A 519211-nucleotide genomic window follows, 5' to 3' on the forward strand; every position below is an offset into this window, starting at 1 on the left:
CTTCTGGCCTCAAAAGATGCCCTCGCCTCTGCTGGGATTACAGGCATGAGCCACTACTGCTGGCCTGGGCCGAGTTTTGACAGTTTACCATTCTCTTCATGTCCCTTACAGATGCCCTGTGTGCACACTTTTTAATGCACTGTCATCTCACTAGATGGCTGTAACGAGTCCCATCCTATGACGGAGGCCCAGAGACCGAGGGACTTGCCAAGGGCTACACGGGAATTAAGAACAGAGCAGGTTCTGAACTCAACTTCGTCTGACTGGAAGTCTAGTCTGTCCACTGTACCCAACTGTCTGAACTACAGGGAGCCCCAGCAGAGCATGACATCCCTCAGATCTCCCGAAAGCACTCACTTTTCATCATGCCCACTGCCAACGAACACCCCACATTGGGGTCCCTGAGTGTGCATCTCTTATCCTACAATAGCCTCTCGAGGCATCTCCAGCCCAGTTCCTCCTGCCTTCCCTCTTTTCTTCGAAAGGTCACCACCAGGGCCAGCTTTCAGAAGCACAGATTTCACTGTGTCACTCCTTCCAAGCCTTTATGGTCCGACCTCTGTTTATTAGTCCCCTCCCACCCCGACTTGAACTCTCTGCCCTGGCTGAGCTGAAGTTTCTCTATTGCTTTCTCTGACACGTGCTCTTTCATCTTCCCCACTCTCCTTCACCCCTGCTAAACTATCCTTCAAATCTCAGTGACATGTCACTTCCTCCAGGAAGTCCTCTTTGCTTGGTTCAGGTGCTCTTTCTGTATAGCCTTCTACTCAGGTCCTTCTCCCTCTCTGTTGAGGTTGCTGTTTTGCTGTTTTACTGTTTTACTTGAGGGTCTCTCCCACTGAGTCAGCTTCATAAAGGCAGAGTCCATGTCTGTCTTGTTCACACTTCATCCCCAGAGCCTGGCACCATGTCTACTACGTGGTTGGTACTCAGTGAAAAGCTGTTGAATAAATGGACAAGTACACAAATGAGGATTCCATTATTATTATTATTATTTACATTCAGCATCAAGCTCAGTTTGCTGGTACATAGTAGGCTCCCAGAGACATACGCTGAATGGATGACAGAGGAATGAACAAATGAATTAAAAACATGGCTCAACCTCCACACCCCAGCACCATTTGCTCACTTCTTAGCTTGCAGGCCTCTCTCAACTGCAGCATCTCTTGCAGAATAAAAGGGATTGCAACTACTTGTTTGAATGCTGTGGGGTTTTGAGTAGAAAGAAATAGTCCTCCTTTGACAAGAAGAATTTCAGGCGAAAGAGGCTTTTCTTGCTGGTGAAGGAAGGAGAGAGAGTTGGGGCCTCAGCCCCGTTTCTGGATGGCCTCAATTGGCCCTGAACTGACTAATAAAGTGTGAAATTGACTTTATCCTCCACCACATCTCCCCAGCCAAAGTATCCCTGTAGCATCTCCCTCTGCTACAACTGTTGCAGCACTGTCGCCATCCCCTCCGTCACTGACAGGCAGGCAGGTCATTACCACCCACGCAGCCCCAGGGCCCAGCAGCTCTGCAGAGCCCAGGAAGTCATTTGGCCTCAGGCCAAGACAGGCTTTCAAAGCCAGAAGCATCTGACGGACGTGGCATGTCTGATGCACCTTCTAAGCCAGCCACCGGCTCTTTTTGTCCCTATTTACTCCTCTGGCACTGGCTCACTGACTTCTAAGATGCGGGTGGGGGCTGCAGTGGGTGACAGCATTGAGTGAGCTCTTTGAGCCTCATCCTGGCCAGTTGCACCAAATGCAGGGTTGAAGAATCAGAGCCAAAGGGGTTTGAGAAAGCAATCAGAGAATTGGAGCTTTGCAAAGGTAGCAGCTCAGGGAGCCCCTGAGGTGTCTTAAGGGCTACTTGGGAGATGATAGGAGGCCCCCAAGGCCCTCTTTCTACCAGGACAGGGTCATTTTTTTTAGCCTATTTTGTTTATTCCCTAGTTTAAGATTTCCTGGGAGGAAGGAGAGTCTACAGCCCCAATGAGGCCTAAAACCAGTGATCTATCCAGCAGTCATTCCCAACCTTGCCTGGGAATCAAAATTAACTGCATGACTTGGTGAGAAACGCAGATGCTGAGCCCTGTAGCATTTTTATCTGCTCAGAACCTATTTCCTCTTCCCCCAAGGATAGCTTCCATGTTCTCTTGAGAGCCATACCTACCCCACACATCAACCATGTGGTGTGAGTGAACACCCTGCTTGGTCCCTTGAAACTCCAGCCACAAGCATTTTCCTAGGCCTGGCCAGTCACAGACAGAGTGATCCGTCCAGAGGCTGGAGTGGCAGCCCCCAGAATTGTGTCAAGGCTGTAAAGGAAGAGAGGTTCTCTTTTCTCGGAGACTTTAGGCTTTTGGCTGGTGGCTGTCTGGTGGCTAAGAATGAAGCCAACAAAGAGGCAAACCATGACAAAGGATGAAAGAGAGGGAGAGAGAGTAAGAGAGAAACAGAGAGAGACTGAAAGAAACAGAGGCAGACAGACACATCTGGTGTCATGTTATGGGCACCTGGATTCAGCCATGCCTGAAGTTTATACACCTGGTTTATTCAGGTACATGAGCCAATAAATTTATTTTTGCTTTGTTTTATTTTTTGCCTCACCCAGTTTTACTTGACATGTGTTTCTGCTACTTGCCACTGTAAGAGTCCTGACTAATACACAGAACCTTTCTCAGATCTATTTAATTGTGATCTCCATGGATGGAGTCTGAGAATCTGTATTTCTCAAAAAGCTTCTTAGGAAATGCTGATAAAGGTTCACCCCTTCATCAGTCATTGGGCATCATTGAGATCCTGGTCTAATGAAGCACAGACAAAAGTGATCCTTCTGTAAATGGCCATTATGATAAAAGTGATCTTTCTGTAAATGGCCATTATGATACTGTAATTGCAGGTTAGATACCCTACACACGATGATATGGCTTGAATCTGTGTCTCTGCCCAAATCTCATGTTGAATTGTAATCCCTAGTGCTGGAGGTGGGACCTGGTGGGAGGTGACTGGATCATGGGAGTGGTTTCTCATGAAATGTTTAGCACCATCCCCTGATGCTGTCCTTATGATACTGAGTTCTTGTGAGATCTGTTTGTTTAAAAGTGCATAGTACCTCCCTCCTTGCTCTCCTCCTCCTGCTCCAACCCTGTAAAATGCGCCTACTTCTCCTTTGCCTTCTGCCATAATTGTAAGTTTCCTGAGGCCTCCCCAGAAGCAGAAGTCGCTATGCTTCTTGTACAGTCTGCAGAACCATGAGCCAATAAAACCTAATTTCTTTATAAATTACCCAGTCTCAGGTATTCCTTTATAGCAATACCAGAACAGACTAATACACATGGACTCAATCCTCACAGCAGCCTGATGAAGTACAGGTTATTCTTCCCATTTTACAGATGGAGAAACTGAGGCTTAGCAAGAAGAATGAATGTGTTCAAGGGCACTGTATTAGTCCATTTTCATGCTGCTGATAAAGACATACCTGAGACTGGGCAATTTACAAAAGAAAGAGGTTTAATTGGACTTACAGTTCCACATGGCTGAGGAAGTCTCACAATCATGGTGGAAGGCAAGGAGGAGCAAGTCACATCTTAGGTGGATGGCAGCAGGCAAAAAGAGAGCTTGTACAGAAAAACTCCTGTTTTTGAAACTGTCAGATCTCATGAGACTTATTCACTATCACAAGAACAGCATGGGAAAGACCTGCCCCCGTGATTCAATTACCTCCCACTGGGTCCCTCCCATAACACATGGGAATTTAAGATGAGATTTTGGAGGGGACACAGCCAAATCATATCAGGCACATAGCTAGTAAGTGATGGATCTATGTTATAAGACTCTGAAGCTCATCCTCTTGCCACCATTCTATACCTCCTTCTTAATTAAAGCCCAGAGTGGAGAGGTGGTTTGCCTAGAGCTTCAATAGCTGTCATTGGCTGGGCGTGGTGACTCATGCCTATAATCCCAGCACTTTGGAAGGCCAAGGTGGGTGGATCACTTGAGGCCAGGAGTTCCAGACCAGTCTGCCCAACACAGTGAAACCCTGTCTCTAGTAAAAATAGAAAAATTAGCTGGGTGTGGTGGCATGTGCCTGTAATCCCAGCTACTCGGGAGGCTGAGGCATGAGAACTGCTTGAGCCTGGGAGGTAGAAGTTGCAGTAAGCCAAGATCACGCCACTACACTCCAGCCTGGGTGACAGAGCAAGACTCTGTCTTAAATATATATATAATATTATATATTATATATTATATCATATATAATATAATATATTATATTATAATTATTATAATTATGTTATATAATTAATATTATATATTATATAATATTTATAATAATATAATATATAATATTTATGATATTAATATAATATATGATATTATATAACATATAATATTTATATTAATATAATATATATTGTATTATATATTATATAATATAATATTTATAATATTAATATAATATATAACAGATAATATTTGATATTTATAAATTATATAATATATAATATTTATAACATTAATATAATATAATAATTATATAATATAAATATATAATATTAATATAATATAATAATTATATAATATAAATATTATATATTAATATAATAATTATATAATATAAATATATAATATTTATATTATATAATTATTATATTATATTAATATTATATAAGATTTATATTATATAATAATTATATTACATATTAATATATAATTACATTAATATAATTAAAATATAATATAATACATAATACATAATATATAATATATCATGTATTATATATTATATATTTTATATAATACATAATACATAATATATAATATATCATGTATTATATATTATATATTTTATATAATATTATATATTTATTATATAGTATAATATATATTACATATTAATATAATAAATATATTAATTATATAATAAATAATATCAATTATATAATAAATATATTAATTAATATAATATATTATATAATATTAATATATTATATAATAAATATATTATGTAATATATTATATGTCTTAAATATATAATACATATAATACATTACATATTATATATAATGTATTTATATATAATTATAGATAATACATATATTATCTATAATATATATCTTATAGATAATACATGTATTATCTATAATATATATTATAGATGTATATATATTATACATCTATATAGATGTGTATATATATTATATATACATATATAGATGTATATATATTATACATCTATAGATATAATATATATTATAGATAATACATGTATTATCTATAAGATATAATATATTATATATTTATATATAAATACATTTATATATGTATATATTATCTATTATATAAATATATTTATATATGATCTATAATATATAAATATATTTATATTATAGATAATATATATATATTTATATATTATATTTATATTTATAAATATATATTATATATTATATTTATAAATATATTTATATATGATCGATAATATATATATTTATATATTTATATATGATAGATAATATATATATTTATATATGATAGATAATATATATTTATATATTTATATATGATAGATACATAAATATATTTATATATTTATATATGATAGATATACATAAATATATTTATATATTTATATATGATAGATATACATAAATATATTTATATATTTATATATGATAGATATACATAAATATATTTATATATTTATATATGATAGATATATATAAATATATTTATATATTTATATATGATAGATAATATATAAAAATATATTTATATATTTATATATATATAGCTGGTATTGAAAATGTCATCGCTCTTCCGGGACTCTCAATCAATGAGTCTGTCTGAGTCACTTAGTGCTATGGCTACTAGAGAGGACCCCAATGCTACTGGCCAAAACAATGAGAGAAAATTTCTTATACTACACTCATAAATCCCAAAGTTGGATGGCCCAGGGTTAGTTAATTCACTGGCCCAATACCATAGTCAAGGGCTCAGGTTCTTTCCATTTCTCTGCTCTGCCCTTCTCAGGTGTCAACTGGCTCTCAGGCTGACTCTCTTTTTGGTTACACATTGCTGCTGCAGTTCCAGACATGACGATTTCCAACCAAGGAGGATGGGCTGCCTGTCTCTCTTTTTTCTTTTTTTCTTTGAGACGGAGTCTCGCTCTGTTTTGCCCAGGCTGGAGCACAGTGCAACCTCAGCTCACTGCAACCTCCTCCTCCCGGATTCAAGCGATTCTCCTGCCTCAGCCTCCCAAGCTCCTGAGACTACAGGCATGCACCACCACGCCCGGCAAATTTTTTTATATTTTTAGTAGAAACGGGGTTTTGCCATGTTGGCCAGGCTGGTCTCAAACTCCTGGCCTCAAGTGATCCGCCCACCTCGGCCTCCTAAAGTGTTAGGATTACAGGCGTGAGCCACCGTGCCCGGCCGTGTCTCTCTCTCTCTCTCTCTGTCTTTTTTTTTTTCTTTTTCTGTCTCTTTATCTTTTTATCTTCCCCCAAAGCCCCCAGCATGTCATTGCTCAGAACCATGTCACATGTTCATACATAGTCCAGTCATTGGTAAGGGGGGGTGGAAACATCATGACGGGATTGGACCAATCATAATTTGCCTCTGAGGCTGCGGGTGAGCGAACACCTGCGCGGCAGGCTCTTCAATAAGGAGGTCAGGGCCGGGCACAGTGGCTCATGCCAGTAATCCCAGCCCTTTGGAAGGCCAAGGTGGGAGCTGGGGAGAATCACTTGAGGCCAAGAATTTGAGACCAGCCTGGGCAACAGAGTGAGACCCTGTTTCTAGGGGAAAAAAAAGAAAAAGAAAAAGAAAGAAAGAAAGAGAACAGAAGGAGGAAAAGGAGGATGGAACTATTACTTCCATTCTCCTTTTCCTCCTTCTTTTCTCTCTCTTTTTTTTTTTTTTTTTTTTTTTTTTTTTTTTTTTTTTTTTTAGAGACAGGGTTCCATCTGTAGTAGTTCCATCTAGTACATGGTTTCTTTCCAGCTCCTTGGGTCTCCCTCACTGATCCTGGGCCCAGATTCCACCTCTTTTGGTCCTTTAAAAAAGGCCAACTTTCCTTCCTTCTTTCCTTCCTTCCTTTCTTCTTTCTTTTTTTTCTCTTTCTTTCTTTTTTTCTTTCCTTCTTTCTTTTCCCCTTTCTTTCTCTCTTTCTTCCTCTCTTTCTTTCTTTCTTTCCTTCTTTCTTTCTTTCTCTCTTTCTTCCTCTCTTTCTTTCTTTCTTTCCTTCTTTCTTTCTTTCTTCTCTCTTTCTCTCTTTTCTCCTCTTTCCTCTTGAGATGGGATCTCACCCAGGCTGGTCTCAAACTCCCAGGCTCAAGAGATCCTCCCACCTCGACTTCCCAAATTGTTGGGATTACAGATATGAGCCACTATACCAAGTCAGTCAATTTTCAAAATACAAAGTCCTCCCCATGGCTCCCTCACACCTGCTTCCAGTCCTCTCCAAAAGCCAGCAAGGCACCCTGAAGAAATACAGAGTGTGCCCTCTAACAGTGCCAGGTGCTCTTCCTGGCTGTAGCTCCTCCCTGTCAATTGGATTAGTACCAGTTCACAGAGTTGCTGGGAGGACTGAAATCACATCTGTGGTGGTGTATTGCCTGCTCATTACCTGTTTCTCTAGCTTCTAATTACAGAATCCATATTGTCCTTTACGGATGCATCCTTTATCTACTCCCAAGCCATGTAGTATAAGCAACACCGACCCTCAGGGCACCCCCAAATCTTATGGGGTCTCCTCCCCTGCCTCCTGAGGCATGTGACTTAGGCCTGTTCAATTATTGTGTTCAATGTCTCTTGCCATGGGACTTGATCTGAGATGGACAATTGCCCCAATCTGTTCCATGAGAGTCAGTTCCTAGGCCTTGGGCTCATAGTCTTGTGGGAGAGAAATTTTATTTCCACTAGCTGCCAGATTTGAATCTGGAGTTTTCAGCAATTATTTTGTAGCTTCCTGGGGGGATATTGGTCTGAGAATGAAATTAACACAAGTGATAGAGATAGAGAAATCCTAAGCTGCTGGATCCAACTGGGTCTGATGCTAGAAAATCCTGTATATTTCAGTCACATGAGCCAATCCCATTCTTGGTCAACCCAGTGGACATTGGCATTCTGCCCCTTTGCAACCCAAAGGTAACTAATATAGCATGTGTTTTTGAAAAAGCTAAACAGGTCTCCTTTGGCTGAGACATGTATATGTAAAGGGGAGTAATGGGAGGTGAGGTTGGGAAATTAGGCTGGAGCCACATGGTGAGGAGCCTGGACAAGTCTAAGATGGGCCCCCCCCCCAGTCTCTGAGACCACTGAAGGATCCTGGATCTCCTGAGACCGGGTGATTACAGGAGTTTCCAAATGGGCTAAACTCTGCCTCTAGGGATCAGGTTAATGTTTTTGTAGCTGCTGATAAAGTAGAATTTTTGACTTGAAGTAAGACCCATTCTCTAGGCATACATTGTCCAGGGGAGAGTTGGGTGAGTTCTACATAGATATTTGGAAGACAGGAGCTGCTGGCATTTATTAACTGCTCCTAAGGGTCACAGATGGTGAGGGTGGGGAAAAACCCAATGCAACCAATGAGAAGGTCTGGAGATGCCATCAAGCGTGTCCACATCCCTCAAGTTGCTCAGGGTAGGCCATGGGCTAGCTAGAGAAAAGGGAAAGACATCACCTCCCTCTTTCCACAAGACCTACTTCTGTTAACGCAGCCTGAGATTGCATTCACTTTGGTGGCAGCACATCATGCACTTTTTTTTGGCCACCATTGACTGGACATGAGTTGCATTTAAATGAATGTCACAAATGCTGCCACTAAGTCATGTCTCCCCAGTCCCCTCAAGTCTCACCTTGAGAGAACTGCCTCTACCTTCAACTCCTTTTCAAGACTCTGTAAGTCAAAAATTAGCTCTCATTCTTTTCTCTTTAATAGCAGCAAAACAAAAACAACAAACAAACCCAAAACAAAACCGAAAAGCAAACTACATATTAACATACTTGGGTTAACCCCTCCAAATCATGCTGTAGTGTAGCCGGTGCATTTGTTCAAATCATGCTCTAGTGTAGTCAGTGGATTTGTTCAAATCATCCTCTAGTATAGTCAGTGCATTTGTTCTTGACAGAGCCTCTAGGAATCCAGTTCTGTCCTCCCTCATTTACTCTCCTCCACCTGCATCCTCAGGGCCTTCCTCTATCTCACAACTGAGGTCTTCCTGCAAGTGTCTGACAAAAGAAAATGTTGCCCGCAACAGTACCAGAGACAAAGCCACTATTCCTTCTGGTTTTCTTCCAACCAAATCCAAATCAACAGATACATGCTTAATTCTTCATATACTCCATATACATGATCTCATCTATGTATTTACTTTCTGTGTGCAGACATTGGTCCGGTGCTTTACGAATGTTAACTCATTTAGTCCTCAAAACAACTCAGTAAGAGTTGTTATCCTCATTTGACAGAAGAAGACATTGAGGCACATATAGATTACATGGCCTTCCCAATGTCACAAAATTAGTAAGTGACAGAATGGTAACTTGAACCCAAGTAGTCTGCATTCTTAAACCTGTGCCAAGGGTTGGTAAACTTTTTCTGTAAAGGGCCAGTTACTATTTTAGACATTAAGTGTCATGAACAATTGATCACAACTCAGTCGCTGTAGTGCAAAGCAGCCATAGATAATACATAAGTGAATAGGTGTGACTGTATGCAATAATGCTGTATTTATGGCCACTGAAATCTGAAATTCGTATCATCTTCAGTGTCATAAAACTGTACCCTTCTTTTGATTTTCCCCCCAACTATTAAAAAATATAGAGTCCATTTTTAGTTCACAGGTCATATGAAAACAGGTGGCAGCCGGATTTGGCCTGCAGGCTCTACTTTGGTCACTCTGCTTTGTGCTGTGCGACTGCCCTCACCTGCTCCTTATAGCTCACCTCCTTATTATCTCCATCTCCAGATAAAGACGTGAAATTTCAAGAGGCTATGACTTACCCAAGGTTACCTAATGAGCAGGTTGGGGAGTTGGGATTTGCAACCAGGTTTGTCTTGTCTCCTGCAGGGGCAGGAGTGCTGGTGCAGGGGGGCAGGAAGCAGGGCTGAGCTGGGGGTTTCAGCACAGCCTAACTCGGCCTGAAGCCAACAGTCCACCAAGAGCTGGCGGAACCTCTCCTCCCTTCCCCTATCCTCCCCCTGCCCCCTGCAACCCCAAGAACTGAGTGCAGTAACCAGGGGCCTCTCTGCTCTGTTCTGCCACCATGGTCCCATTTTCACACCCTCCTGGGATTTGTAAGCAGCTGAAACGCTCTGCTTTCCAAGTCTGGAATCAGAGCCCCAGAAAAACCCAGGGGCCATCTTGACTTGGTCCATTCTTGCCAACCACAGCCATTAAGAAAGGGAAGACCTGGTTTAAAAGGGCCCTGAGCTGCCACCCGTGAAACACTTCAGCTCTGGTCCAGCCAAGTCTGGGAAAAAGTTGGGGAAAAGTGAGGGAGGGGAAGAGACAGAGAAACAGAAGGGGAGAGAGGAGAGAGAGAATAAGCAGAAGAGATGGTGACAAAGAGGCAGAAGGAAGCATGGAGAGAGAGAGATGTAGACACACATGAGCACACCCACACACACACCACACACACACACACCACACACACCACACACCATACCCCACACACACCACACACCACACACACACCACACACCACACGCACACCACACACCACACACACCACACACCTCACACACACACACCACACCACACACACACACATCGCACACGCACACCTGCACACACACCACACACTACACACACACCACACACTACACACACACCACACACATACCACACACACACCACACACATACCACACACACACCACACACACCACACACAACACACACACCACACACCACACACACACACCACACACCACACACACACCACACACACACCACACACCACACACACACCACACACCACACACCACACACACACCACACACACACCACACACACACCTCACACACACCACACACACCACACACGCACACCTCACACACACACCACACACACAAACCACACACCACACAGACACAGGCACACCACACACACCACACACACACAACCACACACACACCACACCACACACACACCACACACCGCACACCGCACACGCACACCTGCACACACACCACACACTACACACACACCACACACATACCACACACACACCACACACCGCACACACACACCGCACACGCACACCTGCACACACACACACCACACTACACACACACCACACACATACCACACACACATACCACACACACCACACACACACCACACACACACCACACACCACACACACACCGCACACCACACACCACACACACACACCACACACACACACCACACACCACACACACACCACACACACACCACACACACACCTCACACACACCACACACACCACACACGCATACCTCACACACACACCACACACACACAAACCACACACCACACACACACAGGCACACCACACACACCACACACCACACACACACAACCACACACACCCCACACACCACACACCCCACACACCAACCACACACACCCCACACACACACACCACACACACCACACATGCACACCACACACCGCACCACACACCACACACACACCACACACACACCACACACCACACACACCCCACACACACCACACACCACACACACACCACACACCACACACCACACACACACCACACACCACACACACCCCACACACCACACACCACACACACACCACACACCACACACACCACACACCACACACACACCACACACACACACCACACACCACACACACACCACACACACACCACACACACACCTCACACACACCACACACGCATACCTCACACACACACCACACACACACACAAACCACACACCACACACACACAGGCACACCACACACACCACACACCACACACACACAACCACACACACCCCACACACCCCACACACCAACCACACACACCCCACACACACACACCACACACACCACACATGCACACCACACACCGCACCACACACCGCACCACACACCACACACACACCACACACACACCACACACCACACACACCCCACACACACCACACACCACACACACACCACACACCACACACACCCCACACACACCACACACCACACACACACCACACCCCACACACACACCACACACACATACCACACTACACACACACACCACACCACACACACACCACACACACACCGCACACCACACACACACCACACCACACACACACACCACACACACACCGCACACCACACACACACCACACCACACACACACACCACACACACACCGCACACCACACACACACCACACCACACACACACACACCACACCACACACACACACCACACACACACCGCACACACCACACCACACACACACATCCCACACACTCCACACACACGCCATACTCCCACACACACACACCACACCCCACACACACCACACACACACCACACTACACACACACACCACACCACACACACACACACCACACCACACACACACACCACACCACACACACACACACCACACCACACACACACACACCACACCACACACACACACCACACCACACACACACACCACACCACACACACACACACCACACCACACACACACCACACACCCAGAAAGAGATCCTTTAAGAGCTGTTTTTTTCTGGCCCGGAACCGTATTTCATTCTCCAACTCTGCAGACACAGAAAAGGCATTATTGCAGTAAAAAGTCTCCCCACATTATTTATTGTTAATACTTACCTACTTTGTCCTCTCTAGGTTTTTACAGCCTTAACTTCATTCAAAGCAGGCCCCTGGTGTGGGCAATGCAGAGGTTCTTTGCCTGAGGAGGGATGAGGAGCTCAGAGAGCTCCAGCAACTTGCTCAAGATTGCGCAGCAGGTTAATGGCCAAGCTGGGACCAAGGATCAAGACTACTGACTTCCAGTGCAGTGGGAGTCTCCTACAAACCATGTCCAGGATCAAAGCAGACGCTGAAGGGCAGAGGTTTTGTTTACCCTCTTCCCTTCAATTACTGAGTCCCTAAACTCCCTCTTTAATAAGGAAGTAACAGTGACCTAGTATATTTGAACTTGAGCAAGGCAGTGGACAAGCAGGTGCATGATATTCCCATGGTCAATCATGATGGAAAACTGTGAGATGGATTCAAGGGCCGTCAGTAGAAGACTGGCACCCAAACAATTCTGGTGAATCGGTTTCCACATAGAAGGATGCTTTGCCCCATGATTTTTTATTACTAAAATTTAATGACTTGAGCGTCTCTCCCACCTCTTCTTTATTTTAATTATTATTATTTATTTATTAGAGATGTGAGGCTTACTATGTTGCCCAGGTTCGTCTTGAACTCCTGGCCTCAAGTGGTCCTCCCGCCTCAGCCTCCCACCACAGCCTCCTGAGTTGGTGGGATTACAGGCTTGACCTGCCACATCCGGCCCACCTTTTCTGAAAACGACTCTCTTCCCTAGTTGAGACCCTCCCTCTTAGGTTGTCTAGGATAGTTACTTACTTAGTCCAAAGGGGCACTGCTAGTTCCCATATCCTGAAGGACAAAAACCTAGGAAGCCTCATTAGGTGCCCTGCAGTTTCTGGCACTGCCACATGAGGGCACTGTTGAAAAGAAGCTACTCTGTTGCCTAGAGGCAGTCCCCTGAGACCACGTCTGTAGGCGCCTGGAAGATAACACCTGCAGGCCCAGGCCCAGGTGCAGTCTATACCCCCCCACTATAGAAACCCGCTTTATTGATCCAGGCATGCTCCATTTGGCTGGTTCTCCATTTGTTACTCCGGGAGCTTTGGGAAAGGGAAAAGACATCTCCCACATAGCTATGGTCACTCCATTACACACTGAACATCTAGTGTTACAGGTCTTTTATTTATATACACGCTCAAACACAATTGTTTACACATTTACCAACAGTGTGCTAGGGTAGCTAGGTTGGGACCAGTTTCCAGGCTCAGTTACAAACTCTTCCTAGAAGCAGCAGCCTCCCAAGCTCTTGCTCTTTCTAGGCTGCACTAGTGGGCAGTTCTTGGTTTGGGGCTGTACAGGACCGTTCCTCTTCCAGTAAACACCCCAGTTCCATTAAGGGAAAGTGTCTCCTCTCCCCACTGCCTTGGGAAAGGGGTCATCCTTGGCTCCTGCCTCCCGCCGCTAGCCTCCTCCAATTGAAGGCAAAGGAGTCAGATCCTTCCTCTCCTCACCTCCTGGGCAAATCAGTGGGAAATGCATTATTTAAAATGCTATTTCCCAGGACTTTGACTATGCAAGGAGAGGGGAATGGTTTCTGGCCATTGTCTTTGTAGCAATAGCAGTTGTGGAGGGGCCATTTACAGCATCCTGACCTATGTCCCTGTTCAAGGCAGTGACTGCTTTTCCTGCTTCCTGCTTCTTGGCCCTTCAGAGTTTCCTTAATTTCTGCTAACCTGCGTCTGCTCTTCTAGTCTTTCAACAATTTTGTAAATCTCCATTGCTCTTCAAACAAAAACAACACCCCTTCTCTTTAGTTTCTGGTGCTTGCAGAACCCTGTCTGACAAACCCCAGAGAATCAAAGAGGTCTCTTCCTTTCTCACCTTTAAGATGTACATTTTGGGCTGGCCGTGGTGGCTCATGCTTGTAATCCCAGCACTTTGGGAGGCCAAGGCAGGCAGATTACTTGAGGTCAGGAGTTCAAGACCAGCCTGGCCAACATGGTGAAACCCATCTCTACTAAAAATACAAAACTTAGCTGGGCGTGGTGGTGCGCCTGTAATCCCAGCTACTCAGGAGGCTGAGGCAGGAGAATCGCTTGAACCTGGGAGGTGGAGGTTGCAGTGAGTGGAGATTGTGCCACTGCACTGGAGCCTGGGTGACAGAGTGAGAGACTGTGTCTCAAAAAACAAAAAACAATGTGACCCAATTCATTCTACAGGAGGATAGTTTGGGTCCCTCGCCCAAGGCAAATCTACACACAGAGAGAGAGAGAGAGGGAATATGCAAAACTCCAAAATGTTAGCAGTGTTAGCCAGGGTGCTGAGATTATTGGAGTGTTTCATTTTCCCTTTTTGTTCATCTGTGTCCCTTGAAAATTTTTTTTGCCATGTCTATACACTCCATTGATGATTAAGAGTAACAACATATATGAGTGTGTTTCTTTAATTGTAATTAGAGAAACTGAGGCATTGAGAAAAGGTCAATAAGACCCTTTTTCATGCTAAAGAAGTGAGCCCCTGTCCCTGCAGGGACTGTCCTTGAGAAGGAGACTTGACTGGTATTCTGGCACTGCCTCTGCTGTTATCACCCCTCTGGTATGGGTGTATTTATTGACAGAGCCAGGGCTGATATCACAGTTGGCTTTGTTGTATGCATGACTCCAGGCAAGTCCTTGCCTCTCTTGGGCCCTGGGTCTTCCCATATAAACAAGGAGGGGATGGGACTAAGTGACCTTTCAGAGTTCTGCTGCTCAGTTCTGGGGCCTTGTTGAAGGTCATTGCCTGATGGAAGCAGCATCCAGGGGAGAAGCTGGAATCGCAGTCTCTGGGTGAAAAGGCGCTGGAGATGTCCCACATTGTCAGCGATCTCTGAGCTGCATATGAGAAAAATCCACCTCAAACTGGCTTAAGTAAAGAAGGAATGTGTTGGCTCATGCACCTGAAAAAATTAGATCTAGACTCAGGCTTGGCTGGATCCTGGGAATAAAAGGCTGTCATCGAAACTCAGTCTCTCTTAGTCTCTTCTGTTTTCCTTTGCCTGTTTTGCCTTCAGGCAGGCTCTTCCTAGACAAAGGCAGCATGGCCACCAGCAGTGTCAGGTTCACACCTTGCCACCTTAACACCTTTTCCCAAGGGCTCCAGCAGAAGTCCCAGTGTTGACTCTCACTGGACTATATGAAGTGACATGCCCATCGCTGACCTGGTCACTCAGTGGAGCCAGGGTATAGATTGTATTGATTGGCCAGACCTAGCCCATGTGTCTGTCTCTGAAGTTAGGAGGTGGGTGAGTGTCATTTATATATTTCGGTCTAAAGGTTAAGGAGGGGCAGTTCTCCAAAGGCACATCAGGAGCTGCTACCAGCTGGGGACAGGATGTTGGGAAGGAAAGAGCCCATAGAGGTCCACTCAAGTTCATGTCCATCTGTGTCAGTGAAGTGTGCTCCCCAGATTGGCAGCAGCCTCATCACTATCATCATATGGGAGCTTGTTAGAAATGCAAATTCACAGGTCAAGCCCTACAGGCAATTCTGATGCATGCTAAAGTTTGAAACCAGTGGATCTTACCCCTGCTTCCATCAGAATCACCTGGGTTGAGAGTGGGCCCTACTCTCTCAACGAATTTTATCAGGAAAAGGGAGGGGACCAGTTCCAGTTATTAGTGTTTTTTGTTTGTTTGGTTTTTTGTTTTTGTTTTTGTTTTTTGAGACAAAGTCTCCCTCTATCGCCCAGGCTGGAGTACAGTGGTGCAATCATAGCTCAAACTCCTGGGCTCAAGCGATCCTCCCCTCTCAGCGTCCTGAGTAGCTGGGACCACAGGTGCATGCCACCATGCCAGGCTAATTTTTTTATTTTTTAATTTTGTAGACTACCTGGGCTAGTCTCAAATTCCTGCTTCAAGCAATCCTCCTGCCTGGCCTCCTAAGGCATTGGGATTACAGGCGTGAGCCAACACGCTGACCTGATGCTTTTAAAAATGTTGCCCCAAGTGATTCTAATGGAAGCCCAGCTTGAAAGAACAACTGAGCTCAACCAAACTCTTGTTCTCAACTATTTCTAACTTATGAAGTGGCGATAAACAAGGAAGTGGATGGTCCCTCTACTGAGAACGACGGTTTATTAAAGGAACGACTTGGAAGATAGCAACTCAAGCCAAGGCAAATGAAGAGACAAAGCCAGGGACACATAATCCACTGAACTTTGTGGAATTTGAACCTGGAATTTCCTACCTTATGGCAAATCAATCTTTATACCCACACAGCTGATTCAGCCAAGAGGAGCAGAACTAGAGGAAAAAAATAATAGCCACGACTGAGTGCTTACTGCAAGTATATATCAGACAAAGTATTTATCTTATTTAAGCCCACATGACCCTGTGAGGTAGGTAATCTTAAACAGGGATATAATCCTGTGAAGTAGGTAATATTAAATATCAAAGAGGAAGACACCGAGGATCAGAGGGTACATTAAATAGACCCTGGTGGCTGAGCTAGGATTTGAATCCTGGGCTGTTTTGAAAACCTTTATTCCTGCTCCATGTTGCCTTCTGGGAAAAGTCATGCTCTCTAGTTAGGAGCAGAGGGGCTTGCGGAGGAGTTTAGAGGTGACTCCTCTGATTCCACACATTTTTTGTTTGTTTGTTTTTTGAGACGGAGTCTCGCTCTGTCGCCCAAGCTGGAGTGCAGTGGCTCAATCTCGGCTCACTGCAAGCTCCACCTCCTGGGTTCACACCATTCTCCTGCCTCAGCCTCCTAAGTAGCTGGGACTACAGGCGCCCGCCACCACGCCTGGCTAATTTTTTGTATTTTTAGTAGAGATGGGGTTTCACCGTACCAGCCAGGATGGTCTCAATCTCCTGACCTCGTGATCCGCCCACCTCGGCCTCCCAAAGTGCTGGGGTTACAGGTGTGAGCCACCACGTCCAGCCTCCACACATTTTGAAGAAAGAGCACTAGCCTGAGATCAGAACCTGGGCTGCACTCACAGCCCCACTCCTACTTAGCTACATGACCTGGAACAGGTCATTTCTCTAGCTGGGGCCTCCCTAGCTGGGATCTCAGTCTTCCTTTCCATACAACGGAAGGGCTTTAATTGACCCCTAAGGTCTTTCTCATTTCTGGATCATCCATTTGGATAATGCTATCAGGAAGTTTCCAGCAGTTCTGCTTTCTGGGATCCTAGGACCTATTTTGAAATACTATTATGGTCCATCCTGACCAGGTATCATAGTCAGTCTGCTGATTACTAAAGAATTACTCCCTAGACCAGTCGAGGGTTCCTAATTTTTTTTTTCAAGGCTTAGAAGACCATACAGCTCAGACAGAAGGTCTAACAGTTGCAATTAAATCTTGGAGGACTAACAAGACACTGCAGAATTTTGTAGAGTCTCAGACCATATTTTCATCAGATAGGATGCAAAAATCACAGTGCCCTGACTCCATCAATATTGATCAGTGCCTACTACATTCAGCTTTGTGCTGGGGACCATGGAAGACACGGAAGTGAAGGGGCAACACCCTAGTGCCAAGGAGGAGTGCCATGGGTGGGGGCATGGCCCCATACTCAGCCTCACATTGATCAGGGAAATGCAAATTAAGACAAAATACTTTTTGCCACCAATGAAAGGGTTAATATCCGGGGCTGGCATAGATGTAGTGAAATGAGCACTTTCATACACTACTGGTAGAGTGTAAACTGGCACAGCTTTTTCAGAGGAGAGATTATATACCCCCCTAAATTTTTAAGTACATAACTCTTTAATCTAGCAATTCCACTTCTAAGACTATCTTCAAGAAATGCTTGCTCTATGCACAAGGAAGCAAAATAAGGATGTTCATTGGTGTGTTGTGTGTTGTATGTATTTTTTGGAGATAGCCAAGATAGCATTCATTAGGGAGTGGCTAAACTGGGCTATATTCATGCTCTGGCACTTTGCAGCATTTAACAAGCACAAAGAAGATCCCCATATAATGACACAAACAAATTTCCAAGATATATACATTTTAAAAAGCAACTCTCAGAACTCTCAGAAGAACTCTTAGGTCAGGCACGGTGACTCACACCTGTAATCCTAGCACTTTGGGAGGCCGAGGCGGGCGGATTGCTCCTGAGCTCAGGAGTTTGAGACCAGCCTGGGCAACATGGTGAAACCCCATCTCTACTAAAAGAAATACAAAAAATTAGCGGAGCGTGGTGGTGTGCGCCTGTAATCGCAGCTACTCAGGAGGCTGAGGCACGGGAATCACTTGAACCTGGGGGGCAGAGGTTGCAGTGAGCCAAAGATCACACCACTGTACTCCAACCTGGGCGACAGAGTGAGACTCTGTCTAAAAAACAAAAACAAACAAAAAAACCTGGCGCAGTGGCTCATGCCTATAACCCCAGAATTTTGGGAGGCCAAGGCGGGCAGATCACCTGAGGTTGGGAGTTCAAGACCAGCCTGACCAACATGAAGAAACCCCGTGTCTACTAAAAATACAAAATTACCCGGGCGTGTGGTACATGCCTGTAATCCCAGCTACTCGGGAGGCTGAGGCAGGAGAATTGCTTGAACCCGGGAGGTGGAGGTTGCGGTGAGCCGAGATCGTGCCATTGCACTCCAGCCTGGGCAACAAGAGCAAGACTCCACCTCAAAAAAACAAAAAAAAAGAATATATTTGGTTAAACACACACACACACCCCTATCCACCCACCCCTGCCACATCCTCCCCCATACCACTATGAGATACTGCTTCATACCTATTGGAATAGGTATAATAATAATTTTTTTAAAAAAGAGGCCAGGCTCAGTGGCTCACACCTGTAATCCCAACACTTTGGGAGGCCAAGGTGGGAGGATCACTTGAGCTCAGGCGGTTGAGACCAACCTGGGCAACACAAGAAAACCCTGTCTCTACAAATAATTTTTAAAAATTAGCCAGGTGTGGTGGCACACACCTGTAGTCCCAATTACTAGGGAGGCTGAAGCGGGAGGATCTCTTGAGCCTGGGCAATCAAGGCTGCAGTGAGCTATGATCAACCTCTGCATTCCAGCCTGGGTGACAGAGCAAGACTCTGTCTAAAAAAACCGAAACAAAATATAAAGACAAATGTTGGTGAGGATGTGGAGAAATTGGAACCCTCATATACTGCAAATGGGAATGTAAAATGGTGCAGCCACTTGGAAAATAGTCTGACAGTTCCTCAAATGGTTAAACATAGAATGGCCATGTGATCCAGCAATTCCACTCCTAGGTATGTAACCAACAGAAATAAAAACATGTTTTCACACAAAAATTCATACGTGAATGTTCATAGCAGCATTATTATAATAACCCAAGAACTGGTGAATGGATAAATAAAATACTGTATAGCCATCCAATGGAACATTATTCTGCAATCAAAAGGATTGAAGTACTGGCGCATGCTACAACATGGATAAGTCTTAACAAGTTTATGCAAAATCAACAAAGCCATTCACAAAATACCACGTACTGTATGATTCCATTTATATGAATGTCCAAAATAAGCAAATCCATAGAGACAGAAAATAGTCGTTGTCTTGAGCTGGAAGGGGTGGATGGGACTGAAAGATGAGAGCTAAGGGGTGTGGAATTTCTTTCTGGAGTAATTAAAATGTTTTAAAATTTACTGTGAAATTGGTTGTACATCTCTCTAAATATACTAAAAACCATTGAAATGTACACTTAAAAGGGGTGAATTAGGAGGTACATTAACTATATCTCAATAAAGTCTTATAAAAACATATACAAATACGTACAATGTTTTCAATGCAACATTGTTTTTAAGTAGCAGAAGGAAATAGCCTGATACCGGTAAGTAAGTGATTGGCTAAGGAAATTATGGTAAAATATACTAATGGAATACAATGTAATGTTATGCCAAAGGCAAAAACGAGGACCTTTTGTACAAACTCATGTGGCATGATCTCTAAGATATATTGCAAAGTGAGAAAAGTACTTTAGCATAGCAGGTTCCCCTCATGTAAAAAAGAGGGGAAAGAACGTCCATCCCTACTTGGTTTTCATATGCACAGACCAGGAGTCGGCAAGCTCCAGTTCACATGTCAAATCCAGTCTGCCACCTGTCTTGGTACAGCAGGGAGCTAAGAATGGTGCTTAGATTTTTAAGTAGTTGAAAAACTAAAGAAGAATAATATTTCATGACACTTGAAAATGATATGACATTCAAATTTCTGTGTCTATAAATAAAGTTTTATTGGCATACAGCCACGTTCATTCATTTATATATTGTCTATGGCTGCCTTTGCAATACAATGGCAGAGTTAAGCAGTTGGGGCAGAGACCATAAGCCTGCAAAGCCTGAAGTATTTACGATCTGGCCCTTTACAGACAAAGCTTGCTGACTCCTGGCCTAGCCTAGCTGGAAGGAAATGCTGGAAACTGGTGACCTGGCTGGCTGCTCTGGGAGAGGAAGGGACAGCTGAGGGATGAAGTAAGAGGGAGACTTCTCACTGGATACCCTTTCAGACCTATTCAAAAGATGTCAACAAAACTAAAGCTATATATTCCTGCATGTGAACATATTAGGATGTATACATGTAGAAAAATATTTCAACAGCTATCCATCAAATGGATAACAGACTACTTACTTTGAGGGAGGGGCCTGGCTGGGGAGAGGGGAGTTAAGTGGCTTCAGTAGTAAATGTATGATTGGAATAGTTTACAAGGAGAATCACTTAATGTATGACTTAATGCAATAAAAGTGCAATAAAAATAAAGAGTGCATTCATAAAACATGGCCCTCATTGCACTTTCTTGAATTGTGTGTTCCATGAGGTTCCAACGGTAGCTCCTGGCATGGAGCATGGCCCTCCGTACGCCCTAAGCTGGTTGAATGAGTGCGAGGGCCGGGAGATGTGTGTGTGTGCCAAGAGTGAGGGAGTGAGGGAGCGCGCTCACAGGAATGCACAGTTCAGAGTGGGCTAGGGTGCAGCGGGATGATCTGGGGTGAAGGGAGGGCCAGAGTGGCAGAGCAGGGACATAGTCCCTAGCGCCTCCTAGCCCAGGGCCATCAGCTCCCCAGGGTCGGCAGCCTCCGTGGTTGAGGAGTCGTAGTCTTTTAGCCTGTCCTCATTCCCCTACCCTCATAAAGTCTCTGATTTTCTTTTTCTACTTTTACAGCCTCTCTTGAAGGACATTAGGCGAATCTAGCTAGGGGCTTGTACAGCACCACCTGTGCCTGCTACTCCCCAGAACTGCCTTTTCAGCAAGCACCATCTGTGGTGTCACTGCTCTCTGTGGGGGAGGCGACTCCTGCCTGCTACCCAGTGCTGGAAGACTCCCCTTCCCAAGGACCAAGCCTGTGGGGGCTGCAGCAGAACTGAAAACGGATGTTCAGGCGCCCAAGAACAGCCTGGCTCCAGGGCCCAATGGGAAGAGGGTGTCTCACACATGGGCAAATTGAGGATGCCTCGGTTTTGTTTGGCTTGTCCTCCATCTCTTCTCCCAGAAACAGGGCCCTTATTTTTATTTAGGGAACTCTTTATGCTCACTCCGTGTAATTTGGGTGGGGCTGAACCAACCCTGGATACAAAATTGAACACAAGAAACAGAGCTGGCCAATCAGAAAATTCCATTTTTCTGGTCACAGTGATTGGTTCAGAGATGGGCAAGTGGCCCAAAGTTAAGCCAATGAACGTCAGCCTCAAGATTTTTGCTGATGCTATCGGGAGAGAGGTGCTGTCTCTGGGCTGGGCTTGTTACCTGCAGAACTACACTTAGAGCTGCTGGTTGACTTTTGTCAATACATAGAGCAAGCCAGCCTGAGAACAAAGCTAAGATGGGCAGAAGTAGAGCTGAGAATTGGAGACTGGTTCCTGATGGCAGTGTTTACACCAGATTCATATCTACCCTTGGCCTTTTCAATTAAATAAACTCAAAATTCCCTCTTTTGCTTTGGCTGGTTTGTGTCGGTAAGAGTCATTGAAAAGCAGTGTTAGCAGAGGGAAGCTTCCTGTCAGATTCTCTGAGCATTTCATGAAGATTTCATTTCCACCCACTCTGCTGTGCACTTACAACCCTCTGCTCCCAGTTGTCCAGGGGCAGTCTGCCTCTCTGGCTTGCTGGCTCTCAACACCTCTCTGAGTGAGATATCCGACCCCCTAGGTCTTCTCTCCTCCCCTTGGCAACCCACCCCTCTAAATTCCAGCCCCTGAGGATCCAAGCCCATGGCCTGGTGTTAACTCCCATTCTCTTTATGACTGTAATGTGTCCCAGACACAATAGTTGATGTTCTTTAAGCTTTGATGAGTACTTCCTATTTGCCAGACTCTGTGCCAGCCTCATTACACACATAATCTCATCGAATCTTCTCAATAATGCTGTTGGGTAGGTTTTATGATTATTATTCCCATTTTCAAGAATAGAAACCAGTGGCTTAGGGAGATGAAGTAACGGCCTGAGACCAAACAGCTGAGTCACACACAGTGGGAGGCAGGGCTAGACAGAGTTGTAGGAGGGAACTAACCCCAGGGCCTGTGCCCCAACCACCGCACCAGTGCTTCTAACCCGAGTGAGCCCCAGGATCACCAGGGCACAGGAGCCCATTCCAGGGACCCACATCCCCTGAGTGAGGATGGGAAGGTCTGGGAATCTGCTTTGTTAAATACCCCAGGGGATACTGAAGCATGAGGTCCCCAGGACCTTACACTGACAGTAGCCACTGTCTCCCCCATTAAGGACTTTGGTGCTAGAAAGGAATTTGGCATTGCCAGATCTATTATTGCAGGAGCTGAAGCTCTGCCCTAGCTTAGAAATGATGACAACGCTAGACAAACTTCTTTGCTGACACAGGGAAAGGAGAGATCAAGGGCATGTGGATAAGCAACTCATGCCTGGGAATAAAACAAAAATTTAAAGAATAACATCATTCCACTCTTCAGGGGGTGGGCTGTGAGTGTCTGGACTCTAAGAGGTAAGAGGTATAAGCCAGGGCCCAGGAGAAATTCAAATTCTATAGGCTTTCTTCATTTGTCCCTGAAAAGAAATGGCTCTCACAGCCCCATGAATGAAGTTCAAAGTTATTATTATTATTTTTTTAGACAGAGTCTCACTCTGTCACCCAGGCTGGAGTACAATGGTGCAATCTCAGCTCACTGCAACCTCCATCTCCCAGGTTCAAGCAATTCTCCTGCCTCATCCTCCCAAGTAGCTGGGACTGCAGGCACCTGTCACCACACCTAACTTTTTTTTTTTTTTTTGTATTTTTAGTAGAAACAGGGTTTCACCAAGTTGGCCAGGCTGGTCTAAAGCTCCTGACCTCAGGTGATCCACCTGCCTCAGCCTCCCAACGTGCTGGGATTACAGGCATGAGCCACCGCACCCTGCCAAGTTCAAAGTTCTTAACAAAGCTTTGCACCCAACATGAGCTGGTTGTGCTCTCTTGACACCTGGCTTTTAGGCATACCTCACCTTTCTGCCTGAAATGCTGTCTGTTTCCTTCCCCTCCTTTGCTTAACAAACTTCCGTTTATCCTTAAGATCCCAGCATTAATGGCCCTCCCTCTGGGAAGCCTCCTCCAATCACAAATCTAGATTAGGTGTCCTTCCTCAGGGCTCCCTTACCTCCCTTAATATGTCTTGATTGTACCTCTCATATTGTATTTTATGTGTTTAATTCACCCTGCTATACTGTGAGGTTCCTGAAGGAAGGGCCATGTCTATCGTGTTCTCTATTATATTCTCAGCACCAGACATATTATAACAACGAGTTAGTGAAAGCTTAATAAAACCAAAACAGAAAGCCCCAGGCAGTTACATGCAGTAATCATATTGACCACTAGATGGCACACGACTATGACGTCCCAATTGGGATGGGCTGGGAGAGGGGCGTGAAATTGATGAGCAGGTTGGTGGAGGGAGGCCGGGGGACCTCTGATCTTCTCCAGACTGACAGCTGGAGACCTTCGTGATCCTTAAATTTGTATGTGTGGAAATCTTTGTTCAGGTAATTGCCTTACTCCAGAACCCCATTTCCATTAAGGGTTACGTCTTCATGCTACACATTAAACGCTTTTTGATGTCTCTGAAGTTTCTTCTCTCGCTTACCAAAGAGGTGTTTTCTGTTATTAGTGTTGCTGTTGATTGCTTGAAATGGTTTTATAGATTGCTTTTTCTTATTACTCTTTAGGAATTAGGTGGAGTCTGTCACTTTTAGGATCTGAGCCACCACTGAGTCCAATCTTCCACTCTTCAGTTGATCTGAAACTTCTGTTTTTTGGCTTAAGAACTAACACACACTTAGACTTGTCTTCCTCTTCCCTTTTATCACCAACACAAGTCGGCTTATTTTTCAACGAGTATATCTTATAGAAAGCCATTTTTTAAAAAAAATTATCCCTGGAGAGTGTCAGGATAGGTGACAAGTGTTGACCTGTACCTGCTGGGCAGCAGGCTAGGCTTACAGACTGTTGTTATTCTTCCCAGCATACCAGCTTCCCAGGGCCATGATTTACATCTGGACCCAGCACAATGACTAATATATACCATGAACATTCTGGTTTGCTCACAAATAATTGAAACCAAACATTTAAATTGAACAATGCCAAGAATCTAAGGTAGCAAGCTGATGGCTAGCTAGTTTCCTAGAAGCCCCAACAGTCCCACCTGTTATTATAATAATGATGTCATTTGGAGAATCATTTTCTGTGGAAAGTAATGAAAACCTCAATTTGGCAGAAATTCAGTAACTTAGAGCCTGTAAGAAGTTAGGAATTGGGTGTTGCCCTAATGGGGTTAATTCTTGATTACCCTATAGATGCTCACGTGGCTACATTAACCTCTCTGTGCCTTTGCTTTCTATCTTTCCAGTGGAGGCAGCAAGCCTGCCAGGGCTGGCCTGAGAAGGGGAATTTGAGCCTCCTCTTTGTACATATATTTGACTTGGCACTGGTTCCAGGCCAGTGTAGCCACCATAAGCAGTTACCAAGGCCTCTGGCAATCTTGCTTTGTCTGGCTCCCCAGCCGATGCCAGTCTCTGCCCATTACACCCTTCATATCTGAACAGTTTGGGAATTATTTAGAAACGGCCTTATTTGTAGTCCTATAATCCAGCCAATATGACAGCCATAAAGATTGCTTTGTCGTTCCTTGAGCTGTTGATTGAAGGGTGTGGAGGGAAACAGAAACTGGATTAGTCAAGGGCTTTGCCCCAAGGTTGCCCAAAGTGGTACACTGGTCGTGGGGGACAGGCTAGAACCCAGGGCTCTTGGCAACCCAGATAGTACATTCTCCCTCCTGTGGGCTATTTCCAAGAGCTGTGTGTGTGTGTGTGTGTGTGTGTGTTGGATAGAGGGGGTAGTTATTAGTCATTCAGCCATAGTCCTTCTCTCAACGAGGATGTTGTGGACGGCCACCCAAATGGGTTCAGTATTAAGCTTCGTGACATTAGATTTGGCAGTTATTTCTTGGCTATGACACTAAAGGCTCTGGTAGCAAAAGAAAAAATATACATATAGGACTACATGAAAATCTTTAAATTTTATGCACCAAAAGACACTATCAGCAGATAAGAAAGCAACCCACAGATTAGGAGAAAATATTTGTAAGTCATACATTTGATAAGGGATTAATATCTAGGGTATATAGAGAACTCCTAAAACTCAACAAGGAAAAAACAAACAGCCCAATTTAAAAATAAGCAAAGAAGCCAGGCGCAGTGGCTCACACCTGTAATCCCAGAACATTGGGAGATGGAGGCGGGTGGATCACTTGAGGCCAGGAATTTGAGACCAGCCTGGCCAACATGATGAAACCCCGTCTCTACTAAAAATACAAAAAAGTAGCTGGGCACGGTGGTGTGTGCCTGTATTCCCAGCTGCTTGGGAGGCTGAGGCAGGAGAATCACTTGAACCTGGGAGGCAGAGGCTGCAGTGACCTGAGATCATTCAAGTGCACTCCAGCCTGGGTAACAGAGTGAGACTCTGTCTCAAAAAAAAATGTGCAAAGGGTCCAAATAGACACTTCTCCAAAAAAAGATACACACATAGCCAATAAACACATGAAAAGAAGCTCAGCATCACAAATCATTAGGGAAATGCAAATCAAAACCGCAATGAGATACACCTCACACCCATTAGTACGGCTACTATAAAACAGAGAAACAAAACCCCCATAAAATAGTGTTATCAAGGATGTGGAGAAATTGGAACCCCTTGTACACTGTTGATAGGAAAATACAATGGTGCAGCTCCTGTGGAATAATATGGAAGTTCCTCAAAAAGTTAAAAATAAAATTGCCATAGGATCCAGCAGTTCCACTTCTGGGTGTATACTCAAAAGAGTAGAAAGCAGTCTCTAAGAGACACTTGTATACCCAGGTTTCTAGTAGCAGTATTCACAATAGCGAAAACATGGAAACAATCCAAGTGCCCGTTGATGGATGAATGGATAAGCAACATGTGGCATGCACATACAATGGAATATTTTTCAGCCTTAAAAAGGAAGGATGTTCTGACACACGCTGTAATGTAGATGAACCTTGAGGACATTATGCTGAGCCAGTCACAAAAAGACAAACACTGGGCCGGGCACGGTGGCTCATGCCTGTGATCCCAGCACTTTGGGAGGCTGAGGAGGGCAGATCACAAGGTCAGGAGTTCAAGACCAGCCTGGCCAACATGGTGAAACCCCATCTCTACTAAAAATACAAAAATTAGCTGGGCATGGTGGTGCGTGCCTGTAGTCCCAGCTACTCGGGAGGCTGAGGCAGGAGAATCGCTTGAACCCAGAAGGCAGAATTTGCAGTAAGCCAAGATCACGCCACTGCACTCCAGCCTGGGTGACAAAGCAAGATTCCATCTTGGGGAAAAAAAAAATTTAAAAAAAAAGAAAGACAAACACTGTATGATTCCACTTATGTGAGGTACTCAGAGTGGCCAAAGTCCTTGAGCCAGAAAGTAGAATGGGCTAGGCGTGGTGGCTCACGTCTGTAACCCCAGCACTTTGGGAGGCCGAGGGGGATGGGTCACTTGAGTCCAGGAGTTGGAGACCAGCCAGGGCAACATAGTGAGACCCCGTCTCTACAAAAAATTGAAAAAATTACCCGGGCATGGTGACACATGCTTGTAGTCCTAGTTTCTCAGGGTTGAGATGGGAGGCTTGCTTGAGCCCAGGAGGTTGAGGCTGCAGTGAGCAGTGATTATGCCACTGCACTCCAGCCTGGGAGACAGAGCAAGACCCTGTCACAAAAGAAAAAAAAAAAAAGTAGAATGGCTGTTGCCAGGGGCTAGGAGTAGGGGAGAATTAGGGGGGATATTGTTCATTGGGCACCGAGCTTCAGTTTTATAGGATGGAAAGAGTCAATGGAGATGGTGGTGATGGTTGCACAATATTATGAACGTGTTTATCACCATTGGACTGTACAGTTAAAAATGGTTATGACTATAGTTTTTATGTTATGTGTATGTTACAAAATAAAAAAAGTTCTAACAAATGGATTCAGTGCTGAGCCCACTATTATTGGGTGGGTGGGTGGGCAGGTGGTGTCGATGGGATGGAACAAGAAGAAATGATATCCAGTCCCTGGCCTTAGCCTCTTGTCTCATTAGGAATGCAGAGTGATAATCAACCAAGAAAACACTGGTAGGCAGCAAGGCTCCTTGTAACGCCAGTGTTAGCTCAGGTCACACGTCCTCAGAGATTAAATAAAATTGGCTAGTGCCATATCCCTCCTCATGTGGGCGGTCTAATGCCCTCCAAAGGTTTCCTCATGTTCCCAGGGGCCTCTGCCTTTCCCATGTCCCCAGACCTTGGGTTTCTGCCTTCCATGAGGCTGTTTCAATTCCAGGGTAATGGGAACTGTCTTTCCTTGTTTTCCTCTAAAACTCTCCCTCCAGAGGTTTTGTGTGTAGCCAACTCTGCCAGTGGTTTGGTGTGGTCAATAAGGCAAGCATTGATAACCTAAATCCTGGCCAGCCCCGGGCCTGGAGTTCCTTATGCCACCAAGTCCTTTGGCCACCTCTCTTCACAGACCTCAGCTCTCCATTTGTTCTTGTTTGGTTTTGGTTTTGTTTATAGAGACAGGATTTCACTCAGTCACCCGTGAAGGAGTGCAGTGGAGCAATCACATGATCATAGCTCACTAAAGCCTCAACCTCCTGGGCTCAAAAGATCCTCCCACCTCAACCTCCCAAAGTGCTGGGATTACAGGTGTGGGCCACCATCCCTGGCCCCTACCTCTCCATTTGGATGCCTGGTCTCCTGGCCCTTAGGTTCCATATTTGAGGTCCACCCCCAGGAATGCAGTTTCCCTCAAGGTATCATTCAGAGCAATGGATTTTCCATTCCCATTTCCAAAGAACTCCTTGCACATTCTAAGACTCATTAATGTGATGTGCTAAGGAAGGGCCATCTGCCTTTTGAATTTTGTACCATGTGCAACTATTATTTATTCTCAAACAGCCAAATACTTTTTTGAAAGACACTTTCTTCTTAGGATCTCACCTTTTACTGGAAAGAAAAAACAAAAACAGCTTCGTAATTTTAATCCATTTTATCTCCTTCTCCTATCAGCCTCTCCAAGGAAGGAGATAGTATGGAGATTTGTTTTTCCTTCTATTGGAATTATGCCTTCCCTCTTAGAAAGCAGAAGCCATTGCAGTGAGTTTGAGTGTGAAATGACATTATTTTCTGACTTTGCCCCATTTGTTATGTGCACTGTCCCATTCATTCATTCAATAAACAACCAGATGCTATGTGGCTCAGTGGGAGGTAGAGTCTGTGGGCTGGAGTGATCCGGGGTGGCTTCATGGGAGGGGTGGGAATTGACTTGGAAAATCATGAGAGGGGAAGGGTAGAAATTAGTTCAGCCAAGAAAAACAGCAGGGCAGTTAGAAAGTAGGCGTATAGACTGGTAGATGCAGTGAATGAATAACCTTCCATTCAATCAACAAGCATTGCTGCGGCTCCACACAGTCCTGGCCACGTGCTAGGCACTGTGCCGGAGACTGACAAATGGACGCAAGCAGTTCCAATAGAGGGGAGGCATGGGAGAAACACAGGTCATGGGGAGAGAGGCTGCCAGGAGAGAGTGACATTTCAGCTGAGACAGGAAGAATGTGTGGGTGATGGTGAGAAGCTATGCTTCAAGCGGAGGGAGCATTGTTTATGAAATTCCCAAGTCGGGGGAGCCTGATGAGGAAATGGAGGAAGTCCGACCTTGCGAGATGCAAGAGCTGGAGGAGTGAAGTGAGGAATGAGTCTGGGAGGGGCAGGGGCAGGGCAGGTGTGTGCAGGGCGGGTATGGCAGGGCAGGCGTGTGCAGGGCAGGTGCGTGCAGGGCGGGTGTGTGCAGAGCAGGTGGGGCCTCGGAGGTCCCAGAAGGAGGAAGCATGTAATCCTGAGGGTAGGAGAGGCTGAGGGGTTTTTTAGCAGCAAAGCTACATAATCAGAACTGGGCTTTCGAAGGGCACCTGGGCTGGGCCTGGACAATATGCTGAATGGGGAGAAATGGGAAGCAGAGGGCCCATTTGGGAGGGGATTGCAGCAGTGCAGCAGAACCTTGACACCTTACAGGCTGTGGGTTAGAGAAGAGACCTGTGCTAGAACAAGAGTAGGCGGGGATGGAACTTGGGACCTCAGAGTGGGGAAGACAGAGACAAGAGGACTTGCAAAGGGCAGCCTCTGAGACAGGTCAGGGTGGTGACAGGGCTCCTGCTTGGGGGAACCAACTGGATGGGACCTGAGTCACCAAAGATGAATCCTCTCTTCTCCAAGAAGGAGTGTGGCACCATAGGTTGTCCCAAGGGCGAGACAGGTGCTACTGGTGGGCAGTGTCCAAGATGGGCATGACAGCGCTGACTCACCTGGCAGAAAAGTTCATCCCTTTCTCAATTCCCCTTCAGTTCTTCAAGGAGAAAGCCTTGAATGGGTGCTAGACTCTTCAACACCTCTCTGACATTTACTAACCTCCCTTTTCTATAAAGAGAGAGCAAGCCTCAGTCTCAGAGCCTTCAGCAGGCAACAGTGTCTAGCTGGGATTTGATAACATTTCATTGCATGTATTTTTATGGCTGCCTTCCATTTATGGTCAGTGATATCAAGTTTCCAATTATGGCAGTGATATCGAGTTTCATTTTTCATAAAGGCATTTAAGCTAAGGGGGAAAATAGACCACTTTTAAGTATATATTAAGTAAATAATGGTACAAGTGGTCTAGAGCTATGGCAAAAAACAGGAGGGGAGGACTCAGATGACAGAAGGTTGGGAAAAACTTGGATAGTAAAAAGAGCACTGGGTTTGGAGTCCTGAAACTGTGTGTAAGCACTTATGTCCTCCTCCTCCCAGTTGTGAGGACTCGTTGACATCCTGGATGGGAAAGGGCTCCAGGAACCCTGGGGCCTCTTGGGACATTCCTTATTGTCAGAATAACAACAGGAGGCAGTCTCCACCCTGATCCTCCCACTGGGTCCTGGGCATGAAGGTGGGAGTTAGCAGTGTGGGGTAAGGTTAGTGTCCACTTCATTCTAGTAACTTTTTTGGTTCATCAAAGAAATTAAGCCTGAAAAGCAAATCTCCCCAAAGATAAAATATTCAAGGCTGGGCACGGTGGCTCATGGCTATAATCCTAGCACTTTGGGAGGCCAAAGTGGGTGGATTGTCTGAGGTCAATAGTTCGAGACCAGCCTGACGAATGTGGTGAAACTCCATCTCTATTTAAAAAAATTAGCTGGGTGTGGTGGTGCGCACCTGTAGTCCCAGCTACTCAGGAGGCTAAGGCAGGAGAATCGCTTGAACCCGGGAGGTGGAGGTTGCAGTGAGCTGAGATTGTGCCATTACACTCCAGCCTGGGTGACATAGCAAGACTCCGTCTCCAAAAAAAAAAAAAAAAAAAAAAATAAGAAAACATAAGTTGTCCAAACACTGTTAGGTATACTTTGATCTCCTGAAGTGGTGTCTAAAACTGAAGCCACAGGAAGGTTTAGAATGTGAGGCTGTCGCCGGTGTCAGCTTGGTACTCAGTACAGTTCCTGAGCACCAGGAGCAGGGCAGTCTGGCATTGGTCGCCAAGGGGAAGCGACCTCTCTGTGGCCTGGGGAGTTGCTGCTGTTGCAAGACTGAGAACTCAGTGCTCCCGTTCCTGGGGGCTTCCTCTTACAAACTTTCGATCTTGATGTTGGTGGGTGTGTTCCTGCCTACTCCACTCCCCAGGCCCCAGTGGCCGGGAGCTTGACCAGCATGGGCACTGCCAGACTGTGAAACAGGGGATTTCCTTCAGGGCATTTCTGCAGTCACCACAGTTGAATCCCTCTCTTTGTTTACTTCTTATTGCCAGTTGTCACCTACTCCTGGAAGGTAAGCTGAATGAGGACAGAGCCTTGTTCTCACTGGTGTGCCCAACACCTTTTGCAGTGTCTTGTGCTTAATAAGGATGGTTGAAGAAACAAATGAATGGGAAGGACCAGAATGTAATCTTAACGTTCAGCTTCCTCACAAGGCTCCAGACAGACTCCTTAGAGCATGATTGCAAAATATAGAATTGGGAGTGAGTTGGAAATTGGGTTTTTCTTGCCCCTGTGACCTCTTAATCTAAAAAAAGTCTTAAGGAATGAATCCTTTTAAAATGAAAGTTTAAGGCATTTAAAATTGCTCTGAGTTCAAAAATCTAAAGCAATATTTAAGGAGCATTGGTATGCTTTCATTAGTTACCTAAGTCACAAAAATGTTCCCTTTGGGGCTGGATCCAGGGAACGAGAGGGTTCCACGTGGTTCCATGGGACAGCGCGGCTGGAGGAGAGTGGTTTGCCCCAGTTCACTCTGGAGAGGTAACATTAGGGCTGACCAGTGCCTAATGTCCACCCTAGCTCAACACCACTTTGCTTTCAACGGGGACACAAATCCTGATTCTTCCCTTAGTAGCCATAGGACATTAGGCAAGTCACATCACTTCCTCCAATGGGGATAATAATGGTAACTATGTTATGAGGAGCTGGGGAACTGTTTTAAGAATTAAATAAATGCATGCATGGAAAGTCCTTCAAACAGTATCCTGTCCATAGTAGGTGCTCAAAAAATATCAGCTTTAATCATTATTTCTTCCATTTTTCCTTTCTGTAATATAATGAGACGAATTCCAAGAATATAAAAGCATTACAAATTATTTTAAGGGAAAATAGGATTTATGGTCTCTAACAAATAAAGTGTACATTTAGAAGGGTGACGTAAATTCCAAGAGACAAATGTTGTTATCAGTGAGTTGGGGATTTTCCCTCCTATAGTTTCAGCAACTTTCCTAAAGATGTATGATCTCTGTTTATAAACCCCAAGCGCTCAGAATGTTAGAGGCTTTACTGAAGTCAAGCATGGGTGACCTCTGTTTTTAATCAACAGGCAAACTGAAGAGACTCCCTAAAATTTAATAGCTATAGCTCCATTTGTTTTTTTTTAAATCACCAAATTAAAAGTAAACCACAGATTTATAATTATTGCCTGAAGTATTATACTTTGAAATGTAATATACTGATTATGATAACTTGCAGAGAAAATCAACTTATACATAATGGATTTTTATGTCCCCAAATTACTGAAATTATTTTTGACCTAAAAAGAGATTGCACATAGTTTAATTTTCCCTTAAATTTTCACTCACCCCACCCCATCTCTTCCAAATGCAACAGAATCTTTTTCCCCAAGGTGTCAATATTAGAGGGAATCATAATTTCTACTCTGGAACCCTTCCCTCTTCCTTGGAATTTGCTTCCCATGACTGCACACACTCAGGCCCCTCTCCTCTCTCATAAATTCAGCTCCCAGCTGAAGAAACCAAAATACCAGGACGCAAGGACAGGGATGGTCTGTTCTGGGGATCTTCAGGGAATGAGCTATACCCATCTTCCTGTCAAAGGCATTTCCCAATTATTCTCCTGAAAGACCAAGGCAGTCTCCCTTCTGGGAAGAAGGGGAGAGGGTGTGGATACACATGCCTCACTCCCTGCCGCCTGTTAACATGTAGCTGAATTCTAGAGTCGTAACTTGATGTCCTGCAGTGTTAATTCCCATTTTACTGATGAGGAAAGGGTAGGTGGCTGTAGGGTGACATTGTATAGGCCATTTCTTCAACAGGATTTTGGTTGGTTCTGTTTTGAGCACCTGCGGTGGACCAGGCCCTGCTTTAGGTGCTGTCCACACAATGATGAGCAAGACAGTTCTACACCTCCCTGGAGCCTGAATATCTTTATCGGTATAGTGGGGACAAAAATCCCACAATAATGACTTGGCCCTTCTCAAGGTGTTGTGTGGAGATCAGCTGAGCTAATGGAGGAGAAAGTGCTTTGTAACATATTAAGGCATGATACCAATATGAAGAATGATCAGGTATAGAGTGAAAGTAGATGTTAAAAAAGAAGGCTTGTTTTTCTGCACTCTTTATTAAATGATAACAACAACAACCACTCATTGTGCACCTACTGTTTGCCAGCCATTTTATGCACATTCTTCCAAGACCTCACAGCAACCCCCAAGAGAGCTGTATGATCTCTTGCAAGGGCCAGGGCAGCTTGCCCTAGGTCACGTGGCTCGTGTGTCTTGGAGCCAGGATTTCAGCCAGCACGACCTGCCCATTTCCCTTTTGGCAGACTCTCATGTAGGCTGTGGGGCAGGGCCTAGGTATCCTGAGAGAAGGGCCAAGGAAAGGCTGAAGGTAGAATGGAAGAGGAAGGAAGAATAAATGCATCTCCTTCAGGATCACAGAGGCAAAGATGAGCCCTGGGGGTGCCAGGGAACTTCTCAGGAAACAGGCAGTCAGGGACAATGACTTAAGGGTTTGGTAAGAGTTTCTAAACCTTTGTAACTTCCTCTTATTGGTTCTTCCATTATTCAGGCCTTCTGCCTATAGGAAGAAGCAATGAAACACAGCCTCTGTCTACCCATATGTATTAAGTGCCTACTATAGTGCCAGGCAGGCAAAAGGAGATGGGCTGGGGGGATGTCTTTTCAGAGGCAGGAGGAAGAGAGGTGTTGAGGAGTCCTGTGATGCACCCACTGTGGCTGAGAATGAGAACTCCAGAGGACTGAGAGCATGGGGGTGGCTCAAAAGAGGAACGGAAAGCCCATGAGTCTCTAGGGCCTTCAGAGAAGAAGAAAAGGGGAACAGGGGGGCATAAGCCCAACCTGGTCCTGAGCTGGGTGGGCCAAGAAGGGCGAGGACTTGGCCCTGACCCTGCCACAGGCTGTCACAGGGTTGAAATTGGGCTTGGGCTGGGCTATGTCCTCCTTGGCCCTCCAAGCCCTGAAGTTCCTCTTCCTCCTCCCTCCTCCCTCCCCTGCTCCACAAGCACCCACTCTTGCATTCTCGGGGAATCAAAGGCTAAAAATAAACAGTTGCCACCAGACTCTGGGCCCAGGGGGGAATGGGTTCCACAGGAGTCTTGTGGACAGTGGGTTGAGGCTGGGGCGAGGGGATGGAAGGTGGGGGGACAGCTAAAGGTCTTAGGACTCCCCCAAGTGGTGATGCAAATAGTCCCCCCACCCCCCACCCTGGCTCTGGAAGAGCCAAGCCTTCTAGCCTTCAACTCCATGACCTTCTACAGCTAGGGCTATTTGGATCCTGGGCAATGTCACTGTGCCTGCTGGAGAGATAGAGCATGTGGCAAAAAATAGCTTCACCTCCTTGCAGTATTCCTACCCATAACTGGACTCAGAGAGTCTTTATCAGTCCAAAGGCATTCTCCCAGTGGAGCAAAGGTGCTTTTCTGGGAAGGCAGAACCCGTGACTCCTCAGCCCAGAGAATACTTGGTGGGGTTCTCCTTACCGAGAGCATCGCTGGAATCCTTTGGAAGAGAGTCCAGTTTTTGGGGTGGAAGGCGGGGTGGGGAGTGGGAGCCGATGTCAACTAGCAGCACACATCTGTCATCTAAGAAACCTTCTTGGGTATTAGCTGTCCTCCACTCTTCTGTCTGTGTCACTAACAAACACAAGTCCACTTCCAAAACTTACTTGATGGATTCATGGAATGTTCCAATCGAGTAATTGCCCAGACTTTTGTCTCTAGGAATCCAGGGGCTGGGAGACCCTCCCTGGCTCTGTGTTAACTCCATATTTAGCCATAAAGAGACTGCACCTCCAGGGTCAAGGACCCTGGTGCCTCTGAAAATATTAATAAGAACAATAATAACAACACTAGCTACCATGCACGGAGCACTGCTGATGTACCAGGCATTGTGGTCATGACTTTATGTGGATTATCTCCCTTAATCCTCACAACAACCCATGTTATAGTTTCATACCCATTTTATAGGTGGGAAAAATGAGACCCGGGGAGATTAAGTTGCTGCCATTTGCACACACATAGTCAGTGATGGAGCCCAGATGAGATGGTTTATAACAGTCTGACTCCAGATCCCATACTCTGAGCCTCTATAGAAAATATTGTTTCAGATGAAGGACCCACCAGGGAATGGGAAAGAAAGGCTCAAGGCCAGTGGCAAGAGTCCCCAGAACATTTCCCTGGAGAACTTTCACTGTGCCCTGTCCACTGCTGTGACCCCACAATTGCATTCTGCAATCACACTACCAATGGTTTGGTCAGAGGTCGAGCCACCCTGACCTCTCAGGCCCTTGCATACGCAGTTCCATCTGCCTCAAATGCCCTTCCCTCTGCTCTGAACTTGGCCACCTCCTGCCCAGATTAATAGCTCTTTCCTCAGAGAAGCCTGACCTGGCCAGATTCAGTCTCACCATGCCATGTAACTCTGTCTTACAGGCTCTAGCACAGTTGTTATGGAAATGTGTGTTAGAATTGGTGGTATCTGTCTCTGAAAGGAATGTAAGCAGGAACCGTGTCTATCTTGTTCACCGAGATATTCCTGCAACTTAGCCCAGTGCCTGGCACATAGTAAGTGTTCAGTAAGTACTTTTGAAGGAAGGAAGGAAGGAAGGAAGGAAGGAAGGAAGGAAGGAAGGAAGGAAGGAAAGAAGGAAGGAAGGAAGGAAGGAAGGAAAGAAGGAAGGAAGGAAGGAACAAATGAATGAATGATTTGTCAAACGTTGACTGGATGATTGAACCAGTGATCTCAAATGCATTTGGCTGATGGGATGTAGCAGCCGTTGTGCAGAGCAGGAGGGAGGCTGAGGGGAAGATGCTACCGTGAGAGACAGTGCCTCCCTGGGGGCGGTGACGGAGAGAGAGAGGAAGGAACTGCATGGCCTGTGATGAACTAGATTACCCCAAGACTCCATCCAACCTTGAAATGCTGTTACTTGATGTGAAGATGGGCTGGTGTCCCAGGTGTCAACCCTTTAAGGTCATGGTCCCCCAGGCCTTCCTCGTTTACCTGAAGAATCCATCGGAGTAAATCCGACCCTATGAGTTCTAAACCTTGTGAGGAAAGAGCTGCATAAAATTGCTTTGAAATGGTCATGGTGGAAGCTCCTCCAAAGCAGCTCATTCTGGAGGGCGGGATTCCTGAGGGCGTTTGTTTCTACATCACATATTTCTGTAATGATTTCTCCCTCCCTTAACTTCTTCCCCCCCAAAAAATTACCTTTGTATTAAGAGTAACAAAGCCGGCCAGGCGTGGTGGCTCACGCCTGTAATCCCAGCACTTTAGGGAGGCCAAGGCGGGCAGATCACAAGGTCATGAGTTCGAGACCAGCCTGACCATGGTGAAACCCCGTTTCTACTAAAAATACAAAAATTAGCCAGGTGTGGTGGCTCACGCCTGTAATTGCAGCTACGTAGGAGGCTGAGTCAGGAGAATCACTTGAGCCTGGGAGGCAGAGGTTGCAGTGAGCCGAGATCGTGCATTGCGCCACTGCACTCCAGCCTGCGTGACAGAGCGAGACTCCATCTCAAAAAAAAAAAAAAAAGTAACAAAGCCAAGTTATTAAGGACGTCTTCAAATATTTAGGGGGTAGAAGTGCCTATTCTTTAAGGAGTTTCTGGTTGCAGAGAATGAAGAAAAGGGAGGAAAGAGAGGCTGGGAGTGAGTGGCTGAGTCAGAATGACAATACCACTGATGACTTGTTTTTCTTATTTTGACAATTAACATGCAGTAAAATTGACTTGTGTGTGTGTTACATTTTTTTTTTTTTTTTTTTTTTTTGAAGAGCCTTGCTGCAGTGGTGCAATCTTAGCTCAGTGCAAACTTCGCCTCCTGGGCTCAAGCAATCCTCCACCTCAGCCTCCCGAGTAGCTGAGATTACAGGTGATTGCCACCATGCCCAGGTAATTTTTGTACTTTTTGTAGAGATAGGGTCTCACTATGTTGCCCAGGCTGGTCTCAAACTCCTGGGCTCAAGTGATCCACCCACCTTGGCCTCACAAAGCCTGGGATTAGAGGTGTGAGCTGCTGTGCCCGGCCAGTTCTACAAATGTTAACGTATATGTAGATTTGTGTAACCACCATTGCAATTAGGATATAAATCAGTTCCATCTGTCCAAAAAACTACCTCGAATTGCCCTTGATAGTCACGCCCTTCTCCCAGCCCTGACTCCTGGCAACCACTAGTCTGCTCTTCATCGCCCTAGCTTTGTCTTTCAAGAATGCTGTGTAAATGGAATCATACAACACATAACCTTTTGAGACTGGCTTCTTTCACTCAGTTGTTCCATGTATCAGTGGTGAGTACCATTTTACTGCTGAGTAGGTTTCTGGTGGTGGTCTAGTAGACAAACCACAGTTTATTTACCCATTGAGCAACATTTGAGTTGCTTCTAATCTTTGGTGATTGTGAATAGAGCTGCTATAAACATTTGTGTACACGTTTTTGTGTGCATGTAAGTTTTCATTCCTCTAGGGAAATTACCTAAGAATGTGATGGCTGAATTATATGTTAAATAAAGGTTTCACTTTATAAGAAACTCCCAAACTGTTTTCAGGGAGGCTGCAGCATTCTGCAATCCCACTAGCAATGTATGAGGGTTGCGGTCAATCTTCATCCTGCCAGCATTTGTTGTCAGGGTTTTTGGGGTTTTTTGTTTGTTTGTTTCTTTTTAAAGCCATTCTGATAGGTATACAGTGGTATGTCATCAGGGTTTTGTTTTACATTTCCCTAATGGCTAATGCTGTGGAATATCTTATCATGCACTTATTTGTATCCTCTCTGGTGAGCTCTCTGATCAAGGCTTTGGGCCATTTCTTAGTTGGGTTGTTTCATTTCTTACATTGAGTTTTGAGGGTTCTTTTTATGTTCCGGATGCTAGTCTTTTGTGAGATATGTGATTTGCAAATATTTTTCCCCAGACTATAACTTGTCTGTTCCTACTCTCAGTGGTCTTTGTCATAGAGCAAACATTTCTAGTTTTGATGAAGAAAATTTTAATCAGTTTTTAAATTTCATAGATGATACTTTTAGTGTTACATATAAGAACTCTTTGCCTCATATTATCATTTTTGATCACTTTCTTTGTGCCAGCCCACATTGCATAATCATTTAATCTTCACTACAATCCTATATTGTTAATGCTATTCTTATATAACCTCATAGATGAGGAAACTGAGGCACAGAGAGCTTAATAATTTTCCTGGGACTCACACAGCATTCACTGGCAGAGCTGGGATTCAACTGCACGTCAGAGCCCACCCTTGTCACCACTAGAATCAGGTTGACACCCTGCCCACAGAAACCCTTACTGGAAAGCCAGCAGGGAAAGGAACATTTGCTGCTTCTTGTCATTTGGGTCTCAGCTTAAATGTCACCTCCACAGGGAGATCGTCCCTGGCTACCCCATCTAAAATAGGCCCTCTCTTCCCCTCCCCTCCGTTTTCACCTCTCCCCTCTTCCCCTCTTTCTTTCCCTTCTTAACTGAGAATGAGTCTCTCCATGGCTCTTTTCATTACCTGCAATTTGTTAGTTTTCTTCTACAACTTGTCTTCTTCTACATAATTTCTTCCTTCCCCACTTAAGGTCAGCTGAGTGAGAGCAAGGACCTTATCTTTCACCTCTTTATCTCCAGCTTCTGTGCCTGGCACAGACTGAGTGGTCAGCAAATATTTGCTAGTGCTGTTAGTGGATGGATAAATGAATAGATGAATGGATGGATAAGTTGCCTCAGTTGGGGAAATTTGGCTTCTTGAGCAGGAAGAAGCTGCCACCTAGGAAATAATCAGGTCCTAGCTGGAAAGAATGGAAAGGCATCTTCCATATGAACATATTTGTTTGTGTATATAAACATTATGTACGACATTTGTGTTTAAAAAATAGAATATTGTAATACATGTCTATTCTAATATATGCATAGTCTATCTCTGGAAGGATACAAAAGAAGTTGGTGTACTGATTGCCTTCTCGGGGTAGAGCTGGACTAGGATATTGGCTACAATATTAGGATGAGAGTGAGACTCACTTTTCACTATATAACCTTTTATTCATCTTGCTACCCTGGGCATGTATTGCATATTCAGAGCTTATATTTCTTTTAACAGTAATAATGATACAAGATTTCTTTCCCTGGGAGGCTGGCACCGGAGCAAGCCAAGAGGTTAATCAGATGAAGTTGTTTAGAAGACAATTAACACCTCTCCAACCAGCAGCTTCTTTGTAGGAACTGAGGCAAGGTCAATCTTAATGCAGAAAAGGTTTTGCAAGGCTAAACGGAGAGGCAACATTTATTAAGTCATTACTAATGAGCAATGCTTATTAATATTGGAATATAATACATGCTTATTGCAACAATTCAAACTTAAAGATGTATATGAAGCAAAACTAACACCTTCCAATCCAACTCCTTTGACACACTGTAATTAGAAATTTGATTTTCCTACTTTTATCTGATAAAGTATTCAGTGTCATTTGGGTATATTTATTGTTTGTTTTCTATAAAAATGGTATCAAACCATAGACATTATTCTTTTCTGTTTGTTTTTTGTTTTTTGAGACAAGACCTCTCTCTGTTGTCTGGGCTGGAGTGCAATGGCACAATCAGAACTCACTGCAGCCTCTATCTCCCGAGCTCAAGTGATCCTCACCTCAGCCTCCCAAGTAGCTGAGACTACAAAGGCACGCCGCCACCATGACCAGCTAATTTTTTCTAATTTAAACGATTTCTTTTCAGAGGCAAGGTCTCACTTTGTTGCCCAGGCTTGTCTCGAACTGCTGGGCTCAAGGGATCCTCCCTGCTTGGCTTCCCAAAATGTTGGGATTACAGGAGTGAGCCACTGCACCTGGCCGACACTATTCTTTAACATCTTTTTTTCACTCCATACATTTTGGAGATAATTTTAAGTTGATACACATGGAGCTACTTCATTTGTTTTAAAAGTTACATAATGGCGGGGCACGGTGGCTCACGCTTGTAATCCCAGCACTTTGGGAGGCCGAGGCGGGTGGATCACAAGGTCAGGAGATCAAGACCATCCTGGCTAACACGGTGAAATCCCATCTCTATTAAAAATACAAAAAATTAGCCGGGTGTTGTGGTGGGCGCCTGTTGTCCCAACTACTTGGGAGGCTGAGGCAGGAGAATGGCGTGAACCTGGGAGGTGGAGCTTGCAGTGAGTGGAGATCCCGCCACTGCACTCCAGCCTGGGTGACAGAGCGAGACTCTGTCTCAAAAAAAAAGAGTTGCATAATATGCAATTGTATTGATGGGAGCAGGATGTTTCTAGTTTCTTGTTGTTACAAAGATGTTGCAATGAATATTCTTGTATCTAGCTAGCTAGGGAGCTTATGTGTTATTACTTTCATTTCTGAAAGTTGTCACGTATTTTTTGTCATAATATTTTGGAAAAATTTTTCTACAAGGCTGTAATTTTTTACAACCAACGATGGGTATGATAGAGTTGGTTTTCTTACTCTGCCATCAGCTATAAACCTTACCAATCTTTTTGTTTCTGCCAATATTAGAAGACATATGGGAACTCATTATTTAATTTTTATTTCCCTACTTATACATATGCTTATTGGCCATTTTCATTTCCTCTTCTGTATACTGTTCACATTCTTTGCCAAGTTTTCCGTCGGGTTATTCATTTTTCCCCCCAGTTAATTTGTAGGAGTGTGTTCATGCCGGGGCAGTAAGCCTTTGTCATATGAAGTCTAAATGTTTTATCCTGGACTCTCATTTATTTTTTGACCTTGTTTGTGGTGTCTTCTGTTAAACAGAAGTTTAAAATTTTTATGCAATCAGATCTCTCTATTTTTTTCCTTTATGGCTATTAATAACCACGGATGTTTGTGTAACCCAGTGGTTTTCATACTGTGTTTCCTAAACTTAGGGTTTCATGGGGATGAATGGATGTCAAGAGGGTGGGGGTGAATGGAGCTGCTGGCTGTCAGGAACTCACCATTTCCCCTTCCTCTGTTTCTTATTGATCCTTTACATGCTACCGCTAATACTTTAGTGGAGGAGAACCTGGGCTCTGGAGCCAGAATTCTTGGGCAAAGTACCTAACCTTTCTGGGCTTAGTTTCTTAGTTTCTCAGTCTATAAAATGGGGATTGAGAATAGTGCCTGCCCCTAGAATTGTGGTGAGCCTCCGGTGAGTTGATCCATGGAAAGCCACCTCTTAATTAGCACTTACCATGTGCTCGACACTGTGCTAGGCAATATACATATATATGTTCTCAGTCAGTCCTCACAGCCACCTCTCTGCCTGAGAGGCCAGCAGGATTATTCTTATTTTACAGAGGAGGAAACTTAGGCCCAGAAAGCCTAGGTAACTTGCCTAAGGGGACAAAGGTAGTGAGTGATGAAGCCAAGATTTACACCCTGGTTTCTGCATGCCTTTAAGACCTTGGTTGTTATCTTGTCCTCTCTCCTTACCACATTGATATTTATTGAGCACCTACTATATTCCAGCCCAGTGCTAAATGCTGAGGAGACAGCAGAGAATCTGATAGTCTCCATTTCTTGATGCTTACAGTCTAGTCGGTGAGGCAGTGATTGACAATCAGACAATTGAAAATTGTGGGTGTCATTGTGCACTGTGTAATGAGAGATAATCACACCAATTGTGATTTCAAGCTGGGGAATCAGGAGAGGCCTTTCTAACAACATTCTGTTTGAGCTGAGACATAAAGGATGAGTAGGGAAGGCCAGTTTGAAACTGCAGCATATCAAATGGGTGGGCTCTCTGGCGGAGAATGAGCTTGGCAGTCTCCAAGAATGGAAAGAAGGTCAATATGGCAGGCAGGCAGTAAGTGCGAGGGCAGTAGATGCCAGGGCATACAAGCCCCTTGTGGGCGTAGGTGAAACTTTGAACTTTATTATAAATGCAGCAGGAAGCCATGGAGGGTTTCAGAAAGAGAATGCTGGAATCTGGCTGTGCTTTAAAAATATCACTTTGTGAATATGTGCGTACGTTATGGCAATTCTACTCCCAGGCAGATAGGTACCCAACAAAAATGCACACTTATGTGCGCCAAAGACCAGAATCTTGACAACTGCCCCCTTTGTAATAGCACCAAACCACAAACCCCTCAAATGCTTCTCAGTGCTTGACTGAATAAATGATGATATAGTCACACAGTGAAACACTATGCAGCAATGAAAATGAATAAATTATAACTATACAGAATTATATAGATGGATCTCACAGTGGTAAATGAGTTAAGGCAGACATAAAACAGTATACATGATATGAATCCATGTATATAAAGTTCAAAAATAGAGGTGAAACTAATCTACAGTGTTAGAAGTCAGGATAATGGTAGCCCTGGGGGAGATATGGAAGTGACAAGGAAGGGGCATGGGGCGGGCTTCTGGTAATATTCTGTTCTTCATTTGGGTGCTGATTACGTGGGTGTGTTCCATTTAGACAAACCCATCAAGCTGAACATCTATGATTTGTGCACGAGTCTCTCTGTATGTTCCTTTCTGGCCAGTATGTGAGTGTTGAACTAGAAAGGGGGAAGATGCAGTCTTGGAGAGACGAGGTATGGGCTGTTGAAAAATTCAGGTGAATGATGGCTGGCTAGAGGGATGGTGGGGGCCAGGGAGACCTGAGGACAGAGCAGGGACACATTCTGGAGAAAAGCTGGTGAGGGCATCAGCAGTGCCTCTCCAATTCTGGCATGAGCACCTGGGAGGTGTCAGAACTAAGATGGAGAAGGTGGGCGAGGAGCAGCTTTGAAGAGGATGGCAGAACCCAAGACCTTCATTTTGGACATGTAAACTTTGAAATGTCTCCAAAAGGCAACATCACGGGAGCAGATAGGTGTCTGGTGAGACTTCATTTAAAAAAACAAAAAAAGATTCTGCTGCTTAAGAGAAAAATAAAGTTTGAAAAAAAGTTGCCACCATTCTGGCAATTTTTTCTTTTACAAAGCACTTTCAGCTCCATTATCTCATTCTATTTAATTTCATGACAAAGATTCTTGTCTTTGAAGTGTGGGTGGGATGAGGGGAATGTGATGTCTTTATGTAGAAATTAGAGAGATATTCATGTGTGTGCTGTTACTGGAACATGCTATATTTATCCATTAAAAGAGAGCAGGCCTGGGATGGGAGCCTGAGCTAACCCGTGGAGGGCATCAGCCGTGATGAGAAGGCTGATTGGGGTTCTGGGAGTTTGGCTCTCACTGCAGTGGGGCTGAGCCAAGCAGTCTAAGACCCAAATGTAGTGGGCAGAGATGCTTTCCGACAGCCTTGGGACCCTGGGGACAAGGCACAATTGCTGGAGATGTGGGCTCCATTACCTTCTAATTCAGTCCCTGTCCCTGCCTCCCCCTGAAGAATATGGATCACACTTCTCCCCTGCTTACCTCTTCCAAGGCTCCCCATTGTCCCCAGGAAAGAATCCTTAGTCCTGGCCATGAGGAGGCTTTGCATCTCTGCAGCCTCATCTTTTACTCTTTTTATGGGTTCTTTCTGTTCAAGCCATGCAGGGCTTTCTTTCTGTCTATTGAGTGCGCTGCATTCTTCCTAATCTCCAGGCCTTTTGCAGGCTTTTTTCTGTGCCTGGGATACCTGGTCAGTCTTCTTTGTACTTACCTGTACGCATCCTTCAAGCCTCAGGTCAAAAGCATTTTCTTCAGGAAGGCTTCTGCATTCCCTGAACAGCCTGAGCCCTGCCCTACTCACTCAGGTCACCCAGCACTGCCCTTGATCTGAGCCCTACTCCTCTTTCAGCATCTGTCTTCCCCATCAGACTGTGAGCTCCAGGGCAGTGGGGACTGTGTCTGCCTTGTCCCCCACAGTCAGCCTGTGTCCTTCTCCCTAGCATTGGGTACCAAACATGTCCTCACAGCCATGTGCTTTTCTTGCCCTCTGGGCTAAACTGATAACCTTGAAGCTGGGCATCCCTTTGTCCACATCCCCAGGCCCCAGTGAGACTGAGCGTTCACTCTGCACTCAGGGGCTTGTCTGTAGATTTGCAAAATACCCTGAAAATGCTCATGACCATAACTGACTCCACAATTACTTTTTCAACAGAATACTTGGGCACAATTTTTAGGCAGATTAGAACCAAAACCTGGGGGCTGGGCACTGTGGCCCACCCCTGTAATCCCAGCACTTTGGGAGGCCAAGGCGGGCAAATCACCTGAGGTCAGGAGGTCAAGACCAGCTTGGCCAACATAGTGAAACCCCTGTCTCTACTAAAAAATACAAAAATTAGCTGGCCGGGATGGTGGCAGGCACCTGTAATCTCAGTTACTCAGGAGGCTAAGGAACGAGAATTGCTTGAATCTTGGAGGTGGAGGTTGCAGTGAGCCAAGATCGCACCACTGCACTCCAGCCTGGGTGAGAGTGAGACTCTGTCTCAAAAAAAAAAAAAAAAAAAAAAAAAAAAAAAGACAGGAGACAAAACCTGGACACCCCTCCTCCCACCAAAGGACCAATGAGGGTCAGACTCACTAAGGCCAATTCAGTCTGAAATAACCTAATCCCAAGAAGGTGTCCAGTGATTGTGTGGGCAGCGACGCTGAAAAAAGAATAGCCACAGGGCATCGTTAAAAACCGTGTCACAAACCTTAAAAATATGAACATCCTTTGCTGCAGGAATTTCACCTCTAAGAATTCACTCTGATAAAATAATGCATGGGAGCAGAGACGAATTTATGAGACTGTTTCCCACAGCATTGCTCATCACAGCGAAACATTGGAAAAAACCGAGATATGCAACAACGAGAGACTGGTTGAAAGTGGAGACACAGACAATACCCTGCCACCATTAAACGTGATGTTGTGCGTGTACTTTACCGACCTGGAGTCACCACCATGACACACGGTGTGTGTGGGTCAGAAGCTGTTCAGTGGCAAGTGACAGAAATCCACCTCAAAATGGGAAAAGCACAAGGGAGGATTTGTTGTTAGCTCATGTAATCTAGAGGAGAGTTGGACAACACAGTTCGGAAGGACCACAGTGTGGCCAGGGCCAAAGAACACCTGGGGTCTGGGGCTCAGGCAGTTCCAGGACCTTCTCTCCATCTGCTGTGTTTGCCTCTGCCTGTGTGTCAGCCTCATTTTCTCATTGCAGACCAGATAGTGGGGAATACATTTTGAGACATAGGAAAGTATATACCTGAAGCTGTCTCTAGCCCTCAATCCAGAACTCCCAAGCAAGGAATAGATTGGCCACCTTAGTTCAATTACCCAACTCTGAACCAGTCAACTGTGGACAGGGTAGCCAGGCACTGTGATTGGCCCAGCTTGAGTCAAGACCTCCCTCTGGACCAAACAGCTAAGACCAGGGCGCAGGGTCTCTTTGACCTAACATAGGAGTTCTTGAACTAAACAGAGAAGGCAGGAAGAGTAGTTCTGGGAAAGGGCACAGGGCTGATAATCTGGGTTATCCTCCACCTATTTTTGAGTGAGATGGTTAACAAAACGACATACCAGTTTTGTTACTGAGATACTGTTCACTCTTCATCGTACTTACCGGTATGCATCCTTCAAGCCTCGGCTCAGGCGGGCTTCTGCATTCCCTGAACAGGCTGAGCCCCACCCTGCTTATCCAAAGCGACGTCTCATTTCTGTAAAGAAATGGCGGAAGGGCAGTGCATAGAGGAAATAAAGTCTGAAAAGAGATTCTAAAATGTTCAGAGTTGTTTTCTTGCAGCTGTGCTGTGTTTTCTACGATGAACACCAACTATGTGTGAGATCAAAACAATTTTTTTTTTTTTGACATGGAGTTTCGCTCTTGTTGCCCAGGCTGGAGTGCAATGGTGTGATCTCAGCTCACTGCAACCTCTGCCTCCGGTTCAAGTGATTCTCCTGCCTCAGCCTCCTGAGTAGCTGGGATTACAGGTGCCCGCTACCACACCTGGCTAATTTTTGTATTTTTAGTAGAGACGGGGTTTTGCCATGTTGGTCAGGCTGGTCCTGACCTCAGGTGATCCAGCTGCCTTGGCCTCCCAAAGTGCTAGGATTACAGGCATGAGCCACCATGCCTAGCTCAAAAATTTTTTAAGAGAGAAAAGCTATATTGACTCCATGAGTATGTGGAACAACCACTCAAGCAGTTCTCCTCACGTCTCTCTCCTTCAGCCAGCCCATGCTGGATTTGAAATGCAAGTGATTTTGTGAACTGCAGACCTCATTAGTGTCTCCAGACATCCATCCATCCAACAAATGGATGTTGACAGGGGCCCCAGTAAGTGCCAGGCAGCAAAATGTGCTGGAGATACAATGACCACTAAAGGCTAGACCCTGCCTCCAAGGAGCTCACAGTCTGGTGGAACATAGATTTTGATGAGTACATAACCAGTTATGTTACAAGAAGCTCAAAACAGAAGTGTGAGCAATGTGCTAGAGAAATATAGACCAGAGGACAACTGGTTCTGTTTAGAGGGCTCTGTAAAGGTGGTCTTGAGGCGTTGGGCTTTGAGCTGGCCTGCAAATGTACAGCATGCTGTGAAGGCTTATCAGATGGGGAAGACAGCACATGCAAAGGTGCAGAGAGCTTACCAGCAGGACCTGGAGTTGGTGGTCAGGTGTGGCAGGAGTTACGAGGGAGCAGACAACGAATTTCATTAACTGAGCAGGTAGTGAACATCTAGCATATGTCAGGCTTTTGGCTAAGGGCTTGCTGATGAAATAGCAAGGGCATTTGAGATTAGAGTCCAAAGGGCCTTGAATGCTATTCTATCTCCTTTCCAATAAAACAAAATTGAGATGAAAATGTGGGCTCATCACTTCTTTCATAGGAGAGACACACGTCTTCTTCATGCATGGGCCCTCTCAGGTATCTTCAGCTCCTGCATCTCCACATTAAAGGAGGAAGCAGGACTGGGTGTGTGTGTAGCAGAGGTAGGTGTCCACACTCCCTGCTTCCTGGGTTCATATTCTACCCGTGTTTCAGGGATATTGGGGAATGAGACACTCGGGGAATTCTTTTAGAAGTTGCAGAGGCAGGGCTGTGCTCAGAAAGTCCTAGCTGGGCTTTGCTGTGGAGGCCCAGAGCCATGATCATGGAAATGACTTTCCCAGCTCTGCTTCTCTGGAGGGACTCTGGGGAAGGGGAATCACTGGTCTCTGAAGTGTCTTTCATGCGCTAAGCCGAATGACCTTGGCCTGAATCACTCAGGGTTATGTAAGATTAGGTAGCCACTTAGTCAAAAATAGCTTTCATGCTGACTCCAGCCCACAGAATAGCATCCAAGTCAAGGGGGCACAGATGCGTCAGAGCTGGGCATGCATGGGGAAATTCCCCTCCTGGTCCTCGCCATTGGAAAATCGCTTGAGGGTGTTAGCCGGGACTTGGAGCTGCTGCCAGGTAATCTCCTGTGTGTCTCTGTTTGGCAGCATATATGTGACTGTTTTGCTGAAGGAGAGAAACCAAGGGACCATAAACACAGAAATGCAGTGCAAACATTAGAATAAAAGTGAGAAAGAAGGTGCAGTAGGCAGAAAGAGCACTGAACTAGGAGCCTTCAGATCTGCTACTACCATTGACTTTCTGGAGCCAGTCACTTTTTTCTATTCATTCAACAAATACTTACTGAGCCTACTGTGTGCCAGAGACTGTCCTAGCACTGGAGACACAAAAGGGAAGAATAGATGCTATTTCTTCCCTCATGGAATTTTAGCTTGTAAGCTGTCTTGTCCCTCAGCTTAAAGATAACATACATCTTCTGAGAAATTTCTTATGCCAGGCACTTTACAAGACATTCGACATACACAGTGAACAAGCCAGATACAGTCTTTGGCCACATGCAGCTTGCAGACTAGAGGGAGAAAAAGACAAATAAAGACAAAAAAAAAATCCAGACAATTTGTCTTTGCAATAAAAATTCCAATAAAGGGTGCTTTTAGGCCTAAGAGGAAGATGTCTGTATTGATTGGGATGGTCACTGTCTTGTTCAAAGTTTCTGCCCAGTGAAGGAGCATGTCGGGGCTCCTGTTTTCTCCTTCTGGAAGAGACATTGGGTAAAAGCAACCTGGATCCCGCATGAGGAAGAGAACCCCATCCACTGCTATTCAGAGTGGGTGTTGGTCTGATATTTTTGGAGGAAAATTTGGCAACATTCATCAAAGCTTTACAAGTATTCCTCTCCTTTGACCTAATACATTCATTTCTGGGAGGTTATCCAAAGGAAATAATTGGATAAGTGTACAAAGATGTACATTGTAAAGAAACTCAATGAATCCTTATTTACGACAATTAAAAATTTGAAATAACCAAGACAGTCAATAATAAGGGATTGTTGAAGCAAATTGTAGTCTAGCTGGACTGGTAGCACATGTCTATAGTCCCGGATATGGCAGGAAGATCCCTCGAGCCCAGGAATTGGGGTTCAGCCTGGGCAACATAGTAAGACCCTGTCTCAAATAAAAAATAAAAAATTGCAGTATATCTATAAAGTGCCATAAAATAATTTTTGCCCTTTATACCATTAACATGGAAAGATGTTCATGATATCATAAGTTAAAAAAATTGGTTCAAAAAATTGTGTGGGATAGTACCAAAAAGAGCAGAATACGTAAGAATAAATTTACCCAAGAAGGTGTAAGACTTCTTTACGGAAACTTTAAAACACTGCTAAAAGAGATGAAAGAAGACCTAAATGTACAGACATTCTTTGCTTATGGGTTAGAAGACTCACTTTTTAAATTAAATTTTAATTTCTATCATTAATTTATTTGTTTATTTTTATGGGAACCACTAAGACCGTGTCGTCTCCTTACTCCCCTGAAGGAAGAGAAGAAGGATCATCAATGGCAAGCGGCAGCTGCAAGAAAACAACACTATGAGCTGGCTGCATGCTCAGGAAAGAATGCCCGCCTCCTCCGTTTGGTTTCCAGTGCTCTAAACATTCAGAGAAACTTCTCTAGTATTGAATGACAGAAATGAGCCCTGAGAGCAGAGTCTTAGAAGACTTGATTTTGTTAAGACAACAATATTCCCCAAAGCAATATGCAGATTCAATGCAATCCCTATCAAAGTCCCCAAATCCCACAAATTCCGTTTTGCTGAAGTAGAAAAGCTGACTCTGAAATGTACACAGAATTGCAAGGGATCCCAAATAGTCAAAACAATCTTGCAAAAAGAAGAACAAGGTGTTAAGACTCACATTTGCCAATTTCAAAACTTACTACAAAGCTACAGTAATCAAAATCATGTACTACCAGCATAAGGATAGTCATGCATATAGATCAATGGAATAGAATTGACAATCCAGAAATAAACGTATGCAACTATGGTCAACTGATTTTCAACAAGGGTGCCAAGACCATTCAATGGGGGAAAAGAAGGGTTTCTTCAACAAATGGTGCCAGGCCAACTGAATATCCACATGCAAAAGAACAAAGTTGGACCTTACCACACATCATGTACAAAAATTAACTCAAAATGAATAAAATTCTAAATATAAGAGCTAAAGCCATAAAAGTCTAAGAAAAGAACAGCTTTATAACCTTGGGTTTGGCAACAGTTTCTTAGACCAAAAACAAAAGGAACAAATGAAAAATAAGTTGGGGGCTTCATCAGAATAAAAAACTTTTGTGCATGAAAGAACGCTATCAAGAACGCAAAAGGAAACCCACAGAATGGAAGAATATATTTGCAAATCATATATTTGACAAGAATCTTGTATCCAGAATATAGAAAGAACTTGTATAACTCAATAAGAAAAACACAAACAACTCAATTTTTAAAATGGACAAAGGCATAAAAAAGAACAAAATCATGTCCTTTGCAGCAACATGGATGCAGCTGAAGGCTATTATCCTAAGTAAATTAACACAGAAACAGAAAACCAAATGCCACATGTTCTCACTTGTACGTGGCAGCTAAACATGGGGTACACACGGACACAAAGATGGGAACAATAGACACTGGGGGCTCCAAAAGCGGGGAGGAGGGGTGGGAGGGCAAGGGCTGAAAAACTACCTATTGGGTACTGTGTTCACTATTTGGTTGATGGGATCAATAGAAGCCCAAACTTCAGCATCACACAATATACCTATGTAGAAAACCTGTACATGTACCCCCGAGTGTAAAAAAGATGGGCAAAGGCCTTGAATAGATATCTCTCCAAGGAAGATATACAAATGGTCAACAAGCACGTGAAAAGATGTTTAACATCATTAGTCATTAGGGAAATGCAATTCAAAACCACAAAAATGTAGGTATGAGATAGCATTTCATACCCACTAGGTTGGTTATAATAAAACAAAACAAAACAAACAGAAGGAATATGACAAGTTTTGGTATGGATGTAGAGAAATTGGAACCCTCATACATTGCTGGTGGAAATGTAGCCACTGTGGGAATCGGTTTGGTATTTCTTCAGTAAGTTAAAGATAGAATGACCCTTTGATGTAGCAGTCCCACTCCTAAGTATATAGTCAAAAGAACTGAAAACAGGTATTCAAATAAAAACTTACATGTTCATAGCAGCACTATTCACAACAGACAAAAGGTGGAAATAACCCAAATGTCCCTCAACTAATGAATAGATAAACAAAATATGGCATATCCGTGCGATGGAATGTTATTTGGCTATAAAAAGGAACGAAGTAGTGATGCATGCTACAGCATGGATGAACCTTGAAAACAGACTGGACCTGGTGGCTCACACCTATAATCCCAACACTTTGGGAGGCTGAGGGGGGGTGAATCACTTAGGCCAAGAGTTCAAGACCAACCTGGGCAACATAGTGAGATTCTGTCTTTACAATTTCTTTTTAATTAGTTGGGCTTGCACCTGTAGTCCCAGCTATTTTGGAGGCTGAGGTGGGAGGATCACTTAAGCCAAAGAGGTTGAGGCTGCAGTGAGCTATGATCATTTCACTGCACTCCAGCCTGAGTGATGGAGACAGAGAGAGACCCTGTCTCTAAAAAAAAAAAAAAAGAAAAAGAAAAAGAAAAAATATTTTTTAAAAAACCTTGAAAACATTATGCTTGGCTGAGTGTGTTGGCTCACATCTGCAATCCCAGCACTTTTGGAGGCCAAGGTGGGAGGATCACTTGAGGTCAGGATTTGGAGACCAGCCTTGCTGACGTGGTGAAACCCCATCTCTACTAAAAATATGAAAATTATCCAGGCTTGGTGGTGCATGCCTGTAGTCCCAGCTACTTAGAAGGCTGAGGCAGGAGAAATCATTTGAATCCGGGAGGCGGAGGTTGCAGTGAGCCTAGATCACGCCACTGCACTCCAGCCTGGGCGACAGAGCGAGACTCTGTCCCCATTAAAAAAAAAAATTATGCCAAGTGAAAGAAGTGAGACACAAAAGATCACATATTGTATGGTTCCACTGATGTGAAATACCCAGCATACGCAGATCCATGGAGCTAGAAAGCAGATTCATGGTTGCCGGGGGCTGTCGGGAGAGGGGAATGGAGAGTGACTCTTCAGTGGATGTGGGATTTCCTTCTGGGGTGATGAAATTATTCTGAAATTATATAGTGGTGATGATTGTTCAGCACTGAGAATGCACTAAATGCCACTGAACTGTACATTTCGAAATGGTTAAAATGGTGAAAAATTGTTGTGGGTATTCCAGAAAAATAATTGGAAGGATGAACAATAAAATGTTAACAGTGATTATTTCTGGATAACAGTAGGAGTGACTTTCACTCTCCTATTTTTCTTTTTATACTATATGAATACTTTATGAGAAGCATGTTTTGCATTAGTAATCAGAGTGAATAAAAACCATAGTGAACTGTTTTCACTTTAGAAGGCAAGAAGCAAGAGGGAAGGGAGGAAGAAAAGACGGAAGGAAGGAAGGAAAGGAGGGAGGAAGGAAGGGAGGGAGGGAAGGAAGGAGAGGGAAGGAGAGAGCGGAAGGAAGAAAAAAAGGGAGTCCTTGAACCCACCCCCCACAACTCCCTCATCTCTCTCATTACTTTGGAGGTGCAGGCCTTGCTAGTGTCAGGCTGGGGGTTGTATGGGTTTCTGGTTAGACACCAAGAAGGACCTTTCAGGTTAATAGGATTGAGGTCAGCAACCAACAGAACTCTTTACATATCCTATGGGAAGATCCCTAAGATATATTGTATAAAGAGCAAGATTTAGGACAGAGTGTGACAATTAGTGTAATTATACACTCAAACACATACACACACACATGCTCCTGCACATACAGTTGTAATTACTAAAGAGTGCATGCCGGCTAGGCTTGGTCGCTCACGCCTGAAATCTTAACACTTTGGGAGGCCAAGGAAAGAGGATTGCTTGAGGATAGGAGTTCTAAACCAGCCTGGGCTACATAGCAAGATCCTGCCTCTACAAAAAATAAAAATACAGAATTAGCAGTGTGTGGTGGTGCATTCCTATAGTCCTAGCTGCTTGCGGGGAAGAGGCAGGAGGATCATTTGAACTCAGGAGGTCTAGGCTGCAGTAAGTCAGGATCATGCCACTGCACTCCAGCCTGGGTGATAGAACAGGATCCTGTCTCTCCATCCCAAAAAATGTGTATGCGTATGCACTTGCAAATGTAAAGATACCCTCTACCAAAATGGCTGAAAAACAGCAAGAATGGTTTTCCCCAGGGAGGGCAACTGGTGATTAGACAGGAGAGAAAGAGAAGGAAACAGACATTTCACTGTATATACCCATCTACCCATCTCTCCATCTCTGTATCTTTTGTATTTGGTAGTATGTATATACTTTTTTTTTTTTTTTTTTTTCTGATGGAGTCGCCTCTGTTGCCCAGGCTGGAGTGCAGTGGCACAATCTTGGCTCACTGCAACCTCCGCCTCCCAGGTTCAAGCAAATCTCCTGCCTCAGCCTCCAGAGTAGATGGGATTACAGGCGCATGCCACCGCACCAGGCTAATTTTTGTATTTTTAGTAAAGATGGGGTTTCACCATGTTGCCCAGGCTGGTCTCAAACTCCTGAGCTCAAGCAATCTGCCCGCCTCAGCCTCCCAAAGTGCTGGTATTACAGGCGTGAGCCACTGCGCCCAGCTGTATGCATGTACTTTCAAAGACAGATATTTTTTTCCTCTGAGCACTTTCTTTATGTCACAAAAACAAAATTTCCAAAACAAAAAATTTGTTTGGTTTCTGCCCTATTTTTGTATTTACCAAATTTTTATAACAACAGATATTATTTAACAGTGCATAAAAGGCAGATATTACTTAACACACTCAAGTAAGACAGAAATGTTTAAAGTAAAAACAGAACACTCCTCCTTCCAGTTTTCTTTCAAAAGGAAAATATATTTATAATAAAATGTATTTTAAAATGAAATAAAGGTATCAGAAAAATGGTCTTTTTTTAAAAAAAAACTTCTCTGTTGGTTTCCTTTCCCCTAAATTTTCTACAGTGCTATCTATTATTTCATGTTGGAAAATGTCTGTAATTAGCTGAGTCTTTAAACATAAAGCCATGGGTTTTAGGCAGCTGGTGAAGCCGCATTGGCCTGACCTTGACCTCCATGGAGCCCTGGACCCTTTGCCTCTGGCCCTGATCTCTGCAGCCTCCTTGGCCCAGACCCTGGGCCCTGCCAGTCCAGCTGTCTTCACGTGGCCTGCACAGACTGCCAAGCCACCAACCCTCAGGACTCCCTGTGGAGAACTAGGACGGGATGGGGGGCAGGGTGCTTCTGGATATTTTTCAGGGAGGGGCATGGGGGCTGTTTTGAAGCTATGTTTGCCCTATAAGCCAACTTTGATAGCATATGGTAGACAAAGTTTTAAAAGAATTTTTTCTTCATGCTTTTATGTTAGATTGAACAAACATTACTTTGAAGAAGGGGGCAGCAGGTGCTGGAGGAACCTGATGGAGATTGAGAAGTGGGCCAGCCCCTGGACTACCCTCCCTGTCCCCACTGGTGTGGCCGTCACTGGAGGGACATTGATGTTCATCTGCCCATCTCCGCTCTGCAGAGGACAGAGGCAGACACAGGCTCTCCCATCTGCCTTGGGCCCAGACATGCCATTGGAAAACCCCCCTGGGGCCACTCACATGATGTGGGACTAAGAGTTTGGAGCTTTTCCCCTGGGACTCGTTTTCTGAGCCTTTCCCCATCCTGGCTTCTCTTCTCTGCTGTCCCCGCACGTCTGAGGTGATGCTAAGTCAGATTAAAGTGGGCCAGTCAGAAACATTTCCAAGGTCTGCTGGGGGCAGCTCCAGCAAGGTTCTTACTGTCTCCAGTAGCTACCCTATTACCTGAAATATATCCATTTAAGAACCATCTTATTTTTAATTTGTGTTTTTAAAAACCCCATAAGTTCATTTTCTCCCCTGAATTATGAAAATATATCACTGTGAAAAGTAGCAAAAAGTAGAAACAACCCCTCCCTCTCTGCTACCAAAAATGTCACAAAACACATACACCCAGTACCTTGAGAGGATCTCTAGTATTTTGGAGTATTTCTTTGAAGTCTTTAAAAATAAATATCAGAGTCATTTTTGTTATCATTGCTTAATATTGTGATTAGTCCATACATCAGTGATCTTTTTTTTTAAAATAAAAACCATATCAACAGAAGCTTTTTTTTTTTTTTTTTTTTGAGACAGGGTTTCACTTCCATTGCCCAGGCTGAATTGCAAGATTTCGGCTCACTGCAACCTCCGCCTCCCAGGCTCAGGTGATCCTCCCACCTCAGCCTCCTGAGTAGCTGGGACCACAGGTGCATGCCACCACACCCAGCGAATTTTTGTACTTTTCTGTAGAGACAGGATTTTGCCATGTTGCTCAGGCTGGTCTTGAACTCCTGAGCTCAAGTGCTCTGCCCACTTCAGCCTCCCAAAGTGCTGGGATTACAGGCATGAGCCACCATGCCCAACTAGAAGCTTTTTTTTTTTATGTTGCTATTAAGTGCTGGCTCTGATGTGCTACTAGCTCTGTAATTTGGGGTGTGTTAACCTCTCTGTGCCCCAGTTTTCTTATCTGCAAAATGAGGACAATACCAGTATCTATCCTACTGAGTTCCTGTAAGGATTTAATGAAATAGTGCAGGTAAAATGCTTTGCCAACAGCCACATTCAACAAATATTAGCAATTCATCTATTGCTAGCATGGACGAAGTTGAATTTTGATTTTCAGCTAGGGTGAATAATCCTATGTTGAACACCTCTGTGTCTAGAGCCTCATCCATAGAGAGGATTAATTTCTTTCAAGAGATTCCTGGACATGGAGTTGCTGAACCAAAGGGTATAGGCCTTTTTTCTTTCTTTCTTTTTCTTTCTTTTTTTTTAAGACAGTCTTCCTCTGTCACCCAGGCTGGAGTGCAATGGCGCGATCTCGGCTCATTACAACCTCTGCCTCCCGGGTTCAGGTGATTCTCCTGCCTCAGCCTCCTGAGTAGCTGGGACTACAGGCGCCTGCCACCGCACCCGGCTGATTTTGCATTTTTAGTAGAGACGGGGTTTCACCATGTTGGTGAGGCTGGTCTCGAACTCCTGACCTCAAGCGATCTGCCTACCTCAGCCCCTGGAAGTGCTGGGATTATAGGCATGAGCCAGCATGCCTGGCCTTTTTTATTTTTATGGTTTTTTTTGTAGAGAGACGGTCTCACTAAGCTCTCCGGGGTGTTCTCTAGCGGTCCCCTCACCTTGCCCTCCCAAAGTGCTGGGATTATGCGTGAGAGCCACGGCTACTGGTCCCAGGCCTTTCTAAAGTTCTTGATATAGATTGCCATCAACACTCCTGCAGGAGAGGAAGACTCCTGGTGTTAAGTGTAACTCTGTCTTTTGAGTACAGGGCATTGAGTCTCTCTCCCTGACTCCAGCACACACAACGTTAGTGGATGTGAATTCAGACGGCTTCTCTCTCGGAACACGCCTGCCTAAGAGTTTGATAAGACATCTTGGCATCATACAGCCGCCTGTTGGAGTAACCCTGAGACCTCAGTTTCACTCTCTGTGAAACCTGGTCAAAGATCTTGCTCAAGGTGTGGCAAAGAGTAATCAATAACTAATGGCTGGGGCTGACTTTTGTTCTCCTGGTCATAAAAGACCTTTGAATTGCTTGGCCACTTTGGGTTTCTCGGGAAAAGTGATAACACTAAGCCAAAGTTCATCCCAGTTGGCCAGGCTGCCTCTCTCCAGCACCCACAAGACTGGAGGGAGAGAGGGAATGACCACAGTCCCATGAGTGTTGGGCTGGGTTCACTGGGGTTAGGGTCACCAAGGGTAGGAGCCATTTCCCCATTGACCCACCTATGCATCACACCACAGAAATATCCCGGTGCTCTGTTTATCTCCCACCCCTACCCCGACACAGCGGAAAGACGTAAGTTTTCACGCATAGTAGACAGAGGACTTAGACCGAATGAGGTGAGGCTTGGTCAGCCCTGATATGAGAAACACAGATCAAAACCAGACTTGTCCCTCTGCTATCATCACCCAGCCACCCAACACCACTTCCCAGAATGACTCAATCGACATTTCCTGTACCCGAGCCTGGGATCTCCATTTTACTAAGCTTTCTGGAAGATGTTATCATCTAGCAAGTTTTTGAAGGAAGCATAGGACTATGCCTATCCCAGTGGTGTCTGCCCAGGTCTCCTCTGTGCTCAAACACCATGCAAGGCTTCCTCACTCCAGCCGGAAGCCTCAGCGCTTAGTGTGGTATTCTAGGCTTCAGTTCACCTGTACAGACCATCTCCCAGCTCTCCCTCACTCACTACCCACTGCAGCTACTCTGGGGTTCCTGGTGCTTGAATATGCTGTGGGCCTTTAGGAAGAGCAACCTTGCTCTTGTTATGCTGTTAACTTAATGAAATCCTCTCCAACATTTAAGGCCCAGCTCTGATGCTCCAACTCTAGAAGCCTCCCTTGATCCAGCCCCATCTAGAAGTGACCCCCTCAACTTTCCTCTGAGCTCCAATAGACTCTCCTCGTCTGGGCCCGCACGTAACTCTGGTCACTTTCCACCTTATTTTACAGATGTTGGTTGGCCTCGTCTCCCCAAGCTGTCTAGAAGCTGCTTAAGGGCAGGCCCCACAACTGGTTGGTTCATCTCTATGTCCGCAGTGCAAAACGTCGCATCTCTTAAGGCAATTAGTAAGTGTGCTGTAATGAATTAATTCATGTCCACCATGACAAAGAGATACTGGTCCGAAACGTGAATTAAGTAGAGATAGCTTTATCTCTTCCTTTCCATTCTGGGTGCCTTTTATTTTATTTTCTTGCCTAATTGCCCCGGCAGGAACCTCACGTACAATGTTGAATAGAAAAGGGGGGAATAGGTATCCTCATCTTGTTCCTGGTCTTGGGGGAAGCACTTGGTCTTTCACCATTGAGTATGATTTAGCTGTGGGCTTTTTATAGATGCCCTCTACTAGGTTAAGGATATTCCCTTCTATTCCTATTTTGTTGAGTTTTATTATTATTATTATGAAGAAGTGTTGAATTTTGTCAAATACTTTTTCCGCGTCTATTGAAATGATCATGTGGTTTTTGTCCTTTATTGTATTGACAAAGTGTATTACATTAATTGACATTTCAGATGTTGATCTTGCATTTCTGGGACATTTACCAGTTGGTCATGGTGTCTAATTCTTCTGATAAATTGCTGTGTTCTGCTTACTAGTATTTTGTTGAGATTTTTCTGTCTACATTCATAAACGAAATTGGTCTGTGCTTTTTGTGTGATGTTTTGGTCTGATTTTTGTATCATAGTAATACTGGCTTCATAGGATAAGGTGGGAAGTGTTTCCTCCTCTTCTATTTTTTGGAAGTTTGTGAGGAATTCTTCAAAAATTTGGTAGAATGTACTAGTGAATTCTGGTCCTGGGCTTTTCTCTGTGGGTAGTTTTTTGATTACTAATTCCATCTTTTTACTTGTTTCAAGTCATTCAGATGTTCTATTTCTTCCTGAAACAGTTTTACTACTTTATGGCTTTCCAGGAATTTGTCCATTTCATGTAAATTATCTAACTTGTTGGCATACAGTTGTTTATAGTAATCCTTTATAATCCATTTTATTTATATAAGGTCTGTAATAATCCCCCCTTTTTCATTCCTGATTTTAACAATTTGAATCTTCTCTCTTTTTTTCTTGATCCATCTAGATTAAGGTTTGTCAATTTTGTTAATCTTGTTGAATAACCAACTTTTAATTTCCTTGATTTTCTTGATATTTTTCTATCATCTATTTCATTAATTTTGGCTCTAAACTTTATTATTTCATTTCTTCTGCTTGTTCTAGGTTTAGTTTACTCTGCTTTTTTTCCAGTCTTAAGATTATTGATTAGAGATCTTTCTTCTTTTTTGTAATGTAGGTGTAAATTTCCCTCTAAGCACTGATTTGGCTGTATCCCAAGTGTTTTGATATATTTTGTCTTCATTTTTATTCATTGAAAAGATTTTCCTAATTTGCCTTGGAATTTTTTTTAATTCAATGATTCTTTAGGAGTGTGTTGTTTAATTTCCACATATTTGTGAATTTCCCAAATTTATTTCTGTCATTGATTTCTAATTTCACTCCATTGTTATTAGAGAACATACTATATATGATTTCAATTCTTTCAAATTTATTCAAATTTGTTTTATGACCTAGTATATGGTCTATCCTAGAGAAAGTTTCATGTACATTAGATGAGAATGTATACTATACTTTTGTTGATTGGAGTGGTCTGTACATGTTTTTGAGGTCTAGCAGGTTTATAGTGGTGTTCAGAACTTCTGTTTCCTTGTTAATCTTCTGTGCCTCATAATTTTGTCTCTTCAATGCATTAGAAAATAAATGCTCCTTTCTTGTTTATTTATTTATTTTTATAGAGATTAGGGGGTATCACTATGTTGCCCAGGCTGGTCTCAAATTCCTGGGCTCAAAGTGATCCACTTGTCTGGGCCTCCCCAAATGCTGGGATTACAAGCGTGAGCCACTGTGCCCAGCCAATACATCTTTACAGATTAATTTGCTTGTTCCTTAGAGGTTTAGTTTTGGAGTCCTAACTATCGAGTTTGACTATCTAGACAAATGTAATCCTTCTTATAAGAACAAACTCTGTACTCCTCTGAGCTCTGGATGAATCTAACATATGAAATATTGGTTAAGGCTTGGAATGTAAAATCTTGGTGAAGAAGGGCTTTCTTACCTGATCCTCTTAGGGACATGTGATTCTTGAAGTGTGGTTCTAGATAAACCAGCCCTGAATCTGCTATTCAACCAAGCTGATGTTTTCTTCCTTCTCTCCTTTTCTCCTTGTTTCCTCCTTCTTTCTTCTCTCTTCTTCCCTCCTTCCCATACTTTTACTATCCTTTTTCCATCCAATCATTTATTTATACTTTTCTTCCTTCATATCCATTCATTTGTCCTTTCCTTCTTCCTTCCTTCTTTCCTTTCTTCCCTTCCTCCTTGCTTCTTTTCTTCCTTCCTTTTTTTAATTCAATTATTCATCCTATTCTCCATCCTTTCATCCATCTAATCTGTCCTTCTTTACTTCCGTCTATCTGTTCACCTTCCCTTACCTCCTCTCTTCTCTCACTGCCTTCTTTCATTTCTTTCCACTCTCCCTCCCTTCCTCCCATCTATCCACTCATCCATCCATTTTTAGCAATAAAGCACCAGGCAGGACTCAAACTACCTGAAATAGCTGAGCTCGAAGTAGGTGTGGTGGTGGTGCTGGGGTGAAGGCCCCCGATTTCTAATTCTCATTTTCCTTCCAAGAATCTACAAAGTGCCTAATGGTGCTGCTTCACTCACAGACTTTTATAAAATACCTGTTGTGAGCCAGGCATAGTGCCTCGCATTGGGAATGAGTAAGGTCTAGTTGCTACTCCCAGGGACAGAGAATAACAGTACAGCCTGGAAAAACTGCAGTATGGCGGCCTCAAAGGCTGAGGAATAGGAACTTTCAGGGGGGCATTTGGAGAGGTTTTCTTGGAGAAATAGGTGTTTGGTCGAGCCTTGAATTATGAGCATTTATGTGAGAATCAAACGTAATAGCACATGAGATTATAAAATGTAAAAATGTCACAGAGAGGGAGTGACATTTATTGTTGAGACTTATGGTAAAAACCGCTTAAAGTAATAACAACTGGCCTGCATAGAAAAGGTATTTGTAGAAGCATTAACAAATTCCTATGCAGTTTTTAAGACTGTAAGACAAATGTGCCGCTGGTGGAATAAGACATTCACAGAGTAGTGAGGCAGGGTAGAGAGTACTTCAGAGCATGGGCTTTGGTATCAGACCCACCTGGCTCCAAGCCCTGCTGTCACTTGCTGTCCATGTGCTCATCTGTGGAATGGGGATGACAGTATAAGAGGATTAAATGGGATGGTACAGGTGGGGGTTGGTGGCACACAGTGAATGCTCTGTCAATGCCAGCTGCTACTGTTCATGAGAAAGGGGCTCAAAGGTCATCTGACTCCAGGTGGTATGGATTCATGTTTTCCTCCTGAAAAGGTGCTTTTTATCTGCTACCAAATAACCAAATATGTAATCTTGGGGAAATTACTTGTTTTTTCTTAGCCCTTCCTTGCCTTTTTTTTTTTTCAGTAAAATCTCTCAAGATCATAATGAGAAAAGCAAGATCTGGCTGGGCGCGGTGGCTCATGCCTGTAATCCCAGCACTTTGGGAGGCCGAGGCGGGTGGATCACCAGAGGTCAGGAGGTCTAGACTAGCCTGGCCAACATGGTGAAACCCCATCTCTACTAAAAATACAAAAATTAGCTGGACCTGGTGTCCCACACCTGTAGTCCCAGCTACTTGGGAGTCTGAGGCAGGAGAATCGCTTGAACCCGGGAGGCAGAGGTTGCAGTGAGTTGAGATTGCACCACTGCACTCCAGCCTGGGCAACAGAGCGAGACTCAGTCTCAAAAACAATAAAAAGCAAGATCTGTTAAGGGAAAAGATATTTGAAAATTGAGAATTGCAAGCCTAAGCCACAAAGATGTTCACCTCAGTATTGTTTATCATGGAGATGTAGGGAAATGGAAAAAGCATAGATAGACATCCCAAAATAGGGGACTATTAAATAAATTATGAAACTTCCTTCAGTGGAATCACAAGCAATGAAGAATTAGGTCCATGAAAGCCAAGGTTTTCTCCTTTTGTTGAATGGGGAACCCCTCAGCACCCAAAACAATGCTCGTCATATGGTAGGTGCTCAGTATTTATCAAAGAAACGAATGAACAAAGAAAAATTAACTGCCAAGAGGCATCCACCTGGCTGTTGTTTTGGTGCATGGGGTAGAAAAGTGGACTAGAAGAGCTAGGGTTGAGAGACTAAGGAGAGAGCAAGAAAGTTAAACTATCAAGAACTGTCAAGTGGGATGTTTGAGGGTGTTTGTTGGATGCTGGGCTGTATGACTGTCTCCTCCATGTCCCACAAAGTCTTCAGTAAAATATACAGTGTCTGGCAGTGTTTTTGGAATTGCATGTGTGTTTTTAGGAGGTGAAATGAAATATAGAAGACTGGCTTCAATTGGAGAATACCATGGGCATCCAGTCACATCTGAGTATGATAATGTAGAAGAGTTTAATGACGTGGAAAGATGCTCACAATATATTGTTAAGGAAAATAATTGGGTACAGAAGGGGATGGGTAATTGCATCCCATTTTGGTTAAAATAGAAAAACATCTGCTCATGTCTGGATGGTGAGTTGAAGAAATATTTTTTCCTTTTTGTGAATTCATGCTTTAAACTTTTCTTTAATCAATATGTACTGCTTGTGAACTTGAAAATAACATGAACTGTTGGATGAGCTTGAGCTGTCCTTATTGCATTTGACTGGTTGGTAAAGAAATTGAGCTAGGGTCAAGTGTCATTGTCAAGGTCAAGCCAAGACTGAGTGGCCCATCAATTTATGGCCAGTTCAGTGACGTTTCTACTGGATTAGAAGGAAACAAGTAGTGTTTTCAGTGCCTTGGACCCCCAGCATCTGAAAGATCTGAAAGACTGGGCCATTCCTTCTTCCACTACCTCCCTTTTGCTAGAGTCCAGAGAACGATCATTGTCCAGGAGACTATCAATGGTTATAAGTATATTCCCTCTTCTCCATTTCAAAGGACACTCACTAGGTTTTCTTTTGTACTTCAGGTCAGTAACATGACCCTTGGGATCCTCTGGGAAGAGAATCATGTTAGCAGGATGGGCTGTGAAGCCTCCTGCAGATTAAGCCAGTTATAATCTGTGACTCATATCTGTAGAGAGCAATTTTCTTACAGGTGTTTGTTGAGTGATAGGGACATACAGAGAGACAAGAGATAGAGGGGCAGCCCAGGTAACATACCAAAAAGCATAACTGTATAACCTGGAACTGAAAGAGACCTTTGACATCACCTAACTTGTGGCTGGGTGATCTGGGAAACAGGCTTGGGTTGTACAGCCAGGGCCAGAATGAGGTGGTTTTGCTTCCTAAACATCTCTCCATTTCATCCTTTCCTGCTCCTTCTCCCTACTCTGGCCTGCAGGGACGCCACAGCACTTCCCTAGCTGATCTTCTTTCAATCCAGAGCTATGTCACTAAAGGTTCTTTGAGCTTATGTTGAGGAATCTGGACTTAAATCTGGGGCAAGGAGACACCATGGAAGAATTTTTAGGCAGGAGCACAATGGGGTCATATCTGGATTTCAGGTGGCCACAGAAACCCTTTGTTTGTTGTGTACAGAATGGACCCAAGGCAGTTAGAGTAGACTCAGGGAGAGCAGTGAGGAGGCTGCTGTAATTGTCCAGGTGAGAGGAGGTGACAGCCTGGACCAGGGCTGTGGCAGTGGAGGTAAGTGGGTGGTCTCCCTGACTCCTCAAGCCTCTCATTGACCTCTTCCTTTGGTGCTTATAGTCAGTATCCCCCAGTTTAATACCTAGTTCTGGGCTTCTATTGGTTAGGATATCTCAGATGTGATTGCATAGAAACCCACCTCAAACCAGCTTAACTCAGCATCATTGAGCCATGTCAGGCACATGATAGGTGTTTAGTAAACAATGAACCAGTAAATGAATGAATGACTTAATGAATGACTCTTGACTCCTGGACCATTGTTCTTTCTACTGTGCATAATACTGACTTTAAGCCTAAATTCCATAACCCTAAATTCCATAACCTCTAAAGACCATCTATTCTGGGCTTGCGCCCAACTCAGGAATGCCCCCTACAACATGCTTGACAGATACCCGTTTGGCTTGTCTTTGGAATTTTCCAAGGACAGAATATTCACTACCTCAAAAAGCCATTCAGATGAAAGAGTAAATAGATATATATATATTTTGAAATATATAAATAAAGCTTTCGAAATAAAGCTTTTGAAAGCTTTATTGAAGTATAATTTACATATACCCATTTAAATATAAAGTTCAATGAGTTTGACAAACATATACAGTCCTGTAACTACCACTGCAAAGCCATTTTAGAATATTTCCATCATAGAGCTGAGCATGATAGTTTGCACCTGTAATCTCAGCTACTCAGGAGGCTGAGGATTGCTTGGACCCAGGAGGCTGAAGATTGCTTGGACCCAGGAGTTGGAGGCTGTAGTGAGCTATGATTGTGTCACTGCACTCCAGCCTGGACAACAGAGCAAGACCCTGTATAACATTTCCATTGTGCCACAAAGTTTGTTTATATTCCCTTGCAGTTCGTCTGTTCTGTCCACTCCTGGTCTCTACTTTCTGTCCTTTTAATTTTGTGTTTTGTAAAACTTCATTTGAATGGAATCATTACTATGTGGTCTTGAATGGGGAATAGTTTACTTAGTATAATGTATTTGAGATTCATCTACGCTGTTGTGTCGGTAGTTTGTTCCTTTTTATTGCTGAGTAGTATTCCAATAAATGGGCATATCACAATTTGCTGATTCATTCACCAGTTGAAGGACATTTGTGTTGTTTCCAGTTTTGGCTATTGTTAACTGAGCTACTGTGAAAATTCACATATACATCCTTGAGTGGACATATTTTTTTCGTTTATCTTATATAAATACCTAGGGTGGGATTTCTGGGTACTATAAAAGATATATGTTTAATTTTATTAGGAAAAAACTGCCGAACTATTTTCCAAAGTGGTTATACCATTTTGCATTCCTGGCAATATGGTATGAGAGTTCCAGTTGTTCCACAACATCATAAGCACTTGGTATTGTCAGTTTTAACATTTTAGTCACCATAGGGAATGCGTAGTGCTTTCATATTGTGATTTTCTCATATATTCCCTTAATGACTAATGATATAGAGCATTTTCCATGTGCTTATTTGCTATTCCAACAAAATAGGTGTAACTTTAAGGCAATACTTTCTGCTCTTAGAAATCTCCAAACTCTGTCTATTGATTCAATTCAGTTTAACAAATATTTACAGATGACTTACTCTATGTCATTTACTGCGAGGTCTGATGAGCCCAAGACGATTAAGATCCATCCCTGATCTTGATTTGTTTAGAGTCTCATGGGGGGAAACATACTTAAAAGAGAAACATTTCCCTTTAAAGCTGTTAGTGGATTCATAGAGGTAAGCTCAGGACACAGGGAAAAACTGAGGAAGAGTACTCTACCCAGTCAACGGTGCTGGCAGGCAGTAGGGTGTGAGGAATGTTCACAGGAACGTCCACCCTGGCTCTGAACTGTGGCGTCACAGAGGTACGGACATGTTATCATTCATTCGTCACATACTCAATGAGCACCTAACGTGGACCAGATGCTGTGCTGGCCTGGGGAGGATGGGTATAAACCAGACAGACATTGTCCCTGTCTCAAGGATCTTACAAAGTGAGAACAAAAGTTCATTTCCTTTCCTTGTGGAAACATATTTTTAAAAAACTACCTAACTACTTATTATATATATAAAAAAAAACCTACCTATCAAAGAATTGCTAAGTGATTAGAAAACATAAAAACAGATTTATGCTAATTGTATGTTATATAATTTTACAGGGATGATTCATTATAATGTCTTTTATTTAAGACATAGGTATTTATTCAGTGCTCAGCTCCTTCACATGGATTATCTCACTGGGTCTACATGATCAATGAGAGAGATTAGATTGCTACCGTCTGAAACTGAGAGTCAGAGAGCTAAAAAAACTGGCCCAAAGGCACTCAAAAGTAGAACCAGTCTTTGAAGCAAAATCTTGGGAGTTTAAGTTCAAATGCTACTTTGAATAATATCTGTACCATTGGCATATTTTTAGTACAATTTGAGGACTGAAGTACTATAAAATTACTAATTAAAATTAAGGTCCAAGGGATTATGGTTTGTGTTATTTTCCAAATATCTATCCAAATCCCCCATTGAGCCTATGAGGATATGGGGGTCCAGTGGGAATAGCCACATAGAGAGTCACAATCCAAGTCCAGGCCTCCTGACTCCATGCTGTTGCTTTGTGAGAGTGCTACCTCTCAGTGCTAACTTACATGATCACTCCTGTTTATTTAGTCCATAGGCATTTGGAGCAGATGTGCTGCTGGAGGCAAAAAAGTGAGGAATGGTGGGAAGAGAGACTAGAGAGACCCGGGTTCAAATCTCAGCTCTGCTAGTCTCAAGCTGAATGATTTGGCAAGTAGCTTAACTTTTTCTTTTCTTTTCTTTCTTTCCTTTTCTTTTTCTTTCTTTTCTTTCTCTCTTTCTTTCTTTCTTCTTTCTTTCTTTCCTCCTTCTCTCTTTCTTTCTTTTTTTTTCACGGGGTCTCACTATGTTGCCCAGGCTGGAGTGCAGCGGTGCAATCTCAGCTCACTGCAACCTCCACCTTCCAGGCTCAAGCAATCCTCCCACCTCAGCCCTCAAATAGCTGGTACCACAGGCACATGCCACCATACCCGGCTAATTTTTGTATTTTTTTTTTTGTAGAGATGGGGTTTTGCTATGTTGCCCAGGATGGTGGTCTCGAACTCCTGGGTTCAAGTGATCTGTCCGCTTCAGCCTCCCAAAGTGTTAGGATTACAGGCATGAGCCACCACATCCAGCCTCAGCTTAATTTTTCTGAGTCTCAGCTTCCTGGTCTGTGAAATGGGGCTAATAACAGCACTGACACCTTAAAGCTGCTGGAAGGCATCAAAGAAGAAATGTGTAGGAAGCCCTCCCCTTGAGCTCTGGATTTTGAATAGATAAAGGAATGCAAACACTTAGCTCCCTGCTGGGCCTATAATAGCACTCGATAAATTACACAATGACCAGCTTTTCTATTTAATAATTGCACTAAAATTATTTTTTATGAAGATCAAATTAAAGGAAATTTGAATAGAGAACATTTTTACTCAAACCTAAATTCAAAGACACTGTTTTTATCTCTCCATGTTTTTTCAAAATTTTAACCCCATTTGGGAATTGCACTAAAATGATTTATTATTAAAAATCTGACACCAACGTTAAGGAAAGCCCAAGAGTACATTTTTATTTTAAGTCCACCACTCAAATGCGCTAACAGTTTTAATTTCTCCACATTTTGTTCCAACATTTATCCAGAGATTTTTTTTATATTGTTGGAATCAGAATGATTCTCTTTGTGTCATTCTTTTTAAAAAAATTTTTTCCATTATTTAATTTTATTTCAGATTATGTAATGAATTACGTTCATATGTAAACCTTATGCTTATGATTTCTTATGGTTCCATAGAATTCTACTCAGTAGAATCTAGCCAGTAACATGGAAACTCAACTCCTGCAGGAAATATTATATTATCATGTCATCTTATATATTCCACAAAATCACTAAATGTTTACTATTTAGCCTTTGAGCATCATGACAATCCTGTAAGTACTAAACAATTCCATTTTACAGATAAGGAAACTGAGGCTCAGGTTATTTTAATAAGTTGCCAAAATTCATACAGCTAATGTCTAGTGTTCATGTTATCTACTACTACAACGAATTACCTCAAGATGTAGTGGCTTAAAGCAACAACATCCATTTATTTGTTCTTAATTCTGCAATTTGGGCAGGGCTTGGTGGGGCTGGTTCATCTCTGTTCCACGTGGTACTGACGAGAGTGGCTTCAGTGGAACTGGAAGATCCAAGATGAGTTCATTCAGGTGCCTGGTGTCTCAGCTGAGGAGGCCAAAATGGCAGGGGGCTGGTTGGGTTTCTCTCCCTTTGTGGTCTCTAATCTTCTAGGGGCTCTTTCTTTCTTTCTCTCCACGTGGTCTGTCCAGCAGATTAGCTGGGCTTCTTTCCATGATGGCTGGCTTCCTAGAGGGCAAAAACAGAAGCTCCCAGGTGTCTTAAGAACTAGCCCCAGAAATGGCACAGTGTCATTTCTGTTACATTCTCTTGGTCAAAACAAGTCACAAGGCCAGCCCAAAGTCAAGGAGAGGGAAACAGACCCTACCCTTGATGCTTGGAGGCATAGTGTGCATGAGGATGGGCTGGACTGTTGGCCATCATCTTTACAGTGACAGAGCAGGGCTTCAAACACAGGCCTGTCTTCCTCCAGGCTCCAAACTCAGCTCCCGCCCCCATACCCCCTCAATGAATGTTTTTGTCTGGCTGGCTTTTTCTCTTCCTTTCACTCATTTTTAGGGTAAATTCCCAAGGACAGGGAGACTTGGTCAAAGGGCAGACAATGTTGAGCTCTATGCTGAGATAAATCAACTTTTGCATAACAAAGTAATCTCATGAGCTTTAAGTATGTGACTAAAAACTTTTTTTTCCCCACCTCCTTTTTCTTCACAAAGGAGATCCAGGTTTATTTTTGTTCATTCTATTGTTTCACCTATTTTGACAGAGGAAATCTTGGTTCCTGCTGTGGAGAACATCCTCAGGACTTCCAGGCAACAACAAAGTCAGCAAAGAGCTGTGACATTCACCTGCTCCTGAGCTATGCAGGATGGTGTTCCCTGTGGATCGGGGCATGCGGGAAAACTCACTGGCTGACCTTGACTTTTCACAGAACTTGGGATGTCATGAAACGAACATGACTTAGACTTGCCCGAGTTTAGACCTCCTTCTGAAGTGTAACCGTGTGCGTCTTTGTTTACTGTCTCAGTTTATGCCTGTTGTCACGTGTCCTGTCCAGTTTAGTATTTGTCCAGGGCAAAAGTTTTCCAATTTGGGCAATAAATTATATGATCACCCTTCCTGCCGCAGGAGCTTGGGCAAGACATTTCTCCTCCCTGAGCCTCAGTTTCCTCATCTGTACAGCGGGCCTGGCTACCTATTTCACAGAAATATGGATCCCTTTTCACTTAATAGCATCCTTCCATGTGGCAGAAACTGTCTTGGACTCTGGAGGATCCAGGGGGTAACAAAACGTGGTTCCTGCTCTGCTAGTAAACAAGCAAGATAATTTCAGAAATTTGATTTATATCAGGAAGTCAGGAAGGGCCTCTCTGAGGAGGTGGAATTTGAGATAAGGGATGAGGAATGAGAGCAGGCCACAAAGGGAGCTGAGGGAAGAACATGCCAGGTTAAGGGAACAGCAGTGCAAGGGCCATGGGGCAAGAGATAACTGGCCAGAGGGAACGGAATGGAGCTCAGGAGCAGGTCGTGTTCTATAAACTGCGAAGAGCCCCAGCAGTTATTTTCCTCCTAGAGGGTTTTAAAATACTCTCCCATCCTTTAACTGAAATGATTCTCAAAATAACTCCAAAAAGGCAGGGCAGGGCAGAGGTTTTTTTTTTCTTTTAATTTTAATTTTTTTTTTTTTTAGACAGAGTCTTGCTCTGTCGCCCAGGCTGGAGTGCAGTGGCACGATCTCTGCTCACTGCAACCTCCACCTCCCAGCTTCAAGCAATTCTTGTGCCTCAGCCTCCTGAGTAGCTGGCACCACAGGTGTGCACCACCACACCCGGCTAATTTTTTTTTTTTTTTTTAGATGGAGCCTCACTCTGTCACCAGGCTGGAGTGCAGTGGCGCAATCTCGGCTCACTGCAACCTCCGCCTACTGAGTTCAAGCAATTCTCCTGCCTTAGCCTCCCTAGTAGCTGGGATTACAGGCGCCCGCCACCACACTCAGCTAATTTTTTGTATTTTTAGTGGAGATGGGGTTTCACTATATTGGCCGGGCTGGTCTCAAACTCCTGACCTCAGGCGATCCACCCGTCTCAGCCTTCCAAAGTGCTAGGATTAGAGGCGTGAGCCACCACACCCGGCCACGCCTGGCTAATTTTTGTATTCTTAGTAGAGACGGGGTTTCACCATGTTGGCCAGACTGGTCTTGAACTCCTGACCTCAGGTGATCCACCTGCCTCGACCTCCCAGAGTGTTGGGATTACAGGTGTGAGCCACTGCACCCAGCCTAATTTTAATTTTAAAATTCTAATTAGAGACGGTCTTGCTATGTTGCCCAGGCTAGTCTTGAACTCCTAGGCTCAAGCTATCCTCTTTCCTCAGCCTCCCGAAGTGCTGGAATTACATGCATGAGCCACAGTGCCTGACCCAAAGATGTATTATTATTATTATTGTTATTATTATTTTTTGAGAATGAGTCTCACTCTGTCACCCAGGCTGGAGTGCAGTGGCAAGATCTCGCGCTGCAACCTCCATCTCCCAGGTTCAAGCGATTCTCCTGCCTCAGCCTCCTGAGTAGCTGGGATTACAGGCACATGCCACCACGCCCAGCTAATTTTTGTATTTTTAGTAGAGACAAGGTTTCACCATATTGGTCAGGCTGGTCTCGAACTCCTGACCTCGTGATCCACCCGCCTCGGCCTCCCAAAGTGCTGGGATTATAGGCATGAGCCACCGCGCCTGGCCAAAGATGTATTATTAATCCTGCTTTACAGAACAAAAAATCCTTATGAGATATCTTTGCAAATTTTTCCAAAATGGACCCACTATATTTCTATGCTTAAATTTAATCTGACGTATCTCCATGATCTTTTATTGTTTTTGATGATAGGAATCTTTCAGAAACCAGAGACATCTTTAGGCACATCTTCCCATTGTGATATTTAATTCGGTAGTTAAGTCCTCATGTGCACTGCTTTTGCATCTATATTCATAAGAGATATTGATCTGTAGTTTTCTTGTGATGACTTTGTCTGGTTTTAGTATCGAAGTAGTGCTGGCCTCACAGACTGAGGTGGGAAGTGTTCCCTCCTCTTCTATTTTTTTGGAAGATGCTGTGAGAATCGTATTAGTCCTTCTTCAAATGTTTGATAGAATTCACCAGTGGAGATATCTGGGTCTGGTCTTTTCTTTGTGGATAATTTTTTATTTCTAATTCGATCTCTTTACTTCTATTTCTTCTTGAATCAGTTTTAATAGTTTGCACCTTTCTAGGAGTTTGTTCATTTTATCTGCGTTTTCTAATTTATTGCCATTCAGTTGTTCATAGTTTCTCTCACAATCCTTTCTATTTCTGTAAGTGACTCCTCTTTTATTTTTTAATTTTATTTATTTTTTGGAGATGGAGTCTTGCTCTGTCAACCAGGCTGGAGTGCAGTGGCGCGATCTTTGCTCATTGCAAACTCCGCCTCCCAAGTTCACGCCATTCTCCTGCCTCAACCTCCTGAGTAGCTGGGACTACAGGCACCTGCCACCACACCCGGCTAATTTTTGTATTTTTAGTAGGACCTCAGGTGATTGGCCTGCATCGGCCTCCCAAAGTGTTGGGATTACAGGTATGAGCCACCATGCCCGGCATTATTTCTTATTTTAGTAATATGAGTCATCTCTCTTTTTTTCTTGGTCAATCTAACTGAAGTTCTCTTAATTTATTTTGTTGATCTTTTCAAAGGACCAATTATTGGTTTTGTTGATTTTTCTCTATTGTTTTTCTAGTCTCTATTTTGTTGGTTTCTGTTCAAATTTGTATTATTTCTTCTTTTCTGCTTGCTTTTTCCAGTGTCTGCGTAGAGGGTTAGATTATTGATTCTAGATCTTTCTTCATATTTCTTCATTTTTAATATAGGCATTTAACATTCTAAATTTCCCTCTGTCATGATACCAATGTTTAACTTTTGGACTATAGGGTCTCATTGTACCCTCCCCACTCACCCTGAAGAGGCTGGAGTAAAATAATCAGGCCTAGAGTCAGGGAGCCTTGGCCTGGTCCTGACACTGCTGCTCACTAAGTGACCTCTGATGAGTCCCTGCCCCTCTTGAGTCTTAGTTGTTGTCTGTCTGTAAAATGAAGAGGCTGACCACGGCATCTCCAGGAGTCTCCTAGTCAAACTAGCTTGGGGGACAGGCTCATGTCAGACTCATCTCTGTGTCCCTTTTGATTGGACATCTGTTGTTTCTGCCGCTCAGCACTCTCCTTTCCCTTTGGTAAGGCACCTGCTTTCCCTTTGGGGAGACACTCATTCCTCACCTTCTATTCAAAGGTTTTTTTTGTGCCATGGACCCCTCTGGCAGCCCATAGAAGCCCATGGACCCCTCCTCAGATTGATTTCTTATTTTTATTTTATTTTATTTTAATTTTTTTTGAGACGGTCTCGCTCTGTTGTCCAGGCTGGAGTGCAGTGGCGCGATCTTGGCTCACTGCAGTCTCCATCTCCCGGGTTCAAGTGATTCTCCTGCCTCAGCCTCCCAAGTAGCTGGGACTACAGGCATGTGCCACCATGCCCAGCTAAGTTTTGTATTTTTAGTAGAGACAGGGTTTCACCATGTTGCCCAGGCTGGTCTCAAATTCCTGACCTCAGGTGATCTGCCTGCCTCAGCCTCCCAAAGTGCTGGGATTACAGGCATAAGCCACCATGCCCGGCCTCAGATTGATTTTTTAAATGGTATGACATATACTACATATGGTCTAAAGGAAGCCAATTGTATTGAAACAGTTATGAAATTATTAGGAAAACAAACTTTTGATATAGAAATATTTGTACTTCTTGATTAGCACAATAAAAACCAAGCCCTACTTGGCCTAATAACCAGTATAATTTCAAACTAGTGTTGAACATAAGTGATATTTTAAGATACCTGTGACAATTGTGATGTGATATGAAATATCTGTGATCTCTATTGGTGACAAAGTTATAGGTAATTTTTTTTAGACAAATTATTGTTCTATTGCCCAGGCTAGAGTGCAGGCGTGATTGTGGCTCACTGAAGCCTCGACCTCCTGGGCTCAAGCCATCCTCCCACCACAGCCTCCTGAGTAGCTGGGACTACTGTGCCTGGCTAATTTATTTTTTCTGTAGAGACGAAGTCTTACTATGTTGCCCAGGCCGGTAATTTTAATACTACCATGATTTGTTGGCTGTATTTATAACAGAAAAGAAAATGCTAAATTTCAGTTGCAGATTAGTGAAAAGAGAGATGTATTTTTTTTTCTCACCCAAATTAATGGTTCCTTACTAAGAAGCCCTGGTTTGGGGGGTTTATATCAAACTGCTTGACTCCTGGATTCAGAGGTGGCCATGTAACTCAATACTGGTCAATCAGCGCAGGGATTGGATAAGAGTTTTGAATCAAATGGATGAAATCAGAATTGGGCTAGGCACGGTGGCTCATGCTTGTAATCCCAGCAATTTGGAAGGCTGAGGCGGGCGAATCATGAGGTCAAGAGATCGAGACCATCCTGGCCAACGTGGTGAAACCCTGTCTCTACTAAAAATACATAAATTAGCTGGGTGTGGTGGTGCACGCCTGTAGTCCCAGCTACTTTGGAGGCTGAGGTAGGAGAATCGCTTGAACCCAGGAGGCAGAGGTTGCAGTGAGCCGAGATCGTGCCACGGCACTCCAGCCTGGTGACAGAGCAAGACTCCATCTCAAAAAAAAAAAAAAAAAAAGGAAGAAAAAGAATTAATCCAGGGCTTTTGCTGGACAACTGGGAGAGTTTCTTCTGCGGGGCTTGCTAAGAGGTTTGGGTTTAGCCTGGAACATGTCACCTCGCGGTCACCAGGAAAGAACCTGACTCAGAATCAAGCCAACAGAGAGGAAAGCAGAGCTGAGAAATGAACATCCACATCTTCCTGATAACATCCCTCCCTTCAGTGTGTTAATTATGTAAGCCCATATATTATCTGTTAAAGCCGGTTTGGGTAGGGTTTTCTGTTCATTGCAAACAAAGGAGTCACAACTAGTACAGTCCCAGGAAGCTTGGCAGAGTGCCTGCCACAAAGTAGGTTGCCCATGAAGGAATGATGAATGAATTTCAAACAATGTAGCGACATGATTAATGTTATTCACTGAACTCATGTAGGTAGATCTGGCTCAATTGTGTATTAAAAGATGAAGACTCAAAGTAAGCATTCCATAGGCTTTTATTGTTTAAATGAATGAAAGAACTCATCCATTGTCATCATTTTATTAACAAACTGTCCCCAGCTTTGCATATTCTTTAGTGATCCAATCAGGACCACACAACCAAATGGGGAATGCAAGTCTAGAATCACAATGGACTAATAGTTACAAATCAAGTTTGTGGCACACTCACATGGGGAAAACCATGCAGCAATGTAAAGGAAGAAGGTAGATCTATATGTACTGATATGGGAAGACCTCCAAGACACTCTAAGAAGGAAATTACAAAATAGTAATCACATTAAGATGCCATTCTCGGCCGGGTGCGGTGGCTCATGCCTGTAATCTCAGCACTTTGGGAGGCCAAGGGGGGTGGATTGTCTGAGGTCAGGAGTTCGAGACCAACCTGGCCAACATAGTGAAACCCCGTCTCTACTGAAAATATAAAAAGTTAGCTGGGCATGGTGGCGGGCGCCTGTAATCCCAGCTACTAGGGAGGCTGAGGCAGGAGAATTGCTTGAACCCAGGAGGCGGAGGTTGCAGTGAGCCCAGATTGTGCCACTGCACTCCAGCCTGGGCAACAAGAGTGAAACTCCGTCTCAAAAAAAAAAAAAAAAGCCGTTCTCATAAAAACAAAATCTCCCAAACAAAAACTTGAGTTCCTCTATGAACATAAATGAGTGTAAATCCAAGAAAAAGGTCTAGAAGTCCACTCATGAAACACTCATAGTGGGTACCTCTAGCAACGGAATGGTCACAGAGCCTTGTCCTTTCTCTGTTGTTTCCAATTTTTATACGAGGATAAAATAGTTGTGTTACTTGTGTACTTTAAAATAATTTCTAATTTTAAAATGAAATAATAAAACAACTCTGACAGAAGGGAGAATATTCCTTTTATGTTTTTCTCCCCCTCGGGTGTCTGTCCGAATTCTTGGGGAAGCTGAGGAAACCAGGGCTGTGACTGTGATATTCTGCTGTACCTATGATCTGTGCCCATGATGCTCTGCTGTATCCATGATGCTGTGCCCATGACGCCATGTCATGCTCTCTGTACCTTGCCATGCCTGTGACACTATGCCCTCTCCCTGGGATTCTGCAGTCTTCCTGGCTGCTCTAGAAGCCAAGGAGATTCCACCTCATGTAAAATGCTCCTGGGGTGGCCTGCTGACCTGGATTCTCCTCTCAACATCTTGAGCCCAACCACCTCTGCTGTCAAACTACACATGGCCCAGGTGACTTCTCCCACAAATGGGAGAGGGAATCAGAGCATTTCATAGTCAGAGCAAAGGCCCTGGGGAGATGCCCATCTGCAGCAGACTTGGGACAACTGATCCAGTTCAAGTCCATCATTGTGCAGAGTGGGATTGTGAGCCTCAGAGTGGAGAGAAGATTCATCCAACTGTGGGTTCGGTGCCAGCCAGAGTGGGACTCCACCCTGACTCCCAGTTCAGAGCTCATTTTGGTGCGGGGTCCTGAAGTTCCACCATCATAGTTACCCCTTGCTTGGGTCTCCAAAATGTCCCTGTTCCAATGTATATCTGTTACTTAAATAACACATTTGCAACATAGCTATCAGAGGGGTTGGTTTTTATTTAGAAAGAAGCTAGTAAGTTATATTTTATTTATTATAAAGACAAAATTGTAACAGCACAAATGAAAATATTATTAATAAAAGAAATTCTTTCTGCCACCCTAATCGTTTCATTTGTTCACATTACTTAATGTCATTCTAACATATACACTTTATGTGTACATTTATGCGTACAGCTGTAACCTTTTTATATACATTTTATCATCTTTTTTCACTCAATGTTTTTCTATTTTTAAGAGCTGAATTCAGAAGACAATGTTATACATTTATATAGCTTTCTACCTTCTGCATAGTATTTCATCAAGTAAGTAAACCATGACACCTTCATAGTTTTTGTATCATGAAATATTTTAATCATACAGAAAATCGCAAGGAACAATATACCACACATATTTAACAAATATTGATATTTAAAAAATATTTCTAAGCTTGGCATAGTGGTGTGTGCCTATAGTTCCAGCTACTCACTTGGGAGGCTGAGGCAGGAGGATCGCTTGAGCCCAGGAATTTTAGGCTGTGGTGTGCTATGCTGATTAGGTATCTGCACTAAGTTTGGGATAAATATGATGACCTCCTGGGAGCAGGGGACCACTAGGTTGCCTAACGTGCGGTGAACCAGCCCAGTCTGGAAATGGAGCAAGTCAAAATCCCCGTGCTGATTAGTTGAGGGATGGCATCTGTGAATAGCTATGGCTTTCCATCCTGGGCAACATAGCGAGACCCTGTCTCTTAAAAAAAATAAAGATACATTTACAGGTACAGTTGGAGCTTTCCTCTGCATGATGTACTCAAGTCCCTCCCAGGATGGACTATATAATTTTCAGGGCCCAGTGCAAAATGAAAATGCAGGGACCCTTATTCAAAAATCATGATGAATTTCAAGACAGCAACAGCAGAGCATTAAACCAAGCACAGAGCCCTTCCAAGTACAGGTCTTAATGCTACTGCACAGGTGACACATCCAGGCAGCCAGCCCTAGTTCCGCATCTCCTCTCACTTTGTTAACATTGATCTGTGTCTTTGTTGTCCCATGTTTATGCTTTTACTTCATATACATGCATAGACCAATATTATGGAGTATTGTGTTGCATGTTTTAAAATATTGCATAAATGGCATCATCTTGTCTGTATCCTTAGGTTGCTTGTCTTACTCTTTTTGAGAGGTATCTGTGTGGAATCATGGAGATGTTATTCATTTTCACTATCGCCTAATATTCCATTGTGAGATCTCACCACAGTTCATTTATCCAGTACCCTACATTTTTATCATAATTAACAGTACTAAGGTGAACATCCTTGGGCACAGTTCTCTGTGCATGTATGTGAGTTTCTGTCTATCTGTCACTAGGTGTGGAATTGAACTGCTCTGCCTTGCTGGATGTTGAAGTTATTTCCAAGTTTTTGCTTGGCATCAATGTGCTCCCCTGGGGTGCCTCCCTTTGGATGTTCCTAAGTCATCTGAAAAGCTTCCCTTGGGAGACTTTCCTCTGAGCTACCTTTCTTTTAAGATCATCATCCACACAGTCAGAAACTGTGTGTCCTGACCCTTTCCTTTTATTCCCTCACCACTTCTAACCTATTGCCAAAGCCTATGGATTCCCACTCTAAAATATGGCTTTAACCCATCCTTCCTCCATTTCCTTCCTGCTACTTCTGTTATCTTGGCTCGGGAACCCCCCTCCCCTAGACTCCTTTTCCAACTCCTAACTTGTCCCTCAACCCCCCCAGTCCCCAGCCCCCCAACTTTCTCCACTGAAGGACTTATTACACCCTACCAAGTTGCATGGTGACATGGTGACATGCAGTGCTCCCATGAACATTGTAGAGATCAGAGCTGTGAGTTACATGACAGCAAAGATTGCATCATAGTCACCATTTGTGGACCTGTAGCATGGTACCTGGTACCCAACAGAATCTAAAAATATCTGTTGAATCAAAGTACGAATAAACGTCATGCTGTCATTTTCCTATCTTTTGGATGACTCAGGATAAATTCGCCAAAGGAGCATTATTGATGACTTAGGATAATGAATATAAAGTTCATAGTCCTGTGTAAACTGAATTTGATCCACACAAAACTTTAGGTCAGTTGAGACCAGCATGGGCAACAGAGTGAGACCCTGTCTCTACAAAAATATAAATAAGTTAGCTGGACATGGTGGCGTGCCTATCGTTCTTACTACTTGGGAGGCTAAGCAGGGAGGATCACTTAAGCCCAGGAGCTTGAAGCTGCAGTGAACTATGATCACACTACTGCACTCCAGTCTGTGACAGAACGAGACCTTGTCTCTAAATAAAAATATATAATTTTAAAAACTCTAGGTCAGGTGTGAGAGATAGGATGACCCTTAGCAAGAAGTGGTTTTCCCAAGATCCCAAAGCCAGTAAGAGACAAAGTATAAAGAGCAACAGGTACTCAGGTATTCTTTCCACCTGCTTGTCCTATTTCATAGGTGTCCTAAATTTAGTTTAGAAATAACTAAATATAAACTATGTTGCCTTTTAATGTCGGGTGACTGTCTCTTTAAATCTTGCTGTTTTAACACAAATATACTTCATTCTAATGTGTATATATATAATATGTATATATATTTAAATAATAACCTGATAGAATTTGTATCTCTCTAGAAAAGAAAGAACTCTCATCTCGGGGCCTTTGTTTATCCATCTATTAAATGGGCATAAGGAGGGTCCTTCTAGGATCTTTGCTCTGTGAGTAGATAAGGAAAAAGCACACTTTTCTATCCCTATCTAATTTTGTTGCTCCCATGCTCTGTGCAGTCATTTATGGGGCTGAGGAGGATGAAGGAGGAGGATTTATGGGGCTCTTGCAAAACTGGGAAACAGTAATAGCTGACATTATAGCTGCCAATGCCCCTTACCTGCTGATTTGAAAGCCCTTTAATCACTTGTAGCTTATGAAACAGAAAGTGATCTGCTAGCTATTTCCCCCAGATGCGTTGGTGAGTTCGTTGCTAAACACAAGAAGAGCCTTACTTACTTCATGGGCTTTCAAGTGTCAAAGGCCCCAATCCTTGACTCTGAGACCCTCAAATGATACCATCTAGCTGATGTTGTTCTAAAGGGTCAGCCCTGAGGAGAAGTTCATCCTATGGAAGTCACCTGAGCACTCCACACACCATCTGAAGCCCTGGCTTCCAGTTCTGGCTCTGCCACTAAAGGGCTGTGTGACCTCAGCCACATTCCTCCACATTTACAGTGAAGCTGGTGGAAAACACGTTTCCACTGCCCCTCCACAGTTCTAAAGTTCTATCATTCAATGGGAGGTGGAGATGGTTCTCAGCATCAACAATACAAAGCAGGGAGATTTTTAGTTCCTCTTGGCCTGAGTCCCTGCCTCCTGGACAGAAGCTGGGAAATAGATGAGCATCTGGCTCCCTGGCCTGGGTCACAGAATCACAGAATCGTGGGTGGCTGGCAGGAAGCCTCTGCGTTTGCCAAGACCCACGTCCTACCTCCCTCCCTCATTCAACACAAATTTACTAAGCAGTTGCGTTGAGTAGAATGTGGGCAGAGATGGCGGCTGTTGTGTTCACCAATTTATCCATGGCATCCAGCGCAGTGGCTGGCACATAGTAGCTGCTCACTACATATCTGCCGAATGATGTCTCATCTCCTACAGTAGGGGAGCCTATTAAGCACAGATTCCTGGGCCCACCCCAGACCTACTGAATTGGAATCTCTGGCGATAGTGTCCAAGTGACTGTCATGCCCTCCAGAGTCTGAGAACCACAGCTGTATGTAGTGTCTGAATAAAGCATCATCTTATTATTGGAAAGGAGAAAATGCTGATGTTTCAACTTTTGAGCATTTGTCGGTACTGACTAAAATATTCAAGTCAAATAGGTTCATTTTGCTGTAGCCATTTCCATGGAGCCTGGGGAACTCTGGGCTTTGCACTAGGTATGCACAGGGCTCACTTTCACTAATCTTGAGGGAGGCGAGGCTGATAAAAAAGGCAGAGAAGATAGGAGTCAAGCCACACAATGTCCAAGCTTGGCATTATTATTGCCCTTCACTTGGAAGTTATCAAACAGGACACGCGCTGCCCTTCTAGCTTTCCTGGGGAGGTTAGATGCTATGAGACTTTTCACACTCCCTTTCCAGTGTCTGTGGCTCAGACCATGTACACACCCAGGTTCAAATCTGAGCTGTTGTCTCTATGTAGTCTGGGGCCAATCACTTTAACCCCCTTTAAACTTTTGTTTCTTTAGTCATAAAATGGACATCATGATTTACCCTACGGAGGGTTGCTGGAAGGATTAGAGATGCTATAAACTCAGGCGTTGGGCACATGCTCAGTACAGAAAAGCCCTAAGTTTTGGTTGATGTCTATAAACTGCCATAACATCCGGGCTGCAGGACTCTGTAGAGGTTCATCTAGGCTAGCTCCTTCTTCTTCTTTTTTTTTTTTTTTGAGACGGAGTCTTGCTCTGTCGCCCAGGTTGGAGTGCGATGGCACAATCTCAGCTCACTGCAGCCTCCGCCTCCTGGGTTCAAGCAATTCTCCTGACTCAGCCTCCCTAGTAGCTGGGACTACAGGCGGGGGCCACCACGCCCTGCTAATTTTTTGTATTTTTAGTGAGGTGAGGTTTCACCCTGTTAGCCAGGATGGTCTAGATCTCCTGACCTCATAATCAGCCTGCCTCAGCCTCCCAAAGTGCTGGGATTATAGGCGTGAGCCACTGCGCCCGGACTGCTCCTTCTTTTTTTTTTTTTTGAGATGAAGTCTCGCTCTTGTCCCCAGGCTGGAGTGCGCCCAACTGACCACTCCTTCGTTTTGTTGTTTTTTGTTTTTGAGACGAAGTCTTGCTCTTGCCCCCAGGCTCACTGCAACCTCCGCCTCCCAGGTTCAAGCAATTCTCCTGCCTCAGCCTCCCGAGGAGCTGAGATTACAGGCACCCGCCACCACACCCAGCTAATTTTTGTATTTTTAGTAGAGATGGGGTTTCACCATGTTGGCCAGGCTGGTCTCGAACTCCTGACCTCAGGTGATCCGCCTGCCTCGACCTCCCAAAGTGCTGGGATTACAGGCGTGAGCCACCAGGCCAGGCCGCTCCTTCATTTTATAGATAAGAAAACAGCCTCAGAGAGGAGAAGCAAATGGCACAAGATCATCTGGCACCGCAGGTTTTTTGAGGGCTTTTTTTTTTTGAGATGGGGTCTCAGGCTCTTTTGAGGGCAGTGATGATCACAGATCACTACAGCCTCAACCTCCTGGGCTCAAGTGATGCTCCCATCTTAGCCTCCAGTGTAGGTGGGACCGCAAGTGTACACCATAACCCCTGGCTAATTTTTTTTTTGGTATTTTTTGTAAGGATGGGATCTCCCTATGTTGCCCAGGCTGTTCTCAAACTCCTAGACTCAAGTGATCCTCTGGCCTCAGCCTTCCATTGTTGGGATTACAGGCATGGGCCACCACACCCAGGCCAGGACTTTTAATCTCAATTAAGAACTTCACATTTTTCCATGGGCCAGAGGAACTTCAAATTCCTCCATGAGGCTGAGACTCTGTGAGCAACCTGTGATGAAGGAATTTCTGGGACAATATGCTTTTCAAAAGGACGCTAGATATCTCAGGTGAGGCCCTTTCTCACCTAAATTTCTTGCCAGCCAGAAGACTGTTGTGAGGATGTAGTGACTGGTGAGAAAGTCCCTGACGTTGGGCAATGTGTGGCTTTTCTATCAACACGGGAGTTTTAAAAACAAAAAAGCCTCTGGGAAAGTGCTGTCAGGCCTTCCCTGGCAAGGCAGTGAATGGCACTGCAGCTCTGTAAGGACCAAGGCTAGAGATGGCTGGCTTTGGGGACACTCCAAAGTTTGGCCTCTGGGCTATGAAGGACACACCACCAGTCAGGGGCCAGGCTGGACCTGGAAGGGACATCTCCAGAAACCATCCCACAGGACTCTGACTCTGGTGCCCAGGGGAGTAGCAAAAAAAATGGGGTCTTGGGAGAATTCAAGTCCTTAGTGCTAATGGTGATGACATTGGTGATGTTGGTGATGATTATAGTGATGATGGGCATCTCCTACCTGCAAGATTCAGGGCCAGGCAACTGACTTTACATGAATTGCATTATTTCATTTAATCCATCCTCACAAGATCCCTATGTGGAGCAGTACCATTGCTATCCCCACTTTACAGATGAGGAAACTGAGGCTCAGAGAGGTTAAGTAAATGACCAAGGGCACATAGCTAGTTTGCACCAGGATTCAAATCTGAATATACTGGAGTCCAAAGTACGCCAGCAGCCTGTAAGTGCTGGAAAAAAGGCAAGTAACATTGGCTAGTGCCTTTAAGGGATATATATTTCTTATTCCCATTTTAACAGAAGGGAAACAGAACAGAGCGCTTAGCGTATTCTCCATGAGGTCAGGCACTGTGCCAAGCACTTTACATATATTATCTCCTCAATCATCAAAACATCCCTATGAAGTAGGTGGTTTTTTGGTCCCCATTTGTGTAGATGAGGAAACCGAGGCCCGAGACTAAATGACTTGCTGTGGTTCCAAATCAGGCAGTGTGACTCCAGGGCCCACGCTCTTCACCCCCTGAATTGCTGGATACTGGAACAAGATGTTCCAGTATCCAGATGCAGGGTCTGAAACAGAACCCAGGACTCCTAACTCCTAGTCTAGGGCTCTGAGGCTAGATGCAGGCTCTCTGTTGGAATGCATTGTTCCTTAAAAGCACACTGGCCTTAAGCCCAAAGAGTGAAATCACGGCCTGCGGTTCTGGGAACCTCAGACTGGAGAAGGAAGCTTTTGCCCTGGTGTTCAAGTCTCAGCAGGTGTGTTGGGGACTCTCCCTCTATTTCCTTCTCCCGCTGGAAGGGAGCCCTTGTTAGGTGGGCAGGGTGGGGCAGCCCTTATGAGTACGGTGGGAGGAGGGCAGGAGGCAGGCGTGCCCAATAAAACAGACCTAAAGCTTCCCGCCTTCTTGCCTTCATCCAGGCAGTGCCCTCATCTCCTGTTTGGCAAACAACAGGGCATGATGATGAGAGTTCAAGGTTGGAGTCAGGAGGTCTGAGTTCTGGTTCTGGCTCAGGCAGTCACTCCATGTACACATTGACAGTCAGTTTCCTTATCTGTATAATGTGTGGTGGTGGTGGTGGCAGAGAATCAAAATTCTCCAGCTTTTTCAGTTAACACATCATCTATTAAGTGCCTACTATGTGCCAGAAACTGCAGATACAGCAAGTGCAAAAGCAGATTTAGGCCCTGCTTTCATGGTGTTAGAGTCGTGTAAGGAGAGATACAAAGATTAAGTCTTCATTGCAACAAATGTAAAACGGCAACTGTGACCAGCTTTTAGAGAAAAAAGGCCTGCTGATGGAGCTAAGGGAGCCCATGATGGTGGAGGTGGAAGGAGAGGAAATGGCTTGACAGTCCGAGGGGTAAAAGGGAAAGATGCCCTGAAGAGATTACTAGGTGAGTGGCAAGCCCGTTGTGAGTGGGCCTGCAGAGGCTGGCAGGAGCCCAGCCCCTTCATGCATTGTGGGCATTGGTAAGAGAACTCATTGGAGTTTTTTGGGAGAAGGGTGCTGGGGACGATGGCAGAGAGAGATATATGATCAGGTTTAGCACAGAATATAGGCAAACGCACCCTTCAAGTAAAAGATAAAAATGCTTCCTCCTCCAAGGAGACTTCCTTGATTTCTTTGCTTTTGATCTATGGTATTTCTCCCTCCTTCTCTGGCCTTGTAGCCTGGGTAGAGAAACAGTCCTCCAGGGGAGTAAGACCTAAGCTTTCCCTTCCTGCAACTGATGTGCGCTGTAGCTTTGAACGAGGTCCTAGGTATATACAGACATACATACATATATATACACATACATATATATACACATACATACATATATACATACATACACACACATACATACATATATACACACATACATACATATATATATACACATACATACATATATATATATATATTTTTTTTTTTCAGGAGGGATATGAAGAATGACTTACAGGCGCCCGCCACCATGCCTGGCTAATTTTTTTTGTATTTTTAGTAGAGACGGGGTTTCACCATGTTGGCCAGGCTGGTCTCAAACTCCTGACCTCAGGTGATCCACCCTCCTCGGCCTCCCAAAGTGCTGGGATTACAGGCGTGAGCCACTGCGCCCGGCCTTCGAACGAGGTCCTATGCCTTCTTGAGCCTCAGTTTCCCCAGCTGTGCAGAAGAAGCAGGTTGTCTCGCAGGGCCCGCCCAGCGCTAACGCAACGTGATTCGCTCTGGCAGGAGCCGGGGGCTGCCCGCATTGCTGCGCAGGCATCGGGCTGCTGGCTGGGGCACCGCCACCTGGCTGCCTGCGCTTTACCCCCTGCTGAGGGCTGCGGGAGCTGGTCGCGGCGCCAGACACGGCGCAGGAAAGTGGGTGAGCGACCCCCGGCTCCCGCGGGCGCCGCGCGGCCCCGCCCCCGCAGCTAGCGGCCCTGCGGCAGCCGGGGGCTCGAGCTCCGCCCTCCGCCTCCCGCCGGCCTCACTCCCTCCTCCCTCCTCCCTCCTCCCTTGCTCGCTCGCTGGCTCCCTCCCCCCGGGCCGGCTCGGCGTTGACTCCGCCGCACGCTGCAGCCGCGGCTGGAAGATGGCGGGGAACGACTGCGGCGCGCTGCTGGACGAAGAGCTCTCCTCCTTCTTCCTCAACTATCTCGCTGACACGCAGGTACGGCCGGCTGGGGCTGCGGGCCCGGGGCCAGGGGTGCTGAGCTGCGGGGGCCGCAGCTGCAGCCGCGGAGGCCGGGAGGCAGCGGTGGGAGCCCTGGGGTAACTGGGGGTTCCAGGCTGCAGAGCCCCCCTTCCAGGCGCCCTGCGATGCGCTCCGTTACCGGGGCAGGGAGCCGGAGGTCTCCCGGCGCGTGCCGGAGCGCTGGGGGCGCTACGGCCGCTGGGGAGGGTCTAGCCTTGGCCGCTTGGAGTCCGCCCCCCGGCGGGCAAAACTGGGGGGTACCGCGCTTCCTTTGGGAGGTGGAGGCGCGCCACGGTGTGGGGTACCCTCAGGCTGGCGCTGGGTGCTGGAGGCGCGCCGTCAGCGCCCGGCACTTGCTGCCGTACTTTCACGTGGACTTGTGGCCCCGGCACGGGTGCATGCCCGGGTCTCCGGAGTCCCCTAGTCCTCCAGGCTGTAGTCCCCAGAGTGCTGTTGCTGGCCCCCCGCGGCTTTCTACCCGCGCCCGCAGCGCGGAGTTTCCTGCCAGTTGCCGGCTAAAGGCATAAGGGTCTGCGGGGCACGTGGACATGCGGGCGGAGACAGCGTCTTCCTGGTTTCGCTATCGGGCGGAGCCCCCTGGGGGCAAAAGCCAGGCTGGATGGGGGCGGAAGGACTGTCTGGGGGCGCCTGGGTCCCCCTGCGGTGCGCGGCCCCGGTGCGCGCTCCACGATGCAGGGGGAAGGGAAGGCGAGGCGGAGTCCCAGGCACTGGCTGAGCCCGGGAGCCCCACTGGCGACACGCGCGTGACAGGAGAGGGTGCTCTGGTGTGCCGGGGCGCGGGGGAGCGAGGAAGCTGGTGGCTTGGAGACTGGGAGAGGGGTGCTGCTGGGACAAGCAGCCACCAAAAATGTCAGCACGAGGCGTGCGCGGCCCCCACCCCTTCCCCCATTTTCCCCACCCAATGCCTGTTGCAAGCATAAAGTTTGGCTCCAGAGTTAGGGCTTTTTCTCTGGGCGCCCGGCTGCGGGTCATCGGGAAGCTGAGGATGCGGCGGAACCTCGGAGGAGCCCCGGGTGCTGGCACACGCCTGGGCACGGAGAGGGGCGGCCGGGCGGAACCGGGCGCGGCTCGCGGGGGCTGGTTTGGTACCTGGAGTGGGAGCGCCGGTGCCGGCCCGTTTTGCATAACAGTGGAAGGGAGGGGGAAGGCGGAGATGGGGGGAGGGAGGTGGGAGGAGAGAGAGGGAAACTTTGCTTCTTGTTATAATCTGCCTGTCTTTGGGCGGCAGCAGCTGTCATGGGACCGGGTGGGCGGGGAGAGGCTTGCAAGCTGACTCCTTGCGGTGAAACGCGACTTGGAAGGGACGCCGCAGCCGAGACGTTCAGCTCCGGGCGGCGACTTCGGGCTGGCGGCTGGGACGGCGTGGCGTGGCAGGGTGTCGCCGAGAGGAAGCCCGCCACGCGGGAGGCAGGCCGCCCCTGGCCCGCTGCAGACGCCGCTGCGTAGGGGAGCCGCGGGGCCGCGTGGTCGGTGGCGGGCGCGCTCGGGTGGGTTCGCGGCAGAGGCCGGAGGGGCTAGTGGCGTGTGATTGCGCTTCTCGAGATCGAGGGGAATGTGTGATGAGCGGGTTGCGCGCGCGGGTGTGTGTGTGTGTGTGTGCACACGCCGCGCGCGCCGGGCGCGTACCTTTACCTCTGACGAAACTGCGGTGGAGCTCCCGCCGTCGTCGCCGGGCTCCGTCACACGCCCCGCGCCGGTGTCTGCGCCGAAGGCAGGTCCCAGCCTCAGTACCCCCAGAGCCGACAGCTTGGGGCTAGCGGGCACTGAGTGCGGGAGGAGGGGCAGAGTCACTCCTGGGAAGATTCTGTCCCCAGATCTCGAAATTGCCCGGGGGCGTCTCCGAATCTCTTGGCTGAAAAGCGGATGAGAGAGGCCTGAAATAGCCGGAGACTCGTTCAGGGACCCATGTCAAGAACTGTCCGCTTTGGACTGTACCCCGGATTTTAACTCGATCTTCAGTGTTTGGCTCAGCAATAATTAATTATTTTGCCCTTTAGCCGCCCAGCGAGCCTAGCTAGCAGAAATATTTCAACTAAGGAAACTAGAAAATTGAATAATCAGTTGTTTGCAGGAGCAGTGCAGTGAAAGTTAATCTGGGACATTTGCTTTTTTTATTTAACCACGTGACAGGCCGAGGATCTTCTGGTGATCTTTGCCGGCCCAACTTGGGAAATGTAATTGATAGGATGAGCTTTGAGCCGCCCCTAGAAGGCTGGGAGAGCCCAGCCGGAAGAGGACCTGGGCGGGCCCAGTGTGCGCCTCCTCATTTTACAGTTGGAGAAAGAGGCTGCGAGGGGTGAGCGGCTTGTATGGGACCATGCAGCCAGAGGGTGACAGAGCCACCCAGGGCTCCTGACTCCAGGTCCTGTGTGTTACCTAGAAATAGCACTGGACTTGGAGTCAGAAGGCCTGAGTGGAGTCACCTTCCCCACTCTCTGGCTGGGTGACCCCAGGGCAAGCCATTTGAACTCTCCGAGCCTCATTTCCTCCATCTGTCAAATGGGGCTGGTGGTGCCGCAAGAGAATCCAATGGCCTGGTGGTGGGGGTGAGCAGTGTTTGCATGTGAGATGTTCTGGTTGTTCCTGCAACCCCCTCTCCTCCCCCAAACTTTCCCTGACCCTCCCCTCCTCCATCTCCCTTTGGGAGCTTTGGGGAAAGTGGATTAAATGGTAATTCATTGTCTTTGTCCCAAAAGATTGTTGTTGTCTTTGGTGGCTAATCCAGGGTTAGATTAGAGGGAGGACTTCTGTTTAGGAGACTTAATTTTTACTCATTGGGGCCAAAGTACGGAAATTTAGCAGAACAAGGATTGCGAAAGTTTCTTGGAAAGCTTTGAGGCATGGATCCCAAAGGACTGTGGGTGGCTTCACCTTTGTTCAGGCCATGCCCCTGGCCCAGAGTACCCTCACCCACCCGTCCTGCATGGCCTTCTCCTCTACTAGGCTCTCCCAGCCCAGCTTGCCCTGCTTTCTCTCCTTTGGTTTTCTGCATCTGTGTTATACAACCAAGCACTTTGTGTGAGTCTGGTGTCCAGTAAGATTCTAGCACTAGGGTTGTGCCTTTTATCATTGTGCCTGCAAGGCACCTGTCAGTATGCTGAGCTGTGTTCCTTTGCTTAGCTCTTGGCTAGGCACATGGATTACAGACAGGGGTGCAGCTGGGTCCTGCCAAACAGAAGCTCCCAGGCTAGCAGGGGAGACAGCTGGGCAGCGAGTGTGGGAGAGAGGAATGCAGAGGGCTGCAGCTGTGGGCAAAAGCTTAGACCCCAAAGGCCACACAGCAAGTCCACACTAAATATGGGCTATTTGAAGTTGCTTAGGGCATCAGTCATAGATGCACAAAATGTCAGAGTTGGCAGCGGGAATGTTAGAAATCATCAGTTCTAACAACTTATTTAAAAATATTTAATTATAGAATTGTTAGAAAATACTGCCAAGCATAAAGAAAAAAATGAGAAATATGTAACATGACCCAAAGATAACCACTTAATTGTCATGTATATTCCAGACTGTTTATTTTCTGTTCATATAGATCACATCTTATTTTTAAAAAATGGAGTTGCCGGGTACGGTGGCTCACCCCTGTAATCCTAGCACTTTGGGAGGCCGAGGCGGGTGAATCACCTGAGGTCAGGAGTTCTGGACCAGCCTGGCCAACATGGTGAAATCCTGTCTCTACTAAAAATACAAAAATTAGCTGGGCGTGGTGGCACACACCTGTAATCCCAGCTACTTGGGAGGCTGAGGCAGGAGAATCGCTTGAACCCGGGAGGCGGAGGTTGCAGTGAGCCGAGATCGCGCCACTTCACTCTAGCCTGGACAAAAGAGCGAAACTCATTCTCAAAAAAAAAAAAAAAAAAAAAGGAGTTATCCTGAATATACTGATTTGTAACTTGGAATTGCACTGTTCTGTAACTTGTTTTTTTTTTTCCTCTTCCAAACAATATGCTGTGAACATCTTTCCACATCAGTAAATATTCTACTTAGTATCTTAATGATTATATAATGTTTTGTTGAAGATTGAACCGAGATGTATTTAATTAATCCTTTATCGTTACTCATTTACGTTGTTTAATTTTTTTATTTTGCTATTGTAAGCAATGCTAAAACGAATATCTTTTTATGTATGTCTTTGTTTCTTCCTTTAAGTTCCTAGAAGTGAAATTACTCCATCAAACCCATTCCTGGATTCTCTTCTAGAAAGATTGTACTTATTTGTGCACTGGCATGGTCTGGGAACACCTGGTTTCCTATACCCAGATAACTGTTGATATTTTCATTGTTTTTCATTTTTACCAGTCTGTTCATCAATAAATTCTGTTACCCTTATTGTTTTAATGTGCATTTATTTGATTACTTGTGATGCTAAACTTCTTCCCCATATGATCATGGGCGACTTGTGGTTCTGTGTTTCTGAACTTGGCCCATTTTGCAATTGGTATCTTGTCTCCTCGTTGTTCTAAAGCTGGGACTGAGCACCCAGAAGGGCCCCCTGCCACATGGAGAACTGGGAAAATGGCTCCACACACCCCTTGAAGCCAAGGCCAACTTCTTTTTCAAATCAGTTTGTAGATTTGGACAAATGTATAGTGTGTGGGAGAAGATTGAAGCATAGCCTTCACTGGGTGCATTTGCCCATTCTTTATCTGTGTGAGACTTAGGGAGAGTAACTTCTTCACCTGAGCCAGAAGGGGTCATGTTCACCAGAGACCTGGGCTCCACTTTCATTGGGATTCCCTGGCTGGTGCTAATGATCAGGATGCCTGTGAAACCCAGGAAGGGCAATGGCCCAGCAGCTGTGCCCCACGGGCTCATATTTCCTCTTTACCTTAGGGCCCTCCTCTTAGCAGCTCGTGCAGGCCAGGCAGAAGTTCCACTATGCCACGTGAGTCACCCTCTTCCTTCTTCCTCTGGAATAATAGAAGAAAGACTGGCTCGAGTGAGAAGCAGTCTTGCAAAGGGGGCTCAGGCTTGGAAATGCCTAACAAGAATATTGCAGTGTTGATCCTTGCCTTCTCCTTCATCATCATCATCAGTGATGTTTACTGAGTATCCCCTAGACCCCATGCAGTTTTCTGAGCCTTCTGTTTGCACTACTACATTTCATTCTCATAGATATTGTGCAAAATGTAGGTGCTGTTGCACAGTTGTACAGATCTTACAGTTTCAGAGAACTCACTGACTTGTGGAAGACTAATTACCTTTGAGTAAGTAGAAGAGCCAGCATTAGTGGGCAGTGTTCCCAGACTATTTGACTCCAAGCTCCTTGAAGACAGGGGCTACTCTCAGTTTTTGTTCATCAGTGTTTTTCTAGCACCTTGAGCAAATGAAGGCACATAGATTGTATAGAGAGAATGCAGAGGCTGGGTGCGGCGGCTCACGCCTGTAATACCAGCACTTTGGGAGGCCAAGGCGGGCAGATCACGAGGCCAGGAGTTCGAGATCAGCCTGACCAACATGGTGAAACCCCGTCTCTACTAAAAATACAAAAATTAGCCGGGCGTGGTGGTGTGTGCCTGTAATCCCAGCTACTCAGGAGGCTGAGGCCGGAGAATTGCTTGAACCCGGAGAATTGCTTGAACCCGGGAGGCGGAGGTTGCAGTGAGCTAAGATTGCACCACTGCACTCCAGCCTAGGCAACAGAGTGAGACTCCATCTCCAAAAAAACAAAAAAGAAAGAATGCAGAACAAGTCCCTCTGCTTCTCTACGCCTGTTTTTCAGTCCTTGAAATGGGGATAATAGGCCCTCTCGATTGGGAGTGAAATAATACAGTATATCTAAAATGAGCATTAACCTGCTACTCATGAAAGTTGGAATAATTCTCTCTTTGAAGTACTTTAGAAGGACAGGATTAAGTATGGAGCTAATTTTCATGCATGCAATCTTTTTTTTTTTGCGTAAAAAAGAGAAGCATAATTCTTATTAGAGAGTGAAGGGTACCCAAATAAAGTCATTTGGAAGAAAATGATCAGGGTCAGTTTCTATCTGTCCTCCTACAAGGTAGTCGGAGTGCCTCATATCCATCCCATTGACACTCAGCTGATGCAGAATCGATTGGATTGATCTTTCTGTTCTTCTCCCCTTCTGATCTAGGTTTTTGTCTGTTTGTAACTAGATTCCTGCAGTTACTACCGAAGAGATCTTTGCTGCACCTGACTTTGTCTTCTTCCATTTGCCCTTAGCCCAGATGGCAGATCAGTCCTCTTAGAGGGCATATCTGACATCACTCTCTTGCTCACACATCTCCCATGGCTCCTCAGTACATTTTTTTTTCTTTTAAGACTTTATTTTTTTAGAACAATTTCAGGTTCACAGCAAAATTGAAAGGAAGGTACAGAGATTTGCCATATACCCTTGCCCCCAACATGCATAGCCTCCCCCATTATTAATATTCCCCACCAGAGTTGTAGATTTGTTATAATTGATGAACCTACATTGACACATCATTGTCACCCCAGAGTCTGTAGTTTACATTAGGGTTCACTCCGTGGGTTTGGACAAATCTGTAATGACAGGTATCTACCATGGTAACATCACACAGAATAGTTTCACTGCCCTGGAAATCTGCTCTACCTTTTCATTTCTTCTGTCCCCCAACTCCTGACAACCACTGATCTTTTTACCGTTTGTACAGTTTTGCCTTTTCCAGAATGTCATATAGTTGGAATCACGCAGTGTGTAGTGTTTTCAGATTGGCTTTTTTTTCACTTGCTGATAGGAATTTAAGGTTCCTCCATGACTTTCATGGCTTGATAGCTTAGCTCTCCGGTATTTTAAAATTAAAGCCTAAACTTAAACCTGATTTCCGAAGGCCTTCGGGTACTTTTAAGTTGGAGAGTTAGGCCCTTGACTTTGTCTTGAGCTGTCTGCTTTTACTTTGGGATCCTGTACCTCCCCAGGAAAACCCTGCATTTTCCTCCTGGAGGCTTAGACTCGGGCTGCCCTTTTCTGTGTCCTCCTTCTCCATTTCCATGATTCATCCTGCGAGCCCCTGCTCACCAGCCACTGTTTTGGCGATGCCCTCTCCCTCACCTCCAAGCCAGCTGTTCCATCTTCTGTGTGGCAGTACGCAGGGCCAGCAGAGCACTGACCTTGGAATCCCCTTATTGGGTTTGAGTCTTGGTTCTGCGATTTGCCAGCTTCGAGGCCTTTGGCAGGTCACATAACCTTTCTGAGCTTCTGTTTCCTGAAGTGAGAAGATATGATGATTAAGATTGTTGTGAAGAGGCCGGGCACAGTGGCTTACGCCTGTAATGCCAGCGCTTTGGGAGGCTGAGGTGGGTGGATCACCTGAGGTCAGGAGTTCGAGACCAGCCTGGCCAACATGATGAAACCGCGTCTCTACTAAAAATACAAAAATTAGCCGGGCATGGTGGCACATGCCTGTATTCCCAGCTACTTGGGAGGCTGAGGCAGGAGAATCACTTGAACTGGGGAGGTGAAGGTTGCAGTGAACCAGGATCACACTACTACACTCCAGCTTGGGTGACAGAGCGAGACTCTGTCTCAAAAAAAAAGATTGTTGTGAAGAGTCAGTGAAAATCGAATGACAACATGGATTTAAAGCATGTAACACATGCCTGGCACAGAATAAGCACCAAATAATAGATATATCTCTTCATCTATAGATCATATTAAGTGTTAGGACATCACTCCTGGACGTTAAGCTCCACAAAGGCAAGAATTTTCGTTTATTTCATCCACCTTGTTTTTCACCATAATGAATAGATCAGTGCCTGGAATATAACAGACATTTAATCAGTCCTCATTGAATGATTAGGAAATCACTCCTGGACGTTAAGCTCCACAAAGGCAAGGATTTTCATTCATTTCACCCACCTTTTGTTTTCACCACAGTGAATAGATCCGTGCCTGGAACATAACAGACATTTAATCAATCCTCATTGAGTGAATGAATATGCTAGACTATGAGCCTCTTCAGGGCAGACACTGCTTCTTGTTTTATATCTTCAGTCTGAGTGTTCCTGAGAAGGGATGGAATACAAGTCTGGTGGAATGAACTGGAATGTCCTCTCCCCGCCACCATCCCTGCCATTTTAATGTATTCATAGCCTACCTGAACTTTAAGCCCCCTCTTGAAAGCCTGCCCTCTTTGGAAAGCATTTTTTTTTTTTTGAGATGGCGTCTCACTCTGTCGCCCAGGTTGGAGTGCAGTGGCGCAATCTCGGCTCACTGCAACCTCCCGGGTTCAAGCGATTCTTCTGCCTCAGCCTCCCAAGTAGCTGAGACTACGGGCATGTGCCACCACACCTGGCTAATTTTTATATTTTTAGTAGAGACGGGGTTTCACCATATTGGCCGGGCTGGTCTTGAACTCCTGACCTCGTGATCCGCTCGCCTCGGCCTCCCAAAATGCTGGGATTGCAGGCATGAACCACCGCATCCAGCCTCTAGAAAGCCTTTGAAGCTAACTTCTTCTGCTTCCACCACCCACGTGGCTTGTGCCACTTACTATCCCATGGTATCTGAGTGTGCTTTTATTCCTACAACTGGATTGAAAGCTCTGGGAGGACAAGAAATTATTTTTATCCTGGACTAGCAGTGTGGTTGCCTAGAAGAGCGTTTTATAGGTTTCAATGTCAGGTTCTCTGAAAGAACTTTGTATTTTAAACATTTGACTATGGAAAATGTCAACTCATACAGAAGTAGACAGTAGAGAGAACAGTATGGTGAATCCCCATCCCTCCATCACCCAGCGTCCACTGTTAAAGACTTGCAGTCACTCTTATTCCATCTCCATGTACAAGACGTCATTTCATCTGTGACTATTTCGTTGTGTATCTGTGAAGAGACTTCTGAGTGCTATTGCATGGATTTCTCCCAATAACTGTGAGACTGGCTTTCCCCATTTTGTAGGTGATGAAACTGAGGTGCAGGGAGGTTAGGTCAGTTGCTCAGGGTCTTGAAGCTAGTGAGCGGCTTACCTGGGATTTGAATCTTGACTGTGAGCAGCTCCCTCTCCTTCCAGGCTTGGGGCAGGGGGCCCTTGGAGATACAGGTACACCTTGCCATTTCCAGAAGAGAGGAAGCTGAGGTCCAGCTCCTTGGCTGGAGGAAGCCCAGGCCCCTGACTCCCTGGCAAGTTCATTTCCAGTGTCAGGTCTTGCGAGGTGCGGTGGGCCTTAGCTCTTGGGGAGGGCCAGGGTGGGTAGTCCTCTGAGAGACACCATTGCCCTGAGTGGCTGGGCTTTGGATGGCCGTGGGACCCTGGGGCAAGGTCTACCACCACCCCTGGACAGACTGCATTTTCTTCCTACTCTTGTCATTCCTAAATCCCAAAGGTCCTCCTTGCAGCTGACCACGAGTTCTCTCATGAGATGCTCAGGACTACCCAGTGAGGGAGAGGGAGCCAAGGGGTCAGCAGCTGGGTTCACAGAGCTCAGAGAGGAGGGACCTGGCCTGAGGTCACCCAGCTGGCCTGGGCACAGGGTTGACAGGCTCTTGGTGGCGTCTGGACCCTTGGGCTCCCACCCTGCTCTTTCCTCAGGATAGAGACCGAATTGCTACCCAGATCTGGAGTAGGAGACCAGAGACGAGACCTGAGAGACTTTCACAAATGGTGGGATAAAGCCATTGATTAACTGTCCCCAAAGGCCTGTGATGACTGTTTGGTGTTTTAGATAAGAAAACAAACATTTGCCCTAATTGTTTGCTTCAGTGACTGAGAGGGCTGTGAATTCTAGGATGGGGTTCTGCTTGGGCAAAGCCCTGGGAGCTTGGCAGAGAATTTCTTTGGGCCTTCTTTTTCTATCTAGGAAATGGGGATGATAGTAGCATATGCTTTGAAGGCTTTTAGTGAAGAATAGTTGAGGCAATGTCTGTAAAGTGTTCAGAAATGCTCAATGAGTAGTAACCCTTGTTATTATGAAAAGGGGACACATGTAATGCAGACCCTGCCATTTGTCTTCCCGCTGAGCTCCAGGTCCTTGATCTAGGTGAGGCCCTGAGGTTCTTCTTGCAGAGTGTTTTTTCCTCTCTACTTGTGGGGCAGGTGACGAGGGATCCCATCCAGCCTTAGCAAGTGTTGCAATACTGACTTAGGAAACCACTTCTAGTGAGATGCCACTTGAAGAGAGAAGAAATACCCAATAGTGGTTAAGAGCTGTAGGCTTTGGAGTTTTAACTGCCTATGGTTTAAATCAGTGCTCTACCACTTACTAGCTATGTGACCTTGAGCAAGTATCTTAACTTCTCTGACCTCAGTTTCTTCATATATTATCCCCCAAATTGGGGATAATAATAGTATGCTCTTTGTAGGATAACTTAAGATAGCTGCAGATAATTAAGGCTTGCAGCTTCACGTGACATATAGTAAGCGCTCAATAAATGGTGGTCACTAGGATGATGACAACGACAATGATGTAAAAATATAAAACACACAAATGTCAATTTGAGCTTTCTGGGAGTTGGGAGTGCCTTAGAGACGATCTTGCTTAATGCCCTTACCTTGAAGGAAGGAAACAGACTAGAAACAGATCAGAGGATGCCTTCAGGTCACTCAGCAGAGGCAAGACAGGGCCCTCGGCTGCTGTCTGCTTGGCCGGGCTGGCTCTGAGTAGCTGGGACTCAACTGTCTGGGACCCACTGTCTGGGAACTCAGCCGGGCGAGCCCTGCTTGGCTGAGAGATGGATGCTCCCCGACAGCTCTGCAGCCGTATTTTTTCCCTGTGATCGCCTGGCAGAACATAGTCATTTAGCAGAAGGAATGCGAGGAGATGTTAGAAACCAACCAGGCCCTGAGCAGTTGCAGCAGCCGGCCCACGAGTTGCTCCCTGATGTTGCCATGGCAAACAGCCTTGGCAACGTGGCTGCTCGCGCCTTTATTTCTGGTCTCAGGCTCTTTGCAAGGAAGTGTGGTACCCAGAACACTGGGGAGGGCCCTGCCCTGGATCCTTGGCACTGAGGGCAACCCGGCCTTTATGCTGCTAGCAGTCCCAGGCCACAGCAGCCCCTGCTCAAAACACCTGCAGACCCACCCTGCCTTTGCAGAAGCAGACTACTGGGTATGGGATTTGAAGCCTCAAATGTCCATGTAGCTGACTATCCATCTATTTGTCAAATACTGTGTTTGGCAATGCCATACTGTTCCCACCACTGCAAGAGCACAGCCCCAAAATATTCTTTTTTTTTTTTTTTTCGTGAGACAGAGTCTTACCCTGTTGCCCAGGCTGGAGTGCAGTGGCGCGATCTCAGCTCACTGCAACCCCCGCCTCCCGGTCAAGTGATTCTCCTGCCTCAGCCTCCCGAGTAGCTGGGATTACAGGCGTCTGCCACCATGCCTGGCTAATTTTTTTGTATTTTTAGTAGAGATCGGGTTTCACCATGTTGGCTAGGCTGGTCTTGAACTCCTGACCTCAGGTAATTCAAACCTCTCGGCCTCCCAAAGTGCTGGGATTACAAGCGTGAGCCACCACGCCTGGCATAGCCACATAATATTCTTAACATGAACCCTGGTATTAAAGGTTCCCAGGCAGGTGTCATCTTCAACCATGTCCTTCAAGGATGGTGATGATGATGATGATGGTGGTGGTGGTGATAACAGTCAACAACTGCTATATCCCCTTCAAGAGATCAGGCCCTGTGCCACATCCTTCACATGTGTAATCACATTTAATCTCAGAGGAACCCCATGAGGCAGTCCCACTGCTATCCCCATTTTACAGTTGGGTAGACCTAGGCCAACTCAGAGTTTGTGGCGCTGGTGCTGTTCTGCAGCTCCTCCCCTACACCAGGCAACCATGGGGGCCCCGCCATGAAGTGTCTGTCCCCTCCCTGTGCCCCTCTCCCATCTGCACCTGCACACTGCAAGGCTCAGCTCAAGTGATGCCTCCGGTAGTTCCCCCTCTCAGAACTGGCCCTTTTTGCTCTGCGATCCCCACAGTCTGCTACAGACACTTTCTGTTCCCTGCCTTCCCTCAATACTCTGCCACTCTGGTGAGTTTATTTCTGCCCTCCAGCCATCCCAAAACAAAACAGAAGGGCAGACTGGCTAAGGAGGAGAGCTCTGACTGTGCTGAGGAGTTTGGACTTGGCAGGCAGTGGGGAGTTGGCAAAGAGTTTTATTATTATTATTCATAACAGTAATAATATAAAAGAGCCAACACTTAGAGACTTATTGGTATGTGCCAGGTACTAAGCTAGGGCCATTAGGTGCTTTACCTTGTTTAATCAACTACCGGTGAGGTTGGCAGTATGGCAAATGAGAAAACAGACTTGGAGAATTTCAGTGACTTCCCCAAATCACCTAGCTAGGAAGTAGGCTGGGATTTGAACCTAGGTTTGTCTGACTTCAGAGCACATGGTCCTAACCATTGCAGTGGTGGCTAATTTGGCTAAGCACATAGAAGGACTGGAATGGTGTAACAGGAGGCATCTGTGGTGTGGCTGGGGTGGGTGGTGGGGCCCATACCCTGCCTCAGCTGTGGGGCTCAGTGGAAATCACTAGATATAGGTAAGAGGGCAGGCGGCTCAGAGTGGTGCCCTCATAGCCAAGATGGGGGTGCAGAAGAGGATTTATATGGGGAGAACATCCATTTATTCAGGGCCCACTGTGTGCCAGGTCTGTTCCTTACTCTGGCCTTCCCTGGAGCCTGGTTAAATGTAAACTGTAGCCTCAGCCCTTTATAACCTTTGTTTATGTGTTTATTCTTTTTTTTTTTTGAGACAGATTCTCGCTCTGTCTCCCAGGCTGGAGTGCAGTGGTGTGATCTCGGCTCACTGCAACCTCTGCCTCCTGGGTTCAACTGATTCTCCTGCCTCAGCCTCCCGAGTAGCTGGGATTACAGACGCCCACCACCACACCTGGCTAATTTTTGTATTTTTAGTGGAGATGGGATTTCTCCATATTGGCCAGGCTGGTCTCGAACTCGTGACCTCAGGTGATTGCCTGCTTTGGCCTCCCAAAGTGCTGAGATTCCAGGTGTGAGCCACCGTGCCCGGCCCTATTTATTCTTTACTATTCCCTCTTCTCTACCCAGTTGGGACTGGAGCTCATCTAGCTGGATTTCCATCAAATCCCAGTGACTTAACAGTCCCTGGCACACTGTAGGCCCCCAATAAATAGTTGTTGGATGACTGAATGATGAACAAATGCTGTTCGATCTTTCACAACATTTGCCTGATGTTTGCCTGGCCCAGAGGTCCTTCTTTGTGCCTGGAGACGTGCTAGGATGTGTGGGTGAGGTGAGTGTGGCAGCATTGTACCAGTCCCCACAAGGAGTCGCCTGCCCTTGTCACCAAGATAAGTCTTGCACACGAAGGATCAAAGGCAAACACTTTGTGGAGCCTCCAGAACCCACTATCAGAATACACCTCCAGTGCACAGATCTTTGTGGAATGATAAACCACTGCTAGGAATCCAGTCTGTTCCAGGGCATGGCTCTGCCTCAACTGGGGAGGGGCTCAGAGTTTCGAGAGTCTTGGTATCTGCAGGGAGGTGTCTGGTCAGATGTCCCCACATATTCCCGGGGGATTGAAACCAGCACTTTACACTAGGCCTCATGCCTATGACCCACCCACTTACTCCAGAGAGACTAGGCAGGCTGCCTGCACTCATGAGGAAGGAAGAGAAATCCAGGGAGGTGAAGGGGCAAGAGAGGACTTGGGGACCAGTGACCACAGTGCCCAGCCCAAGAAAATGAACTTCAGGCTGCGTGGATCTTCCCTTGCTTAGAATCTCCTCATATGTTGCACCTGGCACCTTTCCTGCCTAGGGCCAATTCACTCTTAGTTTGCACATGGTTCTTACAAGCTTGGCAGTCATGTCAAGCAAGGCCTCATGACATGAGAAGCAGCACATTGGTTCTGTTAGTGTGTGCCTATGTAGGCATGGGGTGAGAGGTGAGGATCTACCAGAGGCAGACACGTGGACTGCAGCACCGAAGCCAGCTTGGGGCCAATTAGTGAGGGGGCTGAGGGGTCCTGCACACCTGTCTTGTTCCTGAATACATTACTATGTGAAAGCGCAAAGCTCATTGGTGAAGACAGTGTATCGTGTCTGAGGAAAGGTACATTCTGTTCAGTGTTCTCCGAGAAAGCAAGAAAGTGTGAAGTACATTTTGGTATTACCATCAAAAATAGGAAGTCTATCAAAAGCAGGCAAAAGTTTTGGCATTCCAAGTTATTTATAAAGTTTGCATATTGTTAGCATACATAATTCCTTGATGATGCCAGATGAATGAGTTAGTCTAGCCATAAAGCTTTCTTTGAAAGTTAATGCAATCTCTGAAAATAAGGTATTGTCTTTTATGTTTCCAAGGCTGCTTAAGGTAGCACAAAGAGTTTGTAGCTCGGCATTAGATAAGTGCTGATTGGCCTCAAGAAACAGTGGCACTTGCGCTTAGTGATTCATAAGAGCTTGAGCTTTAGAGTCTGGTTCAAATTTTAGCTTTGTGACTTTTTTTTTTTTTTTTTTTTTGAGACAGGGTCTTGCTCTGTTGCCCAAGCTGGTGCGATCAAGGAGGCTCACTGCAGTCTCGACCTCTTGGGCTCAAGGGATCCTCCTACCTCAGCTTCCCCAGTAGCTAGGACTAAAGGCATGTGCCACTACACCTGGATAATTTTTTACTTTTTTTAGAGATAGGGTCTTGCTATATTGCCCGGGCTGGTCTCGAACTCCTAGGCTCAAGCGATCCTATTGCCTCGGCCTCCCAAAGTGCTAGGATTACAGGCAGGAGCCACTGCGCCTGGCCAGCTTTGTGACTTTTTAGTTGTGTGATCTAAGGAGTTAGATAGCTGCTCTGTGCTCTAGTTAGCCAGCTCCCAAATGGGAATGATAATAGGACTTACCTGCCAGGCTTGGTAGAACTAATCAGTGGTTCTCAGCCATGAGTGCACATCAGAATCAACTCTGTAGTTTAAAAAAGTCATAATTACACATCTGGGGCTGTCCCAGACCTATAGAGTGAGAATCTTTGAGAGTAGGCCCTTAAGCTTCTCTGTCTTTAAAAAGCTCCCTCTGATGACACCCCTGCTTTGGTATAAAAATCAGGTACTATTCATAGAGTGTCTGTCATGAACTCTGCCAGTTCCCTCCCCTCTCTCTTTCCTGCCTCAGTGTGGGGCACAGGCTAGCATTTAGGATGAATGACCAGGGAACAGATCGAAAGCCTCTTTATAATAATGCCCATGGAGAGCAGGGCAACTTCTTTATCAGGCATTTCCATTTGATCTTCACATCAATCTCATGTCATAGGGAAAAGAAGTATTCCCATTTTACAGATGGGAAAATAGAGGTCCAGAGAGTGACTTGGTAGGATCCTGCCGGTAATCAGTTTTCAAATATTCGTCTTGGTCCGTGTGTTTGTCCTCCTTGATCCTCAATCCCACACCCACTTATGGGTCAGCTCACAGGAGGTGGGGGGATTAGGATTACTTTATGAGTGAATGGGTTGGAAGAGAGGAGGAAGAAGGCAGCCTGAGAGAACACAAGTCACCTGCAGACTCCCAGAGGCCAGTGACAGTTTGATGTATCAGGCCCCTTAAAGATCAGAGGGGTGCTGGTCATGGTCCCAGACCATGCAGTAGCTTAGGGGTAGCAACAGGACTAGAATCCATTTCTGATGCCTGATTCACTGCCATCCCAGCTCTGTGTGCCGCTTCCACAGTGTGGTCAGGGTGTGGCTCCACTGATAATAGAATTAGTCTTCTAGCTAGTGTAGTGAGGCCTTTGCGCTTGCTGTTCCCTCTGCCGAGAATGCTCTTCCCAGGCATTGCCATGGCTTGCTGCTTCCTCACCTCCTTCCTGTCCTGTCAGGTGTCATCTCCTCAAATGACCACCATTCTACTTTCTGTCTCTATGATTTTGGTTGTGACATGGTTTCTCATACAAGTGGGATCACAGTATTTGTCTTTTTGTGGCTGGCCTATTTTACTTAGCATAGTGTCATCAAGGCTCATCTCTATCGGGGCAAATGTCAGAATTTCCTTCCTTTTTCAGGTAGAATAATATTTCACTGAATATGCCACATTTTGCTTATCCATTCATTTGTTAGTGAATACCTGGGTTGCTTTCACATTTTAGCTATTGTGAATGATGGTGCTATGAACATGGGTGCACAAATATCTCTTGGAGACTCTGGCTTCAACCCATTTGGGTATATGCCCAGAGGTGGAATTGCTGGATTATATGGTAGTTCTATTGTTAATGTTTTGAGGAACCACCATACTGTTTTCCATGGTGGCTGTACCATTTAACATTCCTACCAACAGTGCACAAGGGTCCCAATTTCTCCATATCCTCTCTAACACTTCCTGTTTTCCGTTTGTTTCTTTAAATAGTAGCCATCCTAATGGGTGTGAGGTGGTTATCTTATTGTAGTTTTGATTTGCATTTCCCTAATGATTGAGCATTTTTTAATGTGTTTACTGGCCATTTGCATATCTTCTTTAGATAAATGTCTTTTCAAGTCATTTGCCTGTATTTTAAAATTGGGTTGTTTGTTTTTTGTTGTTGTTGACATTTAGTTCTCTTTACATTTGAGATACTAATCTCATCAGATATGATTTGCAAATATTTTCTCCCATTCTATGTGTTGCCTTTTTATTCTGTTGATAGTGTCTTCTAATTCACAAAATTAAATAATTTTCACGTAGTCTAATTTGTCTGTTTTTTCTTTTGTTGCCTCTGCTTTTGGTGTCATATCTAAGAAATCATTTTCAAACCCAATGTCAGGAAGCCTTTGCCTGCTTTGTTTTTTTCTAAGAGTTTTAGAGTTTGAGCTCTTTCATTTATATCTTTGATCCATTTGGAGTTAATGTTTATATATGGTGTAAGGTAAGAGTCCAACTTCATTCCTTCGCATAACTGAATGTGTCTTGAATGAGTGAGTAGTTGGCTAAGTCCTTAAGCTGTACAGGCTGCCGAGCTCACCTAACCCTCCTAACAGTGTCAGGAGAAAAATACTTTTAGCGCCATTCTTCACGTGAGCCTGATGCTCAGAGGGTGAGTGTGGGGCTTGGGGACATAGCTCCTTTGCTGACCAAGCCACACAGAGGTCCCCAGGGCCCAGCAGGCAGGCATGACCAGGGCCCCGCCCCAAAATATCATGCCCCAGTGCCCTAGTGGCCTGATGCCACTTTCTCCTTGGGGTTGGGCAACAGCTCCTCCCTGCCCTGTGGGTGTGGACACCAGGTACCTGCCCAGCAGCGCCTGGGGCCTCCAGCCTACTCCAGCACTGCTCTTTGTCCCAGTGGCTGAAGGAGTGGTAGCCTGGCTTGTACTTTCTGGTCCAGCCCCAACAGGAATGTGGCAATCTCCTCCCCCTGTGCCTGCATCCACACCTCCCTGGTGGGGTGGGGGTGGACCATGGGCAGGCACCATAGCAGGCAAAACTAGAGGACAGTGATGGTGTCTTGGGTGGAAGCTGCTTTGCCAGAGGCCCATCTCCTGAGAGGCTAGAGCAGGCCCAGGTTGGTGAATCAGGTTCCAGGGAGAGCAGGGTGGGGTTGAGGAGTGGGTGAGGAGCCAAGCGGGAGAGGGAGGTGGAGGTTTAGAATCCACCCTAAGAGGAGAAGAAAGCCCTCCTTTGCTCAGCTGGCCTGCCAGAAGATTTTCAATGATATGGTTGTGAAACAACCAGAGGAGGGGCAGTACCAGCCGGTTCCAGGTGATGAGCACAGCCCAGGGTCTGAGGGCAAGTGGGAGGCACGCGAGAACAGTGAAGAACAGAGCTCTGAGTCAGCCTGAGTCCAGGGTCTGTCAGTTAGCTGCTGACTTAGGGCATGGTACTTATTCTGCCTGGGCCTTAGTTTCCTCACCTGTGAAATGGGGTGAAGAGATATAGATATAGATATAGATATATATCTCAGTGGGTAGTTGAGTTGAGAAGATGAGAAGGTACAATGTCTGAAGAGCTTAGTGCAGTGTGTCTGGGTGTTATGATCAATAATAATGACAATTACCAGTGACCAGATGGTTTGGTGACAGTTTAGTGGAGGAAGCCATGCAGCAGTCACTCCTTGTGCACGGGAAACCAGTTGCAGATTTGAGCAAGCCTTGCTCCCTGCCCTGGATGAACAGATCTGCCGATGGCCATGGAGGGTGCCCAGGGCAGAGTGTCAAGACAACTTTTGCAGCAGAAAGGGTATTGAAGGATGAGCAGGAGCTGGCCAACATGATGGGAGGGGCCTCCTAGCCAGGGACCAGGCTGTCGTGATGGCTAGCATATCATGTGGCTGATGACTGAGCAATGAGTGGCTAGGTGAGAGGCTTGAGGGGAGGCTCTGAGCTGACTGGAGGACTCCCCGTGGGGGCGAGGAACAGACAGCATGAACGAAATGTCTGGAAGAATCAAAAGATGGAACACCAAGATTCTCGTCCGAGAAACTAGCTGGAGGCTGCTCTGCAGAAGGGGAAAGGCCTTGGGGAGGTTTCAGAAGGAGAGTGACTTTGAGGGTGACTAGTTCTTCCCTGGGCCTCACAGGCAGCATGGGATGAATGGTATCACCCTGTGGCCTGCACCGCTCATTCCCAGGCCCTAGGAGTGAGTGGGGGACATGCAGGGATTTGTGTAAGGATTGACACAAAGGCTGGGGTACAGCTTCTCATATGTTGTCTTGACTCAAGTCCCTGGCTCAATACAGCAGGAATCGGTGGGGCCAGGCACCACAGAACCACTAGGTACAGCCCTCAATAAATTTAATGATGCAGATGATACTTACTACCATCATAATGATTATTACTCCTATTTACCGTTATACCTGTTAGTGTGTCACTGCGAAATTCACACAGCATTTTCACATCCACAGTTCACATCCTTGTGAGGATTTTCATTTCTGTTTTGCTGATGAAGAACCCAAGGCCCAGGGATGTGAAGTGACTTACCCCCTGAGGTCACTGTTGTAGGAACTGGACGGGAATGTGAGACTTGTGGCCCTTCAGATCTGCCTGGTTGAGAAGAGAGATGTTTTTTGAATGGAGCCCCTCCGCTACTGCTGTCTGAGTTCCCTGCCTTATCTTGAATTCTTTTTGGAGCAATGATCTCCAGTCTTTTCGGAATTGCCACATCTCGCCATTGTATGATTTTGCAACAGTTGCAACTGTGAAACGCCCCCAGAAAACTATAATCTCCATTGATCTCTATGTAATTTAGAGTTAGGGAAGAGGAAAATCTTGTTTTTTGCATCTGTGCTGGAAAGAAGAGTGTCATGGTGAGAATATTGTACCTGGAGTCTGGAGGGAGCCCTGGGCTGTTCCTCTTTGCTGTGTGACCTTGGACAGGTCTCACCCCCTCTCTGGCCCTGAGTTTCCTAATCTCTGCCATCCTGCGACTCATTATCTTTCTAAACGTGAGCTGTTTTAAAGTGTCACAAGTCTGGGATTGTGAATCATGGGGGCTGTTTTGCTTTGGTAAATTCTGCTTGGAGCTGAACCACCAGGTACTGGATAGAGAGGGAGACTAGTTCCTGGAGACAGATGGACAGATGGAGCTAGGAAACAGTCTCATCGCAGATGGATAATGTACTTTCCCTGCACCCAGTGGGTAACGTCAGTGTAAGTTCTTAACTCCCCAGGTTATGGCCCCTTTCCTGGTGACAGGTGCAATGCTGACTTCTCTTTGAACTGTAAGTTGGAAGAAATTTGTCATGGGATCATGTGCCTTAAACGAGTGGGTTTGGAAGGAGGAGAAGGTGGAGGAGGAACTCCAGGCAAGAGAATCCCTGATTTCCAGCCTCCCCAGTGAATCACGGAACATTGGATAAGTCATTCATGGGGGTGGAAAGATTGGGTGAGAATTGGGAACTTCAGGCCAGATTTTTTTTTTTTAAAGGAGCAAGTCATTCAAAATCCTCTACTGACAGATGATATCTACAATAATTTCTTCCCCTTTTCCACAGCATTATTTTATCCACCTTGAATCATTTTTTAAAATCTATAAAACAAACTTTCTTTTAGCTGTCTTCTCTGTTTTAGTTAAAATATATATATATATATATATATATGTTAATAGGGGAAGGAAGGTGTCAGTGAATACTCAGATACCCCAGGGGTCTGCAGACTTGGCTGTGGGTGCTCTTTGAGGTTCAGAATGGCCATTCTTGGGCCCCAGCCCCTGGTGTCTTTCACACAGAGCTGCTTACAGAGCCGCTGCTGGCTCAACCATGAGGTCTGTAATTATTTAAAGAAAGCTCACATCAAGTGGAAAAAGAGTGAACCACATTTAACGTACCATGTGGCCAATGGGCAATTCAATACCAAAGCCATCCGATTATCTCTGGCCCACACCAGCTGCTGGATTTTGCAGCCGGGTGCATTAGGTGACTATGGGACTGACCGGCAGGTCCAAGTACGGACGATGGGTGCCCGTGCAGGCAGCCTGGCCAGGCTTCAGCCTGGAAGACAGGATCTGTGTACATCCAGAGCTGTGCTCTGAGCTTTACAGAACAAGTTAATGTAAAAGCAATTTTGAAGAGTAAAAAAGAAGCTAATAATTATGAAATTCAAAACTTAAATGTTTTACATTACTATAACACAGACAGTTGTTTAATTGCACTGTAATTTATCGTTAATACCAAAGTATTTTGGAGAAATAATCTTAGATTCCTTTTGCTTTTATATTTTGGTTGTTTTGTTTAGCAAATGTAATATGGATTTTTTGAAAATTAATATTTAAAAATTTTCAGTATTAGGGACTAATTTGTCAGAGAAAGTAAGGTTATCCCCACCCTGCCACTTAGCAGTTTAGCGGTTTTAAATGCCTTTCAACTGAATATGGGATTATCTCTTTTTATTTATTTATTTACTTTTTTACCTTTTCTATGGTGCTGATCTTCTATGATTATATAAATTGTATTTTTTCTTGTTGCAAAAATGATATGCGTTAATTTATTGAAATGTGAGAGCATACAAATAGATAAGAGAAAGTAAAGAAAACTAATCCCGGCCGGGCGCGCTGGCTTATGCTTGTAATCCCAGCACTTTGGGAGGCCAAGGCGGGCGGATCACCTGAGGTCAGGAGTTCAAGACCAGCCTGGCCAACATGGTGAAACCCCGTCTCTACTAAAAATACAAAAATTAGCCAGGTGTGGTGGCACACGCCTGTAATCCCAGCTACTTGGGAGGCTGAGGCAGGAGAATTGCCTGAACCTGGGAGGTGGAGGTTGCAGTGAGCCAGGATTGCACCACTGCACTCCAGCCTGGGTGACAGAGCAAGACTCTGTCCAAAAAAAAAAAAAAAGAAAAAAAGAAAAGAAAACTAATCCCAGCACCCAGAAATAACCAGTCATAGGCAGTGCTTAAGAAAATAAAGGTAACATTGTAGATTTCACTTCTCCCCAAGCTTCTCTCCTTGGGCACACTTTTCTCACCTCTCAGCCTCCTTTTATGGGCGGATTCCTACCCATGACCTTGAGACGGGGAGAACATAGACGGTAGTCATAGTTTAACTATCTCCTCCTTTATAAAATGGGAACAGCAATCCCTGCATTGCTGTGAGAATGCATGTATAATGGATCTGAAAGCAAATTGCCAATTGTAGAGTCATAAACAGATGTAAGGCTATGTTGCTACTTCCCTGTGCCTGTGCCTACCACAGCTGCTGATATTGCTGCCTGTTTTAACTCAGATAATACCAGGTTTAGACAATATCTGATCACCTCCAAGTACTTCCCAGGCTTTAATCACTCCTGAGGTTTGGCTTTTAGTCTACATACTATGTACCGCATCTCTCTACACGTCCGTTAATATGTACAGAACAAGATAAATGCCCTTGCTGGTGGGGAAGGCATTTAAACTCAGGCTTCCTGATTTAGAATCTATTACTCAGTCGGGCTGTTTGAAGTGTTAACTGATCCACCTTGTGATTCAGACTGCAATCGGAGCAGAACCAAGGGGAAGAGATTGGTGGGGCTCACGCAGAGCAAGCCCCAGGAAGACCCAGCTGCCTGGCAAGCTCATTTTCCTACTAGTTTCAGCATACACCGTGGTTCAATGTGAAAGAGACAATGAACTTGCTTTTGTATTTATTTTGCAAATGTAGCACAGACCCTGGTTTAAAAGATTATGTTACAGGCCAGGCGTGGCGGCTCAATGCCTGGAATCCCAGCACTTTGGGAGGCCGAGGTGGGTGGATCACCTGAAGTCAGGAGTTCAAGACCAGCCTGGCTAACAGGGTGAAACCCTGTCTCCACTAAAAATACAAAAATTAGCCGGGCGTGGTGGCAGGTGCCTGTAATCCCAGCTACTTGGGTGGCTGAGGCAGGAGAATCGCTTGAACCCGGGAGACGGAGGTTGCAGTGAGCCAAGATCGTACCATTGCACTCCAGCCTGGGTGACAGAGTGAGACTCCATCTTGATCACTTGAAGTCAGGAGTCAAGATGAAAACATAAACAAACAAACAAAAACATTATGCATGTTACAAATGGCAGTCATCCCTTGCACTCACATTCTTGTGTTTCCATCCCCAGAGCAACCCTCTGCTAATTTCTAATGTGTTCTTCCAGAGGTAAACCATACAAACATCGCATATATGTGGTCTAACTTGCTGCCTCCTGGATTTTTATTTTATTTTTTGTTTTTTGCACAAATGGTAGCAAACTAAGGACATTGTTGTGCAACTTTTTTTCTACTTAGTATTTCTTAAAGATCATTTCATATCAATATGTAGAGATCTTCTTCACTGTTTGGATTGATCATAGTTTGTTTAACTAGTTGGGCATTTAAGTGATTGCTATTTATTTTATTTTATTTCGTTGAGACAGAGTCTCGCTCTGTTGCCCAGGCTGGAGTGCAGTGGCGTGATCTCGGCTCACAGCAACCTCTGCCTCCCGGGTTCAAGCAATTCTCCTGCCTCAGCCTCCTGAGTAGCTGTGATTACAGGCATGTGCCACCACACCCAGCTAATTTTTTGTATTTTTGGTAGAGGCAGGGTTTCACCATGTTGGCTAGGCTGGTCTCAAACTCCTGACCTCAAGTGATCCTCCCACCTCGGCCTCCCAAAATGCTGGGATTACAGGCATGAGCCACTGTGCCTGGCCTATTTATTTATTTATTTTTAATTAAAAAAATTTTTTTTAACTTACCTCTTACATAGAAATAGGTTATTTCTTTTTGTTTGTTTGTTTGTTTGTTTGTTTGAGACGGAGTCTTGCTTTTGTTGCCCAGGTTGGAGTACAGTGGCATGATCTTGGCTCACTACAACTTCCGCTTCCTGGGTTCAAGCGATTCTCCTGCCTCAGCCTCCTGAGTAGCTGGGATTACAGGCGCCCACCACCACGCCCGGCTAATTTTTGTATTTTCAGTAGAGACGGGGTTTCGCCATGTTGGCCAAGCTGGTCTCGAACTCCTGAACTCATGATCCGCCCGCCTCGGCCTCCCAAAGTGCTGGGATTACAGGCGTGAGCCACCGTGCCCGGCCGAAATAGGTTATTTCTAATTGACTGCTGCTGCTAGTTTGCAGTAAGTTTTGCACACATGTGACCGTATGCATAGGATAAATGCCTCAGAGGGGAATTGCTCAGTTAAAAGGTGTGTGTATTTATTTATTTAGTTAGATTTTTTCTGAGACGGAGTCTTGCTTTGTCGCCCAGGTTGGAGTGCAGTGGTGGGATCTCGGCTCACTCCAACCTTTGCCTCCCCACAACAAGCAATTCTCCTGCCTCAGCCTCCTGAGTAGCTGGGATTACAGGTGCCTGCCACCACGCCCAGAGAATTTTTGTATTTTTAGTAGAGACGGGATTTTGCCATGTTGGCCAGGCTGGTCTCGAACCCCTGACCTCAGGTGATCCGCCTACCTCGGCCTCCCAAAGTGCTGGGATTACAGGCGTGAGCCACCGCACCTGGCCGGTGTGCATATTTAACATTTTGATGTATATTGTCACATTCCTCTCCGTGAAATTATATCAGTTTATGTTTCTGTAGAAATGCGTAAGAAGTGTTTGTTTCTTCACAACTTCACCCACACAGCATGTTATTAGACTTCGTTGATCTTTGCCAATCTGGAGTGTCTGAAGTTTTAATTCGTAGTCCTTTTCGGATGGTTAAGACTCACCTGTGTTTCCTTTCCTGTGAACTCGTATCAGTTGTCGATTTTCTTCTTTCTGATTCGTGTGTTGAGCTTGTTTTATTCCTATTCCCTCACGTGGCCCTGGGTCCTTCTTGCGTGCCCCCCTCCCCTGGCAGCTCCGTTTGGAGGAGGATGCCTCCTGGGCTAGGGTCAGGGTCCAGACCTGACTGCCTACCCTCTGGGTGAGCTTGACTAAGTCAGTTAAACTCTCTGAGTCACTGTTTTCTGCTCTGTGAAGAGAGGATATTAGTTCGACAGCAGGGATGTTGGATAGATAGATAATCAGTATAAAAGTGTTTTTAAAACTGTAGAAAGCTGTCAAAATATAGTATCACATTAATATTTACTTGGTTTCAAATGAATCGTAAGATTTCACCTACCTTAAACTTTACAGCCAAGTCATCTGGTTAAACAGGTAGGCAGAGTGAGGCCCAGAGGAGAATGGGCCTGTCGGAGTCAGGTGTCAGAGGCTGGGTCTGACAGGTAACCAGGTCCTGATTTGTTTTGCTATACATAGTAGGAGCCATGTGGCAACATGCAGTTTCTTCCAGAGCATCCTGATTTTTTTTTTTTTTTTTTTTAGACAGAGTCTTGCTCTGTCACCCAGGCTGGAGTGCAGTGGTGTGATCTCAGCTCACTGCAACCTCTGCCTCCTGGGTTCAAGCAACTCTCCTGCCTCAGCCTCCAGAGTAACTGGGACTACAGGCACGCACCACCATGCCTGACCAATTTTTGTATATATATATAAACACACACTATATATATATACACACATATACACTACATATATATATACACACACGTATACACTACATATACATACATATATATATATATATAATTTTTTTTTCTTTTAGTAAAGAAAGGGTTTCATTATGTTGGGCAGGCTGGTCTCAAGCTCCTAACCTCAAGTGATCTGTCCACCTTGGCCTCCCAAAGTGCTGGGATTACAGGCGTGACCCACTGTGCCTGGCCTAGAGCATCCTGATTTTTTTTAAAAAGTTTTTTTTTAAGAGACAGAGCTTTACTTTGTTGCCCAGGATGGAGTGCAGTGGTGCAAACAGCTCACTGCAGCCTTGAACCCGTGGGCTCAATCATTCCTCCCACCTTTGCCTCTGGTGTAGCTGGGATTACAGGCATGCACCATCACACCTGTCTTTGGTTTTTTAAGTGCCAACTCTTTCATGGGTGAACCCCTAAGAGCCAATACTTCAGAGCTGAAAGATGTCTATGTTGGAATCTCAGTTCTGCTAGCTGTTAGATGTAAACCCTGGACTGTGGACTTAGCCTTTTTGGGCCACGGTTGCAGAAGATGGCTGAAACAGTGCGGGAGTCCTGCTTGTCTGCTGTAGATGTTGTTATTATTATTATTATTATTATTGCTTTTTTTTTTTTGAGATGGAATTTCGTTCTTGTTGCCCAGGTTGGAGTACAATGGCACGATCTTGGCTCACTGCAACCTCTGCCTCCAGGGTTCAAGCGATTCTCCTGCCTCAGCCTCCCAAGTAGCTGGGATTATAGGTGTCCGCCACCATGCCCAGCTAATTTTTGTATTTTTAGTAGAGATGGGGTTTCACCATGTTGGGCAGGCTGGTTTTGAACTCCTGACTTCAGGTAATCCACCCGCCTTGGCCCCCCAAAGTGCTGGGATTACAGGGGTGAGCCGCCGTGCCTGGCCTATGGTGTCATTGTTGCTGCTTGGCTTTGCAGGAGGCACAGCGGCAGCAGTCAGGGTTCAAGACCTTGCTCTGCCCTCGTTTGCTGGTTGTTTGACCTTGGGCATATGACTTCACCCCTCTGAGGTAATGTAGGAGTCCCATCTATACAGGGTGGATTTGAAGTATCAGTGGGCTTTTTATATGGAGTACTTACCACATAGGAGGCACTTAATAAATATGCTATTTAAAAATTCTTGACAGAGTGTGGAGGCTCACACCTGTAATGCCAGCACTTTGAGAGGCCGGGACGGGTGGATCACTTGAGGCCAGGAGTTTGAGACCAGCCTGGCCAACATGATGAAACTCCATCTTACAAAAATTAGCCAGGTGTGGTGACAGGCACCTGTAATCCCAGCTACTTGGAAGGCTGAGGCAGGAGAACCACTTGAACCCAGGAGGCAGAGGTTGTGGTGAGCCAAGATTGCGGCACTGCACTCTAGCCTGGGCAACAGGGCAAGACTCCATCCCAAAAAGAAAAACAAAAAACAAAAAACCAAAACAACAAGCAAACAAACAAAATTCATACTAAAGTGCCTGTTATGTCCTGGCCCTGGTCCAGATGTTGGGGCTTTAGCAGAATGGAAGCAGCATCCCTGGCCTCGGGGACCAGCGTCAGGTCTAAATGTCAATTCTGTTGTCCCCTCCTAGAAGCTGTGGGACACAGAGCTTCCCTAAGGAGATTTGAGGGTTTTTCCTGCCTCTGTAGACTCTGCAGATCACTTTCAGTGAGATTCTTTTTTTGAGTAACTCTAGGAAAATTGACTCTGCTTGTCCCTCCTCCCCCAACAAGGGGTAGGGCCTTACCTGACTGGCCCTCGAGCAGAGGTGATCTGAGGTTCCTTGACTAGGGGTGTGGTATGTGTCTTGTTCACTGTTCACCTGAGATGGGATCTGGTTCTGGACCCCTAGGACTGGATCTCCTTGGCTCATTAATTGTTCCGCCAAGGGAAGTTTCCTTCTCATCCAACCCCTGTTCAGTAGCCACTGTGCTTGGACCTGGGGATACAGCAGTGAGCCCCACCCCAGCATCGTCCTTCAGGAGCTCACACAGAGAGGCGGAAAATACACAAGAGGATTTCAGCTAGTGATAAGCCTTTCGAAGACAATAAAACAAGGGCACATGATGGGGGTTGGTGGGTTATGCTAGAAAGTGTGGTCCAGATGCCTCTCTGCGATGGTATTCATGCTGAAGCTGGAGAATCAAAAAGGAAGCAACCTTCTGGGGAAAAAGTATTCCAGGCAGTGAGAAAAGCCAAGAGCAGAGGCCTCGAGTGGCTAAGCTTGTCATTCGTCATAAAGTACACAAACGATTTGTGAAAATGGGATCCAACGGGAACTACATAAAGAAACCTGGTGTGTTTGAGCATTTTTTTTTTTTTTCAGAGCAGGTGATATACTAGTTATAAATCAGTGCGCGCCTTGCCTGAGGGGATGGCCAAGTCAGCCTGGGTGAGGTGAGTGGATAAGTGCATTTGAGGCCATCGCTTGAGCTACAGTATTTATTTGAAATGAGTAAAATCTACAAGGCCTCGATAAGTGGCAGAACCGAGGCCTTCCTGAATTCAGAGTAGCCCTGCCAGGCTGTCCTGATGGATGAGGGCTTCCTTGTTGGCTCTCCAGCTAATAGTGTCAGCGTCTGCAGCCACCATCGACACAAAGTCAATTTCCACTCTTGGATCTGCGATTTAACACCCAGCTGCTCAGAGAGCTGCAGAGAGTGGAGGTCAGTGGGGCTAACTGGGTTGCTTAATGAAAGAGGGAGGTTTCCAGAATTGGAAAGGCGGGGCCCCTGCTGGCAGGGTCATGGTGCAGAGAAACTAGCATGGCTAGCTCATAGGGCTAAGCTGGGAGGAGGAAGGGGGCCACTGTCACAGGGCTGGAGCCCACAGACCCACATGGAGGCCTTGGACTCCCATGGACCCCATTCCCCTGGGAGGCATTTCTTGTAGCTCTAGGAGTTTGAGTTCTAGAAAAAGGCCAGGTGGGCAGCTTGGGGCATTCTTTGGCTTGGATTAATCTCTCCTAGTAACAGCATGAGTAATGGCTACCTTTTCTCCTTCTTGCCCTTATTCCATAACCCCTGCCCACCTCCAAACCCACACAGAGCGCTGTCTGTGGTTAGCACCAGCTGGAACTGGGGATGGGTCTGACCATGTGAGGGCACAGCTCATGGTGGTAAGGCTAAATTAAAGGTCACTTGGCCAACTCGTTGGTGTACTCTGTCTGCTGGGTAACCCTGCCCTTTGGGCAAGTCTCACCACTCCCCTTGTTCTAGACTAGAAGTCATTGATTTATTCATTCACTCACTTGTTTTTTATTCACCTGATCAATCACACATCCTCTTGTCTGTTCATTTATTTAACAAATGCTTACTGAGTCATCATCCATGCCAGGCTCTGTTGGATGCTAGGAGCAGATCATCTCTATTCTCTTAGAGCTTAGAGTCGACTGGGAAGAGAAGAGGCAGACCTGTGCATTGCACACTTGTTATTATGATTGTGTGTTTCACTGGCGCTGCACATAGCAGTTCCTGTTTGAGACATACCTCAGTGAACAAGTACAGGACCTGGCTGGGTGATCAGAATCCACATGGAATCTCCTGTGTCGTCATGTGCCCCAGCAGGTGCCATCTTTTGGGAACAGGGTGTGGACAGTTACAACACACGCCCCCATGAACTCATCACCACGGGGATTCCAAGAGGGCTGAGGCCAGCCCTGCCTGTGGTCTTCAGCCTTCTTTCCAGGCTCCATGGTGTCTTGTATCTCTACTGGGGGTTGTATTCTTTTTGTTTGTTTCTTGTTTTTAATTCAACAAACATTTAATAATTGTAAAATTTTAATATTTTGCTTCTAGTTGTAAAGAAGATATAATTAAAGACTTGGCCATTAGTTTCATACATTCCCAATAACGGTGGTTCATATAATCATATCTTTTCCTGCTTTGTTTTTTAACTATAAAATGAAAGGCTTTAGAATTTTTTAGTTTTAGAATTTTATTGCAAAAGAATTAAATCTTTGTTGAAGAAAATTAAAGAACTGCAGATATACCCTTTCAAAGGAAATAAAAACCACCCATAATTATTTAAAAGTGACTATTATTTCTTTTTTCACATATTTATTTTTCCTTTAAAAAAGTCAGATCATATTGTCTTTATGACTCTTTCATTTAGCATTATATTGAAGAATCTATCTTTATTAAGGCCTTATAGATCTTCATTAAGGTTTAAAGAAGGTTTTTTCCATGGCCTTAAATTGGTTCACCTCCTCATTTGATGACAGTAGGATTCCTCATGGATGTAGCTTGAGATTCTGTTTTGTGGTTTGCACTTCTCTCTTCTTGAGAGCCAGTTATGTTTTACTCATGACCTCAGGCAAGTAATTGACTTGTTTACCTCTTTATTTATTTGTACAGGAGGAAAATAACTGCACTTCTCTTGGAGTGGATGGGAGGGGTGAACAAGCAGAGGGGCCTAGCACTGGTGAAAGCTGTAGCAACAGTGGCCACCATGGAGCAGGAGGGGCAGGAGGGGTACTACCATTTCCCATTTGGTACCTAGAAGCCAGACACTGAGGGTTAAGTTACCTGTCTTCGGCAGCTGTTGACCCAAGTTGGACTTGGGCAGCATACAAATGAGAGTTAGCCTGAGCCCTGGGCTGGGGTGGGTTGGTTCATTGCAAAGATGGAGCTCCTCCGGCTCCTTCCCTCATCCTCACAAACCAGAGGAAGTGTATTTGGTTGAAAATGACCCACATCCTTCACCAGGCATGCTGCCAGCAGCAGCATGGGGCAGCTGCAAGGCTGCTGCTTGGGAGTTGGTGAAGAGCCTGGCTGCCTAGAGCCCCCTGGGCCAGGGGCCACCCACACCCACCCTGGATATTGAGGCTCAGAGAGGCAGTGCTATTTGCCTGAGTCAGGCAGCTTGTTAGTGGCAGAGCTGGGATTTGAACCCAAGGCTTTTCCACTGCATCTTCCATGTTAGACTCATTCACCCTGTGAGTTGGAACACCCATTATGTGCAAGGAGCTCCAGCGCTCCCACAGGGTGCTCCAGACATGAAGAAGCTATGGTCCTTGCTGAAATGGCACACACATAATACAGGAGATGCTGCAAGAGCCAAGGATGCCCTAGGGACACTTATCTGGTTCATTCCTTATGCATACACTGTGCCAGGCTGTGTACTCAGCACCGTGGACACGGATGTGAACAAGCAGACCACAGAGGGCCAGCAGACAGCAAACTGCCAGCAGATTGAGGGGCAGAGAGCACTGTGGGCAGCAGAGGGCTCTGGGCAGCAGTTCCTGGGAAGAATTGTTGGCAGTGGGACTTAAGGTTGGGCTATGCCAGCTGCAGTGCTCCTGAAACCAGGGGCACAGTCTTGGCATTGAATGGTAGCTATGGGAAGGGCTTTTGACCAACTCACCTGGATCTGAGGATTCTGCTACTTAACATGCTGTGTGACCTTGGGCACATGGCTTGGCTTTTCTGAGCTTTTTCCTTGTTTAAAGAGGATACTATTATCTGCCTCACAGAGTGGGTGTGAGAATTAAATGAGAATAAAGGGACTTGAATGTATCTCCAGCAGCCATGTGATAATTGTCATCAGGGGGTGGCAGCAAGTGTGGAGAAGGCAGGGACACGTTTGGGGTTGACATTGTACATTATAGAGTGAAACATAAGTGGAGCCCAAATGCTATGCTTATGTGACACACATTGTCCTAGTAATGATCTCATGCGCCTGCTGCACAAATAAGAAAGGAATTGTAGCCTGCTGTGCATGGCTGCCCCTTGAGAGAGGAGGAGAGGAGTTATTTCTGGAATTTGCCCCAAGGTGTAGCAGGTCCCTTTTGACTTGGTCCCACAGTGTACACCCAGTCCTGTTGGGCATTTAAGGAGAGCTTGCTCATCTTGAAGAAAAGGCTCCTAATGCCCTGAACTGGGGGATGGGGATTAACGGGGAGATTTCTGGAACCTAGGCATATTTCCTGCTGCTCTAGTTATTAAAGCAGCGCAGGGCATCTGGGCGGATTTGTTCAGTGATGCTGGCAGGCATCCGGCCCCTTCCCACACTCCATAGTGCAGACTGCTTGGGGTCTAATCCTGCTGCGGTGGCTTTTTTTCTTTTCTTTTTCCAGCTTTATTGAGGTAAACTTGACAAATAAAAACTGTGTTATTTAACGTACATAATGTGATGATTTGATGTACGTATATACTGTGAAAAGATGACCACAATCAAGCTAATTAACATATCCGACACTTCACACAGTTATCTTTGTGTGTGTGTGCCTGTGTGTGTGGTGAGAACGTTTAAGATCTACTCTCTTAGTCAATTTCAAGTATACAATATAGTGTTTAGTCACATCGCTGTAGTGTAGATCTCCAGAATTTATTCATCCTGCATGACTGAAACTTTGTACTATCTGACAAACACCTCCCCATTTCCTCTGTCCCTCAGCCCCTGGTCACCAGCATTCTACCTTCTGCTTTTCCCACTTCTGGGTATGTATCCAAAGGAAATGAAATCAAGATCTCAGAGAGATCTGCACTCTCACGTTCATTGCAGCATTATTTACAACAGCCAAGATATGGAAACAACCTAAGTGTTTGTTGACAGATGAATGGATAAAGAAAATGTGGTATGTACATATAACAGAATATTATGCAACCTTAAGAAAGGAAGGGAATTCTGTCATTTGTGTAGCATGGATGAACCTGGAGGACATTATGCCAAGTGAAATGAGCCAGATGCAGAAAGACAAATGCTGCATGATGTTACTCTTGTAGAATGTAGAAAAGACTGTGACTTATTAACTTGACAGGCAATAGGTCCTGCTCTTGTCAGCCTCCTCATCCATAGCAGGGGAGCACTGTGTTATCCTGTGGACATGTGGATAACAGTAGTGCCAACCTGATTGTGGTACTGTGAGGGTAAAATAATATATGTTTAAAGAGCCTGACAGAGTGCCTGTCACCATGAGCGCTCAAGTTTTTGCTCTTGGGATTTGGATATCTGCCTATCCTTTGCTGTTCCCTCCTCAGGGAAACTGTCAACCTCTTCTCTGGCCAGACCCTGGTTCTTCTTGGGTTCTCCTGGGGACCTGTGTGAGATGATGGGATAAGTGCAAGGGCAGTGACAAGCAGGGAGGCAGGTGGGTGACTTGGGTCAGGAATCCCATGGGTTTTTTTGTTGTTGTTTTTTTGTTTTGAGATGGAGTCTCTGTCTTCTGGGCTGGAGTGCAGGGGTGCAATCTCGGCTTACCGCAACCTCTGCCTCCTGGGCTCAAGCGATCCTCCTACCTCAGCCTCCCAAGTAGCTGGGATTACAGGCGCCACCATGCCCGGCTAAGTTTTTTGTATTTTTAGTAGAAATGAGGTTTTACCATGTAGGCCAGGCTGGTCTCAAACTCCTGACCTCAAGTGATCCTCCCCACGTTGGCCTCCCAAAGTGCTGGGATTACAGGCATGAACCACTGTGCCAGGCCCTGCAGATCTTTTCTGTCTGCCTGCAGAGCCCTCAGGTACCTCTCTGCTGATTCCGGCAGCCTGACCCACCCATGGGGCCTCTCAGTGAATCTATCTTGTCCTGAGGGAGAATTCCAAGGCTCTCAGTCCCTCATGGAAGGGATTTTAGAGGGTGTGTTATCCAAATAGCCTCCTGGGCAGGGCTTGGGCTGTTTCTGCCTAATGCTTGTATGTGTGGAAGGCAAGGTGCTCACTGTTCTGGAGGCAGCCTATTTCATTTGGGGACAGCCTTGGCAACTTGGGTTTTGAGCTGAATCTCACTTTCATCCTCTAGTTCTCCCTCATGACACCAAGGTTCTCCCCCACCCCTTTTTTTAGAGATGGGGTCTCGCTCTGTTGCCCAGTCTGGAGTGCAATGGTGTGATCAGGGCTCACTGCAGCCTCAACTTCCTGGGCTCAAGTGATTCTCCCACCTCAGCCTCCCAAGCAGCTGAAACTATAGGTGTGCACCATTACACCCGGCACATTTTTAATTTTTTTGTAGAGATGGGGGTCTCACCATGTTGCCCAGACTGTTCTCTAACTCCTGGGCTCCAGCAATCCTGCCTCAGCATCCCAAAGTATTAGCATTACGGGCATGAGCCACTGTGCCTGGCTCACCAAGGCCCTTGAGCACCTTCAGGTCCCTTAAGAGAGGTGACCTGCCATCCCCTGCAACTTCCCTCCCCACTCTGGCCCTGCAGCCTCGCTTGCTCCCTCTGGCCTTTGGCTCTGGTCCTGCAGGTCCCATTCTGGATTCCTCAGGGGAGCTTCATCGTGGCCCCAGGTTCTTGGGTGACTCTTGAGTCTTTCTTTATTCTTCCTATTAAAGTTACAGCCAACCTTGGATCTTAAGTGGAATGAAAGATGTTAAACCCTTGGTGTGTTTTTCTTTTCTTGTCATCAGGGGCTGTTGATCATGAAGAGTGGAGTTCAGGGGCAGGGGGAGGTGTTTGGAGTCTCTCATTGAGGCCTCTGTGAGCTCTGTCCTGGCTGTGGCTGAGTGGAATGTGTAGGTCCTGAGGGTTCAGAGCATGACAGCCAGAAGGGCCTTCAGAGGCCATTCACTCCTGGGTTTTTTTTGTGGTTTTTTTTTTTTTTTTTGCAGAGAAGGTCTCACTCTGTCACCCAGGCTGCAGTGCAGTGGTGTGATCACAACTCACTGCAACCTCTGCCTCCCGGGCTCAAGTAATTCTCCCATCTTAGCCTCCTGAGTAGCTGGGACTATAGGTGCGTGCCACTGCACTTGACTAATTTTTAAATTTTTCATTGAGATAAGGTCTCACTATGTTGCTTAGGCTGGTCTCAAACTCCTGGGCTCAAGTCATTTCTCTGCCTTTTTTTTTTTTTTTTTTTTTTTTTTTTCATTTTTGAGACGGAGTCTCTGTCGCTCGGGCTGGAGTGCAGGGGTGCAATCTCGGCTGACCGCCACCTCTGCCTCCTGGGCTAAAGGGATCCTCCCACCTCAGCCTCCCAAGTAGCTGGGATTACAGGCGCAGCACTTCCAAAGTGCTGGGATTACAGGTGTGAGCCACTGGGCCCAGCCACTCCTGGGGCTTTTCCCCTTTTTTGGTCATAGCCCCATCAGAGACTCTAAAGAGTATGGACTCTCTTAATGTAAGAATGTCAAAACATAAAGAAGTTCACATGTGATTTCATAGACTCTCTAAAAGCCGTGCACAAGCCCAGAGTAAGAACTTCTATTTGAGTCCTTCTGCATTCTTTATATAGATAGAGAAACTGAGGTCCAGAGAGGCACCCACACACCTCACAGTCATTGATAGGAGGGCAGAGGGGGCCTGGAGTGGCTCAGCCAGAGGCAGGGCTGGGCCATGTGTGGATGGGAGCAGGATTAGCAGTGGGGAGATGAGCAGGGAAGAGGACCAGAGGGATCTCAGCCTGGCGAGCAGTGGCCTCCAGCCCTGCACTGGAGGCTGGGCCCAAACATGAGGCTGAAGTAGGATGCGGAGAGTTGGTTAAAGATGTGGAAACTGTGCTTAGTGGTTCAAGAGAAAGTCTGGGATAGGGAGGACGTGATCATTGGCCAGTGAAGGTGCCAGACCCAAGTAGAACAAGTGTTGGATTGGAAAGACTGCATAGACACAGACATACTGTTTTACAATTTTACAGAGGAGGAAACTGAGTCCCAGCAAGTGGCAGGCAGCTGGGATAAGGTCAGTGCATGTGGGTGAGTTAACTCGGAGTCTTTTGGGGTGGCAAGTGATTCACATTATTTCATTTTAATAACTTATTTAAATGCACATTTGAGAAAATATAGCTGGTACACATAATTTATTGCTAAGGATAAGTCTAAGAGGAAAAAATAAGTAGATTTAAAGACAGATATTAAGTAAACAGTAGTAGGGGGTATAAAGATATGGTAACTATAGGAAGTTGGCATGAAAACCATACTGTTTAAGACCTGGCTGGATGAATGACTGACAAATTTGATCTAGACTGATCTCTGAGCCTCCAAGCATGGACTCCTCTTAGGAGAGAGTAGTACCCAAACACACATGTCCTCTACCAACTCCCTGGGGTGGGCTTCTTCTCAAGAATAGTGCAGAGAAAGAGGGAGGGACCCTGTGAAACAGTTAAGTTAGGAGAGGGTAGTACCCAAACACACATGTCCTCTACCAACTCCCTGGGGTGGGCTTCTTCTCAAGAATAGTGCAGAGAAAGAGGGAGGGACCCTGTGAAACAGTTAAGTTAGGAGAGGCGTCCTCCTGCTGTGTGACTTGGGTCAGCTTGTTAAAGGAGGCGAGAAGGCAGGGGAGGGAATATGCCTGGGCATGTAAGGCTCATCGGGACCTCGGTTACCATTTCACCTGTGCAAATTTTCAGGACTGAGTCTTTTCTCTATACTGCCCCACCAGGGGACTGACATTACTTAAGGCCTCACTCCAGGACCCCGAGCTCAGGCCTAGCCCGATGGAGCAGAACCATCTCTGGAGCAGAACCATCCCTGACCAGAAGTCCAAAGATGTGAGACTGGGGTCAAATCTAGGTTTACTCCTAGTTGAGAAAATGGGAAGGACAATGTCATATCTCCTCTGGTCTGTGAGGTCGATGGCTGTAAAAGTTGCCCAGTGGTGAACTCAGTTAGGTCTCATCTGTTGCAGATTATGTCACTCCACCCCTCTGAGACTTCAGTTCCTTATTTCTAAAAATCGACCAGCACTTTGGGAGGCCGAGGCGGGCGGATCACAAGGTCAGGAGATCAAGACCATCCTGGCCAACACGGGGAAACTCCGTGTGTACTAAAAAAAATACAAAAAATTAGCCGGGCGTGGTGGTGGGCGCCTGTAGTCCCAGCTACTCGGGAGGCTGAGGCAGGAGAATGGCGTGAACCCGGGAGGTGGAGCTTGCAGTGAGCTGAGATCGCGCCATTGCACTTCAGCCTGAGTGACAGAGTGAGACTCCGTCTCAAAAAAAAAAAAAAAAAAAAAAAAATGGAGATAATAAAGCCCCAATCTGTGAGATTGTTTTTAGGATTAAATTAGATAGTGTATTTAAAGTACATGACAATACCTGGCACATAGTAATTGCCCAGTTTATTTAAGGCTGTTATTTTAATAAGGAGTTTTAAAAAAAATGAATGCATATAGAAATGTTGTGATTACTAATCTGTGAAACAGTAGCAAAGCTATCACCTCTGAACCCTCAGGCAAAGCTTGGACCTTACAAATGATGTTGCCATCAAAAATCTGCCACCTTGTGGCAGCCTACTCAAATTGCAGGTTTAGTGTTTTTATTTTAAGTCTTGTTTTTAAATTTATGATTATGATAAGAAATCAGAAAATCTAAAGTTATGTGGTTTAGGCAACAAGGTAACCAGGAAGAACAGGCTAAAATAAAATATCTTTACTGGATTAAAAACAGAGTACCAGACCTAGCAGAGCCTTAATAATCAATTTAATCTATATATTTAAAGGTATTGCTTATTAAGGTCTTTTTCTAGGGCAGACAGTTTGACTAGCACTTTGCATCCATCCTTTGTAGTCCATCCTACTTAGCAAGATCAATATTATTAGTGTCATATATTTCAAAAAGGGAAACTGAGGCTCAGAAGTAACTGAGTAACTTGCCTGATAACACAGAGCTTTCATGTGGCAGAGCTGGAAATGTGAACCAGGCAGGATGATGATTAAACCTCCTAGTAAGTAACCTCTCAACCAAAAAATCTGTCCTGTTCCTGGATTCTAGAGGGTGTCACGGGCTGCGTTCTTGATTTCTGCCATAGGGCCTGGGATTATACTCTGCAGTCCTGCCCGTGTCCTTGACAGAGCACAATAGCACCCATCATGATTTCATTGGATTCTACTAAAGGCAAATATGGGGTGATTATTAAATTATCTGTCCCCTCCTCCTCACTGCTCCCTGTCCCCCCACAAAGGCAGTTAGGTGGCCTCTTTGGGGAAAGTAGGTTTTCTCTGAATGGCTCTCAGAGAAGCAGGTTTCCTGCTTGCACTTTGAGAACCTGCATCTGGAACCAGCCCAGAGGGGTGGTAGCAGGGCTATGAGGAGGAAACAGAACCAGCATGTTCCTTTCCAAGTTGGTTCAGCTGACGAGGCTGTCGGAGATGAGGACCAGGTCCCTGCATTGAGTGGCTAGAGAGCTGTCCTGGAAACTCTTTGGTCCATGGTAAGGATATCCCTCATGCTAGGGGAGGAAGTCTTCCTTGCACTAGAAAACAACAGTCCTCTTTCTGTAAAGTTGGGCATCTCGGCCCATTTCCCTTGCTGGCTTTGCTGGGAGAGGAAGGTGTGGGTTGGAGTGTTAGGTTCACAGTGGTAAGCTTTGGGACCTATGTGGGTGTTCATGCAGGGAAGTCCCAGAGCCCACACATGCATGCTTGTGCCTCCAGCCTTTTTCCCCGCTCTATGAGATATGGTCTGGGAGAGGCAGACTAGAAAGATTCCTTGATAATGAATGATTGTTTAGAAATGATGGCTTATTCAGGGCTCCCAGGGGAAGAGCCTTCTTCCTGATTTTTTTCTTTGCATTCATGGAGACATCAGGAAGCTTTGAAAGGCTGTGTGGAGAGATGGCATTAGGATGTGCTCACAGACATGGGGTCTCAGAGTAAGCAGAGTCAGATCTTAGAAGATGAGGCTGGAGCATCATTCCCATTGTAGGTAACAACCCTAGAAATCTAGAACCCTCTCAGTTCCTTCCCAAGTAAGAAAGCCTGTCTTAACATCCCTGGAAAATACAGTGTCTATTCAGCTGTGTAGCTCCAGGGACTGAACATTCTCACTGGGGTATCCTATTCCCTTTGGACATCTGGCAGGATCACTGAGCTGGACTCCACCCCTCTGGAACTCTCTTTTGTCTACACCAGCGGTCTCCAACTTTTTTGGCACCAGGGACTGGTTTCATGGAAGACAGTTTTTCCACAGATGGGGTTGGGGGTGGGGAGTGGCGGATGCAGGGAAGATGGTTTCTGCATGATTCAAGTGCATTACATGTATTGTGTACTTTATTTCTATTATTATGACATTGTAATATGTAATGAAATAATTATCAACTCACCATAATGTAGAATCAGTGGGAGCCCTGAGCTTGTTTTCCTGCAACTAGATGGTCCCATCTGGGGGTGATGGGAGATAGTGACACCCAAAGTGGGTTGCTTATGTCCAGTCTCCTCCGTAATCTTGTTTTGGTTGCTGTCGCTGCAGAAAACCCTGCTTCACAGGGATAGGATGTTGGAAATAGAAGCAGGCTTTTCAGTGCTTTGTGGCAGTCTCCGGATATTCCACCTTGATTTTAATCCAGAACGTATGGAGATTTGAAGTTGTCACAAATATATTTTTAAGGCCACCAGATGCAGCTTAATTGGCACTTGCCACTCAGCGATAGGGTTTTTCTTTAGACAAGGTCTGGCTCTGTCAGCCAGGCTGGAGTATAGTGGTGTGATCTTGGCTCACTACAACCTCCACCTCCCAGGCTCAAGCAATCATCCCATTTCAGCCTCCTGAGTAGCTGGGACTATAGGCACGTGCCACCATGCCTGGCTAATTTTTTTTTTTTTTTTTTTTTTTTGAGACAGAGTCTTGCTCTGTCGCCCAGACTGGAGTGCAGTGGTGCCATCTCGGCTCACTGCAACCTCTGCCTCTCAGGTTCAAGCGATTCTGCCACCTCAGCCTCCTGAGTAGCTGAGACTATAAGCGCCCACCACCATGTCTGGCTAATTTTTGTATTTTCTGCCACCTCAGCCTCCTGAGTAGCTGAGACTACAGGCGCCCACCACCATGCCTGGCTAATTTTTGTATTTTCAGTAGAGATGGGGTTTCACCATGTTGGCCAGGCTGGTATCAAACTCCTGACCTCAGGTGATCCACCCACCTCGGCTTCCCAAAGTGCTAGGATTACAGGCGTGAGCCACCATGCCTGGCATAATTTTTGTATTTTTTTTGTAGAGATGAGATTTCACTTTGTTGCCCAGACTGCTCTTGAACTCCTGAGCTCAAGCAGTCTGCCCACTTCAGCCTCCCAAAGTGCTGGGATGACAGGCGTGAGCCACCACTCCTGGCCACTGATAGAGTTGTGATATGAGTCTGCAAGCAATTGATTTATTATGATCTCTGTGCAGTCAGACCTCTCTGCTAATGTTAATCTCTATTTGCAGCTGCTCCCCAGCACTAGCATCACTGCCTCAGCTCTACCTCAGATCAGCAGGCATTAGATTCTCATAAGAAGTGAACAATCTAGATCTCTTGCATGTGCAGTTCACAATAGGGGTTGTGCTCCTATGAGAATCTAATGCCGCTGCTGATCTTACAGGAGGTGGAGCTCAGGCAGTAATGCGTGCCATGGGGAGCAGCTGTAAATACAGATGAAGCTTTGCTCGCCTGCCCACCACTCACCTCCTGTTGTGTGGCCCGGTTCCTAACAGGCCACGGACTTGTACCGGTTCGTGGCCTGAAGGTTGGGGATCCTGGTCTGCACTGCATAACGTCTTATACTTTTCTCGCTTACAAATGACAATGGCAATGTGATATGCTGCCGGAGCCAGGCGTCAGGAGGCACGTTCCCACTGATTCGGGGAGCTCATCCAGGAGGGGAAGTGCTTCTCCTTTGGTCTTTCCCCATGGCTGAGAGACACCCCCTACTCCCCGGCCATGCCCTCCTCCTCTCTGGGCTTCAGGTTTCTCACTTATACGTTGAATGGGGGCTGTAGTGACTTCCTGTTGCTGCTGTAACAAACTACCACACATGTAGTGCCTTAACACAGATCTTGCCGTTTCAGAGGTCAGCAGCCAAACATGGGTCTCACTGGGCTGAAGTGAGGGTGTGGCAGGGCTGCATTCCTTCCCAGGGGCTCCAGGAGAGAAGCCATTTTCTGGCCTTTTCCAGCTTCCAGAGACTGCCCACATTCCTTGGCTTGTGGCCCCTTCACTTATCTCCTTCTCTGGCCCTGACCCTGACCCTGACCCTTCTGCCTCCCTCTTAAAAAGACCCTCTGATCACACTAGGCCCACCCAGGTCATCCGGGGTTATCTCCCATCTCCGTATTCTGAACCACATCGGCAGAGTCCCCCTTGCCCTGTAAGGTAGTATCTTCTCAGGTTTGGGGGATCAGGACGTGGACATCTGTGGGGGACCTTATGCTGCCTGCTGTGGTGGTGCACTCATCATCTCCAGAGCCCCCTCACCTCTGCAGCAGCCAGTCAGCCTCTGTCCTCCCTCAGGGTTGTGGGAGCCCCTGCCTTCCTTTTATATATCCTTTTTTTATATTTATTTTTATTTTTAAGACATCATGCCTAAGCCCCTGCCTTCCTGCCAGATCTGGCCTCTTCAGGGGGAGAAGTGCAGGAGATGACCTCTTCAGTCTGGAAGCCTTCCTCTCTGGCTGTCAAATTCTATTCAACTTCTTAGGATTCAAGTTTAAAAAAAGGCGAGAACACTCTAATTTTCCTTCCTAGAATCATGTGTCTTTTGCCCCATAGCCCCTCAAAGTATAAAGACGTACAGGACATCATCGCTTCCTCCAAAAAGTTGAAGATCCAGATAGGGGAAGATGTGGGTGCCCACACAAAGTCAAGACTGTTTACTTCCAGGTAGTTATCAGCTGTGTCATCCTGGGCAAGTAACTTAACCTCTTAGGCTCAATTTCTTTACCTGTTAAGTGCAAATAGTAGGACCTTTCTTTTCTCCCAAGAGTTGTGATAAGAATAAAAATCAGGAAGCCGAGGCAGGAGGATTGCTTGAGGCTAGCCTGGGCAGCATAGTGAGACCCTGTCTCTACCAAAAAAAAAAAATTTGCTGAGTGTGGTGGCACATGCCTGTAGTCCTAGCTACTTGGGAGGCTGAGGTGGGAGAATTCTTGAGCCCAGGAGTTCAAGGCTTCAGTGAGCTATGATCACTGCACTCCAGCCTGGACAACAGAGCAAGATCCTGTCTCTTAAAAAAAAAAAAGGAATAAAAATTGGAGAATATATTTGAAACACAAGGGTTGATTGGAATAGTATGAGACACCTTGAGTGATACCAAAGCCATCATAGGACTTGATTAAATGTGACACAAAATTATTACAGGGTCAGGGCTTGCTGTCGTTTATGTGGGTGGGGCTACTCTGCAGACGAGGACCTCAGGCTTTGAAGGCCCCTCATCATTATCATCTCCAAACTTCATGTTCTAGAACCTTGAAGGAATTGGGTGGCTGGTTTGTTGAGAGCAGGGTGAGCGTACAAATGGAGGCTCCCCGCCTGCGTGTGGGGGGCCGTGTGCACATGCAGGCGGATGCTGCACCTGCATTTCTAAGTGCCGGCCACCATTTTCCCTGCAGGCAGCCACTGCCTGGTCACACCTTGGGTCTAGGAATGTGTAACCCCCACTGCACAGTCATCCTGAGGATGATGGGCCCAGGAAGAGACCTGCATAGGCCCCTGGAAGCAGGCTCAGGGCCATTTAGGTGGGGAAATTGGGGTCCCAAAGGCATCTGCAGCCCAGGTAGGCAGGTTTCCTTACACAAGTGGACTCCCAGATCTGTGGGGAGGGAACTGCTGGAGGAGGGCCAGAGTGATGCCCCTGAAGTGCAAAGCTGAGGGCAGGGCCCTGATTGCCCAGGTCTGAAGGGCTATGGAGATATTCTAGTCAGGTGTGACAGCAGAGGTGGGCAGGGGATGGGGAACTAACTGGGTATCGTCTTGGACCTGTGAGGCCAGATTTAAGGCATAGAGTAACAGGAGCCACCTGTTACCGTGTCCTACATAAATTATAGCAAGAGGAGTATTTTCTTTTCCTCTGCCAGTTTTCATGAAAGACAGAGCAAGCCGTATTCCTTTTTCCTTGTTCTTTCTGTTTGCCTAGCAGGCAGCACTCCACTTGCTCTGCCTTACATTCAGTGGTGTGCTGGTAAATGCATAACAACTGGTTCTGGAGGTGGGGTGAGGTGGGAGGCTCTGAGTTGTAGCATTTTCAGGTGTCCAGGAAGTAAATATCCCCACCATGGCCAATTTCATCCTGTTTAAGTGATGTCACTGAACGTTGTCCCCAAGCTTTAGCATTCTGCTTTACATTCTCATTTTAATCCTCAAGCAACTCTGAATTAGTTGCTGTTATCCCAGACTTACAGGCAGGAAGCAGGCTCAGAGAAGTGCAGGTTTCCAACTCAGACATGCCAGGCTGTGCACAGGTGGGGACCTCTGAGGGGCCTACTCTGATCTGGGTTGGGGCTGCCCCAGGACCCTTGGAGGAGCCGCCACCAGAGCAATGGTAGGTGTTGGGCCAGAGGTTGTTTAGGTGGCGTTGGTGGTGAAGGCTTTTTCTGTGAGCTTGTTGGGTTGACGATTGTGACATGCTGCCGGGAGGGTGTTGGGCAGACACATGGTTGTGATGTGGCGATGGTGGGTTAGGGTACGGTAGTGTGTGTGATGTGCTGGCTGTCTCGGGATGCGGTGTTTGTGCTGGTGATGCAGCCAGTCTCCTGTCGTGGTGTGTGGCACAATGGATTTATTTGGCTGAGGAGGCTGCATGGTGTTGCTGTGGTGTTTGCTGTTGGATTGCTTTGCTAGGGCTACTGTAATAAAGTACCATAGACTGGGTGACTTACACCAGAGAAATGGATTTTCTCACAATTCTGAAGGCCAGAAGTCTAAAAGCAAGGGGTGGGCAGTCAGCTTACTTTGAGGCCTGTCTCCTTGGCTTGTAGATGGGCATCTTTCCCCTGTGAGTTCACGTGGTCTTTGGTCTGTGTGTGCCTGTGTCCTGATCTCCTCTTATAAGGGCACCAGTCATATTAAATTAGGGCCTATTGTCATGACCTAATTTTAACTTAGTTACCTCTTTAAAGAGCCTGGCTCCAAATACAGTCACATTTTGAGGTAGTGGGGTTTAGGGCTTCATCATATGAATTTTAGGGCAATGCAACTCAGCCTCTAACAATTGTGTTTTCTGTAACTGCTGACTGGGTGGCGGTGGTGGTGATTCCGCGGTGGGGTTTGGTGTGACAGTGTTTGTGACCTTGTGAAGATATTTGTGTGTGTGTTTAGTATGATGGTATCCTATGCCAGTGGTTGTACTGTGAACATACCTGGTGCTTAAGGTAAAGGCGCTGGCTGTGGTGGCGTTGCAGGAGGTGTTTGGGGAGATGGTCTTTGTTGCAGATGTTTTCTATTGGGGTATGATGCTTGGTGTTTGTGAGATATTGTTCTGCCCATGTACCAGTTGTGCCCATGCTTAGAGTTTTTGGTTAACAGTGTTGGCTGGGCTGATGCTTTCAGTCTGTACCTTCTTGGTGTTTGGGGCAACCCCACAGGCTGCAGTTCAGGTTGTGAGGCAAGGACTGCTGTGGTCGTGTCTTGTGCAGCCAGATGAGAGCTACATGTCTCTTATTAATCCAAACAGCCTCCAGAGGAAACATAGCTGTGCCTCCTGAAGCTTGATGGAAGCTGCCGCATGACCCCGGCCTCCTGCCGGCCTGTCTGCCATGTTTTGTGCAGCTGGTGCATGGGTGAGCCTGGCAGCTGACCCTCCTCAGCCAGTGCTGCCTACACAGGGGAAGACACCTGCGGCTCCTGCTCTGCCCCGTGGGCAGGAGTGGGGCAAGGCAGCGTCTACTCTTAGGTATGTCTCAGCCTGGCCCCTGCCTGGCTGGCTGCTCTGTTCTAGCCTGGTCCCTCCCAGGTCCCTCCTCACAAAAGGCAGCTCCACCTTCAATAGACAGGGGTCAGGAGGAGGACAGACAGATGGAAATCACATATCCAAATCAGTGTGTAGTTACGCACTGAGAATGTGAGGAGGCTAACAGACACAGTGATGGGAGGCAGAGCGGCCGCGGGAGGGACTGAGATGGAGCTGGCAGGGTGGCCACGTGCTGGAAATGGATGTGTGAGGTGAAGCACTTGGAGGCGTGGGGGAAGCTCAGCTCCCATCCCTCTCAGATGGGAGCTGAGTGCGAACTTCAGGAGGGAACTGGCTGCCCAGCGTGATGGTGACTCTCATGAGGACTGGGGACTGTGGGCGAGGCTCAGCCTGCCCCACCTCTGCTGCCAGGCACCCCCCACTGGCATTTCTCTGGAATGTTGGTGCTCTGTCCCCAGATGCATGGCAGCCTGTACCTGCCAGTCAGAAAGCAGGTGTCCAGTAGTGAGCCTCAGGGCTCAGCCTGAGCCCTCCTGCTTTGGCCACTGTAGCACCAGTTAAGAGAGCAAAGAAGGTACTTGTTCTGGGTCCCCCTTTCAGCTCTGACCTGAATTCCCTTTGGGGAGAGGCCATGGTGACATGGGCATCAGAGCCCCAGCGGAAAGTCCAGGGGTGGCACCTTGCAGCAGCCATGAGGCAGAGAGCTTGTGGAGTCCCCTGTTCCCCCCTAGTGAGGGGGACACTGTCGTAGAGAAGTTTACAGAATGGGTGTCGGGGCCTGAGTTAAAGTTAGTGTTGCTGCTACTGACTGTGTGCACTGGGCTCCGGTTTCCTCACCTGCACAGCAGGGCTAAAAATCTGGCATAGCCCTGGGTGCTGTGAGGTTGCCATGAGATGCTACAGGTAAGGCATATAGCATTTAGCAGTGAGCCGGGCATATAGCAGCGGATCAGTAGAGGTCTGCGGCGCCGGTAATCCTTCTGGCTTCTGGTCCCACGATGACCGGCCTGACCACAGTAATCACATCCGAGCATTAGCGGGGATTGGGATGATCTCTAGGACTCCCAGCTTTGACATTCATTCATTTGTTCATTCATTCATCTAGCATGCAGGCCACACCTCTTAGGAGTTTGTCTCTATTTAGGGTGCCAGGGCTTTAGGGACCTGTAATGACTAGGTCCCTGCCCCATGTGTGACCTGGCAGCTGGGCAGGCCTGAACCTCACCCCCTCTCCCTCCCGCCTCTGGCCCTATACTGACTTGCAGAACTCCATTTGTAGCTGGATCCTCAGGCCTTCTCAGAAGATGACAGATTCTCCAGGATCCACTCATGGGAGTCATGGAGACCAGGCTGCTGCTTTGGGAGTTGAGAGCATTTTGTCTAGTGGTTGGGTTCTATCCCTGTTGACGCTTCCCAGGGTCTAGATGGGCTCATCTGGGACTCAGTGGAGCAGCATGTCCCCACAGCCAGAGAGCAGGGCAAGCTGCAGCCACAGCAGGCAGGGGAAACTGGTTCCACAATTCCACCTAGAATTGCTTCCCCCTTCTCCCTTTGGTGGGCTGTGTTCACTGGCAGCTGAGGGTTGTGTAGGGGTGGAGTAGGGCAGCTCCCTACTGTGGAGGCCTCCTGCCAGCCCCACATGGCTGAACTATCACCCCCTACTCTGGGCGTTACTGTAGAAGCCATAACTACAGCCCAGTGGGGGCAGAGGCAGCTGAGAATGCACTTTTTTCTGTGGCTCTGGAGAGGGCAGGGCATAGTGGTAATAAGAGGTGAGATGGAGCCTAGGTTCTTGTCCCCACTATCATCATGGCCTTGTGTAACCTTGGACAGTTTCCGTGGCCCTGCAGGTCTTCAACTTCTTTCCCTTCACAGAGGCTCAGTAATTCTTGCCCTGCCTGCCGCCCAGGTTGCTTGGAGGATGCAGTAGGGTGACGCATGTGGCCACAGGGATAAAGGTCATGACTGAGATGGTGCAGGAGCTGAGATGCGCCTTTCAGCACCCATGGCAGACAGAACAAATTCAGTCTCCACACTCTTACCCCTGAGCTCCAACAGGCCTCAGAATCCACTGCAAAACAAGGCTTCAGGTAGTCCTCCCAATTAATTGAAGCTGACACTTGAGATAAACATTTTCTGAGAGACCTAGAAAGGCATGCTGAGTCTGCAGCTAGGCATGCCTTGTGGTAGGGGCTTTGGCTAGTGATGCCCACACCTCTTCCCTGTCCTAGGATGGGAGCCAGGAAGCACTCAGGGATCTGAGCTCTGGATTTTCTGATCAGATTCTGCCTTTGGATCTCCTTCTCCAATTCACCCCCTACCCCCTTCTCTTTCTCCACATGCAACAATAAAGGGAGTTGTGGCATTAGGTGCACTGGACTGTCTATAAAGAAAGTAAATCAGATTGGATAGAAATAAGTCCTTCCATTTTCCTCTCCCTGACCTCTTAACAAATTCTTATGACATAACCAAGCTGTCCAAAGCCAGTATTGCCCCCTAGTGGTTAGCATCAAGAATACATAGACTGCCCAACCCTCTTCCCCTCCACCTCCTTCTCTGCCATACCAAGATACCACCTCTTTTCCTCTGTCATTGTTACTAACTTTCTCTTCATACAAGTATGTTTCTTTTTGAACCCCTCTACATTCTATTCTAACTCTAATAGGTGTCATAGAAAAGGCAGCAGAGTGTAGGTGATGAAAGAACATTGGACTGGGAGTAGTAGAGGCTGAACCATAGCCTCACTTCTGTTGCTAGCTTGCAATGAGACCATGGGCAAATTCCTTTCTCTCTCTGGGCCTTGGTTTTCCTATCTGCACTGCAAAAATTCTGCCTTATGCAGCGTTTCCCAAAAGAGGTTCCAAAGGTTTTTTTTTTTAATTTATTTTTATTTTTTCAACTTCCAGCAGCACCCCAAAGCTTTTTAGGCTGGACAGTTTTGCACTGTGTAGGACTGCCCCAGGCACTCAGGACAGTTTGCATCCCAGATCTCCAAGTCAAATCATTGTGCTAAGGTGGAACACCCACATGCTCCCTGGCAGTAATACTGCTGTGGTTGGCATTCGTTGAACCAGGGGATCTTGAGAGCATGTGTAGGTGGTTGCTGGTTTGATGAGAGTTGGGTGGGTCATTGGTGTCAGCTGCAGCTAGGATGCAATGAAGACATCTGGGGCCCTGGGAATGACCCACCCAGAGGCCACCATTGTAGTGTAACGGAGGCACTGTGGCCTCAGCAGTTAGCCCCACATTCACATCCCCTCTCTGCCACTTGCTAGCTCTGGGGCTTCAGACAAGTTTGAGCAGGATTGTGTATGTGGTTCTCAGTTGACAATGGAAATGGCCCCGTAACCTTTTCCTGTTGGCAGCGGACAGGGAGAGGCTCTCCTGGCTTCCTGCACTCTGCACGCACATGTGTGTACACACCCTTGCTCTTGCCCAGTTCCTGGTCCCGAGTCCTTCCCCACCCTCAGCCCAGCTCTTCCATTATTGTTAACGATCATGTCCTTGTGGGGAGCCCTTTCAGTTTGCAAGAAGGAAGTTATTCCCATTGTGCAGGTGCTGGGCCTGAGCCTCAGAAGGTAGTGTGGTTTCCCTTAAGCAGCAAGGCCAGGCTAGAATTCAGTCTGAATCTGTTCTTCTTGCTTTTGCTGAGGCAGTTTTGTGGCTTTTTTCATCTACTATTTATCAAAAGCACTTAGTATCTGCCCTGGCTTTAGAGTCATTTTCGCAATTTTCCCAAACACATAGACCGACAAAGACCCCTGCTCCCCACACATGCTCTGCCCACTTTACAGATGTGGAAACTTTAGAGGGAAGTCCAGAAACACATGCTACGGTTGCTGAGCTCTCTGTCTGCAGAACCTGTTCCCTTCCTCCCCCCACCACCCAAACTCTCCTACCTCCTTCCAAAAGCCACCACCCCCTGGGCCATTGGCAGCCCCTGCCCGGTTGTGAGGCCTGGCCTGAGTGGTGCTGACAATCAGGAGTGGGAGGGGGCCTGCCTGGCTCTGAGCTCAGGAATGTGTTGGGAAATTCCGCCACCCTCCCACGCAGGCAGGGAAGAGTTAAGTGGCTGCCTTGTCCCTCATGGGTCCCAGAGGCCTCTTCACTCCTTTTACAGACTGGGTCTCCTAAGGAAACTGCCGGGCAGCCGGCCCCCTCCCCCAGCATCCTCACTTCTTGCCTTCTTTGGTCCTCTCTCCCCATGAGAACCACACCACCCAGGGCCTCTAGCTTCCCAAGATGGGGACGCTTGAAAGTAGAGATTTAAAAACTGTCTTTGTAACACAGACACACACACACACACACACACACACACACACACACACACAGAGTACCCGGCTGCTCATATCCGTGTAGCAGCATCACACACACACACACACACACACACACACACACACACACACAGTATCCGGCTGCTTGTATCCATGTAGCAGTGCCACACACACACACACACACACACACACACACACACAGAGTACCCGGCTGCTTATATCCATGTAGCAGCATCACACACACACACACACACACACACACACACACACACAGTACCCAGCTGCTCACATTCCATGGAGCAGCAACACACACACACACACACACACACACACACAGAGTACCTGGCTGCTCGTATCCATGGAGCATCATCAGCTGGGTCTCAGCAGGTGCTTTGTCTTGGAGGGGATGGCAGAAGGGAGGCAGCCCCTGACCCGAGAGTGGTGAGGAGGCCTGGGTTCCTGGCAAGGCTTTAGTCTGTCTGTCTCTTACCCGCCAGTCTGCACCTCCGTGATGGGAGAAGAGGTCTGTGAGCTTCCCTGACTTAGCCTAGCCCTCCAGTGGCCAGAGAGACTCCAGAGGCAGGGAGAGGAGGCTCCAAGCAGAAGCAGGGCTCTTGGGCTCCCTGGGTTGGGGACCTTCAGGACTGTCTCATGGAGAGTACCTGCATCCCTGCCATCCCACCAGGTAGTGTCCACACAGTCCTCATGACCTCCCACAGCTGCTTGCGGCCGCCATTGGGCAGCTCTGATGGTCACAAGGGCTTCCTTAGAATAAATGAGCTGCAGTCTCAGCTCCCACCATAGCCTGGGCTTGGCGTCGTGGGCCCTCATAGAGCAAGGCTCACCCCTCCTGCAAGTCACAGCCCTTCACGCCCCCTCCTGCCCAAGCTCCCCTACCAGCACCCCAGGCCACAGGATCTGTCACTGCTTGGCTGTGGCTGGGTGACCACAGATAAAACCTGGCACTCATGGCCTCAGTTTCATTGTTTGAAAAAAGGAAAGTTTTATGGAGTGTGTAGTCGTAAAACCATCCTCTTTTTTCCAGGATTCCAGAAAAAGAGATTATCCAGAAAGTTTTAGAAATATCTCACAGGGGAGATGACCCATGCCTAGCTGTGTTTGAGAGGGAGTTTCATCACAGACCAGTGTCTAGGGAGCCCTAGAAAGCTGTTACTCCCAATAAGGCCTAGTTTTTGAATGTCACAAAAACTAGATTCCTCAGAAGGAGGAGACTCCTTGAGACAAAGTCCAGACTCCTTGGGACACCAAAGGCCCATCGTGATCTGACCCCAGCCAGACTCTGAATCTGAGTGCAGCCCATGGAAAGGAGTCCTGAATTTTGAGTCTGGTCTCTGCTACAGCCTGGCTGCACTGTCTCAGATGGCCAGGCCTCTCTGGCTTTGTCTTCCCACTGATAAGATGGGGATGAGGCTTGTTAGAGTTCAGTGGGGTGAGTGCATACACCATGCCTGGCACGATCTCAGTGCTGCTCAGTAACAAAAACAATGGGCACTTTGCGTCTGGGGGAGGGGCTGCCTCTTCTGCCCTCAAGGCCAAGTTTTGAAACCCCCATCTTCACAAAGTGTTGCTGGACCACTTCAGGCACCACTGCAACATCCATGCCTTCAGGAGGTTTTTATTGAGCATCTACTGTGTAGCACACACTGAGGATACAACAGTGAAAAGACCAGCAGGCCACTGCATCCCTGGAGCTCTCTGGAGAGACAGAAACAAGGAGACAAATCAGATAAAAAGCAACATGCTCTGGGAAGTCCAGGGAGGGAGGAAATAATGGGAGTCAGCTGGAGGGGGCAACACGGAAGCCTGTTCCAGGAGTGACTTTTGAGACTACCTGGCAAAAAAGAGAATTTGAAAAGGTCTGGAGGGGTTCCAAGAGGAGGCCACAGGTGTGCTGGGGAGGAAGATGTGAGAGGCCTCCGGAGGTGGCAAGGTTAGGGCATGCCTGTGCCTTCCCACGGCACTGTGTGCTGGGGTTGCCCAGGATGTATCCAGGATGCAGGGAGAGGCTCAGTGCTCCGTGATTGATAAAGGAGTGGATGGAGCCCCTTCCCAGCCCCTTCCCCTGGCCTTGATCTGCACAAGATCTCTCCTGTTTGCTGGTGTCATTTTCATTTCCTAATACCCTCTGGCTGGCAGCAAGTGATTGACTGTGTCTTCAGCCCAAGATGCTGAAAGGAGGTCTGAGTGAAAGGGCTTTCCACCTAGGGGAGTGGAAGGAGAGAAAGCTGGGATGAATTCCTAGGCCCACAGGTGCAAAGCCTGTTTCTGCTGCAGGGTCTGGGAGCTGGGTGACAGACGGGAGCAGAGCCGTGTGTGATTGGAGCATCGAAAACCCACACACCCAGAGCACAGGTTCCAGCGCAGGATGGGCAGCCAGAGCCCAGTGTGACCACCTGGCCCCAGGCCTGGCCGGTTCAGATTCTCATCCTTACTGGTCACCAGCTCTCAGTGTGTGACCCACGTTGGCTCTCCTGACCTTGAATTGGGTGCAGGATTTCAAATCAAGCCTTAACTAATGTTTAGTGGGCACAGTCCCAGTCTGGGAGGAAGATGTCCAGCTCTCCACTGTCTCAGCATTGAACCTGAGGCAGGGTCCCTCTCCCTCTCCAGGCCTCGGATTCCCCATGTGTACAGTGAGAGGTTTGAACTAAAGGTCTCTAAGGCCCTTGTTGATTTGATGATCTGTTATTCCTGTTGTTCTAGTTTTGCAGGTCCTTGGCAGTGGAGGGGTAGTTGTGTGTCAGCGGTTAGATAATGTGAAGCATAGTTAATCTCAAAAAGTTATTGATAATTTTAAACATTAGGCACATTAATAGAAAGCTGGGGCCTAGAACTAGGGAGGAGATGGTTCTGTCACCAAAGTAGCCAAACAGATATGCTCTCAGAGAAAACAGAATCAAAAGCAGGATGACTGTAAAGCAGGTGTTCTTCCACATGGGTGGAGGCAGTAGAGGTGTGCAGCTCAGAGGAAACAGGCCACCTGCAAACATTGGCACGGGAGAGGCGTGGCACTGGTAAGTGGAGGTCAGAAGGGGAAGTTCTGGCTCGAGCTAAGAAGGGGCTTTCCGGCAGGGCGCGGTGGCTCATGCCTGTAATCCCAGCACTTTGGGAGGCCAAGGCGGGGGGATCGCCTGAGGTCAGGAGTTTGAGACCAGCCTGGCCAACGTGGTGAAACCCCTATCTCTACTAAAAATACAAAAATTAGCCAGGCATGGTAGCGGGCACCTGTCATCCCAGCTACTTGGGAGGCTGAGGCAGAAGAATCACTTGAACCCGGGAGGCAGAGGTTGCAGTGAGCCGATTGTGCCACTGCACTCCAGCCTGAGTGACAGAGCGAGACTTCATCTCAAAAAAAAAAAAAAAAAAAGAAGAAGCAGCTTTCTGAATGAAAGATGGCATGAGCTGGCCTGCCTTGGGCAGTAGGGAGCTTCCTGTCATGGGAGATATGAGAGGGCAGGTGCATGGTCACCTGACAGGTTGGCTGTCCTTTGTCCTGCCGTTCTGCATAGCTGCCATTCTGTGACCTGGGATCAGGTCCAGGCTTGCCAAATGACTTTGGGTCAGTCACTTAGCTTCCCCATGCCTCAGTTTCCTCCTGTGAAAAGGAGAGAGAATTCCTGTCTGCCTCTCAGTCTTCTTGTCCAGATCAGTTGAGGTGCTGACTATGGAGTCGTTTGTGTGAACACCACTGAGGCACGCAAGGGATGTTTCTTGTTTTTCCCTCTAAGTTGTCTGCTTGCCATCATGCTGCCGTTTGAGTGGCCAGCAAGGTGGGGGAAACCCTTACAGCTCAAGCTGACCTAATCTGCTGAGCTAAATTTCTGCTTTACGGAATTTAGTCTTGGGAGCAACAGAATGGTGGGGGTAAATTCTAAAGCAGGAAAACAAAACTTGGCACTAGTGCTGAGGGATGTCCTGGCCAAGGCAGACATCGCTAATCAATCACCACACTCTTTCCTGCTGATCTTGGATATATGGTCTCATAACCTTTACCCATATTAATGACAGCTACTAATAACCCGGATAGGACTTGGCCTGTGAGGTAAACTCTATTTGCCATTCCTTAGTAAAGAAAAACAATCATTAATGCCATTCCTGGTCAGTACCAAGCAAGTGACTCAGTAAATGCATTAAGGGGAATATGTGCATTGGTGGGAAGTGGGGGTTGGGACAGCTGTGAGCTAAATTAATTTACATGGGGATGGCTTCTTGGTGGAGGTGGTAGTGGGCTAAGCCCAAGAAGAAGAGAGGGGAGATTAAGAGAAGAAAAGGGAAGTAAGAAGGGCACACTGAGCCGTTAGCCTGGCATAAGCAAAGGCTCGAGTTGTGGGCTGGGAGAAGGCTCCTGATCAGCTTGGGGTTGGGTGGCCCTGGCTTGGGAGTCTGATCCCTGTCACTCATTTACTGTGTGACCTTGGGTGTGGCCATTCCTCTTGTATAAGATATAAAGAAACTCTTAAAAATTTTTTTTCTTCAAAGATGAATATCTGCAACATACACATATACAACCTTCCTTCTCCCCAAGCAGTGGGTTCCTAATGAATGCCTTGTTGGTGGCAGCATATTAAAGTGAGATCCAAATGACTCAGAAATCTGGGGGCTGGAAGCAGTAGCTACACCAGGATTGTTATTGGGGAAGAAGCAAGGATGTGGGCCGAGTGGGCCTGGACGGCTGACAGATCCCCAGATTTCTAGAGAATGGAGTATTTTCCCTGAGGTCAGCAGAAGGTTTGGGCCCAGAGCAGCTGAGCTGGATATCTGGGCCTCTGTACCATTTCAAGGCGCCCTTTTATTTTCAGCCAAGAGGGAGGGGAGGCTGGGTAGGGGCAGGGGGAGCTGAAGGGTTCTCATCTATTAATAGCTGGGATTTGGGGTCATGAGGCCCCGGGTGCTGGGATGGCCAGATGCCTGGCCTTGCCAGCCAATCACAGGGCTGCTGCTCTAGGGTCCTGCACATTAGCAGGTTCCTTATTGTGAACCCACAGGGCTGTCCTGGGCTCTGGCCAGATGTTCAACATTCCCTCCTGACCCCCAGTGGGCCTCTGAGGGGCTGCCAAGTGTCCACTGGGACAGAGGTAGGGAGCAGGAAGGAAGAAGGGAAAAAAGGGCTTGTGTGAATGCAGCCAGTGGGTCCAAGCTTGCAAAGTAGATAGGAATGCAGGGTGCTTAAGGTAGAGGTTCCTGAAGTGGGCAGTGGAACTCCTGGGTCCTGGTATTGATGTCACACTGGAATGAGAGATAAAGAGAGACAGAGAGAGAGATATTGTTGGCCCACTCAGGCCTTCTTCACCCCTGGGGCACATTTGTTCCCCTCCTGCCATACTCAACACCCCAGAGGCCAATTAGTTAATTTCCTCTAAGATGTGCAGCCATCAGTGGAATGATAGAACTCCATTTGCCATTTTGCCCTGTTGGGAGCTCAGAATGGGCTGCACAGTTTTTCATAAAGAGAGTAGCATGTCAGAGTAAAGGGGATCAAGTGACCTTAATGATGACTGCATAGGACCTGAGAGACAAATTATGGACTGAAGTCATGACCTTGGGGGATTCTTTTGACCTTTTTGGGTCCTTAGTTCCTCATCTGTGAAATGGGGGAAACACCAGCCTCACAGGGATGTTTTGAGTACCAGATAAGCGAGTGTGTGAAAGACAGAGTCCACACCGTCCAGTCAGATGGGGGAGACCCCAGGCCAGTGCCCAGGAGATTATAATCCAAGGAGAAGGAATGGAGAGAAACTCAGTGTGGTAGGAGAGCCCCAGGCTGGGAGGAAGATACCTGGATTCTGGTTCAGCTCTCCGCTGTCTCACCACCGCACTTGAGATAGGGTCCCTCTCCCTCTCCGGGTTTCAAATTCCCGCTCTTTACATTGAGAGGTTCAAGATGAGTGTCGCTAAGGCCCTTATTGATTTGATGGTCTGTTATTCCTGTTCTCGTTTTGCAGATCCTGGGCAGAGGAGAGGTAGTTGTGTGTGAGGCATTATATAAACAGGAGCATGGCAGTAACCATGTTTATACTCCTTTATACCCCTTTATAACCATGTTTATACCCATGGCAGTAACCATGTTTATACCCTTCACCCGTCTCCGCACACACATGTGTGCAGGCATGCGTGTACATACATGCCTGCCCCAGCCTGGGCAAGATGGGCATGGGAGACCCCCTGACTTGCCTGCCTGTGGCTGACCGCACTGTTCCCCTGCTTGTAGGCACCTCACACTCAGTGTGTTCAAAGTGGAGGTCTTTATTGCATCACCCCAACCCCAGCCCTATTTCCCTTCTTTCTTCTACTTGGGTTGCTATAGTCCTCAGTCAGGGAGCCCACCCTAATTTATCCTTCTTCCTTGCTGCACATAGCTGGGAGTCACTGAGTCTTGCCAGTCCTACCCTTGAATATAGATCACAGATAGGTCCAATCCCTCCTTCCCTTCATTTTACTTCCTCCCACTCAGAGGCCACGCTCTCACACCGGCCTGTGAAGCAGCCACCTCATGGGGCTTCCTGCTGCCATGTTTGGCTGCATCTCTGTATGTCAGCCAGTGTGCAAATCTATCATGTCACTGTTGTGTAGGAAGCCCCCCAGTGGCCCCCTGGTCTTGGGGCAGAGGCCACCCTTACCATGGCCTAGAAGTCTTTTCGGGATCTGGCCCTGCATACCTCACCCTCGTCCCTCCCAGGCGTCCTGAGCCTCACTCCAGCCAACTGAGTTTCTTTTCTTTTTTTTTTTTTTCTGAGGTGGAGTCTCGCTCTATCACCCAGGCTGGAGTGCAGTGGCGCGATCTCGGCTCACTGCAAGATCCACCTCCTGGGTTCACACCATTCTCCCACCTCAGCCTCCCGAGTAGCTGGGACTACAGGCGCCCACCACCACACCCAGCTAATTTTTTGTATTTTTAGTAGAGACGGGGTTTCACCGTGTTAGCCAGGATGGTCTCGATCTCCTGACCTCGTCATCTGCCCGCCTCAGCTTCCCAAAGTGCTGGGATTACAGGCGTGAGCCACCGCGCCCGGTCCAGTCAACTGAGTTTCTCTCAGTTCCTTCTTGGGTCCTAATCTCCTGGGCACTGGCCTGAGGTCTCCCCCATCTGACTGGATGGTAGGGACTCTCTTTATCACTGCTGTCTCTCCAGCACAAGATAGGTGCCTGGTGCAGGTTAGCAGTTCAGGAAAGAGGAATCTGTTTATATACTCTCTCAGGGTGACCTTGACCCTTAATTACAAGGGGTTCTCTGTACTAATAGAGTTCAGGAGATCTGGAGAGAACCCTCACCCAGGGTGACAGAAACCGTGGATCCCAGGCAGGCCTCTTCCCATGTGGCCAGCCCCTCCTGGGCCTCAGTCTCCAGTCCGCACAACAAGAGATTGGACCAGAGGCCCTCTTTTAAGGGCCCTTCTGGTTGTAAAGGTGGGATAGGAAAGAGGCTAGCAGCATGGCCTTTGCAGCCAGGCAGACCCAGGTTAGAATCTTGCTTTTGTCTCCCATTGGCCAGGTGATCTTGGGCCTCTGTGAACCTTGGATTTTGTCATCTGTAAAGAGGGATGCTTCTTGCAGAACTGGGAGAATCAGAGAGAGCCTAGTGCCTGACACTTAGCAAGCACACAATAAAAGGCACCACCCTCCTTTCCAGTTTACAATCTGTTGGTGGAACTTGGCAGTTTGAAAGTCTCATAAATCTTTATCATTAAGATTCTTTTTTCCCCTTTACCTTTTGGTGCCAGGTAATTATAGAGAGCCTGCTGTGCGCTTGGCCTTGGCCTCTACTCTGCCTCTCCTGAGAGCCCAGTCCCCGTTCTTCATGCACAAAGACAAAGACCCTCTGTTTTGGTTCCTGATGGTGCCACACAAGTGGTTCAGGTGTGTCTGGAGCCTGCTGTGGGTTAGCGTTGTGACTGTCAGAGGCTGGTGGCACTCCAACCTAGGTTGGCACTAAATGAGGCCAGAGAATAGAATGGTTTGCTGAGCCTCCCCAACAACTATGAGGTAAGCTGCCCAAGGGTCCAGGACAAGGCTTGGCTCAGAGTGAAGGCAAGCTGAGGGCTGAACCCCTGACACTCATTCTTTTTTTTTTTTTTTTTTTTTTCTTTTTTTGAGACAGGGTCTCACTCTGTTGCCCAGGCTAGAGTACAGTGGTGTGATTGCTCACTGTAGCCTCGACCTCCCGGGCTCAAGGGATATTCCTGCCTCTGCCCCCATCCCCAGTAGTTGGGATTACAGGCATGTGCTACAATGCCAGGCAGATTTTTGTTTTGTTTTGTTTTTGTGATGGAGTCTTGCTCTGTTGCCCAGGCTGGAGTCCAGTGGCTCGATCTCCACTCACTGCAACCTTCTCCTCCTGGGTTCAAGCAATTCTCCTGCCTCAGCCTCCTGAGTAGCTGGGATTACAGGTGTGCATCATCACCCCCAGCTAATTTTTGTATATTTTTTAGTAGAGACAGTGTTTCATCACGTTGGCCAGGCTGGTCTTGAACTCCTGACCTCAGGTGATCTGCCTCCTTTGGCCTCCCAAAGTGCTGGGATTACAGGCGTGAGCCACCGCACCCAGCCAGATTTTTGTATTTTTTATAGAGACAGAGTTTTGTTCTGCCATGTTGCCCAGGCTGGTCTCAAACTTCTAAGCTCAAGTGAGCCTCCTGTCTCGGCCTCCCAAAGTGCTGGGATTACAGGCATGAGCCACTGTGCCCAGCCCCGTGACACTTATTTTTGATGGGAAGATGCCCCAGGGGCAGGAGCCAAGATCCAGAGGCAGGCGTGTGTGCAGATACCTTCCCAGAAACTCTTGTCACAGGGTGGGCTGTCTAACCCCCACTGCACATGTGCTGCTGATGGAGAAACTGAAAGTTGAGAAGATCAAGGGGAGGAATATCTTTGGTAGTAGAAAAGACAGACTTCAGAGGGTTCGAGTGGAGATCAGCAAACAGCAGGAAATGTGGGTAAAATGAGTAAGTGAATGAATAATAGTCTTCTCCTTCCAATAGAAGTAGAATCTTCTCCCAGGCCTCACAAGTAGAATATTAATGCACTTGGTGCCTGCTGCATTTCTTTCCTCTAGCATCAGAATGTGAGCGTTTGACTCTTAGGGCTGTTTTGGCTGTGTTACAAAAAGCCGATTCAAAGTCACCCCCGCAAAAAGAAGTTGATTGGTTCCCTTAACTGAAAATATGGGGTTCAGGTTTAGTTAGATCCAGGAGCTCCATCTCTCAACTCTGCTTTCCTCTGTGAGAGCTCCATTTCCACACAGGCTCTTTCCAGCCAATGGGAGAAACGGCCTCGGGGTTTCCCATGGATCAGCTTAGCAACCACAGCAAGAGAGCATTTCTTTTCCAGTAGCACCAGCCAGTATCCTAAGGCAAACTCTTACTGTCTGGATTGGGGGCACATGTTCAGTCCTGAGCCAATCATGATGGCTGGAAAAGATGGCCCTCTGGTTGCCCAGGACTAGGTCATGGGCCCACCCCTGGGCAAGAGTGTGTATGTGAGCTTAGCTTCACTGACCCACGAGAGCTGGGCCAGGAGGCATCGCTGTCCGGAAAGATGATGGAAAGGATAAAAACCCCTTGTGCCCACTGAACCTCTCCACTTTTATATTAAACACCAAATTGGCTCCATGTTGGGATTTTAAAATGTGATTAGTAACAAATTACCTACCATACCTTTTGCCGGTGTCTATTGTCACACAGAGGTGACCTGCTGATGTAAAATTAGCTGAGAACATCTGCTGATACAATTTGGTAGTCACAAAAGTGAGGTTGTGGGGCCGGCTCTTAAGCAGTGTGTCTGTTGAGCAGTTTCTTGGATGTAGGGAAAGATGGGTGCTGCTGTGATCACATTCTATCTGCAGGGACACTATAATCTACCAGTGAGATCTGCAGGGAGGTTGACACATGTAGGGACATGGACTGGGCCATGAGCACCCTGTTGGCCAATCATAACTAAATGTAGAAATAACTCAAGTTTGGATAGAAGATTTTGTCTGTACAATGGAAGGGTTAGGTTTGGTCACCTACCATCTGCAATCAATTGTTAATGACTGTCAAAACTGGATCCCTTCCTTACACCTTATACAAAAATTAATTCAAGATGGATTAAAGACTTAAATGTTAGACCTAAAACCATAAAAATCCTAGAAGAAAACCTAGGCAATACCATTCAGGACATAGGCATGGGCAAGGACTTCATGACTAAAACACCAAAAGCAATGGCAACAAAAGCCAAAATTGACAAATGGAATCTAATTAAATTAAAGAGCTTCTGCACAGCAAAAGAAACTACCATCAGAGTGAACAGGCAACCTACAGAATGGGAGAAAATTTTTACAATCTACCCATCTGACAAAGGGCTAATATCCAGCATCTACAAAGAACTTAAACAAATTTACAATAAAAAATCAAACAGCCCTATCAACAAGTGGGTGAAGGATATGAACAGACACTTCTCAAAAGAAGACATTTATGCAGCCAAAAGACACATGAAAAAATGCTCATCATAACTGGCCATCAGAGAAATGCAAATCAAAACCAGAATGAGATACCGTCTCACACCAGTTAGAATGGCGATCATTAAAAAGTCAGGAAACAACAGGTACTGGAGAGGATGTGGAGAAATAGGAACACTTTTACACTGTTGGTGGGACTGTAAACTAGTTCAACCATTGTGGAAGACAGTGTGGCGATTCCTTAAGGATCTAGAACTAGAAATACCATTTGACCCAGCCATCCCATTACTGGATATATGCCCAAAGGATTATAAATCATGCTGCTATAAAGACACATGCACATGTATGTTTATTGCGGCACTATTCACAATAGCAAAGACTTGGAACCAACCCACATGTCCATCAATAATAGACTGGATTAAGCAAATGTGGCACATATACACCATGGAATACTATGCAGCCATAAAAAATGATGAGTTCATGTCCTTTGTAGGGACATGGATGAAGCTGGAAACCATCATTCTGAGCAAACTATCGCAAGGACAGAAAACCAAACACTGCATGTTCTCACTCATAGGTGGGAATTGAACAATGAGAACACTTGGACACAGGGTGGGGAACATCACACCCTGGGGCCTGTTGTGGGGTGGGAGGAGTGGGGAGGGATAACATTAGGAGATACACCTAATGTAGATGACGAGTTAATGGGTGCAGCACACCAACATGGCACATGTATACATATGTAACAAACCTGCATGTTGTGCACATGTACCCTAGAAAGAACTTAAGTATAATAATTTAAAATTTCTGGGTTGGATAGTCCAAAGTTGTGCTCTGGCTTAGCAGGAAAGAGGCCTGTGATCGCCTAGTAATGTCTGCCATGGGCAGATATTAGGACATTGAAAGCAGTAGTGTGTTTGTCAGTGTAGTAGCCATTCCTGTACTTTTTTCAGCTCTCTTACTTTAGACATGAATCAACTGAACAAATGAGGGCAACCTCAGGGCTCAAAAGAAAGACAAATGCAAGGTGGGGGCTTGCCTGGGAAGTGATCTGAAAATGCAGACTTATGTACACAGGTTGTGTCCTTGCGGAAGTCATTTTCCTTGCTGAAGCTCACTTTCCTCATCTGCAAAGTAGGACAAATGATCCAGTACTGTGAACCAAGCAGAGTTCCTAGGAGGATCAAATGAAATAATAAATGTGAAATCATTTTGTCATACTTACAATAGCAGAAGCCATTAAATGACACTTTTTGTGTGTTAGGCACTGTTCTGAGTGCTTTGTTTATATCCTCATTTAATCCTCAAAACAATTCTATGAAGTAGTTCCTATTGTTATCCTCATCTTACAGAAAACGACACTTGAACACAAATGTCAAGTCACACGCCCAAGATCACACAGCTGCAGTAGTGCAGGCAGCCTGGCTCTGGTCTCACTGTTATGAATCCCTTCTTGATGGTACTTCTCACTGTAGACTGTAAAGTGCCATGCACCTGAAAGGGATTCCCTGAAGCTGCACTTCTAGATCCTTTCTTGTTCAGGAACTGCCTTATTAACCCAGTCCCTCATGAAAATGGAGGTGAAATTGGCCTGCTGTGGTCTGTATGTCAGTCTTTCAGGGCTTGATGACACATTTCCAAGACCTTGTGGGAGGTAAGGAAGGAGAAGCAATGTAGACCTAAGGATCTGTCCTTGATTTCCAGTCAAACTGCCTGGGTTTGTTTCCCGCCTCTACCACTTCTAGCTGGGTGACCTTGGGCAAGTTGCCTAACCTCTCTGAACCTTAGTTTCCTTGTCTATAAATAGAGATGATAATCATGCCTACTGTGTAGGATTATTGTGGGGAATAAGTGGGATAACCTAAGGGATATGCTTGGTAATGTACTAAATACTCAGTATGAGGGAGTGGTGGTGGTGATGATAGTGCAGAGGTCAAAAGGACCAGAATGATAGGCACAGGCTGCCCTTCCCAGGACCAGAACCTTTTGGCAGCATCATTTATGATGATGCCCTGGTCAGTTCTGAGCACATTCTCCCCTCCTAGCTGTGTGGAAGCCTGGTGGCTTCCCCTACAGAACATCGGGCTCACTTAATCTCCCTGGGGTGTGCCTCCGCTCTCACCCCTGCACACCCTCCCTGTGCAGACAGCTCTGCAGTCATCGGCTAGAGCTGCTCTCCCTGTCCAGACTGCTGTAGCCCCAAACCAGCCCAATCCAGAGTGAGCTGGTCAGTAGCCTGCACTTCCTGGAGGCCTTTGAGGCTTAAAATATTATAATACTAGGAGCACAATTGAGAGAGATTCTGATTCTAGGCTGAGGCATCTGGGATTGTACAAGTGCCCTTGTTTGGGGACCTGATGAAATTAGCAAATAAATGAATGACAACACTCATTGATTATTTGCTTTCCTGTCACTCAGTGCATTTCCTTCTGTTGGGTGGGTCCCAGTGACTCCAGCTGTGAGATGGGACCGGGCAATCCACTCTGGAGTGTGTGAAACATGCAGATTCCTGGGCCTCAGGAATCTGGACAGTGGACAGTAATGGTTACTTTGTTACTTGGGAGCTTGGTTAAAATGTGGGTTCCTGGGTCCCTGCCAGAGATGGATTCAGGATCTCTGGGGTAGGGCCCAGGATCCTGCATTTTTACAAGCTTCCCTGGGAGATTCTGCAGCAGGTGGTAAGATAACCAAACTGGGTCTCTTCTTAAGAGTATTCTTTGGACCAGGTGTGGTGGTTCACTCCTGTAATCCCAGCACTTTGGGAGGCCAAGGCGGGCGGATCACTTGAGGTCAGGAGTTCAAGACCAGCCTGGCCAACATCATGAAACCCTGTCTCTACTAAAAATATAAAAATTTTTACAGGTGCATGCCTGTAGTCCCAGCTACTCGGGAGGCTGAGACACGAGAATTGTCTGGGGCCGGGGGCGGGGTGGGGGCAGAGGTTACAGTGAGCTGAGATCCCGCTACTACATTCCAGCCTGGGTGACAGAGAGACTCCATCTCAAAAAAAAAAAAAAAAAATTCTGTTAAAAAAACTGATTCTATTAGGTTTCTCCTTGTCTTCCCTCTGTAAGAAACCTCACTCCCAACTCTTGGGGCAGCCAAGAGACCATGCAAGACTGAGTGCTCATTGGATGAATGAGCACCCAGAGCTCCTGCTTGAGTTTCTAGAGATGAGTCTCTGCTTTTTCATGAGCTCCCCATCCCTGCAGGTGTGCAAGGAGCTCCAGAGCATACCCACTCCAGATTGGGGCTGGGGGATCCAACGTATGGGAAGAGTGTGTGTGATGATGTGATCTTATGGTCTGGAGAGGCTGGTCTTTCATAGCAAATGTCAATTTCTGCAGAATGGGTAGTACAGAATATTGGTGCTGAGAGGGAATTTTTTTGCTGTAGGACTCCTTGTCTTCCCTCTGCAAATAGTCTTTCACAAAAGCTCCTTGAGTAAAGGAGACAGTCAGTCGAGCTGCTCTGATTGGCCTGGTGTCCAGCAGTACCCTTCCCTACCTTTAACAACTTCTGACAGATTAAGATAATGAGGGCAGTATCTCAGTGCCTTGCAGTTTTCCATTTAAATATAAAAGGATTTGTCTATAAAAGTTTCATTTATTCAACAAACACTGGATGAATGAGCACTTGCTGGGCCTAGGGAACCCCAGGATACACGTTCTAAGTCCTTGGCCTTGGGTTCCCTATGGGGAAATGATGCTGAGCCATGGGAGGGGTGTCAGTGGGACAGAGGGTGTCCCCCAGGCAAGGCTTGAAAGGGCAGGGTGTTGAAGAGAACAGAGTGGCCTGGGAGGGAAGGTGGGGAGCGGGTGGAGTGGTGGAAAGGGGAACACGGTGTTCAGAGGTGCTGAGATGGGACTGGTCAGGATGTTTGGAATCAAGGGTGGGAAGAGCAGGACATGAGGCTGTAAAATGGGAATTGGCAAACAGAGCTTGCATTGATAGTCCCTCGGGAGCCAGCAGGGCTCCTCCAGTGTCCCAGGGGAGACTTCGGAATTTTCTAGTCAGCATGGAGCATGGCAGAAATTTTCCTCCTTGGGGCCTCTGACATGTGGGGTGCTACTCCCTCATTCTTCACAGCAGCTCCCCAGAGGCAAGAAGGGTCATAGAAAGGCCAAGAGCTTTTCCAAGAGTGAATCATCTCCACTTTTGGGAGTGGTGGGACAGGGTTGGGGATGAGAGGATTGGAATGGAATTGGAGCTCAGATTCTTGATTTCATTTAAGGAATGTGATTTTAGAGATGTCGGCACTAGGACGCTGGGATTCTAATTCTGGCCGGCGGCACTACTTTTGCTTCTCTTTTAAATCTTTTTGTGCCTGAGTTTTCCCATCTGCAAAGTGGGATCATATTCATTTCTACCTTGAGGATTATTGTGACGCTTAAAGAATGTGCTGATGAAGGATAAGAGCCTGAATAGGATGCAGCCTTGTTCCGTAGTTGTATTCATTCATTCATTCATTCAGTCAGTCAGTCAGTCTGCATGCTTGGGTGCTTAAGATCCCTTTGCAGTTTGCACTGCTGGCCTCGGTATAAATCCCCACAAAGAGGAAATGACTGACTTCATTTTGACATTCTTCCTTGTATGGAAAAAATGCAACTTCTACCCACTGGAGTCTCGTGTCTGCCCTGGGGATCCCACAAAAGAAGTTTGTGCCACTTCTGCTTGAAGACCTTCAGAGATGTGTGGATTAAATGATAGTAGCCACAGCCTTGTGGCCACATACCCTCAGCTGCTTCATCCAGGCGGAGGAGAGGTGGGCCTGGTTTCTGGGTGAGGTAGAGAGTGTGTTCTCCATCATCTGGGCCTCCCTGTGGTTCCCTGCCTTCCCCACCCTGGGGTGGCTGGTCTGGTGGACTTTCCCTCACACAGTCTGTGGGGGCAGCTGCTGTTGCTTGCTCCTTCCTTTTTGCCTTCCTGAGAAGTGGGTGGAGGCCATGGGGCAGCTCTTCTTGGTCAAAGGAGTGATTTCTGCTTACTGGGAGGAGCACCTGACTCATAGGAGATGTTCTCCTGCAGGAAGGGAGAGGTGATTCTATCATCAAGTCCCAGGAGAAAAACAGAAGGAAGTTGGTTCCCCAGAGCATCCTCTGTCTTCTGGAAAATCCCAGTGTGCTGTTTAAAAGAAGGCCCTTACACTGCCTCCCTTGGCACTCATGCAGCAAATGTTTGTGGGGAGGTGCATCACACCCCAGTTTCCCCATGCCTTCAGACACATCTCCTCCAGCAGCCTCTGCCTTCTGGAATCCAGTGCAGAACCCTGAGGCAGCCAAAACCATCATCATAAAGATCAGGCACTGTTGTACCCCAAACCATTCTCCTTCAGACCCCAGTGCCACTTGTCTCAGGTACAGCCTTACGCTTGGAAAGCTGTCTGACCAGTCCACTGCCGATCAGAAACAGGACCCAAGCAGAGGGGAATGGAACTTCTTGAAGACAGCAGACTTGTAGGAGGAAGATGTGTAAGCTGAGACCCTAAAAACCAACGAGGAGAAAACAGAGGGAGAGATGCTCAGACGGACCAGCCTGGCAGAGACAAGCAGCTCTGAAGATCCCAGTTCTCTGGGTGCAGCACTGTGTCGGGGCAAAGGACCCCAGGGATGTGTGTGTTACTATTATTCCAGGGTCAGCAAGCTACGTATGGTCCTGTGCGCCAAATCCAATCAGCTGCCTGTTTTTGTAAAGTTTTATTGGAACCTAGCCATGCCCGTTTATTTATGTGTTGTCTGTGGCTGCTTTTGTACCACAGAGTTGAGAAGTCATAGCAGAAATCTATCTTATGGCTCGAAAGTCTAAAATATTTACTAGTTGGCTCTTTACAGAAGAAGTTGCCAACTCCCAATGATTTGAGCTATCAAGGAAGGGTTAAAATTCAGCTTCTGTTAGAGAAAGACTGGGAGGTGTGAATCTCTTGGGGAAGGCCTTCCAAGCAGACCAGCTGATGATGTTGTCACCCCATGTGTTGGTGCTTTTAATGAATGGTAAGATTTCAGATTGTCTGGATTTCATAAAATTAGCAAGTGTTAAGGCCAAGACAAATGTTAGACAGTGTCTAATTTAACTCTTGAATATCCACATGAGAGGAAACTGAGGCCCATGTAGGCAAGGGGGCTGGCTTGGGAGCCTATGGCAGCAGAGCTCACTCTCAGAGAACCCAGGCCAAAGCACTTTGTTCTGATTTGCTGTTTATTGCACACACACATGCATACGCTCATGTATGTGAGCGTGCACACACACACACACACACACACACACACACACATTCAAGCAAAATTCCCTAAGCAGTAAAATGGCAAAGATGTGTTTGCCTCTAAAGGGCAGTTGCTTATTTTGTCTTTTCTGTGCCTGTTGCCTTTGAGGCAGGAGAAGGGTGGGCAAGGATTCCTGCTTTGCCCTATATAAGGAGGCTGTTGTCCCAGCCAGGCCCATCCCCTGGCAACAGGACTAAAATGGTAACAGGGAGTTCTGTTTAAGGCCAGCTCTGCACAGCAGCTGCCTCTCAGCCCGCTGCTGATGAAGCGTTGTCTGCCCAACACCTGCCCTTCCTGCTGTAACCAGATTGGAATGCAGGCACCAGGGTCTTCCTAGCTCTCCACTGGGGCCTGCAGTCGTGGGGTGGGTCCTATGAGGGGGCCATTGCCCCACTGATGTGTGCCCTTAGTGCCACCCTGCCTTGGGTCCAAGGCCATGGGGACACACGAGACATCTTGACGTCAACGGGTCAGCTAGATTCTCCATAAGAGACTTCCCACTCTGGGCCTCAGTTTCCTTCCCTGTATAGTAGAATTAGAGCCAGCTGTGGCTAAGGCTCCCTTTCACTCTGCTGTTCTATAATTCTGGCACCTATGCCTCCCTTGCAGCAGCTCTGAAATGAAAAGGTTTTTGTTCTTATTCTAGCATAGAAATTACATGTCATAGCTTAGGGCGTCAGATTTCCTGAGTTCCAGTCTCTGGACAACTACCTACTTAGTTGGGTGTCTCTAAGGGAAGTTAGCAAACCTCCCTGCGCCTCAAGTTTCCTCACCTGTAAAATGGAGATTAAAAGGGGACCTATCTCATGAGGTAGGTACCTGCAGCTATTGTAGTTAAAGCATAAGGTGGGGCATTGGACTAAGTGGCTGTCAAGGTCTTTTTCCACCTGGGGCTCTGTTGTTCTGAATCCCAGACGTCTAGTCTCAAGCTGGAGAATTACCTAAGAGAGGACATTTCACAGCTCTGGAAACCTGATCTAGAGATTAGAGGCCTGGAAAAGGCAACTGAGGAGAAAGGAGCAGTGGGGAGTTTCCAGGGCACCAAATGCAAATCTGAGTACAGGTGTGGATGCCATGTCTCTGCCAGCCAGCTCCTCAGGGCAGAGGACGCAGGAGGGCGGCAGCTTCTGAGCAGGATGAGGTCACAGCATCTTGAGGCCTGGGATACTGTCACCTCAGCCCCATTAATCTGCAGTTTTTTGCAGAACCATCCTTCCCATGTCTCCTGTTTGGGGATGATGGTGGGGTCGGGGGGGATGATTATCTTTTTTTTTCACAGTATAACAGTGATTAAGAACCCTGTTTTGGAGTCAGACTTCCCTTAACCCAGCTGGGGAACCTCATTAGGCCTGCTCAGTTTCCTCCTCTGTAAATTGGGAATAATACCAATCATGAGGATTGAGTGACATGATGCATGTCAAGAGCTCAGCCCATTTTCCCACATAAGAGAAGGCTCACTAAAATCTGAAGAGTGCCTACTGTGTGCCGAGGTGCAGCAGGAAGCATGGAGAGGCTTCCGTTCTGGTGGGGGTCGACCAGTAACACACATCTGGACAGAACCAACAAGGCCATTTCAGACAGTGATGTAGATCATGAAGAAAATAAGACACAGCCATGCGATGGAGAGTGTGATGCAGTAGGGAGGGTGGTGGCCACTTCAGAGTGAGCAGTCGGTGGAGTGGGGGGGGGGGGCCTGTTGGAGGAGGTGACATTTGATCTAAACATCAGAAAGTAACCAGCCATGCAAAAATGGCTTGTGGATAGACACTGGGGCAGTGACCAGCTATTGAGCTCCAATGTAAAGGATGTCAGGATGGCTGTGGCATGGTCAGTGAGGCAGAAAGTGGCAGAAGAGGATGCTGGCAGGGTAGGCAAGGGCCTTATAAGCCACAGGTGTTTGGATTTCATTCTGAGTGCAATAGGAGCGTCTTTGGAGAATTTTGAGCAGTGGGTGGGTAACATAGTCCTGATTTACATCTTTTAAAGATAATTTTGGCTACTGTGGGAGAGACCAACTTGGGGTGGGGTGAGCAAGTGTGGGAGTGGGAGGCCAGCTGGGCATCTGCTGGAAGTCTAGTAAGAGATGATTGTATGCACCAGTATGGTGGCAGCAGAGAGGGAGAGATGAGAATGGTATTTTGGAGAGAGTGCAGACAGGACTGGCTGATGGATGGCATGTGAGGGCGAGGGAAGAGAGGAATACTTAAATTTTGCTCCTCAGCAGCTGGGTGAAGGGTTTGCCATTTACTGACCTAGGAGAGACTGAAGGAGAAACTGGTTTGGGTGGAAATAGAATTCCATTTGGATCTAAGGAGGAGATGCTGATAAACCACTCAGGTGGAGATATCAAGGAGGAAGGATTTGAAAGGGCTCCTTTGCAGGCATAGCCGAGGACAGAGTTAATGCATGGAAGGACATGGTTTGTTTTGCTCCGAGACAGCCTGTGTGCATTTCTAACTGCAGCTTATCCCTTTTCCAGCCCTAAGCTTCTGGATTAGCTTGAAGGGCCTCCCTCCCTCGCCCAACAGCTTGGAGTGACCCACATCCCTCCTTGAACCCTGGACGGGCTCAAGGCTGCCCAAAATGCTCCTCTACAGGACTCCTATTGGCGCATAGGTGGAGCTTCCAGCCCTGGTGTGTCTGGGATCAGAGCCTGGCATAACCTAGACCAGCCAGCCTTAAAGAACATTCACAGTGTGCCAGGCACTGTGTTGCAGTGCTTTAAACCTCATGTTTAAGGGGTCTGTGAACTTGGATGGAAAAAAATTACATCTTTGTTTTCATGAATCTCTAGCTGAAATTTAGCATTTCCTTTATGAATGTAGGGGACAAAAAAAGTATTAGTGGTAACGGAGACTTTGTTGTCAATGGAAATCACAGATATTTGTATATCACAGTTGTTCGAGATATCTACAAATATTTAGGCTTATTGCTATTTCCAAATTATAAGTAATTATTAGGCATGCCACTAGCTCTTGTTATTTGTTAATAAGGAAACACTACCATAACAGATTCTTTTTTTATTATTTTATAAATATATTTTGATAGTATTGGTTTTCTTTATAATTCTACATTTCATTTGGTGCATTTAAAAATGTTTCGGCTGGGCGCGGTGGCTCACACCTGTAATCCCAACACTTTGGGAGGCCGAGGCGGGTGAATCACTTGAGGTGAGGAGTTCGAGACCAGCCTGGCCAACATGGTGAAACCTTGTCTCTACTAAAAATATAAAAATTAGCTGGGCGTGGTGGCGTGTGCCTGTAATCCCAGCTATTAGGGAGGCTGAGGCAGGAGAATTGCTTGAATCCGGGAGGCAGAGGTTGCAGTGAGCCGAGATTGCACCATTGCACCCAGCCTGGGCGACAGAGCAAAACTCCATCCCCACCCCCTGCCAAAAAACAATTCATTTATTTTTTATTTTATGCATTCATAAACGTTGTGAGAAGTTTATAGGCTTCATCAGATCTCAGAGGGACCCATGGCTCAAAAAAGGTTAAGGATCCTTACTTTACAAGTATGATCTTATCATTCCCATTTTACAGATAAAAGAGCTAAGGCCCAGAGAGGTTGAGTGTCTTGGCCAGGGCCACACAGCTGGTTAAGGGACCAAGCCCAAATTAATGCACATCTTTCTCATTCCAAAGTCAGTGTTCAGAACAGTCCACCATTGCCTCCAAAGTAGCCCCATCAGCTAAACCTACAACTGATTTGAATAGAGTCCACACCACAAAAAAATCATATTTTATCTGAAAAAATTAATCCAGCATTTGCATTTCTAGTCTCTAACATGCCCTTGTTTTTTTGTTTTGTTTAGTTCTGTTTTTATAATACAAGAATGTTCCCCTTTCCAGTTAAATGACTTGACTTTATTATGGCAAATCTTGGGGGTAAAATGGAGTTCTGAAAAGAGGCACCATGCCTCCTGTGTGTGCCTCTGAGTATGTCTTGCCACTCCAGGTATGTGATCAGAGATAGAGAAGCATGGCCTCAGCTTAGTTGATTCCCATGCTGCCTGTGAGCAGCCAGTCCCCTGAGCAAACGAGAAGGCTGAGGCCTAGGGCCATGGGGTGGCCTGACTATAATCACATAGCTCCAGCCAATGGAGTTCTAGTTCACGTTCTTCCCCTGTTGCAACCTTGGTATGGCTCAGATGACCAGCAGACTTTGGTCCAATTCCGACTACCCCTAACTTAGCTGAGTGATTTTGAGCACATTGCTTACCATCCCTGGGACTCAGTTTCCTCATCTGTAGAGTGGACTGGACAGTCTCTCTACCTGCCTTTATGTGGTTGTGGGACAGTATAAACGAGATGTCCATAATGTGCTTGGCACAAAAGAGAGGCTCAGCAAAGGGCAGTGATTCTTATGGGCCAAATATTACCAAGCTCTCAGAGGTCCCTAGCCCCCAAGCAGGGGCTGGGTGCTGAGGAAGGCAGAGACCTCCTTGCTGCCTGAGAGGTGAGATAGGACATTTGCTAGGCTCCCACCAAGAGCCAAGTGTGACCTGGTGGTCCAAACTCAGCCACAGTGGAGACCTCACTAGATGGACTGTGAAGGGTGGAGAATGGGGGACAGATTCCTCACCTCTCATCCCTGTCTGTCTGTCCCTTCCTCAGAATCCCAGAACAAGAAGTGGTGGCTTTATTTCACACACCTCTATATTTAATAAGCAGGACCATGACGAGGTTTGGTGACCTCAGGGCCCAAATGGACTGTCTGCTGGCATAAGTGGTGCTTGAGTCATTTCCCAGGGATGAGCACTGGGCAGGCTTCCAGGAGCTGAATTTACCCTCTGATTCTCTGCTCTCCTCTTCTCCTCCCCACCCCTAAGCTCCATTTTAGAGTTTCCAGCTTCTTTGGCTTCAGGAGGCATGGACCAAGATAGAAAGTAAAATAGTTATTCATTCACCAGGGCTCTTACGCCCTTCCCTGAGCAAAGGCTTAGGCTCGATTGAAGGGAGACCCTGGAAGCCCGAGACACTGACCCAGGCCCTGAGGCTCCTGCTGATATGTATGTGCACTGGGGACACAGGCTCAGTGACCTAAATGCCCAGAGAGAGACTGGAGGAAGGAGAAGCTGGGGCATTCAGGGCAGGCTCCATCAGGGAGGTGGCATATGAATGGGCTTTTTTGTTTGTTTGTTTGCTTGTTTTTTTTTTTTTTTGAGACGAAGTCTTGCTCTTGTCGCCCAGGCTGGAGTGCAGTGGCACAATCTCAGCTCACTGCAACCTCCGCCTCCCGGGTTCAAGTGATTATCCTGCCTCAGCCTCCTGAATAGCTGGGACTACAGGTGTACGCCACCACACCTGGCTAATTTTTGCATTTTTTAAAATAGAGATGGTTTCGCCATGTTGGCCAGGTTGGTCTCGAACTCCTGACCTCAGGTAATTCACCCATCTTGGCCTCCCAAAGTGCTGGGATTACAGGTGTGAGCCATTGCGCTTGGCTGGAATTGGGTTTTGAGGAATGAGTTGCAGCATGTATATGATAAAAATAAAAACCTTCAAAGAGTAAAGAAGGACATAAAATAGAAAGTAAATATTCTCTGACCTCTCCCATGCCTAACCAACTCCTTATTCCTATTTCCTCCAACTCCTACTATTCTTGTGTGTCCTTCTTGCAATAATCTATGGATATGTGAAGTGTACCTATCTATGCATCATAAAAAAAGTGTAAACAGGATCATGTAACGTTAACATCCCCTTCCACCTAACAGCCCATCTTGGCAGTCTTCCCATAGCAGTGCACGTGGGGAGGGGTGGCTTTTGACCAGTGGTGCGAAAACATTGGTGGTCATTGCAGGTCGCTAGAAAGATATCACCAAGAACTCAGAGATGAGAAAACCTACAGTGCGTATGGGGAGCTTTGATAGGAGTGAGGCAGGCAGTATTGCCAAGCAATTATGAGCCTGGTCTTTGGATTTGGAAGATCTGGGGTTGAATCCCAGTTTCAGCACTCCCTAGCTGTGTGACCCTGGGCAAATTTCTTCACTTCAATTTCCCCATGTCTTAAATGGAGCTAACAATACCTCCCTTTGGGACTGTTAGGCACTTTTGGTGAGAGCACTTACAACTCACAGAGGCACCTGGTAAACAGCCTCCGCTGTTTTTGCTGCTGTTGTCATGTGACAGATGGGGCAGGGGGAGCTGAGTTCCAACAGGTGGGGCCAGGTGCATGTTGGGTGTTTCAGGAGTGATATTTGGAGAGAAGAGGGCCAACCGATTGATCTGAAGCTCAAAACAGCCTGGAAGTGCAAGAACAACAATAAATAAATGGGTTCCGGATGCTTTTAAATCTTGGCATTTCCTGATCTCAGCTCAGCTGGTCCAGACAGCTTCATCAGCGTTTACTGCTGTGGCGGCGGCACACGCCTCCCTTGGCCATGACCCAAAGCTGCTTTCAAGAAAATCAGATCTAGAAACGTTTGGATCTCTGGCGCCAGGCCTATGGGTCATGGACATATGGCGTGGATCAGGTAGTGTCAGGGTTTGTCCCATGTGTATGGGGAATGAAGACCTAGGGGATGAGGAGAGAGAGAGCAGGACCTTGTAGGACGAGTGGGTGATATGGGCGCAAGGGAATGGCCAGGCTCCTAATCCCCTCTCCAAGTGTTTATTGAGCACTTACTATGTGCCAGGTGCCAGGGATACAGTAGTGAGCATTAATAAAATACTGATGCATATAAATGTTTAATAATAAATGCTTAATTTCCCAGTGTGCTCAGCTCCAGAAGCCTCTGTACCTTCAGAAGGCCATGAGAGCGTGCAGAAAGGCTCCTTATATGATCTGCAAGCTCAAAAAAAAGTTTCCTCCAGGAAGTAGAGTGAAGGATGAATAGGAGATAAGTAGGCAAAGCCTTTATGTGTGGGAAGCGTGTTCCGGGAGAGGGAACAGCATGTGCAGAGGCTATGTCAGGGGACAGATCCTGTCAAGTGCCAGGGGTGGAAAGAAGCCAGCAGGACTCAGAGTGGCAGTAGGGAGTGGGTGCTGGTGTGAAATGATGTGGGACAGGGAGGCAGAAGACACACCGTGCAGGACCTTACAGGCCACAGAAAGAGTTTCAGTCTTTACCTGGGAGGAATCAGAGGGAGCCAGTGGGGTCAGGTCTGTGTCTTGAGAAGATAGCTGTGGCTGCTCTGTGTCTAGCCACCTGGTGGGGGCTGGAGTCGAGGCAGGAGGCTATGGCTGCCATTGACGTGTGAGTTGGTGGTGTGAACTGGGTCTGTCTCAGAGCATGAAGGGTTAACTCAGTGATTGGGTGTGAGGAAGCTACAGGAAGGCCCAGCACCCAGAGAGGCTGCAGCTGTAGTTGCTTAAGGACTCTTGTGTAGTAATCTCACTGATGGCCATTGTCTTTTGAGTATCTACTTTGCACTAGACACTATGTGAAGCCCTTCTCGTTAATCCTCATAAGAACCCTAAGCAGGTGGGTGTACCCTATTTTACTGAGGCCCGGAGAAGTTAAATCATTTGGCCAAGATTACACAGCTCAGCACCGCCCCATCCCTGACCCCCGAGCTCCTCTGGTTGACGGTCCTCTGGATAAGTGTTCTGCAGTTCACTTTGACCCTTTCAGGACTTGGCCCAAGGCCCCAGCTTCTGTCTGGTTGCTCCAGTGACCCTCAGTGTAGTGTCTGCCCTGACCTCAGGAACCAGTTCAGAGCTGGTCTGGAAAACCATCGTCCTACACAGTCTGAAAGGACACAGCCATGTGGCCCTCGCTCCTCCATCCTTCCTGGCTTGCTGGCTTCTGGCAGCACTCAATTTGCGATGTGAGCTGAACCGGTTGTGTCTCTGGGCTTTGCATGTTGCCTGCCTTCCGGGATTCAGATGGTCTCTGCTGCTTGTTTTTATTTTTCTTCTTGACTTCCTCTCCTCTCCTCCTTTCCCTCTTCTCCCACCCTGTCCCCATCTGTTGTGGCCCCATGGGGGTCTTTTCCTCGCCTCCCAGATGTGCAGGCAGGATTTGGGATGGAGGCAGAAGCCTCCTTCCTTCTGGCTTCTCGAGAAGGAAGGAAGCTAACAGTTTGGACAGCTGTTACCTGCCAGGCTCTGGGCTAGGCTTTTGGCATACGTGATCACACAGAGCCCTCATGACACTTCTGTGAGGCATACACAGCTTTATCGCTACAGATGGGGCAGCTGGGGCTGGGAGGACTCAGGTGTTGCATCCATGGTCACATGATAAGGACCTGACTCGATTTAAAATTTTTTGCTTCCCAAACTTAAATGTGCCTATGAATCACCTGAGTATTTTGTTAAAATGCAGATTCTGATTCAGGAGGTCTGGGATGAGTGTGAAGGGCTGCGGTATTTAATAAGCTCCAGGAGAGGCTGATGCTGCTAGTTCATGGACCACAACATGAGTAGCATAGGGAGGAGCCAGCAGAGCTCCCACTTGCCACTTAAGGGATTCTCCCACTTGAGGGTTCACCAGCCCTCAATCCACACCCCCTCCACCCCCTCCACTGTCTTTCCTCCTTTTTAGGAATTGCTGATGGGGCATCTGACACTTTTCCACCCTGCCCACGTGCTGACCCTGCATGTCTCAGGGCCCTGGTTGTCTGTTCTCTGAGGTTGACCAGTGCTGGAATATGGGGGACTGAGGCTCAGAGAAGTAGAGGGACTTGTCCCAAATCTCATACTATTAGCACAGAGGATTCAGGTTGTGACTCCCCATCCAGTGTTCTCTACTATTGCTTCCACTAGGACTCAGAGGTCTTGAGATTCTAGTCCTGGTCCTGTCTTTGACTTGCTCTGTGACTTTAGGCAGCTCACTTTCCGTCTCTGAACCTCAGCTTTCCTGTTTGAAAAATGGCTTAACCTCTGCCCTGTTGTGAGTGTCAAATGGGAGAATATCTAATTTATAGCATAAAGGATTTTTATGAGCCCTGAGACCCCCCAGTCCTAGTAGAGTGGGAGAAACCTAGTAGGGCAGGAAAGTGGGTTCTCGTGGTACTTACATGTGTATATGGCAGGGGCTTCATTTGACAAAACACCTCCTTGTTCTGTCATTGAGAGAGTTCCTCGCCTCCTGCCTGTTTCTGTTAGTCCTGGGTGGCAATCAAGCATCTGATTTTCCCCCTTTCCCAGTTCAGGTGCCTGTTATTCTGTCATTAGCACACAGTAAGGAGGCCCAGGGGTGGGGAGCCTGCTGCAGTGCCACCCCCACCCCAGGACACATCCCTATTACTTGAGAAGAAGGGAGTGTGGAAACGTGTGATTCAGTTGACACAGATTCATTGTACTCGCCCAGTTCTTCGCTCTGGAACGCACTTCTACATAAGGCAGGCTCAGCTGTGGCTTAGGAGGCCAGCCAGAGCCTCGAGTCTGCAGGACCTGAGCGAGTGGTGGTCTGCTCAGCAGGCCTCCTTGGCTTCCCTTGGCCTCCGGCCCTCACTGACCACATGACCAAGGAGAGCCTGCTGGGGCCAAAGAGAACCTCTTTCCCACCAGCTTTATCTGGGAGCCTGTGGGTCTGCGTTTCTCATCATCTGACCCACTGGAAAAGGAAAGGCAGGAGTTTCCATAAGGGAATAAGTGGATGCGGAAGGAAACCACCCCTCAACCCCCAGTAAAGGGGGGTTAGTGTGAGAGAGACTGCAGCCTTCATGATAGTGTGAGGCAGAGATGCCAAAACTGTCCTGGGAAATAGTGCCCCTGCGCCTCCACCCCACACCCTCCCGTCCTGCAAAGGTTTAGTAAGCACCTACTCAGTGCTTGGCACCTTTCCAGGTGCTGGGACTCAGCAAAGGACAAGGCCAGGTGCTTGGACAGTTTATATTCTGGAGAGGAGACGGATGGTCCCTGGTTCCATGCTATGCTTAAAACACAGTGATGCAGCCGGGTGCGGTGGCTCACACCTATAATCCCAGCACTTTGCGAGGCTGAGGTGGGTAGATCACTTGAGGTCAGGAGCTTGAAACCAGCCTGGCCAACATGGCGAAATCCCATCTCTACCAAAAATACAAAAATTAGCCAGGTGGTGGAGCATGCCTGTAGTCCCAGCTACTCGGGACGCTGAAGCAGGAGAATCGCTTGAACCCAGGAGACAGAGATTGCAGTGAGGTGAGCTCACACCGCTGCACTCCAGCTGGGGCGACAGAGTGAGACGCTGTCTCAAAAAAACAAAAACAAAAACCCACAGTGATGTAATCCCCGTGAGTGGAAGGATTGGAGTGTTGGGGAAGGCCTCTCTCACTGCGACTGAACAGTGGGAAGGTGGCTCCAGGACCTGGGGGAGGTGTCCCAGGTGGACAGCCCCAGACAGAGGGTTGTGTTCCATGGGAAGGAAGAAGGCCACCATGCCTACTGTATAGGGAGGGTGGGAGAGTCCAGGAGGTGGTGAGAATGCAGGCAGGCTCCAGCTGCACTCGGCCCCTGAGGACTCCGGGTTTTAGTCAAGGGCAATGAGAAGTCAGGGGAGGGTTTTCAGCAGGAGAGTGAGCGACGAGCCCTGGTATCCGCTCTGCCTCCAGCTCGCTGGGCATGGTGGGCAAGCCCTGCCCCTCTTGATGGGAGCTTCCTCCTTCGTGATGTTGCCTGGGCTTCTGGAACCCAGGAAGACTCTCAAAGGTACTAACAGGTGTGGAGAACTTTCCCCTCCCCATTCTTTCAAAGTCACATAGATAAAATGGGGAATGCCCACTTTGCTGGATTGTCACAGGCTGCTCAGACACCCTGAGTGGTAAATACCATGGACTTGGGGAGTGGTTTCTTAGTCTGGGGTTTGGGTCAAATTAACTATCATAGGGTCCTTAAATAGCCTACAAAGTAGTGTATATGGAAAATAGGTACGTGTATATGAGGTTATGCAAATAGAGAATTCATATGCAAGATACATCACCCTACTTCTAATGTGTAAGAAAGAAATGGAAATGTGGCTATTTATTTATTTATTTGTTTTTTGAGACGGAGTCTCACTGTGTCCCCCAGGCTGGAGTGCAGTGGCATGATCTCGGCTCACTGCAACCTCTGCCTCCCGGGTTCAAGCGATTCACCTGCCTCTGCCTCCCGAATAGCTGGGATTACAGGCGTGCACCACCACGCCTGGCTAATTTTTGTATTTTTAGTAGAGATGGGGTTTTGCCATGTTGGCCAGGCTGGTCTCGAACTCCTGACCTCAAGTGATCTGACCCCCACCCCCCCTTGGTGCTGGGATTACAGGTGTAAGCCACTGCGCCTGGCCTATTTATCTTTTTTGCCAATCACATAATGTTAAATTCACTCTGGTTAAATAGGAATATGATGGGTTGCCACTATATGACTTTTGGTTAATAAACATGGAAAACCTAATTAACTCTTTCATAATTCCTCCCATTTCAAAGCCCAGGGCCATGGTGGAGCTGTGGGGGTTCCCCAGGGAGCCCAGTGTGGGAACCACAGGACCAGATGGGCTGTGAGGCCCCTCCAGCTCCCACGCTGTGCAGCAGCAGGGGCAGCTGTGGGCCGAGCACTGCTGAGTCATCTCTCCCTCGGCCTGGTCATGTGTTGGCTGACAAGCCCAGGCTGGTGTGGAGTCCTGGCCTGGGTTATTGGGGAACTGACTTCAGCTCTGGCCTGCCGAGGCCCCCAGCCTACTGGGAAGGGGGAATCGCCAGCTACCTACTGCCTGTCCACCCACCTGAGGGTCCCCTGTCTGTTCATAAACCCCAGGAGCCGGCCACCTGAGAGGGCTGCATATCCCGGGTGTGTGAGTGCTGCCTGGGGGCTCTGGCATGACAGCAAGGCGGCAGTCAGCTCCAGGCAGCACTGGGCTGAAGGTGTGCACTGGCATCTTGCTGCCCTGTTGAGCATGACATTTCCTTAAATGCCATGAAGGGGCTGCCTGACCTTCACTCTCTTGCCAGGACCCCCTTTCTACCTCTTTCTGGGTTATTTATAACAGTGTTTACAAGAAAAAGGGCTTCTCAGCCGAGCCCTGGCCCTGCTCCCTCGGTCTCTCCTGCCAGCCAGGGCAGGAGATGCAGAAATAGAACCAGAGAACGTAGACACTATAGGACCCCAGAGAACACCTCCAGATGGATTGTATGGGACACTTTGCTTTTTTTAGGTCTCTGGGAGTTTTTTTTTTTTTTTTTGAGACAGAGTTTCGCTCTTGTCGCCCAGGCTGGAGTGCAATGGTGTGATCTCAGCTCACTGCAACCTCCGCCTCCTGGGTTCCAGCAATTCTCCTGCCTCAGCCTCTCGAGTAGCTGGGATTATAGGCACCCGCCACCATGCCCAGTTAATTTTTGTATTTTTAGTAGAGACAGGGTTTCACCATATTGGTCAGGCTGCTCTCGAACTCCTGTCCTCAGGCCGTCCACCCACCTTGGCCTCCTAAAGTGCTGGAATTATAGGCATGAGCCACTGTGCCTGGCCAACTTTTTTTAAAAAATTGTGGTAAAAAAAATTGTGGTAAAATGTACCTAACATAAAATTTACCCTTTTTTTTTTTTCCTTTTTGAGACAGGGTCTTGCTCTGTCATCTAGGCTACAGTAGTGCAGTGGCACCATCACAGCTCACTGCAGCCTCAACTTCCTGGGATCAGGTGATCCTTCCACCTCAGACTCCAGAGTAGTTGGGACAACAGGCATACGCTACTGTGCCTGGCCAATTTTTGTATTTTTTTTTTTTTTTTAGAGACAGGGTTTTGCCACGTTGCTCAGACTAAAATTTACCATTTATAAATGTACAAAACAGTGGCATTAAGTCCATTCACCATGTCATAAAACTATCAGCAGTCCAGCACTTTTCTGTCCTCCCAAAGTCAGGTACTTTGTCATCCTCCTGACACAGGAGGATGGCTGGCATGTCCCTAGGCACATCTGAATTTTGAGGAAATCCCACACAACATGGCAAGGAAAGGAAGCACCTGCCAGCTAGCTCATGAGCAGGGTGTCAGTGGTCGCCCCTTCAGCCGTGTGACATGAGCTAGCAGTCACCCTTTGCTTTCCTTCCGACTCAGGACCAGGGTCAGAATTCCAGCGAGTAGACCGCCAGAGGACATCCTGATTGCAGGAAGAACCAGGAATCTGCTCCAGTCTCTTTCTTTTCTTAAGCAAAATCGATGCATTTCACTAACTTCACTCCTTTCATTAGAAATAGGGCACGTGTTCTCTAACTCACCTCAAAGCTGAATGCCACCCCCCATCCTGGCAGGCCATTCACCATCTTTGAGAAGAATTTAATAACAGTTCCTGGAGAGTTTCTTATAAGCATTTTACAGTTTTCCTAAATACCTCATGAGGGCTGGAACAATTCCACAGCAACTAGGAGGTTATGGGCCCCATTGCAGAGATGTTGAAACTGAGGCCCCACTAAATGGCGTGACCTGAGACATGGTCCCATTTTAGTCACCTGCATGAACAGTAACTTTCTCCATCTAATCCCGCCCAGGTGAGGGCTAAGGTAAGGCAAAGGAGGCACTTGGCTGTGGCACAAAATTTAAGGAGATGCTAAAAAACTCAGTCATCAAGATAAATCCTATTTATATCAGTGTTTAAAAAATAATTGTTATAAATATCCATGCTGAACAAAATATCCAATTTTAAAACAAAGGCAGAAACAGCAGTGGGGCCATGCGTAGCCCTACAGGAACCGAGGCAAGAGGGAAAAAATCGGCACCACTGACCTCACCTTTACTTAGAATTTTGGTATTTTGTTAATCTTGGGTGGATATTTTGCATTAATTTTAAAATTGCATTAAAATATGATCTACCTTGATGACTGAGTATTTTGATGTGTAAGGCACCCTAATTCCAGCCCTGGCTCCACCTCCCAATTTCTGTGAACTACTGGAACAGCTGACCCCTGCCTTCAGGTCCCCAGGCCCTGGGGTCCTTGGATGCCAGGGCCTTTCACTCCTGAGAGTCAAGAGAGCAGCTGAGGATGGCATTTGATCCCCGCAGTCTATTTTTGTGCCTGCCCTTCAGCAACTGATAAAATGTTGCTCTCGGTAGAGCTGATGTGTTGAAATGGTGAGTGTTGATGTCAGGTGGTTTGTGTGATCATGTATCTTCATTCTTGACCTCGTAGAGGGGCCTGGAACCAGGAAAGAACAGAACTCTCAGCATTTTTGCCCCCCACAGACTTTGACAAAACCTGAAATTGTTATCTGGTGACTGAGGCTGCCAGGAAGCTTGGTCTTGTCTTGGGGCTGTGTGGAAAAAATGCACATGTTGCGCTCTCTTGTTTTTGTACCCGGTCCTATACCCTTTACAAGACACTCATTTTGTTTCTTGAACGCATGTTTATTGAGCACCTACTATGTGCCAGGCATTATGCTGGGCATTTGGGATACAGTGGGCAACAAGGCAAACCCAGACACAGCCCCTGCTCACATGGAGCTGCCAGTTGTGGGAGGCAGCAGTAAACAAGTAGATAAATTAGTAATGGGGGTAGTTCTGGAGATGGATGGTGGTGATGGCTGCATAGCAATGTGGGTATACTTAATGCCACTGAACTGCACACTTAAAAATGTTTAAAATGGGCCAGGCATGGTGGCTCATGCCTATAATCCTAGCACTTTGGGAGACCAAGGCAGGAGGACTGCTTGAGCCCAGGAGTTTGAGACCGGCCTGGACAACACAGAAAGACCCCTATCTCCACCTTAGATAGATAGATAGATAGATAGATAGATAGATAGATAGATAGATAGATCCATCTCTACCATAGATAGATAGATAGATAGATAGATAGATAGATAGATAGATCCATCTCTACGATAGATAGATAGATAGATAGATAGATAGATAGATAGATAGATAGATAGATAGATGATAGATAAGCAAGCAAGCAAGCTGGGAGTGGTGGTGTGCACCTGTAGTCCTAGCTACTAAGGAGGCTGAGGCGGGAGGATTGCTTGAGCCCGGGAAGTCAAGGCTGCAATCAGCCATGATCATGTTACTGCACTCCAGCTCAGGCGACAGAGTGAGATCCTTTCTTAAAAAAAAAAAAAAATTTAATCAATTTCATGTTATTTATATTTTACCACAATTTAAAAACATACTGATAAAAGGAGGCAGGGGATAGCAGAGGATGATAAGTGCTAATCGAGGGAATTCCAGCAGGGTGCTAGGTAGGCCAGAGACGGGATGGCCATTTGGGGTGCAGTGGTCAGGGAGGCCCATCTCGGGAGGGACGTTCAACCTGGGATGAGGATAGAAAGAAGGAAGCCGCTATGGGAGATGAAGGAGGGAGAAGGCGTTGCAGGCTGAGGAAGGCTCCAGCACAGAGGCCCCGGGGTGGACACTCAAGCCACACAACTGTTCCAGGAGGGAGGCTGGTCTTGAGAGATGCGGAGAGGGCAAGCAACTCCCCGTAACTAGCAAGTTATGAGCCAGGGCCGCCCTGCCTCAACAAAGCCTAACAACATGTACCTGTACATCATTTTACAGTTTAGCAAGTGCTTTCCTGCCACTCTCCTTTGAATTCAAGAGGCCCTTGAGTTCAAGTGCATAAAATTGACTGTGAGTGCAGGCAGACACAATGTGTATATTACCCTGCCTTAAAACACCTTGCGCAGAATATACTTCAACCTTATTGTTTACAAACAAACTGAAACACTGCCTTCCTGGGCCTGGGGCAGGCTTGTACCTGCTGATAGGCCACCCTCCTGACAGGTGCCAGGATCCATGCTGCCAAGGGTGGGGTGGGGGGCCTAGCTGACCTCGGTGCTGGAGGAGGGGAGTCTAGGCTCTGCACAGCCACCTGCCAGGCCATCCAGGAGCTGCCTCACCCCAGGTCATCTCACCCTGACACAGCAACGAGAGACTTTGGAGATCTTCAGTGGATAAGGGGCTGCTTGCAGGCAATAGGAGTGGGTAAGGAGATGACTGTAAGATAACACCTACCCAGGAGACTGCCTGTTCTCTCTTTCCCTTATCATTTAAAGAGAGATGGATCTAATGTAGAACTTTTGGTGGATGGGCCACAGATGTTGAGAAAGTGGCCTGTCTGGAAACTGGTCTGGACAGGTCACACGGGAGATCCCAGTTTGTGTTCCGGCCCTGGGAGGAGCTGGCTGTGTGGATCTCGGGTGACTCCCTGTTCCCGCTTTCTCAGCCTCAATGTCTTAATTTGCAAATTGAGAGATTCATTCACAAAAAATGTTACTCCAGACCCTTCTGGTGCACAAAACCTTGGTTCTGTGTTATGGTAGTCCATCATAAGACTTTATTTCCTGTGTCGTGGGGGCCAGAGCCTGTGTGCAGTAGTCACCTTCTTATCTAATGAGAGTGGAAACTACAGCTAGGAGGTGCAGGGAGGCTGCAGAGGGGAATTGCTAGGAATAAGTCAGATAAAGCGCAAAATTGTGAAACACATGCCTACATTGTCTTTTAGTGAAGCCATATGACATGTATATTCATTTTTGCCAGTCTTTTGCTATAGGACTGTTTGTGGTGCCAGCATTGAAACCGTAAGTCATCTTCCCTCCATAGTCCACACCCACAGTGCCAGGGTTCTGGTTTCCAGTTTCAGGATGCATTCAGTTGGATCAAGAACTTTGACTCTTGTCAAGCAGTCTGAGTGCTGAATCTTTCTTGATTCTTGCAAATTTCTCATAATCTTTTACCATGAACTCATTCACAAGAAATTTGATGGCAGTGTTGTTTGCTTTTTAGCAACTCAACTTTATTGAATCCTTCCACAGCCTTCAACTTAGTTTTCATTGAAATCTCGTCTTTTGTACTCATATTTTCTGTTTACGGACCAGTTAGTGAAATTTTGTAATTACACTATCGAATGGGTTTGGGAAGAAACAGCTGAATCTTAGTAAATAAATAACTAAGTTGGTGGGAGCAGACCAGCTGAGGCTCTCAGGCACCTTAGGCATTAGTAAAGGGTGTTATTACAGGAGAGGGTGGGGAGTGTTGGTTAACCAGGTTGGTTGGTCAAGTAGAGGCTGGTTAGGAAAGCCCCTGTTATGCCAAAGGCCTGAGATGGCCTGGTTGGGATTAGCTTTGGCTGCAAGTAGCAGAAAACTCCCTCCAAATGATAAGAAGTTTGATGAGCTCTGAGTTGAGTCCTCTCTCAGATCCTGAGATAGGTGTCCCAGGGCAGTGTCAGGGATCCTGGCTTTCTCCATCCTGTTGCCCTGCCTACCAGGCAGAGCTGCCTTGGTCCCTGGAAACTGGGCTTCTTACTGGTTGGCTGGGTCTGGCCCAGCCTTGGAGCTCAGTTCTGAGCACTGGACCCCATCTTCTTCTCTGGACTGGAAGATCCACTCTCGCCAGACCTGGTGACCTCCTGTCGGGTCGCCTTACTCCAAGCCCTGACCAGGTACCTACTTGGCTAAGGCTTGGAGCCCGGCTGTGAAGGGCTGAGAATCACCGAGGTTGAGCTCTGCAAGCCTGAACCCGGATGCTTCCGCACAGAAAGGGCATTGGATGCCGGGTTGAGATCTTTTGCCTTAAATGTTTTGGTGGGAGGCCCTTCCAATGGTCTGGTTTATCTCTGAGTTTAAGATGTTCTGTTCTTCTAGGCTGGGCTCAGAGCCCCTCTCTTCTGTCTACTTATTTTGTCTGGAGTTTAACTTTGTGTTTGTGGCTTTGAATCTGATTTCAGATGATGCTGTAGGTATTTCTGTGGGGACTAAGATAAACTACTCTCCCCACTGTTCTCCTGGAAGCTTCTTTAGGTGATTTGTATTAATTTGGAAGACATGGAAAGATTGGGTTTTTTTCATAAGGTAAGAGAGATGAATAAGTTATCACTTTTTCATTGATGGGTGATAGAAACTCCAACTGGCATGTAATCTAGAGAGGGAACGTATTCACTCCCATAACTGGAGCACAGGGAATGCCTGCCTTCAGGCACAGCTGAATCCAAGTGCTTTAGTTATTTTATTGGGAATCTATCTCTGTCTGTTTCTTGGATCTGCTGTCCCTGCTCTGGCTTCTTTCTCAGGCAGGCCCTTTGCAGGTAGTGGCAAAGTGGGCTGCCAGCCTATTCAGAACAGAATCCAGCCAGCGCGGCCCCCTTGTCCAAATGCTCCTGCAGTTTCCTGGTATTTGCCATGACCCACCCAATCCAACCAGTTGTTATAGCCATAGGATACTTTAATTGGCCCGGATGTGCTTCCCTGGATTGCTTGGGGGTAAGGGAAGGTCAGCTTCCCAGAGGAAACTCAGTGGGCTTCCACCCATTGGGAGGGGAATGGGTAAGAGGCACGCCAAATAACAGAGGTGAGAGAAGGAAAAAAACATTTATAAAGTGAAATGGCTATGTGGGACTTCATAGGTATTTCCCACACTTCCTTCCTAGAAGGTAAGTAGAGGCACAGGGTCATAATGTAGAGTAGGCCCCTTCTAATCAATTAGTAACAGCTGCTGAGGCTCTGTGTTGAGAAGGTTTGGGGCTTAGCAGGATGTCGGGCTGGGATCAGTTAGTGGTATTGCCATGGAAAGAGGGAACAGTGAGCCCAGTGCTGTGCGCTTGTCACCCTAGCAGATCTCATTGCAGGTCTGCATTCCTGACAGCAGTTTAAGAAGAATAACTTGCCTCAGATCATCAAATACAACTTCTTGTCAGTGAAGGAGGCACCAAGCTGGCAGTCGGGCAGGACTTAGGATATCCAAGATGGCAGTCACAAGAAGTCAGTGCAGCCGGGTGGAGCCCAGACTCCCCACCATCCCAGGCCGACCTGAAGAGAGCCAGCATGGTCTGGCTGGCAGGGCAAGATCATTCCCCCAACAGAAACCACAAGCCATGATGACACTGGGATTAGGTGGCTGGTCAAAGTTGACAGAAAAGAATTGGGTGAGCTGGCAGGTTTAGAACTGAGGATATGGGTCAGGGGATGAGTTCATGAAGCATTGACCCTCCTAGAGCCCCAGTGTTCCCATCAGTCAAATGGGAACGCTGACCACTGGCCATCCGCTGCATCTTGGGAAGGTACTGATGAGAGCACAGCTGTGAATGTCACTTGGGAACTAGAAAGTGCTATATCTGTGTCTCAGTCTGTTTCTGCTTCTGTAACAACATACCATAAACTGGGTGGCTTATACACAACAGAACTCTATTTCTCACAGTTCTGGAGGCTGGGAAGCCTAAGATCGAGGCGCCGGCAGATTTTGTATCTGGTGAGGACGCATTTCCTGGTTCGTAGATTGCAGCTTCTTGTATTCTCACAGGGTAGGAGGGGCAACCGAGCTTACTTGGGTCTGTTTTATAAGGGTATGCATCCCATTCATGACCTCATCACCTCCCAGAGGCCTCGCCTCCTCATGGCCTCACCATGGGGGTAAGGATTTCAAATAAATTTGCGGGATCACAAACATTCAGACCATAGTAATCTGTGACCACCACTCATGGGTGTCTGATCCATGCCATGTTCCCAACCTGTGGTACTTTATCTTTGTAAGAACCCTAGGAGGCAGGATTGTTTTTATTATCCCCGTTTTGTCAATAGAAACCTAGGTGGCAAGAAACAATGTCCTGATCTGAAAGGATCAGTGTTAACCGCAAAGCCAGGGCCCTTTTGCCCCCCTTGTCTAGGCTTCCTTCCATTTCAAGACAGTCCTCCTTTCTGCACTTTTCTCCCCTCTGGAAAGTCATTCACACATATATTCCTTTATTTGTTCATTAAATGCTGAGTTCTGCGTGTTTCCCCCCTATGTGGATCTCAGAAATTTGATAAGTACAGAATTGTATCAAATGCTTGAGCAGGGTGTTCTCCAGAGGGCCTATCTGGTTTTATGTTCTCTTTTCCAGAGGGGTCAGTGAGGACCAGAGGGGGGAGGTGACCCAATGAAGGACACATAGTGAGTACTGACAGACCCAGAACCCAAGCTGTCACTGCAGCCACCCCTCCGCCCCACCTCCTCCAGCTTCCTTCCACTCAGTAGTTCTGAGAATCTGCTCTGGACCAGGCACTAAGCTAGGCGATTTGCTGATTATAGCCAGGAAAGTAGAGCCACCAATTTTTCCTGAAGATGCATTCTTTCTTAAGCAGGGAATCAATTTCCAGCAAGATCACAAGCTTCCAATGAAGCCACTTATGTAAGTCTGGAGGAAACCCCATTAATCCACGGCCAGGGTCATTTATCTCCCTGGCTTGGGGCAGCCACAGTCCTTTCAGATGAGCGATGTGGTGTTGCTGGAGAAGGGGGGCCCACGGCAGGGGGTGAGCAGGCACGTTGAGGGGCCAGAGAGGCCCTACACATGGGCCGTACAGTGTGTTTGGTCCCAGGTCTGTCCTTGCCCAGCCACAAACTTGCTGTATGACTTGGGCCATTCCCAACCCTTGCCTGAAGCTCCATTTCCCCACCTGCAGATGGGAATGAATGGTCTTGAATGTTCCTTCTCACTTTCAGAAGCAGGATGGTGGATGAGGGTCCTGGCTTCACAGGGAGAGAAGAGACTTGGGTTTGAATCCAAGCTTCACCCTTTTGGGACCCTGGGTGTTATGGGTTGAATTGTATCCTCTCAAAAAAGGTGTGCTGAAGCCCTAAACCCCCAGTGCCTCAGAATGTGACCTCCTTGGAGCTAGGGTCTTCACAGAGATAATCAAGTTAAAATGAGGTCATTAGGGTGGGCCCTCATCCAGTATGGCTAGTGTCCTTATCAAAAGGGGCAATTGGGGCACAGAGACAGATACGCATAGAGGGAAGAAAACATGAAAAAACAAGGAGAAAATGGTCATGTACAAGCCAAGGAGAAAGGCCTGGAACAGACTCTCAGAAGGAACCATTCCTGCAGACACCCTAATCTCAGACTTCTGTTGTTTAAGCTACCACCCAGTTGTGGTCCTTTGTTATGGAAGCCCTAGCAACCTAATTTATTTATTTATTTACTTACTTACAATTTATTTATTTATTCGAGACTGAGTCTTGCTCTGTCGCCCAGGCTGGAGTGCAGTGGCGTGATCTCTGCTCACTGCAATCTTTGCCATCCATGCCTCAGCCTCCTGAGTAGCTGAGATTACAGGCACCCGCCGCCATACCTAGCTCATTTTTGTATTTTTAGTAGAAATGCAGTTTTACCATGTTGGCCAGGCTGGTCTCAAACTCCTGACTTCAAGTGATCTGCCCGCTTCGGCCTCCCAAAGTGCTGGGATTACAGGCGTGAGCCACCGCGCCTGCCCCTAGCAACCTAATTTAAATGACTTGCCGACATGGGGACCGTAGCACCCACCCTGCTGGGTTGATTTAAGACTGATGAGAGCATGTATAGAAGGCACTTAGCATGGGCCTTGGCATCCAGTAAGGGCTCCATAATAGCAGCGGCTGTTAGTTTGTGCTTCAACCTCCCAGCTCCACTGGCAGGGCCTGTGGAAGGCTCCCGGGACAGGACAAGAAGGCCTTAATTCAGACCTTTCAAAAAGAACTGGGCCACTTGAAGCACTCCTTCAAAAGCCTCTCTAAATATGGAGATGGCCAGAGAAATCACTATTAATGTGGTGCTTAATGGTTTTTAGCTAGAGAGTGGTCTTAGCCTAATTGACAAGGCCGCGAAGCTGAGGTTTCTTTGTTTTTATGTGCTGGGTACACTTTGAGTATGTTGAGCTGCTATGGGCAATCAATAAGTGCAGTCATCACAGCCATTTTATGGACATTTTGTAAAGGAGGTGGTATGGTTTCGAGGGAAGGACACTCACCGGATGACCCCGAACAAATCCATTATCCTCTTTGGGTCTCAGTTTCCATATTTGCAAAGTGAAGGAGATAGACCAGCTAGGTTGGGAGTTCTTAAGCTAGTTCTATGAAGTTCTAAAAGTTAAGTGTACATTTTGTGCACATACCTGCATCTTGTGGGGAAAAATGTCCATAGCTTTTGTCCGGTGTTTGAAGGGACCTCTGCCTCCCAGATTGTTCACCATGACTTACCTGGACAACTCTCAGAGCTGCGGGTTCCTGGCTAGTCTGGGATTCTGGGACTCTGGTTCTAAAGCTGTTTCTAAGAAGCAAGCCCTACAAAGGTGGCTGCTCTGAGTTACTGGAGAGAGGGAGATCTGGAACATAGAGCTCACCCAAGATCTTATTGCTGGGGGCCTTGCTGGCCTCGGAGGCCCCAGCTGCCTAGCAACCCGTGTCTCTGCTTTTGGCCCTCCCTTCTGTCCCACAGTCCCTAGATGGTGTCTGAGAGGTACCTCCCCAACCCACCACCTGTCCCCTCCTGGATGGCTACAACAGCTGTTAAACCATCTCCCTGCTTCTATGCTGGTCCTACCCCCATCACACTTGGGGTAAAACCCAAATCCTTTCCAATCCCTTCCTGATCCAGCCTCCACCAGCCTTTCTAGTGTCATCTTTTCCCATTTCCTCCATCCCCCACCCCTGGTCACCAAGCTGCAGCCTCACTGACCTCAACGCCTTGTGCCTTGGGCTCAGTCCCCATGGGGGTCTTTGCCTCTGACGGTCTCTCTGCCTGCAATGCTCTTCCCACCTCTTCCACTACCTGGCTTCTCCTTCAAGAAGTTTTTCCTGACATTCCATCTGATTTAGATTCTGGGCTGGGCACAGTGGCTGACACCTGTAATCCCAGCACTTTGTGGGGCTGAGGTGGGATGAGACAAGCCTGGGCAACATAGAGAGACCCCTGTCTGTACAAAAAATTAAAAAAGAAAAATTAGCCAGGTGTGGTGGTGCACGCCTGTACTCTCAGCTACTTAGGAGGCTGAGGTTGAAGGATTGCTTGAACTTAAGGGGTTGAGGCTACAGTGAGTCGTGATCAAGCCATGTTGTATTCTAGCCTGGGCAACAGAGCAGGATCCTGTCTCTAAACACAAAGAGCGTGAAAAGATAGATTTTGTTTCCTGTTATCTTCCATCAGTGCACCTTGTTTGTTTCTCTTTCATAGCACTAACTCAGTCTAGAATGAAATATTTACATGTTTTCTTCCCTCACTAAGATGTTAACTCACGGAGGAAGGAGCTGAGTCTTATATAACACAGTGCCTGGCTCATAGTAGCATTGAACGTGCCCACTAGAATGGCTAAAATAAAGTGACTGACAATACCAAGTGTTGGAGAGGGTGCAGAAGAATTGAACTCATACAGCTGATAGGAGTGTACAAAGTGAGTGTTCTCTCATTGTGGAAAACAGTTTTCTGTTTTATAAACTTACACACATGCTTACCATATGGCCCAACAGTTTCACTCGTAGGTATTTACCCAAGAGAAGTAAAGACATATGTCCAAACAAGACTTGTACGCAAGTATTGCAGACTTACTAGAAATGGCCCAAAACAGGAAACAAACCAATTATCCATGTAGAACAGGACCATGGCTGCATCCCCACAGTCTGCTTGGGTACGAAGGAGAAAGAAGCTCCCAAGAGGCAGCTGAGAGAATCCACCTGAGTTCCCGCAGCAGGGGCAGCCACTGAGTGCTGGTGATTTGTAGTTGGGGGGCATGACATTTGGGCTTGTGGGGAGAGCGGTACCTGGGGGACACAGAGATTGAGGAAGCACCTGTGTCCCTCTCATCTTCAGATTCCCAATCAGGTTCAGAAGCGTTCTGCTCTTCTCTGGAGAGTCATGATTTAGAATCACATGTTTTGTTTGTGTGATTATTTGTTTAATGTCATCCTTCCCCACCCACCATCACAGTGCCTGGCTCAGAGTGAGTGGGCTCTCAATAATGAGGATTGTGGAATACAAGTGGATTGGAGAAAGAATGGGCAGGTGGTGGGCAGGGTGGTGGGGCCATGCTCCCAGAGACAGACTTGCTGGGCACCTTGCTGCCTGCTTGAGGACAGGGGACCGGCCGCTTGAGAGGACCTGGGCCTGTTGCCGCCTGTATAGGCAGGATTCTTGCAAAATGCCAATTAAGACATTTGACCCAAATTTGGATAAAAGCCTTTTTCCTGTGTCAAGTTGAGCTAATAATATACATTTATTCATAATTTATGAGGCCTAGTAAGTGGGAACAATTAAGGGAAAGGTCTGGGGAAAACCTGTTTCTAAGTGTCACATATGCCTCTTTTTGTTCTCTGAGACAGTTCCCGCTCCTCTCTGCCTACCATGAAATACCATTGTTTTATCATTATTATTATCATTATTTGTTATATTACTCTTAGATGACATTTATTGAGCAGTTACTAGGCCGGGCTATAACGACATTGCCTCTTTTAATCTTAACATATAAGGCAGATATTGTTGTTGTCCACGTTTTACAGATGAAGGGACTTGCCCAAAGTCCACAGCTGGTGAATGGGGATCTCAACTCACTTCTGCCAGGCCCCAGGGCCAACAGAACATCACCATGCCATTCTGTTTCTGTGTCAGCCCCCCAACTCAGGCTATTTCTGAATCTGTAGGGCAGTTCTTCTATTGGTAACCATTAAACTTGGGAGACCAGGGTGAGAAATTGATTGCCTTCTGATTCAGTAGCTCTGGGTTTAGGCCTGAGAATTTATATTATTTCCAACATACCAGGTTTCCAGGTGATTCTGGTGCTGCCCGTCTGGGACTACACTTTGAGAACCACTGATTCAGGCAATGCTGTTATCAGAGTCACCTGTGGCTCCCTTCTCCCCCACTCACTGCTGTTAGGTGGGTTTATGACCGTCTAGATCTTTTCCTGTGTGTTTGCATACATGCTATCCTACATAGAGAAATATATGGCTTGATTTTTACTTTCTTTACACATGTGGGGTTATATTTTACATGCTGGTATTCTACAACTTTTTTATTTAATGTGTCTTGGAGAACACACAGATCTTCCTCATTCTTTTCAACAGCACTGTAGTATTTCATGATATGGGTGTTTGTTTGTTTGTTTGTTTGTTTGTGGTTTTTTTGTTTGTTTTTCATTTTTTTGAGACAGTTTCCATCTGTCACCCAGTCTGGAGTGCAGTGGCGCGATCTCAGCTCACCGCAACGTCCGCCTCCCGGGCTCAAGTGATTCTCATGCCTCAGTCTCCCAAGTTACTGAGATTACAGGCATGCGCCACCACCCCTGGCTAATTTGTGTATTTTTAGTAAAGACAGGCTTTCGCCATGTTGGCCAGGCTGGTCTTGAACCCCTGACCTCGAATGATCCGCCCACCTTGGCCTCTCAAATTGTTGGGATTACAGGCATGAGCCACCATGCCCGGCCCGTGATACGGGTGTTTTATGGCTTTATTTACATATTGTCTATTGATTGGTGTTCCATCATATATCATATATGTAATTTTATGTTCATCATATATGTTCCATCGTATATTACATCATATATGTAATTTTAGACATTACATATATTCCTATAAAATTCCTGGGAACATGAATGGGTGTTTCTCCAGAACCTAGCAGTCACACAATACTGTCAGTCATTATTATTGCTGTTTTTTGTTTCATTATTAATATAGAGGCATTGTTAGCTTTAAGAAGTCCACTTATAAGTGGGGACATATATGTAAAGGATTAGCTCCTCTATTTACAGTATTTAATAAAGTTTTCAACAAAACCGTTCTGGTAACAGGAGGACAGAGATGTATGTGGGCAGGGCCTTGAGGGATATGTAGGAGTGCAGAGGGGAGAGCAGCAGGGGGTTTTGTACTGCTGGGGCCTAGCTTAGCTACCAGAAGATTCAACCAAGGGGTGGAGCTGATCTTTCCATTTCTTGGTCATTTGGCAAAATCGGGCCTTGGCCACGGGTCCAGATTGGCTGCATCATTATTGAGAGGGCCCCTGCTTGGGTCTAGCCAGCCTCAGCTCTGATCCACCTCTTTCCTTCCTGTCTCCTCAGGGTGGAGGGTCCGGGGAGGAGCAACTCTATGCTGACTTTCCAGAACTCGACCTCTCCCAGCTGGATGCCAGCGACTTTGACTCGGCCACCTGCTTTGGGGAGCTGCAGTGGTGCCCAGAGAACTCAGAGACTGAACCCAACCAGTACAGCCCCGATGACTCCGAGCTCTTCCAGGTATGCCCTTTCCAGTCTCCCCTCCTCCCACCCTGCCAGGCCTCTCTCTCCTCAAAATCCCGGCTCTGCCCTCCTCTGCCTTCTCCTGCACTTGCTCATGCAGAGAAATTCCCTCACCCACCAAAGCTGTTGGGCCCCGGTTTCTCGTGCTGGATCGGCCCCTGATCTGGCGCAGCTCACATGCCTCACCTGGCCCTTGCTGTATCACCTCCGGAAAGTAAGGGTGAGATGAACTGCTCTCTAGGCCTCCCGAGCAGAACCAAGCCCCTTCGTGTGCCACAGAGGTCCAAGTCCTCTGTTCCCTACATTATCTCATCCAGTCTTCGTCCCCACCCTGCAAGACAGGGTCCAGTATTTTCCCATTTTACAGATAAGGAAAATGAGGCTTGGAAAAGTTAAGTCACGTGCCTAGGGCAATTAACCTAGTCAGAAGCTGAACTGGATTCAAACCCAGTCTTCTTGCCTCCAGAGCCGGGACTTTACGACCATGATGATACCATAATGAGATGACTGGCATTTATTGAGCAGCTGTTCTGTGGGAGAGCTGTCCCTGTTTGTGTATATTAATTCATTTAAATTTCTTAACAACTCTCAGTTGTAAATACAATTATCTCCCTTTTTCAGCTGGAGCCTAGAGGTTCTTTAATAAGAGGCAGTGTCAAGAACCACTATTATGCGTGTGCCTCTCCCAGCCCTGTGTGCTCCAGCGCCCAGCCTCAGGGGCATGTAATGGCTAGCATTTCCTGTAAGAAGGCCTCTTACGGAATAATATGATGTCTGGGGTTTGCTTCAGAAGAAAGCAAGCTCTGCATGGATTTGCATGTGTGGGTGGGAGTGTGCGGCCTAGAGGGTAATCGATGAAATTGGATTGGCCGTATTTAGCTGGGTGATGGACACATTCAGATTCATGATTCTTTTCTTGGAATTTTCTCCCTCATAAAGATTGGGGGCAGAAGCCGTAGCTCCCTGTGCCTGTCTGGCAGTATAATAATAATAACAACCACAATAACATCGCGTGTGCTGAACACCAAGGTGGTGTGCCGCAAGCGTCCTCTCCAAGCGTCCTCCTGATGGATTTTATCATCCTTCTAGAAACGTTTACCAAGCCCCCTATGTGTCAGGCACTGTGTTCATCCGAGGACTTTACTGTCTGTAAACATGTGAACAAACAGCAGTCACTTGTGATAAGGGCAGAAAGGAAATAGAGAAGGGACTGTGGACTGAGTGGTTGGGAAAGGACTCTCTGAGGAAGAGAAGCTATCAGTTGTGTACTCCTAATAATCGGTTTTACAGACAAGGAAAGGGAAGCTCAGAAAGGTTGAGTAACTCGCCCAAGGTCAAACAGCTAGTAAGGATCCAGGCAAAGACTGTAATCTAGGAACCCACACCCCTCACCGCTACACTGAACCCCTTTGCCAACCCTGTGAGGAATTACCAGAACCAAACTGTAGTTCTGGCTCTAACCGGAGACCTCCATTTTCTTGCTTGAACAATGGGGACAATTCCTTTGCTATATTGTTCCTTTCCTCTTAGGGGGCCAACTCCAGAAAATGCTTTTAGGTTGCAGAGAACTCATGAGTGAAAAGGGGTTTGGATGCTCCCTGAAAATCATCCCCACCGAGACTGTATAGGCCCCCCACCTACTCAGAGAATGGCCAGACCCACCAGTAAGCTTCTGATGAGGTCCTACTAATGCTTTCAGGCACAAGTAAGCTTGGTGTGGCCCCAGTCCTGCAAGGAAGACAGTCCTCACAGCTGGCTGAGCTCTGCCCTCCCAGCCCCTCTCCCTTTCATGGGCTGCACACTCCACCAGCTCTCCTGAGACTAGACTAGCTCTATCCATTGCTCACCGATGTACCCTCTGTGCATGTGACTGGGGCCTGTCCCCAGCCCCTGCTCCCTGCCCATCAGAAACTCTGAGTGTGGGCTGTGTCTGCATTGTGCCTGGTTGTATTCCCAGGGCTCTGCACAGTGCCTGGCACTTTGTCAGGGCTTAACAGTCATCCACTGAATGAATCCTTCGACACGCAGCTCTCGTGATGCCTCCTTCTAAGGCAATTGGTCACTTAGTCCCTCTCATGGGCTCCCATCTCTTGCATGCATGCGTGTCCTTCAGACTGCAAGGTACTTGGGGACAAACAACACTTTATTCATCTCTGGGGGCCCTTGCACATTGTAAGGACTCAATTCATAGGTGTTGAATGAAGGAACTGATTAAACTGACCCATTCCAAAAACCTTGAGCTGGGATCTAGGAGCCATAGGTTCTAGTCCCCCTTCTGGCACTAACTTGGACAGTTTCTTCATGGGACCAATGGGAATCACGGAGTCTTGCTGCCAGTGCCAAGCTGTGTTAACAATTAAATGGCACCATTGTTATGGAAACAAACTGGGAGAGTAGAGAACAAGCTACAGTTGCAAGGGTTGACACTTCCTTAGGGACAGGGACGTTGCCTTCCATTTCTCTTCCATTTCTGGGACTCTTGTCCCAGAGTCCTTAGGGTTGGGGCATGACAGGCCCTTAGTAAATATTTCTAGAGTAAGGCAGGTATTTTGTTGTTTTGTGACAATTTGCCATGTGTCCTTGGATGAGTAGCTCCCTTTGGTTGGGCCTCAGTTTTCCCATGTGAGGAATGAGGAAGGGACGTGGACAAATCAATCTGTTGAGGCCGCAGGAGGAGAGTCACTGGGTCTGGACCTACTTCCAGAAAAATAGGAGGGGGAGTGGCCAATTTCCTGGGTTTCTTGAACCTCAATTTAAGCCCCATGGATAGTAGCGATCTCTGATATTCTTTCTGCCCTGGTAGCCTACATTCTGTTCCGTGATGTTTCTTCAAGCCACTCTAGGTCCTCAAAATGAAGCCTTTTCCCTCAGATTTCTTGAAGGCTCGTTTTCCTCCTGCTTGAGATCAGCTCAGGAAGACTGGGGGTGGGGCTGAGTCTATTAATATCCCTTCCTCAGCTGATTAACTCTCCATTAATTTGTACTCTGTTTCTATGCTGAGCAGGGAGAGCCGAGCTAATGGGCCTGGGGAAGAGGAGAGGGGTGGCACAGCTCCCTGGGATGGATGGCTGGAGGAAGCAGTGGCCAGCGTGGACAGGGATGGCTGCTCCTCCCAGTCAGGCTCAGAGCTTCCTGCCCCACCTGGCTGTTTCAGTGGAGTAGGGTGGGGAGAGGTGGGGAGAAGGAGAAGACTTTTGGTTTTACCCAAATTGATGGGTGCTTCTTGAGGTCTTCGCCATTTTGGACTCATTTCAGCACCGTGACCGGCACTCAGTAAGTCAGTGTTGGCTCTCTAAGTCCTGGGTTCTAGTCCTTAGTCCTACCCCTGACTCACTGTGTGACCTTGAAAGGTCTCTTTCCTGGGGCTTTATTCCTCCCCTGCCACCACGCCCCCCCAAAAATAATGGCAGATAGATTTCCTTGTGAGTGCCAACTGTGATTGATTGGCAGTTGTCACCTGAAGCCCTGCATCAGGGAAAATGCTGGCATGGAAGGAAGCAGCTGTTAGCAATACAGGGGAGCAGTAGCGTGTGCGCCACGCATTTGAAATCTCTCTTCACTACATGGTTCCTGAGAGCCCTTCCGGCTCTGATATTTGTGATAATTCACAATATCTCTGGGCCCTTGGTACTCTCCCTGGGAAAGAGTGAGAATTCTCAGTTTGTGCAGTGCTGATGATGTCATCTCTGAATGACTTCCCTCTAGAATCTGCTCTTTGAGACACTGAACTTAGCCTCCCGCCATTGTTCATTGTTTGGTTCATTCACTCTTTCATTAAGTAAATCTGCCGTGGTGCCTCCCACGTCCCAGGCATTGAGCTTAGGGACCTAAGCACTCTCATTACTGCTTCCAGACTTGGCCTTCTGGGAGCCCAGGGAGGAAGGCTGGCCAGGGATCATGTCTTCCCATTTCACAGGGAAAGGAGCAAGGCATAGAGGAGGGAAACAACTTGCCTAAGATCACCCTTTTGATGGCAGAACCCCAAGAGTGGTCGCTGAGCCCCAAGTTCCAGGATCTTAACTCTCCATCAAGCTGGACAGATGGTTCTGGGCTGGACAGGGTTGGGAGTCTGGCCTGAGGGTTGAAGGAGACTTGTGGGTAGGGGGTGGGGGCAGCCAATGAGCCCGCTTGCATTCTAAAGCCAGAGTCCTCGGACCCTGATCTACCCTTGGGCCTCCATCCCCAGGGCCTGGGTCAGGCCCAACCAAAATCTTCTTTTGACCTTTCTTTTATTCTTAGCTCTGTTCTAAAAATTACAAACGTGTTTGTTCTCTCCCCGTGTTCCCCCTTCGAACTACTCAGCTGCTGCTCCGGCTGTAAGGCCTGGAACAGATTTAGTGCAGCCAAAAGGCCGTCACGAGACGTGTATTTCAGATGAACTTCCTGCAGAAAGGATAAACAGCCTGACCTGGGATGGGAAAGAGTGCTGGAGGAGGCATCATGTGACAGAATGTGCCTTCTGCCAGAACAGCCCGGGGACCAGGCCTTACTAAATGAGGCGCTCGGTGCCTCACCTAGAAGCCACGTGCTCTCCACACCAGGCCTCTGGGCGTGGGGGCCTGTGGGCTGGGGGAACACACGCCGACCCTCCTTATGGTTCATCTGTGCATGGGGCACTCTTGCTGTCCAAGTCCTGGCTCTGGACGTTATTTGCTATGTGACCCCTGACAAGTTGCTGAGCCTCCAGGAGCCTCTGTGTCCTCAACTGCAAAATGGAGATCAGAATCGTGCGCCCCTGGGCGAGGTTGCTGTGAGGCCTCCCTGAGCCTGACAGAGCCTTTCTACTCCTCTCTTCAGCCAAGCGCTGTGCCTCTGGGCTTTGATTGGGGTTTCCCTCTTCCTGGGTCTCCCCTCCTTAACGCTTTACCTGGCTGGTGTCTTTCAAGCCTACCTATAAGTATCAGCTGCTCAGAGAAGGCATCTGGGACCACCCTCAAGAGCCTGTAAGTCCTCACCACATTCTTTTTCTCCATCATGGCTTCCTTTTATTTTCTTCCTAGCCTTTCTCACGCTCTGAAATGATCTTGTTTGTTTGTTAGTTTCGTCCCATCCTCCACAGGAGGGTAAGCTCCATGGGAGCGGGGCATGTCATTCTCCACGTGCTGTTTATCACCAGCGTCCAGCATGAAGCCAGGCACAGCGTAGCCACCGGGAAGGGGAAGGAAGGGAGCAAAGAGTGCAGGGGGCAGTTACTACCACCGCCACCACCGTCATCATCATCATCGTCATGGCAGAAATTGTGTAACAGTAGCAGCACTAGCAGTGGTAGTGGTAGTAGTTACAGTCATCACAGTAGCAAGTGCTTTTATTTTGTGCCAGGCACCATTTTCTAAGCATCTTACCTAAGTTTACTCATCTAGTCCTCAGCAGTAACCTTAGGAAATGTGTGCTGTGTGTTATCCCACTTGATAGATGAGAAAGCTAACTTGCCTGAGAGCCCAGAGTTGCTAAGTATGGGACCTGGGGTCCAGCCCCAGCTCCAGAGCCCGAGTGTCTAATCACCATAGTTGCTACCTCCTCAGGAGTGAATGAGGAGAGTAAGCTCTGGGAACCCGCAGAGAAATGATAGCTGCCTCGTCACTGCTGTGGTTATTATTGTCATGGTTGAACCCTGGAGCTTCTGGCCTTCACTCTGCCTGGACCCCAGGGTCTGAGGGGCTGTAACGGGTTGCTGCTACCAGTGTGGTAGGCCAGCCTCTGTCCTTGGTAGGGGAGGTAGGCGTCACTCAGGCGGACAGCCCTGTGCCCAGGTGTGTGATAAGTAGCAGAGCCCAGAGTGGGACTCCCAGGCAGGGCCCTTTCCATTATCATCTACTGCCTGTTCATAAAATTCTGGGATTCTTGGAGTCAATAACACATTTATTGGGCATCTGCTATGCCAGGAATACTGAGCAGCTCTGCTGGGGGGGCAGAGGGGAGGGTATGGCAGGAGGGTGATCGTGGGCCAGCTGGCTGGGCAGAGCTGGTGTCCACCGTGGAGACTGAGTCTAAGGTGGTGACTAACCATCTCCCCATCTGCCTTTCTGACCCTCCCGCCCTCCTCACTCCAGATTGACAGTGAGAATGAGGCCCTCCTGGCAGAGCTCACCAAGACCCTGGATGACATCCCTGAAGATGACGTGGGTCTGGCTGCCTTCCCAGCCCTGGATGGTGGAGACGCTCTATCATGCACCTCAGCTTCGCCTGCCCCCTCATCTGCACCCCCCAGCCCTGCCCCGGAGAAGCCCTCGGCCCCAGCCCCTGAGGTAGACGAGCTCTCACTGGTAAGAACCTACTTACAGCAGAAGTGATGGTTGCAGCCTGGGATTAGGTTTCTGGTTCAGGGCATGGGGTGCAGAGCAATCCGCTCCAGCCCCGCAGGGGACTCCGTGCATCACTGGCAATATTGATCACAGCAGAGAGCGTGGGCCGAAGGTGGGAGGCCCCCCTGGACTTAACCTTTCCCACCTAGACAGAGGTACTAACGACAGAGGCTTCACCTGCATTCTCTATGCTCTTTGGTACTTTAGGGATTGACCAAGTTACGTGTTAAATCCTTGAAATTACATGCAAAACATTTTCCTGAAGATTGCACACACATGGTAAAAATCCAGGTAGTAAAAGTGGACAGTTAAAAGCAAAACCTCCTTAGCCCTCTCTCTGTTGCTTTTTCCTGTCCCAGAGGTAACCATGGTTACTGATCTGTTATGTGACTTTCCTCTTCTACCTTTTAAAAGATTTTACTACAAAAGGGAGTCTACATTAGGGCTCTGCAGTTGCTTTCACGGTTAACTGTGTGTCTTGGAAGCTCTTCCACATGAGCATGTAGAGCTCTGTTTCATTCTTTGTGTTGGCTGTGTAATGTTCCTTGGTAGGGTTTCACTGGTTCCCCTGTTGGGTATTTGTGTTGTTTCAACTCCTTCCTCATTACAAGCAGTGGCACAGTAACTGTTCTTATACCGGCCTTTGTGACATGTAAATGGACAAATTCTTAAAAATGAAATTCCTGGGTCTGTGGATCTGTGATTTTCCAGTTTAAGCAGATACTTGCAGATTGCCCTCCAAAGAGGTTGGACTGGTTTACACTTCCACCAGCAGAAGTTAAATGCGGTGTGAGTGTGTGCGGAATGTGGAAATGTGCACATGGAATAGCAGCTTTCTAGGGAGAAGATCAGATTTTATCAGATTTTCAAAGGAGTCTGGAACTCAGAAGTTACTGGAAGCAGTCGCTCTCAATCCAGGCCGAGAGCACCCATAGCTGAGCTGTCCTGGAGTGTGAAGTCTAGCTTTGCTCAGCCTGTCTTGGGCTCCTCCCTTGGTGCTGTGGCTCCTGGAGGCTGGCAGGACTCAGCTAGAAAATCAGAGCCTGTTGGAGCCGGGAGGGTTCTTAGGTTATGGAGAGTTTGAGCCGGAAAGGCCCTTGGTGACCCTCAAGCCCAGCTCTGGAAAAACTGTGGCCCAGAGTGGGGAGGGTATCTCGACTAGTCACACAGCAAGTCAGTGTGCCAGCAAAGACTAGAACTCAGGTATTCACTCCTAGTCTAGGACCCTTTCCCTTCCTTCCCTCTGCCTTCAAGTTCCCCAAAGCAGCGTGAAGCACCCACCATGCCAGGCACAGAATATGTTCAGTCCCACATTATGGCTCCTGCCGAGAGGGCGTCCTGCTTCATTTCAGACTGGAATCGAAGCACCTAGGTTTGAATCCCAGCCCTGCCATTTAGTACTTGTATGTCCCTTAGGCATACATCCTGAACCTCTCTAAGCCTCGGCTTCCTGATCTATAAAGAGGGGTTAATAATAGTGCCTATGTCAAAGGCTATTAGGAGGATTACAGCAGATAATACACATAAAGCACTTAGAACAGTGCCTGGCACATAGAGTTGCTCAGTAAATGTGAACTAATACTTCTGGTACAACCATTAGTGGTAACAAGCATTCTAGTGCCATTTCTGCACGGGGCCTTTGGAGAGGAACCAAACCTTAACGAGGCAAAGCGCGACCCCTGCTGGTCAAAGGTTGTTTCCCTCCCATGCCTTAGATTACCTTCATTTCCTACATGCTTATTGAGTGCCTCTGTTTCAGCCATTGTGCAAGGCACACAGGAAACAGACTTGCTGTCTAGACTCCCTGCATACCGACAGAGACCTGGAAGGGCCCTGAGGGACCGGGCACAGTGGCTCATACCTGTAATCCCAACACTTTGGGAGGCTGAGTGGGAGGATCCCTTGAAGCCAGGAGTTTGAGACCAGCCTGGGCAACATAGGAAGATCCATCTCTATGATTTTTTTTTTTTTTTTTAATTAGCCCGGTATGGTGGCACGTGCCTGTAGTCCCAGCTACTCTGGAGGCTGCGGTAGGAGGATTTTCTAAAGCCAGGAGTGTGAGGCCTCAGTGAGCTAGGATCATGATACTGCATTCAAGCCTGGGTGACAGAGCAAGACCCCATCTCTTTAAAAGACAAAAAGCAAACAAACAAAAAGGCCCTGAGAAGTCATCTGGACCTCAGGTTGGGCCATGGATCCCAGAGAGTCCAGCGATGGACTTGTAAGGACCTGTGGACCTCTGTGTGTCTGTGTGATTTTCTGAGGTCAGCAACTTCTGTCATATTCTTAGAGTCAAAAAAAGAGGTTTTAATCCAGCCATGTAGTCTCCCTGCCCCTGCTCATTATACCAATGGAGGAATCAAGGCTCTCACAGTGCACCGGGCCTGAGCCAGGCTAGAATGAGGTCTCTTTCCCCCAGTCCTAGGATCATTTCCCATCGAAAAAGTCACAAACGTGGGTGCTGGTTTGGGGTTTAGGTGGGGTAGCCAGGATCCTGTGGCTCCTCAAGAGTGTGGAGTGGCCTTTTCTCTGGCTCCTGGCCTTTGGCATTCCTTGTTGGAGTGACTTGGGGTGGCATGTTCCCCAGGGAAACTCTCCGTGCTGTACTAAAATCTCATGATCTTTCTCAGTTTGTTATCAAGCTTGGCTAGGATCTCCGGCTTCCTGCTCTCTCAGCTCAGGTACACTCTGTACCTGCCCTCAGGGTGCAGAAGCAGAAGAGCTTTTACAGTTTTTATAGAAAAAAAAAAAAAGCCAAACAAGCTTAAGTGTAGTCTTCCACTTGTGTAAAAACAACAGAGTAGGGCCAGTCACAGTGGCTCACGCCTGTAATCTCAGCACTTTGGGAGGCCGAGGCGGGCAGATCGCTTAAGGTCAGGAGTTTGAGACCAGTCTGGCCAACATGGTAAAACCCCATCTCTACGAAAATACAAAAATTAGCTGGGTGTGGTGGCAGACGCCTGTAATCCCAGCTACTTGGGAGGCTGAGGCAGGAGAATCGCTTGAACCCGCGAGGTGGAGGTTGCAGTGAACCGAGATCCTGCCACTGCACTCCAGCCTGGGTGACAGAGACTGCGTCTCAAAAAAAACAAAACAAAACAACAGGGTGGGTTGGAGGTAATGACTACATACATATACTTGTATAATGAAAGCCCACCTCATGATAGGTTCACCGAAAAGTAGTTAGTGGAGTTGCCTCTAGGAGGCAAAAAGGGACTTTGGGCAAGAGAGAGACTTGCTTTTAATTGTCTGCCCTTTAGTATTTGTGATGTGTCTTCTTTTTTTTTTTTTTTTTTTTTTTTTTAACCATTTACAAGTATTACCTTGCTTAATTTAAGAAATTAATTTTTAGAGGTAATATGAATAAACAAAAAGAACAAAGGGGAAATCAGCTAGAATCCCATACCAGAGAATCATTTTGGTACCTAACCTTCCAGATTGTGTGTATGTGTGTGTGCGTGTGTGTGTGTGTGTGCACTCAGAATGTCCCAATAAAACTATATCATAATATTTTAACAGTAGAATAGACAGACGTTACCCAAGACCTACTTGAGTTTTTCAAAGTCATAGCTATTCCCTGGGGTTATTAACTCTGAAAAGAATTTGTATGTTATTAGCATACTTATGTGTGTTCGGGATTGTTAGACAATCTGCCATCTGCACCTAGTATCTTGGGATCATCATCCCAGGTCATGGAATGCCCACCCTGTGTTCTCCCTGTGGTCCTGTGATGCCCAAGGTCAGTCCTGAGGGGCTGGCCATGCAGTCCTTGTCCTCTGGCTGTGGCTCAGCCCCGGCTCCTGTCCTCTCTGCTTTTCCCTCAGCTGCAGAAGCTCCTCCTGGCCACATCCTACCCAACATCAAGCTCTGACACCCAGAAGGAAGGGACCGCCTGGCGCCAGGCAGGCCTCAGATCTAAAAGTCAACGGCCTTGTGTTAAGGTATTTCTTCACATGCCCCCAAATCTGCCCCAGGTGTCTGTTGGGGCTGCAGCCTTCAGCTCTGGTGGAGGATAGCGAGTTCAGTCAACCTCCAATATCTCTTCCCGCTCCTCCCACAGCCCTTGTAGCTGGTGTCCTGGGCACTGCTTCTGGAGATCCAGCCTAGTTTAGGGTTTTCTGGAAGGAGCCCTGGCCTTTCTCACACTTTAGTGTTCCAGACACTGGTAGATGTTAATGCAGTTTAGAGCAAGGATGAGGAAAGTGTGGCCAGGCTTCAGAGGACTATATTCCAACAGTGTGACAGACCAAAATGCAAGATTGCGCTGGTTGTGGAGGCCACAGTAAATAGTTTGGATTTTTTTCCCCCCTCAGGGAGCCCATTGGAGGGTTTAAAGCTCTGTCATAGACATCCAGGGTCAAAGAACATCCCTTTTCCTCCTTGAGCCCCATCTCCCAAGCCTAACAAGAAGAGGTGTAACAGATGTTTTTCAAAGGGTCCTGTCCTCAAAGGCTACACACAACCCCTCCTCTTCCTGGTCCTGGACGCTTCTCCTGGGAACTGTTGCATCCAATCCTACATCCTCAGAGGCAGAATCAGGTCCTCTCAGACAGCAGCTCAGTGTAGGAGCCTCTCCCTTGCTGGGGCTTCTCTGGGGAATGAGTCCCTATGCTCCCTCCCTATTTGTCCTGGCTGACCCTCCTGAAACAAAGGTCCACCCTCTCGTGCCTCATTCTGTTGAAGGGGCAGCAGCCACGCCCCATTGTGAGCCAGCTGTTTGCCCTCTGGGAGCCTAAGAAGCTCCCCAGAGAGGTGAGATGCATCTGACAGCCATTGCTAGAAAGTCCCAGCACAATGATGAGTCACACTTGGGGGGAAAGCCCCAGTGTGGACAAGCGGGGCAAATAAGACTGGAGAGGTTGGCTGGTGCGAGTGCAGAGGACCTCAGACACCCAGCCATGAAGCCTCCCCTTTATCCTGTGGGCACTAGGAGCTACTGAATTTTTTGTTTTTTTAAACTTTATTGGAGTGCAATTTACATACATAAAAGCCACCTATTGTAAACAATTCTATGACTTTTAGTAAACTTATACCCATGCAATTGTGACCGTTATCCAGTTTTAGAACATATCCATCATTCAGGCCGGTCGCGGTGGCTCACGCCTGTAATCCCAGCACTTTGGGAGGCTGAGGCGGGAGGATCACTTGAGCTCAGGAGTTCAAGACCAGCCTGGCCAACATGGTGAAACCTTGTCTCTACTAAAAAATACAAAAAATTAGCCAGGTGTGGTGATGCATGCCTGTAATCCCAACTACTCGGGAGGCTGAGGCAGGAGAATCGCTTGAACCTGGGAAGCAGAGGTTGCAGTGGGCCGAGATCGATGAATCCCCCAGTGCTCATTTGTAGCAAGTCCTTCCTACACCCAGCTCCAGGCTACCATGAACCTACTGCCCGGCTCTTGGCTGAGGGGTACGGAGCAGGGGGGTGGAATGGTCAGAGTGGGGCTTTGTCAGTGAATCTGGAAGGGTCTGCAGGGGAGAAATTCCATGGCTGAGAGAGCTGTTAGGAGGCTGGTCTTTCCTTCATTCCTCATCCACTGAGCACAGCCAGGTGCCCGGCTCTGTGTGGGAAGCTGGGGACGGAATGAAGGAAACCTGGCTGTTCCTATGATCCAGGTGAGACACAATGGGCCAGCCAGTGGCCATGCGGATGAGACACATGGGAGGAGTGTTTGGGCCTCCTTCCTCACTCTGGCCTCTCTCCCTCTCTAGGCGGACAGCACCCAAGACAAGAAGGCTCCCGTGACGCAGTCTCAGAGCCGAAGTTGTACAGAACTACATAAGCACCTCACCTCGGCACAGTGCTGCTTGCAGGATCGGGGTCTGCAGCCACCATGCCTCCAGAGTCCCCGGCTCCCTGCCAAGGAGGACAAGGAGCCGGGTGAGGACTGCCCGAGCCCCCAGCCAGCTCCAGCCTCTCCCCGGGACTCCCTAGCTCTGGGCAGGGCAGACCCCGGTGCCCCGGTTTCCCAGGAAGACATGCAGGCGATGGTGCAACTCATACGCTACATGCACACCTACTGCCTCCCCCAGAGGAAGCTGCCCCCACAGACCCCTGAGCCACTCCCCAAGGCCTGCAGCAACCCCTCCCAGCAGGTCAGATCCCGGCCCTGGTCCCGGCACCACTCCAAAGCCTCCTGGGCTGAGTTCTCCATTCTGAGGGAACTTCTGGCTCAAGACGTGCTCTGTGATGTCAGCAAACCCTACCGTCTGGCCACGCCTGTTTATGCCTCCCTCACACCTCGGTCAAGGCCCAGGCCCCCCAAAGACAGTCAGGCCTCCCCTGGTCGCCCATCCTCGGTGGAGGAGGTAAGGATCGCAGCTTCACCCAAGAGCACCGGGCCCAGACCAAGCCTGCGCCCACTGCGGCTGGAGGTGAAAAGGGAGGTCCGCCGGCCTGCCAGACTGCAGCAGCAGGAGGAGGAAGACGAGGAAGAAGAGGAGGAGGAAGAGGAAGAAGAAAAAGAGGAGGAGGAGGAGTGGGGCAGGAAAAGGCCAGGCCGAGGCCTGCCATGGACGAAGCTGGGGAGGAAGCTGGAGAGCTCTGTGTGCCCCGTGCGGCGTTCTCGGAGACTGAACCCTGAGCTGGGCCCCTGGCTGACATTTGCAGATGAGCCGCTGGTCCCCTCGGAGCCCCAAGGTGCTCTGCCCTCACTGTGCCTGGCTCCCAAGGCCTACGATGTAGAGCGGGAGCTAGGCAGCCCCACGGACGAGGACAGTGGCCAAGACCAGCAGCTCCTACGGGGACCCCAGATCCCTGCCCTGGAGAGCCCCTGTGAGAGTGGGTGTGGGGACATGGATGAGGACCCCAGCTGCCCGCAGCTCCCTCCCAGAGGTAGTCAGAGTTGGTGGTCTGCGAAGTGGGGTCAGGGATGGGGTGCAGCATGCCCCTCTGCACTGGGAGCCAGGAGCCCTGTGTTCAAGTCCCCGTCCCCCAACAAAGTGTTATGTGGGTTTGGACAAGTCCCTTCCCCTCCCTGGCTTTCAGCTTTTCTTTGGGCTAGTTGGAGCAGATCTTCAGAAGAACACCTATGCATCTCTGAGTTTTTCATCTTGCATGGGCAAGGTGCCACTTAATGAATTAAGCAGGCAGTCAAAAAGTAAACAGAAAAGGAGGATAATTACAAAATTGCAATAGGTACTGTAAAGAAGACTCACTGGGGATGATGTGACAGAAGCGTAAGGCTATAAGTTCAGCTCCACAATGCAGCTAGAGTTTTAAATGCTGCTAATAGCAGTAATGATAACAACAGTTAGCCACTGTATACTTACCGTGCTGGCACTGGTCTCAGATGAACAGATTGTCCCTATTGAGTCCTCACAAGAAGGCTCTCTGGTAGGGACTGTCATCATCTCCATTTTATGATACAGAAACTCAGGCACAGAGCTACTTAATGATGAGCCCTATGCAGGGCTGTCTGTCCAGAGCTCACAGCAGTGGGACTTAGAGTCAAGTTCTTCCTCACTGTGCTACACGTTTAGCCAGAAGGGGTCACCCTTGCACCTGTTTGTACTTTCTGCAAAATCAAGTAGCTCTCCCACCTGAGACTGGGATGGAAGGTGGATTTGAGTTGTTCTGCCCTTCTCTAAAAGTGGCAGAGGTGTTTGGTCACCTGCCCAAAGGGCAGCTGTGCTTGGCACCAGTGGAGGCCTAGGGTCTCCTCCAGAGGGGAAACATCTGCTAGTGATACCATGTTGGGGAATCTTATTTTTCTTTGTCTTCTTTTCAGACTCTCCCAGGTGCCTCATGCTGGCCTTGTCACAAAGGTAGATTTTTAGAAATTATTGGTGTATTGTTCCATGAGATTTTGTCTTGTTGGATGTGTGTGTTGGTGGTGATGGGGGATTCATCAGCGCCCATCCCTGGCCCTGGCCCCACACCCTGTGCCCTGATTGTCATCTGGGACCCTCAGGAGCTGGGCTCCTTTAGAAGGGAGTTGGTGTTTAGAAACTAACTTTTGCAGGCCAGAGGAAAGGCCTCAGGCCATTTCATAACCTGTCCTCTTGGGGGCCCTGAAAAGAGTTCTTTTCTGACAGTGCCCTGTGGCTTTCAGCAAGTCCGTTCCTCCTTCTGGGCCTCAGTTGCTCCCTCTATAAAATAAGGAGGCTGACAACACTTGTCCTCTATTTACCCTCCAGTGAACCTTGCCTGTGTCTCCTAAAAGAGCTGTGCAGCTTGAATTCCTCTAACAGCCGGGATGGGGTTTCCCCCAGAGCGAGTGCATCTCAGGCTCCATTTCCATGGGCGGTGGAACCAGGGCCTGTCACAGCACTCCCTGCGACCCTTTCATGGGCGGGGAGGTGGATGCCTGCTGCTGACTTGCTTCTTTCCTTTCTGTCCTCCCTGCCTCCACCAGCGACCCAACTTTTGGCAAGAAGAGCTTTGAGCAGACCTTGACAGTGGAGCTCTGTGGCACAGCAGGTGAGCCAGGGGGCTTCCACTGGCAGGTGCCTTCAGGAAAACACCCGTGCATCTCTGAGTTTTTCATCATGCATGGGCAAGGTGCCACGTAATGAACGATGCGCAAGATGCCTGCCTTCATGGGGCTTATGTTATAGGCAGTCAAAAAGCAAACAGAAAAGGAAGATCATTACAAATTGCAATAGGTACCATAAAGAAGACTCACTGGGAATGAACCAGCATTACAGGCGTGAGCCACCGCACCCAGCCCAGGTGGGCAGTTTTATCTGCGGTGCCTGCCCCCTGTCCGTCATGGGAAACACCAGAGGCATATGAGAGGTATAGTTGGGAGGGTTTGTTGAACGATTGGACGTAGATCAGGAAGAGGTATTTGGATGACTGGGAGGTTCCAGCTGCCATTAGTAGGTCACAGAAGGGATGGCAAATGGATTTCATCACATGCCAACTCCAAAGAATTGGAGGATTCCCAGCCTACCTCCAGGCTCAGCCAGCAGTGCAGTGATCAGTTAGTGATGTCTGCCATCCACTGGGTTGGGGGAGTAAAGGCACTTGGCCATTTTATTGCCATCCCAAACTAGGGTCTTTTTTTTTTCTTTTTTTTTTTTTTTGAGACATAGTCTTACTATGTTGTCCAGGCTGGAGTGCAGTGGCACGATCTTGGCTCACTGCACCAACAAGCCTGCTTAATTTTTTTGTATTTTAGTAGAGACATGATTTCACCATGTTGGCCAGGCTGGTCTCGAGCTCCTGGCCTCAAGTGATCCACCCACCTCACCCTCCCAAAATGTTGGGATTATAGGTGTGAGCTACCAGGCTTGGCCCCAAACTTAGGGTCTTAGTGTCCCTTGGAGAAATGATCTGTCTTTATCTTAACTTTCTCCTCTTCCTCGGGCAGGACTCACCCCACCCACCACACCACCGTACAAGCCCACAGAGGAGGATCCCTTCAAACCGGACATCAAGCATAGTCTAGGCAAAGAAATAGCTCTCAGCCTCCCCTCCCCTGAGGGCCTCTCACTCAAGGCCACCCCAGGGGCTGCCCACAAGCTGCCAAAGAAGCACCCGGAGCGGAGTGAGCTCCTGTCCCACCTGCGACATGCCACAGCCCAGCCAGCCTCCCAGGCTGGCCGGAAGCGTCCCTTCTCCTGTTCCTTTGGAGACCATGACTACTGCCAGGTGCTCCGACCAGAAGGCGTCCTGCAAAGGAAGGTGCTGAGGTCCTGGGAGCCGTCTGGGGTTCACCTTGAGGACTGGCCCCAGCAGGATGCCCCTCGGGCTGAGGCACAGGCCCCTGGCAGGGAGGAAGACAGAAGCTGTGATGCTGGCGCCCCACCCAAGGACAGCACGCTGCTGAGAGACCATGAGATCCGTGCCAGCCTCACCAAACACTTTGGGCTGCTGGAGACCGCCCTGGAGGAGGAAGACCTGGCCTCCTGCAAGAGCCCTGAGTATGACACTGTCTTTGAAGACAGCAGCAGCAGCAGCGGCGAGAGCAGCTTCCTCCCAGAGGAGGAAGAGGAAGAAGGGGAGGAGGAGGAGGAGGACAATGAAGAAGAGGACTCAGGGGTCAGCCCCACTTGCTCCGACCACTGTCCCTACCAGAGCCCACCAAGCAAGGCCAACCGGCAGCTCTGTTCCCGCAGCCGCTCAAGCTCTGGCTCTTCACCCTGCCACTCCTGGTCACCAGCCACTCGAAGGAACTTCAGGTATGAACAGGGGGCTGCAGGAGAGGCAGCGGGCAGTGGAGGATCCCAGTTCCCGGGGAGCCAGGAGCCCCAGGAGGGACGATCCCTGGGAAACTTGCTCTGAAACTGAGGCTGCATCTCCCAGTGTGGCCCATGTCTTGGTCAGGGGCCTTGAAGGTGGTCTTCTGGGGCAGTTGTGGGTGAGTCCTGGAGGCAGGCACAGCCTGGTCTGTGAAATCGAGAGTGTCCCAAACATCCTGGCCTCCAGAAAGAAAGAAAACCCACTCCTGGCTATTTGTGGGCTTACGTCTATAAAGGAACTTGTCCCTTATCCATTTGTATTTTTTGCTTTTGTGTTTGTAAAATGGATAGGTTTTTGTGCAAACATACCTGCCCCAACAGTTTGAATTCTAGGGATGTTTATAAGTAAAAGAAAGATTAGTGTAATTCTAATCTTTGCTCTGGAAAATACCTGGACATAAAGCATTGATAAGGTTTCTGGGTCATGCTGAGTTGTGCTGTGGCTTTCACCAGTTGGCTGCCCCTCAAAGGGCTTTGACCTCAGTGGAGGGATGATGCCTCATGAGCCCGCTTGCTCGTATCATCCTCGCTCGCTGAACCAGACTGGAGAAGAAGCCAGTCCAAAAGTCAGCTGGGGAGCTGGGCAGAAAAAATGGAGGTTTGGCAGATTCAGAGGGTACTGGTTGCTCCTCTCTGATCACAGTGGGTCCTGATTCTCCCTGGGGAAGGCTTGAGGAGAGTCAGTGTCATCATCCCCAGCCCTGTGTTGAGGTGAAGCTGAGTGGCCACTAGATGCTGCTCTTGGGCTAGAGCCCAGCTGCCGAATCCGCTGCAGGATTTGTTGGGCCTCCACTGGCTGGCCCACACCCGGGTGTCTGATCTGTAGGTCTGGGGTGGGGCAGGGGCAGGGGCAGGGATTGACGTTTCCAACAAGTCCCCAGGTGATGATGATGACATTGCTAGAGTATCATACTCTGAGACCAGAATTTAGGTCTTGCGAAGATACCTCTTCTTCCCTTCTAAAGGGACTAGCAAAAAAAAATTTTTTTTGTTAAATAAAATGTAAAAAGACTTCAGCTTTATGTTTATACATCTACAACAGGTGTTCTTAACTGTTTGAAAACCTGATTAAAGCAAAGGCCCATCTCCATATTAAAATGTGCATACACATCTAACTGGGCATTCAATTTTAGGGGGTTTGTGGGCTCCCCGCAAACTTGTTAAGAAGCCCTAAATTTTTTGTTCCTCAAAGTGAGGTCCGCAGCAATTTCCCCAGCAAGCCCTTACTGTAGAAGCCAGGATTCGTCAGTCACAGCTGCCTTCTGCCGACCTCGCTGAGCCTCTCTTTCTGGCTCCATTCTTTCCCAGGGGGTAGCTTCTGCCCTACAGTGGTCCAATGTCAAAGGTTTGGCTTCAGCCTTGCTTTGCTGTGAGCTCTAAAGCACTCCATCTCCACATTAGGCAGTTGCCCAGGTTCTCTTCATGTTGAAATACATCCCCCAAGCTGGAGCTTCCCTGGCCTCCTTTCTCTCCTGCCCAGCTCAGAGGTGTTTGGGCTGGGCCTGCATTCATAGAATTGCCTGGGAAGAGTCGAGAACTTCTCTAGAAACCCCCATGGATTTTCCTTTTTCTCTTCTCGCTTTTGGGCCAGGTTCAGGGCTGGCTTTTTCTGCTCACTACAGAAACTTAACTGGGTAACCTGGCTCCTGCTCAGCTACCTGGCTGAGCTCAGTACCTGGTAAACCTGGTAAGATACTAATCAGCCTTCTCCAGACCTGTACCAAACACTCAGCAACAGAAAGCACGTTAAGCTGGGTTAACAACACAAATCTTGAACTCCACGATACCTTCCAGGCACTCTCAGCTCTTCAGGTGGGGAAAGTCTACCAATTCTGTTGCAAAAGGGATGATAATACTATAATTAGGTAACCCTTTAAAGTTGCAAGTAATTTCCCCTCCCATTATCCTACTAGAGCTTCACAGGTGCACCTGGAGGTATCTGCTGCTTATCCCCATTTTATAGATGAGGAAGCTGAGGCTCAAAGAAATTACATAGAAAAATAAAGCAAATATTTATGGAGCAGTTCCTGGGCTAAGCATTGACATGCACTTTTAAATTTAATCCTCACAAATGGCCAAGGGATGGACACAATTGGTTATCCCTATTTTATAGATGAAGAACTGAAGTTGAGAGGGCTTCTGTAACTGGCCCAAGGTCACCGAACAGGGAGGCGGCGGGGCCAAGATTCAAACTCAAGCTGTCTGACTCACAAGCCTGTGTTCTTGTCCTCTGTGCTGTATTTGTCAGTGACTCAGACTGGATGAGTGAGGGCAGCGTGCAGGCAGGCAAGGAAGGCTGCAGGTGGGTGGCACCTGGGAGCCTGCTCGGGCTATGGGACTAATGAGCCTGATAGCTAGCCTGGAAGCATGGAGCTGCAATGGCCAGGGGCTGCTGCTTGGCTGAGGCATGAACCCAAAGGGAACAGTGGTTCTGGAATCAGAAGGACCTGCTTCTAACTTCTCTGCTTTCTGGCTTTAAGCAAATCCCATCTCAAACCTGAGCCTCAGATTTTTCATCTGGAAAATGGAGAAACATAAAACCTCATGGGGTTTAAAAAAAAATCAGGTCAAATAAGATAATAAAGCAAAAGGGCTTTTCTACCCCTAATGGCATAGAGAGGCAAGGCTCAGAATGCGGTGGGATTATAATGAGCAACACATTGGTTCCCGGTGATCCAGTCCGGAAGCAGGCAGTAGGCATGTGTCCAGATGTTCAGGCCCACACACAGCCCTGGGCCGTCGTTGCAGAAGGGGAAGCTAGGTTTCTGCGGGAGGCAGTTCCGGCTCGTGTGCCCTCGTGAACAAATCCTAAGGAAGCATCCCTTGCGTCCTGGAGCAGATCCGCCCCCACCCCCATGGTCTCTCCCGAGAGTGAGTGCCTCTGCTTTGCTTGTTCACTGACAGATGTGAGAGCAGAGGGCCGTGTTCAGACAGAACGCCAAGCATCCGGCACGCCAGGAAGCGGCGGGAAAAGGCCATTGTAAGTGATCTGGGGGCCCAGAGCCTGGAGTGAATGGGAACGGACAGGAAGTGTGTGGAGGCTTCATGGACCAAAGCCTTTTGAGGCTGGCTGGTGAGCCCCTCAGTCTTCGGCCTCTGCCTGGGGAAGAAGGGACTATGGCAGCAGCAGACAATGATATTTCTCTCATTTGAAGAGCACCAGGGTCACTAAAGGGCATCAAAGGTGGCACCATGCAAAGTTCAGCCAAGAGACTGGCCATGAGTGTGCTGTTGGTGGTGATTTAGGGCTCAGCGTCAGGGGCCTTGAGAGAGCCAAGTGGGCAGGCTGTGGTAGTGGGGAGCAGAGCCAGGCTGGCCAGGTCACAAGTCAGCCCTGCCACCACCTTCTATGTGACCGTGGGCAGGTCCCCCAGCTACCCCGAGCCTCACTTTCCTCATTTGTACGTAAGGGAGTTGGGCCTGTGCTTCCCAAGGCTTTCCCCAACTTGATCAGTGCCAAGAGACCAAGAGAGCTTGTCCCTTCCTCCCCACCCACCTCCCTAATGCCTTCCCAGAGTTAGTCCACAGGCCCTGGCCTTCTGGCTTTGCCTGGTGACCCTACTGCAAAGCTCCCCACAGAGAAAACACATCAGGGGCCTGGAGTGGGGAGCTGGAGCTGGCCAGCTAGGCTGTGTCACTAGAAGGGAAGGAGGAAAGTAGGATGGAAACACAAAAAGACAAACAGACTCCTGCTGGGTCTCTCCCATGTGATGTGGCACTTCAGGGAGGAGGGGCACACAGGAGGTATGCATACCCTAGAGGTGCACAGCTGTCTGCACACAGGTCCTTAAAACCGTGGACTGTGCATGGAGCATCTTCTTGGAGTCTGGGTCTGGTCATTCAGCAGTTACAGGCCTAGCACAGTTCTGGGCGTTGGAGGACAGCAATGAACAAGAGGGATGAGGCCCCCCTTCTGGCTGAACGGAAGGGAGAGAGAGATAATAGACTCGTAAACAAAGGAATAAACAATGTAATTACAGATTGGGATAAGCACTGTGAAATTAGTAATGTGCAATTTGTAACAATCTGAAGTAAACAGGACTGTTGAGGAGGATGTGTTTATGGGGTGGCCAGGGAAGGGCACCTTCAGGGAGCTGGGCCCTGATTGATGAAAAGGAGCAACCAAGCGAAGACTCAGGGGGACAGGTGTTTGGAGCAGTGGCAGAAAGGAGCTTTATGAATTCAAGAAGCTGCAAGGAGAGTGGGAGGAGGGGATTTCTCTGTTGAGCTGAGCTTGGACATCGTGTGTCGTGGGATGTACAGTTCCCCTGACTGTTGACGACGGAGTCCTGTTTGTGGACCTGCCACCTGGGTTTTCTTCCTTGGCATGTGTAGTACGTGGGTGGGATGGCTGGAGCATCACTGGCTATAACCTGTTTCCAGAGCAAGCCTGTCCAGGACAAGAAACTGTGTGTTTTTCCTATGGGAAGACAGATTTCCAGGAACAAGCCTGCAGTTTCTCTCGCAGGTCAGAGTGACTTGTCCAATAGCAGTGGCTTCAACCAGATCAAATCACAGATCTGAGAGGAGGGGAAGGGGAGTTCCAGTCTGGACTTTCTCCCACCCCTTCCCTCTGCTAGGCTGTTCTGGGCACCCACTGGCATAGCATGGAACTCTCCTGAAGGTGACGCCTTGGTGACAGTGTCTATACTGTGGCTTCAGCCACTTTGCCCAGGCAAAACCAATATCCCTGATGCCCCCACCTCATTACCCTTCCTTCCAGCCCACTCTCACACTCACAATCAACCTGCCTCCTGTGCTTGCCCTACCCCAGCACCTCCCCTGCTCAGACTTGAAAGGTTAACTCCAAAAGCTACTGAATATGCAGGCATATCAATGGTGATAAATCCCTCCCCCTTCCTAGCCCCAGTCTCTGCTCATTTCCTTCATGTAAGCAGTGGCTTCCTTGGAGGCCTCTTCCCTTCCAACACCCTCCCCCAACAAGGGCAGGTCCTCTGGGGTAGAGACTGGCATTGTCCTCTCTCTGACTCCAGCCGGTATTGCTCACTCAGCCAGGCATCATGGACTAGGACAAGGACTCCATGGGAGCCCACCCCCAGAGGGGCCCCAGGAAGCCAGGCAATGACCAAGTCTCTCTCTGTCCTCCTTCTTGGGCAGGGTGAAGGCCGCGTGGTGTACATTCAAAATCTCTCCAGCGACATGAGCTCCCGAGAGCTGAAGAGGCGCTTTGAAGTGTTTGGTGAGATTGAGGAGTGCGAGGTGCTGACGAGAAATAGGAGGTGAGTTGAACCAAGCCATGGCAAATGAAGGGAGCAGAGAGGGGCACTGGTCCTGATCCAGAATTGGGTACCAGAAGATGCCCAAGATTTGTGAAATGAATCTGACAAAATCCATAGCCTAGATGTGGAAAGCCAGGCCCATGAGAAGGACCAGAAATGGTAATGCAGTCAGTAATAGCAGCAAACACGTGCTGATGGTTTACGAAGTGCCAGGCAGTTTCCGTTCATTCTTTTATCTAAACTTCCCAGCACGCCAGGGACATAAGCACTCCTGGTCTTTCAATTGCTCTCCTTTCTGCAGGAGTTCAGACAAGTTAGCTGGCAGCTAGTTGGTGGCAGAGCCAGAACCGGAGCCCATGTGTCTGCTCCAGGGCCTTTGGCCTGGAGATAGTACGGGGCAGCAGCCCTTGGCAGCTTGAAGACTTGCACTGGGACTCCACTCTACCTCAGCCCTGTGCTTCCTCTGCAGCACCCTCCCTTCCTCTGCAGCAGCAAGTCCCAGGCCTTGGTTGGGTATGGCGGCTCACACTTGTAATCCCAGCATTTGGGGAGGCCAAGGCAGGCAGATCACTTGAGGTCAAGAGTTCAAGACCAGCCTGGCCAACATGGTGAAACCCCGTCTCTACTGAAAATTTAAAAATTTGCTGGGTGTGGTGGTGCACTCCTGTATTCCCAGCTACTCAGGAGGCTGAGGCAGGAGAATCCCTTGAACCCAGGAGGCAGAGGTTGCAGTGAGCCGAGATCGCGCCACTACACTCCAGCCTGGGTGATAGAGCAAAAAATAAGAAAAGGCCCCAGGCCTTTTGTTCTACTAGGCAGCCCTGGTTTTTCGTCACTTACCTGGAGAAGCAGTGTTTTACCTATCAGGGGATCTGCAAAAAGAACAGGTTTCATATGAATGCACAATTTAGATGTCAAAACTTTGTCAGTTTTGAAATATTTCTAAATTATCTCATATTATATCGGCAAACTAAGGCAAACTAAGTTATTCGGGTTTTTACATTCTAATACAATAATAATAATAGAAAGCTTCAGCAAGAAAATAGTTTCTGTTGTAAGAGTTATTACATACTTCTTGCCCATTAGGATGGCCACTATCAAAAAACCAGAAAATAAATACTGGCAAGGATGTGGAGAAACTGGAACTCTTGTATAGTGTTGGTGGGAATTTTAAATGATGCAGCTGATGTGGAAAACAGTATGGCAGTTCATCAGAAAATTAAACCTAGAACCCCCATCTGATCCAGCCATTCCACTTATGGGTATATATTCAAAAGAAATGAAAACAGGATCTCCAAGAGGTATTTGTTCACCCAAGCTCATAACGACATTATTTACAATAGCCAAGAGGTGGAAACAATACAAATGTCCCCCAACAGATGAACAGATAAACAAAATATGGTTTCTATACATAGAGTGGAATATTATGAAGCCTTAAAAAGGAAGGAAATTCTGACTCACGCCACCACATGGATGAACCTGACAACATTGTGCTGAGTAAAATAAGCCAGGCACAGAAAGACAAATAGTGTATGATTTCACTTATATGCTATGTCTAAAGTAGTCTATTTCGTCAAAACAGAAAGAGTGGTGGTTGCCAGGGGCTGCAGAGAGGAGGAATAAGGGAAGTGTTGTTTAATGGGCATAGAGTTTCAGTTTGGCAAGGTGAAAGATTTCTGGAGCTTCGTTGCACAGCAATATGAGTATACTTAATACTGCCAAACTGTATGCTTAAAAATGGCAAAGATGGTAAATGTCCTGTTAAGTGTTTTTACCAAATTTTTTAAAGAAGAACCATTATACAAATAGAACCATTTTAAGTTCTGTGCAGTTTTCAAGCTATCAAATGAAGATAGCATGCAAAAATAAAGCAGGCAAATTAATCTCTAAAGAGAAAGATCAATCTGTTAAGATTTTAAAAAAACACACAGGATCTTTAAAAAAGAGTCTTGGACGTACTACCAATATTAGACATTTAAAGAGGAAGAAGGGTCCGGGCATGGTGGCTCTCGCCTGTAATCCCAACACTTTGGGAGGCCGAGGCAGACAGATTACTTGAGGCTAGGAGTTTGAGACCAACCTGGCCAACATGGTGAAACCCCGTCTCTACTAAAAATACAAAAAATTACCTGGGCGTGGTGGCACATGCCTGTAATCTCAGCTACTCAGGAGGCTGAGGCATAAGAATCGCTTGAACCCGGAAGGCAGAGGCTACAGTGAGCTGGGATTGCGACCACTGCATTCCAGCCTGGGTGACAGAGTGAGACTCTGTCTCAAAAAACAAATAAATAAAGAGGCAGAAGGGTTCAAACTTGGCCCTGGTTCAGAGAGGTGTCAGGAAACATGATTCACGTAAATGTTTATTAGGCACCCACTATTTGTAATCCTGTCCTAATAGTTGGTGAATGCCACTTTGTCTCTGCCTTGAGGAGTTTACATAGCAGATGATATGTCAGTCGGGACTCTTTCTGTTGTTCATGGAAGTGAAAAGTTGGAATAGAATTGACTTTTGGTCCTTCTCGGGCAGACATTTCTCCTGGTTGCAGAGTGGCTGCCTGTAGCTTTAAGCTACCCCCCAGCAGCTTAGAGACCCCTGGGAAGGTAGGAGTCACTACATGACTCCAGCAAAGACCTGAGATGGATTCTTTGGGGTTCAGCCTTAAGTAAACAGGCTTATCCTTGAACAAACCATGGTGTCCAGGAAGGGCCATTGTCACGTGGCTTGCCCTGGCACCCTGAGCCTGGTTGACCACACATGCTGTTGTCAGAGGAAGGGGAGTGGAAGCTGAACAGGCAGGCACCATAGATGTCTACCATGAAGGGCAAGATGTGTGCAGAAGACCAGCCCTACTAGGGGAGGTGAAGGCCAAGATGGCAGCCAAGGAATTGGTGACTGAGGCTGGCTTTGAAGGAGGCAGAAAGTGGTACAGTAGTATAGGCAGGGGAATGGCATGGCAATGGCAAATCCAGGGAAATGGGAATGATAGGAGAAACATACAGCGGTGTTAAGAGCATCAGCTTTAATGTCAGAGGCCTGGGTTTGAATCCCTGCTCTGCCACTTGCTTTTGGGTAAATTACTGAACTCCGCAGAACCTCTTTCCTCATCTGCAAGGTGGAGATAACAACAGTACCCACCTCACAGGCTCATCTGAGGAGTGTCTGAGGCAAGATGTGATGGCCAACACCTGGCAAACATTCAACATATTAGCTGCTTTCATTATTACCACATTGCAGAAGTCAGCCCAGTGGTCATGATCATCTCTATCTAGGGGGCCACGTGATGTGGGTATCGAATCACTGTGGCAATCGGTTCCTCATCCAGTAATGGGTGGTCTCACAGTGTCCACCCAGCCAGCCCAATAACATACTCTCCTTGCTCTCTCCCCGCAGAGGCGAGAAGTACGGCTTCATCACCTACCGGTGTTCTGAGCACGCGGCCCTCTCTTTGACAAAGGGCGCTGCCCTGAGGAAGCGCAACGAGCCCTCCTTCCAGCTGAGCTACGGAGGGCTCCGGCACTTCTGCTGGCCCAGATACACTGACTACGGTAAGCCCCTGAAACCCAGACACAGTCTAGTAAGACTCAAAGCTTGGGAAGCAGTGCCTTCCTTGAACAAAACCCAGAGCTAAAGCGCCTTGTGGACATAGCTTCCATCCCCACACCCCAGTGTGCTGCTTGGTATAACTTTGCAGCCCCTTTGCCTGAAGACTACCATCCTGTTTCTCTTCTGGCCTCTGGTCCACCTTATCCTGTCCTGTGACTGCTACCAAAGAGAATCCAGCCTCCCACGGCCTCTAGGAAGATTCAGTCATGTGCATAGCCAGCTGGCAGAACCGTGGCTACAGTCTCCTTGACTTCACAGGGCCAGCTTCTACCCTGTCCCCTTCAGGGGCATTCCGTGGTGACCCCAGACAAGGCAGCAGCCACCTGGGGACAAGATGATGAAGAAGGACAAAGAAGTACAATGTACGAAAGAATTACTTGGCCAGGCTCAGTGGCTCATGCCTGTAATCCCATCACCTTGGGAGGCTCAGGCAAGAGGATCACTTGAGCCCAGGAGTTCGAGACCAGCTTGGGCAACGTAGTGAAATCCTGTCTCTACAAAAAATATAAAAATTAGCCAGGCATGGTGGCTTGCGCCTATAGTCCCAGCTACTCAGGAGGCAGAGGTGGGAGGATCACCTGAACCCAAGAGGTTGGAGCTGCAGTGAGCCATGATGGCACTACTGCATTCCAGCCTGGGCAACAGAGCAAGACCCTGTCTCAAAAGGAAAGAAAAAAAAAGAAAACACTTACTGGAGAGAATCCAATGCAGCCTTGATGGTACAGGACTGAGTGTCAGTGACCCGGCTGGGTGCCAGGCCAGGCGGCCCTGCCCTTGGCTGCATGTCCATTTATGGGAATCAGTTTCCCAATCTATTAAAAAATTCTAGTGTTGGCTGGGTGCAGTTGCTCACGCCTGTAATCCCAGCACTTTGGGAGGCCAAGGCAGGAAGATCATGAGGTCAAGAGATCGAGACCATCGTGGCCAACATGGTGAAACCCCGTCTCTATTAAAAATACAAAAATTAGCTGGGCGTGGTGGCACGCACCTGTAGTCCCAGCAACTTGGGAGGCTGAGGCAGGAGAATCACTTGAACCCGAGAGGCAGAGGTTGCAGTGAGCTGAGATCACATCCCTGCACTCCAGCCTCGGTGACAGAGCGAGACTGCATCTCAAAAAAAAAAAAAAAAAAAAAAATTCTAGTGTTGTTAGCCCTCCCTTATGTGGCACTGCAGCAGGTTACTAATGGACGAGAAGCTGTTGGGGGAAGTAGAGTTGTAGGGTGTTGGAGCTAGAAAGGCTCTGGAGTGCTCTAGTTTGGGCCTCCAGGTCTCTAGATAGGACAGCCAAGGCCCTGAGACACTGATACCATGGCCAAGATGTCCCAGCAGGATGGCAGGCAGTGCCCACAGTCCAGCGCTCATCCCAGCTCCCCAAGGCCTTGGGCTGCAGCCACTCCACGGTGCCCACTCATAGTGGCAGATTTTTCAACCATCGGTCTTTGTAAGTTGCTCACTGCCTTCCCCTCTTCCCTGCCTCTTCACCCCCATGCCCAGATTCCAATTCAGAAGAGGCCCTTCCTGCGTCAGGGAAAAGCAAGTATGAAGCCATGGATTTTGACAGCTTACTGAAAGAGGCCCAGCAGAGCCTGCATTGATAACAGCCTTAACCCTCGAGGAATACCTCAATACCTCAGACAAGGCCCTTCCAATATGTTTACGTTTTCAAAGAAATCAAGTATATGAGGAGAGCGAGCGAGCGTGAGAGAACACCCGTGAGAGAGACTTGAAACTGCTGTCCTTTTAAAAAAAAAAAATCAATGTTTACATTGAACAAAGCTGCTTCTGTCTGTGAGTTTCCATGGTGTTGACGTTCCACTGCCACATTAGTGTCCTCGCTTCCAACGGGTTGTCCTGGGTGCACCTCGAAGTGCCGGGTCCGTCACCCATCGCCCCTTCCTTCCCAACTGACTTCCTCTCGTAGACTTGCAGCTGTGTTCACCATAACATTTCTTGTCTGTAGTGTGTGATGATGAAATTGTTACTTGTGAATAGAATCAGGACTATAAACTTCATTTTTAATTGAAAAAAAAAGTATATCCTTAAAATAATGTATTTATGGCTCAGATGTACTGTGCCTGGGATTATTGTATTGCTTCCTTGATTTTTTAACTATGCACTGTCATGAGGTGTTTGCCACTGAGCTGCCCTGCTCCCCTTGCCAGATTGCCCTGGAGGTGCTGGGTGGCCGCTAGGCTGGTCTGCAGGAAAGCGCGGCCTGCCGTTTCCAGGCCGTATCTGCCAAGCCCTGCCTTGTCTCTTACTGAGCAAGTTTGGCTCAAATTATAGGAGCCCCCATCTTGTGCCCAGCTCACGCTCCAAGTGTGTGTCTATCCATTTGTACTCAGACCCTTGAGTACCTTGTAAGGAAGGCGGGGCAAGCTGCATCATTCCTGTTTTCCAGGGGAGGCTGGCAGCTCCTCAAGAGGCGAAATGACTGTGGGAGGTCCGGTTACCAGTGAGGAGGCAGAGCGGTGACCCAGACCAGGCCTTCTGGTTCTTGGTCCCGTGCTTCCGTAGTAGCTGGGGTAAAGACACCGTTTCAGGGACTGGTAGAGGTGAGTTCGGCTAAATTGGGCACCGGGCTAGAAGCCTAAGGGCTCATTTTAGGGGTTACATTAGGTGTTGATTCACCAGCATCAGGTGAATTCAAGCCCTGGCATGTGTCTTGGGTGCACCATCAGCTTTGATCCTGAGTGGTCCTGCGGTTTGTCTGTGCCTGTGGACACACTGTCAGAACTTCAGTGACGCCCCTGGTAGCGGTACAGACAGGTGGTCTGGGAGCAGTCATCTTTTTTGGGCCAGCCACCAGCCCATCCTACTCCCTCAGGTAGTCCTTCGTCTTTACCTTGTCCTTGTCTGTAAAGTTGTTTTGGTGGCTGGGGCAGGGGAGCCAGGAGGAGGGAGTGAAGGTTGGGAATAGATAGGACAATCTCCTGGCTCTCCTCCAATTGAGAAAACACTCCAATTGGGCTTTGCTTTAAACTTTGTGTTCTTAAGTGATGTCAAAGCCATTTCCAGCTTAATGTTCTGTGGGTACCTTGGGGGCCATTCATGCAGAGAGCATGGCCAGGCAGGGTATGAGTACATTGTTTCCGATTTCTTTCATACATCAGGGTTCCTTGGGAAATTTTTGTATTTTTTTTTAAGTCCTGCTGCTTTAAAAATTTGAAAGTGGCTCATTAAACTAAACAGGCTAATGTAATTTGTTGCTTATGCCAAGCCTAGACTGTTGAGAATTGACTTTTTTAAAGATTATCAAATACCTCAGTAGGTAAAATGAGCCCATGATCTTCCACTGAGTGGTGAGCATACTCCCAGCCCATGGACAAGGCCGGAAGAGACAGGCTTTAGTAGGGGTAGGGAATTTGAACTGTTGTGTGTCACAGCAGTTGACCTCTCTGGACTCCAATTTCCTTTCCTGTGAAATGAACTGATTAGACATGTTTCAACATTGTTAGCTTCTGCTGAGGCAGTGTCTAGCCCAAGATGGCAAATACATAGCTCATGTGCCACTACTCCCACCTCCTTGACCAATACAGACATAACTAATCAATCACACCACTCAGGTTCCTTGAGCCTGGATGTGCTATAAGAATCCTGAAATCAGTGCTCTGGTAAGTCATTACTAATTGATTAGAGTTCAATCTATTTGACATCTTGGGCTAATCTTTGGAAGGTTTCCAACAATCACACAAAACCATATGCTGGCTGGGTTTCATGCTGGCCTATCCCTGTCTGTGATGTTCCGTTCCATGAGAGAAAACTCCCCTAATGCTATTCCATGGCGTAATACTCCCAATACTATTTTGACGCACACGTCCCCTTGCAGAGGGTGCAGGGGGCAGTAGACGAATGACAGACAGGAACATATTTGGGGAAGGCAGGGCTTAAGAAGATGGACCAAAAAGGGACTTCCCACAGCACAGACCTGATCATTCGGATTTCCTCTTTAGCTATTCACTGCCTAGCACATAGTAGGCACACAATAAATGATTATGGAATGGGATAAAATTTAGATCTTTCTGCTGCCTCCACTAAGTTAAGTCCTGATTTACATCAAGGAGAGAACTGAGATAGGAAAGAACACTAGATTCCAAGTCTGGAGAGTTGGGGGAGTCCAGATTCTACCAAGAATTTCCTTTGTAACTTTGGTAAGTCCCTTTTACTCCCTGGCACCCTGGTGTGCTGAAAGGAGTTGGTCCATATATGATCTCTTAGCCCCTCTTATTTGCTTCTTCCTTGATTGCTCTTGGTCAAAGGGTCAGCCTTGGGCTGGTGATACTTTAGAGTAAAGAAATGGAGAGTTTTAGCAAAGGACCAGTCTGTCCCTCCCTGCTTTGGGGTCAGCTAAAGCTGTCCTTTCATGTCAGATTAACCTAGGACACTTGTAGTTAGCTTAGACGTTGGCCCTTGAGCAGAGACCTGAGCGTGGCATTGGGACATGACATACCTAAAGTCAGGGCTAGGGGATGCTGCCTGCCAAGGGCATCGAGTAGTCTCTACTTGCTATCCCGTACATAAAATGCTACAAGTTCTAAAATTTACCGACCCTGCAGACAACCTCTATCCGAAGGACTCATTCGGTGCTGTGTATTATTTAGGGCAACTCCAAGGTCTATTCAGAAAAACGAGTGAACCTTGGTCTCTTTCCCACCAAACTGAGGAGTAACCCAGAGGGAGCAGCTGCCATTGGCAACCATCTCGTTGTAGCTCTGTCCTAGTGTTTGCTCTTGATGATGTTTACATGTGATCGCCATAAAGCTTGCTGTAGACTGTGTCGATAGCCGCCCGCACAGGGCAGGTCGTACTGTCCGTTTCTGTGCCGTGCTGGTGTTTTCCAAAAATGTCTGATCCAACCACTAAGTGGAATTCTTCCATCTCCTTCCTCAGTCTGTACAAGGCTGAATCAGAATCCCCATTCTCGGGGCCTCTGGTTACCGAAGGAAAATGCATCAAAGAGTTAAAGAATATGAGTGGATGGAGTGCAGCTAAGGCCCCCACCCCTTCTCCGTTACAACTTGCCCCCTCAACCAAAAAGCTGCTTTGAGTCAAAAAGCACCCATAAGATACCTGCATCTGCCTTGAAATCTTGCAGCATGGAGTGTCATAGGTACTCAGGAGAGAGGCAGGGCTTTGCAGGCAGGAGAAGGAAGGGAGGAATGCTCTGAGCTGCAAAGACCCAGTACTCAAGTTCTGACGCGGGAGGAGATGCAGTGAGACATCTTTTGTGGCCTAAAGCCTGTTCCTGTTGGTTTTTTTAGAGTGATTTCTCCTAGACATGTGCAGTAGGCCCACTGGGGCTGCTGTGCAGTGGTGAGTAGAAGGGCAGGGAAGGCATGGACAGCCTGGTCCTTCTGCATGGACAGCTCAGTCCATGGCCCATCCCAGGTGTAGAGTTCAGTTAATCCCATTTGAGCCTGCAGCTTGAGAGATGGCTCATCCTAACTGTGAAGCAAAATCAGCCCCAGAGGATGTATTGATCTGACTCACTGATGTCAAAATTGCAGTATTTTTTTAGCATTTGAGATTTAGCAGCTGCCTTCAGTTTGGGGTTACCCACATCCCAGCATCAGATATGATTAAGGAAAGAAATTGGATGTACAACAGCAAAGAAAGTGAATGTAATGGTTTCACTGGCCAAAGAAGAGGGACCCTGTCATCCCTTACCAATGGGGAAGAAGAAAACTAGTGCATGTGCAATATGTCAAAGTTAGTCCCCTAGTCCCCGAGGTGTTTTTACACACAGATGGGCTCCAGGTCTGCTCGTCAAGTTTGGAGGTACCGGGTAAATGGAGGGGAGCTTCAGAGTTGGAAACCCACATGCATGGATGTGTCCTTGGCCCAGAACCGCCATGGGATGGGGGAGGCCCTGAGCCGGCTACAAGACACCCAGGAAGTAGGCAAAGGCTGACTTGGCATTAAACAATAAAAGCACTTTGAGAAAACCCCAACACTTCAGCCTGGGTCCGTGTTTCTACACTGGAAAATATGAGTCTCCTTTGGCTGTGTGAAGTGCTCTTCTAGAGACTGGGACAGGGAGTTCGGGAATGGGGCTGCTGTCAGGTAGGAGAGAGCAGAGATGCCTTTGGAGATGTCAGCAGCAGGAGAGCCAGTGCTGGGTGCCAACCCTTTGCTGGCCTTTTGTTGGAAGCCCTTGAAACAGGGAGCCATGGGTTTAGATCTTGGTACCTACCTTTACAGAAAGATGAAAACAGCCCAGCTGAGTGAAATGAGTTTGTAGAGTAAGTCACTTAACTATAAGCCATCTCAGAATCAGAAACCCCAATGTTTCTTACTTGCTGTGTGACCTTGGGCCCCTGTTTCCTCATCTACCAAATGAGAATGTTGAATATGAGCATTAAAGTCCCTTTCACCTCTGAGAGGCTCAGATCCCCAACCAGGAGCATTGGGAATCCATCACTCCTCCTTGAAACTGATTCCATTCTCTGACTTGACCCAGCTCCTGTTCAGGGTGAGGGTTCTCTGCAAGAACCAACCAGCAGTAGGTTCAATCCCACTGTGTCCTGGCTGAGTTGCCTTATCCAAGAAGACCAGCTCCCCGGGACAGATCTAAGCCATAGTTTCTAGTGGGGACAGTAAGGAATTAAACCCCCAACTTGGCTAGGTAACGATGTCAAATCTCACATTAACCTTATCTTTGTCCCCACTGGATAGCTGTTAATCCGAATGTTGTGACCATTTGGCTGTTTCTCTCTTGTTCTCAGACAATACTAGCAATACACTTTTTTTTTTTTTTAAAGAAAAATAGCTTAGGCACTTTTCACACATTTCTTTCAAATGATTGTAAAACATATGGGGCAACAGGAGGCATTGATCACGCTGCATATGTTTAGGGCAGCTTTTGTTTTTTGTTTCTTTAATGGTATAGCAGCAGTGACTGAGCCTTCGTGATTCCTGGGGACAGCTTTTCAGATACTCTGTTTCATCAGTATGCTTTGCACATCCGGAAGGAGTACAAAAATCCAACTGCCCGAATTTGGGGCTTGGAAAATAGGTTTTATAGGTGATCGGTCCCTGGGCTGTGCAACAACTCCTCAAAGAGGGGTTTATATAACTAGAACCCCCCTGGGCTGTATTTTTGGTCAAAGGAGTCTCCAAGGCGGCTTACAAAAGCTTCCTTTTTCACTTGACCACCCTTGCTCATTGGTTACTTGTGAAGGGAATTGGTCAGTTTCCACCTCAGCACTTTGCCTTATCAACATGTGGTCGCCATCTAGTGGCCAAAGGTTGTCTCCACCAGCTACCCAGATGGAAGGCAAATAAATCCTTTCGGCCACCCTGCTGTCCATCGTGAACTTTAGGAATGAAATATAATGGCATGAACGAACTGCCTTTGTGTTCAGAGATCAATGCAACACTAGGGTCAGAAGACTCCAGAAGCAGCCACTTAGTAGACTCTCACGCAGAACTGAGAAATGCACTAGCTGTCCTGTGGGCAGAAGAGACAGGAGTGGACCAGGAGAGGTCCAGGTGCCCGGGAAGGGTTTACTGTAACTGCAATACTGGCAGCCCAGCTGCCGACCTTGTTAAGTAAACCTTTGCTGGGTGGTCCGAATTATGCCCTCAAGGCAAGATAAGAAGGTGGGTGTAAGGATTTTGTGGGGGGCCTGGCCATGATCTTTGATATGATCCCCGAATAGCCAAATAGTTTTTTTTGTTCAATTTTTTGTTTCTGTATTTTGTATTTTTAAAATCTTGTCAAATGTTTTTGTGTTAGGAATAAAAAGTCATAAACTATTCCCAACTTTGTTTCTTGAGGGATGTTCTCATTCCAATGGAAACAGGTGGGAAATCTCAAGGGGAGCGTGGACAAGGTGGTATGTGCAGCAGGGGAATAGACTGCTTGGATTTCCAAATGGTTTCTGGGGAAGATGACCATCCAGAAGTCCAGCTTAGTGCAGTCTGCTCTGGAATTCACACCCACCCCCTCGCCTCCTTGTGCCATGTTGTTAGCATTGGCTTGGAGCATCTGCTTCTTCCAGAGGCAGCTGCTAATGTTGAAACCAACACGAGCCCTCTCCCCAACCCCAGGTTTCTAAAGAAGGTGTCTGTAGCCAGCCTTAATCAACTGGGCAAGGTGGTCCCTATGGTCCTTTCCAGCATTTCCAAATCTTGGACTCAAATTATTTTCTCTTGGTGTGACCACACAGCCTAGAGAATTCTGAGCAATAGGAGCCAGGGCTTTCCCTGACTCTGCGACAGGGTCAAACCAAGGAATGGCTAAACCTGTGAGGTTTTGTCATCCCCGGGGGTACTACTGTAGGGGGCATTATTTATTAGGAAGCTTAACAAGGTAACTACAGCCTGAGTGCGTGAGTGTAAGGCTGTGTTTGTGGTGGGTGTGTGTGTGTGTATCTGTGCACACATACACACGTCTGTGCCTGTGTGTGTGTGTTTGTGTGTGTGTGTGTGTGGAATTACATTGATGCATTTATTGAGAAAGGTGCAAGAATTTCACCTACACAGAGGGACACATCTGCTTTGTTATTTATAATAGAAAGCTAAATTTTAATTTTTTAAAGGACACTGCTAATGATTGAGAATCAAGTTTTTAGTTTTGCTATTTTTTTAATTGGTAGAGGATTTTTATATATTTTTTCCATTTTGTTGGGTTGTGTCCTTATTTATATAAATACTTTATCCGTAAGAGGCAAGGAGGAAACCTTCTTTGCTTTTAATTATTGTGGTTGTCATCGTCCCTATTTTATTTCTGGTGTGATTTCTCTGTCTTACCTTCTAAATGAGAAAATGTTTTCTTGTATTTGTACATTGTCAGATTCTATAGTTTCCTAGATAATTTAACCAAATTGCTCTATGTATTATTATTCTGTGAGTATAAAGTTCTATTTTAATGTCTGTAAATACTTCAGAACTGGCTTCTTTTCTCAAACTCCCACTGTGGGGTTATTGTTTACATCACAGAAACTGTAGAATCTCTATGCTCATGTACTGTAAATAGTGAAGTGATCTGCTTATAAATAAACTTAACAAATACACTATGGAGATTAAAAACAAAATATCACCCACAGCTTTGCCCATGTGTGTCTTTCCTTGTTGGTCCTGGGAGCTCATTGAGGGACACTCTGACCACTAAATGGGGAAGAGATTTCAGTTTTCAGTGTCACCTTCTCAGATAAGACCCCGGATGATGTCTGCCCCTCACCTCACCACACTTCTCCCTCCTTCAGAGCACTTTTCACAGTTCATAATATCCATTTGTGCCGGGCACAGGGGCTGAGGTGGGGGATCACTTGAGCCCAGGAGTTCAAGGCCAGCCTGGGCAACATAGTGAGACCCCCATCTCTGAAAAAGTAAAGTAAATAAAATATAATAAATAAATAAAATAACCATTCAGACTCATCTCACATAACAGCTGTTCCATGAACGACTTTTTGCCCTGACTTTTATAAAGCTATACCACTTTCTGAACAAAGACTTCCTTGTTTTGGTATATCAACTTTCACATAAGCACATTGAATAAATGCACTGTAGGAGGTATTTTGGCATTGTGGTTCCAGGCAAAACACTCATCAATTTGTAATTACAAAATGGTTTCTGGTCAGAGGATCTCATAGAGAGCAGGCCTGCATTGTGTGCAGTAATTGAATGAGCTCAGAACATTTTCCTTTATGTACTTCCAGCAAGTAGGGTGAGGAAGTGGCATCTTCCAAGACTCTCAGTTGCGTGCCTGTGTGTTATTTCCTCACGTCTCAAAGGGGTTAGCCTGTGTTTTGCCCTAAAGCTGTTTTTTGTGCTTTAACTTTATTTTTAAATGCTAGACACCCATAAGCCCCAAAGGGTTGAAACATTGGCAAAGAGAATTATATATAAACAAGAACAGGCTGGGCGCGGTGGCTCACATCTGTAATCCCAGCACTTTGGGAGGCTGAGGCGGGCGGATCACCTGAGGTTAGGAGTTCGAGACCAGCCTGGCCAACGTGGTGAAACCCCATCTCTACTAACAATACAAAAATTAGCCCGGCGTGGTGAGGGGCGCCTGTAATCCCAGCTACTCGGGAGGCTGAGGCAGGAGAATCGCTTGAACCCGGGAGGCGGAGGTTGCAGTGACCCAAGGTCGTGGCAACAGAGCCTGGGCAACAGAGCAAGACTCCATCTCAAAATAAATAAATAAAATAAACAAGAACAGGTGCAATGAATGATTACATTTTATGTTATGTGCAAACTATTTTCAGGTTGCTATTTATTACATAAACTCATACAAACTCATACATATATTCTTCTTGTTCAGGTGATTTATTTTCCCCATCTGTAAAAATTGTTTGGATTTCTTTGATTGCAAGGGAACACATCATGATTTTTTCCCATTAAAATTAATAGGAACGTTTCCACTTAGGGGCAGAGTTCTCTGGTGTGATGAGAGTATGTGTGTGATTGAGGGCTCAGTACCTGTTGCCCATCTGTTGTAAGCTTCAGGAGAACAGGCCTGCCTTTCCATTCACTGCAGGGCACCAGCCCCATCAGTCAGGAATTCCTGAGTAGATCCTACCCGTAGTGCAAGGAATAGGATGGCAGATGCAGAGCCTCAAGACCTGCCTTTGGGACCCATCTCTGCCACTTCTGTATTGTGTGAATTGGGCAGACCACCTCCTTGGTCCCTGGTTTTCCCAAATATGAAACAATTTGCTTAGCTGAACTCAAACGTCCTTTATGTTCTTATGTTCTTTAAAAACAACAATAAAACCTGATTTGCAGAAGCAGTATGGTACAAGGAAAATGCTTACAAGCTGGGGTTCTGGGGTTCTGGTGTCAAGCTGCTTGGCTTTTTTTTTTTTTTTTTTTTTTTTTTTTGTGATGGAGTCTCGCTCTTGTTGCCCAGCTGGAGTGCAATGGTGCAATCTCGGCTCACTGGAACCTCTGCCTCCTGGATTCAAGTGATTCTTCTGCCTCAGCCTCCCAAGTAGCTGGGATTACAGGCACCCGCCACCACACCCAGCTAATTTTTGTATTTTTAGTAGAGACAGGGTTTCACCATGTTGGCCAGACTGGTCTCAAACTCCTGACCTTAGTTGATCCATCCACCTCGGCCTCCCAAAGTGCTGGGATTACAGGCATTGAGCCACCACGCCTGGCCTAAGCTGCTTGGCTTTGAATCTTGGCTCTACCGCTTATCAGCTAGGTGTCCTTGGGCAGGTTTTCTAACCTCTCTAAGTCTGCTCCTCACCATGTGATAAATGGAGCTAGTAACAGTTTCTCCCTTGGAGTATTGTTGTTAGGATGAAATTAGATCGTGCACAGTACCTAGGACATGGTAAGTACTTAATCAGCATCAGCTGTGATCCTCATTCAGCTCAGTCTCATTTGGTGCTAACCATAGTCCTCTGAGAGAGGCACTGCAAGGATCTTGACCTTTTTTTGACAGATTGGGAAGGCTGGGAAGTGGAGCAGAAGGAACCTGCCGAAGGGACTCAGAAACATGGCAGCAGAGTCAGGACCAGCAACATCAATGCCTGTGTGTTCCTGAGTGACACTTATTTCTCCTTGCTGCTCTGCCATGTAACCACCAAACGTGATGTTCTTAGGACAGGCCTCTGCTTAAAGACCACTGCTATCAGGGTATGCATTGCAGCAGGGCAGAACATCTAGTTTGGGAGTTTAAAGATGCAAGTTCCAGACCCAGTTCTCTATTGACATCACGACCTGCAAATATGAGCAGGGCCCATGCGTCAGGAGCCCAGATTGATCTACTGTGGAGGCCACCAGGATGTGGCTGCCCTGTACACTATGTTCTCTGTGATCCTGGGCATCTCCTGGAGGGAAGCCAGGGAACTATGCCAGGAACTTGGCCCAGCCCCATCTTCTCACTGGCCTTCAATTTCCTCATGTGTCTAAAAAGAGAGATTACAGTAGATGAGTGGTTTACCGTTTGGGGAAACCATGTGGCTCCCTCTCCTCAAAGCAACTGTTTTAATATATTAGTTTCTGCATAACATTCAGTGTGGAAGGAAGAAAAGTTCTAGAGCTAATGTCCATTTATTAGAATGAGACAGAAGAATGTCTTACATGCGGCCACAAAGAAACAAACAGATAAATACAGAATGTGGGAAAACTGACTCTGTTTCTGCAAGTTGGTGACAATGGAAAAAAGGAAGGAGTACTTTGTAGATTAAAAGAGACTTCAGAAACTTAACCATAGCTATGTGAGGTGATGGATATATTAATTAGCTTAATTATGGTAACCATTTCACAATGTATATCAAAACATCACAGTGTATACCTTAAATATGTATACTTTTTATTTGCTAATTATACCTCCATAAAGCTGGTGGGGGGGGGGACGATAGAGAAGAAAAAAAATCAAGATTTGGACAAGTGTAACAAATTGACTTGCAAATTTTTAGCATGTTATTGTCATTTTCAACTTCTGGTTTATTTGTGCTGTTTTCAACATCAGTTACTATGGTATGAATGCTGATCAGGCCAGTGCATTCTGCTAGGTATTGCAGACTTGCCAGAACATACTTAGATTCGGTTTAAAAGAAATAAGTCCTGGCCAGGTGCAGTGGCTCACGCCTGTAATCCCAACACTTTGGGAGGCTGAGGCAGGAGGATTGCTTGAAGTCAGGAGTTTGAGGCCAGCCTGGGCAACAGAATGAGACCCCATGTCTACAAAGATAGGTTTTAAAAAATTAGCTGGGCATGGTGGTGCATGCCTGTGGTCACCGCTGCTTGGTAAGCTGAGATGGAGGATTGCTTGAGCCTGGGCAGCTGGGGCTCCAGTGAGCTATGGTCATACCACTGCACTCCAGCCTGGGCGACAGAGTGAGACCTCGTCATGAAAGATAGAAAGAGAGAAAGAGAGAAATTCTATCTGCCACATCTTTTTTTTTTTTTTTTTTTGAGACGGAGTCTTGCTCTTGTTGCCCAGGCTGGAGCGCAGTGGCGTGATCTCAGCTCACTGCAACCTTCGCCTCCCAGGTTCAAGCGATTCTCCTGCCTCAGCCTCCTGAGTAGCTGGGATTACAGGTGCACACCACCACACCCAGCTAATTTTTGTATTTTTAGTAGAGATGGGGTTTCACCATGTTGGCCAGGCTGGTCTTGAACTCCTGACCTCAGGTGATCCACCCACCTTGGCCTCCCAAAGTGCTGGAATTACAGGCGTGAGCCACCGCGCCCGGCCAACATCTATCTTTTTAAACCAACAGAATGCCTGCTAATTTAAGAAACAGAAGTTCTGGAATTGAGAATAATCTGACTTAATTTATACTCTGTGAAATCAATGAAAAATCCAAGGATAAAAAGTACATCTTCTTTTTTCTAAAAACCAACAAAAAGAAACAACTAAATTCAATATGTGAATTTGTTTGGATCAGATTCAGGCAAGCCAACCATTGAAAACGTTCATGAGAATGAAGGAAGGTTGATTAAGGGCTGGCATCACAAGTTGGGTGTCCCAGAAAGCAGACTCTAAAATGGACTTAGTCTGCAGTATGCTTATTAAGCAGTGCCCTGGGGACCGATGCTTGGGGAAGGGAAGGAAATAGGAGTGGGCAGAGGGAGAAGTCGAGTTGTGATGTGAGCCCAGTGACAGCCTTAGTGGACCCCACGAGGAGTCCTGAGCTGGAACAGCCCTGCAGTTATCCCATGCTCAGCCAAGATGGCCAGGCCTCTCCACCTGGCATGGATCAGTCATTGGGTGTAGGCCACCCTGGGGAAGGCTGCAGTAACACCTGATGGGGCTGATACTAAGGATCTGTCAACAGCACTCAAAGCTGGTGGGGTCCCAAGTCCTTTGCTGAAGCTTGGGGTCTGTGCAGCCCATCAAAACATAGATCACAGCTGGGTATTAGGCAGGCATTGGTTGCATGGGCCAGTGATGTGGTTATGTTAGAAAACATACTTATTTCTTTAAAGATGAGATAGTAGAGGTGTGAAATGATATGTTTGGGACTTGCCTTTTCTTTTGCTTTTGTTTGAGTCAGAGTCTCGCTCGGTCGCCCAAGCTGGAGTGCAGTAGCATGATCTCAGCTCACTGCAACTTCCGCCTCCTAGGTTCAAGAGATCCTCTCACCTCTGCCTCCCAAGTAGCTGAGACTACAGGTGAGTGCTAATTTTTGTATTTTTTGTAGAGACAGGGTTTTGCCATTTTGCCCAGGTTGGTCTCAGACTCCTGGGCTCATGCAATCTGCCCGCCTCAGCCTCTTGAAGTGCTGGGATTACAGGTGTGAGCCACCACGCCTGGCCAGGATTTGCCTTTAAACACTTCAGGTAAGAAAAAAAATTGAAAAGAAAATGTAAAAAGGACAGACGAAATGCATGTAGCAAAATCTTGATATTGGAATCTGGGTGATGGGTATGTGGGGATTCAACGTACAATTCTCTACTTTTGAAAATGATTGAAAATTTTTACAATACATTAACTGAAAGTATAAGAACAAAAATGATTCTAAGCAAGCCAGTGAATCTGGCATTAATTAAATGTAATTAAATGTTTAATTGATGTCTATGAAAGCTAGAATATTGGTTTTAGCTCAATAGGCAGTTCTCAAGACTAAAAGAATGTTTAAAAGCCACTGGATAAGGTATAAGCCAAGCTTGTACAACCCACGGCCCATGGGCCACATGCAGCCCAGGACGGCTTTGAATGCGGCCCAACACAAATTCATAAACTTTCTTAAAACATTATGAAATTTTTTTTTTGGCGATTTTTTTTTTTTAAGTTCAACAGCTATCATTAGTGTTACTGTATTTTATGTGTGACCCAAGACAATTCTTCCAATGTGGCCCAGGGAAGCCAAAAGATTGAACAGTCCTGGAAGCTAAATTCTCTAACAGCTTTCAAATCCTATGACTCTTCTACTTCTCAAGGTGTGTGGTCTTCCACTGGCTTGAGTCATCTCTTCCCAGGAAAGGGTGGTGCCGTCCAGCCAGCACATCCCCAGTGGTGTTACTGGATGCAGCAGGACTTGGATGTAGTTGCACCCCCTGGGCTGGGGTTTCCCCCCGGCTGATTTCCTGCGGCTGCTGCAATGAAACAGGAAAAAGAACACACCAGGTGACAAGAGGCTGCAGTGGGCTTCCCCTTTGACCTAATTTGGACCAAGAGTTGCAAACTCAAAGGCTTTCAGTGGCCAACAGATAACAACACATGCAGAAGGCAAACCAGGTGTGAGGAGAATCACGGAAACTGAGAACATTTCTCTAAGAAAAATAGCAGCACGAGGATGATGATAAGTGAGAACCAGTACTCGGCACCAATATCTGGGAGACTAGGGGAGCAGTGAACATGACAAACTAGAGACAGCCTCTGTCTCATCTAAAGGGGGCAGTTGCCACTTGGCTTCAGCCAATTGTTGTCATGCAAAAATGATAGACTGGTGCGGCCAGATCTTACCGTTTTACTCTTTTAAAAAGAAAAGCTGGGCCAGGCACAGGGCTCACGCCTGTAATCCCAACACTTCAGGAGGCTGAGGCAGGAAAATCGCTTGAGCCCAAGAGTTGGAGGCCAACCTGGGCAACATAGCAAGACCTGGTTTCTACAAAAAAATACAAAAATTGGCCAGGCATGGTTGCATACACCTGAAGTCCCAGCTGCTAGGGAAGCTGAGGTGGGAGGATCGCTTGAGGCCAGGAATTTGAGGCTGCAGTGAGCTATGATCGCGCCACTGCACTCCAGCCTGGGCGACAAAGCAAGACTCTATCTCCAAAAAAGAAAGAAAAAGAGGCTGTAAATCTGGATTTTTAAAATCTTAAATATTCCAATTTTAAAATGTGGCCCAAAAATTCACATTTAAAAAAATGTTGGTACTGATTCTCTAGCTATAAGAAAAAAAAGGAGGAGAAAAAAATGTAAGCCAAATCTGTATTTTTTTATCTGAAGGCCACAAATTTGCACTGATTTACTACTTGCCCAAAAGACAATTTGTACAAATTAGAAAAATGCACTTATTTCCCAGGATACCTCACTGCCATTTTTCTGGAAAATCAAAATAGCTATACACATCTGTGATGTACAGGACACTCCCCAGAGTTGTGCAAAGCATAAACTACAAAACTCTAAGTGGCCCCTACATTTGCAGCTGCCCATTTAGAATCAACCCACGCTGCCCAGAGCAGAGCTGAGGCCCTGACATTTTCCATGTGTAAGAGCCATGGGTGAAGAGGGATGGGTGTGCAAAGGAGGGCAGTCAGGGTGAGGCAGGGACAAGATGCCATGTCCTGTGAGGAAACAGATCACACAATCAGTAAAGGAAATGACTTGGGGGAGGGGCAGTGCTGTCAGTAGTAAAGAGTTAGGACAAACAAATCCCATTTGATTCTGAAGGCAGAACCATGACCACTAAGTGGAAGCTTCAACAAGAACAATTTGAGTTCTAGGAAGACCTTTCTAATAGTGGTACTGAATGAGGATGTCGTATAAGATAGTGAGACCTCTGTCACTGGTGGTATACAAGCATAAGCTCATGATGGTATAGATAGGATTCAAACATCAGACAGAAGGCTGGAAATAGGGCCTCAAATTCCTTCCAAGTCCGGGCACGGTGGCTCATGCCTGTAATCCCAACACTTTGAGAGGCCGAGGCGGGTGGATCACCTGAGGTCAGGAGTTCGAGACCAGCCTGGCCAACGTGGTGAAACGCCATCTCTACTAAAATACAAAAATTAGCCAGGCGTGGCACTGGGTGCCTGTAATCCCAGCTACTCAGGAAGCTGAGGCGGAAGAATTGCTTGAACCTGGGAGGTAGAGGTTGCAGTGAGTGGAGATCGTGCCACTGCTCTCCAGCCTGGGAGACAGAGTGAGACTCTGGCTCAAAAAATAAATAAATTAATTAATTAATTAAAATTCCTTCCAACCAATAATTATAGATCTTCTCCTTTGCCCCAGGGTAGGGACATATGTCCACAGCCCTAAAATCAGAGTCTGTGCTATGTTGGTTGCGGAGGCACTTGCTGGGAGGCCTGGATCGTTCCTCAGCCTCAATCTTGGGAACCGGGCTCTGTCTCTTACTGTGTGACTTGGTCTCTTCCAGCCTTGGTGCTCTCACACACAGAATGGGGACAGTATTGGCCATCAGGAGGCCTGAATGAGACTCCACGTATGAGTCTCTGAGGCAGGACGCAGACACTGAGTGCTCAGGGAGTGGGGTGGTGGGAGTCCCTGCTTCCCCCTTCCACAAACCTGACTTGGCCGACTGCTGTTTCTGCTTCTTCTCCTCCTGCACCTTCATCTTGGCATCGTACTCATCAGCAAGCGCCTTCCACTCCTTGCGATTGTTGGTGATCCCGTCCAACATTGGGGTGATCTCCTCGTGGAAACGGGAGAATTCCTAGAAGAGAGAGTATGTGCCTCTGGTGCAAGGGCCAGGCCCCAGGGTCTGGGCTCAAGCGGGTGGCACAGCTGGAAACGTCCAACACTGGAATGAGCTGCTTCAGAGTAGCAGGCCTCCCGCCACCGTGCTGATACTGCAGGGCCTCCGGTCTACACCAGCCCATGCCTCACCTGCTTAGAAGCCTCCTGTGGCGCCCCTGTCCTTCAGCATGAAGTGAAAACCCCTTACTATGGCTTTCAAACTCCATGACCCAGTGTCCTCCTGCCCTTGACCATCTTGCATTCTCCAAGCAATCCAAATCTCTTAGTTCCTGGAGTGTGTCCTCCATTCTGTGAGCCTCACACAAGCTGCTCTTTTCTTTTTTTTTTCTTTCCAAGACAGGGCCTCACTGTCATCCAGGCTGGAGTGCAGTGGCACAAACATAGCTCACTGCAGCCTCAAACTCCTGGGCTCAACCCATCCTCCCACCTCAGCCTCCCAAGTAGCTGGAACTACAGGCTCATGCCACCACACCCAGGTAATTTTTTTTATTTTTGTAGATACAGGGTCTCCCTATGTTGCCTAGGCTGGTCTCAAGCTCCTGGCCTCAAGTGATCCTTCTGCCTTGGCTTCTCAAAGTGCTGGGATTACAGGCATGAGCCACCATGCTCAACCCAAGCTGTTCACTTTGCTGGAACACTCTAACCTCCCCTTTTCTTCCTTGAGGCCTCCACTTATATGTCACTTCCTCCACTTATATGTCACTTCCTCTTCTGGCCCCCTAGTGGAGTCCCCCATTGGAAGCTCCCAAAGCCCTCTCTTACCACATCTTGCTTCCTTGTCATGACTCCCTTTGCTTGCCTCCCCGAGAGGCTGAGAACCTGGAGAGGGCAGGGACATTGGCAGCCTCATTCCCTGGGGTGGCCCTGGCCTAGCACAAGGTCTGGGACACAAGGATACTCAGTAAATATTTTCTGAGTGAAATCGGGATGTTGAGAAGATGATTTTTTTTTTTGAAACTGAGTTTTGCTCTGTTGACCAGGCTAGAGTGCAGTGGTGCAATCTCGGCTCACTGCAACCTCCGCCTCCCAGGTTCAAGTGATTCTCCTGCCTCAGCCTCCCAAGTAGCTGGGATTACAGGCATGCACCACCAACCCAGCTAATTTTTTTTTTGGATTTAGTAGAGATGGGGTTTCACCATTTTGGTCAGGCTGGTCTCAAACTCCTGACTTCAAATGATCCACCTGCCTTGGCCTCCCAAAGTGCTGGGATTACAGGCATGAGCCACCTAGAAGATGATTCTTAAAGGCTCTTACAGCTCTTTGAGCATAGCACATTATACTTTATGAGCAATTTATCTCCTCTGGTCCTCAAATTCCTGTGAGGTAGGAAAATAAGATTCATCACTTCTACATCTTTAGGTAAGGAAATTGAGATGCAGATTGATGGAGTGGATTTGCCCAATGTAAGAACAGCAAATCCAGGGCCCGCTGCGAAGTGCCAGAGCCGACTGTGTTCAGAGATGCCTGGGTTCCGGTCCAGGCTCTGCCACAAACTGCGATCTTGGGCGGGTCACTACCAGAGCTTACCTTCAGCCATTAAATCAGGACAGTAATAATACCTACCCCACAGTGTGGTTTTGATAACATATATAAAGCACTTAGCCCAGTCTCCCTTATTTAATAATATTCCTGATGATTAAAACTCATTCCCTCAGCTGGGCACCATGGCTCACGCCTGTAATCCCAGCACTTTGGGAGGCCGAGGCGGGTGGATCGTTTGAGGCCAGGAGTTTGAGACCATCCTGGCCAACAAGGCAAAACCCCGTCTCTACTAAAAATACAAAAATTAGCCGGGTGTGGTGGCACATGCCTGAAGTCCCAGCTGCTTGGGAGACTGAGGCAGGAGAATTTCTTGAACCTGGGAGGTAGAGGTTGCAGTGAGCTGAGATCGCACCACTGCACTCCAACCTGGGTGACAGAGTGAGATTCTGTCTCAAAAAAAAAAAAAAAAAAAAATTTAGCTGGATGTGGTGGTGTGCACCTGTGGTCCCAGCTACTCAGAAGGCTGAGGTGGGAGGATCATTTGGGCCTGGGAGGTCAAGGCTGCTGTAAGCTATGATGGTGCCTCTGTACTCCAGCCTGGGTGACAGAATGAGACCTGTCTCAAAGAAAAAAAAAAAAAACCAGCAAAAAACTCATGTCCTCAATGAAAAAAAAGAAATATTACTGATGATAGTGGCAAGCATCAGCCACTGTGTCCCGTGGGTCAGAGCACCCCAGTTAGTCTGAGTTATATCTCAGATGCTCTTGTTGCCTTCTAGAAAATTTGCACTTCTTCCTAGCAAAGGGCTGCAGCTCACACAGCATAAAGAGAACTGGGCTAAATCCTGCCTTATGGCTAAGTCCAGTGACACTGGCCCTGTCACTTTGCATCTCTGACTTTTGTCTTCTCATGTGTAACATGGCCAAAATAAAAATTAAAAGTCAGAGGTGGATGGTGGCACAGATTAACAGAAAGTTGGGAGCAATGGGTTTCTCAAGAGGGAGACTAACTTTGAATAAGAGCTCAAAGGGAAAGTCCAGATTATCTTTTCACAATTAATTTTGGCCTATGATGTTTCCACCAGCTAGGGAACTTAGAAGGACATATGTCTACTATGTTTCCCCTTCCTCTGTGAATCCATGCTTAGTCATTTGCCCCACAATTATGTATTAAGCAACTAGGATGTACCCTACGCTGGAGCCTGGAGCTGCAATCACATGAGACCCATAGAGCTGTCCTGAGAATCGAATGCCATTAGAGATGAGAAGCGCTTTGTAAAGTATCACCCACTGGTCACCTGCTAGGGTTTATTATTCCTGCTGTTGTCTGGAAATCCCAGGTTTATCAAAGACATCTTGTTGTGGCTGAGGAAGCCAAGGGCCTACCTTGTAGACGAAGGTGCAAACAAAGTCAATGAAGCCGACTTGAAGCTTAGGGAGTTCATCTGCTTTGTTTCTGTCCATCATGGGCTGTCATGGGGGAGAAAGAGTTAATTGCACTGGACAGTAAGAGAAACCTACCCTATCTATGAAGCATTCTTACTAAAATCAAACTGTAAACTCATCATGTTTCCAGACCTGATGAGCATTTTGCAGGAAATAGGAGAATAGAGAAACATGTTAAAGAACACCATGAGGGTGTAACCAACCAAATCCAGAATGTGGGAAACTGCACAAAAAAAAAGACACACTGTCTTCAGCAAATAAATGGCATACCAGAAAAAGGCCAGAGGGTGGGAGGGATGGCAGGGCCTGCTACAGATTAAAAGAGACTTAAGAGACATCAAAACCAGAGGCAGTATGCTCCTTGATTAGATCCTGATTTGAACAAATCAACTGAATTCTCTTTCTTAATCAAGAAAAATGAACAGAAATTGGGGATTAGATGATACTGAAGTATATGAATTTTGTGAGTGTGTTAATGGTATTATGGTTGTGTTTATGATTTTGTCCATATCAAGCTCTTGTCTCATAGAGATACGTACTAAAGTATTTATGGAAGAGATTATAGTGTCTGAGATTTACTTTAAAATACTGCAACCAAAAGCAAAAAAATGCACTGGAAGGAATTGACAAAACAAGAATGGCAGACTGCTGCTAATTGTTGGCTCTAGCTGATGGGCACTAGAGTTCACTGACTATTCTCAATATATTTGAAAATATTACAAAGAGAGAGTGAGAACGACAAAGCCCATGGGGCCCTTCACGTGTTTCTTCGTGACAGGACCTGCTCCTCCCAGCCTTCTACTCTCCCTCGGCTCCTGCCTAAGCCTGCCGTGGTGGCCCCTGCATCCTTAGCACACTCTCACAGGTTTAGCCTATCCAGGTGTCAACGGTTTGTCCCCACAATGTCTCTCTCTTTTACCCATCCTTTCCAAACCCTGCTTTACTTCCCAGCTTTGCCTTCAGGGACTTCAGGGAAACTTCGGGCTGCTCTTCCGATCTCCCCAACTGCGCATCTCCATGGGAAGCTGGCTGACTGTCTCAGCCAAGTTAACTTTCAGTGTTGATAGGTGCGCAACTTGCTCGCTCTGTGCTGTTAGATTAGGATCAGGGGAGGTGGATGGACTTCTAGACCTTTGAAATTGAAAGAGCAATCTAAGTGTTGGAGTCCACTTGCCAACCTCTAGGGTTGAGTGAGCTAAGGACACATTTCCCAAAATTTAGGAGGGCTTACTAGTTAGAGCATTCATTGCAGGGGCCCACCCCCAGAGCTTCTGGTTGGGTAGACCTAGGGTGAGGCTTGTGAATATACATACCTAACATGTTCTCAAGTAATGAGGTTGACAGTGGCCTGGAGACCACATTTTTAGAACCACTGCATTAGGAAAAGGTCATCTTTATGGTAAAGTCACACATCTCTCCATCATGGCGAGGTCATATCTAGGTCAGGATGGAGCACACACACCTAACATCAGGCTGACATCCCCTGTCTACTCACAATGGGATTCTGTTGCAGCACCGTGCGCTCCAGGTCACCTTGTTCCCAGAATTCAGCAGCCACCAGCAGAGCTACCTGCAACAGACAGACCCTCACACAGGCAGAGTCAGAGCCCCAGCCCAATCCCCTACCCCTGCTCCCACCCCACTTGCAATTCCAAATCAACAAAAAGGATAAACCCATCCCTGCCCTGCCACCCTCACTTTTGCTGTCATCACTGGAGAGACGTAAAATGATTCCCATGTCTTGGTAGAGGAGGATGGGACACAGGTGAGCTGGTTCTGGAGCTGGGCTGAGAGAGTCCAAGCCTCATGACCTGATGCCCCCAGTACTGGGATGCCCCTCCTCTTGGGTCAGCAGGAGTTCATACCTGGCTCTGCACCTCCCAGGGTTTGGTGATGGCTGAGAGATCACAGGCGGTCATCATCATGGCCCTGGGCACACAGGACACCCTCTATCAGTCCAGGGCCATTTAAGACTTCCTGTACTGGTTAATTCCATCTCTCTCACCTTTCTCCACCCCCACTAGTAGGTGACTTTGTCTCATTGTGAGGAAAGGGCTCACCCCCATTGCATCCAGGGGTTGGGCTTTGAAATCAAACAGGGTTAGATCCTGCCTCTGTCAGTGATCAGAGGTTGGACACTGGGCAACTACACCAACCTCTCTGAGCCTCCATTTCCCTGTCTGTAATGATAATCGTACCTTACTCACAAAACAGGTATAAGATTAAATGAGATTGTGGTTGGAGAAATCTAAGTATAGTGTCTGAACATGGTATATGCATAAGGAACATGTACTGGGTTTTCTTCTGTATCAAGCACTGTTCCAGGGACTGTACAAACATCAATTTCATTTAAATCTCATCACATCTTCAGAGTCCCTTCGCTCTTGTCTACTGTAGAGAAGTGTTTCTCAACTTTTTTTTCTCATCATTGTTCCCTGCCCCAACTGCCAACGAGACTTTTTAGATACTTTTTCAGTAATTGCCCCACGATGAGCTTTTAATACCACAGATACGCTGTCCATCTGTTTGGAGAACCACAGGCCATTGTAATAGCTAAGATTTGCTCTCCTACCTCAAGAATCACTTTTTGCTCCATTGGAGGCAATATACTCCATTTTTCTATCAGTCAGTTAGCTTTGCTGATTTAGGAGTTTTGTTTAATACTAATAGATTTCTTTCTCTTCTAGGCCATTTCCTCACCTGGCAGAAACTCTCACCCAAAAAATTTAAAAGGTAAAAAAAAGAAAAAAGAAAACATATGGTGTAAAGAGAACTGTGAACAGCTGTAGCAAAGAGGCCTTGCATTAAGGCTCGGAAAGGGCCAGGTGCCGTGGCTCACGCCAGTAATCCCAGCCCTTTGGGAGGCTGAGGTGGGCGGATCACTTGCAGTCTGGAGTTCAAGACCAGCCTGGCCAACATGGTGAAACCCTGTCTCTACTAAAAATACAAAAATTAGCTGGGCATGATGGCATGCACCTGTGATCCCAGCTACGCGGGAGGCTGAGGCAGGAGAATCGCTTGAACTCGGGAGGCGGAGGTTGCAGGGAGCTGAGATCACGCCACTGCACTCCAGCCTGGGTGACAGATCGAGACTCCATATCAGAAAAAAAAAAAAAAAAAAAAAGGAGTGGAAGGGTGCGGATAAAGAAAGTAGGTAGAAAGAGTTCAAAGGTAAACTCTTAAGGGAGTGTCCCACTCATAGAAAGGCAAGGCAGGTATTATTACATAGGTGGGTACAACAGAAAATAGAAAGGGAGGGGACACAGACAAAGAACTGGAGCAAGAGGAGGGAGCAAGGGGGGTGGATTTGAGAAAACATTTTAGAGCAGGTAATCCTGGTAATCCAGGGCCATGTGGCATGGGCCCTAAATTCCACGCCAGGGAGTGCAGACTGTATCTAGCAAGCAGTGGGGAACGGTTGAAGGTTAAAGGCCCAATTGTGACCTCTTCAGAGCTGTGCTGCAGGAAGGCAGCTGGCAGGACTTGTAGGATGGAGAAGGAAGAAAAGAGCAGGATGGAGGGGGATGGGGTGCTGCAGTAATTCAGCAGGAGGGCAGGAGAGCTGGTCTGCAGCAACGGCTGACTGCGGCAGGGTGAGACCAATGGGCAGGAGCTGGGGAGAGGGAGTAGTGAGAGAAGGCTGGGGCTCTGAACCTAACTTGCTGCTTGGATAATTTTACAATTAATCAGCTGTATGGGGCATATTTTCTATAAGCCAGTCTGTGAGGCTGTAAGAGTTACTCATGGAATATTAACAAGTTTAAATAAAATCTTTAATTATGGGCCTGGCACAGTGGCTCACACCTGTAATCTTGGCACTTTGGGAGGCTGAGGAAGGAGGATCACTTGAGGCCAGGAGTTCAAGATTAACCTGCGCAAAATAGTGAGACCCTGTCCCTATGAAAAATACACAAATTAGCCAGGCGTGGTGGCATGTGCCCATAGTCCCAGCATTTTGGGAGGCTGAGGTGAGGGGATCGCTTGAGCCCAGGAGTTTGAGGCCACAGTGAGCTATGATCATGCCACTGCATATTTTAAAGTATGTAAACCCTCAGAAATTCAAATAGCTCTTTAAGTAAGCTTTCAGAAGTGCATACATTTCTTAGAAACACCTTTATGCTTTATAATAGCCTCAGAATACATGCCCTGTGCTTTAATAAGTGCTGTGGACATGTTTACTTACTGTCAGATAGGTTGAGCAAATAAATGCTCAGCTATGCATATAAGAGTCACTGGCTCCCTGGTGGCTTCAGGAGGACACTGGATGCTTACTTTCCTTAGCTGGAGGGATCATGTGGAAAACACTCCCAGTGGTTGCAGAAACACACCTAAGAATTTTATAGACAGAGATTTGCTGTGTGCATGGGATGAAGGAAGGACACCAAGGTGCCAGAAAAGCCAATTCGCGCCTTGTGCCCTAAAGATGAGGCTTCACATTCACTTCAGCCCCTCCCCCTTATATGCACTGGGGTCCCAGGTGCTGTGCTGGGCATGGGGGATCCAGAGGGGCCTGCAGGGAGGTCATAGTCACTCAAGGAACACAGGGCAAAAAAAAAAAAAAAACTGTCATCACAATATGCTAAGTAGAATGGCAGAAAAAGGTACAAGGTGAAAAAAAAAGAAGAAAGAAAGGAAGAGAGAAAGAAAGAAAGAGAAAGAAAAAGAAAGGAAAAGAAAGAAAAGAAAGAGAAAGAAAGAAGAAAGAAAGGAAGAGAAGAGAAAAGAAAAGAAAAAAAGAACCCAAAAGTGAAGGTGACTAGCTCAGTCCAGGTGCCATCTAAGAGGTGGCAATGGAGCAAAGGCCTTGAGGGGTACATAGGAGCCCTCTGTAATGGACAGAATGTTTGTCTCTTCCCAGTCTTATATGTGGAAGCCCTAACCTCTAATATGATGCTATTAGAAGACAGGGTCTTTGTGGGGTGATGAGGTTTAGATGAGGTCGTAAGGGTGCAGCCCCCATCGTGGGGTCATGGCCTTCATCACCATAGAAGAACACACAGGGAAAGTGGTCTCTGCCGGCTACGAAGAGGCTGGGCTCACATGGTCCATGCTCTCAGAGATCTTGCAGATGTGCTGGGGAATTGCACATTTATCCCACACATGCAGGTTAACATGTAAACAAACAACTGCTCTGAAGGAAAGGACTTCCATTCTTGGAGAAGACATGAGAAAGAGAAACTGACTGAGGTCTGGGAGGTCAGGGAGGGCTTCCCTGAGAGAGTGCCTCTGGAGCTGATAACTGTAGGATGTGTAACCATTTACTTGCTAAAGAAGGGAGTGGGAGAAACACATTCCAGGCAGAAGGATCATCTAGTGTGCAGGGCCTGGTAGAAGGAAGCCCGGCACAAAGAGCTTAAAGGTTGGTGGAGCTCAGGGAGCAGGTGGGAGACCTGGTAAAAGAAGCTCCACAGAGGAGCAGGGGCGGCCCGTGCAGAGCCCAGATGCCGCTGCGAGGGGATGGTTTTCATGCTATGAGCAACAGGAAAAGCCATGGGAGTTAGAACAGAAGGGTGATGTGGCCACATTTGTATTTCACAGAAATCACTGTGGCTTCAGTGTGGAAGGGACAGGAGCGTACACAGGGAACTCAGTTAGGAAGCCACTGCAGGATCTGGACAAGAGATGGAGCTGGCAATAAAGAGAAGTGTCCAGACAGATACGGCACTTAGGAAGTCAACTCAGCAGCATTTGGGGACAGATTAGACATGCAAAGTGAGGAAGAGAGAGGTGTCAGGATGGAATAGAGTAAAGGACAACATGGTTATAATGCAGAAAGAAGCCAGAGTACGCCACAAAAATATTGTATGCTCAGAAATGTGAACCTTATGCTCTCAGTAGACGAACTGTCAAGAGGAGGGGATGGAGTTCAATAGGACAACAGTGCAAAATTCCATGCAGGGCTTTGGAATCAGACAGAGCTGAATTAGACCTTCCATCTTCTCCCCACTTGCTGTGTCCAGGGCAAGCGACTTCATGTCTTTGATTCCCAGTCTGTTCGTTTGTAAAATGAGACATTCATGTTAGGTTGGATCCTATGAAATTCTGATTTTGTTAGTCCAAATCAGTTAAAATTCAGCAGTTTCCTATGGGTCAATGTAATATATCCTTTTTAAGACTTACTGTGATGATCACATAAGATGCTTTTGTAAATGCACCCAGTGTCCTCATCTTCATTATCAGCACCTGCATTCATCTCACTCACGTTCTGGGTCACCCTCGTGTGTAGAGCTCTCAAAAGCAAGCTGAGCTCTTATCCGCCTGGACCATCCCCAAGGCAAATGTTTCTTCCTGAAACATTTGGCTCCTTGGCTGTGAGTTTCAGTGGCACTTCCTCCTGACTCCTGGCCAACTTTCAGGAAAAGCATTCCAGCCTTCCTCTTAGCCAGCCCTTTCAGGACACTTACTCAGACCCTCCCTGGAATTACATGTGTCTGGAGGGTACAGCAGGAGACCCTGCCGGGGAAGGCCTTGGAGGAGCCTAAGAAAGCAGTGGGTGTGCAGGCAAGGGCTGGTGTGGCTGAGTCCAAGTCCTTGATGCTCCACAAATGCCTGCGTGACGCCAGCTAAGTCACATTGTCTCTCTGGGCCTCACTTTCCTCACTTGTAAAACACTAGACCAGGAATTGGCAAACTCTTTCTGTAAAGAGCCAGACAGTAAATATTTGAGGTTTTACAGCCTACATAGTCCCTACTGCAAAGACTGAGCTCTGCCACTGCGATGTGAGAGCAGCCGTAGATAAGCACAGCATGGATAAGCAGGGCCAGCTCGTCCATTCAACAGAGCACCGAGGGCCCACGATATTCTCCAGGGCCCATGAAAATATTTCAATTTCTTTCAAGATGAGCAGGAAAAAAGGACATAACAGGAATGAATATGTAAGAATGAATTCAGTCTGGATTATATTTGTCTTCATACCAACACAATCATAAAATATAATTTGTATTTACTTATTTACTTTTATGGAGGAAGGAGGCACAAAGACAAAAGTGCCTAGGACCCATGAAAGTCAGAATGTGGCCCTCTGTAAAAGAATACAGCTTTATTTATGGAGACTGAAGTTTGAATTTCTTATGATTTTCATTTGTCATGAGATACTCTTTTTTTTTTTTTTTTTTTTGAGACTGAGTCTCACTCTGTTTCCCAGGCTGGAGTGCAGTGGCATGATTTAGGCTCACTACCTCCTCTACCTCTGGAGTTCAAACGATTCTCCTGCCTCAGCCTCCTGAGTAGCTGAGATTACAGGTGTGCGTCACCACGCCCAGCTAATTTTTGTATTTTCAATAGAGACAGGGTTTCATCACGTTGACCAGCTTGGTCTCAAACTCCTGGCCTCAAGTGATCTGCCCGCCTTGGCCTCCCAAAGTGCTGAGATTACAGGTGTGAGCCACCACGCCTGGCCATGAAATATTATTCTATTGATTTTTTCCCCCAACCATTTAGAAATGTAATAGCCATTCTTAGCTCATGAGCCATACACAAACACCGCAGTGCTAGAGGATCTGTGAGCCTTTCCAACTCATGGTTTGGTCAGACTGTCAGAAGCAAAATCTGGAATTAAGCGGAAATGTCAAGAGTTTGATGAAGAATAGGAAGTCACACCCTCACTCTAGAGTTTCTATAATATCTTGACCCTAGAGTAAAATTACTGGAGTAGTCCTAGCTACTTAGGAGGCTGAGGCAGGAGGATCACTTGAGCCTGGGAGGTTGAGGCTACAGTGAGCTATGATCATGCCACCACACTTCAGTCTGAGCAACAGAGCAAGACCCTGTCTCTAAAAAAATAAAAATAAAGAAAAAAAGAAAAAAAAAGTCAAAGTCAATTGGTGTGGACCTCCAACCACAGGAAGCCCGTGGACATAAGCACTCCAAGATAATCAAAACACAGGAAGGGAGTGTTGGGTTTTTCCTCACAACAACAAATCCTGACACCAACTGGGTGTCTTACAATTCATTTCAACTCTGATACTAAATTCCTATAGTTAGCATCACACCCTACAGGTTAAAGGGTTCAGTCCCGCAAGACTGCCTCACTTCAGAGGCCAGCCACACGTATGGGGTCCCCAAGTTACCTACCCTTCTGTCTGACTTGGCAACAAAGTTGAAATGTGTCCCTGCGTTCGGGTTCAGTAATTTGCTAGATGAGCTCACAAATCTCAGGGAAACACTGTACTTACATGTTCTGGTTTATTATAAAGGATACAGCTCAGGAACAGCCAAATGAATGTGATGCATAGACAAAGTTATGGGAGGGGGAATGCATGCCAGCCTCCCACCACCTCGAAGTATTCACCAAACCAGAAGCTCTCTAAACCCTGCTGTTTAGAGGTTTGTATGGAGCTTTTTTTGTTTTTAATCACAGAAGCATGATTGATTAAATCATTATCCACTGGCAATTAACTCAATCTCCAGCCTCTTCCCTCCCCAGAGGTTGGGGATGGGGCTGAAAGTTCCAAGGGGCTGAAAGTTCCAAGCTTCAAATGAAGGCTTGGTCTTTCTGGTGACCAGCCCCTAGCCTGAAGCTAGGGTCCTGCCAAGAGTCATCCCATCAGAACAAAAGATGCTCCTATCACTCAGGAAATTCCAAGGGTTTTAGGATCTCTGTCGGGAACCAGGAACGAAGACCAAACATATATGTCTTCTTATACCACAGGAAGCACCGAACACCACTACCTACTGCACTGCGTTCCACATACTCCAGCTCAGCCCCCATGACGGTCCACAAAGCAGGCACTACCATGATCCTCACTGAGCAGATGAGGAAACTGAGGTGAGGGAGTAAGTCACCTGCTTGAGGTCACACCACCAATAAATGAAAGAGCCGAGATTTGAACCCAGGCTGTCTGATACCAAAGCCCCAAGTGTGTAACAGCTACATGCTACCCAGGTGTGAAGAAGTTCCAATTATACACCTAAGCAACGGGCCCCGAGATGGCTTTATAGCAAACAGCTGGGCCAATTTTTGCCCCAGGGGATATTTGGCAATGTCTGGAGACATTTTTGATTGTCACAGCTGGGGAGGGGTGGGGGTGCTCCTGGTGTCTAATCCTGTGCATCCCTCAAGGCACAGAACAGCTCCACAGCAGGGTTGCCAGCCCCAGACGTCAACAGGGCTAAGACTGAGAAACGCTGCGTTACAGGTCTCCCAATATTTTTCGTTAAATCGCTACCTAAAGAATTTTGAAAAGTGCTACCTTCTTGCACATTTTTAAGTTGACATCTTAAACTATTACAAGTTTAATATTTTCAAAGGATCTAATTTATAGCACATTATACATACTGACTTTTTTTTTTTTTTTTTTTTTGAGTCGGAGGAGCCTTGCTCTGTCACCCAGGCTGGAATGCAGTGGCACCGTCAGGGCTCGCTGCAGCCTCAACCTCTCGGGCTCAAGCAATCCTTCCACCTCAGCCTCCTGAGTAGTTGGGACCACAGGTGCGTGCCACCACACCCAGGGAAATTTTTATTTTTTATAGAGACAAGGTCTCGCTATGTTGCCCAGGCTGGCCTCAAACCCCTGAGCTCAAGCCATCCTCTCGCCTCAGCTTTGCAAAGTGCTAGGATTACACATGTGGCCACTGTGCCTGGCCATACTGACTTTTTAAAATAAATTTGTTACATCATTCTTTACCCATAATAAAAGCACATGAGCAAGCTTTTCTTTAAGAGTCTAGAGTTTTACATCTTTCCTTGTCTCTGTAAACCTCTATTTCCACTTGACTTCCCCACAGAATTTTATCCTAATATTGTGTGTATATACGTGTACATGTATGTGCATATGTGTTTCTGTATATATATGTGTGTGTGTACACTACATATATGCTTGAAAGTCTTTCATTGATCGATTTTCATAATTACCTGCAATCAATTATATCCATTTATTGAAATTATGTAATTAAAATTTTTTCTTTGACCATAAGCCTCCAAGTGTTGAAAAATTTTCTTTTGGATTAAGTTATTATTACACAATTAAATAACAAAATATACTACCTATTTTTACAAATAATTATTAAACACTCAAAGCACCCTTTTTTGAATTCATCTATTAACAATATAGGGTGGATTTTTAAAAAAGTATTGGTTTATGAATGAATATTTCTTGTTACTAGACTGGAGTCGGATTCAGCATCTATTTTTTGCCCATTTTTCCTGGTTTTTTTTTTTTTTTTTTTTTTTTAACCAGAGTCTCTCTGTTGCCCAGGCTGGAGGGCAGTGCAGTGGCATGATCATAGCTAGCTGTAGCCTGAAACTCCGGGCTCAAGTAATCCTCCCACTTCAGCCTCCCAAGTAGCATGCACCACCATACCTGGATAATTTAAATTTTCCAGGACAGAGTCTTACTCTGTCGCCCAGGCTGGAGTGTGGTGGTTCCATACCGGCTCACTGCAAACTCCGCCTCCCCGGTTCAAGCGGTTCTTGTGCCTCAGCCTCCACAGTAGCTGGGATTACAGGTGCAAGCCACCATGCCCGGCTAATTGTTTTTTGTATTTTAATAGAGATGGGGTTTCACCATGTTCCCCAGGCTGGTCTTGAACCTCTGAGCTCAGGCAATCTGCCCGTCTCAGCCTCCCCACCATGCCCAGTTCCTATTTTTAAATTTAAATAAGCATGTTACAATACATCCAACTTATCTTTTTTTTTAATTCTAAGAAAGGTAAAGGTACATGGAGGGTATGTAGGTAGACTAGACAGACAGATAGATGATGATAGATGATGATGAGAGATGATAGATGATAGATAGATAGATAGATAGATGATAGATAGATAGATAGATAGATAGATAGATAGATAGATAGATGATAGATAGATAGATAATATGATTCTGTTGAGAGACTATTGACCAAATAAAAAAGAAAGAAAAAAATTGTAAAGACAGATGATAGAAAGAAGACAGTGAAGTGGATTAAATCAGTTGCTACCATCTTCAGTACGTATTACTGATGTGCCTTTGCCCTAGTGTCATGGTCCCTGGACAGTGATACATTTTCTGAAAGAAGTAAGATATTTAAATGAAAAATCTTTCACCTGCTGCCCCCCTATAAAACCCCACCCACTGGCTGGGAATGGGGGTGGGGTTCAGGGGGAGTGCCTGGCAATTAAAGTTGTAAAAACTCTTGAACAAATAGTCTGGGTCCAAATAGTCTGGGTCCAGTGGTTCATGCCTGTAATCCCAGCACTTTGGGAGGCCGAGGTGCAAGAATGGCTTGAACCCAGGAGTTTAAGATCAGCCTGGGCAACATAGTAAGACCTTTATTTGTCTCTACAAAAAATTTTAAAAGAGTCTCGCTCTGTCACCCAGGTTGGAGTGCAGTGGTGCAATCTTAGCTCACTGCAACCTCTGCCTCCCAGGTTCAAGCAATTCTCCTGCCTCAGCCTCCCGAGTAGCTGGGATTACAGGCATGCACCACAATGCCTGGCTAATTTTTGTATTTTCAGTAGAGATGGAGACTCGCCATGTCGGCCAGACTGGTCTCGAACTCCTGACCTCAAGTGATCCACCTGCCTCGGCCTCCCAAAGGGCTGGGATTACAGGTATGGCCACCGGGCCCAGCCCCTTAGATTTATAATGCCTTAATTATAAGAGGCTGTGACACCACCAGTATGGTGGACTCTCAAATAACACAGGTTCGAACTATGCAGGTCCACTTACACATGAATTTTTTTCAACTGAACATGGATTGCAGGATGCAAAACCCATGTGTGGAGGGGCCGACTCTTCACATCCAAGGGGTTTTCAGGGCTACTGTAGGACTTGAGTTTGTACCAATTTTGGTATACTAGGGGGTCCTGGAGCCGATCCCCTGAGTATACCCAGGGATGACTGTATTTCAAATAGTCCCTCCGTTTGGCTGCCCGGAGGTTTTTGTCTCTACGACAATGCAATGCGGGAAGATTCAAGAAAGAATGGAGTTTGCCTTTATTTTGTAAGGTGGGGAAGAATGAGAGAATGCTGTGCCTACTGGGCTGCTTCTTTCTCGGGAAGATTAATATTACAAAAGAAAATGCTGATTCCCTTAAGGCTATCTATGCTGATATACATCTTGGAAGGACATGAGTTCCCAGAGGGGTATGTGTGCCGTCAGCTGAAGATGCCTACGTAAGGTCACCTTGACTTTGACAATGATTGAGATCCTGCTCCTGGCTTTTTTTTTTCTTTTAAAATTCAACATAATTCCTTTCATTTGATGTCATTTCTTTGCAAATCTGTAAGATATTCCATTGTATGAAAGTGTTATCGTTTATTTAACCTGGTTCCCCATTGCTAGCTATTTCGATTGTTTTCAATCCTGTTTGTGTTACAGACAATGCTGCAACAAACAGTTCTGTACATACACTTTGTGCACATGTGGGAGAATATCTGGAGGGGAAATCCTGGAAGTGGGATTGCTGAGTCAAAGGGCATGAGCACTTACAGCTTTGATAGGTGTTGCCAAATCGCCCTCTGCAAAGACTGAGCCTGTTTACGCTCCCACATGGGGAACGAGGTGGCCCTTTCCCTCACTCTGCCCGACACAGTATGTAAGCAAATGTTTTCATCTTTGACAATAGGAGTTAACAATTATGCCTCATTGTAGTTTTATAATCACCGTCTTTTCATAGGTTTATATCCCACTGTAACTTTTCTGGGAACTGTCGGTTTGTGCCTTTTGCCCATTTTCTATTGGATTAGTCTTTTCCTGGAATCATATTAACACTTTATTCACTGAGGAAATTAGCTCTTTTTCTCTTAGAAGTGGTGCAAATATTTACCTCCAGCTTATCACTTACTTTCCTATTTAGACTATGTGTTTTTGTGTGTTGTACAGAAATCCTTAATTTTTCATAGTCAGATTTCTCCATCTAATTTTATGACTTACGATTTTCATGTCATATTTTATTTATGTTTATTTTATTTTGTTTTATTTATTTATTTATCTATCTATCTTGAGATGGAGTCTCGCTCTGTCACCCAGGCTGGAGTGCAGTGGTGCAGTCTCGGCTCACAGCAACCTCCACCTCCCACATTCAAGCCACTCTCCTGCTTCAGCTTCCCAAGTAGCTGGGATTACAGGCACCTGCTACCTTGCCTAGATAATTTTTGTATTTTTAGTAGAGATGGCGTTTCACAATGTTGGCCAGACTGGTCTCCAACTTCAGACCTCAGGTGATCCGCCTGCCTCAGCCTCCCAAAGTGTTGGGATTACAGGCATGAGCCACTGTGCCCAGCCTCATGTCACATTTTGAAAAGCTCGCTCTGAAATTTTTTTTTTTTTAGGTTTTTTTTTTTTATTATTATACTTTAAGTTTTAGGGTACATGTGCACCTTGTGCAGGTTAGTTACATATGTATACATGTGCCATGCTGGTGCACTGCACCCACTAACTCGTCATCTAGCATTAGGTATATCTCCCAATGCTAACCCTCCCCCCTCCCCCCACCCCACAACAGTCCCCAGAGTGTGATATTCCCCCTTCCTGTGTCCATGTGATCTCATTGTTCAATTCCCACCTATGAGTGAGAATATGTGGTGTTTGGTTTTTTGTTCTTGCGATAGTTTACTGAGAATGATGATTTCCAATTTCATCCATGTCCCTACAAAGGACATGAACTCATCATTTTTTATGGCTGCATAGTATTCCATGGTGTATATGTGCCACATTTTCTTAATTCTTCCATGCTTTTTTCGTGCTCTCTTTTCTTTCCCTGGTTATTTTAAAATTTTTATTACATCTGGAGTTTATTTTGGTATAAGGAATGAGATAGAGATCTAACTTCATGGCCATCCCATTGTCCCAACACCACAGACGAACTTACACCTTTCTCCACTAGTATAAAACCCACTTTGAGCACAGACATAGTCCTTAAGTTCATCCCATTGATCTGAACGACTTCTCCTGTCTAGGACAGAACTGCCTTTAGTTCTGCTGGTCACCATTATTACTCTTCCATTTCAGAATTTTCTGGCTATTCTTTTTTACCTTTTTTCTTTTTCTGGTTATTCTTGCATACTCATTTCTCATAATAATTTTTCAATCAGCTTCCTAATTCCCCCAGAATAAAGCAGGGTTTTTTTGTGTGTTTGTTGGTTGGTTGCTTGGTTTGTTTTGGAATCACCCTTAAATGAATAAATTAAAATTAGGGAGAATAGACAACTTTCTAAATCAAGTCCCCTATCCAATAGCAGGGTGTTCCTTTCAATGATTTAGTCCTTCTGCTGAGCCATTTTGAAATGTCCAGCTATGGAAGTCAAAAAAAGAAAAACATTAGGAAAAAACAGAAGTCAGCTGGGGGTGGTGGCTCACACCTGTAATCCCAGCACTTTTAGGAGGCCAAGGTGGGCGGATCACGAGGTCAGGAGTTCGAGACCAGCCTGACCAACATGATGAAACCCCGTCTCTACTAAAAATACAAAAAAAATTAGCCGGGCATGGTGTCGCATGCCTGTAATCCCAGCTACTCAGGAGGCTGAGGCAGGAGAAGCCCTTGAACTCGGGAAATGGAAGTTGCAGTGAGCCGAGATTGCATTCCATCCTGGGCAACAGAGCGAGACTCCATCTCAAAAAAAGAAAAGCCCAAGCAAAAGTCAATAAATAAATAACCAAAATGAGATACTGTCTGGCACCAGTCACAATGGAAATTATTAAAAAGTCAAAAGAAGTCTGGGTACTTTGGAAGGCCGAGACAGGCAGATCACTTGAGGTCAGGAGTTTGAGACCAATCTAGCCAACATGGTGAAACCCCGTCTCTACCAAAAAATACAAAAAAATTTAGCTGGGAATGGTGGCGGGTGCCTGTAATCCCAGCTACTGTGGAGGCTGAGGCACGAGAATTGCTTGAACCCAGGAGGTGGAGGTTGCAGTGAGCCGAGCTCGTGCTGCTGTACTCCAGCCTGGGTGACAGAGTGAGACACCGTCTCAGAAAAAAGAAAAGAAAAGAAAAATCAAAACATAACAGATGCTGGTAAGGCTGTGGAGAAAAAGGAATCCTTATGCACTGCTGGTGAGAATGTAAACTAGTTCAGCCACTGTGGAAAGCAGTTTGGAGTTTCCTCAAAGAACTTAAAGTAGAATTACCATTCGACCCAACATCTCATTACTGGGTGTGTATCCAAAAGAAAACAAAGAGTTCTACCAAAAAGACACATGCCCTAACATGTTCATCACAGCACTGTTCACAATAGCAAAACATGGAATCAACCTAGGTGCTCATCAACAGTGGATTAGATAAAGAAAATGTGTTCCATACATGCCATGGAATACTACACAGCCATAAAAAAGAACAAAATCATAGCCTTTGCAGCAACAGGGATGGTGTTGGAGGCCATTATCTTAAGCGAATTAACACAAGAATGGAAAACCAAATACTGCATATTCTCACTTATAGGTGTGAGATAAACATTACATATACATGGACACAAAGATGGCAACAATAGCTACTGGGGACTACACAAGGGGAGACGGAGGAGAGTGTGGGCTAAAAAACCACATACTGAGTGCTATGCTCACTACCTGCGTGAGGATCGTTTGTACCCCAAACCTCAGTGTCATGCAATATACCCACGTAACAAACCTGCCCATGCATTCTTTAATGTATAATAAAAGTTGAAATTATAAATAAATAAATGTGGCTGGACGTGGTGGCTCACACTTGTAATCTCAACACTTTGGGAGGCCAAGGGGGGTGGATGGCTTAAGCTCAGGAGTTCAAAACCAGCCTAGGCAACATGGCAAAACCTGTTTCTACCAAAATTACAAAAATTAGCCAGGTGTACTGTGTGTGCCTGTAGTCCCAACTACTAAGGAGGCTGAGGTGGGGGGATTGCTTGAGCCTGGAAGGTTGAGGCTGCAGTGAGCCCTGATCGCCACTGCACTCCAGCCTGGGCAATAGAGCAAGACCCTGTCTCAAAAATAAATAATAAATAAATAAATAAATAAATAAATAAAATGTCCAGGGGGGCAGCTCCTGGTCAGTCTATGAGTAACCGTGGGCTGAGCATGCCCCCTTGTTCAGTGAAAGCAGATTGCACTGCTCCCAGAATCAGGGGACCGTTGTGGGAGGCCTGGTTGGACAACTGCAGGGCTGAAGGAGTGGCAACTTGCTGCCGCCCCCCTGTTTCCGGAGCCTGTCCCAGTGGTCTCCTCTTCTCTGTTGCAGACATTTGCAATGCTTGTGACTTAATCAAGCCTCATTTCCACAGAAGCATCTGGGGATAAACAAATAACCCAATGCTTCCTAGGCAACTAGTCAGCCTTGTCTCCCCTGCAACTTTTCCTGACCATTGCCTTCAATGCCCAGGACCCATCACAGAGGAGCCAGGGGACCATTTGGCTTGGGCCACATATTCATAAAAGGCCTCAAATTTACACTTCTCACCCCATTGTCAATTGAGGTGAATCATGGAAGCACACTGAGAAAACTGAAAAAAGACATTCACCAGACAACTTAAATTTGAGTCCCATTACCAACCATGCCAGACCATGCACTGTAAATTTCATACCAACCATAACCAATTTGTGACTAGCACAGCTATATTGTGGGATATTGTCCTATGTAAAGGGATACGTTAAAAATTAAGCCTATATGTTTTGAATAACACATTAACTATCACTCAAACTTTAATTCGGGCCGGGCATGATGGCTCACGCCTATAATCCCAGCACTTTGAGAGACAGAGGTGGGTGTATCACTTGAGGTCAGGAGTTTAAAACCAGCCTAGGCAACATGGCAAAACCCGGTCTCAACTAAAAATACAAAAATTAGCTGGGCGTGGTGGTGGGTGCCTGTAATCCCAGCTACTAGGGAGGCTGAGGTAGGAGAATTGCTTGAACCTGGGAGGCGGAAGTTGCAGTAAGCCGAGATCGCACCACTACACTCCAGCCTGGGCGACAGAGTGAGACTCTGTCTCAAAACAAAAAACAAAACAAAACAAAAACCCCTTAATTGCTATAGTGCTTTCCGTTGTATCAAAAACTTAAAAGTTATATCAGTTTACCACCCAAATCTTAGATATTGTGATTGAACTACTTCAAATAACATATATTTTTATTCAGATAAATAAAACAATAATAGACTGTCTTGCATTTTTAGTGCTAAAATAAAGATTAAACATGTGGCTTGTGCAATTGGAATTTGGCATAACTTCATTTTTTTCATACGTTGAAGGCCTCCAAAATGAAATAGTCCCAAGGCTTGTTGAGGGCAACAAGAGCTGTCAGTGCATCTCGCCTCATGATCCTAAGCCTAAGAGGATCAGGTTTTAACCCCATCCCAACTCACATAACGATTTCCTTCCGTGTCTGCTCCAGCATCATGTACTGTGTCCACTCCTGTTCACTCTCGTATGTCTTAGACTGATCCACGATCTTTTGGAACATCGTCCTCTTCCTACAAAACATATCACTCTAGTAAAGGGAGCAAGTCTTAGAATAAGGCAACACCTGAGCTGCTAACATTGGCTGATTCAGATGGAGGCTTATTAAATCAACAAAATTCACAAAACAAGGTTGAAAGAACCAAGGCCCAGGAGTGAAGACCTAGGTTTAAACTAAGTCTCTGCCACTGATTTGTTATCTACTCTTAGCAAATCTCTTGTCCTGAATCTCAGTGTTCCCATCTGTACAGCGGGGGTAATAATACCTAACTCACAGGCTTGTAGCAAGAATCAATGTGTCCATAACACACGTGTTGTGCCTGACACATAGTATATGCTAAATTAATTGGAACTATGATGTTTGTTATTATTATTGTTATTATATTGTTGCTGGGTGCAGTGGCTCATGCCTGTAATCCCAATACTTTGGGAGGCTGAGGCAGAAGGATGGCTTGAGACCAGGAGTTTGAGATCAGCCTGGGTAACATAGTGAGAACCCATCTTTACAGCAAATTAAAAAATTATCCAGGAGTGGTGGTGTTCCTGTAGTCCCAGCCACTCAGGAGGCTGAGGTGGGAGGATCCCTTGAGCCCAGGAAGCAGTGAGCTGTGATGGTACCACTGCACTCTAGCCTGGGCAACAGAGTGAGATCCTGTCTCAAAAAAAAAAATATATATATATATACACACACACATATATATATGTGTATATATATGTATATATGTATATATATGTATATGTGTATATATGTATATATATGTATATATGTATATGTGTATATATATGTATATATGTATATGTGTATATATGTATATATGTGTATATATGTGTGTATATATGTGTATATATGTATATATATATGTGTGTGTATATATATATGCATACATATAATCATTGTTGCTTTTACTATTAAAATGAGAAGATATACCAACTTGAAATACAGGGCGAGGTCTGTGGCAATGATTGCAATGTCCATCATGTGGATGGCATGCTCATGCTGTCGACGATTGAGGTTTTGAAAGATATTCAGGCTCTAAAGAAAAAAAGAGAAGCGAGATGGGAGAGAATTGATGCTGGCAGTAAAGTCACCCATCTACCAATGGCCACCCCGGATGATGGCAGAGGCAGCCCAGGCCAATAGGAAGAATGCTCCCTGGGCACACTCAGGCTCCTTGTGAAATAGAGCCTCTGATCCAGGCCCCGCGGCCTGTAGACCCTTGGCCCTCATCCTACCTCGTCTCTGAGCAGTGTTTTGCCAAACTCCAAGTGGTGTCTTTCCAAGATGGAGGACCCATGGAGCTTGGCCAGTGGGTTCTGGGATCTGAATGAGAAAGAGAGAGAATCAATATGGAGTGGACAATAGAAAATTAGGACTAAACATCAAGTCTCCTGACTCAGTCTTCAGCCTTCTCCACAAGTGATTCCGAGTTACTTTTGGATCATGAACTCATTAGAGAATCTACTAAATAGCATGGACCCCTTCCCCAGAGAAAGCCACAAACACACACAATGCCATAAGGGATTTTAGGGACATTAGCATTGGGCCATACTTCAAGATCATCTAGCCCTGATTCTTCACATCCAAGTCTTGAAGGAAACAACTGAATTTCCACAAGCCGTGTGTTTATTCATTTCTGCATTCAATAATTATTTGTTGAGCACTTGCTATGTGCCACACACTGTGCTAAGTATTTAGATTCTCAAAATGTAAAACGTAAACCCAATCTCTAGCCCCAGAGCAGCATGAAAGTATTGAGAAGACTCAGCAGCATGAATTCAGAGCTTGTTAATGACTTACAGGCCATCGGCCCTGAGCAGAGACTCAGTTTTCTCATCTGTAAGTAGGGATAACATTAGCCCTGCTCTGCCCAGCCCACTGGTGGTTGTGAGGGTCCATTGAGATCATGGTTCAAGGACTATGCTTTATGGGCTGTCTGAAATATAAGCTCTGTAAGGACAGGAGCTGTTTTGCTCATCAGAGCACCTTTTTTGCCTGCCATAGAGCCTACCACACTATATTAGAAGCACTGTAAATACGAGATGAGTGAATGAACCATTACTGGTTATTAACATCTTGGCTCAAATTAGTGCAGCCAGCAGGTAGGACAGGGAAGGAGACAAGTACAGGAGTTTAATGCATTCATTTTCTATGGCTGCTATAACAAACTGCCACAAACTTAATGGCTTAAAGCAATAAAATTTATTATTTTACAGCTCTGTATGGAGTCTGAAATGGGTCCTTAGGGCTGCTTTCCTTCTGGAGGCTCCAGAGGAGAATCCGTTTCCTTGCTCTTTTGAGCTTCTAGAGGCCACCTGCATTCCTTGCTTGTAGGCCATGCCTCCATCTTCAAAGCCAGCAGGGTAGCATCCTCTCTTATCTCTGACCTCTTGCTTCCCTCTTATAAGGACCATTGGGACTACATGGGGCCCACTTGAATGAATAATCCCTGTATCTCAAGATCCTCGACTTAATCACATCTGCACAGTCCCTTTTGAATGTAAGGCAACATATTCCCCAACTCAGGGATTTGAGATCTGGACATCTTTGTGGCGGTCATTATTCTGCCTGCTACAGGAGGAGACCCGGATCCCAAGGGCAGAAGGCGGTGGGAAGCTGTGGACCACAAGACTTCCCTGTTGGCCAGTGAGTCTGCCTGGGAGCCACACAGAGCTGGATAATGAATCCGGAGGGCTGGGGGTGGGGAGGGAGGCTGACTCACTTCATCTGGTAGAGGTTATTGGTGCCTCTGTGGTCAATGTCATGGCAGAAAGCAGCAGTGACCATGGCCAAGGCCTCTAGGTCTGTGAAGTAGCGCTTCAGCTTTCCCGTCTGGAAGGGCAATCAGAGTGCAAATCATTCCTTTTGTGTAGAGGCTGGAAGCAGGGCTGAAAAGGCAGGTGTAAGGAGGAGGGCCCAGAACTAAAAAACTCGTGGGTCTGATCTTGGCTGTATCCTGGCTCCAGAGGCTGACCAGAGGACTGCCCAGGGCTGAGGGGTTTTTTGGATATGGGACTTTCAGTGCTAGAATGGGGAAAGTCCCAGGTAAATGGGAACAACTGGTCACCCTATTTCTGAGTTGACCTTAGCTGGTCTCATCTCCCTCTGAACCTCCGTAGCCCAATCTCCATAATGAGGGTCAAGCATATTGGATCAGATGAATTTTGAGAAACTTGTAGATGTCAGGTTTTAGGATTTGGAGAGTTTCTGAACATGGTCAGGCTGGTAAAGCAAATCTTCCAAACGTGGTCTACTGGTTTAAGCACAGCCTGGAGGAATCCTTCCCTGGGATTTTGCCAGACACTTAACTCCTTGTTGATGCTGGGTGTTGAAACAAAATGTGGGAAAGTGCTCTGGAGAGCTGATGCTGACTTTATGAAAGCAAGCACTCTAAGTGGTGTTCTTGTCACCCTTTAAGGTAGCCTGGTCAGAATTCCTGCTTCCGGGCCCTAGCACCTACTCTGGCCTGACCATTTCAGCCAAGGGGGAAGGGATGATGTTGAGGAAGGGCAGGGATTTGCATCATGATCTGGATGGGGAAATAACTTGAAATAAAACATAAAAGTCTCCGAACCCTCTGAGTGAAAAATACGAACACAAATACACAAAGATAAGTCCATCCAAGGATATTGTGGCACTGTTTGTAACAGTGAAAGATTGAAAAGACTTCCAAGTCCAACAATAGAACACTATGCAGCCACAAAATTGTATCATGGATAAGCCTCAAAAACATTATGTTAAGTGAAATATGCCAGACACGAAAGGACGAATACTGTATGATTTCACCTCACTGTATATGAGGTGCATAGAATAGTCAAGATGAAAGAAACAAAAAATAAGATAGGGCCAGGCATGGCAGGTCACACATGGCAGCACTTTGGGAGGCCGAGGTAGGAAGACCACTTGAGCCTAAGAATTCAAGATCAGCTTAGGCAACACAGCCAGACCCTGTCTCTACAAAACTAAAAATTTATGTGGGCATGGTGGCACATATCTGTGGTCTCGGCTACCTGGTGTTAGTCCCAACTGTACCATTTTGTAAGCTCCCCATTATTTTGCAGACCTTGGTCAAAGTGAAACATTTCATGGGGGTTTGGGTCGGGAGAAACATCCTTCCTAACCACCTGACCACAAGGCAGACAAAGGCCCAACTAAAGAAACATTCCTATCATATCTTGCTGGGCAAAAGTCCAAGAAACACCACAATGGCATCCCACCGAGACAAGAGCAAAACCGCCTCATCATGAGAACATCTTATCAATAGCCTGCCAGGCAACAAGCCATACTGCCCAGACCCCTCCCGCCCATACCTATAAGTACCACCAGCCTGTAAGCAGCAGTGGGCTCTGGCATTAGGCTGTTTCCTACTTCTGTAGATTTTACGCTGGGCATAAAGCCTGCATTTGCTGTTGAGCCGCCCTCTTTCTCTGTGTGTGTGTGTGTGTGTGTGTGTGTGTCTTTCTTTAACCCTCGCCTTCCCTTCAAAACCTAACATTTGGGAGGCTGAGACGGGAGGATCGCTTGAGCCCAGGAGGTCAAGGCTGCAGTGAGCCGTGTCTTCTCAGCACTGCACTCCAGCCTATGTGACAGAGCAAGATCATATCTCAAAAGTAAAAAAAGATCTAAGAGGATAGAGATTAAATGTTGCCTCCTCTACAATTTCTTATTACCAAGAGACTAAAAATATTTGGGACTGTTACTAAAAATTTTCTGTGCCACAGTGACAGATTGTACTGTGGGGAACTACATGCTTCTAGAAATTATTATTCACAGACGATTGATCTACAGATTGCTGGTGTGACAAACAGTTCACAATTTTTGCTTGCTTCCTAGTGTTCACTGGAAATTAAGATCACTAAGGGTTAAGAATTCTAATTAATGTAAGGATATATTAACATATATTAATATATATTTATTATTTAGAATTCTTAACACATAATTAATATGTTATTTATAATATATTAATAACTAATAATTAATATATTATTAATAAAATAATAAGGGAAACAATTCTATAAGCAATTATATAAGAGGGCAAAAACTGCTTTTGGTAAGAAAAAGCTATAAGATATGAGGATGTTTTATTTTGTTAAAGGTGAAAAGAGAAACTTTTGTCCTAATGTAGGATAACTGGTTACTCCAAAATGAGAAGAGGAAAAAGTATAGGACAAAAGTTGAATGGATAGGAAAGTTATAGAAGGCGTGTGGAAGATAAATCTTGTGAAAGTAATTGTATGTGTGATTAAGCTGGCTAAGATTGGAAGAAAATGGCTGGGTGCGGTGGCTCACCCCTGTAATCCCAGCACTTTGGGAGGCCGAGGTGGGCGGATCACGAGGTCAGGAGATCGAGACCATCCTGGCTAACACAGTGAAACCCCGTCTCTACTAAAAATACAAAAAATTAGCCGGGCATGGTGGCGGGCGCCTGTAGTCCCAGCTACTCGGGAGGCTGAGGCAGGAGAATGGCGTGAACCTGGGAGGCAGAGCTTGCAATGAGCTGAGATGTGCCACTGCACTCCAGCCTGGGCGACAGAGCGAGACTCCGTCTCAAAAAAAAAAAAAAAAAAAAAAAGATCAGAAGAAAATTGTTTGTAAGTTTTTCTAAAATTTTGAAATTAATGCTATCTTGAACATTGATGTCAAAAGTACACTGATGCAAAACTAGAACTTGGACCTCTCTTTTAAAACAACAAGTTTTCTTTGAGTATTGGTCTGCTGTTAACAGGAAATTTATCTTTTAGGTAATTGACCTAGGAAACAAAGATTCTGTGCTTTACCAAATTAATTTCCTATACTCCAGGTTGCCTTTATTAGGTTTTTGATCACTTAAGAAAACTGAGTTTTCTTTATTAAAAGAGCTAAGGTCTTTCTATAAGTATTTAAATTTCTGTATTTTTATTTATTTATTTATTATTTATCTTATTTTATTTTTGTTTTGAGACAGAGTCTCGCTCTGTCACCCAGGCTAGAGTGCACTGGTGCAATCAAAACTCACTGCGGTTTGTACCTCCTGGGCTCAAGCAATCCTCCCATCTCAGCCTCCTGAGTAGCTGGGACTACTGGCGCATGCCACCACACTAGGCTAAATTATCTTATTTTGGGCTGGGTGCAGTGGCTCATGCCTGTAATCCCAGCACTCTGGGAGGCTGAAGCAAGCGGATAACTTGAGGTCAGGAGTTCGAGTTCAGCCTCGGCAACATGGTGAAATATCGTCTCTACTAAAAGTACAAAAAGTTAGCTTGGCCCGGTGGCACGCACCTGTAATCCCAGTTACTGGGGAGGCTGAGACAGGAGAATCGCTTGAACCCAGGAAGCAGAGGTTGCAGTGAGCTGAGATCATGCCACTGCACTCCAGCCTGGGTGACAGAACAAGACTCTGTCTCAAAAAACAAACAAAAAAAAATTCAAGCATTTAGAAACTTCCCAAAGTCATATTAATTTTTTTTTTTTTGAGACAGAGTCTTGCTTTGTTGTCCAGGCTGGAGTGCAGTGGCATGATCTCAACTCACTGCAACCTCTGCCTCCCAGATTCAAGTGATTCTCCTGCCTCACCCTCCTGAGTAGCCGGGATTACAGGCACACACCACCACACTAGGCTAATTTTTAAAATATTTTTGGTAGAGATGGGGTTTCACCATGTTGGGCAGGCTAGTCTTGAACTCCTGCCCTCAAATGATCCACCTACCTCAGTCTCCCAAAGTGCTGAGATTACAGGCATGAGCCACCGCGTCTGGCCCCAAAATCATATTCTAAATTAAGTATTTTTCTTGACTGCAAATTAACTTTGGAATTTTTCAGATGAACCCTTAGAACATCTCAAAAAGATATCTCTTCTTGTAAAAAGAGAGACATTAAACTAATTAGGCTTATTTTATATATTAAATTATATGGGAAGCATTGTCAAATACAATTAATGCTAAATCTTCAAGTTATATTCTAAGGATGTGTTATTAATATGTGTTTCAGAAACTGTATAAAATTCATAGAAATCTAGTATTCCTGGTATAACACTATCAGTCACAATTTTAGTTATTGTCTTAAAATGTTTGCAACGGAAATAACCAAATTTCCTTGTCAATTGTGTCATTATTGTAATGAACTCTCATGAGATCTTTAACCATGACCATGTAAAGTCTTGTCATCCACAGGTGGTTTTTCACTCTGCTACTTTCCTGAGCAACTAGAAGCCTAAAGTGTTTCTTCTTCATAAGATCATACCATTGGACTGGGGAAGAATTTCCAGAATTCCAGTGAAGAAACTGGTTCATAAAACTGCTAATTCAGTATTAAGCAGAATAAAAAATAATTGAAAATTAAAACAAATGATTTGGCAGATTTTTATGCTAAGTCAGCCAGTACTGAAATTGGTGAGATATACAATTTAAATGAATTCCAAACATTGATCCAAGTCAAGTTACCTATGATAACCTATTTAATAAACAGTGCTATGCACCTGAATTGGAGAAATGAAATTGGTATTTAAAAGGATGTAAATCCAATGTTAAGTGTGGACTCATAAGGAGTCCCGATGGCCTCCTCATCCTTCTTGAGTCCTTAAAGCTTCCATTATTAGATTACTGCACTCCATGACTCATCATGGAAGAGATAAAATGACAGAAATGATGACAAAATAGTGACAAGGTGACTGCTCTAAAATTGCTAAAATGGGCTGGGTGCGGAGGCTGATGCCTGTAATCCCAGCCCTTTGGGAGGCCGAGGTGGGCAGATCACCTGAGGTCAGGAGTTCGAGACCAGCCTGGCCAACATGATGAAACCCCGTCTTTACAAAAAATACAAAAATTAGCCAGGGGTGGTGACGCGTGCCTGTAATCCCAGCTACTGGGGCGGCTGAGGCAGAAGAATCACTTGAACCTGGGAGATGGAGGTTGCAGTGAGCCGAGATCACATCGCTGTACTCCAGCCTGGGCGACAGAGTGAAATTCCATTTCAAAATAAATAAATAAACAGAATTGCTGAAATGGTTTCAAGAAATGTTTGGGGCCAGGCGTGGTAACTCACACCTAAAATTCCAGATCTTTAGGAGGCCAAGGCAGGAGGATCACTTGAGTCCAAGAGTTCAAGACCAGCCTGGGCAACATAGTGAGACCCTGTCTTTTCAAAACAATTTAAAAATTAGCCCAGCATGGCAGTGAGTGTCTGTTGACCCAGCTACTTGGGAGGCTGAGATGGAAAGATTGCTTGAGCCTGAGAGGTCAAGGCTACAGTGAGCCATAATGACATTACTGCACTTTAGCCTAGGCAACAGAGCAAGACCCTATCTCAAAAAAAAAAAAAAAGAAAAAAAAAGTTTGGTTTGTCAAACTCATAATTCTAGCAAGACAATAAAAATCTCAGGCAACACATTTCCAGCACCCACTGGATCATCTGAACACTTACAAATGGATTTCACTTAACTGCTCCTTTAGTGCTTCTTTTCTGGTTTTATAGAACCGTTCCCATACAGGAAGGCTGATGCTATAACACTACTTAAAAAGCTATTAGAAAATATTTTTTCACCGAGTTTAATAGCTTGTGCCTATAATTCCAGCAACTTGGGAGACTGCAGCAGGAGGATCACTTGAGGCCAGGAGTTCAAGACCATGGCAACATAGTGAGACCCCCATCTCTCTAAAAAACAAAATAAATAAATCAGCCAGGCATGGTGGTACATGTCTGTAGTTTTAGCTACTTGGGAGGCTGAGATGGGAGGATCACTTGAACCCAGGAGTTTGAGGCTGCATTCAGCTATGATCACATCACTGCTTTCCAGACTGGGCAACAGAGTAGGAGCTCAAATTTTAAAAAAAACTTAAAAAAATGTTTTTCCCTTGTGAGGAATTCTTGAGAAAATCTCCAGAGACTTTTCTGGAAGCACTGTCAAATAATAATGCTAAGCTTTGTTTGAGTTATAGTCTATGGATATGTTATTAATATGTGTTTCAGAAATTGTATAAAATTTTCTTTTCTTTTTTTTTTTTTGAGACAATGATTCACTCTGTCACCTAGGCTGTAGTGCAGTTGTGCCATCACAGCTCACTGCAGCCTCAGCCTCCTGTGTTCAAAGGATCCTCCTGCCTTACCCCGAGTAACTGGGACCACAGGCGTGCGCCACCATACCTGGCTAATTTTTGTACTTTTTATAGTGACGGAGTTTCACCATGTTGCCCAGGCTGACCTCGAACTCCTGGGCTCAAACATTCCACCCACCTAAGCCTCCAAAAGTGTTGAGATTACAGGTGTGAGCCACAGCACCCAGCCTGTATAAAATTTATAGATAGAGATAAAGAGATACTCATTTCACTAGACACATCGTAAAACCATTTACAAAGATATTTTAAACACAATTGCATTAGGCAAAGCTAACTGAATCAATTGGATTGCCTTGGTCAAAGGTATTCTCAATTGATGGCAATCAGATCCACTCCTGCTGGAAAACAGATTGGCCCCATATGAAATAGTTACAGGAAGGTGTATGCCCCTGGTAAGAGAACCTCATTTATCTTCCACTTTTATAAACTCTGACATGACTCAGTAGTGTAGAACTTTAGTGCATTATGCCAAAGCATATTTTCATCAGGTTAAAGAAGCCCTTTGTGACCCACCAGTTGATGACAACCAGATCTTTCATGATCTAGAACCCAAAGATTAGGTCTTTTGGAAATTACACCAAAGGAAGACTGCTCTTGAACTCCATTGGACGCGACCATACCAAGTTCTCTACCGCAAAACTTTAGGGCCTTGAGTCTTGGATCTACATCTCTCAATTCAAAAGGTCTCTCCAGATTCCCGGAAGTATACACCTGTTGGACTCCTTCAGGTAAAGCTAACCAGGGAAGGTTTTCCACAGAAACAGATGGCATTCTAGACAGGGATCATAGATCAAGACTTCTCTGCCATCATGAAGGAAACCGTACTCTGACCTTTCTAATTAATAACCTAATCACTGCCAAATATAGAAAACCCATCTAAGTGATGCCTACAAAAGGTATATCCTGCTTTCAGGTATTGTGTAGTCAAGACCTGGAGACTACCTATGTGGATATGAGTAATTGCTTGTAGGATGTCACTGGATTAAATCCAGTAAGGTTTCTTTCCACTAAATATGGTTATGCAACCTTACAGTATGCTATGAAGGGACCACAAAAAAGTAAGTGTCCCACTGGACCCTGTTCAGGAGCTATGCAGACTTATGAGTGGACAAACTTAACTGAACTCTGTTCATGCATCACTAGGTGGCCTCTTTTCTAGTCCCCAAGGGCTTATATTGGGTTTGCTTACTCTGTTCTGTCTCCCTGATGGTTCAGAACTTGTTATTTGGCCAGGCTCACTCCTGCTCCCAGATAGCTTGCCCCTGAAAGTTCCCATAATAACTCCCACGATCAGAGGCCAAAGCAATCAATAACCAGAATTACTACTGACCTCAAAATAGATTAATATAAGTTAGTGTCTACTGAGGAAAGTTTCCAGTGGGGCTCCTGGGAGCTCACTCTTGCTGGTAGAGGGGTACCAGTTATAGGGAATTTAAAGCTGATTATACATTAGAGGGAAATCTTGGATTTTATAGTCAGTCAGGCCTCCCAGTGTTCAGACAGGTAGAAGCAACTCTCTAAAAAGTGGATGAGGAGATTCATGGAAACACCTAATGGAACGTGATGCAGCTTTAGACCTCCTTTTTGTCCTTGTTGGGGCTTGTGTATGAGGCTGAACAAAACTGAATGTTGCACTTATCTTTTCTCTGATTTTAGTACTACAGGAAGCTTAATTTAAAGGTGGCTGATACTGCTGTTTCTCTAGACACTGCCACAATTTAAGGAAATTTCAGAAAATTTCTCTGGGGAAAAGAACACATGATGTGTTTATGGGAGCAGCTAACAGGTGGTTTGGAGGCATCTCGAATGGTGAATGGCAAACTTTTCTATTTCAAGGTTTTCTAATCTTTATTTATTTATTTTAAGTGGATTTCCAGATTACTATGACTTGCATTGCCAGGCTAACTACAGAAATGGATACCTCTTTATAACAGGCCATTTAAAAATGAAATATGTTCCTAATTGTCATTATGCCCCAAGCAAAGACTATAACCATGACCAATCGAACTGTTGAATTTTTTTTTTTTTTTTTTTTTTTTTTTTTGAGACAGAGTCTCACTCTGTCACCAGGCTGGAGTGCAGTGGTGCAATCTTGGCTCACTGCAACCTCTGCCTCCCGGGTTCAAGGAATTCTCTGCCTCAGCCTCCCAAGTAGCTGGGATTACAGGTGCCTACCACCACGCCCAGCTAATTTTTGTATTTTTAGTAGAGATGGGGTTTCACCATCTTGGCCAGGCTGGTCTTGAACTCCTGACCTCGTGATCCACCCGCCTCGGCATCCCAAAGTGTTGGGATTACAGGCGGCCCTGTTGAACTACTTTTATACGTGTGACATGGTTACCCCCAAATAACCTGACTGAGGTTGGGGGTAGCTTGCAGCTTTCTTTCACTTTTTATTTTATATGCATCTCTATTCTTGGAATCCTTTTACACTAAGCCCGTACTGCTTTCACATAACTCTTAAAAGACAATAAATAGAGAAAGAAGAACAACGCTGTTGCTACCATGTAGAGTCTGCATGAGATTGTCTAATGTGATGCAAGCCCACCCTACCAGCCCCACCGGCCCCGCCATACCACCAGCAGGGAGAACATGGTCTGCCCCACGTTGAAGCCATGCCGCCAGTTGTGGTAGGTGATCTTGCGGTAGCCCTTACTCAGGGAGTACATGAACCGCACCAGGGCCTGTGAACACATGCACATCAGTGAGGCAGGACACACCTGAAATGGTCTCAGGAGGGTTGGAATAACAAAAATATGAAGAAGGCATGGCCCATGGCCCTCTCTTTTGAGGTTTGAGGTACTCTAACCCCATCATTGGACCAGGAGGTGAGAGCTTGTACTAGATGCAATCATGCTGCGAAAGTGCTTTGCAAATACTAAATGCTAAATACTAAGAAGATGTTGTTGTTGTTGTTGTTGTTGTTGTTGTTGTTGTTGTTAGGAAACGAGGTGAGCATGCATCATTCCTCTGACTGAGCTTCATCAGTAATTCCCGAACTGTGCCCTGGAGAGCAACTATCCTTGGAGAAGCTAACAGGGGCTCTACAGGGAAAAAAAAACAAAAACAAAAGGACTCTTTTATCCAGTGGTTCTCAAACTTGCGTGTGCATGAGACTCACTTGGAGGACTTGTTAAAACAGTTTCTGATTGATCAGAGCTGGGAGTGTGTGTGTGTGTCTGTGTGTGTGAGAGAGAGAGAGAAAGAGGAGAGAGAGAGAGAGAAAGAGGAGAGAGAGAGAAAAAAAAAGAAGAATGTGAATTTCTGGTAAGTTCTTAGGTGGTATGGATGTGGTCTGGGGTAACACTTTGAGAACCACTGCTTTAATCAAAATCAAACAAGTTCAGGCAATTCTGCACACCATATCCCACTGCCTCCCACACATACCTTCTCTGCCGTCTCCCATGACCCTAGACTCACAGCAAACCTTAGTAAGGAATCCTGCAGGGAATGAGCCCTGTTTAAATGGGTTTAGCCCACATTTTCTGCCCGCATTTAACTATAGGACCCATTTTTTTGCAGCATATCTATTCCCAGCCTTCAGGGCTTAGTACCTCAGAACCCACTGCAAGAAACCAACGCACCCAAAACATCACACTTCACAGGACACAGAGGAACAGCGTGTCTCTTTTCTTATAAATGACTCATCTGTGCAACATGACTAATTCTTTAAATCCTAAATACTGAGAGTAAACTCTTTTTAAGGTAGTTTACAGATTGAGTCTTTTTTTTAAAGCAAGCAAGAAAGAAAATTAAAAAGGAAAATCAAATATATTTGTTTTGACCTCACCTCTTGTGGAATGTGAAATTTATCCACCACTTTGAGCTCATAATACATCTGTATTCCACATTTTACCAGCTCCAGTTCTGTTAGGGGTAAGTCACTGAAGTGAAATTTATTAATTTCGTATTTATCTGCATCTGGCAGCTCCGCTTGCTGTATAAGGAATAGAGTCAGGTGATTAGGAAACATGAAGTGTTTCTGGGTGCCCACCTCCTGTCCAGCCCTGTCCCCATCCTGGGTCTGCTGGAAGGATCAGAACAGAGCGATGGGGAACATGCTTTGCAAAGAGAAACCCCTGCATGCTCAGGAGCACTTTGCACTTGTTATACATCGGGGCTCGTGCTGCCCCGCTTCAGCTCACCAGGATCTCAGCCAGCTCCTCTTCCTCACATTCCCATGGCTCCTTCCCATACACCTCTCTGGTTTTCTGCCAGGACCCAAAATGGCAGGGGAAAAAAAACAGGTTACAACATGCCTCCGCGTTTCCATTCCCATTTATCTCCTTCCTCCAAAGTCCTTGCAACAGAACCACCAGCTCAATGAGGATTCCATTTAACATCCATTGATGCACAAGGTCCTGGGCTTTAGAGCCATAGAGACCTGCATTCAAATTCAAGCTCTACCACTTACTAGCCGTGTTATTAATGCTTCTGATCTTCAGTTTCCTCATCTGTAAGTTGAGGATAATAAACATACTTAACTGGTGAATTAAAATGTAATTGTGCAAAGTCATTCTCAAGTAACATATGTAAAATTAAATAATCCATATAAAGCACTTAGCACAGTGCTTGGCGCATAGTAAGCACTAACATAAATTAATGTTGTTGTTGATAGTTTCATTGTTACTATTACTGACTGGGAGTAAGGAGGCCTCGGACATAGTCCTGGTTCTTCCTCTCATTTACTGTGTAACTTGAGGCAAGTTCCTTCTCTCTCTGGGCCTATGTCTTCATGTGCCAGAGGAGGGGGAACTGGACCCAGTTACTTGCTCCTGATTTCTTGACCCAGAGCAAAATTTGTTAACTTGTAACTGGTTCACCGAGGCTGTGCCTCGATAGGTTGCACATACCCATTCTTTGGCTGAAACTGTGGACTGAGTCAAGCAAACCACGAGGCAATTTATTTAAACGGGATGTTTTCTCTTCTGAATTTAACAGTTATTGGAATGAAATGATCAAATTTGTTGTGGTATCTTCCCAGCTTAAGAAATGCCCTCTAAAAACATTAGCCTGTCTTTATTTTTTCTTTTTTTCTGGTCTCACTCTGTCAGCCAGGCTGAAGCCTGGTGTGGCAATCATGGCTCACTGCAGCCTTTGACCTCCATGGGCTCAGGTGATCCTCCCACCTCAGCCTCCCGAGTAGCTGGGACTACAGGCACACGCCACCATGCCTGACTAATTTTTGTGGGGTTTTTTTTGGTAGAGACAGGGTCTCGCCGTGTTGCCCAGGCTGGTCTCAAACTCCTGGGCTCAAGCGATCTGACCACCTTGGCCTCCCAAAGTGCTGAGATTATAGGTGTAAGCCACTGCACCCAACTTAATAGGGTCTTTTAAGTGAGCTGACCCCACAGGAGGGAGGCTCTGAGAAACTGATAATTGTCCACTGGTCTTCCAGATAAAGCTCCCTCTCAGAGTAGGGGCTATGGCTGGTTGACTCTGTCTCCAGTACCAAATCATCCCTGAGCACTGTGAAAAATAGAGTTTCTAGAGCTGTCAAGCCAACATTTGACCCCAAGAATGAGGTGTTTCTGCAAGGAATAGCTGTCCCCAGGCCACACAGTGCAGTCATTATGTACCACTCTCAGGCACTCATCTGCTCATGCACTCATTCATTCATTCATTCATTCATTCATTAAATGTTGAGGGCTGCTGCATCCCTGTGCTAGGCAGGAAGGAATACAACAGTGCACAAACCCATGCCCAGGCTGTGCCCTCATGGAGTTGCAAGTTTTGCCTTAATCTGGCCACATCTCTGAGATGCAGTCTGTATTAGAGTAGAAACAAGTAAAGAACATTACACACCAAGATTTTCTGAATTTCTTCATTGTCACACTTCACGTGATATTTTACTATGTCCTGGAAAATATCCTTCCTATTTTCAAGTTTATTCATTGACTCATAGGTGTCAGGATTTAAGACAGACCAGCCCAGAAATTGAGTCAAAGACTGAAAAAGAAAGAAAGGAGGAATCAGAGACAGAACACCTAAGTTTAATCTTGACTCTAAAACTCATAGCAAGAGTCTCTAGGCCTCTGTTTTCTCAGCTATAAAATGGGTTTGATAAGCTGTGTGCTGCCCACCTTGCGGAGTTCTTATAAGGCTAAGATAAAGGAATGGATGTGACCACACTGTACGTAAAGCATTAACATACAGAAAGTACCATTCTTATGTGTAATAACTTCACAAAAAGAGAATGTGTTTTTGCATATGTGGGGATAGGGGATATCTAGGAACTCTGTACTTTTTGCTCAATTTTGCTAAGAACCTAAAACTACTCTAAAAAGTAAAGTTTGTTAATTATTTTTTATTTTTTGAGACAGGGTCTTGCTCTGTCACCCAGGATGGATTGCAATGGCACAATCATGGCTCACTGCAGCTTTGACCTCTTGGGCTTAAGTGATCCTCTTGCTTCAGTCTCCTGAGTAACTAGGACCACAGGTATGCGCTACCATGCCTGGCTAATCTTTTTTTTTAACTTTTTGTAGATATAGGATATTGCCCTGTTGGCCAGGCTGGTCTTGAGTTCCTGGGCTCAAGTGATTCATCTGCCTCAACCTCTCAAAGTGCTGGGATTACAGGTGAGAGCCACCATGCTCAGCTTGATTACATTTTTTAAAAAGGAAATGTGGATTTCTCTGACAGCACATCAGTGCAGTACAGCAGTGAGAGTGAAGAAAGTGGTTGATGAGGCAGAGTCAGGATTATAGCAACCAGGTTGCTGCCCCATGTGATAGAGCAGTGACATCCAGCCTCCCCCAGCAAGCTAACTCTGAATCCCAACAGCAAAAGGCCTCCTAGCAAGCCATACCTCCATGAGCGTCTCATCCATTTCATCAAAGGGCTTCCCATCTTTACGATTGTAAAATGTGGCCACTCCAACAATTTCTTCCTTCTTGTTCACAATCGGCATTGAAAGCACATTTTTAATCATCCATCCAGACTCATCCAGAGGTTCTTTCTACAAGAGAAGGGTTAGATTAGGTTTCCTCTTGTTTCAGGCCACAGAGGCAACGATGATAGATTTCACCCTACATCATGATCCTGATTGGCTGAGAGGAGGTGGCAAGAGGATGGAGTTCGTTGGATTTCACATGAGTTTAATTACCGACAACTACCATGAGAAATAACCCATCTGGTCGGAATTCCTTAAGCCGTGTAGCCATTTTGTGTTCACCCCTCAGATGTCAGGGCCAGTGTGTGTCAGGCAGTGTGTTACAGGGATGTAATGATGTGCAGAACATCCCAGAGAGGTAGTGTTTCTCTTTCAGATATGGGAGGCAGTGGCAGGGGACTGGCTTAAAAGGGCAATGCTATGATTCTTGTAACGTTGAATTAATAACCTAGATATAACCTGCACATTTTGCCTCTTGCCCTGACTTCCTATGTTACTTTTAGTACTTCATTTTCTCTCCTGGGGCCTCAATTTTCTCATCTATAGAATGGAAAGAATATGTGCCTCACTGAACAAATGAAGTTCTTGATCAATTATAGGATGCCTTTGGTGAGGCTAGGCATGGCGACTCACACCTATAATCCCAGCATTTTGGGAAGTCGAGGCAGGCGGATCACTTGATGTCAGGAGTTTGAGACCAGCCTGAAGAACATGGTAAAACCCTGTCTCTACTAAAAATACAAAAATTAGCCAATTAGCCGGATGTGGTGGCATGCTCCTGTAATCCCAGCTAATCGGGAGGCTGAGATGGGAGAATCGCTTGAACCCAGGAGGCAGAGGTTGCAGTGAGCTGAGATCATGCCACTGCACTCCAGCCTGGGCAACAGACAGAGACTCCATCTCGAAAAATATATATGTATATATATATATCCATTGGTTCATCAAACATTTAGAATGTGCAAGAAACTGAGCTAGAAACTGAGGAAGCCAAGGCACAGATCTTGTCCTCAGGTTGCTCATAATCTGTAAGGTAAACCAGCAATTACACTGCAGTGTGGGAAGTTCTCTAAGAGAGTTACATTATGGAACTATGGGAGCCAGAGGAGAAAAGGAAGTCAAGGAAGGCTTCCTGGAGTAGGTGAGTCTTCCAATCCTGAAGTTTCAAGATTCTTAACATAGTGAGATGATAATTGTTATTATTTAAATAATACTGGAAAGTAAAACAGCTGTCTCAGCACCTGGTGAGAGAGTGTCTCCAAAAGGATGCAGAATACTGCCTGAAGAGCACAGGGTTGTGTTGAACTCAGACCTGGCTGCCCGTAGCACTCTACCTAATCTTCGTGTAATCCCTTCCCTCTGAAGGCCATGATAAAAAGACAGATTTTATTGAAAATGAAAGAGGCCACCATTAAAGATTTTTAAGCAAAGAAATCATTGATTCAACCTATGTTTTTTGTTTTTGTTGAGATGGAGTTTTGCTCTGTCACCCAGGCAGGAGTATAGTGGCACTATCTCGGCTCATTGCAACCTCCACTTCCTGGGTTCAAGCGATTCTCCTGTCTCAGCCTCCCGAGTAGCGGGGATTACAGGTGCCCACTACCACGCTCCGCTAATTTTTGTATTTTTAGTAGAGACAGAGTTTCACCATGTTGACCAGGCTGGTCTCGAACCCCTGACCTCAGGTAATCTGCCCGCCTCGGTCTCTCAAAGTGTTGAGATTATAGGTGTGAACCATCACACCTGGCCCAACCTATGTTTCTTAAAAACGTTATTCAGGGGCTGGGCGCAGTGGCTCACGCCTGTAATCCCAGCACTTTGGGAGGCCAAGGCAGGCAGATCACCTGAGGTCGGGAGTTCAAGACCACCCTGACCAACATAGTGAAACCCTGTCTCTACTGAAAATAAAAAATTAGCTGAGAATGGGAGCGCATGCCTGTAATCCCAGCCACTCAGGAGGCTGAAGAAGCAGAATCGCTTGAACCCAGGAGGCGGAGGGTGTGGTGAGCCGAGATCGTGCCACTGCACTCCAGCCTGGGCAACAAGAATGAAACTCCATCTCAAAAAAACAAAAACAAAAACAAACAAACAAAAACCAACATTATTTAGGCTACTTTATGGCGTATGAGTTGGAGGAGGAAGACCAGAATCTAAAAACAAGATTAAATTTGCTTTACTAATGTAGTTAACCTGCAATCAAGTGGATGACTTGAGTAAAGACTACGTTCTGCTGTGGTTGTGGTCAGGTTAGCAACCCTCAGCAAGTCTTCAGGCTTGTCGCATTGATGTGGTCAAAATCACAACACATGAAGTGCAATTTTAACTTTGGAATTATTTTCTGTCTAAGCTTTTTCATAATGTTCTTGAAGGAGAAAAAAGTAATTCTGACTTTTCTGAGTCATTTTTATTTCCTTCTGAATTATTTCCTGATTGATAATGACTTGTTTTTCTTTTATTTGTTTAGCCTAGCATGCTAAACCAAATCAGTAGTGACAGGGCCCCCAGAGCTGAGGATATCAAGAAAGATAAGACCCAACCTTGACCAAAGGAAGTCACATTTTACTAAGAAGAATTAGTCTGACATGGAGACAAGGATAATAAAAGATGACATAAGGAAAATACATAAGAGACACAAGTTCCTTGGTGTGCCTTTCCAGGCCCTGCAGGATCTGGTCTCTGTCCACCTCTCTAGAATCTTCTCCTGCCAGTCTCTCCCTCAATTTCTCACTCAGATTTGTTGGCTTATTCTAGTTCCTTCCAATAAGCTATCTTTTTCCTGCAATCTTCTCCCCTCTCTCTACTGTCCAAACATAAGTTTTGGGGACATATTTCTTGATTCCTCCCAGATTAAGTCAGAATCTCCAGCGATGCCCCTCCTCTCCCCTCTGCCCTTCTCCTAATCACCACTCGGTGTCTCTTTCCCCATGCAATCATGAGCTTCATGGAGACAAAGACTATGCCTGTCTGGCCCACCACTGTAGCAAGTGTTAACATTTTGCCAATGCCTTCACAGAAGATATCTTCCATGAAACATTTGTTAAAAAAAAAAAAAGACAAAATCAAATGGAAGGTCAGGCGCGGTAGCTCATGCCTGTAATCCCAGCACTTTGGGAGGCCGAGGTGGGTGGATCACCTGCGGTCAGGAGTTCGAGACCAATCTGGTCAACATGGCGAGACCCCACCTCTACTAAAAATACAAAAAATTAGCCGGGCGTAGTAGCGGGCGCCTGTAGTCCCAGCTACTTGGGAGGCTGAGGCAGGAGGATGGCGTGAACCTGGGAGGCGGAGCTTGCAGTGAGCCGAGATCACGCCACTGCACTCCAGCCTGGGCAACAGAGCGAGACTCCGTCTCAAAAAACAAAACAAAAAAAAAAACCAAGGAGAGAGAAATTACATTCAGCCAGAGGAATCATAATAAAACTTAACAGAGGTAGTAGCATTTGAGGTTGTCACTGAAGGGCAGAGAGGATTTCAATAGGAGATGGTAGAACAGGATTTGAACAGGAGATGATAGGGAACAGCATGAGCAAAGGTGCTGAGGCCAGTCAGGCATAGTGGTGCACACCTGTAGTCTAGCTAATTGGCAGGCTGAGGCAGGAGTTTTGCTTGAACCCACGAGGTTGAGGCTGCAATGAGCTATGATTGCACCACTACACTCCAGCCTGGGCAACAGAGTGAGACCCTCTCTAAAAAAAAAAAAAAAAGGAAGAAAACAACAACAACAACAAAACACCTGGCAAAGTGGCATTTTGATTATATTTATTGAAATACAACTTTAATGTCTGAATCTGATCATGAAACTTTGGAGCTTTTGTATATTATATATTGTATATCTTGTATTGTATATAATATTGTATAATTGTATACATTGTATAATTGTATATATAGTATAATTGTATAATATTGTATTATATATTGTATATCTTGTGGGGGGAAAAATAGATCCTGAGGCCAGAAAGCAAAGGGTGTGAATGTTAAAACTGAATAGGACCTTGGAAATTACCCAGTTAACTCTGTCCCCATTTCCATTGGCACAGGAATTTTATCCTGTCATATTTTCACTTCGTTGAGGCTGCTTCCCAGCAGAGTGGGTGGATTCTAATGTATTCTAATGCTCTTTGGGGAGGAAAAAAATCATATGACTAAGACTGCAAATAAAAAATGACTTACCTGAAATGCAAAAAAGTCCTCCGCAGGCGCATTCATGATGTTGCAAATCTGAGAGCAGTGAAGGGGAATAATGAAGGTGTGATTAGGCCTGAGAGGGTGCCCAGTGAAGCACTGTATACCATTTTCAGAAACACCATGTTCTTGTCCAAGGCATTCACATTCTTTTCATCAGGTAGACATAGTCGAGACAGTTTTGAATTATTAACTGAGGCTACTAGACAGAAAAATCACCTTATAAACATTACTTTTTATGATTTGCTCCACTCTTGAATCATTTCTAAGCTTTGAAAAAGTTAAGGCTACAATTTGTCATTACTAGTAGCTGGAGGGTATCCCATTTTGTTGTTCCCCTTTTCTTGCTTATTTGGGTTGTATCCATGGTCTTTAGGTTAATATAAATACCAGCCCAGCCAATGTGGTGAAACCCTGTCTCTACTAAAAATACAGAAGTTAACCAGCAGTGGTGGCGTGCGCCTGTAATCCTAGCTACTCTGGAGGTTGAGGTGGGAGAATCACTTGAACCTGGGAGGCAGAGGTTGCAGTGAGCCGAGATCATGCCACTGCACTCCAGCCTGAGCGACAGAGTGAGACCCTGCCTCAAAATAAAATAAAATAAAATAAAATAAAATAATGCTACTCTAAATATATTTGACTCAACTACATTTGGGTTCTGTTTTGTTTGGGCAGGTAGGGGTTTTTCCTTGGCGTATAAACCCCAAAGTAGAATAATAAATGAAAGGTGTTGTAGCTCTGGTTCTATATTGCTAGATTCCTCTCCTGAAAATTGAACCAGTTTACCCTACTGGTAAGGGATCAGATGACACTTATCTGATCTCCCCAGAGCACTGTGGGGCCACTGTGTACGGTTGTGTAATGTGTGAACTGCACACAGGCATCTGGCTGAGGGGCAACTGGGAGCTGAAATCCAGCCTGTGATCTGCTTGCTGCGCCATGACCTTGACCTTTATTTAGTCATCCTTGAGAAACGGTGCCTTCTAGTTCTCAAAAAGGCACCACCTGGGCTTGTGGTGACCCTGCCTGACAACACAGGAGTGGGCTGTCTGTGGTCTTAGAGAGCAGGCTGTACCTGCTCCTGTCCAAGTACTGTCTGCTCACTGCACCAGCCTTCTGACCTCTCCTTTGACCAACTCTATCAGTTACTATCATTGTCTCCTGATCTCAGAGTTCTTGGACCCCTCTTTCCTCTCCATCTGTGAGCATGCTGGTGTCTCTCTCATGCTTGAAAATGAAATCCTTCCTGCATCCATCATGGTCCCTATAGCAAGCACCCAGGCATTCTTCTCTTTTCTTTTGCATTCTTTACCTTCTCGTTACCCATCCACTACTCAGCAAACCACATGCTGGTTCTGCTTCCACCTCACCACCAAATCCATTTTCATTGGGGCCACAAATAACCTCTGCAGTGCCAAACCCAATGAGTGTTTTCAATTCTCTCACCAGTTCACTCTGCTGCATGTCATCATTTCCTTCCCTGTTGAAACTTTCCACTTCCTTCCAGACACTTTCCACTTTCCACTTCCAGAGAGACACTGCCCTCTCCTGGGTCTCCAAACACCTCTGAACCTTCCTTCTGTTTCTCTATCACACACTCCTCTTTCTCCACCCACTCTATAGATGCCAACACCCTCCATTATTGCACCCTATGTCCACTGCCTGTCTCCTTCTCCGTAAGTGGCTTCCTCCACACATAATTTCAAACACCATCTGGTCCTGATATCTTCCATATCTCTGCTTCCAACACTCCTCTCTCTCCATGGCATCAGAATTGTCTCTTCATCTACCTGCTGGACAGCTGCTCCTAAAAAATGTCATAGTTTTACCTTGTCTGAAACTGACCTCGTCATCTTACATCCAAGCATGATGACAGCACTATCTATTCAGTCTAGAAGCCTGAAATTAGCTTTGACTCCTCTCTTCCCCATTCTCTGCCTACAACCAATCACAAAGCCCTGCCAGCTTCACCCTCTCAATATTGGACCTGACCCATTATCGCCTTCTTGTGTTCTTGCCTCTGTCAAAGTTGTTGTGAGTATTAAATTTAGGTAGTGCCTGACTCATGGTAAGCACCCAGTGGCTGTTAGCAAGAATGATAGTATTCTTTACCCCACCTGTCTTTGCTGAGATTCTCATCACCTCTTACTTGAATGATGCTCTGGTTACTTTGCCTGCAGTCCTAGTCCTTCAGATCCACTTCCCAGGAAGCTGCTAGAGTTATCTTTCTTTTCTTTCTTTCTTTTTATTTTTTTCTTTTAGAGACAGGGTCTCCCTCTGTTGCCCAGGCTGGAATGCAGTGGTGCAATCATACCTCACTGCAGCCTGGAACTCCTGGGCTCAAGGGATACTCCTGTCTCAGCCTCTTGAGTAGCTGGGACTGTGGGCCTGGCTAATTTTTAAATTTTTTGTAGAGACGGAGTCTTGGTATGTTGCCCAAGCTGGTCTCAAACTCCTGGGCTCAAGTGATCCTCCTGCCTCGGCCTCTCAAAGTGTTGGGATTACAGGCATGAGTCACTATGCCCTGCCAGAGTTATCTTTCTAAAATGAAAATTGACTATGTGAATCTCTTGCTTGTCTACCTGTCATCTGTAGATTAAAATCCCACCTTTTGAGGATGAGCATGGTGGTTCATGCCTATAATCCCAGCACTTTGGGAGGTTGAGGCAGGTGGATCACTTGAAACCAGGTGTTCGAAACCAGCCTGGCTAACATGGCAAAACCGTTTCTCTACTAAAAATACAAAAATTAGCTGGGCGTGGTGGTGCACGCCTGTAATCACAGCTATTCGGGTGGCTGAGGCATGAGAATTGCTTGAGCCCAGGAGGCGGAGGTTGCAATGAGCCAAATTCTCACCACTGCATTCCAGCCTGGGCAACAGAGACACTGTCAAAAAAAAAAAAAAAGTCCCACCTTTTAGACAAGGCATCCAAGGCCTGTTGTAATTTAGCCCCTTCCTCCCTCTTGAGCCTCATGTTTTGCTGTCTTCCTGTCTCAAATCTAATACTCCAGGCACACTTAACCATACACAGCACACTGCTCCAGGCCTCCATGCCCATGTTGTTTGCCCATGTTCTTCCTTCCACCTGGAACCTCCTTTTATGACCCCATCTGCCTAAGACCTATTTATTTTGTTTTATTTATTATTATTATTTTTTGAGACGGAGTCTTACTCTGTTGCCCAGGCTGGAGTGCAATGGCATGATCTCGGCTCACTGCAACCTCCACCTCCCGGGTTCAAGTGATTCTCCTGCCTCAGCCTCCCAAGTAGCTGGGATTACAGGCGCCTGCCACCATGCCCAGCAAATTTTTATATTTTTAGTAGAGATGGAGTTCTGCCATGTTGGCCAGGCTGGTCTCCAGCTCCTGACCTCAGGTGATCCACCTGCTTCGGCCCCCCAAAGTTCTGGGATTATAGGCGTGAGCCACTGTACCCGGCCAAGACTATGCACCTTTCTACCTAAGGATTATTTATCTATGTATTTGATATTTCCTCAAATGTCAATTATCTGTTCATTCATTTAGACCAGTTGCCAACTGAATTGAGAGAAACAAGAGAATTAGGCTTTTAGAGATCCACACTTGCCATCATCTTTTCCACTCTCTTCTTGATCTGAAATCCTTCCACTCTCTCTTCCACATGATCCCAAACTCTCCCCCTTCAAAGTTATATTACTTACCAGGCCATTCTGGGCAACATAAGCTGGGAGACCGCTTACTAAAGCCCAATGGTCAGGAGGTGGATTCCTGTGAAGGCCAAAGACAAACGGTGACTCTCAGTGCAGGGATTGCTGGACTAAAGACTAAAATCTGGGCCTTTGCCCTCCCCCTGCTCTCAGGTGGCTCTCAGCACCTGCTTACATTCACTACACCTGACCAAACCCAAAATGTTGGCCAACCATCTTAATGTTCAAATCTAGACATGGAGAAAGGGTGGCGAATATAACATTTTACTGTCTGCCCACCAAGTTTCACCACCTGAGAAAAGAGACAGCATTCATTCTACAGATTGTTACCTGCTGCTGAGCAGAAACAAATACCATCACTTCCCTCATAAAGTTAGAAGCTACTAATACTATGTAGAGAATGAAAAAATTCATCTATGGGGAATTCCTACCATGTACTAAGCACTAAGCTAAGTGCTTTATATACTTATCCCTCACAATAGTATAATTTTTTGTATTATTACTTTTTGCTTGTTTGTTGTGAGAAAAAAACACACACATAAACACGCATTAAAAACTTCACCAATCATTAGGAGATGAACATTTATAAAACCACATGGACATCAAGAACAGCATTGTCAGCTCCTTGGAAGCCATTGACTTTCCCCCGCAATCATAACCTTCTCCCTAACCCCAAAGGTAACCATTATTCTGAAATTATGCTAAATTGCATTTTTGCTTTTTTGTAGAGTTTTAGCTTCTAAGCATGTTTTCCTGTACCTGTTAGTTTAATTTTGCTTATTTTTCAACTCATTTAGATGGCACTGTACAACGTATATTATTTTGTCTGGCTTGTCACGTTGCTGTAATTCATTCATTTTACTGACTTACAGTGTTCCCTACACTACTGTAGCACAATCTATCCATTCAACTGTTGGTGGACATCCCCCGTCCCTTCACTTAGGGGCTAATATAAACAGTGCTGCTGTCAACATTGGTGCACATGTACTCTCAGTTCTACATGGTATATTCCTAGGAGAAGAAGTACTAAGTCATAAGATATTTGTAACTTCAACTTTACTAGATGAGGCCAAACTGTTTTCTAAAATGATTGTAGCAATTAACACTCCTATCAGTGGTCCGTTAGAGTTTGCTTTGTTCTCCATCTCTGTCAATACTATTTTCAGACTTTTAAATGACAATCCTTGTGGTGAGGTCTAGTGGTATCTCATCATAGTTTTCTTTCATATTTCTCTACAAAATTAATAAAATGGAGTAACTTCCATAAATGTATTTGTCATTTGCATTGTTTTTTTGTGAAGTTCCTCTGTTCATGTCTTTTACTCATTTTTAAAAATTACTTTTAAATTTACTTTTACTCATTTTTTGTTCCTTAAATATTACTTTTACTCATTTTTGTTCCTTAAATATTAATTAGAACTCAGGCAGTGGTGTGTGCCTATAGCCCCAGCGACTGAGGAGTCTGAAGTGGGAAGATCACTGGAAACCAAGAGTCCAGGGCCAGCCTGGGCAACATAGGGGGACTCCATCTCTAAAAAATATAAATAAGTAAATATAAACCACTAAGTAGAATTCACCTGTGAAAAAAATCTGGGTCTGGGTTGTCTTTGTGAGAAGGTTTTGATTTATTTTATTGTAATAAATATTTTATTGTAATAAAACTGTTATATTTCTTCTTGATTTTGTCAGTTTTACTATTAATTTTTTTCCTCTTATTCTTTTTTTCAAGATAGGGTCTTACTGTGTTGTCCAGGCTGTTCTTGAATTCCTGGCTTTAAGCAATTGTCCCACCTCAGTCTCCCAAGTAGCCGGGATTATAGGCATGTGCCACCACACCTGGCTAGGTTTTTTGTTTTGTTTGAGACAGGGTCTCACTCTGTCACCCAGGCTGGAGTGCAGCAGAGAAAACCTGGCTCACTGCAGCCTCAACCTCTTGGGCTCAAGCAATTCTCCCACCTCAGCCTCACGTGTAGGACTGTAGGCATGTGCCATCACACCCAGCCAATTTTTAAAATTTTTTTATAGAGACAGGGCAACCACTGGCAAGGCTGCTTCGAGCTGGCTATGTTCCTTGCCTGAAGGTCAATGCTTCTGTCAAGGTGGTTTGCTCTATGAGACTCTTTTTTATTCCAGATTATGGAAATTTCCCTTTGGGGCCAGAAGTGGTAGTAGCTCCCCCACTAATAGCACATTCTCTTATGGTTCCCTTCATTCCACACACACCTTTGCAATTTGTCCCTCTGTAAATAAACCCTCACCGAATTATCCTGGTTTGAATGTGACACCTATTTTCAGTTGAGACCCTGACTGATATGGATGGATGCATAGCTCATTACTTTTTCAGCCTTTTTACATTTAAACATGTGCATTTGAGGCTGTAAATTTTACATTAAGCACAATTTCACTGCATCACACAGGTTTTTTATTTTTTACAGAGGCTTTAATATGTAATATTTTCATATCTTTCAGCTCAGAATATTTTCTAATTTCCATTAATTGATTCTTTTATCCATAGGTTGTTTGGTTGCAGAAGGGTATTTCTTAGTTCCCAAGCATATGAGAATTTCCTAATTAGCTTTTTGTTACTGGCTTAGAGCAGTGTTCTAACTATATTTATTAGGTTAAATTCATTAATTGGATTATTCAAATATTCTATATTCTGTTTGTTCATTTTAGTTTGCTCCTTAAGTCAATTAGCAAACATAGATTCATCTATATCTCCTTGTATTTCTGTTAGTTTTTGTTTTATATTTTTTGAGGTCACGTTATGAGGCGCTTGCAAATTTAGAATGGTAATATCTTCCTGTAATATTGAGGTAGATTGACCCCTTTATCATTAAGTGACTCTTTATCTCTACTAAATGCTCTTTGGTATGTCTATTTTTCTATGATATTAACATGGTTATACAAGTTTTCTTTTGATTAGCATTTGCATGGTATGTCTTTTTTCAGTCTTTTATGTTCAACCTCTCTGTATTCTCTTTCAGATTAGTCTCCTGTAAACAGGATATAGGATTTTTCATCATATCTTGGGAGTAATCATTGTTGACTAACTTTTGTATGTGCAGAGAAAGATTAAACGCTGCCAATTAACCTATAACGTAATCTATAATGCTTATCACTTGTAATTTTTACTTTATTCAGATCAACATTGTTCTTTTAGCATTTAGACACAGATTTTTTATCATATCTCACACTTTTTTCTGTCATTTTGTGCCACTTAAGACAATTTTTCACTTCAATGCTGAATCATAGCATAATCTCTCTTTAAAATTATTTTACATGGCAATTGAATTCAATGTGAATAGCAACCAGCAATGGTTGCTCAACAATAACTATACTTACAACAATATGAATGGTGGGAAATGAAAATTACAGGAGACCATTGTTTTCAACTAAACTCCTGTAGTAGGGGCCCTAACAGATCGAACTAAAAATTAAAATGAAGTCACTTACATCAAAGTTCCAAGTCACCAAACACTAAATTGCTATCTGACCTTCTGAGAAATCAGGAGAAACAAAAGCTAATTTTCTAAACAAGCCAGTTTCTTTCTTTCTTTTTCTTTTCTTTTTTTTTTTTTTTTTTGAGACAGGGTCTCACTCTGTCCCCTAGGCTCTAGGCTGGAGTGCAGTGGTGCGATCATGGCTCACTGTAGCCTCCACCTCCCCGGCTCAAGTGATCCTCCTGCCTCAGCCTCCTGAGCAGCTGGGACCACAGGTGTGCACCACCATGCCTGGCTAATTTTTGTATTTTTTTGTGGAGATGGGGTCTTGCCATATTGCCCAGGCTGGTCTCAAAGTCCTGAGCTCAAGGGATCTGCCTACCTCAGCCTCCCAAAGTGCTGGGTTTATAGGTGTGAGCCACTGTGCCCGGCAACAAGCCAGTTTCAATTGGCATGATGATGAAGTTTCCTCTGCTTTAGTCCTTACACACACACAAAGGTAGCCTGAAATAGCTTGATGTTTACTTCTCAGTCATTTTTCTATTGTCCTATTTCCCTGTCCTGCCTTACAAGAAAAGTAGCTTTAAAATGACCAATCTGCTTTTTGTTCTTTGTTCCTATAAAACCAACCCCTTCTGCTCAACTCATTGGAACACTTACTCTATTTTACACAACAAACCATTGCCCAATTCTAGAATCTCAAATAAAGCCATTTGAGATCTGTAGATGAAATTTATTGTAACTTTGTCTTTTGACTATGGTTATGACCGAGTTCACACCTAGGCAATAACAACTTTATCATGTCTGCCGTGGCTAACAACGATCACACAATTCTATTTCAGAAATGTCAAAAAGTAGAAAACAGCATCTTAGAATTAATGAAAGGTAATGCATTTCTTTCTTATCCAGGCTGGCAATCTTTGTCATTTAACTGGAACATCTAGTTGATTTATATTTTTTTAAATTATTGGCCATTGCATCAGCTTATGCCTATAATCCGAGCACTTTGGGAGGCTAAGGTGGGAGGATTGCTTGAGCTCAGGAGTTTGAAGAAGCCAGCCTGGGCAACATGGTGAGACCCCATCTCTATTACCAAAAAAAAAAAAAAAAAAAAAAATTATTGGCCAGGCATGGTGGCTCACGCCTGTAATCCCAGCACTTTGGGAGGTAGAGGTGAGAGGATCACTTGAACCCAGAAATTTGAGACCAGCCTGGCAACATAGTGAGACTGTCTCTATAAAACACTAACACACTAATTAAATAAATAAATTCAAATAATTGATATATTTGAATTCGAATTTCACCTTGATATGTACATTTTATTTTCCTACCTGCTTTATGTTCTTCTCTCCTTCTTTCTCTCTCTCTTTTTTAGTGAAAGTGTCTCACTATGTTGCCCAGGCTGGAGTACAGTGGCTATTCACAGGTGCAATCATAGCTCACTGCAGCCTCAAATTCCTAGGCTCAAACAATCCTCCTGCCTCAGCCTCCTGATTAGCTGGGGCTATAGACAGTGCATCCACATCCAACATCTATGTTCTTCCTGAACTTTTATTTTGCCTTCCTTTGGTTTGATTAGTCATTTATTTACTATTCAATTTTCCCCTCTGTTAGTGTGGATGGCATATACTGTGACAGCCATTCTGCATGTTTACAGACATTCTGGCTGTCTATCCTGGGCACAAGGTCAGAGTGCATTTCCTAACCACTCAAGTAATGTGTGGCCATGTAACTAGCTTTGGCCAATAAAATGTGAGTATAAGTGCTATGTGTGTGTCACCTCCAGATGGAGATTTTAAGAGCCAGTGTGTATTTTTCCTCTCTTCTCTGTGGCAAAGTTATTCTATCTTGCAAGGTTCAAAATGGCAGCTGCTTTATCAGCCTTGGCTCCTGCCTGACTACAACCCACCCACCATATCTCCAACCACACCCGCTAGCTGGCAATGCACACATAGTGGGATGGTGAAATAAATTTTAGTTGTTTATACCACTCAGGTCTCCAGGTCTTGTTACGAAAGCAGAGCCTGGCCTATCTTGGCTGAAACAAAGATTTGTGTCAGAAACAGGGTGCTGCCATAATAAAAAACCTAAAACGAGAAACATAGGTTAGGGACTGGGTGGTAGGCAACAAGATGAGTGTTATCAGAAGCTAGTAGGATGTGATGCTGGTCAAGCAGAGACAAACAGAAAATTGCGACCTGTGACCATTTAAGAGACAGATAATGAGTTAATAAGATTGTGGCTCTAGAAGCTAGAAAAGGGGCTAGAAAACAGAATTGTTGAAGAGTATGCTTTTGATAAGGTAGAAAAAAAAAAGAGAGATGAACTTTAGAAGATAATAAGGGAATCAGGCTGGGTGCCAGGGCTCACACCAGTAATCCCAGCACTTTGGGAGGCCAAGGTAGGTGAATCACTTGAGGTCAGGAGTTTGAGACCAGCCTGACCAACATGGCGAAACCCCATCTCTACTAAAAATACACAAATTAGCTGGGTGTGGTGGCGTGTGCCTGTATAATCCCAGCTACTCGGGAGGCTGAGGCAGGAGAATCGCTTTAACCCAGGAGGTGGAAGTTGTAGTTAGCTGAGATTCGGCCACTGCACTCTAGCCTGGGAGACAGAGCAGGACTCCACCTTAAAAAAAAAAAAAAAAAAGAGAATAGAATAAGATAATCAGTCCTTATGCAGGCAGCAATAAAGGAATAGAAATAACCTAGAAATTGAGAAACTTGAGGCAGCTTCTCATCCTCACCAGTAACAGACAACCCTGAAAACTTGTTTATCTGGGTGACGGGATTATTACAGTTTGGTCTGGTGACCAAACTGAATCAGCATGGCCTATCACACCCACTCCTTGAAGATTAAGTTGGCATGCAGTAAATCCCTTCAGTTGGACAAAATTGCTGTGGGGGCTAAGACGAAAGGTGTGGCTCTCCCATGAACTGAATTACAGCCTCAAGGCCTCTGCAATTAAGTTGAGAAAAAGGGCTATGTCTCAGGACAGAACCATGGATGTGGCTTTTAGCACGTGGAGAGGATTCAAACAGAGAAGAAGGTAACTAGGTTTTTGAGAAAGGTCTACTGACCAAAAAAGTATAAGCCCATATTTAAACAGTTTGCAACCGTTCAAATCTTCTAATGGTCATTGAGTCCCAGCTACCTAGATGCAGGACTGAGAGCATTCTTTCCTTTTCTTTTCACTGTCTTCCTTGGTCACACATGAGGGGACATTGAGAATAGGCTTTCTGTGGGGGCTGAGTCAGTTCCTTTGCAGCTTCCTGCTTTTGCTTTGCCTCCTTCAAGTACCAGAAGAGTAGCACTGCAGAAAACAGTTGAAAATCCCTGATTTCATCCCAGTCTCATTCTATACATGGGACTCTAAGGTCCAGACAAACCACTTACTGGCCCTGGCTGTGAGATTGGGACTCAGAGCACCTGACTCACAATCTGGTCCACTGTAGCCCTCATCAAGGCTCTGGTCAAGTCTTCCCCCTTCTTGGGCCTCACTGCTCACCCTCTGAGTCTCTCTACCATCTCACACTGCCTCCTTCCCACTCTCCCTGCCTCTAACCAACTGTGGGGTCTCATTGGATTTGGTCAGTGTTGATCTTGGAATGAGTATCTTTTGGCAGTTGATAATGTACCTGCAGTTTTCCATGTTTTGAGATGTGTTAAAATAAAAACTACAGGAGGCCCTTGTTTTGGATGAAGCTCTGCACCAAGCTCCAACAAACCAAACTAAAAATCAGTGTGGAGTCACCGTGATAACATTCCACTTCACCAAATCTAAACTAAGTTGTTTTCTGATCCTCTTAGAGATTAGGAGAGAGGTAAAAGCCAATTTCCCAAAAAGTCCTGTTCCAGTCTTTAATAGGCATGATAATGAAGCTCCTCTGCTTTAATCCTTACACCAAAAAAAAAAAAAAAAAAGTAGCAGTAACCTGACATTAATCAGTTCTTTTTCTATTGTTCTATCTCCCTCTCCCACCTTATAAGAAAAGTATCTTAAAAATGATTAACATGTTCTTTGATCTTTGCTTGGTTTTCTTCAGCCCTTCTCTGTCTATAAGATCAACCTTGTCAGAACACTTACGTATTTTATGGAATGAAGTGTTGCCCAATTCCAGAATCACCAATAAAGCCAATTGAGATCTTTAAGCTAATTTGTTGTCATTTTGTCTTTTGACAGGTGAAACTTACGGGATGACTTTGATGTCCTCTTTGCCATGCAGGATGTAGTCAATGACCTTGTAAAAGTTAATTTCCTGGCAAAAGAGAGAAAAATTATACTTTTTTTTTTTTTTTTTTTGAGACAGTTTCACTTTGTCGCCCAGGCTGGAGTGCAACGGTGTGATCTCGGCTCACTGCAACCTCCACCTCCTGAGTTCAAGCTATTCTTCTGCCTCAGCCTCCCGAGTAAATGGGACTACAGGCACGCACCACCATGCCTGGCTAATTTTTGTATTTTTAGCAGAGACAGCGTTCGAACTCCTGACCCCATGATCTGCCCACCTCAGCCTCCCGAAGTGCTGGGATTACAGGTGTGAGCCACTGCGCCTGGCCAAAAAATTATACCTTCAAGAGTCAAATAGAAGTTCAACAGGGGTATGTCCCTGAAACCAACTTTGTCCTTTTACCGTCGTATGCCCCGTAGTTTTTGTTGTTGTTTTAATAAATTAATGTTTTTATTGATATACAGTAGTTGTACATATTTTGCCCCATGGTTTTCAGGAAGTGCCAAGCCTGGCCATAAACTCCCTCCAAGGATGTGCCTGGGCTGCCTTCTGGTGCTCCCTGTCCTCTGCTGACTCTCAGGATTCAGCGTGCTTCACCTTGGAGCCAGCTCACAGTGATCAGGAAGAGGGCTGGGATCTGAGGCTGGGAAGAGGGATAGGAAATCCTCTAAGAGGATCTGGAGCTTGATTGTGTGCAAGTTGATCACACAAGTTGGGACATTTTTGTCATACCCAAATAAAAGAGAGTTGAGAAGCCAGGGGGCAAAAAAGTACTCAGGACACTAGCATTGCTCCCAGAATGTAATTCTCTGCATGCCTGGCTGCTTACGCTACCTGCTGTGACTTGAAACCAGTTTTATCTGATAGTTGCTGAAACAACCTGCTGCAACTCTGGGACTAATTTTACCCACTGCCATCACTCATCAGTCAAAACTTGCCAGCTCCCCAGACCCTTACTGGTGTCAATGAACTTTCTCAGAGAGCAACATGTAATATTTCTCTTTTTTCTTTTAAACACAGGGTCTTGCTGTGTCACCCAGGCTGGAGTGCAGTGGCACGGTCATGGCTCACTGTAGCCTCGAATTCCTGGGCTCACATGATCCTCCTGCCTTGGCTTCCCAAAGCACTGGGATGACAGGCATGAGCCACCATGCCCGGCCTCAATTCTCTTTTTTATAAAACCGTCTACCTTCTCTTTTTTCTTTGGACATACTGAAGACTACTTAGTCTGCATGTATGCCCCAAATTGCAAGTCTTCCTTTGCCCCAAAACATTAAATATAGAGATTCGTCTCTGCGTTTTAATTTTGACTTTGATAAGTGCAAGAAGAAAGAGATAAAGATGGCTGCCAGAATCTAGGGAGATGGGGAAGTGGTCAGGAGGTTCCCATCCCATTTAAAATCACAGCCAACCAGCCATCCTCCCTGCAGGGTGCATCTCTATGTCATGGCCCCATTTCTCCTTCATGCCTACCACTCAGCTGTTCTCTTTGCTGTGTCGTCACTTCAGACCTACCTTCTCATCATGTTTCATGCCTCCGAACTAACTCTCTGCCTCTTCCACCTCTCCCGCCTCCTTTCATTGTTAAAATTCCCATTCTCTTAAAGCAGAGCTCTTCAATTACATTACTCTCTAGCATGCAATTGGATGTTGGCATGTGACTCCATTCCCCTAGCTCTCCAGGGGAAATTCTATTACCTTTTTCTTAGGTCCTCTGTATGCCCAAGCGTGATGAGCAACTATTTCACAAATGAGAAAGCTGAGACACAGAGAGAGGAAAGGACTCACTTGTAGCAAGACAGTGAACCAAAATCAGAACCTGGGTCCTTAATTCCCAGCTCAGTGCTTTTCCTCTATGTCACCTAACGTTAACAGCTTAGTGTTTTACTGTCCGCATCACTGTCACCTTGAACAGGGTTGCTCAGAGTGTAATCCCTGGGCCGGTGCCTGTCTTGTGAACTCTTTACTATTCCAGGAGAAGATAAAAACAGAAACTGAGAGTCACTTAGGAAGTTTTGTAACAATTTGACTGAGTTAGATCAGGTCTGTTTAATTGAATAAAAGGGGATATCTTTTTTGTGTGTGTGTGACGGAGTCTTGCTCTGTCGCCCAGGCTGGAGTACAAGTGCAGTGGCATGATCCAAGTTTATATTTTGTCTGTCTTTATACAATTTTGTTTTTCTAGGAATATATTTTATCATATTTTTAAAAGTAGCAATCAAAACATAATGGAGGCGTGACTCACTCTCTTGAGTATGCCTGCACTCCCCTTTCTTGAGTGTGTTTTTCACACACACACAAAAAAATGGAAATTTTTTTAAAAAGAAAAACCAAACTGTTCCTTTACTACAGGTATTTTGAGAAGTACCTCCCTAGAGATTTCAGTGCAGATACCTGGGCTCCACCCCAAGCCTCCCGACTCAGAACCTCCACAAAGAGGAATTCCTGAACCAGTTAAAGATGTCTGAAGGTCTGTTTGGTTGACGGGCAATCAGCAATGGTCACCTTCCAACTCATAAGGGAGAGGCTCTGCTGCTCAAAGCCTAGCATTGGCGGCAGCTGCACTGACTGAATACTTCTAGGAGGCGAGCTCTGGTTAAACAAAAAGCAGAAGCTGAAACCACTCCAATGGCATAGGCTACCCCCCAGGGGGTAGTGAGCTCCCTAAAATAGGAAGCATCCAAGGAGAGACTAGATGAACCCTGAAATACAATAAATAAAATGGAGCTGAGACTAGACCTAGAGTGAGGATTCCTGTTCTAGTTTCAGTCCTACTATGTGTGTTCTCTGGGCCTCAGTTTCTCTGGCTGTAAAATTAGAATGGTGGTATGTGTTTGCTGCAGCTGTTAAGTAGCAGCTCTCTTTCCCCAAGCAAAGCATGGAAGCTAATTATATGAAACTGTCCTAATGGAATCAGGGCCGGGTATATAGAGTCCCTGCCCCTTTGTTCTCTCTTACTCCCTTTCCTGTCCTCTTCCTTTTCTATTAACCCCTGGTCAAGGCAGCTACTGTGGAACTCTAAGGTTCTAAGGACAATGGGGGAGAAAGAAAATTGTTTTAGAAAATCCATAAAGACCCTCCAAGCTATGATTCTAAGGTTATGATAAGATAGGTAGCAATATCTCTCAAAGATCAAAACAGACATATTATTTGACCCACATGTGGTGATGGATCCTAGAGATATACTCCCAAATGTGGGTAAAAGCATTTTTTGCCCCGTCCAGGGGTCGTAGCTAGACTGCTTAAAAAAGTCTGGAGATGATGTAAGGTCTCTTATTAGGAAAGTAGTTGTACAGTGGACACCACACGTTTCCAGAGCAAGATTGCTGTGTCTGTGCTGAAAGGGAAAGATGACCAAATATTCAGTTAAGTGAAAAAAGCAAGGCACAAAATAGAATCATAGCGTTAGTGCAGAGTGGTGGTGGTGGAATACGTATACTTCTCTGTGGATATCTGGATATACCTAAATGTTCCTGCAAAGAGAGTTTGCTAACAGCAGCTGCTTCACAGGGGCTGACTAGGAGGAAGGTGGCACTTAATTTCGTATGGAGTGAACTTTTCACTGTGCTCATATATTACTTTTCCAACATACAAACCAATTTTCTTTTTTTATATTTTTTATTTTGCTTTATTTTATTAATTTACTTTTTTTGAGCCAGGATCTCATTCTGTCACCCAGGCTGGAGTGCAGTGGCACAATCTTGGCTCACTGGAGCCTCAGTTTCCCAGGCTCAAGCAATCCTCCTATCTCAGCCTCCCAAGTAACTGGTAATACAGGCACGCGTCACCATGCCCGGCTACTTTTTTTTTTTTTCTTTTTTTTTTTTTAGTTAGAGACAAGGTCTCACTTTGTTGCTTAGGCAGGTCTTGAACTCCTGGCCTTAAGTGATCCTTCTGCCTCAGCCTCCCAAAGTTCTTGGATTATAGGCATGAACCACTGCACCTGGCAAAACAAACTTTCTTAAAAATATTTTTAAATAGTCAAGTTGTACCCTATAAGCAGTTCTAGAAAGCAAAGGTGGCTGCTTTCTAGAACACTTATTTCCTAGGAGATAAGTTTCTGCCTGCGAGGGGGAGGAGGCAGAGTTCCAGGACCTTCTTGACATCTTTGTCTTGCCTTAGGGCCACCTGTCCTTGGGCCTGTGCTGCTCACTGTACTTCCGGCAGGCTCAGGGCTTCCTGGGCCTGGCTGCTGTCCTACCCAGGGATTCCCACGAGAGTCTTTAGAAAGGTTAGAAATGGACATTTCTAGGCCAGGTGCGGTGGCTCGCACCTGTAATCCTAGCACTTTGGGAGGCGGAGGTGGGCAGAGCACTTGAGGTCAGGAGTCTGAGACCAGCCTGGCCAACATAGTGAAACCTCATCTCTACTAAAAATATAAAAATTAGCCAGACATAATGGTGGGGCACCTGTAATCCCAGCTACTCGGGAATCTGAGGCAGGAGAATTGCTTGAGCCCAGGAGGCGGAGGTTGCAGTGAGCTAAGATCATGCCACTGCACTCCAGCCTGGGCAACAGAGTGACAGTCCATCTCAAAAAAAGAAATGGACTTTTTTTTGGAATCCCACAGGAGAAAAACTGCAAAGTTTTTCTTTCCCAGAATTAACAAAAAGATCAGTGTGCTTTGGGTAACTAGGCTTTTTCCACACACTGTAGCTCAGTCAAAGTCTTTAAAGCCATATTCATGTACAAATTCACCAGCCTCTGGAAAGTCAAAACTGAGTCATCAAGAGTACCTTTGTTACCTTCTACCTGAGCAGCTGACACAAGGGGCTTTGAAAGAGCCACAGATACCCATGGAAATACACCACTTTTTAAAAGACTGCTATTTTTTTTTTCCATGAAGGCTTTTTAGCCTGTATAACTTTTAAATACTTCAAACATACGCACACTATTTTATTTTTAAAAGCAGATGAAGCAAGATGTAGCTGACACTGTGAGGCTTTCGACCTAAGGTTTGGGAACATTAATTGCTTGGAATTCAGACAAAAGCTGTATTTCCAAGTGAATGTGGCAGATAACGCGTGAGAGGGATGTTAGAAGGCAGAGGGAATGTTAAAGGGCCTAATTTAGGCCAGGTGCGGTGGCTCATGCTTGTAATCTCAGCACTTTGGGAGCCCAAGGCAGGAGGATCGCTTGAGGCCAGGAGTTCAAGACCAGCCTGGGCAATATAGCAAGACCTCATCTCTATATAAAAAACAAAAACAAATAAAATAAAATGCTGCAATTGGATGAGATCAGAGATCAGAAACTTAAATGCCTAGAGAGGTCTGATAAAAACAAAAATGAAAGCAGGGCACAGATGTACATAAAAGAGAGTGGTGGGGGCTGGGCGCAGTGGCTCACACCTGTAATCTCAGCACTGTGGGAGGCCGAGGTGGGCGGATCACCTGAGGTCAGGAGTTCGAGACCAGCCTGGCCAACATGGCAAAACCCTGTCTCTACTAAAAATACGAAAATTAGCCAGGTATGGTGGCAGGTGCCTGTAATCCTAGCTACTCGGGAGGCTGAGGCAGGAGAATCACTTGAATCGGGAGGCAGAGGTTGCAGTGAGCCAAGATCACGCCATTGCACTCCAGCCTGGGTGACAAGAGCAAAACTCCATCTCAAAAAGAGAAAGTGGCGGGGACTGTGGCAAACTAGAGAACTCAGGCCACATCCCAAGGAGGTAGCTGCTACTCAGCTCCAATCAAATTTGCCCTGCTGGATTGTGGGTCCAGTATGGATTAATCATCCACCTTTTCAAAAGAAACTGAGAATTCAGGTATTTATGGAAAGACTTTGATTTTTAAGGGTTAGCCGCCAATTTCCCAGCACTTTGGGAGGCCAAGGTAGGAGGATCACTTGAGCACTAGGAAGTCAAGACCAGCCTAGGCAACATACAAAGACCCCATCTGAGAGAGAAAGAGAGAGACAGAGAGAGAGAGAGAGAGAAGAAAAGAAAGAAAGAAGAAAGAGAGAAAGAGAGAAAAAGAAAGAAAGAAGAAAGAAAGAAAGAAAGAAAGAAAGAAAAAAAGAAAGAAAGAAAAAAAGAAAGAAAATAGAAAACCTACGTAGCCAAGCAAGTGTATCTGTCAGCTGGAATTGGCTTTCTGGCTACCAATTTGTACATTATAGACTAGATATGAAGGTTTTCTAAGCTCATATTGTCTATAACTCTAAATTCCTGCAAGGTGAAGCCTTGAGTAGGTTGCTTGACCTTTCTGGGTCTCTTTCCACAGCTGTGAAATGAGTATGTTGGTCCCTGTTTGGTCTACCCCGCAAGGTTACTGTGAAACCCCAATAAGATATTAAACACTTAGCTTCTTGTTAGTATAGTGCTTAGAAAGAAAGAAAGAAAAAGGAAGGAAGGAAGGAAAGCAGGAAGGCAGGAAGGCAGGAAGGAAGGAAGGAAGGAAGACCACTTTGCAAATGTTAGGGATGTTAGGGCATGACAATTATGAGGAATTATTGTTGTTGTTTTTTTTTTTACTTTTTTTCTCTCCGTTGTTTTATTTTACTTTTAGCACCTGTCTGCTATTGAATATGAGAGATTATTCTAACTTCAAAGGAGACAACCCAACGCAAAGACAAATACCTCTATGCTAATAAAAAATCCTTTAACAGGGTTTACTGTGCCTTGCATTTGAATATATTATATCATACTGAAAAGGTCAGAGAGAACCTACTCTTCCATCCGGAGTCCTGGGACCAGAGTAAGGTGGAACTTCACCCATCAGAACCGGCCACACATCAAAAAATTCCTAGGAATGAGAAAAACAATAATTACATGTTTTGAAAAGAGATCAAGGAAAGGAGATTAAGACGTCCCACCTCCATGAGTCAGCTAACACTGAAATTTAGAAAGTGAGAAGAACTCAGTGAAACCTAAACTTGGAAAGGCAGTAAGACTCACTACAGTTAGAAAATAGTCACATTTGCCCTTCAAAATATTGATGAACTGGGCCTGTCTAGTCATTAGCCAAAAACATGGGAGCTGAACTGGGGCACCCTCAGTGTTATTGGACTTGAGAAGGAAAGCAGGGTCTTTACGGCTAAGAAATTTACCTTAAGACCATGCTAATATGTGCTCAAAGATTCAGCTAAAACAATGTCCCAAGCAGTATCATTTATAGTAGTGAAAAATTAGAGACAATATAAGTGCCCAAGAAGAAAGGACTTATTAAATCAATTATGGTACATCTATTAACAATGATGTTACAGACGTGTGTGTGCTGATTGAAAAGATGATACACTGATAAGTGACAAATGTGAGAGGCCAAAAAGAATATATCATGTGACCCTAATGTTCAATTATATATAGAAACTGTCATGAATACATTTACAACAAATTATTATTATTATTATTATTATTATTATTATTATTTTGGAGACAGGGTCTCGCTCTGTTGCCCAGGCTGGAGTGCAGTGGCTCCATCTCAGCTCACTGCAACCTCCACCTCCCAGGTTCTAGCAATTCTCCTGGCTCAGCCTCCCAAGTAGCTGGGATTACAGGTGTGTGCCACCACATCCGGCTAATTTTTATATTTTTAGTAGAGATGGGGTTTCACCATATTGGCCAGACTAGTCTCGAACTCCAGACCTCAGGTGATCCATCTGCCTCAGCCTCCCAAAGTGCTGGGATTACAGGCATCAGCCACCATGCCTGGCCCACAACAAAGTATTAACAAGTGATTTTCTCTGAGTGATTGGAATCAGACTGCAATTTATTTAGAAATTTTTCATAACAAACTTTATTGCTTTTGTAATCAGGAAAAAATATTTTTCACAAATAAGAAAGAAAAAAATGATATCAAATATGGACAATAGACCTATATCTGGGATCCAATAAGAAAGGCTGACACCTGTAAGATAAGTGGCTGCTAAAGCAAAATACACAGGTGCCTTAGCCTGAGGCTATCTCTGTTCTTCCAGTTTCCATGTAATAATTTGAGCTCCTACAAAAGAAACTGCAACCTCAGTAGGCAAACAAACCAAAACCCAATTTAGGAGTATATTACTGTAACAAATGGTCGAGTTTCAACCAATCACAGGCAGCCCAATTGATCAGATCATGTCCAAATCAGACAAATGCCCTATTGTAACTAATCATGTTATTTCTATACTTTACTTCCATGTTCAGCTATGAAAGCTCACTGGCCTTGCTGTGCAGCAGAGCTCTTTGAACCTCTTCTGGTTTTGAAGGTTGCCCAATTCATGAGTTGTTCGTTGCTCAAATAAACTCTGTTGAATTTGTTTTGTCTAAAAGTGGCCAAGGTCAGGCACAGTGGCTCACACCTATAATCCCAGCCATTTGGGAGGCTGAGGCGGGTGGATCACTTGAGCCCAGGAGTTTGACACCAGCCTGAGCAACATGGCAAAACCTCGTCTCTACCAAAAATACAAAAATTAGCCAGGCGTGGTGGTATGTGCCTGTAATCCCAGCTTCTCAGGAGGCTGAGGCAGGAGAATCACTTGAACCCGGGAGGGGGAGGTTGCAGTGAGCTGAGATTGTGCCACTGCCCTCCAGCCTGGGTGACAGAGTGAGACTCTGTCTCAAATAAATAAATAACATAACATAACATAACATAACATAACATAACATAACATAACAAACATAACAAACAACAACACTAAATAAAAGTGGCCAAGACACAGGCAGAGGGAAGAGGAAAAAGAGCCAGCAAAGGAGCTGCACAGTCATGCAGCCTCAGGAGAGGCCAACTGAGAACCACACAGGTTCTTCCCCACTACTTCTTCATGGTTTCCTTTGCCCATAGAGCAGCAAAGCTTGTGTGGGGTCAAGTCTGGGCCTGAGAGAGGGGCTTCCATCCTCCAGTGCCCTTTCTGTTCATTCATCTGTTACTATACGGGGACAAACCGTGATCTATTAGCACTGGGTTACTGTGGGTAGGATGCCAAGCCCTCCTCGTTCCTCTCATTTGAACATGTTTGTCATGGTCTGCTTATTCTAATATCATCCAGAGAAGCAGAAGGGAAGCCACATGAAATGCAGAGTCCATGTTTTTGCCCTTCTCCCCAGTTGAGCTCTTTTTCTAGACTACCAACAACAGGAAGAAATTTAATTCTAGGTGAACATTTAGAAAACAATTTTAATTCTAGGCAAAAATATAACCAGGCCCTACCTGAGCCCCACAACCTGCTGACTGCTAGTTATACACAGGCGAATAAGGCACAGTTTATATCCTGGAAGAACTTATTGTCTCATGAAGAAGATAACTAATAGTGAGGTAAATGAGGCAAGAACCAAAACAGTGCTGGAAGGAGAGGATAAATGCTAGAGGAGCCCAGAAGAAGAACAAATATATTGGCCTGACACCTCATGTGGGCCAAACACTGAGTGGCTCCAAAGATTGTCCCAAGGAGAAGAGAAGTTGTCAAACAAGGGGTTGCATGGCCAGCATTGTCTTTAGTTATAAGAATATTTAGAAATAGATATATATATATATATTTAGTTATAAGAAAATTTAGAAATAATTTTTAATGTCTAGCAATAGGGGAAAGGATAAATTAATTACAGTATATTTATACTACTCAAATGAATGAGATAAATCCATATGGACTACAAAACAAAGAGAGAGGATTCCTACTTCTGTTCATGATGACTCGTTTGTTTCAGACCAATCCTCCAACTGGAAAAATTACACCATCTGGACTGTGTGTATGTGTATGAACATTTGTTTATGTGAAGGACTTATATAGCCGGCAAGGCAGCAGGGAGTTAGTGGGTCAAAATCCCAGAGAGAAAGGAAACCCAGAGATGTAAACCTGACCCTTGATTCAACCTTTCCTTTTGACCCACTTGTTGATACCAAAGATGCTGTGAGCAGCTAAGAAGCTGAGCCAAGCTTACGGAAGACTCACTGGGCGAGGAGGACAAAATTGGAATTCAGAGCCTGCCAAGGAGGAGAGACCCTTGAAAACACCCTAGGCTGGGATCCTCACGCCCCGAGAAGTAAAAGTGAACCAGAAGCAGACCAGGCCTCACGAAGACTGAAGACCAGCTTCACATCAGTTCAATTCCTAAATGGATTGAGGTTCTCTGCCTTTACCCCAACTGCTTGCCAGAAGTAAAACCATCCCCTTTGGAGGAAGATAACATATTTCCATACATGTCTCTAGTCTTCAAACAAAAATAATAAAGCATGTAACAGACAATTCACGGAAAAATCTAGAGGGGAAACAGATCGTAGAAATAGGTCCATAGAAGATGCCTATAAATATTATAGCTTTCAGACAGAGACTCAAAAATAACTGTGATTATGTCCAAGAATCAAGTACAAAACAGAGAACTTTAGCAGAGAACTGGAAACTACAAAAACAGAATGAGTTGGAAATTCTAAAATTGAAAAATATCTAAAGTTAAAAACTCAATAGTTTAACAGTCAATTAGACACTGTTGAAGAGAGAGTTAGCCAGGCAGTGGCTCACGCCTGTAATACCAGCACTTTGGGAGGCCAAGACAGGCAGATCACTTGAGGTCAGGAGTTCGAGACCAGCCTGGCCAATATGACGAAACCCCATCTGTGCTAAAAACACAAAAATTAGCTGAGCATGGTGGCCTGCACTCATAGTCCCAGCTTCTCAGGAGGCTGAGGCATGAGAATCGCTTGAACCCAGGAGGCGGAGGTTGCAGTGAGCCAAGATCGTGCCACTGCAATCCAGCATGGGTGACAGAATGAGACTCTGTCTCAAAAAAAAAAAAAAAAAAAGAGTTAGTAATTAATAGAAGATGGATCAGAAGAAATATTCAAACTAAAGCACAAAAAACGAAATGATGAAAAACACATAAAGAAGTATAAGAGACACAAACCATGGTGAAAAAGTCTAACATATAATAATAATAAACTTAGAGGTCTTTTCATTACCAGATATCATGATATTTTATAAACATACTGAAATTAAGACAGGATAGTATTGCATAAGAATAGGTAAATATACCAATGGAGGCTAGGCATGGTGGCTCACACCTGTAATCCTAGCACTTTGAGAGGCCAAGGTGGGCAGATTACTTGAGATCAGGAGTTCGAGGCCAACCTGGCCAATATGGTGAAACCCCATCTGTACTAAAAATACACAAATTAGCTGGGCATGGTGGCACGTGTCTGTAATCCCATCTACTCGGGAGACCAAGGCAGGAGAATTGCTTGAACCTGGGAGTTGGAGGTTGCGGTGAGCCAAAATCGCACCACTGCACTCCACGCTGGGCAAAAGAGTGAGATATCTGTCTTGAAAAAAAATTAATTAAAAAAATATATATATACCAATGGAACAAAATAGAGGATCCAGAAACAGACCCATACATATATGGACACTTGGTTGATAATAAAGGTATGATAGGGAAGGATGATCTTTTCACTAGAAGAGTAGGGAAAGAATGGTCTTTTCAATAAACAGTGCTGGGCCAATTGGATGCTTGTACGGAAAAATTAATACTCACATTACTTCACACTAAACATTAAAAAGTTCCAGGTAGATTGTAGAGCTATATGTGAAAGTTAAAACAATAAAGCTTTTAGAATTTGACATATGTAAATGTCTCTACAATCTTAGATCCAGGAAAGATTTCCTCATTACAGCACAAGAATCAATGACTATAAAAGAAAAGATTGATAAATTGAACTACATTATCATTCAGAACTTATATTCATAAAAACACACCATTAAGAGAATGAAAGCATGGGCCAGGTGCAGTGGCTGACGCCTATAATCCCAGCACTTTGGGAGACTGAGGTGGGTGGATCACGAGGTCAGGAGTTCAAGGCCAGCCTGGCCAACATAGTAAAACCCTGTCTCTACTAAAAATACAAAAATTAGCTGGGCGTGGTGGTGGGCGCCTGTAATCCCAGCTACTTGGGAGGCTGAGGCTGGAGAATTGCTTGAACCCGGGAGGTGGAGGTTGCAATGAGCTGAGATCGTGCCATTACACTTCAGCCTGGGCAACAAGAGCGAAACTCTGTCTCCAAAAAAAAAAAAAACAGAGAGAGAGAGAGAATGAAAACACTGAGTGGGAGAATACAGTCATGCGTCACTTAATGGCGGGGATATGCTCCAGGAAATGTGTGTTTCTTTGGGCAATTTTGTCATTGTGTGAACATTGCAGAGTGCACTTGCATTACTCCAGATTGTATAGCCTACTACACACCTAAACATAGCTAAACATAAAAAACACAGTAAAAATAAGGTATAAAAGTTTAAGAATCATACACCTATACAGGGCACTTAGCATGAATGGAGCCTGCGGGACTGGAAGTTGCTCTGGGTGAGTCAGTGAGTGAGTGGTGAGCGAATGTGAAGGCCTAGGACATTACTGTACGCTACTATAGACTTTATAAACACTGGACACTTAGGCTACACCAAATGTATTTTTAAAATTTCTTTCTTCAATAGTAAATTAACCTTAGCTTACTGTAATTTTTAATTAATTAATTAATTATGTTAGAGATGAGATCTTGCTCATCATAGCTCACTGCAGATTCGGATTCCTGGTCTCAAGCGATTCTTCTACCGCAGCCTCTTGAGTAGCTGGGATTGCAGGTATGAGCCACCAAGCCTGGCTTGTAACTTTTTTACTCTATAAATTTTTAAATTTTTCTTTATAAAATTTTTTATTTTTAAAAACTTTGACTCTCTTGTAATAACACTTAGCTTAATACACAAACACATTATACAGCTGTACAAAAATATTTTCTTTTTAAAAAAATTATCTCAAATTCTGTTATTCTTTTTTCTTTTTTTATGTCTTTGGTGCTTGAATCAGAACAAAAATATTTGCTTTATATCTTTATTCTACAAGCTTTTTTTCTCTTAAAATTTTTTTTCTTTTACTTTCTAAACTTTTTTGTTAAAAACTAAGACACAAACACACACATTAGCCTAGACCTACACAGGGTCAGGATCATCAATATCCCCATCTTCCACCTCCACGCTTTGTCCCCCGGAAGGTCTTCAGGGGCAAAAACATGCATGGAGCTCCCATCTCCTATGATAACAATGCTTTCTTCCGGAATATCTCCTGAAGGACCTGCCTGAGGCTGTTTTACAGTTAACTTTTTTCTTTTTTAATAAGTAGAAGGAGTCAACTCTAAAATAATGGAAAAAAAGGTGTAGTATAGTAAATACATAAACCAGTAACATAGTTTTCTAGTTTTCTATTATCAAGGATTATGTACTACAGCTCATAATTGTATGTGCCATATATATATATATATACACACACATATATATATATATTTTTTTTTTGAGATGGAGTCTCACTCTGTCACCCAAACTGGAGTGCAGTGGCACAATCTCGGCTCATTGCAACCTCCACCTCCCAGGTTCAGGCAATTCTCCTGCCTCAGCCTCCTGAGTAGCTGGGATTACAGGCACCCACCACCACGCCCAGATAATTTTTGTATTTTTAGTAGAGACGGGGTTTCACCATGTTGGTCAGGCTGGTCTCAAACTCCTGACCTTGTGATCCGCCCGCCTCGGCCTCCCAAAGTGTTGGGATTATAGGCGTGAGCCACCGCGTCCAGCCTGTATGTGCTATACTTTTATGCAACTGGCAGTGCAGTAGGTTTTTCTTATACCAGCATCACCACAAATGTGAAGAATGCGTTGCACTATGACATCACTAGACGATAGAATTTTTCAGCTCCATTATAATTCTATGGGACCATGGTATAGGCGGGCCATCATTGATCAAAATGTTGTTATATGGTGTGTGACTGTATTTGCAATGCATGTATTTGAAAGTGGACGTGTGCCCAGAATTTGCAAAGAACTACAAATCAGTGAGATAAAAAAGGCAATGTGATTTTTTTAAATGGAGGAGAAACTTGAACAGTCACTTCAAAAAATAATACATCCAAATGGCCAATAAACGTATTTTTAAATATTCAACCTCATCAGTCATTAGAGGCATTTATGTTGATAACAAAAGAGATAAAGCCACATGCTCACCAGAATGGCTAAAGTTACTAAGAATAATAATACCAAGTATTGATGAAGAAACCCTTGATACGTTGCTGATACATTGCTGGTGAGGGTATAAAATGGTACAATCATTTTGAAAATCAGATGGGCAATATCTACTAAAGCTAATACTCTGAAATTCTACTTCTAGGTAAATACCTAACAGAAAGGGCACAACCGTGTACTAGTAATATACTAGAAGTTTCATAATAACAGTATTCATAATAGATCAGATCTGAAAACTCAAATGTCCACCAACAGTGGAAATGAATAAATACACTGTAGATTGTACATATGATGGAAAATTCCACAGGAATAAAAATGAATGAACTCATGCTAAATGAAGCAATAAGGATGAATCAAAAGAAGCCAAACACCACGCCTGTAATCCCAGCACTTTGGGAGGCCGAGGCAGGCGGATCACGACGTCAGGAGATTGAGACCATCCTGGCTAAAACAGTGAAACCCCGTCTCTACTAAAAATACAAAAAAATTAGCCAGGCATGGTGGTGGGCGCCTGCAGTCCCAGCTACTCGGGAGACTGAGGCAGGAGAATGGCGTGAACCCGGGAGGCGGAACTTGCAGTGAGCCGAGATCGCGCCACTGCACTCCAGCCTGGGTGACAGAGCGAGACTCCATCTCAAAAAATAAATAAATAAATAAATAAATAAAAGAAGCCAAACACAAAAGCATGTGTATTGTAGGATTTCATATATATGAACCTCAAAAAGGCAAAACTAATACGGTGTTAAAGGTCAGATGGTGGTAACCTTTCAGGAGGAGGCTGGGGAGGTACTGAAAAAGGTATGAAGGAGGCTGCTGAGGTACTGTTTGTCGTGTTCTGTTCCTTAATTTTGGTGGTGGTTTCATGGGAATGTTCACTCATTGAACTGTTATATCAGCAGCTATAATTAATGTTCCTTTTCTGTGTCTATGTTATCCTTCTTTTTTTATTTTTATTTTATTTTTTGTAGAGACAGGTCTCACTATGCTGCCCAAGCTGGACTCGAACTCCTGGCCACAGGCCATCCTCCCACCTCAACCTCCTAAAGTCCTGGGATGACAGGTGTGAGCCACTGTGCCAGGCCTATGTTTCAATATAAAGGCTCATTAAAAAGAATTCATATGTGCTGACATGGAAAGATGTTTGTAAAACATTAAGTAAAAAATGGCAGACTATCAGAAAATGTCGTCCAGTAATTTTTTAATCAGCTCTTCAGAATATTCTGATGAACTGCCAAGTTTGGGAGCCTCTGGACTATATCCAAGGGCTTTTCCAACCCCAGATTCTGTGATCCATGTATTCACTCGATCCAATATATTTGGAGAGTCTGCATTGGTCTGGGCACCACCCTCAGCATGACAAGGCGTACAAAATGAAACTGGCTGGAATCCTTGGGTTTTCAGGATAGGAGATATTAAACTTAGATAACTCTGAAACTCTGTTTCAAGGCAGAAAATGATTAGCCTCATAAGGCAGAAGCAAATAAACAAAGAGAAATGAGGAAGTTGTTTGGGAAAACATATCTAAAAAACATCGCTGGGAGCGACATCGAACTCTGCCTCCTTAGCTGCTGTATCTGCCACAAATCTGGCCCCTGAGCATGTGAGGGACCCGATGTCGGCATCTGCCTCCACTTAATTGCCTGGGTGAGCTCTGGAATAGATAAATTGCAGCAAAGCTTTACACACAACTTTCAGTACATTTTTTGGGAATCCCTGAAGTTGGCAACTTTCTCTTGAACTCTCAACCCACATAGAAATTTCTTTATCACTGACCTTCATCACCTCATCAGTTTCTTTTCATGTACACTTTTTTTTCTTTCCAAATGACTAAGGAAAGTACAGATTGTTTTCGCTCTCCTGTGCCCTAGATTGACTTTTCTCCTTTAAAGGCTGATACTCCTCAGTAGAGACCTATGTCAGACTTTCTACAACCATCCCAATTCACCCAGCCTCTTCCCTGTGCAGTTGAATGTGTGCCAAGACTCTAGCCGTCAGTCAGTGTCTGTTTAATCTTTTCTTGGAAATGTCTGTTGCTGAAGTTTTCTCACCTTCTGCTTGGTCATGTCTAAGAGACCTACAGAGTATCTGTCACAGTTGAGGAAAGCACGGACTGTGTACAGGGCTTTGTGGAACTGTCGTTCGATGTCCGTAAGTTCTTCAAAGACTTTGCTCCCAGACCACAGCAGTATCTGAAAAAACACAAAAATATATTCATAGATTTTGAGGTGCAAAGTAGTAGCTCACTTAGCTGGAGAATAACAACAATTCTGTAAAGTTCTCTGGAGTTTATTTCATTTACCCTTCACAATAATCCAGAGAAATAGACAGGTTAACTATCCCCTATTTTTACTTTTAGATTTTTTTAGTTTTTAATTTTTTTTTTGCTTTGGTTGACAGTTTATTCAATACACTACATTTGTACCTTATTCTGTAGTTTTTAAAAATTGTTCACACATGAACTGAGTAAAAAAGTACTTTGTAGAAAACCAAGTACAAAACTAAAATGAAAGAATGCACGTATTACACACATATTAAACTGCTGAAATGTTAGAAATTAATCTGTACAAGTACCTAATGAAGAAGGTTATGAAATATTAGGTGGTTCGAGTTTCTTAAATCTGGCAACAGACCATGACTTTGAAAGTGTTAATGTTGAAGTGTTGATGCAAAAATGTCTATTAACAAAACTGCTTACAGTGTTTGAGAAACATGACAAAATAATTGTTTTTCTTTCACAGACATTTTTCTAAATCAATTCTCTACAGACTCTCTCCCATTCAGAATCAGTTGTGTGGACCGATGAGGCAAAAGATAAATTCCTTTTAAAAAACAAAACTGGAGCCTATTTACAAAACATGCAAAAGGAGAATTTTAAGCAGGTGTTACCTCCAGAGTTTCTGGAAGAAATAAATTTTCAGGTTGTGGACTATAAAATGGCGTACAATGAAGAGACAGAAACAAAGAAGTTTGCAAATCTTTTATATTTCCAGCTGTTGAGATAATATTTTTGAGAGCTGATGTTACCTCTAGCGGCAAAACCAGAGCCAGCTATTAAGCAGCCAGAAAGCTACAGTAATTGAATACATGACCATTTCTCTTTTAGCACGTTCTTTGTTGTCCTCGTCCGGAAGTTGTAGACGCCTATTTAGTTTGATTATCTGTCGTCTTGGTGAAGCTGCATCTACAACAGTCAGGTCATCTGATGTTCCTTCAATTGTTGTATCTGTATTTGAAATGCCATACAGAGAATCATTTCTGACCAGCTGTCCATTTTGGCGAACAGCATTTTCACTCGTAGACCGCTCTCTTTTTAGTCTGCCAACTGCACGGATTTCTTCATTTTGAGGGGTTGTAGGAGGTCTTTCTAAATCCAGAAAATCTAGTGGTCTTTCACTTAGCGTAAGTACACGAGGTGCTGTTTTTAGTGCCAGGAGTTTAAAGGGAGTTGACTGAATAAGCTCAAGATCTGCTGGTCTTGAAAATGAAACATCCTCATTATTTCCTGCTACAACAATCCTCTCTGGAACTTGCATTATCACGCTAGCATTTGGAACTCTTTCTTGGAATCCTTGTTCCAGGTTGGCGTTTGGTGGTGCTACTTTTAACTTTTCTGGGACCCTCATTTGCTGACTAATGCCTTCAGTATATTCCATTTCGTACGAATTCGACTAATTTCTGCCATCTCAGCAGCAGTGGGAGAAGGAAATGCTGCCCCACTCACCAAATGTGTACCAACTACTGCTTGCTGTTTGGCACTATCGGCTTCTGTGCTTCATATTAAATCCTTTAACTTGCTTCAATGTGCATGTGCTGGATTGAGAGACACTTTTGTCCCCCTCGGCCCACAGGAGGGTCCCGGTGAGGACCGCCGCCCTCCGGCTCCCAGGGCGCTCGAGTGGGCGCTCTCAGAGGCGGTTGGCCGAGAGCACGGAGGCGCCCAGGCACAGCACCGGCGGAGTGGCCAGCAGAGGGCCAGGGCAGAAGCGCAAAAGCTAAAGTTTTTGTTTTTATGTATTTATTTTTTAGGGACAGAGTCTTACTCTGTCATCCAGGCTGGAGTACAGTAGCACAATCATAGCTCACTGTAGTCTCCAACTCCCGGGCTCAGGCAATTCTCCCATCTCAGCCTCCCCAGCAGCTGGGACTACAGGTGGATGCCACTGCACACAGGTAATCTTTAAATTTTTTGTAGAGATGAGTTTCCACTTCTGGCCTCAAGCAATCCTCCTACCTTAGCCTCCCAAAGTGCTGGGATTATGGGCATGAGCCACCTTACCCAGCCCATTATCATCCATTTATTTTAAAAATAGAGATGGGGTCTTACTATGTTTCCCAGGCTGGTCTCGAACTTCTGGGCTCAAGCAATCTTCCTGCCTTGGCCTCCCAAAGTGCTGGAACTACAGGCGTGAGCCACCTTGCCCAGTCCAATTATCTTCCATTTGTAGACAAACAAACTGGGGCTCAGAGAGATGAAGTAACTGGCTGCTTTACATTGGGTCCAGCTCTTTCCCTTTCATTTATCTCATAGGTTTTTAATAAAAATAATAAGAAACTTCAATTGAGCACTATTGCCCTATATGTATTATCTCGTTTACTATTGATGGCAACCTTTTGAGGATGGCACCATAATCATCCCTATTTTTCAAATGGGGAGACTGAAGCATAGAGGGATTAAGTGACTCACTTAGGGTCTTAGAGCTAGGCAGTGGTTGAGCAGGGATTCAGATCAAAGCCATCTGTCTTGAAGCTTGTGCATATAACCACTGTGGTATACAGCTTTACAGACAGCCACTACCTCATAACACTCGTGATGCTGGCCAGAGACTGGATGATGCTTCCTAGGCATCTTCATTCCCATCTGCCTGCCAGTCCTGACCACATCAATGCTTCAGGGAAAGGACGAGTCAAGTCCATTCCCTTGGCCCAAGCCCCTTACCTGGCCACGTCGAGTTTCACAGTTGTGCAGGTAACTCAGGTGGTACACCTTCATGATTAGATTTGCAAAATTGAGGTACTTGAGAAGAATCTAAAAATCAAACAGCACGAGGGGAGGCAGGTGAGAAGAAGAAATCCATCCTCTGGCTACTTTTACCATCAGCAAATATCTGAATATTTTCAAAGCTTCATCAGAGACAATTTGGGCAGATGGATCCTAGAATGCGGACTCATAAGATGTTGCATGAGCGTAAAACTCACCGAATGTAGAATGTTGATGTTGATGGGAGTGTATTCATGAAAAATAGCTACTATTTATTGATAAGTTCCCTATGAGGTTGATACTGAAAAATTATCAACATTTTACAAATAAGAAAACCAAAGTTCAAAGAAGTTAAATAACTTGCAAAAGGCAAACAGCTATTGGCGGAGCCAGAACAATTATCCCTCTATTCCTGACTCCAAAGCCCAATGTCTTAACTAATATTTTATCCTGCCTCCCTCAGAGAACATCAGGTGAATTCCCTGTCTTACAGATGGGAAAACTGAGGCCAGGTCAAACAGCAAAGTTCAGGGGACTTCATAGGCTGGGAGAATGTGCTAGCATGGCTATCCTTAGTCTCTAAAGCATTCTTACCTCTTCATCTCTCTTGGTGAAGTGGGATCCATCCACTTTATTCACAGCCATGATTATGGCCACCACATCCTTCCCATTCATTATGGGGGAAGCCAAGATGTTCTTGGTCTTGTACTCTGTGAGGATGTCCACAAAGTCACAGAAATGCTCATCCTAAAGGAAGGCAGAGATAAGCACGGACAGGCAAATGAAGAGCAAGAACAGTGGAACGGCCCAAAGCCCCTGTTGACAAGGGAATGAAGGTGCTTCCATCTATTCCTCTTCAACAGGGGCAGGGCAATCAGAGATGATATCTGTCATGGAAGCTTCCAAAATCCAGTAGAAGAAGAAAGTCTGAGATGCAATCCACTGAGGGCTGTGGAGGAGAGGTGTGCAAAGCAGTGTGGGTTCCAGGGACGGGAGTGGGGGACTGACTTTGCCTGGAGAAGGAGGGTTAGAGAAGGCTTTCTTGAGGTGATGACAATTAAGCCCAGAATAAAAACCCAGGGTACAGCTAAGAGGAAGCCGGGTAAAAACTTTAGGAAGTACAACAATGACAGTTGCTAGCAGGCAGCGTGCATGGCATTTTACCTGCATTATCTTACTTTTATCTTCGCAATAAGCTATGAGATAAGTACCATTAGTAGCCCATCTTACAGAAGGGGGATCTGTAACTCAAGAAGGTTAATGTCATGTGTGTAGATTGTGTAGACTGTGTGTGTGAGTGTGTGTGTGTGTGTGTGTGTATGTGTAACTCCAGAGCCTGCCTTCAGCTCTGCTGCCTCTTAGAGAAGCCTGGATAAGGTTAGACTTGGGTCTAGGTCATTGAACAAAAGAATTTGTTATTTTCAGCTTTTTAAACAATCCAGTTCTAGCACCACACAGCCAGTTCAGTGGATATCACCATTCTACAAATCTTAGTAGAAGCCCCACTATGTGTCAGGCCTTATGTTAAGCACGGGGGATATGGGTGACCAAGGTTCAGGCCAGCTCAAAGAAAAATCAGTAATAGTAATATAGGTCACAAGGGATTGGCTTGAAGCTCTGAGTGTATAGAGGAGCACACACCTCCATAACCCTCCCCTAATGCAGCCCAGAGAAGCCAGTGTAGGCTGTGGTGGACCATGTGGTCAGGATGAAAAGACAGAGCTTGAATTGTTCTCTTAAATTTACAAGAATCCACCTTTCTGTTTATTGGTAGCACTGTGAGGTTTTTGGACTGTCAGCATTGCTTGGGAGGCAGGCCAGCCCAAACATGCACAGCTCACGCCGTTCTGAGTGGAAATGTACTTCATAGAGCCAATTCACAGAACTTTTCTAAAACTAAGTCTGGGCCAGGCGTGGTGGTTTACGCCTATAATCCCAGCACTTTGGAAGGCCAAGGTGGGAGTATTGCTTGCGTTCAGTAGTCCAAGACCAGCCTGGGCAACATAGCAATATCTTGTATCTACTAAAACTCAAAAAAAATTAGCCAGGTGTGGTGACATGCGCCTGTAGTTCCAGCTACTCAGGAAGCTGAGGCAGGAGGATTGCTTGAGCCCAGGAGTTGGAGGCTGCAGTGAGCTATGATTGTACCATTGCACTTTACCCTGGGTGACAGAGCAAGACCCTGTCTCTAAAAAAGGAAGGAAGGAAGGAAGGAAGGAAGGAAGGAGGGAATTCAGAGCATAATGCTCTGCATCTATAGATTTCTTCTAGTTGGAATGGGATTAAATAAATAGTCAACAGCATTATTATCAGTGAAGCTGTTTAAAACCAGGTGAAGGGTAAAGGAATTAAGAGAAGCTTGTAGTGCTGTACTTTAATTAACATTTGAGGATTAAGCAAAATCTCTAAAAAGGCATTAGTCAAGAAGTGGTATCTGTGTCATTTTCTAAGCTACTGATGAGTTCCTGAGCACATGTCTAGGTGGAGTATGCTCAGATTCATTTCATGAAGTCATTTCAGTTTTCCAATGTTCACTTCTTTCAGGAAAAGCAAATATTTGGGCCTCACCTGCATCCAAGGCAGATGCTACCAAATCCACCAGAAAGCTCATTCCCACTGGGTACTCAGTCCTGGAACTCCCCTCATGAGTACTTCAACTGCCAATTGACTGGCATTTACATGATCATTATCATCCCTATATATTCAGCATATAAAGTGTTCTAAACAACCATGTCACAGAATCTCAGATTATCAAAGGCAGAAAGAGACTTAGAAGCCATTTAGCTCAAACTAGTAAAAGTAATGGCAAGAACCACGATTACTTTTGCACCGACTTATATTTATTTTAAATCCTAGAATCAGAGGCTGAGCTAGGGAAAGACCAAAGTGATTCATCCATTCAGTTAGCATTATCAGAGTGTCTTCCATATGCTAGGCACTCTTCCAGACCCTGAAACTACAGCAATGAACATTACTGTTGTAATATAAGGTGAACCTTACATTCAAACGGCGAGACAGACAAAAAAGCAAGTAAACAACTAGGCATTCTTCCTCCAACTTGAGGAAACTGCTTTGAAGGAAATGGACTGGATGGTGCTGTAGAGAGTGATGAAAGGGATGGCAGGCTGGTGGGTAGGGAGCCTTCTCTGAAGATGTAATGCTGAGCTAAGAGCTGAAGGATCAAGGGAGCCAGGTATATGAAGCGCATTCTAAGCACGGAGCATGCAAAGGCCAGCAGGTAGGAATGAGGCTGGCCCTCGTGAGGAACAGAAAGAAAATCAGTGTAGCTAAAGCATAGAGAGGGAGAGGGAAAGCAGAGGGCAAGGAAGTTAAAGAGGCAGGCAGGGGCCAGATCCAGCAGGGCTTTGGAGGCCATGGGAAAGAGTTTAGATTTCATTTTTATGTATTCACTTATTTATTTTTGAGACAGTCTTGCTCTGCCATCCAGGCTGGAGTGCAGTGGAGCCATCATGGCTCACTGCAGCCTCGACCTCCTGGGCTCAAGCCATCCTCCCACCTCAGCCTCCAGAGAAGCTGAAACAACAGGGGCGTACCACTATGCCCGACTAATTTTTGTATTTTTTGTAAAGCTAGGTTTTTGCTGTGTTGCCCAGGGTAGTCCTGAACACCTGGGCTCAAGTGATCCTCCCACCTCGGCCTCCCAAAGTGCTGGGGTTACAGGTGTGAGCCTGCACCTGGCTGAGTTTGGATTTTAAAGTGCAATGCAACACTACCTCTCATTCCCAGATTCCTCATTTCCCCTTTGCAAACATTCACAGTGCCAAGCTCTGTTGCATCTCATGATAAGATCTACTATTTACTGAGTAATAATGACTAGGCTCAGAGCCAGACAACTGACATATATTATTTCATTAACTCTCACATCAGCCCTGCCAAATAGAACTGCCACCTTTCCCATTTTATAGACAACTCCCTTGCTGGTAAGTGGCACAGTTGCTCCACTTATTCATTAATTGACTTATTCATTGATTCACTGATTGACAGATTGATTCATTCATATTCATTGAGCACTCACTATGCCAGGCATTGTATATGCAAAGACCTGTAAGATGAGGTTGTTCTCAGTGGGTTCTCATGGTATAGTGGAATGTCATGCAAAACATGAGCCCACGACTCAAAGCATGTGAAGCAGACCACCCTGGGGACCCAGATAAGGAGAAACTTGTCCTATGAGTGGCTTCAAGGGCCACTCAGTACATTGTCAGTAGTTGAAAACACTCTGAACCTCAATTTCCCCTTTGCTGAAGTCAGAGTATTGAATAAGGTCCTCTGTGAAGGTTTTTTTTTTCTTTGTTTTCCTATTCTAGCCTGCTAGGTCCCAGGTCTCATGGGAAATGAAGGAAAGCAGGGGCAGATAACAAATGTGAGAGGGTCTACAAATGACGGTCATCTCAGGTACAGCCTTCAGAAATGGAATTTATTAGCCAGAGGAAGTGCTGGTGAAGGGCTGACATTCAGTCATTCACTCACTCAATAAACTATTGTAAGTATGCACTCTGTCCAAGACACTGGGCTAGGTGCCAGGGGCCAGTGGTGAATAAGATCGACAGGGACAGACAGACAGACCTCATGGGTTTTCCTGCCAGGAGAAAGGGCAAAGGAATGATATACAAGTAAATATTGAATGGCAAGTGGGCCTTCCCAATGAAATTTGAATTTCAGATAAACTATAAATAATTTTTTAGTGTAACTGTGTCCAAAATATTGCACAGGATCTTCTTTAACTAAAATATCCTTCTTTGTTTATCTAAAATTCAAACTTTACTGGGCATCTTATATTTTTTCTGGCAGTCCTGTGGCAAGTCTTCCCGAGGCAATTCCCAAGATAAGTAGGAATTTGGAGGGGGTGGGGAAGTTCATTACAGCCCAAAAGAACTACCTTTGTGATTTCGCATTTCAACAATGCAGCAGTTGCAACCATTTCTCAGGTTTTTGGAGGGTGCTAAAGGTTGAGAGTATCACTTTTTGGTGGTCCAGAAGGAATCTAGACCCCTGTCTACACCACCTTCCTTCTCCTTCTTCACCCAGCCCCAGTCACTGTTTGGTGGCCAAGGTTGCATTCTGCCACTGGGGCCCAAGGTTGCATTCTGCCCAGGGCCATGAATTGAGTAAGATTTCCTGAAGTAAACACGTGCAAATACCAAGTACGCAGGGATGACTGGCCTAGACAGACTTCACCCACAGGCCCAAGTCACTGGCCAGGGAGACTGACTCAGGCCCCAAAAGTTTCCAGGGAAGGTGAGGTGTGGTTTCCTGAGTAAACTCTGACGGATGAACAGAAAGCAACAGGCTGTCCCTTAGCACAGAGGCTCCAAAAACTGTTAAGTCAGGATCTTCTAGAATCAGAAAAACACCCTGAATCCTCAATCCCTTAACACCAAGGTATAGAGAAGCTCTCAGCATTTATGTTCTCTGTTTTCCCACAAACAGAATCTAAACTGAAAGCTCCAGAAGGGCAAGACTGGATTCTTCTCCAAATTCCACTCAAACCTGGTACAGCATCCATCACTTAGAATAGATCCTTAACAACGACAACAATAACAGTAGCAAAATGGTCGTAATAGTAGTAAGGAACGGGAGCTGCCAATAGGAGCCATTACGGTGTGCCAAGAACACTGCTGATGAGATAATTCATTCATTTAATTTCTACAACAATGCTGTGGGGTAGCTCTTATTTCCCCATTTTATAAAATAGGAAATAAACCCAGTCAAGCTAAACGATTTGCCAAGGCCACATTCTTTGAAAGTGACAGAGTCCTGGTTCACATCCAGATCTCACCTTAAAGCATAAGATCTTACCTCTCTGCTACATGATCCAATGACCTTGCTCAAATACCCAGTGCGATGCCCTTATTTTATAGAGGAGGAGGGAGTACAGAATAGCAGAGCAATTAAGAGGAATTAAGGCTCTGTAACGACTCCCTGGCTGAACCAACTAGTTAAAAAAAAAAAAAAAAGATTGTGAGCTCAAGGTCAGAATGCCTGAGTTCAAATCACTCCCAGTCCGCCACTTTTTTTTTTTTCTTTCCTTTTTTCTTTTTTTAGGCTAGTCGAGTGAAGCAGTAGGAGTGGAGGGGGAACAAAGAAATCTATAACTGGCTGTGATCAATTAGTTACAAACACCTGTGTACTTGAACCAGCCAGGATCTGCCACTTTCTATCTGCATAATCCTGAGCAAGTTACCAAAACTTTCTGGGTTTCTGTTTCATCATCTGTGAAACAGAGATAATGACAGTTATGACATAGATCGTTATGAGGGGAAACGAGTGAGGCAATCCTTGTTGGCTACAATTACAGTTAGAAGAGTTGAAGGGAGAATAGACTCCAGTCCAGTTGGATGAGTCCTCCAGAAAGTCTCCTGAGTGGAGAACCATTGCCCGGCCCCTGGATGCCCAAGAGGAGATGACGGGAGCCATGCGCCCATGTGGGAGCCCACCGGGTATGCTTTCCACAGAGGCACAAGTCTGGCTTATCTCACTAAGGAGCCCAAGACCAAAAGATACCTGTTTGAATCCTTTTTTTTTTTTTTTTTTTTTGCTCTTGTTGCCCAGTCTGGAGTGCAATGGTGCGGTCTTGGCTCACTGCAGCCTCCACCTCCCAGGTTCAAGTGATTCTCCTGCCTCAGCCTCCCGAGTAGCTGGGATTACAGGCATGCACCACCAGGCCCGGCTAATTTTTGGATTTTTAGTAGAGATGGGGTTTCACCATGTTGGCCAGGCTGGTCTCGAATTCCTGACCTCAAGTGATCCGCCTGCCTCGGCCTCCCAAAGCACTGGGATTACAGGTGTGAGCCACTGCGCCCGGCCGACCTGTTTGAATTCTTGCATTCATGCATGTGGAGCATTGGCAAGCCTCTGTCCACACTCTCCTAGGTTTAGTTTCCTTGTCTATTAAATAAGGCAGTTGGATAAGACAGTCTCTGAAGCCCCCTTCCTCGCCTATTTTTAACCTTAAGATGCTTAATCTGAAGTAACTACAGAGGTAAAATGAGCACAAAATCACACCATGTCCAAAGGCTAGATTTTGGAAATGCCAGAACACAGCTCCTGGTTTGGCCAGTGCAGGAGTGAATAAGACCCGCATGGGCCCTGCCTTAATGGGACAAACATTCTTTTGGGTGAGACAGTGTTAAAGAAATTATTGCATAATTACTTGATTGTGAGTCTTTTACACCAAGTGCTTACCGAGCACATGCTTTGTGCCAGACACTGTGCTGGGTCCTGGAGTAAAAGCCTGGTGGACAAGGCAGACCTGGTCCCTGACCTCCAGGGCTTATTATGAGAAATGGCTTAGGGAGGGGGCTATAACAGGGAGATTAGAAAGGGCCTCCCTGAGGAAGGGTGACTTTTTCTGAAGGATGAGTAGGAGTTGGCCTGGGCAGAGGGCTATGTGGAGAACTGCATTACTGCCTTTAAAAACCAACATCCAGAGAGGGGGAGTGATTTGCCCAAGGTGATCAAAGAAGTCTTTGTCAGAACCACCAGGAGAATCTCAGGGAACAGTGGATCCTGGAAGAAAGAGCCAAGTGTTTAACCAAGTGATCAGTGTTTACATTTCCAGTAATGGGACAGACTGCCATTGTGCCTCCGCATGTAAAGCACAAAGAAAAACACATCACCTCTGTGCTGCTCCTGCCAAAAATGTGTGACCTGCATCTAATTATGAAGAAATATCAGACAAGCCCAAATGAAAGGACATTTCCGCAAAAGATTTTGTTTGTACCCTTCAAAAATGTCAGTGCTGTGGAAAACAAAGACAGACTGAGGAACAGTCCCAGATTCAAGGAGACTCAAAAGACAGAGCTACATCAGTGTCTGAGACAACTGACAGAAACTGAATATGAACTGTTTATTAGATTATGGTGTTGCATCTTTTTTTTCTTTATTTTTTAGCAATTTTTTTCTTTTTTCCTTTTCACCCAGCCGATTGGATGGTGGCTTTCCTTTCCTTGCCTTGCCTTGCCTTGCCTTTCTTTTCCTTTCCTTTCCTTTCCTTTTCTTGACAGGGTCACACTCTGTCACTCAAGCTGGAGTGCAATGGCGCAATCATGGCTCACTGCAGCCTCAACCTCCTGGGCTCAAGTGATGCTCCCATCTCAGCCTCCAGAGTAGACGGGACCACAGGTGTGCACCACCACACCCAGCGAGTTTTTTTATTTTTTGTAAAGACAGGGACCTCCCTGTGTTGCCCAGCCTGGTCTCAAATTTCTGGGCTCAAGTGGTCTTCCCACCTCAGCCTCCCAAAGTGCTGGGATTACAGGTGTGAGCCACCACACCCAGCCTTTTTTCATTTTTTCCTCTTCATTACGGTTCTTGCTATATTGCCCAGGCTGGAGTGCAGTGTCTATTCACAGGTGCAATCCCACTACTAACCAGCATGAGAGTTTGACCTGCTCCCTTTCTGACCTGGGCTGGTTCACCCCACCTTAGGCAGCCTGGTGGTCCCTTACTCCTGGGAAGTCACCATATTGATGCTGACCACAGGTGTGCACTGAAGGGGGCCAGCCCCTCCATGAGAAATACATGGGTATTTCTCGTCAGGTGGGATGAGAGACTGAGGAAAGAAATAAGACACAGAGACAAAGTCTAGAGAAAGAGCAGTGGGCCCAGGGGACTGGCACTCAGCATATGGAGGACCCGTGCCAGCACTGGTCTCTGAGTTCCCTCAGTATTTATTGATCACTATCTCTACTATCTTGGTGAGGGGGATGTGGCAGGACTATAGGGTAATGGTGGGGAGAGGTTCAGCGGGAAAACATGTGAGCAAAGGTCTCTGTGTCATAAGTTTAAGAAAAGGTGCTGTGCCTTGATGTGCACGGAGGCCAGGTTTATGTTTGACTTTACACAAGCATCTCAGTGCAGTAAAGAGCAGTATTGCCACCAGCATGTCCCACCTGCAGCCATAAGGCAGTTTTCTCCTATCTCAGTAAATAGAACATATGATCGGGTGTTACACGGAGACATTCCATTCCCAGGGACAAGCAGGAGACAGATGCCTTCCTCTTAACTGCAAAGAGGCCTTCCTCTTTCACTAATCCTCCTCAGCACAGACCCTTTACGGGTGTTGGGCTGGGGGATGGTCAGGTCTTTCCCTTCCCACGAGGCCATATCTCAGGCTGTCTCAGTGGGGAGAAACCTTGGACCATACCCAGGCTTTCTTGGGCAGAGGTCCCTGCGGCCTTCCGCAGTGCATTGTGTCCCTGGGTACTCGAGACTGGAGAATGGCGATGACTTTTACCAAGCATACTGCCTGCAAACACATTTTTAACAAAGCACATCCTGCATAGCCCTAAATCCATTAAACCTTGAGTCAACACAGCACATGTTTCTGCAAGCACAGGGTTGGGGCTAGGGTTACAGATTAATAGCATCTCAAGGCAGAATAATTTTTCTTAGTACAGAACAAAATGGAGTTTCTTATGTCTTCTTCTTTCTACATAGACACAGTAACAGTCTGATCTCTCTTTCTTTCCCCCACAGTGCACTACCACATCCAGCTAATTTTAAAATTTTTTGTAGAGACAGGAGTCTCCCTATGTTGCACAAGCTGGTCTCAAACTCTTGGGCTCAAGTGATTCTCTTGCCTCAGCCCTCCGAGTAGATGGGACTACAGGCATGTGCCACTACTCCCAGCAGATAATGGTGTCGTATCCACATTACATTTCTATGATTCCATCATTGTACTGTGGATAGGTAAGAAATGTCCTTGTTCTGGAAGTACTGTGGAGGTATTGTGGAGGTACTGTGTGGAAGTACTGTGGAAGTACTGTGGAGGTACTGTGGAGGTACTGTGGAGGTACTGTGGAAGTACTGTGTAGAAGTACTGTGGAAGTACTGTGTATTTCCAGAACAGGGACATTTCTTACCTATCCACAGTACAATGATGGGAGCATCGCCAGTACTTACAGACAAAGGGCATGATGTCTGCAACTTTCTCCCAAATAGGTCAGAGAAAATGGAGAGAGAAAGCAAATGTGGCAAGATGTTAATGAATGATAAATTTGGATGAAAGACATACAGTTCTCTGTATTATTTCAAACTTTTCTGTTAAGTTTGAATTTTTTTTTCAAAATAAAGAATTATGAGTAAATATGTAAATAAATAAAGAAGAAGTACCATGTTGTCACCAGCCTTGTCTTGGTGGCCAATGCCCCTCACCCCACTTGTACCCCAGAACTCCATGGAATAATGCCCCATGCCCTCTCTCTCATGGGGAAGAGAGTACCTCCTCTGTGTTGGGGACGTTAGCAATCTTCTTAGAGTGTGCGACATGGCCCACGATGCCCATGTCCAAAGGGAAGACGATCTCCTGGTCGGGCATCACCAGGCAGTCCTCGAGGACAGCATCCTTGTGGACATTGAAAAGCCGGGTGGCCAGCTCTGCGATGCCATTGCGGGTCCGGTACATGAACAGGCTCATGCGGTCTGCCTGCAGGAGGAAGCACAGCTTCTTCATGACATTGAAGATGCATTTCTCTGTCTGTAAATTCTCCTGAAAGTCCCACAGGAGATCAAAGATGATTTCGCTCTCCTCCACGCTGCTCGGGGAGTGGTAGTTGCTGAAGTCCACGGCAGCCTCCTTGGCCCCAAGGAGGTCGGAGATGAGCTTGGCTCGGTAGTGGAGGTTGTAGTACTGTTTGGCAAAGCCGATATTCGAGTCCAGGAACTTCTCCACCTCCTCTGCTGTCACCTCGCCCATGGCTGGGAATCCCACTGGCTACTCTGTAGAAGGACTGGGACGGAGGCCTTCCAATGGCAGTTTTGCAGTCTGCAACAAGTCCAGTCTGGACTTCTCTGGGTCTTGTCTGCAAAACATACTGAGATGGCCTGCACAGGAGCGGGAGCAAGCTTGGGAGATTAAGTCATTAATATTTCTCAAGAACAAGGATTATGAGGATCAGTGTGTTCCAGATGCTGTGGGGCCAGATGGGAGAAGGTGAGAGTTTTCTTTCACCTTGGTCTAGTAAGAGCAAAGAAGAGATGTCTGCACAGAGCAGGAGGTGGGCTTGAGCACTGCCAAAGCAGGGGTTGCAAAAAGGCAGCACAGGGACAGTCTACTTGCTGTAGGTGTGTCTTCTCTGACCTCTGTTAGTTTTCTTAAATACCTGACACAGAAGACTGACATTTACTGTTTAGAAGATTTGTTTGGCTTCTCTGTCCACATTCCCCCATGGCGGGAATGGCTGAAGCTGAGAGATGACTGCCTGCCAGCCTCTGCATCCCCCCGGCCCCTTGCCTCATCCTTCCACGCCCCTTCCCAAGGGCTTCTCCCATGTGGGCTTTCAATGTGCAGGGCCCCTCGGCCTACTGTCCTCATGTACATTATGGATCTGGTATGTGTAGTCTCCCATGTCACAATCTTTGCACTAAAGTTTTTATCAGCTTTAGATTTCAATGACTCTAATTTTAGCAACCTAAGGGCCCTTATAAAACAACACACCTTTCAGTTTTTCCTTTATTCCAAAAGTAATACATATTATAGTCACTGTTGAACATACACAAAGAAGACAATTAAAATCACCCATAATCCTGTTACTCAGAGGCAACCTTTAGTTAACATTTTATTTTTAACCTGTAGTTAATTCTACCCATTTCACAGAGCCTTAACTTTAAAAATCTGTTTCCCTTCAACCCACTCCAACTTTCTCTTGGTGCTTTAATGTGTTCTTTTCTGGTTTCAGCCTGTAATTTCTTGGGTTGTCTGTCAGAAATACACACAAGGGGCTGGGTGCAGTGGCTCACGCCTGTAATCCCAGCACTTTGGGAGGCCAAGGTGGGTGGATCACCTGAGGTCAGGAGTTTGAGACCAGCCTGGGCAACAGGGTGAAACCCCGTCTCTACTACAAATACAAAAATTAGCAGGGCATAGTGGCACTGCCTGTCATCCTAGCTACGTGGTAGCCTGAGGCAGGAGAATCGCTTGAACCCAGGAGGCAAAGTTGCAGTGAGCCAAAATTGCGCCATTGTACTACTCCAGCCTGGGCGACAAGAGCTACACTTTGTCTCAAAAAGAAAAAAAGAAAAGGAAAGAAAGAAATACACACAATGGTCCACATTCTAGCAACTCCAGTGAATCTTGAAATACCAGAATCTTCATTAAAATGCCCCTCCTGCCCACTAGGAAGGAGACAGAGCACTTTTCTTTCTGGATGAAACTTACTTTAGCTTCCATGACTATATCCACTAGAGCCTGGCACCTCTATGTTGTAAACTATGTGGAACGCATAATTATAGACAGTTGCTAGCACTTTGAACTTCAAAAATGACCTTTACTGGGAAGCAGATTGCCTCCTTTATTGTAGAGTGTAATAAATTCTTGGGGCACTGCACTCATCCAGCAGTGTGCACGAGTGCTCACCCCCCCAATCTGGCAGGCTGTGTAGCAGCACAAACCTTCCAGACACTCCCATCATAAGGAACTGGAACTCTCTAACCTAATGCGCTTTCTCAGCTCTCTGCATGCCATCTCCTTCTTAACTTCCAGATTTCAGGTCATACAGGTCATCTCTAGTTTTCTTATCCCAAGTAGCCCCCAAATACCCTCTCCCCGGTTTCTGCCTGTCATATCAGCCTATTTATTTTTTCTATTACATTTATTACTATCAGCAATTATCATGTTTGTTTTTGTTTCCTTGTCCTATTGTCTGGCCTCCCACTATACTGTGAGCTTCATGAGGGCAGGGACCTGTCAGCGTTGATTCCCTAGGCCTTGCAAAGGTGCCTGACACATCCTTGGTATTCAGTATTGTGATATTGTGATATATGTATTTGGTCTTCAACACCATTTCCAGATAACACAACTTCTAAAATCCTTAGAATCTCCAGAGTGATGTATTTTTGTATACCAATGATTGACCAGTGCCTGGTAATCCCTAGGTAGCTTCAGGCTGAGGGGCTGGTCACCTGAAAGACTAAACCACAATTAGAGGATGGGACTTTCAGCCCATCCTCCAACCTCCAAGAAGGGGAAAGGGGCCTGAAGCTTTAGTTGATCATCAGTGGCCAATGGTTTAATCAATCTTGCCTGTGTAATGAAGCCTCCATAAAAATCCAAAAGGACAGGGCTCAGATGAGCTTCTGGACAGCTGAACACAAGGAGGTTCCTAGAAGGTGGCAAGCCCAGGGACCGTGCAAGCCCAGAGTCCCTTCCCTAACACCTCACCCTATGCCTCTCTTCATCTGTATCCTTTGTGATATCCTTTATAATAAGCCAGTAAAGGTTAGTAAATTTCCTTGAGTTCTGTGAGCCACTCTAGTAATTAATTGAACCCAAAGAGGGTGTCATGGGAACCCCAACTTGAAACTGGCTGGTCAGAAGTTCTGCAGGCCCAAAGGCGAGGCACAGGGGAACAGTCTTGTGGGACTGAGCTCTCAACCTATGGGATCTGAGGCTACCTCCAGGTAGAAAATGTCAGGATTTAATTGAATTAGAAGATCCAAGTGAGTTGGGCTATACCTATAGTATTCAAGAGGCTGAGGCGGGAGGATTACTTGAGCCCAGAAGTTGGAGGCCAGCTAGTGGTCTCCTCTCGAATAATAACAGGCCAATCCTGCTTAGCTACCAAGATCAGGAGACATCAGACACATTCAGGGTGGCAGGGCTATGAACTCTATATCATGAAAACCTTTCAAAGGTATTTCCTTTTTTTTTTTTTTGACAGGATCTCACTCTGTCGGCCAGGCTAGAATGCAGTGGTGTGATCTCGGTTCCCTGCAACCTCCACCTCGGGGACGTAAGCGATCCTCCCACCTCAGCCTCCTGAGTAGCTGGGACTGAAGGTGTGCACTACCATGCTCAGCTAATTTTTGTATTTTTCATAGAGATAGGGGTCTCACTATGTTGCCCAAGCTGGTCTTGAACTCCTGGACTGAAGTGGTCCACACGCCTCAGCCTCCCAAAGTGCTGGAATTACACGCATGAGCCACTATGTCCAGCCTGTCCCATTCATTTTAATGATTGCAAAGCATTTCACTGTATGGAGGTACCAGAACACCATAGTACTACCCTCCACAGCCAGGTTTCTCAACTTTGACACTATCAGCATTTTGGGTCCAGTAATTCTTTGTTGTGGGAGGCTATCCAGTACGTTGCAGGATGTTTACTCTAATTTCTACCGCTAGATACCAATAACACCCACCTCAAGTTGTAACAACCAAAAATATCTCCAGAAATTTCCAAATCGCCCCAGTTGAGAACCATTATCCCATAGTTAGATATTTAGGTTGTTTCTAATTTCCTAATATTAGAAACAATGTTGTAATGAACATCCTTATATTTCTTAGTAGAAAATACCTAGAAGTGAAATTCCAGGTCCAAAGAGTGTGCAGCTGTCTAAGGAGTTTGATAAATAATGCCAAATTTTGTCTCCAAGGCGTTACCAGTGTGAATGACAGTGCCTGTCCCTAACCCTTAACCCACCCCCCAACAACATCCTGTTGCCTAGTAAATTAAACATTTTTTCTTAATCCTGGCATTAATAGCTCTCTAGAATTTGTCCCCAACACTTCTTATTTTGTTTTCCACAATTTCTCTACACATATTCCAAGCTTCACCCTAATGTTTTCATTCTTTTTTGGTTTTGCCTCTTCATTCTTGCTGTGCCCTCCACCTGTCCCTTACCACTCTGTCCGAATGTCATTACTTCTGTTGATTCTTCTTTGATGTACCAACTAAACTCTTTTTCTACTTACAACTCCCAAACTATTGGTTTCCTTCCATTCTAAGGGGAGTTTCTACATTTCAGGTTGTGTTATTTCTGCACACCTGTACTTTCATCAAGGACAAACTCCTTGAACTATAGAAGTAAAACTTGGCCCATTTTAAAATGTCTCCTAGAGCCGGGCATGATGGCATGCCTGTAATTCCAACTACTCAGGAAGCTAAGGCTGGAGGATCACTTGAAGCCAGGAGTTTTAGGCTGCAGTGAGTTATGATCATGCCACTGCATTCCAGCTTGAGCGAATGAGACCCTGTCTTTAAAAAGAGATTTCCCAAAGAGCTCAGCACATGTCCTTTTCCGTAGCATGTCCACCAGAACCACCAAGTTCTGGTTAGAAATAGAAGCAACAGTTTGCCAAAAAATCTACTTTTATCTCATTTTTCAACATGCCAGAATGAGGAAGGCAAGGCTGTTGAAAAACTTCAGTCTAATTGCTAGGTAGGTACAAATAAGTTGGTATTTGGAGTGAGTCACCTAACGCCTAACACTAACTTATGAAATGGACCTGATTTCAGACGTCAGGGAAGAAACTGGTAATCTGAAGCTTCTTTTATTGGCAATAGGGGCTACCAGTAGAGTTTGGGGAGATGTCTTGTGTAATCTAGTTTAGAAAAGTGCATGTACTACTAGAAAGAGGAATACGAGATTTTAGGTCCAGCAATGCCAACGACTCATTCTGTAACTTTGAAAGTCCCATCCTCTCTCAAGGCTTTGATTTCCCTATCAACAAAACAAAGGAGTTGAATAATTTATCTTTAATACTCCCAGTTCTGTGACTCCAGGTAGGCTTTGAGTGAGGGAGGCCATCGTATTTGCTGTGTTGTACAGCCATCACCACTAATTCCAGAAAATTCCCGTCAACCCCACAAGAAACGTCATACCTATTAGCAATCAGTCCAACCTTACTTCTCCCACTATCCCCTGGTAAGCTCTAATCCAGTTTCTCTCTCTATGGGTTTGCCTATTCTGGACATTCATATAAATGGATTTATACAATATGTAGCTTTTTGTGTGATTTATTTCACTTAGCATAATGTTTTCAAGGTTCATACATGTTGCAGCATGTATCAGTATTTTATTCCTTTTTTTCACCATGCTGTGCTGAAATGTATCATTCCTTTTTGAATGAAAAGTATCATTCCTTTTTATGGCTGAATAATGTTGCATTGCATAGATATACCCTGTTTTGTTTAGCCATTCGTCAGTTGATGGACATTTGGGTTGTTTCCACTTTTTGGCTATTATGAACATTCTTGTACAAGTCTTTGTGTAGACATATGTTTTCATGTCTCTTGGGTATATATCCAGAAGCAGAACTGCTGGGTCCACAGGTGATTTTAAGATTGCAAGTTGGGCCAGGCACGGTGGCTCATACCTGTAATCCCAGCACTTTGGGAGGGTGGGGCAGGTGGATCACTTGAGGTCAGGAGTTGGAGCCCAGCCTGGCCAACATGGCGAAACCCGGTCTCTATTAAAATTGCAAAAATTAGCCAGGCAAGATGGCGTGCACCTATAATCCCAGCTACTCGGGAGGCTGAGATGGGAGAATTGCTTGAACCCTGGAGGCAGAGGCTGCAGTGAGCCGAGATCGAGCCGCTGCACTCCAGCCTGGGCGACAGAGCCAGATGCCATCTCAAAAAAAAAAAAAAAAAAAAAAAAAGACTGCAAATTTGGAGGTAAAGAAGAGGGAATAAAGAAAAGAAACAAGACCAAGTAAGGAATCAAATGGATCAAGGAGAGATGTTTTGCAAGGTCCCTTTTTGGAAAAAATAGCACTCTGAAATTCAGGACCTACTAGAATGTGAACAGGCTGGTCAGCATATGATCGGCCACCACAAATTCTAGTGTGGGGTATAAAGGTCTCCACAGGCCATTCATCACTCCTGCAAATAGCCATGGTGAAGGAGCTGGGGGTATTCAATTGGGAGGAAGCTCTGAAAGGCTGTTGGGGGTGAGGGAGGGTGCCAGTTTGTTCAGGAAGGCTCCAGAGAGCAGGACAAGCCAGCAGATGAGACGTACAGGTTGTTTTAAGAAGATAGTACCCAGAGTGCTTAAGAGGTAGAGCTTGAGAGTTAGACCTGGGGCCTGTTATTTGCTAACTGTATAAATTATTTAATTTCTCCTGGGCCTCACTTTGCTTGTCTGTAAAATTAGAATTGTTTGACATGGTTGTTTGGAGATTAAATGAGATAATATAGTAAATATAATGCAAAGCTATGCACCTGGTGAGTATTAGGTTAAACCATATAAAACTGCCAATGATTATTTTTATTCTGCACAAATGACAATTTCATACTGTTCAATTTAATCATAGGTATTCAATCATTACTAGTTATTGCCACTACCAAAGACTAACTGAATTACCTCATAGGTAGTGACCTCCCTGTCATTGAAGGTATGAGAGCAGAGAACATGGCAAAGAGGAATCAAATATCAATATTTATATAAGAAGATGAATCTGGGGCTAGCAAGTCAATAAGGAGGCTGTTGCAATATTCCTGAAGTAATGAGGACCTGGCCCAAGATAGGAGGCAAAAGAATGGACAGAAATGAGTGGGTTAGAAGCAAGAAGTAGAATGTGGAAGCTATGCTGGCTGACCAGGAGAGGGGGCATGAGAAAGAATGGTGCAAGCTTGTGTGATTTGTGTGTCCTTGAGCCTCTGTAGGACATCCCGGAGGCACTAAGTGTCCCCGTTCTGGACATTTCACTGGAGTTAAATGTCAACTTAGCCTTCATTTCCTAATGGAAGCCTTTCTGCTCCTGGCTTGCCAAACCCTACCTCCTCCGGGAAGCCACAGAAGGGAAGACAGTCTCCCTTGTGAACCAGCCCTTAGAACTGCCAGAACAGCCTTTTCGGTCTCCACCCCCATTCTATACTTACCTTAGCACACTCCCACATCTCATTTGTGCTTACCCTTGATCTAGAGTTGATGTCAATTCCACATTGTCTGGCTGCCTGTTGATTTAGTGATTTTATTTGGCTACATGGGACCCATTGGGTCTGTATCCCTGAAGCTTGGCTAATCTTTGAAGTTCTCTTTGTTTTACCTTAAGGATCTAATCTGGATCTGCAGATGAGCCATGAAAAAGTTTGTCCTTATGTGCATTATAACCTTATGTCCTTTTTTAAAAGCCAGATTATGAAAGGAATCTATACTCAAAAAGAGTTGGGAACTTTGAGCAATCCTGAAAAGTCAGGTAAAATTAGGTCCCAAAAACATGCTGTTTGGCAATAGTCACAGAAAGGCAACAGCTAGGCTGGGCATGATATGGCATGTCTGTAATCCCAGCTACTTAGGAGGCTGAGATGGGAGGATTTCTGGGGCCCAGGAGTTGAGGTTGAGGCCAGCCTTGGCAACGCAGCAAGACCTTGTCTAAAAAAAAAAAAAAAGAAAGGCAAAGGGCAGGAAGGTCTGCTTAGGCATTGGAATCAGAGAGAGCTGAGTTTAAATCCTTTTCCCACGATTTATAATTTTGACACTAGGCACATTATGTACTCTCTGGTCTTCATGTTCTCATTTGCAAATTGTGGGAAACAATGATACTTATTTTATAGAGCTGTTGTGGGAAGAAGCAGTGTATGTATTGAACCTGGTTGATGGCCAGCTCTCGATCAATTATGCTATTAATAATGATAATGTAAGCTAAATATGAGGCAGTGATATTTGGTAAAAAGAAGAAGTAATATAGATATATTTATTTTCCTATTATTTTTAAGCCAAAAAAAATTTTTTTTTTTTTTTTGAGATGGAGTCTCACTCTGTCGCCAAGTTGGAGTGCCGTGGCACGATCTCGGCTCACTGCAACCTCTGCCTCCAGGGTTCAAGTGATTCTCCTGCCTCAGCCTCCTGAGTAGTGGGGACTACAGGTGCGTGCCACCACGCCCAGCTAATTTTTGTATTTTTACTAGAGACAGGGTTTCACCATGTTGGCCAGGATGGTCTTGATCTCCTGACGTCGTGATCCGCCCGCCTCGGCCTGCCAAAGTGCTGGGATTACAGGCGTGAGCCACCGCACCCGGCAAGCCAAAAATTTTTTTAAAATAAGGTAATATATATTTGTGTTGCAGATAATTGAGAAAATACAAGTAAACAAAACAGAAATATAACAGTTACCACCAAGAGAAACATTTTAATATATATCCTTTTTTTCCAATCATGTAATTAAAAAAATACAACTATGGTTTTGCAATACATATTTTGTTTGTTTAAAAAATATGTAAATAGGCCAGGTGCGGTGGCTCACCTATGTAATCCCAGCACTTTGGGAGGCCGAGGCAGGCAGATCACGAGATCAGGAGTTTGAGACCAGCCTGGCCAATATGGTGAAACCCGTCTCTACTAAAAATACAAAAATTAGCCAGGCATGGTGGTGGGCACCTGTAATCCCAGCTACTCAGGAGGCTGAGGCAGGAGGATCGCTTGAACCCAGGAAGCTGAGTTGCAGTGAGTCGAGATTGTGCCACTGCACTTCAACCTGGGCGACAAGAGCAAAACTTTGTCTCAAAACAAAGAAAAGAAAAAAAATAAAATATATGTAAACATCTGCGCTATTAAATATTCTTTTATTGAGTGTTTTTTTTTATGGCCTCACAGACTTCCATAGGGAGGATGTACTGTAACTTATTTAACATATTTTCAACTGTTGGTTATTTTGACTGTTCATTTTTTAAATGAACATTTTTGTAGTTAAATCTTTGCCCACTTGCTTGATTTTTTTTTTATCTTCTTAATCAAAAACTTGACCAGAAAGACAGAACAAGGTGATCCTTTAAGATCTTGTCCTGGCTATCCAGAAATCTGAATTTAAATAGGGAATAAGGAAATAATAGGAAAGTCAATATTTTGATGCAAAGATCATGTTTCGTTTTGAATGACCATCTCCCACAGCTCTTAGCCCATGTATCTGAAAGAACAGATCTGAATGGTGGGGCTTGTGATTGCTGTGAAATGTCAAATAACAGATTGCTTTCTGTACCTAAATATTTATAACAAGAGAGATTTGTACTCCTCCACCCTGAGTGTAAGAGTCACATTACTTTTCTTTCTCCAAATCAAATTTTATTTCAATTTTTAATTTTAATTTTATTTTTTTAAGTCAGGGTTCAACCAGACTAAATCAAATTTTATATGCTGTAAGCCTCTACCCCGCAGTGCTGGCAGGATATTCAATCTTAATAATTATTGTGACCGATGTCCCACTCCAGGGTCATGTGAAGGTCTATTGGCCTTACTCCAGCCTCATAAAAGCCATCTTGCCTCTGGTCTGCTCTGCCACCACAAACACACCCCACATCTAAGCTGGTATGGCCCCAGAAAGGCCAGCAGTTCTGCTCTTAGCCAGGCATCGGGGGTCCTTGCTATGGCTGGGACCTCCCACTCTCAGGCTCCGGCCTCCCGGGGCATTAACAGCTACCCTCATAGGAGGCTCTCCCCGCTCTCCAGGGCAGAGAGTGGCCCGGGTTCTTTTCACTCAAGGATACTGCAAAGCCCAGACCCTGTCTCCATTTTGGGGAAGGCTCTCAAAAATCTTTCTTCTCGATTACCTGGCCCTCCATTCTCTCTCCCTCTGAAGAAATTCCGCCTAATTTCCCTCCAAGGCCAACAGCAGGAATAGATAGTTGCTTTCAAGGCCGGGCGCGGTGGCTCACGCCTGTAATCCCAGCACTTTGGGAGGCCGAGGTGGGCGGATCACGAGGTCAGGAGATCGAGACCATCCTGGCTAACACAGTGAAACCCCGTATCTACTAAAAATACAAAAAAAATTAGCCGGGCGTGGTGGGGGCGCCTGCAGTCCCAGCTACTCGGTAGGCTGAGGCAGGAGAATGGCGTGAACTCGGGAGGCGGAGCTTGCAGTGAGCCGAGATCGCGCCACTGCACTTCAGCCTGGGCGACAGAGCCAGACTCCATCTCAAAAAAAAAAAAAAAAATTAGTTGCTTTCTTGAGCCTGGGTATGGTAGCCTTCTGCCCTGCCACAGTGGCTCTGACAGACAAGTGGTCATAAAGGCCGAGCCCCCTCTATGGATTGGGTGAGAGGGGGCAGAGGAAAACTGTTCACATTCAGAGCACTGTTTGTAATATTAAAAGAGTAAAAACAACCTAAATGTCAATGCTTAGATAATTGATGATACATGCAAACAATGGAATACTATTCGGCTGCTGTGGCCAGTGTTTCCTGTCCCACATCCCTTTCTTACCATGCAACTTGGACACTTTGCCCATTGAGACTTGAGGCCTATTCCCCTCCCCTTAAAATCAGGCAGGCTTTTATGACTTTTAACCAACAGACAGCAACGGAGGTGAAGCTTTGTGGCTTTTGTTTTTGTTGTTGTTTGGCAAGGTCTCCTTCTGTTGCCCAACTTGGAATACAATCGCATCTTTATAGCTCACTGCAGCCCCGGATTCTTGGGCTCAAGGGATTCTTCCACTTCAGCCTCCGGAGTAGCTGGGACCACAGGTGCACACCAACACGCCTGGCTAATTTTTTTTTATTTGTTGTAGAGACCAGGTCTTGCTATGTTGTCCACACTGGTCTTGAATTCCTGGCCTCAAGCAATCCTCCTGCCTCAGCCTCCCAAAGCGCTAGGATTACAAGCGTGAGCCACTGCACCTTCTCTCTGTGACTTTTAAGGCTAGATCCTTAAAGGTTATACAGCGTCCCTGTTACTGCTGGGACATTGGCTCTTGAAGCCTTCACCTACCATTTAATCACAAACTGCCCAAAACTGTGTAAGAAAGCCTAAACTAGCCCCTGCAGAGAGACATAAGGAGAAGCCCTGCGACTGTATGAAGGAGGAAAGAGCTGTCCAGATGGCAGTCAGCTGCTCTAGCCCCGATTCTGTCCCAACTCTAGCCACTATCTAGAGTCACATTGCATCTCTCTGAGAGATCCCAAGCCAGAACCACCCTGCAAGCCTTTGCCAAATTCCTGACCCACAGAAACTGAGAAAAAAATAAAAAGATTATTGTTGCTTTAAGCTTCTACCTTTTGGAGTGATTTATTCAGCAATAGAGAGAAAGCAGCTCTGTATGCACTGATATAAAATAATCTTCAACACATAATTTTTAAAAAGCAACAGAATGGTATGTATTCTATGCCCCTCTTGTTTAAAAAATATATAGGGAGAGTCTTATATATGCATACAATAGTGGTTTGCCAACCTAGGTGTGCTTAGAATCTCTAGTGGGGCTGGGAGCAGTGGCTCACACCTGTAATCCCAATACTTTGGGAGGACAAGGTGAGAGGATTGCTTGAGTCAGGAGTGCAAGGCCAACCTGGGCAACATAGCAAGATTCCACCTCTACAAAATATACAAAAATTAGCCAGGTGTGGTGGCACATGCTTGTAGTCCCAGTTACTTGGGAAGCTGAGGTGAAAAGATCACCTGAGCCTGGGGCAGTTGAGGCTGCAGTGAGCCATGATTGCACCACTGTACTCCAGCGTGGGCAACAGAGTGAGACCCTGTTTCAAAAAAAAAAAGGAAAAAGAAAAAAAGAATATCCTGGATAGCTTTTTTTATCTTTTATTTTTAAAATTTATTTTTATTTTAGATTCAGGGTGTACATGTGCTTGTTTGTTACATGGGTATATACATACTGGAGGGAATTGGGTTTCTAGTGTACCCAATACCCAAATACTCAAATAGTGAACATTGTACCCAACAGGTAATTTTTCTTTTTTTTTTTTTTTGAGACAGAGTTTCACTCTTTAGCCCAGGCTGGAGTAAAGTGGCATGATCTGGGCTCACTGTAACCTCCGCCCCTCGGGTTCAAGTGATTTTCCTGCCTCAGCCTCCCGAGTAGCTGGGATTACAGGTGACCGCCACCACGCCTGGCTAATTTTTGTATTTTTAGTAGAGACGAGGTTTTACCATGTTGGCCAGGCTGGTCTCAAACTCTTGACATCAGGTGATCCACCCGTCTTGGCCTCCCAAAGTGCTGGGATTACAGGCGTGAGCCACCACGCCCAGCCCCGACAGGTAATTTTTCAACCCTCGTGCTCCTCTTTTGGAGTCTCCAGTATCTGTAATTTCCATCTTTATGATCTTATGTACCCATTGTTTAGTTCCCACTTATAAGTGAGAACATGTGTCTTTGGTTTTCTGTTTCTGAGTTGTTTTGCTTAGGATAATGGCCTTCGGCTCCACCCATATTGCTGCAAAGGACGTGATTTTGTTCTTTTTTATGGCTGCATGGCAGGCTTTTAAAAACTATCAATGTCTGAGTCAACACCAATAAAAGTATATCTGGTAGTAGGACCTAAACATTACCATTTTTTTAAAAGTTTCCCAAGAGACTCTTTTTTTTTTTTGAGATGGAGTTTCGCTCTTGTTGCCCAGGCTGAAGTGCAATGTTGCAGTCTCGGCTCACTGCAACCTTCACCTCCTGGGTTCAAGTGATTCTCTTGCCTCAGCTTCCCAAGTAGCTGAGATTACAGGCACCCACTGCCACACCCGGCTAATTTTTTGTATTTTTAGTAAAGACAGGGTTTCACCATGTTGGCCAGGCTGGTCACGAACTCCTGACCTTGTGCAGAACTGAGAACTGCTGGTATAGAATAAACCTGGAAAGCAACACAGGAAAATGGGTGCTGTGTTTGCCTCTAGAAAGGTACACCAGGGTAAGAATAGGCTATGAGGAAGATTTACTTTTTACTGTAAACCCTTGACCTTTTTAATTTGTTTACTTTGTGTTACCTATTTCCAAGAACAATCAAGCTAACATTTTACAAAATGTTTTGCAAAAAAGTAAAATGGCCCAGGCATGGTGTCTCATGCCTGTAATCCCAATACTTTGGGAGGCCAAGGTAGGAGGATCACTTCAGGCCAGGAGTTTGAGGCCAGGAGTTTGAGATCAGGCTGGGCAACATAGGGAGACCCCCATTTCTACAAAAAATAAAAAATTAGCTGGGTGTGGTGGCGTTCGGCTGTGGTTCTAGACACTCAGGAGGCTAAGGTGGGAGGATCACTTGAGTCCAGCAGTTCAAGGTTAGAGGGATCTATAATTGCACCACTGCACTCCAGCCTGGGTGACAGAGCAAGACCTGTCTCTTAAAAAAAAAAAAAAAAGACACTTATAGCAGTGAAAATGAAGCCTGAATAGCACACTAGGAATAGCTCATTCAATAGTGGGAATCCAGTGGGAGTTCAAGGTCCAGTGGGGCCTCAGAGGAAGTGACTAGTCCCACCTGGGAAGAATGGGTGGTCAGGAATGCTGAGGAGGTAAATCCCGAAGTGGCCCCAACCTGAAATGACTTATTTGCTGGCCCACCATGCCTCCAGTGCATACATCGTTAGTTACACTTTGGAAAAGCTGTTTGGGAAGGGTAATGGCTATAAAATGTGGCCCTCCAGCTGCCAGTCACCTCTGTGAACCCTGAGACCAACAGGAGGGAAAAAATGCCCAGGCTAGGAGGGGTAAAGAGATCCAAGTGCTGCTGATGTGATGTCATCGAGGAAAAGCTAATTATTGGCCAGCTTTCCAGTAGCAGGGATTTAGTTATTCCCCCCCCTCCACCCCTCCACCCGCTGCCTTTGATTCCTGTTGTGGAGCACTGGAACATCGGTGAAGGGAAAGTAGCATGGCAGACCAAAGTCTGGCTCCATGGAGCTCCTTGGGATGTGTGTGTGGAGATCAGCGAGGGACCACAACAGTAAACAGCAGCCAGGGATGCTGAACTAGGAGGCAGAGAGGCACCAATGGCCAACCCAAAGCTTCTTTACTAGCACCTTCTCCTGGCCCCGGGCCATAGCTGCATGTTCTTGGGTGCTGGCATGTCACAGCTCCCAGGTCAAAATCCACCTCCATCCCATCTCAAAATCTGCTGCTTGTTAGCTGAATAAACTTGGTAAGTAATAATATTCTGAGCCCCAATTTCTTCGTCTGTGATGCAGATGAATATGTATGAAATAAAATCAAAGAATGATAGGCAGTATTAAATTTGACTGGTCTGGTTTTTTATTTTTGTTTTTGTTTTTATTTTTGAGATGGGGTCTCACTCTGTCACCCAGGCCGGAGTGCAATGGCACGATCTCGGCTCACTGCAACCTCTGTCTACTGGGCTCAAGCTGTCCTCCCACCCCAGCCTCCTGAGTAGCTGGGACTACAGGCACATGCTACCATGCCTGGCTACTTTTTTCTATTTTTGGTAGAGTTGGAGTTTCACCATGTTGTCCAGGCTGGTCTCTAACTCCTGAGCTCAAGTGGCTTATAGGCATGAACCACCATGCCCGGCCAAATTTGGCCCATCTTTATTGGTGTCTCTTATATGCAAGGTCCTGGCTTCCCCAAATAGACAAGAAAACAAACAAATAAATGAATAAATGTCAGCTGCAAGGATTGGAGTGGATTCTTGCATTTGCATAGCACAGTGAGTGTAGTGGTTAAGAGTGGGCTTTGCAGTCAGACGTGACTGTGTTAAAATCATGCTACTGTCACTTATTAACTGTGGGACGTTGGGCAGGTCACCTAACATCTCTGAGCCTCATTTCCTCACCAAAAAAAGAAGAATCATAATATGGCACCTCCTCTAAAGCTGTTGTGAGGATTAACTCATGTAATGAATGTGAAGAGTTCTGTGCAGGCACGTGATAAACATCCAGAAACTGTTTATTCTGCTTGTTGTGCAGTCTTTAGGGCTTAAACAAAGTACTTTACACTGATTGCCTTACCTGACCCTCTCCAGGACTCTGGGTGCTAGGGCATTAACTACCCTTTGAAAGGTGAAAACATTGATGCCCATTGAGGTGAAATGATTTGTCTTCAGCCACAAGGGGCAGCATCAGGAGTAGAACCCAAGTGTTCGTGTTCTGATTCCCAAGACAGCTTATGACGTTTTGGAAACTCTGAATCTGATGGGTGACAGAAACTTGGGGATCATCTCTAGATAAGAAAGGGAGTTCCTTGAATGACTGTGAAGACGTTCACCGGAAAGGGAAGGAAAGGAAGTTAATTATGCTTCCTTCACAGGCCCTCCTTCACCCCCATCTAGTGGGCACATGCAAGCTACAAACAAGGTGGGGAATGAACAAATTAATACATACTCAATAGTGGCCAGTTCGAGGCAGATAATTAAATCAAGATGACCTGAAAGGATGTGACTGGCTGTGGCTAGTTTACACCCTGTGGCTAGTTTACACAGGGTGGTCAGGGACGGCCTCGCCATGGAGAGGGCTGGTGTTTTGGCTGAGACCTGAGAGACCAGAAGAAATCTGATAGCCAGAACCAATGTTTAGGTCCCTAAAGAGAACAAGCGTGGCGAGCAAAGGGGGCCAGTATGGGTGGAGATCAGCGAGGGAGGGGGGCAGAGATGAGTGCCCGAAGCACACAGTACCTTGGCATAGGGAGGGTTTGATTTTACCTACAAATGCCATTAAACCCACTAAGGATTTTAACAAAAACTACAATTACATTTTAATTTACATTTTATTTTTTATAGAGACAAGGTTCCGCTATACTGCCCAGGTTGATCTCGAACCCCTGGGTTCAAGCGATCCTCCCTACTCGGTCCCCCAAAGTGCTGGGATTACAAGCGTGAGCCACTGCGCCCGGCCTTTTCATTTACATTTTAGCCTTCTGGTTACTGGAATCTTTGATGGGGAATGAGTTATAGTGAGGCAAGAGCCTCTAACATTCTAGGAGCTCTTTTCCCGTTCGGGGCCTCAATTTCCCGTTCTACAAAGGCGGGTGGGAGGGAACGGGGTCCCAAGAAGTACTGGATAAAGAGGTGGCCGATCGCAAACGCTGAGCACTTCAAAACTCTGGGCAGAGCGCTTCCGCGCCTCTCCTGCTATTTCACCCTGGCCACAGGCTAGCCGCCGAGGCCGGTCATCCGCTCTTTCCGCGGAGGAGTCAACGCCACAGAAGCAGCGGCGGAACGTCTCTAAGAATCCGTCCAGCTTGTGCTCTTCTGTCCAGGGCAGCCAATCGCGAGGAGGAGAGTAGTCAGAGGGCGGCACCCTCCCCGGTCTGGGCCGAGTTATTGGCTGGTGGTATCGTCGCTCGCCCGGCAGTACCACGTGACGGCCTCGGCCGCGGGCGTTTACACTGGCTCTGCCTCCGGCATCTCTTCGCCGGTGCGTCCTCGCCGCGCCCGTAGGTCCCGGCAGCCGGGCCCCGCCTCCTTCGGAGTCCGAGCGATGGGCGGGGAAAGGGACGGGCAGGTATAGCTCTGTCGGCGCCGCGGTGTCCACCTCAGTCCGGCCACGGTGGAAGACGCGTGCCGCGGCGCCTGGTTGCCTGCAGCGGCCCGGACCCGAGAGGTGAGAAGAGGGAAGCGGACCAGGGAAGAGGGAGGGAGCGGTGCTGGCCGCCAAGCGGTCAGCGGGCCCCTCCCAGAGTCATTCTGCCTGGGTCCCCGCGCGGTAGAATCCCAGATCAGGGGTCGCCGCCGTGGAGCGGGGCGTGCGTCAGGTTATTTCCCGGGTGGTCCGGGGCCGGGCGAGTGGCACTGCACCCTGGTGATCCGGGCCTGCCCGTCTGGCTGGCGGCTGCCCACCCGCCCTCCATCCCGCGTATCTCGCCGTATCTCGCCGGCTGCCACGCACTCCGCTGCTTTTCCAGTCCTCGTTGATCCGTCTCGAACCTAGATATCTGGAATAGGGATCGAGGAGATAGGAGCCACCACCACCTCGGACAGATGGGGAAACTGAGGCCGGCACAGGCGAGACGGCTTGGTTATCTTGGTTATTAAAAATCACACACCCGATTAAGTACAAAATCAGGACCTGTTCTTTCGGACTCACACACTAAGTTGGAATTATTTCACTGGATGGATGGAAACACTGAGAAGATAGAGAGGGCCCAGAGCCTTGCCTAAAAATACACAGCAAGTCTTTTGCAGAGCTGGGACTTGTACCCAGCTCTCCAAACTCATAGACTATCAGGCTGGGCTCCTTCCTTGCACAGATTGGGGATCACAGTGAGTTAGAAACGTTCAGAACTTAAATTGCCTTCCGGCGCCCATTCTAGTTAACCTGTTTTTTCTCCTTGTCCCCAACAGTTCTTTATGTGAAATCTACAACTAATGTGATATGCAATACTAGATTAAGCAGAACTTTCTGTTTTTGAAAATTGAATCAATAAGAAATGGAGGGCCAAAGCTGTGGGAAAGGAATGGACCCTTTAAAAACAGGAATCTCAAGGCAGGATATAGCAAGGGACAGAGACTAATAGCTGTCGTTTATTGAGTAAATGCTATGTGCCAGGCACTGTGGTAGGTAGTTGTGTTAGCCTTACAAACCAGCAAGTTAGGTAATGTTACTCCATTTTACAGGTCAGAAATTGATGCTGAGTACAGTGAAGTTTTCCAAAACCATTGCCATACGACTGCTGAGCAGTATAGCTGGGATCTGAACAGAGATCTGTTTGACTTCCAGAACACATCCAGTGATTCTCCAAGTGTGGTCCTAAGCTCACTGGTTCAGCATCATCTAGCGTGTGGAGTCCTGGATCTCATCCTTGGATTTGCAGGGGTGGTCCTAGGAAGCTAACGGCTCTCTGTATTTGACAATTATTGTACTGTAATGTGCTGCCTCCTAGGGGAAGATCTAGAGATGAACATACTCTGGGCTAGGGGTAATTTTTGAGGAAAAAAAAATCACTTTTTTTTATTTCTGATTTGACTTTTTTTTTTTTGAGACCAGGTCTCACTCTGTCATCCAGGCTAGGAGTGCAGGGGCGCGATCTAGGCTCACTGCAGCATTGACCTCGTGGGTTCAAGCAAACCTTCCACCTCAGCTTCCTGAGTAGCTGGAACCACAGGTGCACGCTACCATACCTGGCTAGTTTTGTAGTTTTTGTAGAGATGGTGTTTCACCATGTTGCCCAGTCAGGTTTCAAACTCCTGAGCTCAAGCAATCCTCCTGCCTTGGCCTTCCAAAGTGCTGGGATTACAGGCATGAGCCACTGTGCACTGCCCACACTTTTATTTTTTATTTTCCCCCGTGATTGACAGAAGGATAATCACACTTTTAGTGAATGTAAACCCCCAGGCAGATGCTTGCCAAGCTTAATTTCTTGACATAAGCTTGGTTTTGGCATGTGGGGGCGGAAGAGTGGGGTTGGAGAGTTAAGTGAGAATGGGGAAAGTAACTCCTTTTTCCTTATCATATAGCTGTTAAATTCTAATTCACTCAACAGATACTTGCTAAGCATTTATTAGGTGCAAGACATGTTCAAGACACTGAGAATACAGCTTTGAACAAAACAGAGCAAGTCAGTGCCCTCATGTGAAAGACAATTAACAATGTGTGGTATGGAATGGTGAGAAGAGCTATGGAGAAAAATAAAGCAAAGGGCATAGGAGTGCAAGGCAGGGCTGGGCCCAGGAGGAAGACATGGAAATGGCAGCAATGGCAGTGGTGCTATATATATATATATATTTTTTTTTTTTTTTTTTTGAGATGGAGTTTCACTCTTGTTGCCCAGGCTGGAGTGCGGTAGTGCCATCTTGGCTCACTACAATCTCTGCCTCCTGGGTTCAAGTGATTCTCCTTTGTCAGCCTCCCAAGTAGCTGGGATTACAGGCACATGCCACCACGCCTGGCTAATTTTTTTTTTTTCTTTTTTTGAGACAGAGTCTCACTTTGTCTCCAGGCTGGAGTGCAGTGGCGCGATCTTGGCTCACTGCAACCTCTGCCTCCCAGGTTCAGGTGATTCTCCTGCCTCAGCCTCCCGAGTAGCTGGGACCACAGGCATGTGCCACCACGTCCGGCTAATCTTTTTATTTTTAGTAGAGACGGGGTTTCACCATGTTGGCCAGGATGGTCTCAATTTCATGACCTCGTGATCCGCCTGCCTCCGCCTCCCAAAGTACTGGGATTACAAGCGTGAGCCACCGCGCCTGGCCTAATTTTTTGTATTTTTTAGTAGAGAGGGGGTTTCACCATGTTGGCCAGGCTGGTCTCGAACTCCTGGCCTCAGGTGATCCACCTGCCTTGGCCCCCCAAAGTGCTAGGATTACAGGCATGAGCCCCTGCACCCGGCCTGCTATTTTGCATATTTGTTTAACTTTTTTTTTTTTTTTTTTTGTGGAGATAAGATCTTGCTATGTTACCCAGGCTGGTCTCGAACTCCTGGCCTCAAAGTGATCTTCCTGCCTTGGCCTCTCAAAGCGCTGGGATTACAGACATGAACCACTGTGCCTGGCCTTTGTTTTATATATTGTATCTAGGAAGGGACCGATTTATATAAGGTGTCATTTGAGGTTGGGCAATGAGCAAAGGCCCCAAGGGCAAAGGCTGCTTGATATTTTCATGGACTGGTGATTGGAACACTAGTGCATAGGAGGAAGCAAGACAGTGGCAGTTTTAGGCTCATGCATAGAAGCTTATACCAATGTTTTTAGACCATATTTGGTAGGAGGTAGGGAGCCAGTGCAGATTTTTGGGGAGCATATCCAAATGGTTGACCTCATCTTGCTAATGAATGCTTCTTTTGAAGAAGAGGCATAGTGCTTTAAAAATGTAGGTTCAGGCTGAGCTCTTCCTTGGCTCATGCCTATAATCCCAGCAATTTGGGAGGCCGTGGCAGGCAGATCACTTGAGCTCAGGAGTTCAAGACCAGCCTGGACAACATGGCGAAAACCTGTCTCTACAAAAAATACAAAAAAATAGCTGGGCATGGTGGCGTGCACTTGTGATCCCAGCTACTCAGGAGGCTGAGGTGGGAGGATCGCTTGAGCCCAGGAGGTGGAGGTTGCAGTGAACTGAGATCATGCCACTGCACTCCAGCCTGGATAACAGAGTGAGACCCCATCTCAAAAATAAAAATAAAAAATAGCCAGGCGTGGTGGCTCACGCCTGTAATCCCAGCACTTTAGGAGGCCGAGGCGGGCGGATCACGAGGTCAGGAGCTCGAGACCATCCTGGCTAACACGGTGAAACTCTGTCTCTACTAAAAATACAAAAAATTAGCCAGGTGTGGTGGCGGGCACCTGTAGTCCCAGCTACTTGGGAGGCTTAGGCAGGAGAATGGCATGAACCCAGGAGGAGGAGCTTGCAGTGAGCCAAGATTGCGCCACTGCACTCCAGCCTGGGCAACAGAGTGAGACTCTGTCTCAAAAATAAAAAATTTAAAAAAAAAATGTAGGTTCAATATTAGAGGAAACTGAGTGACCATTATACAGGAACTGTATACTATTTTTGCAACTTTTCTGCAAGTCCACAGTTATTTCAAAATAAAAATTTTTTTTAAATGTAGGTTCAATAAAGTGTTTAAGGCTGAACTATGCCTGCAACTTTCAAATAGTTGAAAAACAATAACGACAAAACCCATATAAGTATGAAGAGAGAGTGTGTTAACATCTTATGAACTGTAAAATTGCTAAATAGGTGAATTGTTAGTATGGAAGTGTTCCATGTATCATTCTTTCAACTTTTCTGAAGATTTAAAAACAGCTTCAAAATAAGCAATCAAGTGACAGTATACGTTTGAATCAGGCAGGCTTGTTCAAGTCATGATTCCCCTACTTACAAGCTGTGTGTGGCTGGGCGCGGTGGCTCACACCTGTAATCCCAGCACTTTGGGAGGCCGAGGCAGGCGGATCACAAGGTCTGGAGATGAGACCATCCTGGCCAACATGGTGAAACCCTGTCTCTACTAAAAATACAAAAATTAGCCGGGCATGGTGGCAGGCGCCTGTAGTCCCAGCTACTCAGGTGACTGAGGCAGGAGAATCGCTTGAACCTGGGAGATGGAGGTTGCAGTGAGCCGAGATCACACCACTGCATTTCAGCCTGGGCAACAGAGCAAGACTCTGTCTCAAAAAAAAAAAAAAAAAAAAAAAAAGCTGTGTGAAGTATTGGAAAATTATTTCTAAACTACATATTCTAGTCTAGTTTATTTTTATTAAAAATATATTTTTAATTATTTTTTTTTCTTACACTGTAGCTCTTACCAGTCTAGTCTGAGATTTTTCCATATAAGAGAGGAGACTTACTTTGGTTGTTGACTTGTTCACATTAATGCTGGGTTAATGTTAAGACTTCAGGTTTTCCACAAACTTGAGATCTTTAGGTTGTTTTTAGGTCGACTCTAGTTTTCCTGTAATTATCTGATGTATATACACTTACAGAGACTGGCATAGGCAATCTATTAGAGGAAAAAGGTTAGGAGTCAGGATACTTGGGTTCTGGATCCATCTCTGCCTTTAAGTAGCAAATGATTTCACTAATCTGAACCTTTATTTATTTATTTTATTTTATTTTTTGAGACAGAGTCTTGTCTGTCACCTAGGCTAGAGTGCAGTGGCGCAATCTCAACTCACTGCAACCTCCGTCTCCTGGGTTCAAGTGATTCTTGTGCCTCAGCCTCCCAAGTAGCAGGGATTATAGGCATGTGCTACCACGCCTGGCTAATTTTTGGATTTTTAGTAGAGATAGAATTTCACCATGTGGGCCAGGCTGGTCTTGGACTCCTGAGCTCAAGTGATCCGCATGCCTCGGCCTTCCTAAGTGCTGAGATTATAGTTGTAAACCACTGGTACCCAGCTGAACTCTTATTTCTTACCAAAAAATCATGGCGGTTGGATTTCTTGATCTCTGTCTAGCTCTAAAGTCCTGTAATTCAGGAAAACTACCACTTAATGATTTGATCATTTAGTTTGAACTGTCTCATGGTTGGGACAGAGGGTTATGACTGCCTGGAGTCCAGGGCTCCTGACAACAGGTTACTTTTTCTACTGACCCTCACTGCCTGTGGTTTTAGATTGTGTTATGTGTTAAAAGCAGTTACTTAAACACACATACACAAACATGCATATCACACCATATTTACAACAAGTTGTGAAGCTCAGTTTTAAATGGCGTAGATTTCTTAGGAAAATCCCAGTACAGGTTGAGTATCCCTTATCTGAAATGCTTGGGACTGGCAGTGTTTCCAATTTCTGAATTTTTTTTTTAATATTTGTTTTATACTTACTAGTTGAGCATCTCTAATCTGGAAATCCAAATTGCTCCAGTGAGCATTTCTTTTGAGCATCATGTTGGTGCTCAAAAGTTTCAGATTTTGGTGCATTTTTGATTTTGGATTTTTGAATTAGGGATACTCAACCTGTATCTGATTAATATGTCATCAAATCTATCCAATGAAGCTGTCATATTTTAAAACTAAATATAACTGTTTTTAGAAAAATATTACAAAAAGAAATAAAACCTTGCTTAGATACTTCCTCCCAAAGTTGTGTGTGTCTGGGGACTTAAGAAATACATTTCCCAAGGCTGTGTATCCAGAGTATTGGAACATTCAGTGACGATTTCTTAGGAATTGAAATATAAACTGCAATTGAAAACAAAATGACTTAGCTGGGTAAAGCGGCGTGTGTCCATAATACCAGCTAATCTGGAAGCTGAAGTGGGGGATTGTTTGAGGCCAGGAGTTCAAGGCTGCAGTGAACTATGATCATGCCACTGCACTCCAGTCTGAGCAACAGAGTGAGACTGTGTCTCTTAAAGAAAAGAAAAAGAAAATTATGTAACAGGTTATATTCAAGCTACTCTTTTCCCCTTCAGATAAGAATTAGACTTTATAGCTTTATTGTAGTATAATTGACATACAATAAGCTGTACATATTTCAAAGGTACTCTCTCTATATATATACATAAAACTGTCACCACAATCAAGATAGTGAACATATCCATCAATCCCCAAAATCTCCTCATGCCCCTTTGTAATCTCTCCCTCCTACCCCACCTTACTTCCTATCCCGAAATAGCCACTGATTTACTTTCTGTCACTATAAATTAGTATAAACTTTTTTTCTTTCTTTCTTTTGGTGGAGGTGTCAGGAAATGAACTTGAGGACTGATTAGTTTGCATTTTGTAAAGTTTCTGTTCCTGAAATCTCCTTCATCTAATATTAATGTAGTGTACAATGCAGTGGCACGAAGTACGTGCACAATGGTGTGTAACCATTACTACTATTTATTTCCAAAACTTGAAATGGAAACTCTGTAACCAGTAACACCACTTCCCCCAGTACCCAGTAAACTCTATTTTCTTTCTCTATGTATATGCCTATTCTCTCTCTCTCTGTGTATATATATATTTTTGTTGTTGTTGTTGTTATTCTGTCACCTGGGCTAGAGTGCAGTGGCATGATCATAGCTCACTTCAACCTTGACCTCCTTGGCTCAAGCAATCCTCCCTCCTCAGCCTCCCAAAGTGCTGGGATTATAAGCATGAGCCACCCTGCCTGGCCCATTTTGCCTTTTCTAGATATTTTGTATAGGTGGAATCATACAATACTTGTCCTTTTGTGTCCTTTTTTTTTTTTTTAGATCCAGCTCTTTTTTTTTTATTTTTTATTTGTTTGCATCGTGTCTGTCTTTTGCTTAACATAAGGGTGTTAAGGTTCCTCCATGTTGTAGATGAAGAGTATCAGAACTTAATTCCTTTTTAATAGTCAAATAATATTGCATTTTATGGTTATACCATGCTTTATCTGTTCATCTGTTGATGGACACTTGGATTGTTTTCACCTTTTGGCTGTTGTAAATAGTGCTGTTATGAACATTAGTATACAAATATCTGTCTGAGTTACAGTTTTTAGTCCTTTGAGTATAAGCGGAATTACTAGGTCATATAGCAGTGCTGTGTTTAACTTTTTGAGGAACCACCAAACTGTTTTTCCACAGTGTTGGCACCATTTTACATTTCTACCAGCAATGTATCAAATGTATCAACTGTTTTTTTTTATTTTATTTATTTTATTTTTTAGACAGAGTCTCGCTCTGTCACTCAGGCTGGAGTGCAGTAGCGCAATCTTGGCTCACTGCAAGCTCCGCCTCCTGGGTTCACGCCATTCTCCTGCCTCAGCTGCCTGAGTAGCTGGGACTACAGGCGCCCGCCACCACGCCCGGCTAATTTTTTTTTTTTTTTTTGTATTTTTAGTAGAGATGGGGTTTCACCATGTTAGCCAGGATGGTCTTGATCTCCTGACCTTGTGATCCACGTGCCTCGGCCTCCCAAAGTGCTGGGATTACAGGCGTGAGCTACCGTGCCCGGCCTCAACTGTCTTTTTTTTGAGACGGACTCTCGCTCTGTTGCCCCAGCTGGAGTGCAGTGGCGCGATCTTGGCTCACTGCAACCTCCACCTCCTGGGTTCAAGTGATTCTTTGTGTCTCAGCTTGCTGAGTAGCTGGGATTACAGGTGTGCGGGTGTACACCACCACACCCAGCTTATTTTTGTATTTTTGGTAGAGACAGGGTTTTGCCATGTTGCCCAGGCTGGTCTCGAACTCCTGACCTCAAGCGATTCACCCGCCTTGGCCTCCCAAAGTGCTGGGATTACACGTGTGAGCCACTGTGCCCGGCCTCAAATGTCTTTTAAAGAAACAAATATTTTTGTCCAACAAAAGTCAAAGCTAATTCTTCTTGGAGAAGTTTTTGTTAAAATAACTTTTTAAAATAAAAACCATTCTGTCCATCAAAAACTTTATTAGATACTTCCTGTATGTGCCTAATTCTATGCTAGGTATTATGATAGTACACAAAAAGTGTAGAACATCTTGAATAATTTTAATCTAGTTAGGAAGATAAAGCACATATTCAACAAACGTTTATTGAACATATAAATGGAATTCAGCGGAGAAAGATACTGTAGACCTTTCACTCTGCCCCATTTATTTTTCCAATTTTGGCTTCTCTCCTGTACTTGAGAACCACATTTCTAATTGCCTGCTGGACACACCATCTGGACATATTATAAAAATCTCAAATCTAAAAAACCCAAAGTCAGATTTTTTGCTGCTTCCTATCTTTCCATTTTCTTCTCCATCTTCCTGTATATCATCCTTCCTTTTGTGTGGTCCTTCTCAGATTTCATCTTAGATTTGCCTGTGTATGTCCTTTAAGCACCACCTCTTACCTAGTTGTACCACTGAAATGGCAAACCTCCTGCCCTTTCCTGCCTTGGAAGTTAGGCCTTTGGTAACTGTAGCTTAGAGGATGAACTCGTGACTTCTTGGAATTACATAAAAACTAATCTTTCACTCCAGCCTTATCTCCTACAACTTCGCCCTTGGAACCTAGTGTGACCTTTTCCTGGGTCTTGGACTATACTGTGATCTTTCACTTGCCTGAGTTATCTTTTCCCTTTTTATTAACGTTGCAGCTTCCTACTTCACGTTGGCCTGCAGTGTATTCTCTACTCTCAGAATACTCTAAACCTTTCTGTTATGGTACCTAGAATGCTGTTTAAAACTCTGTCTTAATCCACTGATTTTGGGTAGAAATTGGGTTCTTATTCATTTTAGCAAGAATTTACTGAACCTCTACTGTATGTGCTAAGCATCGTTCTAGATAATGGAAATATAATAAGTACAAGAAAGACTGTAAATAATAGTTTTGCTTATAAGTAATATAATTTCAGAAGTCTGAAGTGCTATGAAGAAAATAAAGCCAGATAAGGATATAGGGAATGCTGGGAAGGAGGTGTTATTTTATTTGGTTGGGATGGTCAAGGAAGGTTTCTGTGAGGAGGTGACATATAAACTGAGGCCAGGCATGGTGGCTCACACCTGTAATCCTAGCACTTTGGGAGGCAGAAGTGGAAGAATTGATTGAGCCCAGGAGTTCGAGACCAGCCTGGGAAACATAGCAAGACCCTGTCTCTACAAAGAAATAAAAACAAATTAGCCAGGTATCGTGGCGTGTACCTGTAGTCCTAGCTACTTGGGAGGCTGAGGTGGGAGGATTGCTTGGGCCTAGGAGTTCAAGGCTGTAGTGAGCTATGACCATGCCACTGCACTCTAACCTGAGTGACAGAGTGAGATCCTGTCACTAAAAAAGAAAAAAGCTGAGACCCAAAGGATGAGAACATACCTGTATAGATCTGGGAGATTATTATTCTAGGCAAAGACAACTTGAGCAAGTACAGTGACCCTAAGAATGGAATCAACTTGGCATGTTCCAGCAACTGCAAAAAAGCCAGTAGGAAATAAGGGCAAAAAGGGAGGCAGTGTTCAAATCTTGCAGGCTATTAGAATATTCCAGGTGAGAGAGGATGGTAGGACAATAGTAAGAAGTGACTGGATTACAAATAGTTTGGGCAGTGGGGAGAAGATAAATATATTATTCAAGGCACAACAGACAGGATTTACTGATGGATTATATATGGGAGCATGGCATAGGGGAAAGAAAGATTGACACCTAAGTTTGGGGTCTAGGTTCTGATGCATTGTGTCTAGCACAGTGGTTAGCTTATAGTAGGAGCTTAAAATATGTGTGTAATTTAATGAAGACCAGTACCCAACCTCTAGGAGCTCACATAGAAACGTTAGCCAATCCAGCTGGAGAAGGCTTGTTGACACTTCAGGACATTCATGGAGTAAGCATGGGTTGCAGGCCCATTTAACACAGATGGATCTGAGTTTTCCTCTGATGAGTTGTTGTCTTCCTCCAAAGGATCCTTTTCCTCTCACAGTATTAACTTCTCAATCTAGGGCAAGGGCCTGGAAAGTAGCCTGTGCCATCCTGGTTGTAGGCATCAGTGAATGAAATGGAGAGGAATACAGAAGGCTTTGCTCATCCTTGGCATCCCTGGGCCTTTATAGTGCTGTGATCTTCCCTGGACTTGTCTGACAACAGTGAGTTAGAGGATCCGATGGTACTATATACATGGAGAATCTGTCTTGGTTGTACCTGTTTATAGTTTAGTTTTCTTCTTCTTTTTCTTTTCTTTTTCTGAGGGTCTCATTCTGTCACCCAGGCTGGAGTGCAGTGGTGTGATCTCAGCTCACTTCAGCCTCCACCTCCCAGATTCAAGCGACTCTCCTGCCTCAGCCTCCTGAGTAGCTGGGATTACAGGCATGCGCCACCACGTCTGGCTGACTTTTCTATTTTTAGTAGAAATGGGTTTTCATCATGTTGCCCAGGCTGATCTCGAACTCCTGGCCTCAAGCAAGCCACCCGCCTCAGCCTCCCAAAGTGCTGGGATTACAGGTGTGAGCCACTGTGCCTGGCCTAGTTTTGTTTTTCTAAAACCACCTTCAACTATTTTTTATCTGTAAAAGACAAAAGGTAAAATATTAGTTGCTTTAGTGGAAAAAGAATGAAATAATATAACATCAGACCAGAAGATATATAATTATTTGCCAAATGAGTGATATAGTAAGTGACTTTCTCAAAATCTTTCAGGGCCTATGCATTGCCTGCAGATTCAAGTCTAGCTTTCTTAACCCGGCATAAAGGGCCCTCCAGAATCCCCCTCAGGTACCTTTATGGGCTCCTCCCACTAATCCCCCATAACCATTCTCTGTTTTAAACATAACATTCTCATTTCTGATTCTTTTCCTCCAACATTAGAACTATTGCTGTTTGTGTTTTCTTCTCCCTTACCCATATTCCAAGTCTTCTTTCATCCTTTCAAACCTGACCTAGACTTCAGAGCCCAGGTTAGATATGTTCCTCCCTTGAAAACTTTCTAAACAAACTATTCTTAAACTCTTTCATATTTCTCCCCTGCTTAGATGCCATAATCATAGTAGTCAGCAGCTTCTAGTTTTATTTAGCAGTGAGTTTGTAGCATACATACAGAGGTAAACCAAAGCATGATTATGGAACTTTGTGGGTTCAGACTGGTGGCTGAATTAGTTCTACTTGTAGGACTGTTTCTGAGTGAATACATAAGTTTCTAAGAGCTAGAGATGGGAAAGGACCATGGCCATGAATGTAGAGAAAGGGAGAGTTGGGAACAACATTGTTGATATTATTACTGGATCACTTTGTGTAGCAGCTAGGTGAAACTGGAATGTGTAGCGTAGCTGAATTTTAAGGTGTTCAGAAATATCTGAAATTAGAGAAGCTAATTATAGGTAGGTGGTAGGAGTAGTACCATATTAAAAAAGGATCTTTTCTTGGGATCCCAAAATATGCATTTTATTACCTTGCTCTGTCATTTATAAGCTGAATAAATTACTAAATTGGGCCAGTCCTTTCACTTTTAACCTATGTATGTCTTTATATTTAAAGTGGGTTTCAAGTAGACAGCATATACTTGGGTCTTATTTTTTAATCCTATCTGACAGTCTCCATTTTTAATTAGCATGTTTAGACCATTCATATTTAATACGATATGTTTGGATTAAACTCTACCATCTTACTGGCTGTCTTCCGTTTGTTCCATCTGTTTTTTATGTTTTATCTTCCTTTTCTACTTTCTCTTGAGTTGAGAGTTTTTTATGATTCTATTTTATCTCTACTATTATTATTTATACCTTTTTAAAAATGTAGTGGTTACTCTTAGGTTTAAATGTACATGTTTAATCAGAGCCTATGTTCAAATAAGATACCATTTCACATCTAGTGTAAGACCTTACAGTTTGCTGAGCATGGTGGCTCATGCCTGTAGTCCCAGCACTTTGGGAGACCAAAGTAGGAGGATCACTTGAGCCCAGGAGTTTGAGACCAGCCTGGGCAACATAGTGAGACCTCATCTCTATTTAAAAAAATAATAATAATCAGAAAATTTTAAAAAGACTTTAAAATTCCCAATTCCCCCTCCCATTCTGTGTGGTTGTTGTCACACATTTATTTTGCATATGCTATAAAGTACATTCCCATTTTTGGTTTAAACAGTTATCTTTTAGAGCAATTAAACATTTTTTAATTGAAAAAATGAATTTTACTTTATCTTCATTTGTTCCATTTCCTGGACTTTCTTTGTTATGTAGAACTGAATTTCTGATTGGTGTATTCTTTTTGGCTAAAGAACCTTCCTGAAACTGTCTCTCTCTCTCTCTGTGTCTCTCTCTGTGTTTCTCTCTCTTTCCCCATCTCTTCTTCTCCTTCCCACTCCCTCTCTGTCTCTCTCCCTGTCTCCCCTCCTCTCTCTCTCCCCTTCCCCCCACATATATATGGTGCTGGTCTGCTGGCCTTAAATCCTCTCGGTGTTTATCTGAGAAAGTTTTTATTTCTTTTTCATATTTTATTTTATTTAAGACAGAGTCTCTCCCTGTCACCCAGGCTAAAGTGCAGTGGTGTGATCACGGCTCATTGCAGCCTCAACCTCTTAGGCTCAAGCAGTCTTCCTACCTCAGCCTCCCAAGTAGCTGGGACCATAGGCACACACCACCATGCCTGGCCTCTTATCTTTTGAAATATTTTTTCTAGGTAAAGAATTCTATGTTAAAAGTTATATTTCTGGGGTCAGATGTGGTGGCTCACACCTGTAATCCTAGCACTTTGGGAGGCCAGGGTGGGAGGATCACTTGAGGCCAAGAGTTTGGGAACCAGCCTGGGGAGCTTAGTAGCAAGACCTTGTCTCTACAAAAAAATTAAAAAATTAGCCAGGCTTGGTCGTGCATACCTGTAATCCTCGCTACTCAGGAGGCTGAGGTGGGAGAATCACTTGAGCCCAGGAGTTCGAGGCCATGGTGAGCCATAATTGCGTGTCACTGCACTTCAGCCTGGGCAACAGGGCAAGACCCTATTTCTATAAAAGATATATATTTCTTTGATACAAAGATACCACTCCATCATGTTCTGGCCTCCATGATTTCCAATAAGAAGTCTGCTATAATTCTTATTTTTGTTTCTGTATAAGTAATATATGTTTTTTCTTTGTCTTCAGGATTTTCTCTTTATCTTTTGTTTTCAGCAGCTTGAATATCATATGTGTAGGTGAGGGTTTTTGTTTTCTTTTTGTTTTTATATTTACTCTTCTTGGAATTCTCTAAGATTCTTGGAGATAGATTATATATTATATATATATGTATTTTTTTTTTGAGACAGAGTTTTGCTTTGTCACCATGCTGGAGTGCAGTGGTGCGATCTTGGCTCACTGCAGCCTCCGCCTCCCAGGTTCAAGCAATTCTCCTGCCTCAGCCTCCTGAGTAGCTGGGACTACAGGAGCGTGCCACCATGCCCAGCTAATTTTTGTATTTTTTTAGAAGAGACGGGGTTTCACCATGTTGGCCAGGATGGTCTTGATCTCTTGACCTTGTGATCTGCCTGCTTTGGCCTCCGGAAGTGTTGGAATTACAGGTGTGAGCCACTGCGCCCGGCCTTTTTTTTCTTTTTTTTTTTTTTGAGAAGGAGTTTTCCTCTTGCTGTCCAGACAGGAGTGCAATGGCGTGATCTCGGCTCACTGCAACCTCCAGTTCCTGGGTTCCAGCGATTCTCCTGCCTCGGCCTCCTGAGTAGCTGGGATTACAGGCGTGTGCCACCATGCCTGACTAATTTTGTATTTTTAGTAGAGACCGGGTTTCACTATGTTGGTCATGCTGGTCTCGAACTCCTGGCCTCAGGTTACTTGGATCTATATTTTGATGTCTCTTATTAATTTTGGAAATTTCTTGGCCATTATATCTTGAAATGTTTCTTCTGCCCATTCTCTCTCTTCTTTTGGTATTCTAAGTATGCATATGTTTGATACTTTGATGTGTCCCGCAGCTCTTGGATGTTATGTTACATTGTTGATATTGGGGTTTTTTTGTTTTGTTTCATTATTTAAACTGTTTCTGCGTTTTAGTTTAGCTAATTTCTGTTTATCTGTCTTTTTGAGTTCATTGATTCTTTCTTTGGCTTTCAGGTCTACTAATGATCCTATCGAAGGCATTCATCATCTCTGTTACTGTGTTTTTCACTTTTAGCATTCCTTGTTTGATTTTTTCTTACAGTTTCCATTTCTTTGTTTTACTTTCTATGTGAATTTTTATCTATATTCTTCCCAGATAGCAGCCATACTGGGCAAGATTTGGATTCCCTTAGTTTTTTCTTATGTCTCTTTTGCATATCTTAGGTTTGGAAAAACCTTTTCACCCAGAAATCACCAAGAGCTCTCCAAAATAGGACGTTGGTGCACTCAAGCTAGCTCTAGAAAGCAGGAAATGACAGGAGAGTCACAGACTGGTTGCATTGTAGAGCAAAGAGCTGCTGGGTGTATCCATCAACCTGACTGATTTTCTCAGGGTCAGTGGTCACCTAAGTCTATTCTTTCTTTCCTTATCTACTTCAGAAGACCATCAAAATATTTACTCATGTTAAACCTAAACAAAATGAATATGGGTTACTTTTACATATCTTGTGTTCTTGAATAAGTCATAGGTCCTGGATTTTGGCAGTTTGGTAACATAAGGTTTATAGAACTTCACAAGGGCCCATTTTTCTGTCAGTTCCAAAACAAGAAACTTCCTGAGTCCTTCATCTAAAATATATTGTCTCGGCTGGGTGCGGTGGCTCGTGCCTGTTATCCCAGCACTTTGGGAGGCTGAGGCGGATGGATCACCTGAGGTTAGGAGTTCGAGACCAGCCTGACCAATATGGTGAAACCCTGTCTCTACTGAAAATGCAAAAATTAGCCGGGCGTGGTGGCATGCACCTGTAATCCCAGCTACTCAGGAGGCTGAGATAAGAGAATTGCTTGAACCCAGGAGGAGGAGGTTGTAGTGAGCTGAGATTGCACCACTGCACTCCAGCCTGGGCGACAGAGTGAAACTCTGTCTCAAAAAAAAAAATTTGTCTCTATCTGGCCACAGTCACAAATGTTTGTTCATTTGTTCATTCATTCATTCAAATGTTTTGTAAGCCTGCTATCTCAGCGTTACTACATTACATTCAGATTACACTGATGAACAAGATGTCTTTCCTCCAGGAGCTAGAGACATTCCTACTTCACTAATACAAGAGTGTGGTTAGTACTCTAATGGAGGTGCAACATGCTATGGGACACAGAGGGTGTAGTATTTCATTTGGGCTAGGGGAGATTGGTTAGTGCTTTCTGGAAAAGGTAGCATTGTAACTGGGTTTTAAAAAATTATTAGGATCTTGACAGGCAAAGGGGTGGATGGCCATTCTAAGCTAAGTAAACAGCTTATGTAAAGGCACTAATTCATGAAGCATTTGGTAAACAATTTATGTTCTATTCCTTTGAGAGCCTGGTTCATTTTCTTCTCTTACTCCGGTTATTAGACTTATTATTTGTTGTTGTCCTTTCTCTTTTTCTGGCTATTTTTACCTCCTTTGTTTTCCTGTAGTTCCTCATGGTAGATCTTATGGCATTAGTTTTATAGTCTAGGACACAGAGATGAAGGATCACCTGTATTGCCTCCAAGTGGAAGTGCAGGGCAACATTATTTCTCTATTTAACCTGTGTTTCAGAGTGTGTACTTAGAATAGTAAAGTGAATCTTGCATGAATGTAGGCCCTGCCCACAGGGCAGATGACTCCATACTAGAACATAGTGGAATAGACAAAAACCTTCTACAGCATGTATGAGACACTTGGCCCATCGACCCTCTTCATGCCCTTTACATTCAGCACCCTCATATTGACTTCTCTCTCCTCTTTCCTACCAAGCAAGGGAGTACTGTTCAAAGACGCAAATGCATTCTGCCCTAGTTTCTTTTTATTGCTAAAAACATTTATCTTTACCCTGCAACCTACTTTTTCTTCTATTTATTTTCAACATTTAGCAGGTTGTTTAAAAAGCGACCAAAAAATAAAAAAGGACCATCTTCCTTGTTTCAGGGACTGGTAGGCAGGGGTTAAGGTTAAGGTAGGGGTTAAGACCAGATCCTATTTTGCAGTCTGCCCGGGAGGTGAAAAACCTGGGAAGAAGACCGCTGGTAGCATATGTATGGAAAGGAGACAGGCTGCCCTTACATCTTTTCAGGAGGAAAAACTGCCAGGGGGAGCCTGGCATATATGGAGAAGAATCCTTAATGGTTTATACTCTTGGGAAGTCCTATACCCAGCCAGTTATTTGCTTTGACTTGGCTGTTTAAGGTCTGGTTCTGGTCTTTTTTTTTTCCCCTAACCAAGACAAATGAGGCTCAATTAAGGAAAAGGGACATAAGATACCTATTCCAAAACTGAATTCCTTTTAACTCTCATGAAATGACAAATAGAATTGTTAGTATATGTGAGCACTGAGAATTACTTTATTGATGAACACTGGTATTTTCTCTGGTGTAGGAAGCTGAACCATCTATCTCCAGAAATGTCTTCAGAAAGTAAAGAGCAACATGACGTTTCACCCAGAGACTCAGCTGAAGGAAATGACAGTTATCCATCTGGGATCCATCTGGAACTTCAAAGGGAATCAAGTACTGACTTCAAGCAATTTGAGACCAATGATCAATGCAGACCTTATCATAGGATCCTTATTGAGCGTCAAGAGAAATCAGATACAAACTTCAAGGAGTTTGTTATTAAAAAGCTGCAGAAGAATTGCCAGTGCAGTCCAGCCAAAGCCAAAAATATGATTTTAGGTTTCCTTCCTGTTTTGCAGTGGCTCCCAAAATACGACCTAAAGAAAAACATTTTAGGGGATGTGATGTCAGGCTTGATTGTGGGCATATTATTGGTGCCCCAGTCCATTGCTTATTCCCTGCTGGCTGGCCAAGAACCTGTCTATGGTCTGTACACATCTTTTTTTGCCAGCATCATTTATTTTCTCTTGGGTACCTCCCGTCACATCTCTGTGGGCATTTTTGGAGTACTGTGCCTTATGATTGGTGAGACAGTTGACCGAGAACTACAGAAAGCTGGCTATGACAATGCCCATAGTGCTCCTTCCTTAGGAATGGTTTCAAATGGGAGCACATTATTAAATCATACATCAGACAGGATATGTGACAAAAGTTGCTATGCAATTATGGTTGGCAGCACTGTAACCTTTATAGCTGGAGTTTATCAGGTAAGCAGCAATGAAACAATTGGTTATTTCTAGAAAAGTAATCTAGTACATGAAATCTCATATCTCTAAGGGATCTGAGGAATCACAATAATTAAAGGTATCATTTATTGAGAGTTCAGGATATATGAAGGGTAGAGGCAAAATTCAAACCCTAACCTGACTCCACAGGTAATATAAGGCTGGTTCACTGGACCTCCACCACCCAGTACAACTCCTTAATTTTACATGTCAGAAAATCTTGGCTTTGCTTGAGATTATTTGTGGCTGGTTATTGGCAGAGTCAGCATTAGCAGTTAGGCAAGTGGGTAACAGAATGGGGTTGAGAGTGCAGGAGTTTCTCACTTTTTTTTTTTTTTTCTGGAGACAGGGTCTCACTCTGTCACGCTGGAGTACAGTGGCACTATCTTAGTTCACTGCAATGTCCGCCTCCCTGGCTCAAGCAGTCCTCCTACCTCAACCTCCTGAGTAGCTAGGACTACAGGCACATGCTACCACACCTGGCTAATTTTATTTTATTTTATTTTATTTATTTATTTATTTATTTTGTGGAGAGAGGGTTTTGCCACGTTGCCCAGGCTGGTTTCAAACTCCTGAGCTCAAGCAATCCTCCCGTCTTGGCCTCCCAAAGTGCTGGGATTATAGCCATGAGCCACCACACCCAGCCTCAAATTCTAAATGTCTCTTGCCTTCCATTAAAATTGCTGATCTATTGAGCAACTCTTACTAAAGGTAGTGGTTGTCTTGGATTGTTGGGGAGGGAGGGAAAAAGTTGGGGACCACAGTTTCATATTATCAGCCAGGAGAAAGGATAAGAAATCAAATTCTTGAGTCTCCCATAGAATCCACTAATCTGTCATTATCATCATGCCCCTGGCTTTTGGCATCCAGGAGTCAGTGCCAGGATTAAACCTTCTCTAATGCAGGCATTTCAAACCAACAAGGGAAGGGGAAGAGTAGCTCACTTTAGTTGGTGCTCAGATGAGTGGGGAGGGAGAGTGAAGATGGTGTGAAGATGAGCTGTCTACTCATATATAATGGTAAATAATAAGTCTACTTACTTATTTATTATTTATTCATTTATTTATAAAGAGAGAGGGTCTCTCTATGACCAAACTCCTGGGCTCAAGTGATCCTCCCAATATTGCCTCCCCAAATGCTGGGATTACAGGCATGAGCCATCACGCCCAACCAACTTTTGCCTTTTTGTTAGTATGTCCCATCAAGAAGGAAGAAGGCATAACAATTCTGAAAACTTATTAGACAGAGGAAAATATAAAGAAGTAAAAATGCAGAATTTTTATTAATATGGGAGACAGTGTGGCATAAGTACATATATACTGCATGAGAATGGTTTCTTAGTATGAGGTTAAAGATAAGTCTACAATAATTTTTAAAGTGTGATTCTACTTTGATGTAAATCTAATTTTTTGTTTTACCAATTAAAACTTCACTTGTACACTTGCTCTTAGCCAAGAGGCTGAGAAGCAGTAAGACTTCACTTTTACAGTAGTGATTTGTAATTTAAGGAAAATACATGGTTTCTTAACTAGAAGAATTTTTTCCAATTTGAAGTTTTCTTGTGGATCCTTGAGAATGTTTTTCTTTTAAAAGAGGTCTGTTCTTTGTGATGGGAAGAATGAAAAAAAAAAAAGAGGTATGAACCTTATTCAAGTTTAAGAAATGTATGAAAAGAAAGAAATCCAAAGTTCCTGTCTCACCTGGGTTAATAAGTAACAGTGTGACCTTGGGCAAGTTGCTTAGCCCTTTAAACATAATTTTCATCTTTGTAAAATGAGAAGATTGATATATGATTGTGTTTATTCTAGCTCTGACATTCTGTGATGCTCTGATGATATGTCTCCATGCAAGAAATGTCAGGATAATATAAAATTTAGAAGTTCTTTTCCATTTATATTTAACACTTCTATATCCTTCCTTCCAGGTAGCGATGGGCTTCTTTCAAGTGGGTTTTGTTTCTGTCTACCTCTCAGATGCCTTGCTGAGTGGATTTGTCACTGGTGCCTCCTTCACTATTCTTACATCTCAGGCCAAGTATCTTCTTGGGCTCAACCTTCCTCGGACTAATGGTGTGGGCTCACTCATCACTACCTGGATACATGTCTTCAGAAACATCCATAAGACCAATCTCTGTGATCTTATCACCAGCCTTTTGTGCCTTTTGGTTCTTTTGCCAACCAAAGAACTCAATGAACACTTCAAATCCAAGCTTAAGGCACCGATTCCTATTGAACTTGTTGTTGTTGTAGCAGCCACATTAGCCTCTCATTTTGGAAAACTACATGAAAATTATAATTCTAGTATTGCTGGACATATTCCCACTGGGTTTATGCCACCCAAAGTACCAGAATGGAACCTAATTCCTAGTGTGGCTGTAGATGCAATAGCTATTTCCATCATTGGTTTTGCTATCACTGTATCACTTTCTGAGATGTTTGCCAAGAAACATGGTTACACAGTCAAAGCAAACCAGGAAATGTATGCCATTGGCTTTTGTAATATCATCCCTTCCTTCTTCCACTGTTTTACTACTAGTGCAGCTCTTGCAAAGACATTGGTTAAAGAATCAACAGGCTGCCATACTCAGCTTTCTGGTGTGGTAACAGCCCTGGTTCTTTTGTTGGTCCTCCTAGTAATAGCTCCTTTGTTCTATTCCCTTCAAAAAAGTGTCCTTGGTGTGATCACAATTGTAAATCTACGGGGAGCCCTTCGTAAATTTAGGGATCTTCCCAAAATGTGGAGTATTAGTAGAATGGATACAGTTATCTGGTTTGTTACTATGCTGTCCTCTGCACTGCTAAGTACTGAAATAGGCCTACTTGTTGGGGTTTGTTTTTCTATGTTTTGTGTCATCCTCCGCACTCAGAAGCCAAAGAGTTCATTGCTTGGCTTGGTGGAAGAGTCTGAGGTCTTTGAATCTGTGTCTGCTTACAAGAACCTTCAGACTAAGCCAGGCATCAAGATTTTCCGCTTTGTAGCCCCTCTCTACTACATAAACAAAGAATGCTTTAAATCTGCTTTATACAAACAAACTGTCAACCCAATCTTAATAAAGGTGGCTTGGAAGAAGGCAGCAAAGAGAAAGATCAAAGAAAAAGTAGTGACTCTTGGTGGAATCCAGGATGAAATGTCAGTGCAACTTTCCCATGATCCCTTAGAGCTGCATACTATAGTGATTGACTGCAGTGCAATTCAATTTTTAGATACAGCAGGGATCCACACACTGAAAGAAGTTCTCAGAGATTATGAAGCCATTGGAATCCAGGTTCTGCTGGCTCAGTGCAATCCCTCTGTGAGGGATTCCCTAATCAACGGAGAATATTGCAAAAAGGAAGAAGAAAACCTTCTCTTCTATAGTGTGTATGAAGCGATGGCTTTTGCAGAAGTATCTAAAAATCAGAAAGGAGTATGTGTTCCCAATGGTCTGAGTCTTAGTAGTGATTAATTGAGAAGGTAGATAGAAGAATGTCTAGCCAATAGGTTAAAATTTCAAGTGTCCAACATTTCCCAGTTCCACAGTGGGAAATTTTGCACACTTGAAATTTTAACCAAGTGGCTAGATATTATTCCTCCTTTGAAGCTAATGGCATTTGTATATACACACTGCAGCAGAGCTTGTAGCTGGACAGAGTCAAAAAGAAGAAAATACGGTTTCAGGCTTTCTTGCAGATATGAAGTATTCTTGGAATGCAATAAGTATGTACTGAACTGTACTGTAAAGTAGCTCCAAAACTTAATTACTCTCCTGTTTTAGGGGTTATACATTTGGACTGTGCATTCTCCAAGAGATGAAGCGGTGAAGTTGGGATTTACATTGGAAGTGCTGTAGACTTCTTTATGTGGCTCAGTGGAGAGAGGGAAAGAATGTTGCACCTGCTCTAGTACCATAGGTCAAGAGGCTTCTGGATCACAAAGTCATAACTAGACAGGTTTGTTCTTGTAGTTTTCTATCCCCAGTCTTTGCTCCCCAGATGGCAGTAGTTTTTAGTAGGAAAGTGCCATTCCTGTCCTTAAGGCACAGTCTCATCAGAAGTCTAATACCTGGGCAGGTTTGTAACATCCTGAGAGCCAGCCTGACATTAGACAGAATACCCTTTGTAATACATTGGAAATTTTTACTCATGCCTTTTTGTTTAGGATAAATAGGTAAGCACAAAGAGCTCTTCAAAATCAGAAAAAACAATAGGAGTCCTTCCTTGTCTTTTCTGTGATCTCTGTCCTTGTTTCTGAGACTTTCTCTACCATTAAGCTCTATTTTAGCTTTCAGTTATTCTAGTTTGTTTCCCATGGAATCTGTCCTAAACTGGTGTTTTTGTCAGTGACGGTCTTGCCAGTCAGCAATTTCTAACAGCATTTTAAATGAGTTTGATGTACAGTAAATATTGATGACAATGACAGCTTTTAACTCTTCAAGTCACCTAAAGCTATTATGCAGGAGGATTTAGAAGTCACATTCATAAAACCCAAGTGCTATGGGTGTATTATTCATGATAGCTGGTCCACAGGTCATGAATTCAGGAGGAATTTGCTTTCAAAAAGCAAGAATGTCCAACACTGAAAGTTTATAGTTTTATATTTGGACCTTGAAAGGTAAGAAAAAACCAGGTTCTCCAAAGTTAGGAATAGGGAACTAATTTATGAAACAGCCATCTTTAAAAAAAAAAAAAAGTAAACTGCAAAAGTACAAAATCATTTTTCAATCTGTTCCCAGTTTCTAAACAATTTCAAATATTTATGAGAAGCAAACCCTATGTGTAGGGCATCTGTTGGAGTGGGATGCTTTTAGACATATATTAAGTATGTACATGTTTAATATGTATATTTAAAATGCATATATATTTTATTATATCTATATTATCCTATATAGATATATGTAACTTAGCTTTATTGTTAGCTCCATAAGCTGCCAGTGTTGCTTTTCTGTTGGTAGAGCTCTCCCATTTGGTGACATGGAAAATACCTTTCCATTATCACAACAAAGCAGTTGCTCAGTAGAAAGTCTGGATTTCTGTCTTATAGGTGATTTCTGTCTTATAGGTGATTATAATCAAGTGTAGGCTTCCTGAATTTTGACATCCTTTTAGAACTTGGGTCTGGAATTCCAGAAATGTTAATTGCTGCTTGTATTTGTTCTTGTTTGTTTTTAGCCAGTATTTGCCCTTTCTATCCAGCCTTATGAATAATAGCAGTAAAATCACAGTATCTTGGTCAGTCTTTATTTTTTTCCTTTTTTCTTTTTTAAGAGACAGTCATCCAGGCCAGAGTGCAGTTTGATCATAGCTTACTGAAGCTTCCAACTCCTGGGCTCAAGTTATCCTTCCATTTTGGCCTCCTGAGTAGCTAGACCATAGGTATGCATCACCACACCCTGCTAATTCTTTAAATTTTTTCTAGAGAGAGGGTCTCACTGTGTTGCCCAGGCTGGTCTCAAACTCCAGGCTCAAGCAATCCTTCAGCCTCAGCCTCCCAGAGTGTTGGGATTACAGGCGTGAGCCACTGCACTTGGCCCAGTTATTTATTTTTAATCTCTCTTGCCCTTCTCCCAAGGCAGGCTTAAGTTGAGACTATTATAGGTGTCTAATAATCTGTAACAGAGTAATGAGTACATGCTTAAGATGTTATAATTAGCCAACACCAACACAGCAAAAAATATAATTCCAGCCAAAGATTTTGGAAAATCCCTCAGAAGGAGGGATAACAGGATTTGACCTTTACCAGCGATTTCTGTCCATATGTGGATGTAAACAGTTCTGGAACGTTATGCATGCAGTTAGCGAATCCTTGAATTATGTTCTGGTTTGTACTTGTCCCATCCATCCAAACAAACAAGAGATTCTGCTTTTGGTAGCCATCTGTAGAAACATTTAAGATGTCACTAGAATTTACATTTCATCCTCTCTACTTGGGTTGAGGTTGCCTATACTTGCATATTGTTAAAATGTTTTGGTTGCTGATATTCAGAGGAATGAAACCTGGAACCAAAGCCTAATTTGCCGATAAAAAAACTGTTTTTGGCCAGGTGCAGTGGCTCATGCCTGTAATCCCAGCACGTTGGGAGGCCAAGGCGGGTGGATCACCTGAATTCAGGAGTTCGAGACCATCCTGGCTAACACTGTGAAACCTCGTCTCTACTAAAAATACAAAAAATTAGCGGGGCATGGTGGCACGCACCTGTAGTCCCAGCTACTCAGGAGGCTGAGGCAGGAGAATTACTTGAACCCGGGAGGCAGAGGTTGCAGTAAGCAGAGATTGTGCCACTGGACTCCAGCCTGGGTGACAGAGGGAGACTCCGTCTCAAACAAACAAACAAAAAACTGTTTTCATTTGCTCTCTTGACCAAAGGATAGGACTTTAGTTCATTAAGCATTATTTTAAACACTATATTGATACAAAAATATCTTGCTTACTCTAAACTTTAGAGTCTAAATGAAGCTTTTTCTCAGTACAAAATTCTGAGTATCATAAAATGGTTATTTAATTGAAACGTAGTGTGGTATACTCTTGATGGTTAGAACTCTTACAGCCTTATTTATTTTTAAATTTGTTACAGCCAAAGGGTTGGAGTGTGCCAGTGCACAGGTAGACTAAGGAAAACATTATAGAGGAGCGAAGGGAACAGACCATTGAAAAGACTATTATCTGACCAGTGGAGGCAGAAAAGAGAGGAACCCGGTTGAATAGGATCCAATCCCTGGTTAGCCTCCACACAATAATAGGGAGACAAGGATTAGGAGCCATACCTCCGAGAGCAAGGTCTCTTTCTAGAGCAAATTTCTCTTTCTAGAAGGGGAGGGTCACAGGGTCACAGATTCACCAAAGCTGAAAGGGCTGAGGAGCTCATGGTAGCCTGGGTTGACCTACTCTGGAGCACGGTGTCTTCCTTCTAAACTGAGTGACTGTAGTACTATCTGTGCCTCTGATGGTAATAAAACTGACAGATGTCTATTTTTTTTTTAAGTAGGACCAAAGGAAAACAAGATTTAGATAGTCTGACTTTGCTTTTGAACAACAGACATTGCAAGTCAAAATTGTTGTCAAATTTACATATGGTAAATGATGAACTTTAAAAATGTGTCCAGGTGTTAGATGAGTTCATTAGACTCTTTTAATGCTAATGGCTAGTACGTTTTAACAAAACAGCAGTTCTCTGCTGCAATATTCCCATAGTAAGTGGTCATTTAAGAACATGTTAGGGTTAGCCCTGATCTGAATATAGAAGTGAGAAAAGGGCTACAGTGCATTTCTTGGTAACTTAAATTGAGTCTTGAAGTTATAATGATCCATTCGAGTTCTGTGATCCTTATTGTTCTTAATTGTGTTTCTCTATGTATTGTTACAGATGAGCCATACGTTTCTTTGTATCAATGTAGACATGACTTCAGATACCTCTGAGGACCTACCCAGCAGTCTAGGACCCTGGGCCAAGTGCTGGGACTATGGTACTAAATCCAGTAGATGGGCTGTGTAGCAACTCTCCCAGGGAACACACTAGGGTACTTAGGGAGGTGCTTTGTGGAGCATGTTGAAGCTTTGAGATCTGAGCAGGAGGCAGTGATGTCCCTGGTCTATTCAGGGAAAGATTTCAGTGTGAAATGGTAAACATCCAATTGACAGGATTTAGATTTTGCTTAGTTTTTCTGCTTTTTAATGTTTCTATCCCCCATCTCAGTGTTTTCTTTATCCATCCCAGTGATGCCTTATTTGAAACTGGGCTTAAACTGCAAAAAGAATGAAGTTGGATTTAGGGAGCTGTTAGATCATTGAGTGGTGTTGAGAGTGAAGTTTCACTAGCAGTGAAGTTTCCTTGAGCCTAAAATAAAAAGAAAAAATTAAAAAGAATCAGTTTTTTAAATTAAAAAAATAGAAAGCTGTTAGGCTTCTAATTTGTGGGGGTTTTTTTGTAAAAACAGTTTAGATAATCCTGAATGCAATCATTAACTTGGTTGCTAATTACAAGAATGAAAATTATAATGGAAAAGGACAAAATAATATACCAGCTGGTTTGTTATTATAGTCCGTGTATTAAAATACTATTGAAATACGTTAAAGGTAAATTTTTAAGGTTTAAAAAAAATTTAGTAACTTACAGGGATGGAGAATTTAGATGTCAGAGGTGGGGAGATTTATTTTTATAAGGTAATTTTTATCCTGATAAGGACTTAAAAAAAAGTTTTGCAACTGAAATTTTAAAGTAAACATGTTAAGTACAGTTAAAAAGTAAAATAAGCATTATAGTAAATAGTGGATTCTCTGGTGTGTATTTTTTATCTCAGTGTTGAAAATTGGAAAAGAATGGACTGAAGTCTAAAAACTGGAATAATGAAGGACACTAAATGCCTTTATTGTAGATACTATGTTTGTAAGTCTATAGCTAAGCAACTTAAGCCAAAAAGGTCTTTCAACTGAAGCTTTAATCAACTTATTTTGGAGATGTTCTCTTCCCTTATCTCATGCGCCATCCCTAAAATAATAAGATACATGGGATCAAATAGCCCTTGCCTTTTCAACACAAATCAGTTGGAAAATTATGGTTTGAGTCCTGTTGCTGCCATGGCTTCTGTTTCTCAGAAATGAGTGTGTATGAACATACCAATCTATGTAATAGGCTACCTTTTTTTGTCTTCTTTGGAACTTTGTACACAAACCAAGACAATATCAGGCTGACAGGTGAATGAACTTAAATTCTCAGTCTTGTCTATTCACCAAAAAAGTATACTGCCTGTTTTTTCTTTAATTATTCAAGGTTGATGACTTTTAGGAACATGTTTTATACTGTATTTTTTAATTAAAGCAAGTGCCTTGATGTAATTCCATGTAAATCATTGCTTAACCCTCTTATGGGATGAGGATGAGTTATTAATGTATTGCAGCCTACTGGAAAGGAGGGGGAGTTGGTTAATAGCAGATACTTTTCTTCTAGAAGCTTATGTTTTATGCTGTTTATTATGTAAGATCCTGTATGTGTTGAGATTTAGAGGTTTCATTTATTTTGTCTGCTAATAAATTGTTACTCTAATAATACATTACTCTGTATTTAAATTATTTAAGTGCAAGGAGGGTTCTGACTAAAACACATTTAGGCCCCAGTGAGTTTTAAAATACCATCTGTTGGCCAGGCTCAGTGGCCCACACCTATAATCCCAGCATTTTGGGAGGCTGAGGCGGGTGCATCACCTGAAGTCAGGAGTTCAAGACCAGCCTGGCCAACGTGGTGAAACCCCGTCTCTACTAAAAATGCAAAAATTAGCTGGGTTTGGTGGTGCACACCTGTAGTCCCAGCTACTCAAGAGGCTGGGGCATGAGAATTGCTCGAACCTGGGAGGCAGAGGTTGCAGTGAGCCGAGATCACACCACTGCACTCCAGGCTGGGTGACAGAGCGAGACTCTGTCTCAAAAAAATACATAAATAAAATAAAATATCATGTGTTAGGCTGGGCGCGGTGGCTCACGCCTGTAATCCCAGCACTTTGGGAGGCTGAGGCAGGTGGATCACGAGGTCAGGAGTTCAAGACCAGCCTGGCCAAGATGGTGAAACCCCGTCTCTACTAAAAATACAAAAACTAGCTGGGCGTGGTGGCAGGCACCTGTAATCCCAGCTACTCGGGAGGCTTGCGGCAGAGAATTGCTTGAACCCAGGAGGCAGGGGTTGCAGTGAGCCAAGATCAGGCCATTGCACTCCAGCCTGGACGACAGAGCGAAACTCCATCTAAAGAAAAAAAAAATCATCTGTTACATTTGGAGAGTAATTCAGTCATTGATGTTTCCCAGTCATAACAAAAGGATCTGTCCTTGGAGAAGGACATAAAGAAATCCAATTCTTTTTCCTTTATGGTCTTGAATGAGTCACTTAAACCTTTGGTGAAGAGGGGAGGAGGACTAGATTGCTTGAGGACCCTTTTTGTTTTTTGTTTGTTTGTTTTGAGACAGGGTGTTGCCCTGTCGCTCAGGCTAGAAGTGCAGTGGTGCAATCATGGCTCACTGCAGTCTTGACCTGGGCTTAATCAATCCTCCTGCTTCAGCCTCCTGAGCAGCTGGGGCTATAGGTGTGTGCCACTACACTCCGGCTAGTCTCTTCTATTTTTTGTAGAGACGGGGTTTTACCATGTTGCCCAGGTTGATCTTGAACTCCTGGGCTCAAGCATTCCTCCCGCCTTGGCCTTCCAAAATGCTGGGATTATAGGCGTGCGTGACTCCTATTCCATACAGTGCTGGGATCAGAAAGCCCAATTTTGGATCATGTTTTACTACTATCTTAACTCTGAATTTGGGCAAGTGACCTTTGAGCCACATTTTTTTTCCATCAGTAAATAGAGGCTAACACCTTCTGATGACTAAGTGAGAGAACTAGGAGTAGACTCCTGATTGGAGCACACCATTTTGTAAGGAAATAGAGCACTACTCTCACCCTATACATGCCATGAAGCCTCTCCCAGAATGTCCTCCTCTTTATGCCTCGCTCAGTTCATGAGGGTACAGGGTTAAGGACAGTTTTTAGTCCTCCTTTTGCAGTAACCCTGAGCATTCTCCTAACCTCATTCCCACCTCACAGAGTGAAGGAGTTGAATAGTCTAAGGGTCCTTCCAGTCTTACCGTAGTGTGCACTCCTGCCTGTGAGCAGCACCTAGGATCCAGAGCCCTGTGAGGTACACTCAGTCATTCTCGAGCATCTCTGTCAGCCATCTTGGAGGGCCTCACTTCCCCATCTGTCCTTTCAGGGCTTGTGTCCTTGGCCTCTTCTCTCTTCACTTAATACCACTGCTTAAGTATTTTGTTTTCAGATCCAGTTGAGGCTGATGAAAGTATGACTCAGGGAAATAGCCACATGTGCAGGTATACACGTACAGTTCTAAAAAGGTTGGCTCATGGACTCTCATATGTTGAACACCTTGCATTATAAGCCCACTCTACATAACTTCATCCACATGTATGTCCTCAATCACCTTGCTATCTGTGGCAGCCAAAAAATATTTCTAGCCTAACCATTCTAGAACGCCAAACTGTCTGTCTGTCTGTATATAAATCTCCAGGGCTGGTTGTTAACAGACAACTGCCTGGATGCCCAGAGACATCTCACATGTAACATGACCCTCAAACTTGTCTTCCTTTCCCCTGGTAACATACATTGATCATGGCACGACCCAGCCACTTAAGCAGAAACCTGAAATTTCATGAAATCTCCCTTTACAACTCCCACACTAAATCCATCTTACCTTGTAAATGCCTCTCAAATCCAACGTTTTTCCTACCCCTCAGTGTTAATTATTTCTCTTCAGTACTATACCACAGCCTAACTAGTTTATCTGCTTTTCTACAATCTAACCTCCATACTAGTTATCAATTATTTCACTTAAAAAGAAGTTGACCATTGCTACTTGTCAGGGCAAGTAGAAGGGGTCTCTAGTGTCTTTAGGATAAGTTCAAAATAAATGGTCTAACCCACAAGACTTAAAAAACTCTGCCCTTACATCTTCAGCCTTTCATTCTACCACACATCCTTTGCTTGGCATACCACCCACCAACCTTAGGTGCTCCCAAATGGGCCATTAAAAAAAAAACCCCAGGCCTTTATATATGCTGTTCTGCCAGGAGTTGCCTCCCAGCCCCATCTCCCTAACTCCCTACTTTTCCTTCCAGATACTTATCAAATGTCCCTTTTCCTTAGCAACATTTCCTACTGAATTCCTCTTCTCTCATTCAGGGGCTCCTTTAGGGTCCACCTCTATACTCCTGTATATATTTGCATATCCTCTAAAATGACATTTACCACTCATAAAGAGTAAAATATATTATTTGCATATTCTCTGAAATGACATTTACCACTCACTCCCCCACGTCCCATCTATCTCTTCTACTAAGCTGCTTGAGAGTAGGGCCATGTGCTCCATCCTTAGAGCTCCTATGACCTGCAGTGGGTTTATAAGGTTAAATAAGTTATTACTGCAAACATGGATATGTTTGTTGTGTAATTATTTCCCTAATACTGCCTCATTTCCAGAGCTTGAGTGTCTATCCACGATCAGTTACATAGCCTATGGTTTTTTGGTTTTGGGTTTTTGCCTTTTTTTGAGACAGGGTCTTGCTCTTTCACCCAGGCTGGAGTGCAGTGGCACAATCATGGCTCACTGCAGTCTCAAACTCCTAGGCTCAAGTAATTCTTCCGCCTCAGCCTTCCGAGTAGCTGGGATTACAGGCATGAGCCACCACATCTGACTAATTTCATTTTTGTAGGAACGGGGTCTTGCTATGTTGCTCAGGCTGCTCTCAAACTCCTGGGCTCAAGCATTCATCCTGCCTCAGCCACCCAAAGTGCTGGGATTATAGACATGAGCCACCATGCTCAGCCTGGCCTATGGTTATTAATAGGTTGGGAAAAGTCTCTAGAGAAGAGATGGTATGTAATGGAGGGGATTAGGTGGTCCCAGGCAGTTACTTCTAGGTAAATTGTTTGAACAAGTCCAACATCCTATGTCTCTTCCTTCTTTCCTTGTTGCCTTCCCTCTCAATCTGTACCACATCAGAGAAATTACAAGTGGCAGCTCCAAAGGTTTCTTCAGTTGACGCTGTCTCCCTATGTAGTCCACCTGTGCCCTCTGGTGGCCACAGTATGCTACCACATTCCACTTTAAAGATAAGTCTGGCTTCAGGTAGCATGAACAGCAGTTTAATAGGTCCACAACCTTGGAATTAAATTATCTGAGTCTACTGTGGTTTTGTATTATGATTTACTAAAAATATTAAATAATAAGTAAACAGTGCTTGAAATATAATAGACAATAAATCTTAACTTTACTTGCTTTTGAATCAGGGCCCCTATGAGTAATGGCACAGAAAACTCCTTGAATTATCATCTATTGATTAGGCTGGTGGCTCTCAAACACTGAACCCCAAGACCTGTCAGTGGAAAAAAGGGCTGATAAGGCAGGTCCTTGACTCTAGATGATACTCATTATGTTCCAAATAGGGATGGAATGACAATAGAGTGCATTTATAGAACACTTAGTCTCAGGTACACCTTTTTATCCTCATGACAACACAATTGAGGTAGGTGCCTAGGTATAGTATGTTGGCCTACAGAGAGGATTAGTCAACTGGAGCAGAAGTGGGGTTGCCACTCAAGTGAGGTTGGAGTGACCAAAGAGGCACGGAGAAGCCACAGAAAGCCTGACGAGGGATAATATCAACCTCTTTTAGCTTAACAAAGTACCAAAAACCCCTGATATCCAATAGAATCGAAGTGTTAGCCAGTGTAAACTGAACTAAAAAATTTTCTTTTTCGGATGATTTCCATCTTCCGATGGAAGTCCAGGATCTAAATCATGATAAATTAAGTAAATCAAGAATGTTAAATTTGTTTTTATTATTATTATTATTTTAGATGGTGTTTCACTCTGTCACCCAGGCTGGAGTGCAGTGGCAACCTCCACCTCTAGGGTTCAAGCAGTTCTCCTGCCTCACTCTCCCAAGTAGCTGGTATTACAGGTGCCCACCATCATGCCCAGCTAATTTTTGTATTTTTAGTAGAGACAGGGTTTCACCATGTTGGCCAGGCTGGTCTCTAACTCCTGACCTCAGGCAAACTGCCCGCCTCGGCTTCCCAAAGTGCTGGGATGTGTGAGCCACCACACCCGGCCAGGGATGTTAAATTTGTTTTTTTAAAAAAGCAAGTTTAAGCACATATTTACTGAACATCTACTATATGCAAAGCACTTAGACAAGCCCTTTCATACTAAAGTCCTGTGTGTACAAATGGAAGCCAACAGAAGTCCTGCAATGACTTTTTGGTGGAGGGACATGGGTTCAACTATAAATAGTATATATTCTATATACTTATCAAATTACATTATATATAATTCATTATCAAAGAACAGAGATTATAACCTGGATTGGAATATTTGAGGCAACTATATTCATGGAAAAATTTTGCAAACCCTTTTAAATGGAATAAAACCCTACCTTATCTCCAAGCCATTTCTATTAGAATCAATGCTTAATACAGCTTTAAAAATAAGGTGGCTTCAACACATTGTACATGTCTATCAATTTATACACAAATGTTTTTTGAAGTGCCTATGATGTGTCCAGCACAGTCCTAGGCACCGTTAAGATTATAAAGGTTGACTGATCCCTGCTGTTATGGAACTTACAGTCTAAAGAGCCAGAGAACATCTAGAAAACATCTAAGTATTTGAGTGGTACAGACAAGAAGTTTGGAGGAGATGAGGGGAAAACAGGTGGAGTAGTTGCTGGAGTCTCCAAGAAAGCCTGGAAGAAAGAGGATTCCAGTTAGTTCCTGAATGTGTAGGGCCTAGCTTAGAAAACAGGATGAGGCATTTGGGCAAGGCACACAGGCAGAAGTCGGTATGCAGTAAAAGAAAACAATGGCCTCTTTGGGGAGCATTATGTACACAGAATTGTATCGAGCTAACAAGTTGGAAATGCAGGTTGTAGTCAACTATAGAGGATACTAAAACTCAGCTGAATAGTTTTTTTTGTAGGCATTTGAAAGCCACTACAGACACTTGGGCAGGGGAAATGGTGTGATGCCAATAGATCAAACAATATGTGCAGAATGGACTGCAGGAGAAAGGTGAGGGAAGGAATTAGATACTGTGGCAGTAATCCTGACACAAGAGGATGATGACAGCAATTAAGGAGCTGACAAAGAAATACAACCACAGGACTTAGCCAGAAGAGTTTGCCTCTCCCACATGTTAAGAATTTAAAATATGTACAGTACTTTTAATTCAAATGATATTAGTTTATTAAAAGAAAAAATATCCAAAATAAGCTATAAAATAAGCAATTTAAACATCTGCTTTTTTCAGTGATTGTTTTGTTAATGTGGAAGCAACATTTTCTATGATTAATCTGCTGTTATCTGTTTTGACTGAGCTACTACAGAAAGAAAAATCACTGAATTGCTATGGGTTTCTGAAATATCCAAAAAATTAACCTGAAGCAGGGGGAAAAATGACATCACACCATTAGCAGGTATTGTGTGAAACTTCTAAAAATGAAACTGACATTTATCTGACTTATTAGGAATAAATACTCTCTAATGAACTCTCTAATGATCCTCTCACCCTTTCTGGAAAGTGAGAGGCACGCTGGGCTGTACGTTCTCCCCCATGATTCTGATTAACAGGATGCTCTATTATTATAACCTCCCTCCCTGGTTGTATCCATGTCTTATTAAATTTTTTTTTTTTTAGAGATGAGGGTCTCGCTGTGTTGGCCAGTCTGGTCTCAAACTCCTTGCCTCAAGTGATCTTCCCAATGTGCTGGGATTACAGGCATGAGCCACCATGCCCAGCCTATGTCTTAAATGCACTGTATTTCCTTGTACTCCAGATCCCTATTAGTGAAATGCCTATTAAAACATTTCGTAAGGCCAGCATGGCAGTGTGCATTCAGTAGTCCCATCTATTTGGGGGGATGGCTTGAGGCCAGGAGTTAGAGAGAGTAGTGTGTTATAATCATGCCTGTGAATAACCACTGCATTCCAGCCTAGGCAATATAACAAGACCCCATCTTTAAAAACAAACAAACAAACAAACAAACAAATGAACAAACAGAAGTCTTGTAGTGCTTCCAGCAAATCAGCAGAAAGGAAAAAAGAGCTCTAGAGTAAGAACAGTTGATTCTTTTTTTAACAATTAGTGATGGGGGAGTATTCAGATGGCCAGCTAAAGAGAGAAGTTCTAGAACTCAGCTAGACCAGTATATTGCTTTATTTAAATTGGCTCAATATCCTATTTAAAGCTAGACCAGTGGTTTTCAAAGCATGGACTGCATCAGCTGAGAATGTGTTAGAAATGCAAATTTTTGGGTCCCACCTGAGGTCTACTGTATCAAACTCTGGGGGTGGGCCTAGCAGCCTTGGGTTTTAACAAGCCTTCCAAGTGATTCTGATGTGAGCTAAATTTGGAAGCCCCTGAGATACACTTACTGGAAAGAAGCTGGACCCAGGCCCACAGTGTACTTGATGTTCCTGTGGTTGGTTCAGTTTTCAAATTTGTCTGCACATTGGAATCACCTGGAGAGCTTCAAAACTACCAATGCCTGTGACCCATCACCAAAGATTGTGATTTAATAGGCCTGGGATATGGCCTGAGCTTTGGAATTTTTAAAGGATTCTCAAGTGATCCTAATTTGCAGACAAGTTTGGAAACCCTTGGATGAATCAAAATACATCTTGAATCAAGGACCAGAGACAGCCAAAAACAAAAGAAAAGAAAACACACATATTAGTCAAATTCCATTCAAAGAAGTTTCCTGGCTATTTCAGAGTACTGGAATGTTGTCATAATAACATTGCTTTACTTAAATTGGCTCAACAACCTATCTAAAGAAATCTTTATTCTTGTAAACTACATTTTCTGAAATAAATTCCTGCATTATTTTGTTTGGAGGAAATCTGTAATTTTGGAATCAATAAGGGTTTGTGTCACTCTTTTCATTAAATATTCATCTATGCCATTTAATTGTCCAAAAATGGCATCAGGAATGTCTACACAAGTGGAAAGGAACTGTCTAAGTTTCTGTACACTTGATATGGCTTCTATGATGGTGACTTTTGGTTGCTCTGGTAAAGATACCTCCCCTTCATCTTCACTTCCTGCTTCACTGGTATTTTCGCCAGCCACCATGTCCTGGATGATGTCTGTGTCCTGAGAGATAATGAGATCATCATCTGCAGTAACAAAGTCCTGGAAATTTACTTCATTTGGGACACAGGTGGCAATAGCCACTGTGTGCCACAACTTTTCAATGGCAATGTCTGGTTCACTGGCTGCTGATTCTGTGTCACATTCTGCAAATTCCATAGGGATGATGCCTGCCTTCTGCCAACATTTCACCACTGTGGATGGCTTGACTGACCACCACGCTGCAGCAATCATGTCGATGGCCTGCTTGATGTCCACCTCTTCTTGATCCTCACTGCTGTTGAGCTTGAGGAGGATCTGTTTTAGAAGGTGGCTCCGGTACAGTACTTTCATGGTGTGAATTATGCCAAGATTCAGTGGCTGCAGGACAGCAGTACAGTTGGAGGGCAGATACCCAACCTGAATCCTTTCCAAGTGTGGAAGCATGTTATGAGCAGAGCAGTTGTCTATGAGCAAGAGGATCCGGCGTTCCGCCCTCTTCATCCTGGCATCCACTTGCATCAGCCACTCATTAAACAGATCCCTTGTCATCCAAGCCCACTGGTTGGCTCGGTAATCACAAGGGAGGGAATGAATGTTCTTGAGGCAGTGTGGGCTGGCTGACCTACCAACAATCAATGGTCTCATTTTTTCAGTCCCCGAGGCATTGCAACAAAAGAGTGCTGTCAACCGCTGCTTTGCTTTCTTGCCCCCTCTACAGTGGTCTCCTTTAGCAGCAAGTGTGTGCTGGGGAAGCAACTGGAAAAACACTCCTGTCTCATCAGCATTAAAGATATCATCTGGGCTGTAGTCAGCAATCAGTTTTATAATTTCCCCTGCATGCCACTCGTTAATCTTATCTATTCCTAGACCATTCATTAACCTGTCACTATCTTCTCTACAGACTGCTTTCAAAGCAATTCCGTGGCGATCTCTAAATCTGTTCAGCCAGCCCACACTTGCTTGAAAATTGTCATAGCCAAGCATGTTGGCCAAGTTTAGTGCTTTTTTCCGAATGACAGAACCAGTCACAAGAATGTTTTTGGCATGGATTTCTTGAAGCCAAGCAAAAACAGCCTTATCAATGTCATCATAAAGAGCGCTCCTCATCCTTTTCCGCTGGGGTCCCACGGATGCCTCCCGCACCTTTTCTTCAAATTTGGTGCGATCCTTTAAGAATGTAGATAAAGTAGAGGGAGTGATACCAAATTCTTTTGCCACATCACCTTTCCTCTTGCCTGAGTCTACAGCTCCCACAACTTTCATTTTCTCCTCCAGAGAGAACTGCCGACGCTTCTTGTTCCCCTTGTTTGCCATTTCCAGGGAATGAGGGCTGGCCACAACTAACAGGACTATCTGGTTCCTCCTCGTGGCTTGCTTTGCCCCAAGTGTGGAAAACTGAGAAGACAAAAAGGAGTACCTATCAGGAAACAATGGATTTCCCCTAAAAGATGGTTCAGGATTTTTACAAATTGTATTAGGAAAGGACAATTTACGGTCAAAGTAAAGAGAAGATAGGATTCATGCTACTGACTTTCTGTAGAGGCTACTTGTAAAGACTCATAGAATGTTTGAAACAGAAGTGATCTTATCTAGTTTACTTAAACATTCTGAACCTCCATAAAAATGGGAATAACAATGTTTGCTCTGCCTACCATGAGAACAGATTGAAATAACAGGCAGTGAAAGAGCTTTGCAAATAGCATTGCACTGTATACATTCCGAGTTATTATCCAGCTTCTTTCATGGACACAGAAACTGGGGCCCTGGGAAGGGGCCTACCCGGGTTCATGCAGCTTAGATTTCTTAACTCAGATTACTATTTCTGCCAGGCCATGGTCCTGCTTGAAATTCCACCAAAATGAGATCTTCAAAGCTCTACCACCATCTGGCCTGGAAAGATTTTTACTGTGGGAAGATGTTTCTGGTAGCCATACATTCATTTTATATTTACAGGTGCCAAGCTTTAAGGGTAGAGTAATGAACAAAAGAGTCAAGGTCCCTGTTCTTATGAAATATAAAATGTGGTGGGAAAGATAAAAAGTAAACAGATAATTACAGAGGGTGATATGTGCTATAAAGGAAATAAAGACTATGACAAGGAATAAAAGAGGAAGATCTACTTATTATACAAAGGGTGGTCAGGGATGTCCTCACTAAGATGGCACTGAAGCTGAGATCTCCAAGAATATGGGGAAAGGGCTGTCCAGCAAAAGACATAGCATCAGCAAAACCTCAAAAGCAAAAATAGGCCAGGCGCTGTGGCTCATGACTGTAATCCCAGCACTTTGGGAGGCCAAGGCGGCCAGACCAGCCTGGCCAACATGGCGAAACTCCGATTCTACTAAAAATACAAAAATTAGCTGGGCTTGGTGGCGGGTGCCTGTAATCCCAGCTACTTGGGATGCTAAGGCAGGAGAATCACTTGAACCCAGGAGGCGGAGGTTGCAGTGAGCTGAGATCGTACATTTGCATTCTAGCCTGGGCAACAAGAGCAAGATTCTGTCTCAAAAACAACAACAACAACAACAACAACAAAACAAAACAAAAAAAAAACACACACACCAAAAATAGCTTGAGGTATTCAGGGAACTGAAATATTTGCATGAATCCAAGTATATGACAAAGGTGGGTGGCCAGACCATTCAAAGATGCCATGGTAGGCTGGATGGGGTGGCTTACGCCTTAATCCCAGCACTTTGGGAGGCCGACGCGGGTGGATCACGAGGTCAGGATATCGAGACCATCCTGGCCAACATGGTGAAACCCTGTCTCTACTAAAAATACAAAAAAAATTAGCCGGGCGTGGTGGCGGGCGCCTGTAGTCCCAGCTACTCGGGAGGCTGAGGCAGGAGAATGGTGTGAACCCGGGAGGCGGAGCTTGCAGTGAGCTGAGATCGCGCCACTGCACTCCAGTCTGAGTGACAGAGCAAGACTCTGTCTCAAAAAAAAAAAAAAAAATTAACTGGGTGTGTTGGCGCATGCCTGTAATCCCAGCTACTCGGGAGGCAGAGGCACAAGAATCGCTTGAACCCAGGAGGCGGAGGTTGCAGTGGGCCAAGATCACACCACTGCACTCCAGCCTGGAGACAGAGCGAGCCTCCATCTCAAACAAACAAACAAAAAAAGATGCCATGGTAAAGAATTGGTATTTTGAGTGCAACAGAAATCCACGGATGTTTTCAGGCATTTTAAAAGGATCACTTTGGCTGTTTTGTGGAAAATGGATCAAAGAGGCAAAGAGACCAATTAGGTGACAGATTATGGCAGAAGTGATGGGCAGGTTGTAGTACAGTCCCTCTCTGGGCCTATTTTCTTTTTTTCCTTTTTTTTAAAATATATATTTTTGAAAAGTCCCATGGTTGCAAACCACAAGCCCAGATGATGCCTAAGGTCCTTCCAGATTTAAGTCTTGGACCCTAGATAGGTGCTTCAAACTCAAATGCCTTTAGGGGCCAGGATGGTGGCGTAAGTGAGTGAAACAGGGATTGAAGTATTTGGAGAATGGTGTGGTGTATCCTGTCTAGAAGTACTCAGAATTTAAAACAAACAGTCCCCCTGCCCCACGCTGGTCCAACAAAACATGATCCAGCAGTAGCAGTTTTGGGTAATTGCCTTCGTAGGCATTTTATCATGAGAATCCTCAAAGGACAAGAGAACCTGCTGTGACTTTATGCTATGACTGTCCCTTCTCAAGGGTAGATTTTTACTATCACCTCTATACATGTATCCATCCATTCATGACATGTACTATGTATAAAGCAGTATGCTTGATGCCAGCCATACAGAGATGAATGGAGCATAGTGCCCACCTTTGAGGAGCCTACCAGGGAAGACAAACACTAGAGCATGTGAAAACTAAATCAGAGGTTACGGAGTACTACTGGAACATAAAAGTGCAGATAATCAACTGGAATGGAGCATGGATGGGCAGTGCACTTCAAAGAGGGAATAATATGGTGGGCCTTAAAGAATAAACAAATAGGAACTCATGAGATGAAAGGAAATATTTAACATGAAAGGCAATGAAATACTATATAGGAAATAGAATGTCCTGGTCAGGAACAAAAAATTCTTTGGAGAAGAAAGCAAGGACCAAATCACAGGAAGTCCTAGTTAGGTTTCTAGCTTGCTTTGGGGGCATTAAGAGGCTTTTGACGGTTTTTTGGTTTTGTTTTTCTGGAATGACATGATCAGATTTACAATACAGTCTTTTGGTTGCAGGGTAGAGAACCTAATGAGTAAAGTTGATTTTCCTAAGAGATGGCCTTAAATCTGAAGATAAAAGCAGGCTAAACAGTTTGGATGTTAATTTGAGTGCAATAGGAAGCTACTGAAGGATTTTAAGGAAGGAGAGATGACTGCTGTGTAAAGAATGGAAGGGTATCAGAGAAAAAAGCAGGAGTCCACATGAGATAATGGTGGCTTGGATTAGAGTAGTAATAGAGAGATGGTGAGTAGTAGTCAGTCTGGGGCTGTTTTTGCAAGCCCTGTGCTGGACCGGATGTGAGGTGAAGGAGGAGTCAAGGATAACGCCCAGGTTTCTGGTTTGAGCACTGAGGAATCCAGCGGATGATGGTGCCATTTACTGAGGTGGGAGGATCTACTGCGTAAACCTCATTTGTTAAGCACTTTACATGCTTAATATTGCTTACTTGTGGCAGGGCTGGGATTCAAACCCAGGAGGCTCACAACAAAGCTAGCACTCCAAACACTACAGAGTGCTAGATAGCTGGTTCTGGGAACTACTAATATTGAGAGGAGACATAGAAAGAGAATGAAGCAAGAGCCAAATCAGACAAGTCTTGGTCAAGCTAAGACGTCTGAATTTTATTTTAAGTGAATGAGACACTGGAGGGTTTTAAGCAGGGAGTGACTTGATCAGACTTACAGTGCAAAATGATCAATCTGACTGCTTCGTGGAGAATAGATTGTAGAGGGGATGTGGGGAGAACTACATCAGTCCAGGCAGGAGATGATGGTGGCTAGAAGGTTGGTGATGGCGGTAGATGCAGAGAAGTAGGCAGACTGGAATACAGTGAGGGTTGTGCGGGAACTTGTACAAATGTGGACAACTTGTGACACTGGAGAGAAAGGACAATCCAATCCAATCCCTATTTGATTTACGGAGGCTCTCCATACGGTCATTCAGCTCAGCTTGAGTCACTCCAGGAACTCACTACCATCACTATTCGTGGGCCAGTGGGAGAGACGGATTGAGGGCAGATCACTGGAGTGATGAAGGCGCTACTTGATGCGGCACTACGTATGAACCCGATCCTGAATGAGAGGGAAAGACTGAGACAGGCTGAGGTCAGGCCTTGAACGTCGTGCTGAGGAGGGGGTGGTATTGTAGGCTTCCCAGCGCCCGACGTGTCTCTGAAAGGTGAGGCGGGGCCTAGATCCCTCACGCTCAGCACAGCCCCGCCCCCGTTACCTGAACGCCCCACAGCAGTGCCCGGGGTCTGAGCGGCCGGGGCGTCCCACCGCCGGCAGCTACAGCTTCCTCCTCCGCCCGGGACCTCTGGCCGGAAGCAGTCCGTTCGCCTTACTAGACCCCCTCCAAGCCTTTGAGCAGTCCGTGTGGGTCCGCCCCCAAGCTAGGGCTGGGCTGTTGCGCTTGCGCCAGGGGTCGCATGCAGTCACGCGCCGCCGACCGCTTCCGGTGCGCCGCGAGGGCCGCCGGGACGGGTCTCCCTGGCGATCCGTGGTGTGCCGCTGCTGCCGGTGCAGCCGCCAAACCGGTGCCTCGGTGACGACCGTGTCCCTGCCGTCTTCCTCGAGCTCCCCGGGGCTTGACCCCCGGGGCCCTCGGCAGGCATCGGTGAGGAGCCTGCGGAGCGAACCTGTGCTCCTATTCTTGCCCTTCAGGACCCCATATCGCGACTCCGAGGAGGGGAAGCGAGTGGGGCTGTCGCGACTCCGCGCCGTGTGTCGCCGGGCGGGGCCGCGGGGCCGGGGCTCCTTCAGCCCCCGGGATGCGCGCGCGAGCCCTCGCCTCCACTTCCTTGTTGCTGCTGTCACGACTGGAGCCGCCTCTCGCCGACAGCGGGGAGCGCGAGTGCGCCAGCCATCCCCCTCGTCGAGCCGCCGGGCCAAGCGCCTCCGGGAATGTGAGCGGCGCAGCTTGCACGCTCCTCCGGGTAAGTCCCGCCTTCGAGGGCCGCGCCGAGCCGCTGGGCGACCTCGAGTTGGATGCTGCGGCTCTCTGAGCCTCTACTGAGTCTTCCACAAAGTAGGGCCACTGAGCCTTAGTGTCCTCCTTCCGCAATCCGTATGGGACATTCGGATGTCCCAGACGTCTTAGCTTGACCAAGACTTTTGTCTGGTTTGGCTCTTGCTTCATTCATGACCCAGAATGAGGGAAAGGAGCTAGCCCAGAGTCAAACTGTGGCCCATGGCTGAGCCCTCAAAGGCCATCTCGTGAGATTCCAAGGAGGATCTGATGGGACAGAGAAAGTGTCTCGCATATTTCAGGTATTGACCTTAACTCTGTTTTACAGATGAAATAACGGAGACTTAGGGTAAGTGGATTGCTTAAGGTCAGAGGTCCCCGTGCTGGTGCGACTGGTGTAGCCTGTACTAGAACCCGGATTTTCTGTCCTCTAGAGCCCTTCGTTTTTAACCTTAAATTGTCCTGCCTCGAGTCTGATAACAAACTTGTACTCAGGCTTAGAACAGGGTAATAAAGCAAACAAAACCGTAGGGTGTTGTCTTCCTGCCCTCAGCCCAAGGTGGCTGTAATGACTGTTTCCTAACCCGTTTTGCGCAGGGTGCTTAGTACCCTATATGCCATTCATTACAGATGCTCTCCTGCAGTTACTGCCCTTCTCCACAAGGCTTTCAGCCGCCCAGAAGTCAATTCAGGGCAAAAAAGCGCAGTCCCCACGTAGCCTTGATTTGAACTACTGCTTCCCTTATCCTTTACTGGCCTATTGCTTACCCAGCCAAGTTGTAGACTGTGTTCTCTTCCTGGGTTGCACTATGGCAGTTAGAATGTAGGTTTTTGTTTTGTTTTTCTTTGTTAGTTTAGTTTTTGTTTTTAATAGGAAGAGGAATCATTTAGAGATGACAGAGAACTAGGAAGAACCTAAGGAATAATGTGTGCTTTACCTGGGGTATATCCTGAAAATTATAGGTGAAATACAGTGTGTCTGCAATTTCTAGGAGAGGTTTTTTGTTGTTGTAGTTGTTTGTTTGTTTTTTTAAGCTTTCGCAACATTGTCAAAAGAATTCTTGCCTCCAAAATACTAGGAGCCACTGGGTTCATCCTTTTCTCACAGTAGAAACAGTTGAAATTTAGGATGTGGAATAGACTTCTCTGAGATCATAAGGTTAGAGTTTAGGTCTCTTGACTCCACATGCAGTGCTCATTATACCGTATTTGTGGAGTGAGGTCTAAATGAGAGGTGTGTGGGCTTTGTACTGCACGTATCAGTCCCATATTTACCACCACAACTGCCTCTTCCCAGAATTCTAAATTTCCTCCTGACAGATTTTCAGGGGCAACTATGTTATTTCCTTCTTGTAAAATTCAAGTGGTTTCTGTGAGCCTTTCTCCCTCCAAGGATTGAGACTTGTGGTAAAAGTCCAATTTAGAACTTGGCTACAAAAAAAACCTAACTCTTCTTGAACTGGTTATTAAGTTTTTTATGCCTCTTTTCCTAGACATAAAAGCTGTTAGTAGATTCTCTGTTTTTTAGCCCAGCACCAGAGAGCTGATGTTGGTTGGTCAGATGACTGTTTAGATCTGTGCTGTCTCTAGCTCCTAGCATATGTTGCTATTTCAGTTAATTACAATTGGCCAGGTGTGGTGGTGGCTCATGCCTGTAATCCCAGCACTTTGGGAGGCCAAGGCAGGAGGATTGCTTGAGCCTAGGAGTTTGAGACCAGCTTGGATAATATAATGAGATCTCATCTCTACAAACAATTTAAAAATTTGCCAGACGTGGTGGTGCACATGTGTAGTCCCAGCTACTTGGGAGGCCAAGGTGGGAAGATCACTTGAGCCTGGGAGGTGGAGACTGCAGTGAGACAGGATCTCATCACTGCACTCCAGCCCAGGGGACAGAGTGAGACCTTGTCTTAAAAATAAATAAATTTAAAAATAAAACTAATTCAATTCTTCAGTCACACTAGCCATATTTCAAGTGCTCGATAGCCATATGTGGCTGGTGGCTACTATATTTGACAGCACAGATGTAGAACATTTCCATCATCAGAGTTTATTGAACAGTGCTGGTTTGGAGGGTTGCCAGTAGAGATGGATAGCAGTGTAGCATAATGAAAGAAGGCCCAGGGAGTTGGATTTTTGAGTTAAAAATCTATCTCTCAAGTCCCTGCTTGGGCTTGGTGGCCTTGGGAAGGTTGTTAAGCATCTCAGACACAGATAATAGTCTTTAACAGAGGCTAGATGTGGTGGCTCACGCTTGTAATTACAGCACTTTGGGAGGCTGAGGTAAGAGGATCGCTTGAGCCCAGGAGTTCAAGACCAGCCTGGACAACATAGCGAGATTTCATCTCTATTATTATTTTTTAAATTATATAAAATAAAAAAAAAAACTTAATGAACTCTTCCATTTTTTTTTTCTGCCAATTACCTGACTTTAGGATTGAACCCAGCTGGGCACAGTGTAATCCCACTCATGCCTGTAATACCAACAGTTTGAGAGGCCAAGGTGGGCAGATCGCCTGAGTCCAGGATTTTGAGACCAGCCTGGCCAACATGGCAAAACCCCATCTCTCCAAAAAATTAGCCAGGTGTGATGACATCACCTGTAGTCCCAGCTACTCAGGAGGCTGAGGTGGAAGGATTGCTTGAGCCCAGGAGGTCAAGACTGTAGTGAGCCCAGAGTGTGCCACTGTACTCTAGTGACAGAGTGAGACCCTGTCTCAAAAAACAAAAACAAAAAACCCAAAAACAAACCCTTTTCATTTGCATAGCACTTGACTATTTTCTTTTTTTTTTTTTAATTAAAAAAGATTTTTATTTTTTTAATAGAGATGGGGTCTCACTATGTTGACCAAGCTGGCTGGCCTCAAACTCCTGGCCTCAAGCAACCCTCCCATCTCAGCCTCCCAAAGTGCTGAGATTATAGGCGTGAGTCACTGCGCCCATCCAATTATTTTTAAATAGAGTTGTGTCTATTGTATCCTTTGAGTCTTATCACTATAAATCTGTGGGAAGGTAGTTGAGACATGTCTTTTTTTATACATGAGAGAAAGAAAGCTGAACAAAAAGCAGCTAAAAGACCTGCCCAAAATTGCACAAGCTGGCAAAGTATAAAGAAATCTTTTACATACAGGCCCTTACTACATGTTTGAGTGAATCAATGAAGGCATTTGCTTAAGTTGATGAAACATAGGAGGAATGGGCCAGAACTTCTGATTCCTGGCCAAGCATTTTTTTTAACCTGTTTCCATATAGAATTGTTGTAATTTGGGGCTAATAAATTTTTGCGTTAAAGGGGTGGGTGGGTACTGTATCCCATGAATGTAAGTGAATATAAGTGAAAAGTATTTCTAAGGCAGTGGTCACAAACTTGCCCGGTCTGAGGAATCACCTGAGGCATTTGTTAAGCATGTGGATTTCCATACCCTCGGGAGATTCTGCTCCAGGAGGGCTGAAGTGGAGCTCTGGAATCTGTATGTTAAACAACCAAGCCAGGTGCTTCTTAGGATATATTGGGTTTGGGAAATGTCTAAGCCTTAAGGCACTGGCAGAGGTAAGGGGTTATTTGATCAGGAAGCTGCTGCCCCTCTTAGGGTAGATTCTGGAAACTTTATTTTGACTTTCCTTTCCTTTAGCCATGGACGCATCATATGATGGTACTGAGGTAACTGTCGTGATGGAGGAAATTGAGGAAGCCTATTGTTACACCTCTCCTGGGCCACCCAAGAAGAAGAAAAAGTATAAAATACATGGAGAAAAGACAAAGAAACCCAGGTTAGCCAACACATTTTGGTTGCTGCTAGCATTTATAAACAGAAGTTGCTTGGAGAGCTGCATTGAGGAAAACTTTTAAGACTCTTTGAAAAAGAGTGTTATTATTGAAGTCCTGTGTCGAGGGATGGGGAGTGGGAAGTGGAGGGATTTCTGCCAGCATTGCCATTACTGGCCAGACTTTGCTTTTGTTTTCAAGTTGTCACAGGAAATTGTACCATACCGATGGTAGAAGCTAGGTACAAAAGAGCTACATTATTTATTATTATGCCATTGTTGTTATTTAAACATTTAAAACAAAGCATTAATAAAATTACAAAATTAGAAATAAGGCTGGGCGTGATGGCTCATGCCTGTAATCCCAGCACTTTGGAAGGCTGAGACGGGTGGATCACCTGAGGTCAGGAGTTCGAGACCAGCCTGACCAACGTGGAGAAACCCCGTCTCTACTAAAAATACAAAATTAGCCGGGCGTGGTGGCGCACACCTGTAATCCCAGCTGCTTGGGAGGCTGAGGCAGGAGAATCACTTGAATCTGGGAAGCGGAGGTTGCGGTGAGCTAAGATTGTGCCATTGCACTACAGCTTGGCCAACAAGAACGAAACTCCTCTCAAAAAAAAAAAAAAAAAAAAGAAAAGAAAAAAAAACCACACAAAAAGAAATAATACCAATTATATCTGTACAGAATATCCAAATTGTAGCTCTTAATTTCGCTCTTGACTGTGAATACCTCAAACTTGCTGAAACTACCAGCATTGGTCATTTTGATTGGTCTGCTTGCTTCCCTCTCTCATCCTTGGGGAGGTGCCATCGACCAGGTTGGTGACCAAAGGCTGCGTAGAGGAGTACGGAGTGTGAGTGATAACCAGCCCCTTGAGGAAGCTTTCCCTGAGAGTGGAATGACAGGACAGGACACCTGTATCTATCTTTGCTTCTGTTGGGTTTAAAATCATTCCTGCACAAAAAGCGATCTTTAGGAAAGCCGGTCAAATGAGCCTTTGCTTCCAGGTTTCTGAAGGGGAAACAGCCACTTGCTATCTTTACCATTCATTTTCCCCTCCTCCCTTGGAGCCCCTTATCTTCCTGGGTAGTTACTCCTGACTGTAATATAGTGGCTCTAATGTAGTAACTTTAATATGGTAGCTTATATAAGAATTTCTCCTATACCATGAGTTTTTATATTACAAATTGAATGTAATATAATTTGTGTTGTACTGACAGCTATCAGTTATAATCAGGAATAAGATTATAACTTATTATAACACCATTTGAGGATGTTATTTAAATGTTTGTTTGCTTGACTTTCAGTCCCTATTTAGATAAATGCTTAGAAATGAGAAGCTAGGTTTTATCAACCTCTTGACTACCCATATCTTAGCATAGTAGTACTTACTGGTTGAATGAAGTCCTGGGTCGAGGGATGGGGAGTGGGAAGTGGAGGGATTTCTGCCAGCATTGCCATTACTGGGAAAGCCTGAAGAAGTCATTGCTTCCTCAGGTCTGCTTACCTTCTGTACTATTACGACATCTACCTGAAAGTGCAGCAGGAGCTCCCCCACCTCCCTCAGTCTGAGATCAATAAGAAGATTAGTGAGAGTTGGAGGCTTCTCAGCGTGGCCGAGAGGAGTTACTACTTGGAGAAAGCCAAACTAGAGAAGGAAGGTTTGGATCCTGTAAGTAATTTTTTTTTCCAGCTATTTTTTCCACTGGTTTAGTGATGAAGGCCTTGGGGAAACCAAGCCCCTTGTTCTGTTTCCTTTTCTTTTTTTGGGAAAACTTTCATCGTTTTATCCTTCTTGACTCTGAGCTTGCTTGTTTCCATTTTGATAATGCCCTGCACTCTCTTGTCCTCTTCGGTTGCAGCAATACGTGGAGCTGACATTTTTTTGTGTTTTCTGCAGTGAGCCTTAGGTTCCTTTTCTAAGTTTTAGTGTAACTTGGAGCCCCTCGTAGTTACTATAAATAGTAGCTTTAATGTAGTAAACTTTAATATAGTAGTTTATATAGGCATTTCTCCTACACCATGAGTTTTCATATTACAGATTGAATGTAATATATTGTACTAACTGCTATCAGTTATAATCAGGAATAAGGTTTGCATGTTTAGAGGTGGATAGAGCTGCTTGTGTAATACAGTACCACATTATTTTGTTAGCACTGGTGGTTGGAAACTATGCTAAAAGCAAAAATGCAAGTAAAGCCAAAGATGGTGGAGGAGACCAAGGCTTTGGGTGCTTGGGTTAAAGGACTAACAAGGAAGCATTTAGAATTATGTCTGTCAGCATTTTCTTATTTCTAGTTCACAATAACAAAATACACTGACAGCTATTTAAACTGCTGGGTTTTTGTTTTTTTTGAGAGTATCCCTGTCATGGCATAAACTGCTGTTTTTTTAAACTGAAATTCCTGCAGGAAGAATAACCTTGCTGTTGCAGGCTGGAACCTTTTATCCTTAACTCCTTATTTCAATAGAAACAATTGTCTGTAACTTCTATTTTGGTAATGTAGAGCAACAGCAACAACTACGTTATAGCAGAACAGGTTGTATTTTCCCTTATTGGAGCTCATCAGCTACTGCCATTTAAATTATTTTGTGCTTATTGGCCTGGCATTCTTTCTGGGAGAGCTTTGTCTTACCTACAGGCTTGGAGATGCTACTCTCTGCTCCCTCCTCTAGGTGATTTGTTTATTAACAGTGAATCTGGGAAATAATCCCTATAGTGGAGTGGAGATGGAGTCTAAGAAAAGCTTATCTACTCCCTTTGGTTTCCTTATTATAATAAAATCAGCTGTCTAGGCTGGGTGTGGTAGCTCATGCCCATAATCCCAGCACTTTAGGAGGCTGAGGTGGGAGGATCACTTGAGCCCAGGAGTTTAAGACTAGCCTGGGCAAGATGGTGAAACTCTATCTCTACAAAAAATAGGAAAAGATTAGCCAGGCGTGGTGGCATACACCTGTAGTCCCAGCCACTCAGGAAGCTGATGTGGGAGGATCACTTGAGCCGGGGAAGTGGAGGTTGCAGTGAGCCGTGATTGTGCCACTGCACTCTAGCCTGGGCAACAGAGTGAGACTGTTTCACACACACACACACACACACACACACACAAATCAGCAATCTTTTTGTGCATGATAAAATCCTACGTAATCCTGGAGTGATTTGATTTTTAAAACTACACACTAATGTAGATCATTATCAAGACTTTAAAAAAATTTAAATCATCTGCAATGATTCTTCCTTATTTACATGCTTATTTCTATCTACCACTATCTCTACCACTGCCACCAAGAACATGAGTAGGTTAGTTCTGATAATAGCTGAGTGACCATTTTAACTTTTGAGTCTTGGTTTCCTCATCTGTAAAATGGCAGTAGTCTCTTCTCATAATGTTTAAAATAGGTAATGTAAATCACCTAGCTGAGTTCTTGATAATACTGACATAATAAATATTACCCTTTAGTAGATTAAACATTCATTGACTATATAATAAGGAAAAGTGGCATTTATTGAGTACCTGGAATGTAGTAAGACTGAGTGAAGCTTTATGTGCTGTGTTTGACCTCTCCCAGACTGCCTGGTGTGATGGGAAGACCCTCAATGCCCACATACCTTGGGAGCCTGTCAGAGCCCTGTGGCAGGCTGTCCTCCTTAGCAGCCCTTCAGGTCTCTTGCCAAGTGCAGGTTCCAGTGTTATGCCTTCTAGTCTATAAAATGAGTATCATTCAGGCCTTCCAGGTTTCTTTGTGCTTGGATTTGTTAAGTCCAGGCCATGCTGTGTGTATTTGCCACCATTTAGTCTTGTTCTCCTAACATGGCTGCTTCAAAGGGTGGCTTGAGAATGCCATTTCCCCATTACCTCTCCAATAAAGGCTCCATAAAAGATTCAGTCCATCTGCTTTTATGTTTCATCTGAGTGCTGCTTTTAACTTTTCATTTCTGAGTGCTTCCTTTATGCCTTAAGTAGTCTCATCGACTTCTTGCCTTTGATTTATTGAAGAATCCTTTTGTAGTTGACTTTAGTGTTCATTTTAAAAGATACTTCTGAAATTATTTTTTTGTTCTGTTTAATTTTAGGTCTCATTTAACTGTTCACTTTGAACTTTTCTGTTTTCCTTATTGGGTGCCTTTAAGTTTAAATTGAAAAAATAAAACATAAATGACTTTTTCTTGGTGCCAATTAGCCATTCAGGACTGTGCTTTTTAGTATCTGGCCTTCTTGATACTTAGAAGACCTGGCCTGGAGTCCCAGCTTTACTGTTTACTAATTTTGTGTTTAGGGAAAGTTTACCTCCCTGAGTTTCATCCTAAATTTTCTCATTTGTTAAATGGGAATAATAATCTTATCTAACATAATAGTGTTGTTTTTAAGATAAAATCAGATAATGTGTTTGAAAACATTTTCTAAACCTGAAGGTACTGGGTCATTGTTAATATTCACATTTTTTTCCGTAGTATATTCAGGACCTTGTCACATAACCCCTTCTATATATACTTTCTGTCACGAAGCCTTCTAATGAAGACCCTTAGCTTTGTGATCTGTTCATCCTCTTCTTTGTAAGTCTGGGGAAAACCAGTGAGGTCAGAATGCTTACTTGCTGCCTTGAGTTTCATCTTAGCCTGTTAACTTGTATTTTATGCTTTTTGGGTTTTTATTGAGCGTTATACATTCTAATGTTTGAATCTTATGCTGCTTTGGAATCCTAAAGTATCAGAGCTCAAAAGGAACTCATAAATTGCCAGATTTAGCTCCCTTGTTTTACAGATGGGGCAGCTGAGGCCTCAGGAGGGGAAAGGATTTGCTCAAGGCTATGCCAGACCTCAGGTTCCAGCTCACAGTTTTATATGGCAAGACCAGTGCTCTTTCCAGAGTTCAGTCCATGCTGTTTCCTGTGTGACTGAGTGAATAAGCTACATTGGCTAAAGTGTGATTCAAATGAAGATGACACTGCTGTTGACAGGGGCTGACCTTATCTGAATTAGGTCAAGAGAGTAGAGTTTTTCCAGTCCCTTTGGAGGAAAAAAAAAAGAACTTACACACATATATATCTTTCTCTCTCCATGTGGTCTTAGTCCATTTATCTCTGCTTGTCTCCCCCTTCCTGGCTTCCTCATCCTCAGAACTCTAAGCTCTCTGCACTGACTGCTGTGGTTCCGGACATCCCAGGTTTCCGCAAGATCCTCCCACGCTCCGATTATATCATCATCCCCAAGAGCAGCCTGCAGGAGGACCGGAGCTGCCCTCAGCTAGAGCTATGTGTGGCTCAGAACCAGATGTCCCCGAAAGGACCTCCTCTTGTGTCCAACACTGCCCCGGAGACAGTGCCCAGCCATGCAGGCATGGCAGAGCAGTGCCTGGCTGTGGAGGCCCTGGCTGAGGAGGTGGGAGCCCTTACCCAGTCAGGTGCTGTACAGGAGATTGCCACCTCAGAGATCCTCAGCCAGGATGTGCTCCTAGAGGACGCTTCCCTAGAAGTAGGGGAGAGCCACCAACCTTACCAGACAAGCCTGGTAATTGAAGAGACCTTGGTGAATGGCTCACCAGACCTCCCCACTGGAAGCCTGGCTGTGCCCCACCCCCAGGTTGGGGAGAGTGTATCAGTGGTAACAGTCATGAGGGTAAGTGGCTTTGGTACTGAAGTCTTTGGCTTTGTCTGGAGTTACTTAAAGGGCAGCTAGCACCATACGGTGTGATTCCAGAGCAGTGGTAATCAAGAGTACTGGTGTGGCACTTACTGATACTGCAGTTCTCTTGAATGTGTCTTGCCCCTGGGCTCACTCCAGAGTTCTTTGAAATTTCTCAGGCACTCTTACCAACTCTTTGCCCAGCTTAGCCAGAATTTTCTTCACATGAGATGGTTCATAAGGTACATTAGCAAGAAAGCTGCAAATTGTATTTGAATTATCCACGAGTCAAAGCTAGGATCTGTCAGGCAATTTAGTATCAGTCAGGATTTTATGTTTTCTGAAGACTGCTTCCTTTTCTTGAAATGGGATTTCACTCTGTTGCCCAAGCTGGTCTTGCATTCCTGGGCTTAAGCAGTCCTCCTGCCTCAGCCTCCCAAGTAGCCAGGATTATAGGCTTGTCCACCACACTGGCTCCCTGAAGACTATTTCAGCAAACAATGGCACCTTGAGCTGTGTAGAAGAATTTTCACACAAGACCTGTACCCAGGTCTTCCTGGATTCAGATGGGGTAGGAAGAAAAAAGTTATCTTCAAGGCCAGGTTGATGGGACTAACCTCTGAGAAAGAGGAAGCAAGTTTCTACAGTGGCCTAAGTGTCATTCTCAGTTGAGGGGAAAACAGCACTTTTAGTGATCCCAACAACCTCATCCCCTAGAAGTGGAAGTGGAGAGAAACTGCTACCATGCCATAGTATAATATATAACCTGCCCTCTATAACCTTGGAGAGGATAGCATTCTCAGAGATGGGAGTCTTTCTGTGCAGGCTAAGAGGACCAGCTTGCTGTAGCCCTTATGGCCTGGGCAGAAGAGAACAAGTACCCCTGCAATCTGTCCCAGGGCTAAATCCTTATTTATTGCCTCAGTGCTGTTTATGATAATGAAGCGTGCAACTAGCTGGTTCTTGTTGTTGTTGGTTGGTTTTTTTTTTTTTGAGACGGAGTTTTGCTCTTGTCACCCAGGCTGGAGTGCAGTGGCACAATCTCTGCTCACTGCAACCTCCACCTCCCGGGTTCAAGAGATTCTCCTGCCTCAGCCTCCAAGTAGCTGGGATTACAAGCATGCGCCACCACGCCTGGCTAATTTTTGTATTTTTTTTTTTAGTAGAGATAGGGTTTCACCACGTTGGCCAGGCTGGTCTTGAACTCCTGACCTCAGGTGATCCGCCCGCCTCGGCCTCCCAAAGTGCTGGGATTACAGGCGTGAGCCGCCGCACCCGGCCGCCACTAGCCTGTTTAAAGCAGGTAAATAGGGTGCTGAGAACACTTGAAAGGGTTAGAATTGGATTCTCTCACTAACTGCTTATGTGATCTTAGAAGTCCTAAATGTCTTAGAACCTCAGTTTTCTCATCTATAAAATAAACATAGCACACTTCCTGTGGAAATAGTTTTCTCTTTGTTCTTAATTAAACTTTTTGAGATAATCATAAATTCATTCCTTTTGATAAGTACATTGGGATGAGTATACTGTCTGTTATTAAACTTAATCCAGGCTTCCAGTGTTGAGTGGCCTGGGTGTTCTTTATTACTCTGTTTCAGTGAAACTGTCCTTCTCTTCATTGCCCATAGGATTCCAGTGAGAGTAGCTCCTCTGCACCAGCCACACAGTTCATCATGTTGCCTCTGCCTGCCTACTCGGTTGTGGAGAACCCCACCTCCATCAAACTGGTCAGTACTGTATGTGGGGGATTGATGGCAATTAGGGTGTCATAAGCATTTTTTTTCTAAGTAAATTTGTCTTTTTTTCTTTCTGAGCTACCAGTTGTAGGACCAAGAAGATTTCTAAAAGTCTTAGAGCCTCAGGATGCGAGGACTGGCAAAGATTTCAGGGATTATGTGGTCCATATGTTCTTAATGAGGGTGAGGGGGTTGTAGATAGATCTCCATGGGATCCATGAACTCACCTCAAGTTTTATGCAAACTTTTTTCCTGGAATGGATTCCATGACTTTTATAAAATTTTCGTAAGCATACATGATTTAGGAAAATGAGCAGCCACTGATCTAATTCAATACTGTGATCGTACAGATTAGGAAAAGGGCCATAGGAGAGAAAGGACTTGTTCAAGGTTACAAGACAAGTCAGACTGGATTCGTTTCTTGATTCCCAGTTGATATTTTTTTCAGCATCGGGGCTGAGATTTATCCCTGTTTATCTTTTTCTCACACTATTATAAATGGCATTTTTAGAAAATTTTCAATATCTGATTGCCTACAACTAGTATATCATAATACAATTGATTGCTTTGTATATTGGGCTTGTATGCTGCAACTTTGCTTAACTCACTTATTAGTTCTGATAACTTTTGTAGATGCTGTTGGGTTTTCTACAAAGTTAATCATGCTGTCTACAAGTAATGACAGTTTTATATCTCCTTTCTGATTTGAATTCCTTCTTTTTCTTGCCTTATGATATTGTCTAGGACTTCTGGTACAATGCTGAATAGAAGTGGTAAGAGCAGACATCTTTGTCTTGTCCTCATGTAAGGAGGAAAGGATTCAGTCCTTCTTCATTAAGTATATTAACTATAGGTTTTTCCTACATGCCCTTTATCATGTTTAGGTAGTTCCCTCTATTCCTAATTTTCTGAACGCTTTTATCAGGAATGCATGTTGGATTTTGTCAAATGCTTTTTCTGTGTCTATTGAGAGTATTATAAGAATTTTCCGGAAGTTGGTTAAGGTGGTGAATTTCACTATTACTCAAATTTTAAACCACCCTTGTATTCCTGGGACAAACCCCATTTGACAGTGATGTATTATCCCTCTCATAGATTGTTGGATTTCATTTGCTAAAAAGTTTGCTCAGAATTTGGCTCAGAATTTCCTTATACAGTCTCTGTCCACTTTTCATATCAGGGTAATGCTTGCCTCTTAAAATGACTTGGGAAGTATTTTCTCCACCTCAGTTCTTTTCCTTAAATGGTAGTATTACCAGTGAAGTCATCTGGGCCTGGAGTTTTCTTTGTGAGAAGGTTTTTAACTGCAAGCCCAATTTTAAAAATATATATAGGACTATTCAGACTGTCTCTTTGAGTGAGCATTTGGTATTTTGGCTTTCAAGGAATTTGTCCATTTCATTTAGGCTGTCAAATTTATTGACATAAAGTTGTTCATAACATTCCCTTATTACCCTGTAATAGGCAATGTACTTATCTACAAAGATAATTTGAACTGTTGTTTCCCTATTGCTGACAGATGAAAAAGTTTAGACCTTAAAATAATACCTGATTGTTGGCCACTTCTGGTTAAGGCCACTCTTTCCAGCTTTCCAGTGACAGGTAATGCTTTACATTACAACCAACTAATATTCTAAGATTCTTAGAAATGGACAAACCACTTGTTGCTTATTTTGGTTGTTTCTGGACAGTTACTACCTGTGTGGAAAAATTCAGGGTGCTAAACAACAGTGTCACTTTATGGCCTGGTACTACACTAGAGCATGTCACAAGTTCGCAAGGGCGGTGGCTGCTCCCTCTACTAACGGATACTACCAGAGACCTTCACACAGTGCAGGCCTCGGTTACTAACACCTAAATATTAACACCCATGGGATTTGCAGTCCCTATGTTCATGTCTAGTACTTGGGTAAGCTCCACACCAGGCACATATTGTTTTATGCAATCTTTAAAGACATCTGCAATAGACAATATGCAGTTTAAACAAACTGTGAGGTTTATAAACAGAGAATTCTTTACATTTGCTATTATGTCATAACAGGCACAATCTGAAATACAACTTTGTACTAGCAGTGTATAAAAATACTTTTAAACGATACTTTCGATAGGTACAGTAGCACTTTAAAGAAAACCACTGTGTAGTTATTCCTTTTGAGGACCTACTAAAACAGTTCAACTTACTGCCCCCAGCTACATCTAAAGCACGAATGTGGAAAGCAAGTTCTCTTACCCAGGTACACACCACACACACCCACATGCTGAAACAGTCTCCATTTATGATGCATGCTGATGAGGCATCAATCTCAAACAGAGTATGAGATGACAGTGTTTGGTGCCTGTTTCCATTTCCAGGTTTGGTATGAATGAACAAGAGGCAAAGGCAAGGTGGAGTCTGTGTATGGGCCCTCTCTAGGAGTTTAATCTGGCATATCAATATTTAACTTGGGAGGTGGGGGAACATATTTCCCAGGGCTCTGGATTAAAACTACCTGGTCTTCCCAAACACTGGAGCAATTTTCGGAGCTTCTGGAACCAATATTTCTTCAGCACCTTCGCTATCTTCCTGATGGAGATCATATGAAATGTTCCCATATTCTCTTAAAAATGGGAAAATTTCAAGCAGAAACTGGCAGAAGTCTCTGCGAATACCAAACCACCAATGATTGCCCCTTTTTGGCCTAAATGTTGTGGTCATTAAAGTTAGTAACAAAAGCCAAAGGGGGACAAATATGGAGATATAGGAGAATGTATTGCGGCCATCCAGTCTGTGAACCAGCAGGACCTCAAAGGTGAGCAGGGCACGATGACAGTCGTTATCCAGCTGATGGCCATGGTCACGTGTGTTCTTCACTGCCCTGGTAGTTCTCATTTGTTCTTTTTCTAGTTTCTTAAGGTAGAAGCTGATGTCATTGATTCAAAACCTTTCTTTTCTTTTCTTTTCTTTTTTTTTGGTAGATAAGGTTTCACTCTGTTGCCCATGTTAGAGTGCAGTGGCACAATCATGGCTTACTGCATCCTTGACTTCCTGGGATCCACCTACCTGCCCCAGTCTCTCAGGTAGCTGGGACCACAGGTGCATACCACCACACCCAGCTAATTGTTTTAAATTATTTGCAGAGATGGGGGTCTCTCTATGTTGCCCAGGCTGGTCTTAGAACTCCTGGGCTCAAGCAATCCTCCTGCCTTGGCCTCCAAAAGTATTGGAATTACAGGCGTGAGCCACCGTGCCCAGCTCTTTCTTTCTTTTCTTTTTTTTTTTTTTTTTTTTTTGAGACGGAGTCTCGCTCTGTCGCCCAGGCTGGAGTGCAGTGGCGCGATCTCGGCTCACTGCAAGCTCTGCCCCCCGGGTTCACGCCATTCTCCTGCCTCAGCCTCCCGAGTAGCTGGGACTACAGGCGCCCGCTATCACGCCCGGCTAATTTTTTGTATTTTTAGTAGAGACGGGGTTTCACCGTGTTAGCCAGGATGGTCTCGATCTCCTGACCTCGTGATCCGCCCGCCTCGGCCTCCCAAAGTGCTGGGATTACAGGCGTAAGCCACCGCGCCCGGCCTCTTTCTTTCTTTTCTAATGTAGGTGCTTACTGCTATGAATTTCCCTCTAAGCACTGCTTTAGTGGCATTCCACAAATTCTGATATGGTGTGTTTTCATTTTCATTCAATTCAAATACTTTCTAATTTACTTCTTTGACCTATGAGATATTTAGAAGCGTATTATTTACTCTGCAAATATTTGGGGATTTTCCAGATATCTTTCTCTTATTGATTAATAATTTAATTCCACTGTGGCCTGACCTTTTTGATTTATTTAAACTGAATCCCTTTAAATTTATTGAGACTTGTCTTACGGCCCAGAATGTGGTCTGTCTTGATAAATGTTATGTACACTTGAAGAGAATGCGTAGTCTGCTATTGGGTGGAATGTTCTATACATATCTAATTAGGTCAAGTTGATTGATAACGTTCAACCCTTTTATATCCTTACTGATTTTGTCTACTTGTTCTATCAATTATAAGAGAAGGCATCTGGCCGGGCACAGTGATATGTGCCTGTAACCCTAGCACTTTGAGAGACTGAGGCAGAAGGATTGCTTGAGCCCAGGAGTTCAAGACCAGCCTGGACAAGGCAGGGAGACCCTGTCTCTACAAAAAGCAATAAATAGTTGAGTGTGGTGGTACACACCTATAGTCCCAGCTACTCAGGGCTGAGGTGGGAGGATTGCTTGGGCCCAGTAGTTGGAGGATACAGTGAGCTGTGATCGTGCCACTGCACTGTAGCCTGAGCAACAGAGTGAGACTCTGTCTCAAAAAAAAAAAAAAAAAAAAAAAAAAGGAGGTGACATTTAACTATCCTTGTAGATTTGTCTGTTTCTTACAGTTCTCTTAATTTTTGTCACAAATTTTGACTCTCTTGCGAAGTATGTAAACATGTAGGATTGTTGTGCCCTCTTGATAAATTGACCCCTTTGTTATTACAAAATGACCTTTATCTCTAGTAATCTTTGCTCTGAAATCTACTTTGTCTAATATCTAGCTTTTAAAAATTATTGTTACATCAAGAAATATATTTTTCCATCCTTTTAACTAATTTATATCTACATAAAGTGTTTTTGTTTTGTTCTGCTTTGTGTAGATAGCATATAGTTTCAATATAAAAGCAAGACCCTCTGACAGTCTCTGTCTTTAAAAGAGGTGGTTTAAGCCGTTTATATTTAATATGATTATTGATATGGTTACATTTAGATCTATTATCTTATTATTTGTCTCATCAATTTTGTTCTGCCTTCTTCTGATATAAGTATTTTTTATGGATCTGCTTTCTTTTATTGGCTTATTAGCTATTGACTTTGTTTTGGTTATTTTAGTAGTTTCTTTAGGGCTGAAGTACATATTTTTAACTTATAAGTTTATCTTCAGAAATCTCTGCTGCAGATAAACAATATGTTGTAGATAATAAAGCTGCAATATTTTAAAATAGGAACAGCCTGCAGCTTTGACTCATGGAGAAACTGGTTATTTCTCCTGAGTCTTTATTCTCCTGGAAATTACTGTTCTTTCATGCTCTAATAAATGTCAGCCAAGCACTTCTAAAAAAGTGTTTTATGATTAATACTTAGGACTGAAACGTCATCCTTGAACATTAGCACTTTTTTTCCTAAAGTCATTTCTCTAGCCTACTTAACAATGTTAAGAATTTCCAAGTTCATGGTAATTTACTTATGAAACTAACCTATCTTAAATTTTTACTCTGCTTTCTTGAGGTGTTCAGAATGAGAATTATACATTGGCCACAACCTGAGAAAGGATCAGAGATGTTTTATATTCCAGTATTAATAGTCTCTCACAAGCATGTAGAATCTAAGTGAATGTTTTCTCATTTCTTATCTCACTTTCTCAGCAAGACACGCCTATAAAATAGGAAGAACAGGCGATTTTACAGAGGAAGAAACTCAGGGCCCAAGAGTTAAGGTTCCTTACCACCAGGTCACTCAGTGTATTAGTGGCAAAATTGGAACCCAAAGCCTGGTCTTCCTCTTTTTGGTGCCATACCACTTCACGCTCATCCTTGACTTAATACCACTGTCATAATTGGAAGCCATAATTGAAGCCTTTTCCTTAGGCTTCCTTGCAGAGGTAGCTAATGGTAGTTTGGTGTTTCCCCAAGGAAGCTTTTTGCGTTTTGGCTGGGCTAGGGAAGCTGGGATTAATAGCTGAGTAAACATTCATATGTGACAGAACAAATATGACAGAGAAATGGGTTTTTTTCCAGCCTTAATCTAGAAGCGGAGCATGACTAATGAATGAGTCGTTTTTATTTGTAGCTGAAATATTATAACCCATAGTAATACATTTTGCTCAAAGGGAGATCAGTGGAGATGATAAGAGCCAGTGGCTATATATATTAATATGCAAATAACTACATTCTGTTGAGTATCAAAGGATAGGGCCTGGCTTATAGTCCTGAACTGCCCTTATTTTTTCAGTGACCATGGATCTATTTTTATTCTGAATCCCAGGTCCTTGGTTGTCTGAAGAATGAAGATGAAGCAAATTCTTTGAAGTATTTAGACCAGAGGGTGCAGCTGGATGCATAGAAGGAATGTTGGGCCAAGAATAGAGAAATATGGGTTCTAGGTCTAGCTCTGCCCTTGATTGATGATTTGAGGCAAAGCATTTAAACCTCAGTAGTAATAATACGTACTTAATACGATTGCTGAGAGTATTAAATGAAATATTGGTAAAGTGTTTAGCACTGTGTGGTGCCTAGCTCAATGCATAGCAACTATCACTTTCTTCATTCTTCTGGTACCTAACTGTAATGTTGGGCAGTTGTCTTTCCCCATTTGAACTTAGTTTCTCCATTTCTAAAGAGTGAATTTGTTGTATTGTAGGACCTTTCCAACACTGACCTTTTCTGATATGATTATGAATTGGTTATCTTTCCACAAGCTTGTGACCTCCTGGTGTTGCTGTGATTATAGTGGTCATCAGTCTGAGAGAGGTTGGATTGTTCTGTTGATTCTGATGTGCTCTTTATTTACAGACCACTACATATACCCGCCGGGGCCATGGGACATGCACCAGCCCAGGGTGCTCCTTTACATATGTCACCAGGCACAAGCCACCTAAGTGCCCTACCTGTGGTAACTTCCTAGGAGGGAAGTGGATCCCAAAGGTAAGGTCCATTGGCTGTTGCTGCTTTGGAAGCCTCACAGAATAGACTTTCTGTTTGCCATTAGGAACAGGTGATTTTTAAAAAGTTAACATTTGTTTTTACTGTCTGACTATACAAGTAAATCATTTCCATTGTATATAGTTTGTTTAAAAAATACAAAAGAGAAATGGAATAAATTGTTATCCAAACTCATATACCATCCAAAGAAAAGCCATTATTAACATTTTGGTGTACTTCTTTCCAGTCTTTTTTTCTGTGAATAAGTTCTGTATCTGTTTTTTTCTTCTTCTTTCCCTTCTTTTTTTTTTTTCCAGTAGAGATGGGGTCTTCCTTTGTTGCTCTGGCCTCAAACAGTCTCCTGTCTCGGCCTCCCAAAGTGCTGGGATTACAGCACTGTGAGCACTGTTTTCCCTTTTATTTTTCTTTCTGTTTTTTCGTGGATATCTCCAATACTATAATATTTTGCTTTTTTTAATTTAACATATCATGCCTTTAAATATTCTTCAAAATAGTACCTGTTTCATAATTTCCATGAACTACTACACCATGTTTATTTACTTGTTTCTGTCATCCCCCGTCTGTATTTAGAGATGTCTGTATCTATATGTCTTTAACATTTTTATTTAACACTCATCATCAGTTAACAATGTTTCTGTTTATGTCACATTGTGAGTTCCTTAATAACCTTGGTATCTCCCACAGCCTTTGCCCATAGAAGACACTCAATAAATAAATGAGCATCACAGCTGTGCCCTTCTGAAGTTCCGTTTAACACGTTGTCACCTGTGTATGCTTGGTGCGAACTAGATAAAACATACATACTTGCCACATTTTTTATATGAAACTATACATTTTAAGGGCTAAAATGGATGGAAGAGGCAGTAAATTCTCACCTAGTTCAGAGAGGAGAGACATTTATAAGGACTGGGACAGACAGGGAAGGTTTTATAGAAGAGAGAGAGTTGAAGATTCAACAGAATTTGGGTGGGTAGAAAAGGAAAGAGAGGACATTATTTTAGTGAAAATGGCTTAGGTTAGGTTTGTGATTATCACATGTTTAACTCAGCATGGTCCAAACTTGTATGTGTAGAAAAACCTTGTATAGCAGCATACCTTAAACTTCTCTGGGGCAATTTTCACATCTCTTTGAGAAATACTGGGATGGTGACTTTTGCCCTCTGGATGAGTGTTTTGGCTTCTGGCTAAGTTCAGGGTAGCACTAATTCCAGGAGACAGGATAGTTAAGAACACAATTCTGGAGTTAGCTACCTCAGTTCAGACCCCTGCTTCCCAAGGTTTCTAACTATGTAATCTTGGTCAAGACAGTCTATATCTGTTCCTGGATTTAAGTTTTGTCTCATCTGTCAATGGAAGTTAGTACCTACTTCATTAGGGATGTTAGCAGGGTCAAATAAGATTATCCATATAGACTAAATGGCAGTTTCTGGTACATATTAAATCCTCAGTGAATGTCCTGCTATCATCATGATAGACATCAATGTAATTATTAGCCCTACTATTGCTCTTCATGTTGTCAGGAAGGGCCTAGGGCTAATGTCTCACAGGAGGTTTTGTCTAAGGCTCTTGTGCCATCTTCTCTGATGTGCCTCTGTGAAGCCATCAGTGTATTCACAATGTATTCCCCAAAAAGGCAGTTCTCTAACTGCAGTGGGGAGATTGAACTGGATAGTAGTCAGAATCTTCCTTGGCCTTTCTTGACCAATGCGAAGCAGGTCTCTCAAATGACCATATTTCCTGTGCTTATGCATGAAAGACTGTCAGTGATCACTGTGGGCTTATCCCTCCTTCAGGCTATTTTTACTTTGGCTTTTTCATTTCTTGTATGTGTGGCTTTCTTTTTCATTTCTTGTATGTGTGGTTTTTTTTCCACTTTGAAATAACTTTTTTTTTTGGGACAGAGTCTCTTGCTATGTTGCCTAGGCCCATTTCAAATTCTTGGTCTCAAGTGATCCTCCTGCCTCAGCTTCCTGAGTAGCTGGTACTATAGGCATATGACATCATACCATCATACCTGGCTTTAACTGAAACAACTTTTTTTTTTTTTTTTTTTTTGAAGATAGAGTCTTGCTCTATTGTCCAGGCTGGATAGCACGATCTCAGCTCACTGCAACCTCTACCTCCCTGGTTCAAGTGATCCTTATGTCTCAGCCTCCCGAGTAGCTGGGATTACAGGCATGTGCCACCACAGCCAGCTAGGTTTTTTTGTATTTTTAGTAGAAATGGGATTTCACCATGTTGGCCAGGCTGGTGTCGAACTCCTGGCCTCAAGTGATCCACCTGCCTCGGCCTCCCAAAGTGTTGGGATTACATGTGTGAGCCATGGTGCCCAGCCTGAAAAACTTTAGAGCCATGGTTCTCTTACTAAGATCAAGCTCATGGCATGAAAACAATTTTTTTCTTAGCTACCTTCCCCCTATCTTGACTTGCTAAGTCAGAATTTACCAATGTGTTTTGCAAGGATTACCATGTCAAGAGTAGATACTGTGATTTCTAAAGCTTATAGAAACAGAATGAGTGAGAGAAGACAGGTAACATTTTACCATCAGTGCACTTAGAATTTTAGAAATAAATTGACTTTGATTATCAGCTACTTCAACTCTTTTGAGTTTCCAGCTAAGGAAAAATAGATTTTGAAAAAGCGACTTACTAAATTCACACAGCCAATTATCCCATTGCCTTTTCCACTAAACCACACTTCTCAGGCATTGCTACGCTGTTTAGCTGCAGAATGTAAGACAAGCTTGTCCAACCTATGGCCCAGGATGGCTTTGAATGAAGCCCAACACAAATTCATAAACTATCTTAAAACATTGAGATTTTTTGTTTTTTAACAACTGGTAATCAATGTATTAAAATAGTTGACTTAAGCATCTGCAGTGGTGACTTGCACCTCAACTCCTGGCTCAGTACTGATGGAAGTAATTTGCTTAACAATCTCAGAAGGACTGTGCAAGTCAATTAGTTGCTTGTGGATTCTCCTATGGAAACATTCCTATGTCTTAGAACCTTGACCACAAGTTTTTCTTGTAGTGATTCTCAAAGTCTTGGTAGGCATTCGAACTGATCCTTTCACTGAGATTCTTTTCCTTTGCTCCTCTGATCAAGTCAGCACACATCTTCTCCAGGGATTTTATGTTGCAGCTCGTTAGAGTGATTTGAATTCGGTGAATTGCCACCTCCAGCTCCATGGGTGTTTTTCCGGTGTCTTTAAAAGCCTTGGCTGCAGCGGGCTTCCTGACCGACTTGTTCCTTGGCGAGAGAGAACAGCGGTGAGTCAGGAGCAGGAGCGGGCAGGAGCGGGCAGACCGCAGCTCCGCACCACCTACGACCGTGTCTTCCTCAAAGAGCAAAACATTATGATATTTTTTTGTGTGTGATTATTTTTATTTTTTTAGGCTCATCAGCTATTGTTAGTGTTAGTGTATTTTATGTGTGACTCAAGACAATTCTTCCAGTGTGGCCCAGGGAAGCCAAAATTGGACACCCCGATCTATTAATAAGATTTCTTGAATTCTGATTTTTGAGGCAGCAAGTATAATTTGTCTCTAAAAGCTCTAAGTGTGTTTGTGCCAGCCAGGAAATGACTCACCTTTTGTTGTATTGTTCTAGAGTTCATACTGGCTAAAATTAGCCCAAGAAATATGTGGCATAGTTCCCAAAGAGTTGGATAAAACAAAAGATAGTATATAAGGCTGTTTAGCTCAAGGTTTCATTCTTAAGGCTCTCTGATGGCAGCAGTTGAGGTCTCTCTGAGCCTGCAGCCTCAGAGAATTTTGAAAGTAACATCTAAAATGAGTAGGCTGAGTTAATGAAATGTGAGATCACCAGGTAGAGTTGTTTTGCTCAGATTGCTTAAATTACCCAATCTTTCTGCGGTGATTTTTGTCTAAAATAGCCTACTTAGTAGGCAGTGTTTGCTCAAAAATCTTATCTCAAAAAATGAGTTTAGTCTCCTGTTTTTCTATAAAATTTTCCCTCTCCTGCAGTAAATAAGCTCTGTGCACTTGACTTGGAATTTTTCTCCATGTTAACTCACTCTTAGGGGCTATTATGTGTTAGAATCTGAGAATGCTTTACCAAAGAGCTCTTAAGAGGTCACCTGTTACTGGCTCTTTTTTTTTTTTTTTTTTTCCAGACAGGGACAGGGTCTCGCTCTGTCACCCAGGCATGAATACAGCTCGTGCAGCCTCAGCCTCCTGGGGTCAAGTGATCCTGCCACCTCAGCCTCTCGAGTAGCTGGGAACACAGGCACACAGGCTGCATACCACCATGCCTGGCTAATTTTTTTTTTTTTTTTTTTTTGTAGAGATGTGGTCTTGCCATGTTTCCCAAACTGGTCTTGAACTCCTGGGCTTAGGTGAGCCTCTTGCCTCAGTTTCCCAAAGACTTAGGATCACGGGCATGAGCCATGACGCCTGGCTGTTACCAGTTCCGAACTAGAAGTGCAATATGCAGATGGCTTTGGAAATGTTGAGGGTTTTTGGGTAGTAAGCGACTGGGAGATAAATCATTGAAATTTAGTGACATTGGCACAGACACTAAACTTTCTGTAATGTGCAGGGAGGTCCTACACACTATAGAATTAGGTCACCCAAAATGCTGTCTGGCTCCTGTTGACAAATACTGAGAGCCCAATCCTTTGCTATTTCATAAGGGGAAATGAGGATTCAATTGAAGCTTGCCTTATACCACATAACTAATTAGGAGGGGAGCTAAGCTTGATAGAACCCAGCCTTTATGTTTCCTAGTTTACAGTGCCCTTCATGATATACATGGTGGGTAGAAAACCTTTCTGAAGACAACCACTATTTAAAAACATTTTTTAAAAGCGTATGTGTGTATATATAATACTATTATTTCCACTGCAGTGCTAATTGGATAAAAGCTAAGACACCAAGGACTTTTTAAAGCCAGGTCTAGCTAAAATAGCAGCTGCCATTTTTAGTGAGTTTGAATATTTGTAGCACATAATAATGCATGAGTTAATTTGATCCAGTGCAAAGTATGTGACATATGTGTAAGTCATTCTTAAGACTCACCTTAAAGAATCTGGGACAAAAAACAGAATTTTTCCCAAAGGAGATGGGAAAATTTGAATCTGTCCGCATGAGGTTGCGGCCACATTGGGATTAACTGAATCTCATAAAAGGACCACCAAGGTGAACAACTTAGGGCCTTTAGGCCCTGTATGGCAGTATGTCACCCTCTTTCTAGACACACAGAAGTAGGCTTTGAATAATGTAAAACTAAATGTAAAACTAAAAAATGCCAACATTTGGTTGATGAAACCTGGAGAAGCTTTTCAATAAGAATTTATTAGAAGATGAACAGTTTTATTCAAATGAAGGCATTTAATACTATAGTGAAAGGAACCTGTAGCCAGAAAACTTAGATTCAGGCTAGTTTTACACTTGAGATCTTAAGTTAACTTCTTCCTTTCATGGACCTTAGTTTCCTTATTTGTTGCCCATATGTTATTAAAAATGAGAGAATGTTTGTGAATGTCATCAACTGTAAAATCCCTTATGTATACAAGGCATTCTTATTTTTCTAGGAAAAGCCAGCCAAAGTAAAAGTGGAATTGGCTTCTGGCGTCTCTTCCAAAGGCTCTGTGGTGAAAAGAAATCAGCAACCTGTCACCACTGAGCAAAATTCCTCTAAGGAAAATGCCTCCAAACTGACTCTGGAGAATTCGGAAGCTGTAAGCCAGCTCCTGAACGTAGCTCCTCCCAGAGAAGTAGGTGAGGAGAGTGAGTGGGAGGAAGTGATCATCTCCGATGCCCATGTTTTGATTAAGGAAGCTCCTGGGAATTGTGGTACAGCAGTCACTAAGACGCCAGTCGTCAAAAGTGGTGTGCAGCCTGAGGTCACTCTGGGGACAACTGACAATGACAGTCCTGGAGCAGACGTACCAACACCATCCGAGGGGACAAGTACCTCCAGTCCACTCCCTGCTCCTAAAAAACCTACAGGGTAAGTCAGTGTGTTTGTATAATATAGAGTTGTATTTAAAATAACAGCTTTGGAAATGCCCCATGTTTCTTTTATCCCATGTCTGTACAGCATGCCTGAGAGAGGCAGCAGAGACCAGGCAATGGTTCCTGTTTTAGAGATACAGAAACCAAGGCCTAGAGATATATAAAGATTGTCCCTCCCCCTGGACTCTGCTATTCATGTACTGCTGTCAGATTACTTACACATCTCTTCTTGTCAGTCTCCCTAAAGCATTAATTAGAGTCTTGCTGGTATAGGCTCTGGGCAGTATTAAAACTATGAGTTACCAGTCCTGGATACTGGATTTGGAAAGAGAATCTTTATTAAAAGCATCCTGTAGAAAGGGTTCTGGCCTTATAGTCAGAGAACTCAGTACTGGTTCTGACTGTTTCTGGCTTCTGTTTGACCTTGGGCATTGTCACTTCATGTCTCTTCACCTCAGTTCTCTCCTCTGAAGAATCTTGAGTTGGATATAGAAAATCTTATCCTCACAGGCTGACTGTACAAACTGAAGATTGTATATAAAACATGCAACCAAGTACCTTGCAAGTCGGAGGAAGTCACTATCTTTTTCTCCCCTTTTCCTCCTTAAATGCTTAATTGGATTCCGTGTATATCCCTTCCCTGAGGAAGTTGTGTTCTTGTAACTGAAGACCCTTATTTGTATCAGTGGTTCTCAACTGGTAACAATTGTGCCCACAATGAACACCAGAAGCCAATTCCACTTTTAACTTTGGCTGGCTTTTCCTGGAAAAATAAGAATACCTTGTATACCTTGTATGCAAATATGTATGTGTGTGTGTGTATATATATTTTTCCCACTTTTTTTTTTAACACAAATCATAGCACAACATACATACTTCTACATCTTGTTTTTTATTTTTATGTTTATTTTTATTGTTTGAGACATGATCTCTCTTTGTCATACAGTCTGGAGTGCAGTGGTGCGAACACAGCTCCCTGAAGCCTCACCCTCCCAGGCTCAATCGATCTTCCCACCTCAGCCTCTGGAGTAGCTGGGACTACAGGCACGCGCTACCACACCTGGCTAATTTTTGTATTTTTTTTTTTTTGTGGAGATGGGGTTTTGCCATGTTGCCCAGACTGGTCTTGAACTCCTGGGCTCAGGTGATCTGCCCGCCTTGGCCTCCCAAATACATCTTGCTTTTTTTTGGGATGGAATCTCGCTCTGTCGCCCAGACTGGAGTGCAGTGGCGCCATCTCGTCTCACTGCAAGCTCCGCCTCCCGGGTCCATGCCATTCTCCTGCCTCAGCCTCCCGAGTAGCTGGGACTACAGGCACCTGCCACCATGCCTGGCTAATTTTTTGTATTTTTAGTAGAGATGGAGTTTCACCGTGTTAGCCAGGATGGTCTTGATCTCCTGACCTTGTGATCCACCCGCCTTGGCCTCCCAAAGTGCTGGGATTACAGGCATGAGCTTCCGCGCCCGGCCCCATCTTGCTTTTTTTTAAAAAAATCATGTAGCAATATACTTTGGCGATGGTTTTGTATATTTAAAGGATGAAGCTGTGCACTTTAGACCTTTTGTTTGAGACACGTAAATCACTCTAGCAAATGTTTATTGAGGCCTCCTCTGTGGTATAGGCCATGTGCTCAACATTGGTGCTGCAAAGATGAAGCAAACATGGACTCTGTTCTCTAGGGTCTCTAAGCTGCTGTCATAAGTATATGCTCTAACTAGAGGTAGATTAGATGTTATAGCTATAATAGCGATTGGCATTACACTCTATAGACATCGTTTTACACTTCTGTGTCTTCGCAATGACCCCATACTGTATAGGTAATTACTGTTCCATTTTACATATTAGAAACTTGAAGTTAACAGAAGAATGAAATTACTTGTCCAGGGCCACACAGCTATTTAGTGGTTGAATTTGAACTCAATCTGTCTAAAGCTTGACAGTTTAACCCCAATACTATCCTCTAAGAAAGCACTATATAGAGATTGCGCTTTGGTTTTCTTCCCTTTGTTCCAGAATTTCCAGATTTCTCTTCTTATTCTTTTCAGAGTTGACCTGCTTACCCCTGGGTCCAGGGCTCCAGAGCTTAAAGGCAGAGCACGGGGCAAGCCCTCATTACTGGCTGCAGCAAGACCCATGAGAGCAATTTTGCCAGCCCCAGTTAACGTGGGGCGAGGCAGCAGCATGGGACTGCCCAGGGCCAGGCAGGCCTTTTCCCTGAGTGGTAAGGGCTGGGACATACCTGGGATGGAGGGGCTGTCTGACAGGAAAGGGACAGGAGTGGGGGGTTGAGAACGGACATAGAGACTTGGGGAGACTCTGAATGCACTTAAGTCACCAGTTTGGCTCCTGGTTCTCTCAGATAAGACTCCCTCTGTGAGGACTTGTGGTCTGAAGCCAAGCACACTGAAGCAGCTGGGCCAGCCCATTCAACAGCCATCTGGCCCTGGTGAGGTGAAGGTAAGGCCCGTTTTCCAGAGTGGGAGCTGTTTGAGGGTCTGGCTGCTTCCATTTAATGTATCAAAGCTATAGGTAAAGGCACATCCCAGTTCTTACACGTTGGCAGACCTCTGGGTGGAGGTTAACATGAATGATTTATCTGTTTTTTAAGTAATTTCTTAAAACTTAAGTGAATACATGTTTTTAAACCTTTTACTTAGAAATAATTTATAACTTAGAAAAAAGTCACAAAAATAAAAATAGTACAGAGAACACCCATATACTCTTTACCCATAGTGACCTATTGTTAATGTATTATCCCATTTTGCTTTATCTTTTATGTTCATGTGTGTTCCCCCACCATATGTGGGTGTGTACACATTGCATGTGTGTAAAATACACATTATAGCGTAAGTTATGCCTTTATGCTTGTTTGTGTATTTCATAAGAATGGGGATTTTTTTTTTTTTGGTGGCAGGGTCTCACTCTGTCACCCAGGCTGGAGTGCAGTGGCACAATCTTGGCTCACTGCAACCTCCACCTCCTGGGTTCAAGTGGTTCTCCTGCCTCAGCCTTTCCTGAGTAGCTGGGATTACAGGAGCACACCACCACGCCCGGCTAACTTTTGTATTGTTGGTAGATATGGGGTTTCACCATGTTGGCCAGGCTGGCCTTGAACTCCTGACCTCAAGTGATCCACCCACCTCCAAAGTGCTGGGATTACAGGCGTGAGCCACCACGCCCGGCCTAGAATAGGGATATTCTTTTACTGAAACATTGATGTATACCTTTACTCTCCCATTCATATTCCAAATTGTCAATTCGACCTGTGAACCCTGAAAATCTGAGACAGGTCTCAGTTAATTTAGAAATTTGGCTTATTTTGCCAAAATTGAGGACATGCACCTGGGACACAGCCTCAGGAGGTCCTGATGACATGTGTCCAAGGTGGTCAGAGCACAGTTTGGTTTTATACATTCTAGGGGGACATCAGTCAACATACACAAGATGAACATTGGTTCAGTCTGGAAAGGCAGGACAACTGGAAGCAAAGGCAGGAAGACTCAAAGCAGGGAGGGGACTTATAGGTTATAGGTAGGTAAGAGACAAGTGGTTGCATCCTTCTGAGTTTCTGATTAGCATTTCCAAAGGACGCAGTCAGATATGCATTTATCTCAGTGAGCAGAGAGTGACTTTGAATAGAATGGGAGGCAGGTTGGCCCTAAGCAGTTCCCAGCTTGACTTTTCCGTTTAGCATAGAGATTTGGGGGCCCCAAGATTTATTTTCTTTTCACAGACCCAATTTTATATATATATATATGTATATATATATGTATGTGTGTATATATATGTGTATATATATGTGTGTGTGATATATATGTGTATATATGTGTGTGTGTATATATATAATATATATTATATATTATATATATTATATATTATATATATTATATATTATATATTATATATATTATATATTATATATATTATATATTATATATTATATATATTATATATAATATATATTATATATTATATATAATATATAATATATATTATATATAATATATAATATATATAATATATAATATATAATATATATATTATATATAATATATATTATATGTAATATATATTATATGTAATATATATTATATATATTATATATTTATATTATATGTAATATGTATTATATATTATATATATTATATATAATATGTATTATATATTATATATATAATATATAATATATATTATATATATATATTTTTTTTTTCTCCAGAAACAAGGTCTTGCTTTGTTGCCCAGGCCGGAGTGCAGTGGTGCAGTCATAGCTCACTGCAGCCTCTAACTCCTGGGCTCAAGGAATCCTCCCAACTCAGCCTCCTGAGTAGCTGGGTACACAGGCAGGTACCACCATACCAAGCTAATTTTTAAATGTTTTTTTTGTAGAAACGGGGTGTCTTGCTATGTTGCCCAGGCTGATCTCAAACTCCTGGCCTTAAGCGATCCTCTTCCCTCCTCGGCCTCCCAAAGTACTGGGATTACAGGCATTAGCCACCTCCCCAGTGTCTTCTTTATTTTATTGTATATTTTTAAAGCCCCTCCTATTCTAGGACAGTTCCTTTATATAGCATATTTTTCTCCAGTCTGTGATCCAGTCTAGGATCAGATATTAACATTTAGTTGTCATGTCTCTTTAGCTTCCTTTTAAAAATGAATGCATGGTTGTAAAAAATATAGAAAATTCAGGTAAAGGAGAAAGAAAAGTCCCTCATGATCCTGCCACCCAGAATGACCATCCGATGTGCTTTCAGGTCTTTTCCTGAATTTGTGTGTGTTTATTTTTTAATACGGTTTTTTAAAAATCAGAAACTTGGCATGTGTTTATTTTTTAATACAGTTTTTTAAAAATCAGAAACTTGGCTCTTACTCCATATACTAGTTTGTGGCTTATATTTTTCACTTCATTTAGTGATACAGATATTAAAAATTTTCTGTGTGTCCAAATTCCATGGATTAGTGGGGTTGGTTGGTTGGTTTTTTGGCTATATGTAGCTAGAATAGTTATCAAGTTTTTTTTTTTTTCATGTCAAATGGGTAATGTGCTGACGTTATAATGAGGTTTGAGGGAGGCACATCTCACCCATGTGCATGAATACCAGATTGGCATACTTGTGAGCTATAAAAGGATCTCTCAAAATTTCCTAAGTTAGCATTTTTCAAGCTTTTGATCATGACCCTCAGTAACAGGCATATTTTTTATTACTGCCCAGTAAACATATATACTAAAGGTTTAATGAAGCTGTGCCCTTACTATATGCAGTCACTTTTTTTTTCTCATTCCTATTTGCAAAATGCTGGTTTCAACCCATTAAATTAATGTTATGACACCTCATTGGATTGTGACCTGTAGTTTGAAAACTGTGTCATGGACCAGGTTGGAATAGGAAAACGGGTCTGCCATCTCCCTTGTCATGTGTTCTTTGTCAGTTAACTTCCTTTCTTTAACAGTTTTACATTTGCCCTGACAGGAATATCAACTGGCTTTTACTTTGAGAACTGTTTTGTTTTCCACACAGATGTGGCAGCTCTGGGTGTATGTGTGATCTTGCGGTGTAGAAGGAAGGTATCTGGTTAGCGTCGGTAGTTTTGTAGATTTCCAGCCCCTAGATTCCCTTCGTGTACACTCTGTTACTTGGGTAAACCCCAGTCTTCTCTGTAAATAGTTTCCTTTTGATTGGTGACATTGGGTATTTGTTAAAAGCCACAAGCTCTTTTACTAGTCTTAAACCAGTAAAGAGGTACATGAGATATTCAGAAAATCAACTTAAATTCATTATTATAGAATAATTTTAATTTTGTATGCTTTATCTTTTCTTTCTTTTTTTTTAGCTATATAAGTAAAATATACATTCCTTATAAAACATTTGAGGCCAGGCTTGGTGGCTCATGCCTGTAATCCCAGCACTTTGGGAGGCTGAGGTGGGAGCATTGCTTGAGTCCAGCAGTTCAAGACCAGCCTGGGCAACATAGTGAGACCCACATCGCTACCAAAAAAAAAGCAAATTTTGTAGATAGTGGTAAAGAGGGAGAAACAACCATGATTGTCCTCTTACCCTGTGACATTTTAGTGAATAGTCTTTCAGACATCTTTCTATGCAAAGTTGTTCAACCATGTATTTATATGTATAAAAGCTATTATGTGCTTTTATAACTCAGTAGTAGTTGTAAATCTGATTCATGGTGTTTCTAATACATGGTATTAGAAACTGCACAGAAGCATGTGGCAAGGCCTGGACTTGAGCATGACACTCAGCCTTTGGTGGGCTGGTGACTGCCAACTGGCAGTCCAGAGGGCTCATTTGGAGAATAGCTCTACAAATTCCCCAGGAAAGCATTCTCTCAAGTCGTTTCAGGACATGGGACCTCAGGAGTTTGGCTAAGGTTCAAAAGCACTAAATAATTTGTTCTGATCCACAGCTACCAAGTGGCCCATCCAACAGGACTTCTCAGGTGAAAGTTGTGGAGGTCAAGCCCGATATGTTTCCTCCATATAAGTACAGCTGCACTGTCACATTGGTAAGTATGCAGCTAGGTGGTGGTGGGTTGACATGGAGGTTGTTTTGATTTTGTGGTTGAAGGTCAGTAGGAGGCTGGGGGAGAGGGTGGTGGTAGCTGGGAGGGAGAACAGGGTCAGGTATAGATTGTTAATGATGAAGATCCCATCCCTGATGCAAATAATAGCTACTGGATGAATCTGCTGGGTTGTTTTGGTCTCTTTCCAGGTGAGATTTATAAAGTGTAGGACAGCTGAGATTAGTGTATTTTTATTGAGAGTTGCCAGAGATGAGAATCTAGTCCAGATTTAACATTTAGCTGTCTTGGAACCTTTTAGCTTAGAAAGGGTGTTCCACAGTACATTTAGGCGACGTTGCCTTTTTCTCCCTAAAACAGAGTCCAGTTCAACACGAGTATCTTAAAGTAAAATAGAGAAGTACTTTAGTAAAGCAGCTTATTTTGTTTAGCCTAGTGTTTCCCACAGGGTTTTCCCTTTATTTTTAACATAACACATATTAACATCCTAATAGACAAATGTGTGACATTGGGATCACCCTTTTGTAGGGCAGGCAGCATAGAGCAGGGAAATAAATGCTAGACAGCTGAGAGACCTGGTCCAAAAGGAGTTCTGGCTCTGCTGCTAGCATGCCATATGCCACTGGGCAAGATTCTTTCCTTCTGTGGTCCTCAGTTTCACTATCTATAAAGTGCTGCATTGGTTTAGACATCTTTGGGGCATCTGTCACTCTCAACATTCTCTAATTCTGTTGATGCTTAAAGTATCAACCAGCCAGATGTCTTTTGGCAGTTTCTCTAGCTGATTTGATTAAGATGAACAGATTTTGAGAGAACAGCTAGATTTTTTTAAAGTCTTGCCTCATAATGGCAGACAGGTTCAGAAAGGGTCATTCATTCCTTCAAAAAATATTTATTGAGCCCATATTCTGTGCCAGGATCTGTACTGGGGATTCAGTAGCAAACAAGACAGCACAATGTGATGGGTTAATGTCTGGCCTGACCTGATCCCTAAGGAGAATGTGTCTCTTATCCTGGAGATCTGCTCAGGTTTCTTTCTCTTGTGACCTAAATATAATCACTACCTTTTCCATGCCTTCACTCACCACTCCCTTTGGCTACAGGAGGCAACTAGATTTACCATTTAGGGGGAACTACCCCTGAGTAGACCCTCTCTTCTGCTGATTAGATAGTAACTTGTCATAGGAGCTTAGATGCTAGAGCTTTGAGCTTTAATAGTCTGTAAGTCACAGTTTGTCTTCAGGCAGGGCTTGAACTCTTTAGTTCACCAGTCTCAAGCACTCTTTGTTTAAACAGACCTGCTTTACTCCACCAACTGCCTGGACCCTGAAGGCATTTGAGTTTCTGACCATTGAGAGTCAACTCTCCTGTTTCACAGATAGGGAAGGACTGGACTGGATTTGCCAAAAATTTACAGCCTGTATTAAAAGTAAAAGAGTTAACTGCAGAAAAGGTTAAGGCTCTTGAAGTTAGGCTGAATCTGGTTTGCAGTTGCCACTCTCTTCTCTGATTTACTGGCAGCTGCTCATTCTGGTTCTGGGTTCTGCCCAGGTTTAATTTAATTTTTGTAGAATTGAACACTGGTCTTACTTTTTTAGGATTTGGGCCTGGCTACATCAAGAGGCCGGGGAAAGTGCAAGAATCCCTCTTGTAGCTATGTCTACACCAACAGGCACAAACCTCGGATTTGTCCCAGCTGTGGTGTTAACCTTGCCAAAGACCGGACTGAGAAAACCACCAAGGCTATCGTGAGTTCCTTCCCCCAAACACATCCCCTGGCCTGTTCTGGGCTCTGTTAGTGAACCTGTCTTAGTAGAAATAAGAAGATTTTTAAAGTACATGGTGGTAGTTAGAGCATCCAAACTGGAACCAGTTGGTGGGTTCTGAACCTGAGCAAGTGCCGCCTTTTCTCTGAGCCTCCTTGTCCCCATTGCCAGGGTGAAGGGGTTGACTAGGTATCTTGATCTCTGAGAACCAAGAGTTCACTCACTGCAGAGAATGATGTAGCACAGGCCTTAAGTAGGAGTGAAAGGAGAGGGACGAAAGGGTTGCATCCTCTTACCGCTGAGGCCTGATACAAGACCTGTAAGTTGATTTACTGTTTCGGTAAATAGAGAATGCCAACCTAAGACTTTGCAGATTAGACCACCGCTGCTTTCTCAGGCTCCTTGGAAAGCTTTTAGTTAATCAAAGCTTTATTTCTAGCAGTCTAGGCAGCCCTCCTCTCTGAAGTTGGGCCAAACTACTTGGGTAGTAAAATACATTCCACTTGGCTCCTTAGGGCTGCTATTATTATTATTACTATTACCAGGAAAAATGGGCATTTTCAGAGGTCCTCAGAATTTCCATATGAGTTTTTTAAAGTGAACAGAAAATGGTGGCACTTGAGGCAGCAAATGGAAGGACTAAAATAAGGGTGAGAAGAGAAATGTCACTGGTCTGCCTTGGGGAAAGAGGGGATGGCACACAGAACAGGTCAGGACCTGAGATGGAGCCTGGTCACTCCAGATCAAGGCTGGACCTTGAAAGGCAGGCACGTTTTGAATGGAAGGGGAAGGCATGCCATACTTAAGTCTCTCCCACTAGACTGTAGTCTGGTGAGTGAACATGAAGTGTGAGTATGGATAAAGATAAGTGTGAGTGATAAGGATAAGTGTGAGTGAACATGAAGAGTGTTCCATTTGGCTGGAGGAGATGGCGTGGGGGCATGGGGTGGGAGAAGGGGTGTTACGGAAAATAAGACATGAAAAGCATCTTGGAACCATGTCATGGAAGGTCTTGTCAGTTTGTTCTTTAGTCAGTGGGGTCCTACTGAATGTCCTTGAGCCGGGGAGAGGCCTAGAGGAAAGTTATTTCAAGAGGGGAATTTATGGGATGAGAGTTTGGGAGTAGACAGGACTACAGAGGTGGGGAGAACTGCTTCAAGCTTAAAGGTTTATTTGTATATGGAGGGAGGCCTTTTTGATGATGAATCTCACCCTGGTCTCCAGAGTCTGTTTCTGTGCTTGAGGTGATGTTCTGAGGTTATTGTCCTTGTGAGAAAGGAAAGTGGAACCAAAGTATGTGGGCACTAATGGCTTGGTGGGAAAAACACTGGGGCTGGGAGTGACCCTGAGTTGGAAGCTTCCCTCTCCCGAGCTTTAGTTTCTCCATTGGTAAAGTAAGGTGGGCAAGGTAGATTGGATCTGGGCATTTTACTCTTAGAGACAGGAGCCTTAGAGAAGACTGATAATTGAGTTTCAAGGAGTTTATAAATCCCTGAAATTGCATGCAAAATGGGTCCGTAGCTTTCATCAGATTCTCTTGCTCCACTGGATGCCTGCTGCTGGAAGTAAGCTTTCTTCCCGGATTTTCAGTGGGTTTCAATGTGCTCTTCTTGCCATAGCATTGATCACACCCCATATTGACTGCTTTTCTTAACTCCCTGTGAGACCACAATCTCTTCTAGGGCAGGTATGTCTGTTTTTCCTGCACCTTCTAACCCTGGAGCTTACATATACAAAGTGTGTCTATCTGTAATTAGGAGATAGAATTGAGTTCTGTGTAGGTAGAAGCTCTGAGCGTTCCTTTCTCCTTCCAGTTCATTTTAGCTATTTGCGCGGTTTGCAGTGGAAGTGGGTGTTACTCTCTAGATCTAGGATGATGAAGGAACTTAACTTCTGAGGTGACATAGGAAATTATCTAGGGACCTCTTGCCAATTTCAAATCCCACTCTTAAACTTACATCCATCTGTATTTGGTTAACTGAGAACTGCCCACCCCCAGGACCCTCATCTGCAGACCTTCCATCACTTTCCAATCTCCTAAAGTTTGGAGAAATACAGTGTAATTACTGCTTTCCAGAAAATAAAGCACTGGTCAGAACCACAGGGACCTTCTTGTGTGTTGTCATTTGGAGCCCCCTGGTAGCCAGATGTTTTCACATCTCTGAGCTGGAATGGTCTTTAGTCCTTTCTATCCTTCATCTCTGGCGAGAGTCACGGGACAGTATTCCTGCCAAGTGGTCTTCCAGCTGTGGTTTCATAGTCATGACTGAGAACACACAGCCTCTCGGGGCAGCTCATTCTAGTGTTAGTCAGCTCTTCTGTAGCCACTGATTAATTAATTCTCTCAGCCAGCATATATTGAATGCCTGCTATGGGCCAGGCTTTCAGAGATGAATAGGACGTGGCCCTTTCCCTTGAAGAGCTTACAGTCTAGTGGGAGAGAAAGATAACCAAGCTATTACAAATGAAAGTTGTCATAGGTATGCAGAGTTAATAAAAAGCTCCTTATTAAGTGTCCTAGTCTGTTTTGTGTTGCTATAAAAGAATACCTGAGGCTAGGCAATTTATAAAGCAAAGAGGTTTATGTGGCTCATAATTTGGCAGTCTGTACAAGAAGCATAGCACCAACATCTTTTTTGGTGAGGGCCTCAGACTGCCTCCACTCATGGTGGAAGGCAAGTGGAGCCAGCATGCATAGAGATCACATACAGAAAGAGGAAGCGAAACTCATTCACCACCTGCCTTGCCCCTGCCCCACGATAATCTACTCATGAGGGATCTGCCCCCCTGACCCAAGTACCTCCCTTTAGGACCTGCCTCCAACGTTGGGGATCACATTTCAACATGAGATTTGGAGACGGTAAACATCCAAACTATAGCATTAAGCATTTAACTTCTACAGAGCCATGTATAATATGTCCATCACATATGAATCAGTATCTTATGTGTGTCTCAGGCATCATGCTGGTTGGGAATCAGTAAATAAGCAGAATCCTACCCTTACTGAAGCGGGGAGGGTGGTGGTTTAGCAGCTATCAGATGATGAATTCTGCAGTCAAGGGGTGCACTCAGAGAACACAAAGCGGGGAGTGATTTATTCAGCCTTGGCAAAAAGGATCAGGGAGAAGCTCCATTGAAGAGAGACCTGCTTGAGAAAGACCTATTTTTAATGAGTATTTCAGAACATTGTTCCTGGAAGCCTCTGACTGGTATACAAAATTACCTTGTACCCAGAAGCCACCGAGAATTAAAGACAGATAACTTTAAGCAGTGCAGATACTTGTTTTTGTATCAAAACTATCATTCATAGAGCCTTCATTGCACCATAGGCATTGTGCTAAGTGCTTTACTTATAATATCTTACTTAATCTGTATAATGGCTCTAAGAGATTACTATTTTTATGCCCCATTTCACAGATGAGGAAATTGAGACTCAGAAAGATTAAGTAAATTGCCTTGGGTCCCACATACACAGCTGTTAAGTGGCATATCCAGAACTGAAACCTGGGTCTGTTATCCTCTAAACCCCATACCTGATGAATGAGAGCTAAGTGTTGAATCCATTACCAAGAGTTGTATATAATCCTCTCATTTACTGATACAGGTTGACTATCCCGTATCTGAAGTGCTTGATACCAGAAGTGTTTTGGATTATTTCATAATTTGCAATATTTGCAGAATACATACTGCTTGAGCATCCCTAATCCAGTTATTCAAAATCTGAGATGTCTAATGAGCATATCCCTTGAATGTTGTCTCAGTGGTCAAAAAATTTCAGATTTCAGAGCATTTTGGATTGGGGTGCTCAACCTGTAGAGAAACTGAGCCCCACAGAGAAAAATAACCAGCCTTTAGTCACACAGTGAGTTATTAGCTGAGCTGGTTAGGAACCTAGGTTTGCCACCTATCAGTCATGGGCCCCATCTGTCTGCTGCTCCCAGACTTTTATTATTTTAGCCTGAAGCTGGCTCTTTTCTTGCTCTGAGTGCTTGGTGATCAATCCACTCTCTTCCCAGGAGGTGAGCTCACCACTCCCAGATGTACTGAATGCCACAGAGCCCCTGAGCACAGCCCAGAGGGAGATCCAGCGCCAGTCCACACTGCAGCTGCTGCGCAAAGTCCTGCAGATTCCTGAGAATGAGTCAGAGCTGGCTGAGGTCTTCGCCTTGATTCATGAACTCAACAGCTCTCGACTTATCTTGTCCAACGTGAGTGAGGAGACAGTCACCATCGAGCAAACCTCTTGGTCGAATTATTATGAGTCTCCGTCCACGCAGTGCCTTCTCTGTAGCAGCCCATTATTCAAAGGGGGACAAAAGTAAGCACCCCTTAATTCTGCCCCTAGCTGCCCCATCCCATTTGGCTCATACTGCTCTTTTCTTCAGAAAACATTAAAACTATAACTGTGAAGATGTTATTCTCTGCCGTTTTTAGGCTTCCTTTAACTTTCTGATTGCTGAAAGTAAAGTAATAATTGGTAATTATCATTTCTGTTGAAATGCCTGAAAGTTATCACCAGATTAGGATTTAGTTTACATCTGGACTGCCCCACACAATATTTAGGTTTGGGAGTTCATTGGGATTGGTTAAATTATGTAATAAATTCAGAGTTACATTAATTGTAGGGACGATTCCACAGATTCCAACAAAGTGGAAATACCTACCTAGAAAATCCTAAGCTCCAGCAAATGAGAATTTGCCATTGATCACTGAGCCCTGGAACTCCATAAAGAAGTCTCTTTCCCTTCTTTTTTTTTTGTTGGTGATGTTTCTGGTACTAGCTCCCTGGCTGGGCCCCAGGAGTGCTGGCTGCTGACAGCCAGCCGTCTGCAGACAGTGACTGCCCAGGTGAAGATGTGTCTGAACCCCCATTGTCTGGCCCTGCACAGCTTCATAGACATCTACACAGGTGGGTGCCAACCTTCTCTTCCCTCAGAGCATCCCAAAGCAGGCTTGGGAACTGCCTCTATGGATGAGACCTCTGGCCCTTTGAGGACTGGGCCTTCTCAGATGGGGCTTCTGAGGAAGGGGGAGTCTTCTTCCTAAATGTCTTAGTCCCACAAGATGACTTTGACCTCTCAAGTGTTGAAGCTCTCAACTGGGATCTTTAAAATAACAGATCTTCATTGTGGAAGGGCTGGAAAATGCAGACAAATAAAAAGAGGAAACAAAAAATCAAGAGCATTGCTACTGCCATGAGATAAACACTTATTTAACAATGTGATCAATCTTCCAGAAATGTTTATTCATCTGTGCAGAATATAAGAAATTATAGGATGTATAGGTTTATAGTCTTTCTTTGAACAAAAGTACGGTTGTGCTAGATGTTGTTTTGGAATGTGCTTTTTAAACTTAGGGGTACATCGTGGGCATCTTCCTGTGCCAGCAAGTAGAGAAGTACATGACCATTTTTATAGGGATTATGGTGCTCCAGTTTACACTTTTGTGATTCAGTCTTTGTGTACAGCCCTAATTTGTCTTTTGGACAAATACTCAGAAGTGGAATTGCTGCACATTTACCCTTTCCTCCCCTATTATTCATCAACATCAGGCATTTGTGGAACACTCACCGTGTACCAGCCATTTTAAGACTTTGGTCAAATCCTAAGTTTTGTTTGTAGAATTGAGTGCTGAAGATGAAAGTGTATTTTTGATGTATTCTCTTTGTCTTAGAACTTAATGGTGCTTTATTTTGAATTCATGTTTTTAATGTCTTATATTATTAGATTGAGTTTGTACTATTTTATGCTCTTGCCAACAGTTAACAAAAGTGCCTATTACCCTGTTGTCTATCCAGGCTAGTACTCAGGATTATATATTTATTTAGTCAAGATGTATTTTAAAATTTACATGTAGTTAAGTGTGTTGCTCCAAGTTCCATAAGTTCTGACAGATGCACTAAGTGGTGTAACTACCTTCACAATCAATATATAGAACAGGTCTATTACCCAAAACATTCTCTTTTACTGTTCCTTTGTATTTAAACCCATCCCTCTCCCCCAACCTCTGGTAACTGTTTGAGCTCATCTTTATCCATATAGTGTTCTCTTTCCCAGAATGTCATGTAAAAGCAATTATGGCACGTAGTCTTTTGAGTCTGGCTTCTTTCAGTAAGTTAATCCTTTGAGAGTCATCCATATTGTGTTTATCAGTGATTTATTCCTTTTTATTGTGGAGTAGTTTTCTGTGGTGTGGATGTACCACAGGTTGTTTATCTGTTCCCCATGGGAGGATATTTGGTTTGCTACCGGTGTTTGGCAGTTACAAATAGAGCTGCTACAAATATTTGTGTACCAGCTTTTGTGTGAACCTAAGTTTTCATTTCTCTTGGGTAAATACCTAGGAGTCAGATTGCTGGGTCATGTGGTAAGTGTGTGTTTAATTTTATAAGAAAACTGCATTACCAAAGTGGCTGTACCATTTTGCATTTGTTCCCACAAAGCGTAAAAGTTACAGTTTGCTTTACATGCCAATACTTAGCATTATCTGTTTTTGTTTTTCAGCCATTCTAATAGGTGTGTCTCCGTATAAATTGTAGAGTCAGCTTGTCAATATCTACAAAGTCCTGCTTGAATTTTAATTGAATTGTGTTCAATCTGTACACATCAATTTGGGAAATTTTGACATGCCTAACAATGTTGAATCTTCCAGTCCATAGTCTTTCTCTCCATTTTAATAGGTTGTCAGTTTTTCTAGTTTCAGCATATAGGTCCTGCCCATATTTTGGTAGACTTACATATAAGTATTTTACTTTTTTTTTTCAGTGCTAAATGACATGGTTCAATTTCTAGCTATTCATTGCTAGTATAGAAATATAATTAAGTTTGTTGACTTTGTTTTTGTAAATATTATAATTTTTTTAAGTTTATCAATTTTATAGGTAAAAACTTGTGTATAATCAGGTAATTTGTTGTATTTCTTTGTAGTAGGTAGAGTATATGTCCTTTTTATGATCCTTTATGGGTTTTTTTCTATAGTAAATTTCTTTTGTGTTTTCATTCTTCTTTTGGGCTTTTTTGTTGACAGTTTTCTCCCAGTTTATCGCTCTATTTATTCCGTTTTACCTCTAGCCTGTCAGAATGTGATATCAGTTGTCTTTTACATTTGTACTTGGTGATTTCTGGGGGCGTCATGACTTTTTTGCTTTTTAAAAAATATTTGTATGGGACCAGAGCTTTGCTCTCCCTTGTGATTTCAGCCTTTGCACTTCTCCTTACCCTTCTTCACTGGGAACACATATTCCAAAATTAGCTTTTGTGCAGATTAGTGCATTATGTTTTGTGCACATATAAAATCACCCACTTTTATTTGTCTTAAATTGACTGCGCTTAAATTCCTCAGATTCATTCATTTCAGGATTTGGTGTTGGAGTGATTTCATAGCCTTTGTTGTACCCCTTACACATTCATGAGCTAAAGGATGCTCCTGGCCTTTCCCCAGGTGAAGTTGTGTGAGGTGTAAAGGAAGAGTGATACCTTTGGTCCTGAGGACTGAGCTGGGTGGGAAGAAAGTGTTTCTTTTTTTTATTGAGGGAAAAAAAGATCTACTATATGTACTATTTCATTATTTTTTGTTTGTTTGTTTATTGATGTATTATAGGCAACTTTGTGTCAGAACAGTTAGATCTACTTCTTTTAAAAAAAAAATGGATTCCATGTTGGAATACTTTATTCTTTTTAATGCTTTCTATTTTATGAATTCACCATAAATTAATTAACCCTTTCCCTATTGATGGGCATTTAGTTGTGGGGTTTTTGTTTTGCCTTTTTTAAGATATATAACTTGAATAAAATAGAGATGGGGCTTTGCTATGTTGTCCAGGCTGGTCTTGAACTCCTGGGCTCAAGCGATCCTCCCACCTTGGGAGACTACAGGTCTCCCAAAGTGCTGAGACTACAGGCATGAGATTACAGGCCATACCTGGCCTGTTTTGTTTTTTTGAGATGGAGTCTCTCACTGTGTTACCCAAACTAGTCGACAACTCCTGGGCTCAAGCGATCCTCCTGCCTCATCCTCCCAAGTGCCTGCAACTACAGGCACGCGCCACCGCACCCAGCTGGTGTGTATTCTATTTTTTGCCATTGTGTATGATACATTAATTTCCTTGTTGCCTCTTCTTAACCTGCAGGTCTCTTTAATGTGGGGAACAAGCTGCTGGTAAGCCTGGACTTGCTTTTTGCAATCAGAAATCAGATCAAGCTCGGAGAGGACCCCAGAATGTCCATCAATGTTGTTCTGAAGTCGGTGCAGGAGCAGACAGGTAAAAGTTGTTTTCTTCCCTTTCCCAAGGTTAGTCCTAAGCTCCCTGGGAATTTTCAGTGATGGCATTTGGTTAAAAGACTCATTTTGAAGAAGAGTCTGATTATTTTGAAAAGGAGACATTCTTGACTTCCTAATACACTCTTCCTTTTGAATTTTACAAATGCCAAACTAATTTTGGAAAGCATGAATCTTTCTGTGCATCCAGGGACCCTTAGCAAGAGATTACGAGTGACTTGTAGAAGTACCTTCTTTGGTCATAGGGAGACTTGGCCCCATTGCATGTTAGACTCATTCTGACCACACAGCTCCTGGATATCTGCTTCCAGTCCCAAGGCTCATGCCAAGACCTAAGAGTGAGGACCATCCTTTCTGTCTAGAATATTTTTCCTCCATGCCCTCTTTACTCCTATTTGTGCTTTTCCCATCCCATTCCTATAGGCTCCAATCCCCCTCTACCTTACCTGCTGTGAGAACAGATGGAGTAGAGCAAAGGTGCTAGAGTTACATGGGCCTGTGTTTCAGTCTTGGCTCTGCCACTGTTGCAGTGTGATTTTGAGCAAGTTATTCTTGTGCCTCTGTTTCTCCAGTTATAAAATGAGGATAATAGCTCCTCGTTCATAAAGAATTAAATTGAGGTGAGATTAATGACATAACATATCCAAAGCTTTCAGCACAGCATCTAGTACTTAGTACAAGGCAGCTATCACTCCAGTGGGAATTGCTCTTTGGGTTGCCACCTGAGCACTTGCAGGCCAGATCCCTGACCCTCAGGGTAGGTAGTACACTGGAGTGTTCTTTAAGGTGAATCAGTCTGGCAGAATTGCTCTACTTACTACCCACTGGCTCATCCCTAGTGGCTTCAGTGTCTTTTTCTGTGCCCTTCTCAGTGTTCTTGCTCTTCTTCCAGAGAAGACTCTGACCTCGGAGGAGCTGAGCCAGCTGCAGGAGCTGCTGTGCAATGGCTATTGGGCCTTTGAGTGCCTCACTGTCCGAGACTACAATGACATGATCTGTGGCATCTGTGGTGTGGCCCCCAAAGTGGAAATGGCTCAGAGGAGTGAAGAGAATGTGCTAGCACTGAAGAGCGTGGAGGTAAGTGCCTCTTAGCCACCGTGAGGGACCTGCGGAATTTTCTCATTTTGGCACCTCCCTTCCTATATGATATCCCCAGGGGGTGGATAGCTCCAGTCCTGTCTAGGTGAGGCAAGTGAGTTTTTCCTCCCACAGCCCAAGATTTCATTTAGGGAATGCCAGATGGAAATGGAGGCATTTGTTTATTCAGTTACTCACTTGAAAAATGTATTTATCCAGTGAATAAGTATCAAAAAATATATATAGTAAATATATTGAACATAAACTAAATGCATGTTTTAGACACATGGGAGATAGTAGTTAAACAAAGTTTCTGTCCTCATGGAGCTCACTTTCTGGTTTGGAGGACACAGGAAACAAATATCTGTCCAGGAGTAGTGAGTGCTGTGAAGCACAGTAAAGCTGGGTAAGAGAGAGAGAACAGTGTCATGGGAAAGGGCATTTGTATTTTATAGAGGGCAGTGAGGGGGGAAGGCCTCTCTGATACAGTAGCATTTGAGTAGAGATCTGAAACCCATGTGGCTTTGTGGAGGAATATTCCAGGCAGAGGGAACAGCAAGAACATGGTCTGAGGAAGGCTTGCTGGGCATGATTGAGGACCAGCAAGGAGACCAGTGGTGCAGCTCAGAGTGTGGGAGGGAGGGAGGGAGTGGTGGGGTGTATGAGGTCCAGACAGTGCAGGAGGCCGACGCTATGTAGGGTAACGTGGGCTATTTTAAGGACTTACACAGAGTGAAATGGAGAGCCACTGAAGGGGTTGGAGGAAAAGAGTGACCTGAGCTGACTTAGCTTCTGAACTGAAAAATTTTCACACAATAATAACATCAAACTCAGATGGCTTCATAGATTAATTAGAACAAATATCCAAGAAATATTATTCCAAACATAGGCAAGTAACAAAAGTGGGCATGTTTCCCCAACTCATCATATAAGGTTGTATAACTTTGGAAACCAAATCAGACATTTGATGTAAGAGAAGAAATTGGGGCTGAATGTACTCATGAATATAGATGAAAGTCTGAATAAAATAATAGCAAATCAGATCTAACACAGTAATGCATCATGACAAAGTTGATCACAGGAAAGCAAGGTTGTTTCAGCAGTAGGAAATATGTTAATGTAATTCACTACTTAACTGATTAAAGGGGAAACCCTATATGATAATTTCATTAAATGTATGGGGAAAAAAAAGTTGTCCAGTATGATTCTACACCCATATTTCTGATAAAACTCTTAGCAAACAGAACAATAGGAAATCTTCCTTAACCTTCTTTAGAGTTTAAAAAAGAATCCCATAGATTACTTTTCCCTGTGATCATGCCATGAGGTCTGGTCTACACTCACAGGCAGGGACTGCCCCTTGAATATGCCAGTAGTTGCATAGGAGTGTGAGGTTTCCATCTCTGAACTCTACCATAGTAAACAAGAGCCTGGGACATGAGCTGACTTTCAGGTACTGGACTTGGATCTCATGTGTTCACTGATCAGGCAGGTGCAGAACCTGTAGAGAACAGCTTTGGTGTATTCTGGCAGGACCACTAGACATATTAAGGGTTGAATGCATAGTCCTGTCTTTTACTTCCCAAGTAAAAAACCAGGCAACTAAACCATTTTGTTTGTGTTATCTCATCTAGAGGCTGTTTCCAGATTGATTCAAATCTGCTTGCCTAGTAGTAGTGTTAATAATAATGCAGCTAAGATTTATTGAGCATTTTATTACTATGCCAAGTTCTTAATCTGTGCTAAGTGCTTTACTATATGACTTAATTTTCCCTACAACCCCATGAGGTTTTTATAGACATAGGCACGGAAGCCCAAGGGCCTTGCCCAAGCTCACCCAGCCAGAGAAGGGTGGGGCTGAGATTGACCTTGCTCTTTCTCAGCCACTGACTGTGGAGTCTGCACCCTAAGCACTGCCATTCTCACCAGTACCTCCTATGACTCTGAGTTCTGTTTCTTCTGATCATATCTGGCCACAGCAAGTTTATGGTTTCCAAGAATAGACAGAGGCCCACCTCCCTGCAAAGGTGCCATCTCCTAGTCCTGCCTGGCACCCGTCCTGTCCCAATCAAGGCTTCTCTGTCCCAGAATGGAGTAGCATTCCCTTCACTCTCAGTTTGCTTGTCTCTTCCCTTCAGTGGTACCAGCTACTTCTTTCATAGAGGTACTTCTTTGTTCTGTGTGTGGAGAGTAGTGTGGTATGTGTGTGGAGAGAGTATCCTGAAGTCTATGAACTAAAACAGGAAGTTATTGAACAAAACTTAAATATGCTGTTATCCATGAAGAGACTTGTCAGCCCCTCTCTCGGAGTTGTATAAAGGAGGACCCTGTGGTTAGTTTGTGTACTGGGTTGGCATTTCCTGTTCCCTTGCTCCTTGTGGAGAGGATAGACTCAGCTGGCCTCATTCCCCTAGGTGTGCCATTTACACAGAGCATGCACTAAGCACCCCTGTGAGGTGGCGAACAAAGAGGAATAAGGTGAGGAGAGGAGCCTTTATGGGGAGCAGTGGTTCTTGGACTTTAGTGGGTATAAGAACTACATAGGGCAGTGGTTCTCACAACTTTTTAAAGTGGAGGGCTTGCTGGGTCCCACCCACAGGATTTCTGACTCAGGAGATCTGGAGTGGGGCCAGGAATTTGCATTTCTAACAAGTTTTCAGATGATACTCTTGCTGCTTGTCCAGGACCACCCTTTGAGAACCATTCCTCTGAGGAAACTTTTTTAAATGCAAAATTAGGAGTTTAGTTCATACAGCTCAAGATGTGGCCAAGGTTTTTACATTTCTAATAAGTAACCTATACAACTGTGATTGAGGTATTAGGATCCGGGTCACGTTTTGAGAGCCATATAAGAGGGCATTGCAAGAAGAAAAATTGAGTAGCACAAGCGCTATTCATAGATGTCTATAAGAGATAAGTAAATGCTGCCCTGGGTAGAGGAGATAGCTGTGTGCTGATGATGTGTGGGAGGATGTCGGCAATCCACAGGGCCTTGGAAAATGACTGGAATTTTACTCAATAGGATTCTGCTCGTTCTTGCCAGCCTGGTATCAGCAGTAAGGGTTTGGGCTTTGGAACTAGACCTGTGTTGACATGATTGTTCTGTCTCTTCGAGTGCTTGAATACTCACCTCAGCCATCCCCAGACTTGTTTTTTAGTAGTTCATTACAAAGTGTCTGGCACATAACAGGTACTCAAATGGTAGCTCCACTTTCTTTGTAAGACAGGGAAAATGACATGAACAAAGGTATAGAAACAGAAGGGATTTAGGAACTATTCATGTCTGGGAGAGTACTATGGTGTGAGGGAAAGAAATGTGACCAAAAGGCAGGTGGGTACAGAGCTGTCAAATTCAAGGCCCCGTGGCAGTGCCTGGCTGTCTGACTTCCCTTCACCAAGCCTTGGCTTCCCTGTGTGTATAATGGCAGGGTAGACTGTTGTGTTGCTGATGTTCTGTGACTCCCACAGTTTGACCTTCTTTATCCTGACCTTCTAGTTCACCTGGCCTGAATTCCTGGGCTCTAATGAGGTAAATGTGGAGGACTTTTGGGCCACGATGGAGACAGAGGTGATTGAGCAGGTGGCATTTCCTGCCAGCATCCCTATCACCAAATTTGATGCGTCTGTTATTGCCCCCTTCTTCCCACCACTCATGAGAGGAGCTGTGGTCGTCAACACTGAGAAAGACAAAAACCTGGATGTGCAGCCAGTACCTGGTAAGGCCACCTGGTGGCTGACTGGGGTCAAAAAAGGGCTCAGTCAAGAGTCTGGGACATTGTCCATGGCAAGATAGCACAGTGGTAGCGAGAGGGCCAGGCCCCGCTGGAGGACTCCTTTCAGAAAGATAATAACAGCCCGTGTCAAAATCCCCTAGAGTTTAAAGCTGTGGTGCAGAGTTTTGAAGAGCTGTCCTCCATCTTACATAGCAGGGGCACACAGCTCATTGTCAGCCTTCTGGGATACACACACTGAGTAGCAGAACTCCTATAAAAAATGCTGATAAGGCTCCATCCCCAAAGGTTTTCATTGAGCAAGTGTAGGGGCAGGCCAAGGAATCTGCCTTCAAAACAGGCCTCCCAGATGGTTTTGCAGCTAGTTTTATGGCTTAGACATTGAGAAACCCTGGACTAGCGGGTAAGATGATAGGTTTCTAACAGCTTGAGTTTGATTCCCAGCTTTGCCACTTAGCTGTGTGACCCTCTGTCAGGTCCCATCATTGCCCTAAGCCACTGTTGCTTCTTTTACAAAGAGGGTGTGATAATAGCTACCCACTTCCTAGATCACTGAAGATAAAGTGAGCTAATGCGGTTAGAGTGATAGCCGCCTTTTTTAACTGTAACTCATAGTGAGAAATACATTTTGTGTCATGACGCAGAATGATATTCGTACATATGCAAGTGTGTATAACTGAAACATTCCCAAAACAGTATTTTTCTTTACCAAGTGCAATACACTTTATTTTCTATCTTATTTCATTTTTGAATTTTTGGATATGACCCACTTAATTGATATTGTAATCACTTAATATGTTGTGATCCACTGGTTCTCAAACAGTGCTTCCTAATATTAGATATTGAGGCTGGGCACGGTGGCTCACGCCTGTAATCCCAGCACTTTGGGAGGCCCAGGCAGGCGGATCACGAGGTCAGGAGATCGAGACCATCCTGGCTAACACGGTGAAACACCATCTCTACTAAAAACACAAAAAATTAGCAGGGCATGGTGGCGGGCGCCTGTAGTCCCAGCTACTCAGGAGGCTGAGGCAGGAGAATGGCGTGAACCCGGGAGGCGGAGATTGCAGTGAGCCGAGATTGCGCCACTGCACTCCAGCCTGGGCGACAGAGCGAGACTCCGTCTCAAGAAAAATAAATAAAAATAAAAAGATACTGAGGTCCACCTCATATTCCTACTAATATTTTAAGGGCCCAGGCATCTTTTTTTTTTTTTTTTTTTTTTTTTTTTGAGACGGAGTCCTGCTCTGTTGCCCAGGCTGGAGTGCAGTGTTGTGATCTGGGCTCACTGCAACTCTGCCTTCCGGGTTCAAGCAGTTCTCCTGTCTCAGCCTCCCAAGTTGCCGAGACTATAGGCGCACGCCACCACACCACCACACCTGGCTAATTTTTTGTATTTTTAGAAGAGATGGGGTTTCACCATATTGGTCAGGCTGGTCTCGAACTTCTGACTTCAGATAATCCACCTGCCTCGGCCTCCTAAAGTGCTAGGATTACAGGTGTGAGCCACCGCACCCGGCCCCCAGGGATTATTTTTTTAAGGTGCCCCCACATAGTTCTCTTGTGCTAGCCAGGTTCAGGAACGTTGTGTAGAGGGCACTTTTAAAACGAGAGCTGCTGTTCTCTTCTTATTGATGCAGTCATGGTAAGCATCTGAGGTCTTGGTTCTGAAAAACCTTAGAAGACTGGATTAAAAGCTGACTTATTTTAGGGTTTTTTTCAGTGGCTGTCTGCAGGATATCTCACTCAGATGTTCCAGGGCAGAAAGCCAGTTCTAATAGATTTCAAATATCTGCAGAAAGCATGGACCTGACTTGAGTTCCACCTCTGCCAGCACTGGGGGAGGGCTTGGTGCAGAGCTGGCTTCCACTGTTTGCTGTTTTGTGGGCCTAGCCTTGGCCTCTGGTGACTGGCAGCAGCACCCTCCCACCAGCACTGTTGTCTCTTGCAGGCAGTGGCAGTGCCTTGGTGAGGCTGCTCCAGGAGGGCACCTGCAAGCTTGATGAGATTGGCTCCTACAGTGAAGAGAAGCTGCAGCACCTGCTAAGGCAGTGTGGAATCCCCTTTGGGGCAGAAGACTCCAAGGTGAGTGTCAAGGGCAGTGGTGGATATCGGGGCTTCTGGAGTAGGCTGATTGGTCCACTTTGCAGGGCAGGGATATGAATATCTGTGATGGCATCTGCCTTGGACACAAGGTGCTAGCAGTCAGGGATGCCTAGGAGATGGTCAACAGCTAGATGTGACATGTATGTGGGGCCTGGCCTCTAGCAGTTCCTCCTGTTGAAGGTTGTGAGCCTAGGCTCTGGGGTCAGGAATCCTGGCTCTCCTCCTTACTGTGTGTGACCTTGGATAAACTGCTTTATATTTTGAGCTTCATTTTCCTTGTTTGTAAAATGGAAATAACCAAAATACTAACCTTGTGAGATTGTTGTAAGGAATGCACTTTACACAGTGTCTGGTTACTACCTATGCAAGCTCTTAGAAAATGCCTGCTGTTACATAGTGTATGTGTCTGTGTGTTTTATTCATACATTATTTACTTTCCCTTTCATATTTCTGTGCTGTTGAAAATGTTATGCTTCCTTCAAGATCAGATTCAAATGTTAGCTCCCCTTTGATGGTTTCTTTGCCCTGTAAAAAGTGAAAGGACTCAGGCCTCAGAGTCTGGCAGCTTGATCAGCAGTCTGGCTGGCTTTGTCTGTGACCTAATCCTTTCAGGGCCTCCAATTGCTTACCTGTACCTAGAGGAGGTTGGGCTGATGAGGCTCCAAGGCCCGCTCTGACCCAGGCAGTTTATTCTTTTGCTTTGGGTGTTGGGTGAGTGTGTGATGCTGAGCACCAGCCGTGGTCCCTTAGCATTCGCCCTTATGTTTTTAATCTTGTCCTTCTACTCCAGGACCAGCTCTGCTTCTCCTTGTTGGCCCTCTACGAATCTGTACAGAATGGAGCTAGAGCTATACGGCCCCCCCGTCACTTCACAGGTGGTAAAATCTACAAGGTGTGCCCCCATCAGGTAAGAAAATAACTAGGGGGAGCTTGGAGTGAATTTGCTAATGTTGAACTTCCCATACAGGGACTGATCCAGCTCAGTTTTGGGGGACTAGACTTAGGTCACTGGGCAACCTCTGGCATAGCTGCCCATGGGTCAGGTGCTACCCCGTGGGCTAGGGAGGGAGGCTGGGTCTTCTGTCAGTATTTTTTAAGCACCCTACCACATCCTGGGCATCAGCTGTTGAGGGTATAAGGGCGAGCTTGTATAAAGAATGACAAAGATGTCGTTCCTCCCTAGTTGACCGTATATTTTAGTGGGGAAATAAAGTCACCACAGCTTGTGGCATTGGCTCTGAAGAAATTAGATAAGGGCCTAAGATAGAAAGTAACAGGGAGGAACCTGCTGTCTGAGGTGGCAGAGAAGACTGAGACCTGCAGGATAGGGAGGAGCCCAGTGGTAAGCCAGGGAAGGAGTGTCGCAGCCAAGGGACCACCAAGGCCGTGAGTGGGGAGACAGAGTGAGCTGAGAGGAGGGGGTGTTGGAGGGCTCCCCAGGGGGGCCAGATCACATAGAGCTCTCTAGGCCAGAGTAACAGTTCATATTTTATTCTGACTGATGAGGGACCTTTTGGACGGTTTTGAGTGGGAAATCTGTGGAAGGGTGTGGACAAGGTGGCACTGGGTTAGCTCCAGGACAGGTTATGTACTAGATGACAGAGTGGGCCCAGGTAGATCTTGGGACGGAAACCCCCCCCTAACAGGTACTGAATGGGAGAGAGGTGGCTTATCAGAGCCTTCACTGAAGCACATGAGTCAGCAGGGGGATCTAGCTGTAAAAAGAGAATCCAGTTCCCAACTACTTTAACAGAAGCTGTGTCTGAAGGAGATGCTTAATGCTTCTACTCTGGGCAGATCAGAGCCTGCTCAGGGAATTGTGTTCATGCGACAGGGGATCATCTCATGAGAAGCAGCTGACAGCACAGGGAGAGCTGTAGATCTTGGGGGCTGTGATGGGAGTGGCATCACTTGGAGGTGACAGCCAAGTGGGTGTACCCAGAGTTGTGGAATGGTGCTTGGGGGGCCCTGTCAGTGGAGGTGTTTACTAGGCTACATTGTGGATTCCCATCTGGGCAACAAGCCCACTGGGGTCTGGTGGGGAGGTTGCTCAAAATACAGATGCTTAGACCCTACTTCAGAGACCTTAGTTTCTTAGGTTTGACCTCGGGCCCAGGCATCTCCATTCTTAACCAGCTCTTAGCTGCTGCTGCTGCTGTGTAGCTAGCATAGTGAACTGGTAGGTGATGTGGAGAGAGTGGGGTTTTGAAAGATGTTCTGAGGTGCCTTTCAGCCTAAGTTGAGGACAGGATGCTCCCAGCTGTCTCTCAGAAGGGCAAGGATGAGCTGGTGACTTCATTTAAGGACAGAAGTAGGAAGGGAGCAGCATGCCATGGGCTCTGGCAGGATGGCCATGGCTTCGGCCATGAAGCTGATTGCTCGTCTTCCTGGGAAGAAGCGAGTGAGAACTGTACACTGTCTGCAGACTGGCTTCCTAATTAACCCTGCGCCCCCTGCCCTTCATCTCCCAGGTGGTCTGCGGCTCCAAGTATCTTGTGCGAGGTGAGAGTGCCCGTGACCATGTGGACCTGCTTGCCTCTTCCCGCCATTGGCCGCCTGTCTATGTGGTAGATATGGCCACGTCAGTGGCCCTGTGTGCTGACCTCTGCTACCCAGAGCTGACTAACCAGATGTGGGGGAGGAACCAGGGCTGTTTCTCTAGCCCCACGGAGCCACCTGTGGTGAGTCACCTCCTGAGGAACTGCCATGTCTCCTCAAGCCTACCATGTCTTGCTCTGTCGCCCAGGCTGGAGTGCAGTGGCGTTATCTCGGCTCACTGCAACCTCTGCCTCCCAGGTTCAAGCAGTTCTCGTGCCTCAGCCTCCCGAGTAGCTGGGATTACAGGCACACACCACCACACCTGGCTAATTTTTGTGTTTTAGTAGAGATGGGGTTTGGCCATTTTGCCCAGGCCGTTCTCAAACTCCTGGGCTCAAGCAATGCACATGCCTCAGCCTGTCAAAGTGCTGAGATTACAGGCATGAGCCACCATGCCTAGCCTACTCCGTAAGTTTTTACTGACCAAGCCCTCTGTTTGAGGCCACAGTATATCACTTAGTGTGCCCAGGATATCCCAAACCTTGTGTTAAAAGAGGTTGCCTTCCAGAGAAGCCTAGAAAGTTGCCACCTTTGAGAGTCATTGTGCACACTGACATATTAAAGGCCCCAGCCAGCCCTGGATTAGTTTAATTCACCATGTCTTACATTTAGTTGACCATGGATAACACTGTATGGCATGCCTGTTGTGATCTGAAGATACACTGGTTTAGAAAACACTCATCTTATCCAACCCTCTCCTTTTGTTAAAAGGGTAAGCTAAGGCCCAGAGGAGGAAGTGGACTTTTCCGGGTCACACAGCAGATTAGTGGCAGAGCCCTTGTCTCTGTGTCTTGGTATATTGTACCAGACAGTATTTCTCACCAGTCATGTACCCTCCAAGGCCAGCAGGCCAGCCTTTGGCCTTTGCTGAAATAGATGTCAGAACTGATAATTAGGAAGAAGGGAAGAATAACAAAGGTTGAGTGCCCCAGCCAGGATGCATTATAGGAAGTGAAGGCCTCTGGCTTTGCCTTGGAGGAGTCATTATTGTCATTACTCCCTGGGGCTCACTGGCTCCATGAGCATGCTGGGGACTCCAGAAAAGTGTCTTAACCTCAGTCAGAGCCTGATCTTTCTGCTCCCCTGTAGCCACTGGCCTGAGCGGACCGGGGGCAATAATAGCATAAGTAATCCAACATCTGTTCTGGAAGGTGGCCACTGTTACTGTCCCTGTTCTCACATGAGGAAATGGAGGCACTGGCGGGCAGTGGTTGGCCTAGGAGACACAGTACATGGTGATGTTAGGATTCAAACAGGGCTGGCTGAGCCTAGAGTGTTCTCATCACCAGATGGGTTCCACCTTAGTCATTCCTTCTTGTCAAAATGCATTCTCATTTCTCTTCTAGAGTGTGTCCTGCCCAGAGCTCTTGGACCAGCATTATACTGTGGACATGACAGAAACTGAGCACTCTATCCAGCACCCAGTCACCAAGACTGCCACGCGGCGCATCGTCCATGCAGGCATACAGCCCAATCCTGGTGACCCCAGTGCTGGGCACCACTCCTTGGCCCTGTGCCCTGAATTGGCACCTTACGCAACCATCCTGGCCTCCATCGTGGACAGCAAACCAAACAGTGTCCGCCAGCGGCCCATTGCCTTCGACAATGCCACTCACTATTACCTCTACAACCGCCTCATGGACTTCCTCACCAGCCGCGAAATTGTCAATCGTCAGATCCATGACATTGTACAGAGCTGCCAGCCTGGTGAGGTGGTCATTCGTGACACCCTCTACCGCCTTGGGGTTGCTCAGATCAAGACAGAGACAGAGGAGGAGGGTGAGGAAGAGGAGGTGGCCACAGTGGCAGAATAAGCCAGGCTGTTGTACAGGGACTACACCATCTCTCAAGCCATAGTAAGGCCCTTGCCTGAGGCAGAGCTATCCAGGGGACCTGCAGAAGTGGTCTCCTGTGGGGAGGGCCTCTGACTGCTGGGACTGACCAAAGAGCTTCCATTCCCTGAGCATGGTGGGACCCAGGGTCCTCAGTTCTCAACCCTCCAGGGGTCAGGAGTGGTACCAGGAAACCTCTTCTGGCCCCAAGAGAGCACTTGGGGGACACGGTATGTTTAATGGAGGGGAGGCTGAGGGAAAGGCTGGTAGCTGGTGGGTTCCATGGGGCCTGCTGTGTGGGTCAGGGTGGAGATCCTGGGTGGGCTAAGGTGTGAGCCCCAGCACTAGGTGGGAAGGCTGCTGAGGTCTCTCCCACCCCTGAGGAACCCTGGTTTCAGCCCCCTCAGTCTGATGAATTGCTTAGCCTGTTGCCTTTGACTAGGGGCCTGGGTGGCCTCATTAACTCTAGGGGTCCCTTTGGGCTCTTGATTCTCCCTGAAGGAGGGATGCTTTTCTCTCTTGCTCTTCCTGTACCCACATTTGGGGGAAGCTGAGGAGGGAGGAACAGTCAGCCACAGTTCTCTTCCAGCACTGTCCTCTCCACCCCAAGCTTTGAGGAAGAGCATCCCCTTCCTCCTTTCCCTGGCCACTGCTGCTGCAGCCAATATCCTCTCTGGGCCTGGGACCCTCTCCACAGAGGGGATGTGGTCCCTGGTCATGACATAACCTAGCAGCAGTAGGAAAAAAATCCCTTCTATGAAGGGGAAGCAGACTGGGCCATAAGGAAACAGCAGGACTGGCTCAAGTGCCCAAGGTTTGTTTAGGGCCTGGGAATTGGCCATGTGTTAATTTATTGAGTGGAGTAGGTGGCTTTTTTTCCCTCCCTCTTCCCCCAACAAGAATAAAGTTTATTAAATTATCTGGTTTTGGTGTAGCAGGAGTCAATTCCATGCACATCGTATGGGGCACAGTGTGGTCAAGCTCCACAGCTGTGAGCTCGTCACTTCATGTGAAGGAGGGAAGGAAAGAAAGACGTTCCAGGGAATTTGCAGGTACTCATGTGGCACAAAGAACCAGAGGCTGACTGCATTAATGCTGTTAGTTTAATGTGGACAGAGACATCCCACGGCGTGACTGTTAGTTAGGATGAGTCAGCTTGGGGGAGTTTGTGCTTCCTGCTTGGTGTGGCCAGCCACGTGCCAAGGTCCCCTGCCTTCTAGCCCAGAATGACAGGGGACTGGGCAGAACACCCCCAACTTTTAGCTGCCACTTGGCTCATTACAGCAGTACCAGTGTGGGGGTGGGAGGGGTGAGGCTGTGGAGTGAAGAAGGCGTATAGGGCAGAGACTAAGAGGTCCTGTGAGATTCTTAGAGGAACCATCCTGCTCCGAGGGGCCTGAGCTGAGCGTGGTCTGAGCATCTGCTGCTCCTCTCGGAGAGGGAGATCTCACTCTCTGCCAGTCTGTCTAGCCCCAAAGAGCCTGGTTTTCTCAGTATCAGTGTAGCTCCTGGGGACTTCATAGGCATAAAGTCAGTCCATTTCCATGAAGATAAGGGGATTAGGAAAGAAGGTTCTAGTTGGCATAGCAAACACGAGGCCAACACCATGAGAACAGTAGAGCGGGGGTGAGGGCTCAGCCCCCAGCCCCTGACTGGCAGTGATGGCCCATGCTCAGGAAGTGGGATCCTCTGACCTCCCCTGAATCCCTCACCTTCCCAAGTTTCAGAGCTGGGCCGAGCTGTTGAGTGAAATGACCGAAGGCAGAGTTTGTATGTTCTCCCCGTGTCGCCCCATCCATGGAGGAGTTGAAGTTTGGAGGAGGGGAGAGTGGTACTCCCTGTCGTCAACTCCTCAGCAGAACTGATAGTTGTTGGGCTGCAGCAAGGGCTGGGCGATATCCCCTTGCTCGCAGCAGGTCAGGTGCTCACTAGAGCTCTCCTCCTCCAGCTCACTGCTGCTGCTGCCACTGCCACCACTTCTGCTGCTGCTCGGCAGATTGGTATAGTCCTGAGGGTGGGAGGGACCAGAAACTGTCAGTCCAGATCCATCAGGCCCAGCCCAACCTGCTTTACCGGCCACCCACCCCAAGCCTCACCCCACTCACCCGCTCTCTCCTGTCCTCTTGGGCCTGCTCCTGAAGGAAGGAGCAGATCTGCTGGAAGGTGGGTCTGTGGGTGGGCTCCAAGGCCCAGCAGGCCTGCATGATGCTGTATCTGGGAGATAGGACAGAGGATGCCCATGGGCAGCTCCCTAGGGTCCAGGGGCCATTAACACACACCCCTAGAGAGACCTACCCAGCAGAGGTCCCCAAACCCAGTCAAAGTAAGTTTAGTATAAAATCTATGCCAAGTCCTTGGCATGCTTTACCATTTAATCCTCACAGTAACCCTTGCAGAAGGGTACTCTCATCACCCTCATTTTGACAGATGAGGCCATTTTGGTATCCTCAGGGTCACTGTAATAACAATCTCTTAAAAGTCTAAGTTTAGGGACAGGTGCAGTGGCTCATTCCTGTAATCCCAACACTTTGGGAGGTTGACGCAGGAGGATTGCATAAGGCCAGGAGTTCCAGACCAGCCTGGACAACATAGTGAGATCCCATCTCTACTAAAAAATTTTTTAAAAATAGCTGGGCTTGGTGGTGCACACCTGTAGTCCCAGCTGTTTGGGAGGCTGAGGCCAAAGGATTGCTTGAGCCCTGAAGATTGAGGCTGCAGTGAGCTATGATCGCACATCACTGCGCTCCAGCCCGGGCTACAGAGCAAGATGCCGTCTCAAAAAAAAAAAAAAAGGAAAAGTGGTCAGTTAGGACCAGCCCTAGTGAACAGCTGCTTCTCTGAGAACATCCCCCATAGCTTGAACTCAAAAGGGGCTTGTTGTGTCCACTATGGGAGAGATAAAGTCTGACCCGGGAACATTTTGGACAAGGAAAGATCAGGGCCACACAGCCTTCCATCCCTTTCCAGCGAAAGCCTGGGGTGTCCTTTTCCCTCCCTGGGATCCCTTCGCTTACATATTCTTTGGGGCAAATGCAGGCTGGGCCATTTGGTATCCATCCTTCACCAGTTTATAGAACTTGCTGTTCACCAGGATGCCAGGGTAGGGATTCAGCCCTGCAAAGGCCAAGATCAGGTAAGAGGCCATGCCCATCGTCTTCTCCCCATTCCCGCACACCCACACACATCTTAGACTGGGTTTAAAGGGTCCCACTTGACAACACTGCAACAGCAGCTACTCTTATCCAGTGCCTCCTGTGTGCCAGCCAGTGTGTGGCAGGCTTAGGCTTTAGGAAGGTGTGAGCCTCCATCCAGGCCTTATCACACCAAACATTCTTGCGCAGGCTTTGGAATCAGACCAAAGCTTCAGTTGTGTATTGTTAAAGTTGGGACAGTCAGGTGGTTATGAGGGTGTAGGAGCAGTGTATTTAAGAACTGAGTACAAGTCCTTGTGCCTAGTCCTCAGGAAATGGCAGTTCTACTAGAGCCTAGTAGTAGAGAGCTGCATCTTCAAGGGTCTGTAGATTTCAGACAAAGGAGGGAAACAGTGACAAAGGAGGATAACAGGTAGCAGCAACTGAGCAGAGACAAACGAGGGAAGAGCCAGAAAGGAGCGCCTGTCAGGGGCAGAGGGTCTGCCGAGTCCCGCAGGAGCCACGATGCTGGGTTTCGAGAGCCCTTGCCCATTCCTGCACTCTCACCAACCCTCGCTGTGTCCTGGGCACCAAACAGCTTTGTCCACCAGTGGGGCAACCAGAGGAGCCAGCCCCAGGCTCTTCCTGGAGTGGGCCCAGTGGCTCACCAAGTGAGAAGATCTCCCAGAGGAGGATGCCATAGGACCAGACGTCGCTCTGAACCGTGTAGACACAGTCAAAGATGCTCTCTGGGGCCATCCACTTCACAGGCAGGCGGGCCTGGGATGACAGTCCCCAGTTATTTTGGGCCCTGACTCTTCAACCCCTCCCCAGCCTGGCCCAAGCCCTCCTAGCACTTACATTGCCCTTGACAATGTAGTTGGAGTCATTCATGATGTCCCTGGCCAGCCCGAAGTCCCCAATCTTGGCCACATGACCATTGGTCAACAGCACGTTACGTGCTGCCACGTCCCGGTGGATGCACTGAGGGAAAGCACCGCAGGGTTAGTCTTGGGCCTTCTACTTGAGCCTGAGGTGAGGAGGATGGCAGGGAGGGCCCCAGATGGCTTTGGGGTCCCTGCTGGAGTGAACAACAGTTTTGGTCCTTTACCACAAACCCTTGTCTATACCTTCTACCAGGGCCCAGGATCTGAGAATGTGTAGCGTGATCTGACCATTTAATGCTTAGAAACCCCCATTACCCTGAGCAGCCATGGCCCTTCTCACCCTTTGTCCTCTGACTGGTCTGCTCAGGCCCCAGAAGCGAAGGGCTTCCGTGCGGAGAGCAGTCTCCAAACCCTACCGTTACTTCTGATCATAGCAGCTGCTATCTGCCAGGCCCTTCCCTAAACTCTGCACACATTGAACCCTTTTTCTTTTCAAACAATCGTTATGCCCATTTTTATAGTTGTAGAAACTGAGGCACAGAATTTAAATAGTTGCTTAAAGTCACAGAGCAGGTGGCAGAGCCAACAATCAAACCACTGACTCCCGAATCTGTTCTAAGGAAGATGGCAAGAGCTCCCATTCCCTGGCACTTCTTCCTAGGCTGACCGCACTTTATACATTATCTAATATCCCCAGAATTCTATGAGGAAGCTTCCATTATCATCCCCACCAGACCGTGTGCTTCATGAGCAGAGACAACTGTTGTCTCTTATACACTATTTAGTAAAAACGAATGAAGAAAGCCTGGTACCCTTCCTCATCTTCACACTGGGGACACAGGTGCCCAGCCCCGGAGCTCCAGCCCTGGGCACAGCTTTCTCCCACTCATCCCTGCAGCTGCTGCCCAAATGACTCTCTCATACTCTGTCTCCTCCCCTACCCCCTCACAGGCTCCCGTTTCCTCCTCCCCATCGTCACTCATCCAGCCTCCCCGGAACACAGACCTGGGTGGCTACGAGCCAGGGCCAGGTTCCTACTCACATTCTTGGAAGCGAGGAAGGCCATGCCCTGGGCTACTTGGCTGGAGAAGTGAAGCAGGTCCCGGAGCTCCAGGGGCCGTCCATCCTCCTTGTCCAGGTCTAGGGTGGGAAGAGGCGTCAGGGCAGCCCTGCCACACTCCCCACCCCTCACCCCAGCAGCCCCTTCTCCTTTTCCCTTGTTATCAAGTAAATGGGGCCTGGCCCTGGGACCTCCTCACCTTGCTCAGAGAAGGAGTCATTTGAAGAAGTGGAGACAGGCCTCATCTCCACATAGGTGTCCACACCCTGGCTGGAGAAGCCACTGTCCCTACATAGGAGAGAGGGTTGGGGGGCAGAGGTCAGTCCCCATCACTGCACTGCTCAGCTCAGGCCTTGACCACCCACCACCCCATGGTCAACTGGAACCTCCCTTTCTGATAAGAAACCTCCTGCCACACTCCATCTGAGTGAGCATTGGTCTCTGCTTGGCTGTCCCCGGTAAGGGAGCTTACAACCCATTCTGGTTTTGGGCAGCTCTGCCTGTGAGAAAGTTCTTCACTGTTCTAATGCTAATCTACCGCTGAGATTTTCCTCCTAGCCCCTGCTCTACCCTCAAGGGCCACAGAGAAGTTGGAGTCCTCTTCCCCATAACAGCCCTACTAGAATTGGGGCATATCCTAGGGCCCCTTGAGTCCTCTCTTCTCTGGACAGTGCCTCACACCCCTGGCTTCACATTAAAATCACTTCGGGAGCTTTTAGGATCAGGCTAATTACTAATACTTAGCCTGATCCTAAACTAACTCTAGGGACAAAACAGTCATTCACAGATTTAAATCTCCCCAGGTGATCACAAAGTGCAGCCTAAGCTGAGGCCCACTGGTCTAGAGCACTGTTTAAGCTCCAATTCATGTGCAGATAAATCACCCCGGGAATCTCTGCAATGCAGATTTTGAATCAGCAGGCCTGGGTGGATGGGCCTGAGGTGGTGCACTTCCAACAGTCCTCAAGAGATGCCTATGAGAGCACACTTGGGGTAGAGAATTTGAGAAGCACTACTGTAGACTGAAGCACTACTGCTCCTAACATTCCAGCCAGATAGGATTTCTCTCTCCCTCCTGTCCCCTCTGCGCTAGAGATGTGTACCTTGACAATGTCCATATTCTAGTGTTCCCAGAAGGAGAAACCGATGTTTTATTTATGATCTGACCATGGCAAAACCTTCCGCTCCCTTGTTGTAGAAACTATGCTTCTGTTAACAGCCTGGAATCCTTTTGGCAGAGTTGGTTTACAGGCCATTTGCCCTCGAAATTACCCACTCTGGGAATACTTTCCCCATCTGCGTATTTGAAGATGGAAGCTAATACTTTCCTTTGGTGCTCATTTTGATCTGATCTTCAGAGGCCTAGTGTGTGCCACCCTCATAGAAGTGTCAGGGAATCAGAAGAGGAAGCGATGCTGCCAGGCCCCCATTTTTAGGGCCCTGAGTGAAGAGATGGCCTCCTTCTCTTTTGCCTCCCCAGGCATGGCAGCTGACAGTATCTAGGATGAGGGCGCAGTATACACCCTTCTTGTTCTGATCCTGTCCTGATCCCACAAGCCCCTGAGACAGAGACCTCCAGGACAGCAGTGTGGCTTGGGTGACTCCTGGACTGGAAGTCAAGAGAGCAAGATTCTAGTCCAGGCTCCACCTCTAACCCTGACTCATGTGTGACATGAATCTCCCCACTTCCTCTCTTTGGTTCCCCATGTGGCTCTGTCTGTTGGATGGCTCTGTTCTGGATGGCTTCCAGGAATCACAGCAACAGGACAACAGAGCCATCTCTCTTTTTTTTTGAGACGGAGTTTCGTTCTTGTTGCCCAGGCTGGAGTGCAATGGTGTGATCTCAGCTCACAGCAACCTCTGCCTCCTGGGTTCAAGCAATTCTCTCGCCTCAGCCTCCCGAGTAGCTGGGATTATAGGCATGCGCCACCACGCCCGGCTAATTTTGTATATTTAATAGAGACGGGGTTTCACCATGTTGGTCAGGCTGGTCTCGAACTCCCAACCTCAGGTGATCTGCCCGCCTCAGCCTCCCAAAGTGCTGAGATTACAGGCATGAGCCACTGCGCCCAGCCACATCTGCCCATCTCTTACTAGGGCTCCAGGCACAGATCTTGGTTGATCTTTTACACACACACTGGGTGGTGATTTCATTGATGCATATCTCCACCAGATTATGAGCTGCCCATCTTTGCCCTCCCACACTCCCAGAACACGGTTGGTGTTCAAATATTTGTTGAATGAAGGGGAAAAGGAGTAGAGAAACAAGAGATGCCCATAAAACCTGTGGTGGCTACTTCCCATGATACAGGTGGCAGGTGAGGGCCGCATAGCCACCCATTCATGAGCCATCCAACCCTGAGCTGGCTTTGAAGACAGACTCGGATCCTGCCTCCCAGACCTGGCCTTTTTCTTGTCCTTTGCCAGGGGCTACCTGCGGACATATTTCTTCTCGAGGTGGATGTTCTTATAGTCGACGCCTCCCTCGGGGTCCTGGCCGGGGCTCAGGCTGGGTCCCAGCATGGCCTCAGCCTTCCTTCGCAGAAAGTTGAGCAGGTCGCCATAGCAACAGTACTCCGTGATGACCAGTACAGGGCCTAGAGCAGCCAAGGGTGTGGGGTGAGGGAGGTGCTGAGTGCTCCCCTCCATGAACAGGAGCATGAGACTGGGGGCAGTGAGGCCACTGGACCTGGACTCAGCATAGCTGAGTTCTAACCTCGGCTCTGTGAGCAAGTTTCCTTGTGCCTCAGTAGTTCCATCTGTTTAAAACAGATGGCTTTGGCAGGGCGCGGTGGCTCTCGCCTGTAATCTCAGCACTTTGGGAGGCCAAGGTGGGTGGATCACAAGGTCAGGAGATCGAGACCATCCTGGCTAACATGGTGAAACCCCATCTCTACAAAAATACAAAAAAATTAGCCGGGCATGGTGGCATGTGCCTGTAGTTCCAACTACTCAGGAGGTTGAGGCAGGAGAATTGCTTGAACCTGGGAGGCAGAGGTTGCAGTGAGCCAAGATCGTGCCACTGCACTCCAGCCTGGGTGACAGAGTGAGGCTCCGTCTCAAGAAAAAAAAACAAAAAACAAAAAAAAGACAACCTTAAAAAAAATGTAGCCCAAGAATTATTTCTTCAAAGGAAAGCTATGGCGGCTCACTGTAGGTCAGAGCCGCTATCAGTGAAGAGGATGTGGGGCACTTGGAGTCCCAACAAAGCCCGGGGCACCTTTGTGGGCCCTGGGGAGAGTGTCCAAGCATCCTTGAATGGAGGCTTCATAAGAGGTAGGCGGGGGGCTTCACTCCAGACCCACAGGATCTGGCTCCCTGGAAGCAGGGCCTAGGAGCTTGCACATTCATCTCCTCCTCCAAGGGCTCCGATGCTCCCTCTCAGTCTCTCTCTATACCTCAGGCTGCCCGTGCAGCTCCTGACTATTCCAGGAGATGGGCCCAGGAGTTTAAGGGATGCTGTGACCGGGATCCCACTGACACTTGGAGCAGTAGGATCCTGAGAAGGGGAAGACAGAACAAGGTAGCCCTGGGGCCCTGAGATTCCCCAGAGGCCCCAAGACCTTGGCCCCAGGAACACCAAGGCCCTTACCTCCATGGGTACAGGCTCCCAGAAGGTTGACGATGTTCTCGTGCTGTCCCAGGTGGCTCATGATCTTCAGCTCGGACATGAGGGCCTCCTTCTCATCAGCATGGGCCGTGGCTGGGAGGAAGAACCACAGTCCCACAGACAGGGAGAGGGCAGGACAGAGAGCACCACACAGATACATGGGGACCAAATGCAGAGACCCAGGGGAGAAAGCAGAGCATACCCCAAGACCCGGAGTGACCAGAAGCCAAAAGGAGGAGAAGGAAAAATGCAGACACACAGATGGCAGAGAGAGAGAGAGGAGGGATGAGCCTGTCACTGAGCTGGTCTTCAGGTGACAGGAAGCCAAACTGTGGCCAGGCCATGGCCATAGGTGGCCTTTCTGCACCCCCAGACTTTTTGGAGCTCAGTCAGAAGCCCCTTCACAACTAAAGGGTGACCTAGACCTTCTTGGAGCCGGGAGTCAGAGGGTGCCTGGAGCTCACAAGGAAACCCAAGTCCTCACCCTTGAGCTCTGTCCCCCAGGCTTCAACAGGTTGAAATGTGTGTGATGCCTCTTGTGACACCAGGGCCAGCCCACCCCCAGCATCTACCACCCCCCATCCCTTCCCTCATCCCCTCCCCTCACTCACACTTCAGCATCTTCACAGCCACCTTCAGGACAGCATCCTCCTTGCCCAGACCAAAGGCCGTGGCCTCCACCACCTTCCCAAAGGCTCCAGCTCCGAGGGTCTTACCTGCCACGCACACAGGTCCCTTAAGTCCCTGGGCACCAAAGGGACCTCTGTCCAAGGGCCCATGGGCTCCCTGCAACCCCCACAGGCCCTGTGATAGGAAGCTGTGGAGTGCTGAGCTGCCATCTCACCAAACTGCAGGTTGTTCCGGGGGAACTCCCACTTCTCATTGTAAGGCAGCTGCGTGGGGTCGATGAAAGTATAACTGTTGCCCTCATAGCTCTCGATGATCTTCCAGCGGACCTGGTACTTGGGCTTCTGCAGAAGAGGAAGGGAGCACGTGGCAGTCGGGGCTGGCAGGCAGTTCCTGGACCTTGTTTCTGACTCCCAAGAGCAGGGGTGTGGGCAGTCCCAAGGCGCCCAGTGGGAGAAGGCAGGGCAAGGCCTGCTCTGGGCTGAGAGAGGTCGTCTCATGAACATAGCACTGAGAGCATGTTCCTGCTTGACTCTGCCTTGTTGTGTGACCTTCCCTTCTCCAAGCCTCAGTTTCACTATTTGCGTATTGAAGACCTTGGACAAGACAACCTCTGAGGGCCCTGATATCTCTGATAATCTGGTAATTCCTGAGCCAGGAGGGAGGGTGGAACTTGAGATCTTATCCATCCGTTCATCTGTCCATCCATCTACACATCCATCCACCCACCCAACCTCCCATCCAAATATATATATATATATTTTAATTGTGATAAAACATACATGAAATTTACCATTTCAACCATTTTTAAGTGTATGGTTCAGTAGTATTAAGTAAGTTACATTCTACCTTGTGCAACCAGTTTCCAGAGCTCCTTTCATCTTGCAAAACTGAAACTCTGTTCCTGTTAAAAAGCAACTCCCCTTTCCCTCCTCCAGCCCCTGGCAACCATGATTCTGCTGTCTCTGTGAATTGCACTGCTCTAGGCACTGCACCTCAGTGGACTCACACAGCATGTGTCTATTGGGATTGCCTTATTTCACCCAGCGTAATGTCTTCGAGGTTCATTCATGCTGCAGCATAGGTCAGAATTCCCTTCCTTTTTAAGGCTGAATAATAGTAGCCCATCCACATACTTTCTTGAACATCTATTTGTGTCAGGCACCGCTGATTCAGAGTTGAACAGGACAAAGTCCCTGCCCCTCCATGGAGTTTGCATTCTAGTGGCTGAGAGAGGCATTAATAACGCAAATAAACATGTATCTAGGAAATTCTCAAGTGGTGCTATGAAGAAAATAAAGATAAGTCAGGGAAGGCCCCTAAAGAGCCCACCATGTGACCATCAGAGGAAGAATTTTCCAGGAACAGTGCATGGAAATGCTGTATGCTTGACATGGGAATGATCCTGGCAAGTTTGAGCTACAGGAAGGCAGCCATCATGGCTTGAAGGAAGTTGGGGGGCAGATTCCAGAAACAGGAAGGTCTTGAGGGCTATGATAAGGTGAGTGGGTTCCCTTTTGGGATTTTTTTTTTTTTCCAAGACAGGATCTCTGTCCCCCAGACTGGCATGCAGTGGGGACAGTCTTGGCTCACTACAGCCTCCACCCCCGAGGTTCAAGCAATCCTCCCACCTCAGTCTCCCAAGCAGCCGGGACTACAAGCATGTGGCACCACACCTGGCTAATTTTTGTAGAGACGGGGCTTTGTCGCAGCCTAGGCTGGTCTTGAACTCGTGAGCTCAAGCAGTTTGCCTGCCTCGGTCTCTCAAAGTGCTGGGATTACAGGCATGAGCTACCATGCCTGGCCGGGCAGTGAGAGACCCTGAGAGTTTGACACAGGTGAGTCGCCATCTGACTTTTTTTTTTTTTTTTTGAGACAGGGTCTTGCTCCTTCACTCATGCCGGAGTGCAGTGGCACGATCATAGCTCACTAGGCTCAAACTCCTGGGCTCAAGCAATCCTTCTGCCTTGGCCTCTCAAAGTGCTGGGATTATAGGAGTGAGCCATCGCACCCAGCCTTGACTTTACCTTTTTGAGAGAGAAAGAGAGATGCTGCTCACTAGATAGATTCTGGAGGACCAGCACCTTTGGAAAGACCCAATTTCCTTCCTTAGGCTCTCCATGCTGTTACCACCCAGCCAGGGGAGGCAAGCCCTGGGATGTGGGGAGGAGGAATGGCTGCCCCTGTTTCTTGCCCAGGGGTCAGCTGCTGAGGGGGGAGTACCATGCTAAGGGTTGCCCATAAGAAATGCTGATGGAAGACCAAGTTGAGGGGGAAAGTGGAAGCTGGGCTGGGGCGGTGGAGGACACTGAGGCCCTGGGTCAGCAGAGCAACTCTTTCCGGCCAGGCCTTGGGGATGGGACAAGCTTGACTGTGCCTGCAGCTGGGCTCCTTCCCTGGGCACCCGAGCTAGAAACTTAAAGGAAGTGTGGACCGGTGCTAGGGAGGAGGCTGGCCTTTAGCTGCAAGTCCTGGTTGAGAGAGAAGATTCCAGTCATGTCCTTTGCAGCAACATGGTGCAGCTGAAGGCCATTATCCTAAGCAAATTAACACAGAAACAGAAAACCTACATGCCGCATGTTCTCACTTATAAGTGGGAGCTAAATATTGAGTATGCATGGGCATAAAGATGGCACCAACAGACACTGGGGGCTACTAGAGCAGGGAGGGTGGAAGCGGGCGAGGGTTGAAAAACTATGGAAGCTATGCTCAGTACCAGGTGATGGGATCCATATTCCAAAGCTCAGCATCACGAAACATACGCATGCAACAAACCTGTACATCTATCCCCTGAATCAAAAATAAAATGTGGACATTTTTAAAGAGAGAGACAGGGAGAAAGCTTCCAGCTAACCATCAGGAAGAACTTCTAGCTGGTAGTTAGGGAGAAGAGACTGCAATTAGAAATGGAAGGAACTAACTTCCAGGCTCTGATTCGGAAGGGCGGACTACAGGTGAACTTCAGAGTCTCTGTGTTATAGCTTGGGTGAGAGTCTGAAATGGGACACAGGGAGAAGAACTTCCCAAGCCTCTGAGGATGCAAATCCTGCCCGTGGGTGCCTTCCCAGCCCAAAAGACAGCAACAGGGCGAGGAGGGGATTCTTCAACCTCTCCTGGCCACTTCCATCTCTAGGAGCCTCTGTGGCTAAGACTGTTTTTTCTCACCACTTCTTGTTCCTCTGTCCCTCTGCAGCTGGGCTGAGTCAGCCCCTCCCTGCCCCCAGCTGGGCAGGGGGCACTGTTGAAAGGGAGGGGATCAAGGAGGAAGAGGTTTGGCTGGATTCTCAGATTTCTGAATCCTAGGCTCCTAATTCCTGGAAGCAGACCAAGCTGCCTTCTGCCTGCCTCAGGAACCCTCCCCTGCCCCTGCTGGGCATGTAAACCTCCCAGGGCACCTGTGCCATCCCTGGAAAGGGCTCATGGGCGTCTACCCAGAGGCAGCCTCTCTTCCAAAGAACTATGAGTGAGAGATCAAGAGGTGGGGATGGGCGAGGCTTCCTGAGAAGGGTGGACGTAATTGTCATGATGGCAGCGAGTTCTTCCTGAGCTCTTCCTGGGAGTGGGGCGCTGGGCTAGATGCTTGAAGCACATCACCCCATCCATTCCTTGCAATGGGCCTAAGCCCCAGGCCCACCCCCCGACTTCTTCCCTTCCTCCCATCCACCCCACCAAAGGGGGCATGGAGACAAAGTCCCGGTCCCCTCCCCATCTAGGCCTGCTGGTTCTGGGTGAGTGGATGTTCTGCATCCCAGGAAGGTGGAGATCTGAACAATTCCCAGTGGAATCTTTGGGGACCCTCCTGTCGCTCCTCAGAGCTCAGTTCCAGCCCCCAGAATCGTAGTCTTTCCAGCAGCCTCCCTGGACCCTCCCTTCCCTGCTGCCTCAGCCATTTCCCTGTGCGCCTCCTCCTCCAGGGGGAGCCTGCTGACTCCTGCCCTTTTCTCTTCCCCCACGGCCCCCCTTGTGGTCACTCTGGGGGACAGAAAGGTGATGACTCAGCCCTGAGGCAGAACAAACACTCCCCACAGACAGGCCACTTCTTTCCCCAGGCCTGGGCAATGAGGAGAGGCTGGGCTGAGTCCCCAGTGAAGGGGCAAAGCTCCGAACCTCATGCAGCAAGGCAGAGGAGGATGGGAGGGCAGGCACTTAGCATGGGCATGACCATCCTGACCCCTCAAAGTCCGGTCCCATGGGTGGACACCTCGGCCTGGAGCTAAAGGGCCTGTGAATGGGTGTAGGGGAGGAGGGTAGCTGCAAGTCTTCTCGCAGCCTTGCATGGGCTCCAGGGGCAGCTGAATTTCCTGGACAGGAAGTGTGGAGGTGACATGTTCCAAAAATGGTCCCGTGGAGAGGGGATACAGAGTTCCTAAACCACAGCCAAGGGGGCTGGCCAGCCCAAGGCAGAAAGGGCCGCAGGGGGCCCTAGGCCCTTCTCTGGAATCTCTGCATGACTGTCCTGGCAGCTCTGTGGGCACTGCGAGGCAGTTTTCAGTTCCATGTAAGGAAGAACTTTGCAAACATTGGAGCTGCTCAGAGAAGGAACGGGTGGCCCCGAGAGTGAGTAAGGTCCTGTCCCTGGAGGTGGGTGGGCTGGGCCAAACAACTGCTTTGGGTGTGTAGTCAAGGAGATGATGCCCAACCTCAGACCTCCCCCTCCTTCCACCATCCCAAGAGGCATGAGCTAACTCTGGTTCCCCAACGAACTTCCTCCTGGGACAAGAGTGTGCAGCTCCCATCACAGAGACTGTCTCGTCCAGCACCCCGCTCAGTCCTCTATGTGCGTTGTGGTACGGAATCCCTCACAACAGGCTGTTAATGATCCCATTTTACAAATGGAGAAGAGACTTAGACACACCAACTTTCTCATCATCCCATAGCCAGAGCTTGGCAGAGGCAGGATTTGGACCCAGATTCACGGAAGTCCAAGTTTCTGGTTCTTAAACTAGACCACCAGTGGGCTCTTGGCATGTCAGAGGAGGAGGGGCTGTTAAAGAACACCCAGACCCATGGTACAAGAGGGGAAACTAAGGCCCAGAGAGGACAGCGAGTCAGCTGAGGTTACATGGCAAAACAGTGTCAGAGCTGGACCTAGATCCGGAGGTATTGACCGGGGCTGCCCTCAGAGCAGCCTTCTCATGCTGAGTGCTGGCAGGAGTAGAGATCCCGATCCATGTGCCCCTGGGGCTCCCCCAACATCCTTCCCACCCTGCCCACTTCAAGCCCTCTTCTCACAAAAGCCCCAAGGGGGTGTGGGGAAGAAAAGGTAGCCAAGGGGACACAAGATGGGTCATTCAGTCCTTGATCACACCACTCCCTTGTTCAAACCCACTGATGGCCTTGGACCGACAGGGTGGGGTCCAACCCTTCAGACCCCCAACCCCACCCTGGTCCTCCCCTCACCTGCACCTCTGCACACTCTGCCCTCTCCCCCAGAGATACCCTTTCCCTTAGTCTCATCTCCCCTGCTGCATCCCTCATCCTCCAAAGCCCATCCCACCAATGCCAAGCCACCTCCTCCAGGCAGTCTCCCTTACCCACCAGCCTGAAAAGTCCATCCACCTCTGAACTCCCACAGCCCTCTGGCCTGGTCCTCTCAGCTTCTGATCACATTGCACATGGTCTTTGTATGGGCAGGCAGGCAGTGGAGGCCATGGGCTCTAGGGACAGAAGCCCCTGGGGCCCAGTGCCAACCCTATCCCTCAGCCCCTTGGGGGTTTTTTTTTAACCTTGCTGAGCCTCAGCTTCCTGATGGGTAAGATACTGACTAGTATACTTCCTGCCTCCAGCTTCTTGTGAGGGTAAAATAAGATGAGTCAATGTTTCACATAATGATTGGGACATGCTTTGGAGTGAGTCCTCCTTCAGGGTTAAAAACCAGACTCTGCCTTTGACCAGCTGTAGACAAGGGCAACTGTCCCAACCTCTCAGAACCTCAGTTTACAACTCTGTAAAATAGACTAATGCTAGCTGCATACAGTGGTTGCTGAGGGCATTAAATGAGATGATGTAGGTAACATGCTATAGAAAAATGCCCCTCAAATCACTGTCATATACTGAGCAGGCAGTGACAGGAAGCACACTATATGCAACATGCACTAAATTGTGGCTTTGGCTAATAGGACAGTAACATGAAATAATGAAGAGGATGATGGTCACAGGCCCTCGTCTTCACTAGACCATGTGCTTCTTAGGGCAGGGCTCAGGCCTGGCCCAGGGGACACCACGCTTGTATATCCATTTCTGCTGCCCCGTGCTGGGTGCCAGGACACCCCTGGGCTAAGACAGGATCCCAGGGCTGCGCTGCCTCAGAATGCCATTCCTCTCCTCATAGCCTCTCACTCTATAATCCATGCTCTTGCTTTCATGGCTTTTTGTTTGTTTTTTTGGGCTGGGATCTGGCTGTATCACCCAGGCTGGTCCCTAACTCCTGGCCTCAAGCAATCCCCCTGCCTTAACCTCCCAAGTTGCTGGGATTACAGGTGTGCCCTTGCTTTAATGGCTATTTGATTAGCACCTGTCTCTCGCACTAGACAGTAAACGCTATTAGGGCAGAGCCTCAGAGGCCACCCACCAGCCGGCTCATGTTGGCATACAGTAGGCACCCACTAAAGAGCTGTTAGCTGATGGACTGACTGAGGAGGAGGAAGGGTGAATCCATGCAGCCTGGGGGTACCATCCAAATCTGGCTCACTCAGGCACCTGGCAGCCCCGCTCCGCTCCGGCTCACCTGCTTATACTTGTACAATAGCAGCAGGAGCAGCAGCAGCAGCAAGACCATGATGGACATGCAGGCGACCACCACTGGTGTGAAGAGGAACTCATCCGGGGGATGCGTGTGGGCTCCTGGAAGGCATGAAGCAAAGCAGTGAGCAGGCAGGGGTGCCTCCGAGCCCCCTGAGGTCAGGCCTGCACACTGCCTGGAACACAGTGGGTGCTCAATAAATGCTTGTTGACTGAATGAAGCATCCTCCACTGGAAGCCTCTGGAGCCTCTCCTGCACACCCTCCCCGAGAAAGGCAGAGAGGACAGCCTCTTCAGCTCTGCTCATGCCCAGCCCCAAACCCTGTCCAGAGTCACAGCCTCCTGTGGCTGGGGGTAGGGAGCCTCTGGGGTCATGCAGTCTCACCCTCTACCAGTGCAAGAAACCTCTCTGCAGCGGCCTGGCCTGGTGCCCAGCCATGGCTTGCATGCACACCCCCAGTGACGGGAGGCAAAGAGCATGCACTACACCTCCAGGAAGCTCGTTCAGAAAGGCCTTCTGGAGGTCACACTGCAACCTTCCTCTCCTGCATTTCCCGTGCAGCTTCTCCACATGCCTTTGGAATCATACAGCCCTTCTGAGGGTCTAGCAAGCCCGGCTTGTGGCCCCTGAGTCTCCTCTTCCCAGAATCTATACTCCTAGTTCTAGCGATGTTTTGGAGAACATAATTTCCACTTCCTTGCTCAGATCAGTAACTTAGATCTGCAGTCAAGTTTCACCTGTGCCACTTGGGAGCTGTGTGACATTGAGCCTAGGGAAAATTCTATTTATTTCCTAGGTTTGTAGGAGTTAATCGAGATAATCCCCATAAAGAGCTTAACACAGTGCCTGGCGCAGCAGAAGCCTTCAACAAAATGTTGGCTTTATTATAATATACAACCTCCAGCAGTGAGACCCAGCGTGGCCGCAGGCTCCTGCTTGCAGTTGGACCCTGGTAGCAGTTGCTCCAAGGCCAGCAGCTGGGGACATGAGTGACCACCTCTGAGCCAGGCAGATGCCAGGGTCTGGCACACAGTGGGTGCCAGAGCCTGGTTGTCAAAAGCCTGAGGATGCTGTGGGCCTCTGAGAATCACAGAACTAGCTGGTAAGGAGCCTTTGTGTAAAGCAGAGAGGCAGCCTGTGTTGTGCACAGGGCCGGGCATCATCCCCCGGGGCAGCCTCTTGCACAGCAACCTCAAATGGATAGACTGTGTCTGGAGCAAGAGGGGAGAGTTGGAGAAGGCCATCCTGAGCTGGCCCTGAGCTGGAGATGGACTGTTTCCTTGCTCATTGCCTGCCTCCCTCATCAGCCTCTAAGCTCTGGGGAGGCACTGCTTCCCTGCATAGGGCACGTCCCTGGCACACGGTGCATAATGCCTGCACATACTTGTGAATAAATGCATGAGTTAGAGTGCAGGGACAAGAGTGGGGGCCAGTTTCTTCAGGCGCTTTCTCTCTGCTTTCTCAGAGACTACCCCGTCCTACTGCTTCGGGAGACCTGCCAGGCAGGAGGGGCTTGGACTGGCCCAGAGAGGTAGACCTTGGTATTGCTAGGATCTGCTCCAAAGGTGGAGCCGACCCCAGCTCCCTCGGTGGGGGGTGGGGGAGGAGCCGCCTAAAGGAGCAGGGGCGGGGGGGCGGGGGGGGGGGCGGTGCGGGTGCGAAGGCTCCCTCTCACCTGCAGAGATGGGTATGAAGGCCCAGGAGCCACTCCCCACGCTGTTGTGGGCCCTGCACTCGTAGGTTTGGTTGTGCTCTAAGGTCTCAACAGTCAGCAGGCTCTGCACAGTCACCTTGTGGAAGGGCTCCTGGCTCAGGACCTCAGGGTATGGGTCATCCCAGACCTGCAGCACTTGGGCCTCATCACACCTGGCAAAAGCAGAATGTGGCTCAGAGCTTCAGGGTTCCCAGCGCCAGCATATCCCTCCCACTCACAGGGTGCCCAGCCCCTGAGCCCAGGTGAGGGAGGTGAGTGGAGCCCACTTACCTATCAGTGTGGCCACTGCACTGCAGCCATGTCACGTTGGGCTGGGGGTACCCAGAGGCAGCACACAAAAGGGTGCCAGAGCCGTTGATGAATGTCCATATGACGCTTACCTCTGGGGGGTCTGAGGAAGAAAGGAGGAGGCCCCAAGTCACACTTTCCCCGCCACCTCCCAATCTCCCAGTACCTACTTCCCTGTGCCCTGCCCCAGTCAACCCCATCCCTCCAGGCAGTCCCAGGGCCTCCGCCCCAGGCGGCGCTCGGCCCCAGCACTCACATCGAAGGGTGAGCTCAAACGTCAGAGCTCTCCAGCCTCCTGGGTTTCTGGCCAGGAAGGAGTAGCGGCCAGCCTCAGAGGGCTTCAGGCGGGGCAGAGAGAGGGTGAAGGTGTGCCTGCAGGAGAGAATCAGGTGGTGTTGGTGAGCCCCAGCCTAGTATGGCCCCTGCCAGGATTGCAGTCAGATAACAGCCTTAAAGGGGTTTATTTTATTTTTGGTAAAATATTCAGGGCCCAACGGCCTTGGGTAAGCCAGATACTAAGGCAGGGTGCCATTGAGACATGCAAAAACCACCAATCCCATTGCCTTAGTTGGTTTTCTTATCTGAAAGTGTTTTTTTCCTGAGGTTTAATAGAGGTGATGTCTTCAAGGTGCGGGGAGGCATATCACAGGTCGCCTACGTTGACCACTGTCACTGGACTAAGCTTTCATGAAAGCTGCAATCCCTGCTAAAAATCCCTGAAGTGCCAACCTTGCCAAGAGGGACTGAGAAAGAGACAAGAGGCAGGATGTAGGGCCCTGGGTTCTGAGCCATGTTGCTGCAGAGACTGGGGTTCAAGTCCTGGTGCTGCCGTTTCTTGGCTGTGTGATCTTAGACAAGTACTTAACCTCTCTGATCCCTCACTTCCTTTGCTGTGAGAGTGATATCGATGGTTATTAATTCACAGGCTTGGCCTGGGGATTAAAGGGCTTTTTTAGGGTGCTTGACACAGAAGTTGAATCTTTGTGGGCACTCAATTTAATGGTACCCTTTATTACAGAAAAGGCCCGGGAGCAAAAACTAACAATAAAAATCATCTTTGGCTGATTCTGGGAAATTTTTTGTTTTATTCTTTCTTTAATCTCTATTTTACAATTTGTCCATAATGAACATGTGTTGTTTAGGTAATAAATACATTTTTTAAAAAGGCCCCCAGTTCACTGTCAAAATAAATAAAATTTTAAAAATTATAGCAAATGGCCAGTTCTTGCTTGGGAAATGTCTGCAGCTACTACTAGACTAAAATCTATGGTATTCAGAGAGCAGTCTCATCCAGCCAGACCCTGGGCATATACAAGCCCTCTGCCCAGGTCACTTCTTGAGATAACTAACCCCTTTAACTAAAAATAATTTGACTTTTTTGGATAATTGAAAGTCACCATTATGAACAACCCATCACATGAATGAAAATTCTGTGGCTGTTTGGTGTCCGGGCTTGTCTGCCTTGTGCTGAATGAGCCCAGACTACTGTGTTTTAGGGGATCTCGTGTTCCTTTCCTCAATGTCTCTGTGGCTTATGGACCCATTAAACCGATCCATGGACCAACCCCCTCCAAAGGGCCTACACATTCCAGATTCAGAACTTCTGCTTTAAATGAGAGGAAGACAGAGACCTGGCCAGAAAGGACCAGAAGGGAACTGAGAGGAGGAAGATGAGGACAAGAAAACATCCTTGTTGCTTCTGACAATTGACAAGCAAGATTGTGGGAATCAATGAGGTTTGGGCTTCCAGAGCTAGAACGAGAATCCCAGAGTTTTGGAGTTGTCTAAGGGATCCACACAGGGATGACAAACAGATCTCTCACGAGCCAACTATGCTGGAAATACTGCCTGGGGCCTGTGTTGAGGAGGACTCTGAGGCCACATCTACACTCTGCAGAAGAGAGTTGCAGAAACAAGAATGAGAGTGAGTGTGGCATGCACACCACGTATTTGCTGCCCTTAAGCTGTACTGTCTCGTTCTGAAAGGGCAGGGTATGAATGATTATTTCAGGCCAGGCACGATGGCTCACACCTGTAATCCTAGCACCTTGGGAGGCCGAGGCAGGCAGATCACCTGAGGTCAGGAGTTCGAGACCAGCCTGGCCAACATGGTGAAACTCTGTCTCTACTAAAAATACAAAAATTAGCTGGGTTTGGTGGTGGGCATCTGTAATCCCAGCTACTCGGGAGGCTGAGGCAGGAGAATCACTTGAACCCGGGAGGCCGAGGTTGCAGTGAGCCGAGATTGTGCCATTGCACTCCAGCAAAAAGAGCAAAACTCCATCTAAAAAAAATAATAAAAAGAAAGGAAAGAAAAGAAAGAACTATTTTAATACCTGAGTTAATACCTGATATACCTGGTATGAGTGTTCATCTTAGGCACAAAGCTTTCTTATTTAGAACCTACCTGCTTAAGCCACTTTGGATGAGAAAGCAAGACCCCAAGAACACAGTTCACAAGCAGACAGGAAAAAGATTTCTAAAATGTGTGTGGAATACACAGGATTGTGGGAGTGGAGAGACGGAAGAAGAGGGGTGTGGAGTTATTATAGATTGCACTTCATGGGAAGAGTTTTGAGCTTACAGAGAAGAGCAGCCAGTGAGAAATTCTTGGGGCTGGGTGATCACAATCCTTTAAAGAACATTTCATGTATCTGTGATTGTGTGATCTTAATTCCCTCTTCCCCTCCCTCCAAGCTTTTGTATGTAGCAGATAACTTGTGCAGTCATTATCAGGAGTGTGTCTATGAGTGGGGCTGTTTTCTGCATTTAGATTGGCTCCAAGAGAGGAAAATGAATGAGGCTGAGGGTTCTTGAGGGACCAATGAGAATGCACACTCCCAAGAAATGGTAGAATCCCTGGGTGGGGCATTGACTATCCCAAGGATGTGGGATGGAGAGGTAGGTCAATTTCATCTAGATCTCAAACACAGATGACCAATATTGGGATTCCATGAAGTCAGGGAAAGCGAAGCCCAGAAAGGGGCAGGGACTTGCTCAAGGTCATACACCAAGGTTGGGACATGAGCCAAGTGTCCTGATGCTTGCTGAAGCATACCCCATCTGGTTGTCGGGCTATGTAGACGGGAGCTGATAAGTGGTACCTGTATGTGTCCTTGGTGGTAGCATTAGCAAGCTTGGGCTCAGGCTGGTGGTCAGAAAAGGGTCCCAGGTAGGTCCAGTTAAAACCTTGCAGGCCTGGGTAGGCCTCCACCATGACTTTGAGGTTGAGCCCCTCCCCCACGGTCACCTCCTGGATGAGGTTCTGCTCAGAGCTCAAGTTCAAGTAGGCACTCTCTGGAAAGCAGAACACACAAGCATCTGGCATTAGTGGGAAGATGTCCTTGTTTATTTGTCCATTTTGTCATCCACCCATTGATCCAGTCCCTGAGCAGCTATGTCACAGGTACATAGTCCCCACCACCCAAGACAGGTCCTCTGACACCCCTCTTCTCACCACCCCCTTCAGAATCCCTGGATCAAAACTTTTCTCACTGAAGCCCTAGGAGAACCTGGGCAAATTCCTATCCCCATTTGTGCCTCCATCTCCTTATTTGTGTAATGAAGAGATTGAATATATCTGTGATTTTCCAAGTTTTTGAAAAATTTTTGGCAGCAAGAAAACACACACACACATACACACACAATTTCACGTGTCCTCATCCATTTCCCTTTCTTCTGGTCATAAATCAGTCAATGCGGCTTCCAAATATAGCTCTGGAGTAGGTGTGTAACCCAGGCCAACCAATGAGGGTACTCTGTCCCCTCTGGCCCGGTGATTGGTTTGGGTTACCATGAATCCATGAGTCCATAACACTCAATTCCATGATTTTTGTTAAGACTCTGGGAAAAGAGAAGCCCTCATTTTACTGGTGTTGCTAGATCAGATACTACAAGGCGGATAGTCGGAGTCCTACAAGGGGAAAGCCTTCCTGGCAGAGCTGAGAGTTGGGGAGTCATAGATTCTTTCCAGCATCAGCTGAACACCTGGATCCAAGTGTTCCTGAAGCTGACATCCATGAGCTTTTTAGCTATAAGGAAAAAAATCCTTTTAATTAGGCCAGTTTGAGTTGGTTTCTATTACTTGTATCTGAAAGAGTCCTGACTAGTTTTTTTTTTTTTTTTTTTTTTTTTTGATAGAGTCTTGCTCTGTCATCCAGGCTGGAGTGCAGTGGCACAGTCTCTGCTCACTGCAACCTCCGCCTCCCAGGTTCAAGCGATTCTCCGGCCTCAGCCTCCCGAGTAGCTGGGACAACAGTTGCATGCCACCATGCCCAGCTACTAACTAGTTTCTCCTAATGACATTTTGCACAGATTGTAATACAGCTGCTCTTGTTGAATCTCAGGCAAGGGAATTGTGGCAAGAACCCCAATTCACTCAGCCTCTCCGTGCCTGTCATGGTAGCCCCTGACATGCCTTCTTAAAACCTCAGGGCTCTGCCACAAGCCCTGGACTAGATGATTTCTAAGAGCTCCTCTCCTTACTCTATTCTGTCTAAAAATCTGAAATTCACCCTTCTACACTGATATATGTCTACTCAAAAGCCCTCTATGGCGTCCCATTGCCTCCATTATTCAGCGTGGCATTCAAGGCTCTCAATCAAATCAGGTCTCACTGTGCTCATCCAGCCACCTCCCCTCTTCCTTCCTACACACACACACTCAACGCTCCACCCATCTGGGTCTCCTAACATCCCTGAACACACCATAGTCATTCCAACCTTGGAGGTTTTGCTCAAGCAATTTCCTCCACCAGAAATCCCATCCTCCTCCTTTTCATTATAGAGGCCCCTTTATCCTTTAAGATTCACCCCCATGAGGGAGTCTCTACTCAGTGCTCCAGGACACAGGAACCTCTCACTCCACTCGACTTTTGCTGCCCTTCCAGACTACACACTCATTAGGCACCACATCTGCACTGCTTTATGCATCTGGTTCTCCCTCCAGGTAGCTTTCTTCTCTCTCCAAGTAGTCTGTGAGCTTTTGGGGGCAAGGCTGTTCTCTTCTCTGTTTCTCTCAACAATCCATCTATCTATTATTCATCCATCCATTCATCCATCCAAACACCAACAACTTCCTGCTGCCTTCACCATTACCACTCTAGTCCACCCACCATCAGCTCCAGCCTGGACCACTGCGGTAGCCTCCTCCTTTCATCTCACCATCCCACTTTAGCTCTCTGACCTCACCTGAGACCACTTTTTTTCTCACTCTCTCCCCACAGCCACACTGGCCCACTTGTCCCCTGAACATGGCAAGCACAGTCCTGCTGCAGGATGGAGCTCCCTTCTCCAAAATGGCCGCATGGCTTGCTCCTTCAGCAATTTAAGCCTTTGCTGAAATATCAGCTTTCCAGTGAGATCTTCCTTGGTGAACACCCTATCTGAAGCTGCAAATGCTATATAATTTGTTTTTAAATAATTTACTTGGCTTATTGCTTGCCCACTCCCAGCTAGAGCACACACTTCATGAGTCGGGGGTTGTTGTATCTGTTTCACTTGCAGCTGTATCCTCGATGTCTAGAACAGTGTCTGGCCCAAAGTGTGAGTGAACATAAACATTTATTGAGTGATGACTGTATGCCTGTACTAGAAAGCAGACAGGATTAGAAGCCGTAACTGAATTCTTGTGCTTTTGCTCTTCCTCCCCTTTACCCTGCCAAAGCTCCCAGTGCAGATTGGGGTCCACAGCAGAGCTCACAATCTGCTGCAAGTCCAGTGCCTTGCACATACTCTAGGGGTAGTGATGCTCATGATTCTCATGCTCCTCGCCACCTCCATCTCCCATAACATTCAACACATGAGGCACGGCCAGACCTAAATGTCTCAGAGCCTGCTCCCACTCCGATGAGCTCCTGCCTTGCTTCAGGGTCTGAGTCCAGTGACTGCCACTGCCTGCACCCAATCACCATAGCCAGAGACCTGGAGGTCATCCTTATCTCCTTTCTCTTCCTCATCCCTGCATCTCAGACTCTTCCACACACCACTGGCCATCTTCAGCCCATTCTCCAGCCTCCAGGTTCCCACCCAACCCACATGGTGCCAGACTGAGCCTTCTCAGATACTATCTCCTGGTGCACACTTGGACAGCATTTCCTGTGTCAGACCCTGTTCTAAGTACTTCCTATCTATCTATCTATCTATCTATCTATCTATCTATCTATCTATCTATCTAATCTATCTTCTATCTATGAATGCAGTTACTGTTAATATCTTCATTTTACAGGTAGGAAAACTGAGACACAGGGGGGTTAGCAACCTGCTAGTCCTTGGCAGACTCAGGTTGGAACACTGCCCTGGAGCGTGTGCTCCTGACCACCACGCAGTGCCTCCTCTGTACAATCTGACCCCATCACTCTCCTCTTTACAATGACCTCCCAATAGGTTAAGATGCAGTTATTATTTCTCACTTTAAGACATCTTTACCTCCGGCTTCTGCCGCCTCCTCTGCTCCCCTGTGGCCACTCCTCACACCACTCCACATCCCAGCTGTTGTCAAGTTCTTTCAGTGTTCCAAATGATCTATGCTCTCTTTGCCTTTGAGCCTTGCCTATGTTCCTCCCTCTGCCAGAAGTGCTGTTCCCCTTCCTTTCCCACCCTTCTGCCCGGCCAACTCACCTTCATTCTTCCCATCCCAGTTTAGAGGCCACCTTCTCGAAGCCTGGGTTGGGGGGACTCTTCAGTGTTCCCAGGACACCTTGTGCTTCCCCCATAATCACTGGGTGATCATTGTCTTTTCATGTTTCCATAAAGGAATGCATGAAAGAATGAACAAATGAAGTCCAGTAGGGAGCTACTGGACCCCAATCCCCAAATAAACAAAAAATGGCACTAAGGTGCACCCAATGCAGCCATGCAGTGTAAGAGCTCCAAGATGGGAGAGAGGTCCCAGGAGAGGGTAAGGGAAAGCTCCTGGAGAGTGGCTCCTTAGCCAGGTCTTGGATAAACAAACTCCAGCAGAGATATCCTCAGCAGGTCTCCTTCCCTGACATCAGCTTCCTCCTCAAAACCCTTCTGCTCACACTCCTGCAGGATCCCTACCAACTGTCCACCACCACCCTGATGCTTACCTACCACCCGGAAGAACATGGAGGTGGAGTGCTTGCCCTGCACGTTGCTGGCCACGCAGGAGTAGTTGCCGGCATGTTGGAAATCTACTTGATCGAGGTTGAGGTTCAGGACTTTTTGGTAACGGTTATTATGAAAGTCAGATTGTTGAGGGATTGCGAGCTGCAGCCAGAAGGAATAGAGATGTTATACCAAGGTAGTTTAGGGATTAGAAAGATCTGGGTTCCAATCCTCAGCCTTTAAGGATTACTATCTGCCTTTCCTCTGAGCCTGTTTCTTCACTTGTAAAATGGGGCTAATACTGGCTCCCTGCCCCAAGACTGTAGTGAGGAGTAAATGAGATATGCATGCAAGTGGCTTAGGGCTGTGTCTGGCACACGGCAGGTGCAGTGGGAAGGGAGGGGGCTCTTAGAGGCAGCCCAGCGTGATTCCCTCCTGGAATCCTCCCTCTTTCCCAAAGTCTTTCTGAAATAGCTGTTATATTCCTGGGCTTCAATGGTGGCCTAGGAAACCCTTGCTAAATCAGAAGTGAGCTCACCTCTGGCTTTTGTCTAAAGGCTGGGGCAAAGGCCATGTGTCAAGGTGACAGAGAACCACCTCCCCCCACCCACCCCCACAAAGTTCAGCGGCACAAGCATGAGTCCTGGTTCTGTGTCAGCTACTGACTGGGAGTGAGATCTCGGGCGAGTCTGCGCCCCTCTCTGGAGTCTGAGCTGTGCCTTCAGCTAAGACAGCCAGTATGGAGTTGGGGGCCCAGGACTCCACCGTGGGAAACCTGGTGTGCTGGGAGGATGGCCAGACTTCACCTTGTGATCTGCAGGGACTGACCTTGGTGTTGTTGTGTTGGAGGAAGACATCAAAGTTAACATCAACGCTGCTGGCTGAGCACACGATCTGGGCAGCCTCCCCTCGAATCCGCACCAGCTCTGCAGGCGCCAGTGTCAAGGCTGGGGGCCCTGGGATGACTGAGACCGGGGGAGAGACCCCTGAACACCCAGGCTCCCTGAACATGATAGAGATATTGCTCTCCTCCCTGCCATGGGCCAGGTCACACTGGCCAGGGTCCCCACCACTGCCCCATCCCAAATCCTGGGAGGCAGCCTTGATGCTCCCAGTCCCCCCACTGCAAGGCCTGTCCTAAAGAGACCTTGGAAAGTCTACTTTCTCCATCACCTCTACCCCTCCCCAGTCCCGTCACCATTCTCCACTCTGGACTTCTGCACCAGCCTCCTCAGAGACCTCCCTGCCTCCCTCCAAGCCCCCTACACCTGGATTCTTCACCAAAGTGACCTCTTACAAATATAAATGGGACCATGCCTCTCTCCTCTGTAAACATTTGGGGCTTCCTATTACTCTCAGAAAATAAGTCAAAGTCCTTCCACACCCCAACCTGTTTCTGACCGCCCTGATAACCCCACCCCTTGTTCACTGCACTGCAGCCCGCTGGACCTCTTTCCTACCACAGGGCCTTTGCACCCACCTTTCCCTCCTGGAATGCCTTTCCTCCCACACTTTAAATGGGAGGCTGTTCTCATCCTTCAGAACTTTAGCTGAAAAATTCCTCAGCAAGGCCTCTGTGACCAGCTGATATGAATTAGCCTCCCCAGCACCTCCATGCCCGCCACTCCCCAGCTTGGTTTCTTGCTCATCACATTTGTATTTACTTTCTATTTAATAGTTAGACTCTAGTCGAATGTCAAATCCGTGACAGGAATATTCCAGCAGCCAGCAAGATGCCTGATGCACAGTAGGCCTTGAATTCATATTTATGCCCATTGCTGCTGTTGAAAGATAATCTAATCCAGATTCCTAAGGCCCAGGGACATGAAAGGACTCACCCAAGGTCCCTGAGAGGGGGTCAAGGCCGAACCAGGACCTTTGGCTCTTGGCCAGCCCAGGGCTCTGCAGGATGAAATGCCAGGAAAGAGCCCTAATGGCCTCCTCTGCCCACACAGCTGGGGTCCTTTGACCCCCCTGGGCAGGTTTAGTGGCTTCAGATCCCAGTGGCATTGGGCTAGCTGCTTCACTCTGACCCTGGCCCTCGTTACAGGGACTGATTGCTGTCTCAAGCCCAGGTCCTCAGGCTGGGGTCCTGCTTGCTCTCACCAGTCCTCCCAGAAACCAGAATCCTGCCTGCCATCCCAGCAGGGTGAGACTCCACCTCCACTGTTACCTGGCCACCGCGAGAGCCGTCACACGCGCCCACCATCTCCTCCCTGCCTCTTGGCTCAGCATCCCTCCTACACATGCCCAGCACCTGGCCTTAGGCAGGCCCCCAGTGGGAAATCCATGTCTGAGGCTGAGCTTCCGTCCTCTTTCCACACCTAGAACATTCAGAGCCTGTCCCCACCTCACCACTTGGTACTCACTGTCCCCCTGCTGAAGCAGATCTTTGCACAGCCACCTTCTTCATGTCATTCAGATTTCCACTCTAATAAAGTGTTTCCTTCTCAGTGAGGCTCCCCCGCCCCACACACTCCTTATTCAGCTACCCTGTTGAATGTTTATTTTTGTAGCATGTCTAATGACCTGAGATGACCTTGCCCAGAGTTATTTGCTCACATGTGGTTTGTCTCCCTGCCCCGACACCTTGTCAGTCCGGCCCCATAGATGATCGTGGACCCATTGAGGGGAAGAAGTGAAAGAAAGAGGACATCCCACTACCCCCCATCACACCCAGTCCCCAGTCACCACCCATGTGGCCACCGGCTCTCTGTCCCCACTCTTCAGGCCTGGCTGCCGGTCCCCATGCCCCACGCACCTTTCTGCACTTTCAGCCGGATGCTGATGGACATCACCTTCCTGCCACCCATCAGGGCACTGCATTGATAGTCCTGGCTCTGAATGAACTTGGCCCTGTGGATGGTGAAGCCATGCCAGGGCGAGAAGGAGTAGTTGGTGTGGCGCATGAGGGGCCGGCCACGCACACGCACCAGCGAGACGCCTGCTTCCAGCACCGGGTCTGTGAGCAGACAGGGCAGTAGTGCATCCTGGTCCTCGAACACGACCACCTCCTGTGCTAGCACGTTCCAGGGCCGGGCAGGGTCTAGAGTAGAGGAGGGCACAGGGTTACAACTGCCCTCCCTCCACTGGGCCAAGGAGTACCTGGACATAGGTGACAAGGAAGCTCAGGAGGCTGATCATTCATCTGAGGTCACACCACGCCAGGACAGTTCAGCGGATGCTTCAGCGTGGTGGCTCCAGAGTCAGACGCACCTGGGCTCCAGTCTAGTCCCATTATGTGAGGCTGCGTGACCTTGGATAACCTCCCTGCACTTCTAGAAAATGCATCATCATAGACCCGACTTGCAGGGTTGTTGTGAGGACTGCATTACATTAGCAGCTCTTCCAGGTCCTTGCTCATAGCCAGCACTCAGTAAATGCAGAGCTGAATTGTTACGATTGTTAATGTTAGGGCCCATTGTAGTGGGGCCTGCCGGGCCAGGCCTCTTGGGAGGAGGCTCAGACTCCTCACCTTTGACATAGAGGTGGATGGCGGCGCTGCCTCCCAGGGGGTCTCCAGGCTCAGTGCAGCGATAGGTCCCCGTGTTTTGGAAGGTAGCGTTGTTGGTGCTGAGGATGCTGCTGGAGCCATCAGAGTACAGGGTCCAGTGAGGTGATGGGGGGCCATCCCATTCCACGCTGCCATTGCCCACACATCGCAAGGTCACCGTTGCTCCTGGCTTCACGACCAGCTCAGGGACACTGGGCTCTATCACTGGGATTCCCTGACCTGGTGGGAGGGAGGGACAGCAGACAGAAGTGAGGTCTAGGATGTGCCCCTTGGGCCGTCCTGACTCTGAGATGGGTGGTAGCTTGGCAGGGATGGTGCTGTGCCATCAAGGGACCACCTTGAACGAGCCCCTGCCCCCTGGTCATTTGCTCAGCTCCTAACCCTCAACCTGCTCAGGGATAGACTGATGCCTCTGATGTCCAGGAGGCCCCTCCTCTGAGAAAGGGGGCTTGCAGCTTGCTCAGCCTCTCACCCAGGCCTCTGTCCCCCTGGGGTCCTCAGCCTCCTGCCTCAGTCTTCCCTGCTGTGATGCCATCTTTCTTCTCCCCAGGAATGGACTCTTTTAACCCTGTGTACAAAGTGGACGTATTTCTACCACCGAATGAAGAAACGAATGAATGGAATGTTCACGGCCAAGTCCTCAGCTTAATTCATATGGGAAAGAAAAAAAAGAGATGTAGGATCTTAGCCCAGCAGAGTTAGAGAGGTCCCAAGAATCTCCTGGTGTGCCCACTCCCACCAATGGACATCTGGTCTGCAGCACAGTGGGATTGGGAGGTGCCATGCCTCAGTTTCCCCACCTATAAAACAGGGACAATCATCGTACCTACTCATTGGTATGTTAGGCATTTTAAATGCATGGGAAGCCTTTAGAACATCACCTGTCACCAAATAAATGGCTCAGTAAGAGTTAGTCACTATGTTTATTACCTAGTCTACACCCAGCAGCTCACCCCTGCACCCCCACACATCTGTGTTTACTGGGAAGCCAATCTCTTTTAAGGAAAATTTTCTTGAAGGAGAAAAGAGAACTTGAAACCCCTATCAGGCTGTCCGGGAAGAAGGCCCGTTGCCTCTGCAGCGTCAGCATTTTTCCAGGGCCTAAAATAGGGGCAAAGGAGGGAAGTGAGAGCTGATTCAAGCCTCCGAGGGGCTGCCAGGCGCCCCCCAGCCTGTGTGGGCGGAAACACATTGTTGGCGTCAGGCTCAGCCCCCGGTTTCCGCTCAGCCTGTGGCCCTTCTACAGGGATGTTCTCACTTCTGCTTCCCCAGCCTCCTAGCCACTGTCCTCTCTCCAGGCAGGGAGAGGGAGTGCCACTTGCGGGGCAGCTGCGAGGCTGGGCTCTGACGCTGACCCACTGGCTGACCCTGGCCATCCAACTCCTCAGCTCTGGCCCTTCCTCTTCCCAGTGATGGGGGCACAATGACAGGCTAGCCCCGAGGGCTTTCGGTGAATTCAGGGTTTCTCCATTGTTCTCTGCAAACCCCCTTGAAATGGAAATTCCCCCTGCCCCACCATAGAGCCCAGAATTGGAAAGGTTTCCTCTCTCAAGTCCTTTCAGGATGGCTTAATTCATGTTTTGATTTTGTATTCATCAGAATGTGCATCCCTTCTCCCCAAGACTCTGATCAGCAAACGGGATTGAGTGAATTGTGAATACTGCCAAGCCTGCCACCTGGGGTTGTAGCCCTCCTATGCAGTGCAACTGCCAGGAAGAGGGACAAGTGTCATTTCTAGCAGCCTTTTTAGCAAATCTCAACAGAGCTGGGGCTGCCCTATCACTGCTGCAGCAATCTAGGGCCCCCAGGCCAGGGTTTTATAGCAGGAAACAGCTTGGAGTGTGGGCTCACACCACCTTGGGTTTGGATCTTGGTTCTTCCCTTACTAGCTGGGTTAGTTTCTTAACCTCTTTGAGCCTCAGGCTATTCTTCTGTCTGATGGGAATAATCCCAGCTCCCACCCTAAAAACTTCAGCTGGAGGTTGAGTGAGATGATGTATAGAACTACTCCTGCCCTGGGCACCTGCTTTAATTGCTACATTTCTAATGTCCCTTATGGGCCAACTCTGATCGCTCAAGATTTTAACCTTGGATTCTGTGATTCCATTTGTTCCTTTTTTACACCTGCCTCACGCCTCACAGTGGGCTTCTCCCATCCCTTCCCCCAGCCTGTCTCTCTAGACCCTGCCTTGGCGTCCAGGAAATGTGGTCAGGGAGCGGTGTCTGCCATATTTTGTCCTATCCTATTGTCCCAGATATTCACGCAGGATAAGGCTGATACCCGCAACTTCCGCAGCCAACTTCCCCTGCTGGCTTGGCTAGCAGGGAAGGAAGCCGGCTTGGCCCCCATCCTCCTCGGGGTGGGGGCATGGGCTTATGAACATTAACTGAGGTCCCCTTCTGTGCCTGTCCATTCTTCCCCCCTCTCATCTCCACTCCCCAATTCTCCCCATGCCCCACACCTCTCCACTAGCTCCCACTTGCCTGGAAGCCCCTCCCTCATCACTTCCAGAATGTGCCCCAATCTCTACTCTTCTCTCCCAACACACACACACACACACACACACACACACACACACACACACACGCACACTGCACACTAAGGCTGGACACAGCCCCTCTTCAGCCCAGGATCTCATTGCAGTAATGAAGAGAGAGCCCCCCTCTCTCTCTAGGGTCCTCCAATACCATCCCCAGTCTCCTCACAGTGGCCCCTCATCCACTCATCATTGGTCTATTGGGCTGAAAACTTAGGTTTCCAGCCTCCCCATCTCTTCTTTCTCTTGGGACTGGACCCTAGACAACCATCTGGCCCCCCTCCCACACACCATGCCCCTGTGAAGGGAAAATAAAAACTCGGGACCCTAATTCACTCTGCCAAAAGGAAAAACTCAAGCTGAAAACTGAGTCATGCAAGAAGCTGCCTTGCCTTTTATTCCTAAGCAGATAGCGACAGATAAAAGGTAAAATATCCCACAGGCAGCTCCTCTATGTTCACTTTCTCTATGTAAAGAGCCAATTTACTGAACCGAGATAATTGACTGTTCCCCTACCTGCTGCTTTTCTTTTGCAACATGTGGATTACCACAACCTCCCCTTTTCCCCTCCAGCCCACTTTCCCCTTTAAATATTAAAGCCCTCGAATTCATCCAGAATGGCACAGACCACGGAATGTTTTTGTGACTCCATGTTTTTTTCTCGCCAGCATGTCCTTAACCTTGGCAAAATAAACTTCTAAATTGATTGAAGCCAGGCACAGTGGCTCATGCCTGTAATCCCAGCACTTTGGGAGGCCAAGGCAGGGGGATCGCTTGAGTTCAGGAGTTCGAGACCAGCATGGCCAGCATGATAAAACCCTGTCTCTACCAAAAATGAAAAAATTAGCTGGGTGTGGTGGCAGGCACCAGTAATCACAGCTACTCAGGAGTGGCAGAATTGCTTGAACCCCGGAGGCGGAGGTTGCAGTGAGCCGAGATAATGCCATTGCACTCCAGCCTGGGCGACAGAGCAAGACTCGGTCTCAAAAAGAAAGAAAAAAGAAAGAAAGAAAGGAGATGGAGTCTTGCTCTGTCGCCTAGGCTGGAGTGCAGTGGCATGATCTCAGCTCACTGCAACCTCTGCCTCCTGGGTTCAAGTGATTCTCCCACCTCAGCCTCCTGAGTAGCTGGAACTACAGGCACCCGCCACCACACCCGGCTAATTTTTGTACTTTTTAGTAGAGAGGGGGCTTCACCATATTGGCGAGGCTGGTCTGAAACTCCTGATCTTGTGATCCACCCACCTCGGCCTCCCAGAGTGCTGGGATTACAGGTGTGAGCCACCATGCCTGGCCACAAGACTCCATCTCAATAAAAAAAAATAAAATTAAATTGAGACCTGGCTCAGATACTTTTCGGTTTTCGCCCCACAGGCAGGTTCTGGGTGTAAGGATAGGACAAGGCAGTGAAATCAAACCTGTGGGACTCTCTGAGATGAAGGGGGTGGCGGGTACACTGTGTGTGCATTTGTCAGACCTCATTGAACTTAAGAACCTGTGCTTTCTACTGCATGTAAGTTACATTGCAAAATAAGAAGTCCAGGCCGGGCGCCGTGACTCACACCAGTAATCCCAACACTTTGGGAGGCCAAGGCAGGTGGATCACCTGAGGTCAGGAGTTCGAGACCAGCTTGGCCAACATGGTGAAATCCCATCTCTACTAAAAATACAAAAACTAGCCAGTCATGATGGTGTGTGCCTGTAATCCCAGCTTGGGAGGCTGAGACAGGAGAAACACTTGAACCCGGGAGGTGGAGGTTGCAGTGAGCCGAGATTGTGCCACTGTACTCCAGCCTGGTGACAGAGAGAGACTCTGTCTCAGGAAGAAAAAAAAAAAAAAAAAAAACAAATACTCAAGCTCAGTGTGATTGCCTGGGCCAGAGAAGGATGGTCAGTGGGCCATCTCCTCCTCATCAGGGACCAGAAGCACAACGGCCCTAGGGTCCTTCTGTGAAGAGGCCAGTATGAGGCTGTCCTTTCTCCCCTTCAATCCCCATCCTCCCACAAGATCCCTTTGAATAAGCAGGCAATAGAATAGAAATGTGTTTGTTGGGCCAACAAGCCAAGCACAGCAGCCCCTCACCTCTAGTCATGTTCCCTCCCAGATGGAAATTCTGCAGAACTGCTGCAGCCTGAGGACCTCCTGAGACTTGGCAGCCTGTGTCTGGGAGGGCTCTGGTCCAGGAGACCCTCGCTGGCCTCTTCCCAATCCCTCCTCTAGCCCTATACCTATTTCACCCCGAATTCCCCTCTCCTGAGCCCTGGGCCAGAGAGGCCAACCTCTTGTCTCTCCCCTCTGACCCCTTACACAAGCCACCCAAGGAAGAACCACCACCCCTATCAGGCCCTTCCAAATCAGATCTTGCATAGAATCATCGAATCACAGGCTGGCAGAGCTGCCAGAGCCATCAGGAGCTCTCCAGGTCCTCCCAACTCAGTGCAGGTCTGGACCAGCAGTGCCGGCATCTCACATCTCCCAGGAGTGTGTTGGATATACAGAATCTCAGGTCGCACCTGAGACCGACTGAGTCTGAATCTGCATTGTAACAAAATCCTCAGGTAACTTGTATGCACAGGAAAGTATGAAAAGCACTGCTCTGGTCTAGTCTATCACTGCCCCCCTGCCCCCAACACCTGCAATTGAATAGAAGTGGACACTGAAGCCTCAAGAGTATCAGAGGCTTGCTCAGGACACACAGTGAGTCACTGGCAGAGCTGGGACAGATCCACAGCACCAGGTGGACCAGTTCCACCACACCCGTCTCTTTTCACCCCACTACCTCTCCAAAGCAGATACCCACAAGCCTGCAGTCCAGTGCTGGGGAGACTAAAACAGCCTGAGGACACCCAGTGAGGGGCAAGGACTTAATCCTTTCACAGGGGTCTTCTCCGTCACACCCCAACAAAGTCCCCCACCCCCCGTTCTGCTCTTACCATGCCAAGCTGTGGCCACCAGCAGGAGCAGCAGAACTCCTGGGCCCATGGCCTCAGTGGGGAAGCGGCAGGCAGGTGCAGGGCTGCAAGGTGCCCAGGGCACAGAGCTCTCAGCTACTAGCTCCGCAGGGATCGGGACACTGGACACACGTTCCTCTCCTCTGCACTGGCTGTTTGTCTTGTTTTCCTCTTCCTCCTCCTTGGGCTGATCCTCTTCTTCCCCTTTTAGCTAGGCAAGGCAACCACAGAGTTTGGAAATCTTGGGTCTTTAAGAAGAAAACAAAGCCTTGAACCCAAGAGGGAGGGGTCGCAGTCTGGGGCAGGGCCAGCCTGAGCTTGGGGGGAGCTAGCTAAGTTTGGGGCCCTTCTAAAGCCATCTTCAAGGGGTCTTGGGAGAAGAGACATGTCCAAGAGCAGCCAGTTAGTCAGTAGCACAAATGAGGGTCTTCAGAGTGATCAGGTGGCTCTGGCAGATCCCAAAGAGAAGTTAGGTTGCATGATATTGTGACATATATATTTTTGCTTTACCCCGATGTCCTGGCTTACAACTCCTAAAATCCTTGGAATCTCCAAAGTAATACATATCTTTTAAAAATTTATTATTATTATTTTAGAGACAGAGTTTCACTCTCTTGCCCAGGCTGGAGCTCTGTGGCTCGATCATAGCTCACTGCAGCCTCAAACTCCTGGCTCAAGCCTTCGAGCTGTGAGATCTGACGTTATCTCTAGGTAAATATAGTGTTCAAATTGAATCGGAGGGCACCAGATTAGTGTCTGCTGCAGAATCTGAACAATTGGTTGATTGCTTGGTGTATGGGGAAATATGCCCCATCCTCTACATCTGGGGTCAGAAGTATTTTGTGTTGTGAGACTATAGGAGAAACAGAGTTTGTTTTCTTCCTGTATACAGGTTGGTCTGGGAGAGCCTGATAATATTGGCAATAAGCTTCCTTTTACAGGACATTTACTAGCCAAACCTTTTACATTCACTGTCTCCTTTAGTACTGCAAAACTTTATGTAGGTAAGTACTATTGTCATTCTCATTTCACAGATGGGAAAACTAAAGCTCAGAGAGATCAAATGCCTTAAGCTTGTCCATAGTCAAACAGCTACCAAATGGTGGAGATAGGATTTGGATCCCAGCAGTCTGGTTATAAAACTATCTTTTGTGGGTTACTTACATTGTTTATTTATTTTTACAAAGAATCTAATTGTTCTGCATAATTCTTAAAATATATAGCATTCCTTTGCTCCCTCTTTTCCTGGAGGCAATTGCTTTTACCTCTTTTAGTTGATTCGCTTAGTATTTTACTTCTTATCTCTAAAGAACATTGTCATTTCTTCTCCTTCTTTTCTTTTTTTTTTTTTTTTGAGACAGGGTTTGGTTCTGTCACCCAGGCTGGAGTGCAGTAGTGTGATCTCGGCTCACTGCAACCTCCACCTCCCGGACTCAAGCCATCCTCCTACCTCATCCTCCTGAGTAGTTGGGACTACAGGGGCATGTGCCACCATTCCTAGCAAATTTCTGTATTTTTGGTAGACATGGGGTTTCACCATGTTGTCCAGGCTGGTCTCAAACCCCTGAGCTCAAGTGATTCACATACCTTGGCTTCCCAAAGTACTGGGATTATAGGTATGAGCCACCATACCCAGCCTAAAGTTCGTTCTTGAAATTGAAAAATCCTGATATAACATTGATCCAGGAAAATGATCATTTCCATGTACTCAGGTGTGTGTGTAGTGTGCATGCGTGTGTTTGTATGTATATTTATGAGTGTATATATGTACTTTCTTTTTCAGAAAAGTGTTTTGAACCTTTAGCAATCATGAATGTCAATCAAAGCTCACTCAAGAAGAAAAAGAAAATCCAAATAAACCTATAACAAGAAAAGAAATTTAATCAGTAGTCAAAAACCTCCCAACAAAGCAAAGCCCAGGACCAGATGGCTTCACTGGTGAATTCTCCCAAACATTTAAAGAAGAATTAATACCAATCCTTTTCAACTCATTCTATGAAGCCAGCATTTTTCTGGTACCAAAGCTAGACCAAGACATTGCCAGAAAAGATAACTACAGACCAATATAAATGCATGAATATAGAGAGCAAAAATTTTCAAAAATGTACTAGCAAACCAAATCTTTTTTCTTTCTTTCTTTTTTGAGACAGGGTCTCACTCTGTCACTCAGGCTGGAGTGCAGTGGAGCAATCTCGGCTCACTGCAACCTCTGCCTCCCGCGTTCAAGCTATTCTCGTGCCTCAAACTCCCGAGTAGCTGGGATTACAGGCATGTGCCACCATGCTCAGCTAATTTTTGTATTTTTTGTAGAGATGGGGTTTCACCATGTTGGCCAGGCTGGTCTTGAACTCCTGACCTCAAGCAGTCTGCCCATCTTGGCCTCCCAAAGTGTTGGGATTACAGGCATGAGCCACTGCACCCAGCCACCAGCAAACCAAATCTAACAGCATATTAAAATGATTATATACCACAATGAAGTGGGATTTGTCCAAGAAATACAACGGTGGTTTAACACATGAAAATCAGGGTAATACATCACATTAATAGAACGAAAAAAATCCTCATATGATCATGTCACTTGATGTAACTGTAAAACCCAACATGCTTTCATTAAAAACAAAACAAAACCCACCCAACAAACTAGCAATAAAAGGGAACAGCCTCAACGTGATTAAGGGCACATGTGAAAAAGCACAACTAATTCAATGGTAAAAGACTGAGAGCTGGTCCCTTTAGATCAGGAACAAGACAAAGATGCCTGTTCTCACCACTTCTGTTCAACATAGTACTGGAAGTCCTAGCCAGAGCAATCAGGAAGAAAAAGAAACAGAAGGCATCCAAATTAAAAAAGAAGAAGTAAAACTATCTCTGTTCACAGATGACATGATCCTATATATAGATAAATCCTAAAAGATCTACAAAAAGCAACTATTAGAGTTAATATACAAATTCAGCAAACCTGCAGGATACAAGATCAACATACGTAACTCTATAGTACTGGCAATACTCCAATAAGGAAATTAAGAAAACAATTTAATTTGCAATAGTATCAAAAATAAAATATTTTGGAATAAACTTAACAAAGGAGATGCATGACTTTACAATGAAAACTACAAAACACTGTTGAAAGAAATTTAGAAGACCTTAATAAATGAAAAACCACCTTGTTTTCATAAGTTGGAGGATTTAATAAGACAGCGGTACTCTCAAAGTGAGACTGATTTATAGGTTCAATATAATCCCTATCAAAATCCCAACAGCCTTTTTCTGCAGAAATGGAAAAGCTGATTCTCAAATTCATATGGAATCTCAAGGGACATTGAATATGCAAAACAATCTTGGAGGAGTCACACTTTTCAATTTCAAAACTTACTATAAAACTACAGAAATCAAAATAGTGTGGTATCAGCATAAGAATAACTATATGGATCAACAGAATAAAATTGAGAGTCAGGAAGTAAACTCTCACATTCATGGACAACTGATATTCAACAAGGGTGGCAAGACCATCCAATGGAGAATGACCAGTTTTTTCAACATAGGTGCTAAAAGAACTAGATAGTCACATGCAGAAGAATGAAGTTGAATCCTTATTTTACATCACATATAAAAATTAACTCAAAATGAATTAAAGACCTAAATATAAAAGCTAAAATTATTAAAACCTTAAAAGAAACCATAAAGGTAATATTCATGACCTTGGAATTGGAAATGATTTCTCAGATATGTTTCTAAAAGCACAAGCAACCAAAGAAAAATTGGACATAATAAAAATTAAACATTTTTGTGCATCAAAGGACACTGTCAAGAGAATAAAAAGATAACACACAGAATGAATATTTATATCCAGAATAAATAAATATATCCAGAATATATACAGAATGAAAGTTGTAGTGTTTCCTCAGCAAAAATCACTCTTGGTGCACAGTTCTATGAGTTTTGACAAATATATATAACAATGTAACCACCACTGTAGTCAAGATATAGAACAGCTCCATCACTCTAGAAAATGTTTCTCATGCTGCTCCTTTATAGTAAAGCCCTCCCCAAACCCCTTACACCAAACCACGGATCTGTTCTCCATCCCTACAGTTTTACCTTTTCCACAATGTCTTTGTGCTTTACAGGATAATGTCATATAAATGGAATCATACAGTGTGTAGCTAAAGAATGTATGTAGAATCACGCAATATGTAGCTAAAGCCACTCTATTGTCCCTCACAATTAATAAATATTTATGGGAAAATAAATTTAAAAAAAGAATGAAAGTTGTAGTGTTGCCTACAACAACAAAAAAACAATTAAATTTAAAAATAGGCAAATTCAAATATTGCATGTCCTCACTTATAAGTGGGAGCCAAACAAAGGGTCCACATGGATATAAAGATGGAGAGAATAGACTCCAAAAGTGGAAGGATAGAAGGAAAGGGGAAAGGGCAAAAAGGAAGTGAAAAATTACCTATTGGGTATAGTGTTCAGTATTTGGGTACTGGGTACACTGGAAGCCAAATTCACCATTATGCAATGTACCCATGTAATAAACATGCACATGTACTCCCGAGTCTAAAATAATTTTTTTAAAAAACAGGCAAAACATTGAATAGATATTTCTCCAGAGCACATGAAAAAATACTCAATATCATTAGTCATTAGGGAAGTGCAAATCAGAACCACCTTGAGATACCACTTCATATCTACTAGGATCATCATAATAAAAAAAATCAGATAACAAGTGTTGGTGAGGATGTGGAGAAATTGGAACCTTTGTACAATGTTGGTGAAAATGAAAAATGGTGCAGCTGCTATGGTAATCAGTTTGACAGTTCCTCAAAAAGTTAAACATAGAATTGTCATATGATCCAGAAATATCACTTCTAGGTAAAACCAAAAGAATGGAAAACAGGGACCCAAATAAATACATGCACACAAATATTCAACGCAGCACAATTTACAGTAGCCAAAAGGTGGAAACAGTTGACAGCTAAACAAAATGTGGTGTGTCCATACAATTGAATATTATTCAGCTATAAAGGGAATGAAATACTGGTACCTGCTACACTGTGGATGAACCTTGAAAACACTGTGTTAAGTCAATGAAGCCAGTAGCAAAATGTCATACGACTCCATCTATATGAAACATCCAGAACAGGTAAACCTGTAGAGGCAGACGGTTGACGAGTGGTTACCAGGGGCTGTGGCAAGGGAGAATGGGGAGTGATTGCTTATGAGGAGGTGGTTTTGTTTCGGGGTGATGAAATGTCTTGGAACTAGATAAAGGTGATGGCTGCCCAGCATTGTATTTGTCCTAAATGCCGTTGTACACCTTAAAATGGTTAATGTTTAATTTTATGTTATGTGAATTTTATCTCAAAAAAAGAGAAGGGATAAAGATTATCTTAGACAAACAAAAACTAAGAGAATTCATTGCCAGCAGACCCACACTACAAAAAAAAAAAAAAAAAAAAAAAATCCTAAGGGAAGTTCTTTAGGTAAAAGGAGTATGATACCAGCTAGAAAGTTGGATATACATTAAAAAATAAAAAGTGCTGGAAATGGAATAAAGGTAAGCATAAAAAATATGATTGCTTTTTAAATGCTTGAAAAGATAACTATTTAAAACAGACATTGAAAAATTTTTTCCTGTCAAGGACCAAATAGTAAGTATTTTAGGTTTTGTGGCCATACGGTCTTTGGGGCAACTGCTTAATTCTGCCATTGCAGTGCAAAAGCAGCCATAGCCAATACATAAACTACCGAGCGTGCTATGTTCCAATCATACCTTATTTACAAAAACAGGAGGCAGGCTACATTTGGTCCACAGGCTATAGTTTGCCAATCTCTGATTTAAAGCAAAAGTAGTAGCAATGCATTGTATATTTATAGCAGATTAAAAGTGAAACATATTGTTGTTATACATTTCACTTTTACATATGCGTTTACAGCAATCTCCACAGGGGATACATTCCAGTAACCCTGGTGTATGCCTGAAACTGCAGATAGCACTAAACCCTGTATATGCCATGTTTTTTTTTCTATACCTACTGTATTAGTCTGTTCTCATACTGCTAATAAAGACATACCCGAGACTGGGTAATTTCTAAAGGAAAGGAGGTTAAATTGACTCACAGTTCAGCATGGCTGAGGAGGCCTCAGAATCATAGTGGAAGGCAAAGGATGAGCAGAGTCACATCCAACATGATGGCAGGCAAAAGAGTATATGCGGGGGAACTCCCATTTATAAAACCATCAGATCTCGTGAGACTTAATCACTACCACGAGAACAGTATGGGGAAAACTGCCCCCATGATTCAATTATCTCCACCTGGCCCCACCCTTGACATGTGGGAATTATTACAATTCAAGGTGAGAATTGGGTGGGGACACAGCCAAACCATATCACCTACGTACCTATGATAAAGTTTATCAGTTAGGCAAAGTAAGAGATCAACAATAATAACTAATAATACAATAAGACAATTATAACACTACACTGTGATAAAAGCCATGTGAATGTAGTCTCTCTCTCTCTCTCAAAGCACCTTCATATTTTTGGACATGGATTGATCACAAGTAACTGAAATTGCCAATAAGGGGGAACTACTGCACTATGAAAAACGGGAAGAAAGGGTGTGCAGTCTACTCTTGTCAGGTCCTCATGCTATATTTATTTTTCTTGTTTGTTTTTTGAGATGGAGTCTCACTCTGTCACCCAGGCTGGAGGGCAGTGGCGTGATCTTGGCTCACTGCAACCTCCACCTCCCAGGTTCAAGCGATTCTCACGCATCAGCCTCCCAAGTAGCTGGGATTACAGACACCTGCCACCGTGTCTGGCTAATTTTTGCATTTTTAGTAGAGACAGGGTTTCACCATGTTGGCTAAGCTGGTCTCGAATTCCTGACTTCAGGTCATCTGTCTGCTTCGGCCTCCCAAAGTGCTGGGATTACAGGTGTGAGCCACAGCACCGGCCCTCATGCTATATTTAAAGTAACATTTTATCATTTAAAGGTAGACTTTGATTAATTTAAGATATAAGTTGTAAAACCTAGGACACTCCCTAAAAATTTTTCTCTCTTTTTAATCACTCAGAAATTTTTGAAGAGGTATAAATTATAAGCCAATAGTGGAAATGAAATGGAGACATAATACATACTCAATCCAAAGGAAGACAAAGATGGAAAGAAATAAGACCAGATAGAATGAATAGAAAACACCTAACAAAATGGTAGAAGAGAGGATTTTGAATGTTCTCACCATAAGAAATGGTAAATGTTTAAGGCAATAGACATGCTAATTACCCTGATGTGATCATTACACAATATATACATGTATCAAAACATCATATTGTACTCCATAAACATATACAATTATTGAGGCCGGGTGCAGTGGCTCACACCTGTAATCCCAGCACTTTGGGAGGCCAAGGTGGGCAGATCACCTGAGGTCAGGAGTTCAAGACTAGCCTGACCAACATGGCAAAACCCCGTCTCTACTAAAAATATAAAATTAGCTGGGTGTGGTGGCAGGTGCCTGTAATCCCAGCTACTTGGGAGGCTGAGGCAGCAGAATTGCTTAAACCTGGGAGGCAGAGGTTGCAGTGACCCAAGATCAAGCCATTGCACTCCAGCCTGGGCAACAAGAGTGAAATTCCGTCTCAAAAAAAAAAAAAGTACAATTATTATGTGTCAATCAAAAATAAAATAAAACTTGAAGAAAGCTGGAGTAGCTGTATTAATATCAGACAAAATAGACTTCAGAACAAGAAATATTTCCAGGCATAATGAGGGACATTACATAGTGAAGACAGAATCAATTTCACAAGAAGACATAACAATCCTGGGTGTGTATGCACTTCAGAACAGAGCTTCAAACTACATGAAACAAAACTGATAGACCCGAAAGGAGAGATATAAAAATCTCTTGTAACACCCCTCTCCCAGTTGTAGGTGGTATAAGTAGGGAGAAAATCAGCAAGGTTATAGAAAACCTGAATAAAATCGTAAACCATTGACCTAATTGATTTTTATCCACCTAACAATTGCAGAATACACATTCATCTCAAGGACATATAGAACATTCACCAAGATATACCATATTCTATCACTTAAGATACATCTTTAAAAGTTTAAATAAGTTATACAAAGTATTTCTTGCATCACAACAGAATCAAACTTGAAATTATTAACAAAAAGGTGTCTGGGAAATTGAAAATATTTGGAAATTAAACACACTTATAAACAACCCATGAGTCAAAGAAGAAATCACATGAAAAATTAGAAAATATTTTGAATTGGATAAGAAAACAATGGTCTAAGGCTACCACCTTAAGAAACTAGAAAAAGAAGAACAAATTAAATCCAAATTGACCATAGGAAGGAAATAAGGCATGAGAAGAAATCAATAAAATCCAGAACAAAAGAGTTAGGGAAAATTAATAAAACCAAAAGCTTTTTCACTGGAAAAAAAAGTAATAACATTTACCGAGAAAAAAAAAACAACAAGAAGAAAAACACAAATTGCAAATATCAAGAATGGAAAGTGTACATCAATACCAACCCTACCAACACTAAAAGAATAATAAGGGAATACTATGAACTACTCTATGTCAACAAATTCACTAAGTTGCATAAAATGGACAAATTATTTGAAAGGTACAAACCGCTAAAATTCTCTTAAGAAGAAATAGATAACATGAACAGTCCTGTATCTATTTTTAAAAACTAAACTTGTAGTTAAAAACCTTCTAACCAAAAACAAACAAAAAAACTCTTCAGGTTCAAGTGGTTTTACTGGCAAATTCTACCAAACAATTAAGAAATAAATAATACTGACCTGGCCCAGTGGCTCACGCCTGTAATCCCAGCACTTTGGGAGACCGAGGCGGGCAGATCATGTGAGGTCAGAAGTTCGAGACCAGCCTGGCCAACATGGTGAAACCCCATCTCTACTAAAAATACAAAAATTAGCCAAGCATGGTGGCAGGCACCTGTAATCCCAGCTACTTGGGAGGCTGAGGTAGGAGAATTGCTTGAACCCGGGAGGCAGAGGTTGCTGTGAGCTGAGATCGTGCCATTGCACTCCAGCCTGGGCAACAAGACTGAAACTCCATCTCAAAAGAAAGAAAGAAAGAAAGAATACCAATTCTACAAAAACTGTTTAAGAATATAGCATAGGAGAGATCGCTTTTTAATTCATTGTATGATACCAGCAGTATCCCAATATCATGACCACACAAAGATATTGCAAGAAAATAAAATTATGGACCAATATCCCTCATGAAAATAGATGCAAAAATTCTGAAGAAAATCTTAGCAAATCAAATTTAAGTATATATAAAAAGGATAATGCATCATGTCCAAGTGGTATTTATTATAAGAGTTAAAGGTTGAAACGTTCAACACTCAAAAATCAAGCAATATAATTTACCATATCAAGATTTAAAAAATCACATAGGCTTCTTAATAGCTGCAGAATAATGCTTTGACAAAATTCAATGTTCATTTCTAAAGGAAATTTCTTCAATATGGTAAAGGGCATCTGTAAAAACCCTACCACTAACATTAAACTTAGTGGTGAAAGATTGTATATTTTCCCTCTAAGATGAGAAACAAGGCAAGGATGTCTGTTCAACATTATACTGAACTATTCAACAGTGTACTGGAGATCCTAGACACTGTAGTAAGGCAAGAAAAAGAAATAGACCAGGTGTGGTGACTCACAATGTAAGCTCAGCACTTTGGGGGGCCAAGGTAGGAGGATCACCTGAGTCCAGGAGTTTGAGACCAGCCCGGGCAACATAGGCAGACCCTGTCTCTACAAAAAAATTAAAAAATAACCTAGCATGGTGATGCACACTTATAGTCCTAGCTACTTGGAAGGCTGATCACTTGAGCTCAGGATGTCTAGCCTACAATGAGCAGGGACTATGCCACTGCACTCTAGCCTGGGTGACAAAGTGACACTCAGTCTCAAAAAAAGAAAGGGAAAGAAGGAAGGAAGGAAGGAGAAGGAGAAGGAGAAGGGAAGGGAAAGGGAAAGGGGAAGGGGAAGGAGAAGGGAGGAAGGGAGGTAGGGAAGGAGGAAGAGAGAGAAAGAGAAGGAAAGAAGAAAAAGAAGCGAAAGAAGAAGAAAGAAAGAAAAAGAAAGAAAGAAAAAAGAAAGAAAGTGAAAGAAAAAGAGTTCAAAAGAAGAAATATAATGGTCTCTGTTTGGAGATGAAATGATTGTCTTCATAGAAAATGCCAAAGAATCTACAAAAAAGTTACTAGAACTGTAAGTAAACTTAGCAAGATCACAGAATACAAGGTCAATATCAAAAATCAGATTAAAAGTGAAATTTATTTTTTACAAATACTATTTACAATAGCACTGAAAAAAACATGAAACACTTAGGTATAAATCTTACTAAATATGTGCAAGATCTGCATACTGTGTACAAAACACTGAGAAAAGAAAATGAATGAGACCTAAATAAATGGTTAGATATACAATGTTTGTGGGTTTGAAGACTCAATATTTTTGAGCATGCTGATTCTTCTCCAGGTTAACCTACAGATTCAACAAAGTGCCAATCAAAATTTCTGCAGGAAGTTTTGTGTAAATTGACAAGCCGATTCTAAAATTTATATGGAAGCATAAATGAATTAGATTAGCCAAAATAATTTAGGAAAAGAACAAAGTTGAAGCCCTCATACTACCTGGTTGACAGACTCTATAAAGCTATAATATAGTACTGGTGAAAGGATAGACATGTACATCAATGGAACAGAATACAGTTCAGAAATAGAACTGCACATATGTGGCCAATTGATTTTTGACAAAGTTGCAAAAGTAATTAAATGAATAAAGAATAGGCGTTCCAAAAAGTGGTACTGGAACAACTGGCTATCCACATGCAAAAAGAAAAAAATAAAAATCAAACAAACATAGAAAACATTGATCTCTAACTTAAGCCTTATACAAAATTATCTCAAAATGGATCAAAGACCTAAATGCAAGACCATACAACTATTACAAGAAATAGAGAAAATCTTTGTGACCTTGAGGGTTATGGAAAGATTTCTTAAACACAACACTTAAAAAAATCCATATAATCCATAAAATAAAATAAAAAAAGGCTGTCTGAGTGCAGTGGTGTTTACAACAAATTGATCACAACCAGTTACAGGTTTCTTTGTTCCTTCTCCACTCCCACTGTTTCACTTGGCTTACCTTAAAAAGTAAATCTATAAATTGGACTTCATCAACATTTAAAACTTCTACTCTTTTAAAGAGATGGTTAAAAGACAAAATACAGACCAAGAGAGAATATTCAACATTGCATATCTTATAAAGGACTTATATCAAGAGTACATAAAGAACTTTCAATACTCAATATGAAAATAAATGATTCAGTAAAAACAAGGAAAACATTGAACAAATAATATATATAAATGATAAGGTAATTTGCCATATAAAAGATGCTCAATATCAATATTTGTTAGGAAAATACAAACTAAAACCACAATGAAATACCACTACATACTTAATTAAATGGCTGAAACCAAAAATCAGAAAACCTGACAGTTTCAAGTGCTGATAAGGATGAGAATACAAACAACTTTTTTTTTTTTTTTTGAGATAGAGTCTTGCTCTTGTCACCCAGGCTATAGTGCAGTGGGATGATCTTGGCTCACTGCAACCTCCACCTCCCAGGTTCAAGCGATTCTCCTGCCTCAACCTCCCAAGTAGCTGGGATTGCAGGCGCCCGCCACCACGCCCGGCTAATTTTTTTTTTTTTTTGTATTTTTAGGAGAGACATGTTTCACCATGTTGGCCAAGCTGATCTCAAACTCTTGACCTCAGATGATCTGCCCACCTCGGCCTCCCAAAGTGCTGGGATTACAGGCGTGAGCCACCGTGCCTGGCCATGAACGACTATTAATAGAACTCTCATATATGTATTGGTAGTCAGGATGCAAAAGAGCCACCACTTTGGAAATCAGTCTGGCAGTATCTTATAAAGTTAAAAAGGGAACTTTTACCATGATTCATAATTTTAAAAAGAAAACTCTTACCATAATTCAGTAATCCTACTCCTAGGCATTCCAAGTAAAATGGAAATTGATGTTCACAAAAGGCCCTCTAAGCAAATGTTTTAGTGGCTTTATTTGTAATCAGCTCAAACTGGAAACAACTCAAATGTCCCTTAGCTGTTAAATGGATAAATAAACTGTGGTATATCCATACAATAGAACACTACTCAGCAATTAAGTGGAACAAACTTCTGATGTACACAACGATGTGGATGACTCTCAAATTCTTTATGCTAAGTGAAAGAAGCCAGATTCAAAAGGCTTCATACTCTTTGATCTTACTCATATGACACTCTTGTAAACAGATAGAAAATAGATCATTGGCTGCCAGGGGCTGGAGATGGAGGGAGGGCTTCAAAGAACCGGCGGGGGGGTGGGGGGTTGGGGAATTTTTTTGGTGATGGAAATATAGCTTCATTGTGACAGTGATAAACATGACTATATACATTTGTCAAAAGTAGCAGAATTGTAGACTAAAAAGGGTCCATTTTATTGTGTGTAAATTAAATTTTCATAAAACAATGGGAAAAAAATGTAAAGGGCCAAGAATAACCAAGACAGTCTTAAAGAAAATGAAAAAAGGGGAAGTCTTTCTATAGTAGATATCAAGAAATATTATAAAGATAGTTAAGACAGTTTGATGTTGGCTCACAGATAGACAAATAGACTGGTGGTACAAAATAAAGGTCCTAGTATCTGGGCACAGTGGCACGCACCCGTGCCAGTTATCCAGGAGGCTGAGGCAGGAGGATCCCTTGAGCCCAGAAGTTCGAGTCCAGCCTGGACAACATAGTGAGAGCCTATCTCTTAAAAAAAAATTCCTAGATATGGATCATATGGACACTTGACAGATGATAGAACCAGTGGGGATGGGGGAAGGAAAGACAGTTTTAAGTGAACCTAAGATCATTGGCTAACCATTTTTTTTTTTTTTTTTTTTTTTTTTTGAGACGGAGTCTTGCTCTGTCACCCAGGTTGGAGTACAGTGGCCCAATCTCGGCTCACTGCAACCTCCGCCTCCCGGGTTCACGCCATTCTTCTGCCTCAGCCTCCCGAGTAGCTGGGACTACAGGTACCCGCCACCATGCCCGGCTAATTTTTTGTATTTTTAGTAGAGACGGGGTTTCACCATGTGGCTAACCATTATTTTTTAAAAGTACTGTTCATTTCCGGCTATACAACATATACAGAAATGAACTCCCTTACCAAGTGTTGGCTAAGATTTGGAGCAACGGGAAATCTCATACACTGCTGGTAAGGGTATAAATTGATACAACCACTTGGGAAAACAGTTTAGCATTATTTACTTAGATTGACAAAAATGCATTATCTTACCATCCAACAAATTCTACTCCCTGGCAGGCATACGTGCCATAGAAATGTGTGCACAAGTGTACTAAGATACATAGCAGCATTTGTCATAATAGCTCAAACTGGAAAAAAAAATGAAATATCCATCAATAATAGAATAGTAAAAAGTAGTATTTATATAATAGTATAATATAAACCAAATAAACAAGTGAAATACAGCTACGCACAATTATACGCATGCTTGGTTACATGGTGGCAAATGCCTTCTCCCATTCTGTGGTTTGTCTCTCCCCTCTTTATGGTATCCAAAGGAGATCGCATGAATGGTCCCAATTCTTCATTCCTTTCAGTACCCGATCTCCTTGCCATGTGACTTAGCAGTTGCTCTCAGAAAAAAAAAAAGGTGATACCTATTTCTCCACCCCTTGAATCTGGGCTTGGTCGTGCAGGTGCTGCTTTGGCCGATAGAATGAGACGGAAGTGAGGGTGTTCCAGTTTCAAGCCCAGGCCACAAGAGGCATTGCATGTTTCTCCTTGCCTGCGGATGCTGCTAACATCACTATGAGAAAGACGTGCCTGAGCTGGCATGGCTAAGGTATCCTAGCCAAGGCTAGATTAAAGCAGAGTCCCCAGCTGCCCCAGATGCATGAGAAAACCCTAGCAATCCAGCCAGATCAGCTGAATACTGTAGATGAGTGAGAAATACGTGTTTATTGGTATATGTCACTGCAGCTTTGTAGGGTTGTTTGCTATGCAACAACAGCTAACTGATAGAGTGAGCTAAGGGAAGAGGTAGGCCTGGGAAGGTTGGATTTTGCCAGGCAGAGGCAGGGAAGAGAAAGAAGGGCATCTGAAAAGAAATGAACAGCAAAGGCAATCAGCAGGTCCACCAGTCTGCCACCAGCCGTCACAGGACCCAGGCAGAGAGTGGCGGTGCTGGCAATCCCCTCCCACTCCTTGCTTGCTTTCCTTGCCTTCTTTTTTTTTTTAATACTAGTGGTCACTGTAAGATATTCATCCATAAAGAGATACACTGTCCCCATAAATGGAAGGCCCCCCAAACCCTTATTCTCCTAATCACAGCCTCTCTCCCCGCCTCAACTGCTTGTAAGAGTGTGTGTATACTCTTCCCAGCATTTGCCTGGGCACAGACGAGCTCATCCATCTGTCCACCCATCCATCCCATCCCTACTTTATAGTTTTAAAAATAGTATCCTATGCTATTTAATCATTCAACACATCTTAGAAATCTTTCCATATTAGTTCATAGAGATTTACCATATTTTTAAAATTGCTTCACTGTATCTCATGGTATGGGTGTACCATAATTTATCTCACTATTCCTCTAACAAATGGACACTCTAGTTCCTTCTAATTTTTCTCCATTGCAAACAATGCTCAGTGGACATCCTTGCACATGAATCGTTGTGCAAATACGCTGTCATTGGAGCAGGATCCATTCATAGAAGTGGGATCGCCGGGTCAAATGGTAGGTGCGTTAAAACATGGAGATATTGTTCAATTGTTCCCCGAAGAAGGCCGTGTGGATGTGCATTCTCACCAACAGTGTGTGAGAAATGCAGCATCACTGTACACTTGCTGACATGGGATATCACTGATCTTTAAAACTGTTCACAGTCTGGTAGGAAAAAATGTTAATTCGTTGAGGTTTCATGTGCATTTTCTGTATGAGTGATGAAATAAACATTTTTTCCATGTGTGTATTGGCTATTGGTATTTCTTCTACAGATATCCTTTGTCCGTTTTTTTGTCTTTATTGATTCATTGGACTATTTATTTCTTTATTTTTGAGGCCGAGTCTCGCTCTATCACGCAGGCTGGAGTGCAGTGGCGCAATCTTGGCTCACTGCAACCTCTGACTCCCAGGTTCAAGCGATTCTCCTGCCTCAGCCTCCCGAGTAGCTGGGATTACAGGCGCCCACCACCACGGCCAATTAATTTTTGTATTTTTACTAGAAGTGGGGTTTCACCATGTTGACCAGGCTGGTCTCGAACTCCAGACCTCAAGTGATCTGCATGCCTTGGTCTCCCAAAGTGCTGGGATTATAGGCATGAGCCACTGCACCCAGCTTATTGAACTATTCGTTATCTGTATTATGTCTGCTAACCCAATTATCAGAAATGCTGAAAATATTTTCCATCAGTTTGCCACTTCTCTGCTAATGTTCTTTTGGTTTGTGTACTCACACAGAAGTTTTTACTGTGTGTAGTCAAATCTGTTGTCTTTTCATTTCTGACTTCTGGGTTTCATGTTTTGTTTAGGAAGGCTGAGCCATTTATTGTTTACGAGGCACTTTCGTTTCCATTTTCTCATACAGGCCTGGGTCACAGGCAATCAGTGAAGTGCATATCTCTATTGCATAGATAAGAAAAAGGAAGGTCAAGGAGGGTTTGTGACTTATCTCAGCTCACACAGCTACTTTGGGGAAGACTCAGAGCCAGAATCCGAATTTTCTGAGTCGAAGGCCTAGGTAGCTGGGCGCCACTCCCCACTACCTGGATTGTCTGGCCAATACCATTCCCTGTGCCCCTTGGCGCATTTCTGACAGGTCACCTGCATCCATCTGTTGTGGGAAGCAGTTAGCCCATGCTTCCCTATCTGGCCCAGATCTGCCTCCCTGTGACACCCACCTGTCGCTCTGGACCCTCAGGCAGCTCTGTTCCCTGTCCCTCGACAGGCCTCCAGTGATGCAGACAGCACTTGTGGTCCCCGGAGGTACTACTTCTCCAGGGTGAGCACTCTGGTTTCTTAGTAGTCTTTCCTGGGACATGGTCTCCAAGCACATCTGGCCTCCCTTACTCTCATCAGATCAACAACATGCAAGGTCATCAATGTGACATTAACTTCTTAAAGTCCAACACATTTGGAGGCAAGCCCCTAAGTGTTGTAACATAAGCACAATCAGATGGCGCTGGGGAACAGAAGATGGAGAGTCTGTGAGGTCTTCCAGAGCAGTGGCATTGGAGCTGGGCCTTGAAGGAGGAGCAGCAACCCTTCAGGCAGAAAGGAAATCCCAGGAGAGGGAATAGCATAGGGGCAGTGAGGGTGAAAAATCAGGACTCTCCGGGGCCAACCAGAGTGTGAAGGAATGGAGTGGAGATGGGAGTAGAAAGGGGGTGAGGTCCAAGTACTAAGAGTCCCTGACCACCTGGCAGGGTGCCAGGGCTTGATCCTATAGGCCATGGGTCCTTAATGGCCTGGACGCCTCTAGAGGGGTGCACCTCCAAGTGCAGTTCAGGGACCCCAGCCTCAGAATCACAGGGGTAACTGTTAAAATGAAGACTCCAGGACCATCCCAGGCCTGCTGACTTAGGGGTGGGAGGTGGGTACCTGCACAGGTAACAAGCTCTCTAGCGGATTCTCATGCTCCCTCATGGCTGAGGCCACTGCCTTTGAAAGTCCCTGGATGGCCTTGAGGAAACCTGGGCACCCCTAACACGGATGCAAAGTTTGTGTGTGATCTTGCCCAGCTTTCATGCAATTCTCACCAACCCAGGGTCTCTCCCTGACCCAGGCTGGCAGAGACCCCTCTCTGGTGGAACATGTTTAGGCGGAGGAGGGGTATAACCAGCAAGAGGGGTGGAGGCTACAGTAGTCCTGAGGGATGGCCTAGGCCACCTTGGCAGGACCTGTCTCTGTCCCCACGATCAAAGGATGCTGCTTGTCCTGTCATTTCTATCCATCCAGCTAATTCCTATAGCTCCTTCAGACTCGCTGCCTCCTGGAAGCCTCCCTGTTCCTGCCAGATGGGCAGGTATCCTTATTATGCATCCCAGGCCTTTTGGGCTCAACCACATCCCAGCATTTTCCTTGCATGGCAGGCTTCAAAGGTTTATCAGGTGCTCACTATGTGAAAGGCAGCACGCCCAGTGCTCTTTGGAATTTTCTCATTGAACCCTCAACTCTGGAGGTAGGTGTGGTTATTATCCTTGTTTTACTGAAGAGCAAACCAAGGCTCAGAGAAGTTAAGTCACTTTCCCAAGATCACACAGCTGGTGAGGGCATTTCTGCCTCCTGTGGTACAGGTATACCTGACCATTCTGATCCACTGATTTTAGATGTATGAAGAGTGAATGAGTTAATGAATGAATGCTGTATGCCAAAGCCCCGTGAGCAGGAAGGTACTCTGTCCGCCTGGAAAAAATGGCATTTAGAGGCCTAATCCTTTCTCTTTTTTTATTTGTTCTTTTTTTTTTTTTTTTTTTTTTGAGATGGAGTTTCATTCTGTCACCCAGGCTGGAGTGCAGTGGCGTGATCTCAGCTCACTGCAACCTCCATCTCCTGGGTTCAAGTGATTCTCTTGCCTCAGCCTCCTGAGTAGCTGGGACTATAGGCACCCACCACCACACCCAGCTAATTTTTTAATATTTTTGACAGAGGCTGGGTGCGGTGGCTCACACCTATAATCCCAGCACTTTGGGAGGCCCAGGCAGGTGGATCACGAGATCAGGAGATGGAGACCAGCCTGGCTAACACAGTGAAACCCCGTCTCTCCTAAAAATACAAGACATTAGCCAGGCGTGGTGGCACGTGGCTGTAGTCCCAGCCGCTCAGGAGGCTGAGGCAGGAGAATCACTTGAACCCAGGAGGCGGAGGTTGCAGTGAGCCAACATTGTGCCACTGCACTCCAGCCTGGGTGACAGAGCGAGACTCCGTCTCAAAAAAAAAAATATATATATATATACATATATATATATATTTTTTTTTTTTAATAGAGGCAGGGTTACCATGTTGGCGAGGCTGATCTCGAACTCCTGACCTCAAGTGATCTGCCCATTTTGGCTTCCCAAAATGCTGGGGTTACAGGCGTGAGCCACTACACCTGGCCTCTTTTTTTTCCTTTTTCCCTTTTTTTTATAGGCAAGTCCCATTCTGTTGCCAGGCTAGAGTACAGTGTCAGAGTTACAGCTCACTGAAGCCTCAAACTCCTGGGCTCAAGCAATCCTCCTGCCTCAGCCTCCTGAGTAGTTAGGACTACAGGCACACACCGCCCACTTGACTAATTTTCTATTTCTTTTTGTTGAGACAGGGTCTCACTGTGTTGCTCCAGCTGGTCTCAAACTCCTCCTGGCATCAAGCGATCCTCCTGCCTTGGCTTCCCAAAGGGCTGAGATTACATGTGTGAGCCACCACACTGGACTCCCTAATATTTTCTGAGTGCCGTTTATGTGCCAGGCACCACAGCAGGCTCTTTCCATATTTATCTAATTTAGTGCTTTTAACACATGAGGCTGATTCTATTAATTATCGCCATTTTGCCGATGAGGAAACCAAGGCTCAGAGAGGTTAGTTCGCTTGCCCAAAGTCCCAGAGCCAGGGAATGACAGAGCTGAGACCGGAAGCAGGCAGTCTGGCTGCAGAGCCTACGCTAATGACCAGCACACTGCACAGGGCGATCCTGACCTCCCCCAGCAGTGGGTGTGCTGACCGCTAGTGGACACGGAGTGGGGAAGTGCCATGGGACTCAGTGGGGTAAGCCCTGACTGAGGAAGCCTTGGTGATGCTGCCGGGAAGGTGACAAACAAGAATCCCAGATTGACATTACCCCTTCCTGTGGCAGAGGAACTTTGAGAGGAGTTTGCATGACAGCCCAAGGATTAGGAAATTCTGAAGAAATGTGTGGGCCATGTCACACTTCACATACTGAGAGCCTAGTTTTCATCTCCCTGCCTGACTCCTGGACCCTGGAACCTCCAGACCCCAGGTCAAGGACAGCTTAGCCCCCACCCTCCTGCCCAGTTAACCCCAACTGCAGCCCATGCCCTGGGACCCAGGAGGTTCCCCACCAGAGAGTGGAGTGGGCCCAAGCTAGGAGCCAGGGACCCAGACAGAATAATGGCAATTTGGCAACTGGTTCCTCTTTGACCCTGGACCACAAAGGTTCGACCACACCTATCTCTAGGCCTGAGGATTGAGCTCTAGTGTCTGAATTGGAGTACTATGGGGTATTTGCTCCCATTACTATTCCAGCTCCATAGAGCAGATCAAGGCCATACCCTGTAGCAGGGCTTACAGGGGCCTTTGCAATCTGATCTCTGCCTCTTCTCTCTCCATCCACCCTCCCTGCTGTACTGAACACTTGCAGCTCCTGCATACACCCCCACACTCCTTCTTCCTGTTCCACATACTTCTGCTTCCACCTGGCCCATAAGCCTCCCTTTGCCTGACTGAGTCCCTGTCTTATAGTCTCTCGTGTCTCCCTGAGTTTCCTGGCACTTCTCGCTGTCAACAGAAGCACAGTTATGAGAGTGGTTATTGGTGTGATGTCATTCTGACCCCTTTATTCTGCAGCAGGAGTTTCCTGGTAGGGCCAGTCTCCCTTCCCGTCTTCTTTATACCCTCTACACCTGGCCCTGCCTGGCAGATGAGTGCTCAGTCAATGCCAGATGCATGAAGAAATGTATAAACATTCCAATGAATGAATGAATAAATGAAGAGCAAGGAGAAGCTCTCCACCCTCCAAAAGCAATTTATTCAGCAAATGCTTCATGTGTCAGGCCTTGTTCTGGGCCCAGGAAGGCCAAGGCTCAGAGCACTTTCCTGTGTGCAGGGACCTCACCGCCTGGTGGGAGGTAAGGCAAGTAGCTAAGTGGTGTTATACAGTGCAGCTGATAATATCTGACATCTATGGACATTAACATGATTTGTCATCCAATTTGGAACCTTTGAGACTGGAAGGGGTGCTATTAATAATTGCATTAACACAGGGGCATGAAGAAGGACTGTTCTGGGTCATCCATTGGGCACACTCTTCATGCCAGTCTCTGGACTGAGTTATTTGCACAGATCATCTCATTGATTCTCCCAGCCACCTTAGGGGAAAGCTGTAATTACTCCATGTTACAGATGAAGAAAGACAGGCTCAAAGATGGTAAGTAACCTGCCTGGAGTTATACAGCTAAGTGGCAGAGCTGGGTTTTGAACCCCGGAACTCAGAGCCAGAGCCCACATGTTCAACCACTGACTTTCATCAATGGCAGGGGCTCTCAGGAGGATCGAGGGTAAAGGGGAACAGCCTAGGCTTTGGAGCCAGATAGACCAGGAATTCATTCCCCACTCCTAACCACAGCCAGGTCCCCGGCCTTTCAAGGCCTTGTTTCTTCATTATGTAAAATGGGGAAGGGGCTATTGACTCAGATCCAGTGAGACAATAATGCAGGTGAAGGGCATGCAACAGATATTTCTCAATCACTGTCCCTGGCCCTGGGGACATGGTGGTGAACAGGTCGGCTGTGGTCCCTCCCTTCTGCAACTCACAGGCTATTGTCAGAGCCAGGAGAGGAACCAGGCCACTGGGGGAGTTGCAAGATGTCCTGGGATCACCGGAGAGAAGAGTCAAGGAAGGCCCTATCTGAGTTGAGAGGAAGTGAGAAGGGTGAGGAGTTGGGGGAGAGATACAGGGAGGAGGAAGGAATGTTCCATGAAGGAGAAACAGCACAGTAAAGGCCTGGAGGCGTAAGAGTGCACAGGGTATGGGAGGCTAAGAATGCTGAACAGATGTGAGGGCCCATAAGAGGCACGGACAAAGGAATGCGAAGAGAAACCACTTTCAGCTGAAGAATGAGGAAAGCTTCTTGGAGAAAGTAGCTTTTGCTGGGCTGGAAGCTTGAGCAAGACTTTGACCTTCAGCTATAAAAGACTGGGCATTCTAGGTCATGACGGCAGCACCAAAAAAAGGGGCAGAGGTCAGGAAGCTAGTGGCCCACACAAGGTGGATGGACCTTGGAGGGCAGACGTGGGAGAGGCAGTAGGAGAGGTTGGAATCAGATCAGGGAGGGCCTTAAAGATTCCATGAAGGAGTCTCGACTTTGCTGGGCCACGGGGAGCCACTGAAGATGTTTGAGCAAGGGAACACCAAGACCATCACTATGCTTCAGGAAGATCAAGAATGAAGAAGAAAAATTTTCAGATGGGGAAGCTTCCCTCTTGTCTCTTCAGAGGGGAAAACAGGGACTTAGAATTCTGTGATTTTCCAGAAACTGTGTTACTTCCCCATGTTTGTGACCTTTCTAGTTCCTGCAGTGAAGACCCACAAAATCTAAAACCAGAGACTGTGGATCTGCAAAGGGGAGCTGGGCAAGGGCAGCCTGCTGTGAAGCCCTGCAGGAGAAGGCGAGGAGCCCTGAGCAGGTGGGGGGTGGGAGCTGCTGGAGAGGGCAGACCTGTATGCCAAGAACACGTGGGTGAGGGAAGAGCCAGCTGGGAGGGGGTGGTACACGGAGACAGTTTGGCTTCTGTGATGTCCCCAGGTCCCTGCCCCAGGCCAATGGCCCCTCGCCAGACCCCTACACAGCGGTGGCAGATTTTCTTCCAAGCTGTGGGAAACTTTCATGGCCCAGAGCGGCCCCAGAACCCCATCCCAAGGAGAAGCCCGCCCCCCCAACCCAAGAAATTCCAGGAGCCACATTCTGTGTAGGCAGCTGGCCCCTGACCCCAGGGCTCAGCCTGCTGGCCACTCTGAGATCTGGAACTGGACCTAGACACCCCCCCGGGAAGGTAGGAGCGGGGAGGCTGGAAGGCAAGAGCCTCCCTGCAGTGACTGTAGCCAAGCCACTTGATAGCTCTGAGCCTCAGCTTCCTCATCTGGAGGCTCCTCTCACAGGCTAATCGTGAGGATCCGATGGGACCCCTGGTAGGAGCACACCCTACACCACGAGGGACTGGGGCAGAGCAGGGTGGTGAGGGAAGGCTGGGTTTCCCGACGGGTGGGATGCCCTGTCTAGATGTGGGGTGATGGATTAGTAGAGCTGCAGCAGCACTGAATGGCACTGTGGGAAGCTTCCTGCCTTGCCAAGTCCTCTTGGTGTTTCTGGTTATGCCAAGGAGAATGTTTCAGCTTGGCGCATTTCTGTCTTCAATTCTTTTCTGTCACCCACTTATGACTTTTCTCAATAAACCAAAGAGGGTCCATACTTCCTCCACCAGTCCAGGGTACTTAGCTAGAATTAAATAACGTTGTTTCTGTTGTTTGTATGTTTGATTTTCTTAGCCGCCCAGGGCACTATATGTACTTAAAAGGGAATTTTTAGACTTCAGTAACGTTTTAAATGTTTATTCTCTTTACTCAACAACTCAATGTCTAGGAATTTATGCTATGGAAACAAATACTTAAATATGCAAAAACAAACATACTTTATAAATAATGGCCATTGTAGCATAACTTATAACTCTAAAAAATGGGAAATAGTCCAAATGCCCCTCAGTAGGAGATTGGTGTTAAATATAGTGAACCCCAAGTTTCTCTTCAAAGAATCAGTATGTCAATATGTTCAGCTCTCTTATTCTTTGATTCTCCATTTTAAAGTTTAACTTCCTGGATCTCTTCGCCCCCTTGCTTCTGGTTTCAGTAAACAACTTTCCCACCAGTCCTAATCAGTAGTTCACATCTGTTCCCCTGGTCACCTGCTTTGACCTGAGTCACCTGCTCCATCCTGACTCATCCTGAGCCACCTGTTCTGTATCCACCCTTCCCACCAAACTACTCACCCTGGCACTCCAGCTCATACTCCTGCTCTTTTTTTCGAATAACCAATTGGAATTAGCTTAGACTATGCAGTCCAACCCTAGCCAATAGGGGAACAATGCAGCAGTAGAGGCTACCTGTGTCAGGAATAAGAACCTCTTCCCCTCCCCTGTCAAGGTGTGCTCTCGCCATTGTTCCATCTGCCAGGAGCACCCTTTCTGCAGAAAGTAAAAATTGCCTTGCTGAGGAAATTAAATTTATGTTCGAGTGCTATTTCTTTGTGGCACTGGGGAACAAGCATTTTGCATTTCTGACATTGGTTAAATAATGTCTGGCACAGGCTTGCTTTTAAACTATGTGCATCTCTCAAAATGAATGCATTAATATCTGTATTTCCCATGGACCTATGAGTATGCCCATGATATAGTGTTAAGTGAAAAACAAAAAGTTGCACAATGACAAATGGGAGTTTTGTTGAAGATTATAGCTATATTCTATGTAGATAGGTACAGATACAAATATTAGTATGGATATAAAGAAAACAACTTTGAAAAATATAACTAAACTATTTATAGTGAGAGGCAGAATTTCAACAAGATAAATTTGTACACACAGAGTTGCTGAATAAAGAGAATAAAGATTTAAAATGTTACTGCACTTAACATATAAAAATAAAGAAGACCTTCTCTTTCTATATTATGTATTTTGGTAATGGATTTTTAAATACAGGCATATATGACATAAATACTTGTATCAAGTAGTTTTTTTTTTTTTTTGTCAGATCACAGGACCTTATTAAGATGGAATCACTGCTAATTACGTAGAAGCCACTTGCCTAAGCCAAAATCCATGAGGTTCACGTGAAGTTATAGTTGCACAAATTAGAAACAAAAGGCATATTCAAAGACAGAAGGAAATATCCTGATGCCCATTAAAAATAATTTTTAATTGCAAAACCGAACATTATAACTAAAATAAAAGGGGTCTGTTAGAGACGGTGCCCTGATTCAAAGAAGAAGGGACGTGAATGGGAGCTGTGAGACCCTCATCAGCTGCAGGTCAGGGCCCCGGCAGAAATAGCTCCTTTCAGTCTTTCCCTCTTTTTCCAGGAACAAGAACCCCGGCCGTGAGTGGGGTGGCGGAAGAATTGTGCAGTCCAAGTGGCTCATCTGTCTGGGAGGAAAATCCCAGCTCACCCGTCTTCCCTGGGCCCGCCTGAGGGGAGAGACTGGGAGGCAGGAGCCCAGCAGGGGCTGACCTGTGGTTACCCCAGACCCTGCCTGCCCTCTGCACAGGGGCCTGAGAGGCCCAAGCCCTCCCACAAATGAGTTTTTATTATTTTTCTCTAGCTCTCAGATGATGTTAGCTTTCCTTTCTCATCCAGTCCTTTCCTATCCTTTCTCTTGGGGAAACACAGTACCAGAAGGTCTGGAGACAGAAGATAGGAGTTTTGTCGCAGGCTTCCCCAGTCCCTAGCTCTGCAACTTTGGGTGGGTGCTTTACCTCCCTGAGTGCTGACTTGGGAGTCAGTCTGACCTGGGCTCCTCTCCCATCCCTGCCACACTGACCAGATGATCTTGGGCAAGTCACTTCAAAACCTCCCTGAATGCACATTTGATTTGGTTTGAATGCAAATCAAAATTGTAAAAATAAAATAAAATTTCAGGAGCTCCCCAATTCATTATGCCAATGGGAAAAGTTAAGCCCTGGAAACTGAGTCACATCACAGGACTGCTCTCTGACCATTGCCTCTTGATTTTTGTGTTGAGAATGTTATACTTTAACCAGGCTCCCCATTCTTTATTCAAACCTGGACTAAATGACACGCTGGTGATCATTACCTCTTTACAAATGAGTATTAAGCAGCCCCCTTAAAGTGTAGTCAATAGTAGCCAATCAAATCTTGTAGCTCTACGTTAACCTTTGTATGGAAAATGTAATTGTGTTACCCACCCCTGTTTCTGGCTATATAAACCATCCTCACCTTGCCCCACACAGGGAAGCACTGATCACCATTCTCTGGTTTTCCTGTTTCCTGACGACTACCCTCACACTTTGCCCTTGAATAAACTTCTTTAACTAGAAAAACAAAAACAAAACAAAACAACAACAGCTTGGACTGGTGTCTCATCTGTAACATGGGATAATAGTAGGACTCAGGTCACTGGGCTTTTGGGAGAGTAAAATGAGCTAATGTGTGTGAAGCAACCAGACAGCCTTGGGGCATAGTAACTGTTGGATAGTGGTAGTCAGATTTTTATCATCCTTTGTCTTAGTGTGGCATCTAGCTCCATTTACCCCTGGGGAAACTGAGGCCTGATGTGGTGTAATCCACTCAAGTTCCCATAAGGAGCAGGCCTGAGACACAGGGAGCTGAGATCTTCTGACCTCCAGACAGAGGCTTTTGCATCAGCAAAGATAATCCCTGTCTGGAATGTGGGCTAGTTATTTTCTTTACAAGGCAGATCCGGGTATCACCTCATTCATCTCCTGCCACAGCTAGAAGAGAAGTCACAGGCTCTGGGTGTTTTCTGAAGCCAGGATCCCTGGGACGGTGGGCTTTGTATGGCCAGGCCTTATAGCCGTCGGGTATTTTCCCTGGTGTGGCTCAGCTGCCCCTGAGTTGGCGGCTGGGCCTGTGAGTCAGAGCTGTCCCATGGCTCCATTCTTTTCCCCACTTGAAGCCACAGCCCCAGACTCCTGGAGGCAGTCCAGGGAGGCCTGTGGTTCCAAAATGAGGTCCTTCCCGCACCCACTCAAATGAAGATGCCGTTTCCCCAGCTCAGAGAGAGCAAGGGAGGGGCTAAGGACACACAGTGATGGATCTGAGGCTGACACCTGGTCCACCTCAAGTGAGCCAAGTACAGGACTCTGGGCCCAGGTGGGAGGGCCCTAGCACTCTGTCCCCTGCCCCCAGCAACCCTATTGCCCCTGGCCCTGTGTTGCTGCCGGGGTCCCACAGGCCTGGGCTCGGCAGGAGAGCCTATGACTCGTGCCGGCCCCACAACCCCTGAGATGCTGCAGCCGTGAGGGGTCTGGGTCCTGCCAGGTCTACACCCCTCTGCCCTCAAAGCCACAGCCTGGTCGCCACCCTATTCCTTCCCCTATCCTTACCCTGGCCGCAGTTCCCTCCGCTTCCTCTCTTCCTCTTCCTCTTCTCTCTTCTCCACCTTCTCCTCACTTCGTGCTCTCACGCTTTTGGACACTCTGTCTGCCCTTCTCCTACCTGGGGCCTGATCATGACTCACCTGGACCTGGAATCTGGGCTCTAGCAGCTGCCTGTCACAGAGCACGCCAGCCTCAATCCGGGCCTGTGGGCGGAGTGGAGGGGAGGGTGTCCCAGCTGATAGCCAAAGCCAAAGCACATGGTGGAGGCAGTGAGACGCCTCAGCACCAGAGCCTTGGAGCAGCCCTGCAGCCCCACACCCTCCTGCCCGACTCAAGGCCAGGTTCTGTGGAGCCAGAAAAGCCTGCTCGCTTCCCACCTTGGGAAACCAAGCCCAAGGTCTAGGCCCCCCAGCTTCCAGCGAGGGGTGGGAGAGCGAAAATCCCCACTTTACAGATGAATGAAATGAGACTCAGAGCTGAAGGGACCTGTCTGGGGGTCTGCGTCTGGGTGAGCCTCATGTGCCCCACTCCACACTCCCTACGGGCAGGAACCCAAACCCGAGAGAGACCACAAAGTCTGTGAGTGAGAAGCACCAGGTTTAATATTAAAATCTTTCCCTTAAAAAAAAGTACACAGATAGAAAAACTTAACAGCATACAAAATAGCATTTCTGCTGTATAAATGTGAGTTAACGTGAGTCCTAAAAATATTTGTAAACCTAGGTGATTATATCTTTGGTACCGTATTGAGAACCCACTCTCCCTCCTTGGACCAACTCTGGGGATCCCAGGGAAGGTGCCAACCTGCAATGCAGGGTTGGTGCCCAGAGGGGTTGAGCTTCCTGCACCCCCTTCCCAACCCTCCCCGTGCGGGGGCGTCTTGGCTACAACCCTGACTCCCCTGGCACCTCCAATGCCCACTGGGCTGGGGACAATGAGATGTCACTGCTAGGTCTGGGCAGTGACAAAACCATACCCCCATGGAGCGCTGCCTCAGGGATGGGGCAGCTGGTGGGTGAGGGGCAAACCTCCAAAGCGCCCACCTCTCACATCCTTCTTGGGGTACCCATCTGAAGCTTCTTGTCTTTTACAAGACATAACTGTCCTCACTGTCCATTCTGTCTTCGACGCAGACCTCGGCACAGGTGCTGGAGTGGTGGGCTGCAGGAGGTGATCTCATTTGCCCTCTTTGTCCCTTTTGCCCAGGATACCCCCGGAGGTCATCGTGGGTAGTGAAAGAGGTCCCGTGGTCTTCCCATGTCCCTGGGGCAGCTGCTGGGGGCTTTCCAGGACACCGGCTGTCACTCTAAGTCAAGGCCTGTGCAGCTGTGTTCTTGAGACTTGCTGGGGGCCTGGGGAAGGGGCATGGTTCCTGAGTCCCCAGAGTGTGATGTGTGATCTGGAATCTCCCAGGAGCCCAGCTGACCCCCAGGATGGAAGTTTAGGGTATATGGCCTTGCTTCATCTGGACAAATGTGCAACCACCTGGAATACTCTAGAAGGTTAGTGCTGGCAAGGCACTCAGAGTTAATAAGTCCGACTTATTCATTTTTTGAAGGGGAAAACTGAGGCCCAGAGAGGGTGAGGGATTCCTCCAAAGCCTCATAGCAGGTCCAATGCAGAGCCAGGGCCATATACTGGCACACACACGTGGCCACTCCACACTGGCACATTTACATTCTCATCACAGATGCGGGGCCCGTCTGGCCTTCTAGACTCTGGTGAATGGATTAAGACTGAGGGTGATAAAGAAAAAGCCCCAGGACTGATGGGCCTGAAGGACAGGGACACGGGCACTTGCTATGGCCACGTGTGCTCCAAGTGCCCTGGGCAAGGGCTGCAGGCTGGGGGTGTCCTGTACTTGGCTCAGCCTCCAGCATTAACTAGGCTGCCTAATGGCCCCAGACCAGCTCGGGCCAGGGAACGCAGGGACTGGCATCATAGGGAGGAGACTGGCTTTCTTCTGGATGAGGCAACACTGCTCAAGGCTAGGCCCTAGCTCAGCCAGCAGCCAGGGATGCTAGGGTCTCTTCCCTAGCTCCTAGGTGGATAAAAGTGCGAGGAGAGAGCTATGATTCCTTGAGGGGTAGCTGGCTGAACAGAAAAAAGTTAATTTACCACCTCAGTAACTCCAAGAATCTTCCCAGGGAGGGATTCGGTCTCCCTACCTGTCAGCCAGGGAGAGAATCCTAGATTCTGGGTCATCAAGCCCAACTTTCCCATCTTACATATGGGAAAACTGAGTTCCCTGGGGGAACCCTGGCTCAGAGTCAGTTGGCCTCCCTGGAGGCAGAGGGCTGGTCACGGCCCCTGCAGTTTTCTTGCCTCCTAAGCCAGCCCCAGGGTTTGGGGCACAACACGTCAGGAGCAGAAAGCTTCCAGAAGGGGACAGCTGATAAGGGCAGCCTGGCTGACAGGAAGCCCGGCCAGGCCAGGCCAGGAGATGCTGGGTGCTGGCAGAGGGGGAGCTTCAGGCAGGGCAGGGTAGGGGCCAGCCCCCTACAGGAAGCTATCCTCTGCTTCCGCCCGAGGCGCAGGGCACCCCGAATCCGGCAACTGTTCCAGCTCTGGCTCCGGCTCCACCTGGAGCTCAAGCTGGGGCTCTGGCTCTGGTTCGTCCTGGGGCTCCAGCGGGCTGTCACAGGAGATGGTTGAGGAGGTGTTGACTTCATTCAGGGTGGAGCTAGAGGAAAGAGGCAGTGAGTGAGGGGCTAGGAAGGAGCCCAGGAGGATTCCAGCAGCAGTCATGAAGAGCCTTCGGTGTGTCCACCCCTGCACTGTAGGCTTCACACACTCCAGCTCATTTAACTCTTGTGAAAACTATGCAAGGCCTGCACCGTGAGGAAAGTGTGGCTCAGAGAGGTTATATCACTGCCCCACTTCACACAGCAGGGAAGTGCAGGAGCTGGAACTTCAGAGCAGGGTCAGCTGGCTCCAAAGCTCATTTCTCACCCACCAGCATCTCCCTCCTCTGCACTCCTAAAGGTGTATGCTATCTCATTTAATCCTTGCAATGACTGCCTAATAGAAGTACTTTTACTGTTTGTATTTTACAGAAGAAGACACTGGCCGGGCGTGGTGGCTCACATCTATAATCCCAGCACTTTGGGAGGCCGAGGCAGGCGGATCACCTGAGGTCAGGAGGTCGAGACCAGCCTCAACATGGAGAAACCCCATCTCTACTAAAAATACAAAATTAGCCAGGCGTGGTGCTGCATGCCTGTAATTCCAGCTACTCGGGAGGCTGAGGCAGGAGAATTGCTTGAACCTGGGAGGTGGAGGTTGCAGTGAGCCGAGATCGCGCCATTGCACTCCAGCCTGGGCAACAAGAGCGAAACTCCATCTCAAAAATAAATAAATAAATAAATAAAAATAATAAAAAAAAAAAGAAGAGGACACCAATGTTTAGACAGTGAAGCAGCTTGTCTGAGGGCACAAAACAGGGTGAGCATTCACACCTCAAGCTGTGTGAGCGCTGCACTTCACTCCTCTGCGCCATCCACTGGGACTCTTGGATGGTTGGCCTCTTCAACAGTTAGAGCAATGAGGGCCTTCGGAGCCTTCTAAGGCCGGTGTGCACTCCTGGCACATATGGAGAAACTGAGGCTCGCAGAGGAGAAGCCTTCCCAGGTCTCAGCGGCTAGTGGCAGAGTTGGGACAGTACCCCAGCCTGGGGCTCCAGCCACTTCACCTTGGGCTGGATCTCGCTTTGGAGGTGGGCGTAGCCTCATGGGGAGCCCTTCTCTCCAGTTAAGGGGAGATCCTGTGTGGACATCAAGTCCACGCAACAGCAGGGTCCTCCTATAAGGCCCCCTCTGAGCTGTAACTTCACCACTTCCCAAGGCAAAAGAAAACCACGAATCTCCTTCCCAGTCTGAAATCTGTCCTGAATTCCTTTAGGTACCTCTGACTCCTACAACCAAGCAGGCTCCCTCTGGCCCCAGGGCATGGTGCTGAAGAACAGAACATAGGCCTCAGGCTGGCCATGAGTAACAGCTGGGGTGCTGGGGATGCTAAATAGGTTTGCTTCTACTTCTTGGGGCTAGGACAGGACCTAGAGATAAGAGAGTATAGATAACCTCTGGGGGCTCCCTTAAAGGAAATAGCTACCTTGCAAGTAAGTCCCAGCCCATACTTTTGTTTTTACTAGCCTGCCCTTTCCACCTCAGGGCATCAAAGTTCAAATGAGTTCCATTCTCTCTTCTATTCATTGGTAGGGATAAGTACTTACCCTACGTAACTTACCTCTGAGGCAAACCTGACAGAGCGCGCGCGCGCGCACACACACACACACACACACTGTGCACAATTTCCTTGGCCCCAAGCCAGGGTGGCTACCTGGCTAGGCTGGGGGAACCCTCCAGTGGGCCCTCGTCAGCAACCTCGGGTTTGGGGTCAGGCAGGGGGATGATATAGTCGTTGTCACCCTCATTGGGCTGCACGGCAGTATAGAGGACGGAGCTGGTGTCCAGGGGAGATCGGAGGCCATGGAACCCAGGCAAGCGGGCCTGGGACCGAAGGATGGCTGGGTGGTCACTCCTCAGAAACTCCTCATCCACCTGCTGGTACTTCTGCTCCCGGGGCAGGGAGAACCAAAGAAACAGGGATGGTCAGGCCAGAAATGCCTTCAGGGATCTTCTAACCGAGCCCATCCCCCTTTGTATAAATAAGACCCCCGCTGCTCAGAGGGGAAAGGGATTTGCCCAAGCCACACGGTTGAGCTGCCCTCCTACCTCACATAGAATCTTACAAGGCATGGTGAGCTCAGGACCACCCAGGGAGGGGCAGTTATCAGACCAGCACCCAGGACTCTAACTCTTCCCCCACTTCAGAGCAGACAGGCACAGGCTCTCATGCTGCCTCAGCGTCCTTCTTCAGGGCCTCAGTTTCCTTTGCTGTGAAGTGGTGATGACCTTACTCCATCTCCCAGGTCCCTGGGACCATCCCCGGGGGGCAGTGGGGGTGAGAAATGGACCCAAAGAAGGAGCTGCCTCTGTGTCAAAGGCCATGTATATTTCCTCCTCACTTGGACCCGTGTTGTTGGACGGGGCAGGGTTTCAGGGCCCTACTGGCTCTTTGGGCCTTGGACAATCCTGTGACAGGATCCAAGTGGTCAGGCGGTTCATGGTCATGTAACCTGGGGTTATTCACACTTCTGAAGGAGCCCCACGGTTCGGTATGGAGGTAAAGGCCTGAGGGAGGCAGCAGGACAGACAGTGCTCTAGGCCCCCTCCCTGCATCTAATCAATCAGCTTCCATGTAGGATTCCATTTCATAAAGCTCTCTGCTGCTAATATAAACTCATAGCGCCAGCCCATCCCCTCCTAGAACCAGCAGGGAAACTGAGGCCCAGAGAGGACAAAGGGTGGTCCCCTAAATGCCAGCCCATCACGCAGAGCCTTGTACTCGGTGTCTGACTTCTGCACCAGAGCTCTCCATGCTCCACCCCTACCCTGCCTCAACATACCTTTTTGTAACCTTCGCCCAACAGTCTCTCGAGAAGCAGCACCAGCTGGGAGAAGGGGGGCCGAATCTCAAACTTCTCTTCCCAGCACTTCTGCATGATCTCATAGCTGGGGATAGGGAGAAGGGTCAGGGCCTCTGGCCCAGGGTTCAGGGGACAAGGCAGGGCTGGGGGAGCAGGAGGCTGCTGCCTCTCAGAACAAGGTGAGCCATGGAAAGGAGCTGGAGGGAAGTGGTGGCTGGGTGTATCCAGAGGTCCTGTCTCTGGATATTCCCTTGGGAGGCCCTCTCAGAGCCCCCATTCCACATGGTTCCACAGGTTGACTACACCTGGGTGAGCACAGGAGCCAACCTTCGCCAACAGTTTTCAGCCCTGCAGTTTCCACAGTTGGTTCTTGATGGCATGTGACCCCACCTGAGCCCTTGAAGGTCAGCTCTGGGACTTTTGCTGGCACTATGGAGCAAGCAGTAGGACATGAGACTGGCACTGCTGGTAGCCATTTGGGCAATGCTGGCCTGAAAATGAGGCCACACAGAGCAAAGCAGAGCTCAGGGCTAGAACAAGAGGTTCCTGATGCCATCCTTTGAATGGCTGGATCCAGTTACACCAAGGCTTTCTAGATCTCTGAGCTAACAAATCTCTCATCTTTGGTTTAAGCCAGTAGAGTTGGATATCTATTGTTTGCAGCACAAAATCCTCCCAAATGCATGAGACTCCACTCACATCTCGTCGGAGGCATGGGCAGGCTGGGCCATGCGGTAACCCCGTTTGATGGCATTGTAGAACTGCTCATTCATGGGCAGCTCTGGGTAAGGGGTGCCACCTGTTGGGGAGCAGAGACAAGAGATACACAGGCTCAGGGGTGGAAAAGTGGCAGGGCACCCTCTTCTACAGGACAAGGAGAGCCATGCTGGCCCTGGTATGGGTAAGGGGGCAGTGCCCCTGGCATTTGGAACTGTGGGCTCCTTCATGGGCTCTGGACAGAGACCACAACCCTCCCCAGGATAGACAGCCAGAATGTGAGAGCCAAGCAGGCTTTCTGATGTCACTGTTCAAACCTGTCAATACTCAGACAGGGAGATAAAGAGACCCAGAGAGGGCAAAGAATTTGCTAACATCACACAGCAGGGAGAAGGTAGCAGAGCTGGGACCTGAACCAGGATCCCTGTATCAGGGCTTGTCCCATAGCCCCACCAGGCCAGAGGCATGAGTGGTCGAGGTAGACACCAGGCCAGGATGCCGAGGGCTGGAGGAGGAAGCAAGCATACCCAAGGTGAAGATCTCCCAGAGCAGGATCCCAAAGGACCACACGTCACTCAGGGTGGTGTAGAGGCTGTTGAAGATGCTCTCCGGAGCCATCCACTTCAAAGGCAAAAAGGTCTGTAGGGAGGTCAGGACAGGTGCTGAGTGCAAGGAAGGACCTCAGCCCCACTCTGCACCTGGGATGGGAGGAGGGTATCTGGCAGCTCCCACCCACAACCACTTCTCCCTCCCATTCCCTGTGAGGGCCCTGGTCTCTGCGCAGCACAGTTCCCATGTCCATCCCAGGGCTGGCCAGAGGACCAGAGGCTGTTTCTTTTCTCACTAGCTGGGGACAAGGCAGCCCCTGTCCCTGGGGAAAAGCCCCAGGGTCTGAGTAGTGAAGTGTGGGAACCAGGGACTTGTCAAGGCACCCCACAAGCTCTTATCCTGGCTGCCTTTGATCTCTGGGCCTAGCGTCCCTCCATCAGGGGTTTGCTGAAAAGTGGGGAGATGAGAGACAGGCAGGATGATCATGTTTTAACCAGACCAATCCCTGCTACTGCATGTGACCTGCTCATCTTTCTTGCCCTGTCACCTGGGCTTCTTCCTCTGCCCACCACCACTGGAACAACACATTCGGCCTGTTCCCCCTTCCCCCACCCTGGACCCATTATAGCCAGCCCTCCCCGCCGCTATACTTGCTCCATGCACTCCTGGGCGGCTCCCCTTCCTGTCCCTGCACACATAGCTGGGCAGGCACAGCCCATCACCGCTGTCAGGGCAGGCCACAAGGAGCCCCACACAGATTTCCTATGAGCTGCAGCCACACTGGTCAGGAGGGAATCGGTTCCTGCAGTCACAGGCACTGTAACTGCCCTGCAGGGGCCAGGGAAGGTACTCACACTGCCTTTGGAGATGTAATTCGAGTCCCGCATGATGTCTCGAGCCAGGCCAAAGTCACAGATCTTGACCAGCTTGCCTTCACAGATGAGCACGTTCCTAGCCGCCAGGTCTCTGTGGACGCACTGGGTTTGGGGAGAGGGGAGCTGAGGCCTTGGGGACAATTGTGGGGAAAGACCCTTCATGTCAAGGGCTTTGGGAAAATACAGCACTGCCCATGTGCGAGAGGCCACCCTGGTGTGCTCTTGGAGGATGCTGGCTGGCTGGGTGACCCACCTCCCCACAGCCCCCACTCTGCCCCACCAAAACCACACGTACGTTCTTGGAGGCCAGAAACTCCATGCCATTGGCCACCTGGTAGCTGAAGCCCACGAGGTCCATGTAGCTTAGCACTGGAGACTCGTTGATCAAAGTTGCCCGGCAGGTCCTCTCAGGGGCTAGAGGAGAAGCAGAGGGTCACCTGCTATCTTATATCTCCTTCTGGCCCACAGGACCCCTGCCCTTTGCCTCCTGGGAGACTGAATGTCCAAGACAGGTGGCTACTTATCATCTAGGTCTCCCCTAAAAGGAGAATGATTTCTTAATATCAAACTCAAAGTTCTCCTGCTTTATCAGTGCCCTCGTTGGCCTTTTGGCATTAGCCCTTGGGCCACTTTTGCCCAGCCTGGCCTGCCTGCCTCTCAGGGACACTAGACCAGCCTGGGGCTGAAGCTGAGTAGATCACTTTCCCTATCACCACAAAAGGCCAGGTCCTCCCACATCCCTGCTCTCTCCCTCCCTGAGGGTTCTATGCATGTTTCCGGATCCATAAACAGGGCTTCTGTTTAGGGGTCCACTACAGATCAGTTTTGGCCAGGTGGCTAGCCTCAATTTCTACATCTATGAAATGGGCACGAGGCTCCCTTCTTCTCAGGGTTTTTGGCAAGCCTGGGCATGTGAAGAGCATCAGCCTGTTTGGGTGTGGGGTACTATGTCACTATGTCCACCCACCAGAGGGAACGTAGTTATCGTAAGGGGCCATGTAGTTGGAGGACTCGATGTCTGCATATTTGACGTCTCCTTTCATGTCCAGCATGGGCACATAGTCCACCGACTCGTCCTTGCTCATGTCCATGTAGCCACCGTCGCTCTCCCCGGTCAAGGACACATGGCTGGGGGTAAAGGAGCATCACAGGAGATCCTGCAGGCTTTGCCTTCCCCTCCCCTCCTGCCCCTTGCCACTCATGAATTTCTTCTCTCACTCACACACTCATTCATCTTTCTTCAGTCTATCCCAGTAGGAAAGCCTGTGGATCGAGCCTTTTCAACCAACCTGCTGGGCCAAGCTGGGCACTGAGGCTACCAAAATGACAGAACCCAGAGAGCTCACACCCAGAGGCGATTACAGCACCCCAGGGCAAAGGTCACAAGATGGGTGTGTTCAGAGGCGCCTTCCTGTGGCCTCCCCAGCGCCACCTGGCCATGGGAGTGCCTGACTGCAACCCAGCATAGGCAGCCAGGATTCACCCCGATACCTATGCCTGTAGCATCAGCTCCCCAAAGAGCTGTGGGGCTCTACACACTTCTGTCTCTATAGGCAGGAAAAAGATGGGAAGGAAATTGATCAAAACATTGGAGGGGGCAGGAGTGGGTTTTAAGGTCTTCTATGCTTTTCTGAAGCTACTCTTGTCTTTGTTTTTGTAATCAGCAACAGAACTAAGAAATGTTCTTTTTGGAAAAGACAAAGACAGGAGTTGAGCTCCCTGAGAGGCAGTGTGGAGGCTGATGTGTAGAGGCTGCAGAGAGGAACACAGCCTGGAGCACCACTGTGCAAATTGGGAGGCTTGGCTGTCATCTCACCACAGCCTCTGCCCCTTCCTCCATCACTGCCTGCCCTGGACTGAAGGGCAAACACCCACGACACAGGGATGACATATCACATCTGTAGAGGGCTTAGCAGCACAGGGCCTGGCATTACTGTTATTCCCTCATCTGGGGTGGACCATCTTGTGGAACAGCCCTAGCTTCAGGAGTGATTCTGTCCCCTGCCCTGTCACAGCCTCAGCTTCTCCTCCTGGACAAAAGGAGGGGAAGGAGCGGTGCTCCTCAGGTATCCCAAAGATTCAGTCCCTGGCCTCCCTCCTGGTACCTGGGCAGGGGGAGCCCAACGGGCAGTGCATTGCTGTAGAGCTCCGCGCTGGGCGGGCGGCGCTTGTCGGAGTGGTGCTGCAGGAAGGTATGTTTGTTGCGGTGCAGGTAGTCCACCAGGTCTCCGTAGCGGCAGTACTCAGTGATGATATAGATGGGTCCTGCGGAGGGACAGGCTCAGGGACAGTCCCTACGGAGGCCTCAGGCGTCCCCTCGAGGCCACGAGGCTAATCAGGGGCTGGATGTGGGAGAGACACTTTGGCATGACGGCTGGGAGGCTTTAGTGCCTTGCAAATCTGGATTCTTTTCCTGCCTCTGTGGTGGAGAGCAAGGTACTTAGTCTCCCTGAGCCTTACCTTCCCCAGCTGTTAAGTGGGGCTAATTAAACCCACCACAAAGCACTGTCACGAGGATTAATGAGATGATGTCTTTATTGGCTGGGCACGTGGCGAGCCCGCAGTGTTGGCTCTTATTGATATGTCTTCAAACTAAAGCTTACTTTGGAGCCCAGTATAGAAAGCAGATAAAGGCCACTGTTTACAACGATCACTTTAGTAGTTAAATTCAACTACAATGCATTTACTTAAAGTCAATCAGTGAGAACTTGAAGATATCTACGCAAACGAAAATGTTGAAATGAGCGATCATTGCAAACGTGAATAAGTCTATGTACCCAACATACTTCTGTATTTTATTTTGGTTGCATAATGCTGAGGAAAATCCCAAATCTCACAATAAGCAGCTGCAAATGGTGATAACATTTTTTTTCAGCCTAACTGGCAATCAGAGCTTCAAATAGACCCAGTTGGCCACAGAGACTTTCTTCTATGATCAAATGAAGGTAGCTCCCAAGTAGCAAGCTGGTGGTCTCCAATGGTGGGCATATAACTCATCTTAATGTCATGTGAGCTGTTATTTATTGGTTTTCAAAATGTATTGGGAAAATAAAAAAGTGTCAGCCAACACCATGGTCTGGAAGCTGCTGGGACTGGTGACCTGACTAATCCTTCAGCCTTGAAGGTGTTGTGATTTTGTGAGTTTCTAAACCCCACCGCCCTCTGGGACCGTGCAGTGAGGGTGCTGGAGCGGGTGGGCACGGACCCACCAGCAGGAGTGTGCTGTTGTGCGAGGCCTGAGGAGGGGGTAGGCGGGGCCTGGCCTTGGTGGTGGGCACTTTCCCTGAGTTCTCTGGGGTAGTGGGTTCGGTACCTCCTTTGGTGCAGGCCCCCAACAGGTTGACCACGTTCAGGTGGGGCCCAAGGTGACTCATGATCTTCAGCTCCGACATAAGGGCTTGCTTCTCACTGCTGCGGGCTGTGGCTGAGGAAATTGGGGGCCCCAGGCCAGGCCCAGTCATGGAGGCTCCATGGAGGCCCCACCACAGGAGCCTATTCTGACTCTTCTGCCCCGCCCTGTGCTGCAAGACCCAGGCAGCCTGGCGAGGGTGAGCACCCACACTCTGAGGAGGGGAAGAGGCCAGGGTAGGGGGAAGCAGGCCGAGGAGGCCAGGGTGAGGAACGCTCTTTCCCAAACCAGACCCAGACTCGGGAGCAGCGCCTGCTGCAGTGTGATGGCCCCTCTAGTGCCTGCAAATCAGCATCAGGCCACCCTGGGAGACGCTAAGTGTGTGGGGAGGGGCAGGGAGAGGTGAGGGCCCAGATGTGGAGGGCTCCAAGGACTACTCACATTTAAGCATCTTGACGGCCACTTTCATCGTGGCCTGAGAATGGCTCAGGCCATGAGCCGTGGCCTCCACCACCTGCCCAAAGGCCCCAGAGCCGAGGGTGCGTCCTGGTGCAGAGATGATCCATTAGCTCCTGGCCTACCAGGAAGCTGCACCGCTCCCCCAGCTGCCCCCCTCCCCCCACTCCCCTACCCCCGGCCGCTATCACCCTTCCTGCCCAGTGAGGGGAAAGAGCCACTCTCTTAGGTCAACCTAGACCTTACTTAAACCACCTTGGACTCAGGGTATTCCCTAAACACACTCCTGCAACCACAATGCCTCCCTGTCTTTCCTGGTATCTCATCTAAGTCCTGCCTGCTTTCTGCCCAATCTTTAATCTCTGGAAAGTTTCTTCCCTCCCAAGGGAGCACGCTTCTCTGTACCTCCTCAGCTTCCCCAGCCAGACCAGGCCTGCTACTCAGCCTGTCCTCAATCCTTCCACTTTTGCCACATAGGGATCCCGTCTCACAGGGTCACAGGATCATAGAACCTCAATGCCAGGCAGTTCCTGGGGGATGGTCTTGCTCTCATTGTACATAGTAGGAGATGGAGGGCCAGAGAAGGCAGGACACCAGCCCTAGGTCTCATAGCTAGTCATGGCAAGGCTGGGACCAGACCTCAGAGAGTCTTCCCACCCAACTTGAGTCCCCACACTGCCACATGAAGCCTCTCAGGACTGACCCAGCACAAGCTGGTCCCGCGGCAGCTCCCACGTGGAGTCATAGGGCAGCTGCATGGGGTCCACGTAGATGTACTCATGGCCGTCAGAGCTCACAGACTCAATCACCTTCCATCGGATCTCGTAACGTGGCTTCTGGAGGACCAACCCCAGGAATTAGTTATCAGAGGGAGTCTCAGGCCCTGAGGCCCATTAGGTTCGTCCATCTAGGACACATGGGGCAGGAGACCCTGAGGCCCAGAGAGGGGCAGGGGCATATTTGAAGTCACACAGCAAGTGCTCAACTGAGCCAAGGTCTTCATGGGCTTGGAGGGAACAGGGACCAAGGGGCCCCAGAGGAGGCCTCAGGACTTGGCAGACTGAGGAGCAACTGGCAGCTGAGGGCCTGGCTCATGAGAACCTCCTCTCTAGCTTCTCTCCCAGCCTTCGCTGCTCCTCAGATGGAAGTAGTAGAGCAGGTGACCCCAGAAAGTGACACCAGGTAGGGTACTCGGCTGGATGTGGATGGCCCTCCCCATGCTGGGCAAGTCAGAAAGATGTAAGCTTAGAATGTTGACATCTTAAGGTGTTGGAACCACAGGACTGGAATTTTAGAAAGATGGGATCATGAGGTGCTGCAATCCTGATTCAGGAAGCTTAAAATGTTGGAATCACAGAATGGTAAAATCTCAAAGCAGAACACTGAAATTACAGACTAATAGGATCAGAATGCATTTCAGTAGAATCACAGGTTCTCCATGGGTGAGACCTGGAAGAATCCTGGAGCCCATGCAGTCCACCTCAAAGGTCCCATGCTCCATGGCTAGGATGAGAGGAATGGTGTCTCAGCAGGACCCGGGGACTTAATGACACAGTAGGGGAAGGGAATCCTGGATAGCTCGGGCCAGGCTCAGGTTGGCCCAGACTGCTGGGGGTGGAGGAAGCTGAGACAGCCAGCGTCACAAGTCCCCACCTGAGTTCCATGCTGAGCCCTGCATGTGGCCAGATCACGCAGCATTCAAGGAGGGCAGAGGGGTGGAATTTATGCAAAATAATGATGTGCCAGTCTTCACCCACTGGGCCAGGGAGGGGCTTACCTTCTGCCAAAGCATGATGAGGATGATAAGGGAGATGATGGTGAGCACCACCAGGGCCAGGATGGCTGAGATCACCACCACCTTAAAGGGCAAGGCTGGAGGCAGAGATGAGAGCAGGCCATGAGCAAACTGGGCAGCTGCCCTCCCCTCACCCCATCTCTGGCATCATAGATCCCTCCGTACACATCCTGTCCAGAATAGAAGCGCCCACCTCCCCATCAGCCTGCAGTGTCAGACCCTCAGCATCTCGCTCTAGGCCACATGTTCAGACTGTCCTGTAAATACTCCATCCCCTCAGTAACTACCCCCACTCAGATCACTGCTGGCCTCCACGTCCCTTCAGCCCTGCCAGTCAGTCTGGCCTTGCTGCCAGAGCTCTGGATGGGGTGCAAATCCTGTTCTGAGTTCCTGTCCATTGCCTGGACCTCCCATTAGCCCTGGAGCCCCTGAGGGCTGGGTTGTGGCTTACCTCTCCTCTGAGTCCACACCCTTGCTGGGGCTGCCACAGCTCGGTCAGACTCCAAGCTCCATGCCTGACCGAGTGGCCAGTGGACTGAGTGAGTGGCCACTGAGGGAGCAATGGCTGAGACCCCCAGCCTGATGAATCCAGACCTCAGCACGGAGGCCACTTCTCCCCACTTCACCCAAAGGGCCCAGTTGGGGTTGGAGTGGTGACGGTAGTTAACAAAGTGGGGCTCACACTGGCCCTTACAAGCCTCGAGTCTCCTCCACCCTCAAGGCCTCAGCCTCTTCGCTGTACAGCTTCCTACTCTCCTCATCCAGCCCCGCCAGACCTGCCTCTCCCCTGCCCTGCCCCACTGGCCACCCATGAGGTCCTATGGAACTCATTCCCTCCTCTTCTGTCCCCAATCTATGCTTCTTTGCTCCCCAGGGAGTCCTGTTCCACCTCCTCCTCCCCATCCATTGCTATAACCTCAGTCCCTAAAACCACACCTGGCACATGGTAGGTACCTGGTACTATTTGTTGAATTACTAAGTGAATGCCATTGTTATGCTTAAAATCTTTGGATGCAGGCTGGGCGCAGTGGCTCATGCCTGTAATCCCAGCACTTTGGGAGGCCAAGGTGGGCGGATCACGAGGTCAGGAGTTCAAGACCGGCCTGGCCAATATGGTGAAATCCCATTTCTACTAAAAATACAAAAAATAGCTGGGTGTGGTGGTGGACTGCTGTCATCCCAGCTATTCGGGAGGCTGAGGCAGGAGAATTGTTTGAACCCGGGAGGCAGAGCTTGCAGTGAGCCGAGATCACACCACTGTACTCCAGCCTGGGCAACAGAGCCAGACTCCATCTTAAAAAAAAAAAACAAACAAAAAAAAAACAAAAAAAAACTTTGGATGCTTCCCCATGTTATCAGTAAAGGAAAAAGGCTAAACTCCTAAAATGGCACATAAGGCAGAGGCTTCATGACTCTACCTCTGCTTCCCTCTCCAACTTCGTGTCTCACCCCTTATCCATTCTCCCTTACCCTTACCTATCCTCGCCATGCCTTCCTCCTCAGGGTCCCAGACCAACATCCCTCTTCTCCTCCCTCCTCCCGCTCATCACACATCTCGGTCCTGGGAAGGAAGCCTGCATCTTCTAGGCAGCCATCGCTGGAGGCATGAAGGAGCCCTCTTGCAGCCATCCTAGGCCCTGTGTGCTGGTGCTCAGCTTCCCGCTCAGGCTTTAGTCACACAGAAGTGTCACATCTGCCTTGGCTCAGAGCTGGTCTTCCACTCAGGCTGTCCACACTGTCTGCCCAGATACCCACTTGCTCAGAGAATGTGTATGCATGTGTGGGAGCATGGGTGAAATGAGGGGATGAAAGAAGCCCACCCATCCACCACAGGGCAGGGGACAGGAGGCAGCTCTAGACAGGCACGTGCCTGAACACGCCCAGGGACCTGCATACACAGAGACCAAGACGCCTCACATGGCCTTTGGAGCCCTGCCTGCTCTAGATCTGCCGACCCCCGTAGCTCCATCCCATAGCACTTCCTTCCCCTTTATCTGCCGCCCTTCCAGCCCCTAAGTATCCACACACTCGATCCTCCAGCCAGATTGAGTTGAATTCTTTTCATTTCTAGGAACTCATTTTGCCTCTGGGCTTTTACACAGGCCATTCCCTCTGAGTGGGACACCATTCCTTACCAGGCTAACTTCTAGTCATTTTTTAGGTTTTCACCTAAAGGTTCCTTTTCTAGAATACTTTCCTGAATCCCATAGCTGGGCATGGGACCCCTTCTCCCTCCAGGCTTTGCCCCTAATGTGGTGATCCCGGAGGGAATTGCCAAGTTCCTTGTCTGCCTTCTCTCTCTGGACTATGGGTACTAGGAGGTCCAGGCAGCGCTGAGCCCTTTGACCTTTATACTTCAATGAGAAGTTGGGTCCTCATATTTATCGAATGAAGAAGAAAGGTGAATAAATGAAGCACACTCATACAGGTGCATGTATGCATAAGGACGGGCAGGTAGATACACAAAAGCATCAAGACACTGGTAGGCATTGTTCATACACACAGAAATTACACATGTATGTGTACCTGCTAACAGATGTACATTGTACAGCAGGCACATGTGTACGAGAATTATGCTTGTACACTTTTCTAGAAAGGTGTGCTCCAATTATATGCTTACAGACATGCACTATGCCAGTTTGCATGCATGCAAAGGAATTGTACATGCATTGCTTGTACACATGTACAGGAATTGTGTACCCACCGGTACATGCATACAGACATACACTGTGGGGTTGAAACAGATGTCTGGGAATTAGGCATGCTCATGTACATGGCTTACAAACACATGGTGGGTTTACACACATGGACAGGCATAGTGCACAGGTGTATGCTTATACACATACACTCTAGCTTTCCAGGAGTGACTGGAGATTGGGCATTCTTCAGTCGACGATTTACATATCTACACACAGAGGATTTGCACCTATGTTCAAGGAACAGGCATGCTCATGTACATGGCTTACGACATACATATAGTATATGTACACCACACTGAAGGATATTCATATCCATGGCTTATAGACTTGTGTTTGTACACGTGTGTACCCATATTGTGTTTGCCAGAATGTGTTCCTATGCATGTACACAACAGGGTTTCACAATGCTCCTGTTTGCCCCGGGCATGCTAACTCCTTTGGCCTGCTGTGGGTGCATGGGCACATTACCAATTAGGCAGGGTTAAGGTAGGGATTGGGATCGTCAGGGGCCACCGAGGCTGGGGACTCACAGTGTGGCACCACGATGACCTCCTGCGTGTCCTGGCCCACAGCGTTGCGCAGCGTGCAGCGCACCGACAGCGGCCGATCCACGTGCTGCAGACGCAGTGTGCTCACCACCTCAAACTCCTGCTCCTCCTCCCAGTACGTCACGTTAGTCTCCAGCTGGCTCTCCTCTTCGGAACTGTTCCCCAGCAGCGTGGGCGGCAGCTCGCGTGGACACCTGCCAGGAGAGCCGGTAGGGTTGGCTGCCAGCCCCTTCCCCTTGCAGACAGGGAAACTGAGGAGAAACTGGTGGAAGGAGGCAGGACGTGTCCAGTTCCTATGTCCCACTGCCTGTTTCCGAGCGGGCTCCTCCTGTGCTCCCTCTACTGGTCAGCAGGGGGTGCTCCCATCCCAAAACTGACAACGCTGATTGCAAAATCCATTCTTATTTGACCCACAGGGTCACACTGCGTATGGGGTAGAGGCAGAACCTGCACTGAATCCTGCCTCTGTCCACTACATTAGAATCGACCTGGCCAGGAGTGCAGAACTGATCTACAGGGCGGGTGAGGTCTCTGGGGCTCAGACCCTGCACTTTGCTAGGCCAAACTGCCCAGGGGTAAAGGTAAGGAAAAGGGACCATTTAGGTCATACGGAGTAGGACCAAGGAGGTGGTGACCTGGCCTCCTAGGATGCAACTCTATACCTGGAACAATATGCCAAGAAGAACGGACGGGACTAGATAACCTTCATGAGCTTTTTCTAGCCAGCTGGGGACACTGGGAGACTGAGGCCCGGGTCTGCTCACCTTTTGAGGTCTCTGCAGGCAGACCAGATGATGTTCGGCTGGGGCATGCCCCGGCCACGACAGCGGACTGTCTGTTCCCCACTGTCAGGGTGGCTCTCACTTAGCTCCAGCACTCGGACAGGGACTGCATGGAGAGAGCACTGAGTTAGGAGGCGGGAGGGTCAGGACAGTTAACAGGACAGGTCCTCAGGGGAGGACCTGGCCCACAGTCTGTCTTGGGGGAGGAGGGCTGTAGACTGCAGGTGAACATTAAATACCAGGAATCAGTGTGAAAACCGATGGGTTCCCTTCTGGGTACTTCAAAGGGAACGCCTCAGCAGGGTGCTAGTCTGTCTTTAACACCTCTCTGAGACTTGCTAATCTTCCCTTTTAACAAAGGGAGGCTAGGCCTCAAGCTCAGAGCCCTGGGCCACCAAGCTCATGAAGCCAGCATTTAATAGCATTGTTTGGTCTTCTCTGAGTTTATTTTAGTGGTTGCTTTATATTTATGACATGTGATGCCGATTTTCCACCTACAATAGAGAGGTTACATTTTGTCTTTCAAAATAAATTTGTTTTTAGAAAGTCAATTAACAAAACATTAAGTCATTATCATTTCATTTCTCTGCTCAAAACCCTGCCATGGCTCTTCATTTCGGTCATAGTAAAAGCCAAAGTCTGCACCAGGCCCACAAAGACCTATGCGATTTGCCCTTCTCCCAGCCCCCACTGCCCTATCCCCGTTCTGACTTCATCTCCCACCACTCTCCCCAACAGCCCTGTTCCAACCACACAAGCCTTTCAGTGATTGCTCTGGCCTTTGCACTGCCCGAGGTACCCTTTCCCCAAATATCCACTGAGCTAATGTCCTCACCTTCTTCAGGTCTTCATGCAAATGTCACTTCCTCAGCCCTGATCACTGTATCAAAAATGCAACTCTCACCATCACTCTGTGCCCAGCACTCTCAACCTTCCCTACCCGGCCCCTGTTTTTCCTCTCCCGCAGTGTTAGTTACCTTCTAACCTATGTAATTTGCTGGGGTTTTCCTCCCTACTGTTAGTGTTTGTCTTCCCCTACTTGGATGCAAGCTGCACAAAGGCAGGGAGGGAAGTTCAAGAACCTTGAACAGACAGGCATGTGGTAGTTGCTCAATAAATACCTATCGAGTTAATAGTACAGTATAAGTGGAATGTGAGAAGGGAAAATCATGGCCTTGGTACCTAAGTGCCTGAAGTTTTGGAAACACCAATCTAGCCAGATGGCCTCCTTATACAGCTGGGGAAACTGAGGCCCAGAGGCCAGGTTCACACGGCAGTGGGTCAGTGGCCTAGAATCCATCTCCTGAGTTCCAGGCTCCCTCTCCCACTCCTCCTATGGGTGGGTGGACAGTGCAGGAAGGGAGAGGGAACGGGGGCAGGGAGGGGAAGGAGCAGGGACATGGCGAGGGGCGTGCTCATCACCATTGATCTGTAGCTGGAAGGAGAGCTGGACCTCAGCATCCTCATGGAAGGCCCGCATGGTGTAGTGGCCAGCCTCTGCCACCTTCACGCGAACCAGTGTCAGCTCTGACACATACCTGGGGAGCAGGAAAGGCAGCTGTCAGAGTCGGAAGGACTCTTACAGTTCTCCCCACCCTCCTGGTATAAAGAGGAACAAGGCCCAGGGAGGGGAAGGGCTTGCCAAGGTCATCTCGGCATTGGTAGCAGAGCCGGGACTCAAACCAGGTCTCGTAAATCCTCACCCATAGGCAGTTCCCCTAGGCCAAGAGGGAGGGTTGAGATGAACTGTGGGTGGGGGTGGGGAGCATTGAAGGAAAGTCCTATTTCTCTCCCCTTCAGAAAGGTGGACACTGCTCCATCCTAACCTACCACAGTCTCTGTCAGCCAGCAAATCTCCAGCCTCAGGGATACCACAGGCCATGAGTGGCCTGCCTGGCACCCTCTTCCCCAGTCATCTGCCCGTTTACTTCTTGGCTGCTACTGCTGGCCCCACCCATCACAAGGACAACTAAACATCTGGGTGATCATCTGACCGGCGTCTGTTTCCTCCACTAGACTAGAAACTCTAGGAGGGATGAACTGTCAGCTCTGGTCGCTGCAGCATCCCCAGCACCTGGCACCTAATATGCTCTCAGAAAGCTGGGCCTAGGTTTGTGGCTGAAAGCCGAGGGCTGCCTGGCGGCTGCAAAGAAAAATAACTTCAAGAATGGGATGGGAGAGTGAGCTGCTCACCGGGTCTCCGACACGTTGCGCGTGGACAGGGCGATTTCGCCAGCGCTGGAGTCGCCCAGGGTGCGGTTGTCTTTGAACCACAGGACAGTGGGCGGTGGGTAGGCCTCGAACACTACCTGCAGTGTCCGGCTCCGATGCAGCTCAGCAAACTGTAGTGTGCCCACCTCTCCCAGGAGCCGCACGTAGCCGCTCTCTGCAAGGGGTGACCGTCAGGGGTGGGGCCCTGGGGGCAGGGCACCAACTGAATCCCAAAGGAGGCCAGCCTGTGGGGTGGGGCTTCAGGCCTGGGGACCCTGCCAGCCATGGAGTTTCTGGAGCTGAGGTTGAAATTGGGCTGGGGACGGGGCCTGGAGAAGGGGCCGAATTTGGGGCTAATGTGGATGCTGTGGCCAGCTCCCAGGTTGGGACCAGAGTTGTACTAACAGTTCTCTGTTCTGGGTCAGTACTGTGGCTGATGCTGGGACTAGTGATAAGGTTGAACTAGTGATAAGGTTGAATTTGGGGATGGGGCTTCCCGGACCTGGGATGGCAGTTGGGCTTGGAAGTCAGGTTGGGGCTGGGGCTCTGGCTAGTCAGAAAGTCTAGGTTGAGATAGGGTTGGATTTGGGGCTGACACTACATTTTGGTTTGGGTTTATCCTGGAATTGGGGTTTTGGTTGGCACAGAGGCTAGCTAGGGCTGCACTGGAGTGTGGCTGACTATACCCCGGGGCTGTGACAGACACTGGGTCCAGCTCAGCCCTGATCACTGTATCAAAAATGCAACTCTCACCATCACTCTGCACCCAGCAGAGTGGGTGAGGGTGGGGAGCGTTGAAGGAAATGGGGATTGGGCTGAGCCCAAGGCACACACCAACCACGGTGATGTTGATGGCCTTTTCATCCTGATGGTCATTCACACTCTCCGTCACGTTGCAGGTGTAGGTCCCCGAGTCTTCTAACTCGGCACTGGGGATGTGCAGGATGGAGCGGATGTGGTAAGGCATATCCAAGAGGAAGTCAGTCACCGGCTCCACCAGCCGCCCACTCTGCAGCAACAGGTTGGGCAGGCCCCCCAAATCAGGAGGGGCCGGGGAGAAATCAGCCTGCAAGCCAGATATCCACCCGTTCCTGGCCCCTCCTCCGACCCCTGCGTGGCCCCACATTACTTCTTTGCGGGGGTATGTCCACTCGAAGTTGACCACCTCATTCCCGATCACAATGCACATGAGGGTGATGTTCTCACCCTGGCGGACCACAGTCTGCACTGCGTTCACAGAGACGTTGATGGATGACACTGGTAGAGAGAGATTGGCTTAGGTCTGGGGAAGTCACCACCAGCCACTAGCACTTCAGCTTGGGGATAGGGTAGGGGGCTAGAGAGGGAAAGGATGACTGATGTAGAAGATTCATTCATTCAACAAATATTTACTGAATACCTACTACATGCCAAGTACTATTCTGGACACTGGAGCAACAGTAGTGAACAAAGTGGACAAAATCTCTGTTCTTATGGAGCTGACGTTCTAGAAGGGATAACAGTCTGGAAATCAAAGTACCCTCTGGAGATCTATGTACAGGAGAAATGTATTGAGCACATAACATGTGCCAGGTACTCTCCATCTTTTATTTAATCTTCACAATTGATCCTATGAGGTAGGCAGCCATTGTTATCCCCACGTTACAAGAGGGGAAGCAGGCTCAGAGAGATTATGTGCTTTGTGTAAAGTCACTCAGACAGGAAATAGCAAAGCTGGGATTTCGACCCAGCTGGCTCTGAAGCTTGTGCCCTCACCGACCATGTTACACAGGCCAGCTCTGCCACTATCGAATTCTGCGACAGGGGACAAGCTCCATCCTCTCTCTGCGCCTGAGTTTCCTCTTCTGTAACATGGGGAAAACACTATCTTCCTTCGAAGGCTGTGGTGAGAATCCACTGGGAAGTGGAGTCCCACACTTTGTAAACTGTAAAGGGCTATTCCTCTGTGGAGGGTTATACTTGCCTCTGCTGAGCATCAGGCCAGAAAGGGGGCTCACCCTGGAGTCTGTAGACATAGTAGGCATCGGAATCCACCTCCCTGTCCCCAATGGTGGTTTTGCAGATGTAGCTTCTGTCCTCAAAGATACCAGAAAAGCCACGTTGGTGATCATAGGGGACAGGCAGTGCAACGTCCCCTTTCTTCTCGTGCAGTGTCACCACCAGCTGTGGGTCTGTTACTCGGCATGGAATGGTGATCTCAGTTATTTCCGTGAGAAAGATGAATAGTTCCTCGGCATCATTAGGGAGGAAGCCCACGGTGGGATCTGCCAGGAGTGGAGCCGTGAATGAATCAGGGGAACTGGGTTTCTGGCCATCCCCTGAATTGCTGTGTGGCAAGTCATTTGCCATCTCTGGCCCTCTGTCTCCCCGTTACAGAATAGGGATGCTCCCAGAAGAGCATAAATCAAATGTTAGAGCTGGTCCCTTCCAGCTCTAATGTTTGATATTGACAGTGCCAGGGTAAGAAAGAAGGCAAGTCACAAGTTGAAATGCAGCTGATATCTGGAGCTTGGAGAATGGGGAAGAAGGGATGTGGGGTCAAGAGGGAGCAGATTGGAAGCAGCTGAGAATATAGAGTTCTTGGGAGGCAGGAATAGGGTGACTGGCAGGGAGCAGGCAGATCATCCAGACCAAGGAGTGGGGGCGAACACACTCCCCGACTGAGCCAGGCTGGTTCCATGATTGTCTGCTTTTCTAGGATGGCTGCATTTCGCAATAAACTAAAGCACTCTCTGGACTTCCCCTGATGCCTCCAGTTGACAAGAGGGGTAAGGAGTGGGCATACAGGCTGGGAGCCCTTACCTGGCACAAAGATGTAGAGCCGTTTCCGCTCATCGGTCTCCAGTCCACGGGAGTCATTGTGGGTGCAAAAGTATTCTCCCGTGTCTAGCCCAGTGAGGTTGGTCAGTGTGAGCACGCTGGAGAAGGTGCCGTCCTGGGCCTTGGCCATTTCCTGTGGGGGCTCCTGGGACATCCGTTCCCACACCACCGGAGCTGAACCCGAGCAGGTCAGAACAAAGGTGCTGGAGACATTGAGGACAAGCTCTGGCCCCGGGGGTGTGACGACCAGGCCCTGAGAGATCTGTGGTTCCAGCAGTAACAGGAGGGGCAGCAACAGCAGCTTGCCTTTGGGAGAGGAGGTATCAGACATCAGGAAACAGGGGCTTCAGCACCTCTCCCAAGGCTGAGCCTGCGAGGAGGCCACGTATGCACAGCCCTCAGGTCCTTGAGGAGCACAGCTCCTTTATCCGACAGACTGGGGCTCTCCAGCCATGGCTCTGAAGACCGCTCACCCAGCTCCAAGGCCCCAGGGATTCCTCTGGACTGCCTATGTCAGTCCCTTTAGACCCCAGCCTCTGAGTCCTTCAGCAGTGCCGTGTGTAGGCAGTAGGCACCAGAAGGGGCCAGGAAATCCTCGGGAAGCAATTCCCTGGCCTCCAGTTCCTGCATTGCTTCCCAGGTCACTTTCTGAGCCTCTTCCCTACAGCTCTCTGCCCCCTCCCCCGACTGCCCACGTTCTGCCCAAGGCCCAGAGGTGGCTCTGGGTGGGAGAGAGATGGGAGGGAGGGGCTCAGGTAGCTCAGAGTGGGGCCAGAAAAGATGCTGAGGTCCTTTTGGGGTGGAGGGAACTGGGGTTGGGGGTGTGTGTGTCAAGTGATTGGTCCCCCTCCACGACATCCCCTGGAGAAGGATTTTTCAGGCCACGCCCTCCATGCCCCCTGGTGATACAGATCAGGAGGGGAGGTGGGCGGTCAGGCAGCCAGTCCATCTTATGGCCAGCTGCCGGGCAGGCTGCTGGCTGGTCATTAATTGCTGGGTCAGTCGCTCAGCCTCTGCAGAGCTGAAGACATGTTAACGGGCAGGAGTGAGGGGTGGGGTGTGCTGAGAAGCCCAGCAGGGACTTGGAAGCTCCCAGCCAATGAGGGGTCCAAGCCGAGTGCCACAGATCCACCAGACCGAGGATAGGAGGCCACGGGTGTGTGCCAGAAGGTGGGATGGGGTCTGGAGGGCCAATCAAAGGATTTGAGCTGATGGTTCTGGACAAGCAGGGGCCCACTGACGCTTTCTGAGCTGAAGGGCTGGCAGCTGGAGGCCTCCACAGAGCCCACTGGAAATTCTGAAAACTAAAGCTGAAGAGCAGGGCAGTGTGCCTGGTGCTTCACGCCCTGCCACCAGCACACATCACTCCTGCCAGCTCCAGGGTTCCACTCTGCAGCCCCCCGGGTCCCCTACCTTATCTCCCATCTACCCACCTTTGAGGGCCAGAGCTGGCATCGCACCCGGAAGCCGCATGGTGTCCTGCAGAGTTAAACAGGAGTCAGGGCCCAGGGCAGGTGGAGGCAGCGACAGGAGCTATCTCACCACCTGGCTCCTGCAGAATGAGCCCCAGCTTGGGCCACCCAGCCTTCATGTCCGAGGGGCTGAAGTCAAAAGCCACCACGTCCCAAGCCTGAAAGGGCACTCATGACCACAGGCTGTCTCCTCTCCATCCCGGACTTAGCCTTGGGGTCCTGGCCTTTGCTTTGGCTCTGCTTGTGACTCTCACGTGGCCTCGGCTGCATCCCCAGACTCTCTCCGGGCCTTAGTTTCCCCGTCTGTACAGTGAGGGAGGGGAAGTTGGGCTGGATGGTGTCCAGTAGCCTACCAGCTCTGACAGCCTGTCCTCCGGGTGACAGTTCCAATACCAGGCTCTTATCTGCCAGGACAAATATTTGGGAAAGTGTGATGAAAGGCATGGGAGGAGGAGGGGGGAGGCCAGAACCCAGAGAACTCCCGCAGCTCCACAAGCACAACAGGAAATGGAGGAGGCTGTGGGCTGTGGGAAGGGAAGCGGGGGAGCCGGGGCTGTGGAATGTGGGAGGTGGGCCTGGACACCTTTACTCAGCCCAAAGCATACAGGGAGGCCCAGGGGACAGCGGCTAGGGGCTGGGCCCAGGAGAGGCCCCATCGAGCAGCCAGGCCTCACAGGTCCTTGGAGACCAGTGAAGCCAGGCTCCCCACCCCCACCCCCAGGGTGCAGATGGGGAAACTGAGGCTCTGAGAAGGTGAGAAGTTTACCCAAGATTCCACAGCAGAGCCTTTCTGAGAGGGAGACAGAGAGAAAGAGACCTGGAATGACAGAAGTAGAAAGAGACAAAGACACAGAGACAGAGGGGAGGTGCCCAGAGAGACAGCACCAGAGGCACTAAGAGACAGAAGCAAGGACAAAGACAGAGACAGAAGCAAGGACAAAGACAGAGACAGAAGCAAGGACAAAGACAGAGACAGACTGAATGGGGTGGCCCTTGCTCTCCTCTATCTTGGAAGACACACCTCAGGTCCCAAGAGGCCACCAGGAGCCAGGTATGCCAAGAGTCTGCCTGCAGCATTGGCAGGAAGGACGCCAGAGGACAGGGGTCGCAGAGCATGAGCTTTGGGAGGTGACGGCATGATGAGGCAACAAGGAGCCTCCTCTGGCTGTGGGGCTGCCCAGCCTGGCCTGCCTCTGAAGGCCATGCCCAGCTTGCCCCTACCTCCCCATCTCACCCCTTTTAGTTTTCAGTTTAGGACTGCAGACCGGGTTCAGGCCCCAGCATGCCACCTCTTGTGCCATTGCTCTCCCTGTGGCCTAAGTCCCCAGCTCTGGAAGTGGATGATGGTGAGTACCTCACCTACCAGGGCTGCATTCACATGTCAGGGGTGGGACAGAGGCAAGGTTCCTCCCGCCTATGGACCCCCAATCTTAGCTCTGCCCAACACCCCAAGAAACAGTCTGAGCAAATCAGCTCTTCTCCTCCCTCCTCCCTTTCAGACTGCCTGCCTGAAGGTCTCCTCGTTTCTTCCTCTCCCCTCTCTGAACTGCTCCTGACTCAAAGCCCAGCCCTTCTGATGCCCCCTCCAGCCTCTGCTCCCCACCATTCCTCTGCCCCAGCCCCTCCAGCTGGATGCCAGGCCTTCTTGGTCAGGAGGGAGCAGCGCCAAGGCGGAGCCAGCAGCCCCCACAGAGGCCCATCTGCCCCTCCGTCGGTGCCCCTCTGGCTGCCCCCTTCCTGCTAGAGATCTCAGCCAAAGAAAATCATTAGCAGAGGCTGGGGGAGGGGGTCACTTCAGCTTCCCTGCCCCTCCTCTCCCAGTCTCCCTGGCTGGCCACACTGTTTATTATTCTAAAGGAGGAATTTGGCCGGCTGGCCAGGAGAAGGGAGGTCACTGCAGTGGGGCTGGCCTGGCTCTGGAAGGCTGGGCTGGCTATGTGGGCTGGGCCCTCATGGCATGCAGCCCCCGACCCTCCTCCCATGTGGCACTCCATCCTCTCCCCTTCAGGCTCTCTTCTGCTAGGCCTGGGGCTGGGGGTGGCTTAGAGACTCTGAGCTAGGAGGTATGCTTTTTGAATGGGCAGCAGAGGCCCAGAGAAGGACAGAAGCATGCCCCAGTCACACAGCAAAAAGGCAGATTCAAGCTGTGGGGAGAGGACAGGCAGGCAGTGTGGATGCCATAGGGAGGGTGTAGGCACCCCAGGGATCTTGGACTGGCTTCACTATGAATAGAGCAATCAGCTCCCCTCATAAGCACCCTGGGACCCACTGTGAGACTGAGCGAGTCTCCAGCCTCTCTGAACTCTGCGTCCCCATCCACATAGAGAGGTTGGCAGGTGTCATCTCAAAGAGCTGTCCCTATGGTGAAGCTATGCCTTTCTGACAGGCCAAAGAGAAAATTCTAGTCACCATGAATCTTACCGGGGTGTTTTGAGGAGGTGGGGGCTAGTAAGCAGGAGGGGGCTACATTCCTGAGGCTAGAGTCACATAAGAATCCACCAGCCATCTCGCTCCACAAAAGGAATTTCCATGACTATTCAGCCACAGACTTGCTGTGCGGGCTCTGACAAGTTGTTTCCCTCTCTGGGCCTCAGTTTCCCCATCTATACAATTAAGAGTTAGACAACAGGCTGGGCACGGTGGCTCATGCCTGTAATCCCAGCACTTTGGGAGGCCGAGGCAGGCGGATCACGAGGTTGAGAGATCGAGACCAACCTAGCCAACATGGTGAAACCCCGTCTCTACTAAAAATACAAAAATTAGCTGGGCATGGTGGCAAGTGCCTGTAGTCCCAGCTACTCAGGAGGCTGAGGCAGGAGAATCGCTTGAACCCAGGAGGCGGAGGTTGCAGTGAGCTGAGATCACGCCACTATACTCCAGCCTGGTTACAGAGTGAGGCTCTGTCTCAAAAAAAAAAAAAAAAAAAAAAGTTAGACAACAGTGTTTCAACAGTGTTTCAGGGGACTTTCCGCTGGTGATGTGGAACCCCAGGAGGTGGCAAGGAAAGAGTGGTAGGGACAAGAGGCTGGAGGGCCAGGGAGGGCAGAGTAGGGCTTAGAGCACCCAGACATGACTTCCCAGGCCATCCTGGATGACTCCCTGATACCCCACATTGTCCACCCAATGCGTTAGGCCTCTTTGTACTTCCCAGAGGCTGTTCTGGTTCCAGCCAATCCCAGGGAGACCCAGGAAGCTGACTTGGTGGTAGTGGGCTTGCCTGTGACAACTTCCCCTCTTTAGGAGGACTGTACTCTAGGGAAGGGCCACCTAGGACAACTTGGATGTCACAGTCAGAGAGCAGGCACTCCCCCTATCTGCTGTACTCTCCTGCCCAGGGAGGCCTCTAGAGCAGAGAGAGGGAGGGCACCCCTAGGTGTCCCCCTTTTGCCCATGAAGAGAGTGCTATGTGCCAGGAACCCCTCCTGATTCCTCCTATTCTGGCCAGGTTGTAGGCTCAGAGGCCCAAAGTGGAGATCATGCCCAGCTCCTCACATGACTCAGAGGGACCCCTTAGGGGAGCAGAGTGAGGACCCCAAGTCTGGGGCACAGAGTAGAACCCCAAGTTCAGGGGAGAGGAGTGGGGGGCCCCAAGTCTAGGGGAGCGGAGTAAGGACCCCAAGTCCAGGGGAGCAGACTGGGAACTCCAAGTCAAAAGGAAGCAGAGTGGGGACCCCAAGTCAAAGGAGCAGAGTAAGGACCCCAAGTCCAGGGGAGAGGAGTGGGTGCCCCAAGTCCAGGAGAGCAAGCATGCTTGGGGAGTCATTCTCAGAGCCCCAGACTTCCCTCCTCCCAGCACGTACAATTCTCCACTCCATTCCCACCGCCTTAATCTAAATAAATCCAGCCCATCTTGGCCACATCCGCCAGCAACAGCTTCCCTCCCTCAGGGTCCTGAGGCTCCCACGACACAGGCAGGCCAGGGAGGGGGCCCTGCATTGCTGCGGGGGTTGATGGGGGAAGCCTGCACATGGTCAGCACATACACACAGCACAGATGCACAGATGCCTGCCTACGCACTTCCTCGCACGCTCCTCTGAAACACATACGTATGCAACAGGCCATGTGGGTGCCAAGCCCTCATGCAGGTACTAAACATGTACACACCCACACAAAACACATGTGCGCAGCTCCCACTGTGCCCAGCACCCGTGGAGATGCACCCGTGTGCAACAGTTCACATGTGTATGCAGCACATACAACATGCACAGAACATGTGCACATAGAACCCCAAATTCACCTGAACACACAGCCATATGCATGAACAGACAAGCCAGAAAGCCCGTGTTACTGCACCAGGAACCATTCTGAGCATTTGGCACATATTGGGCTCACTTGATTCTCCATCAACTCTATGAGGTAGATACAGTGTTCATTTCCATTTTACAGTGGGGAAACTGAGGCAGAGAGCATTTAATAACTGGGCTAGGAACACAGAGCCAGAAGGGGTAGAGCAGAGATTAAAGTGAAGTGGTGTGACTCCGTGTTCTATGCCACCAGCTCCACCGCTTCTCTGACCAACGTGCATGTTTGGTTGGGTCTGGGGAGAAGGCAGTGGGGACTGAAAAAAACAGATGGATTTGAGAGTTACTTAGCTGAGAATCGACAGGACTGGGTGACTTAATATTGAGGGGCTGGAGAGGGAGGTATGCACCTCTGTATCTGGCTTAGAATACTGGGAGGCAGAAGTGTGTGTGTGTGTGTGTACACACGCACGTGCTGAGGGGACGATGCCATTTTCTGAGATGAGAATGAGGTCAAAGAGCAGGAGTGAGAGCTGCAAATGAGCAGATTTAGGATAGGGAGGGTCTGTGGGCACTGAGGGGACAGTGGGATGTTCAGTCTGGAGGCCAGGAACAGGCCGGGTAGAAACAGCAGTGAGATGAGAGAGAGAGGGCCGTGCTGCAGGGAGAGGGGGATGCTGGGGGCAGGCAGTCTCAGGCCTGGGATGCTCTGAATAAACCAAATGCCTGAGGGAGGAGGAGGCCTGGCCATGGGGTTATGGGGTCAGAGTCTTGGAATGTCAGCACGCCAGAGCCCTCAGGGATCATCTATCTGATCTAACTGCCTTCCTGTGCTCCATTGTGCTTGTGGGGAAACTGAGGCTTAGGGAAGGAAAGCAAGAGGGCCCATTGTTTTGGCCTAGACAAGATGGGCTCGGGTGGTTAGTGGGGCTGAAGCTCACCTGCCTGCGCAGCTCCCCGCCTCCAGCCCCTGCTAAGATGTGAGGCTGGTGGCTCAAGGCCCCAGGCTTCAGGCTATAGCTGCCCCTGCCCTCTCCACAGCACACCTCTGTCCTGCCACACATTGACCTTTGTTTCAAAGTCACATTCTCTGCACGAGCCCAGCCAGGCAGGGATTGGCAACTGAGACTGAGAGGAGGTAATTTGCTAAGTTGTTGGGAGAAGTGAGCCAGACTCCAGGCTCCTGACCCAGTCCAGTCTTCTGTCCTCCGTACCGGGGCACTTTACAGGCCTGGGACAGACTTTGGAGGGGGGTTGGGGTGGGAAGTAAGAAGACCTGGCTCTAGTCCCGGCTGTGACACCCACTTATAGGATAGTGGTCCCCCCTATCTGCAGGGAATACATTCCAAGGCCCCAGTAGATGCCTGAAACTTTGGATAAAACCAAACCCCATACATACTATGTTCTTTTCCCTACAAATACATACCTATTATAAAGTTTTATTTATAAATAAGGCACAGTAAGAGATGAACAACAATAATAATAAAATAATAAAACAATGATAAAAATATACTGTAATAAAAGTCATGTGACTGTGTTCTCTCTCTTAAAATATCTTACTGTATCGTTCACTCTTCTTGTGAAGACGTGGAATGACACGGTGCCTACGTGATAAGAGGAAGTGAGGTGATGGCGTAAGCATTGTGAAGTAGCGTTAGGCTACTACTGACCTCCAGACATTATCAGAAGGATCAGGTCATCTGCTCCAAGTGATCCTGGACCACCGAGCCACGATGGTGTTGATGGCTGGATGTCAGAAGTGGACTTTGTTGATGACTAACAGGTGGGTAGCGTATATGGACAAAGGGATGATTCACTCCTGGGCGGGACAGACAGGACAGTGCAAGATTTCATCACACTACTCAGAACAGCACAAAATTTAAAGCTTGTAAGTTGTTTATTTCTGGAATTTTCCATTTAATGTTTTTGGACCACAGTCGATCTGGGGTAACTGAAACTTCAGAAAGTGAAACTGCAGCTAAGGGTGACTACTGTACAGTCCTGACCCTCTCTGAGCCTCAGTTTCCTTATCTGTGCAAAAGGGTGGGCAAGACTGTCTTGGGAGCACTTTCAGGGCTGACATGCTGTGGCCCTCAGGGCTCCACTCTGGGAAGGCAGCTGTGCTGAGCTGGAATGCTGGGCTCGGGGTGGGGGTGCTGGGGAGGGACCCATGTCATGACTCAGCTCAGAGAAGGCTGCCAGTTCCAGGCCTGGGAGTCTGTGGGGGCAAGAGGCATCTGGAGCCAGGGATGAAGTCCTCCCGCCAGCAGCTAAAGAGTAGGAAAGGGATAGCAGCACAGCCTGGGCCTGGTGGCAAGTCTGGTCCATGTGGCTGTCCCCAAGCAGGCTGAGATGTGGGTGTGATTGGGTCATGTGATCAGGGAGCCCCATCCTGGGAGCCAGAGAAGAGAGCAGGATCGGAGGGTGAGGAGACAGTTACAGGTGGAGGGGAGAAACTGGGGAAGTGGCCGAGGCTCCCACCCGCCCCCTTCAATCCTATGCTCGCTCCACTTCCAGTTGTTGGAGAAGGCTCAGTGCTCCACCCCTGCACCACGAACCTCCCCACCAGCCTCGGGATCACTCTAAGGGCTACAGAAAGAGAGCAGCCCGGCGCAGGCCACTCGGTGTTGGAGCCATTCTCTGTGCCACGCTGCTTCTAGGCCCGGGGTCCTCTTTATGTTTCTCCGGGTACCTACAAAGTCCCCTGAACAAAGCAGCAGAAATCGACTAAGATGGGGCCTGGCATGTGCTCCCGCTGCTCTGGAAGTCCAAACTGGATGGAAGAATAGCGCTGTTTCCCTGGAAGGCTGCTAAGCCCCCTGCACCCACCCCTCCAGCACAGGCTCGGCTGCCTCTGGCTGTCCCACCGCCAATCTCCTCACCTCCAATCTGTCCCCTCCACCTGTTCTCACACCCCAGCCAGAGGGACCTTTCTGAAATACCTATGTGACCTCTCCGGCCCTCCTCTGCTCTCCATCCCCCTCAGGCAAGGGCTGGCTTCTCTGCCCAGCCTTTCAGAATCTTCCGGCCCGGCCCTGACAGCTCCCTCACAACCGAGGGAGGAAGGCGGCTGCCCCTCCAGCTCCCCAGGGCCCAAGCCAGGCCCTCACACTCGTCACTCACTGCGTGCTCCTCTCCCCATGAGGCCTCCCCAGGGAACACAATGGAAAGAAATGACCTATTTTCTGGAAGTCCAAAATAAGATGAAACATCTGTCTGGAATGGGGCCAGGCTGATAAAGAACGGGCTGATCTCCCCAGCCCGAGCCCCGCTCTCCTGCAGCAAACACCCCCTCACCCGTCAGAGTGCGTGTGCTTGGGGGTGGGGGCAGCGATGCGGCTGGCTACTTGGAACAGTGCGTGGGAAAGCGCTCAGTGTGTGCCTCACGGCTGCTGGGGGCCCAGGGGAGGGGGCCTGGGTCCCCAGGAAGGCTGGGAAGCAGCCTGAGAAGGAGGTCAGTGAGGGAGGGAGGCCTGCTGCACACCCCTGCCCACCGGCTGCAGAGCAAGCACTTCCTGCCTCCTGCGGTGCCTTGAGGGTTACCCCCAGGGCCCTGTGGATTCCTGGCCCAGAGTCCCCCCACCCACCCCGGCCCCATCTGGGCCTCCAACAGCCTTAAAAATAACAATAATAATAATAGCTACCTCTGATTTAGTACAGTTGACCCTTGAACTACACAGGTTTGAACTGTGCAGGTCCACTAACACGTGAATGTTTCACACACGTGAAACATCCACCTCCTTCCCACCCTTCCACTCCTCCACCTCCTCCGCCTCTGCCACCCCTGAAAGCAAGGCCAACCCTTCCTCTTCCTCCTCCTTCCCAGTCTACTTAACGTGCAGACAAGGGTGAAGACTTTTTCAGTGATCTACTTCCACTTAATATAAACTGAATGTATTTTCTCTTCCTTGTGATTTTCTTTCATCTAGCTTACTTTATTGTAAGAACATAGTATATAATATACATAACAGACAAAATATGTGTTAATTGACTTTACGTTATCAGTAAGGCCCACAGTAGGCTGGCTATTAGCAGTTAAGTTTTTGGGGAGTCAAAAGCTATACATGAATTTTCGACTTTGCAGTTGGTGGCTGTCCCCAGCCCCCTCATTGTTCAAGGGTCTGCTGTACTTATCACCCACTATCTATGCTAAGCTCCTTATATGAATGATCTCACCAAGTCCTCAGAACAATCCCATGACATCAGTACTGCTTCCTCATTTTACAGATGTGGAAACTGAGGCACAGACTGTTTACATTGTTTGCCCAACAGCTTGCCAGTGGTGTCTCCAGTGTTCAATACTGGGCAGACAGGCTCCAGAGCACACAGCCCAATGCCCATGAGACAGCCCCTCTGTGGCAGGAGGCAAAGATAAGGAGCCCCGCAAAAAGGACAGCCCAGTACCTGGCACAGAACAAGCTCAAATAAAAAAAAATAAAAGTTAATTAGCCAGGCATGGTGGAGGGCGCCTGTAATCCCAGCTTCTCGGGAGGCTGAGTCAGGAGAATTGCTTGAACCCGAGATCACGCCACTGCACTCCAGCCTGGGCAACAAGAGTGAAACTCCGTCTCAAAAAAATAAATTAAAAAATAAAGTCGTCAGCCTTATCTTTTCGCCTTCTTTGTCCCAACTTCTCCTTTCACTCTTTCACGCTGTCTTTTGAGCTGGGTAAAGCTGAAGCTGACAGTTTGAGTGGGAAACAGTCACTCCATTTTTCACAGAGCCCTACAATCTTAGTACATTCCCCCTATTCACATCTTCCCCACCTTCTCTGCAATTGCACACCTCCCATGACAGGGCTCTCACCACCTCACCTGTGGCCCATTTCATTCCTAGCCAGCTTAGAATCTTCAGAGGGCAGGCTATTGAGAATTGTTAATTACACTGAGTACAGTTTATCTCACTGTATTCTCTGCTCATTGGTCTTGCTTCTATCCACCAACCACCCTCTCCCCAAATACAGGACATCTTTCTAGTTATTGTTCTGATCCCCCCCAATCTGGAAACAAACAAAAGTCCCTACTAATTTAGAGCCAGGCACTCTGCTAAATGAGATGATCTGGAGATTTTGTTTCATCCTCACGACCACCCTGTGAGGGGGGTACACTCATTATTCCCATTTTACAGAGGAGAATACTGAGTCTCAGAGACTTTTGGTAACTTTCCCAAGGTCACACAATAAGTAAGATGCAAAGGAACGGGAATGCAAACTCAGGCCGGCCTGACTCCAAAGCCTATATTCTTTCTTTTTTTTAGAGACAGGGTCTCGCTCTGTTGCCCACGCTGGAGTACAGTGGTGTGGTGGCATGATCATAGCTCACAGCTCACTATAGACTCAAACTCCTGGGCTCAAGTGATCCTCCCGCCTCAGCCTCCTGAGTAGCTGGGACTACAGGTGCGCATCACCACAACTGCCAAAACCTGAATTCTTGCCCGTCATGCCAGACTGTCTGTCTCCTGACCAGAAACAGTTCTGTCCATCTGTCCACAGAGAAACGTTCTCCCTCTAATGGCGTCCATACGGAATCCAGGATCTCAGGGATGAGAAGATCCTCAGGGATCTGGGTCCCGCCTCTGCTCTGACTGAGGGGCAGTGTATGCGGGAGGCCTGCCCCGGGTCACCAATAATTTTAAAGTCGAGCTAGGGATAGAACCCAGGACTAGGGATAGAACTCCACAACTTCGCTGCGAGGCTGAGGGTGAGCACACAAGGCTGAGGAGAGAGTTTTTGCTTAGGAAAGCCAGGGTCTGGCAGGGGCAGTGCTCCTGCGGGATACAGCATCCGGGCAATCAGCCCAGGTATGTGGCCGGCTCTGCCACAGGCCTGCTGTGCTCAGGGTCCAGGCCTGCCCCTGTGGGGGCCCCAGCACCCCCTTCCACTGTTTGCAGAGGGCCAGGGCCTCTGTAGCTGCAGAGTTCCAGGCCTCCACCATCCTGCGGCTGCCCTCCCCACCCCCACCCCCCAGAGCCTCATCTCCGGCCGGTGCCATGGCAACAGGGAGTGCCAGGCCCTGGCAGCCAAAGGAGCCCCTGAGAGGGGTCCCAGGCTGAGACTGAGGAGGGGGGTGCGGCAGGCGCAGACAAGCAAACCTTCTGTTCCCCGGGCTGCTGCCAGCCCGGAGCAGCCATGGGCTGGGGTGGGGGCCGCAAATAGAATGGGTTCTCAGAGCCAAGTGGGCAGGGGACAGGCAGGCCTTGGGCCATTCACACTGACCCACCAGCACACAGCCTTCCCCCACAGGCCCAGGGCCTGCAAATAGGGGAGGGGTAGCTAGCTAATGAGTAAACCCTTCACTTATCAGTGCCAATTACCAAACATTGAGATTCCCCTCAGAGCCCTCCTGGGCGGCAGAGCAGGAGGGCAGAGAACCCCCATGTTTCACTGACCCTCTCACTGTCTCAGCATCTGTCCTCCCACCCCTGTCTTCGGTCATTCACTTAACCACCCCTCTGTGCCTCAGTTTTCTCATCTGTAGATTGGGGCTCATCACTGGGTTGTCAGGGCTATTGAAGGAGTTAACACAAGCAAAATGTTTAGAATAGGGCCTGGCACACAGCCCTCTGCAAAGTTGGTGGCCACATTATTATTATTCATTCACTCAAGGGAGAAGAAGTCACTCACTCACTCGGCCTTCCGCGCACAGCCAAGACTCCACGGGACTAGGCTTCTCAGCAAAGTGATGCATGTGATAAATGAGACGGTGCAAGAAGGCCTCTCCCAAAAGACGCTCCTCAGGAAGAGGTAGCTGCTGATTATTGGTACAATCAGTAGCAACAGCCCTTTTCAGTGTCCTGAGGCTCAGTGAGGAGTGTCTCATCCTAGCACACTCGGCGATTCGGTGGCCAACCTAAGGCCAGACCCATCTAATCACCACTGTCTGTCAATTACTTCTTTCCTGAACTTTTGTCTTAGTCCTTTAATATGACTTCCCACAAATCAGGATACCTACCTAACAACGATCTGGACTCTCTCCAACTTCCTAATATGGAATTCGGCCTACAGTAGGTGCTCAGTAAATGCTTACACGATATGAGAGATTAAATGGCTCTGTAGGGTCAGCTCTTCAGTCCTGGGCCCTCGGCTGCCTCCTAATAACACAGGATTCACTAGGCTAGGGAACTGGCATGGATAGGCAATGGTGACTCTTTCCTTCCAGGGAGGTGATGGAGATGAGCTGGTGAGGGCAGAACAGACATATGGCACTCTGAAGCCAACAGGCTGCGCCTGATGCCATCCAGGGCAGGGATGGGAGCCCCGCCAGGCTGGGAGCAGTGGTTCCAGCTGGAAGCCACTTATTCCTGGGTCCAAGCCCCAGTTCTCTGAGTTTAACTTATCTGAGTCCCAATTTCCTGGGAAATGGCATGGGAGACCTCCTTTTCCATTTCTGGGAGGGCCAGAGATGATGACGCACAGCACTTGGCACATGATAGGTGCCCAGTAAATGGTAACTAACAACAGTATATGATTACTCCAGTGGGGAGAGCGGGTATGGCTTCCTGAGGGAGGTGGCCTTGAGCTAGGCCTCCAGGGTTTCTTGAGTTTTTTGGCAGATGATGCCAGGGAAAGGTATGGCCAGGGCTCTGGGAGAGATGAAAGGCATCTGGGAGAAATGGCAGGGAGAGATCTGTTGGGCTAGAAACTGGGGCTCTTCAGCAAACAGGTAGGTGATGGCCTGGGAAGGAGGCAGCAGGAGGCCAGGGAAGGAGGCAGGGAGACTTCAGGAAAGGTCTGCGGTGCTGTGTGAGGATTTTCTCTGGACCACCAACTTTTCAAGGTGTTGATAGTGATGGCGGGTAGTAGCTGCTGGCTTGGCAGGGCAATGCTGTAACTCCAGGCACTGTGGGGAGGGGGCCTCCATGCAGGAGGATGACACCAGCAGGCTGGCATTTAGTGGGAGGCTGTGGATTAGGATGGGGACAGTGGAGGTTGCAAGGCCAGTGTTGGGGATGAAGCCGTCCCAAACTCAGCCTGAACTCCCTGGCAGGACAAGCTACATAATTTGTGGGGCAAGCACAAAATGGAAATGCAGGGCTCTTTGTTAAACATTATTAACAATTTCAAAATGATGACTGCAGAGCATTAAACCAAACATAGACCCTTCTAAGCATGGGGCCCTCAGGAGGATGAGTACTCATGAAGCCATCTCTGTGCCCTGGACTAAAGGGGAGGCCATCTGTCTGTCTCCATCGATTTATCCATCCATCCATCCATCCATCCATCCACCCACCCACCAATCCATTTATGCATCTCTACATGCATTTATTTATCTAGTGATTATTTCACTATCCATTCAGCAGATAGGCCCTGGGTTGGACACTGATAAGGACACAAATACAGGTGAGATGGGAGCCACCCACAGTCCACCAGGTCAAACCTGCACTTTTACCTTCAATGCTCTGGGCCAGGAGGAGCCAGGGCTTCTGTGACATGTTTAGAAAGCAGAGCCCTACCCCTCTAAGGCTAACTGGAAACCCTGCCCCACCCTATAACCACTGAGGCTCAGCCTCAGAAGTGAAGAAGCTGGTGGTGTCACTGCCCTTGGGTTTCCACTTCTCAGAAGGGAAGGTAACAGAGCAGCAGCAATGAGGATGTGGCAAAACAGTCACAAGAAGCATGGTAGGAACTCTCAGGGGCTAAGGGCAGAGCTGGATGGACCTCTGGGGTCCATCCCTTGGCTTCTCCCCACTTTATTATAAGAGGAAACTATGATTAGAATGAAGAAGTGGTATGGCCAAAAGCTCGGGGGTCCAGCAAACCACCCAGGAAGATTCCCATTTCTTGTTGGGACGGCTTTGCTCCTTTTCAGCCCATAGCCCAGACAGACCTGGAGGCTGAGCCCTGAACCACAGAGGTGGAGCTGGGTCTCTCCAGGCCTTCAGAGAGATGGTGGAACAAAGGCGATCCCAGGTCCCAGGCTCAGCGTCATCACCAATGATCTGTACGGACCTTAGGTGCAACCCTTCCCCTCTCTGGACCTTAGTTCCCATCCATACAATAAAGCAGTTGGATCAGGTGACCCCCAAAAGTCCTTTTCATCTCTGACATTCAGGAACTTTCAGACCCCCTGACCCTCCCAAGGGACAGCCCTCTCCATCACAGGGCGGAGAAGCTGGTACCTCTGGCAGATAAAAGGTTTCAGGCACCTGAGACATCAAATAGCCCTGATCTGAACTGAGGAGAGGAGGGGATTTTAATGCGGTTAAAGCAGTACACTTTGATTTTCAGCCTCCTGCACCAGGCTGGGGGTGGGCTACCCCAGGAAGCATGTGGTGGATGTAGGGGGCGGGGGCAGGGTGGGCTCTGGGGCTAAGGCTTGGAGGTTCAGAAAGACTTTATCCTGAGGATCTGGGCCTGAGGGCTCAGGAGGGATGTGAGGTGGGCTTCCACACTGGAAGCAACAAGCATGCGAATTTCACACCCACTCCCACCAGAGGTAGGTCCCTGTGTCCATTCCCCCCCTCACCTCTGGATCCCATCACTCATCTGGGCCAAAGCCTTGCTTCCTCTTGAAATTAGAGCATATGAGGTTTGAAAACGCAGCACTGGAAGAGACCTAAAGGGTTACAGCATCCACACACAGCCCCTAGTGGGCCTTCCTCCCCGACCCTCCCTGCTCAGTATCCCAGGAAAATGGGCATGTGGGAACTGTAGGAGCCCTCTGAGCTCCTCAAGAAACTGAGCACGTTAAGGGGCCACACTAATCGTCAGAAAGTTCCTCATTGTTATTGCAGGTTAAAGTTTTCCATTAGTGGTCATCGATCCTGACCTCTTTCTGTAATGTGTAGAAAAAGGGTAAGAAAAAAACCCTTTCATTGTGAAATTAAATATGCATGATCCCTGAGTACACAGCAAGGCTTGTGCAGCTGCCAGTCTGGGCTGGCATGGCTTGGAATCCTGAAATTGTTTTAGGGCTGGAAGAAAGATTTACCATCATCTGGGTCAACCTCCTTGTTTGACTGATGGGAAAACTGAGGCCCCAGAAGGGAACGATTTGTGCACAGTCCCATAGGGTTCTAGGGTCTGATGACTACCTCTGGAATGCTGAGGGCCCCCACAGCTGAGGCACATTCTCAGGGTTTACACTGGATCCCCAGGGGCATCCCAGGCCCCATCCAGCCTCTCATCAAGGGGATCTGGAGTCAGAAACACCCAGGTGCAAATCCCAGCTCCGCCACTTCCGAGCTGTGGGACTTTAGGCAACTGACTGCGCACTTTCTCACCTGTAAAATGGGGAGAGTTTAGCTGGGTGCGGTGGCTCACGCCTGTAATCCCAGCACTTTGGGAGTCTGAGGCAGGCGGATCACTTGAGGTCAGGTAGTTCAAGACCAGCCTGGCCAACACGGTGAAACCCCATCTGTACTAAAAATATAAAAATTAGCTGGGCATGGTGGTGCACACGCCTGTAATCCCAGCTACTTGGGAGGCTGAGGCAGGAGAATCACTTGAGCTTGGGAAGCGGAGGTTGCGGTGAGCCAAGATCATACCATTGCACTCCAGCCTGGGCAACAGAGTGAGACTCCATCTCAAAAAAAAAAAAAAAAAGTGGGGAGAGTTTATATATCTAATTTTGAGGTTGCTGTGACGGTTTATTTATTTATTTATTTATTTATTTATTTATTTTGAGACAGTCTTGCCCTGTCGCTTAGGCTCACTGCAATCTCCGCCTCCTGGATTCAAGCAATTCTAGTGCCTCAGCCTCCTGAGTAGCTGGGATACAGGTGCGCGCCACCACGTCTGGCTAATTTTTGTATTTTTAGTAGAGACAGGGTTTCACCATGTTGGCCAGGCTGGTCTCAAACTCCAGACCTCGGGTGATCCACCCGCCTCGGCCTCCCAAAGTGCAGGGATTACATGTGTGAGCCACCGTGCCCAGCCTCGATGGTTAAATTAATCCAGTAAATATTTATTAAGAATGTCCTGAATGCCCAGCATGTTCCAAGTGCTGAGGAATACAGCAGCAACTTTGAGGTAACAGATGTAAAGCACAATTGAAGTAGACACAGAAAGTGCTAAGAACGAGTTGGTTCCTGTTATATCATCATGCTCACACTGCTTCCCAGCTGAGGTGCTACAAGCCCTGACCCTGGGAAGGGGCCCAACACCCCTTCCCTTCCCTCCTAACGCTCTGGGTCAGAAGACAGGGGGCACCAAAAAGATTCCCATTCCAAGAACCCACTGCCCACTGGGTTCTGAATCAAATGCAAGAAATGGGTGGGCATTTCAGAAGACCTTTTCATCCCTTTCTCCCTTCCCACTGCATTCAGCAGCAGCCTGTTCTGAGCCAATGCCCAGAGCACCCTCCTTTAGCCTAGAAGGCAGCTGGTCTCAGAGTCAGACTGTGGCCTGTGCCTGGAGGACGGACACGGATCTTTGGAACATACATGGTGTCCAGGTCCCTTCCGTGGGCAGAGCCTTTTGCAGGTTGCAGATTAATTTCACAGCCAAGTGTTCCAATGCAGGAGGCCAGGAGAGCAGTGGTTCTCTCAGCCAGTGGCCAGAGGTCCAGCTGTGAAGTGCAGGAACTGTGGTAAGCACCTTGCCAATGCTGTTGTCTCATGGAGCCCACACACGGTCCTGCTGCTCACAGAGAAGGAGATTGAGGCCCAGAGAGGCAAGGTGCTGCCCCGGGGTCACACAGTCAGCCAGAAACTGACTCGGGGTCAATGCATAGTCATCTGATGCCCAAGCCTGGTGCTGGTTACCCACAGCGCTCACTGCCTCCCAGCTACAGAAGGAGCCCAGAGATGGGATGTGGGGGGTCTGAGGTTGGCCACACGGTGGATTTAAATCGAGCCAGGGCAAGCACTGGGTCTCCTGACTCTGGATCCACGGTGCTTTCCACTGCCTGCCCCACATCTGTGGGCAATTATAAGTCCCAGCTCTTCTTCCCGCAGAGGAGGGGGGCTGCTGATAACTGCTGTCTGGGAGGAGGGTGCTGACCAGATGGTCTCTTTCCTCTCTCAAGACCAAGCCAGGGCCCGGGCAGACCTTGGAGCAGTCAGACCTGAGGCTGCACTTTCTGCTGGGGAAGGTGCTGAAGCCAGGAGCAGGCTCTGCAGGAGGATGGAGATTCTTCCCTCTGACTGGGAGCTTCCCGGGGAGCACGAGGTAAGCCTTTAGAGTCAGGCAGACTTCAGCCTAAACACCACCTTAACTCACCGTATGGCCCTGGGAAAGTCACTTAGCCTCTCCAGATCTCAGCTTCCTCATCTACAAAAAGTAGGTAATAACATTGATTTCAAAAACTTGCCATGAGGACTCCAAGGTGTGTGAAGTACCAGGCTCTATGCCTGCATGAGGTAGGTGTTCAGGGACTGTATGTCCCTGAAGGCTGTGGATTCAGGGTCTCCTGCTTGGAGACAGGGGAGGACTGCATGACTTCAGAACTTGTCACTAGAGGCCTCTGTGCAATCGGGAGGTCACAGAGGGAAGCAGAGATACTCCTCCCTGCTTGCAATGGAGGAATGCTGCCTGGAGTAGCCACACGATGTCCTGGAAGGGCACCTGTGAGAAGGCTGGAGGCCTGGGTTCTAGTCTCACACTTGGGAGCAGAAGGTCTTCAGTGAGCTCCTCCTCCCTTTCACCAGGACATTTTTTCAGCCGCACTGCCTATCCAGGGCTGGGCACTTGGGGCAGAGCACAGGATGGGGAAACCTTAAACCTTTCCCCAGCAGAAAGTGCGGCCTCAGTTCTGACTGCTGGGGCCTGAACAATCTCTGATGAACAAACACAACATAAACAGATCACCAACAGGGGAGGGCCAAGTAACATGGCTTCAGCACAAAGTGCATGGCTAGCACTTGGAAGACAGGAAGAACCTAGGAAGGCTGCCTGGAAGAGGTGGTGTATGGAATATCCCTGAAAGAAAAGTGATGAGGAAGGGCATTCCAGAAAGGGGGAAGAGGGAGGGCAAATGCCCACAAGCAGGATGGTGCGCATTCCTTCTGGGAATTCTGGGATCTGACTGGCGGGAACAAAAGGCCCAAGTTTGGAGTAATGGGGCACGGGGAGATTCCAACCTCTCCAGGCTGTGCCACTTACTAGCTGTGTGGCTACAGTTATGTGGCTGCGTGAGCCTCAAGTTCCTCATGTATAAAACGGAGGTAAAAACATTCACTGCCTCTGGGGTTGCTGGTGAGCATTACATGAGATCAGTCTCATAAAGCACTCAGCACAGTTGCGGCGTGCAGTAAGTGTCAAGCAGTGGCAGCCTCTGTTAGGAGCTGGGACTTTCTCCAGGCACTGGGGAGCCATAGGCGGATCCTGGGCAGGGAGGTGGTGTGATTGGATTTATGCTTTAGAACGGCATGGAGAAGGGGTAGAGTCCAGAAGGAGGGAGACAACGAGGAGGCCTGAGCAGCTGCCTGGGACCAAAGGAAATGGCCCAGTGGCTGACCCCTTCTTCACAGAGGAGCCCCCAGATCTGACAGCCAGGTCCCAGCCCCCAGACCCAGCAGCATGACCGCTAGGGGGTTGCCATGGCCGCCCATCACCCTCGAACTTTCCTAGCCCTCAAACTTTTCTAGCTGCTGGGGGTTTAGAAGGATATCTTAAGAATCTAGAAAATTTGCAAATCCATTTAAATCCCCAAAGGTTGCCTGGCGGCTGACTGGCCTAAAGCCAGACTGATTCTTAGAAACAAGGCTTGGGCCAAGGAACAGCGGCTATGGTCCTGAGGTCCCCAGTCCCCTGCTTTCTGTGTACCCTGCCTACCTTCTCCCAATTCCCCTCTCCCGCTCTTCCCAGCTCTCCTCACTCCCCATTGACTGTGCTGTGCTTTGGAGGCCCCCAGTCAGCACCCAGAAACCCCTGAGGATTGTTTGATGAAGGCAGGAGCAGCAGGGATGATGAGGTGGAGGCCACTCACCCCAGAGCAGGGGAAAGGAGAAAACTGGCTCCTCCAGCCCTGACATCACCCACAGTCTCCCAGCCTCCTCTCATCTTGTTTTGTTAAAAATATCTTCCCTTTTTTTTTTTTTTTTTTTTTTACCTACTCGAAGAGATGCAGGTTAGGGCAAAGGGACAGGGCATGGGGCTGGGGTTCCCACTTTTTCCAGCACTTACCTTGCTGCTGATGGCTTCTGGTGTGGGCACAGTTCCAGGCTCTGGACAGTCACCCCCTCCAGGAAGTCCTCCTTACTGCCCTCTCCCAGTTATCAGAAAGACTGCTGGTCCCAGAGTGGGTAACAGCTGAGTAGAAGGACAGGCAGGACCGGTGCAGGCTCCTGAAGGCTCAGGAGAACAGAGGGATGGAGGAAGGGGGCTGCTGCAGGGGAGAGGAGCGGCCCAGCTTCGCCTCACTCCCCAAGCATCCTTTGGGAGGAGCAGAGCCGCCAGAGGGGCCGCCCTGGGTCTGGCTGTCTGCGTTGGGCAGGGCGAGCGCAGGCTGCTGCTGGGCAGCAGGGCTGAGGGGCCGGCTCTCTCCTCCTCCTTGTTGATCTCCTCTCTGGCTCCAAGTTGCTCACAGAGCGATCCTGGGTCCCAGATAGGGCGGGCAGTCACTGCTGGCTGCTGGCAGCCTCAGGAGCTCACACCACTGTGGGCTTCCATGCCCCCCCACTTCCCCCGCCACTTTGGGGGAAAGGCTGCAGGGTGGCTTCTGATTGGCCCAGCTGGGAGAAGGGGGGGCGGCGGGGCAGGGAGGGTGGACGCGTGCGTCTGTTTTCAATTTCAGTTTTTTTCCCCCTCTCTCTTTCTTTTCCCCCAAGTTTCTTGTTTTTCTTCTTTTCCCTCTGCTTACTCCCTCCCATCGCCCGTTCGCTCAGGATGTGAGGGGATGCTTAGAAATTCCACAGCCCACGCCAGCCGCCGGCTGCTGAGTCACTTTTGTCAAAGACTGGCCTCGGCCCCACTTTCCCGATGCCCATGTCGGGTGGCGGCCTCCCCTTGCCATGGCACGCAGGGAGATCATTGCTCAGTGCCTCAGTTTCCCCATCTGTAAAGGAGACTCTGATCATCTCTGTGGTTGATTCAGTCAACCTTCATTCATTGAACAAGCATACTGAGCACTTAACTACATTCTAACACTGTACTGGGTGCAGGGAACACTAGCAAGACGTGGTCCTGACCTCAGAAGCACCAGGCTAGTGAGCAAGATATTCATTGGGCAAGCAGGTGCCCGGTGGGCAGACAGGAGGCTGAGAGTGCATTTAGAAGGACCCCTAACGGAAGCCTGAGAGAATCAGAGAGCACTGCTGAGAAGAGGTGACATGGAGGAGATGGAAAGATCCTCCAAGATGATCAGCCATTTTTCAGAAGGACAAACCAAGGCCCAGGGGTGAATTGGCACAGAGAGGGAATGTGATTTGGTCAAGGTCATCCAGCACAGATTGGATATCTCTGGATATTGACAGATACATTCCTTTTCACGTCTCAAAGCCCCTGGGGTGCAAAGAGAGGATTATTTGCCCCATTTTATAGATGGGGACACTGAGGCCCAGAGGAGCAAAATAAGCTTCCCAAGCTTACGCAGCAATGGCAGAGCTGGGGCAGAACTAGGTCTCATGAGACACATGATGGAAGAGACACAAGTCATCTGACCCCCACCCGAGACCCTTATTCCAGTGTAGATGAACCCCCTGCCCTGCTTTCTTCCTAGGTTCCCCCTGTGGCTCTTTCATTCAGTCACTCAACAAGATACTTTCTTTTTTTTTTGAGACGGAGTCTTGCTCTGGAGTGCAATGGCGCAGTCCAGGCTCACTGCAACCTCCGCCTCCCAGGTTCAAGTGACTCTCCTGCCTCAGACTCCCAAGTAGCTGGGATTACAGGTGCACACCACCACACCTGGCTATTTTTGTATTTTTTGTAGAGACCGGGTTTCACTATGTTGGCCAGGCTGGTCTCAAACCCCTGACTTCATGATCCACCCACCTCAGCCTCCCAAAGTGCTGGGATTACAGGCTTGAGCCACCGCACCCAGCCTCAACAAGATACTTTCAAGTATCCGTTTTGTTCCATTTCCATTCTCTGGCTCTCCTTTCCTACCAGGGTCTGCCAAGACTCCTCCAGTTCCCCCAGCTGGGTCTCTTCTTCCACCCTCAGCTTCTCAGATCAGAAGACATCTCTAGTTACAGACTCCTAGCCCTCAGATGGCAAAGGGCATTATTTTAGAAGGGCATATAGAGTGGGCTTACCACCCCTGCTCCCACTACTGCACCCACGGGGCAACTGAATTCCAGAGGGTGAAGAAAGGTGTCCCAGGTGACACAGGTAGAGGCTGGCTCTGCCCTCCTTCCCTCTGCGCCGCTAAGTCTTTCCTCCTCAGCTTCCCCCAGGCCCCTGTTCACAGAGCAGAGGATTTGCGTGAGCTGGGATTCCATGCCCACCACAGTCAACTATCTTGCATTTCTTGGTCTAGTCCCAATCGGGATTGCCCAGCAGAGCATCTGGGCTGGACCACATAGAAGGAGAAGTGTTCTCAGACTGGCTCCCAGCCATGGGTTGGGGACCATAAGAGTACCCCGAGAGAGGGGGCCTGGCCAGGTCTTTGTGGCAACAGGGAAATAGGGGAATGTGAAAAGATCCCACAGGCCACAAGGTCAGGCTTGCACAGGGATTTCTTGTGCCCAAAGATTCCGTCAGAAATTTACGACTCCCCTCCTAGCATCTGCCTGGGCCATTCACCTCTGAATCCTTGGCTGACCCTCTGTAGCCAGGCCAGCCTGGGGGAGGCCACGAGACACACCAACCCCCTAGTCCCCAAAGAAGCTAGTCTGGGAGTCAGAAGACCCAGCCACAGATTTATCAGGAGAACTTGAATAAGTCCCTTGCCCTGCCTGAGCCTCGGTTTCCCTATCTGTACATAACAGTTGTGGACTCACTGTGCTACAAGGCCCTTGGGATGGTCTGTCTGCAATTTCCCTTAGAGCTGGACTCTAGCAAGGGAGAGGAGGCTGGTGGGCCCTAGGGCAGGGGTACAGCTGGGGCCAGAGATGCAGCACAAAGGGGAGGGGCAGTTGGCGGTGGCTCCCCTGGGAAGCTGGCGGCCTCCAGTTTCCGGCCAGCCCAGCCGTCCTGAGGCCCATCTGGAATTACTTAGCCCCTACTGCCATTAACCCTTGGTGGGCACCAGGACTGTCACTCCTCCTCTCAACTGAGATATGGGTGGGAGGCACAGAGCTACAGGGAGCACCCCAGGGCACTCACCAAGGGGCAAAATTGTCATGATTGACAGAGGAGGTTGGAGAGCTAGAGATAGAGCTGGGTTCGAATCCCAGCTGCTCCAGTTTCAAGCTACATGAGCTTAGGCAAGTCACTTAAACTCCTGGCCTTGGTTTCCTCCTCTGGAAAATGGAGACAAGTCAAAGACTGATTCATAAGACTCTTCGGTTTGTACAAAGGACTTAGTACATTGCCTCGAAGTGTACTAAGTGTACACTATTACTGAAATAGTGAGTTTCCTCATTCGAGCAGCATTCCATCACTGTGTCTTCCTGGGCGGAGCCCTCCCTTTTCTGAGTCTTGGATTCCCCTTGTGCACTCTGCCTTCAGCGGCAATGGACGGGGCACATGGGCAGTGCAGCACCATCACCCTGGGGTGGTCAGCATGGCCCCCAGCCCCACTGTGGACAGGACAAGCTATGAACATCCTCACACCTACACAGATACTGGGAACCCAGTCCAGCCTTGGACAATGCTGTCTTGGGGAAGCCTGGGCTGAGAGTAGGTGGGCAGAGCATGGAATGTGGGGAGCCCTGCCTGAAGTGGACTGGGATGGGGTACAGTGGGAGAGGGGGGCTCTGGGCCTTAGGGTTCCACACTGCCTTCCCCCACAGCACGGTGGCACCCTCAAGAGTTAAATGTCTGGACTCTGATGTTGGCAGCTCCAACCCAGCTCCACCACTTCCCAGCCATGTGACGCTGGGCGATGATATGACCTGAGCTCTCTGAGCCTCAGTACCTTCAACTGTGAAATGGGGACACATGTGCCTACCTCACAGGGTTGTGGAGAGACCTGAATAAGCCATGCCCACAGGCATTTTGTCAAGCCCTCGAGCAAAACAAGAAAGTGCCACAAAAGGTGACTGATCCAGCTGGGCGCGGTGGCTCACGCCTATAATCCCAGCACTTTGGGAGGCCAAGGTGGGTGGATCACCTGAGGTCAGGAGTTTGAGACCAGCCTGGCCAACATGGAGAAACCCAGTCTCCACTAAAAATACAAAATTAGCTGGGTGTGGTGGTGCATGCCTGTAATCCCAGCTACTCGGGAGGCTGAGGCCAGAGAATTGCTTGAACCCGGGAGGCAGACGTTGTGGTGAGCTGAGATGGCGCCATTGCACTCCAGTCTGGGCAACAAGAGTGAAACTCCGTCTCAAAAAAAAAAAAAAAAAAAAAAAAAGGTGACTGATCCTCAGGTGTTACCAAGAGCTGCTGTCATAGAAGTCCACCATCAGGGCTGGAGGGAAGCTCACCAACATGCTCATTTCACAGCTGGTATGACTGAGGCCAGTGATGGAAAGGAACTTGTGCAAGGCCTTGTGATGTGTCAGCCACAGACTGGGACTGGAACCGAGGCTTTCTGTCTAGACTCATAGGCCCATGCTCTTCCCCAGAGGAGGGAACCAGGCTGAACAGACCCCCGTGCTAAGACCCCCCTCCCCCACCCACGCTTGTCAGAGCCGGAAGTTGCTGCTCTCAGTGGGGCAGGGGGAGGGAACCGGAAAGGGAGCCTGAGTGGGAGAATTCCCAGGAGGCCGCTCAGCCCTCACTCAGGCAGGCCAGCGGCCACCACATCTGGCTCTCCCACGCTCCCGGCTCTGCCCCCACTCCCAGGCTCCCCAGGCAGAGTTGTGGGGTGGGGGTGGGGGGTGATGAGGAAGCAGCACACATACCCCAGGCGCTCACACAGTCATCTTAGACGTCAGGACCCTAAGATATGTCCCTTCTGCTGGCATGGACACTGAGGCCCAGAGAGTGGAGGGGACTTGTCTGAGGTTCACGGTGGGGCTGAGGGAAGCTAGAATACAGGACTCCTGATCCCCAGCTCAGTGTCCTTCCACCCATGCATGCCCTGAGCAGAGCACGTAGATCCTTGTGCCTGTGGCTGGGGAGCCAGAGAGGCACAGACCGGGAACTGTCCCCCTACCTCCTGGACACTCAGTGTAGTGGCTTTCTGAGTGGGCAAAAGACCAGCAGGGGCCTTGGGCCACATTCCCTCCCTAGATTCTTAGGACTGTCTTACTGAGCCAGACTGTAGCCACCGAGGTCTGCCAGGGTCCCAGGAGATAAAGGCTTCAAGACACTGCCCATTCAGCCTCTCCTCGCCCCCTTGCTGGCCTCCCTCTCAGCCCCAGGACCGTGGGCAACTTGAGTGTGTCCATCTGGTACACGCAGATGGCTCACAGATCCCCAGAAGAGCAGGGCCCTCACCCTCACTGAATACACTGGCTCCTAAGGTCCGGAGAGCACCAGAACTTTTTTGAGGGCACACAGCAGGCCTAGGGTGGGGCCTCTCCATCTAACATCCAGTTATCACTAAGATAACTGTTCCTCCAACCATCCATCCATGCGATAGAAGTTAATTGAGGACCTACTATGTGCCCTGTCCTCCTGTCCTCACAGAGTTCACAAGCAAACACCGAGGAAACCACAAATTAATAATATCAAATTGTGATGAGTGTGATGAAAGAGACAGAGAGAATAATGAGCTGGGTGGATGGGAGTTCTTGTTCAGGTACAATAGGGCTTCTGTGGGGAGGAAGCAGGCCTGTGAGGCCACACACTTTCAGGAGTAGGAACAGTGTTCGAGGCAGGGGGAAAAGCATCTGCAAAAGCTTGGAGGCCAGAGAGATCTTGATGGGTTCGAACAAAGAGAAAAGAATGGTTGAGGCAGAGAGCCGGCAGTGGGATGGAAGATTGGAGAGGTGGTCAGTGGCCAGGCATCAGGGCTTTGTGGGCTCGAGGGAGTCTGACTTTTATCCTGAGGGTCAGTAGGGGCCACTGCAGGATTTTAAACAGGGGACTGATGAGACCAGGTCACCCAAGTGCACTGTGGAGGATGGACTAAAGGGGGCAGGAGGGAGGCATGGGACGAGTGTGGAGGCTGCAGTGGCCGATCATGGACTGAACACTGCACACACACACACCCCTACTCCGTGCTGCCCCTAACTCTTTATCCACCTGAGAGGCTGCAGGAATGCATCTCAACAGGGAGTTTGGGCTTCTGTGTCCCAGCCTGTGCCTGGCCACTTGACTCACAGTATGGCCTTTTTCCTTCCCTGGCCTCTGTATCCTCCTCAGCACGGTGGGTCAGACACAGTGCTTCTGATAAGGACATCTATGCCCTGGGCCTCTGGTTCTAGCATCCCCTCTACTACCTAAGTGTCTGTGTCCTGGGGACTGCCACCCTTCCCTACACCTCTGTTTCCCTAGGATAATCAGTGGCATCCGGGCATTACTGAGACAAGGCAACAGTACGGCGAGTCCTCCAGCAGTACCCAGGAGTGCCAGCAGGTGGCGCCCCCAGCCCCTGGAGGGGTAGGAGGAGAAGAAAGGTGTTGGGAGGAGAGAGGCTTCTGGAAGGCAAAGATGCCTCACAGGAGTCCCCCGCATCTGTCCCTACCTGGAGGTGGGCAGGGCAGGAATTAAGATCCCCGATTCTGAGGTGGAAGCAGGGACTCAGAGAGGGGAGTTAATGTGTCCAAGGTCACAGAGCGAGACTAAGGCTTGGCTGGGATGGGCCCCCCATCCAAAGCCCTTGGACTACAGTCCAGAGAGAGCTTCAAGAGGCTGGCAGTGCAGTGCAGTGGGCCTAACACTGGCCCTGGTGCCCACCAGCTTCTCTTAGGCAAACTATTTGCAACAGAAAGCTGAGCCCAGAAACTTTTCTCTTCTAGGGCCATAAACCTGATTGAAAAACCAAGTTATCACTAAGATCTTTATGAGGCCATCAGCTCTGTGCCCCACCCCAGGAGGCCCTGGCTGGGTGTGTGAGAGCAGCCTGGAGGGAGGGCTTCCAGGGGGAAGAGGGGCCTACCCAGGAGCCAGAGGAAGGAGGGGTCCAATAAACAGCCACTCCTAGGGGCAGGCGATATCAGAGAGGAAGAGGCTGCCCACAGGACAGGGTAGACAGGGCCTTCTCCACGCACAGAGCCATGCTGGACTGCTATCCCAGTCCCAGTGAGCACAGGGGGAGACTGAGGCCCAGGGGCTCAGGGTCACAAGGCGAGTCAGAAGCCAAGGTGGAAAGACCTGCAATTTCAGACTCCCAGCCTGGGTCATTTAAACAAGGTTACAGTGTTCTGGTTGGGGGGAACCTGGGGATGCCACATCGGGGCTGGCTCAGGACTTCTACAGGGGGTCCACCTAGGGTTGAGGGCGAAGGGAGAGCAGAGGCTTTTTTGCATGAAGAAGTCAGAGGAGGAAGAGGAACCAGCTATTTGTTTAAGCAAAATCCCAACTAACCAACTAGGGGGCAGGGAGGCACACACAGCTCGCTATCCTGGCAGCAGGGGCCAGATGTAGAAGAAAGAGAAACTTTGGCCCGGCACGGTGGCTCACGCCTGTAATCCCAGCACTTTGGGAGGCCAAGGCGGGTGGATCACCTGAGGTCAGGAGTTCGAGACCAGCCTGACCAACATGGAGAAACCCCATCTCTACTAAAAATACAAAATTAGCCGAGCGTGGTGGCAGGCACCTGTAATCCCACCTACTCAGGAGGCTGAGGCAGGACAATCGCTTGAACCCGGGAAGCGGAGGCTGCAGTGAGCCGAGATTGCTCCACTGCACTCCAGCCTGGGCAACAATAGCAAAACTCTGTCTCAAAAAAAAAAAAAAAGAAAGATAAAAAAAAACTTCCAGCTAGGATATTGACTTCTGTGTGACTTCAGGCAGATGACTTTGCTTCTCTGAGCTCCAGCTTCCTCCCTGCAAAATGGGGCTAACAATCAACCCCACCTCGTTGTGCTGCTGTGAGGAGGAACTGAGATAACACATGCAAAGGGCTTGGGATGATGCCTGGCACTTAGTAAATGCTTAATACACAACAGTGCTATTGTTGTTGTTATTATTACTCCAGCAAAATGTCAAGGGCCAAACCCTGAAATCTCAGAGAGAACTGAGCTAGGAGTCAGAAAGCCTAGTACAGGCGAATCCACAGGAAGTGTGGGGGCCCAATCCAGGATGTGTCCGTGGAGTGGGAGGGACATCCACCCTGGGAGGGCACACTACTAATGGGACCACAGAGCAGCTGGAGGGGCTCCCCAGGTCGTGCGGGTCCCTGGCTCTGCCCTCTGCCTGATCAGGAAAACAGACTTTGCTCTGCTGGGAAAGGACTGCCGCTTTGGCCCCCATCTCTCAGCCACCACCTAGTCCTGGCCACCATCTCCACCACTCCTGGACCCCTTCCCGGCTTCCTGCTGCTCTCTGGCGCTCCGCCTCTCTTCTGGCTCATTCTCCACACACCAGCCACAGCTGTCTTCCCGCCACTGCCCTCCGCCACTCTACCCCTAGATAATACCCTTCCACACCCTCATCAGGCTTGTCCCACCAGGGCCTGCTCTGCCCCTTGCCGGACTCCTCTCTTGCCCCTACCACTCCAGACTGGCCTTTAAGTGCTAAGGGAACAAGTGTCCCCTCGGGCCTCAGGGCCTCTGTTCATACTGACCCTTGACCCCTGCCGCCCTTCCCCACTCCCCAGGGCCTTGACTCACGTGTCACTTCCTCCTGCAAGTCTTCCCTGACTCCTCCCTCTGGGTCAAATCTCCCTATTCCTGGCCCTTGCCAAGATGTAACTTTACCTTTATTTGTGATTATTTGATTCATACCTGTCCACCCCCGCCAGACCCCAACTGTAATTACTGCAAGGGCAGGGCCTCACTCAGTACCTAACATAGTGTCAGCACAAAGGAGGTGTGTTAATATATATTTTTCAAATAAATAAATACATAAATGAATTTGTACGCCTATTTCCAACCTTTAAGCCTACCATTTAGGCCTGACAGAGCATACTCTTGAAACTAGAGGGCACTTAGAGAGCACCCTTCCCCCGGGATAGGCATCCTTTCCCCAGCATCCCTAACGTGAGACTGACCACCAGCACTCACTTACATACCTCCTGTGATCATGAGCTCACTCTCTCTCATGACAGCCCATTTCCTGACAGATGGCCCCTTACAGAGCACTTTCTTACGTATGGGTGGGCTGAAATCCACATCTGTAGCCTGCAGTTTCCTCCCTGAGGCCCCAAGTCTGCCCTGTCTTCCTCCCCAGACTCAGACCCCACTCCAGGTTTTCTCTTCCTTCAGTCCAAGCAGTCCCAGTTCTCTCAGCTCAGAAAGTGGAGTTCAGTCCTCTTGGGCCTCTTCTCCCTCCTCTGTGTACTTGCCAATTTCCCACCAATCCCTTGAAAACTTGAGTCCTAAGCAGAGCCCAGAGCTCCAGAGAAACATTTCAGCACCGCATCCACTTCCTGACCTGGGAAAGTGGGATCTTCCCTGCTGAGGCAGCCATGTGCTCATCTGTGTCATGTGCTGATCCACACACATGTGGACAGCCATGTGCTCCTGCAAGGTAGCCAAGGGCTCCGCCCGGTCAGCAACAGCCAGGATTTCCCTTCCCCTCTCCTACAAGCAGCCTTCATGTTGCTGCAAACACTGGGCATTACTCCTTTCCTTTCTGAGCCTCAATGCTTCTACCTGTGCAATGGAAAGGGTTCCTCTGAGCAGGAAGCGGAGGGAGCCCTGTGCTGGCTGAGTCTCTGGCTCTATCACATATCAGAGCCCCAGAAGAGCAAGAGTCTCACCAGGGCCAGCTTCCCAGGCGGGTCACCATTGCAGTCACACAGAGCCCAGTGTGTGGAAGGGCCCCGGGCTCAGGTGAATGCTCTGCTGCCACCATCCTGAAATCCTTAATCATTTTTGAACAAGGGACCTTATATTTTTTATTTTGCTCCGGGCCCTGCAAATTATGTCCTGATCCCGAAACATCTGCCCAGCCCTGAGATGATACTGACCAGCCCCCAGCTAATATGGTGACCCAAGAGAGAGACAGGTTGAACAGATAAGACCCTGATTCTGACCTTCTTCTGGGGACCACACATCCCTGCACAATGAGAGGAACCCAGGAAATGTGGGCCCATCCAATCCCACAGGGGGCTTCTGCACAGCTCCCTGGCACAAAGCCCTTGTGGGGAGGGACCCCATCTGACTTCCTGACCC

The 519211-nt window shown here is 46.4% G+C and overlaps 7 protein-coding genes, 3 non-coding genes and 2 pseudogenes across 24 annotated transcripts; 4 read left to right on the forward strand and 8 right to left on the reverse strand.

Annotated features, from left to right (window-relative positions):
- Window positions 1–49790: 49790 nt before the first annotated feature.
- Window positions 49791–50002, reverse strand: LOC112440018 (small nucleolar RNA U3). The gene has a single exon (XR_003028226.2). It is a non-coding gene; the product is annotated as a small nucleolar RNA U3 (small nucleolar RNA).
- A 30375-nt stretch (window positions 50003–80377) lies between these two features.
- PPARGC1B (PPARG coactivator 1 beta) lies at window positions 80378–244805 on the forward strand. 6 transcript variants are annotated; one of them, XM_063604673.1, is made up of 14 exons: window positions 80378–84386; window positions 174408–174581; window positions 180635–180847; window positions 184711–184827; window positions 186599–187721; window positions 188617–188653; window positions 189244–189308; window positions 190204–191014; window positions 193979–194054; window positions 196193–196314; window positions 199706–199860; window positions 222888–222933; window positions 228852–228968; window positions 244693–244805. In XM_063604673.1, the coding sequence occupies exons 1-14, from the start codon at window positions 84309–84311 to the stop codon at window positions 244718–244720; spliced, it is 3162 nt and encodes a 1053-aa protein (XP_063460743.1). In that variant the 5' UTR covers window positions 80378–84308; the 3' UTR covers window positions 244721–244805. The 6 variants fall into 6 exon arrangements, 4 of the variants coding, with proteins under 4 accessions (XP_063460743.1, XP_034816657.1, XP_063460745.1 ...); XM_034960766.3 differs by lacking the exons at window positions 222888–222933; window positions 228852–228968; window positions 244693–244805 and adding an exon at window positions 201414–208968; XM_063604675.1 differs by lacking the exons at window positions 222888–222933; window positions 228852–228968; window positions 244693–244805 and adding an exon at window positions 201414–208968 and having other exon boundaries at window positions 186599–187526.
- MIR378A (microRNA mir-378a) lies at window positions 86781–86840 on the forward strand. The gene has a single exon (NR_163075.1). It is a non-coding gene; the product is annotated as a microRNA mir-378a (primary transcript).
- Window positions 211559–298731, reverse strand: PDE6A (phosphodiesterase 6A). Its single transcript, XM_057302360.1, has 22 exons — window positions 298258–298731; window positions 288606–288758; window positions 287970–288059; window positions 285082–285222; window positions 275737–275811; window positions 269034–269098; window positions 261388–261454; window positions 257696–257743; window positions 253445–253594; window positions 252439–252582; window positions 250779–250844; window positions 250424–250570; window positions 249210–249317; window positions 240267–240376; window positions 238780–238867; window positions 238479–238579; window positions 237453–237560; window positions 222066–222129; window positions 221696–221770; window positions 220141–220224; window positions 217081–217228; window positions 211559–214925 (listed from the first exon to the last, which is right to left on the reverse strand). The coding sequence occupies exons 1-22, from the start codon at window positions 298729–298731 to the stop codon at window positions 214849–214851; spliced, it is 2583 nt and encodes an 860-aa protein (XP_057158343.1). The 3' UTR covers window positions 211559–214848.
- LOC103783380 (mitochondrial fission factor-like) lies at window positions 285961–287092 on the reverse strand (annotated as a pseudogene).
- A 15460-nt stretch (window positions 298732–314191) lies between the features above and the next one.
- On the forward strand, window positions 314192–341430 carry SLC26A2 (solute carrier family 26 member 2). The gene is made up of 3 exons (XM_003829035.5): window positions 314192–315013; window positions 331668–332391; window positions 334334–341430. Exons 2-3 carry the CDS (start codon window positions 331693–331695, stop codon window positions 335852–335854), a joined length of 2220 nt encoding a protein of 739 aa, XP_003829083.1. The 5' UTR covers window positions 314192–315013; window positions 331668–331692; the 3' UTR covers window positions 335855–341430.
- A 3684-nt stretch (window positions 341431–345114) lies between these two features.
- Window positions 345115–355012, reverse strand: TIGD6 (tigger transposable element derived 6). Of its 3 annotated transcripts, XM_034960777.2 has the most exons (3): window positions 354493–354682; window positions 353947–354335; window positions 345115–350453 (listed from the first exon to the last, which is right to left on the reverse strand). In XM_034960777.2, the coding sequence occupies exon 3, from the start codon at window positions 350370–350372 to the stop codon at window positions 348807–348809; it is 1566 nt and encodes a 521-aa protein (XP_034816668.1). In that variant the 5' UTR covers window positions 350373–350453; window positions 353947–354335; window positions 354493–354682; the 3' UTR covers window positions 345115–348806. The 3 variants fall into 3 exon arrangements, with proteins under 3 accessions (XP_034816668.1, XP_063460746.1, XP_003829081.1); XM_063604676.1 differs by having other exon boundaries at window positions 353947–355012; XM_003829033.3 differs by lacking the exon at window positions 353947–354335 and having other exon boundaries at window positions 354493–354691.
- On the forward strand, window positions 354690–407874 carry HMGXB3 (HMG-box containing 3). Of its 2 annotated transcripts, XM_008954454.6 has the most exons (20): window positions 354690–355198; window positions 358863–359001; window positions 360497–360671; window positions 364116–364613; window positions 366248–366346; window positions 372898–373029; window positions 378605–379023; window positions 381075–381250; window positions 381389–381486; window positions 385450–385548; window positions 387162–387311; window positions 391346–391647; window positions 392111–392238; window positions 395458–395589; window positions 396499–396683; window positions 400180–400399; window positions 402366–402499; window positions 403311–403427; window positions 404992–405201; window positions 406465–407874. In XM_008954454.6, the coding sequence occupies exons 2-20, from the start codon at window positions 358865–358867 to the stop codon at window positions 406930–406932; spliced, it is 3879 nt and encodes a 1292-aa protein (XP_008952702.1). In that variant the 5' UTR covers window positions 354690–355198; window positions 358863–358864; the 3' UTR covers window positions 406933–407874. The 2 variants fall into 2 exon arrangements, with proteins under 2 accessions (XP_008952702.1, XP_034816662.1); XM_034960771.3 differs by lacking the exon at window positions 364116–364613 and having other exon boundaries at window positions 355064–355198.
- Window positions 373079–376666, reverse strand: LOC117980410 (small ribosomal subunit protein uS10-like; annotated as a pseudogene).
- LOC112439995 (small nucleolar RNA U13) lies at window positions 384057–384160 on the reverse strand. Its single transcript, XR_003028209.2, has one exon. It is a non-coding gene; the product is annotated as a small nucleolar RNA U13 (small nucleolar RNA).
- Window positions 407875–408035: 161 nt separating the features above from the next.
- CSF1R (colony stimulating factor 1 receptor) lies at window positions 408036–441612 on the reverse strand. Its single transcript, XM_057302361.2, has 21 exons — window positions 441061–441612; window positions 435552–435809; window positions 434838–435122; window positions 432905–433041; window positions 432079–432238; window positions 428114–428306; window positions 425266–425381; window positions 424992–425112; window positions 424683–424873; window positions 422993–423108; window positions 416483–416609; window positions 416250–416354; window positions 415621–415731; window positions 414463–414625; window positions 412228–412316; window positions 412011–412108; window positions 410943–411065; window positions 410750–410861; window positions 409965–410064; window positions 409056–409164; window positions 408036–408958 (listed from the first exon to the last, which is right to left on the reverse strand). The coding sequence occupies exons 1-21, from the start codon at window positions 441107–441109 to the stop codon at window positions 408803–408805; spliced, it is 2919 nt and encodes a 972-aa protein (XP_057158344.1). The 5' UTR covers window positions 441110–441612; the 3' UTR covers window positions 408036–408802.
- Window positions 441613–467631: 26019 nt separating this feature from the next.
- PDGFRB (platelet derived growth factor receptor beta) lies at window positions 467632–513621 on the reverse strand. 7 transcript variants are annotated; one of them, XM_063604678.1, is made up of 25 exons: window positions 509121–513621; window positions 496726–496874; window positions 491168–491218; window positions 490776–490821; window positions 489325–489648; window positions 488520–488786; window positions 487652–487779; window positions 487357–487531; window positions 486505–486697; window positions 485734–485849; window positions 484294–484417; window positions 483512–483723; window positions 480265–480359; window positions 479191–479323; window positions 478473–478577; window positions 477996–478106; window positions 476788–476947; window positions 475650–475810; window positions 474978–475096; window positions 474662–474784; window positions 473786–473897; window positions 473241–473340; window positions 472521–472626; window positions 471392–471624; window positions 467632–469736 (listed from the first exon to the last, which is right to left on the reverse strand). In XM_063604678.1, exons 4-25 carry the CDS (start codon window positions 490813–490815, stop codon window positions 469553–469555), a joined length of 3321 nt encoding a protein of 1106 aa, XP_063460748.1. In that variant the 5' UTR covers window positions 490816–490821; window positions 491168–491218; window positions 496726–496874; window positions 509121–513621; the 3' UTR covers window positions 467632–469552. The 7 variants fall into 7 exon arrangements, with proteins under 7 accessions (XP_063460748.1, XP_063460749.1, XP_063460747.1 ...); XM_063604679.1 differs by lacking the exon at window positions 496726–496874 and adding an exon at window positions 507216–507266; XM_063604677.1 differs by lacking the exon at window positions 496726–496874.
- Between the last annotated feature and the right edge of the window lie 5590 nt (window positions 513622–519211).

Source organism: Pan paniscus, chromosome 4 (genome assembly GCF_029289425.2).
Source record: "Pan paniscus chromosome 4, NHGRI_mPanPan1-v2.0_pri, whole genome shotgun sequence".
In the NCBI taxonomy this organism is placed as follows: Eukaryota; Metazoa; Chordata; class Mammalia; order Primates; family Hominidae; genus Pan; species Pan paniscus.

Bases quoted from the DNA above. Each gene is read 5' to 3' on its own strand.
- PPARGC1B (XM_063604673.1), top strand. From the start codon at position 84,309: ATGGCGGGGAACGACTGCGGCGCGCTGCTGGACGAAGAGCTCTCCTCC. The intron at 180,848-184,710 runs GTAAGAACCTAC...CTTTTCCCTCAG, and splicing joins AGGTAGACGAGCTCTCACTG to CTGCAGAAGCTCCTCCTGGC. The intron at 191,015-193,978 runs GTATGAACAGGG...GTTCACTGACAG, and splicing joins GCCACTCGAAGGAACTTCAG to ATGTGAGAGCAGAGGGCCGT.
- PDE6A (XM_057302360.1), bottom strand. From the start codon at position 298,731: ATGGGCGAGGTGACAGCAGAGGAGGTGGAGAAGTTCCTGGACTCGAAT. The intron at 269,099-275,736 runs GTAGGTTCTCTC...CTCTTTTGCCAG, and splicing joins CCAGGACTCCGGATGGAAGA to GAAATTAACTTTTACAAGGT. The intron at 253,595-257,695 runs GTAAGTCATTTT...CTTCTCTTGTAG, and splicing joins AGGACTTTTTTGCATTTCAG to AAAGAACCTCTGGATGAGTC.
- SLC26A2 (XM_003829035.5), top strand. From the start codon at position 331,693: ATGTCTTCAGAAAGTAAAGAGCAACATGACGTTTCACCCAGAGACTCA. The intron at 332,392-334,333 runs GTAAGCAGCAAT...CCTTCCTTCCAG, and splicing joins TTATAGCTGGAGTTTATCAG to GTAGCGATGGGCTTCTTTCA.
- TIGD6 (XM_063604676.1), bottom strand. From the start codon at position 350,372: ATGGCAAACAAGGGGAACAAGAAGCGTCGGCAGTTCTCTCTGGAGGAG.
- HMGXB3 (XM_008954454.6), top strand. From the start codon at position 358,865: ATGGACGCATCATATGATGGTACTGAGGTAACTGTCGTGATGGAGGAA. The intron at 360,672-364,115 runs GTAAGTAATTTT...CCTCATCCTCAG, and splicing joins AGAAGGAAGGTTTGGATCCT to AACTCTAAGCTCTCTGCACT. The intron at 402,500-403,310 runs GTGAGTGTCAAG...CTTCTACTCCAG, and splicing joins TTGGGGCAGAAGACTCCAAG to GACCAGCTCTGCTTCTCCTT.
- CSF1R (XM_057302361.2), bottom strand. From the start codon at position 441,109: ATGGGCCCAGGAGTTCTGCTGCTCCTGCTGGTGGCCACAGCTTGGCAT. The intron at 435,123-435,551 runs GTGAGGAGTCTG...CCTCTACTCTAG, and splicing joins CATCCACCTCTATGTCAAAG to ACCCTGCCCGGCCCTGGAAC. The intron at 416,355-416,482 runs GTGAGATGGCAG...TGTGCGTGGCAG, and splicing joins CCGGAACAACCTGCAGTTTG to GTAAGACCCTCGGAGCTGGA.
- PDGFRB (XM_063604677.1), bottom strand. From the start codon at position 490,815: ATGCGGCTTCCGGGTGCGATGCCAGCTCTGGCCCTCAAAG. The intron at 489,649-490,775 runs GTGGGTAGATGG...CCTCTCCCAAAG, and splicing joins GCCAGCTCTGGCCCTCAAAG to GCAAGCTGCTGTTGCTGCCC. The intron at 487,780-488,519 runs GTGAGCCCCCTT...TCTCTCTACCAG, and splicing joins CTATGTCTACAGACTCCAGG to TGTCATCCATCAACGTCTCT.